This window comes from Bos grunniens, chromosome 16 (genome assembly GCF_055505025.1).
Source record: "Bos grunniens cultivar Pamir isolate PY7600 chromosome 16, Bosgru_T2T1.0, whole genome shotgun sequence".
Classification (NCBI taxonomy): Eukaryota; Metazoa; Chordata; class Mammalia; order Artiodactyla; family Bovidae; genus Bos; species Bos grunniens.
This window is the reverse complement of record NC_141180.1, coordinates 48,222,901-48,788,642: the sequence shown is the minus strand read 5'-3', so window position 1 is coordinate 48,788,642 and position 565,742 is coordinate 48,222,901. Positions and strand designations below refer to the sequence as shown.

The following is a 565,742-nucleotide window of genomic DNA, read 5'->3' as shown; positions in this document are numbered from 1 at the left end:
CTTGTAACTTGACAAATTATCCCGAACTTATCCTAGTCTTTACGTGAATTCATAGCTCTTTCTCAAGTAAAATGCTGTCATGACTCTATCATTAGGCAACCCCATTCTGCATGGCACCAACTGAACTGGCTTTTAATTGGGAAGGAGACATTTGACTCTCATTTTCACATAAGGCTTCCTCTGTTGCCTTGTGACTCTTACTTTAATACACATGTGGAACGTATAAGGCCAAAATGAGTAATGCATCTTATTCTTCTCCATAAGCCATGTATCTTTGCCAAAGCAAAAGTGAATGTGTTAGTCGTTCATTTGTGTCCTACGCTTTGCAACCTCATGGACTGTAGCCCACCAGGCTCCTTTATCCACGGAATTCTCCAGGCAAGAATACTGGAGTGAGTTGCCATTCCCTTCTCCAGGGGATCTTCCCAACCCAGGGATCGAACCCAGGTTTCCAGCATTGGGCAGATTCTTTACTGTCTGAGCCACCAGGGAAGCCATCTTTGCCCAAAGCCTGAAATAAAAACCTGTTAAGCAAAAATTGAAAAAAGCTAATTAAAAATAAACCATGATCCTATTCTGGTAAAGATACACTTAAAGTATCAATCATTTGAAATTCTTTCATCCATCCATTTTTTCTGGCTTTTCCATGCCCTACGCATGTAGGTTAGAAGGAAAAGAGCTTGGATGATGTCCCAGTTCCCAAACATAAGTTAGAATATAGCACTGTTTTGGAGAGTGGACAAAAGGCGCCTCACTTTAATAATTAAGTCTGTGTGTACAAAGCTGCCATTGAAAATATCTGCTATTCCAGGCAATGTCCTGTAGTTAAACGTTCATTTAATAACCTTCTATTTAAATCTGGATCATTTTCATTGATGAATGTTTATTGTTTCTTTGCCAGAAAGCAAAATCTGTCTTTTTTCCCCTTGTGCTGTGCTTAGTCGCTTCAGTTGTGTCTGATTCTTTGAGACTCCATGGACCACAGCGCATCAGGCTCCTCTCTCCATGGGATTCTCTCAGCAAGAATACTGGAATGGGTTGTCATTACCTCCTCAAGGGGATCCTCCCAACCAGGGATTGAACCCACATCTCCTGTGTCTCCTGCACTGTAGGTGGAGTCTTTACCACTGAGCCACCAGGGAGTCCTGGATTATAGTAATCCACTTTTCTCAGGTACTTGGCAGTATCTATCACCTCTGTTACTATATTTAGAATTGCTGGGTGCTAGGCCCATAGCTCGGAGAAGGCAATGGCACCCTACTCCAGTACTCCTGCCTGGAAAACCCCATGGACGGAGGAGCCTGGTAGGCTGCAGTCCATGGGGTCACTAGGAGTCGGACATGACCGAGCAACTTCACTTTCACTTTTCACTTTCCTGCATTGGAGAAGGAAATGGCAACCCACTCCAGTGTTATTGCTTGGAGAATCCCAGGGACGGGGGAGCCTGGTGGGCTGCCGTCTCTGGGGTCGCACAGAGTCGGACACAACTCAAGCTACTTATCAGCAGCAGCAGCAGGCCCATAGCTAGCATATAGGACTTTAACATTCACAATGATCCTATGAGTTATATACTATGATTATTCCTATTTGATGTTTTAGAAAACTGTGGCCCAGAGAAATGAGATTCTGTGTCTTTTGACCAAACTGAGACATGAATTCAGGTAGCCTGACCCCAAAACCTGTGCTGTTAACTACTCTCTGTTTTTGTCCCTAATTCTCCTATTTTGCATCATGTTCTACAAATAAACCTCTTTCAGACTTTTTTCCAAAGGAGAAAGGTTAATGTTCCTAAATTTGTAAATCAATTTTATAGTGAGTCCTTCTGTGAGGATTTTTTTAATCCTTTATATTGTTACTCCAAAAATGCATTCCCCAAATGTATCTGTTTCAGTGTTTGTATTCTTACAGAAAGATTTGTTTGATGTGATGTGCCATTACTTCAAGTTATAATACATAGCTCACATCTAATATATAACTTATGCTATAATACATAACATAATACCCATCTGTCATTCTCTTCTTGCTGTTCATGAAATAAAATTATATGATTTAAAGACACACATTTTAGGACTTCTTCCCTAAATAACCGTGCCTACAACTGTGGCACCCTAGCAACTAACTGTGTGCTCCAGACAACATTTTAAAAGTAGGGCGCTAAAGGAGGCCCAAAGCTTCATCCCGTCTCCTGAAAGCCACTGTGGTCCTGGGGAATGAGTCCTGGGCACAGTGACAAGAGTTTTTATCTGGCATACCAGCTCTCACGGTTTCAGATGACAGAATGTTAAGCCAACTTTCTAAGTCTGCCACTGTAAATCTACTGGCACAGAGGGAACAGTGATGAATGTAGCTTCTGTCCCCCATCCCTGCTGGTTATATCCCAGTCTAGCCATGTAAGCATCTGAACCCCGAACATTTTAAACATTAATTGTCCTCTTTCCTTCACCTAAAGATTTTAAGAAAATGCATTTTATGGTACCATATATATTAGTAGACCAGTCGCACAGTCATGTCTGACTCTTTGTGACCCCATGGACAGAGGAGCCTAACGGGCTACAGTCCATGGGATTTTCCAAATAAGAATACTGGAGCGGGTTGCCATTTCCCACTCCAGCTGATCTTCCTGACCCAGGGATCAAACAACGTCTCCTGCGCTGACAGGCAGACTCGTTACCCCTGAACCACCTGGGAAGCCCTATAGTATATTTGTTATGTGCGAATAAGTACGGAAGCCTCAAAATTAATAGGTTTGTAAATAATGTTATTGCAGACAAGTGAAATCAGAATATATTACCTTTGGGGTTTCCCTTGCCTACGGTGGTTAGGACTCCACGCTTCCACCACAGGTGGCGTGGGTTCAATCCCTAGTCAGGGAACTCAGATCCCATAAGCAGCACAGTGCAGCCAAAAAATAGAATTTTTTTAAGAATATATCATCTTAGTTTATTTATTTGCATATGTAGATATGTACATGTCTGTATGTATTTTCTGCTGTAGAGAAGGGATGTGCTGAATCTAAGTGGAGGATAGATACTTTTGTACAAATGCATAATCAGTTTATGTGTGTTCTTTTTTTTGTTGCAACCGCTGTCACTGCTTTCCATGACTTGGTATCTTAGATTGAATTTCTGCTCTTTCTATGTTTAGAAACTATTTTTATCTTGGCCAACTGACTTACCATGGAGCCATGTGAGTGCTGTTATTTTTAAATATATAATAGTCATCCCTAGAACCCATTTAAAGCCCTTAGAAGACCAATGTGTGCCTGTTCCACTCCACTGTGCACGTTCCAGGATGTAAGATAAAGGATCTTTTTTAATAAACATTTACTGAGTTCCTACTGTATACCAGACAACAGGCTCTGTGCTTTCATGTTTTTTCATTTTCAAACAACAACACAAAATCCTGTATTGCTAAAGACTTCTTGCCTTACAAGCATATGGTACCTCTCCATGTCATTATAAGGCTGTGTTGAATGAAATGAGCATGGGTATTAATGCCAGTTAGTCCTGAGTTCAAATCTTATTTTTGCCACTTATTATCTACATGAACTTGGACAAATTACCTAATTTCTTTGAGCCAAAACTTTTTCATTTGCAAAATGAGAATAGTACTTCCTTGCTGAGTTGTTATGAAGAAATATTGGGTTGGTGTAAGATACTAGGCCTCTTGGATTTTCCTGGTGGCTCAGCAGTAAAGAATCTACCTGCAATGCAGGAGATATGGATTTGATCCCTGGGTTGGAAAGATCCCCTGGCAAAGGAAGTGGCAACCCACTCCAGTATTCTTGCCTGGGGAATCCCATGGACAGAGGAGCCTGGTGGACTGCAGTCCATGGGGTCACAAGAGAGTCAGACACGACTGAGCAGCTAAACAACTAGGCACTTAGTGTCTGGCACAAAGCAAGGCAGTAAAAGGCAGTTATTGCTATCTCTTATTATTCTGAGTCTCTTCCTGTCTTAAAAAAGAAAAGATCAAAGAACTTGGAAGACACGTGCTAGTTAAAGAATCACTACACGGCTCCTCAAACTATTTGACCTGGGCAGTTTCCATTCACATGGTTGAAAGGTGGTGCAGTAACCTGATGTGGCATTTGAACAACTGCCAGACCTTTCAGTTGGGGCCTTTTGCCCCTGGGCCGTCCTCAGACATCTGCTAGAACCCCATGAGTGAGTCCTGGTAACTGTTTAACAGAATATTAGCTTTGACGGGTGTGTCTCTGTCTGCTTGGTCTTGATGTGGTGTGTTGAAGAGCAGCAATGCGTTACACACACCTTCAGGGGAGACTGTTGGCTCTCATGTCCACATCCACATCCAACTGGCTCTGGGTTGACACCACCTGGTAAAGATTCCAGAACCCCTGAAATGTTCTATGGGAAATCTACTAGGTGCTTTCTGGAGCAAGGGCCCCTGGAGCTTTTCTGAGTGATCTCAGGTTACCTGTTGTGACTTCAAGTTTTCCCCGACTGCCAACAGACAGCCGGTTTGGTTCCCCTTCTGGGTTCTAGTGGGCCCTTTGGGTGGTCTTCTCTACTGTGCCCTTAGGAGAACTTGATGTAATTCCTTTAACTGGGGGACAGGAGTTGGGGGACCTGGGCTGCTGTGACTGGTGAGGAAGGAGACAAGAAGTCTTAAATTTACAGAATACCTAGTATTGTGCAAAGAACTTCACAGTGGAGGTAGCATTGCAAGAGGTAAATCAGGGGTTCCAATACTTCACAGGTTCTAATGGACTTTCTGAAGTGATTATTATATGCTCAGGTATTTACTTACTCCTCAAGTGCAAGAAATTTGGCTTTAATTTTTCTGGCATTTCCCAAACCACCTAAAACAGGTCTCTGTTGTAGTGTCTGCTTCACAGCTGTAGCTGGGACAATGAAAATTTATGATGCTGTTTAATACCTCAAGATTAACATTTTTCTAAACAAGCATTTTTGCTTGAAATTTTACACACTGAAGGGCTCTTACTTTGTTTCATAAAACTAAATGATCTAAGCAGTCCTTGGAGATGCTTGATACTTTACATATCTCTCTCTTGTGTACAGACTTATTTGGAAAACTCTTGTTTTATTTGCCTTAAGCAGACAGTCAGGATTTATGTAAATGGTTGATTCTACACATGATACAGTTTTGTCAACAAAAAGCAAGTATATAACCACAAAAAAGTTTTATATGTAAAAGTAATACAGTTACTCAAAATTTAAAAAAAATAGATTTTGATACTTTAACATCTAAAACAAGCTTACTATCCTGCTCATTATATGTTAAAAAATGTCCTCGTTTTAAAATTCTATGTTCTCATTAGAATTTTAGCAATGGATCAAGCATCTTTGCAGAAATAAAGTATTTTTTACTTTTATGCCCAGCAGGCAGAGTTTAGAAGTTGTTATAAATAGGTTTTAACACGATTCATTTAACTTGTTTAACTTATATATATTAACAGATTTGGGCTTTCCTGGTGGCTGAGCATAAAAAATCTTCTGGCAGTGCAGGAGACACAGGAGACCCAGGTTTGATCCCTGGGTCAGGAAGATCCCCTGGAGGAGGGCATGGCAACCCACTCCAGTATTCTTGCCTGGAGAGTCTCATGGACAGAGAAGCCTGGTGGGCTACAGTCCATAGGGTTGCAGGGTCGGACACAACTGAAGTGACTAAGGAGGCACACACGCCTTATCAGACTTGAGTGAGACTTTTCAGAGAATTTAGTTTGGCTTTTTTGTTACCAAAGCTTTGAAATTTTATAAAAAGAAGCTTTCAGTGAAAAGGATAGTGTAATTTAAAATTCTTTTTCCACTGCTTAAAAAGGAAACTATTTTTTTGAATCACTAATATACGCACATGGTACAAAATTCAAAAGGTACGAAGGCTTTAATAGTGAAAAAGCAGTCTCCCTCTCTCCCTGTCCTCCACTCACCTAATGTCCTTCCCTAAATACAGTTACCAGTTTTTTGTTTCTATTTTTTAAAAAGCAGATGCAAATATATATTTTTTTATTTATGTCTTTTTACCTTCCTTTTTGAGTAACCCCCAAAGAGTCCCAGCATATAATCCTTCTGGAAGTCTATACAAAATCCTTATTCTACCTAGGAAGCACAGAGAAAATAAGCAATTTTTATTTTCTGTGGGAAACTTTTTTATTAAATATTAATACAATAATGATAATAAAGTAAACTTTGCTACAGATTATGAAGGAAATAACCAAAAATGGCAATATTTATATTTTAACTAAATAGAAAACTAGTTTATTAAAGTTTATAATAAAATATTTTAAGATTATTTGATGATCGTTTTTGTGTATTCTGTTTAACTCTGATTTTCAAATTCCTGAGTCAAAGCTTTCCATCAATTTATACAGGATTTGAAAAAAATCTAGTTTCTCCTCACTGGGAATCCTGGTCTCCTTACCATTTTTTTTATATGGCAAGTTTAAAAAATAGAATGTACTGGACATATTAAATATATTATATCTAATCCTCATAATCGTTTATGGGGTTCTCAAGGCAAGAATCCTGAAGTGGTTTGTCATTCCCTTTTCCAGTGGACCACATTTTGTCAGGCCCTAACTAACAGGGACATGCCCTTCAGCTACTCAGCATAGCTGGATGACATGCCCAGTGCCCTGACCATCCCACTGCTGGTCCTCGCTGAGCATTTAAACCTTCACTGGCTGTCGGGTCAGCATTCAGCCGGGGGTTGAGGCAAAGGCCATGCTGGAGTGGCTGGGAAGGGGGTCTGGAGAAGGCTGAAACTGATGTTGGATGCAGACTACATTGTGCAAAATAAGGGGCTGGATGAAGCACAAGCTGGAATCAAGGTTGCCAGGAGAAATATCAACAACCTCATACATGCAGATGATACCACTTTAAAGGCAGAAAGTGAAGAGGAACTAAAGAGCCTCTTAATGAAGGTGAAAGAGGAGAGTGAGAAAGCTGGCTTAAAACTTAACATTCAAAAAACTAAGATCATGGCATCCAGTCCTATCACTTCATGGCAAATAGATGGGGAAAATGTGAAACAGTGTCAGATTTCATTTTCTTGGGCTCCAAAATCACTGCAGTCAGTGACTGCAGCCACGAAAATTAGAAGACACTTGCTCCTTGGAAGAATAGCTATGACAAACCTGGACAGTGAATTAAAAAGCAGAAATATCACTTTGCCAACAAAGGTCCGTCTAATCAAAGCTATCGTTTTTCCAGTAATCATGTACATATGTAAGAGTTGAACCATAAAGAAAGCTGAGCCCTGAAGAATTGATGCTTTTGAACTGTGGTGTTAGAAAAGACTCTTGAGAGTCCATTGGACTACAAGGAGATCAAACCAGTCAGTCCTAATGGAAATAAACCCTGGATATTCATTGGAAGGACTGATGCTGAAGCTGAAGCTCCAATACTTTGGCCACCTGATGTCAAAAGCCAATTCATTGGAAAAGACCCTGATACTGGGAAAGACTGAGAGCAAGAAGGGGGCGACAGAGGATAAGATGGTGGGATGACATCACTGACTCAGTGGACATGAGTTTGAGCAAGCTCTGGGAGATAGTGAAGCACAGAGAAGGCTGGCCTGCTGCAGTCCATGGGGTTGCAAAGAGTCAGACACAACTTAGGAACCAAACAACAACAAAAATCCTCATAACAACCTTGTAAGATTGTAGTTTCTGTCCTTTTTGGAAATGAAGAAACTGAAACTCTGAGAACTGAGGTGACTTGCCATCGGCTGCAAGTGCAAACCTAGGTGCCCCTCTAGCTCTAAGGACCCAAGACATGACCCACAATGTTGTTTGAAACACAGAATCTCTCAGCCTAGAAAAGGAATGACAGTATGGGTCTCATTTCATCAAGGCAAGTGCCAGAAGCCTGAAGACACATTTGCAAGCGAAATATTAAGAGTCAGGGAAACTAGGTGAAAATACATTTTGTTGTTGTTTAGCCACTAAGTCGTGTCCGACTCCATGAACTGTAGCTTGCCAGGCTTCTCTGTCCCTAAGATTTCCCAGGCAAGAATACTGGAGTGGGTTGACATTTCCTCCTCCAGAGGATCTTCCTGACCCAGGGACCAAATTACATCTCCTGCAGGTGGATTCTTTACCAATGAGCTACCTAGGAAGCCCCCAAAATAGATTTAGGTGAGGTGATAATGAATAAAATAACCATATCCTTCAGACTGTTGATTAGCAGCCTAAGTATTTCTGGGAGTAGGTGCAGTAGGGCTCCATCCTTGGCGCTGTTCTGATCAATGTTTTATTCATGTTTAGGACCAGAGCAGTGACTATAGTATTGTAGGGTATATAAATACCTATTGATAAATGTATGAGTGAAGGAGGATTATCTTAATCATATCTTTAGCTCTCACAAGATTACAAGTCACAATAATTATATCAAATAGGACATTTAAAATTAGAGTGCCATGACAGGTAAATTTGATAGGTTAAGGCTAAAACAATTAAATTTAATAAGGATAAATGTTAAATCCTAAACTTAGGCTTTTAAAAAATATTCGTTTATTTGTTTGGCTGTGCTGAGCCTTAATTGTGCCATGCAGGATCTTCAGCTGCAGCATTCAAACTCTTGGCTCCAGCACGCATGCCCTTGGTTGCGGCATGTGGGATCTGGTTCTCCAAACGGGGATTGAACCTGGGCCCCCTGCACTGGTAACATGGAATTTTAGCCACTGGACCACCAGGAAGTTCCTAAACTTAGACGTCTATAACCAATTTTACGATGAGAAGATACGGGCATTAAGACTTGAAGTGTGATAGAAAAGAAGAGTAGAAAAGGAAGGAAGGAAAGAAAGAAGGAGGGAGGAATGTTTGTACTTTTCATGAATAACAACTTTATAATAAGGCTAATAATATGATATGGCTACTGAATGAAATTAATAGGCAATTGGGGAACAAGGTGGGTATTTCTTGTGGTTGCTCTACAATAGTCAGATCCCATCTTGAATATGTTTCAAGCTCTGGGTCTGTCTTCTTAACGGGGACAATAGAGATCTGAAAAGAATCCATAGGAAAGTGACTAGGGTGATGAACAGAATTAAATCCTGTGACACAAAAAGAATAGTGATGGTATTAGGGACTTTTAGAGAAAAATAAGTTGGGGAAGCATGATAGCTATCTTTGAGAACCTGAAAAATAAATTGTATTTATAGGATGTTATTGGACCATAGACTCACATGTTTGAAGAATCCTCAGAGGTTATCTCATCCAAATACATCTGCAGCTGTAATTTTTTGACATTTCTCAGCAAGAGTATAGAAGAGTTGTTGACCTGGAGCCTAAATTAGTGATTCTCAGGGTATAGACCCAAAACTAACACCACCAGTGTTACCTGGGGTCTCATCAGAAATATAAAACTCTACCTCAGATCTACAGGATCAGAAACTCTGGAGGTGGGTCCAGTATTCAGTGGTTTAACAAGCTCTCCAGCTGATTCTAGTGCATGATAATATTTGAGAACCATGAGAGATCATCAGATGTAGGTGTTTAGCCTAAAAGCTTGATTGCAATTTTGTCTGAAAACCTCCCCTCCCCTCAGTGATTCTTATTCATCTATCCTTTAAACAGGTCCAACCATTAATCTAATTAATCCTGTGCAATGGATATTTGTCAGGTATTGGCTACACAGCTTCCAAACCCCCTCTCTGTTAGTATTGATATTCCATTTTATGAGTCTTAAGGGTAGAAAAGGTGTCCTACTGCGGACCCCAAAGGGTCTAGATAGTCCCTGTTCCAACCCTCTGGGAGCAAGTTATACACATGTGAGCCAAATAACACATTACTTTCTCCTGCCTGGAACTCTTAACCTTGAACAAGTAACACAAAGACAAAGGGATGATTTAGAGTTCATTCATTGAGCAGGGTCTAGGGACAGCAGTTGGCAGGAGCATCTGATGCTGGTGCTGGAAGCAGATTTCTGTGGGGTGACCTTGGTTTTGGGGTACTTCTGCCTAGCTTCCTGGCATTTCTGTCCCTTTTCTGAGCCTGGTTCTCCAGCCTTCCTACAAATTCTAGAATCCATCCTATATCCTTTTATTTATTTATTTTTTCTAATTTTATTTTATTTTTAAACTTTACATAATTGTATTAGTTTTGCCAAATATCAAAATGAATCCGCCACAGGTATACATGTGCTCCCCATCCCGAACCCTCCTCCCTCCTCCCTCCCCACACCATCCCCCTGGGCCGTCCCAGTGCACCAGCCCCAAGCATCCAGCATCGTGCATCGAACCTGGACTGGCAACTCGTTTCCTACATGATATTTTACATGTTTCATTGCCATTCTCCCAAATCTTCCCACCCTCTCCCTCTCCCACAGAGTCCTTAAGACTGTTCTATACATCAGTGTCTCTTTTGCTGTCTCGTACACCGGGTTACATCCTATATCCTTTTAATGTGGTACTTTAAATAAGTTAGGCAGAGTTAATGTCTGTTGCTTATCAAAACCAGAAGGATACATACCTACTCTTTCTTAGCAAATGTCCCATGTTCTGCTAGACATTCAGATTCATATATCTTGCTTTAGACCAAGACAAAAATAGGTAATCAGTGCTGGCAAGAGTTAGCAAGGAGCAGAAAAAAAATCTGAAGCTAGTGGATGCATTTGGGGACTCTTATCTTTAGGAAAGATTCCAAATCCTTCCTGAAATAGTCCAGCATCGCTTGATTTTGTAGAAACATATTAAATCACTAATGGCTGTACCACCTCTGAAATAGTCTTACCCAAGAAACTGAAACTGAATCTGATCAAGTTTGTTGAGCTAGCTTTCATTTACAGGAAATGAGGCAGATAACGAAAGAATGAGTTAAATGACACCAGTAGGAAGTGTGTTCGTTGTTCATTTGTGTCTGACTTTTTGCAAGCCCGTGGACCGTAGCCCAGGCTCCTCTGCCCATGGAATTCTCCAGGAAAGAATACTGGAGTGTGTTGCCATTTTCTTCTCCAGAGGATCTTCCCGACCTAGGGATTGAACCAAGGTCTCCTGCATTGCAGGTGGATTCTTTACCATTTGAGCCACCAGGGAAGCCCAGGCAAATAGGCAAATCCAACATATGGGACATTGTATAGGACAACTAAACCAGTATCTTCCATAAGTCAATGACATTAAAAAAATCGGTAAGAACAAGGGAAGATCACTCTAGAAGAAAAGAAAATTAGGAGCTATAACAACCACATATAATGTGTACATCTTATTTGGATTCTAATTCAAATAAACTAATTGTGACATAAGAAGAGTACATTTACAAATAAAAAAATTAAAAAAAAAAACAATTTCTCCAAAGCCTGTTATTGATGTAGTGCCATAAAGCACACCTTTGATTTTCCACAGCTGTTAAATAAGAAGATGATTTGCATTTATTGTAATAAAAAAAAAGATACCCCATAGGATACAGTGAGAAGGCAATGGCAACCCACTCCAGTACTCTTGCCTGGAAAATCCCATCGATGGAGGGGCCTGGTGGGCTGCAGTCCATGGGGTCACTAGGAGTTGGACATGACTGTGTGACTTCACTTTCTCTTTTCACTTTCATGCATTGGAGAAGGAAATGGAAACCCACTCCATTGTTCTTCCTAGAGAATCCCAGGGACGGGGGAGCCTGGTGGGCTGCTGTCTCTGGGGTTGCACAGAGTCGGACACGACTGAAGTGACTTAGCAGTAGCAGTAGCAGTAGGATAGAATGCCTAACAGTTTCAGACCTGTGAGATCTGATCATGGTTATTCCTGTGTGACCCTGAACACATTACATGACACACTCAGCTGTAGAATGAGAAGTAACACATAGAATAGTAATTTAAAATACCTAATAAAAGCTATTGTAAAGAACATGGTAAGCATAAGAGCTGTAGAGCTGTACCTTTATAACAATAGTCCACTAGCCTGTTACATGGCCTCTAAGGTGACCCTGAATGTCTCCTCCTCCTCCAGGTGTTCACACCCTGCATATTCCTTCCCTTTTGAGTGTGATGTTATTTAAAGATTAGGATACAAAAAAAGATGTCAGATGTGTAATAAATGAATGAAAAGAAAAAAAAAAGGCAGCAGCCTATCTTCCTAGCTCTAAACAGATTTTACCTTAAAGTATCTCAGATTGTGCCTGTGCATTGATAATCGTGTACATCTCGACTGTGTGCAAAGAAAGTGACATTGTGCCTGTAAGGAGGTATATCTTAAAGAACTATGGGTGCATTAAGAAAGGTAAAAAGCCAGACTACGTCTCTTTTTAAAGAAATTTACCATCTTAATCATGTTAAGGGTACAGTTCAGTAGTGTTAAGTATATTCACAGTGCTGTGAAACAGCTCTCCAGAAATTTTTCACCTTGCAAAACAAAGTCTGTTCCCACTAAACAACAATTCCCCATTTTCCCCTCCCTCCAGCCCCTGGTAACTGCCATTGTCCTTTTTGCTTCTATTAATTTTACTACTTCAGATACCTCATATAAATGGAGTTATATGCTGAGACTGGTATATTTTGCTTCGTGTCATGTCCTCAAGATTCATCCATGTTAAAACACATGACAAGGCTTCCTTCCTTTTTTAAGACTGGATACTATGCTATGTATGTTCATACCACATATTGTTTATCCATTCATTCATCAGTGGACATTGGGCTGCTTCTACCTCCCGGTTATTGTGAATAACATTGGTATCTACGTGTCTGTGCAATATCTCCTTGAGATGCCCACTTCAATTTTTCTAGGTATATACCCAGAAAGGAGTTTGCTGGATCATATAGTCGCTCTATTTGTAATTTTTTGAGGAACCGTCATACTCTTTTCCAAGGCAGTTGTACCATTTTACAGTCCCAATGCTGCACGAGGATCCAGCTTTTCCACATCCTTGCCAAAACTTATAATTTTCTGGGTTTTTTTAAATAGCAGCCAACATAGTGGGTGTGAGATGATATCTCACTATGGCTTTGATTTGCATTCTCTGATGATTAGTGATTTTAACCATCTTTCATATACCTGTTGGTCATTTGTATACTGTCTTTGGGGAAATGAGCCCTTTGCCCATTTTTAAATTGATTTGATTTTTTTGTTAAGTTGTAGTTCTTTATATATTCTGGATATTAACCCCTTATCTGATATATGATTTACAAATTTTCTCTCCCATTCTGCTAGTTGCCTTTTCACTCTATTGATTGTGTTCTTTTTTTTTTACGATTTATTTATTTATCTATTTATATATTTTTGTCTGAGCTGAGTCTTCATTGCTCTGCACGATCTTTCTCTCGTTGCAGTGAACTAGAACTTTTCTTGTTGCAGAGTGCAGGCTCTAGGCATGTGGACTCAGTAATTGTGGCTCCCAGGCCTTAGAGCACTGGCTCAGTATTTGTAGCACAAGGGCTTGGTTGCTCTGCGGCATGTGGGATCTTCCAGGACCAGGGATGAAACCCATGTTCCTTGCATTGCAAGGCAGATTCTCAATCACTGTGACCAGCCCCTGACTGTGTTCTTTAATGCACAAGAGTCTTTAAGTTTGATGTAGTTCAATTTGTCTGTTTTTGCTTTTCTTTCCTGGGCTTATGTCATAACGAAGAAATCATTGCCAAATCCAATGTCATAGTCTCCTGTATTTCCTTTGAGGAGTTTAATTTTGGGTCTTTAATCCATTTTGTGCTAAATTTTGTATATATATAAGATAATGGTCCAATTACATTCTTTTGCAAATGGATATCCAGTTTCCCAGCATCATTTGTTGACGAAACAATCGTTTCTCCATGAGTGGGCTTGGCACCCTTGTTAGAGATCATTTGGCCATATATATGAAGGTTGACTACACAAATGTTAGTTATTATTTAATGCAAGGAAGAGGGAGTGAGATGGTGGAGGAAGGGCTCTCTAGTTTAATGAAGAACCAGCATTGGCTCGTGGGGTGGTGGCCCAGAATGTAATGGATAGGATCATACAGCTGTAAATATTACTCTCCCAAATTCAGAGAGTCTTGCTGAGATCGTTTCCCTCTACCTTTTATTTTGCCACAGAATCTTTGTATTATAAAAACTGAAATATACTAAGCCCACGTGCTGTAAGTAGTGAGCCCATGCAACCTAGAGCCTGTGCTCTGCAACAAGAGAAGCCACCGAAATGAGAAGCCCATGCACCGCAACTAGAGAGTAGCCCCCACTCGCTGCGACTAGAGAAAGCCCACACATAGCGGTGAAGACCCAGCACAATCAAAAATAAATAAATAAATAAAATTAAAAAAACATTTTTTAAAGGATTGGGAGGATAGATTTTTTTTTTTTAATTGAAATAGAGGTAGTTGAGGCAGATGTCTGGTATCTGATTCAGCCTCAAACTACTCTTGCAGCAACCTACCTGGGGTACCCAGTGCTTCCAACTAAGGTCACTTAAGCTTCCATTCAGCTTAAGCGAGCCAAAGTGCATGCCATGGCCACACGTGGCACAGGCAGCTGCTTCTCTCCATTCAGTTTGTGCTGTGTTGCTCATTCAGATTTTTGATATGCTATTCAAAGTACTTTTTCAGCTGTTCACTTTCTGACCTCTCAGCTGACCAAAGGAGCTTATCTATCTCCTTAGTTGTTTAGTCTCTACCCTAGTGTTCTGCTGCTGCTGCTGCTAAGTGGCTTCAGTCATGTCCGACCCTGTGCGACCCATAGACAGCAGCCCACTAGGCTCCGCCGTCCCTGGGATTCTGCAGGCAAGAACGCTGGAGTGGGTTGCCATTTCCTTCTCCAATGCATGAAAGTGAAAAGTGAAAGTGAAGTCGCTCAGTCGTGTCTGACTCTTAGCGACCCCATGGACTGCAGCCTACCAGGCTCCTCCGTCCATGGGATTTTCCAGGCAAGAGTACTGGAGTGTTCTAGGCACAACAAAAACTCAATTACTATTGATTATCAGAGGAATCTCCCCTTGCCAGACTCCTCTGGAAAATGAAGTCTTTGCCACCAACATAGGCCACTCTACTCCACTATTTCCAGGTCACCTAATAGCCACAAGATCACCATGACTACTCTATTGAGGAGCCGAGTGCACTGTGTGCCCACAAGGCCGCTGCCATGAGGTCTTGGCTTTCTGAGTCTGGGTGGCAGCCATGTGGCCCCCACACTCAATTCAGAAAACCTGGGCCCACCCATTTCCAGTCCACACTGCCTCCCACTGCTTGGCTGCTGGGGGCTTCCCTTCTCATCACCCCGAGTGGCTGTTTGCATCAAGACTTCCTAGAAAGCTGGTTCTTGTGTCTACTGAGGAAGGCAACAGGTGGAGGTGCCAGGTGGGCACTCAGAGGGACCCACAGTTTTGGAGAGATGGCTCTAGGCCAGGAAGCCTTGAACTTGGGCCTGCTTGGTCAGGATGCACGTCCTCTCCCCAGGAGACTCCCCTCCCGCAATGTTCTCCAGGTCTGCCCATGGAAGCTGGTCAGGCTGGTCCCCCATGGAGCAGGGATCAAGTACCCACACATGAGTGGCCTTGGAGCTATGTGCAGAGGTGGTATGCCCAGGTGTGTGTCTGCTTCTGCAGCCAGGAGTGTCCTGAGCAGAAACCTGCTTTTGTAGATAGCTCTGTGGTTTCAGAGGGCTTCTCAGGTGATGCTAATAGTAAAGAGCCCACCTGCCAATGCAGGAGACATAAGAGATGCGGGTTTGATTCCTGGGTTGGGAAGATCTCCTGGAGGAGGGCACAGCAACCCACTCCAGTATTCTAGCCTGGAGAATCCCATGGAGAGAGGAGCCTAACGGGCTGCAGTCCATAGGGTTGCAAAGAGTTAGACATGAGCAACTTAATACACACTCTGCATATAAAATCAAGAACCAAACCAAAACAAAACAAAAATAAGCAATCTCTGTGGGACAACTTGGTGAATCCGCCAGGTTTACCTGGCAGTACCTTGGATGGCAAAACCCTCCTCTGTTCTGCCTACTGTCTGATTACATGTGTCCATACCTCCCATGACCTGTTTGAGGACATGTAATCTTGTCTTCAACTGAGTTGACTAGGATCTCTATCTAAATGTTACTCACCCTCTCTACTTTTCATCTGAACTACTGCAGCCCAAGTTCGGGCCTTCATTGTCTGGCCTGCCTGCTAAGTGGTCTCCCCGCCTTTAGTCCTTGTTGTTGACTAATCACTAAGTAATGTCCAACTCTTTGCGACCCCATGGACTGTAGCCCGGCAGGTTCCTCTGTCCATAGGATTTTCCAGGCAACAGTGCTTCAGTGGGTTGCCATTTCCTCCTTCAGGGGATCTTCCCGACCTGGGATTGAACTTGTGTCTCCTGCATTGCAGGCAGATTCTTTACTGTCTGAGCCACCAGGGAAGTCCCGCCTGCAGTCCTGCTCCACTGAAATCCATCTTCCCCACTGCCTTCTAAATAACACGTCATGTTCCCCGCATCATCTTTCTAAATGACAGATATAATTGAATCATATTCCAGCTCAAAAATATTAAACACTTCTCTATAGCCTATAGATAAACTCCAAAAGCCAAAATACTCTACAATGTACTTTATCATCTGACATCAATATAACTTTGTTTCTTCCTGTCTAGCTGAAACTCCAGTACTTTGGCCACCTCATGCAAAGAGTTGACTCATTGGAAAAGACTCTGATGCTGGGAGGGATTGGGGGCAGGAGGAGAAGGGGACGACAGAGGATGAGATGGCTGGATGGCATCACTGACTCGATGGACATGAGTCTGAGTGAACTCCGGAAGTTGGTGATGGACAGGGATGCCTGGCGTGCTACGATTCATGGGGTCACAAAGAGTTGGACACGACTGAGCGACTGATCTGATCTGGTCTGAGTGATACCCCAGCTCATACCAACCTTTTCTCTCCCCATTTAAAGTCTGAATGCTTTAAACTACGATGACATTTGTGCTCAGATTGTCCCGTTGACCTGAAAAATCCTCTTCCTTGCAGTAAATAACAACTAACAGTTGTATAACACATTATCTTTCCCTGAGAGAGGCTTTCTGATAAACACTCATTTGAGAGCTTCATGTCAGTGATTGGGTTTTAATCCACCACTTATTTGCTGTGTAAACGTGTGCAGTTTATTTAACCTCTACAGGTTTCTGCTCTTTAAAAAGAAGTTAATAATAGTGTCTTATCTCCTAGGCTTGTTTTGAGGACCAGATGAGTTAATACACTTAAAGCCTTTAGAACGTTGCCAGACACACAGCACATACTGAATGGCGGGTAGCTGTTATTTGTTGTCTTCACAACACTCCCACTGTTACACAACAACTAGCCCAAAGTCTCAGGAGTTAGGACTTAGATCTTCCCACTCTAAAGCTTAGTTAGTGGATTTTGCCCTATTGCTTTTGCATATTGCTTTTCCCCCTAGTGAAAACCCCACTCATTCTTCACAGACCCAGCTCAAGAATCACCTTCTCTCATCTATGTGACCCAAGGACACACCCAGTGTATTTTACTGAAGATGCCATTGATTGTAAGATGCACCATTGTTTTGTGTGTGATTAAGGGGAAAAAGAAACCTACCAATAATACTTGTGAGACACCACCATTTGTAAGATGTATCTCAATTTCAGAGGGGTTAATGAAACAAGGTACAGGTGTGTGTTAATGTCATCCAGTGATGTCCGCCTCTTTACGACCCTGTAGACTGTAGCATGCCGGGCTCCTCTGTCCCTGGAATTCTCAGGCAAGAATACTGGAATGGGTAGCTATTCCCTTCTCCAGGGGATCTTCCCAACCCAGGAATCAAAACCCAGTCTCCTGGATTGCAGGCAGATCTTTTTTTTTACCATCTGAGCCACCAGAGAATCCCAAGGTAACCCCTCTCAACTGGTTTAGGTGGACAGTTGCACAAGTCCCTAATGAGCACATATACGCTGCATTATAATTGGTTGTTAACAAGGCTGCTTTCCCTGCTAGATATGAGTAACTTTAGGGTAGGAAATGCATCTTACTTACTTTGGCATCCCGGTGCCTAAGACTGTGCTTGGCACAAGATAGATATTCAATAGCCATTTGCTTAATATACATTGAAATCCTCATATAAGATCATATTAGACACTATGAGGGGTACTCTGAGACTAAAAGATGTGACAGACTTTGCATAATAATAAAACTTCATTGACCCAACAGTTTGACCAGATATACCTTGGCAAATTTGTCTTCCTGTTTTAAGGTGTAGAAAAATGAATGACACCATAGCTTTCCTCCTGTATTGCCGCTACCTTCCACAGGAAATAGGGATGTTACCTTCTGGGAAGTATTGTAAACACATATGCATCTTATATGGGTTCTCAAAGACAGATGGCCCTTTTGCCATCAAGAAAAGACTAACAATATTCCTAATGGTCTGAAGATGTCTATTTTTAAATTAAAGAGAATAAAGAAAATGTTCATCTCTACATTCTTTGGGGATATACCTATTCTTTTGCTTTCTTTCCCTTTTTCTGGAGGGTTTGAATGACCTGCCTTTTAAGGTTTAAAAATAAGTGCCCAGACTTGGCTTTGAAATACTTCAAGAGTACAGAATTACATGAATCCCAGATTCTATAAAGATTTTAGCTACATTGTCATCCCTACAAACACTGTGACTTATGTCATGCCTTCAAAAACATTAGCAGTAGTTTTTTTTTTCCTTTTCTTTATCAGTCCATTAATCTTTCAAAGAAAAGAAAGCTTCAAGTAGTGAAAGAAAGTTGCTTTTGAAATGGAATCTTTTGATCTTAAGCATGCATGTACAGTGCAAACTAGCGGTCCAGGGAAACAAACTGACCCTCCTGGAAACACAGTGAAAACGAACTTTCTCTCCACTTAGAAGGATGTCTTTAAAAGGGTTCTTGGGTGGCTTTCTTAATGACAGAGCAACAACTATGATCATTGATTCTGTTTAGTATTTCTCTCTCATTAGTTGTTTAAAACCAAAAGGAGTGTACAGTGGATGGTCCATGTAACACTCCACGTGTGTGGTTGTTTGTATTCTTCTTCAAAGACATGGGTGTTCTTTGGGCATGCGACCTTGCTTTGTGCCATATAACCCTCTAACCTTGGTCTCACTGACCATGAGACTGCTCTAGCCAAAGCCAGTGAGCCATAAAGGGAGAATGTAAGCCCATGAAGTGGCCTGGCATAAGAACCCTACCCAATAGGACTAATCCAGATTGCTTACTGATTGGTCAACCTGATCAGATCATTTATCTGGAGGAACTTTGATTATGAACCAGAGAGAAGGTGTTAGAAACTGAATCTGAGAAAATGAGTATGGACATGCGACTAAAGCAGGGTACAAAAGCTTCTAAATCAGAAGAGAGAATAGGATGACTATGTCGTGGGACCTCACTGGCTGTCCACTGGTTAGGACTCTGAGCTTACAGTGGCCAGGGTAAGGGTTTGACACGGAAACTAAGATACCACGTGCCAAGTGGCAAGGCCAAAAAGTAAGTAAATAAATAAATAAATATTTAGGTCCTAGGTGTACTAAAAAAATAAATAAATTGTGGCTCAGACAGTAAAGCGTCTGCCTACAATGTGGGAGACCCGGGTTCGATCCCCGGGTCGGGAAGTTCCCCTGGAGAAGGAAATGGCAACCCACTCCAGTATTCTTGCCTGGAAAATCCCATGGACGGAGGAACCCGGTTGGCTACAGTCCAGGTCGCAAAGAGTTGGACACAACTGAGCAACTTCACTTCACTTCCTACATATGTGACCATGTCATTAGAGCTGCTATTGTTTCCTACAAGGCATTGTTCAGAACTACTGTTTTATGTGAAGCTTGAACTTTCTGCTGTTGAGGCATTTTCTTGTTTCTTTCTTTAAAAAAATTTTTTTTGTTTTTTTCGGTGGCGCTGGGTCTTCATTGCTGCAAGCGGGCTTCCTCTAGTTGCGGTGATCAGAAGCTACTGTTTGTCGTGGGCACCAGCTTCTCACTGCGGTGGCTTCTCTTGTTGCAGATCACGGCTCTAGGCACCTGCGCTTCAGTAGTTGTGGCTCATGGGCTTAGTTGCCCTTCAGCATGTGGGATCTTCCTGGACCAGGGATCTTATCCCCTGCATCACCACGTGGATTCTTAACTGCTGGACCACTAGGGAAGCCAATTTTCTTGTTTCTTTACTTTTCTTGTAGTCTTTACGTTTAAAAAACCTTTTAAAATAAAAAATATGGTACTCTGAACAAACTTCAAACAATAATGAAATTAATGTTGGAAACTCATGCTTTCCCATTGTAATATCCTAAAGATAAATGTGCACATTTATTTTAATAAATCGTGTTCCATTACTTGCTCTTTTTATCCAGCAATAAATCCTGAGTACCTTTACATGTTAAAAAAAAAATTATCTACGTATCTATCCATCTAGATCTTATTTTTTGCGACAGCTGCATTGTATTCCATAGTATGGGTATAACATATTTTACTTGATTTGTTTTATTAACCACAGCAATCTGATACCAATTGCTGTGGAGGCTGTTTCAAATATTCAAAATAACAACTTACAATACAAATACAAAAGTCACCCCTTCCCACACATATTTATGTATTTATGCAAATACATATATATATATTTTGGCTTATAAACAGCAAACATTTATCTCTTACAGTTTGAGAGGCTGGGAAGTCCAAGGTCAAGATACCAGTAGAGTCAGTGACTGGTGAGGGTTGACTTACTGGTTCATCAACAGCTATCTTCTCACTGTGTCCTAACATGATGGAAGGACCCTCTTTTATAAGGGCACTAATTGAGGGCACTAATTCCATTCATGAAGATTATACCTATTTATGTAAGTATTTCTGTATAATAAATTCTCAGAAGTAGAATTTGGAGGGTCAAAGGAATGCACACTTAAAATTTTAATAGATGTGGCCAAACTGCCTCCCTACCAGTTGAGATCATCTAAGGCTCACTCTGTTTCCCACCATCTAAAGCATGGCAATGTGGATTTGGCTGCACTGAAGGTCAGTCACTTCATCATGGTGAAGTTGATTGTGCCTAAGTTAAAAGTGCCTAATGGAATCTATCCTTTATTACCTGGGAGGTGGAGATGTGCCTTGTCATGCTGTCAGTATGTTTTACAGCCCCTTGCTCAAGTAGGTTACACCGAAATGAGTACCTTGCACATTTTGAGAAGTTCTTGTGATTGTCATTCAAGAACTGTTATATGCTGGGATTTGTCCACATAAAAGGTAACAGTCAAAAAGACACACATTAATTTCAAATGCATTATTTAGTGCAGCAGCATGAACTGAGGTTAAGTCTAAAAAAGAGGAAACTTTTATACAAGCTTGCATCAGGCCAATTTTATGTATGGAAGCATAAAGGTAGAAGTCATTCTTGAACTATGCTATTTGGAAAGAACATGTCCATTGAAATTCAAATAGACAAAGCAAAAATTGAATTAAGAGAGCTGAGCATACCCTTTTAAAATGTAGCAGACTAAAGTGCCAATAGAGAAGCAAGTTTCCAGGCTAAACTGAAGGTCATCTTCATTCAATAACCTTTTATTAAGAACCTATATGGTCCTGAGCTGTGTACTAGGGATTCAGAGACAACTAGAATGGTTCTCTATCTCAAGAAAATTACAGATCTATGAAATCAGATCAGATCAGATCAGATCAGTCGCTCAGTCGTTTCCGACTCTTTGCAACCCTATGAATCGCAGCACGCCAGGCCTCCCTGTCCATTACCAACTCCTGGAGTTCACTGAGACTCATGTCCATCAAGTCAGTGATGCCATCCAGCCATCTCATCCTCTGTCGCCCTCTTCTCCTCTTGCCCCCAACCCCTCGCAGCATCAGAGTCTTTTCCAATGAGTCAACTCTTCGCATGAGGTGGCCAAAGTACTGGAGTTTCAGCTTTAGCATCATTCCTTCCAAAGAAATCCCAGGGCTGATCTCCTTCAGAATGGACAGATCTATGAAAATGTGAAAAAAAATACCACTTTCCTAGTGGTACAGTATATAAGAATCTCCTTGCCAAGCCTGGATGGGAGAGCAGTTTGGGAGAGAATTGGATATATGTATAGGCAATGGCACCCCACTCCAGTACTCTTGCCTGGAAAATCCCATGGACGGAGGATCCTGGAAGCCTGCAGTCCATGGGGTCACTGAGGGTCAGACACGACTGAGCGACTTCACTTTCACTTTTCACTTTCATGCATTGGAGAAGGAAATGGCAACCCACTCCAGTGTTCTTGCCTGGAGAATCCCAGGGACGGGGGAGCCTGGTGGGCTGCCATCTATGGGGTCGCACAGAGTTGGACACGACTGAAGTGACTTAGCAGCAGCAGCAGCATATATGGCTGAGTCCCTTCACTATTCACCTGAAACTATCACAACATTGTTAATCGGCTATATCTCAATACAAAATTTAAAGAAAAAAATTTTAATGTTAACAAGATGAGTTCTTTTAATATTAATGCAGAGATTTATGCTGTAATGAGTTATGATCATGTACGTACAGATAATTGCTCATTAAATGATAAAAAAGGGAATACATCTTTTGCTATGCTCAGTAAATTTAAAAGCAAAACAAACAACAACAAAAAAGATGGGGCAACTAACTGGGTCTGAGAGACCTGGGGTAGATTTCACAGAGATGACCTCTGAATGGAGACTTGAAAGATAAATAGGCATTTTTTTCAGATCAAAAAAGAAGGGGGAAAACATTTTTGGGTGAAGGGACAGGAGATGTAAAATGATCTGGCAAGTCTAGGGAATATGAAAAATGCTAAGTTTAGTGCTTTTGTAGGACAGGGCTCATATGGGTCTTATCAGAAGCGCTTCATCTGATGAATAGCTTTTATGAGCTGTGTGTCTCCGACTTGGGCCTTTGTCCCTGTCTTCATTCTCCATCTCGGATGTGGCTGTCCTATATGGAAGCCATGGCCCACCTGTGGCTACTGAGCTCTTGAAGGGAGTGTGGTCAAGGAACTGAACTTTTAACTTCATTTAAACTTTAATTAGCATAAATTTGAAAATAGATACTCCAGTTATTAGGAAAATTAAGTACATTTGGGATCACTTGGGTATGTGAATGTACTTTTTCAGCTATAAATTGTGTGCACTCTAAATACAGACCAAATATTTCTGATGAAAAATTAATGTTTGAATTGAGATGTGCTGTAAGTGCAAAATATACACTGGATTTCAACGACAATACACAAGCAAAGGATGTAAAACAGCTCATTGACAACTTAGATGGATTACATCTCCAAATGATAACATTTTAGAGATACTGGATAAGTGAAATCTATTATGAAAGTCAGTGTCACGTGAATTCTTTTTTCCTTTTTAGAATATGGCCAATAGGACATTTTAAATTATATCTGTAGCTTGCAGCATAGCTCTGTTGGTATTGCTGGTACTATTCTCATCACTTCATGCCTGGATCTCTGCAATAGCTCTCTTCCAATTCTTTCTACCATTCCCATTTATCCCATTCTCAACATTATTACTAGATGAATCCTCTCAAAACACCAATTTTATCAGACCAAAACGCCAAACTCCAAATCATGCCTCACGTTCTGGAATTTCAATTCCCTCCTTTCTCCTCAATCTAGCCTTCATGAGCCTCCTCCACGTCATCCAGTCTCTCTTCTAGTCCAGCCAAATCTGCTTTTCTCTCTGACCTATAACTCAGCTCCATGTTCTGATTTTTACAAGAGAAATCCAAATTTCTATGTAAAATTTTCTGATTTTTAAAAGTACTGACAACTGATAGAAAATTTCTACCCAATATTAATTCCCCTCTATTTTCCTTATGAAAAGAACCCTGCTTAAACCCAGGCAGCAAGTCCATCAGATTAAAAAAAAATACGTTCTCCGTCTTCTTTTTCACCTTGGGTGGATGAGATAAAAAGGGAAGTTGTGTGGAAAGTCCAGGTAATCTCCTGGGCCAGCTGGGCTGGAAAGCGCCCCCCTTTTCCTCATCTTCCTCCTTCCTGACAGAATGCAATGGCTGGAGCCCCAGCAGCCATTTTTTTTTTTTTTTTAAACCATAACACTTCATAGAAGGTGAAGGGAATTCCCTGGTGGTCCAGTGGTTAGGACTTGGCACTTTCACTTCTGGGGCCCAGGTTTGACCCTTTGTGGGGGAACTAGGATACAAGCCACTTGGAGCAGCCAAATATGTGTGTAAGCCTGTGTGTGTGTGTGTGTGTGTAACACATGATGGAAGCCATGTGCTAAGAATGGTAGAGCAGAAGGACATGTGTCTACGATCTTCCTGACTCTGGAGTAACCACTGTGAGTTGCTCACCATTAGTTTTTCTCTTACATGAGCAAGAAATAAACCTCTATCCTCTTTAAGCCACTAAATTGAGTTTTCTATTCATAGATGGCCAGGCCTAAGTTGGCAACTACTTTAATTTTTGTTTCGAAAAGCACTTTGCAGACACAAAGAAACAAAACAAAGAACGTGTCCAAGGTTCACTTAAAAGTGTCTGGGCCTCAGTTTCCCTATTTGAAAAATCAATTTATTTAACCAAATTTTGGAGACCATTTCCATGCCTGAAACTGTGTGTTTATATTGATTTATTCATCATGTGTATGAGTGCCTATTATTTACCAGATATTACTTTAGGCACTAGGATGTAGCAGTGAACATGAGTATGAATGAAACTCTCCTCTGATACTCACACAATGATTTAGTCCGTGATGAGCTTTAAGACCAGGCTTCCCTTGTGGCTCAGTTGGTAAAGAATCAGCCTGTAATGTGGGAGACCTGGGTTTGATCCCTGGGTTGGAAAGATCCCCTGGAAAAGGGAAGGGCTACCCACTCCAGTATTCTGGCCTGGAGAATTCCAGGGACTGTATAGTCCATGGGGTCACAAAGAGTCAGGCACGACTGAATTCACTTTCACTTTCTGGCCTTACACACTGTGCCAACAGAGCATGCCACTTAATTTCTTTGTTTTGTTTTGTCTAATCAGCAAAATAGATTAATAACGCTTTACCTCAATAACAATAGCTAACATATATATATTGATATTTGGAGATTATCTAATTTAATCCTTAAAACTATCACAAACTTCTTTGGAAAAAAATGAGAAAAGAAATTAGATAACTTGCACATAGATGGTGCAGTGGTAAAGAACCTGCCTGCCAATGCAGGAAATGCAGGTTTGATCCCCAGGTTGGGAGGATCCCCTGGAGAAGGAAATGGCAACCCACTCCAGTATTCTTGGCTGGGAAATCCCATGGACAGAGGAACCTGCCGGGCTACAGTCCATGGGGTCGCAAAGAGTGGACAGGTTGAGCAACTGATCAAGCACGCACGCAACTTGCACACAGCCAGTAAGCGCTACAGCCAGGTTTCAAAATCAGTCTAATTCTATGGTCATTTTGAGGATCAAGTGAAAATAAAGAATTTGAAAATTTTTTGGTAACTTAGCATGGGCTTCTGGGTGGTGCTACTGGTAAAGAACCCACCTGCCAATGCAAGAAATATGAGATGCAGGTTCAATCCCTGGGTTGGGAAGATCCCCTGGAGGAAGGCATGGCAACTCACTCCAGTATTCTTGCCTGGAGAATCCCATGGACAGAGGAGCCTGATGGGCTACAGTCCACAGGGTCCTGAAGAGTTGGACCCAACTCAAGCGACTTAGAGGGCACTCAGCAATTGTACACAAATTCCTTTCATAGCAAAGGTCACTAGAAAGCTAGAATGAAAACAATGTTTCTAAGTGGATGATACCTGTGACACATATACAAAGATCATTTTCACTAGTTGTTTTTTGTCAGAGATATTGCTAAGAGCTCCATATCCATTGTTGTTGTTTAGTTGCTAAGTCAGCAAGTTGAGAAAAATCCAATAGGTTATTTATGTATTCGATCAGCTTACATCTTTAATGAAGCATCTGGGGCTCAATTAGTGGTCAGTACACAGCAATTAAGTAAATAAAACAACGAGGCAATAACTAACACTAGGAAAAACTGTGTAGCAAAGAAAATTTAATTAGTTGTGAACTGTATTTATACAATATAAATGATTGTAACAATATAAATCACAAATACTGATTTAACAAAAAATTATGATGGGACTGTATTGGGAAGATGGAGAGAAGGTAATGGAGCAAGAGCTGGGGGCCTGGCAGTCCAGTGGTTAAGGCTCTGAGCTCCCAGTGCAAGGGGGCATGGGTACAACCCTTGGTCGGGGAACTAAGATATGCACAGCCAAAAAAAAGATTATCATAACTTATATAAACAACCTTTTGGCTTTTCCAACTGCCAGATATGTCAAGTTAGATTCTTTGGCCTGACCATTAAGTCTCTCCACAACCTCTCTCCACCCGCCCTATTTATCTTATCTCTGCATTTTTTTCCACCTTGTATTCTTGGTTCCCCTCAAGCATTATTCACTTGGCATTCCTGAATCTCTTCAAAAACATCACTTACCCAACCTGAGATAGCCTCTTTCCTGTTTGATCTAAAAATCTTACTGGTGGATGGAAAAAAGAAGACCTAGAGTGAAGGTCATCCTTGGGACAACGTGAAGAAGCACCAAAATGTAATAGATGAGATCAGTCAACAGTAGATTGAGAGGCTGATAAACTGGGAAGAGTGCGTTAACAGAAGAGCGATGGTCTATGCTGTACTTTGTTGTTCAGTCACGTCCAACTCTTTGCAACCCCATGGACCATAGCCCGTCAGGCTCCTCTGTCCATGGGGTTCTCCAGACAAGAATTCTGGAGAGGGTTGCTATGCCCTCCTCCAGGGGATCTTCCCAACCCAGGGATCAAACCCTAGTCTCCCACATTGTAGGCGGATTCTTTACAGCTGACCTACCAGGGAAGCCCCAGGATGGTCCATATACATCTGTTAAAAAGTAGGTTCCTGAGTCATTCAATAAATTCATTAAGTTCCTAGTATGTACCAAGTTGGACTGAAAGGAGATCCAACCAGTCCATTCTTTTTTTTTTTTTTTTTTTTTTTATTTTATTTTATTTTTTTATTCTTCCAATTTTATTTTATTTTTAAACTTTACATAATTGTATTAGTTTTGCCAAATATCAAAATGAATCCGCCACAGGTATACATGTGTTCCCCATCCCGAACCCTCCTCCCTCCTCCCTCCCCATACCATCCCTCTGGGCCGTCCCAGTGCACCAGCCCCAAGCATCCAGCATCATGCATCGAACCTGGACTGGCAACTCGTTTCCTACATGATATTTTACATGTTTCATTGCCATTCTCTCAAATCTTCCCACCCTCTCCCTCTCCCACAGAGTCCATAAGACTGTTCTATACATCAGTGTCTCTTTTGCTGTCTCGTACACCGGGTAATTGTTACCATCTTTCTAAATTCCATATATGTGCGTTAGTATACTGTATTTATGTTTTTCCTTCTGGCTTACTTCACTCTGTATAATAGGCTCCAGTTTCATCCACCTCATTAGAACTGATTCAAATGTATTCTTTTTAATGGCTGAGTAATACTCCATTGTGTATATGTACCACAGCTTTCTTATCCATTCATCTGCTGATGGACATCTAGGTTGCTTCCATGTCTTGGCTATTATAAACAGTGCTGCGATGAACATTGGGGTACACGTGTCTCTTTCCCTTCTGGTTTCCAACCAGTCCATTCTAAAGGAGATCAGCCCTGGGTGTTCTTTGGAAGGAATGATGCTAAAGCTGAAACTCCAGTACTTTGGCTACCTCATGCAAAGAGTTGACTCATTGGAAAAGACTCTGATGCTGCGAGGGATTGGGGGCAGGAGGAAAAGAGGACGACAGAGGATGAGATGGCTGGATGGCATCACCGACTTGATGGACATGAGTTTGAGTGAACTCTGGGAGTTGGTGATGGACAGGGAGGCCTGGCGTGCTACGGTTCATGGGGTCGCAGAGTCGGACACGACTGAGCGACTGAACTGAACTGAATGTACCAAGTATATATACTCCTGGGAGCATATAACAGAAAAGGGTATAGTTGAATAGCAGGGATTCAGAGGCACTGAAGTGTTGCAGTTGGTCTAGAGATCTAGAACTTCCTAGAAAAGAGAGGTCGCTAAATCAATCATAAACAATTACAAATGGGGAACTTCCCTGGTAGTCCAGTGGTTAAGACTCCATGCTTCCACTGCAGGAGGCAGAGGTTCAGTCCCTGGTCGGGGAACTAAGATCACTCATGGCAAAAGGAAAAAAGAAAAGAAAACAACCACAAAGGCCTCATCTACCAAGCAGACGTAATCTCTGTAGAGAGAACCACTACAGGCTTGATGATGTTAAATGGAATGGTTTCTTTAAGATCCATTTTGTATAACGTTCTGGGCTAGATGCTTTATATTCATTTTTCTGAACCATACAGCAACCTAATAGACTGAAGTGAAGTGAAGTTGCTCAGTCATGTCTGACTGTTTGCGACCCCATAGACTGTAGCCCACCCGGCTCCACTGTCCAAGGGATTCTCCAGGCAAGAAGAATACTGGAGTGGGTTGCCATTTCCTCCTCCAGGGTATTTTCCTGACCCAGAGATTGAACCCAGGTCTTCTGCATTGCAGGCAGATTCTTTACCATCTGAGCTACCTGGGAAGCCCAACCTAGTGAACTACCTATTATTAATTCCACTTTTCATAGGAACAAACCAAGGCTCATAAAAGCCAAGATTTTATGGCCAGTATCAGAGGAGAAATTTGGTTTCTGGTCCAATTCCAAGAAGAATTTAGTGATCATTGATTTTCCACTATACTCCATAGGCTCCTGAGCCAACTAAATCATGCATATTATGCAATCTCTGATTTAATCTGATTTCATATGTAGGAAAAAAATGCTCTGGTTGGTCAATAAAACCTTACTGGGGCTTCCCTCGTGGTCCAGTGGTTAAGAATTCGCCTTCCAATGCAGGGGATGTGGGTTTGATCCCTGGTCAGAAAACTGAGATCCTACATACAGAGGGGCAACTAAACCTGTGTTCTGCAATTAGAGAGTTTGCACACGGCAATGAAGCGCCTACACCACAGCAAAGACCCAGCACAGGCAAAATATAAGTAAATAAATAAATGAAACCTTATTTTGCTAGGCAGTTAGCAGTAATAGTAAAAATACTAGCTGCTATTGTATTAACAATTTGTTACTAGGCACTTTGCTAAGTACTCTACATACATGAAGTAGAAACTTATCTACATCCATTTTACAGAGAGGAAAACAAAGACATAAAAGATGTAAATAATTTGCCTTGAGGCACACCAATGGTAAGAGGCAGAGCTTGTGTTCTTGACCATCTCACGCGTGCTGCCATCTAACATACACTGTTCAGTGGTAAGACTTTCCTATAATCGTGTTTAGTGAGCACCACTCCATGGTTTGGGGCTTGTTGAGGGAGTATCAGTGCAGCGTAAGACCTATTCTTTGACTGCCAGATATTTACAACTGAAGCAAAGAGGCAAGACACACACAGTGAAACTCTTAGGTAACAATTGAGGGGTGTAGATAATTAAGTACAAAATTGATCAGCACAACCAATAAGGGCATTGAGATTTCAGAGTAGCGAGGTTACTGAGAACCAAAGCAGAGATGAATAAGCTGGGAACAGAGCCCAGCAAGAGAAGATTCTAAGGTGGGAATGAGCACGGTGTCCCTGGGAACCAGGGACAGGTGCCCCCAGCAGTGGAGGCACTTAGCGTGAAGTGATGGGATTCACAAGCAGCTTCCTTCAGAGCCTCGCCTCAGACACTCTCGGGTTCAGGAGAAGCCTTCTTGGGGAGACGGTTCAGTTCTCTTCCTAACTCAACTTCAGGCAATGAAGTATCCACAGGTAGCATGAGCTTCTCAGTTGTAGCCCCATCATCTTCTAAGTAGCTCCCCAGAGACTCAGGGACTAGAAGACAGGAAGCTACTGGAAGGCAAAAAAAAAAAAAGAGAAAAGTTCATCCCTATAACCCAGCACTTTTGACAGAGACAGGCTCTTGAATGTACTCAACAGAGGCTTCTTAAACCAGGAAGGAAGGACCCCTGCGCAGTGCAGACGGGCAGCTAAGGGTGTGAGAGGCAGCAGAGCCTCCAGGGTCTGCTGTGCGACTTTGCAGTTACTTCACCTGTTAAAGCACAATCTTCTCACCTGTGAAAAGGGTCTATTGGAAGGGTCTTCTTCAGAGGGTTATTACTGTGAACATTGAATGAATAGAAGCGAAACACTTTGAACAGGCCCGGCTTCTATTAAGAGCTATTTATGTCGCTGTTAGTAATATGGGTTCTAGAGCCAGACCAAACGGTTTGAAGCCTATCTCTGCTTATCACAGGAGTAGTCCCTTTGAACCTCAGGTTTTCCATTTGTAAAATAGGTATTTTAATAACACCATCAGTCTCATGAAGCTATTGTGAGGACGAGGTGAGCTAAACACACACAAAGCACTGAGCACAGGCCTGGGGCACACCTCATTAACACAAGAGAGCATCAGTCGGCTTGCTTAGTCACCAGGTCTCCTCTTATTCTGATACTGCAGCTGGCAGGTGGTTAGCACATTTCTGAATTAGGCAAGACTTTATTTATGGAGTTGGTGTCGTTCTACCATCACCAGTTCCTCTTCAGCTTCCTTCTGGGGGGTTTCTATTTTAAAATAAATTTTAAATTTTTTATTATGCAATTTTCAAACATATAAAACCAGAGAGAATAACACAGGGCCTCATCATATACTCATCACCCAGCTTCGACGGTTACCAACACATGGCCAAACATACTCCATCTATACTACATCTGTGTTCCCTATATCATACCTACTTTCCTCTCCAACTAGATCCTTTTGAAATAAATTTCAGATATTGCAAAATTTTACCCATAAATACTTTTATATATATCTCTAAAACAGTATTTTTTAACATACAGTCATACTACCACATCTTAACGTTTTAATGCCAACTCCTTAGTACCACCAAAACACCAACCAGCATTAATTTTTCCTTGATTTTTTCTCATTCATTATCTTTTACAGCTATTTTTAAAATGTAAGGAGCATAGTTGATTTACAATGCTTTGTTAGTTTCGGGTGTACAGCAAAGTGATTTTATTAGAAGTAGATCTGTATAGGAAAATTGCTCAGTCGTGTCTGACTTTTTGCGCCCCATGGACTGTAGCCCGCCAGGCCCCTCTTTCCATGGAATTTTCCAGGAAAGAATATTGGAGTAGGTAGCCATTCCCTTCTCTAGGGGATCTTCCCAGCCCAGGGATCAAACCCAGATCTCCTTTACTGAAGGTAGATTCTTTACCATCTGAGCCACCAGGGAAGCCCAGGCACACATCTGTTCTTTTTCATACTTTTTCCCATGTTGTATTACAGAATATTGAGGAGAGTTCCCTTTGCTATACAGTAGGTTCTTGCTGATTATCTCTTTTACAGCTTTTTTTTTTTTTTTTTTAATTAGGATGCAAACAAGGTCCAGAAATTGCATTTATCTGGTTTTTCCAGTCTCTTCCCATCTATGGGTTTCACGCCCTCCTTCCTTTCCCTCTTGCAATTTATTGTTGAAGAAACCAAATAGTTTGTCCTGGAGAGTTTCTCATTCTAAATGTTGTTGACTGCTTCCCTATGATGTTGTTTAATATCTTCCTCTGACCCTTGGAACATCCTGTTGTCCCGGAAGCAAGAAAGCTGTCAAAGATGTCTAGAGTGGTGCCAGACAGACACAAGAGCACTGGCAGGAAATGGGATATTTTGAGCATCAAATAAATAAGTAAATAAATAACTGCAGCACATTGAGATGCATCAAGTACAATAATATCCACAGCTTCATAGTAACTCTCCAAAAATAGACTCACTGGTAACCTTTGAAGGACGTGAAGGAAGCAACTCTTTATTTCCAAAAAATGGATAGATAAAGGAGTCAAGCACTTATTTTGTCTTTCCTGTATGAACTGTATCTCGGGGTAATCAATTACTGAGAAGAGATCCTGCCAATAAATGAAGAAGGAATGATGTAATTAAAATATTGCCATTTTGCAGCCCCTAATGAATAAAGTATCTAAGAAACGGTTATCAAGGGTTGCTAAAACCATAGGTGGAGAGCTGGTGGGAAAATTTATTATGAACATACCAGGCTGATAGTTTCTGTCAACGAATACTGTCATCACAAAAAGAAAAGCCACCAGGGATTATGTGCCCTTGATATGATACAGTGTCTGTGAAGTAATCATGTCCAAAAATTCGAATCCGATCAAGCCTCTTTTGGTGACTACTACCTTAGGTAGTTTGTACTCTTCATATTTATTTTTCCCCAAATGAACAAATATTAAATGAAACCCACCAAAAATCATACAGCACAAGTCAAACTGGGTACCTCTTAATGTGGGTACCCTAAACTGCTCCAGTAAGGAAATACAGCCCCCACAGTTTCAGAACGATTACATTCCTGAGATGTGGCTCCTCCTGTGACAAGTCAAAATTGCAGAGCAGAGGGGACTTTTAGACTTCGGGATGTGCATGCACTATCTTTTAGCCCGGATCTGTGAGATGAACTTTTGTTCACACGTGCCATGCCTTTAAAATATATTGTTATCGTGTTCAAGAAGATGATGTTATATAGGCAAGCTGGCATCTGACAGCCAAATTATCTGTCAAGAATCCCCGTCCGTGTGAAGGGAGAAATGAAACTGTGTTTCTGAAAAGCCACAGGCCTGGGGCGAGTTCTGCAGCCCAGGGACTCCGGAGGGGGGCGGACGTGGGTGCGCACCGGGAGCTGCGGGAGCGGCCTGCGGGCGGAGATGCGGTCAGGAGGGTGCGTGCCTGTCCCCTGGGTCGCGCGGTGCAGTTCCCGGGGAACGCAGGGCCATCGCGCGGGCTGCCTGCCTCATTATTTCTTTGAGCCTGTTCATGTTTTTGATCCGGACTGCAAAAACCCAACCGCCGTAGGCTTCCTCCTATTTTCCAGTATCAAATTCCGTATTCCTGAATAAGAACCTGCAGATTCGGCTATCATTTTCACAGATAACTTAGTTACGTATACTGGGAAAACTACAATTCTTAAACGTGACCAGCTGGCCGGCAGTGCCTACCATCATGTATATTTAGCGTTATTTAGTACTCCACTTTGTGCTCAAGAACGCTGATATTTTATTTCAGAGATCACATGAAAAGAATGAGTCACAAGGAATTAAATTACAATACAAAAAAGATCGCTAGATGCTTACATTAGAGTCACTATAAAAGTTTTTAATATATAGGAAAGTTTCAAAGCCTAGTGGATTCTTTAATTTACTTTCACTTTCAGATGCACCAAGAAATAATTAAATGATACTTTAAAATAACTTTGAAAAGAAGTTAATTTCATCCTGAAGAGCAGAAATGACATCTTTTCCTGCTCTTCTAAGTTCTGCCACAACCTGACACATCGGTTAGAAAAGATCCAAGATGTATCCTGGCATTTATCTTGGTATTCTTTGCTATTCTCTTGGAAATGTGGCGAATGCAATTTCCTCTTAATGGTAGTATTCGGCTTAGGTTCTGTGAATTCTATTTTTCGGGGGTAGCGAGGGAGGCAGAGTGCGATACACATTCAAGCTGAGTCTGAGCTCATTTGACTTGTGTTGAATCTGAAAGGAATCATCCTTGCACAGGAAGAAGAGTAAAGAAGTCCCCTCATTTACGATCAGCCCAGGCCAGAATGATTATTTCAAGCCTGACATTTAATATACCCATGATCACAGATATTGCCTCTGAAAGCTTTCCCAACAAAGCAGGAACCAAAGAACATTGCAGCAGCGTCTAACTTTAATTCAGAGAAGCGAGGGAGCTGTGAGGTGGGGATAAACCCTGCAAAACACAGTATCAATATCTCATTAACACAGGGAAGGAACAGCAAAGTGAAGAGAACCGTGTGTATACATAGAATGAATAGGGGCTTACAAAGAGCATGGCACATCCAAATGCAATGTGGAAGTCTGACTGTGAAGAATTGTTTAAAGTATGTTATTGATGCTTTACCCAACCCTGTGGGACCCAGGCTCCTGGGAACAGTGTCTATGCTACAATCACTAGGCAAAAAGTAAACTGGGACGAAGGGAAAGGTAAGATAAAAATTCTTCCTGTATGCTGTATCTACCTTTTTTTCCCCTTTCTCTAAGATGCCTATCCCCAGTAGTTCTCTTTTACAAAACTTAACAGTAGGGTGGAGGGGGGAGCGAAAATACAGTTATTATGTGTATCAGTTGCCATTTCCATGCTCTCGCCTTTACAGCTTTTTAGTGATGCTTATACCAAAATATTAATTCTTCCATCTATTCATTATCTTATATTTGAATTTATTTCAGCCTCCACAAAGAAATATTACTAGGGCTCCCTTTCAGACCAATACCATACTGTTAAGTTTTCAAATATGTATTTCACATACAACTGTTGGTAAGGAATTTTTGTTTGAAAAGTCAAAATGATCATTTGTTAAGGATCTTCTTTATCATGGGGTCAATATACTGGATATGGTTTCTACTTTCTACATTGAGAAAAGCTGTGAGCTGGGAATTCCCTAGTGGTCCTGTGGTTAAGAGTCTGCACTTAGGGAATGCAGGTTCAATTCCTGGCCAGGGAACTAAGATCCCACATGCAGCACAGTGCAGCCAAAAAAAGAAGGCTGTGAGCTTCTCCAGGTCATGGCTATCCCCTCTTCTTCCTTGCCTCAATGTCCTCTGCACTGCTAAGATTGCACGGTGTGTCCAGAGAGTATTTGCTAAATAGATGAAAGGTTCATGATTTTACTTAATTCATTTCTAAGTAGTGAGATCTAGTGAAATATCATGGAACACAACTGAAAAGAAACCATGTAAAGAATTCAGCTCTTCAGAGACTGTAGGAGGAAAGCAAAGTGCTACCTGGGAAAACAACTTGCCTTGAAAAACTAATGTAAAGAGAAGCAAAGCCTAAAGAGGAGAACTGACGTACTAGCCTTGACTTAATGTGGCAGCCTTGTCCTGATGAACTGGTTACCTTAATGGAAGACAGGAAGTTAATTTACATGCTTATGTTTAAACAGAAGAGTGAGCATAATGATTATCTTAGGGTCCTTGCTTTTAATTACACGGAAGTACTTATTGTGGTGAATTAATTAATTTTAGGCGGCTTCCCAGGTGGTGCTAGTGGTAAAGAACACACCTGCCCACGCAGGAAACAAGAGATGTGGGTTCGATCCCTGAGTTAGGAAGATCCCCTGCCTGGAGAATCCCATGGACAGAGGAGCCTGGCAGGCTAGTGTCCATAGGCTTGTACACAGTTGGACACAACTGAAGTGACTTAGCACGCATGCAGTCAATTTTAGAATAAATTAGTCTCAATGCATAGCAGACATTCAGTTCAGTTCAGCTCAGTCGTGTCTGACTCTTTGCAACCCCATGAACCGCAGCATGCCAGGCCTCCCTGTCCATCACCAACTCCGAGTCCACCCAAACCCATGTCCATTGAGTCGGTGATGCCATCCAACCATCTCATCCTCTGTCGTCCCCTTCTCCTCCTGCCCTCAATCTTTCCCAGCATCAAGGTCTTTTCCAATGAGTCAGCTCTTCACATCAGGTGGCCAAAGTATTGGAGTTTCTATGCCTAATAATTAACCAGCAATTTTTTCTTCTGTATAGCAGAGAGCCTAAAGTACAGCAGTGTGCACTAATCTAAATATGTTGAATTCTTTGACATACAAAGAAGTGATCGACTTTTCGGGCTGAAAAGAAGCTTGGCAATCTCATTCCAGCATCTTTCATTTACTGAAGAAGGAATTGAGACTCAGAGGTGTGTGAGGACATTCACCAAAACCAACAGAAAGTGATGAGTGCTCTGGCCAGAAACCACAGCTCCTGTCTTAGTCTTGGGCCCAGTTCACTGGGGCAGAGCCTACATGAATTATCCCTTATTTATTTTATTATTTTTCTCTCCCTTTTCAAAACTTATATAAATTTCTGATTAATAATAGTAATAATAGTAAAGTATGTTAGTCGCTCAGTTGTATCTGACTCTGTGACCCCATGAACTCTAGCCTGCCAGGCTCCTCTGTCCATGGAATTCTCTAGGCAAGAATACTGGAGTGGATACCCATTCCCTTCTCCAGGGGATCTTCCTGACCCAGGGACTGGACCCAGGTCTCCTGTATTGCAGGCAGATTCTTTACCATCTGAGCCACCAGGGAAACTCAGTAATAATAAACAGCTATAGCATGTCCTCAGATTTATAGAAGCATGTAACACATTATATGCAAAAATCACAGCCCCTGATAAAGAAGAGATTTAATTTTTTGAGACAAAAACATAAAGAAAAACAGAAAAGGGACTGTGTCAAACTTGCTCAAATGGAGCCTTTTTGTTTTAATCATATGCAGCAACAGTAAATGATCTAACTTTATAGTAAAATTAAGATGTTGCTGAAGGGTGTAAATCAGTCATTTGCAAACTCTTAAACTATTGTTCAAAACTCTAAAACATGTAAAAGATAAAAGTGGAGCTTCTCTGCTTGAAGTTGAAAAAGAGTTCCAGCAGTTTACCCTCCTCTGTGTTTCCGTATTGGAGCCTCTATAGCACTGTTGGAAAAATCAATGATTTAAAGGAAATGGTCAGAATTAAGCCTAGACAAACAGTGCCTGGAGTAGGCAGAGGCTGAACGGTCTCATCGGGCTCACAGCCAGTCGATTCACTACAGCATGATGAAATGAGCTTTGCCACTCTGTGATGATAAGCTCAAATACACTCCCCCTCTCTATTTGTTTTCCTGTATGTTTTGCTTGTTCTTTTATTCTCTGTGGCAGGGTTTTAAACTGGAAGGTATGTAAGAGTCACCAGGTGATCTTACTGAAAATTCAACTTCCTAAGCCTCCAGCTCCATAAATTCCCTTTTAATGGATCTGGGGTACAGTTCTTTAATTTGTCCTTCAAATGAGTACCACAAGTGAATTTTGAACCCCTCTTGAGAAACACTACTCTGAAGCATCTATTAATAATAAAATGCCTCATATGTGACACTTATGTATAATGCTTTTTTTCCTGAATTTAATCTTCACCATATGTATTAAAAGGGGGATTTGTATTTTCAGATCCTAATAATTATGCAAATTATGATTTTGTTCAGTAGCTCAGTTATGTCTGACTCTTTGCAACCCCATGGACTGCAGCACACCAAGCTTCCCTGTCCTTCACTGTCTCCTGAAGCTTGCTCAAACTCATGTCCATTGAATCAGTGATGCCATCCAACCATCTCATCCTCTGTCATCCCCTCTCCTCCTGCCTTCAATCTTTCCCAGCATCAGGGTCTTTTCCAGTGAGTCAGTTCTTCATATCAGATGGCCAAAGTATCGGAGTTTCAGACTCATCATCAGTCCCTTCAATGAATATTCAGGTCTGATTTCCTTTAGGATTGACTGGTTTGATCTCCTTGCAGTCCAAAGGACTCTCAAGAGTCTTCTCCAACACTACTGTTCAGAAGCATCAATTTTTTGGCACTCAGCCTTCCTTATGGCCCAACTCTCACATCTGTACATGGCTACTGGAAAAACCATAGCTTTGTCTAAATGGACATTTGTAGGCTAAATAATGGAGAAGGCAATGGCACCCCACTCCAGTACTCTTGCCTGCAAAATCCCATGGACGGAGGAGCCTGGTAGGCTGCGGTCCATGGGGTCCCTAAGAGTCGGACACGACTGAGCGACTTCATTTTCACTTTTCACTTTCATGCATTGGAGAAGGAAATGGCAACCCACTCCAGTGTTCTTGCCTGGAGAAACCCAGGGACCGGGGAGTCTGGTGGGCTGCCGTCTATGGGGTCGCATAGAGTCGGACATGACTGAAGCGACTTAGCAGCAGCAGCAGCAGGCTAAGTAATGTCTTTGCTTTTTAATATGCTGTCTAGGTATCATAGCTTTTCTTCCAAGGAGCAAGCATCTTTTAATTTCATAGCTGCAATCACCATCTGCAGTGATTTTGGAGCCCAAGAAAACAAAGTCTCTCACTGTTTCCATTGTTTCTCCATTTATTTGCCATGAAGTGATGGGACCCAATGCCATGATCTTAGTTTTCTGAATGTTGAGTTTTAAGCCAGATTTTTCACTCTCCTCTTTCATTTTCATCAAGAGGCTCTTTAGTTCTTATTCACTTTCTGCCATAAGGGTGGTGTCATCTGCATATCTGAGGTTATTGATATTTCTCCCGGCAATCTTGATTCCAGCTTGTGCTTCATCCAGCACAGCATTTTGCATGATGTACTCTGCATGTAAGTTAAATAAGCAGGGCAACAGTATACAACCTTGACGTATTGCTTTCCCAATTTTGAACCAGTCCATTGTTCCATGTCTAGTTCTAACTGTTGCTTCTTCAGTAATATATATTAAATATGGGGCTTCCTTGGTGGTTCAGTGATTAAAGAATCCACCTGCCAATGAAGGAAAAGTAAGTTCTATCCCTGGGTTGGGAAGACCCCTGGAGAAGGAAATGGCAATCCACTCCAGTATTCTTGTCTGGGAAATCTCATGGACAGAGGACCCTGGAGGGCTAAAGTCCATGGGACTACAAAAGAGTCAGACATGACTTAGTGACTAAAGGAACAACATGTTAAGTATCAGATAAAATCAGATCAGTCGCTCAGTCGTGTCCGACTCTTCTCGACCCCATGAATCGTAGCACGCCAGGCCTCCCTGTCCATCACCAACTCCCTGAGTTCACTCAGACTCACGTCCATCGAGTCAGTGATGCCATCCAGCCATCTCATCCTCTGTCGTCCCCTTCTCCTCTTGCCCACAATCCCTCCCAGCATCAGGGTCTTTACCAATGAGTCAACTCTTCACATGAGGTGGCCAAAGTACTGGAGTTTCAGCTTTAGCATCATTCCTTCCACAGAAATCCCAGGGCTGATCTCCTTTAGAATGGACTGATTGGATCTCCTTGCAGTCCAAGGGACTCTCAGGAGTCTTCTCCAACACCACAGTTCAAAAGCATCAATTATTTGGCGCTCAGCCTTCTTCACAGTCCAACTCTCACATCCATACATGACCACAGGAAAGACCGTAGCCTTGACTAGACGGACCTTTGTTGGCAAAGTAATGTCTCTGCTTTTGAATATGCTATCTAGGTTGGTCATAACTTTCCTTCCGAGGAGTAAGCGTCTCTTAATTTCATGTTAAATATTATGTATATTAATTCAAAATGAGTTATGTGTGGCTTTATGGAAACAACTTTTGGTAAGAGGAATTCTGATAAGTACAAAACTAGAATACCATTAGTAAAGAAAAAAATAAAAGGGATCTTCTCTCATGTGATACAATCTTTTCTATTTGAAATCAACAACTAACATTCATTTAAAAATCTGAGACTGTGTAAGGTGTGTATCCTATCTGTTGTTCTGCTAGTTATAGCCAATGAAAGACATAAATGAAAAAATGAGTTTGATTATTTGAAAAGAAGAAATATTGTTTTCTCCCTCTTTTTTGCAGTTGCTATGTATTTGTAGCAAGAAACTCCAAGAGAGGCAACTGAAATACTGTTGGAAAGAATGAGAGAATTCAGTAAAATTCAGATGGTTATAAAATCAACATTAAAAAAATAGCTTTCCAGACTTCCGTGATGATCCAGTGATTAAGAATCTGCCTGCCAATTCAGGGGACATGGGTTTGATCCCTGGTCTGGGAAGATTCCACATGCCACAGTGAGAACTGATGAGAGCTTTCTCAACATGCACACTGCAACTAGAGAGAAGCCTGAGCAGCAAAGACCCAGCACAACCAAAAAATAAGAAAAACTTAAAAAAACAACTCTGTCAATTCTCCCCAAATTAACGTACACATTTTACTCAGTTTCAACCAACATATACAAAAAAAGTCTCATTGAAAATAAACAAAATGATTCCAAAATGAAACTGGAAGTGTAAGTACTTGACAATATCAAATACATGACAGTATGGAAATTTTATCATTAAATTTATAAAATATATCTTTTAAGGAACTTAGTGTTTACTCCTTCTATTTTTCTAACTTAATAAGGTAGAGTAAAATTGCTTCCATTTAATTTTCATTTTATAGGCCTTCCCAGGTGGCACTAGTGGTAAAGAATCCACCTGCCAATGCAGTAGACACTGCATCCCTGGGTCAGAAAGATCCCTGGGAGTAGGAAAAGGCACCGCACTCCAGTACTCTTGCCTGGAAAACTCCACGGGCAGGGGACCTGGTGGGCTGCAGCCCATGGGTCACAGAGAGGAGGACATGACTGAGCAACGAAGCAGCAGCAGCATGTATTCTAGTATGTTGCCATTGCATGCTGCTGCTGCTGCTGCTGCTGCTAAGTCGCTTCAGTTGTGTCCGACTCTGTGCGACCCCATAGACGGCAGCCCACCAGACTCCCCCGTCCCTGGGATTCTCCAGGCAAGAACACTGGAGTGGGTTGCCATTTCCTTCTCCAATGCATGAAAGTGAAAAGTGAAAGTGAAGTCACTCAGTTGTGTCCGACTCTTAGCGACCTCATGGACTGCAGCCCACCAGGCTCCTCTGTCCATGGGATTTTCCAGGCAAGAGTACTGGAGTGGGGTGCCATTGCCATTGCATAGAACCCTAGATACATAGAATTTTCATTTTTAGGTGGGAAACTGAAGCACAGGAAGGCTAACTTTTTAAAAAATCGAGGTATAATTGACACACAGTGTACAATGTAATGAGTTGACACTGTATTCACTGAAAAATGATCTGGTTTCCATTTTTCTGGTCACCATTCGTCACCATAAAAATTACACAAAAGTATTTTGTTTCCTCGTGATGAGAACTTTCAAGATCCACTCCACTGGCAACTTTCAAACATGCCCAACAAAGTCATCGACTATCATCACTATCCTGCACCCTGCACCCAGGATTTATTCATTTCACAGGTGCAAGTATGTACCTCCCAACCCCCTTCCCTCATTTTGCCCACTCCCAACACCCCACCCCCCACAAGCATCACTCATTTCTCTGGATGCATGAGTTTCGGGAGTTTTGTTCATTTGTTTTTTATATTCCATATATAAGTGAGACCATATGATATTTGTCTTTCTCTGTCTGACTTATTTCACTTAGCATAATACCCTCTTAGCATAATGCCTTCGGTTCTTCTGTGCTGCTGCAAATTGCAAGATTTCATTCTTTTTCATGTCTGAGTAGGATTCCTCTGTGTGTGTGTGAGAGAGAGATGGATCTTCACCCATTTATCCATCAATGAACACTTAGATTCCTGCAATGAACATAAGGTTGATATATTTTTTCAAGTCAGCATTTTCATTTTCTTTGGGTAAATACCCAGGAGAAGATTGTCAGATCATTCAGCAGTTCTATTTTTAGTTTTTTGAGGAAACTCCATACTGTTTTCCATGGTGCCTGTGGTTTAGTCGCTAAGTCGTATCCGACTCTTGTGGTCCCATGGTCTGTAGCCTGCCAGGCTCCTCTGTCCATGGGGTTTTCCAGGTGATAATACTGGAGTGAGTTGCCATTTCCTTCTCCAGGGGATCTTCCTGACCCAGGAATCGAACCCAGGTCTCCTGCATTGCAGGCAGATTCTTTACCGACTGAGCTATGAGGGAAGCCCATGGTGGCTGTACCACAATTTATATTCCCACCAACAGTGCACAAGGATCTCCTTTTCTCCACATCCTTGCCAACACTTGTTATTTCCAGCCTTTTGGATTATGGCCATTCTAACAGGTGTGAGGTAATATGTCACTGTGGTTTTGATTTGCATTTCTCTAATGAGTAGTGATGTTTAGCATCTTTTCCAGTAAGGATAACTTTTAAAGATCATCTCCCCTGAAATCATCCTGCTGTTATCGCCATGCTGTCTGTACTAGAGTAGGGCTGTCTCCAAAGATATTAGATTTCTTTTCCTCATCATTTTCAATTTTTCTATTTCACCAAATTTGTGATTCAGTAGCTGCCTCCCTGTGAAAATAATAAAGCCCACCCAAACCTCGCCGCTTGCCTCTGTTATGATTATGCATCGACACGCACCTCTGTTGCTTTGAGAGTAGTTGCGTAGATCTCAGTCACTGTTATTTCTACGTGGCTCAATGTACAATGTATTTTTATAGTCCTCTGTAAATATACCTCTGTTTTCACCTTCTTCCACGTTGTCCGTGACCTAGAGGAAAATACAGATTTCTCATCAGAAGTTAGTCTCACAAGAATTTTGTGTGCTTTACTCGTATTTAGTCATCTCAATTCTCTTCGTTGTTTTAGTTTTCACCATAAAAATCTGATTAATTGGAATATCTAAATTTTTCTTTATCCCTAAAGAGTTTGATAATGACCAAGAAAAAGAATATATCTTTACATGACAATTTTGTTTGTTTATTTTTGGCCACATGATATGCAGGATCTTAGTTCCCCAACCAGGGATTGAACATCTGCCCCCTGCAGTGGAAGTGTGGATTTCTTTTTTTTTTTTTCTTTTTTTTTTTTTGCACCCCGCCCAGCGCCCAGCGCCCCGCTCCCCGAGCCCGCTGTGGATTTCTAAGTACTGGATCACCATGGAATCCCCTACATGACAATTTAAAAAATAGCATTGTATTACCAAAAGCATTAAATATTCTTGTTAGATATAAACTGTTAATTTGTATGTATTTTAAGAATAATAATATTAATAGTAATTGTTAACCTTTGTGAAGCATTTGCCATGTACCAGCCATTGCTCTCTAAGCCTTTTACATGCGTTAGAAACTTGTGTAATCTTAACAACCATATTACTCAGTTATATTTTTCATCCCCATATTACAGATGCAGAAATTGAGGAACAGAGAGATAAAAACAACCTGCATAGAGTAAAAAGGAAACATTTAACATGAGCCATATCAAAGCAATTGCTGAATGAACTGGCATATATTTTTCTTCTTCTATACAGGTTATAACCGAGCAATTAATAGTAACTACAGTGAACATTTAAGGCAGAAAATTGCAGATTGCATAGTCTCTGTAGTCCTATTATTCACTTAAAATACTGCATTAATTTTGCACTTTAGAAACCCATAATTGGAAATTATGGCCCTATTCAGTTTGGAAAATATATCTATGTATTATGTAGGACAGAGGTCACCTGCCTAGAAGTATGCAAATTCTCCCTATTTTCCTTTAAATATTAGAAGAGCTTGACACAATATAAAAGTCTTGTCAGGTATCTTTTCTCTCCTAGAGAATGAGCTTTGCGATTAGAGACCTAAGTGGAGGCCTCTATTCCAACCTCGTCAGGTTTGCTTTTTGAAGTCTTTCTGCCTGGCCATGTGATTGAATTTCCACCCAGATGCTGCTGCTGCAACTTTTCATCCTAGACATCAACCTAGCCATTTTTCCATTTTTTGTTTCTCCATTTATTAAATGATATGTGCCTCATCTATAGTTGTTGCTCAACAGTACTTTCCTGCTTGGACAGTGTGAGGGATGGGTAGAAGGATGAATAACCCTGTTTTTCATTGTGTTCCTCCTGATCCAAGCATAGGGTCGATCATCAGAACATACCAGAGGAAGGGTCTTTGGGTGCTAAGAAACTGACTTAATTAGGAGACCATAATGGAAAGTGTAGCATTGGGAATGTTAAGCATATTAAAGAGGAGAAAGTCCGAGGCAGTATCAGTCCCCATGTACTCACCTGTGAGTGCTGATATTCAACTGACTCCTGTTCCTTCCATTTGCCTCACTCTCCCACATCACCCATGCTCTGCTCAGCTGTGGTGAAAAACTCTCTTCTCTCTGGACTTACTGTGCCATTTCTAACTGATGGTGACCCTCTCTGCACTTTTTGTTTCTAACAGAACATTTCTTTCATAACAGCATAAAGCAATTACAAATGGACAGGTATTATAACTTCACAGTTTTTACCACGTGTAAGCAAAATTAAGATCCTGGTATAATCTTTTGTAGTATCTTTCATAAAAGAAATCAAAGTTTCTCTTAAAAAGTGAGTAAAATGACAACAGGAAGACTGAAATTTTTTCTACATATTACATGTTAGTGTAATCTTCCCTCACATTCCTTGTAAATGATTTACATGCTTCTTTTTTGTACAATTCAAAACAATTTGAATTGTATACTTTAAAATGGTGAATTTCATGTCATGTGAATTTTACCTCAATAAAAAATAATTTCCAAAAAAAAAGAGTGGATATATGTATACATATATTGATTCACTTTGTTTTACACCTGAAATTAACACAACATTGAATAAGTCAACTATACTTCTTATGAAAATTAAAAAAAAATCCATAATGTAAAATTTACCATTTAAATCATCACAAAGTGTACAGTTTGGTGGTTTTTTTGAAGCATATTCACAATGTTGTATAACCCTCACCACCGTCTCTTTCCAGAACAATTTCATCATCTCCTGAAAAACCCCTTGCCCACGGAAAGTAATCACTCTCCATTTTCACCTCCCCCAGCCTACAGCAACCACTAATCTACTTTGTCTTTACAAATCTGCCTCTTCTGAACATTTCACATAAATGAAATCACATTATGTGGCCTTTTAAGTCTGCCTTCTTTCACTTTGCATGATGTTTTCAAGGTTTATCCATGTTGTAGCATGTATCAGTGCTTCATTCTTTTTATGGCTGAATAGGAGTTGGAGAAGGCAATGGCACCCCACTCCAGTACTCCTGCCTGGAAAATCCCATAGACGGAGGAGCCTGGTGGGCTGCAGTCCATGGGGTCGCTAAGAGTCGGACACGACTGAGCAACTTCACTTTCACTTTTCACTTTCATGCATTGGGGAAGGAAATGGCAACCCACTCCAGTGTTCTTGCCTGGAGAATCCCAGGGACCGGGGAGCCTGGTGGGCTGCCGTCTATGGGGTTGCACAGAGTCAGACACGACTAAAGCGACTTAGCAGCAGCAGCAGGAGTTGGACATGACTGAACGACTGAACTGAACTGAACTGAACTGAGTATTCCATTGTATGGATAAATCATAATCTGTTTTCCTATTCATCAGTTGATGGACACTTGACTTGTTTTTACTTTTTGGCAACTATGAATAATGCTGCTAAGAACACCCATGTACAAGTTTTGTGTGAATATATGTTTTCAATTCTCTGGTATATACCTAAGAGTTGAATCACTGGGTCGTATGCATGGGTCATATGCACGCATGGTAACTCTAGGTTTAACTTTTTGAGGAAATGCCAAGCTGTTTTCCACCACAGCTGTAACATTTTTGCATTTCCACAAGCAGTATGTGAGGTTTCCAATTTCTCCAAATCCTTGCAACATTTTTTATCCATCCCCCTTCCCATATTTATTTTCATTGTAGCCATCATGGAGGCTATGGAGTGATTTCTCATTGTGGTTTTGATTTGCACTTTCCTACTGACTAATGATGTGGATCATCTTTTCATGTACTTGACTAGTTAGTTGCTTGTTAGTTTTCAGATTTTTGCTAACAGCTATCTAAAGACAGAGAGTTTATTCTCTCTCTTATTGTTCTAGCATTCTAAAATTCTTCAGAGCACTTACAATATTCTTTTATTATTTGGTTAGCCGTTTACTTCACTTTGACAAGGACAGTTTCTGGCACATAGTAGGGGCTCAATAAATATTTATTCATTGAACAAATCAATCAGAAGACTAACAAGACATGGGAATAAGCAACTTGGTTGCCAAGTAGAAAGTGGCAAAAAAAAAAAAAATTCCAGGAAATCAGGCAGATGAAGGAGCTGATACAGAAAAAGTGAAGCACAGGTAGAGAGTCAGTATGGTAACTGTCATGAACACTGAGTTATGCATGAAAAGCAAGCTTAATATAATGGAATAAAACCAGACAAAATATACCTTGAGTCTTAAAAAAGTTTTCATACCCTTTGACTTAGTTCCATTCTAGAAATTTACCCTGAGAAAATGATCAGTGATGTAGAAAAATTTATGCTTGAGGATCTTAATTGTGGCATCTGTCACAGGATCAGAAAGTTGGAAACACCACCGGTGTTCCTCAATAGGGAATGGTTACATAAATCATCCACATGGTGAAATCCTATGCTGCCTTTGCCAATGGCTTAACATTGAAAACTAAGATCATGGCAGCTGGTCCCATCACTTCATGGCAAATAGATGGGGAAACAGTGGAAACAGTGGCTAACTTTATTTTTCTGGGCTCCAAAATCACTGCAGATGGAGACTGCAACCATGAAATTAAAAGACGCCTACTCCTTGGAAGGAAAGTTATGACCAACCTAGACAGTATATTAAAAAGCAGAGACATTAATTTGTCAACAAAGGTCCATCTAGTCAAGGCTATGGTTTTTCCTGTGGTCATGTATGGATGTGAGAGTTGGACTATAAAGAAAGCTGAGCACAGAAGAATTGATGCTTTTGAACTGTGATGTTGGAGAAAACTCTTGAGAGTCCCTTGGACTGCAAGGAGGTCTGACCAGTCCATCCTAAAGGAGATCAGTCCTGGGTGTTCATTGGAAGGACTGATGTTGAAGCTGAAACTCCAATACTTTGGCCACCTGATTTGAAGAGCTGACTTATTTGAAAGACCCTGATGCTGGGAAAGATTGAGGGCAGGAGGAGAAGGGGACGACAGAGGATGAGATGGTTGGATGGCATCACCGACTCAGTCGACATGGGTTTGGGTAGACTCCAGCAGCTGGTGATGGATAGGGAGGCCTGGCATGCTGCGGTTCATGGGGTTGCAAAGAGTCGGACATGATTGAGCGACTGAACTGAACGTTGCCAATGAGAATACAAAAAACAGATAGGAAAAATTCAGGGGTACTGATCAAAAAAAATTGCAGGGCTGAGGCCAGGGACATAGTTGTAGGTCTGAAGGAAGTTTCTTGGCAAAAATTGAAGGAGAGGAAATAGGGGAAAATTAGAAATCTGGAATCAGAAGCTAGATGGACACACATTGAGTTAATTAAGGGAAAAATCTAACACCTTTATATCACTTTTTAGCCAAAATCAAAACCAGAAGCCCAAAGAAGAATGACCTAAGTCATCAGTCAGATGTTTCATGAGCATCTACTATATGCCAGGTACTGTTAGGCACTGGGAACACAGGACAACTAATACACAGAGGTTAAAGTTGGGTTACTGCTGCTGCTAAGTCACTTCAGTCGTGTCCAACTCTGTGCAACCCCAGAGACGGCAGCCCACCAGGCTCCCCCGTCCCTGGGATTCTCCAGGCATGAACACTGGAGTGGGTTGCCACTTCCTTCTCCAATGCATGCAAGTGAGAAGTGAAAGTGAAGTCGCTCAGTCGTGTCCGGCTCTTCAAGACCCCATGGACTGCAGCCTACCACGCTCCTCCCCCCATGGAATTTTCCAGGCAAGAGTACTGGAGTGGGGTTAGGAAGGCAATAAAAGTAAACAAATTATCACTAAATGATCAGTTAATTACAGGTGCACAAACTGTTGTGATGAGGAAGCACAGGTATTACCAGAATATAAGGGGATAAGGAAGTCACATTTAAACTGAGAGGTAAAGGAGCTTCAGGAATTCTCAAGGCAACAGGAAAGGTACAAGAGGAGGAAAGTGTACTCCAGGCACTGGGAATAGCATTTGCAAAAGCCCTGAGGTGGCGTGAAGTCCAATCTGAGAAATGGGGGTAGGGGTGAGGAGAAGGGATGTGAAAAAAGGCTGGCAAGATGGGTAGGGTCGGCCATCCAAGGCCTGATGGGCCATGTTAAGGATTAAGGATTCCAGGGAATTCTCTGGCAGTTCAGTGGTTAGGACTCTGTCCTTCCACTGCAAGAGTCCCAGCATCGATTCCTAGTCAGGAACTAGGATCCTGCATGCCATCTTGCATGCTACATGGTGTGGCCAAAAAAAAAAACCTTTTTTTTTTTTTGATGAGTGGCATAGTGAGAGTCCCCTTGGATGTCCACCTACCTTTTAGTGTATAGCCTCACTCCCTTGACTATAGTTTATTAGACTAGAGGTAGCTAAGCCAAATTTTCCAATAGGTTTCTTCTTTTTTTTTTGGTTAGATTTTTATCAGATTGAGTTTATAGTCTAACATGGCTATGCCAAGCATTAGTTTTTAGTTCTTAAAGAAAGCAAATATTTCCCCTCTATCTACATTTAAAAGGACACTTGAACCAAACTGTTTTCAAACTAAGAGACATGTAAACAACCCCAAAATGAGAGTTCAAGTATTTAGCTGCTCCAGGGAGAAAACAATCTCTTCTTTTTCCTTTGACCTTATAATCTGACTTACTAAACTACTATCCCAGGCAAAGACTCATAGTTTGCTATGTGAGTTAAAAAGGCCATGTTCTTGGTCAAGACTGTAGGTTTATGCAGCAATTCTTTGATCTTTTTTTTAATAGAATATAATTGGCATGTTACATTATATAGCATACAATATAATGATTCAATATTTCTATATATTGCAAAATGATCACCATAATGTGATAATGTGACAAACATAATGTTATTCTGCATTTTTTTTGTTTGTCTGTTTTTTTAGCTTTTAAGGGAGGAGGCAGATGGGACCTCCAGGGAAAAGCGACTGGAGATTCGTTCTCTATTGACCGAAGCTCCAAGACAAGAAAAGCAGGACAATTAAGGGAGGTTAGACCTTGCACAGACCACTTATTTCTTGTTCCCAAAGCGAAGAGACCTCCCCGAGCACATGTGCTGAAAAGGCTCCTCAGAGGCCAAAAGGCAGTCATATCAAAGGATGCTCTACCCATAAGCCTTTGCAGTAGAATCCATCTTGGTTAAAAGATGCATGCGTACACATGAGAGGATCCTGAGATACACCAAATATGGACTGTGACCCAGGGAAGTCATAATGATTAGCCAAAGGAAACCCAAGAGAAATGTTCCATAAAAGTAATTCAACCTACCATGAGGGTGCAACTCAGCAACTCAGAGACTCTCCCTCTGAGTCTGCCCATGTGTCTATCCACAAGTACTGTACTTTTTCCTCCTAATAAATATTTTGCTTGCTTCACTACTTTCTGTCTCTGTGGAAATTCTTTTCTACAAGAAGGGCCAGGGCCCATGTCACTGACCGCTGGTCCAATGGCTGGGATCTGGTGCTTTCACCGCCATGACCTAGCCTCAATCTCTGGTTGGGAATCCAAGACTTGCTCTAAGCCATTACAGGCTGAGGCCACCCAAGATCAGATCGGTTTCACATGCGAGATCATATTGTATTTGTTTTTGACTTATTTTACTTAGTACAATATCTTCAAGTTCTATCCATGTTGTTGCAAATGACAAGATTTCATTCTTTAATGCAGATGAATAAAATTCCATTGGATGTGTATATATCACATCTTCTTTATCCATTTTTCCATCAGTGGACACAGGATGTTTCCATATCTTAGCTATTGTAAATAATGCTGCAATTAACATTGGGATGCATATATCTTTTTGAGTTAGTATTCTCGTTTTCTTTGGATAAATATCCAGAAGTGGAATTGATAGATCATACAGTAGTCCTATTTTTAATTTTTTGAGGACCCATCAGAATTCCTTTGGTCTTTATACCTAGTCTTGCTTCTCCTTACCAAATGTTTTAGGTGACTAAATGCTTACCAGAGGTAGATAATCAGATAAAAAATATTTCTGAGATTTTTCTCATGAAGTGTAGGTGTTCTCTTTAAACCAGTAGTTCTCAGTTAGTGTGTCTTTGCCCACAAGGAGACATTAAGCAATGTCTGAGACAGTTTTGATTGTCACAGCTTGGAGAGGGTGATCCTACAGGCTACCTGTGTGGTATGATACCTGTATGGGTATCCTACCCATACAGTGAGTGGGTAGAGGCCAGGTATGCTACTAAACATGTACACATAAACATACACAGGACAACTCCCTCGAAACAAAGACTTGTCTGCCCCGAATATCAATTGTGTCAATACTGTTATAATGTAAAAAATAAGCCAGTGATCTTCCAGCCATAAAAGAGGTGTTATTTCCTCCTTTAAAAAAAAAACAAATTCTTTTACCTATAAATATGATAAGAGTTAACAACAAAAAAACTTTACAAGGATTCCAAGTGTATGGCATTATGGAAAGTTCAAAACTACAAAGACAGTCAAAAGATCAGAGGTTGCCAGGGGTTGGGAGCAGGGAGGGGATGAATAGGAAGAGAACAAAGGGTTTTCAGAGCAGTGAAAATAATGGTAGGTACATGTCATTTTACCTTGGTCCAAAGCCATAAGGTATACACCAGAAGTGAGCCCTAATGGAAACAAACTAAGGACTTCTGGTGCTAATGATGTGTCAATTATTCATTGTAACGAATGTACCACTGCAGTGGGGGATGTTGATGGTGGGGCAGGCTGTGTGTGGGGGCGGTGAGACAGGGAGTATATAGGAACTCTCTATCCTTTCTGCTTAATTTTGTTGTGAACCAAACTGCCCTTAAAAATAACATTTATTTTTAAAAGAGGAAATTAGTTGGAAAAACAAAACAACTTTTAAGAAGCTTGGTGAATTTCCCACTCTGACGCTATTTGAGAAAAGGAGACCTAAAAATTCATAATGTGAATGTTATAACTAAATCCATCTCTCAGTATAAAATTCTGAAAGATGAGACCATCCCAAAGGCAAGATTCAAATGTCAAAGACCTGCATGTAACAGCATTCTCCTTTTGTGGTCAATGCAGCATTAGGTCTGCAGTCTGTAATAGGTCTCACGGGAATGAAAGTATTTAAGAAACTGTGAGTTAAAGAAAGTAAAACGTTTTGGGGTTTTTGTTCTTGTTATTTTTCCTTTCATGAAGAACCACTCGGGGCCTTGCAGATGCCCGTGTTCGTTGCGAAGTCTTAAGGGGTTTCCCAAAATTTGGTGACCACAGAACACTTCCAGAATATCTGAAGCGAAGTCTTAAGGGGTTTCCCAAAATTTGGTGACCACAGAACACTTCCAGAATATCTGAAGGGACTATCTGGGACACTAATTAGTAGACTCGGGAGAGTCATTCAGGTTGGCTAACACCCTGGTCTCAGGCGGAGATTTTGCTGTGTCCCCTTGTTTCCTTATTTGTGCCTCCTCGCTTGCTTGTTTGGCTTGTTGCTCTCATTGCCTCCAATATTATCGTCTCCAAGCTTCTACCCATTCCCCTAGAACTGAGAGTACAGTGGGCTGTCTCCAGTAGAGGGTCGGCAGCTTCACCGCCTTGAGAGCCTCCTTCGGGCCTCCTGGTCCTGTGCTTCATGTGTGGCGGGTCCTCGCTGAGTAACTTTCACGTTTATACACTTCCTGCAAGTTTACCATACCCAGTTTGTGAACACCAAGCATGCCTCACTGTCTCTGAGAAGTGCTGAATTTCATTCTCTCTCCATTGCAGAGGAAATTCAAGTCCTTTTAATAGGGTTGGATAAAATTTTCAAGTTAGCTTCACAAGGCCTCTCTCCTGACATCCCACCTGGCCTATAGTACAGGGGAGTTTCTGTGTTTTTGCAAGTGGGTGCGTCTGTGCTATTCTGGGTCTTTCTTTCCCGGCTGCCAGCAGAGCAGGTGTTTCTCATGGAACACGAGAGCTGCCAGGATCCACGCTGCCTCCCCCTTTGTGCTCAGCACTTGTGTCTGGGCTGCCTGGTGCTGCCAGGACTGTAGCTTTATTCCCCTGGCCTTCTTTTCCATTGCATGAAAAGATGAAGCAATCTGTTAGATCCATAATTTTCTCTTTGTCTTTATAGAGGAAGAAGAATGTCTGATCTTTGCTTTCTTAATAATTAGAGTAGAATATCTAGTCAAACCCTTGGAACTATTGTCGCAAAGACTGCATAATATTTGACTGAGTTTGTCGGCAGTGTTCCATTTAATCAGACACTTAGGAACCTCTGTATGTCAGGCACTGTGCTGGGTGCTGGGGATAAAGGGATGAATGAGACAGATTCCATACCTGGAGGCTGACACAAACAAGAAAACAAGCAAGTTCAGTAGGACAGGAAGTGCTTTGAGGGAATCTGTACACAGGGGGCCCGTGAAGTACAGGGAGAGCTTCAGGTGGGCGCCTGGGAGCAGATGCCGTGAACTGGGTCTATGAGACTTCTGCTGAAACTTCCAGCACGATGTATTTCCTTTGGGTTACAAATGAGTGTTATATGTTCAACTTGTTTTGTATAACACCTAAGGTTGAGAGCATTTTATTTATTTTCATCTTGATTAAGGTTTTAAGGATTATTGCTAGGAGAGTGGCTACCATTACCGAAGTGCTCATTTTGTCAAAGGTAGTGGGAAGAAAGTTACAACAGAAAAATCTATCAAGGCATCTTAGGAGTCAAATGATAATAAATCACATTTGTATGTTATTTTAAGAGTTTGCAACACATTTTTGCATGCATTGTCCTGTTTGGTACCAACAATAATCTTACAAAGTAGGTAGGGAGATTGCTGATTAAACACAGCCCAGTTAACACAAGGGTTCATCTCTGTTGCTCCTGCTGCTGCTGCTGCTGCTGCGTCGCTTCAGTTGTATCCGACTCTGTGCGACCCTATAGATGGCAGCACATAGGCTCCTCTGTCCCTGGGATTCTCCAGGCAAGATACTGGAGAGGGTTGCCATGTCCTTCTCCAATGCATGAAAGTGAAAAGTGACAGTGAAGTCGCTCAGTTGTGTCCGATTCTTAGCAACCCCATGGACTGCAGCCTGCCATTTCCTTCTCCATATGCTGCTCCTGAAGCTCTACTAAATGACAGAAGGGAAATGAAGACAGCACAAGACTATAGGGTCAAAGGGACTTCCCAGGTGGCAAAGTGGTAAAGAATCTGCCTGCCAATAGGGGTGACTGCCCAGGAGACTGGGTTCGATCCCAGGGTGGGAGATGAATTGGAAGGTTGGGATTGGCGTATGCATACTACTGTATTTAAAATGGGAGAAGGCAATGGCACCCCACTCCAGTACTGTTGCCTGGAAAATCCCATGGACGGAGGAGCCTGGTAGGCTGCAGTCTATGAGGTCGCTAAGAGTCAGACACGGCTGAGCGACTTCACTTTGACTTTCCACTTTCATGCATTGGAGAAGGAAATGGCAACCCACTCCAGTGTTCTTGCCTGGAGAATCCCATGGACGGAGAAGCCTGGTAGGCTGAAGTTCATGGGGTCGCACAGAGTCGGACATGACTGAAGTGACTTAGCAGCAGCAGCAGCAGTATTTAAAACAGATAACTAATAAGGATCTACTATATAACACAGGGAACTATATTCAATAATCAGTAAAAATCCACATGGGAAAAGAATCTGAAAAAGAATAGAAATATGAATATGTATAACTGGGCTTCCCTGGTGGCTCAGTGATAAAGAATCCACCTGCCAATGCAGGAGATACAATCCCTGGGTCATGAAGTTCCCCTGAAGTAGGAAATGGCAACCCACTCCAGTATTCTTGCCTGGGAAATCCTATAAACAGAGAAACCTGGATGGTTATAGTCCATGGGGTCGCAAGAGTCAGACACAACTTAGCAACTAAATCACCTCCACCAGCACCATACATATAACAATCACTTTGCTGTACACTGCAACTAACGCAACATTGTGAATCAATTATATTCTAATATAAAATAAGACATTAAAAAAAAGAGAGAGAGACATCTTCAGCTCTGCAAGATCGCAACAATTTCACTTCCTGCACATCCTTCTTTAGCAAGCTGCAAGAGAATAAGATCCACTGAGGTGAAGGTAAAACCCAAGAAAGAGTAGGATAGAGAGTCAGGAAAAAAGAAATCCATCACAGAAGAGAGGAGGAAGGAAGTCTCAAGACAGAAGTTGCCCCAGAGGAGCACCAACCCGTGCAGCCCAGGGACAGAGTCACCAGAAGGGTGACATCCAGGGGAAAAGTGTTCCCAATAGATAGACTTAACTTGATGTGTTTGACCACATAGAAAATCTTGTTCTGGGGCTTTTCAATTCAGTTGGAGAAGGCAGAAATAAATAGTGATAATGATATGGGAAACTGAGCAAATGAGAAATTAAGTTGTATAAGAAAGGGCATATAATGGCTATGCATAAAGCGGCTCAACAGTAAATAAAACTTGCACAGTAGTAATAATAAGGCAAAAAATAAATTTTGGCTTAACAAACATTGATATAGTTATGTTTGGGTGATTGAGCAAGCAGAAGGGGAGAGTGGGATAATGGAAGCGTATGGTACCTTCATCTTTCAAAATCAGAAGTCCAACCGTAATGCATCTGGCATGTAGTGGTATAAGCATATTAACTCTTATGAAATTATAAATAGTGAGGAGAGTCAGGTACAAGAATGGAAAGAGTTTGCTCTCAGGAGGAGGAGACTGAAAGATGAGGAAGGTTGGCAAGTCTTCCAGTTACTATTGTGCCTAACAGATAATCCTCAGATTAGGTGGCTTTAAACATTAACAACCGTTTTCTGCATTCTCCCTCCTGCTTTCTGTGGGTCAGGGTTTCAGGCAGGGCTCTGCTGGGCAGCTGTGGATAAAGCTTGAGCTGTGCGGTCAGAGGCAGGAAATGGAGCTGGAGCTGGAGCTGGGACAGCAAGGGCCTGGAGCAGCTGGGGCAGCGGTGCCTGGCTGGGTATCTCTCTCTGCCTTCCCATCATCTCAGGGCTTCACTGCAGGATCTCTGCAGGTTGGCTGACTTGGGCTTTTCATACCATGGTGACCTCAAGGCAGTTAGATGCCTAGTACAGCAGTTCAGGATTCCAGAAGTGAGTGTCCCTTGCTCTTGTTTAGAGCTCTTCATTGCTACCTGGATGATCAAGGACAGCCACTGTCATTGATATTAATGACCACAGTCTAGTTCAATTACAACAGTTAACGAATGAATTGGCTCTCCAACCTCAACATTTTTAGCCTTACCTGATCATTAGTATGACTTCGAATGCAATTGATCAGATCTCAACTAAGCCAGATCAAGGCAGACACTGATGATGTTTAATAAGATGCATAAGGCACCCGAAAATTGAATCTGGTTTTTCAAGGGACAGACCCTGGAATTGGAATTACACTTAATGCCCTTTAGAGTAATTCTACCTTAAGCTAGGACTTTTCAGTGCCCACCTAACACACATACACACTTGTCAGACTAACACAAAAAACAAAAGTCTTTTAAATAAGGCTCTGCCTAGATTAGTATCGCTACCCTTGTCCATCCTCTAAACATCTACCTGCACCAATGACAAATTTCCCACAAAAGAACATTGAACTCAGGCCTGTGAGTGCCCAGATTCATTCCCATCGCCAGGATGTTGCACTGCTCTGCCACTGAGTCACTGCTTGTGAGAAGCTACTGCTATTCCCAGACCACAGCCAAGGACTAGGACATCACTCCTGGATAGCCAGGTATATTGGTCAACTTTGAACCTGGTCTATGAAGCAAGAATGCCACATGCAAAACGAAACAACATAAGCTGTAAATTGGAGCAGAAGGAAAAAGAGTGAGGGCCCCCAAATTACATTCTTGATATGTTTAATGAAAGTCAGTGCTGCTTGCTTCGTTGAAAATGATATTTATGAATTTCTGAATGGAAAGAAAATGTTTCAGGGAATCTGGATTCAAGCTGTGTGGAGGTGAGTGGGATTTAAGTGACTGCATAGCAGAGAATTAAATAATTCTAAAAGCCGCTTTAAAGAAAAGAAAGGCGTAGAAGAAAAAGGCAGGCAAGAGTGGAACACAAGTTGCAATAACTCCATTGCAAATAAAAGGGCTGAGGATAGTCTTCAGAAGAATCCAGGTCAAAATGATAGAAAGAAGGGAGAGAGAAAAAGGTTCCAGGGCCCTGCTAGGCAAGCTGAGTTGGTGATAGGGTAGCTATCATGTGTGAAGAGTTTATAATCAAAGCATCTGGGGGTGGATGTGCCCATACAAAGGGATGTGATTCCTCGAGAGATCAGTGAAGATTGCAAGACAGAGCCCAGCCTTGAGACTAGAAAATAGAAATATACTTCCCAAATAGAAGGACCATGACAGGGGCTTTGAGGTGCACCTATAACTCTGAGTCTATGCAAAGCTGAGTGTCAAGAAGTAATATTCTCACTGTTTGTTATGAGCTGACTTATGTACATTCCACCCAAATTCCTATGTTGAGGTCTTGACCTCCAGTATCTCAGAACATGACTGTATTTAGAAATAGGGCATTAAAGAGGGGATTAGGTTAAAATAAGTCCATTAGGATGGACCCTAATCCAGTCTCACATATGTCCTTATAAGAAAAAGACTATACAGCCTGGTAAATTTATTCTTCCGAAGCATAGAAAAGACAATTCTCTATGCCACTAATGCCCTAATTAAAAAAATAAAGCGTATTGTGGTTAGAGAGCCATAATATAAATGACAAACTCTGAGGACTTAGATAGAATGCAAGAGGAGTTGGCTGACTGGTAGGCAGAGTTCTTTCTTCGTCCCTTCTTTGGTTCCCAGGAAGGAATTTTTTAAGACAAAAAGAAAAAAATTTAAACAACCAACTATAATAAAGTGAAATGGTAAAATAACTTTTTTAAATAGGATATTCTGAGGAGCGGAACAGGGAAAAATGAAACAGTGAAACATGTCCTTTTAGATTTATCATCTGAAGAGCTTTGACTATCTCGATCCCTGGGTCAGAAAGATCCCCTGGAGGCTAGTGCACTGGGACGACCCAGAGGGATGGTATGGGGAGGGAGGAGGGAGGAGGGTTCAGGATGGGGAACACATGTATACCTGTGGCGGATTCATTTTGATATCTGGCAAAACTAATACAATTATGTAAAGTTTAAAAATAAAATAAAATTAAAAGCTTAAAAAAAAAAAGAAAGATCCCCTGGAGGAGGGCATGGGAACCCACTCCAGTATTCTTCCCTGGAGGACCCCATGGACAGAGAAGCCTGGCAGACTACAGTCCATAGGGTCTCAAAAAGAGTCAGACATGACTGAAGCAGCTTAGCACGCAGCATGCTAAAGACCTTAGATTTTATTTTGTAAGCATGATGAGGCATCTAAAATGCAAAGAGGTAATCACATCAGTAGTTGAGAAAAATAACTGTGAGAGCCAGAAGCAGGGGGTGGGGCCAAAAGTTGGGGCCCAGAAGTACGGAAAGCAGCGAAGAGGTTTTGTAGTCCAAGGAGAGATGAATTGGCCCTGGGTGAAAATCAGGAAAGCAAATGGGTTATTACAGAGACACTAAAAGGTAAAAGCAGAAGGAAGAAGTGACTTGTTGAAATGAGTAGCACTAGCGACATAGCCGGAGAAGGCAATGGCACCCCACTCCAGTACTCTTGCCTGGAAAATCCCATGGATGGAGGAGCCTGGAAGGCGGCAGCCCATGGGGTTGCTGAGGGTCAGACATGACTAAGCGACTTCACTTTCACGCTTTGGAGAAGGAAATGGCAACCCACTCCAGTATTCTTGTCTGGAGAATCCCAGACAAGAGGAGCCTGGTGGGCTGCCGTCTATGGGGTCACACAGAGTTGGACACGACTGAAGTGGCTTAGCAGCAGCAGCAGCAGCAACTTAGCAGCAGCAGCAGCAAGGGGAGAGAGTTATGAAAGGCTTCTAGATTAGTTAGATCTAGTTGTCAAGGCTTCTAAATTAGGTAGTGTTTTAGTTTCCACAACTGTTCAAACAAATCATCATAAATCTAGTGTCTTAAACAATACAGAATTATTATCTTACAGTTCTGGAGTTCAGAAGCCTGACATGGACCTCACTGGCCTAAAAGCAAGGGCTTCATGGACTTCCCAGATGGCACTAGTGGTAAAGAACCTGCCTGCCAGCCAATGCAGGAGACGTAAGAGATGTGGGTTCCATCCCTGGATCTGGAAGATCCCCTGGAGGAGGGCACAGCAACCCACTCCAATATTCTTGCCTGGAGAATCCCATGGACAGAGGAGCCTGGCAGGCTACAGTCCATAGGGCACTCACATATAGGGGTGCATTCCTTTCTGGAGGCTCTAAGGCAGAGTTTATTTGCTTGCGCTTCCCAGTTTCTAGAGGATGCCTGCATCCCTTGGCTCATGGCTACCTTTTTCCATGTTCAAAGCTGGCACTGGCAGACTGAGTCCTTATCTCTTTGCACATCTGACCCTTCACATCTCTCTTTGACCGTAGTCAGGAAAGATTCTCCACTTTTAAAGGACTTATGTGATTAAACGAGGCCCACCTGGATAGTTCAATATAATCTTTCCATCTCAAAGTCTGTAACCTTAATCACATCTGCAGAATTCCTTTTGCCACCTTAAAGGAATGTTCCTTTCACAGGAATTCACAGGTTCCCAGCATTGTAGACACATGAGGGAGACATTATCCTGCCCATGAAAAGTGCAAGTGTTAGCTGCTCAGTCGTGTCTGACTCTTTGCGACCCCCATGGACTGTAGCCCTCCAGGCTTCTCCATCCATGGGATTTTCCAGGCAAGAATACTGGAGAGGGTTGCCATTTCCTTCTCTAGGGGATCTTCCCGACTCAAGGATTGAACCCAGGTCTCCCACATTGCTGGAAGACTGTTTACCATCTGAGTCACCAGGGAAGTCCCATTCTGCCCATAACAGGTACCAAAGAGCAGAGCTTTTCAAGCTTTTCAAATGGATCCATAAGTGGATTGTGAAATGGATTTCATAGGGAGCTACCAGTATTTTTTTTTTTAAGGAGTAGAAATTAATGGAGTACAATGTGCATGCTGGGGCTTCCCTGGTGGCTCAGATGGTAAAGAATCTGCCTGCAGTACAGGAGACCTGGGTTTTATCACCTGGAGAAGGGAATGGCAACTCTACTCCAGTATTCTTGCCTGGAGAATTCCATGGACAGAGGAGCCTGGCAGGCTATAGTCCATGGGATTGAAAAGACACGGACACAACTGAGCGACTAACACTCACAGCACAATATGTATGCTAAGAGTATTGGTGTTTTGTGAAGCTTCAATTTAGTCTTTTCATTTGTGAATATACTGAATTGTGATATAAAATATATTTCTTACTGAAGGTCACAGGAAAAAGTGTTTAAAAGCCATTGACTTTGATGAGAGAAGGATGAGAGGATTAAGCAAAATAGAACACAATGCTAACAGCTAGCATTTATTGTTCTAACTCTTAACGTTCATTAGCTCATGCCATCTTTCCAACTATCAGTACACTAGATCCTTTCATTTTCTCCATGTTGCGAATGAGGAAATAGTAAGAGATTGAATGTCTTGCATAAAGTCACACAGCTAGAAAATGGTATTACTGAAATTCAAAAATCAGACAGGCCAGTTCCTAGCTTCCAAGGCTGTATAGTTAACACCATCCTGCTGTGTCTAGGGACACCCAGAGTGTGAGAAGAAAGGCTATCTTGCTTCTTTTGTTCATCCTGCTACCCTGGGAACCTTTGCCCATGTATAGTATCTTATTTAAAATAGGAAATGCCAATAACAGCAGAGCAGAAAATAAGCTTCTTACATAACTCAGGTATGGTTCTATAGTGAGAAAAGAAGGGCAAGAGTCTCTCAATCCCAAGTACAGTGACCTTCTCTTTTCAGGCTGAAAGCCTGAACTCAACCTAGGAGCATAAGTGTAATACACATTGTTAAGACTAATATGTATGCAATTAATATTGTTGCCTTAGCAACAAAGGAACTTACCAATAGATAATGTTCTTGGACATGCAATACATTATATGTCATACCTAATACAAGTCTAGCATTGTTTTAATTGCTTTGCAAACATTAGTTTATCTAATGCTCATTAAAAACTCTCTGAGGGACTTCCCTGCTGATCTAGTGGTTAAGGCTCCATGCTTCCATTGCAGGCAGCACAGTTTTGATCCCCGGTCAGGGAATTAGGATCCCCAGATCCCCTCACGGCACATGGCACAGCCAAAAAAAGAAAGGGAAAAAAAACCCAGCTCTGTGAGTGTCTCTTATTATTCTCGTTTCATAGACAAGCGCAGGTTCGATCCTCAGGTGGGAAAGATCCGCTGGAGGAGGGCGTGGCAACCTACTCCAGTATTCTTGCCTGGAGAATCCCATGGACGGAGGAGCCTGGTGGGCTACGGTCCATAGCGTCACAAAGAGTCAGACATGACTGAAGAGACTGAGCATGCATGCATGTAATAGTTACTCTCAAAGAAGCTCAGAATATTTTTTAACAGGTGGGGCGTTCTCAGGATTCTAGTGTGTGGAGCCCAATCCGCCTTCTTCTAAGCAGGCCTTATCCTGGTAATGTGTCTTCTGTCCCAGTGCCAAGTGTGATTCTTTCCTGGGACTTGGACTTTGTTGAAAGTAAACAATTGCAAGATTTGCTTAGAAATGATGGAGTGAGAACTAGAAATGAACAATTGAGAATAGTTGATAAAGAAACTGAGAAAGTTGTGTTGATTCTGACAAGAGAAAGCCAGAAAGGGATTGCTGTTAACAGAAGTATGTGAAGGAATGGGAAAAGAGTAAAAAGGATAGAGTGAAGTAACCTCCATGCTAATCTGAACTTCTGGTTGTGGAAGCATTTTGTCATGAGGAAAGCCCTAAGCAAATACCATGTTACTGTCACGTCCTATTTTTTAATTTGTTTAGTTGCTCAGTTGTGTCTGACTCTTTTGCAACCCCCTGGACAGTAGCTCACCAAGCTGTTTTGTCCATGGGATTTTCTGGGCAAGATTACTGGAGGGGGTTGCCATTTCCTCATCCAGGGACTCTTCCTGACCCAGGAATTGAACCCGCATCCCCTGTACCTGCAGGCAGATTCTTTACCAGGGAGCCACGAGGGAAGCCCAAAAGGAAACATTTATTGAGTATGAGTTAAGTGCTGCTAGATGCTTGGAATGCAAAGATAAATACGACCAGTCTATCTAGTTAAAATGTGTTTTGCATACAAAGGGTGACTTGGTTTGAATTTTTAGTATATTTCAGACTATTAAATAAGTCCCAGACTGCATCTTTATGTTACCCGTAGTAGGCACTCTAAGAATATTTAATGAATTGAAGTATTAGATAGAGATAGGACCTGGTTCGAAAGACTTAACTATCTATGCATTCATTCAACAAAAATTTTTACTGTGGTAAAATACGATAGCATAAAATTTACCAGTTGACCATTTTTGAGTGTTTGGTGGCACTGAAAACAATTCTCATCACAACCATCACTCACATCCATATCTCCAGAAGTTTCTCATCATCTCAAACATAAACCCTGTACCCATTAAACAAAAACTCCCCATCCCCTCATTCAACAAATTTTGGCATTCCTTCATTCAAAAAGTATTTACTGAGCATCTGTAATTTAGCCCAATTCTCATTGCGGAAGGTCTGGGTAACAGAACGAATAGAACAGATGTGCTCTGCCATCTCACAAATACAGTCTAGGGAAGGAGACTAGCAGGACAGCAGCAACAGGAGGGGGGCTGACATTGCTGACTGCTCCCCACTCAACAGTCCATTTGAATTTGCAGTGCTTCTTTGAGGTAGGTCTGTATCACCACCACCAAGTGTTAGGAAAAGGGAGGTGTGGGCTCCATGTGGGATCAAGCTCAATCTGGACGACAGGGTCAGATTCAGGGTCAGGACATCGGAATTACGTTGAGACCGGAAGCTTGAATGAAGGTTGGCCAGGCTAAGATTTTTCCCAGAGCAGGAAAGGACAACAAGCCCAGCCCTGGGATCAGATGGGTTCTGCCAGGCCGATGAAGCACAGCACCGAGAAACAGAGAGAAGACTGCAGAGGGAGCAGGAGCCACTTCCTGGAAGCCCCCGAGGGTTTCCTGTTCTATCTCCACAGCAGGGGGAAGCCGCTCCAGAGCTTTAAGTGAAGTGAAGTGAAGTCGCTCAGTCATGTCCAACTCTTTGCAACCCCATGGACTGTAGCCTCCCAGTCTCCTCTGTCCATGGGATTTTCCAGGCAAGAATACTGGAGTGGGTTGCCATTTCCTTCTCCAGGAGATCTTCCCAATCCAGGGACTGAACCCTGGTCTCCGGCTTTGTAGGCAGATGCTTTACCATCTGAGCCAGAGCTTTAAGCCCGATCTTAAAAAGATACATCACTCTAGTGAAATGCTAATGAGTGATTCACTTCCCTCCCGCTCTTTATTATCATGCTGATGGCAAGTAAGTACAGCCAACCTTGAACCACCCATCATAGAAAAGCAATTAGTATTTACACTGTAAAATCTCTGTGTACTTGTGTTTGAAAGTTCCTCATCTGGGAATTCACATTTAAGTAAATGTGAATTTAATGATATAACCTGACTCAAGATCTAATGAAGGAAAAAACTAGAAACTAGTCTCATTTTGCATTCCAACAAACTTTATGTTAGGAAGAAATCATATCACCTTTCAGAGAGATCTCAAGTGTGAGCCTAAAACACAACTGGCCATCACCTCTCAACTCAGGAATTTGTGTCAATTTCTTCAGTTCCTTCTGTTATTGTTGTTCAGTCGCTAAGCTGTGTCCAACTCTTTTGAGACCCCATGGACTGCAGCACGCCAGGCTCCTCTGTCCTCCAGTGTCTCCTGGAGTTCACTCAAATTCATGTCCATTGAGTCAGTGATGCTATCTAACCATCTCATCCTCTGCCGCCCTCTCCTCCTTTTGCCTTCAATCTTTCCCAGCATCAGAGTCTTTTCCAATGTGTTCGCTCTTCACATCAGGTGGCCAAAGTACTAGAGCTTCAGCTACAACAACAGTTCTTCCAAAGAATACTCAGGGTTGATTTCTGGAAAAACATAAATTAAGCTTGGATTAATTTTAGGTAAAATTAAGTTTACCTAGCGCTTTAATTAGCTTGCCTAGGCAAAATGATTGATAGTAATTTGAGAGCGATCTTGCTTCAAACTCATCTATTGTAGGACTGCTAGGCTGCTCTACCGTTTGTAGAATAAAGGCCAGGTTCAGAATTTCAGTTTCTGGAGGGGAAGACCTGGAGAAGGTGTACCTCCAAGGTGAAACTCCATTCTGACTATTGGACTGCGCTGCCCTTCAGTCAGTTCAGTTCAGTTCAGTAGCTCAGTCGTGTCCGACTCTTTGCGACCCCATGAATCACAGCACACCAGGCCTCCCTGTCCATCACCAACTTCCGGAGTTTACCCAAACTCACGTCCATTGAGTCAGTGATGCCATCCAGCCATTTCATCCTCTGTCGTCCCCTTCTCCTCCTGCCCCCAATCCCTCCCAGCATCAGGGTCTTTTCCAATGAGTCAACTCTTCGCATGAGGTGGCCAAAGCACTGGAGTTTCAACTTCAGCATCAGTCCTTCCAATGAACACCCAGGACTGATCTCCTTTAGGATGGACTGGTTGGATCTCCTTGCAGTCCAAGGGACTCTAGAGTCTTCTCCAACACCACAATTCAAAAGCATCAATTCTTCGGCGCTCAGATTTCTTCACAGTTCAACTCACATCCATACATGACCACTGGAAAAACCAGAGTCTTGACTAGATGGACCTTTGTTGGCAAAGTAATGTCTCTGCTTTTCAATATGCTATCTAGGTTGATCATAACTGTTCTTCCACGGAGTAAGCGTCTTTTAATTTCATGGCTTCAGTCACCATCTGCAGTGATTTTGGAGCCCAGAAAAATAAAGTCTGATACTGTTTCCACTGTTTCCCCATCTATTTCCCATGAAGTGATGGGACCAGATGCCATGATCTTCGTTTTCTGAATGTTGAGCTTTAAGCCAACTTTTTCACTCTCCTCTTTCACTTTCATCAAGAGGCTTTTTAGTTCCTCTTCACTTTCTGCCATAAGGGTGGTGTCATCTGCGTATCTGAGGTTATTGATATTTCTCGGGGCAATCTTGATTCCAACTTGTGCTTCTTCCAGCCCAGCGTTTCTCATAATGTACTCTGCATATAGGGCTTCCTTGGTGGCTCAGATGGTAAAGCGTCTGCCTGCAATGCGGGAGACCCGGGTTTAATCCCTGGGTTGGGAAGATCCTCTGGAGAAGGAAATGGCAGCCCACTCCAGTATTCTTGCCTGGAAAATCCCATGGATGGAGGAGCCTGGTAGGCTACACTCCATGGGGTCGAAAAAAGTCAGACACGACTGAGCGACATCACTTTCACTTTCACTCTGCATATAAGTTAAATAAACAGGGTGACAATATACAGCCTTGACGTACTCCTTTTCCTATTTGCTCGCCTCAATATCAATCCCAAGTTAGAGTGGATGGGGAGCGAATTTATCACCACTTGACTGGTAGGCAGTGACTTTGTTCTCACATTTTAAAGCACTATACTCTTTTTAGTAACTTGTCAGTTTGAGATTTTTAACTTTTCACAATAATAATAATCCTTCTGCAGAAATAAGGTAAGTAAAGCAGCTAGTTATCTTTTTCTTTTGACCAGAGTGGTGCTTGTGAACTGTGTGCACAGATAAGCACTCAAGAGCCAAGAATCCCTCTGGTTTCTTTCTTTCTTTTTTTTTCCCCCTCTTCTTTTTTCCCAAAAATCTATGTTTGGAAACTAATAATGACATGTATACCATTGACATTTTATAGCTTAGTATTTCAGCGCATGTGACTTTTGTTTCTCGGGGGTAGACAGGACAGTATCATTTTACAGGTAAAGAGGCTGAAATTGAGAGAAGGAAACAACTCTGCCTAAAGTAACTGTCTTAAGGAATACAGCCATTTGCTGAGTTATACTGATCTCCAAAGCATCATTTATTCCACATATCATGTGTCCTGAATGCTTACTTCTCAGGCTGATCTAAGAACATAAAACAAGCTAGACATACAGCAGAGTCCCCTTGAGAAGGTCGATCAGTGGGAGACAGACACAGAAACAATCAGTTCAGTTCAGTCGCTCAGTCGTGTCCAACTCTTTGCGACCCCATGGACTGCAGCACACCAGGCTTCCCTGTCCATCACCAACTCCTGGAGCTTGCTCAAACCCAGGTCCATCGCATTGGTGATGCCACAGAAACAGATCATCATTAGTCCATGGGGCAAGAATAGCACTGAAGATTTCAGAAGCTTGGGGGGAGGTGCACTTAATAGAGTAAAGGACGAGGGGGGTGGGCTAGGAGCAATCAGGAGGATCTTCTTGGAGGAGGTACCACCTAGACTGAATCTTAAAACAGATTAAAATAAGCAGGTCCTAGCCTTATACAGGGAGAAGGTGACGGGACACCCCGCTCCAGTACTCTTGCCTGGAAAATCCCATGGACAGAGGAGCCTGGTGGGCTGCAGTCCATGGGGTCGCAAAGTGTCAGACACGACTAAGCGACTTCCCTTTCACTTTTCACTTTCATGCATTGGAGAAGGAAATGGCAACCCACTCCAGTGTTCTTGCCTGGAGAATCCCAGGGACAGGGGAGCCTGGTGGGCTGCCGTTTATGGGGTTGGACATGACTGAAGTGACTTAGCAGCAGCAGCAGCAGCCTTATACAATCACATTATCACCATGAGGATGAGATAATGACATGATATTCATATGTGTTATATACAATAAGTAATTAAGAAACGAGGCAGTGACACAGCTAGGCAGTGACTCAAGGAGATGACTTGTAGAAAATACAGCGTCGTTACCTCTTGCTAAGAAACAAAAAGTTGTAAGATTCTCATACATACATCCCTCCCCTCCTCGCAGTCCTTTAACTGGGCCACCTCTTGACACTTAAGCTCTGCCTTCAGGGCTGCTTGTCTGCTTTCCTCCCACACGTCACCTCCCATTGGATTACAAATTTCCTGTTGTACTCCTGTACTTTTCAGAACTCTCCTAAATATTCAGTTTAACCCTGTTTCGATGGTATAAATAAGTAGAGGGAACTGAAACAAGTTCCCAGGCCTGACGTGTCACTAAGGTTTGCTTTGATTCTATGACTTAATTCATGTGTCTCTTAATCTATCTGTGGCCATTTGGGGGTGAGTGGGATGAAAGGAACAGGTTAGAGATTGAGTGTCTTCATGTATAGTTGTCCCCAAAGCCCCCAAAACTAGGCATTGCTCAACTTCTCCCTTTTAGTAAGACTGTGCCCCTTCGCACAAAATATTCCATCTCCATTCTAATGGCAGCATTGTTTAGAAAATTAACCCAATACTTATATTTACCTAGACTGAGTGGTCAAGTCAGAGTCCAGACAAATATCACTGGGTTTAAGAAAACCCTCAGAGTCTTAACTAAGCTTTCTTCACCACTCCTTTACCCTTCTCAAGACTAAACAAACCCATTTGACCTTGTCAGAGTGGTCATCATCACTTCTTAACTGTTTTACTCCAAATAACGTCGAACTTGGTCTTCTCGCCCATGCTCACCTCAAGACTCTGTAGCCAGGGCTTACAAACAGGTGGACAAAGATGCACTTTTTTTGGCCTGCATAGTGTCCGCCACCTCCGAAACTCAGGCAATGTCATAGAAAAATGAACATTTCCCACGTCCCTTAAAAAATGGACTAACTTGGCAGTCCTGAGTCCTATTCCCACATGGTTACAGGGTTCACGGTCATAGGGTCATTACTGTTTTTGTTGTTTAGTCGCTCAGTCATGTTCGACACTTTGTGACCCCATGGACTATAGCCCTCCAAGCTCCTCTGTCCGTGGGATTCCCCAGGCAAGAATACTGGAATGGGTCGCCATTTCCTTCTCCAGGGGATCTTTCCGACTCAGGGAATGAATCTGAATCTCCTGCATCTCCTGCATTGCAGGCGAATTCTTTACTGCTAAGTGACCAGGCCAAAATCACCCTTTATTTCTTTATTTTTACTTTCCAAATCATGTATTTATTACTTTAGAAGAGTATTATTTTAAAAATGAAATAATTTATAAAACAAATAATTAATTCTTCCCATATTTCCACTGCAAGGAAAAGTATATTCTCATCAAGGTGCTGGCCCCCAATTTTTTAAAATTAATTAATGTATTTTAATTGGAGGCTAATTACAATATTGTGGTGGTCTTCGCCATACATCGACTTCAATCAGCCATGGGTATATATGTGTCCCCCCTCCTGAACCCCCTCTTCCTCCTCCCTCCCCATCCCATCCCTCTGGGTTGTCCCAGAGCACTGGCTGTATATATATTTTTATTTTTTCAAACTGTCAATATTTTTATTGATCCCGATACCTGGGTTGGGAAGATCCCCCGGGGAAGGAAATGGCAACCCACTCCAGTATTCTTGCCTGGAAAATCCCATGGACATTGGAGCCTGGCGGGCTATACAGTCCTTGGGTGAAAAAGAGCTGGACATGCCAGAGCGACTAAACAACAGCAGCAATGACCCTATGAATATTTCAATATTTTAACTTTTATGTATAAATTATTTTGCCCAGTTAATTTTCATTGTACTCTACTCACTGATTTTCCCATCTCTGATGATGAAAATTCCATCCCTCCAGTGCTTAGAAGCCTTTCTTTACTTAATTCACCACGATCAGATAAGATCTAGTCAAGTAACCAGAAACCACACTAGATCTCTTAAGCAGAAGAGTTATTTTGATACATATGTACTGAAAGTAACCAGAGACCTTTGAAATTTTGGCCAGATCATATCAATCCTCTACCCATAATTCAGATAAAACCTGAATTATTTCCCAACTTTACCCAAAGAAACATCCGCATCTTTTTATATTCTAAAAGTATCTTCAGCATCTACCTCTCTGTTATTGCTACAACTTCATACTTATGTTCTTCCCATCACTGATTCTGCTATAACCACACGTATTTTTCCTTCCCTTTTGATGTTTTACGAACACTTTTTTCTTTTCTAGTTTGTCTTTTGGCACTGGTTATCTGTATCATCAAGAATGTTCTTTAGCTATACAAACGAAAAAAATTGTTTTTTATAGTTTACCTTCCTGGTGATGTCTAACTTTAAATTTTTTTAAAAGCTTTTGATTTACCTTTCAACTGGTGGGAAATTGCTTTACAATTTTGAATAATACGTATTTTGTATTTTTATTTATTTACTTGTTGACTGTGCTGCGTCTTCCTTGCTGCGTGCAGGCTTTTCTTTAGTTGCGGCAAGCTGGGCTCCTCTCTAGTTGCCGTGTGCAAGTTCCTCATTGTGGTGGCTTCTCTTTGCCCAGCATGGGCTCTAGGCGCGCAGGTTTCAGTAGTTGTGGCACATGGGCTTAGCTGCCCTGCTGCATGTGGAATCTTCCCTGAGCTGGGATTAAACACTTGTCGCCTGACTGGCAGGCAGATTCTTTACCACTGGACCACCAGGGAAGTCCCGGTGGGGTCCTTTAAGTGAGTCCTTTGTTCCAGTCCTCTGAGATTTTTGTCACTCCCAAAGTGTCCCTGACGTAAGACCAAGTGACATTTACATGTCTCATCTTGACTGAAGTTTTCCTTAAACCTTGAATCCTCTTCATTCATTTATTATTTCATGCTCACAACTTGGAAACACAGGAGTTTTCAATACTTACATGATCTTCCTAAAATTTGGACCTGATCATGCCATTTCTCAGATCAAAATTCTTTAGTGCTCTCACCCCCTCCACCTCTTTATCAGTGGATGAAGCTTCAGCTTCTGGCTGATCTGGGTTCTTTTCAATCTGCCTCTTTGTTCCTTATACCCATTCCGTATCTTTACCCTGGAGAAAAAAATGGCAACCCACTCCAGTATTCTTGCCTGAGAAATCTCATGGGCAGAGGATCCTGGCAGGCTACAGTCCATGGGGTCACAAAAGAGTCAGACACGACTTAGCAACTAAGCAGCAACAACAACTTTTACTCCTACCCTTGCTGCTGCCCTCTTCCCCCAAACTCTGCGCTCCAGCCATACTGCATTCCAGCTGTAGGAATGATTCTCATCTGTAGGCATCTGCAGGGGCTGTTCCTACTGCCTGGAACGGCCTTCCTTCTCTCTCAACCTCCTTGCTTTTGAAGATACAACCTTTTCAAGTGTCTTATCCCCCAAGAAGCCCTTTGCTCCATTTTCCAAGCTCAATACACAAGGCTATTGCAGCACTTTTGTAATATACTACTCCTGTAATGTAATTGTTGGTTTGCCTGTCTCTTTCTCCTGTACTGTACTGTAATGTACATAATGTGTACATATTGTACTCTATGTGTACACACAGTATACATACTGTACACTATGAAGAATTAGAATATGTCATTTCTGACTTGAAACTCTAATGCTTCAAACTTACTGATGCAGGAAAGGGTTTGGCATGGAAGTCAGGCACCCCTGATTTGATGTCTTAACTTTACCACTCACTGAACTTGTCAAGTTCCTTAATCCCTCTGTTTTTCAGTTTCCATATCTATAAATTGAGACAAATAATTGCCGTATTATGAGATTACTATGAAGATTAGAGATATTTTGTATAAAATGCCTAGTAAGTGACTGGTACATAACCAGGCACTCAATAACTGGCAGTTGATATCACAAATAAATGAATCAAGAAAAATACTGCAGACTTAAAAGATGACCCATCTGAAATGTGCTTGTGTGGACCACAGTGAAAACAGTGAAAAGGAAGAAAGGTTATATAAACACAGAGTATAAACACAGCATCTAGGCAATCAGGACAGCACAGAAAGTGCTTTTGGTTTGATTTTTTCCCCTTAAACTCCTGACAGCTTTTTTAAAAAAATTGAGGTATAGCTGACATATGATATTATTTTAGTTTCAGATGCACAACATGATTTGATATTAGTGTAAATATTTGATATTTATATTCAAAATGATCATAGCAATAAATCTAGCTAACATCCATCATCATACACAGTTAACAAAAGAAATTTTTTTCTCGCGATGAGAATGTTTAGCATCTACTCTTTTACCAACTTTCAAATATATAATACAGTATTATTAACTATAGTTGCCATGCTATATTTTACATCCTCAGGGCTTATTTAATCTCCTGACAGTTTTTAGTGAAAGACTTACTTATCAGCTGGCAGAAGTCTGCAAATAATAGGCAGCTCTGTATATAAAATAATGAATATGATGTAGGATGAAAAAAAAAGTGAAAGTGTTAATCGCTCAGTTGTGTCTGACTCTGTGACCCCATGGACTGTAGCCTGCCAAGATCCTCTGTCCATGGAATTCTTCAGGCAAGAACACTACAGTGTTCCCTTCTCCAGGGGATCTTCTCCACCCAGGGAACAAACCCAAGTCTTCTGCACTGCAGGCAGGTTCTTTACTGCCTGAGCCACCAGGAAAGTCCATTACTGCTAATTACTGCTTACTTGTCATACAACTGACTTCTTGAAGGTGTATGTGAGGTTTTGTTTCATTTTTGCATGTGTGAATATTTGTGAGTGGTCAAGTGTTACAGACCTATACCATGGGAACTCTATAGCTCCGTGGTTGGTCAACATGGCTGAATCCCCATGAAACAGCTGTACCAGTATAACATCCTGGTTATAGCTTATATTTATCCCCAAGCTGCAAACTCCTGGAGGTTGAGGACTGTGCTATTCATATGTGTTTCCCCTGAACATAGTATAGAACTTAGTATGTAGTAGGTGTTTAATAAATATTTATTAAGTAGATCAAAGGATGAATTGGGAGGTTATAAATATATACCCATGTATATATTTATAAGTGTATGATATATTTATACATACACATATACCCACACTTTCACTCTGATTCCTGGGGCCAGCTTTCCCTTTAGTCTGGCTTGAGCCATATGCAGACTAGGGTTGGTCCCTGGGTATAAACTTTATTTTTAAAACAGTCTATGAACAGCTGTATCCCAAAGAACTTTCTGTGATGATGGATATATTCTATTCTTCATTGTCCAGTATGAGACCAATGGCTACGGAACATTTGCAGTGTGGTTAAGTGATTGAGGGATCGAATTTTCAATTTTAATTTTAATTTAATTAGCTACTTGTGACAATTATATTGGTTAACACTGGTAAATAATCTTCTATGTATCATCTCTATGTACTTTTCCAGATCATATTCAACTGACATGTTCTGGGTTACACTTTTTTGATGGGGCTTGTATGTGGAGTCCTAAGACTTAATAGTTCAATACCACTTTCTAAATAAAGTAAAAATATTTGCTGAGCATCTAGTGCTTGGCAATATTGCTGGCATTATGGAGAATACAAAGTCCCTACCTTTGTGTTGCTTCTATCTAATGAGGAAATGGAAATGGAAAGATGGAGCATTAAAACAGAAAAATGGACTACACAGCCTTGGGTATGGCTCCGCTAAACATGAGTATAAAATCGGTTAACACAATCCTGCTTCACGACATGGAAGCAATCACACAGTATACTGTCAATACAGAGGGTAGAGAACCTGGACATGTAAAATCTACAGGCCATAAAAAAATCTGTTTAGTCGTTCTAAGAGTTTAGGATCTCTGATGGTGTTCACTAATATATGGTTTCCACAAAAAAATATTAACTGGCAAGTGGAAAGCTGAGCTTGCAAAGAAATTTAGTTATTTATTTAACAAGTGCTAGTGTTATGCCACAGAGAAGGCAATGGCACCCCACTCCAATACTCCTGCCTGGAAAATCCCATGGATGGAGGAGCCTGGTGGGCTACAGTCCATGGGGTCACTAGGAGTCGGACACGACTGAGCGACTTCACTTTCACTTTTCACTTTCATGCTTTGGAGAAGGAAATGGCAACCCTCTCCAGTGTTCTTGCCTGGAGAATCCCAGGGACGGGGGAGCCTGGTGGGCTGCTGTCTATGGGGTCGCACAGAGTCGGACACGACTGAAGTGACTTAGCAGTAGCAGCAGTGTTATGCCAAGAAGACTCTGCTGGATAAAAATTATTATTACAGCCTCTACTTGATTTTTTTTATAACTCTCTCAATTTTTATTTATTTATTTTTGGTTGTGCTGGGTCTTCATTGCTGCATGTGGGCTTTCTCTAGTTGCGGTGATCAAAGGTTACTCTCTAGTTGCAGGGCCCAGGCTTCTCACTGTGGTGGCTTCTCTTCTCATTGCGGTGGCAACATTCTTCCCATGTTGCAGAGCATGGGTTTTAGGGCACCCAGGCTTCAGTAGTTGCGGCATGTGGGCTCAGTAGTTGTGGTTCCTGGGTTCTAGAGCACAGGCCCAGTAGTTGTGGCACACAGGCTTAGTTGCTCCTGGGCACACGGTATCTTCCTGGATCAGCGATCAAACCCATGTCTTCTGCAGGCAGATTCTTCACCACTGAGACACCAGGGAAGCCCAATAATGCTCTTTTAAATCAAGAACCCTTCAGTTTGAGTCAGGGTTGCAGTGCAGTTCACACATTTTTAAGGAATATTTTTTATTTCAGAGCTTCTTTCTTGTTCCCTAGTGCAGTGCCACGCTCTCTGTGAATGTGGAGGGAAGACACTGCACAGGTGCTGGGAAAGTCAAGTTCCTCTCCCTGCCCTCAAGGAACTTAGACTAACTTCAAAACAGATGATCACATCACAGGTAGAAGGTGGGAACTTACGAGGTCATAATCGCTTTAGTCTTTCATGGCATTCTTGACTGTGGTTCAGGATGGTGCAAATATTTTCTTTCTCTTTTTAAATCAGGTACTGTGATACTGGCCAGTCACTGGTAAGGTATAATGGTGTACACTTTCTATAAACTCCTCATTGTTCAACCTGCCTGTGTTAGATGAGTTTTGCTAAATGTTATTCACTCTTCACCTGGTAAATAGTTAAGTTATCAGAAAAACCCTGATATCTTACTATGAACTACATGAGTCCAGTTTTCCTACAGGTTTCTAATGGGCACATCTTATTCTACAGACGTTATATAATGTGTGTGAAGACAGATTCATAACATTAAAGACAGGATAGTTCCTACAGAAACCACTTATTTATTTGTTACAGAAATTAAGTTTATTGGAAAACCCATCAAAGAAATTTCTTTTTCCTCTATGAAAATACTCAGTCTAAGGAATGGGATCTTGGAAGCAACATGACCAAGAAAATACAGTCTGAGGTCTGAAAGATTTCAGTATCTTTGATAATAGATGACAGTCACCTGCCCAAATGAACCAAATGTCACTCAGCCAAATAGCCATAACAAATTTCTTGATTTTCTTTCCATTAAGATGAAAGGTAGGTTGCCCATATCTAGGCGATCTGGTCTGTCTCAATGGCTAATAAATATACCGAGGCAAGTGAATGCTGAAGAGATAGCTTCCATATTATCGCCAGACACTGAGGGAAGCAGCCAATCGGTCAGCAGCAGCTTGGGATGGAGGGCTCATCCCAGGGCTGAGTGAAGGATGCGAGATTAAAGGTCTCCAGGCCTAGGGTGGGCTGGGAGGAGTGGAGCAGAAAGCAGGTGGGCACACAGGGCCAAGGAATGTGGCATGGTGGGGGGCAGCTGTCACAGCAGGTTGGCTCCGGTCACCAAACTGTGTGTGGGCAGGTGCTGGGCAGGCTGAGTCCACACAGGCAGCGTTTATCAGAGGAGCAGATGGTGGCGACGGTGCCAGTGGGGCCACTGCAACAGTAATGGGAGGCACGGAAAGCCAAGGCGGTGGGAATCTGGTTTGCTTTTGGAGAAACCCTTTACTTTAAACCTCTTAGCCTATCGTGGTATCCAAGTTTAAAGTACTGGGTTGGCCAAAAAGCTCGTTTGAATTTTTCCATATAAATGGGAATATTTTGTACCATTTAAAATTTAAAGGCTGTGATACACTAGTTTAAATTTCATGTCTGCTAATTAATTATGAAATTCTTCAAGACTCTAATGCAAAGTTTTGAATGTAACAAGTAAAACTTGAATATGAATAATCAATATTTCAAAGTTATTGAAATTATTCAAATAGTGCTCCTCCATGGACAGTGTGGAGTCAGCAAACAGGAGATTCACAGAAGTTTCTCCCTAGAGGGACTCTACGAATCTTCCAGTCTGCTCTGCTTCGTTTATAGATGAGGAAACAAACATCCAGAGAGATGGTGCGATTCGCCAAAGGTCCCCCAACTGGTTACAGTAGCAGCGCCATGCCTAGAAGCAAAGCCTGCACCCTCCTATCCAGACTTCATTTCACTTTTTCCCAGACTGACATTTCACTATGAACAATTCATTGACAATTTACACAATATGTATAATTTCCTAAATACAATTTAGCAATCCAACTCCAGATTTTCTTAAGCTCATTAAATTGCTCAAAGTAACTAATGAAGACTAACATATACTGAGCTTTTACTGTGCTTCCAGCCCTGTCCTCAGAGTTTAGACTATCTCAATGCATTTTCCCAACAACCTCATGAGGCAGGTATCATTTTAGATGTAAATTACTCTCAGGCACAGAGAGATAAATAGCTTGTGCAAGATCACACAGCCACTATACTACCTAACTGGGACTGCAGCCCATGTCTGTCTGATATTTATGTTTGTATTTTTAACCAGAATTTGAAACATCCCCCCTTCCTACTGTGCATTTCTCTTAGTCTATATGAAAGTGTACTAATACTTAGTAATTTGTAGGTACTTGTAACTTCTCACATTTTTGTAAGAAGATTGAAAAATGTATCTCAGTGTGTTTCTTCTTTTATTAAACTGGCATTGATTTTCTATACCAAAAAAAGACGTACATGAAATAGCATCTTTAGTCCATTGAATGTAGCGTTCCTGCCAGTTCTTATCTCTTCACTAGTAACAACCCTTCAGTATCTTCCTTCTGACTGGAGGCAGAAGCCTAAGTCCTTACAAAACCACTGACAAGGCTGCTGGCAATCTGCACCTCCCCCTCAACTCCCTGCCTATCTTCCCCCTCAGGACTACTTACTGTTCCCTCCATCTCTTTGAGATATTTACACAAATGTTATCTTACTTCTTAGGCTCCCCAGACTACCCCATTTATAACTGAAAAACTCCCCCAACCCCAGCACACCTTGCCCCTCTCCTGTTTTACATTTCCCTGCTATACTTGTTACTTTCTCTGTTTTAACTTATTGGCTAATTGTCCCTAAGAGAATGAAGGCATAATTACATAGTTCGCTGTGTATTCCTAGTGCTTGTCTTAAGAGAAGGTGCTAAAAAATATTTGCTGAGTGAACTGTATGACAAACTATAACATCCAGGTATGTGCCTTTGTTTCAACTTCAAAATGTAAGCTACATATTCTGAGCACCCTAACTCTGTAATGCCCTGTCATAGATCTATTACCTATGGGCAATTCACTAATCATTTTGTTTTTTTACTGTTGAAATTAATTTTCCCCCTCTTCCACTCTGTATTCTTGGTGGTCTCCAGGATTTAAAAAAGGGGGAATATCAAATTTTTGATAGATCCCTCAGCAATTTAGAGAGAGTGATCTGTACTTTTACTGGTCTCTGTAGAACAGGACTATCATCACAGCATTAAAAATATAAGAAGAAAAACTATTAGGAAAGTGAAGTCACTATTTGTATTTTCAAGTGGTAAAATAAAATATTGCTTGTAAAAAGGACAAACAGCAAGATGATGGCTCTTTGAGCATTTGTTGTTGTCTAGTCGATAACTCGTGTCTGATTCTTTGCAACCCTGTCTACTGTAGCCCCCAAGCCCCTCTGTCTATGGGATTTCCCAGGCAAGAACACTGGAGTGGGTTGCTATTTCCTTCTCCAGGGGATCTTCCCAATCCAGGGATTGAATCCCTGTCTGCTGCATTGGCTGGCTGATTCTTTACCTCTGAGCCACCAGGAAAGCCCCTTTGAGCATTTATAAAAACAATTTTTCTGTTGAATGTTGTCTTGGAAGGCCCAGTGTAATGAAAGAAGCCTGTGGTGGGAGGAGGACCTGGGTTCTTGGGTCATGTAATGAGCAGACTGAGGATGATCTTAGTGATACAAAGCTCTTGGAGACAAAGCCATGACATTTTCTCATGCCCATCTAAAGTTATTCAGCTCAGTTCAGTCGCTCAGTCGTGTCTGACTCTTTGCGACCCCATGAATCACAGCACACCAGGCCTCCCTGTCCATCACCAATTCCCGGAGTTTACCCAAACTCAAGTCCATTGAGTCGGTGATGCCATCCAACCATCTCATCCTCTATCGTCCCCTTCTCCTCCTGCCCTCAATTTTTCCCAGCATCAGGGTCTTTTCAAATGAGTCAGCTCTTCGCATCAGGTGGCCAAAGTATTGGAGTTTCAGCTTCAACATTAGTCCTTCCAATGAACATTCAGGACTGATCTCCTTTAGGATGGACTGGTTGGATCTCCTTGCAGTCCAAGGGACTCTCAAGAGTCTACTCCAACATCACGGTTCAAAAGCATCAATTCTTCTGCGCTCAGCTTTCTTTATAATCCAACTCTCTCATCCATACATGACTACATACGTAGCCTTGACTAGATGTACCTTTGTTGGCAAAGTAATGTCTCTGTTTTTTAATAAGCTAAGCTAAAGGTCTTAACTTTTCTTCTAAGGAGTATCTAAAGTTATATTTCATGTTTATTTTTACAATTGATTTAACATACCAAGAATAATTGTTATAAATTGATATTTAGGTATATAAACTTTATTTTCACAATTTAGTTTTTTTCCTGTTAAACAGAAATTGCTTTCATGTCGCTAACATTTAAATATGTAAGTCATATCTAAGGACATATAAACTTATATGATCACCATAATTACTATATTTAATTCTGATTCATTAGGGGACTAATTACTTGTGAACATGGAAGGCCCCCTGTAATTCTTTTCCCATTTTGAACAAGGCAAAGAACCTGAAAAGTTCAAATTTCAGTCTGCCACTTGTTTGTAAGCTCTAAGGATATTATAACCAAAGGCTAAAATGAGTTTTTGGCACTGTTTGGAAGTTCCTATTTTGGGTGCTATCCCTTCTGCCTCCATCAGCTTGAACTGAGAATTACTAGTACTGCACATAATCCATTAATTTCAACTCAAATCATTTCACAAATGTTAATATTTCATCTTCATATATGACTGCACTGTAAAATACAAGATTCTCAATTAAAAGCCATTGAAGAGAACTTAAAAAATAAAATTTACTAATCAGTTAAACCGTACTATGGGAGAAAGTTAAATGTGTATTTTTCTAAATTTTGAATTAAAATTGGGGCAGGCTTGGCCAGCTAAAGCACCACGCAATGTAGTTTACCTTAGACTAGACTAGACCACTGGCTAGCCGTTGTGCAGATTCTCTGGGGTTTAAGACATTCATCTCTATCACAGATCTAAATTCTGGAAAACTGGAAGAACATTAACACACCTCTTATTTAGTAAAAGGAAAGATTAAACTTCTAAGACACACCAAAATAACATTTCTCTTTGAGAGTGATAGTTATTTTTCTTTTCACAAAATCACAGCCTTTTATTTTTTCATGAGCTTTTATTAGAGCTTTGGCATAATTTTGTCAAAAGTATATCCGTAGGAACAGAATCAAAGTGTGTGACCTAGCTGGGGTCTTATCCTCATTGTTAGTTAAGGGGACTTCATAATTGCATGACCAGGTCCTAAATTGGACAGAATAAATCTTACAGGAGGTCTGTCTTCTTGGCAGACATAAAGAAAACACAGAATTGCAATTCTGAGGCTAACTTCTTTGGCTATTAGTACCATAACAAGGCCTGTAAAGTCCGCTTTGCAGTATGGAGTGGAGGCCACTCCTCAAAAATAAGCATGATCTCCCAAACCCTGCATCAGAGGTCATGGGAGAGACAATAGAAAGGCCCTTTCTCAGTCTAAAATTCAACTCCCAAGTTAGGGTTTAGGAAAATCAAACCAATTATTAAGCAGAAGAAACTCCCCAGCGTATAATGACTGTCAGCTTGTACAAATCAAATCAAAATTTTAAAGGTTCTAAGCAAATAGCTGGAGAAACAGATAAGATAAATCTAAAATGGAAGAAGAGGCGGCGGATTCCACCTGAAAATACCAAGTTGAAGATGAAAGCATTTGGGTCGAAGCAGCCTCCTGGCCGGAAGGCAAAGAGCATAAACGAACATTGCCACCAAAGTGCTGGGAAGGCCAATAGAGGCTGCAGCGGGTCGGTTTAACCGAAGGCGGTTTCCACCTCCTCCATTAGCTCGGCCCCAATTGGAAGCGCAGTGCGCGGCGCCGCGCTCCCGGCCCGCCGCTCGGGCGGGGCGGGGTGGGGCGAGCGCGGGCGCTCCGCCGGCGCAGAGGCGGGGCGGCTATATTACGTGCGCGGTGCCGCCCCTGCGAGAGGACGTTGCGTGCTCGCTCGCGCCAGGCGAGTCTCCGCGTCTCCCTCGCGAACTCGGTGAAAGGAATTGGCGCCGTTCGACACCAGGCGGATCCGCTCTGCAGCACGAACCCACCTCCAGCCGCAGCCGCAGCCGCCGCCCGGGCCGAGGAGCAGCCGCAGCCGCCGCCAGTGGCCGAGTGAGCGGAGCCGAGTTTGAGCCAGCGCCTAGCGGTGAATCGGGGCCTCACCATGAGTTCCTCGCCTGTTAATGTGAAAAAGCTGAAGGTGTCGGAGCTGAAGGAGGAGCTCAAGAAGCGGCGCCTGTCCGACAAGGGCCTCAAGGCCGAGCTCATGGAGCGTCTCCAGGCCGCGCTGGACGACGAGGAGGCCGGGGGCCGCCCCGCTATGGAGCCCGGGAACGGCAGCCTAGACCTGGGCGGGGATTCCGCCGGGCGCTCGGGAGCAGGCCTCGAGCAGGAGGCCGCGGCTGGCGGCGACGACGACGAGGAGGAAGAGGAGGAGGAGGAGGAAGGGATCGCCGCCTTGGATGGCGACCAGATGGAGCTCGGGGAGGAGAACGGCGCCGCGGGGGCGGCCGACTCGGGCCCGATGGAGGAGGAAGAGGCCGCCTCGGAGGACGAGAACGGCGACGACCAGGGCTTCCAGGAAGGGGAGGATGAGCTTGGCGAAGAGGAAGAAGGCGCGGGCGACGAGAACGGGCACGGGGAGCAGCAGCCTCAACCGCCGGCGGCGCCGCAGCAACAACCCCAGCAGCAGCGCGGGGCCGCCAAGGAGGCCGCGGGGAAGAGCAGCGGCCCCACGTCGCTGTTCGCGGTGACGGTGGCGCCGCCCGGGGCGAGGCAGGGCCAGCAGCAGGCGGGAGGTAAGAAGAAGGCGGAAGGCGGCGGAGGCGGCGGTCGCCCCGGGGCTCCGGCGGCGGGTGAGTGCTGCGTGGTTGGTTGCGCGCGGCGGGAGGCCCGCGCGGGGTGGGGACCGTGCCCAGGCCTGCCGGAGCCCCGCAGGGGGGAGGGAGGAAACCCGCCGCGGGAGGGAGCACCCCCGGGGGCTGGGGACTGCTGGAGGGGGGCGGGCGGGGCGCGGGGAATCCCGGGTTAGGCGTGAGGCCTCGGCTCGGTGTGTGACGGCGGTGGCGGCGCCTCCATTATGTGGCTGGAGAGCCGGGGTGGGGAGGGGGGAGGCTGCAGCTGCCGCTGGAGGGGGAGGAGCCGCGGAGGCGCCGTCGCGCTGCGTGCGCGCGGTGCGGGCACATGTCTCGGGGGGAGGGGAGGCCCGGGGCCCCGGCGGCGCGCCGTGGCGGCTCCGGGCCGCGGTATTGTGCAAGGCGCGCCGGGCTCGGCGTGACGTCACTTCCGGCGGGCGGGGCGGGGCCGGGCGGGGTCCGCGGCGAGCAGTACAATGCGGCCGCGGGGAGCGCGGGCCCGGGTGGGGGGAGGGGAGTGCGGGCGGGGCGCTTCGGCCCCTCCCCCTTTCCTGAACACTCTCTGGGGTACACGTGGGCTCCGGGCCTGGGCCGCGCTAAATTTTCATTAGCTTTCTGGAATATTCGAGTGGACTGGCAAAATTAGTAATGTCCTTAGACCGCGTCACTGAGCCCAAACCGATTCCAAGCAGATTGTTTGAATTCGCAATTGAGTCGTTGATTGAAATCACAATGTACAAGTCGAGTTTTAGGGAACCTCCAACAAGAAAGGGATTTTCTGCTTGTTGTGGCGGCGTGCCGTGGTGTCTTACACGGCGGTGTCATGTGTTGTAGGAGACGGCAAAACAGAACAGAAAGGCGGAGATAAAAAGAGAGGTGTTAAAAGACCTCGAGAAGATCATGGCCGTGGCTATTTTGAGTACATTGAAGAGAACAAGTATAGCAGGTAGAGGATGCTAACCTAGTTTTGGCACCTGTTCACTATTCTTTGGTGGGGAAAGTTGTATCAGGAGACAATTCTGTCTTTTCAGAGCCAAATCTCCTCAGCCACCTGTTGAAGAAGAAGATGAACACTTCGACGACACAGTGGTTTGTCTTGATACTTGTAAGTGAAGCTGTTTCTTCCCCGTTCCTCCCTCAGTTATCAAATATGGTTTTTGGTTACAAAATGTTAGAAAACTTAATGCGTGTGAACGGTTCTTTTAAAATTAGAAAGATGGTGGCTTTTATTGAGATTCTGGTCACTTAATTTAGTCTAGCAGTTATATTGATAGTTGTAGAGGTTCCAGCAATTTGATTATTTTTTGGTATGATTTTAAAATTCTCATTTGTAGGAATGTGAAATGAATGCCAATATTTGACTGTCTAGCTAATGGAAACTTGTAAGACTACCTATAATTTGTCCCTTTAGGGTCTACAATAAAAGTACTGTCATTTTTTTATTGGTGGAATTATGTTAAGTGAGCTATTTGGGCTAGTTAAGTATTTATTAATGACTTCCCCACTAGCACATCACTATTTTCCCTATTCTAAAAGATTGTAATATTACTTTCTCAATAACTGCTCTTTTGTTCTCAATTCCAGTTCAGTAGCTGCTGCTTTAACCTAAGTTGGTTTCTTCCAAAGACCTGGGGCAGCAGCAGTGGGCTATCACTGGGCCACTAGCTTTCTTCAGCAGCGAATGGTATCAATGGCAGCGCTGTAAATACTGCTACTTTACCCAGTTGGGTTGCAATTGAGTATGAGGAAGTATTGCAAACCTCTAAAAGGGCCTTGGCAGTCAGATTTCCTCATTTTTCTCACATACAAAGTCATTGGTTTAGTATTTTGATCAGAAAGTACAATTTTATGATAAACAGAAAAAAGGGTAGAAATAATTGCTTAGAGGTAAGGTGTCGTCCTGTCCTGTAGATCTAAGGAGTTGAATCTTAGATTCTCCGGTTTTGGAATACATATTTTATTTAGATGTGTATGGTAGTGTAAATGTAAGTCTTTTATTACATACTGTTTACATAGAGTCAATGTAGTGGAGTCTTTTTTTTTTTTTTGAACTGCATATGGAAGAGTAGTTCAATGTTTTATGTTTAGTTGCATAAAATTGGTGAGCTATGAAGCAGTGATTTAGGAAGATAATGCTGTTATAAAAGGGATACTAATTTAAGTGCATTATTGGGTTCAAGTATAATTTGTTGAACATTCTATCAGAAATGTAAAGAGCAAAGGTTATGTAAGGAATTCCAGCCTGTAGGTTTAATTTCATCTCACCAGTAAAACTTAGGAAAGTAGCTTTCTTAATTTAGTGTTGCCTCCACTGAGAACTCAGAAGGTGCATGCTAATGAGCCAGTGACCCAAAGGTAGCTAGGTTAAAGTCGTTTTGGATTTGGATTACTCCAAAGTGTGTAATCCTCCATTCTTATTAACAGGCAAATCTGGGGAAAGGGGACCTAAAATGCTGTAGTAATAACAGCATTGATGACCAGGTTTATATTGTATAGACTGAGATTGCCTTCTTAAGAAGTTTTAGCAAAGAGTTTAAGATCTAGAACCCCTGTAAAGTGAGAATCAACAGCTCATACTCTTTATTTTAAAATACTTGGTCATGGCCTCCCTTCAGTTTTATTGTGGCACTGGTAAATTCTACCTGGTCTGGCATGCTTCACTTTGATTTCCTGCTATCCTCTACTGCTTGCCTCTAAATCAAGGTAAAGAGCAGAGCAGGTATGTATAAATGTCACATTGTCTTGATTATTTTATATACTTAAAATACACATATACTAAACCTTGATATTTGTTAGCTGCATAGGTAGTGTACACTTCAGTTCATAATTTGGCAAGAATGACTTGGTGGGAGTGGGGTTTAAACTGAAAATTAGAACAGCATCTGCAAAAATGTAGTAAGCAGCATTCAGAAATACGTGAAAATTTAATAACAGCTTTGTCTACATGGCAGATGTTTATAGTGGATATCAAAAGAAATAATACAGCATTTGATATAATTGCAGATAATTGTGATCTACATTTTAAAATATCAAGAGATCGCCTCAGTGCTTCTTCCCTTACCATGGAGAGTTTTGCTTTTCTTTGGGCTGGAGGAAGGGCATCTTACGGTGTGTCAAAAGGCAAAGTCTGTTTTGAGATGAAGGTAAAAGTAGTTTTGTGATGTTCTTTTTTTCTTAAGCTTTGTGAGGTTTTTGCCTGATGTTATTAGATATCAGTGGAACTTGTATTTTTTTCAATTTTTTTGGGTTACAAGAGGGACTAACCATATGTTTTATAGTAGTTGAAGATGTTTGTTATATTAGAAGTTGCCATGTAGATAGAGCCAGCATAATTTTTATTTAGGGTGTTCATTTTTTATGAGGCACTTGAAAGGCCCACCAAAGGTTTGAAAAAATTTGGTTAGGCTCCAGTTTTTGTTCTGAGAAAAACATGTTAAAGAGTAAAGTTCAGTTGGTTTTGAGTATTGAGAATATATAATTTCAACATTTTCTTTTAAATGTGAATCAACCAAGTATGTTTTCAGCTTCAAGTTATAAGCCCTTAGTTTTTGAAATTCTTGTAAATGTTGGGGGGAGTGTAAAATTGGTGTGGTCTGTACTTAGTAGCTGAAGAAGAATTAGCCCATTGCCCAAATGAAATAAACCAGGATTGATTGAGGGGTTTATTTTCCTTGGCTCACAGTTTATCTTTGACTTTCAGGTTACAGAGAAGATCCCGGTGAGGCATTTATATACGAAAGATATTGATATACATGAAGTTCGGATTGGGTGGTCACTAACCACAAGTGGAATGTTGCTTGGTAAAGTTTCCATTTGAGTATCTTGGTACTCGTGAGTATTTAGGGTTTGATTTCAGCAGTTAGCAGGCATTCTAAACTTTTTGCCTGTTTTTTAGAGATGAATAATAGTAACATGAGCACAGGCTAAATTGTAGCTTTTTTTTCTTTATAGTTACTTGGTTTATGGCTGATGGTTCAAATAGAATGTTACCATGTCATGCAATTTGTCAACTAGTTAAATAACCACTTAGCTTTTTTTTATTTAATATAAAGTCAGCATAGTATACTATGAACCCTATATCTTAAAAAAATAATGGGTCAGTTTGTTTTGGAGACTCGATTTAATTTAAGTTAATAATTTTCTTAGGTGAAGAAGAATTTTCTTATGGCTATTCTTTAAAAGGAATAAAAACATGCAACTGTGAGACTGAAGATTATGGAGAGAAGTTTGATGAAAATGATGTGATTACGTGTTTTGCTGTAAGTCATAGCTAAATTTCTATGTAAATGGAAAGTTATTAGATAAGATTATTATAAAGTTATATCAATATCAACTTTCAATTACTGATTCATTTTGACTGAAAACTTAATATGAAGTTGATCCAAAAATCTAGTCTTATTTATGTTTGTGGACATAGGTGCTTTAATTGTTCACACCAAGCTATTTAAACATATAACCTGCTGTACTCCTAGGTTTTTTTTTTTTTTTTAAGAAGTGTTACAATAAGCAGATTAAAACCCATTAATTTTTCTCTCCGATTAACAGAACTTTGAAAGTGATGAAGTAGAACTGTCTTATGCAAAGAATGGACAAGATCTTGGCATTGCCTTCAAAATCAGTAAGGAAGTTCTTGCTGGACGACCACTCTTCCCACATGTTCTGTGCCACAACTGTGCAGTTGAATTTAATTTTGGTCAGAAGGAAAAGCCATATTTTCCAATACCTGAAGACTATACTTTTATCCAGAATGTCCCCTTGGAGGATCGAGTTAGAGGACCAAAGGGGCCTGAAGAGAAGAAAGATTGTGAAGTAAGTCACTGGAAAGAAATTTTTTTTGAAGCTTGGCTAAAGTTCTGTTTAATTTACTGCTGTACTTGTTCCCATTAAAAGGCTGTGGAAGTTCAAATGTGTAATCTGGGCTTTTGTGTATTTAAAAAAAAATATTTAAAGAATTCTTTCCATTGTAGGTGGTTATGATGATTGGCTTGCCAGGAGCTGGAAAAACTACCTGGGTTACTAAACATGCAGCAGAAAATCCTGGTAAATACAACATTCTTGGAACAAACACCATAATGGATAAAATGATGGTAAGTAAAATGGGCTTGATTTCAGCTAGAAGGTATTCTAGGTAATATTTTTGTTTTTTATCCATTTTGTTTAGTATTTTAGAGAGAGGAGTTTGGGCAGTTAAATGTTTATGTAAGTAGGTGCTTTACCTGTAAGGTAAATTGCTTTCCTTCCAGTGACTAGAGTCCATTTTCTGTAGAAGTTTTTTAACTCAATTATCCAGTAGATAACGATGTGCTGATTGGCATTGGGTGGTGTTCCAGGATAAAATGTCCTTTCTTGTAGTATTGAGGAAAGGCAATGTTTAAATTTTTTTTCAATTTAAAAAAAGGTGGCAGGTTTTAAGAAGCAAATGGCAGATACTGGAAAACTGAACACGCTGTTGCAGAGAGCTCCACAGTGTCTTGGAAAGTTTATTGAGATTGCTGCCCGTAAGAAGCGAAATTTCATTTTGGATCAGGTAAGCAGTAAGTTTGAAGTTGAAAAAACTGATAATAGTAGAATTAATGTTTGGGGTTTTAAACTTTTTTTTTTTTTTTTCTTTTTCCGAAAGACAAATGTGTCTGCTGCTGCCCAGAGAAGAAAAATGTGCCTCTTTGCAGGCTTCCAACGAAAAGCTGTTGTAGTTTGCCCAAAAGATGAAGACTATAAGCAAAGAACACAGAAGAAAGCAGAAGTAGAGGGAAAAGACCTACCAGAACATGCAGTTCTCAAAATGAAAGGCATGAAGTTCTATTATGTTAAATATCCTGTAATTTGTATCTGTTAACTTTATGTCAGTAATAACTGTTTCAAGAGTTAAATTAACTGTAAATGAACATATATATTTAACTTGTGTTTGTAAGAAAATGTAATTAAAATATGACTAGGTGGTGTGTGTTTTGCAAAAATTAACAGCTGATTGAGAGTTACAGGCTTTAGGGTTGTGAACGTGTATGTAGTGGGTTTGTAGGTTAATATGATTTTATGTTTTGCAGGAAACTTTACTCTGCCAGAAGTAGCTGAGTGCTTTGATGAAATAACCTATGTTGAACTTCAGAAGGAAGAAGCCCAGAAACTTTTGGAGCAATATAAGGAAGAAAGCAAAAAGGCTCTTCCACCGGAAAAGAAACAGAACACAGGCTCAAAGAAGAGCAATAAAAATAAGAGTGGCAAGAACCAGTTTAACAGAGGTGGTGGCCATAGAGGACGTGGTGGATTCAATATGCGTGGTGGAAATTTCAGAGGAGGAGGCAAGTTAATTTTGAGTATTATTTGGTCCAAGGTTGAAACAAATGTACCCTTCTAGTTTGGGTCTGTATATTACTTAGCTGAATTTAACATGGGAAGCTTTTGATGTGCATTATCTTAGCTGTCTTGGTAAGCATATCTAGGTTATGTTGAATGGTTAAACATTTTTCTCCTAAAATGAAGGAATGGTCCAAAAGAACCCTAAGTCTCATGTAAAGAAGGTAGCAACACACTATTAAATGAAACGTTTCTTGTTTTCTAGCTCCTGGGAATCGAGGTGGATATAACAGGAGGGGCAGTATGCCGCAGAGAGGAGGCGGTGGCGGCGGCAGTGGTGGCATTGGCTATCCGTACCCTCGCGGCCCTGTCTTTCCCAGCCGTGGCGGCTACTCAAACAGAGGGAACTACAACAGAGGGGGAATGCCTAACAGAGGGAACTACAACCAGGTAACCATTTACGATCTTTGCAGATGTTGATTTTCTATATAATATAGTGTAAAAGGTTAAATATGATGGGCAGCCTCAGTTAAGAGTTAAGAATACAGTGTATATGCATAATTACGGTAACATGCATAAAATTCATTAATGTTAACTTTTAGGTGCATTAACTGTTATTAGGAGCAAGTCAGGTGTGATGTCTCATAGTGAATAAGTTAATCACCTGAAAGGAAACCCAGCAGAGTGCTCAGGTTCATGGCTGACTGCCCATCCGTCCATTTCTGCAGCTGTGTCACCTCTTTTCCCCCTGCCCCTTGGATAAACCTAACAACTTGTGTTCTGAGTTCTTTAAAGATTTTTTTTCTTTTCTGTAGAACTTCAGAGGACGAGGAAACAATCGTGGCTACAAAAATCAATCTCAGGGCTACAACCAGTGGCAGCAGGGTGTAAGTAATTCCTTATGTGCTTTTATGTACATTTAATTGTATTTTGAGTTCATAAGAATCAATCTTGAAAAAAGATCTTGTCCAGGGATCAAAGTGTTTATAAATAAGTATTACAGGGCAAGCTGTGAGTTGTATTGCAGTTGTAGCTGTATACTATCTTTTGAAGGCAAGATAGGTTGGAGTTTGCTGTAACTTAATATTTTTTAATAAAGTAATATTTAATTTATATGGCTTTTTTTTTTTTTAACTGATAGCCTTAATTGTATAAACTAACCGAAGTTGTAATGTGTTTCCTTTTGTAATGTGTATTGATAATGGGATGTTAATACTAACTAAATCTGGCTTGATAAATCAGAAGAATGACAGGTATAAATTTGTTTCCAGCAATTACTCTGAATTAGATTGTCATTTCCTAAAAGCAATTTGAGTGGCTTATTGATGTTTTTTCTTTAAAAAAAAAATTTTCTCTTACAGCAATTCTGGGGTCAGAAGCCATGGAGTCAGCATTATCACCAAGGATATTATTGAATACCCAAATAAAACGAACTGATACATATTTCTCCAAAACCTTCACAAGAAGTCGACTGTTTTCTTTAGTAGGCTAACTTTTTAAACATTCCACAAGAGGAAGTGCCTGCGGGTTCCTTTTTTAGAAGCTTTGTGGGTTGATTTTTTTTTTTCTTTTCTTTTTTGTACATTTTTAATTGCAGTTTTAAAGTGAATCGTAAGAGAACCTCAGCATTGTGCACGATAAGAGAATGTGTCAGTATTTCAGGGTTCTACATTTTATCTGTAAAATGTGACTTTTTTTTTTATCACAACAAAAGTAAAATGTTGCTTTGTACCTGGTGTCTTTTATTAAGAATTTACTCCCCCCCATTTCTCACAGAGATAACAGTCGGGAGTCATTGTCACAATATAATAGAAATGTTAGCAACCAGATTCATGTAAGGACTTAGTGGTCCTCATGAATTGCATAAGACTCTGTACTGCTCATATTACACTCCATCCTCTCTGTAGTTTGCTGAGTAGTGGAGGGGTAAGCTAAATAGTAGTTTTTGACAGTAACTGGGAAGGCTCTTTCTTTTTAAGTAACAATGGAATTGGCATATTTGGGAATGAAGATAAAATTTGGAACTAAGATAGAGAAGATGGAGTGTATGTAGAAGGGCTGTTAAAAAATGTAAAACTTGGTTGCATTATTTGTGGAGGCTCAAACTTGTGAAGGTTTAAGTACCATAATTTTTCCATTTGTTCTGCATTTTGATTCTGAAAAGAAAGCTGGCTTTGCCCATTTCTTATTAAAAAAACTTGTTGTAAATCCAGTTGTCTAATGGGATCTATATGAAGTTAGCTATGTCTGTATGCCCTTCTCCCACAAAATACTGTATAACTAGTGTGCTTGTAGTAGTTAACTCCACCATCTTTGTAAGCTAATGAAATTGTGAGTCACCCATTTATATCTTAATTTTTAATCATGTCAGTTCTTGAATGGGTATCTCCTTAGCCTGCTGATTTCTTTTTCTTTCTAAAGAAAGTGGGTGGAGAAATTAATTTAGACGTTTGTTTGCAATAAAAAGAATTCATTTTACTCTTGTTTTGGGATTCTCGCCATCAAGGTTCAAAATCCCTTTATGAAACTCCCAAGAGGAGAAAATTTAAGTGTGTGCTTTCTGGACAGCTTATTCTTTACTCTGCACTTGGAACATTTAGGTTTTAAAAACTTAAATGTATATTGACAATTGACTTAAAATTATGAAGTTGAACTCTTCCCTTCCCCTCCCCCCAGATGACTTTAAACATTTAATGAGGGGAAAAGGTACTGGCTGGGAGAAGTTAACACTCAGTTTACCATCTTTAGAAAATGCTAATGGCTGTCCTCAACTGATAATTATATTTACATCTATATAATACATGAAACTCTGGGAACAGATGCTTTTAGAAGCCATCATGCAAGCCAGTCAATACTACACAACACTGCTAACTTAACTGTAGTTATGTGATAACATTAGATCCCCTAATTGTAATTTTATTGGGTTTGCACAGAACACTTAATCTTCTAAAGGACCCTCACTTAAGGTGAGGAATCAGGAGTCAAACTGTAGAACTAAAACTTGACATCAGTTTAGTGTTTCATTGGTGTTACAGGTTTCTTCTGGTAAGTATAGGTTTGTTTATTTTTCTGACTGCCTAGATTTTTGTTTTAGCCATTTTAAGTCAGATTTTTAACTTCAGAAATTTTCTTGCTGAAAGATGAGCTGGAGTTGAGTTTCAGATGATGGTGTAGGTTCCGTTGAGAATGTTTTGGTTATAACACACTTACCATAGGAATACTTAACAGTATAAGATAGTGCCTCAAGGGCTTTTGTCTTTTTAGCAATTGCAACTATCTGCATGAGCCTACTTTTCAGGATGCATCAGTATTACTAGGATTGCATAGACTTGTCCAGGGGGAAAAAGTAAGCTTTGTTGCTAATCAGTGTTAGGTGTCCTAAATGTTTTAAGTACTATTGAAAAACCTTGGATATACTTTCTAGTTCAAAATTGTGTATTTTGCTACTCTAATCATTGCAATGGGAAAGTGATGGCCAGGGGACAATTCTGTAGGCTTGTGCCTGTGTAGCACAGAAAATTTGGGAAAGAGATAAGAATGTTGATAGAAAATGTTAGGTTTTAAGAAGCATTTTCAAGGTCAGAATTACTGTTAACTATTACTGTCTTCATTTGTATAAAATGAAACAAATCTGGAGAATATATAAGAAATTAGGAGGGAGTGCACCATATAGCAAGCAAGAGAAAAAGTTGATGCCAAGTTTGGCAGAACAAGATCAATAAACAAAAAACTTGGTTTACTGTTTACCTCTCCCCTTGCCTATATCCCCTCTATGGCAAGCAAAACTGGATAAATTTCTGAACAAATGTCCCAACTACACCTTAGAAAACTCACTTTTCTTAGAAAAGTCTCACCTGTGAGACTTGTTTAAGAGATGCTGTCACTAGAAACTTCTGTATATAGTTGATTATACTTACAATCATCCTGAGACAAGAATTGGATTAGAGTGGTTATTTGTACAAAAACAGCATAAAGATAGAAATGATAAAAGTTGAAACTGCAAAAAGTTACCTCTGTTGGTCGGTTACATCTTGTTGCTCATACCTGGCCTTGGGTGGAGAGCTCCAGCTCTGACTGAAGAGCCTGAGACTTGACTTGTGGCCCTAATACACAAACAACAAGGTGAGATCTTAGGATGAAGGCTGAGTCCAACCAGTTTGACACTGAAGTGACAAGCTACGTTAAATGTAGAAAACAAGCTCTCATTTGCCTTAGGATCCTGTCTGAAAATAAGAAATGAAACTAGTTTTAAATGCTAGCAACAGGTATTAAGCTTAAAAACAATTTTTTTCAGGGAAAGATGACTCAGTATTTTTCAACTCTTGAGGAATTTACATTCATGGAAAGATTGTGTGCCGCGTATGCCTCAGGTGTGGGAGTTGAATTGACATGATTTCCTGTGAACTTAATATATGAACAGGCTTTTTATCCTAGGATTGTTTTTTAACAGGTTCCATTGCACAAACAATATTTTGATAGTATTTAAGGCAGTGGTGCAAACACCTTTTACATAGGAAGATTGTAGATCTGGAAGCGTGTTTCTGATATGTTTTGAAAGCCAAAATCAGGATAAATATATTAAGGAGAAATTAAGGAAAGTATAAACTTGTATCTTGGTAGTCCAAGCTGAAGTTTTTGGTATTTGACACACAAAACATTTCAGTTTTCATAATTCACATATAACTTAAAATGTCTCTTTTTAAAAAAAAGTGGAGTCTGTAGGACAGAAAAGTCATCCACTTTTCAACCACCCAGAAGACTCATTTTGGAAGGAACCCGATTCTTCTGAAGCCATTTTTCTAAAATTCTTAAGATGTTTGAATCTAAACTTGTTCATATTTCTGGGGCTCTGGAGCTCAAAAATGGGTTTAGATTTTAACATTTTAGTAATACTTAATGAAAGTAAGGATGTATGATAATGACCTGGCAGTAAGTTGCAATGCTTAGTTTATGTATTGTAACTTTCTTACACATGAGTTTTAAGGAACCATTAGTGCTTTAAGAAGCTTAGCAGCTGCTTCAGATCTCTTAAAGGTTGGGATTTACTACTCATGTAAACTTCAGTCTCTCAAAATCATTAGTTGCCTTAAAATAGTTGAGAGTGCAATAATTTTGTGATAGTGGAGAGCCTTTTCCTTGTATCATTTTGAGATGTGACTTTTTGGCCATCAGCCCCCAACTCCTATACTCAAACATGCAGGTAATAGATGTAGCCAGTTTAGTGCCTAGAGTTTTATTTGGGGTGTTCTAATGCCCAATTTTTAACTTAGTACTATTAATCGTACTACATGTACATGATTACAAGACAATAAAAATACATTGTTCCCCTAACTACTGTTGAAGTGACATTTATCTTAACTAGTCCTTATTAACCTTGATAATAAAAAAGTAAATAATTAATTTGGAAATGACCTACTGGACTGGTTGGTTGTAGTGTGTGTCCTTGAGTGTGTTGCAATACAAAAAATTAAAAGCCATGACCTTAACATTAATTTTAAATTACAAGCTTATACATTTGAACAGGTAATAACCTAATTTTTAAATTCTGCTAATCTTGGTGGTCACAGTAGTGACTTTGAACCATGGAAATACGTGGACCTCAGAAAATAGCTTTAGGTAGGAGGGTAATGGCTAACTAAGATAAACACTTAAGTGAGAGTATATACATATATACATATATATACTTTCACATCCTAGCCAATCAGAGATTCAGGTGATAGGTTACTGTTTAGTTTGCCCAAGGAATGAAGTCCATGAGAAATAGTAAACTGAAAATAGGTAGAAATATTACTCAAAAGGTTAACCTAGAATACTCAAAAAGGTAACACCTGTACATGGTGTGATCAGGCTGAGAATGTGCTGTCCACTGAGAAGCTGAAAAAGTACTGTTTGACATGTAGACAGGTGGTGGTTTTCCCTTGTAATTGGGGGCCCAATATTACGGGAGTAAATGTTGTAGGTAACTGTTAGGCCAGGACATCTGTAATCTCTGGTTAGATGAGTTATTGGGACAAGAACTTAGTCATGTACTTAATGTAGTCAATTCTAGTTACGAATATTGTAATTTTTTTCTCCTTACACTAGGAATCAACATAAACTTGGATCTTGACAAGGAAAGGGGTTTTGCTTTTAAATAAAATGGGATTCGTTGGTATGAGAAACAGTTGAAAGTGATAGCATAACAGTCCAGGCAGATGGATATGGAAAGGTTCAGGTTCAGTTCCTTAAATGCTTGAGTTAAAATCAGTGCTGCACCAGTGGCACAGCAGTTATTACTGCGAATGTTCAGTTCACCTTGGGGATCTGCACAAGTGGACACTGTAGGGATGACAGGCTTGGAAGGCTAGCATTGAGTTTGGAACCTATAAACACCTAACTGCTTGTTGCATGTTCTTCCTGCCAGTCCTCTGATACTCCCATTACATGATCTTAAGGAAGTAAAAATTAGTTTTGGCTAGTAAAATATTTTACACTTGCCAAGCACTTGAGAAGCATTGCCACAAATTAGCATTAGCTGAAAAATCTTTTAAAGATAAAAGCAATCAAGAACTTTGAGATACAGGCACTGTAGACAGCTTGCATGGCATGAAATCTTCAAAAGTGTTCAGGCATACATAGAACAGTTGAAGCTTACTTGAATGACAGGATAATCTTTTACCTTAGCTGTTATTAAGGTACCCTTTTAGTTGTAGTTAAGGGAGATGGGAGAGTCATGGTCAAGAAAAACAGAAGATTCCAACTTACTGTTTTTTGGTGGTTTTTTTTTTTTTTTTTTTGAAAAATAAAGCAAACGATAATGTGCTGATTTAAGTTTCATCTCCTTTTCCTTAGTCTGTCCATGTGAATGTGCTGTGTGGAAGAGTAAAAGGGCCCAAGTAAATGTGTTCCAGTGATTCCAATAGGTATTCCAAATTAATTGCTGCTTGTACGTTTAACACTTGTTATATTGGGCTTTCAGGGTCTCACCTTAACTAGAACTCTTAAAAAGATGGGAAAGGGAGAAATTAGTAACTAGGTGGGTAGATCTGTCTAAAATTAGAAGGAAAAAAAACTTCTAACAGCTCCTTTGTATACCTGAAATGCGAAGCATATTTAGTAGAATGTTAGTTGGTGGTCCTCTTGTAGACATTAGAGGCAGTACATGCAAATAGAGCCAAGTCCTTTTGAGATTATCTCATTCTCATGGTTCAGATTCCTTCTGTTTAATGTTTTGTATGTTTCAACACTCTACTTGTAGTTTAAATACTTAAGAGTATTCTAATGCAAAGAAATCTAGAATGCCTATGTCCTTGGGTTTACACAATCCTGCAGCTATGGTAAATGCACAAATAAGCAGCTTAAAAAACTTGGAAAACCATCTTTTGGATAATGAAGTGATGTACATTTATATCAAAAGTCCATTAAACCAGGAATTGAAATCTAAGACAAGGACTTTGATTATGCTAGTTCAGAAGCATGTATGAAACTAGGAAGAAATTTCCCTCACTACATACTTCAGAATAATGTGTTTTGGTGAGAGGAGAGGACTTGGGTGCTATACCGACGGGAAATAAAAAGATCAGGATTTCCTCAAATACAGTTTTATTCTGTCAATCTCTTAATGGCTTTTGAAGAGCAGACAGCTTAGAGTAAAAGGTAAAATTCACAACCCTTCCTTTAATTGGAGAAAAAAAAAAAACTAGGAAAATGTTTTTAAAGGAGGCTTGGAATTTAGATAGTAAAACACGTTTCATTTCACATGACTTGTCCTCGGGGCCTAAGGAGGAAGACATTTTAATGAAAATTCACCCTGTAGGAAACCAGTTTGTGTTGATTTGAATATCCTAAGGGTGGGCCATAAAATAGGTGTTTACTAACTTACAGAACTCTGGAAGTTATTCTTAGAAAAAAGGTGGAACAGATAACTGCCCATGTGAACATTAGTGAACAGAAATCTTTGACTGTATAATACAGTCAGTGGTAGTTTTCTCAAGATATATAAATACTTGCAAAGTCTATAATCTCTAGAAAATAAAAGGCGAATGCAGTGGTCGAAAAGACTCATAAAATGTTTGCAACACTGATCAGTAGCACCTACATTATAAACATTGAAATGTAATACTTTGAAAAATACTGTGTAATTTGTCCCTAAAGCGTCTCTTTTCAGAGAAAATTTATGTATTGAACTTAATGCACACACACAAAAATACCCTGTGAAAGATAACAGTATTTGGGTGGTAGAAGATAGCACTGACCTGATTTGATGACCAATGGACCGTATTTTTAAGATGCTTCCAAAAGAGATTTTATTCTAGAGGACCATTAAAAACTACAATTAAAACAATCATTGTACTTTTTCTACTTTCCTCATTAAGGTATTCTGCTTTCCCACAGTCATGTACCTTACATGACTTAAGGGGTGCCTTAATCCCCATCCACCAGATTTTTACCTAGGAATAGAAGGATTCAAACCCTATTTGATACCTAGCATTTTGCTGAAAAGTGTGCATAAACAGGAATCCTGAATTTATTATATAGACCTCCTCGCATTATAAAAGTGAAGCAAAGGGAAACCAGCGATGGAGTAGAGGTACGTAGCCTGGAGAGATGCTTGCAAATAATGGTACTAGGGATAGTCAAATTTGTTGGCAAACTTGCTCAATATAAATCACAAGTCCAGAGAAAAGCCAGTTAATTTTAAAAACCCTGAGGTTCTTTTATTGAAAGGTAAAACAAGGAAAAAGGAGGGGTGGGGGAAGAGGGGGACTGCATAAAGCACTTTAAAGATAGTAGGTATGATAGATGAGCCACGAAAAGTTTTAAACCTACTAATGACGACAATTCTATTTTAATCAGCTATTTAGCTGGTACCTACTGCTATATCACGTAGTGTGAAAAATCGGATTTAATGGAATAATGAAGCAGTGCAGCTGAAGCCTTCATATGGGCCTGGAAGGTAGGTTACTCTTTCAGCTTAAGTGTGAAAAGCATGTAAGCTTCTGGATGAGAGGGATTAGTGAATGTTTAATAATTCAACTGACAACTGCTTTATGCCAGACACTATGGGAATGTAAAGATAAAAATTGACAGGGTTCTTAGCTATACTCAGTGACCAGTGCAAGTGTCTACCACTGTGGGTGTAACAGATGAAACAAACTAATATGAGAGCCTACATGAGATGATGATGAACCTAATTGTAGAAGTTGGTGAGCAATAGGATGTCACAGAGAGGAAATAGGACAAGGGCACTCTTAAGTGAAACGAAGAAGTGAGCAGAGGTGAGTTCATGGTGAGCCAGAGGCACACTGGCAATAGGATTGGCGGGATTTACCAGCTTGAAGTTGGATGGTGAGTAGAAGATTGGACTGCAGGAACCAGAAGTGGAAGTGTCAGGATCAACTTGGAGGCCCTATTCAAAGTATCTAGTAGCAATGTGTGATATGGGCCTAGAGCATGTTACATGATCCAATAATTCATTTTGTATCATCCTAATAGTTCAAGAAGAAAACGTGCTAATACTGTAAATTTATGAAATGACATAAGTAATCCAAGTAAGTATTTAAACCTGTGTTTTTATCCAGGTCTCCAGTTTGTGCAGTCTTCTGTGAAAATGAACTAACCTTGTTACTGGTGAAAGCCTTGGAAATTTTTGCCAGCCGAGAGATTTTTCTCTTAACTTGGGGTAAGATTTAATAATAGTGTGCTAGAGCTGGAAGGGGTTTAGTTACTTAATCCATTGGCCTGATTTTATATGTTACATGTTATTAAAATATGATCAGTTCTCATCAGTTTCCCACCTACCCTGCCCTTTAGAACAAATGGCTGTCACATCATGAATTGTTCACATAGTTATTCAGGTCAATTTGAATAATGTAGACTGCACTGAGCTTTGATTTACGCCAGTAACAGGAGGCAGGTGATCTTGCGAAACTTAGTTCTCCAGTCAGTGTCCAAGGTTCTCCCTGTGGTGGTGGCCAGATAATTAAGATCAATAAAGATCAGAACAGTGGTCCCCAACTTTTTTGGCACCAGGGACTGGTTTCGTGGAAGTCAACTGTTCACCTTCTGCTGTGTGGCCCAGTTCCTAACAGGCCATGAACCAGTGTTGATCCTGGGGTTGGGAATCCCAGATTTTGTGTACATGCTTGACAGTGTCACTCATGATCCGGATGGCACTTGATAAACCATAAACACTTGTGTACCCTAAGCCGGAAGAAGGTGGGCACAGGAGGGAAAATGGTACCTTTCTCATGAAGTGAACTGGAGCAAGCCCTGCCTCCTAAAAAGAGGCATGACGTAAGTCTCAAGACATCTCTTCCTTCCTCTATTTAGTTAACCATGATAATCAATAGGCCCGTAAAAATAATGCTGGAATTCTATCTACCAGTGTTCATTCCTTAACCAGGAAGGCCTCTAAGCTTGTGTTTTAATGTTGGTATTTACTAAAACCAAAAATGGATGAATGAATGAGTGAATGCTTTGGGCTTAGTTGGGTGTTGGGTGTTTTTTTTTAATGGCAGCCAATTTATTATTATAAATGTCTTTACATAATGGAACAACAACATGTTTAATTTTGCAATTCTTTTTCCTTTGCACCACACAAGTTTCAGAAGATATTTTTGTGCATGCCATGTACAAGTTTAAATTCTACTTAAAAATAAAAACCCTGCATACTTCAAGAAATATTTAGAGCAGCTAAAAATCACATTTCCTTTCTGAGAGATAACTCACCTGTTAAAATGGGAGAATACAGTCAAGCAATGGGTACATTTTAAAAGTAACAATTGGAAAGTGATGATCCATTAGTTTTAAGTCTGATATAACAGCACTGACTTTAAAGACCAGAAAGTGTCCCTTCATTTTTAACAGGGTACAGGAATACAGTTGGGACTTCTGTTTTTAAGGCAAGTTTTAACATCCAACTGAGATTTTATTTCTTGAGACATCAGGTGTACTCTCTCCTTACTATAAGGAAACACTTTCTAAGCAAGTTAAACACAAGGATTATTTGAAGTGAGTCCATCATGCTATACTGACAGTAGATACAGGGCCAGAATAAGTTTGTAAATACTGACACGTGTAAAAAAGACGGCAGCTTACACATACTTTTACACATTTACTTGATTGAAAGCCATCTTGGGGTACATAAAATGTTCTCTGTAGTTCATCTCAGCTTTGTTCACAATGAGTGACTTGTGTCTGGGTTTTCTATGCTCAAGACTGCTCAGCTGCTGCTGCTACCGCCGTTGGTTTGTTTTCTTGAAGGATCAAGGTGGGTACTTTCGTATAAAATCTTGTTTTTAATTCCTTCTCTGGCAAGTCTTTCCTGGATTCTTAGCTTTGCATAATTATACCTACAGTGGAACCTAGTAAGGAGAACGTGAATAAATTACCAATATAACATACCTATGGGAACTAATTTGAAATTTTTAAAAGCTTACAGATGACTGTCAGTGGTATATACCATAGGCAGGGATGAAGTGAGCATTAGGATAAAAGATTGAGGCCTTCCTAAATGAAGTATAAACCCTGACGTGGCATTAATGCAGTGTCTGATGTCACATTCATCTGTTCATTTGACAAATGACACAAAACACATGTGTATATATAGATATCTAAAAGATTTAAAGGCATTCCAGCAATATCGTTTTGTAAGATAATCTTCAGTAAGGGTGGGAATCTCCCAGTGGGAGATTGCTGAGTATAGCATGTGCTTTGGAATTAGATTAACCTGTTAAAATCTTCTTGAATACTTAACACTCATACCAGCATCCTAAAGTCACCACGATAAATCCTCCTACTCCAACGTCACATGATCTTCTAATTCTGCCTGTCGAAAGGAATCATAAACACTATAATCCTGACTGTGATACTTCATCTAGAACAAAACTGTAAACACATAGAGAAATGTTTTTTATACATGAAGAAAAACAGATATACTCACTAGTTAACAAAAAATGTCCAAGGCCAGCCACAACAGATCCTAATGAGCCATATAATACCGAATCCCGAGCACAGGGAATGTTTTCAACATCTAAAATTCCTAGGAGTTTAAAGGGCTAGGAAAAATTAAAAATTACATTGAGTTAAAGAATATTTTACTTCAGAGTGGTTTGGCAAAGATTAAAAACAAACCATCCTGCTTTGGTATCTAATATGAATGAATCTAAAATGGAAACCTTGAGAATTTGACCACAAAGTACTAAGTAGTAAATTAAACCTGAAGAGATATGGGATCATGCTTATGCCATAATTTGTTAATCAGCTGGTTTGGAGATAGGGGCATACATTATTTCATGAGCTCTTTGAATCGCTCTCTGGAATCTCTTGGGGATTTGGCTATCACTGAAGGTAAAAGGCAGCATAATTACAATTTGAGAAACAGATGGGAAAGTGAAATTGTTATAACCGTGTTACTTAGAATATTTAGTATACTGTTTTAAATTCCTTTAAGGATGACTGCAGATTTTATCTGTGTTAAGTAGTAACAGCAATTCCATTTTGTTTATAACAATAAACATTTTGACAAGTCCCTTGTCTGTTTCCTTGCCTATGATACAAAGTTGCACTTGATTTCTTTGTTGAAGTACATAGTAACCACATCTAGATGTGATGAAAAAAAGTGGAAATCTAAGAGGGTTGGATTTTAGTCTCAGCTCTGCCACTAACTTCTGTAACCTGTAGGATATTTTTTTTTATTTGGCCTGCAGTCTGTAATGAAGGGGTTTGGCTAGGTGATAATTTCAAGTCTAAAATGGTTTTTAAATTCTTCATACAGTCTGCATTGGATTTATGGATTTGTTCTCCCTCTTTGAAAAATCCTGCCACTTTTAAGAGTGACATTTTCAACCTGATGTCTTGTCATTCTCACTGTGTACCTTGGGGTTGGGGGGGGGCAGACATTTTTTAAAGTCACACTTAATGTTTTGCTGCAGCACTCTATTCATTTGGGGGAAAATTTTTTTTCAGTAATGTAACTTTTAAAAAGCAAGTCACTTGCCCATTCTTAGGAATGAGATGATACCTAGATGGTAATACACTATAAGGGAAAAAGAAGACTGGATTGGAAGAAATAGGGAAAGGACAGTGAAGGGCAAGTTAGATTCAAGGTTGAAACATAAAAGTATATTGACTGTGTTTGCTTTGGCTAAAGTTTCTGCAGAAAAGACAATGTGACTTGGTTTCTAATAAAGCAAAAGTTATATACTCTCAGAAAACTGTTTTTTTCTTTCGTCTCTGCCTGTCCCCTGCCACAACACGTTTGAATGTAGCAGGTGCTTCTTAAAGTTGGTGGACCCCAGTGGCTGGCAGGCTCTTCAGTACAAATCTTTGTATACAAGAGGTTGGGATTTAACTTTTCATTTAATTTAGCAACAAAAAGAAGATTGTTCCTTACCTTCAGGTCAAGAGCCCAGTGGCATTTATGGGCCCAGAGGGGAGGGTGTGAACTGTTCTGAAGGTAGGCCATTGCCCTGGGTGGGAAAAGGGTGCTAGAAAGACTGAGATTGGGGGTGGTGGTTTTTAATGTCAGCTCTTAGAAGCGAGACCAGCAGCTTCTATCATGGGAGAATGTTAAGATGGCTTTCCCATTTAAGCAGAGAATGAAAGGAACCATTAAGTGTTGGCCACAGCATGCCAGACACTGCTTATCCCACCAAGACAGCACAAGCTCTTTCAAGGCATCTGGACCTTTTCATTTGGATTCTCCATTAGGGAGTCCTAGTGTAACCCCAGCTTTTGGTGGCGGGGGGGGGGGGGGGGGGGGGCGGGGGGGTGGCACTTGGATGAAATGATCAAGTACAGTTCTTTGCCAGGTGTGTAAACTTGCTGGACATCTGAAAGGGTGCTATTTAAGTCAACTAGGTAACTTCCTGAGCCTTTTTAGAGATTTTCGAGTCCCACCCTTCGACTCTGACTCATGGGCATTTATGTTTAGGAAACTGAGCACATCCCCACCCCAAACCACCAGATTGGGAGAAACACTGCTTTGGAGATATAAGTAAATTTTTGAAATTGCAAATTGTAGAATAATCCAGCTTTGAAAGATAAACATCTTGTTAAGTGTTACCTTCTAAAACCAATATATGGTTTCAGATGCCAAGGATGGTCCTGCTAAACATGTATCACCTGCAACAAAAACTGCCTTGGTCGATGTCAGTAGCACCAAGGTTGAGAAGCCAGTGCTGGTCTACTTAAACAATCTTAAAATTTAGAGGTGCTAAGGGGTTATTGATACCAAGCTCTTTATTCCTTGTTTTAAATTCTCTTAGCCTTTGTGACATTTCTGAAACAAGCTCAGGGTTTAAGTAGAAGCCTCGTAAGTGGCTGGCAGAGTGGAAGTCAGTCTGACCCTGAAAGCCTGTCATTTTCATTGGAGCATTTAACCCTTTCAGAGTTCACATATAAGGATTAACAGGACATAACTAGATCTGCGTGTGTGCTTAAATCACTTCAGTCTGGGATCCTATGGACCGCAGCTTGCCAGACTTCTCCATGGGATTCTCCAGGCAAGAATACCAGAGTTGGGTGGGGTGCCGTGCTCTCCAGGGAATTTTCTTAGGTCTACCTGCAGGCGGGTTCTTTACCACTAGTGCCACCCGGACTCAAAACTGGATAAGGATATACTAAGATTTTTTTCCCCTTTTCTAGTAAGAGAATTGTCACAGCCTCCTGATAAATCTGAAAGTTAGACTAGTGATGGCTTAAAAGCAAATACAGAATACTGTAATAAAAGTCGAGTTTAGACAATATATGATAGTATCTGAACTGTGAGTCTCAGAAATGGAATCTAAGCCTGAAGTCTTTTTGAAGTAGTTCTACTTGTAATGTTCAAGGCATTTAGCATTCCTCTTTTATTTCTTAGTGAAGTCAGTCATGTCCGACTCTTTACAACCCCATGGACTGTAGCCTACCATGCTTCTCCGTCCATGCCATTTCCTTCTCCAGAGGATCTTCCCAACCCAGGGATCGAACCTGGGTCTCCCACATTGTTAGCAGATGCTTTACCGTCTGAGCCACCAGGGAAGTCCTAAGTAGTCTGCAAACTTAAGGTTCACCTGCTATTAACAAGTTAAAGCCTTTAGATATATAAAGATTATATTTTAGGGTAAACTAATATTTTAAGGTTAGATTTAAAAGGGCAGCTTTACCAGCATACCTTGATGGAAGTAGGAAAGCTCAAGAAGAAATGTCTAAACCAGAATGCCAATTTAATGATTATATAGAGAATAAGTCAAATTAAAGCTGCTTCGTTTTCCACTGTTAAATGTATCTGCTCCATCAGTGCTCATTTGCTTTTTATTTCCAAGGAGGAGCTGGCCCTACTATTTAAAACTAGTCCTCACTGTGCAGCTGATTACTCTTAAGGACTTTGCTTCTAATGGTTATCCCTTACTTTAATTGCATTATTTGTTTTTCCTCTATTTAATAATCTCCAGTCTAGAAATATACAAATTACCCTCTCAGCACCCTGTTCCCCCAAGCCACTATTCCATTTTTCTGCTCTTTACTGCAAAACTCAGTTAACAATATGTGTTCCTCTTCACTTACAAACCTACCCTGCTTTTAACGCAGTTCAACAAGACATCCCCTACCCTCCACTGAAAGGGCACCACTGAGGTCTTCTAAAAGAGCCATTTTGCTAAATCCATCATACTTTACATCTCTGCACATGTAGCACAGATAATCATTTGACTTTGGAACATGTTTGGCTTAAAATACAAAGTTAAAATTTTTTTCTTTCATTGAATTTTCTTTATTTTCAATGGATTAAACCACCATCATGACCCTAAAATGACAGCAGTTACCTCCTATCAAAGGTGAACAATCATATATACAAGGAATAAAAAGGCCCATTGAAGATCCAGGTGTCTTCACAAAGCCGTCTAGAATTTTGTGTTTGAAGTTAGATGCCTCTTGAAGTACTCAAGTGTCAAATAAGGGTACCTTTTGTTCTACTAAAGCATATTCCAAATGGCATGTGAGACACGAAAAACAGAAAAGGCAGCAAGACAAACTGATAATATGGAAGCAATTTATCCAACGTTTGTTCATAACCATTGATCTACGCCAAATTTATTTTTAAAATTTTATTTTTTGGTTGAGCTACGTCACATGTGGGATCTTAGCTCCCCAATCAGGAACTGCACCCCACACCCCACGAACCCCGCACTGGAAGCTGGAGGGAAGTGTCCCATCTAGGGCAAATTTAGATGGAAAATTCCCCAGAGCAGCAAGAAAACTGAAGAAGCAATCAAAATTTTCAAGCTGAGCAGATCTCCTAGATCTACAGATTTGGTGCAGTGTGGCAGAGTAGGTCTTCCATAATCTCTGGTTTTCGATGTATAGAATTTTTTTCTTTCTGCGTATTTTTTATGAGCACCTAATCTGCATTGAGGATATAAAAATTGGATTCCTGCTCTTAAGGAAGATAAGACATAAATTAACTTCCAATATAATGCTGTAATGATAACAGCTATGTACAAGGTGTCAGGGAGATGAGGACAGAAGCACCTCAGCTACCTTTGGGGAGTCAGGAAGCCCTTGCCAGAGATAGCCCTGTTGAGCTTTAATACACTTGGAGAGGAAAGCATGAGAAGAATCACAGAGACTGAACAGTTAAAGAGTTAGCTGAGGAGTTTTATACGCTTCCCAGGTGGCACTGGTGGTAAAGAACCCGCCTGCCAATGCAGGCGACCTGAGACTCGGGTTCCATCCCTGGGAGGAGGGCATGGTAACCCACTCCATTACATCACAGATGGAGGAATTCGAATTTAACCTGAAAGCAATGGGCTGCTACGGCTGAGTTTTAAGCAGATGTAAAATGATCCATTTTACAGGGCAGCCCACAAAGACAACTGTGGATGATGGGCTGAGATGGCAAAGCAGGACACGAATGCCAGCCAGCGAAGCTGCTGGTTGCATATAATAATGCAAACTCCACGTGGTTGACTGAAAACTAGTTAACGGGAAAAAAAATCGCAAATCTTTTCATATGATCCTCCTGCTCTGGATATAAATTCACTAGAATATAGCAAAGTTTTCATTTCTCAGCATTTGCCCATTCCTCCATGTTAGGGAACTTTAAAATCACTCTTTATTAGCCAATTACAATATGAGGCGCCTCTCAGCAAAATTTTCTTTCCACAGGGACGAGTCTTAGGGCCTGCGGTAAGTTATCTGTATCGGTCCCCTCATCCTCCTAGTTTGGGTCACCTGAATCGTGTCACGATAAAAACGGGCTGTGCGACTGCAGAGACGCTAATGACATGTGCTTTTATCCAGGGTCTCCCAGCTTCTGAGACTGTGTCCTCACCCGCCGCCCGCCCGTACCCCACTCGCCCCCACGCCCGCCGCGTACCCCGCCGCCCCTCGCCCGTCTTCCCCGAATTACCTTCCCCTTCCCGGGTTCCCCGGGTTCCGGCGCAGCCGCCATGGGGACTGTCAGCGCCACTGCCCCGCCCCGCCGCCGACGACCGCCGTGGGCGGACGCCCGCCCCGCCCCGCCCCGCCCCGCGCCTGCGTCCTCGCTGTCCGCCATTTTAGGGAACGTTTCCCAGTCTCCTAGGCGGCAACACTGGCTTTGCGGCTACCTCGGGTGCGGCCGCCATTTCCTTTGTTCAGTTGAACAGATCACGTCTTCACCGGGGCTTTCCCCAGGTTGAAGGCTTGGAGAAGAGGCGAAGGAGGGCTAGGGAAGCAACCATGCACCCGCGCTCTTGGCACTCGAGGCTGCGCCTTTTCCTGCCTTTGCCCCTCCTCCGTCTCCAACCGCCATTTCTAACCGTCGTCCGCGCGCGTGCTCTCGCTCGCGTGCTTGGACGCCGGGCGCGTGCGGCGGGGGCGGGCGGGGCCGCGCGGAGGAGCCGTGCGCGCCGCCGCCGCTTTGTCCTGCGAACGGGAACCCCCCACCCCCCCTCAGCCCACGGCCCGGAAGTCGGCCCGTCCTGGCGTGCGGCCTGCGTCCCCTTGATGTCCTTTGTCCTCCCGCCCCGGGACGAGCCCTGGGCGGCCCTAGCAGCTCCACCCAGCCCCGGCCTCCAGCAGAGTGTGGTCTCGCGCCCACTTCCCCTCCTCTCTTGCTTTGGTTTCATCCGGGAGTTGCTTTAAAATAGCGCCGCTCCTTTAGCCTGAAGGAGACTGAGGACAAAATGGAGGGAGCACCTCGTCAGCGAGGATGCGTCAAGACGTTTGTGCCGGGCCTGCAGGCTGGGGAGGGCGGGCGGGGTGAAGTGGAAAAAGGCCTGCGACACGCATTTTTGAATGTTAGGTAGTGACTGCGACTAAACCTGAAATCTGCATTTTAGCGGCAGCAGTCGTCTGATGCAAGATAGGGCTTGCCCGCTTACTCAGCACTCTAAATAAGTACAATGCAAATCCTTTTCCCGTATTTTTTCCTGTGCACCGTAAGGAAAATGTCCTTATCAAAACCTCATGCCTCCTCTTTTATCTATCTGTATATTTCAAAATATATTCCTGGGAAGATGTTCAAGCTTTCGCGTGTATATTATTATTGTGCATAGTCATGCTGCAGTGCACAGAGTAATTTCTGCATAAGGTTCGCGATGATTGTTTGCTATCATCTGTATTAGTTGAGCGTTTTCTTTCTCTTTACACTTTAGTGATCGTTTAATACCTTTCTACAGTCCCAGTAAAACACTTGGTTTATGACTCGTGTGTGTGTGTGTTTTAAATAAGTAACTTCGGGGGAAATTAAGCTGCTTTAACATACTGCTTTAATATTAGTTAGGAAATAGAATAAACGTCACCCTGCCCATGATATCCTGCCAGTTTGGGGTTCTTAGCTGAAAATCCTTGCTAACTATGCTTTGAAATCTTGGTCTGAAAGGTAGTATTTAAGGCAGTAATAGTCCATTAAAAGTGGAGAAATGGCAAACCACTCCAGTATTCTTGCCTGGAGAACTCCATAGACACAGGAGCCTGGAGGGCTATATTCCATTGGGTCGCAAAGAGCAGGACAACTGAGCGACTAACACACAGTCCATAAAGGAGTGAGGAATTCTTTTGAATTAATTCATAGTTGTGTCCTAAAGGAAGGAGACCTGGAAAAGTACCAGAGCCATCCTATTTTATTTTTTATTGAGACTTCGAAAAATTGCTAGGGTAAAATTAGGGTCCTTTCATTTATCTTTGCAGTATTTTCATATATCATTGCTTTATATTAAAATTTTAAATTTCACAAATGACATAATACATGTTTTTTCTAATTTTCATATAAAGTGAAAAGTAAACGTCTTTTTTTCACTTTCACCCCTTTTTTCTTCCCTATTTAAGGTAAACACAAGTAACAGTTTAATACATCTGTTTCCAAAGTGTTTTCTTTTTTCTTGTTAATTAAAACAACCCTGGGATATAGGGTAAAAAGTAAAAATCTCTCTATATCAGACCTACCCTCATACTTGTGTGTTTGTATATGGCGCACACACACTTACGTAAATGTCTATGCTTTACATAATTTTAGCATTTAATACTATGCACTGAAAATTTTTTCATGTGAGGATCTGTGGACTTACTCATTTTAAAGGCTGCTCAGCAACCCTTTGATTAGTTCCCTTCTGATTGACCTAGCCTTCCAGCACTGTTGCCAGTTTACATTCCCCATTAACAGTGTACGAGAGTACTTGTTTCCTCACAACATTTATTTATTCATATTTTAAACATTTTGGCTGGCCTGGATCTTCCTCATGGCTTTGGCTCCTCTAGTTGCAGACTGCAGGCTTAGTTACCCTGGGGTGTGTAGGATTGTATTTTCCCAGCCAGGAGTCAAACCCCAGTACCCTGCATTGGAAGGTGGTTTCTTAACCACTGGACCACTGGGAAAGCTATCCTCATGTTTCTAACACTGCATATTATCATATTTGAATTTTTTTGTCTATCTGATGAGTGAAATACGTTTTGTTTTTTAAGATTTATTTACTTATTTTTGTCTGTGGTGGGTCTTTGTTGCTGCAAGTGGGCTTTCTCTAGTTTCCTCAAGCAGGGTCTACTCCTCATTGTGGTTCTCCGGCTTCTCATTGCAATGGCTTTTCTTGTTGTGGAACCTAAGCTTAGCAGTGTGCCCCCCGCTGCCCCCCTCTGCCCTGCCCCCCCCCCCCCCACCTTGGTTGCTCCAAGGCATGTGGGGTCTTCCCAGACCAGGGAATCACACTGGTATCACAATAGCTTGCATTGCAAGTCAGATTCTTAACCACTGGACCATCAAAGAAGCTGGAAAAATGGTGTCTTAATTGCTTTAAACTTTCCTGATTACTAGTATGGTTGAATATTCTTTCAAACGTTTATTGGTCATTCTTTTCCCAAAAATCTATTTGTCAATTTTTTATGGATTTTTTCATTTTAACTTTTAATTTATTATTATTATGGAGTCCAATATGCCAATGTTTTCTTTTATGGCTTTTGATCTTGTGTCTTACTGAGGCCTTGCTTAAGGCCTTCTTGACTCCCATTAAAAAAAAAAAAATTCTCATAATTTTGAAAATCATCATATACTCTCTCATTAATAATTTTGATTATATCTTTTCTTATTTCTTTTTTTTTTATTTTTTAACTTTACAATATTGTATTGGTTTTGCCATATATCAACATGAATCTGCCACAGGTATACACGTGTTCCCCATCCTGAGCCCTCCTCCCCCCTTCCTCCCCATACCATCCCTCTGGGTCGTCCCAGTGCACCAGCCCCAAGCATCCAGTATTGTGCATCAAACCTGGACTGGCGACTCATTTCATATATGATATTATACATGTTTCAGTGCCATTCTCCCAAATCATCCCACCCTCTCCCTCTCCCAGAGTCCAAAAGACTGTTCTATACATCAGTGTCTCTTTTGCTGTCTCGTATACAGGGTTATTGTTACCATCTTTCTAAATTCCATAATATGCGTTAGTATACTGTATTGGTGTTTTTCTTTCTGGCTTACTTCACTCTGTATAATAGGCTCCAGTTTCATCCACCTCATTAGAACTGATTCAAATGTATTCTTTTTAATGGCTGAGTAATACTCATTCGTGTATATGTACCACAGCTTTCATATCCATTCATCTGCTGATGGACATCTAGGTTGCTTCCATGTCCTGGCTATTATAAACAGTGCTGCGATGAACATTGGGGTACACGTGTCTCTTTCAATTCTGGTTTCCTCAGTGTGTATGCCCAGCAGTGGGATTGCTGGGTCATACGGCAGTTCTATTTCCAGTTTTTTAAGGAATCTCCACACTGTTCTCCATAGTGGCTGTACTAGTTTGCAATGTAAAAGGGTTCCCTTTTCTCCACACCCTCTCCAGCATTTATTGCTTGTAGACTTTTGGATCGCAGCCATTCTGACTGGCGTGAAATGGTACCTCATAGTGGTTTTGATTTGCGTTTCTCTGATAATGAGTGATGTTGAGCATTTTTTCATGTGTTTGTTAGCCATCTGTATGTCTTCTTTGGAGAAATGTCTAGTTCTTTGGCCCATTTTTTGATTGGGTCATTTACTTTTCTGGAATTGAGCTGTAGGAGTTGCTTGTATATTTTTGAGATTAGTTGTTTGTCAGTTGCTTCATTTGCTATTATTTTGTCCCATTCTGAAGGCTGTCTTTTCACCTTGCTTATAGTTTCCTTTGTTGTGCAGAAGCTTTTAAGTTTAATTAGGTCCCATTTGTTTATTTTTACTTTTATTTCCAATATTCTGGGAGGTGGGTCAAACCAACTTTTGGTATTATTGACCAAGGCAAGTTTGTAAATTTCATTTTATATTTTACACTTTTTTTCATACTAATGAAGTATCTATTTTGAGGTCTTCTGTCTAGCTTTTTGAATTGACTGCTTAAATTCATGTATTCTCCACTTTCTTGGTTTCTAACAAATGTATTCCAGGCTATAGAGTTTCCTCTGAGAATCATTTTATCATATGTTGTCAACAGAGTTTGACAGGTAATGTTTCTATGACCATTCTTCTGTAAATTTTCTATACTTTCAGTTTTTCTTTCTTTCCAAGTGCATATATTTGGATATGCTTTTGGTATTATATTTTAGGTGGCCCATGTAGTTCTACTTTGGGGGAATTTTTCAATTTTTGTGTATGTGTGTGTATTACCTAAGAGATCATTTTGTACATGTTCCATAGGCTTTTGAAAAGAATATTCCTTCTCTACCTTAGCATTGTTAAGCTTATTTATTACAATAGTAAAATGTATACACTATAGCATATATAAAATGTTTAAACTATATGATAATAGCATTAAACGTATTTGCCATTCAGCCATCTATTTGTATGGTAAGAGTTATTTCGTTGCAGGCAACAGACTGACTGTGGTTAGCTTAAAACAAGAAAGAAATTTATTGGGAAGATGTGGAGAAGCTCACTGAATTGATAAAAAGTTGGAGTCCAGTCTTAAGGACAATATCCAGGACGGTTCCAGGGGTTGTCATAGCAGGAACTAAAAGAATGACTTTCTAGGATGACAGTGAAAACCTGTTTAGTCTTACTGTTTAGTACTTACTTCAGTAAGTACTTACTTACTGTGCTTTACTTTTCAACTGTGCTGTCTATAAGACTCTCTTGTTTGTCTGGTCATGCAGATGTCCTGATGCGGTGGTGGTTTAGCATAGTGGGGCCAGAAAACCTCTCCTTTAAGGGTTCCTTCCCTCTCTCGGTGGCTGCAATCCCCTGGCACACTGCCCAGAGTGCCTGCTTTCATTCTCTCATCTAGGAGAGAGTGTTTGGAGTCAGTAATCCCATGCTAGATCTATGGTTATCTGTAGGCAGCGGGAGGGGGAGGGCTGAAATGGTTACATCATTTGGTTGGGTTGTGCTGGCAAACTCGCTTTTTGAGGTTCTCTTCTAAGCTTGTGTGGGGTCATTTTGTAATCAGGAATATTGTGTTTAATAATGAGTTTGATCCCCACTCTCTGTATCATTGGGAAGTTCCTAACTGTCCTGGTCGACTGATGGTACACCCTCCTGTCTTTCCAAAGGAAGTGTCAATTTATTTTTATTTTTACATTGCTTTTTTCATTTCAGTGGGTTTTGGAGAAAGGGGTGGTAAAAAGAAAACTGGGCTCAGTCAAGCCTATGTAACCAGCAGTCTGAATTTTCCCGCTCTTCTTCCCTCTTTCCGTGTGTCTGTGCATGTGTGTACGTGAGCGTGTGCTTCAGCGAAATGGTACTAGAGCAACTGATAGGAAAACCAGTTGTTTTCCACCACGTTTCTCTCCGTTCTGGAGTTCTGCACCCCACAGGCAGTGTCTTTTATCTTTTCTGGCTCTTTCTGCTGGTAGTTTACTTTTGTATTTCTAAGTAAAAATACTCATTCTCCTATTTCTTATTTTTTCAATTTTAGGCATTATCTATTGATAATAAAAATGTATCCTTCTTTTCTACTCCTTTCCCCTTTCCTCATCCTCTCAATATGGTTGTATCACACTTCCAAAAGCTAAATAAACATTCAGTATGTACATTATTATGGCAATGCAAGTGGTCATAGCTGAATCATGTGGGATACTATGATTTCATTTCTTTTCTTATACAATTTTTAATTTTTCCTGCTGTGTTTGTTTGCTTAATTTTGTTGAAGCTAGCTCTTGTTGATCCTTCCTTCCTTTTCTTTTTCATAAGAGATTATCTAAAATTTAGCATATAATACTCATTTGGCTGATGGGACATTTGGCTCTTGGGACAATTGAGTATTACGTGCTCTTCCCTACAGCCCCCTTTACTTTTCTTTGCAAGAATACTTCTAGATGTTGTTGTATAGTTCCTTTTTTCTTTTTGACCACAAGTCTTGCAGGATCTCAGATCCCCTACCAGAGACTGAACTTGAGCCATGGCAGTGAAAGCCTAGAATCCTAACCACTAGGCCACCAGGGAATTCCCTGTTGTTCTGTTTTTCAAATTTCATCATATCAGGAAGCACATGCTGCTGCTGCTGCTAAATCGCTTCAGTCGTGTCCGACTCTGTGCGACCCCATAGACGGCAGCCCACCAGGCTCCCCCGTCCCTGGGATTTTCCAGGCAAGAATACATATTGTCCCACTATTGGTGATCCTAACTTTGGTCCCTCAGTTAAGATGGAGACTGCCAGAACTCACCATTGTGAAGATACACTTCCCTTTTTGCAATTAAAAATCCATGCAAATATTCTGTTACCAAAAATCCATTCACCTAGTGGTTTTAGCATTTTTTGATGATCCTTGCTTTGAATCCATGATTACCTTGAACTTTGCCAAAAGGTGGACATTCTTATTTTTGTCAATTCATCTCCATTTATTAGCTGACATTGGTCTCTAAAGAAGAGCTGCTCAGTTCTCTGGATTTAAACTATTTATTTAATGTGCAACAGTCAATTAAGATCATCTTCTTTGGTGCTCAGTGCACTTTCTTGTACATTCCCGGCCCCTGACTTGTAATCAACCATTGTTTCAAAGAACTCATGCTCCTTAGTGAGGATTAAATTGCTTCTTAAAGCAACTTGAGGTGAATCTTTTTTTTTTTAAGTATAAGAAAAACACTGATAGAATTTTATTCAAGGTAGTTTCTAATGCTGCTGCTGCTGCTGCTAAGTCGCTTCAGTCGTGTCTGACTCTGTGTGACCCCATAGACAGAAGCCCACCAGGCTCCCCTGTCCCTGGGATTCTCCAGGCAAGAACACTGGAGTGGGGTGCCATTTCCTTCTCCAATGCATGAAAGTGAAAAGTGAAAGTGAAGTCGCTCAGTCGTGTCCGACTCTAGCGACCCCATGGACTGCAGCCCACCAGGCCCCTCTGTCCATGGGATTTCCCAGGCAAGAGTACTGGAGTGGGGTGCCATTGCCTTCTCCGGTTTCTAATGCTAGGTAGTTTCTAATGTTTTATATACATGTCAACTTACATTGCCGCCCTTAGAACTAAAGCATTGTACCTCCAAAACTTATTTTCTTCAGTTCGTGTTAAAACTAAATCTTGGGGCTTTCCCTGTGGTCTACTGGTTAAGAATTCACCCGCCAATGCAGGGGACACAGTTTAATCTGGTCCGGGAAGATCTTGCATGCTTCGGGGTAACTACTGAGCCTCTGCTCTAGACCGAAAGCTGCACCTACTGAAGCCTGCATGCCCTAGAACCCGTGATCTGCATGCAACAAGTCACCGCAAGGAGAGGCCCTTGCACATCAACAAAGAGTAGCCCCCACGTGCCGCAACTAGAGAAAGCTGGCGAGCAGCAATGAAGACCCAGCACAGCCAAAAATGAATAAATTTTGAAAAACAAAACTAATTCTTGAATAGCTTTAGGTCTCATATTTGCAAAAGTAGGTTAAAATACTTCTCTGAAAACGAGTATGAGAGTTCTCAGTTCATTTTTGTCACTGTGTGCTAGGAATTCTACCTATGCCTGTGGGTCCTAGGTTGTATGGGAACTCTGATCCTTCCGTCATTATTGTCTCTCTCTTCCCATATCCTTTTTTTTTTTTTAAATCTCGGTCACATTTTTACAACTCCTCAGTTCATATTTTAACAATCTTTTCTGGTATCTATTCATATGAATTTGAGGTTATCTCAAATTGCACAAATATTACTCATATTTCCTGAATGTACTAAACACTGACAAGAAAAATACTTATTAACTTACTAACACAAAAATATTTAAAGGTTTCAACATAATTCCTTTTTCAACAAATGGTTTTTTCCTCACCTAAGTCAACATACATTTACATTGGGTTTATGTGTACATATGTAAATACAGACATTCCTCAAATTGATCTAAGATAAACCAGGATGTAGTGCACTTCTCTCTGGGTATAATTAACTTTTCAGAAGTAAAGTGGTTCAAATGGGAGCAAATAAGCTTACGTCCTCATGAAATAAACAAGACAGAATTTAAGAAATATTAAAGTGCTAAAGATTAACCCTATAAATCTTTCATTTCTATCCTTTTAACAGATTGTGTGCATTATGTGTGTTTATGAATCAAAACACTTCTAGGCTAGATTTTAAGCACCTGTGGATGGGGTTATTCACATTCAGTAAAAGGCCCTGAAGTAGCAAGGTGAGCACTATTATAGGTGGATAGAGGACGTTTGTTCTTCACCAGGTTACCTACATAAACTCACTGAATAGGCAGAGGAGATTATTTGTCTCAGTGGGCTCAAATGTTGACTTGAGCCTTAAAGTTTTGCTTCATTTTGTTATATTTTGTTGATTTGCTAATTTGTTTGTTCCATTATTTTTGAAACCTGGCCAAGGTGGAGGTTCTATCCTTGAGACAACTGGGAGATGACACATTCAGGCTGAGGAAACTAACAGTTCAAACCAGCAAATAATCTATAAGTTCAGACAAGAAGTACTCTGGGAGTTGAGAAAATAATTTATTGACCATTAACACTATGAACTGCTGAACACTCGACATCATTTTATCCTCATGGTAATTATAGGCAGGGAGTTATTATCATCCTCATATTATGGTTTGAGAGATTAAAGAAGTTCAAAGTCAAAGAGCTGGTAATTCATGGTTACCAGAATGCCTACTATTTACGACTATCAATATGACACCATGTACTCAGTGGCAGCTTTGAGCCTGATGGTGTCTTAGAAATGAGCATACAATATTGAGCAGCACAAACAAGGTCCTTACTTTCCTGGGGTTTATTACAGGTCTGGGGAGATGGATGAAAAGCAAGTTAGTAGGGCTTGCACAGAATTAAAATGTGGTTATAAATTATAGTACCTCATGATGACTTCTGATTGTGTGTAAGAGAAGTTCTCTCTGAAGGTACAGAAAACAGGGAGCCAGCCTGGGGAAATTGGTTGGGGAAGAAAGAGCAGAAAGGAAAACCTGGTGCAGAGACCCCATGTGGGAATAAGCTGTGGGGGAATCCAGGGGCTGGTGTAACTAAAGTGAGGTGGGTTGCAGGGGATGCAGGGAATGTAGTTGGAGAGGTCAGGTGCCTGGACCACAAGGCTGGATCCCTGGCTGGGAGTCTGGATGTTGTTCAAAGTGTGATAGAAAGTCATGGAAAGATCTTAGTTTTCTGAATGTTGAGTTTTAAGCCAACTTTTTCACTCTCCTCTTTCACTTTCATCAAGAGGCTCTTTAGTTCTTCTTCACTTTCTGCCATAAGGGTGGTGTCATCTGCATGTCTGAGGTTATTGATACTTCTCCCAGCAATCTTGATACCAGCTTGTGCTTCATCCATCCTGGCATTTCACATGATGTACTCTGCATATGTACTCTGTGGGCCTTCCCTAGTAGCTCAGATGGTAAAGCATCTGCCTGCAACATAGGAGACCTGGGTTCAATCCCTGGGTAGGGAAGATCCCCCGGAGAAGGAAATGGCAATCCACTCCAGTATTCTTGCCTGGAGAATCCCGTGGACAGAGGAGCCTGGTGGGTCACAGTTCATGGGGTTGCAGAGTCGGACATGACCGAGCAACGAAACACACACATACTCTGCATATAAGTTAAATATCACAGCATTATGTAACTATAAATTTGGAAATAATTATAAATGGAAGTAATGAAGATAAAACTATAAGAAGATTTATGCATTTGAAAAGCATATTATTGGAAACTGTCAAATAGTTTTCCAAAATAAAGGAAATGTAAACTAAAATACCAGTGAGGTACTGTTTCACATCCATCATTCTCATATGCTGATGTTGGGAGTATGTACTGATACGATCACTTTGGAAGACAACTTAGATTATCCAGTAAAATTAAGGATGAGACAACTCAGTGATTCCACTTCTAAGTCCAGAGCCTAGTTTTGCTGACCCCTGCCCATCCACAAAATGACTGTTATTGAGCTGCATGGAAGTAGGTACAGAGATTGAGAGTATCTTTTGAGAAACTTGTGTAGCATTCACATTGCTAAAATATCCAAACATATGATTTTTGTGTTTTACAAAATTTCATAACCAATTTAAAAACAGAACTGATAGTTTGAGAAGTACTGCTTCTTCTAGACCAATAAATACTTCTTAAACTTGCATCGTGTATACAGAGTTCCTGGGAGTATAGTTAAAATGCAGATTCTAATTTGGTAGGTCTGGTGTGGGGCCCAAGGTTCCGCATTTCTAGCTCCCAGGAAATGCTGATACTGCTCCTCTTGGAACTCCACTTTGAATAGCATCTGTCTAGATTCAACTGTGATTTATGTGTAGAAGGAGTCATATGTGAGAATACTCATAGTCGTATGTCTGTAATAGCAAAAATACTGAGAACAACCTAAATGTTCCTGAATAGAAGAATGGTTAAATTGATTATGGTAAAGTCATGAATAAAAGGCTACCCAGGGGGCACAGTGGTAAAGAATCCACCTGCCAAGGCCAGAGATGCAAGCAACTTGGGCTTGATCCCTGGGTCAGGAAGATTCCCTGGAGTAGGAAATGGCAACCCATTCCAGTATACTTGCCTGGAAAATTCCTTTGACAGAAGAGCTTGATGGGCTGCAGTTCATGGGGTTGCAAAGTGCTGGACTCAACTGAGCATAAGCGTCAATAAAAATACATGTGTATTATATGTATATGTGTGTATATACATATATGTGAATAATAACAGTAAAATGAAAAATAACATGAAATGAATAATAGTAATGTAACAACATGGATGATTTTTACAATGATGTTGCTAAACAAACTGTAAATAGTACAAAAATATATAAAGTATGATACCATTTATATAAAGCTTAAACTCATGAAAAATAATAGTATCTATGTAGGGATGCATATACATTTAGCAAAAGCATAAAGATACACCTAGAAATGGTGACATCAAATTCAGGCAAGGGTTTCCTCTCGTGGGGGGCTTCTCAGGTGGCACGAGTGGAAAGGAACCGGCCTGCCAATGAAGGAGACGTAAGAGACTCAGGTTTGATCCTTGGTTCAGGAAGATTCCCTGGAGAAGGGCATGACAACCCACTCCAGTATTCTTGCCTGAAGAATCTCCATGGACAGAGGAGTCTAGTAGGCTACAGTCCATGGGGTTGCAAAGAGTTGGACCTGGCAGAGACTAACACTTTCACTTTCCTCTTATGGGAGGGAGGAGAATGTGACTGGAGAGAGGCAACTAAGAGGATTCTGTTCGTCTTTATAGTTTATTATTACTTCGGTGGGATAACAAACAGGTAATTGTGTTTTTTTTTTTTCTTTTGGCCAAGCCATGTGCTATGTAGGATTTTAGTTCCCAGAGCAAGAATCGAACCTGCACCCCCTGCAGTGAACATATAGACTCTCAACCCCTGGACCACCAGGGAAGTCTCCTGTAATTTTATTTTACAATCTCTAAAAGTTTAAAATATTTTTATAATCACATTCAAAGAGCAGTTTAAATTCATCCAGTGTAAATTTACCAACCACCATCAACTGGCTCATTGTGTTCAGAATGAAATCTAAAGTCCTTTGCACAATGTCCTTGGCCTCCGCAAGCTGGCCTCTCTTATGACACTGGTCTCATCCACTGCTCTCCCTTCTTGAGCCCACACTCTTCCCCACCAGTCTCCACGTTGTTTACCCAATACAGAGGCTCTTTCTTGATTTCAAGGCCCCGAATGCCATCACCTTCCTGGATCATCTCTTGGTTCTCTCCTCCTACCAGGCAGGTCTTTGCTCAGATGCAGCTCCTTAAAGAGGCCGTCTCTGATCATCTTCTCAAGGGAGCACCCTCCTTCCTCTACTCTCTGAACCTTTAGCCCACTGCTTCTTCTTAACCCCGACTGTCATCAGACGTCTCATGAGATTTACTGCCTGATGTCACATACATTTGACTATAAGCACTTGACTGGTGGTACTTCCCTGGTGGCTCAGTGGTAAAGAATCTACCTGCTAAACAGGAGACATGGGTTTGATCCCTGGGTCAGGAAGATCCCCTGGAGAAGGAAACCTTTCTTGGGTTTGCTGGAGTGCAATGCTGGAGTGCAGCCCACTCTTTCCTGGGAAATCCCATGGGCAAGGGAGCCTGATGGGCTGCAGTCCATGGGATCAATAAAAGACTTGGACACAACTTAGCAACAGATTTTCACTTTCATAAGCTCTTGGAAAGCAGGGCTTTACCTCCAGGGCCTAGAACAGTGCCCCCTGGCATATAGTAAGTAGTCCATAAACATTTATGGAATCATGGATGAATGAATCTCTGAAAGAGTAAGGCAGAGAATTTTGACTACTTGCTGAGGCTGGGCGGCCACTTTTAATCTACTAACTGGCAGATAACTCAGGAACAATATTGGCTTATTTTATTAGAAACCAATAAATTCTTGATAAAACACATTGCTCATTGGTCATTCTTGGACCATATGAAGTTATTAAGTAGCCCTTTTCCCCCAGCATCCAGTTGAACAACTTCATATTAATAAGCAGTGTTTACACATTTTCAGGAAAGAATAATTAACATTTAGTGCTCACTATGTTCTAGGTAGGGGCTTCCCAGGTGGCTCAGTGGTAAAAAATCTGCCTGCCAATGCAGGAAACTCAGGATATGCAGGCTCCATCCCTCGGTTGGGAAGATCCCCTGAAGGAGGAGATGGCAACCCGCTCCAGTATTCTTGCCTGGAGAATTCCATGGACAGAGGAGCCTGGTGGGCTACAGTCCATGGGGTCTCAAAAGTCAAACACAACTGAGCAACTGAACACACATGTTCTAGGTACTTTGCATATATTATGATTTTGTTTCTTATTCCCTTTTCCCCTAGCAACTCTATGAGACGAATGTTTTCATTTCATAAAGAAAATGAGGTTCAGAGAGGTTAAGTATTTGCCTAGAGTCACAGATTTGGTTCCATAATCTACATCTTATAGTTGAGGTAACGTTGTATGTCCTATGCCTGTATGAGGGGTCTTTATCTGCATCATTGAATGTTGTTGCTGGGAGGAAATTTAGACTCCTTTAATCCAGCCTCCTCACTTTACAGGCAAGAGAACTGAGGTTGACTAGAACAAATGTCCGTTCACCTCTTAGCAGCAGAGCAGCCTCAGGGTTCATGGCCCTTTCACGTGACCTCCTTCTGCACCAACTATTGAGTTGGCCAAAAAGTTTGGGTTTGAGTGCACTTTTTTGCCAACCCAATAGATACAATCTTTCCTGTAGTTATCTGCAGATACCATATTTGTGAATTCACCTCCTAGCTAAAATTTATTTGTAACTCTCAAATTAATACATGTGGCACTTTTACAGTCATACACAGGCTTCCCTAGTGACTCAGAAAGTAAAGAATCCACCTGCAATGCAGAAGACCCAGGTTTACTCCCTGGGTTGGAAAGATCCCCTGGAGAAGGGCATGGCAACCCACTCCAGTATTCTTGCCTGGAAAATTCCATGGACAGAGGAGCCTGGCGGGCTACAGTCCATGGGGTCACAGAGTTGGACTTGACTGAGCCACTGAATACAGACACACACATAGCCATACCCAGAATGGTGGAAATTTCGAGTTGCCCACTGCACATGTTCCCAGCTGAGGCTAAACAAGGCTGCATGCAGCTTTTCTGAATTAGCACAAATGCTGTAAAAAGTGCCCCTTACCGTGGTCTCTTTAATGCCATTTTTTTTTTTTTTTCATTTTTGTTGGTGATTATACAGTCAGCTACAGTCCATGGGAGTCACAAAGAGTCAGACACGACTAAGTGACTAACACACAGATGCTGTTTAAAATGGCCCCCAAGTGCAGTGCTGCAGTGCTGTTTAGGGTCCATGGAAACTCGTGATGTGCCTTGAGGAGAAAAATATGTGTGCTGGACAAGCTTGGCTCTGGCATGAGTTACAGCGCGGTTGGCCTTGAGTTCAGTGTGAATGAATCAACAATATCTATTAAATAAGGTGTATTTAAATAGAAAGGCACATAAAACAAAGCTCTGTTTTGATTGGTTGACAAAAATATGTCATTGGAGGCTCACGGGAACCAAGGCTTGTATCTCCCCTAGGAATTCACTGAACTCAGCCTTCTTGATGACTTGACAGAACACAGCTATGGTGAATGAGAATTACCAGTGTTTGGGGAACGCACAGTCCCGATCACGAAAAGAACGAGTATTTAGCTATAATTTAAAAGTATGACAGCGGGACTTCCCTGGTGGTCAGTGGCCTGAGATGGATCCCTGGTCAGGGAACTAGATCCCACATGCCACAGCTGAAGAACGCACTGCTGCAACTAAGACCCAGCACAGCTAAATAAAATAGATAAGTAAACATTTTAAGAAAGTCTGATGGTATTTTATTGCCGCTAAAACCTTAGTTAAATCTCTAAAGCTTCAGGGATTGCTCTCTCCAGGGTGGGAACACTAGGGGAATGTGAAAACAGTTATTCTTACTGTCAGTTTCTGATTGTCTGTATGCAGTATCTTTAGTATTTTGTTTTCGACCTTTTCTAAGACAGTCATACACTCTCATTGTTAAAATGGGAGACCATTGTAGTAAGGCGGAAAGGGCGCTCCATTTGGAGACAAATTCTGGGGGTGAGTCAACTCTGATGATGCCTGCTGCTTGTGTAACCTTAAGCAAATTTCTGAACATTTCTGACTCAGTTTTCTAATCTGTAACAACAGACAACAGCCAGTCTTGGCTAATTCACTCATCTCAGGTGTTCTAAAGGCTTCTCATCTGACCTTCGCAACCCTGATAATGCCTCAGTTTACAGAGGAGACAACTGAGGCCCAGAGAGATCAAGTGATTGGTTTATGATCACACAGCTACAGAGAACAGAGCTAGGACTATGAGTCCAAGATCCTTACTGGTCCTAACCACACAGAGCCCCAGCCCCTTGGTGGCCCTCACCACCTGCTGTCTCAAACAGTGCTGAGGGGGTGGGATGGTGACAAGAGGGGATAAACCCCAGAGCTAATAAAATGTAAGCTATTACTATTTTTTTCATAGGTTAACATTTTGAATATTAATATTTCAAAAGGGGATTTTCCCTTAAGATATGCGGTTTTCAAAAAGTTTGTTGAAATCATTAAGTATGCTTGTGTTCATTCAGGGATCAATTTTTTGTTGTTGTCATTGTTGCCAAGACTCATTTCTAATTTTCTATTGAAAGTGAATTGAAACGAGGATTTTAAGTGAATGTTTTCTTTATAGCAATCCGTTGTGGAACTTACCTTTTGCATTCAGAATGGGATATTTGTGTTTGTATTTGAGGGTGATTTTTCAAGAGCACAGCGTGTTAAGTCATAACTCCGAGAACTGTTTCACCAGCAGCATTATAAGCTAATTGTATTTGACAAAAGAAAAAGAAGAGGGTAAAAAATAGCAGCATACAATTAGGGAACCATTGAAAGTCTGTGCAAGCTAATAAATCCACCCTTGAAAACTCCATCCCCCATTCATGAAAATAAAAAGTTTGTCATTAAATTGAAACTGAAATTTTCTCTGGTGGGTTTCACTCATTTACTCACTCAATTGCTTTCAGATTCTTTTTTTTTTTTAAATTGTTTGCTATGTGGCTGGTACTTCTCTACACCTAGAGGATACAGGAGCAAGACAGGCCCAGCCCCCCTCTCAGGAAGCTTCCTTTCATTGAGGGGAGATGGGCAAGTCTGACATGGCACTGTTTTATGCTGGTGTGCTACTGTGTGAGATCATAAACGCTTGTGGGTTTTATTTCATTTATTTGTTTACTTTTGGCTGTGATGGGTCTTCGCTGCTGCTCAGGCTTTCTTTAGTTAGAGAGCGAGGGCTACGCTTTAGTTGAGGTGCACCCGCTTCTCATTGTGGTGTCTTGTTGCGGAGCACAGGCTACAGGGCCCACGGGCTTCAGTGGCTGTAGCCTGCGGGCTTAGTTGCCCCACGGCATATGGAATCTCCCTGAACCAGGGATCAAATCCGTGTCCCCTGCATTGGCAGGTGGCTTCTTAACCACTGGACTACCAGGGAAGTACTGCTTGTGGTTTTAAACTGCTGAATTTGGGGGTAATTTGTTCTGCAACAGTAGTTATCTATGACTCACCTGAACTCTCATGTTCAGTTTTTCTTCCTTTGGCACCCTTGGCCAACCTCCAACAACCTGACGAAGCTGGACATTCTTCTTTTGTGAGCTCAGAACCAGGCTACAAAAACCAAACAAAACCAAACAAAAAAAACAACCAACCAACCAAAACCCTACAAAGCAATTTTCATGTTCACCGATGTCATTTGGACCCTCAACACTACCCTACAATGTTTTCCTACAGAATTGTTTCTTTTTCAAACCTTCTCCACTGTTTTTAAATCTCTGAGCCCTTCACCTTCCCTCCCTGGCTCAGGTGCCCTCACTGTCTAGATAAGAGGAAGATACAAGCTCTGTGCCTCTAGAATCTCCCATTCCATCTCCCCTTACCTTCTTAGGCTCCTTCCTTTTTCAACATTTCCCTGCCCCCAGCTCAGCCATATCAGGATATAACCAAGCTCCAGTCTCTCCACTCTGAAAAAGAAAAAAAAATCCTCCTCCAAACCCATGCTCTTCTCTGTTTACACCCTGTCTCTTTCTTGCCTCCACTGCTTAATCCATTCAGTCTGGCTTCTGCCTTCAGGGAACTATTCATGCAGAGGTCACTGGTCTCTGTGATAATAAATCCAAAGGCTACATTTTTATTATGGAAAAATAATTAAAAAAATTTTGTTATGGGAAGTTTCATACATCTACATAAATAGAACAGTGCAGTGAACCTCATGTGCTCAACACCCAGCTTCCACAGCCAACAACTCATGGCCCATCTCACTGGAAGTATCCCCACGTGCCCTGCCCAGGAATTATGCTGAAGGAAATAATCAAGTCTTTATTTTGATTAGCCATTCAACAACATCTAACACTGTGTTTTATTCCTCCCTAGACTTAGAAGTCACCATCCTTTCTCACTTTTCTTGGTTGCTTTCTAATCTCTACTTTGAAATTTTCTTGTTGCCTTCACCTCCTCTACAATCCCCTGATTTCCCTGAGGCTTGGGCCCTGCTGTCCATTCAAACCCAGCCCAGCAAGCCCAGCCCTCCCAGGCTGCACTGGCCACCCACTTTCGGGGGAGCCTGTGGGCCCCACCCTGCTTCTTGACCTCCAGGCTCTGCTATCTAGCTCCCTACCGGACAGCGTTCCCAGGATCTCTCACAGGTTCTTCAACTTGACGGATTTAGAACTAAACTTGTCACTCTTCCCACCCATCCTCCCCTGTTTTGTTTTTTGTTAAAAGGCACCACCCAGCTGCTTAATTCAGAAACCCAGGAATAATCTCTTTGCTCCCACTAAATCCCCCTACCCCCACCTGTGGAGCTATTCATCAATAAGACCTGTAGAAGGGATCATCAGAGTAAGTCTAATATTCACTCTCTTCAGAGTCACCCAGTCACCCATTCAACCAGATCACCAGTGTTCTAACTGGTTTTTCTGCTTCTACTCCAGGCCAGCTCCCACCCACCCCACCCTGTCCACTTGTCCCACTACAGCCACAATGTAGAAAATCCTGTCTTGTAATCCACACCTAAAAGCTGTCCATGGCTGTTCATCATTTTTAGAATTAAAGAATCAAATTTATTCTTTAATAAATTTTTTTATTAAAATTATTTTCCAGTCACATCCATGCCATTTCCCTCCTTGCTCTTGAAGTTAAAAGGCACCACCCTTTTATTGCCAAGAATTTAGAAATATTTTAGGCAGTTTATTGAAAAAAAACAGGACCTAGGTAATTTGAATTGTTAATCTGTGGACTCATTCTGTTGATAAAACTATATGCCCCATAGCCTTTCTGGTTTCTGTATCTGTCACTGGAATGGCCTATAATCCCATTAAGGGTTATACTGAAACTCCAAATTTATTTGTTTATTTGGCTGTGCTGGGTCTTTGCTGAGGGGGCTTTTCTTTAGTTGTAGCAAGCAGGGCTTACCCTCTAGTTGCGGTGTACAGGTTCCTCCTTGCAGGAGCTTCTCTTGCTCTAGGGCACCCAGGCTTCAGGAGCTGCAGTTCAGGAGCTGCAGTTCCCAGGCTCTAGGGCTCAGGTTCAGGACTTACGGCGCTCTGCCTTTGCTGCATGTGGGATCTTCCCAGATCAGGGATTGCGCCCCTGCCCTGGTAGGCGGATTCTTTACCAGTGAGCCACCCAGGCAGCCCTCCAAATTTCCTTAAATTCTGAATTTCCCCCCTTTCTGAACGTGGGCCTACTTCAGGGTGGAAAACTAGCAGCCGTTTCTGACCCCTCTGGGTTCGGTTGAGGAGAGGGTGGCACAGGGGAGACAGCAGTCCTGTCTCTCCTGTCTTGTGGCCAGGGTGGCTGTAACTGGGCGATGGCTCTCTGTAGAGGTGGTCTGCACAGGTGGGGCCCTTCTGAGCCCACCTCTAGCTTGGTGCTCTTGGATGACTTTCTGACCTCCTGTCTAGGTAGTCCCACCTCTGTGTGTGCTCTGAGATGAAGTCCTTGGATAACTCCAGGCAACACCCCAGCATGGGGTCCACATGTGGTCCTTGGGAACATTTCCCTTTACGCTGCCATTGAGGAAGTACAGATCACTTCTAAGTGATTCTTCCCTCACTCTGCCCACAGACAGGAGCAGTTCTGCCACAGCCTCTCACCTTTCCAACACCCACCTGCATGTCTCCCCAGCCTCATGCTCTCTCAAGGGCTTTTTGGAGTCCCTCCACAAGCTTGAGTGAGTAAGAAGGATGCTCAATCCTTCCTGCCTTGGAGGGACACACAGCTCAGCGCCAAAGTCTCTTCATCCCTTAAGAGGTTAGAAGAGGGTGGTCATTTAATGCTGGTGGAACTAGCTTGGATTTTGCCCTTTACAAGTCTGGTGTAGATGGTCTAGCCTAGTTAGTATTTCAGTTTATAAGTGGGGAACTTGACACTTATTGTTTACTGTTTGGCCTCTGGGGCCGGTGCTGAAACTCTGACAATGAGCAGGGTTACATTTAACATCTGGATGCAATAATTGATATTTTATTTACCAACTTTTTGAAACTTCTTAGTCCAAGTCATTGCATCAACTTACACATACTAAAGATACGGTCTGTTGAAATTAAATATAATTATTCTAAAATTAGAAGTATAATTAAAAAATTAGTTCTACCTGACCTTGATTGTCCTTACTCCAAATTAATGAAATTTAATATAATTTATACCATTGACATAAATTTAAATTCTAAATAGAATTGAAAATTTTTTATTTTGAAAGACTTGAAATATACCCCCAAATAGAGGGACTAACATATGAGCTCTCAGGTATCCTTCATCTAGCTTCAACAATCAACTTTGACCTATCTTCCTTCATTTATATTATTCCATCCCTGCTTTGTTAGAATATTTTAAAGCAAACCACAGACTAAATTATTTTGCCATAAATACTAAAGTAGCTATTTCTGAGAGATAAGGGCATTTAGGAAAAAATAACTTCATTGGTATTATTGCATTTAATAAAATTATCAGTGACATTAACTAGGACTAAGTTTATATTCACATTTCCCTGAATGTCTCAAAATTGTCATTTTACAGTTGATTTCTTCAAATTAGGACCCAAACAAGGTTTACCAACTACCTTTGGTGACTATTTCCTTTGAGTCTATTTTAATCTATTTTAATAATTGCTATTTTTCCCCAAATATGCTTTTTTTCTTTTTCTAAAGAAACCAGGTTATTTGCCTGTAGAATTTTCACTCTGTTGAATTTGGCTGATTGATTACTGCTGGTTTATTTACCTATTTGTGTATCCTTCTGTTTCCTGTATGCTGGTAGGTAGAGTCAGAGGCTTGGTTAGATTCAGGTATGCTGGGAAGAATACTTCTATGTGGCCCCAGGTACTTCATTTCTCACTTTCAAAGACTGGCCAAGTAAGACTGAGGTGGTGTCAACCTGATCCCCCCACTTTAAAGCTCCTGATCTACCTTCCAGGGGTGGTTTTAGTAGCTGTTGATAACTGTGTCCTAAAAATACATCATGTAATTAGTGGCTACCATTCCTTCCAGATTTATTAACCAAAATTCTATAAAGAAGAAGTTTCCTTCATCAACTAGTTACCTTGAACAACAGGCTGAATATGAAGATATGGTCAGGATAAATGCTTCTCTTTTCCTTCATTTACCAATTTTCAGAAAAACTTGTTGATACCAAAGCCGCCTCCAAAGACAAGCAATGAGGGTGTGTGTGTGTGTGTGTGTGTGTGTGTGTGTGTGTGTGTGATTATGTCATTATGAACACTTGGGTTTTTATAATTGTCTTATTTTTCAATCTATTGTAAACATTATCCTTTTGACACCCGAACTGTTTCATTTTGGCCCATGAATTGCCTCCTGTGGCCTTTCTATTACTTGGGTGCTGTTGTATCTAGGCTCTTACAGTGGGCAGAGATGGAAAGAAAAATTTTGTTGAATGATTAATTTATACTGAAATTCAAATTAGGACAGTTACAGTCTGGGCACTAGGGAGGCTCATTGTCATTAGGTGTGGTTGCTTCTTGGCCTTTTTAGTAGACAACTACTGTATACTAACTAATAGTACATATTAATGAGTTACAGGATTTTTACCCATGTTTTCTGGATTTTATATTCCTGTCTCTTTTCTTTTATATTGAGAATCTTGGTTCCTAAGATAATGATTTTCCCTATCTATCTATCTGTCTATCCACCTACCTACCTATTTACCTTTTGTCCTTGGAGTATACCCTGCCAGGGTGGGCAGGGTGTGCCAGGGTATACTAAAATAGTCTTCATATGGATACGCCACCAACCTGATGGGCAGCTAGATTCATTCATTTGTTTCACTTGGTCAAGCGATTAGAAGTTTTTATAATTTCCCTGCCCTTTGTTAATTTTATAATAAAAATGTTCCCAGGAGATAGGTTTGAATAAATGCCCTAAGTAGATGCATCTAGGAGAGAAGGGGCTCCTCCCTTTGCACCCGTGTTTCTCTCCCGCCCCAAAGTGCTGCAGTCACCTTCATGTGTGCTAGGCACCCTGCCAGGGCCTTTGCAGACACCTTCTTTTTTTAAAAAATAATTTTATTTACTTATTTATTGTCGGCTGTGCTGGGTCTTCGTTGCTGCACGCAGACTTTTCTCCAGTTGCATCAAGTGGCGGCGACTCTCTGGTTGCAGCGTGCAGTCTTCTCGTTGCAGTGGCTTCTCTTGTGGAACCCAGGCTCTAGGCTGCGTGTGCTCAGTAGGGGAGGCTCTCTGGCCCTAGAGCACAGGCTCGGAAGTTGTGGCACATGGGCTTAGTTATTCCATGGTGTGTGGGATCTTGCCAGACCAAGGAACGAAACTGTCTCCTGCCTTGGCAAATTGGTTCTTTACCGCTAAGCCACCGGGGAAGCCCCTGAAGACACCTTCTTGTGTGACCATCTCTTTCTGTAAACGAGGGAGATATTTTTATTACTATTTTGCAGATGAATAAATCGCAAAGAGGTCAACTATGTGCCCAAGTCATACAATTAGTAAGTGGAAAGTCCAGAGCTTACCACAAGTGTGTCTGAACTAAAACCCTAGCTTCTTTTCCATTCTCCCTCATTTCCTGTCAATAATAAGTCAACAACATGTGTAAACTTAAGTCCAGAACTTTGTCCCATCCTGTTTCTTTTCTACTTCTTGAAGCTACATCTGGCATGTTCCAAGCATCTTTCTTGGTAATAGTCCAAACTGGAAACAACCCAATTACTCATCAGCAGTAGAATTACAATGAAATAATTACTGCTAATGTGACAACTTGGGTGAGTCTCAGAAACGGAGGTTTGAGTGGAAAAAAAACCAGATGTAAAAGTGTGTATGCTGTAGATTACCACTTATATAAAGTCCAAAAACCAAGATAAATCTGTGGTCTAGAAGTTGCGGGGAGGAGCGGTCAGTGATTGTGAGGGGGCGGCAGTGCTGGGCACTGGCTTTTTCTTGATTCAGGTGTTGGTAACAGGGGAGTGTTTGCTTTGAAAAAAAAAAAAGAATCAGTATTAGGTCAATATTATTATCCTCATCATTTTTATTTAATGACAAAAGAATTGGAGGCTTAAAGAGGTTAAATAATTTGCCCAAGGTCACATGAGAGCGGCTGAACCGGGATTCTAACTCTGTTCTCTCTGAGGCTGCAGTCCATTTGCTTAAACACTGCATGAGCGACAGAAGATGAAAGGGTGGAGGGAGCATTTCTGTGGGCAGGAGGGGGTGTGAGGCTGGCAGTGGCCAGAGGAAGCCAAGAGGTGGGGGACACTGTGGGGTACTTAAGCCAGGGGCAAGCCTGTGACAAGGTATGTCCTGCAGGCTCCTGGGAAGGTCCTAAAATGAGAGAAGTCTGACTTTCGTCTCTGGGGTGAGGCATGGGGTCCCTAAAGAGCACTGGGAAAAGCCATGGTGTCCACCCGAGTGGAAATTTTAAAATCTGTGAGCCTCCCAATGTGATCTTGCCCCCATGCATCCTCTCTGCTTCCCTTTCTTCACTGTCCATCTGCATCCCACGTCTTCACCACTAAGATCCTGTCATCACAGCAGGAAGGCTATGTGACCCCAAGGTGCTTCTAATGAACTAACACATGAAATCTCAAAAAGGAACCAGAATGAGTAATTCTGACCCATTCTAACAAATGTATACACAAATACACCCACAGACACTGTATCACACCTTCAGAATGGTTAGAGAGGCATGGCAAATGCCATGATAACAATTAATGTTAAAGGTTAAGACATTGTTGTATTAGCTATCGAAGCCTTGTGAAAAATTCTAAAATTGAAAGCATCTTTTTTTTTCTTAATGTATGAGCAATTCATAAACTTTTTATTTTCTTAGCAATACAAAGCAGCTGAGGTCCATAATTTATTAACAAAAGGAGGTTGTATCACCTGTTCCTCCTTTTGAGAAAAGATAAGCAGCTATTATAGGAGAGCCACCTTTTTTTCTCACCTAAGATGCAGGACTCTCAAGCTTAGCATGAGCTCCTATCAATAAAATCCTATGGATAGCAGCCCTTTCTTCACTGCACATAAAGAAAGATGCTTCTTGGATTAGCAGTCATAGGTGACCTCACCCTTGGCCCCTCAAAGACCACGCTTCTTTCCTGATTGCCTCTCAAAGCCTGGCCGGTGCGCAGCTATTCTCCACCCACCTGGAGCTGGGTGAAGGATCTGAGAGGAGGTTCTGAATAGCAGCTCCCAGGGTTTCTGTCCCTGCTACCAGTGGGCTATCGTCTTTTATTAGAAGACCAAGGATGAAAGCTTCTCACCTTTCATTCTCCACATGTCAGGTACTAATGTTTTGTTACAGTGGTTTATGAGGCTTTATTATAACTTAAGTAAATTAGGACTTATTTGAAAGGAGGAGAAAGCTATAATATTTTCAATACATACACTGTATTTACATGTTGAATCTAATCTTCCAAATAAAAGTTGCCAGCACTGACACTAACTTACGTTGACTGTAATCAAAGGATGATGAGTCCTTTATCCTAGTATCACACGGCGTTACACACACATTTAAAAACCTCCTTTTCTCAGTGGAAACACAGAAGTTATGGGCAACGAAGAACACACCCTAGTGGCCAGTTCCTGTAATTGTCATTACATTATAGCACTAAAAACAGTGAAAACAGTTACAAAAACCCACTGTGTTTGTGTTGATGTGAGACGATTCCACAAATTTCTGCCTTGCAACTTCTTTACATTACTTTTAAACTTTTTATTGGAAAACAAAGCCTAGATACAGAAAATCACACAAAAATGAATGTATAATGTAATGAATCACCATAAGGCATATATATTCAATTTAATACTTATAGTAAATACTTATATTTAACACTTATTAATATTTAACATTGATATAACATTATATTAATATTTAATGTAGTTAAATGTAATTAACTACCATTAATTTAGTTGTAAGGCATATATTAATAAATCACTATAACAACCTTATAACTACCATCCTGGTCAAGAAACAAAATTTTTCCAGTCACTGAGAAGACACTCTATGAGCCCCATTCCACTCATATCCTTCTCCCTCAAGTAACCAGTAAAATAGTCCCTTACTTGTGTTTCTTTATAGAGTTGACCCTGGAACAACACTGGAGTTACTGGTGCAACCGAGGGGGTCAAAAATCCACATGTAACTTTTGACTCCCCCAAAAGGAAGAGAGTTCCAGAAAAACATCTATTTCTGCTTTATTGACTATGCCAAAGCCTTTGACTGTGTGGATCACAATAAACTGTGGAAAATTCTGAAACAGATGGGAATACCAGACCACCTGACCTGCCTCTTGAGAAACCTATATGCAGGTCAGGAAGCAACAGTTAGAACTGGACATGGAACAACAGACTGGTTCCAAATAGGAAAAGGAGTACATCAAGGCTGTATATTGTCACCCTGCTTATTTAACTTATATGCAGAGTACATCATGAGAAACCATCACTTCATGGCAAATAGATGGGAAAACAGTGGAAACAGTGTCAGATTTTATTTTTTTGGGCTCCAAAATCACTGCAGATGGTGATTGCAACCATGACATTAAAAGACACTCACTCCTTGGAAGGAAAGTTATGACCAACCTAGATAGCACATTCAAAAGCAGAGACATTACTTTGCCAACAAAGGTCCGTCTAGTCAAGGCTATGGTTTTTCCAGTGGTCATGTATGGATGTGAGAGTTGGACTGTGAAGCAAGCTGAGCACCGAAGAATTGATGCCTTTGAACTGTGGTGTTGGAGAAGACTCTTTAGAGTCCCTTGGACTGCAAGGAGATCCAACCAGTCCATTCTAGAGGAGATCAGTCCTGGGTGTTCTTTGGAAGGACTGATGCTGAAGCTGAAACTCCAGTACTTTGGCCACCTCATGTGAAGAGTTGACTCATTGGAAAAGACTCTGATGCTGGGAGGGATTGGGGGCAGGAGAAGAAGGGGACGACAGAGGATGAGATGGCTGGATGGCATCACCAACTCGATGGACGTGAGTCTCAGTGAACTGTCCTGATGGACAGGGAGGCCTGGCGTGCTGCAGTTTATGGGGCCGCAAAGAGTCAGACACGACTGAGCAACTGAACTGAACTGAAAACAACCACTAGTAGTCTACTGTTGACTGGAAGCCTCGTGCGCTAAGTCGCTTCAGTTTCCGACTTTGTGCGACCCTATGGACTGTAGCCCCCCAGGCTCCTCTGTCTATGGGGATTCTCTAGGCAAGAATAATGGAGTGGGTTGCCATTTCCTTCTCTAACTGGAAGCCTTACTGGTAACATAATAGTCTATTGACATATATTTAGTACAGTGTATGTATTATATACTGTATTCTTACAATAAAGTAAGCTAGAGAAAAGAAAATGCCCGAGGGTTCAGGATGGGGAGCATGTGATTTTTTTAATTTAAAGAAAAAAAAAAAAAAAGAATTATGTTCAGTAAAACATATTAAAAGAAAAAAAAAAGAAAAAAAAAAAAAGAAAATCATAAAGAAGAGAAAATACGTTTACAGTACATATATGTATTTATTGGAAAAAAAAATGCTGCATCTAAGTGGACCTGTGCAGTTCAAACCCATGTTATTCAAGGGTCAACTGTTCTTTTTTAAAAATTCTATTTTGTTATATGCTGGAGTATAGTTAATTAACAAAGCTGTGTTAATTTCTGATGTATAGCAAAGTGATTCAGTTAACAGATTAATGTATCCTTTTTCAAATTCTTTTCTCATTTAAGGAAATATATTGAGAATATTGAGCAGAATTTCCTGTGCTATATAGTAGGTCCTTGTTGGTTATTTTAAACATAGTAGTATGTACATGTCAATCCTAAACTCCCAGTCTGTCTCTCCCTTCCACTCTGCCACCCATAACCGTGTTTGTTTTCCAAGTCTGTGAGTCTGTTTCTGTTTTGTAAGTAGATTCATTTGTGTGATTTCTTTTTCAATCCCACATAGAATGGTATCATATGATATTTGTCTTCCTCTGACTGCCTTCACTTAGTCTGATAATCTCCATGTCCATCCATGTTGCTGCAAACGGCATGACTTCATTCTTTTTAACAGCTGAGTGATTAATATCCCAGTGTCTTTATGTACCACAGGAGTGGGATTGCTGAACCAGATGGTAGCTCTGGGGCTTCCCAGGTGGCACTAGGGGAAGGAATCCACCACCAATACAGGAGATGCGGATTCAGTGTTTGGTTGGGAAAGATCCCCTGAAGGAGGGCATGGGCAACCCACTCCAGTGTTCTTGCCTGGAGAATCCAATGGACAGAGGAGCCTGCCCCATGGACAGGTTACAGTCCATGGGGTTGCACAGAGTCAGACACAACTGAAGCGACTTAGCACATACACGTGGTGGCTCTATTTTTATTTACTTTTATTTTTAAAATTTTTAATTATTAATAAAAACTTTTTACTTTGTATTGCAGTTTAGCTGATTAACACTGTTGTGATAGTTTAAAGTGAACAGCAAAGGGACTTAGCCGTACATATACATGTATGCATTCTCCTCCAAACTTTCCATCCATCCAGGCTGTCACATAACATTATGGTAGCTCTATTTTCAGTTTTTTGAGGCCCCTCCGTACTGTTCTCCATAGTGGCTGTATCAGTTTACATTTCCACCATCGGGGTAGGGGGATTCCCTTTTTTCCACACCCTTTCCAGCATTTATTGTTTGTAGATTTTTTGATGATGGCCATATTGATTGGTGTGAAATGGTAACTCGTTGTAGCTTTGATTTATATTTCTCTAACAATTTTCAATGTTGAGCATCTTTTCGTATGTCTCTTGGCCATCTGTAAGTCTTCTTTGGAGAAATGTCTATTTAGACCTTCGACCCATTTTTTGATTGTATTGTTTGTTTTCTTGATATTGAACCACACGAGCTGTTGTAAATTTTGGAGACTAATTCCTTGTCGATTGCATTGTTTGCATATATTTTCTCTCATTTTGTGTGTTATCTTTTTTGTATTGTTTGTGGTTTCCTTTGCTATGCAAAAGCCTTTAAGTTTAATTAGGTCCCTTTTGATTGGTTCCCTAATATTCTCTAAATATGACTTAAGCTTTTTAAATATATATATGTAATACAATTTTTTAAAGTATAAAATGATTTTAAAAAGCTATTTAGGAAATTTCAGTCCCTTTGTATCTTGAATTATAGATTCCTGCATCTTTGGTTAGTGAACGCCTCTTCCAATTGGCTCCTAAATTCTCTTTATAAGACTTAGTGGTTTTCCATAGCTTCATTGTGATCTGATCCGACAAGATGATACTTTAAGGGTCAATGTGTATATTTCCTGCTCCAAGCCAGGAATCAGCCACTCACTCATTTGTTTTATGCTGTATTACTCATACAGCAATCTCAAAGCGATACTATTAATACTGCTGAAGGAGGAAACAGACGGAACAGGTTCCATCTTGAAAGCAGGACTCCATCTTGGCCTGGACTGTGGACTTTGAGCTATATGCCCAGCTTCTATGGAAACGACATACCAGCTGGAAAACCAGACCCCCTAGATGGAAGAGCCCCAGGGCTCGTACCTAGACTCTCTGTTGCCTAAAAGAATACCCTAATTATCTGTGTAACAGAATAGAATCATAAATTCTATTATGCTTATTGGGGTATGACCACAGGCCTACACTGTTAACTACTCAGGTTTAAGGCCTATGAATCACGGGTTAACTTTGATTGTTATCTTTCTTTTCCTTTGTTCAGGCTAGCTTCAGGGAATTTGGGGAGGTGGGTTTGGGCACGTACACTTAGGGTATATAAGGTTTGCACAAAAACTGGTTGGTCGGGGTCCTTGTCTAAGAGGAGACTGCCTTGGGCCTGCCGGTATAATAAACTACACTCCATTATCTGTATTGTCCTTCTGAGTGAGTTTGTTTCCTGGAACACGTGGCTACAACACCACCACTGCCAATATGATTAGCAAAAACAGTTGCTTTAAAATAAAAACCTTTTTGAATAGATAACATGTATATAAATAACTGAATTACTTTGCTGTACACCTAAAACTGGAAAAGGTCAGTTTTCATTCCAATCCCTAAGAAAGGCAATGCCAAAGAATGCTCAAATTACCGCACAGTTGAACTCATCTCACAATTGAACTCATCTAGTAAAGTAATGCTCAAAATTCTCCAAGCCAGGCTTCAACAATACGTGAACCATAAACTTCCAGATGTTCAAGCTGGATTTAGAAAAGGCAGAGGAACTAGAGATAAAATTGCCAACATGCGCTGGATCATGGAAAAAGCAAGAGAGTTCCAGAAAAATATCTATTTCTGCTTTATTGACTATGCCAAAGCCTTTGACTTATGGATCACAATAAACTGTGGAAAGTTCTTCAAAAGATGGGAATACCAGGCCACCTGACCTGCCTCTTGAGAAATCTGTATGCAGGTCAGGAAGCAACAGTTAGAACTGGACATGAAACAACAGACTGCATCCAAATAGGGAAAGGAGTATGTCAAGGCTGTATATTGTCACCCTGCTTATTTAACTTATATGCAGAGTACATCATGAGAAACGCTGGGCTGGAAGAAGTGCAAGCTGGAATCAAGATTGCCGGGAGAAATATCAGTAACCTCAGATATGCAAGTGTATATTCCTGTTAACCCTTATGGCAGAAAGTGAAGAAGAACTAAAGAGCCTCTTGATGAAAGTAAAAGAGGAGAGTGAAAAAGTTGGCTTAAAGTTCAACATTCAGAAAACTAAGATCATGGGATCCAGTCCCATCACTTCATGGCAAATAGATGGAGAAACAGTGGAAACAGTGTCAGACTTTATTTTTTTGGACTCTCGAATCACTGCAGATGGTGACTGCAGCCATGAAATTAAAAGACGCTTACTCCTTGGAAGAGTTATGACCAACCTAGACAGCATATTAAAAAGCAGAGACATTAATTTGCCAACAAAGGTCTGTCTAGTCAAGGCTATGGTTTTTCCAGTAGTCATGCATGGATGTGAGAGTTGGACTATAAAGAAAGGTGAGTGCCGAAGAATTTATGCTTTTGAACTGTGGTGTTGGAGAAACTCTTGAGAGTCCCTTGAATGGCAAGGAGACCCAACCAGTCCATTCTAAAGGAAATCAGTCCTGAATGTTCATTAGAAGGACTGATGTTGAAGCTGAAACTCCAATACTTTGGCCTCCTAATACGAAGAGCTGACGTATTTGAAAAGACCCTGATGCTGGGAAAGATTGAAGGCGAGAGAAGAAGGGGACGACAGAGGATGAGATGGTTGGATGGCATCACTGACTCAATGGACATGAGTTTGAGTAAACTCCAGGAAGTTGGTGATGGAGAGGGAGGCCTGGTGTGCAGCAGTCCAAGGGGTCACAAAGAGTCGGAGACGACTGAGTGACTGAATTGAACTGAACACCTAAAACTAACACAGCATTGTTAACTATACACCTTTATAAAATAAAAAGTTAAAAAAACACAGAAAAACCCTTTTTTGGTATGCTCCATACCCTGGTCTTACACCATTGAGAAAAGCAGCTGTACTATATCTACATTGTCAGAGCACATGGCCACTACAAATTATAATCAATCTCTTTTAGCTCTCATTTGGACTGAATTCCACAAGTAACTATGCATTTAGTGATTACCACTAGTCTATCTCCATGTCTCTCCAGCAAAAGCTCAGATTCATTTTCCTATAAAAGAGGAGGAAAGAATATGACCAACTGTGTCCATGTTGAGATGAATTACAAAGAGTAGATAACATTTCATAATGCCTACCTAATAAAATTCAACCTGCAAACTCTGAACTCTCTTGCACATATGTGTTGCACATAACACAACTCTCTTGCACATTAATTCTCATTTATGACCCATAGCTGGTGGCGATGGTGATGAGGACAGTCGGAGGGAAAGAGAAAGCTGGACTTTCTCCCTCCTGTTCCCTAAGCCAGGGTTTCTCAGCTTTGGCTCTGCTGACATTTCAGGCCATTGATTCTTTGTTGTGGGGGCTGTCCTGCACCTTGCAGGACGTTCAGCATCATCCCTGGTTTCTACTTGCTGGATGCCAGTAAGCCTCCCCCCAAGCCCCCCTAGGGACAACCGAAAGTCCCAGACATTGCCAAATGTCCCCTGGAGGGTGATCACCCCTGATTGAGAACCACTGCCCTAGAAATGGCTGTTTCCATCTTCATGATTGGACTTATTATCATTTCAGTTAACCCCTGCATGGAAGGGACTTGTTGTAAGGTACAAGGTCCAGATTAATTCTGTCTTGTCTTTAAGTAACATTAAAATTCTTTGAAGGGAAAATTTTGTGGCTGAAAGCTAACATTTGTGTAGCATAACATTCGTACAATTCACAAAACACTTTTCACTTACCACTTAGTTCACTTAAGAGTTTTGTGAACTCTGTAGAGGTTATTAAAATTTCCTCTTTTATAGATGAGAAAGTGAGCCCCCAAATGGTTCAGTATTTTGTATGAGGTCAGAATAGAAGCAGCAGAATAAAAGACACATTCTTGATCAAGCTTGTGATCAAGCTTGAGATTCACCTTCATAGAATGATAGATCATTTCTATCTTTAATGCACAAGGAGGAATAACACACACGCAAGCATGTCTACAAGTACACTTCTTTTTTGTCGCTAACTCTATGGACTGTTTCTTAAAATTTCCTTTTTATTTAATTTTCATGAGGACTAAACCAGGAATCCGCCATTAGAGGCGGCTCACGATGTTATTGCATATCTTACCACGAGGTGTCGCTAAAGTACACTTACACGTGTTTCTTCCATTGGTGAATCTACCGAGCTCTCCAGGGATTGATAACCAAGCTAATTTTAAAAGAAGCGTATCATGCAACTCGAAATAGCCCAGGGAGCATAATGAGGATTAAAACGGTGAAGAAGGTGATATAAGAAGACCAGTGAAAGAGGAACCACAGTAAGAGGGGATTTTTTTTTCCTACTTCACCGTTCACTTGGCATATACAGGAAGGCAGATGCTTGACCTTCATTGCTATAATTCCTTTAAGGAAAAAAAATTGCTATAGACTGAATGTTTGTGTCTCTCCCAAGTTCATTTGTTGAAGCCCCAATCCCCACATTTGGAGGTGGGGACTTTCGGAGGTGATTAAGATTAGATAGCAGATTGAAAAGCAGAGACATTACTTTGCCAACAAAGGTCCGTCTAGTCAAGGCTATGGTTTTCCCAGTGGTCATGTATGGATATGAGAGTTGGACTGTGAAGAAAGCTGAGCGCCAAAGAATTGATGCTTTTGAACTGTGGTGTTGGAGAAGACTCTTGAGAGTCCCTTGAACTGCAAGGAGATCCAACCAGTCCATTCTGAAGGAGATCAGCCCTGGGATTTCTTTGGAAGGAATGGTGCTAAAGCTGAAACTCCAGTACTTTGGCCACCTCATGTGAAGAGTTGACTCATTGGAAAAGACTCTGATGCTGGGAGGGATTGGGGCAGGAGGAGAAGGGGACGACAGAGGAGGAGATGGCTGGATGGCATCACTGACTCGATGGACGTGAGTCTGAGTGAACTCCGGGAGTTGGTGATGGACAGGGAGGCCTGGCGTGCTGCGATTCATGGGGTCGCAAAGAGTCGGACACGACTGAGCGACTGAACTGAACTGAACTGACTGAAGATTAGATGGGGTCATGAGAGTAGGGCCCTCAGGATGGGACTAATGTCCTTATAAAAAGAGGAAGAGACTTGAGTTTTATTCTCTCTTTCTCACACAAGGATACAGCAAGAAAGGCAGCCATCTGAAGGCAGGAGAGCACTGGCAAGGAATCTAAGTGGCTGGCACCTTGATCTTGAAGTTTCCAGCCACCCAGTATATGGTATTTTATTATATTGACCTGAGTAGATTAAGACAAGTGTCCATATTTTCCCCATTCTGATTTTCAAATAATGTAGGTACATATTTCTTTTTCTAAAAGCCCTTTACACGTGCTCAGTTGCTAAGTCGTATTTGGCTCTTTGAGACCCCATGAACTATAGACCGCCAGGCTCCTCTGTCTGTGGGATTTTCCAAGCGAGAATCCTGGAGTGGGTATTTCCTCCTCCAAGGGATCTTCCCAACCCAGGGGTCAAATCCGCGTCTCCTGCGTCTCCTGCATTGACAGGTGGATTCTTCGACCACCCAGCCACCTGGAAAGCCCACTCGTCGCTTTTAGATTGCCAAATATTTGTGTTTAATTTAGAACAAAGATTGAAGGTGGGGAAGTGTGTTGTGGATGCTAAAGAAATGTAAGGCAGTTTCCACTTTTAGGAACTCACATTCTACCTGTGGAGACAAAAATGCCCTTGCAAAAACCAAGGACACAAGACACCTTAAGATCCAGGCCCCAAATGGCCTTTCAGATCCTGAGGGCTGTGTTGCTGGCTGGGTTCTCTGGGGAGCAGAATGTTTACTTAGCAGTGTCCTTGGGACCAGAGAGAATGGACTGGAAGGGGTCAGAGCTGGATTGTGTAGAGGAAGAAGTCAGGCTGGGGCATGGGAGCTCTGGAACTAGAAACTCCCCTTCAGAGCTGTCTTGGGTTGAGCTAAGATTGTTAGGCCTTTATACTCCTGCATGTACCAGCGGTGGATATGGGCACACCGGAAGAGGGGTGAATCTTTGAAAGTGCATATGAAAATGTTAATACATCAAAAAGGCATGCCTTGAGCATTACTGACATTATGCTGATAAAACAGATGAGTGATCCCAGGACCACTGATTAGTCAGTTTCTGGATGACTTAAACATCAATGGCATGGAAGTAGGCTATTTGACCTTCCAAAGGTCAAGGCTAAACCAAAGCCGGTCAGCAGTTTGGGACCAGGTACTGAAACCAAAGTCCAACTTGCATGCAACTTTCGGCTTAGAGATTCCATATCCAGGAGTCTATTTTAACTGCAGTGGACAGAGTTGACTGTCTTGCATCTATCCCTGTGGGTACTGCACCCCTTCCCCTTGGGGAGTTTCACCCTGGACCAGGAGGCCCCCTGAGGCAGAGTTCCGCAGACTAGAGCAGCTGTGTGTGTGTTCATACAGTTTAGAATCATACTGTCATTTATTGTTTTAGATTTGTACCTTTCTTTTCACTGCATGTCCCGCTTACTAGGTCCTTAGGTTTTCTTTCCTTTTCTTTTTTTTTCTCTTCTTTTTCTGCAATTATACCACTGTGTGAACATCCTTTGCATGCATTTCTGAAAATGTCCTCAGTATGTTACTAAGAATCTTTCAGTTGCAAGCCATAGAAGCCCAACTCAAACTAGCTTGAGGCAAAAATGGAATGTGTTTGCTTCCATAATAGACAGAAGAAGAGCTGCTTCAGGGTTGACTGGTCCCGAGGGCTCAAAGGAGGCCCTTCCTCTGTCCTCAGACTAGGTCTTCTTTTCTCCTACTCTATATAATCTTCCTATTTGAGTCAGGAATATGCCCTGAGGCAGCTCCAGATTTAAGAGATCTAAACATAGAACTCGAGTTTCCCTGGTGGCTCAGTTGGTAAAGAGTCTGACTGTGATGCAGGAGACCCGGGTTCGATCCCTGGATTGGGAAGATCCCCAGGAGAAGGAAATGGCAACCCACTCCAATATTCTTGCTTGGAAAATCCCATGGACCGAGAAGCCTGGTGGGCTATAGTCCATGGTGTCACAAGAGTCGGACACAATTTAGTAAATAAACCACCACCAAACATAAACCCCAAAGGGAAGAACATATTTGATCTCTACCTCTGTATGTAAAAAATCCCCTGTAAGGGCTCTGACCGCTTTGGCCTGGGGTGAGTGGACACCTGCTTTGGGATCCACAGTGGGTCCTGTAATTGGCAGCTTCCACCAGAGCCACAGAGCTGAGAAGGAGGAGGAAAAATTCCCCAAGGGAAGGAACTATGGTCCCCACAAGGGTGGATGTTGAACAGAGTCACATTTATCCACTACTGTTAGAATAGACTCCTAGAAGTTAGATTTCTAGGTCAAAAGATGCATGACAATTGGGCTTTCGTTTCAGTTTCTGGCCCCAATCTGCTAACTGGCTTTGGTTTGGTTTTGACCTTGAGAAGACCAAATAGCCTGCTTTCATGTCATTTTGTTTATGGCATTCACAAACTGGTAACTGATCAGTGATCCTCTGATCATTTATCTGTCTTATCAGCACAGAAATGTCAGTAACACGCAAGGATGTCATTTTGGTTTAGATTTAAAATCACTTCACTTTCAAATATAGGCAACTTTCTTGATGTAACTTGGAGTAAAAATATTTATCTATATTCACAGAAGATAAAAGATGGTCGCTAATTCTTTAAGCCTTCTCCCACTGAGAAGCAAGGTCGCTGGCCCCTTCGCTTGAATCTGGGTGGTCTCTGTGCCTGCTGTGACCAGTAAAGGAAGATGGAGTGATGCTGTGCCAGTTTTGGGGTGCATGCTTTAAGAAACTGGTAACTTAACCTTCCTGTCTCTTTGAACACTTTGGGATCCCTGGATCACCATATAAGACATCCCTTTACTCTGAGACCACTGTGCTCGAGAGTCCACATGAAGGCTGTTTGATGGACATTCCCAACTGAGGCCAGTCCTTCAGCCACCGCTGCCACCCTGTCACATATGTGAACGGAGCTGCCTTGGGCCCTCCAGATTAGCCTATCCACCAGCTGAATGGGTGACCTTAGTACTGCATGGAGCTGAGCCCTGCCTAAATCATGAAATATAATAAGGTGACTGTTTTAAGCCTTTATATTTTAAGCCAAATAAGTCTTAAAGTGTTTTCTTGCACAGTGATAAATAACCGGACAGTATTGTTGCCTGTGGTTGGGTGGACTACTGTTTCACTGTGTGACTATCGTGCAGGTTATTTATTCATTCTCTTGTCTGTGGCCTTGGGTTGTTCCCATGGTCTGCTATTAAGAAGTTTTGTATATCTATCTTGGTATAAAACTGTAAGAGTGTTCTTGAGTGTATTAATAAAGGTGGAATTGTTGGGTTACAGGATACATATGTCTTTAGCTTTCCAATATTATCTTGAACTGTTTACCAAAGAACTTCTAATACCTGCTTCCTCTGCAATGAATGACACAACCCACTGATCTCCATCTTCTCTAACAGTGTTGTCAGTCATAATGTTTGTCCTTTGAATGCACTCTGCATCACTTTGCTGTACATATGAAACCAACACAACATTGTAAGTCAACCATATTTCAATTTTAAAGAAAAAGGGGACTTCCCTGGTGGTCCAGTGGTTGAGAATCTGCCTGCCAATGCAGGGACATGAGTTTGATCCCTGGTCTGGGAACTAAGATCCTACATGCTGTGGAGCAACTAAGCCCATGAGCAGCAACTACTGAAGTCCTCGCCCTAGAGCCTGTGCTCTGCAGCAAGAGAAGCCATTGTAATGAGAAGCCTGAGCGCTGCAACACGACTAGAATGTATCCCCCGCTTGCTGCAACTAGAGAAAGCCTGCTTTCGGCAACAAAGACTTAGCACAGCCAAAAATAAATAAATGAACAAAAATTTTTTAAAAATTGAGGAACAGAAGTTGCTGTACACTGGTTATGTTTTAAACAAACAAACAAAGATCTATATTGAACATTTTAAACTAAAACCCGAAATGAACATTTCTTTGCTGATCTGGTGCAGAGTAAGTCCTTCTTTTTGAGGATCAGTTGATTGGAGTTCTGTGTGATTTCTTGAATAAGCCACATTCATAATTCATTATAAACAGTATCCAGTTTTGGGTACTTACATGGAGCAAGAATATAGACAGATGCTCAATAATCTGAGTGTTAAACTCTTCCAGATTATCACAATTTCTTTCTTTAATTTTGGATGGATATCTTTCCCATTTCTTGTTACACAGTCGCACAGTCATTTTCAACTCTTTTGTGTTTCTATGGACTGTAGCCTGCCGTGCTGTTCTGGCCATAGGATTTCCCTGGCAAGAATACTGGAGTGGGTTGCCATTTCCTTCTCCAGGGGATCTTCGTGACCCAAGGATTGAACTCTCATCTCCTCCACTGAAGGCTTCCCTGGTGGCTCAGTGGTAAGGAATCTGCCTGCAATGCAGGGGTCACAGGAGACACAGGTTCGATCCTGCTCTAGCATTCTTGCCTAGAGAATCCCATGGACAGAGGAGACTGGCGGGCTACAGTCCATGGGGTCGCAAAAAGTTGGACATGACTGAAGCAACTTAGCATGCATCATGCACTCCTGCATTTCAGGCAGATTCTTACAGCTGAGCCTCCACGGAAGCCCTTATCTCTCCCGTTGGTAGCACTGAAAAACCAAAAAGTAGCAGATCATCTATATCTCATCTTTCCAAAGCTTTCCACTTAGTTTCCATAGAAACATTTACCCTAATATGTTATTGGTTTATATATATATACTTTTAAGTTTCATAGTTAATATAAGTGAGATTAGCATAAATACATTTGTGAGCAACAAAATTGGATGTTTGCAAGCAACCAATTTGCTTCAGCCAAGGATGCTTCTAGCTGAAGGGGCAGACATGTAATGGTGTCCGGAAGAGCGATCTCACCACAGAGAGGTTCCAGGGGCTCCCAACCCAACCCTGGCAGAGCAGCCTGCAGCAGGCATGGAGAGCAGCAGCAATGGGATGAACCCACTAAGTGGAGATCAGTAAGGAGCACGTCTATTATGTCCGAATAAAAGTATAAACATTTGGGACTTCCTCGGTGGTCATTTAGCTATCTCAAAGCATTGCCCTTGATTCACAAAATAAATAGAAAACACAAAGTAATATTTAAGAAACAGAAAAGCTAGGTACAAGTTAAGTACATCTTCCTGATTGCTATCAATGATTAGCTCTCACTTCAGATTTTATTTCCTGAGTCTGAAGCCTTTGAGTGCATATCCAACCTCAAGATGTGGGCTTCCCAGGTGGCTCAGTGGTAAAGAACTGGCCAGCCAATGCAGGAATTGTGGGAGACTTACTGGAGAAGGCAATGGCAACCCACTCCAGTACTCTTGCTTGGAAAATCCCATGGACCGAGGAGCCTGGTAGGTTGCAGTCCACGGGGTCGCTAGGAGTCCGACACGACTGAGCGACTTCACTTTCACTTTCAGGTTCCATCCCTGGGTCAGGAAGATTTAAGGAGGAAATGGCAATCCACTCCAGTATTTTTGCTGGTATAATCCCATGGACAGAGGAGTATGGCGGATTACAGTCCATGGGGTCTCAAAGAGTTGGACACAACTGAGTAGCTGAGCATGCAGAAACCTTAAGGGATGTTTGAATATGCAGAGTGGGGTTTACCAGGCCCACAATAGGCCTGAGAGCCAGCAGGTCCACCTTGAAAAAGTGTCTATTAGGGCAAGAGTCCTCTGTAATCAAATGCCTGATGATGATCCGAGGTGGAACTGATATAATGATAATAGAAGTAATGTGCACAATAAATTTAATGCTTTTGAATTATCCCGAAACTATCCCCCCCACCCCTGTCCATGGAAAAATTGTCTTCCATGAATTGGTTCCTGGTACCAAAAAGGTTGGGGGCTGCTATCTTAGGGCTGAGTAGGGATTGATAGGCATTCACACTCAGAAGGGGGCATCACAGATTTTTGATTTTGTTTTGTTTACTAGGTTTATTGAGACATAAGTTATAGACTTTGTGATTAGCCTATTTTATATACAGTTAATGGCATTAGTGTATTCAGAGTTGGGCAACCATCAGCATCATCGGTTTTAGAACATTTTCCTCATCCTGAAGAACTTCTCCTTATAAGTTAGCCATCATTTTCCTCTTCCACTCCTTAATGCCCAGGCCACCACCAAACTACTTTCTGTCTCTATAGATTTGCCCATTCTGGACGTTTTAAACTAATACAGTCATGTAATAGGTGATCTTTTGTGTCTGGCTTCTTTCCCTTAGCACAGTATTTTCGAGGCTCATTCATACTGTAGCATGTATCAGTACAATATTTCATTCCTTCTCGGGGGAGCACACTGTGGCATGTGCAATGTTAATTCTGCAACCAAGGATGAAACCTGAATTCTCTGATTTGCAAGGCGCATTCTTAACCACTGGACTGCTGGGGAAGCCCCCTTCATTCCTTTTTATTGCCCAATAATATTCCATCGTGTACATATACAAACATTTGGTTTATCTATTCATCAGTTGACAGGCATTTGGAGTTGTTTCCAGGTTTAAGGTATTATGAGCAATGCTGCTATGAACATTCCCATGCAAGTATTTGTGTGGACATGTTTCAGTTGTCTTGGCTGTATATCGATGAGTGGAATCCCTGGTCATATCTTAACTCTAGTCTTATTATTTTGGGCGACTGCCAACTGTTTTCCAAAGTGGCTGCTCCAGTTTCACATTCTTATCAACAATGTATGAGGGTCCCAATTTCTCCACATGCTCATCAACATTTTTTTTCTCTTTTATTATACTTTTTGAGAGGTGATATTTCATTGTGGTTTTAATTTGCATTTCCCCAATGGCTAATGAGACATTTTTGAACGTCTTTTCATGTACTTATTGATTATTTGTTTATCTTCCTTGGAGAAATGTGCTTATTCAGATCTTTTGCCCATTTAAAAATTCTGTTGTCTTTTCATGATTAAGTTGCAAGAGTTATTTATATGTTCTGGATGCAAATCTCTTATTAGATACATGATTTACCAGTATTTTCCTCTAGTCTGTGGGTTGGCATTTTATTTTCTTGATGGTATCAGTTGAAGCACAGTAGTCTTCAATTTTGATAAAGTCCAGTTTATCTATTTTCTCTTTTGTTGCTTATACTATGAGTCCTAACCCAGTGTCACAAAGATTTACTTCTATGTTTTCTTCCAAGAGTTTGTAGTTTTAGCTCTTCCATTTAAGTCCATGATCCATTTTGAGTTAATTTTTGTGTGTGGTATAAGTAAGGGGACATCAAGTCATCCCTGTGCAGCTTGTTGAAAAGATTATTCTTTCCCCATAGAATTGTTTGGGCACCCTTGTCAAAACTCAAGTGACAAAAAAAAAAAAAAAATTAATCATTAAAGTGAGGATTTATATCTAGAGTTGCAATTCTGTTCAATCCCTGCAGATGGTGACTGTAGCCATGAAATTAAAAGACGCTTGCTTCTTGGAAGGAAAGCTATGACAAACCTAGACAGATATTAAAAAGCAGAGACATCACTTTGCTGACAAAGGTCCATATAGTCAGAGCTATGGTTTTTCCAGTAGTCTGTGCAGATGTGAAAGTTGGACCATAAAGAAGGCTAAGAGCTGAAGAATTGATGCTTTTGAATTGTGGTTCTGGAGAAGACTCTTGAGAGTCCCTTGCACTGCAAGGAGATCAAACCAGTCAACCCTAAAGGAAATCAACCCTGGATATTCATTGGAAGGACTCAAGCTGAAACTCTAGGACCTGATGTGAAGAGCTGACTTATTGGAAAAGATCCTGATGCTGGGAAAGATTGAATGTAAAAGGAGAAGGGGGGTGGCAGGGGATGAGATGGTTAGACAGCATCACCGACCCAATGGATATGAATCTGAGCACACTCTGGGAGATAGTGAAGGACAGAGGGGCCTGGTGTGCTGTAGTCCATGGGGTCGCAAAGAGTCAGACATAACAGTGACGAACAACAACAACAATTCTATTCCATTTATCTATATGTCTGTCCTTATGCCAGTATCACACTGTTTTGATTACTGTAGCTCAGTCCTATTTTAATATTGGGAAGTGTAAGTCCTCCAATTTTGTTTTTCTTTTTCAAGACTGTTTGGGCTATTCTAGGTTGCTTGCAATACTCTGAATTTTGGCGCCAACTTGCTAATTTCTGCACAAAGTTGGCTGGGATTTTGACCAGGATTATAATGAATCTATAGATTAATTGGAAGCATATCGCCAAATTAACAATGTCAAGTCTTCTGATCCATAAACATGGGATATCTTTCTATTTATTTTGGTCTTCGTCTCTCAAGAAAGTTTTGTAATTTGCAGAATATAAATTTTGCATTTATTTTGTTGCATTTATTCTTGTCTTTTATTCTTTTTGATGCGATTGTAAAGGAAATTTTCTTAACTTCATTTTTGTATTGTTCATTGAAACAATTAGATTTTGTACAGAATACATACAAATTGAATTTTGTACATTAATCTTGTACTCTGCGACCTTGCTGAATTCGTTTATTAGTTCTAATGTTTTATTACTGGATTTCTTAGGGTTTTCTTTTCTATAGTTTTATTTATTTTTTATATATTTTTGGCTGTGCTGGGTCTTCCTTGCTGCGTGGGCTTTTGTCTAGTTGTGGTGAGTGGGGGCTAGTCTCTAGTTGTGTGCAGTCTTCTCATTGCAGTGGCTTCTCTGGTTGAAGAGCGCAGGCTCTAGGGCGCTTGGGCTTCTGTAGTTGCAGCTCCCAGGCGCTAGAGCACAGGCTCAGTACTTGTTGAGCACAGGGCTTAGTTGCTTTTCTGCTTGTGGGATCTTCCCAGATCAGGAACTGAACAAGTGATTCCTGCATGACAGGTGGATTCTTTACCACGGAGCTGTCTGGGAAGCCCCTAGAATTTTCTATATGTAAGATGATGTCATCTTCAAAAAGAGATCATTTGGTTTCTTCCTTTCCAATTGGAAGCCTTTTATTTCTTCTTTTATTAAAATTTATCTATTTATTTGCCTAATTGCCCTCTCACTATATTTTTAGAGCTGTCATTATTACTTTGATGGGTTAAGTCCTTGCCATTCCAGTCCTTACACATTTGGAATCCTGAGCCAAGCTCTGGGCTCCTGGGCTGAGCAGAAGTTTTTTTTTTGGCTGCATCAGAGGGCATGAGGAATCTTAGTCCCCTGACCAGGATGGAACCTGTGCCCGCTGCAGAGGATGCATGGAGTCCTAATTCTTTTAATAAGCTAACTTAGAGTGTTAGCCTGTCTCCCGAGCTCTGCTAATGACTAGCTCAGTGAAGGAGCCTGAGGTTAGATCTGAGGTTAGATCCCTTCACAGTCAAAGCCAAAGACCTCACACCTCCGGAGCCACAAAGTCACACATATCCTGCATTTGCCTTGCAGTGAGGGTCTCCCTATCCATGTCACTGCCTTCAGTCACCCTAGTCCACTTTATCAATACTCTTTGCCAACCCCTGCCATTCAATAATTTGCCAAGGACCAAGCTCCTTTCCTCTGAACATGTACTACACATTTGAACACTTTTCAAACTTTAAAGTAGGGAAATGTAGGTATATTCCCACTGTTAACTCAAAGGAAAAATGTGTGATCAGAGAATTGCTGACACGACTAAGTCTCAGTAATATGTGTGAACACACGTATGCATCTGGTTTTGCATCTGACAGAGGCAGAAACTCTCTACAGCCATCATGGCAAGGATCAGGGAGTGTTATTGCTCCTATTTGGCTTCTGCACAGGGTGCCCTGCTCTGCCTCCCCAGGGAGTGGACCACAGCCTGGAGCCCTCATTTCTGGGCCCTGAGTGTAACGTGTGCACTCAGAGTTCTGCTGCCTGCCAACCAGAGGAAAGCTCAGAGCAGAACCCAGGGCCCACCTGGCCCTTGCTGCTTGGGAATCCTGCCCTCCTGCAGAGAGGAAAGGAATAAATCAAAGATGGTGACTTTTCAGCTCTGACAAATGTTGGGTGAGCAGCGGTCTCCTGTGTATTCAGCTCTCTTGCCTAGTGGCATTGAGATTCGTCTGTCTGAAGTGCCAGTGTGGGGTGAGGTCACATGCACCTCCCTGGGGCCTTCATTGTAGAGGTCCTGGCAGTTAGTCAGCGGGGAGAAACGAACAGCAGGTCAGCAGCTACGTTTGTTTTCCTGGTGAAGTCTTTGCAGCTAAAGTGATCACATTTTTCTCTAGATTGACAGAGTGGTCAGCTTTTCAATCCAGTTTGTACACAGAATGATATTACTGGCACTTGAGAGGGCTTAACTCTTCAGAAGAAAAAGACTTCTCACTTCCATCACCACCTCACAGCTCAGACCTGGAGAAGCTGACTCTTCTACTGTGAGGGCGGTGGGCCTCCGTTTTCCATTAAAGTCCAGGAGTGAAACCACGTACAGCTGTATTAGGGAATGTTGACTGAAACTGCCTGCCATGGCCAGGCTTGATAATAATCGCTTGCCTGTGTTGTCTCATGACAGGCGGTCCCCATAAAGAGCAGGGAGATGCCACTGAAAACTAACAGGGAGGATTTGGGTGGGGACAAAAGGAGGAGGGAGGGGATGCCAGCCCATTTGTCCTGCCAACCTCCCAGAATCCTTCACGCTGGAATCTCTCTTGGCTGAGAGATGCTCATGCCAGCAAGGACCGAGTCAGACCAAATATAGGCCAAGCAAGATGATCGTCCAGAGACAACCTAGAAATTAACCCCACTACCGTAAAATCTGGGACTGTGAGCCTTGTGGTAGAGGGTTCCCTTACCCTTCTGCTCTCCGCCCAGCCACCCCTTCCCAATAAAGTCTCGCTTCGTTAGTACGTTGCCTCCTTGGACAATTCATTTTCGAGTGTTAGCCAAGAGTCCACTCTAGAGCCCCTTCCTGCAACAGTTGGATGAACTAAGTCACACTCTTGAGTTCAGTGCTATCCAGTAGGGACTTTTTGCAGTGATGGAAATATTCAATATCTGGGCACCCACAGGTGGCTATTGAGTACTTACAACGTGGCTAGTCTTCCCGAGGAACTGAATTTCTATCTATACATATAACTGGATCATTTTGCTGTATACCTGAAGTTAATACAATATTGTTAATCAACTCTACTCTAATAAAAAATAAGAAATTTAAAAAAGAATATATAGAAATACAGACACCAAAGGAGACATTAGAGACACCTTTGCTTCTGGGACAGAGTTGTAGTAAACAAAGGTATCCTCTAATTAAATTAAAGTGCTTTTATTTTGCTTATGAGGAGGAAGAGGGTTAATTGCCTTTAAAATTTTTACCACCAGGCAAAAATCTCATTGTAAAGAAAAAATTTGGAGTGCTTAAAAGAGAAATCTGAGGATTTTGTTTTTCTAAAAGTAGGATATTACTAAACAAAATTTTAACACCAAAATAAAAGGGCTTTTATTATTTGGAAATAATAAGAGGAATTATATTGTAAATGGTATGAGTTTGGGTTAATCATAGTCTCTTTCTGCTAATGGAGCCTTTTATTTGTCAAGAAAGTCCTGGCAAATCAGAAAGTGCTGATGAATGAGGGGTAAAACTCTCCTTCAAGTTAACAAGGAAATGTTTGTTTGGCAGTGCCAGTGGTTCTGAGCCCTGGAGGCACATTAGAGTCACCTGCGTTTTGTTTAATATTACACTAGTACCTGCACCCCCCTCCAGAAATTCTGATTTAATTTTACCTAGCCTTAATGGCACCCCATTCCAGTACTCTTGCCTGGAAAATCCCATGGATGGAGGAGCCTGGTAGGCTGCAGTCCATGGGGTCGCTAAGAGTCCGACACGACTGAGCGACTTCACTTTCACTTTTCACTTTCATGCACTGGAGAAGGAAATGGCAACCCACTCCAGTGTTCTTGCCTGGAGAATCCCAGGGACGGGGGAGCCTGGTGGGCTGCCGTCTATGGGGTCACACAGAGTTGGACACGACTGAAGTGACTTAGCGTAGCATAGCATAGCCCAGGCTGGGGCCAGACTAAACTCCCTAGTAATTCTATTCACTGATCTCCCATCCAGCCAGTCCCCACTAGGTGATTCTAAGATGCAGCCAAGGCTGAGAACCACTGATTTATAGATGAGCTGAGGATCCAGTCACCCTGATCTGCTAATGCTATTAATTCAAGTGAGACACAGACTTTCAAACTTGTTGTTTAAATAAAAATTCAATGAAGTCCTGAATTTTCTTTTACCTCTTTGCCTGTGGGAGAAGGATGATAATCTTCTTCCTGCCTAACGCATAAAACTCACACATGTTTAGAAGACAGAGATGTCAATTTTAATAGAATTACTACCAAGTAACAAATTAGGTGGTGAGATAAACAGTATTTTAAGGGCTAAAGGTTATTTTTCAAGGCAATTTCTGAAATACCAGTATCATACCAGATTTTTTTTGCTAGAAGTCAATATTTGCAAGGATATTTTATGATGCAGAAGAGCACCTATTTTTCTCCAGCTTCCAGAAAAGAGAGCATGCTTTTCTCCTTCTCATCTTGATGAGTTGTCTTTCATCAGCTTTTATAAGAACCTGATGTTTTCAAAGCTAAGTGCTTAAATTACATCAGTGTGACTGGAGACGGGGAAAAATGCAAGCTGAGAAGATGAAAATTTAAAATACAGATTTTAAAAAGGGCAGAGAGGGGAACTGAACAAATGGAATATGGGACTTGCAATGTACCCTTATTAGCTTACAAAAGTCTGATCAGCTGCCCCATTTTGCTATGGAGTTTGCAGCCTTTTTGAGGAAGAGCCATGTTTGTGGCTCTTTTCTGACCTTGGACTTCTCAACCCAAAGGTCCAGGGTGTCTGTGACTAGATTAAAAAAAAAAAAAGTCTATATCAATGCAATGTCAGAGATTCTCTAGAAAAGCCTACTTCCATGGTTACTTTCTCTTAAAATTGGACTCACTTGGGAACCCTCCAGTGTTAGTGGGAATGCAAATTGGTACAGCCACTATGGAGAACAGTATGGAAGTTCCTTAAAAAACTATAAATAGAGCTACCATATAATCCAGTAGTCCCACTGCAGGCTATATACCCAGAAAAGAGGAAAACTCTAATTGGAAAAGATACATGCACCCTAGCATTCACAGCAGCATTATTTACAATAGCCAAGACAAGGAAGCAACTGAAATGACCATCGATAGATGCATGGATAAAGATGTGGTATAGATATACAATGAAATATTACTTAGCCATAAAAAGAATAAAATAATGCCATTTGCAGCAATATTGATGGACCTAGAGATTATCATACTAAATAAAGTCAGACAGAGAAATATAAATAGCATATGGTAGCACTTGTATGTGGAATCTAAAAAAAAAAATGGTACAGATGAACTTATTTATAAAAGAGAGACTCACATAGAAAACAAGCTTATGGTTACCAAAGGGGAAAGAGGTGGGGAGGGATAAATTTGGAATTTGAGATGAACAGATACATACTGCTGTATATAATAGATAATCAACAAGGACCTACTATATAGCACAGGGAAATATATTCAATAGCTTGTAATAACCTATAATGGAAAAGAATCTGAAAAAAAGAATATATATTTTATCTATCTATCTATCTATCTATCTATATCTGAATCACTTTGCACCCAAAACACTGTAAATCAATTATACATCAATAAAAAGTAAAAATAAAAACTAGGCACATCTTTCCTAGGCTGAATGAGACTCTTCCCTGTTGTAGCTAAAGCATATTTCTTCCATGGAAATGGTAAGCAACTTGTCTGCATCCCTTTGATAACAGATAACCGCCTTTTAAGTTACCAGTAAGATTCTTTCCATGCCAAGCACCTGCAGCTCCTATAACTTTTCTCACTACTAGTAAAATTAATTTCCATTCTCCAAGGGCCTACTACATGTCAGGCACTGTAGTAAGTACTTTACATGAACTATTGCATTTAATCCTTCAATTGTCCTATGAAGTGGATGGCATTATTCCCATTTCATGATTAAGAAAGTGAGGTTTAGAGAGAAAAAGTGTTTTTCCCAGGCAGAGCAGAAAGTGTCAGACTGAAGCAGATACCTGGCTTATGGCCAAGGAGGGTGGTATGGTTGGAGCAGAATGAGTGGGGGAGAGGGGAGGAGAGTCAAGAGCTGAGGGGCAAGATCAGGTGGGGGCTATAGTCCATGCTAAAGCCTGTCCCTCCATGAAATGGAACGCACTGGAAAGTTTTAAGTAGTGGAGTGATTAAATTTAACCAGATCATTCTGGAAGCTCTATTAAGGATAGACTGTAGGGGATCAAGGACAGAAGCAGGGAGACCTGCTAGGAGGCTATCACAGTAATCCAAGCAAAGGATGATAGCAGTTTGAAAAAGAGTGGCAGCAGTGAGGATATGGAAAATGGTTGGATTTTGGATATGCTTTGAAGATTGTTGTTGTTCAGTCGATAAGTCATATCTGACACTTTGCAACTCCATGGACTGCAGAACACCAGGCTTCCCTGTCCTTCACCATCTCCTGGAGCTTGCTCAAACTCATGTCCATTGAGCTGGTGATGCCATCCAACCATATCGTGTCCTCTGTCATCTCCTTCTCCTCCTGCCTTCAATCTTTTCCAGCATCAAGGTCTTTTCCAGTGAGTTAGCTCCTTGCATCAGGTGGCCAAAATATTGGAGCTTCAGCCTCAGCATCAGTCCCTTCAATGAATATTCAGGATTGATTCACTTCAGGATTGACTAGTTTGATCTCCTTGCTATACAAGGGACTCTCAAGAGTCTTCTCCAACACCACAGTTCAAAAGTATCAATTCTTTGGTGTTCAGCCTTCTTTATGGTCCAACTCTCACATCCATACACGACTACTGGAAAAACCATAGCTTTGACTAGATGGACCTCTTTAGGCAAAAAATCTCTGCTTTTTAATATGCTGTCTAAGTTTGTCATAGCTTTTCTTCCAAGGAGCAAGTGTCTTTTAATTTCATGGCTGCAGTCACCATCTGCAGTGATTTTGGAGCCCAAGAAAATAAAGTCTGTCACTGTTTCCATTTTTCCCCCATCTATTTGCCATGAAGTGATGGGACTGGATGCCAAGGTATAGTCAATGAGATTTGCTAACAGACTGATATGTGATGGGGGACAAAGGAAGCGGTCTGGGATCATAGCAATGTCTTTGGTTTAAGCACCTAGAAGAATATATTTGCCTTGAGCTGAAACAGGGAAGATGACTAGAATGGCTTGTGGGTGAATTGGGAACTCGTTAGGAGCCCACGAAGAGGTTCGGTCAAAATCCAAGTGAGTTTCAAGTAGCAGTTGAATAAGTGGGTATGAAGTTCAGCAGAGAGGTTCTTGCTGAAGATTAAAAATTTGAGAGTCATTATACACATATTTAAAGCCCTAAAACCATACAAGATTCTCTCAGAATTGGTTATGGATACAAGAGAGAACAGGTCCAATACTGAGCCCTGGAGCACACTGACATTTAAAGATGGTTATGAAAAAAGCAGCAAAGGAACTTGAGAAAAGTGGCTAAAAAGCAGGAGGAGAGCTAGGAGAGCGTGGTGGCGTGGGTGTCCTTGATGTCAAGATAGAGGTTCAAGAGGGAAGGAACATCAGCTGTGTCACATTTTGCTGATGGGTCGAGTAGAAAGAGGGCTGATAGGTGACAGGAAACCATTGCTGACCTTGAGAGCTACTCAGGAGAGTGGTGGGAGTGAAAGCCTGGTTGTGGAGGATTCAAGGGAGAAAAGAGGAGGGACACTGGTGATGTCAGAAGGACAGAAAGAATTTTGTTGTAAAGGAAAGAAGAGAAATAGGCTGGTAGCTGGAAGAGGCAGTGATAGAAGAAATAGAGATGTTTCCTTTTAAACATTTTATATTATTAATTTATTTATGGCTGCACTGGGTCTTTGTTGGGGTCGCAAAGAGTCAGACATGACTGAGCGACTGATCTGATCTGATCTGGGTCTTTGTTGCTGCACGTGGGCTTTCTGTAGTTGCTGTTGGCGGGCTTCTCATTGCGGGGGTTTTGCTTGTTGCAGAGCACAGGCTCTAGGCTCTTTCTTGGGCTTCAGTAGCTGCAGCACGTGGGCTCAGTAGTTGTGGCGCCAGGTTTAGTTGCTCCGCAGCATATGGAAATCGCCTGACCAGGGATGGAACTGTGTCCTCTGCATTGGCAGGTGGACTCCCAACCACTGGACTGTCAGGGAAGTCCAGAGATGTTTCTACGTTGATGGGAATGGTTCAAGAGAGAGAAGACGTGATGGTGCAGGAGAGAGAAGACATGGGCTGAAGCAACTTCCTTGAGTGGGTGAAAGGTGTTTTGAACCCATAGGTTGGGGGCTTGGTCAGAGCAGGATGGTTCACCATAGTAACAGGGGAGAAGGCTGAGTGTGCAGACACAGTTGCAGGGGGTGGGGTGTGGGGAGTGTGTAGGAGGTCTTTTCTGATGGCTTCTATTTGCTTGGTGATGTAGGCAACAAGGTTGCTGAGAAGGAGCTTGGGGAGGAGGTACTGAATGTTTGGAGAATGAAGAGAAGGTATGAAATCTGGGAGTGGCAGAGAGAATAGACTAGTAAGTATTGGGTTGGTCAAAATATTCATTCTGTAAGATATTATGGAAAACCCAAAACGAATTTTTTTACCAACTCATATATTAATAGTATGTTTGTAGGGCATCATCAATCCTGACTAATCATTGGAAGGACTGATGGTGAAGCTCCAATACTTTGGCCACCTGATGCAAAGAGCTGACTTATTGGAAAAGACCCTGATGCTGGGAAAGATTGAGGGCAGGATGAGAAGAGGGAGACAGAGGATGAGATGGTTGGATGGCATCACCGACTTAATGGACATGAGTTCGAGCAAACTCTGGGAGATAGTGAAGGACAGGGAAGACTGGTGTGCTGCAGTTCATGGGGTTGCAAAGAGTCGGACATGACTTAGTGATGGAACAACAGGGCACATTCTGGTCCCACTTGACTATCATGAATTTAAAGGGTGACTAGAGAGTGTGATGGAGAAGGCAATGGCAACCTACTCCAGTACTCTTGCCTGGAAAATCCCATGGATGGAGGAGCCTGGTGGGCTGCAGTCCATGGGGTCGCTAAGAGTCGGACACGACTGAGCAACTTCACTTTCACTTTTCACTTTCATGCACTGGAGAAGGAAATGGCAACCCACTCCGGTGTTCTTGCCTGGAGAATCCCAGGGACGGGGAAGCCTGGTGGGCTGCCGTCTATGGGGTCACACAGAGTCGGACACGACTGAAGTGACTTAGCAGCAGCAGCAGAGAGTGTGGTTGGGTGCTTTTGTCCAGTCATTGGGAGATGCAGGCCCAGAGCTGGTGGAGAGTTAAATTAACCACAGTTATGATTTCATCAGAAGGCCTTAAGTTAAGAGAGGAGCAAAGCCGTGGAGGCATGAGCGAGTGATCATATTGAATAGTTATAGAAGCTGGTGAATAAGGAGAGAGGAGGCGACATGAAGAAGCTGCGAGCAGGGAGATCTGTAGGTTGTAGGATGGTAGGTCTCAGTGGGGTTGTGGGGTTGCTGGAACTGGGATATTGATAGAGTTAGTGGGGAGGAGAGGAGAGCAGTCTGAGAGTGAGCTACAGACAGGATGCAGTGATAGGTAATGACAAGGTTAAGGGCCTGACATGATGTAATTAGACAGGAGGGGAGGAGGTCCAGGGCCTGGGAGCCCAGAGCTCCTCTGTCTGCCTTGTCTTCTTGTCTCCTGCACCATGGAGCCATCTCTGTAAATTTCTGTGCTCTTTGCTATGAAAAAAAGTGTCCGTGCCCTGACTGTGTCTGTTAGCAACCCACCATCCATCACTCCTTCTGCCTGCCCTGACAACCGTGCAGCCTGTAGTCCATCAAGATGATAAGGGACTTGATTTACTTAACTTGGTACTATGGGGCTTGGGCCTTGGGAAGTCACTTAACCTCTCATGCTTAAGTTTCCTGGTCTGCAGAAATGGGGAATCACTTCTATTTTTCTACAAAGTTGCTGAGATGATCCAATGAGATAATTATAAAATGCTTTGAAGCTAAAAAAAAAAAAAAATCACCTAGTGTTTTTATCTTTGTAGAAATAACAGCAAATGAGGGCAAGAAATTTGAGACAGAGAGAGAGTGAGTGTGAATTACATGCTGGATGGAAAAGGGCCCTAAATAATGTAAGTCTTCAAGGAGCCAGCCATCCTAGACTGGATCCCCATAAAAATCAAATTGGGAAGAAATAAAGAAAAGAAGTTAAAGTTCACTGCTGAAAAACCATGTTTTCCCCTGGCCCTGTGGGAAGAGAAGAGGGTTATTATTTTAGTGTGGGAATAGGAATATAATTCAGTTTTTCCCAATCAGAGCCTTTTGATGTGTTACCATGATTCATAGGCTATGACTCACATATTAAAATTCTCTCTAGTATATTACTAATAGTTTATGTTCCCTAAAAAAAAGAGATATGTTGAAGCAGAGGGATTACATAATTATTTTCTTTTCAGCCCATACCTTGGATTTATCTGACATGATAATTTAAGGAAGAGAAAGTTTCTCTAGTTCCTGCTGGGAGAAGAACCTCATTATATTCTCCAGTAACCACATCTTTAAAATGCTTGTTAAAATCAGCCTCAGTACTGTTAATATTATCCTTTGTAACGTACTATGTAAGAAATTATTTTTCTAAGGCTAGGAAAAAAGTTAAATTGGGATGCCCCACCCCAAATTTCTTCAATGTTAATTCACTGTCAATTCTTAAATACATTTATTATGTATTTTTGAATTATTTTTGTCATTGTGAATTATGATTATCAAGATTTAAAAATCCGTTAAGTTCATCAAAATGCAATTAAGTGCACTACTCTCCTGCCTTCACTCAAGTCATCAAAAGATTCAATCAAATATAATACAAGTAAGAAGCCAAGCATAATAAAGCTATTTAAAATACATTTCATTTATTCTATTTTATTGAAGACAAGCATACCTAATTGAAAATATTCTAATCTGGTAGATTCAAGACCTATTGATGACTTGAACCTCGTTTAGATTCTATTTAAATGCTGTTGAATGGAAAGTTACAAACTTCCTGAAGAATAAAAGGGTTTATCTTCTATTTGGGCTTCCCTGGTGGCTCAGATGATAAAGAATCTGCCTGCAATGCAGGATACCTGGGATCAATCCCTTGGTTGGGAAGATCGTCTGGAGAAAGAAATGGCTACCTCAAACTACCTTGACTTCTTAGGCCAGACCCACATTGGACTTCTCAGGATGTTGAAATAACAACAATGATGAATATGTATTAGTCATCAGAGTAACTATAATGACTTCAGCACTTTGTATATTTGAAATCCATCCCACAACACCCAACTTTGAGGAAACAGCCTCAGAGAAGTTAAATAATGTGCCGAAGGCCAGTCAGCTCGTGGGTGGCTGTACAATCCCACACCAGGTTAGACTTTTCCCAGCATTGACATGATGCCTAAGTAAATACTTTACCAAATGAAAACAGAAACTCAATTTAAGAATTTTAACAAGGCACTTGATTCAGGCCAGCATTTTAATCTGGAGGCCAAGCAGTTTAGCTTGGCTCTCTGCCTTGGTTAACCTAACCAGTCAATTTTTTATCTCCCTGGGTGCCTCTGGATTTGAGTCTCAAAGAATATGCACTTGGAAGAATTAAGAGGAAAAAACAATTTCTTCAGACAATATGCCTTCAAAAAATCATCCAAAGCTCATTTGTGCTGTGGCTTTCCCCAGAGCCAGATATGAATCGGGTTTTAAATCAGTTTCTTTCTGCCCAGAAATTTCAAAGCAAGAATGTTCAGAAGGAGACTCTGGGGGAGCAGGACAGAAACAAAGAGGGAAGAAAACTTGGCTGCGTGATGTTAACTCAGTGTGGTCAGTTTTGCCTAGATTTGCAGCTGTGGCCTTATATGGACTGGACTGGGTCCTGGATTTTTGGCAGTAGCGTGAGGGTCCCCTGGCCAAGATGAGCCTTGTCCTTCCTGTCAGGAACTCCACATGAGGCGTAAGAGATGCTCCTCAACCCAACTGGGCTTTAATTTAAGGGAATCAAAGCAGGGACTGTAGGATTCTGTTCCCCATCCAGGAATCTGAGAGGCTGAAAGATACCAGCCAAGAAAACATGTTATCTCCCAGAGATAATAATTCCCTGATAGTATTGGGCTCCCCTGATATCTCAGTTAGTAAAGAATCTGCCTGCAATGCAGGAGACCCTGGTTTGATTCCTGGGTTGAGAAGATTCATTGGCGAAGGAATAGGCTACCCACTCCAGTGTTCTGGCCTGGATAATTCCACGGACTGTACAGTCCATGGGGTCTCAGAGAGTCAGACACAACTGAGCAACTTTCACTATCTCCTAGAACATTTCAACAGAAGTTCCAAATAGACCAAGTACACCGCCTCCCACCTTCTTTTTAAAGTCCATGGAATTGGAGTATAACATACATTCAGAAAAGGATATAAATCCCAAGTATATAGCTCAGCAAATGTTCACAACATGAGATACCTGTGTAACCGCCATCAACTCAGGAAGTAAGACACTGCCGCTGATCAGAAGCCCCTCCGCAGCAGCCCCTCTCCTGACCATTTACAGAATGGATCAACCTTGTCTGTTTTCACCTCACGTAATTGGAATACGTTGTTAGACTCAGTGATGGTTACTTTTATGTGCTGACTTGATGGGCCATGAGGTGTCCATACATTTGGTACACATTATTCTGGGTGTGTCTGTGAGGATGTTTTTGGATGTGATGAACTTTTGCATCCATAGATGGAGTAAAGCAGCTTGCCCTCCTGCATGTGGATGAGCCCAACCAACCCAGTGAAGGCCTGAAAAGAACAAAAGTCTGAGTGAGCAGAACTCCTCCTGCCTGTCTTCAAAAAAAAAAAAAATTAATTACTTTTTGACTGTATCAGGTCTTAGTTGAGGCACGCAGGATCTTAGTTGCAGCACTCGGGCTCAGTAGTTTCTGCACACAGCCTTAGTTGCCCCAAGGAACGGCAGATCTTAGTTCCCAGACCAAGGATCAGTCCTGTGTCCCGTGCATTAGAAGGTGGATTCTCAACCACTGAACTGCTAGGGAAGTCCCTTACCTGGCTGTCTTGATCTTAGACTCAAAGTTTTTCCTGTCTTTGGACTTGAACTCAAACATGGGCTCTTCCAGGTCTCCAACCTACCAGTCTTGGGCTGGAACTTACAGCTTCAGCAATCCTGGATCTCCAGCTCACTGACCACAGATCTTGAGACTTTTCAGTTTCCACAGTTGTGTGAATCAATTCCTTATAACAAATCGCTATATCAATATTTAATTGGTTCTACTTCTCTAAAAAACTCTAATACATACCCTGCTTGCTTTTGCAGTATTTTAACTTAATGTAATAAGCAAAGTCTGTGTTAATTAACAAACTTGAGCTGAGTATGTGGAGTGCTTATCTAGCATCTGTCAAGTCTATTCAATTCAAAGCTTATTTTTCCTATTGTATTTTTTAATTATAATTTTGGTGAGATGGAGGTTTCCAGAGGACTGTACATCTTGTTTTCAGTCTAGCTGAAAATTCACGCCTCCCCAAATGAGGACAGTTATAAATGATGGAACCAGTAGGTGTGAACTTCCACTTGGACCCTTAATGCACAGGGTTGAAAACCTGGATCCAAGCCAGTCATCAGAGCTGTGCTGTCTGAATGGATGATTTACCTAATCTGGAAGTGAATGAAAAAACAAACCCAGTTCACAGTAGCAAAGTGAATTTTATCCAATGAAGACTTATGACTGTGGTCCTATATACAGAGCCCACTTGGCTTTCACTTTAATACATCCTTGATAGTCAATAGGGGTTGGAGGAGTAGGGAGAAAGCTACATCTGGGTTTGGGGTGCCTTGTCTACATTGGTCAATTGGTCAATCACTTGTTGGAATATGATCCAGATGCTAGTCAAGGCCTCCCTGTCCATCTGCCTCCTGCATTCATATAGTGTCACATTATCCTTGGTATAAAACTTGGTCCCTTCACTGGGTTCCAATGGAAATCCATCTGTACCAACAATTCTGTGAGTTTTAATAGAATTCTACTGCAGGTTTTGGAGTAGAGGGCTCATGGTAACACAATGGACAGAGCCCTTGTCTCGTTCCCCTCCTCTGCTTTGCTTTTTCTCTTTCTCAGAAGCTCCATAAATTACTCTTCTGATCTTAGGGGTAGTAACTTAACAAACGTTTTGTGTTTCTTGAGAATGCCCTGCTCAGAATCAGAGCAAGGCGGCGCTTGGTGTGGGTTAAAAGTGCTCTTGGTTCTAGACGTGTGTCTGTCCCTCAGCAGTCTGTCCTCCTCTCCCGCTGTCATCCTCTCCTCTCGTCTTTTATTCTTTTAACTTTTTATTTTGTACTGGGGTATTGCCAGTTAACAATGTTGTAATAGTTTCTGGTGAACAGGAAAGAAACTCAACCATGCATACACATGTATCTATTCTGCTTCAAATCCTCTCGTCTTCTGTGTTAATTCCTGTTGTGACCTCCCCACACTCCACCACCACCGTGGCTTCCTGAGGCTCTGCCTAGAAGAGGCTCCTAGACAAATACAACATTGCCAAGCAACTGGACTTCAATAAAAAAAAAATTTTTTTTAATCACAAAAAATTTTAAAAACAGGCTCCTAATGCCCCAGCTAATAAATAATAAATGAGTTGGTCCTGCTGTCCTGGAGGGAAATCTTCTCTAAGTTTTATCCAAAGGAGACTTATGACTGTGGTCCTACATACAGAGCCCCACTTGGATTTCACGTTAATGCATCCTTGATAGACAACAGGGGATGGAGGAGCGGGGAGAGAGCTACATCTGGGGTAGAACCTGGAATTGCTTGCTTCCTTAGAAGGGATTCCTAACAGGGGGGACTATGAAAAGGTTTCAGGAAGTTCGTGGACCTAGGAAGTTACCAACCTCCAAATGAAATCCGGCATTTCCCTCTGTTACAAACACAGCACAAACCCCAGCAGCACCAGCCGTCCCCTTGACCCTGTCACCAGCAGAAACCACAGGTAGTCTCTGTCACACCCCGATGCTTGGGGTATCAGGGATTACCGTCTGTTCTCATTACTTTCACAATTTTGATAGTTACAGAAGAAGTTCTGCTCGATCTTGCTATTAATTATGTTAATAATGAAGCAAGTAGATTATCACAAATTTTTAAAACATTTGATTTGTTTCCTTTATAATCCTATGCAATTTACTTTCAACACATCTAGAAACAACATTCTTATAAGAGGCCTATAGACTTTACCAGACTGCCAAATGAGTCCATGGCACAGAAAAAGTTAAGAAACCCCACCATATTCTCAATTTGGGTCTAAGCTGTGTTCCTTTGCATGGAGTTGCTGCATAGAGTTCACCATAAATATGACTCACGCATCAAAGAACTGCCAAAACATGGGACTCAATAGAACATGGTTGCCTGGAAACTAAAGCCTGATAAGATTGTTACTTTTTTCTTTTTTTAAGGAAAGAAAGCATCTATGCCTATAGCAGGCTGACGCTTGGTCTTCTTGCTCCCAGGTACCTCCAAAACCACCCCTAGAATCTCCAGCTCCTACCAGAGGTCAGAGGGTACGCCTCCCCTCACTTCCTGACTTGTGTTCTCTTTCACCCCTGGTCTGTGGCTTGTGTGGGTGGTGAGGGTGGGGATCAGTATACTTTGAAATAATTAAAATAATCCTCCTTGTTGTCAGATATTCATTAAGTACTTCCTACAGACAGGACTTTGGGGCTTCCTTGGTGGCTTAGTGGTAAAGAAGCTGCCTGACCATGCAAGGGACACGGGTTCGATCCCTGGGTCAGGAAGACCCCCTGGAGAAGGAAATGGCAATCCACTCCAGTATGCTTGCCTGGAAAATCACAAGGACAGAGGAACCTGGCAGGTTACAGTCCATGAGGTCACAGACTGAGTGACTAAACAACAACAACAGACAGGACCCTGTGTTCAGTGTGAATGTATCACAACGAACCTCTGTTTCCCCATGAATTCATAACAATGTCTCACATCTTATTGCACCTAACAAAGTACTCTCAAGGTTGGGGGGGGGGTTTAGTTGCTAAGTCATGTTCCACTCTTTGCGACCCCATGGACCCCGCCAGCCTCCTCTGTCCATGGGATTTTCCAGGCAAGAATACAGAAGTGGGTTGCTATTTCCTTCTCCAGGGGGTCTTCCTGACCCAAGGATTGAACCCACGTCTGCTACTTGCTTCCCATTTAATCCCCACACTTTTGAAGATGACACTATAATAGTCTCTGTCTCACAAATGAAGAAACTGAAGTCTCAGGAAAGTGAGGAAAGTTGGCCCCACAATAGCTGAGCTAAGGCTTGGAAAAAACCCTTTGCACGTCCGCTGCGGCTGCAGGCCTGGGGTCCCATGCTATGCCCTGGTGTCAAGACAGCTCCTCTGACCCACTGCTAGGGGTCAGAGTCTCTGATGCCCCTTGTGACCGGTGGCAGGGGTGGGTACGAATCATGGCTTCATCAAGGCCCTAGCTTCTCTAGTTAGACCCTTGTGAGTGACCCAGGGGTTAGAAAGGATGGTGACGGTTGCCACCTGGCAGCTTGGAGAAATTCACAGGGCGCGTTCTCCCCTGTGCTCCGAGCAGGGTTCTCTTCATAACCTCCAAGGAAAGAAGCCCTCGAAATGCAGCGTAAAGTTCTGATCCCCCCTGAGCACCTGAGGGAGCAGTTTTGGCCTCCAGAAAGGTGCGCTGTGGTGGAGGAGCCTCAGTTCTCAGGCCCCACCTCATGCGGGGCCCATATCCCATGGGACCCCGTCCCACCTTCTTCTGTTCCTCAGTTAACCTTCTACCTGCACTTTTTCATCTCCCTGAATGTTAACTCCTCAGGTAGATGACCTCCACTCATTCTGTGCTGATGTTGTTGGAGAGAAGGTGATGCATTCAGCCTGGGTCTTGGGGTTTAGGAAGACCCAGGGTGATTTGTCCACTTTTGGGAAGTATGAATGCAACACACTCCTTAGAGCAGTGGTCCCAAACCTTTTGGGCACCAGGGACCAGTTTCATGGAAGACAAGTCTTTCACGAACTGGGGTGGGGTGAGGGGTGGGGAATGGTTTAGGCATGATTCAAACGCCTGATTACATTTATTGCACATTCTGTTTCGCAAAGAGTCGGACCCGACTGAGCGACTTCACTTTCACTTTTCTATTTCTATTATTATTACATCAGCTCCACCTCAGATCGTCAGATCATCAAGCATTAGATCTGGGAGGTTGGGGACCCCTGCCTCAGAAAAATCTAAGCCACCAACTTGGTACTTTGTTGTGAATACCACTCTGGCTGTGGTTTTAGAATTTGGATGTCAAGGAAAAAGCAAATCCTGTTTCTTCAGACTTCTCAACAACTTCATGCCTGAAAAAGACGAAGTGTTAATGATTTCATTTACAGACCTTGAGGAATGCTACAAAGTGTTAAGTGTTCTACTATGAAGAAGTGAAAATTTAAAAATCTATTTGTATTACTTTCCAAAAATAAAAGAAGTGCAATCAGAGAAACTGTAGTGTTTCTGCCCTCAGAGATAACCAGGTGAGCAGTTCACACTTAATAGATTCTGTCACAGAGATTTTTCTCTGTTCTTACAAATGCTTTTGTAGGAGTGGAAAGCTAAAAATAGGGCTGAAGGTAACATTCATAACCTAAAATATACATAATTTGGAAGATCTGCCAGCTACAGTGATTTCAGGGCCTGGTAATTTTCTGCTGAATACTAGCTGTTTTGATGATAGCCCTAAATTTTTCAGGTTACAATGCTGCTTAGCACACAGCACTATCAGATTTTAATTCGCGTTACCTTGCTAATCGAATGTGTGTGTTGTGTGGCCTTCCAGGGGAGGTAGCAGTTCTCATTCATAGGGTACAAGTTGACTTTGGATTTAAGAAAGCCAAATTCTGGTTTGATTTTCTAGAGAATTATTGTATGACCTTGAGAAACAGCTTCACATGGCTGCTGAAGAAACTTCTGTTCTATCTCTGAGAATGGATGGGCCCCACAGCTGACGGGGGTTTGAGTGTATTGAAGAGAGAGGTATTTCCACGTTTCTATGTATGTGGAGCTCAGGAATGACAGGGCCTCACCCTGAATTGACATGACTTTTCGGGTCCACCCACATGTACCTGACCAGAACCTCTACCCCAATTCCAGTTTCTGAGGGAGACTTCTCTGATGTAATCTGAGTTCTAGACTCTGTCCTGGGAGGAGTGAGGTCATTTAATATGGGGAGTGGGGGCTGGGGCAGTTCTTAGGGAAGTGGGGGTTGGGGGGCGAGAATCCATCTCTATCCCCCTGAGCCTTCCTCGTGGTGGGCGGTCTGGTCTGTGGATGACCTGAAGGAAACACAGCAACATGCAGAGCTGGGGCTGCTCCTGGGAGCTGGGAGAACCGGCTCCTGGGTGCAGAAGAAAGCCATACTGCAATGACGTCTTCCAATGTCCCATCCCCTCTCCTCACCTCCACAGGCTGGAAAATTTTCCAAAACATGCCTGGCCCTAATATTTCACGGGCTAGTGTCTGAACCACAGACATTTCAGCCTTTGTTTCTTTTCAGAAACAATATTAACCACCCACCCAAATATTTTCTCTTGAAACTGCCAGGCTATTGAGTGTTTAAAAAGGAATTTGTTGACTGAAACAAATGTTTTGGGTTTCCTGAAACAAGACATTTGCCAAAGCAAAAGCAGCCCTTGGCCAAGTCTCTTCCTACAAAGCGGAGATTAGAACGAAGCTGCTTCTCCTAACCATCTAGGGTTTGGTGCGTTTAGGTGAATTGCCTAGATTTTCTGCCCCACTGCCTCAGGGGCTTCTGACAATCATGCAGCAAACTGCTGCAATTGTCCACGTGATGTTGACAGTAAAGTTTTTGGTGCCAAAGGCTAACCAGGGGTTGAGGGGCTGGAAATTATTGTCCAGCTGATTTCTTCATGATAATGGGTATCTCTGAGAGCCTCACAGCTGTCCTTGAAATAAAGCAGATTTGGTTGTCCCCTTCTTAACTTACAGGTTTCCCAGTGGCTCAAGTGCCTGCCAATGCAGGAGACCCCAGTTTGATCCCTGGGTTGGGAAGATCCTCTGGAGAAGGGAATGGCTACCCACTCCAATATTCGTGCCTTGAGAATCCTATGGACAGAGGAGCCTGGCAGACAACAGGCAAGACCGAGCGACTAAACCACCACCCCGCCTCCAACAGCAGCATTCTTTACAATAGCCAAGATATGGAAGCAACCTAACTGTCCATCAACAGATGAATGGAGGAAGAAGATGTGGTACAAATATGTACTACTTGGCCATAAGAAAAGAGCAAAAATGTTGCCATTTGAAACAACATGGATGTACTTGGATACTAAATGAAGTAAGTCAGAAAGACAAATACTGTGTGATATCACTTATAGGGAGAGTCTAAAAAATACAACAATCTAGTGATTACAACAAAAAATAAACAGAGTCACAGAGAACAAACTAGTGCTTACCAGTGGAGGGGGCAGGGGCCGTACAGGGTGAGGGAGTGCGAGGCACCAACTATTGAGGGTGAGACAGGCTCAAGGACATACTGCACAAAATGAGGAACAGAGCCAATATTTTGTAATAGCTGTAAATGGAAATAGCCTTTAAAATTGCATCAAAATTTTAAAAAATAAATTTAAAAGTCCCCTTTTTTTATGTTCCTTATAACAAATAAAGTAGGCTGGCTAAATTTAAAAGTCCCCCTTTTTATATGTTCCTTATAACAAATAAAGTAGGCTGGCATCATCTAAAAGAATAACAAAGACAGCAAAAGAAAAATTGAAATGAGAAAAACCACAAAAATCACTCAAAGATTATAAAAAATTATGTTTATAAACTATAGGTCACTGACCATACTCTAATGTGATTGACAAGCACACAGACCTGGTTCCTTTGAACACTCTGGTTTAAAATAATTGGATTCTATTCCCAGGAACCCAGCATAGCTTTGTCTTGGTCCCTTTCCTACCAGTTCCCTATTTCCATGGGGCCAGAGCCTTCCTATTTCCCAATACAGCATCTAATTGTGTATCTTGTCCTTCCCCCAAGAACACTGTGAAAGCTTTTTCTCTCGTTTAAAAAAAAAAAAAAAATCCTAACCTTCCCCCACCCCAAAACCCCCAAGCAAACCCATATCTTTGCCTGGTTCAGACCTTCCTGCCCCCTCTGCCCCAATCTGGTAGTACCTAGCTTTCTTCCTGGGAGGGCAAGTCGAATTCTCAGTTGATTCACAAGGCAGGCTTGTGTTCACAAGCCTTTCCTGGTATAGCCTGCTGTCTCCGCTAGCCATAGATCCTTCCACAGCAAAGTACACACCAGTGTCCTCAGCAGTGAAATGGGACACTCTTTCTACCTCATAGGCCTGCTGTGGGGCTGAAATGATATCATGCCTGTAATACCCCTTATGGTACAGTGTGGTGTAGAATGGCAAGAAATGGATGATGGTAATGATGATGTAATGATGGTGGTGATGAAAGCACTGATTCTGTTGATGCTGATTCAGGACTGTGTCTCCTCCTTCATCACTTACCCACCCACCACCACTGATCTTGCAGGAGAGTCATCCTTCAAAGGTCTAGATTATAACAATAGAAATGAACTCAATGTAGGGAGGTGAAAAGGTTTTCTCTGAGATGGAGACATCTCTCTATAGGAAAATTCCAAGCTGACTGAGGTGGGCAAGATCCTGCAGTCAGGTATCTACAGCTGGTGAAGAATCAGTGGAAAGGGGTCTGCTTTGCCTTGAACAAGAGAGAGGAATATTCTTTTTTCCTTCTTCTTATGAGGAAGAGGAAAGAGAAGTGGAGAGCAGAGAAGAGAGTGGCAGGGTTGGAAAGAGCTAGAAAGAGTCATAAAGTCGGTGAAGGCCATGGATGCTTCACAGAGGTGAACACCTTGACATTTAGCACCTTGACATCTGGGAAGTCATTGGTATTTTTGTGTTTGTGAGTTGGGATCCTGTTATCGAGTTCCTGCTCCAAAATTTCCATGAAAATCTATGAACTTTGGAATATTTCATGCTTTATGTGGGAAGAAGTTTGTGAAAGTCAGAAAGAGGAGTACATTTGGAGACGAAGGATTTGCAGAAATCCTGGGAAGGATTCTTTGAATTTCCACAGGGTATGGTTTTGGGGGCTTCCAAGGGTTGGCCCTGTTTGACATCAAGGCTGTACTAACATTGCAGTAGCCTTGACATCCTGATGATAAAATCTACCCATGCACAGTAAAAGGAAGAGAATCTGGTTCTCTCATAGTCATTATAATATTCAGTAGGGTACAAACATTCGAGGGTGTAATTACCCAATGTCCTTGGATGCAGAATTTACTTTCCTAATATGGAAACCAGGCCTTTCCTAGGGTGCATTTATTTCATCACAATTTTATCTCAACATATCTGGATAAAACACTGGTTCTTACAATAAAGAGCGGTTTTGAAATAGTCACCTTGGAAAGTCTATATACTAGAATGAGGTCAACATCCACAGAGAAGAGGCAAAGTCTGTTCTATTTTGTTCGGTAAATACCCCACTTCTGGCCCAGTTATCTGGGGAATGGCAGGGGTCACCCTTGGTGGTCTCATTCTCCCATTTCATTTCTCTGCTAACAAACACGTCACTTTTCACATGTCACGTGTCACAGGGAATGATGTCCCTGGGCTCACCCTGCTGGATCCGAGTGCTGACATAATCTGCTCCTGGGGCTCAGCTGATGCTGCTCCGCCTGGACCTGGTGGAGTAGTCAGCAGGTGTCCGAGACAGGGGAGTGTTAGGCTAGAGAAGTGAGGACGGTTATCTCATGGTCTGGGTTCTCTTGGCACAGTGCTTGCTCCTGCAGAGCTAACTGACCTTTCACTGTCCACATCACAAAAAAACCGTAGCCATCTGTTTTCTATCCCATGTCTCTGCATCCCAAATTTTCCTGGGAAAGTTTCCAGGAGTTGGCGCTCCCAGAGCTTGCCATGAGCTACAGGCCTTCAGAAAAGAAGACTCTGCTGGGACTCATGTTGGGAGAACCTGTGTGTGCTAGAAGCGTTGGGGCGGGAGATGGGAGCAGGGAGATGGGAGCATGAAGATGGAGAAGATTCCACAGCGGTGGCGCCAGCACCTCTCGAGCACCTGCTTTGAGTCAGGCACAGCATTAGGGCCCGATATGCCCTGTCTCTTTGCTCCTCACAATGGATGACAGCGTGAATTAGGTGGGAACAGCAGCTCCGTGCTCTGATGAGACAGCTGAGGTTGAGAGAGTTTCTATAATGGCCTTACTCAAGCCACGTTGCTAACTCTGAATCAGGTCTGAATGACCCCAAAGCTAATGCTCTTAACTATTCTGTCTCTTTTTCTGGGTTTGTCGGGGGTACCAAGGACTCTGTCTAGATCTGTTGTCCATTCTTGCTCTTCCTAACTTTGGGGACTTCAGGTCTCTGGTGCTATTCTGAGTATGTGGATTAGGACAAGGTGGGCCTGAGAAAACCTGCTTCTGCTGGGCTGCAGGCCATGGCGAGTGCTGCAGCTTCTGGCCAACGTTGGGTACAGGACATCTGCTGAGGGACCCGGAGGAAACCCCCTCAAAGTGCCTTAATGGAGCGTGCCCTGGACTCTCCACAGGACCCTAGTAGGGTAGCAAGTGAAAATACAGAAACCCTGTTAAATTTGCATTTCAGATAATTCTTTAACAGACGTACAGCCTATGCAATATTTAGGATACACTTATTCTAAAACACTATTCGTTGATTCCCCACTCCAGTATTCTTTCCTGGAAAATCCCATGGATGGAGAAGTCTGGTGGGCTGCAGTCCATGGGGTCGCTAAGAGTCCGACACGACTGAGCGACTTCACTTTCACTTTTTACTTTCATACATTGGGGAAGGAAATGGCAACCCACTCCAGTATTCTTGCCTGGAGAATCCCAGGGACGGGGGAGCCTGGTGGGCTGCCGTCTCTGGGGTCGCACAGAGTTGGACACGACTGAGTGACTTAGCAGCAGCAGCAGCAGTATTTGTTGATTATCTGAAATTCAAATTTTAAAAAATAATTTTTATTTATTTTAACTAATTAATTTATTTTTGGCTGTGCTGGGTCTTTGTTGCTGCGTGCAGGCTTTCTCTAGCTACAGTAAGAAGGGACTACTCTCTAGCTGCTGTGCATGGGCTTCTCATCCTGGTGGCTTCTCTTATTGCAGAGCATGGGTTCTAGGCTCTAGGCATGTGGGCTTCAGTAGTTGCAGCACAAAGGCGCTGGGCTGTTGTGCTGCATGGGCTTCAGCTGCTCCGTGGCATGTGGAATCTTCCCAGACCAGCGATCGAACCCGTGTCCCCTGCATTGGCAGCAGATTCTTATCCACTGCACCACCAGGGAAGTCCTGAAATTCAAATTTAACTAAGCATCCTGTATTTTATCTGGTAACCCTAGACTTAGTGTCCTCTAGGACTGAGTACCTGTGCAGGTGACAGGTATCTAAAAACTCCAAACTCTAAGCCAGGCCCGAGGCTCTGTTTGAGCCTGCCCGGACTTTCCATGTGGCCTGGGCACACAGGGGCCTCAGAGCAGTGGCAGATGCATGGGCCTGGCAGGAGTCACACAGAGGGCATCTGTACAGTGAACCTTACAAGGAGAAGCCTGTGCACAGAGGTGTGCCAAAGTGCCAAGCCTGTGCCAAGGTGATCCTTCCTGGCAGAATGGAATGACCAAGGAACAAGAAGGGGATTTGAGGCAGGATAAAATAGGAGGCAAAGCCAGTCAGCCAGTATGTTAGTTTGCTAGGGTTGCCATAACGAAATATCATAGATCAGGTGGCTAAACAATAGAAATTAATTTTCTCACAATTCTGGAGGCTGGAAGTCCAAAATCAAGGTGTTGGCAGGTTTGGTTTCTTATGCAGCCTCTCTCCTTGGCTTGTAGGAGGCCACTTTCTTCCTGTGTCTTCACATGGTCTTCCCTTTCTGAGTGTCTGTGTCCTAAGCTTCATATAAGGACATCAGTCATATTGGATTACTGCTCATCATCATCACCTCATTGTAACTTAATTACCTATTTGGACTCTTCAAATATAGTCACATTCTGAGGTTCTAGGGGTTCAGAATTCAATATACGAACTTTGGTGGTGGTGGGGTACACGATTCAGTTCCTAACAGCCAGAAAAAGATTCCGGAAGCATGTGAGTTGGGTTGTGAAGGGAAATGGCTCTGTCATGGTGCCCTGGGGACCTTGTACACATCCACATAGGACACAGGCCAGGCTTGACTTGTTGCTGAATCTAAATCTTGGCAGCACACTCTGTAATCTTCCTGGAGCATGAGGGCATGCAAGGCTTGTAAGGAGCAGCAAGACCATTTTCTACTTGCCTCCTTTCTTTCTAGGAGGCTGTTGTGAGACAGTTTCTTATCCCCTCTCAGGCTCCCATGATGCATGAGACTTTCTGCCTTGTCCTCTGGCTCTTGGGCCCAGTTGCAGCCTGTAAACTAGCTGCAGCATGGCATCGGCTTCTCAGCAACAGGGTGTGCTTTGCAGTTACCTGGCCCTTCTGTTCCAGTGCTGCCCTGTGTATGGCTGTGGGGAGCTGGTGTCCTTGGCTGCTCTTCCTTGCACTGTACATGTAAACAATCTGAATTGGGGCTTGTTGTTTCATTACCAATGGTATCAACTAAGACTTACCTTGTGCTCACTCCTTGACTCCTGTGGCAGGAAGCACGGAAGGCCTGAATACAAGAAAGAGGCATCCATGGAGAGTTGGGGAAGGAGCAAGTAAAACATAAAGCAGTTCTTAAAGGGAAATGGCTTGCAGGGTTTGGTTCTGTGTAGTCAGGCCAAGGTGACAGGGACATTTACTATTAGGGTGTGCTCAGGGGTGATCGGAATGGAAAGGCTCCTGTCAAGATGATCAGAAGATTTTAAAGTTGCTAGAAAAAAAGGCTGAATACCTGAGTTTTTCCCCCCCTCCTGTTTTGTGTGTGTGTGTGTGTGTTTATCCAAAGGCCACACAAGTATTAAATGTTGACCCTTAACTATTAACTGTGGACATTTTTGACAATAAATGTACCAGAAGAAGGAATGCTATACTGGTAGGGTGAATAGTTGAAAGCTCAATAGCAGCAGTCATTTACTATCCTGGGTTCAAAGAATCTGGGGTTCAAATCATAGCTCCTTAGTTTACAAGTTATGTTATCTCAGGTAAATGATTTTACCTCTCCAAGCTTTAGTTTTCTCAATCAGCAAAGTGGGAATTTTTCATTTGGGAACCACTTGGAATCATTGCGAGGATTGTATAAATAACTGACTTATTGCACACTTAACTTGTGCCTAGTGCTTTATGTATATTATCTCATTTAGTTCTCACAACAACTCCCAGAGAGGTAGGATTGTTATTATGTCAGTTTTACAAATGAATAAACTGCGGCAGTAAGAGGTTAAGTAACTTGCCCAAAGTTAAAGCTAGTAACTGTGAGAGCCAGAATTCAAACTCAAGCAGACTCACTCCTGAGCCTGCTCATTTGTCAGTTCAGTTCAGTTCAGTCGCTCAGTCGTGTCCGACTCTTTGCAACCCCATGAATCGCAGCACGCCAGGCCTCCCTGTCTCTCACCAACTCCCGGAGTTCACCCAGACTCAGGTCCATTGAGTCAGTGATGCTATCCAGCCATCTCATCCTCTGTCATCCCCTTCTCCTCCTGCCCCCAATCCCTCCCAGCATCAGAGTCTTTTCCAATGAGTCAACTCTTCACATGAGGTGGCCAAAGTACTGGAGTTTCAGCTTTAGCATCATTCCTTCCAAAGAAATCCCAGGGCTGATCTCCTTTAGAATGGACTGGTTGGATCTCCTTACAGTCCAAGGGACTCTCAAGAGTCTACTCCAACACCACAGTTCAAAGGCATCAATTCTTCGGCGCTCAGCCTTCTTCACAGTCCAACTCTCACATCCATACGTGACCACAGGAAAAACCATAGCCTTGACTAGACGAACCTTTGTTGGCAAAGTAATGTCTCTGCTTTTGAATATGCTATCTAGGTTGGTCATAACTTTCCTTCCAAGGAGTAAGCGTCTTTTAATTTCATGGCTGCAGTCACCATCTGCAGTGATTTTGGAGCCCCCCAAAATAAAGTCTGACACTGTTTCCACTGTTTTCCCATCTATTTCCCATGAAGTGATGGGACCGGATGCCATGATCTTTGTTTTCTGAATGTTGAGCTTTACGACAACTTTTTCACTCTCCACTTTTACTTTCATCAAGAGGCTTTTTAGTTCCTCTTCACTTTCTGCCATAAGGGTGGTGTCATCTGCATATCTGAGGTTATTGATATTTCTCCCGGCAATCTTGATTCCAGCTTGCACTTCTTCCAGTCCAGCGTTTCTCATGATGTACTCTGCATATAAGTTAAATAGGCAGGGTGACAATATACAGCCTTTCCTATTTGGAACCAGTCTGTTGTTCCATGTCCAGTTCCTACTGTTGCTTCCTGACCGGCATACAGATTTCTCAAGAGGCAGGTCAGGTGGTCTGGTATTCCCATCTCTTTCAGAATTTTCCACAGTTTATTGTGATCCACATAGTCAAAGGCTTTGGCACAGTCAATAAAGCAGAAATAGATGTTTTTCTGGAACTCTCTTGCTTTTTCCATGATCCAGCAGATATTGGCAATTTGATCTCTGGTTCCTCTGCCTTTTCTAAAACCAGCTTGAACATCAGGAAGTTCACGGTTCACATATTGCTGAAGCCTGGCTTGGAGAATTTTGAGCATTCCTTTACTAGCGTGTGAGATGAGTGCAATTGTGCAGTAGTTTGAGCATTCTTTGGCATTGCCTTTCTTTGGGATTGGAATAAAAACTGACCTTTTCCAGTCCTGTGGCCACTGCTGAGTTTTCCAAATGTGCTGGCATATTGAGTGCAGCACTTTCACAGCATCATCTTTCAGGATTTGAAATAGCTCAACTGGAATTCCATCACCTCCACTAGCTTTGTTCATAGTGATGCTTTCTAAGGCCCACTTGACTTCACATTCCAGGATGTCTGGCTCTAGGTCAGTGATCACACCATCATGATTATCTGGGTCGTGAAGATCTTTTTTGTACAGTTCTTCTGTGTATTCTTGCCATCTCTTCTTAATATCTTCTGCTTCTGTTAGGTCCATAACCATTTCTGTCCTTTATCGTGCCCATCTTTGCATGAAATGTTCCCTTGGTATCTCTAATTTTCTTGAAGAGATCTCTAGTCTTTCCCATTCTGTTGTTTTCCTCTATTTCTTTGCATTAATCACTGAAGAAGGCTTTCTTATGTCTTCTTGATATTCTTTGGAACTCTGCATTCAGATGCTTATATCTTTCCTTTTCTCCTTTGCTTTTCGCTTCTCTTCTTTTCACAGCTATTTGTAAGGCCTCCCCAGACAGCCATTTTGCTTTTTTGCATTTCTTTTCCACGGGGATGGTCTTGATCCCTGTCTCCTGTACAATGTCACGAACCTTATTCCATAGTTCATCAGGCACTCTATCTATCAGATCTAGGCCCTTAAATCTATTTCTCACTTCCACTGTATAATCATAAGGGATTTGATTTAGGTCATACCTGTATGGTCTAGTTGTTTTCCCTACTTTCTTCAATTTCAGTCTGAATTTGGCAATAAGGAGTTCATGGTCTGAGCCACAGTCAGCTCCTGGTCTTGTTTTTGTTGACTGTATAGAGCTTCTCCATCTTTGGCTGCAAAGAATATAATCAATCTGATTTTGGTGTTGACCATCTGGTGATGTCCATGTATAGAGTCTTCTCTTGTGTTGTTGGAAGAGGGTGTTTGTTATGACCAGTGCATTTTCTTGGCAAAACTCTATTAGTCTTTGCCCTGCTTCATTTGTCAGTGGGCTACAAAATAAACCAGGAAAATTATGCAAAATATTATTAGAGTGCTTAGCACATACCATGATACATGGTAGCCATTATTTTAGCTTTTCCTTAGTTGAATTTAACGAAATTAACAAGTGCAAAAATGTATACAAAGAAGCAGGAAAAAATGTTTTCTTCTTTGTATTCGTGTTTTTCAAAAATTCCTTAAAAATCGTACGCGTGCCATCAGAAAAAATTACTGAGGAAAAAAAAAATCAGTGATAATCCTACAAGGAAAGAGATGTTTAGGTAAGGCCAGATGTTTTCAGAGTTTTCCAGAAACTGGTTCCCTGCTGACTGAAAAATACAGCACACCTGAAACCAGTCCACAAACTATTAGAAGCCTCCAGGGCAACAGGAGCGTGGGACTGATTTCTAAGTGATCAGTGAAGGCTGAGCAGCCTAATACAGTAAATGTGGCTCTGGACCTCAGGAACTTCCTAGGGCCCTTCTGGCCTGTTTGAGGCCCTGTCTGAAGATCACTCAACAGCAAACTCGGCCGGCTTATTGGTGGGTGGAGGAACCATGTGGGACTCTGGATCCTGGGATAGGATTCGTGCTCGGTACCCTGAGAGCATGCCTCAACCGGGCATTGTGCGGTCAGCGTTCGGGTCTCCTTGGTAACGTCTACTGGGGAAGGCCATTGGGCGCACCCGGGAAGGGGCAGAAAGGACTCGAGCGGCCCTGTCGCGTCCTAAGGCCGCTGTGTAGCCGCCCGGCCCATGTGTTCCCGAGTCTCAGGCCGTGGCCCCAGTCCGACGCGCTCACAGGAGAGGCCCGGGCCTGGCATGGCGGACGCGCGGCCCAGCTGCACCCGGCGCGGCGGTGTGCGGCACGGGCTGCTGGAGAGGATGGCGCCCCTCAAGCGGGACGGCCCGCCGCGCGCCGAGGCAGAGGCGGCGGGGCGGCGCGCGGCCGGCGACGGCGGCTCCTGCTCGGGCTGCTGGTGCTGGCGGCGGCTCTTCCGGCGGGGTGCGGCCCGCAGCCCGCGCAGGAAGAAGGCGCGGTACGCGAGGCCCGGGCCAGCGGCCCAGGAGCGCGGCCGCTGGGGCCCCGCGAGCCTGCGGAAGCTGCTGCAGAGGCTGGTGGCGTGGAGGCGGCGCTACCTGCGGCGCAGGGAGCGCTGCGAGAGGCTGGAGGAGATCCCGCTGCTGGTGCTGGACCGCGCGCAGGCCCGCGACTAGGCCGCGGCCGCCCGGAGCCCTGCCCCGCCTCCTGCACCCAGAGCTTTGATTTTGTTTAGTAAAGGCAAGATATGAAAATAAACCCAGTTCCATTTGGATGAAAGAATACGGGTGGGTTTTTTTTTGGCGGGGATGGTGAGGGGGCCATGCTTTTGAAACCAAGGTTTTAGTGATGAGAACCTGCTTTATTCTCCTCTGGGGACTGGGGCCATGATAAAGTAACAGATCAGGAGGTAGTCGCCACGGAGGCCCCGGGATCCCTCTGGTGCCTGCATATTCTCTGGCGGTTGCTGCCAGGCAAAGAATAGCTGGAAAAGGAAGCGGCGGCTCATCTTTCCCTGAACACCCCAGAAGAAGGTGGGAGGGGCAGTGGTCTTCAACTGGAGGCAGGCCCTCTGGGATTAAAACATTTTTGTTTTTCTTTTAAAGAGGGATGCTCGAAGTCTTCACCTCACACTACCAAGAGCAAATCCTGCTTTGATCTTTCATTTACAGGCGTTTATGAACCCGTGTAAACCAACATTAGGGCCAAGGCCTGGGGGCTAATGCGGAAGTCTGAAAACTTGTGCTGGAGATCAAAGTGCAAAGGGAGAGGAGTTCGGGAGATTCCTGGATGCGTCTTTAACTTCTTCCTCTTCCTCATCAATAAAAACTTACTAATGATACTCTGTATCTACAGGCCTGCAAGGATGACAGTAAAATATTAGAAGTGAAAGTGCTCGAAGTACACTAAAAGAGCTGTATGCAGTCAAGGTATTTATTAAACTGGTATAATTATCTTTCCCTAGGCTACTGCCAGACCACTATTGACCCTACGGTCCTCCCTTCCTGCCCCACCTGGCCAAAGCAACACTTCAAACAAACTAGAGACACTGAGCGGTGGGCCTTCAGGTTCTTCACTTGACGTTCCTAATGTTGGGGAGCTCCTGAGGGCTTCCAGGGGTCTCCCCTTGACCTAGAAAGTCATCTTCGGGAAGCGGGCATTGAGGACCATCCCTTGTTCAGTTCATTTCTGTGGTAAGAAGGGAATAAGGACCCGGGAGACGGGAACCTAGGAAACTGAGAACAGCAGAAAAAAGCAAGGCGTAGGCCAGAAAGCTGGGGCCAGGAAGGGAGGGCCCACAGGACACAGTTCTCTGTGATTGAGGTTAGGTGTATTTTGTACTTCTACTATTTTTTTTTTTTTTTAATTCCTAGCATTGTCCAGACAGCTTAGATTATTCTATAGGGTTGGGATAGGGGAATGCATTTTCAACAGAAAAGCCATTAAGCTTCATAGTCAGCATCCATCCTTCTAAGGAAACCAGTCTGGCTATCTTGCCTTATAGTTGATTGAACCAGGGATCTCAAGATGCCTGAATTACAAGCCGTTCCATAGGGAGCAGCCCAGTGGAATCTTCCTTGCTTGGAGAGGTTGAAACTAAGAGACCATAAAAGGAGAAGCTATTTAAAGAATATCAAATTACTGAATCCTCAAATACCAAAACAGAGGTGCTGTTGAATAATATGTAAGAAATTCCAACTGTTTGATATTTCCTGGTTTTATTTATTTCAGAGAGGAAAGAGTCAAACTAAAGCAGAGTTAATTTTCTCTGAACCTTAATTTGAATATAGCTGTGCCTTTTTGTTTTGACTGACAGTCCATGGCCTCTACAATACATCTTCTTCATGAGGCTAAGGAAATTAGTCTAGGCTGTGCCTGGGTCTGTGTAGACGCATTTCCACTAACTCACACACATGTGCATACACACACTCAGCTCTGTGTATAAGCACATGGCATAATGTAAATGTTTATCTTGGAGAATTTGTTCAATCTTCTTGTTCTGTCCACACAAAACCTTACATTTTTGGTAGCTGTCTGCCTGAGATTGGTTCCTCTTGACAATTGATTATAATTCCTCCTAGGCCAAGAGAGTGGTAGCTTCTACCACTCTCTGGGCTATTATACCAGCCAGTATATACGTGCTTGCTAAGTCACTTCAGTCCTGTCCAACTCTTTGTGACTCCATGAACTGTGGTCCACCAGGTTCCTCTGTCCATGGGATTCTCCAGGCAAGAATACTGGAGTTGGTTGCTATGCCCTCCTCTAGGAGATCTTCCCCACCCAGGGATTGAACCCTTGTCTCCAGCATCTCCTGCATTGGCAGGAGGATTCTTTACCACTAGCGCCACTTGGGAAGCCCCATCCCAGTGGGTATCTCCTGCCAAAGCCCATCTTCAGCAGAAACATGGCCTTTGGGTGTGGATGCTACATCAGGGTGCTGGGGTAGAATACCTGCTGGCAGTTTCTTCTCCCACTAAACCCTCCTTCCCCTGGAATTTTAGAGTATTTCCTGGCGACAGTGTTAACTTCTGATCCTCTGGGGCTGGCGAAGTATCAGCTTGTGATTTGTTCTTCCTCCTATATCCATTTTCCTTTGAATCGAAAACCAACACACAGAAATGCAGCCCCTCATTATTCAGTCACTTTTGGTTGAGTGTTTCTTGTGTAGATGTTCCAGAAGCATGTCTCTTGGCCAGAGGAGCTAAGTCAGGTTGGGTCTTCACTTAAGTTAAGCTCTTTTCATTGCCTCTTGCCAAGGCTTCTCTAACCCCAGATTTCTGTAAGGTAGCTCTGCCTCAGGCCACTTCAAGGGGAAAAATGTTTGCTGTAAGGATCCAGGAGACCACAGACCTTGAGGTAGTTCTGGGACAGGCTTGTCCCCCTGCATCTCTTGAGCCCCCTCTTGGGGAAGAGTTTTTATAGGCAAAATTTGGGGTGAGGGCTGCAGGGTATGTGACTTTCTTCTGATTGGTTGGTGGAGAGGTAATGGTGTTTCAGGAATCTGGTACTCACCCCGAAGTTACCATCCTCCACCAGGGTGGGGGCCTTGGTTCCTGTAGAACTCAAAGATATATTGTCATATACTCCATGACATATCAGTATATCTCTTGAGGAACTAGGACTGGGCTTTATTGCCGCACAATTGTTTTCTGACCGCCTTTCGTTTCTGCGTTCCTTCACTTCCTTAATTAGTAACTGTTTGAATCTGCCCTTTGGAATTACAGGAAGGTCTATGAGACTGAAGTCTTTTTCAAAGTTTTTACAAACGAGAAATGGGGGTATATTGTAAGGCTTTTGTATCGGGAGGGCCTCACAGAGTCCTACTTGGTTTTAGAGAGTGTTCAAGAGAGAGCTTGAAATGCTTTACCCTCTGAAAGAGAAGGGAGGGAGGCTGTCGATTTGGGTTACCATTGAGGAGCCCAAGAGGAGGAGCCTCAGCTCACTAATAGGCCAACCTGCTCAGAGTTTCAGGCTTTGTTCTGCCAGGGGTCTCCAAAGGATATATAGAGGCGCAGGTTTAGGCATGTGAGGTAGACTTCTCCCACCAAGGGAGTGGTTTGTTGTTGTTTAGTTGCCAAGTCGTGTCCGACTCTTTGCAGCCCCATGGACTGTAGCCTACCAGGCACCTCTGTCCATGGGATTCTACAGGCAAGAATACTGGAGTGGGTTGCCATGCTCTTCTCCAGGGGATCTTCCCAGCCCAGAGATCTAACCCGCGTTTCCTGCTTGGCAGGTGGATTCTGTATCATTGAGCCACCTGGGAAGCCAAGGGAGAGAAGTAAGATTGAAGATGCCTCTCCCCTCCCCCCATCTGATTTATATGGGAACGGGTAGAATTGCTTTATTTACATTTGTGCATGTGTGTGTGCACACATGCTAAGTTGCTTCAGTTATGTTTGACTCTTTGCAACATTATGGACTGTAGCCTGCCAGGCTCCTACTGGAGTGGGTTGCCATACCCTCCTCCAGTGGACTTTCCCAACTCAGAGATCGAATCCACGTCACAATACTATGTTCCTGACAACTACTGTGTGACTTGAATCATTTAAAAAATACTTCCAGTTGTGGTAAAATAGACATAAAGTTTATTATCTTGAGGCAGGAGCTAGATGGGCCCCAGGTTAAGCAACTGCAGTTTGTCCGCTGTGGACAGATACTGATGAAGGAAGAACTGATCCCTTCCCAGATAAAGAGACCACATATTTCTCATTCTTGAGGTTGAGGAGAGCTTCCTGATGACACATATGCAGAAAGGCTCCTCAGGGGTCAAAACGGAAGGGAGTGCCACCCCACAGGTGATGTCAACCTACCCATAAGGCCTTTTCCCAACCCAGGGATTCAACCTGGATTTCCTGCACTGCAGGCCCAAGAATACTGGAGTGGGTTGCCATTTCCTTCTCCAGGGGGTCTTCTTGACCCAGGGATTGAACCTAGGTCTCCCATTTTGCAGGCAGATTCTTTACCATCTGAGCCACCAGGGATGCCATAGGGCCTTTCACTAGACTCTATCTTGGCTAAGAGATGCTCGCGCACACAGGGGAGGATTCTGAGATAAACCAAATATGGACTCAGTGCAAGATGACTGGCCAGAGGAAACCTGGAAGAAATGCCCCGTATGAGTGATTCAAATGACCACAAGCGTGCACCTCTGAGTCTGCCCATGTGAATGTACTCTTTTTCCTCCTAGAAACACTTGTTTCACAACATTCTGTCTCTTTGTGGAAAGAAATGCATTTCTACAAAGCTAACAGGCTAGGACCTTGTCACTGGCCCTCATGGTCCAGTGGCTAGGATTCAGTGTTCTCATTGCCGTGGCCTGACTTCAGTCTCCGGCCTGGGAACCAAAGTCCTGCTTCAAGTGGCTGCAGGTTGAGGCCACCCGAGATCAATCTGAACCATGTGGTGTTAAGCACATTCACATCACTGTGTAACCATCAACACCATCCATCTCTAGAACCCTTTTCATCTTGCGAAACTGAAACTCTGCCTCCCTTAAACAACAACTTTCCATTCTCCCCTTGAAACCTAGCAGGATCCTGCAGGGCCTTCCCAGGTACAAAAGCTCCTCCACGTCCCTTGTTTCTTGTTTGCAGAAAGAAGACATTCGTCTCCTTCGCTTGCCTGAGTTCCAAAGAGCAGGCACCAGCAGTTACTAATTGGGGAAGTGAGGGAAAGCAGAAACTAAGGAAAAACAATTAAACAAGAAGAGTAATGACAGGGACTTCCCTGGTAGTCCAGTGGCTAAGACTCCACACCCCTAACGTAAGGGACCTTAGTTTGACCCCTGGTCACGGAACTAGATCCCCCATGCCACAGCTAAAGATCCGGCATGCTGCAACGAAGATCGAAGATCCGAATGCCGCAACTAAGACCTGAATATTTTTTTGAAAAGAAGAGTAATAACAATATTTTAGTGATAAAACAGAGTCCTGTTTCCTACGTAACAATCTGACGTATCTGCAGGGTTGTTCTGTGTTAAGTAAAACCCTACCCAGCTGGAGCATGCTGAGCGTAAGTGCTAGATCTCAGCCTGGTTGGAACCAGAAGGCTGATGATTAAGATTCCTGAAACATCATCCTGTTACCTCAACACCAATCAATCAAAGAAAGTCATGCACCCTGCAGCCCTCACCACAAGCGCTGCCTTTAAAAACTCTTCCCTGAAAGCCATCTGGGAGTTCAGATCTTTGGGGCATAAGCTGGTCCTTCTTGCTTGGTACCTGCAATACACACTGTACTGTCCTTCACCGCAACCCGGTGTCAGTAAATTGACTTTGCTGCATGGTAAGCGAGCAGATCAAAGTTCAGTTCAGTTACACACTCCCTCCCAAACTCTTGCAACTATGGTTCTACTTTCTGTGTCTATGCATTTGACCAGGTATAATATTTAGAATATTCTAGGTATGTTCTAAAAAATGAATCACACAGTATTTGTCTTTTTGTGCTTGGCTTATTTCACTTAGCATAAAGTCCTTTAGGTTCCATGTTGTAGCATATATCAGAATTTCCTTCTTTTCTAAAACTGAATATTATTACAACTATATATACATACCACACTTTGCTTATCTGTCAGGGACACTTGGGTTTCTTCCACCTTTGGCTGTGCTGCTATGGCCATGGGTGTACAAATGCCTCTTTAAGACCCTGCTTTCAATTTTGGGGTACATGCCTGGAAGTGGAATTGCTGGATCATATTCCATGTTTAAGGTTTTGAGGAATAACCATACTGTTTTCTATAGTGGCTGAATTGTTTTACCTTCCCACCAAGAATTGGAGCATCAGTGTTCCAGTTTCTTGAATTCCTCACCACTTGTCAGTGAAAGAGTACATAAAGCATGGGTTAGGTTAAACTGGTTCTGATTCCTTCAAGCACATTGTTGATTAATCAAACCTGTAGTTATCTTACAGATACAGCACTGCCCGTGAGCAAGAAGGGACCCATGTTTCTAGGATGACCCCAGAACCAAGAATCTTCAATCTATGGAATTCAGAGAATAGAACTGTTCTATTTAGAACTGTTGTCTAACCAGAGCCACACACTAGAAGTCCTTCAATAGGGAAAACCCAGCTTCCGAGCATCCCGAGTATCTTGGTTAACATATATACAGACTGGTTAGAGACTGGTCAATCAGCTTCTGCCCCAACCCCTCATGTTCTGCCCCAACCCTGGATTAGAGAGATAGATTTGAGCCTTGCTTCTTGTTTCCTTGCCAGTCAGTCTTGCAACAAAACTTTTTCTTTTCTCAAAAGTTGGTATCACAGTGTTGGCGTCAATGTACGAGGAGCAGCAAGCCCTTGCTCGGTAATATTTTCTGTTTTCTTGTTTGTTTTTTTGACTGTAGCTATCCTAATGGGTGTAAGGTAGAATTTTATTATGCTTTTGGTTTCCATTTCCCTCATGATTGGTGATGTTGCACATCTTTTCATGTGTTTATTGTCTATTTGCATATCTTTTAATCTTTTTTGGAAAAAAGGCTATTCTAGCTCTTTGCCCATTTTTTGAGTTTTTTCCTTCAATTATAGGAGTTCTTTTACTATATATATGCATACATATACATATATATTACTATATACTTTTACTATATATTATATATATATTTATATAATTTGAGAATATTTTCTCCCATTCTATAGGTTGCCTTTTCACTCTATTGATTTGTGTTCTTTGATGCACAGAAGTTTAAAATTTTGGTGTAGTCCAATTTATTTATTTCTCTTCTTGCTGGTGCTTTTGTTGTCATATCCAAGAAATCGTTGCCAAATCTAGTGTTTTCTTCTATGAACTTTATAGTTTTAGCTCATATGTTTAGGTCTTTGGTCTGTTTTAAATGAATTAAATTTTAAAAATTATTTTAAATGTTTGGCTATTCTGGGTCTTGTTACTGGGCAGGCTTTTCTCTAGTTGTGGTGAGCAGGGGCTGCTCCCTAGTTGCGATGTGTGGGCTTCTCATTGCAGGGGTTTCTCTTGTGGAGCACAGGCTCTAGCACGTGGGTTTCAGTGGTTGTGGCTCCAGGGCTCTAGAGCTCAGGCTCAGTAGTTGTGGCACACAGGCTTAGTTGCTCCTTGGCCTGTGGGAACTTCCTAGTCTAGGGATCAAACTGGTTTCTCCTGTATTAGCAGGCAAATTCTTTACCACTGAGCCACCAGGGAAGCCCAAGAATAACTACTCTTAATTGAAAGTTTACCACTTGCCATGGCTTACATTAGGGTTTACTCTTGTGTTCATCCTATGGATTTTGACAATTATATGACATCATGGAAAAGACAAACTATAGACACAGTAAAAAGATCAATGGTTGTCAGGAGCTTGGTTGGGGAGAGGGAGGAAGGGATGACTAGGCAGACCACAGAGGGTTTTTAGGGCAATGAAACTACTCTGAAAGGTATTATAATGGGCTCCATCAGTCTGTTGACTTAGACTACTGGGAGGTGATGCCCAGCCAATCACCTAGGGAATCTGTGTTTTAAGCTTCCCAGGAGATTCTTTGGCCTGCAACTTGGGGAGCACCGTGGAGGCATGGGAGTTGTGGGGGAGGCCTCGGTGGGTCATTGGCTCACCTCTTCTCTCTCCAGGCCCACCTCCTGGGTCAGGCTGGCCCTTTCCTGAGCCCATGCTGAAGCCTCACAAACTATGGAAAATTCTTAAAGAGGTGGAGTATCAGCCCACCTCACCTGTCTCCTGAGAAACCTGTATGCAGGACAAGAAGCAACAGTTAGAACCAGACATGGAACAAGGAGTGGTTTAAAATGGAAAAGGGGTTCTCAAGGCTGTATATTGTTACCTTGCTTGTTTAACTTCCATGCAGAGTACACCATGTGAAATGCCAGGCTGGATGACTCACAGGCTGGAATTTAGATTGCCAGGAAAAATATCAGCAACCTCAGATATTTAGATAATACCACTCTAATGGTAGAGTCTTCTGAGGAGAGTGAAAAAGTTGGCTTAAAGCTCGACAATCAAAAATCTAAGATTGTGTGTCTGGTCCCATCATTTCATGGCAAATAGATGGGGATAAATTGGAAACAGTGACAGACTTTATTTTCTTGGGCTCCAAAATCACTGCAGATGGTGACTGCAGCCATGAAATTAAAAGATGCTTTGCTCCTTGGAAGAAAAACTGTGACAAAACCTAGATAGCATATTAAAAAGCAGAGACATCAGTTTGCTGACAGAGGTCCATATGGTCAAATCTGTGGTTTTTCCAGGAGTCATATATGGATGTAAGAGTTGGACCATAAAGAAGGCTGAGAGATGAAGAATTGATGCTTTTGAACTGTGGTTCTGGAGAAGACTCTTAAGAGTCCCTTGGACAGCAAGGAGATCAAACTAGTCAATCCTGAAGGGAATCAATCCTGAATATTCATTGGAAGGACAGATGTTGAAGCTCCAATACTTTGGCCACCTGATGAGAAGATCCAACTCATTGGAAAAGACCCTGATGCTGGGAAAGATTGAGGGCAGGAGGAGAAGGGGATGACAGAGGATGGGATGGTTGGATGGCATCACCTAATCAGTGGATGCGAGCCTGAGCAAACTCTGGGAGATAGTGAGGGACAGGGAAGCCTGGCGTGCTTCAGTGCATGGGGTCGCAAAGAGTCAGACACGACTTAATGACTGAAAAACAATGCTGAAGCTGCCTGTGCATGTTACCCTAAACCAGAAGACAGTGACTCTGGGGACCAGCAATCTCCTTCTTTTACAGAGGAGGGAACTCAGCCTCAGAGGAAGGAAGTGAATTTGTCCCACACGTCAGGGCTGGGACTAGAATGAACATTCCCTGTCTTTTCCCACTGTGAGCAGGGAGCATGAACATATAGCCCTCACTGGTCAGGCCCCCAGTGTCCTGGTGGGTGGTGATCAGGGACCTTTCCCATGCAAGTGTTTCTGGTAAGCTGACTAAAGAGGTCTGAGAAACAGAACAAAAACTAAAGAGCCAGCATCTCCAAGACTCCAGCAACTTGCTTTAACTTCTTTTTCTCATTCTAGACACATGCTGACTTTCCTGTGTAAACCTCAGGCACTGCAACCTGCACACTGATGGTTGAGGCTGATTGCAAGTTAAAGGCTATCTCTTGCCCCAAAACTTCCTTTTGTGAAGCAGCCAAGGGAGGGAAGGCAGCCTTAACCCATGATTGCCTCTAAGCCAGCTTTCCCAGCCCAAGAAACAGAGCTCAGAGACTGAATTGAGACATGGTGTACCGAATCATGTCTTCCAAGGGGTGGCTCAGATGGTAAAGCATCTGTCTATCAATGTGGGGGATCTGGGTTCAATCCCTGGGTCAGGAAGATTCCCTGGAGAAAGAAATGGAAACCCTCTCCAGTACTCTTGCCTAGAAAATCCCATGGACGGAGGAGCCTAGTGCAGGCTACTGTCCATGGGGTTGCAAAGAGTCAGACATGACTGAGCGATCATTTGAAATTGAATCATTTGAAAACACACAGCCTGGGGCTGCCCAGGTGGCTCAGTGGTAAAGAATCCACCTGCCAATGCAGGAGACACAGGTTAGATCTGTGATCCAGGAAGATTCCACATGCTGTAGAGCAGTTAAGCCAGTGTGCCACAACTATTGAGCCTGTGCTCTGGAGCCCAGGAACTGCAACCACTGAAGCCCGAACATCCTGGAGACTGTGTTCTGCAACAATAGAAGCCGCGGCAATGAGAAGCCTGTGTCAAAACTAGAGAGTAGCCCCTGCTCACCACAACTAGAGAAAAGCCCACACAGTGACAAAGACTTAGCACAGCCAAAAATAAAGTAATAAATAAAATTATTTAAAAAAAGAAAGAAAGAAAAGAAAACACACTGTCTGAAGCAATGAAGATGAGACGGTTAACACAGAGATGGGGTGGAAAGACCGCATAGTTATGCAGTCATCAAGATAGCAGTTTCATCAAGACAGCAGCCTGGATTCCCTCCCACCTGGAACACTAAGAATCTGGGGAGTGAGGGGCCCTGAAGCTTAAGCCACATTAGGTTCAGGGATAATCCCGTGTCTCTCTGCTGTGTCAGCTCATTGCCCTGATGGAGGGGTTGTTAAGGACCAGAGCTGAAGATGGCAAGGTGGCTCGACAGACTGAGGATGTTTGAGGTCAGCGCTCCTTCTGTTGAGGAGAGATGCAGGACGAGCTTGTCTGGCCACAGCTGTGCTCATCCATTACCTATGGAATTGCTGGAGAGTTTGCCTGGTAGGCTGGAGCCAGCGGGATGTCACCAAGGGGTGATTGTGTCAGTCATGGTTTTTTTCTTTTCTGTATTTTATGATGCTTTGACATTTTTGGGCTTTGCAGACCTGGGGAGGGACTGCTGCTCCCAGGGTTAGCTAATTCTTCCAGATGACCCACAACTTGTCTATGACCTTGTCTTTGATATGAAAATAATCAGTCCAGAGTTTCTAGGCTCCCACAGTCTGGGACCCTATCCCTCTGCCCCGCAAATACCCCAGGGCCAGGCAGTTAATAGGTAGGGACTGTGTCTATAGCCCGGAGCCTGCAGAAATTATTCAAACTATCCAATCCTCTGCCTGCTCAGTTTGCCTACCCTTCCTTGCCTGTTTCTTTCTAGGAAACCTGCAATAAAGCCTCTTGCCCATGCTTTCCTCTTGCTTGTTCTGCCTCCTAACTCCCCTTGGTGCTTCCCCATGTGGACTGGCATGCCTGTTTCTTGGGATTTGTGAGTATAAAAATGCTTTCCTTCATGACAGTCATTTCTGTGTCTGCATGTCTCACCATATTTGGCCTTCTCTGGGGCTCAAGTGGTAAAACCCATCTGCCTGCAAATGCAGGAGACCATCTACAATGCAGGGGACAAAGGACATGCAGGTTTGATTCCTGGGTGGGGAAGATCCCCTGGAGAAGGAAATGGCAACCCACTCCAGTGTTCTTGTCTGGGAAATCCCATGGATAGGGGAACCTGTTGGGCTACAGTCCATATGGTAAGAGTTAGACACAATTTAGCGACCTAAACACCATGTGTCTTACCATACCTGGTATATTTTAAAAGTAATGACCAATTTAAGACTCATGACTACTGAGTACCTCATGAACATCATGAATATCTAGTGAGTTTTGGTGCATAGATTGCATTTTACCATATTGTAGTATTTGATTTAAAAAAATGTGTTTTACCATGTGGTATTTGGAGTTCCAGTGTATCATACAGTGAATAATGAGAATTTGGAACTTCATGTGCTTCTGTGGTCTTCCTATCCATCCTCGCTGTTTAGTACACATGTGTTCTACTTAACTCATCTGAGTTTTGAGTATGTCTCACAAGCTATTTGCGTCTTCGGCATGTCTGCTAAGCATGTGTGTTTGTCTTTCCCTGGTGTTGGCCTCGTCCTCTCCAGCAGGAATGCAGATTCTCAGTGACGCAGTCCCACACACTTTGAAAGGCTGTGGAACTGGAGTCTCTCCCCACCTGGTGCTGGCTTTGTCCTGCCAGAAGGGCCTTGTTTCCTCACACCCTGAGCTGCTATGCTGAGATTGAAACAAGCAAGTGGGCCCCTGGATGGCTGAGGCCTGACTTGTTACAGGGTCACCTGGCCCCGTAGCTGGCGCAGGGTCACAGAGGACCATGCAGAATAGTCACTGACCCACAATGTCTGCCTCAAGGGCCACGGGGGACTTGGGGGGAAGCACTTACTGAGCTGGGGTGCACACCTGGAGAGAGACAGGAGCTGAATCACACAGGTGATGCCTGCTCCCCCACAAGGAAGGGACCACCTGGGAAGTCCTTGGACCCTGTTTTGAAACCTTTAATCTGCCTGGCTACTTCTATTACTTTGTTCTTTCATGTTTAAAAATTGTATTTTACTCAAGTTTATTCTCTCAACTTTTTTTTTCACTTTATTATTTTTTATTTTTGGTGGTGCTGGATCTTCACTGCTGCATATGGGCTTTCTCTAGTCGCAGAAAGAGAGGGCCACTTTTCGTTGTGGTGGGTGGACGTCTCATTGAGGCAGTTTCTCTTGTGGTGGAGCACAGGCTCTAGACGCGTCAGTTTCAGTAGTTGGAACACGTGGGTTCAGTAGTTGTGGCCCACAGGTTTAGTTGGTTTGTGACATGTGGGATCTTCCTGGACCAGGGATTGAACCCCTGTCCCCTGCATTAGCAGGTGAATTCTTATCCACTGTACCACCAGAGAAGTCCTCTCCCCACTTTATTAATCAAAGACATTTATAATCAAAGACTTTTCAGTAGCACAAGGTAACCAGTATATCACACTCACTTGATGCAATCTGAATCACACACAAAGCACAATGCAATTGAATCCAGTTATACTGAAAATTAATACATGGCACCATCATTACTACTTTGAAATCCCTGGACACCCTAATTTCAGAAGATTTCAGTTCAGTTCAGTTGCTCAGTCATATCCGACTCTTTGTGACCCCATGGACTGCAGCACACCAGGCTTACCTGTCCATCACCAACTCTCGGAGCTTGCTCAAACTCATGTCCATAGAGTCGGTGATGCCATCCAACATCTCATCCTCTGTCGTCCCCTTCTCCTCCTGCCTTCAATCTTCCCCAGCGTCAGGGTCTTTTCGAATGAGTCAGTTTTTTGCCTCAGGTGGCCAAAGTATTGGAGCTTCAGCTTCAGCATCAGTCCTTCCAATGAATATTCAGGACTGATTTCCTTTAGGATGGATTGGTTGGATCTCCTTGCAGTCCAAGGGACTCTGAAGAGTCTTCAGAAGATTTACTCGAGATTAAATAGCACTTACAGCACTGGCTGGAATTCCCTGAACATTTACCATATGCCAGGCTCTGTTCCAACAGTTCTGCAATTAACCTCAGTGGATTCTCACCATCCCCTGTTGAGTGAGATGTGCTGTCAGTCCTGTGTTACAGGAGGACAGAAATGGCAACATATGTGTGTTAAACAGCAGCTGGAAACAAAGGAAAAGCAGATGCTCGCCTTATTTCTTTCTCCTGAGAAAGGAACTGTACCCGTAGGTGAGAACTGGATCTTCCATTTGCTCCTGAGAGTGGTATTGTCTATCCCAGTGTGGCAGAATAAAATGATCTGCAGAGGTAGATAAGAACTTCGTGACTGCAGGATCACTATATACTCTGGGGAAATAGAGGCTGGACCATGATCTGTGAATCCTCTCATCTCTTAGGTCCTTTATCAACTATATATAAAGATCTAAATTTTTTCCAATTGTAATAAAATATTTTAAAACTGCAGCCCTTAATTTTTATCTGCTTCTTCCTTCCCAGCCCCTACCTCTGCTTCCTGAGCCTTAATATTTCCAGATATATGTGTGTCGAATGCAGCAAGCAGTGTGATACAAAAAATCAAGAGAAGAATTCAGTTAAAGTGATCCTGAATGGATTGTTCCCATATGCAGCTGGCAGAGGCTCATGTAAATCCTCTTGGGAGCAACACAACTTCAGCATGGGCCTGAGGGAAAGTTCCAGGGAACATGAACTCACCTTAAAATAAAATTATAAAGCACACAAAGAAGCAAGGCACTCTATGCATGAGCATGAAAAAAAGAAGCTAGCAGCAATAAGCACATAAAGATTTAGACACTGGATTTATTAGACAGGGGATTTAAAAAGTATGTTTAAAGAAAATTAAGCTTGAAAATATAAGCAGGGAGCAAAAGATTATTTAATGACTAAGAGGATTTGGAAAAGATTTAAATAGAAATCCATGCCATGAACTATAACTGAAATAAACTCAGTGGATAGATAGAGTAACAGACTGACAAAGCTAAGGATAGAGACAGAAAACTGGAAAGTTGATACACATATATTACTCAAGATGCAGAACAGAAAAACTATGAAATGGGAATATATAAAAGAGAAGTTAGGAGATACAGAGCATGGGGAGGGTGTAATAAAAGTCTAGTTGGAATTCTAGAAAGCAATATTAGAATAGATGAGAAGAAATATTCAAAAGGATTATGGCCGAGAATTTTCCAAAGCTGTTGAAAGTATTGCTTTTCAGATGCAGGAAGCCAGAAGACTCTCACGCAGAGTAAATAAAAAGTCATCTCTACCCAGACAAGTTATAGTGAAACAGCAGACTACTAGAGGAAGAAATATATAATATGAACAAACCAATTACTGGTAATAAAATTGAATTGAAAAAAAAAAAATTCCCCGTAGATAAAAAAGCCTACAACCAGATGCCTTCACAAATATTTACTACCATTTAGAGAAGCGTTAACACCCATTCCTTCTAGCTATTCAGAAAAAAAAAATGTAGAGAAAAGAATGTTTCTGAACTCATTCTATGAGGCCAGCATCACCCTGATACCAAAAATAGACAAAGATACCACAGAAAAAGAAAATTACAGGCCAATATCACTGATGAACATAGAGGCAAAAATTATCAAGCAAATATAAGCAAATCAAATTCAACAATACATGAAAAGGATCATATACCATGATCAAGTGGGATTTATCCCAGGGCTGCAAAGATGGTTCAGTATCTGCAAATCAATCAGTGTGATACATCATATTAATAAATTTAAGAACAAAAAGTATATGATCACCACAACATAAGCAGAGAAACCTTTTGATGAAATTTAACATCCATTCATTATAAAAACTTTCCACGAAGTGGGTAGAGAGAGAACATACCAAACAAAGTATAATAAAGGGCATAAAAGACCCTGATGCTGGGGAAGATTGAGGGCAGAAGGAGAAAGGGGCAACAGAGGATGAGATAATTAGATAATCGTGTCCATCGACTCAATGGACACAAGTTTGAGCAAACTCTGGGAGATAGTGAAGGACACGGAAGCCTGGCATACTGCATTTCATGGGGTCACAAAGAATTGGACATGACTGAGGGGACTGAATAAAAAAATCATATTTAATGGTGGAAAGCTGAAAGCATTTTGTCTAAGATCAGGAAAGACACAAGAATGCCCATTCAGACTAGAAAGGCTTTGTTAATCATCCGGGGTATTCCACAGTGAGACCTGGAGGGTCACACTTAATAGGGTGGCTGAATCACCCCAAGAGTATGGGCTATTGTGCACCTGCCAAGAAAGCTTACAAACAAGCCTTGAAAATATCAAACTAATATGCAAACTATTTAATTGGAAGCCAGAAAAAAAAAAAAAAAGCCCTCAACATCCTTTAAAATACAGACCCTCAGGAGTGTAACATTGAAATATATAAGATTTAAGATTGCCTTCGCTCAGTTGTGTCTGACTCTTTGCTACCCCATGGACTGTAGCCTACCAGGCTCCTGTGTCCATGGGATTTTCCAGGCAATAGTACTGGAGTGGATTGCCATTTCCTTCTCCAGGGGATCTTCCTGACCCAGGGATTGAACCCCGGTCTCCCGCATTGTAGACAGACACTTTACCATCTGAGCCACCAGGCAAGTCCTTGAAATATTTTTGAAATATCAAAAATATCCTTGAAAGTTTTTGAAATATCAAAAAATATTATGTTTACCAATAAGAAGAAAAATGTGACTCATAACCAGAAGAAAAACCAGTCAATAAAAACAGAATTTAAAAACAAACCAACCATAAATGAAAGATATGATAGAATTAGCAAATAAGGACTTTAATATAATTAAATAAATATGTTCAAGGATTTTAAGGAAAACATGAACAGAATGAGGAGAGGTGGAATATCTCCAGAGATTAAAAAATATAATATACTAAATGAATATTTCATTTATTGGGATTTATACCAGATTAAGCATTGCAGAAGAAAATATCAATCAACATCAACAAATAGTAACAGAACTATTTGCATAAAAGCACACAGAGAAAAAGACCAGGAAAATGATCAGAGCATCTGACCTAGTGACAGTACCAAACCATTAACATATGTATAACTGGAGTTTCAGAAGGAAAAAAGAAAGGATGGGAAGTCAAAGGGAATGACTGCAGGAAAAAGTAGTTGAAGACATAATGACTAAAATTTTTCAAGATTTTGAAAACTAAAGAAAACCACGGTATCACAAGAAACATTAAAGCAATTCTTCGTGTGAGAGGGAAATGATGCCAGATGAAAACTTGGGTCTACCCAGATAACCTTGGAACTGGTAAATATGTGGATAGGTTTTAAAGCATTTTTTGTCATTTAATGTCTCCCTGAGTGGCTCAGATGAAGAATTCGCCTGCAATGTAGGAGACCTGGGTTTGATCCATGGGTTAGGAAAATCCCCTGGAGAAGGGAATGGCTACCCACTCCAGTATTCTTGCCTGGAAAATTCCATGGACAGAGGAGCCTGATGGGCTATAGTCCATGGGGTTATGAAGACCCCATGTCATTTAACAGTTTCTTTAAAAGATAACCATTTTAAAGCAAAAGCAAAGTACTGCGTGGTTTAAAACAGATGCAAATCTAAAAGGTATGAAAACTAGCAGAGAGAATGGGAGAGAAGAAACTGAAGTATCCTATTTTAAGGTTCTAGCAACATATGCGAAGTGGTATATTATTGTTTGAATGTAGATAGTTATAAGTTAATGATGTGAGTTGTAAATCATGAGCAATCACTAGAAACGAAACAAACGCAAAGACATATGAGCCTAAAACTGCCCTAGAAAAATAATCTTAAAAAAATCCAAAGACAGATGGCTAATAAAGCAAAGTAGATTACTAAAATATTCTATATAATCCTCAAAAAAGTCAGGAAAAAGGAATAAAGAAACCAAACAAACAGAAAAAAAACAACACAAAAAACAAAAACCCACAGGACAAGTGGTTAAAACATAGCTAAGTGGTAGATTTAGATGAAATTATATTGATATTTGCATTCCCTGTGAATGTCTAAGACTCCTATCTAAGAAATTGTCACATTGAGATAAAAATGTAAGATTCGATTATATGCTGTATGTAAAAAAGAAAAAAAAAAACCCACTTTAAACGTAATGACACACAGATTGAAAATAAAAGGATGGAAAAGATAAAAAACACTCATCATAAGAAAGTGTGGTTATATTAATACCAAAGTAGACTTCAGAACAAGGATTAAAACAGGGATAAATAAAGAGATTTTTGTCACTTATGTGTACAGCAAGGAGATCAAACCAGTCAATCCTAAAAGGAAATCAACCCTGAATATTCACTGGAAGGACTGATGCTGAAGCTGAAACTCCAGTATTTTGGTCATCTGATGCAAACAGACAACTCATTGGAAAAGTCCCTTATGCTGGGAAAGACGGAGGGCAGATGAAGAGCATGTCAGATGATATGGCTAGACGGCATTACTGATGCAACGAACATGAACTTGGGCAAACTCCGGGAGATGCTGAGGGATAGAGAGGCCTGGCATGCTGCAGTCCATGGAGCTGCAAAGAGTCGGACATGACTGGGCAACTGAGCAACAACAGCAGTACTGTGTAATAGTACAAGAGTGAACCCTAATGTAAATGGACTTTAGTTAATAATAATGTATTAATCAGCTTATTAGTTCACAAATGTGCCTCACTAATGTAAGATATTAATGGTAGAGGAAAGTGTGCATGTGAGAGGAAGAGTATATGGGAACTCTTTGTTCTGATCAGTTTTTCAGTAAATTCAAATCTGTCTAAAAAAGAAAATCTACCATTTTTCTAAAAAATGGAAAAAAGTGAACTGTGTTTTTTACATGTGGTGAAAAATGAATCAGAAAATATAATTAGGAAATAAAAGATATTACACTGGCAGGAAAAAATATGAGGAATCTAGGGATATAGCTAACAAAATATTTAATACAAGAAACCCCTTTATGGAGAAAATTATAAAGCTTTATCGAGAGACACTAAAGACCAGTATCCATGGAGTGATAGATCATGTTCTTAGGTAAAGACTCAGTATCATAAAGATATTGATTCTTTACAAATTGATAAATAAATTCAATGCATTCCAATAGGATTTGCACATGGGTATGTAACCTGGAAGGCTGCAGTCCATGGGGTCGCTAAGAGTCAGACACGACTGAGAGATTTCCCTTTCCCTTTTCACTTGCATGCACTGGAGAAGGAAATGGCAACCCACTCCAGTGTTCTTGCCTGGAGAATCCCAGGGACAGGGAAGCCTGGTGGGTTCCGTCTCTGGGGTCGCACAGAGTTGGACACGACTGAAGCAACTTAGCAGCAGCAGCAGCAGCATGTAACTTGAGAAGTTGATTCCACAATATACACGGAAGAGTAAAGGGCCAAGAATAACCAATAACTTCCAGAAGAAGATGGGAAAACTTGCTTTACCACATATTGAGGCTCATTATAGAGCGTTAGTAATTAAGACTGTATCATTAGTGGAGCTAGTAAGTAAACCAATGGAACTAGAGAGCCCAGAAACAGACACACATATATATGGAAACCTGATTAATGGAAATGGAACTTGTAGATCTGTGGGTAAAGGATAGCCTAGTCAGCATATTGTGTTAGGGCAAATAGTTATCTTTACAGAAAAAAAAAAGATAACTCACACACACCCAAATCAGTTCTAGTTGGATTACAGTCTTAAAAAAAGGAAACATTAAAATATTTAGAAGAAAATATACGAGAATATCTTTCCAATTTAGGTAGAGAGATGGATTTCTTAAGATTCAAAAAATATTTACTACAGAGAATATTATTGTGTAGTCAATAATATACTTTAAAACAAACTTGTTTTACCCTGAAGATAGTGAAAAGACAAATCTCAAACTGGTAGAAAATATTTGTAGCACATAGAATTGTCAAAGATAGTAATTAGAATATGTAAATATTTTCTACAAATCAGTAAGAAAAAGATAAATAACCCAATAGAAAAATAGGCTAGGGTCTTCCACAGTGGCTCAGTGGTAAAGAATCTGCCGGCCAATGCGGGAGACACAGGTTCACTCCCTGGGCTGGGAAGATCCCACGTGCTGTGGAGCAGCTGAACCCATGCACCACAACTGCTGAGCCTGTTCTCGAGAGCCCAGGAGCCACAACCACTGAAGCCCGAACATCCTAGAGCCTGTGCTCCGCAACAAGAGAAGCTACCGCAGTGAGGAGGTTGTGTACTACAACTAGAGAGTGGCAGCAACTAGAGAAAAGCTCGAGCAGCAACGAAGACCCAGCACAGCCAAAATAAATATTTTTTAAAAAATAGGCTAAAGATAGGACAGAACTGTCACAGGGGAAAAAAAAGTCCCAGAGACATAGATTTTTATCTTATTAATAGTCAGGAAAATGCAAATTAAAAGCACAGCTCAGTTCAGTTCAGTTTAGTTGCTCAGTCGTGTCCGACTCTTTGCTACCCCATGAACTGCAGCATGCCAGGCCTCCCTGTCCATCACCAACTCCCGGAGTTCACCCAGACTCACGTCCATCGAGTCAGTGATGCCATCCAGCCATCTCATCCTCTGTCGTCCCCTTCTCCTCCTGCCCCCAATCCCTCCCAGCATCAGAGTCTTTTCCAATGAGTCAACTCTTCACATGAGGTGGCCAAAGTACTGGAGTTTCAGCTTTAGCAGCATTCCTTCCAAAGAAATCCCAGGGCTGATCTCCTTCAGAATGGACTGGTTGGATCTCCTTGCAGTCCAAGGGACTCTCAAGAGTCTTCTCCAACACCACAGTTCAAAAGCATCAATTCTTCGGCGCTCAGCCTTCTTCACAGTCCAACTCTCACATCCATGCAAGACCACAGGAAAAACCATAGCCTTGACTAGACGGATCTTTGTTGGCAAAGGAATGTCTCTGCTTTTGAATATGCTATCTAGGTTGGTCATAACTTTCCTTCCAGGGAGTAAGCGTCTTTTAATTTCATGGCTGCAGTCACCATTTGCCTAGCTAGATGCCACTTTATGCCTACCAGACTGGCAAACATTGAAGAGTTAGTCAACATGAAATCTTGGCAAGGATGTGGAGTAAGCGGAATGCAAGTCTTCTGCTTGTGGGAGTGCAGAGTATTACGGCCACCTTGAAAAACAATTTTAGTGCCCAGTGTTGACACAATGATACAAGGACTTTCAGATGATTTGTTAAATAATATATCTAGCAGGGGTTTCGATTTTTCCACCATGCTTATAGGAAAAATGTGCCATGATCCTCTTCCTATCCATAAGAGAAGTTTTTTTTCCAACTATCTGTAACTTTTAGGAATACTGGTATCTCACTTACAACATTATAATTGTCAGTGAATTAAGTAAGACAAGCAACCAAATATAGGTTTCTTTGGAGGTTATTTTCACATAGTGGTTATTGTCACAGGATGTGGCAACAATTTCTAGTCATAGAAGTCTACCTAGACTCTGCTGCTTTGAGTTGCAAGACACATTCTGTTGAAGGTTCTTAACCAATCAAGCAGATCCTTTGAATGACTTTTGTGATGTTGAGTGTTATCTTCCTAGGGATTGTGTGGGAGCTGAGCACAGCTCTTACCTTTGAATAATGAAAAAAATACTTTTCAAGCCCAGGCTCTGAAATTTCATTATATGATATTATAAGACAATAGCTAGCCTGTGGAGCTCTGTTTGACTAGTAGATGAAGAGAGGGCCGAATAAGATTTTATTTAATGAAAGTGCAGTAAGAAGAGTATATTTTTTTCCCTAAAAGTTAATAAAGTTGAATGTGCACATTCCCTCCAACTCTGCAGTTCCTCTCCCAGACAAGTGGAAACCCTCCTGCATATTCTCTCCAACCTCAAATTTCCACCCCTAGAGGGACCTTTGTATCTGAGCAGAAGGTATGTCTTAAACAACATTCACAAGAGCATTAGGGCTGTTTCAGTAAATAGCCCAAATGTCCATTAAAAGTAGAATATATATAAAACTGTGTTATAGGTATGCAGCAGTGAAAGTGTACTATAACTACACACATAAATATGCGCAAATTCAAGAAATATATACAATTTTTTTAAATCACAGGAGAACATATACAAAGTGATTCCATTTATAAAAGTCTTGAAATAGGTAATACCAAATAATATACTGTCTAGGGATGCATAAGTGGGTATGAAAAACTGTTAAAAACAGGAATGATTAACACATGGTTCAGGATAGTGGTCATCCCCTCAGTGGAGGGACAAGGAAGTGACTGTGGAGGGAGATGCAGCTTCCTGCTCATGTTCTATTTTTTTAAGCTGGGTGGTGGGTACAGGGAGGTGTTCATTTCATTATTTTTCAGGCTGAAATATATATGTATGTAAACCAAAATATTATTTATGAGTGAATGGGACTTGAAGGTGCATGAAGTTTTGCTGTGGAGAGAAATCAGGAAAAGTTGCCCTGCTAGGGATGAGGGCGTGAAGGGAGACTTTGTCTTGGATTGTTGGTTTTAGCTGAGAAAGCGTGAAACATGTTTTATGCTGATAGGAATGATCCAGTGGAGAAAAGGAAACTGGTGTTTCAAAGGAGACAAGGAATAAAGTTGGGGCAAGGCCTTGAGAGATGAGAGGGACCTAGTGATACAGAAGGATTGGCTTTTGGAAACAGTAAGGACGTTTTCCCATTGTAACATGGAGAGTGACTCTGGCTTCAAGCTCTGATGAATATGTAGGTCAAAGAACTGGAAGTTGTGAGATAATAGGAAATAATATGTGTTGGTCCTTGGCCCCGATTCCAAGAACAGAGCTCCTAGAACCCTTGTAAACTCCTGAGTGATAAGAGCACCAGGAGCAGCTTTTGTTCTGTTGAGGCCACTCTGGGTGGGCACCTTATGGCTCCTGGTCTCCAGAAAGACCAAGCCATGACTGCATGAATGCTTAGTTGCTCAGTTGGGTCTGACTCTTGGTGACCCTTACGGATTGTAGCCCACCAGGCTCCTTGGTCCATAGGATTTCCCAGGCAAGGATGCTGGAGTGAGTGGCCATTTCCTTCTCCAGGGGATCTTCCTGACCCAGGCATCAAACCCGTCTCCTGTGTGTCCTGCCTTGGCAGGTAGATTCTTTACCACTGAGCCACCTGGGAAGCCCCAAACCATGATTAAAAGCTTGGAATCTTTTCCCATCATCCCTACCCGAGAAGTAAGAGGAGCTGAAAATGGAGTTAATACTTACTCATCCCTAAGTGAAGAAGCCTCCATAAAATCCCAATAGTATGGGGTTTGGAGATCTTCCAGGTGGCTGAACACATCCACACACCAAGAGGGTGACACACCTCGGCTCCAAAGGGACAGAAGCTCCCCCGTGCCCTGGATACTCTCAGACCTCACTTTGTATTTCTCTTTATCTGGTTGTTCATTTGTACTTTCTAAATCACATCCTTTAATAAACTGGTATATGAAGTGTTGCTCTGAGTTCTGTGTGTCACTGTAGCAAATCAAACTCAAGGAGGGTGTTGTGGGAACCTCTGATTTGTAGCCAAGCCAGACAGAAATTGTGGGTAACCCGGGGCCCTACGACTAGTGACTGGCATCTGAAGTGGGGGGCAGTTTAGTGGGACTGAGCCCTTAACCTGTCAGATTGATGCCATCTCCAGGCAGATAGTGTCAGAACTGAGTTGTAGACCCACCAGCCCCTGTCGTGGAGAACTGCTTGGTCTGGAGAAAACCCCCACACGTTTGGTGATAGAAGTGTCACCAGTAGGGTGTTCTGTGTGACAGGAAAGGAGAAACACAGGGGAAGAAGAACCTCCCCCAATATGGAGGTCAACTGCCCGATTTTTCTTTTTAATAATCTGTAGGATCATAAATTTTATTGCTATGTTCAAATTTTAAAATATAATAATAAATATTCATAATGTATTTACGTAATTTTAAAGGTCATTTTTTTTTCAGCTTTTTCTCAAACCTTTTAAAGCATATACATACAACCCGGGTTATAATATTTATAGTACATTTTTAAATAATACATGTTGTTCTATCTTACTGGTCACTGGTTTTAATATTTTATATTAACTTAATATTTATCAAGCAATGGGCAATTAAATAAAACATTTAATATTGGACATTAACTACTTAAGAAGCATGCTCAGCTCAAGCTTTAATGTATTTTAGGTCATTATTCTCCGGTATTTAACAATTCTTCTCTGCTGTTGACCTGTTAGTTTCTTACTCCCTGAAGGAAATATTTTATCACAGTTATTATTTATTGACATAAACAGTATGGTGGAATTGCAAATATTTCTATTTTTTTAAAAAGCAAATTCAAATCCATATTTTAGCTGAGGCCACATATTTTGGGGCCTATTTTTATTAAATTTTTTTTTCTCCTGGAGTTGCTTTCCAACGTTGTGTTAGTTTCTACTGCACAGCAAAGTGGAAATGAACGCATTTCTGAGCTGGAACTGAGAGCAGGCCTTGCTTAACCTTGGGCTTCCCTGGTGGCTCAGTTGGTAAAGAATCCGCTTGCAATGCAGGAGACCTGGGTTAAATCCCTGGGTTGGGAAGGTCCCCTGGAAGAGGGCATGGCAACCCGCTCCAGTATGCTTTCCTGGAGAATCGCCATTGACAGAGGAGCCTGGCTGGCTGTAGTCCATGGGGTCGCAGAGTTGGACATGACTGATCCATTAAACACACACTTGCTTAACCTTAGCTTTTCCCTTGGCCTTGACAAGATAGAAACTTTTCACACTTCCCACTGTAGGAACAAAGTATAATCCTCTTTGGAAGGATCTTCCTTTCGGGGAAACTATCAAAAGAGACAAGCTTGAGAGGGCTCAGCAGTTCTCTGGGTTCAGAATCCATAAGGAAGTAGTAGCTGCCTGCCTCTAATCTACTTCTTGCAATGCACAGCATGGAGCATTCATCTTTATTAGCACAGACTTCTGCACACTGAGAACAGAGTCAGTACCTGGGTGATGAGAACTTCGGGAGCAGATAATGGGAGAGAAAAGACCACTGTCCCTCAGTGTATTTGGCATCCTTTCTACAGGTAAGACCAGTTGCTTTACCAGATTGGAGTTGGTAGTCTATTAAAAACCTATTTAGACTTGGGGGAAAGCTCCCCTTTGGTTTCTGTCCTTGAGAACAGATGAGTTGTAGATCATTCCTAGTTAGCAGAGTGAACAGGCATTGACCATTGTTACTTTTTGACTGCATCACGCGGCATGCAGGATCTTAGTTCCCCAGCCAGGGCCTGAACCTGCACCCTCTGCAGTGGAAGCGCAGTCTTACCCACTGACCACCAGAGAGCCCTAGCCACCACTTGCGAAGTTTTTGTTTGTGGAGGGACTAGGTACAAAATGAAGATGAGGGAAGGGTTACCTTGGAGGTGCAGAGAAGAAGAGGTTTGCAAGAAGCTAGGAGCACAGTCACCCAGGGTTGGTGCTAGACGGGCAGTGTGTGTTCAAGGATAGTGGGGGCCATTCCCCCACAGGTGTCTCCCCTGCACTCCTGGCGGAGACAAGAGGGCATATTCTCCCTCCCCAGCTTTGCCTCCATCCCCTAGAAGTCGGGGCTGGCACTGCTGGGAGCATGTGTGGTTATGCTTTGACCGTTAAGGAGCTGGTCCATGGACCTGAAGTTCAGCAGGAATACAGGAGAGTAAAAGTACAGGCAAATTCAAGAGGAATATACAATGGAGAAGGGCGCACAATGTCCCTGCAGAGCAGACGTGATTCTTGGGTTTAACAAATAACGTCCCTATTGGGTGTAAGAGAGACTACAGAATGCACTGTTCCAACTCGGGGAACAGAGCCAGGTGCTTCTAGACGGGGGGTGTGTTCAGGGGGCGCCCTATCCTTATCCCTACCCGTCTAGAAGCACCTGTAATCTGTAAATGGAGTGCAGCTTTTAAAACTGTATAAACAAAAAAGTAAAAAATTTAAATAAAAATAGTACAGCCCCCCACCCACCCCCCAACAAATATATAACATTTGCAGTCTTCTGGAGGTCAGAAAGCACTATAAAACATTTCTTATAAAAGTATTTTTTAATAAATTGATGTATTTCAATGTTGTTAACACGATAGCCCAATGCTATATCAAGGTAGCAAAAGTGAAGATTCCTGGTATTTTTTCATATAAACACTATGAATGACAGTACATTTGCATTCAAATTCACAAGAAATAATCTTCAGGTTCATGAAGATTCTCCAACTGCTGTAACACCTTTCAAACAGCGAAGATGTGTATTGACTGGGTAGACAAGGAAAGTCTAATGACTGAGCTGCACGCTAAACCATACTGAAGGGAAGGGCTACAATGGCAGTATGGCCAATTTGCTGAACAGAACCCAAGCCTTTTAAACTTAGTCATTGAAAGAAAATACAGCATGTATCAAAATTACAGAGTATCTTATAGAAATGGAGCCATAAGACGACACACAGATGAGAGCCCTGAAGCAGTGAAAATGTTTCTACCCGTTTTGTGATGGAAAGAAGCCATGTATACAGAGGCCCGCAGCTGTCTGTAGGGTTGAATCTCCTCATACACACAATGCTATCAGTTGGCGAAAACCAGAATTCCCTGCTCTGTACAAATGCTGGTGAAGGTAACTTGCACTATTGCTGTGGGTCAGAGCAACAGTGGGCTGGATTTCAGGCATCAAGTGGAGGCTCTCTTTACTGCTGCATCACTGCCTTCTACCACTCCACAGGCCACGCTTTCCAAAACTGATGCCCACTTCTTAGGGTTGAAAAGAGAAAAAAAATGAAACCAAAGGGCACTGAGAACAAACAGCAGAAACCAGCAGCTCCTGGCCCTCTTTAACACTATTACTGTCCAACCCACCATGAGAAATGTATCACTTGGTTACAGCTACAAAGAGAACATCTGATGCCATCGTATCACATGTATCTTAATGACCTGGTTTTTTATACAGGATTTTTCTTAACAAAAATCAGGTTGAGAACAAGAGGCTTTTCCTTCAAGGGCAAGGGAAAGTGGCTAAATGCTAGTTAATTAAATTCATCCTCAATTTTGAACTGCAGTGAACAAACGGACTTAAATGAGATTTTCTAAAGACACTTATTTTCTCAACCTCAAGTACAATTAGACTGCCAACAATCTCATGTCCAGAATTTTATGGGCTGATTCTATGATAATTGGCCTTTTAGGCCATTATTTATTTTTACTAAGACCCTTTACACTATTTTTAAACCCCAGTTGCTGCAGATGAAAACAAATACAACAAAATCACAATAAAATCATTTGTGTGCTGAGGTGCTGGAATCTGGATGAGCAAAGGTAGAAGGTTCCTGGCTACTCACCAAGAAGTGCCTCAACAATGGCCACTCCTTCATGGGTGTCAGCAGCACAGACTTGAAATCGTGTATATTTGAATGGACAAGAAGAAAACTGGAATCCACCAAATTTTTTTTTTTAAATATCCCAAGCAACTGCACTAAACATTTATCACTAACCTGAGTTTTAGGTTAGGATAGGACTCTTCTTTGAGTGAACTGATTCACTATCAGAGTCTTTGCATTTTATTCTCAATTTCACTTTTAGACCTGAACCGAGTCAACGTCTCATAACAATCATATATTCCTTTCTGGCCCATCTCCTAAAACAAGTGCTCTGCCCCTCTCAAAGAACTGAGAATAACTCATAAAGGCTTTCCTCTCCAGAAGCAGAACAGTCAAAAGCGTGATTAGGTTAAGTGGCTTCATTTTCCTCAGGTCAAACCCAAGGTTTATTTTCCCTATGAACAGGGTGTGCTTTATTTGATAAAACGACTCAAAATCAGCTTATGGAAAAGTTAAAAATGTAGTTTACTGAAAGATATGTATCTTTACAAAGAGTAATAGCAAACAATCCCATCTAGAAGTTTAAATAAATGTAGATGATTTTAAAACTAACAATATATATAAAGCTGAAGTCACTGCCTTGGATAATTTATACACTGCATCCAATATTTTATACAGGACATTCATTCTTAAGGCAGAAAAATTGAATCTGACATGTAATGACTTGGCTCTTACATCCAAGGGTCAAACTGGGAGTAGACGTGAGCAGACAGACTCCTTGCTAATGAGGACCTATCTGCGGTGACAACTTCGTTCTTAGAGTAGGTTATGTAAGACACACACATTTGGGAGAACAGAAAAAGACGAAGTCTAAGACACATAAATATGTGTTTTCCACACGAGGTCAATGTGACTAGGCTTTCTATTACGAGGTGAAACTACTCCCATAACAAACTAACAAACTTCAACATAGTCTTTCTGGTAGGGAACATAAAATGCTTAAAATATCCAAGTATTCACTTTTTTGGAAAGTGTTCATTTAGACTCTAGTTTTCAAGATGTAGTATAAAAGGTAGCCTGACTAGTTAAAAGCAGTTGAATGTCAACTCACACTGCTACTCAGAAGGCTACCACTAAGGATACTCCTGCCCCACATACAAAATCCTGTGCGGGGAGGAAATCGATATATACTAAAATAAAAATGAAGCCCCCCAACCAATGCATGTGCAAAAACACTTGTTACCAGCAAGAGTATCTTTAACGAAAAACATCTTACAGAATCAGAGGCATCAAAGCCAGACTGACACGAGAGTGCACCACCCTGTGGAGGTGGACGGATATTTGGGATGAAAGCAACCGTTCAGCGGGAACCTTGGGAGATGTGCTACTCGGAGTGGAAGGCGCGCTAAGAGCACCCGGGCTCGGGCACCTCTCACGCAGACCAAGGTCCTGAGCCCTTAGGGCTGTGTGTGCTCCTTCACCTCTGTGCATCCTGGTGCCCAAAGGGTAACAAGAACAAAGACAAACCTAAAAGACAATTCTTAAGCAGGTCATGGTGACGGTAACTGTGTAAGTACCTTCCTCTGTGCCTATGACGTATGCCGTAGCTCGGGCAAGGGTCAGAAGTGTACAAAGATTACCTGCCTAAGTTCTGAAGACATGATTTTCTTCTTTCATGGTGGCAGAAGTCCATGCAAGATTTGTAAACAGTGATACAAAATACTGTAAACATAACTTAACAGAGCTTGTATAAAACAGAAGAAGTAAATCCAAATTTACAAGTGGGTAAAAAAAACAGAGGGCAGCTTCATACAAAGTTCTCCCTCCTGCGCCAAGTGATTTCTTTGTTTTGTTTTGTTTTTGATTACAAATATAATCCTGAGCTGAAAAACTGGGATTTGGGGGAGAGCCATCTTTGCATACAAAATATCCAAAGGACGTTTATTCTTTTACTTTTCTCTAGTGATAGTCAACTGCCACAGACAGTTCTGAATGTGTGACTTTGGAGACATTTATAGTTTGGTGTGGCGCCCAGGTCTGGAGCCCGCGGTGGTGCTGGCCATGGAAGCCGAGGCTGCAGCGTCCTCTGCTTCCTCCAGTTCGTCCTGGAGCTCCTGGCTGACACTGGACTGCAGGGCTGCGGGCGTGAGCCACTCCTTTGGGAGGCAACTCTGTAGAAAAGGTATACAGGAGCTGAAGTAGGCAAGCCGATTGATCCAGCGAGGAATCTCTTTCCCACAGAGAATCTACAGGGGAGAAGAAGCGTAGCATTAGGTGAGTGATTGAGGTTATCTGGTCCGCTGCCAAGGAGTGGAGGGTCAGGGAGGCAGGCGGATATGTAGAAAAGCCACTGCTCCGTGTCCTTTGGTGCTGCTATTTCCAACCTTTGATGACAAGCCGCTCCCTAACTCAGAAGCCTGGGGTCTCCCTATTGTCAGCTCCGTCCCTTCCTTTCTGAAGAACTTTGCTAAGCTGCTTATTTTTTACATCTATAAAATCAAGCTAATTCCATTTAGTTCCTTTCTTTCTTTGCTCTTTGCAACTGCTTGGGGATGCTTGTAGAAGTATTTTGAACACAGAAGAAAAGACGTGTGAAAGAAGATATTAGTCAAGTACCAGGAGCGCCAGGCAGTTCTCATCCTTATCCTCAAAACTTGTAAGCCCCATCTTTTTCCAACTGCAAATAGTATGAACTAGGTCTTCTATAATACTAACTTTATTACCCTCCTTTCCTTCCACAGCCGAAACTGGGCTTAACTAGGCCATGCTTTATTGTCCCTGTGGTGGTGTTGCCTCCAACCATGTCAAAGATTATAATCATTGTAATAATGATAATTATGATCCAGAAGTGAAGTGTCAGCTAGTTTAGCTTCGTTGGTTTTAAAGTATCTTATGTCCAAAAATTAGCTAAAATGTAAATAAGCTGGCACCTGTAATCAAGCAATGTGACACTTTAGCCCTCTGCCTTAATGGCTTCATTTAAACACTATGTCTCTGTCTTAACCGAGGGTGGTCTCTCTGGGGGGAAAGTAGAAAGTTTTGATCATTTTTGATTACACTGCCTGGAAGCCCTGAGAGGCAGACAGTACTTAAACATACTTCAAGAATGTGCATGAAGTAGATCTGGGGGAAAGCTGAGCAATGACCTTATATTATTCCATTCCTATCTGTTTATTCTAAAAAACACAGGCAAACAAGTATTCCATTATATTTTACACCCAAGACATAATTAGGGGGATTTGTATATTTGAAGGTTACCACAGAAGTGGTGACTAGGAATAGTTAGGTTAATATAATAAGCAATTGTTGACTATCCAAGTGTTTTTCTTCATTCTCCTTCCTAAATCCTGATTTTATTTCTCTATGTATGAATGTACTTTATGGAAAGCTGACTTCATCTCAACATCCAGAGCTGGCTAGATTAACCTAAAACAGAGTTCTGTAAACTAAAGCCATCTGTTTTTATAAATAAAAATTTTACTGTAACACAGCCATGCCCCTTCATTTTTTTTATGGCCTACGCTTCTTAGGCTACCATGGCAGAGACAGAATGGAATCCAGGAATAGTTGTCCACAGGCCTAAAATATTTACTATATGACTCTTTCAGAAAATGTGTGCAGATCCTCGATCAAGCCAATGTCTTTTATTAACCTTTGAGTCAAGATTCGTAAGTAGGTCATTGAGCACTGTAACTTGAATTCTTAAAATGAAATAAACTGTAGATAATAGGGTATCTGTGATACTTGTTTTAATTATGTATACATATCTAGATCATGATGTAAAATATATTTCTTACTGTGGAAAGTGATCAAAAAATATTTGATTCACATAACAAAATTACTTTTGCATTTAAGCATCAATTTGGTAATCTCTCTTTCTAGGAATTTACTGAAAAGAGGTATGAACAGGGTTACTAATTACAGCACTGTTTGTAATAGCCAAAGACTAAAAATAACCCAAATGTCATTAATAGGAAACTGACATTTTGGCACATCCAAACAAGGAGTATCATTCAGCTGTTACAGAATAAACTCCATGCTACAATGTGAAGTGAAAAAAAAAAGTAGAGAAACGTATGTATAGGATGCTCCCCAAATGTAATGGTGGACAGGCACAGATTAAGTATCCACATTCCCATTCTAAAAGGGAGAACATGGAAGGAAGGAAGGAATTATTAGTCCTAAGCAATTTCAAAATCTGACTGGGCGACCTCCATTAGGTTTCAAGGCTTGGGACTAATCCTCTGTGGTCCTCAGTTCTGTTGTCTGGGCCCATGAAATCATCCTTTCTCACCAGCCTGTTTCCTGCCTATAGAATCTGAGAATCCAAGAGTCATCTTTCATTTTGTCCTTTCTCTGTCCCTTTTATTCCAAGCTGGCAGTGTTTCTACTAACGTAACAACCTCAAAAATGTTGAGTCTCCTGTGTACATCATGGGATTCACTCTACGAGGTAGGAGGTTCCTCTGTAGATCTCTCCTGGAAGATTCCATTTCTACTCCTGATTTCCCGAGATGGTTGAAAGGATCCAGGAGTCAATCTTTAATCTCTTCAGCAGCAGTTACCCAGTCACACCCTTGGGCCTTCTCTCTACAATATGCTTTCCTAACAGAAAAGCCCCTACTTTTACCATCTTTTCCACCTGGACATGCCAAACAATTCCAAATCATTAAGTTCTGACTCCTGTGCCGCTGAACTTTTCTTTCTTTATTTTATCTTTCTTTGTTCATTTCTTTTTTTCCGTCTGTGCATAAGCAGAAAGAATACCTTGAACACTTTGCTTGGAAATCTCATCAGCTAAATATTCAAGTTTAATGTTTACAGTTAGTTCTGCTTTCCACAAAACTGCTGGACAAAATTCAGCTAAGCTTCCTGTCACTATATAACAAAGATTTCCTTTCCTCTAATTTCCAATAACATGTTCCTTATTTCCTTCTGAGCCCTCACCAGCAGCACCTTTAATATCTGTATATTCAGTATTTCTGCTCTGTTCAAGGTAATCCAGGTTTTTTCTATCAAACTCCTCATTATTGCTCCAGCCTTTACCAATCACCTAATTCTAAAACCACCTGCACATTGGTAAAGGTATTGTTATAGTGGCCCATCTCCAGGTACCAACATCTGTACTGGTTCCCTGTGGCAACTTTAACAAACTATCAGAAACTCAGTGGCTAAAACAATTCAATATTTTCTCTTACAGTTCTAAAGGCCAAGGAAGAAGGGTGGAGGGGAGTGGATATTGAGAAGTTAGAAAGCTATGAACACATTTTGTTTTTTCTTTCTCCCACATTTGACTGTGGAACCATGAAAAGACTTTATAAACACAAAATTAAACAAAAAAGCACCCCCCAACCAAAAAGATCAATGAAACAAGGACCCTGTGTAGAAAACTGGTGGCATAACCACACAAGAAAAAAATTATTTCAACTAACTACAAAACACTGTTACTTTTATTGAGCCATACTCTAATAAAAATAGAACTGCAAAAAGCTTCTACTTTTCAGTAGTCATATTGCTGGTGGCAGTGGTTATACTATTACTCTAAGGTTGTGGCTCAGACGGTAAAGCGTCTGTCTACAATGTGGGAGACCCAGGTTCGATCCCTGGGTTGGGAAGAGCCCCTGGAGAAGGAAATGGTAAGCCACTCCAGTACTCTTGCCTGGAAAATCCCATGGACAGACAAGCCTGGTAGGCTACAGTCCATGGGGTCGCAAAGAGTCGGACATGACTGAGCGACTTCACTTTCACTTTCAAGGTTGTTTTAGGTATAAAGGGATTAAAATGAATGGGTAATTATGTTGTTCTTGAGAAATGGGATTTGATACCTGGCATAGCAAAATACAGATATACTATTGATAAGGTTAAGTAAAAATCCTATAGCCTGAATTTTAAGTAGAAACATCACTATGAAATTGTAAAAAAGTCCTAGCTCTGTCTACTGCAGGGAAAAAAAAAAAAAACCTAGAAACTATCACCAATGCACTAGCAAGGAGCAACCCTAATGCCCAGATTAAGATTTCTAAATATTTATGGAGAAGGCAATGGCACCCCACTCCAGTACTCTTGCCTGGAAAATCCCATGGATGGAGGAGCCTTGAAGGCTGCAGTCCATGGGGTCGCTGAGGGTCAGACAGGACTGGGCGACTTCACTTTTACTTTTCACTTTCCTGCTTTGGAGAAGGAAATGGCAACCCACTCCAGTGTTCTTGCCTGGAGAATCCCAGGGGCGGCGGAGCCTGGTGGACTGCTGACTATGGGGTCGAAGAGAGTCGGACATGACTGAAGTGACTTAGCAGCAAATATTTACTAGAAGGAAACAGTTCTGAGGTAGGAAATACATAGATGAGCCTGTAATATTTCATTATACCAAAACCCAAGAAGGCTATTAAAGATGAACAAGGTCAGGGTGGGATGAACTGGGACTGACATATATATACTACTATGTATACAACAGATCGGAGAAGGCAATGGCACCCCACTCCAGTACTCTTGCCTGGAAAATCCCATGGACGCAGGAGCCTGGTAGGCTGCAGGCCATGGGGTCGCTGAGGGTCGGACACGACTGAGCGACCACTTTCATTTTTCACTTCCCTGCATTGGAGAAGGAAATGGCAACCAGTGTTCTTGCCTGGAGAATCCCAGGGACGGAGGAGCCTGGTGGGCTGCCGTCTATGGGGTCACACAGAGTCGGACACGACTGAAGTGACAGCAGCAGCAGCATACGACAGATAGCTAACGAGGACCTACTGTATAGCACAGGGTACACTACTCAATGCTCTGTGGTGACCTAACGGGAACGAAACCCAAAGAGGGGACATATGTATACGTACAGCTGATTCACTTTATCGTACGGCAGACACTAACATACATAACATAAAGCAACTAAACGCCAATAAAATTGTTTTAAAAAATTAGCATCATATCAAAAGACTCAGAAGCTGACTTAGAGAGAATCCCATCGATAAAAAATAGGACAAGGACAATAACTGCACTGAACTGAAATATATCAATTATTTTTGAATCTGTGGGGGGGCGGGGCGGAATCTATAGTTATACTACATTCTGAAAAAAATCTGTTACCTTTGGAGAATGCTAGGGAACTGTATCAGGAGCCCCCAAGACCATTTCCAGGTTAGATGATTTGCTGAGGGGACTCACAGGACTTGGCACATAGTTGTATTCATAGCTATGATTTATTACAGTAAAAAGAATACAAAATTAGCAAAAAAAAAAAAAAAAGGCACAGGGCGAAGTCCAGAGGAAATCAGGCACAAGCTTTCAAAGGTCCTCTTCACAGTGGAGTCACATAGGATAAGAAGCTGTGACAACACACACGGAATGTTTATTACTAGGGGAACATGAGAGACCTAATGTCTAAGGTTTTTATATGCTATGCTATGCTAAGTCACTTCAGTCATGTCCGACTCTGTGCAACCCCATAGATGGCAGCCACCAGGCTCCCCATCCCTGGGATTCTCCAGGCAAGAACACTGGAGTGGGTTGCCATTTCCTTCTCCAATGCATGAAAGTGAAAAGTGAAAGGGAAGTCGCTCTGTCGTGTCCGACTCTTAGTGACCCCATGGACTGCAGCCCACCAGGCCCCTCCATCCATGGGATTTTCCAGGCAAGAGTGAGTACTGGAGTGGGGTGCCACTGCCTTCTCCGAGGTTTTTATATAGGCCTGGTCATATAGGCACCCTTTCGTAGCATGTACTTAAGCCTCCCAGAACAAAGCAGGGCTTTAGCGTTAGTCGCACTCACACACACAGTTCAGGTACATGAGCCCTTAATCTGCGGGAGTCTGGGGCAGATGAGACCCTCCTGAAAACCAAGTTCTTAGAGGCAGCCAAGGATGACTCTGTATGCAGGTGTTTTTAAGGACAGCAGTCTCCAGGCTGCTTGGTTTACTTTTCTCGCACAGTTTACCCCTCAGCCAAGCTGTCACAGTAGAAATGATCAGAGGAACCCCTGTGGCACTGAGACCAACTTGAAGAACTGAGCTCAGTTGCACTCTTGAGGGGTGCCAGACTTACCCAGTTGAAATAAACTCCATTAAACCATCAAAGTTTAAGTTTCAGTATGAGCTTTCTTCATCTGGTCTAAGGTATCAATTTAGGCACAGCACAATGCTGGCCAGTAAGCTGAAGTTGACCTGAAAGATCTTCCAGGGCCGAAGCAATGTCATGATAGTCAGGGTGCGCACAGAAGGAGAATACCAGAGGGCACCACCAGAAGCTAAGCTCACGGAGTCAGGGCACTCTCAGCAGGGCAAACATGAGTCAGGCAGCACAGGGTTAACAAGGCCCCAGGTGCTTTCTCACTGTGGTGAGCACTGTGGGCCTGTTACAGACAGAACATCTGCATCCCCTCAAAAGTCCTGTGGAAATTGTAGCCCTCACTGTGCTGGTCTTTGGGGGTGGGGCCTCTAGGAGGTAATCAGGTCAGCAGTGGTGTAAGCAGCCTTATAGAAGAGATGTGGGAGCTTCTGCACTGCGTCCACCGGGTGAGGACAGCGAGAAGATGGCCTGTGGACCAGGAAGCAGGCCTCTCGCCAGGCCCTGAGGTCGGCCAGCTCCTTGACCTGGGACTTCCAAGCCTCCAGAACTGGGAGAAATAAATTCTTATTGTTTACAAGCCACCAGTCTACAATATTTTGTTGCAGCAGCCCAAATGGACAGGGCCCTCTGCTCCAGTCTGAAAAGTGAGCTGCATCTTGGTTCAGAGGGACTGCCTGAAGGCACTCAGTCCCAAACAGTTCTTTCTGTACATGACACGAGGTGATCAGCCTTGTGAGTGTGGAAGACATCTGCTCATGTTCGGCGTGGGGAGCGCAGGAGCGAGGCCCACCTTCTGCTGTCCCTGAGCCAGTGCTGTCACTGTGATTACAAGCTCAGTGGCCTGTTTGAATTCAAAGTGCCCGCAGCAGCTGAGGCAGGCAGAATGAAAAGCTCTTCCTCAGGGAGAGGGAAAAGATTATTAATGCCTTCACCCATCCTGGTCTCCTCAGGGGCCAGGGTTTTCTTTTGTTGTTGTTGTTACAAAATCAGTATGTCACATTCAGCAATCGTAACTTCATATTAAAAAAAGAATGCCCCACTCTCCCCCAGACCTTTTGTCTGGATCTGGAAGGGAAGTATATACGAGGAACACAAGAGTTTTCAGAGGAAACATTTTTATATAATTTAACCAGCTAGATGCATTATGTGAGAAATCAGTCAGGATTAAATCCTGAATTTCCAGAAAATTTCAAAATGGGTTTCTATAGCCAACACCTCCTTTCCTCCTGGTCATTTATCTAGTGAATGGTCTAGAAAAGATCCCTCTGAGTCTGGGGATGGCTGCACGTGGTAATCAAGCTACCTTATTCAGGTGGGTGCTCCAGGAGACAGGTGGGAGAAAAGCAGAGTTGTTAGGTGAGCACTCCGTTGCTGCAAACTGCAATGAATTCTGATACTCAATTCTGATACTCATGAAGGGGCCTGCACTGAAACACCCCGGGGATGGGGTTGAAAGTAAGTTCTGTTAGGAGTGGTCCTAGGGAGGAGGGGTCACAGGCCTAGTGATGTGGTCTCCCCTAACTTGCAGCTTTTGGCAACAATCACCAAGTCAGGAATGCAATCAGTCTCTGTCTGAGAAATACAGAGCTGGTCAGCAGCTCGATTTCAGATGGTCCCGATGGAGGAAAAGCCCCTTTCTGTGGACACCTGCAACACGGTTCAGTCAACATCCATGGTGTGTATCTTACAAACATGCCACTGGTCCTCAGAAAACAACTGGCAAGGCACAGCAACAGTGAGCTATAGCCCTGTTTGGAAGCTATGCTGGGGAAGCCAGGAGGGCAGTGAAAAGGGCCAGCTAGCTAAGCAGCTCTGCAGAGGTCACTGAAACTGCAGCTCATTTTCTCCTTTACATATTTCACAATTCTTGTGGTACTTGATGTGGCCACTGCGACCATCTGCTAAGTATCAGGAAGCTGGGAAGCGGTTTCAAGTGCCATTTAATTCTCCAGATCTTATTTTATAATCTTTTAACTTTCTTCCCTCCATTTTCTTTTTTAAGGTCCTTTACTTTGGATCTACTTTAGGTTTTCTGCTTGGCACCCAAGAACTGGGAAGGCAAATAAGTGCCTATGTGATGACTGGCAGAGTGAAACTTCTAGATAAGAGAAATGAATCACTTATTAATAAGTAAGAGCCAGAAAAAAGTTGAAGTTGGCAACTAAAAGTTAGGAAAAGAGAAATCTTATTGGTTAAGAAGTGGAAGTCACTTAGGCATTAATTTTTTATGATTTTCCCCCCCAATCCCCTTGGCATTAATTTAAGTGAAAATATAAGGCTGTAATAAAATAAATTAGAATAAGAAGCGACTCATTATTGTACTCACTCTACACACTTGCTAGGTCATGACTAGACTTACAATTTAAAACTGTGCTGACTCTAAATGAACTTTTATGGTTGAGAGTCGGAGCGGGGGAGGATAGTAAAGGAGTTTGGGATGGACATGTACACACTGCTGTATTTAAAATGGATAATCAACAAGGTCCTCCTATATATAGCACAGGGAACTCTGCTCAATGTTATGTGGCAGCCTGGACAGGAGGGAGAGTTTGGAGGAGAACAGATACATGTACATGTACGGCTGAGTCCCTTCGCTGTTCACCTGAAGCTATCACAACATTGTTAATCGGCTGTACTCCAATACAAAAGAAAAATATAATTAAAAAGAATTGAATGCATAAAGTAAAAAAAAACCCAAACTATGCTGACTCTAAAGTTACCAACTTTGGAAAGGTCACTCATATATAATAGTTACAGAAAAGAAATAAAATACCATATATTGCATAATGTAAATAAACAGAAAAAAATAACTTGCTAAATATAGTGGGGCAGTAAGTATATGAGTAAATGTTATTTATTTGAAGAACTTTTAGAATAAAATTTACCTCTGATAAAGCCGAAGAAAAGTGATTGCAATTTTTATGCATCAAATGATAGGCATTGCCTTTGTATTCTTTTCCCAATTCTTCCACAATTTTTTCTATATCATCTTCTAGGAAGTCAGTGCTCCCTAAAACAACAGCTTCTCTTAAAGAAAAAAAAGGAAAAAGAAAAAAAGAATATAGCTGTGTGAGTTGTATTATAGGCATGCTTAAAGACTTATTTCCAGAAATGTTTATTTCCAGGAATATTATGATGGGTGTTTAACAAAGCAGGGTTAATGTAATAAGACTAAAAAGTAAATGAGGTATTTTAATAATCTGATTATTTTAGTTTCTACTTTTTAAAAGCAATGAACTCTTAAGTATACCACTTCTAAATAAAACAAACTCAAAATAAGTCATTCCCCTTATTAAACAGTATTATAGTAAAAATGTAATATCACAGTTATTTTTATTACTATTGCATTAGAATTTACATTACTAGAGCACCAGATCCACGCTGCAAATATTCTTGCTTAATTACAGCTGCCATCAAATAGCTGGTCATAGTCTCACTTAAAAATAATCTTTTAAGTTACCTGCCACTGGGCTGCAGTGAGATCAACTTCCAAATGACTAATTTTAAAAAAAGGCATAAAAACAAACCCGTTCTAAACAATACACCAAACCAAAAAACAAACCAACCCCCCACCACTTCTAAACTACTACCCTGGAAATGCAATAGACATCATTCAACAGAGAGTACAATTTTAGTCAGATTCAAGTTAGAATCCAAGAAAGCTGACGACACTCAGAAAATCCTTTTACCTAGGAGTTTTGGCAAAAGAGAGACCTAACAGATGGATTCAGGCTGGCATTATAGCACTTACGTGTGTAAATATTTCAAATTGGTTATAGGCTAAGAGAACCATTAACTCAGTAGTGATAAAAGGGAATAGCCTTATACTGAATTTCAGTGTTATAACCTCATGTCATTATTTTTCACTTGGAAACTATTATAGGCCTAGAAGTTTCTTTAAAGCTCCTTGAAACTAAGATTCTAAATATCACTTTAAATATAAAACTTAATTAAGGAATGACAATTTGATTATCAGCATTAGCAGTAGGTTTTCGGTGCTTTTTACTACTCCCAAGGCTCCAGAGTACACTCATATCCATACATTTTAGGTCTATCAATGCATATAATACCTTAACAATACTTTCTCGGCTAATCTATTCAGATTATTTTAGTTATTTCAAGTTTATAAATAGTGTCTCTTTCACTGGGAAAATGAAGAGGTTTTTAAGAGTGTTAGGTAGGTCACAATCTTTCCTCCATCTCCCTCCAAATAGGAGACTGAGGGAAGCAATCATTAGATAGGAAAGTCTGTTAAAGCAAAGTCTTACATTAAGGTAAAAACATTTGTAAAGCAGATAAAATAACTTCCGTGGGTCCTCAGTAAGAGCAACAGACTAGCTTCTTTCAGGCACTTTATCTGGCTGATTACTATCTTTACACGACTTAGATTTGATTTTAAAGCGTTAGCAACTAAAACAACATTGAAGAAACATTTTAACTTGCTATATTTTTAAATCTACAGAATGAATTCTGTATGCCTGAATACAAGTTTTGGCACCTAAGACAGTGTAATAAAAATTATCCTCCCTACTTACTTAAATTTAAATGTTTCTCCTAGTTCAGAAGCATTTCCTGGGGAAATTTCAAATATTCCAGAAAAGGGATAAGGATGGCCACCATAAGCAAATTCTGAAAAGAGAAAACTCATGATTCTTAGTATTTATCACATAAAATTTAACCAGTATGCTGAATTAGATTTAATAAATGATGAAGATAATAATGATACCATCTAAATATTTTCAATTTAGTAATGCTTTCACAAACATCTCATTTAGCTATTACTTGTATAGAACAGTTGACGCAAGACTTGAAACTCTAATAAAAGATGCTCCAAGGTAATTCTGACTTCCATGTTTACTTTATAATGGCTAGAGGAGAGTGCCTAACACTCAAAAGAGAAAAAAGTTCCAGTGTTTCCCTATCACACCGAAGTATGTAGGTGGTCAGTTCAGTGTTGTGCCATTTAAAAATTAAAGTGGTCAAATTTCAAACTTGTATTTTACTGGAAAAACTGTCTAATAACAATGAGTTTTCAAGGTTCTTGGGATTTATCTTTATCTTTGATTAAGAATGAAACATTAGGAAACCAGAAAAATGGAATTCCATCCCCCTCATTCAAGAAAAAATCAGCTGAAAAATGAATACACACAGCCCCTGACACACACCGCACAGCACATTTGTGAGAGAGAGACAGCAGCTTGGATCACATACAGTGAATGTACATCCAGACTGACAGACACAACTCTCAGCCAGAATGAAAACGAAGCATGGTTTCAAATCAGGAAGGAAATAAAGTTTCTGGCAACAATTATGGTATGAGATATTTTGATATTTAAATGGAAAACTGTAGTAGACTTAAAGAATTCTAAACAAATGCTTAAATTAATATTGTCACTCAAATTTATTAAATATAATCTTAAAAGGTTTTAGAACAAGGCATGGGAAAGAACAAGGCAATTCTAAGTTTACTTTTGATTCAGATCTTTCATAAGAAACAACAACAATGTAGAATAAGAAGGCATTTAATTCTGAAACATATAACTTTTTAATAACAGAACTTTATAAAACATTGTAGATAAGGTTAGATATCGAAAAACCATATTTTGATTTTTAATGTTCTCAATTATAGTAAAATTGTAGGCCCACTTATTTGTCTATTCAAGAAGCAATAATTCACTTTTAGGAATGTAGTTGGTTCTGGTTTTGCTCTTTTGAACCATGTTTCTAATTATTCCTAAGTCATTTTATGAATGGGAACAATGATTAGGCAGATAAAAGGATAATGGACTAGTATATGAGAATACTTGGGTTCAAGTCTTAGTTTTGTTAATTAGCAGTATGACTTTCTGCAGGTTTGCCCCATGCTACAATCTACCTCAGAGTAGCGTGGTCATGTGGTTCCAAAATCAATGGCACTTTAAAAACTGTAACATACCACTCAAATTCAGTTAAAAACGAACATTCCTGCAACTTTGGCAAAAGCCACATCAAACAGGGAGCAAGCCCATGGGCTACAATCGCACCTGTATCAATACACCAACCACTGGAACCTTCAACACAAACCCCTCTGCTTTCTGGTAGATGCAGTCTTTCAAGTAAAATGGAGCTTCCATGGCAGATTTTTATAGCCAATATTTAATATGGTACACTGCACCTTGAAGCAGCTAATTTAGCATATAAAAGGGGACAGTAAAACACCACACTGACACATGTAGTCAATGAGCCTTTTCCTTGTATTAGCTAAGCTGGTACCACGGGGTCACAAAGAGCCAGACATGACTTAGCGACCAAACGACAAATGTAGTCTTCAGGGGTAACTGGGAAGAAACTGCAGTAGCATAATCTGAGAGGTCACAAAGACTGCCTGCTGCTGCTGCTAAGTCGCTTCAGTCGTGTCCGACTCTGTGCGATCCTACAGACGGCAGCCCACCAGGCTCCACTGTCCCTGGGATTCTGCAGGCAAGAATACTGGAGTGGGTTGCCAGTTCCTTCTCCTAGCTGAAGCAAATAAGAGCATTTCTGCTACAGGGTGAGCTTATGATTCAAACTAGTATATTATTACAACCTTGGTGAAATCAGCAACGTGATCTGTCTTATGAACAACATTCTACTTAAAACATGGTCAGGAGATTATCTTGTACCAAGAGAGAGAATTAGAACAAAGGAAAAAGCTGTTGAAACAGAGCTGCTTGGTTTGAGTGGTTCCAGCTACGTTTATCATAATGAATGGTAATAAAGAATAAAAAGGGCTCAAATAATGACAAAGGCCATCACTCTTAAGCAAAAAGCAACATGTATTCAAAGGCAGGATTTGCTCAGTAATATTTTTAAACTTTATAACTATACATTTGTAGGTCTACAAAAACAAGTTACAGAAATTCCCTCAGGAAATTGGTATTTCAAAATTGACGTTCCAGCACCAATCCTTTTCCAACCAAAATGATTATTTATATCATACTATCTTTTCAAAGTGCAAGGTTTCTCAGGAAGGTCAATATAGATTAAGGCAAAACTGTCATGGTATAACAATCTCAAAAGGAAAATATTTTTTAAGACACAGGATTTAGAATAAAAGATAACCAAATCAATGTACATGTCTGTAGTTTGAGTACTTTCTCCTCAAATACATTCAATTTTGGGCATTTTTCCAAAATACAGTATAAACAAATATGGGGAGATTTCCCCCTATTTCTACAATAAAGTATGGTACTTAAAAAAAAGGGGGAAGAGCTACAGTCATGATTTTGCAACCCCTTTAAACGAGAAAAACCTTCAGAAAGTGTATTTAGACTGTGTGCACACATACCTCTGCCATATACTTCAATTCCTGAATGAAAAACTCCAATTCCGATGGAAGAGGTGTATTCGTTCATCCAGTACTAGAGGGGAAGAAAAGATTCAGTATATTTTTCATTTATAATTCAAATCCACGTATAGGAGGCTACTATTTCCTGAATCTTTTACTGAATATTTAGGCCTTTCTAACCCTATTCCTTGGTATTTTCCTTACAGCTCTGAAATTCCCATGATAAGGGCACATTCAGTCCTATCACTGTGCCTTTGACTGTTCCATCTAACATATGGAATGCCTTCCTGCGTCAAGATCAAAGTGAACAGAAAGTGACAGATGCCCAGTCATGTCTGACTCTTTGCAATCCCACGGACTGTAGCCTACCAGGCTCCTCTGTCCATGGATTTCCCAGGCAAGAATACTGGAGTGGGTTGATACTTCCTTCTCCAGGGGATCTTCCTGACCCAGGATCAAACCTGGGTCTGCTGCACTGTAGGAAGATTCTTTACTTCCCTTTACCAGGGAAGCTCAACAATCTCATTAGTAATCAGAAAAATGCTAGTTAAAACAATAAGCTACCATTTTTTTTTTTTGTCTGCTTGGCTGTGGGGCCTTAGTTATCCAACCAGGGATTGAACCCAGGCCCTCATCAGTGAGAGCACAGAGTCTAACCACTGGATGGCTAGGCAACTCCCTACCAGTATTTTTTTTTTTTTTTTAATCTATCAGACTGGCGAAGATACAAAACACTGCTAATACTTAGTGTTGGTAAGGATGTCAGAAGATACTGCACAAATGTGAATCAATGACAATTAATCAACCATTCCACCTCCTGGAAGGCAGTCTACAGAAATGCTTGAACATACGCAGAGACATGTCCTAGGATATTAACTTCAGTTGTCTATAGCACTAAAAACTGGAAACAATCTAAATACCAGTAGGAGAATGGTTACATAAGTGATAGTCAATCCATATGATGAACTATCATACAGCTACTAAAAAGAATGAGTTACTATAAAAGGGCACTAAAAATATACCTAAGACACATAAAGTAAAGACACCAGGTCATAATACATTACCTGTAGCAAGATCACATTTTTGTAAGTTAAATAAATAGGTCCTGTGTGTATGTTTACATGCTAAATATAAACCAAAACAAACAAAACTACCAATTACAACAATTACAAAAAAAGAATTGGTATTACAAAAATACCAATTACAACAAAAGAAAGTTTGAAACATTACAGATCAAACTGTTAACAGTTTGGGGGAGTGGAGAAATATAGCATGGGGGTGTGAACACAAAGGTGTAAAGAGATATATTCACTTTTGACTCCATACACTTCAAGATTGTTTTTTCTCAATTTTATGAACTATGTATATTACTAACTTTTATAATTAGAAAAATGTTTACCCAAATCTATTTGTTCAGTGGTTTCCTGAGAGCCAACTTCTAGGACTTAAATTGTCTTTTCCAATTGAGAAATCTCATTGCTTACTCTGTACAACCAATAATTTGATCTACTATCTAACTTCCTTAACAATGGCACCTACAGGTTTTTGTTCTAGATGCAGACAGCTCCAATGTAAAGTTACCTTTTCTCTTTTTATGGTGTGAGCACCTCTCTTTCAAAATAGAATATTTTTGAAAAAGAGATACATAATAGTTGTCTGCAATAATCAAAAGATTTTAAAACTCTTAGTAAATTGAACATTTATTTGCATTTAACATTTAATATCACTATTAATTTTAACAATTTATCTTTTGTTGACCTGTAAATAGCCTTCTCAAAGTGCTTTTATAATAGATTTCTATAATGGGAATCTAAACGTTTTATTAAGAGAGAGAAAGGTTTTCATGACAAAACAAAAACAAAAACAAAAACCCTGCACAATGACTTTTGGCCAGAAGAGTTAATACAGGTTTAGGATGGGAATGTACTTGTCAGAGTGGGGAATCCTAGATTCAGAAATCTTTTAGTCTCTGCTCTTTCACAGTTGAAAATAATCTCCTCTATAGCACTCTGTATGTTGCCTGGGTATATATACTATATATACTACTTTGGTCTGAAATTTCCCTGCATTCAAGACTTTACGTTCTAAATATAAAAGAATATGTTTCGACACATTCTATAAATTGGAAAATCAATAAAATGAGAGAAGCTAAAAATGAGAGAGAAAACCCATCACCTGAAAATTTGGTCAGTCCTTTAAAGTTTACCATAAGAGATCTGACTACGTAAGGCTCTAAAGAACTGCTGAGACTCTGTAATGAAAAACGAACCTGACAGCTCTGCAGGCGGCAGTGTCACCTCCACATACAGAAAGCTGGACATCAGGCCAAGGGTTTCTGCTCAAGGTTATGGAAGCCTGCAAGTTTCTAGGAAGAGGATTTCTTAACCCAGAGATATTTCTTTGAACAGTATTAAAAGCATATGTTAACCACTCTTAACATTGTTTCCCAAAGGCTCTGTCTCAATATTCTGCGCCAGGCAGGAATTAATGCTGATGTTTAACAATGAGGGACTCAACAGTTCTTTGCATTTCAAGTATCTTCTATCCCTAGAAAGGGCCCCAAAGGTAAGAGTTATTTTCTGGGTTAAAGTAACTATTTACTAGTTACAGATCTATGACTAGATATTTCTACTGATCTTAAAAAAACAATTATAAAGAATACTATGAGTAACTGTACACTAACAAATTGGATAACTGAAATGAAGAGAATAAATTCCTGGGAAGACAGAGTACTGAGGCTGAATCAAGAAAAGACAGAAAATTTGAATAGATCTGTAATTAATGAGAATGAAGAAAAGAGAATGAATTGGTCATTTTAAAGCTATCCTGAAAGAAAAGCCTACAACCAGGTGATTTGGTGCTAGTGGTAAAGAACCCGCCTGCCAATGCAGGAGATGCAAGAGATGTGGATTTGATCCCTGGGTTGGGAAGATTCCCTGGAGGAGGGCATGGTAACCCACTCCAGTATTCTCGTCTGGAGAATCCCAGAAGAGCCTGGTGGGCTACAGCCCATCGGGTTGCAAAGAATCCAACACAACTGAAGCTACTGAGCATCCACACACCAAGTATTTACATAAGAACACTAATTCTTCACAAACTTATCAAAAGACAGAAGAAAAGGGAACATTCCCCAAGTCACTCTATGAGGCCAGCATTAATTGGGACACCAAAACCAGATAAAGACATCATAAGAAAACTACAGATCAATCTCTTATGAGTACAGATTCAAAAATCCTCAACAAAAGAATAGCAAACGGAATTTGGCAACATGTAAAAAGGAACATACATCATGACCAAGTGATATTTATTCTAGGAACAGAAGATGAATTTAGTATCTCCCCAAATCAATTAATGTAATATACCACATCTCTAGAAGAAAGGACAAAGAATCCAATGCTTTCATGATCAAAACACTCAAACTAAGAATATAAGGATCCAGGATCAGGGATCAAACCTTTGTCTCCTCCACTGGCAGGCAGATTCTTTACCACTGAGCCACCTGCTTGTTGGTTATCTGTTTTAAACATAGCACTGTGACACGTCAATCCTAAACTTCCAATCTGTTCCTCCACCTTTGCCCCCTGGTAACCATAAGTTCATTCTGTTTCTGTTTTGTAAATATATTTCATTTTTTTTTTTAGATTCTGTATATAATACATGTACACACACACACATATATAATACTCTGTATATAATACAAGTGATACTTGTCTTTGTCTGACTTCACTCAGTATGATAATCTCCAGGTCCATCATGTTGCTGCAAATGGCATCTCATTCTTTTTTAATCACTGAGTAATATTCCATTGTACATACGTAAAATGTTACAGCAGTTTTGGAAAAGTTCGGTGGTTCCTCAAATACATTAAGCCCAGAGTTACTACGCTGCTGCTGCTTAGTTGCTCAGTCGTGTCCAACTCTTTGTGACCCCATGGACTGTAGCCCACCGGGCTTCTCTGTCCATGGGGATTCTCCAGGCAAGAATAATGGAAAGGGTTTCACTCCTGGGTTTATGCTCAAACACATGAAAACACATATAAAAAGTTGCCATCAGTGTTCATAGCAGTATTATTTACTATAGGCCCGAAGTGGAAACAACCCCAACGTTCCTCAGCTAGTGAACAGATAAACAGCGTGGCATACCTTTATTACATTATTTCTCAACAAAAAGGAGAGAAGTTCCTGATGCATGCAGCAACTGAATGACTCTTGAAAACATTATGCCAGATGAAATAAGTCAATCACAGTGTATGATTCCATTTATATGAAATGCCTAAAATAGGTAAATTTATACAGACAGAAAATAGATTAGTGGCTACTTATGACTGGGAGGTGTGCAGAGAAATCGGGAGTGATCTCTAATGGGTATGGGATTTCTTTCTGAGGTGATGAAAAATTACTAATATTGAACGGGATGATAGCTGTACAATTCTGTGAATGCCCGAAAATCCACTGAATTGTACACAAAGGGCGAACTGAATGATAAGTGAACTATGTCTCAATAAAACTGTCTAAAAAATGCTGCTGCTAATTCGCTTCAGTCGTGTCCGACTCTGTGTGACCCCATAGACCCCACAGACTACCAGGCTCCCCCGTCCCTGGGATTCTCCAGGCAAGAACACTGGAGTGGGTTGCCATTTCCTTCTCCAGTGCATGAAAGGAAAAGTAAAAGTGAAGTTGCTCAGTCGTGTCCGACTCTTAGCGACCCCATGGACTGCAGCCTACCAGGCTCCTCCATCCATGGGATTTTCCAGGCAAGAGTACTGGAATGGGGTGCCTGCTAGGAATAGAAGTAAAAGATCTACTAACTTGTACCAAATGGTAAAGAGTAAACAATTTCCACAGTTGGCAAACCTAAACAAAAACTCTTCTATAAATATCATGAATCCTCCAAGGACAAAATTTTGTTCAGACAGAATACATACTTTGTTCCTTTAAAAAAGTGTAATTCGGCATTATAACAAAGTTTCCTCTCTGTTAGCAAAGTGAGAACCAAGAAATTCTTGAACAAAAAAGTTTCCATTTTCCTGTCCTTCTTCTATGAAATAATCCAAAATATAAAGTTTAGTAAAAGAGAAATAAAATATACATATTATGAGTATGGGACTTGATGCCCACACCCCCCAAAGTGAAAAGACTATTAGCTACCTTAAAGCATTTCTAATGAAAAACTCAAAAGATGGTCCAATTAGTTCTTGAACTCTTGTTGTCTGGTCATTAACTCATGTCCGATTCTTTGCAATCCCATGGACTGTAGCCTGCCAGACCCCTTTCCTAGTCAAAAACCTTTAACCAGGTTATTCCTCAAATTACAGACTGCCTTCCTAATTTCAGACAGCTGCCTTCAAAAACATGTGAAAAACAGACTATAAACAAAAAACATATCAAGAACAGGAAAAAACTGGCAAGTCCCTGGCAGTCTAGTGGTTAGGACTTTTTGCTTTCCCTGCTGAGGGCACAGGTTCAATCCCTGGTCAGGGAACTGATATCCCACAAGCTGCATGGCATGCCTCCCAAAAACAGAAAACAAAAAAATAAAACCCCAAACTCTAAATATATATATATGTATTTTGGTCAGTCACCTCTCATCTATGAACAGCAGCACATTACTGAAGAAATTAATTAAGTAAATTCGATCTTTCTCCTTGGTGTGACTTAAAAATTTTTTTTTCTGAATGGACTCCAAAGAAAAAGAGGGTAAAAATTCCACAGAGAGTCCGTCAGAGTGAGAAATGCTCTCCAAATGTTCCTGTTTCTGTTAGGGCTTCCTTGCTCTATTATTAGAGAACACGCCTGGAAGGCTTATTACTCTTTAAAAACTGGGCAGGCTGCCTGCAGGAGACGAGCGTTTAATTCAAGGTCAGCAAACCTTATCAAGTCCTTCTGCCTCAAAGTCCTGCCAAGGCTATGCAGACAATATGGAGGATGCCTATTTTAAGTGGAGATGCATGATATAACTGTAAACAAACAAAACACACATAGCAGTCTCTCGGTATCTGCAAGGGACTGGTTCCAGAACTCCCCCCCGACCCCCCTCGACTAGACTCCCCAGTCCGAGATGCTCTAGACCCTTATTTGAAATGGCATGGTAAAGGCATCTGTGGATATGGAGAGCTGACTGTATATGAGGACTTAGTCTTTTACTGAATGATTTTAGTTGTGAAACTCCCCCTAAAATGACTAGCTGTGGGGACTTACTCATGTTGAGTAATATTATCGTCTCACAGTTTAAGATTTTTAATAGCAGTGTTTCTCGATGCTCCTCTAACTTGATTTCCATCCTTTGTCTTTAAAAAATTATTTACCTACCACTGCTGAAACATTTCACACGGTATCTGTGGAATAAACATCTCACAAAGCTCAACAGAGCTTCTCAAACTATGTGGAAATTCATGCTTTTGTAAAACCATAAAACATTGATATTTTCCAACAGAAGATGTATTATAAATATGCAACATGAAATCACAGCCAAGAACATGTATCCATGAAAAACAAACAAACAAACCAAGCTGCTGAATTAGACATGACTGGATGTTAGCAAGATTTTTGTTAATTTCTGTTGGATATGTCTTCATTGATTTTGCTGTCTAAGTAGCAGCAGATGCCAAAAGTTTTAAACTTACATACTTGGGGAAAGAGGACAATTTTATTTAAAGGCTTAGCTTTTTATTTGAATTGGGAAAAGACCACTTTTATTTCTAGAGTTGGGTCCAAGTCTGAGAGTATAACCAGTATTCAGAGACTAGTTGAACACGCTGCTCTGAGACAACTGCAGAAGCTGGGATGAAGAGGTTTACACATACTGACACTGGGCCAGCCCTGCAGAGAAAGTTTACCACGCAGGGCACGTGAGGGCGGAGCGACACGGAACACTGGGGGTGAGCCACCAAAGGAAGCTTTATGTTCAAGTTTACCCAACGCTGACAACCACATAATCCCTAAGGGGATTATATGAAGATCAGACGCTTTCATTTGAAAGTTGGTTTGCAATGTGATTCTTCTCAAACTCTTCCCAATATACCAAAGGAAAACAATAAATGAGCCAGCTGCTACCACAAAACAGTCTCTCTCAAACCATGAAACAACAGCAGAGTTACCACAACATGTCCATGTCAACCATCTCCTAAGCTATTTGGTCAGCTTCATCTAACACTATTGTTCCCTTAGGATCCAATAGGAAAGCTCACAACATCTCTGTGTTCCAGTTTGGATCACAAGAATATTGTTTCTATCATCTTAGAATTTACTTCAGAGTTTACCGCTTGGATAGAAAAAGGCTGATCCAAGCATTTCAATGAACAATGCGGACGCATTTGAACTATAGTGGAAAGACACTGGGCTGAGTGTCAGGAGATGGGGGTTCTTTGCCTTGGTTTCTTCACAGATATTTGGTAACTTTTTAAAAATTTAATTTTTATTTTATATTGGAGTATAGTTGATTAACAATGATGGGTTAGTTACAGGTGTACTGCAAAGTGATTCAGTTATACCCATATAAGTATTTATTCTTTTTCAAATTATTTTCCCACTTAGGTTATTTTACACAATATTGAGTTCCCTATGGTACACAGTAGGTCTGTGTTGGCTATTTTAAATAGAGTGTATATGTTAATCCCAAACTCCCAATCTATCCCTCCCTGACCCTGACATCTGATAACTTGTAAAGGTTCCCAATGACTCAAAAAAGAGACACTGATTCCAATTCACACCCTTGGTTCAAATTCTCACTTCACTATCTACTACTTGTGTGACCTGGGGAAAGATACCTATCCTCTCTGTCCTTATTTACAAAATGGGGATAATGAACAGAGTCTTCCACAGAGGACTACTACGAGAATGAAATACATTAGTATGTATAAAGTACTTAGCAGAGTGCTTGGCCTACAGCAAACATCAAGCATTAGTCGTAGCAAACACATATTGGTAGGATTCTTCCCTCATACTCTGTTCTACAGACTGATAAAGGGCTGGATGCACATGTAAATAGAAGACCGGTTCTGGCTATCTGTTAATTCTCAGAACCTTCAAGATTTGGGAGTTATGCCACATTACCAAGAGCAGTGACTCACTAAACTGGATGGCAAACAATGGCAAAGTTAATTCGACTCTGCTTTAAGATGCCTATAAGCAATGATTTATCTTCTTGAGAAGTACAGATCTGAGTAAAAGGTCTCTGTAAGGCAGTGGTTTTATGGGGTTCTTATATATTCAAGAAGGACATGAGCAGAGGACTGGAGAACTAATCTCACTTTGGTGTTAGGACCTTACAGCCTTCAACATCTTAAGTCCACAGAGATGGCAAGTAAACGAAGAGAAGAGGGCCAAGCAAGGACTACTAGAACATGCTTAACCCCCTCTGATGCCTGCCAGTGTCACTGAGGGTTAGAAGGCTTATCAAAATATTCCAGAGTATTAACATAAAAAGAGGAAACAATTCACAGAAAAATCATCATCTTGAAATATATGGGAAAGCAATGAATACATAAATAACTGCAGCTACTTTTGAACTCAATCTTGCTTCAATGCAAAAAATTGGCCTAAATATTTCCACTTATTATTTCTAAAGCATTATTTACACAACTGAACTGACTGTACTATATTACAGTCATATGTTAAAATGGTAAGTTCTTCTGATAGAGAACTTTCATTAAACTTCATTTTAGTCAGTGATTTGTTTTATCAACTTAATAAAATGTTATGCTTCCTGCTTGAAAGCAACAACTATGATAAATGCTATCTCCCTAGTCTGGAACTTAAAACATTTAATATAATCACTTAGAATCTGGGTCTGATTTCCTTAAAAGGCATATTAAATGATATAAGTATAAAGTATGACTGTTTCCCCTAAAAACTAGAATCAGTGTTCGTGGCATTAAAAGTAATTTACTTTATTCCCCCCAAAAGGTGTTTAGGACAAGATATTTCAATTACTGAGTTAAAAATCCAAAATAAACTGTGACAAGTAGAGACTCGGGTAATTATTATAGTGCCTTCTCATATAAAAGTGTCCTTGATGTTCACACTGTTAAGCTACCTTATGAGGTCTTTTTGGTACCAATGGATATATTCTAAGATAATCTTACCACAAATGCTACTTAACAGTAAATCATATTTAAATGCTTTCTATGGTGCTTTAACAACAGGCTGGTCATAAACCAGAGATAATAAAATTGCACCGAATGAACTGAGATTTTCCAGTATTTTTTTAGATGAAATCATGAATACCCATCTATGTCTGTTAATTTACTTTATATTATAAGAATTATATGGTATAGATGCTATTTTATTACTAAGAAAATGTCCAATCTCTTCACTACCAGAAAATATTATCTGATGAGCACATGGCTGACTTTCTCTGTCTTAGGCGAAAAAAAAAATTATCTACATATCAAAAACATTTTCAAAATTACGTATAAATTGTTGATAACAGTAATTAAGGTATGAAGCCTCATCTTTTGGAGTATGTAATAGCTCCTGATTATGAAAGATTTGTCAGTAATCTTTTAGTTCATAGTGTTTTACTCTCAAGTCTCAGTTCTGATGATAAAATTTAAAGTTAGCCCAAGACTGACAGTGTAGCCAAAATGAACACATGCACAAAAGCTACGGCCAAACCTCCTTGTTTGCTGGGACAGTCTCAGTTTACGTTTGCTTCAATATAACTATCTGGACTGCACCTTCCTGATAAAACCTGAAGTTAGCCTCAGACTGGCCTTCTTAGGGACTGTACTGAGTCTTAAACGCTCCTAAGTACTGTCCTGATGGCATGAGTGTGAATATGCCTGACATGATATACTGGCATGATAATATATTTATACTGACATGATAATCTAATAAGCAAAGAAAATGTGGTGACATGTATTTTAGACAGGGCTGAAGCTTCCTCCTCTTTATCGATTAGGCAAACTAATTCTCAAAAACAAATTACTATGTTTACCAAAAGATCCAATTTCTAAAACCCACAACAAGCTAGATATAAGATGACTCTGAATTAAGTTATTTAAAGGAGAATACATTTTTAAAAGTCAAATCAACAGTGAACCAAATGCGCCATGAATATTTTCAAGACTAAATCTACGTTATATGATCCACAGTTTGACTCTACTAGCAGATGGGACAGGGTACTACCAGTTCTTGGTCCTGAACCACAACTATATCAGAAAACCAAGTTCTTGGCAAATCTCTCCTAGCAAGCACTTAATTTAGTTGTGTGAAATATTTTGGTAAAACATTGAAACTCCTTCTAAGGAGCCTATTTGTATTTGACTATCCTCCTGGATTGGGTTCTAAAACTGCATGAGATCTGAGACAAAGCCTTACTTAATTCTGTACCCTCCATGTTGCTTAGTGTATTGTATTATACTTAGATCATTCAAATTCTTGATCAGCTGAAATGTAGCAAGGAATATGTAATCCTTTTTCCTTTGTTCTGTCCTTAAATGTGACTCATGGGGAAAAGCATGGGAAAAAGCAATGGAATTCCAAAAACCCCCATCTATTTCTGCTTCATTGACTATGTTAAAGCCTTTGACTGTGTGGATCACAACTATGGAAAATTCTTAAAGAAACAGGAATAACAGACCACCTTACCTGCCTCCTGAGAAACCTGTATGCAGGTCAAGAAGCAACTGGACAGGTCAAGTTGGAACCGGACTTGAAATAGACTGGTTCCAAATTGGGAAGGAGTACATCAAGACTGGTTATTGTCACCCTTCTTCTTTACCTTCTATGCAGAGTACATCATGTGAAATGCCAGGCTGGATGAAGCACAAACTGGAGTCAAGACTGCCGGGAGAAACATCAATAACCTCAGATACACATTTGACACCACCTTTATGGCAGAAAGCAAAGGACTAAAGAGCCTTGTGATAAAAGTGTAAGAGGAGAGTGAAACAGTGGCTTAAAACTCCAAACTCAACATTCATAAAAAGAAGATCATGTTATACAGTTCTATCACTTCATGGCAAATAGATGGGGGAAAAAATGGAAATAGTGACAGACTTTATTTTCTTGGGCTCCAAAATCACTCCAGATGGTGACTGCAGTCATGAAATTAAAAGATGCGTGTTCCTTGGAAGAAAAGCTATGACAAGCCTAGACAGCATATTAAAAAGCAGAGGCATCACTTTGCCGATAAAGGTCTATATAGTCAAAACTATGATTTTTCCAGTAGTCATGTATGGATGTGAGAGTAGGACCATAAAGAATGCTTAGTGCCAAAGAATTGATGCTTTTAAATTGTGGTGTTGGAAAAGATTCTTGAGAATTCCTTAGCAAGGAGATCAAACCAGTCAATCCTAAAGGAAATCAGTCCTGAATATTCATTGGAAGGACTGATGTTGAAGTTGAAGCTCCAATACTTTGGCCACCTGATGCAAAGAGCCAACTGATTAGAAAAGACCCTGATGCAGGGAAAGATTGAGGGCAAGAAGAGAAGGGGACGACAGAGGATGAGATGGTTGGATGGCCTCATTGACCCAATGGACATGGGTTTGAGCAAACTCAGGAGATAGTGAAAGACAGGGAAGCCTGGTGTGCTGCAGTTTATGGGATTGCAGAGTTGGACACTACTTATCGACTGAACAACAACATGGGAAGAGGATCGCCACTCTTACTCATTCAAGACATATTTATTGAACACCTACGACACATTAGAACTAGCAATACAGACTCAAACATAAGCAAGTTTCTGTTCTCTTGGAGATTGCATTCTTGAAAAGTTATCTTTTAAACTGAAGGTGTAAAACTCATTAAAAAATCCTGAGATCACTTCAGTGGGCTGTGCTAGTATTATTTTAACTCAATGAAACATAATGTGGGCTTCTCAGGTGGTGCCAGTTGTAAAGAACCCACCTACCAATGCAGGAAACACAAGAGACTTGGGTTCAATCCCTGGGTTGGGAAGATCCCCTGGAGGAGGGCATGGCAACCCACTTCACTATTCTTGCCTGGAGAATCCCACAGACAGAGGAGCCTGGTGAGCTACAGTCCGTAGGGCTGCAAAGATTTGGACATGACTGAAGTGACAACGCACAAAGCATAGTGGAACAGAACTTATCAGAGGATATCACATACACACCGAAGTGTTTCCTAAATATCTGGTTTCAGTTACATGTGAGTTTAATAAGTATTATATAAAATGTATATCTTAGTTCAAAGTGAAAGTTGCTCAGTTGTGTTTGACTCTTTGTGACCCCATGGACTATACAGTCCATGGAATTCTCCAGGTCAGATTACTGGAGTGGGTAGCCATTCCCTTCTCCAGGGGATCTTCCCAACCCAGGGATTGAACCCAGGTCTCCTGCACTGCGGGTGGATTCTTTACCAGCTGAGCCAGAAGGGAAGCCCAGGATAAAATTGAGAAATGATTCTAGACGGTTCCCCTAAATTGCATCTCAGTTTAAATCTTATTTAAAACTTTTACTTACCTGCAAAGCTATAAATAAAGTTAGACAACTTTGATTAATAAAATGTATGTGTCAGGGACTCTGCTAGACACCAGAGATCTAAGGATGATCAAATCACAGTCCCTGTCCATAAAGAACTCATTAAGAATGTAAACAATCAATCACAATTTGATAAGTGTTAAAACCAACATGTGTATATATCATAAGTAACTCATTTTTTGGATGTCACTCTAACACATCCTTTCACTTACTTGGTCTTTCATAATAGCCCACACAAAATATGTAAATCACTTTTGGGATATTCAAGCAAGTAATCTGCACCCAAGGCCACATAATAAGTGGCTAAGTCGTACATAGAGCCCGGGTTTCTTAGCCTTCATCTACTGCTTTTTTAAATCACACAACTACTTCCTAATAGATAGTCTCATGTGGCTTTGATTTTCTTTACATAGTCTTGCAGTGTCCTGAACAACTTCAGAATAAGATGGAAATCATTAATATTAGTTTATCGTTTTTTTAAGTGTGAAATTTTGGTGACCTATCACGTACCATCACAAGTAAAAACAGCCATCATTACTCTTTGCCTAAAAGCTGCATGACATGCCCATCTTACCTAGTTTAGCAATGTAGAGACCTCCTACCCTGTGAACTATAACTAACCTTCAAATGTGAAGGAGAGGGAAAGTCTACAAGATGTGTTCCTTTTAGAAACTAGAAACTTCCACGGTACTTCAACCAGACAACTCTTTTAATACTATTCAGCAGATTGCAATACACACAACAGATTATAACTGAGGACTGCTGGAGACAATGAACATGTTAACCTTATCTGGTGGTTCATTTAACTCAGTGCTGGACAGTGAGTTAGAAATTACAATAATGCTATGGTATACAAACCAATCTCAAGCTGAACTGTTTTCGTTTCCATAAATACTTCAAGACTTATAAATTACTTCCATTAAGTTCATGTGGCAGAAAGGCTGAAGACTAGCTGTCAACTCTAACACCCAAGGGGATAAAAAAGGCTACACAATTAACCCCAATTTTATATATTTAGTATGACAGAGATCTTGGAGACGATGTCAAATGTACAACAGCCCACTTGAATAAGATCTAAATTATTAATTTTTTATACAATTTTACAAGTTGGTTTTCCATTTACAGTTGTTATAAAATATTGACTATATTCTCCATGTTATACAATTATATCCTTGAGCCTGTCTTACACCCAGTAGTTCGTACCCACTCCCCTACCTCTCTATTGCTCGACCCCTTCCTGACGGGTAGCCACTAGTTTGTTCTCTGCATCTACCACAACCTGCTTTTAATGCTTCGACTGGGGTGGCACTTTGCTCTGTGGACTAACTCTCCTTCAGATAAAGTGAAGAAATCCCGAAAATCAAGCTGTTAGGTGTTGCAACTACTGAAAGTATACAAACGGAAGCTCACTTAGCTTTTACAATCCTGCAAATAACAACACAAGCAATAACAACAGCTAACACTTTCTAGTGCTGATCACGTGCCAGGTATCATTCTATGCATCTTATATAAACTGACTCATATGATCCTTATAAAACCCTATGAGCCAAGTACAGTACTACTCCCATTTTATTTATTTTTTGACCATTTGGCATGTGGAATCTTAGTGCCTTTACAAGGGATGGAACCGGCATCCTCTGTATTGGAATCATGGAGTCTTAACCACTGAATGGCCAGGGAAATCCTATTCCCATTTTAGAAAGAAACACTAGCACAGAGAAGTTAAGTAATTTCCCCAAAGTCACACAGCTGAAAAGCAGGATGTAAAATACAAATCCATGCAACCTGATGCCAAGGCTAAACCACAAAGACAAAGAACTATTAACACATTTCACTACTTTCAGTAACAGATTGCAGGCATGACCAAGGAGAAGGCAGGCCTGCCCCAGCCTTCTTTCTCATACTGATTCTCTTGTTCTGAACCAGTGTGGATGCTCTGTGACTCTCACTCGCCACCCGACTGGGCAGGGAGACCTGTCAAGACACCTGAGCAATGCAGAACCCTGCATGCATACTTCTCCATCCTGCAAGCAGCAGCCACGATCAAGATGACACAGTGGAGGAAGAAACTGTTTCAAAATGACAGGTCCTAGGGGAACCTCAGGTTAAGTCCAAGAAACCTTTTTAAAGTACTGTAATTACTATGTACCAAGCTCTGGGAATAAAAAGAAGAGTAACACACGGTCTCTACCCTCAAGTTCACTGCAGAATGAATAACTTAGAAAATGCAAAAAACTGCTTTTTTTTTTTGGTTGACCATGTCACGCAGCATGTAGGATCTCAGGTTCCAGACCAGGGATTGAACCCATGCCCCCTGCAATGGAACGAGAACTATCAACCGCTGGACCGCCAGGGAAGCCCTGCTGCATTACTGCTTTGATACCCACAGATAGGAGAGCAGGTCAGAATGAATGTGAACTGAAACATCATAGCTCTTGCTTGCTTCGTTATTTGTTAGCCTCTTAAAAGTGATAAATTACTTTGGAAGCTGATTTAAAATGACATAACCCCCCAGGCTGAGAGCACGATGGGAACATCATGGTACAATATGGTGGACAGTTAACAGAGACAATATTGAAGTATCTCACTAGTTCTCCTTGATTCAAATGGCTAAGAGCTGGAAAATATTACAGCATATTCGTATGCTGACTGGAATGAAAGTAGGTAAAAAAAAAAAAAACACCGAAGAGACAGAACAGAAGACAATTCTGACAGCAAAGTCCTTTCATAGAAGAGCATGGGTTTCAGCACACAGTGGAAGGTTTGACCTCAGACAGGGACATGGGCAGTTCAGTCCCATTCCATGTAATAGGAGGGAGATGAACAGTGGTAGTGGAAGGATGAGAACATTCTCTTCAATTTTTTTTTTTTTTTAATTTAAATGAAATAAGCAGTGAAGTCATCAGCTGAGAGTAAAGAAGGTGGAAAGAGCATGAAATACTGCAATTGTCTTGGAGAGTGGGTAAGTCAGTTGACCAGAGAAATAAGGAAATGTTGCCAAATGGCATTTAGGGTCCTCCTGGGGTTTGTGGTCATGATTTTCAAGTGAGATTAGTCTGTATGGTTGTACATTTTTCTCTAGCTGCATTTGGCTGCTGAGGTGTTGAGTAGATAGAGAGTTCAATTTAACTACAGCAGCTAGACAAGTATGACAGAGAGAATGATTAAAATGGTAGACTACAAAATCTAACTTGGATGGGGTGGTGGGAGTAAGGAAGTGATTATTAAGAAACTGACTCATGTAATTGTGGGGGATGGCAAGCGTGAAACCTGCAGGACAGGACGGCAGGCTAGAGAGGTGGGAAGAAGTGATGTTACAGCCGTCTGACGCAGAACTCCTTCTTTAAAGGATCTTGGTCTTTTTTCTTAATGTCTTCAACTGATTGGATGAAGCCCACCCACATTATGGAGGATAATCTGTTTTACTCAAAGTCTACTGATTTAAATATTTACCAAATCTAGAAAATATTTTCACAGCAACACCTAGACTGTTGCTTGACTGAAAACTGGGCTCTATATATCCAGTTGACACAATAAAACCAACCATTTACAAAATCATTTACAGAAAAGGATGAGGATGTAGGGGATGTTTAAAAATCACTACCCATTCATGGGTTCCGAAGAGCACAATGAAACTTAGTTTATTGATGTGTGTAAGATTAGGACAAATAAAGAGAAATATAGCACTTTCCATGGATGAGGGGTGCTATATGGTGGTTAATGGCACAGATTTTAGTGTCAGAGCTCTTGGTTCAAAACTGCTCTATCCACATGTACCCCAGTGTTCATCGCAGCACTGTTTACAATAGCTAGGACATGGAAGCAACCTAGATGTCCACTGGTGGATGAATGGGTAAGAAAGTTGTGGTATATATACACAGTGGAATATTACTCAGCTATTAAAAGAACACATTTGAGTCAGTTCTAACGAGGTGGATGAAACTGGAGCCTATTATACAGAGTGAAGTAAGTCAGAAAGAAAAATACCAATATAGTATATTAATGCATATATATGGAATTTAGATGGAGAAGGCAATGGCAACCCACTCCAGTACTCTTGCCTGGAAAATCCCATGGACGGAGGAGCCTGGTAGGCTGCAGTCCATGGGGTCTCAAAGAGTCGGACACGACTGAGCGACTTCACTTTCACTTTTCACTTTCATGCACTGGAGAAGGAAATGGCAACCCACTCCAGTGTTCTTGCTTGGAGAATCCCAGGGACGGGGGAGCCTGGTGGGCTGCCGTCTATGGGGTCGCACAGAGTCGGACACAACTGAAGTGACTTAGCATGGAATTTAGAAAGACGGTAACAACGACCCTATATGCAAGACAGCAAGAGAGACATGGATATAAAGAACAGACTTTTGGACTCTGTGGGAGAAGGCGAGGGTGGGATTATTTGAGAGAATAGCACTGAAACATGTATATTACCATATGTGAAATAGATGACCAATCCAAGTTCAATGCATGAAACAGGGCACTCAAAGCGGGTGCACTGGGACAACCCTGAGGGATGGGATGGGGAGGGAGGTGGGAGAGGGTTTTGGGATGGGGGACACATGAACACCCGTGGCTGATTCATGTCAATGTATGGCAAAAACCATCACAATACTGTAAAGTAATTAGCCTCCAATTAAAATAATTTAAAAAAGCCCTGCTCTACCACTTAAGGCATGAGTCTGAGCAGGCTCTTCAACTAAGCCTGCTTCACCAAAAGGGATACAAGAGAATGGTTTATTACAATGGTTGGCATACAGAAAACACACAAAACTGTTAGCTCTTATTATTATAGGAAAAGACTCAATATTGTAAATCTATCTATTCTCCCCCAAGATTATTCACAAATTTAGTGTCATTATATTTCAATTTTCAATGAATTTTTTTATAAACTGAGTTTAAATTGTTTGAAAAATAGGTATGTGGAGGAAAAAAGCGACTTCTGAAGGAGAATATGAGAAACTCATCACCAGTCATCAAAACACAGTAGAATACTACAATTAAACACCTGTAATGGTGCAGGAAGAGGTAACTAAATAAATGAATAGTACAGAAGGTCAAGAAATAGACGTATATAGAATGATAATTTAAGATAGGATAAATGTACCATGCACCTCCGATGAACGTGGGGACTCCCAGATCGTTCATTAATTAGCACTGGCTTTTCACTTGGGAGTAGAAGTATAAACTCCTTCTGTAATTTTAGGCTAGTGGAAGCCTTTTTAGGGATGACATGAGGCTGAAATGTTATGAAACTTTAAACAGTTTTATGAGCTACGGGGTATATAGCTAAGGAACTGAAAGCAGAGACCTGGAACTGATACTTGTATAGCCACGGTCGCAGCAGCGTTATTTCCAATAGCTAAAAAGTGAAAGCAAACAACGTCAATCGACAGATAAACACACAAAGTGTGGACTATTATTCAGCCTTGAGAAGGAAAAAACTGACACGTGCTCAACAGGGATGAACCCTGAGAACAAGACGCAGAGAGAAATAGGTCAGTTACAAAAAGACAAACACTGCACGATTCTACTTGTATGAGGTGTCTATTCATAGACAAAGAAAGCAGAACGGTGATAACCAGGGACTGAGGGGAAGGGGAAGTGGGAAATGGTTGTTTAATGGGTATAATCTCACTTTTGAAAGATGACAAAAAGCTCTGGAGACTGGTTGCACAACCATGTGAATGTACATTGAACTACACAGCTAAAAATGATCAAGACAATAAATTTCGTGTATATTTCAATAAAATTAAAGAGACAAAAAAAGTTTGGAATTTTTTCAGAGCCTTACAAAGTAGTCCTAGAAAAGAAAATGAGTAGTAGCCACAAAAACTTTGGAATGATAATAAACGGAAACTGGCCCAGCCATATACTAAATATATTATAAAATTATATTAATTAAAATAGTGTAGTAATGAGACTAATCAATTCTGTATGGGCAAGAATTCAATATTATGATAAGGATGACATCACAATTTGGTGAGGAGAGACTTTTATTTCAAATAATGTGGGGTCAACTAGTTAATTTTTGAGTTTTCATTTCATGGGTAAGGGACTATCACAGTCAAATACTAAAATACATTCCAGATAAATAGAAATGAAACTGTTTTACACATATCTTGTTTCCCTTTACTATTGCTCTGCCTTTCTCATAGTTTAATACTCTGAATATTCATTGGGCTGATGCTGAAATTGAAGCTCCAATACTTTGGCCACCTGATGCGAACAGCAGACTCAGTGGAAAAGATGGTGATGCTGGGAAAGACTGAAGGCAAAAGGAGAAGAGGGAGGCAGAGGATGAGACGGTTAGATAGCATCCTCAATTCAACGAACATGAATTTGAGCAAACTGTGGGAGACAGTGAAGGACAGGGAAGCCTGGTGTGCTGCAGTGCATGGGGTGTTAGAGTCAAACCACTTAACAACTTAACAACAATAATAATATTATTTTGGCAGTCTTCTCTTTATATTCTAATAAAATATCTAATATCACCCAACTGGGTAATATATGAACAATAACAGTGCTTTGGAATTTAAATATCTTACAGAAAATCTTGACAGTCAACAAATGGAAAGTATAACTTGTCTTAAGAAAAATCTGTTTAACAAAAGAATTCACCTAAAATAGTAGGCTCTAAATTTAGTTTCACTAAACTCTATTTTGTTAACTTTATCCCTCATCACGTGACCTTGGGACTGATATGCACTGCACCACTGTAGTCTGAAGGGTCTGCAGTCATTAACACGCTTGGACCCTTAATATCTGAGTACCTGTCAATCAAAAAAGCTTCCATACTTTTCGAATATGTTTGACTCTTTAACAACATGGGAACGCCTGAAATGTAGACTTTATTTTCCCCAATAACTATAGTCGGCCTTTGAATCCAGTTTCTGCATCTGTGCACAAGGAGGGCCAACTATGCGATTTGAGCATCTGCAGATTTTGGTATCTGGGGTGGGGCCTGGAACCAATTCCCCGAAGGGTACTGGGGGATGACTGAACATCAGATTTTCCATTTTAAGTTACTAGGTTAGCATTTATTCCATGGCAAGTCAAAGGACTGCTGAAAGGGAACACTGAACATTTTGGGGTTTACAAAATGTCTTTCACAGATGGTGTGGTAGGCAGAATGACTTCTTAAGATGTCTAGATCCTGGTCTACAGAACCTGTGAATATGCTATATTACATGGCAAAGGGACTTTCAGAAGTAAAGTTATAGACTGCAAGATAGATATTCCCCTGGAATACCCTCGTGGGTCTCATCTAGCTGGGTCTCCAGCATTGCAGGCAGATTCTTTATTATCTGACCCACCAGGGAAGCCCTCAAGATACATATTCCCCTGGAATATCCTCGTGGGTCTCATCTATTTATAAAACCCCACAAAAGCAGAGAACTTCCTCTGGATGGATGTGGAATCGATGTGGCAGAAGGGGAGGCCAGAGCTATCTAAAGTGTGACAAGGACTCAATGCATTATTGCCGGTCTGAAGATGAAGGATGCAGGTGAGGAATCCAAGAGGCTTTAAGCATCTGAGAGGGGCCTGGCTGACACAACAGCAAGGAATGGGACCTCAGCCCTACAACTGCAGGTAACTGAATTTTCCTAACACTCTAACAGGCTCGGCAGCAGATTTGTCCCTGCAGCCTAGGCCGGCTGACGACCTGCTTCCAAACCTGTGAGACCCAGAGGAGAGGAACCAGCCTAGTCCACCCGAACATCTGACCCACGCAAGTGTGAGAGAATAAATCTGCACTGTCATAAACCACCAAGTTTGGGGCAATTTGTTATTGTGGGAATATAAAACAAACATATGGAGGCACTGGATTCTTTTACATACTAAACCACCCTCCGCCCCCCAAAAAAAGGAGGAAAAAAGAAGAGCAGATACTGTTAGGGATAATGTAAGAGGGCAGATTTATGACTGTCCTTTTTTTTTTTTTTTAAAAGCTAGACCTGTGGGTCACTGTTTTTAGAACAAGTGGTAGGAGAGTCACTGGTCCAAGAAGCATACTTGGTACAAGAAAATTTAGTCCAGTTCCCATTAATCAGGAATTACTTCCTATTAATCAGATACTGACAATGTTTTTGGAGGGATTATCTTCCAAGGAGTGACTAACACCCAAGTGCAAAGAATAAACCAGTTAAGAACATTTCTTCAGTGTAGTTCCACAGTGTTTAAAACAACCTCCCTCCCCCCGAAAAAAGCTACGCCACAGAACAATAATTGTATTTTTTCCTATCCTATTCCCCTTCTTGGTCACCCAATTCCAACAATAAAGCTAAAATCCTACAATAAACTAAGTAAAAGTACAGGAAAAAAAACCCCAGCAACAGGCATTTGACACAGGAGAAGAGGGATCAGATAACTTTTTCATACCATTTAAGTACTGGCACCATTCCAAATAAAACTGCCTAGTCAAAATCCCATTCATTTAGTAAATATTACTTACAGAACAGCTTCTAGTGACAGGCCCTGTTCTAAACACTGGTGACAGTACAATGCTATCAAGTAATTTCCCCTTCACGGATCACTGCCTTGCTGTGCCAAAGGGACTTGCATTACTCGATGAAGCTATGAGCCATGCCGAGTAGGGCCACCCGAGATGGACCGGTCCTAACGAGGAGTTCCGACCAAGCATAATCCACTGGAGGAGGGAATGGCAAACCGCTCCATGAGAACCTCATGAACTGTATAAAAGGACAAAAAGACATGACACCGAAGGACGAGGCCCCCAGGTCTGCAGGTGTCCAATATGCTCCTGGGCTACTAACAGCCCAGAGAGAATGAAGCGGCTGGGCCAAAGTGCAAACGACGCTCAGTTATGGATGTGTCTGGTGATGAAAATAAAATCCGATGCAGCAAAAAATGGTACTGCATAGGAACTGGAATGTTAGGTCCATGAATCAAGATAAATTGGACGTGGTCAAGCAGAGATGGTAAGAAAAAACATCGACATCTTTAGTTCACATCAGTGAACCAAAATGGACGGGAATGGATGAATTTAATTCAGATGATCTACTACTGTGGGCAAGAACCCCATAGAAGAAATGGAATAGCCCTTATAATCAACAAAAGAGTCCGAAATGCAGTACTTGGGTGCCACCTCAAAAATGCCAGAACGATCTTGGTTCGTTTTCAAGACAAGCCATTTAACATTACAGCAATCCAAGTCTATGCCCCTGCCACTGATGCCAAAGAAGCTGATTAGTTCTATGAAGACCCAGAAGACCTCCCAAAACTAACACCAAAAAAAATGTTCTGTTCAATGGGGATTGGAATGCAAAAGTAGGATGTCAAAAGATATCTGAAATAACAGGCAAATTTGGCCTTGGAGAACAAAATGAAGCAGGGTAAAGGCTAACTGAATTTTGCCAAGAAAATGTATTGGTCATAGAAAATACCCTTTTTCAACAACACAAGAGACGTCTTTACACATGGACATCATCAAATGGCCAATACTGAAATCAAATTGATTACATTCTTTGTAGTCAAAGATGGAGAAGCTGTATACAGTCAGCAAAAACAAGACCTGGAGCTGACTTTGGCTCAGATCATCAGCTTCTCATGGCAAAATTCAGGCCTAAAGAAAGCAGGGAAAACCACTAGGTCAGCCAGCTATGACTTAGATCAGATCCCCTATGAATATGCAGTGACGGTTAATGAACAGATTCAAGGCATTATATCTTGCAGACAGAGTGCCTGAAGAACTACGGACGGAGGTCCGTAATATTGTACAGGAGGCAAACAAAACCATCCCAAAGAAAAAGAAAAGCAAGAAGGCAAGGTGGTTATCTGAGAAGGCTTTACAAATAGCCAAAGAAATAAGAGAAGTGAAAAGCAAGGGAGAAAGAAAGGGAAAGGTATATCCAACTAAACGCAGAGTGCCTAAGAGCAGCACAGAGACAAGAAGGCCTTCTTCAGTGAACAATGCATAGAACTAGAAGAAAACAACAGAAGGGGAAAGACTAGAGAGCTCTTCAGGAAAACTGGAGATATCAACGGAACATTGTGCTCAAAGATGGGCACAATAAAGGACATAAACGGTAGAGACCATGTTTGTTTAATCTATATGCTAAGAAATGCCAGGCTGGATGAGTTACAAGCTGGAATCAAAACAGGCGGGAGAAACATCAACAACCTCGATATGAGGAGGATACCACCCGAAAGGCAGAGAGTGAAGAGAACTAAAGAGCCTCTTGATGAGGGTGAAGGAGGAGAGTGAAAGAGCCAGCTTAAAACTAAATATTAAGAAAGCGAAGATCATGGCATCCGGCCCCATTGCTGCTGCTGCTAAGTTGCTTCAGTCGTGTCCGACTCTGTGCGACCCATAGAGGGCAGCCCACCAGGCTCCCCCGTCCCTGGGATTCTCCAGGCAAGAACACTGGAGTGGGTTGCCATTTTCTTCTCCAATGCATGAAAGCGAACAGTGAAAGTGAAATCGCTCAGTCGTGTCTGACTCTTTGCGACCTCGTGGACTGCAGCCCACCAGGCTCCTCCGTCCATGGGATTTTCCAGGCAAGAGTACTGGAGTAGGGTGCCATTTCCGGCCCCATTACTGCATGGCAAATAGAAGGGGAAAAGGTGGAAGTAGTCACAGATTTCCTCTTGTTGGGCTCTAAAATCACTGTGGATGGTGACTGCAGCCCTGAAATTAGAAGACATTTTCTTCCTGGCAGGAAAGCTATGACAAAGCTAGACAGTGTGTTAAAAAGCAGAGACATTACTCTTTGGACAAAGGTCTGTATGTCAAGGCAATGGCCTTCCCAATGGTCACGTAAGGTTGTGAGACTGGACCGTAAAGAAGGCTGAGTGCCAAAGAATTGATGCCTTTGAACTGTGGTGGTGGAGAACACGCCTGAGAGTCCCTTGGATGCAAGGACATCAAACCAGTCAATCTTAAGGGAAATCAACCCTGAATACTCCCTGGAAGGACTCATGCTGAAGCTGAAACTCCATTATTTTGGTCATCTGATGCAAAAAGCTGACACAATGGAAAAGCCTATGGTGCTGGGAAAGCTTGAGGGCGGGAGAAGACGGCGTCAGAGGATGAGATGGCTGGATGGCATCACCGATGCAATGGACATGAACTTGGGCAAACTTCAGGAGATGGTGAGGGACAGAGAGGCCTGGTGTGCTGCAGTCCATGGCGTAGCAAAGAGTCGGACACAACTAGGCGACCGAACGACAACAATCAAGTAACTTGCAGGCTAGTGGGATGGGCAGAATGATAATACATGCAGTTACTGAGACATGTAGAAAGTACAACTAGGGCCCAGAAGTTAAGGCAAGTCTGATGAGTAAAGGCTGAGCTACAGTCGGAAGGAACAGGGGTTGTATTAATAGCTGAGCAACGCTGGAATTGGACACGCCACACAGAAGGATCAGCATGTGTAAAAGACATTGGTTACAGTATAGCCTATTTGGATAACTTAAAAATTTCATTGTGTGAGCATAAAGAGTGAGTATTAGGTGGAGGAGTGGTAGCAGGGGACTGGTAGCAAAGGTTTTTTTTAATGTCAGGTGGACCAAAAAAGGCCTTAGTTATTAGATTTTATCTTACAGGTGAATTTTAAGCAGAGGAATGGCACCAATCATTTATGTTTCAGGAAGATTACTTTGGTCACAGAAGGAAAGACGGATTAAAATGAAGTAATATTTGAGACTGAAACTCATAAGAAGTCTATTACAGAAGCAGAGATAATGAGGGCCTGAACTTGAGAAGCAATAGGGGAAATGGGGATAAGAGAACTAAAGAATATTCAGAAAGTAAAGTATGTGATAGACAGCACAGGTTCCCAGCTATCCGCCTACTCACAACTCACCACAAAGGCTGGAAAAGCCACACACCCTCCTTCTCAGCTTCATCACAGTCACTGTGAACCAACTCTGGACAATCTCTCAGGAAAGGAAGGTGGCTCTTGCAAAGTCTTTCCCTTCTACTATTAAAAGGAGAGGTGCATGTGGAGAAAGGTCCTACCTACCTGTCTTCACAGCTCAGTGAATGAGGACACCATGGTGCGTGACAGTCATGTTACAATGACGAGGGGACGACGCAGGAACAAAAGCCAACAGGCCGAGGACAGCTGAGTGAAAAAGTCTTGGTCCTTGCTGACTTGGCTGAGCTGCTCAACTAATACAGGGACTGCTTAATCTCTGGATTAAGGATCCTTCCAGTTTAAGTCACTGATCGTCAAGCTCTCTCTTACTTTCAGATAAAATTAACCAAACTAAGAGACAGGAAGGGTTTGAAGGGTTTGTAATAAAAAGTAATTTAAGTTTTACTCCCAAGGTGTTGGCTTGGGAAACTGAGCAGAAGATGCTAGTTATCGAGATAAAATTACAACACAGGAAACGTGTGTGTGCACGCCCCCGGGCGCATGTAGGAGGGAGGGCTGGGTAGAGAAAGGGGAAGGGGCCTGAGGTCAGGAAAGGAGAAAGGGGAAAATGTTTGTTCCTGGACATGTTGATTTAAAGATACTATGGAATCACTTAGGTTAAAAGCATATTCAGGTGAGTCTGAAACGCTTTCAAGAAGACGGAATTAGATTTACAGATGTGCGGGGAGTCAGATCCTGTCATACCTGAATGGCCTCACACTCTTGGAGAAGTACAATGGGGTGAGGAGGAGGATCAAAAGAATGGAGTCCAGACAAAAACTTCTTCATCTGAAGACTCCTAGAAGGTGTCTATGACTCTGAAGATGTACAGATACTACTTAAAAATCGGGAAGAAAATTGTTTATAGAATGAAATCTACAAACATCATTATATTACTGCATATTTTTGGTTTCTAAAAATTCATTTAGCAGCACAAAATCTGAATCTATGACAAAGGAAGACCCTGTGCACAAGTGACTGCCAGAGACTGGCCCAGCAATTGAAGCTAACCTGAATCACTTGCTTTACTGTGTATGCCAGTAAATTAGCAATATGTGAATAACCTCATTCCCAAAATACATGTGAAAGAGTTATGGAAGAAAAGAAATCATCAGCAGCTCCCAGTCTACTGAACAGGAAAAACACAGTCAACTAGAGCAGGCAACAGTCTCACAGAGAAAGAGGAACAAGGATACACCGCAAGAGGTGCCTATGAACAGTGGCTGTAAGCACAAATCAAAGGCTGATTTTCATGCTTACAAAGTCTAGACGAGAGAGACAGCTGATGTACCAGGCCTGTACCGACAGACCACAGCAATCCTCATCAAAGGCATTTACGATGAATAGGAAGTACTACCAAAGATAAAAGGAATTTGCCCTTGACATCAAGCAAAGATGCTTCAAAAACCAAAACCGACTTGAGAAAAAATGAGTATAATAGCTACAAATTTATACCTCAATCCACTGGTCTTGATCCTAAAACATAACTCCGACCACACTGCTCCTCACCTTGAAAACTTTAAGTGGTTCCCCCTGGCTCACAGACCATCCCCTCAGCCCCAAACTAATAAAAATTCTAGCCAAACTGAAAGTTTTGTCTCCTCTCATGCCTCCTACACTCTAGCTACACTGCATTTCCCAAATACAACCTGTGCTTTCCTCCTCCGGCCAGTCTGTCCGCGCTGACTATTCCTTGCCTGCGGAAACTCTCCATTCTTCAGGGTTTCCCCCCTTTATTTCTCAGCATTCCATGATCCTACGAGAGCACTGTCTTCTTGGCAGCTTGTTCTGCTCTCACCAAAACCATGGCATTGTTCCGAATTGTTACGACTGGTGTATCTCCCCCACGACACTCTAAATGCCTCACAGAAGAAAGCGTAATTCACTCATTTTTGTGACTTTTACAGGGTTCTAACTAAATAACTGTAGGTTGCTGAGTTAGTGACATAAGACACTTACTTACAGACCAAAAGCCCTCAGGAGAACATATAAACTCAAGTTTATTAGAAGTCTAGTAACAGCTATTTACCATTTCTGATAAACATGCACATGCTCCTCCTGTTGACAGGAAAAAGCAATATATAAGAAATAAACACAGGAACTATTCAGTAGAGAAAATAATGAAACAGACTGTGGTCTAGAAATTCTAGATCCTATTTGTAGCTCTCTGGGCAGGTACCTTTTTCTCTATTTACTTTGCAACTACCTACTTCACAAAAGCTATATGAAGAAAAATATCTTTGTTATCTAGTTAACATTTTAAAGATCTTTCAGAACACTCCTCCCTTCAAAACATACTGGTTTGAGAATCATCTCTAGCTTTTCCTACGTTTACCACATAGCAATGATTTCTGTTATTCATAGACTACCTAAAGTGTAAAGAAGCCCATTATAAGCCAAAGAATGTATCTCCAGTTTTATTAAAAAAGCAAAATGTTCTCTTCCTCTACTTTCACAGATTTCTTTTAGGCAATGCAACTGGCCCTCTGGCCACTGCATAATCTTATCTATAAAGGGGTTTAACAACCTAGAAGAAAATGTATACTGTGCTCTCAAAAGCAGAATATATCCTGAGGGATGGTGTGCAACAATCTGCACGAATAAATAAGAAACCAAATTCAGATAACTCAAGGGGGACTGGGCAGAAAGAGTAAAAGGGCAATAAAATTCTTGAAAAATCAAGGCTTCCACAGCTATGCACAAAAAGTCTAGATCTAGAGAATTATTTCTTAACCAGTGACATAGGCCAAAGACTTTACAAAGTACCATGCTCTTTTAAAATCTCTGGTTCTGATTATTCCTCTCTGGAACTTTTTCCTATCATACTCCATTCTTCTCAGTATGCTAACCTATCTCCTTTCACCTCCAAGTTCATATGCAAACTCAAAGGAGTACTCTCCTCAGGTCCCAAGCAGTCTCTAAGGCCTTCTCACATAATTCCCAGATTGAGGCATAGGAATTCCTTCCTACCCAAGAGGTTACAGTGCAAATTTAAAAACTTAAAAACAATACAAGGGAACACAAAGTTGAGATCTGTGAGTGAGAACCAAGACTCTTAACCTCCCGTATCTTGGCTCTTCTTCATCTTTAAGCCAACAAAAACAATGCTGGGGACTTTTTCACTTGTCAATCCACTTAGGAAATTTTAAACATCTCAAGTGGAGGTGACCTCTTATAAAACAAAAACTAATCAACCGAAAGGAAACAAACTCAAGCATGCATCTAACTGCAACAGCAACTGTGTACCGGTTATTTCAGTGGCGATTAAACGCAAACCAACGTCTGGACTCATTCCTGTGTGCTCGCAGTACTCCAAAAGTTAGATGACATAACAAACCCGTTCTTCTCTCCCGCTCCTGCGGCCACGTCAGATACCTGTTGCATCACCTGGTAAGACGTCTCCAGATTCTAGGAAAGGAGTACCACCATGAACCCCTAAATAGCTGGGCTATTTTCTGGATAAATTTTAGCCTCATTCATTTTAATGAGGTTGCCTTGGAGGCTAGGGTGCGTTGGCTCCTGTTCACCTTTAAAGAGACTCTAGCACTGGCGTCGACAAGCGGTGACTTTCTGGACTTGGAGGGGCTTGGGAGTTTTTGAAGACGGGCTGCTTCGGCAGAGCGGGCAACTGGGGTGGGAGAAGCGGGGTTGCCCCGGAGTTCCGGTGATGGAGTGGGAAGTCCGACCTGCGACCCAAGCTTCGCGGAAAGGGCACTGCTCGTCAGCCAGAAGGTCGGGCCCAGCCCAGGGTCCGGGCCAAGTCGGGGCACGAGGGAGGTTCGAGGCGAACCGAGTCTTGGCCAAAGCCCCGGGGCAGACCGGGAAAAGCTAACAAGCGCGTAGACGTTTGCAGGGATTAAAAAAATAATCGTCCCCTCCCCCAACCCCGGTGAACCAAGCGGGAGGCGGCGACGCCAGGCTGGAAACGCGAGGGGCCGGGTCCGAACCCATCGGCGAGAGAATGCCGGCCGGGGCCGGGCTCGGGCGCCGGCGCCGTACTCACCATGTCGTACACGTTGAGCACCACTAACTGGTTAGCCCCCATCCTCCTCCCGGCGGCCGCCGCCTCGCGCTCCAGCCGCTCCGTTCCGCGGGGCCGAAGCCGTTCTCACCCACGCGGACGCCTCAGGGGGCCGGAGCCGGGCCCTAAGCGCACAGCCCGGCCGGCGGGAGCCAGGGCGGAAGCATCGGGAAGCTACTCGCTCCCGGGCGCCGCCGACAGGACCCTCTGCGCCTACGGTGCCGGACCGCTGGCGGCCCGCTCCGGCTCAAGCGCCTCCCTCGGCGGCAGACACGTGGGGGAAGGCGGGGCCCGAGCAAGGGGCGGGCGCCGGGCTCCCGGGGGCGGGGCCGGCCGGGGCTGGGCCCGCCTGCGCTCTAGCCTCCACTGCCGCACTGGCACCTAAGATGGCGAAACCTTGGTACTTTTCCGCCCGGGAGGAGCGTGTTCCCAGAAAGACTACAATTCCCAGCATGCAATGAGGAAGCGCAGAGGCGGAGTCTCAACTGCAGTCTTTCCTTGCGGTGCACTTCCAGCTGTCGACTACAGTTTCCAGCATGCTGCGGGGGCCGGGTCCTGCTAGCCAGGCCTAGCCCGACTACAGCTCCCAGCATGCAGTGCTTGCGGTGTGCGCCCTTGCCTTGCCGTCCGTCCTTGTGGGCCCTGAGGTTGTCCATATGCTTCTTTTATCCGTTACTGTTGCAATTGGTATCTGTCGCGTTGAGCTTGATGAAGCCTTACGAATGTGGCAAAAGATTACATTGATAACCCTGTTTTCCAAGTCCCTCCTCACTATTATTTTGCAAGGGGAGAAAAATAGAGGAAGGTGGGTTACTGGCACGAGAAGGGGTATAACATGCATCCAGTTAATTCTCAATGTGGAATTTTACATTTTATGAAACTATCCTGCTGCAATGGGAAGACAGCACAGTGCTCATAGATTAGCACAACCCTGGGACACAGTAGGTGCTTTTACATTCATTCAAAAAATATTTGTTGTGTACCTGCCCTTCACCAGGTAGTGATGTAGGCTCTGGGGACTATGGCGTAAACAATAGGGAGGACGAGCAAAATATGCTTTGTAGAGAGTTAAAATAGGATGAAGTGATTGAGAGTAACCTTATATTGGCTGCAGTGGGAAGGTCTGCGTAAGCTGCTGAGGTTTAAGCTCAGAGTTGAGTTCAGCTCAGTTGCTCAGTCCTGTCCAACTCTGCGACCCTATGGACTGCAGCACTCCAGGCTTCCCTTCCTGTCCATCACCAACTCCTGGAGTTTACTCAAACTCCTGTCCATCCAGTCAGTGATGCCATCCAACCAACTCATCTTCTGTCTGGTTTTCCTCCCACCTTCAATCTTTCCCAGCATCAGGGGCTTTTCCAATGAGTCAGTTCTTCACATCAGGTAGCTGAAGTATTGGAGCTTCAGCTTCAGTATCAGTCCTTCCAATCAATATTCAGGACTGATTTTCTTTAGGATTGACTTTATCTCCTTGCAGTCCAAGGGACTCTCAAGCATCTTCTCCAACACCACAGTTCAAAAGATCAATTCTTCAGAGCTCAGCTTTCTTTATAGTCCAATTCTCACATCCATACATGTCTACTGGAAATACCAAAGCTTTGACTAGACTGACCATTGGCAAAGTAATATCTAAGCTTTTTAATACACTGTCTAGGTTTGTCATAACTTTTCTCCCAAGGAGCAGGCATCTTTTAATTTCATAGCTGCAGTCACCACCTGCAGTGATTCTGGAGCCCAAAAATATAAAGTCTCTCACTGTTTCAATTATTTCTCCATCTATTTACCATGAAGTGATGGGACCGGATGCTGTGATCTTAGTTTTCTAAATGTTGAGCTTTAAGCCAGCTTTTTCAGTCTCTTCTTTCACTTTCATCAAGAGGCTCTTTAGTTTTTCTTCGCTTTCTACCATAAGGGTGGTGTCATCTGCATATCTGAGGTTATTGATATTTCTCCTGGCAATCTTCATTCCAGCTTGTGCTTCATCCAGCCCGGCATTTCACATGATGTACTCTGCATATAAATTGAATAAACAGGGTGACAATATGCAGCCTTGACATACTCCTTTCCCTATTTGGAACTAGTCTGTTGTTCCATGTCTAGTTCTAATTGTTGCTTCTTGACCTGCATACAGATTTCTCAGGAGGCAGGTCAGGTGGTCTGGTATTCCCATCTCTTTCAGAATTTTCCACAGTTTATTGTGATCCACACAGTCAAAGGCTTTGGCATAGTCAATAAAGCAGATGTTTTTCTGGAACTCTCATGCTTTCTCAATGATCCAACAGATGTTGGCAATTTGATCTCTGGTTCCTCTGCCTTTTCTAAATCCAGCTTGAACATCCGGAAGTTCACAGTTCGCGTACCGTTGAAGCCTGGCTTGGAGAATTTTGAGCATTACTTTGCTAGCGTGTGAGATGAGTGAAATTGTGTGGTAGTTTGAACATTCTTGGGCATTACCTTTCTTTGGGATTGGAATGAAAACTGACCTTTTCCAGTCCTGTGGCCACTGCTGAGTTTTCCCAATTTGCTGGCATATTGAGTGCAGCACTTGAACAGCATAATCTTTTAGGGTTTGAAATAGCTCAACTGGAACTCCATCACCTCCATTAGCTTTGTTCGTAGTGATGCTTCCTAAGGCCCACTTGACTTCACATTCCAGGATGTCTGGCTCTAGGTGGGTGAGCACACCATTGTGGTTATTTGGGTCATGAAGATCTTTTTTGTATAGTTCTGTGTATTCTTATCACCTCTTCTTAACACCTTCTGCTTCTGTTAGGTCCATTTCTGTCCTTTATTGTGCCCATCTTTGCATGAAATGTTCCCTTGGTATCTCTCATTTTCTTGAAGAGTCTTTCCCATTCTTTTGTTTTCCTCTATTTCTTTGCATTGATCACTGAGGAAGGCTTTCATATCTCTTCTTGCTATTCTTTGGAACTCTGCATTCAAAAGGGTATATTTTTCCTTTTCTCCTTTGCCTTTCACTTATTTTTCTCAGCTATTTGTAAGGCCTCCTCAGACAACCATTTTGCCTTTTTGCATTTCTTTTTCTTGGGGATGGTCTTGATCTCTGCCTCCTATACAATATCATGAACCTCCGTCCATAGTTTTTCAGGCACTCTATCAGATCTAATCCCTTGAATCTATTTGTCACTTCCACTGTATAATCATAAGGGATTTGATTTAGGTCATACCTGAATGGTCTAGTGGTTTCTCCTACTTTCTTCAATTTAAGTCTGAATTTGGCAATAAGTTCATGATCTGAGCCACAGTCAGCTCCCAGTCTTGTTTTTGCTGACTGTATAGAAATTCTCCATCTTTGGCTGCAAAGAATATAATCAATCTGATTTTGGTATTGACCATCTGGACATTGCCATGGTCAATACTGAAATCAGATTGATTAAGCTCAGATCTGAATGACAAAAAAATCAACCCTACAAATATCAGGAGACAAAGGGAACAGCAAAGCTAATTGTTTCAACCAATTAGGAAGCTATTCCACAAGTGCATGCCAAAAGGTGGCTTGGATATTGGGGTAGTGAGGAACATCTAAGAAATTAATTTTGAATATTTTGGAAGTAGAGTCTACAGGACTTGCTAATGGATTGGATGTTAAGTTTGTTAGAGACTACTCTAGGATAATTTCTAGAGTTTTGACTTCAAAAATTGTGTGGATGATGGTGCCATTTATAAGATATGATAATTGGGAAGAGCAAGTGAGGAAGAGAGGAAGACTTAAGGTTTGGTCATTTTAAGTTGGAGATCCCTTTTAGACATCCATGATGTCAAGTACCAAAGTACATTTGTATGTAGAAAGAGAGAAATTGATAATGTAGGACAGGGGGTATTTCCATGGGTGAGGTAAGAAGGGAAAGAGATCCAATGCATAAATGAGGGGTTGGCCTTTAGTCGGAGCGATGCTTTATCTGTACTGACAGCATATAAGGTGCATATGATGGCATGGAAGGTATAGAAGACAAATGAAGGCAGTTCTTTTCTGATTTGTTTTGATTTTCTCAATGAATAAGAGGTAAGATGATCACTGGAGAGTTGGGGAGGGGTGGGATATAGGGAATTTGAAGAGAGCTGCTGCTGCTAAGTCGCTTCAGTCATGTCCGATTCTGTGCGACCCCATAGATGGCAGCCCACCAGGCTCCCCTGTCCCTGGGATTCTCCAGGCAAGAGTGCTGGAGTGGGTTGCCATTTCATTTGAAGAGAGAGAAGGTATTAAATAGGGAATACAAATGTACTAGGGAAATAGTGTTGAATTGCCAGGCAGTGTTGAGTGACAGTAAATGCTGTGTGCATGACTGTCCTTAGGTTGTGGACAAAGTTCCAAAATTCTTTTTTGGTGTACCCAGCTGCTTTGTTTCTCTTCCTCACTGTGGCCTTCCTCTCCTCTAACCCAGTTGAACAAACTACAGGTGTCGGGAGAGGCAGGCGCTCTTCATTAAGCACATCATAACACCTCCTCGGAGAAGGCAATGGCACCCCACTCCAGAACTCTTGCCTGGAAAATCCCATGGACGGAGGAGCCTGGTAGGCTGCAGTCCATGGGGTCTCTAAGAGTCAGACATGACTGATCGACTTCACATTCATGCACTGGAGAAGGAAATGGCAACCCGCTCCAGTGTTCTTGCCTGGAGAATCCCAGGGACGGGGAAGCCTGGTGGGCTGCCGTCTCTGGGGTTGCACAGAGTCAGACACAACTGAAGCGACTTAGCAGCGGCAGCAACACCTCCTACTGAGGGCTCAAACTACTGGTTCATTTCACCTCTTACTCGAAACACCCCCTTTGCCCTTTGTGAGCTGACCTACTCTCTCAGCATGCCCCCATCTCCAATCTCCGTTTCTCTCTTTTTTTAATATTTATTTTTATTTATTGGCTGCACCAGGTCTTAGTTTGTTGACAGTCACTCTTTCATTTGTCTTTATGCAGACACATCATTTTACAGAGAGAAATATTTCCATGCTATTTTTCTATTGTTTTCCTTCTTCTCCAGTTTTGAGAGTTTTTATATCTTCCCTCTCTACATCTCTTGATTCATCCCTTCTCCCCCTCCCACAGTGTACAGACATACATATGCACACGATGTACACAAAATGCTGTGTACCTTTCCATACCTTTTCCTGTGTTCTCATATCAGAACTTTTGTTTCATTTATATAATGGGATCATACTGTAAAGACTTCCCTGCTGCTTGCTTTTCTCATTTAATGAAATCTTGCAGAAAATCTTCTAAATCAACACACTGATCAATATGGTCAATGAACAATCATTTATTCAACTGTTCACCTGCTGACAGACATTAATTCTCCCTCCAGCGTTCTGTATATGTATGTGTGTGTATATATATATATATATAAAATTCTGTGTATATATGTGTGTGTGTATATATATAATTCTGTGTATATATATGTGTGTGTGTGTATATATATATATATATATATATATATATAATTCTGTGTGTATATATGTGTGTGTGTGTGATGTATATGAAACTGAGGAGGGCATGGCTACCTACTCCCGTATTCTTGCCTGGAGAATCCCCGTGGACAGAGGAGCCTGGCAGGCTACAGTCCATGGGGTCGCAAAGACTCAGACATGACTGAGCAACTAGCACAGCACGTTTATAAAACTATTTGATTGTATGTATATGTTGGTCCTCCTAACTCATGGATAAACTTCTAATTTCTAAGAGTGGGTCCAAGAGGATTAATATTTTTAATTGATCTTGCTAGATTGTTTTCCAAAAAAGCTTTAAAAATTCACTTTTCCTTCAGAAATGCAGAATTTTATTTTTTCTCATCCCTGATTCTCATTCCTTCCCAAGAGTGTTATCCTTCTGAGTTTTTGCCATCAGGCAAGAAAAGTAACCTCACTGTAACTTTGGTTTATATCTTTCTGACTGCTGGTGTGATTGAACATCCTTGGTGGATAAGCACCTGATTTGGAGCCAGTCTGCCTGAGACCTCACTTACCAGCTGTGTGACTTTAGAAAAATTATTTACCCTCTCTGTGGCAGTTTCCTTGTCTCTATAATGGGATAATAATAGTTCCCATTGCATAGTATGGTTGAAGAGTATTAGATAAATCATTGGGACAGTTTCTGGCACATAGTACACAGTAAAAAAAGTTTTTAATATGTTTATTGGCTATTTGAATATGCTCTTCTGTGAAATGATGATATCTTTTGCTCATTTTAAATTGGATCATTTTCTTTGTTTTTTTTTCCCATCAAACATTTCTATCAGATCTCGTTTCAAAACCCCTTTCAATAAACCTTTTAAAGATGTTTTTCATGTATGGCATATACCTTTCATGTTAAATTTAATTCTGTGTAACTTGTCACTATAATGAATAATTTTTATCATTTCTATTGCTAACAAACTGTTATATAAATATTATAGAGAAAAGGTATTGGATTTTAAATATTTATCTCATATTGAGCCATCCAATGGTCTTATTCTAGGAATTCTTGTTCCTAATTTTGGGTTTCCTAGGCATATAATTAATTATTGAAATTAATTATCTCCTTTCTCCTCGTATTTGTAATGATTATTTTCCTCTTGTTATATAAGAACCTTCAAAACAGTGATGAACAGCAGGTATCCCTGTCTTTCCTGATCTTAGTAAAATGAGAAATTCTATATATGGAAATAGCTTTGATTTGTCCCATCAAATCAAATAGCAAGTCCCATCTTGCTCCTCATCTTCCATTCCCGATGTCTGTGCTATGGCTTTCAGACTTATCTAGCTAGCCTCCACAATCACATAAAGCAATACTTTCCCCCACTATTTGGTGAGGGGAAAGGAATCAGTTTATGAAATTAAAGTCCAAGGAGGGAATGAAGAACATGGACTATGGTACCTCCCCCCGGGTAGGCCCTGCACAGCTAAAGCTCAGCACACCATGTATCTTCTGCTTTTCCTCCATAAGTCAGTTCTTTTAAGCACACACACACACACACACACACAAGCTCTTGCTCATTCTCCTCTAGTTGGATCTTCATTCTTCAAATATTAATTGTTTAGAAAGCTGTGGTCATGTTTGGACAACTTAAGAAGCTTATTTTGAACATCAGAATAAAATTTGAAAACTTAAAATTAAGACTTAGAGCATTAGCTTCCTATTTTCAATATTATAAGTTATATTTCATATATATCTTTGACAGACTATTTAAATTCACATATTAAGTCTTTTATATGTAAATTAACTACAGCTTTATAAGGTTCATATGAAAAGTTTTATGCAAAATAATATTTGACACATTTATATACTTTCAAAAATTTACTTTCATTCTTAGGAAGGAGTGTAATAGCCAAATTTAGGTAGTTTTTAAAGTTTAAAAATTTTTAAAAACTAAAACTCTCATTTACTCTGAGAAAAAACAAAATTTAGAATACAGTTTGTCAGTTTCCAAAAGACATATCTACCATATGAATGAACCATTTCCTAAGTGTTTCCCCAAGAAAAATTAAAATCTATGTTCACACAATGACCTATAAAAAACTATTCATAGCAGTTTTATTTCTAAGAGTCTAAACCTAGAAAAAATCTCAAATGTTAACCAATAAGTTAACCAACAGTACAACAGAACACTTAGCAATAAAAAGAATTATAGATGCATGCAAAAATATGGATTAATTTCAAAATCACAATGCTGAATCAAGGAAGCTAGGTGAGAAAGGGCAAGAGAACACAGCTATACAAAAACAATTTTTTAAAGCTAGTTAAAACTATATAGACTATCTTAAGATAAAAGTGAACACACTAAGGATTAATTTAATAACATACATTATATGTGAAAATATTCCTGTTTAGGATAATTTGAGAACATTTTTCAGATTTTGAATTTGATAATACTATGAGCTTATACTTAATATTTCTTGGTCAAAATACACTCTCAATGTAAGTATATATACATCTTCTACATTCATAGTAAATAGACTTTCATTTCTCTCAATTTTTCTTCTTTTTTCTTTTAGATTTGTGCAGTGGTTCATAAATATGCTTTTTATAAATCCTCATATAATGGAAGTAGCTCAAAATGAGAGTGCTGAAGAACAGTAGCATCAGGAGAAAGAGGAAAGCTGCAACCATGTAAGCATTTGGACTGAAATAAGAAAAGAAAAGTCATTAGAAGTTGTTGCTCATTTTGGTTGTTAATTTAGTCAAATATTTTTTGAATGGCTAGCTGCTATGCCTTTGTTCTCTGTCAGTGATGAATAAGATTTATAAGACATCTTGCCTCCCCTCACGGTGTTTACCTCTTAGTGTTTGAGGCTGACCAGAGAGGAAGATAGATCGTGTGACTAATGAACGTGATGAGAGAAAGAGGCTATGGGAACCCGGTGTCAGGAAGGCCTTCCAATGGAGGTGCCTTTTGAACTGAGATAGGTGAGAATTAACTAGATATGACAAGGATTAGGAGTATTAGTATGAGTTAGATAAAAATGTTAGAGAGTGGAGAAGGAGACTAAGGGTGGACATAATATTTTAGGCTAAGGGAGATGCATTACAAGGGCATGGAAGCATAAGAAAACCTTAAAATCAGCCCCAGACATTCTGCAACTAAAACTAGTTCAGTGTGACTGGAATTTAGGTGCTAATGCTCAGTGATTAGGGATGAGGAATCATAGGTTGTTCAAGGTGCAAAAGACAGCTTTTATCAAGCTTCAGAGGGTGAATTTTAGTATAAAAGCAAGAGGGAGTTTCAGACATGTGATACAGCATTCTCATTTTCGAAGGATGATTCTGATTGTAGTGTGAAGAATAGATGAGTGGGATGCATGAATATGCAGGGAGAAAACCATTTATGAGGTTTTTATAATAACCAAATATGGTGAGAATTTTAATTGATTAGTGGCTGTAAAAATGGGGAGAAATGGATAGATTTAAGGTATATTTAGAAGTTAGATTGGGTGATCTTGGTGATTAAGATGTGAGGTTTGACAAATGTGTTAGAATAAAGGATGTCTCCTAAATTTGGGGATGAGGTAACTCTGAAGATGGTAGCCCCATTCACTGACATAGGAAATTCACAGGTAAGAACACTTTAGAGGGTATTTGTGAATATGGTTGGCTTACTTTTGGGCATATTGAATTTGAAGTACAAGAGGGTCAGCCAGGTGTGTGTGTGTGTGTGTGTGTGTGTGTGTGTGTGTGTGTGTTGTACACTTAATAGATGCTACTTTCAGCTGGGATCCAGACCTCTTGCCTTTTCACCTCATGTGTCTCCCATCAGAGTAGATTTATTTCTTAAGCCAAACACTGCTGTTTTCTACTTTGTGTCCTGGTACCTGACTTTAGTTTTTAGTTCCCTTTTAAATCATAATTATTTGTTTGCCATTTTACACTTTTACCAGGTCCCCAGCCTTGTTAGTCTGACCTTCCTCCTCTGTGGATACAAGCTTAATCTAGCTCCAGTGAATCATTTCCTTCTTAGAAATTAATTAACTAATTTAATAAATGATCTGATATATGCCATGTACTGTGCTGGGTTCTGGTAAAACAATAATGGGTAAAAACAGACATAGTCTTCACCCTTAGAGAGCTTACATTTTAGTGGGGACATAACCATTAATCAGATGAGAAAATAAATATAAAATTGAATTTCTAATAAAAACAAAGTAGGAGAGGTAATGCAATGAAAGCTTACTATAGTAGGATTTAAACCTGGTGAATTGGTCAAGAAATGCCCCCACGAGGAAAAGATAATTATTCTAAACTTTGAAGAATTAAATGGAAGTGGATTTGGTAAAGTTAAGTAGGTAAGGAGGGGAAGGAAGAGATCCCAGATAGAGAAAATAGCGTATGCAGAGCTCCTGCTGTAGAACAGAGTATGGAGAAGGCCAGGGATTGAAAGAAAGTTGGTAAGTCTGGAGCTGAGAAAATGAAGGGAATATGATGCAAGATGAGATTGGAGCAGTAGGTAGCAGCTAGGTCAGAAAAGGTTTTGTAGGTCATGTTAAGAAGTCCCATTTTAAGGAAAGAAACTTGTAAGTTTTAAGCTATAACCATTACAAAGAAAAGAATAAAACACTTAGGCATATATCTACCTAAAGAAACCAAAGACCTATATATAGAAAACTATAAAACACTGGTGAAAGAAATCAAAGAGGACACAAATAGATGGAGAAATATACCATGTTCATGGGTTGGAAGAATCAATATAGTGAACATGAGTATACTACCCAAAGCAATCTATAGATTCAATGCAATCCCTATCAAGCTACCAACAGTATTTTTCACAGAGCTAGAACAAATAATTTCACAATTTGTGTGGAAATACAAAAAACCTCGAATAGCCAAAGCCATCTTGAGAAAGAAGAATGGAATTGGAGGAATCAACCTGCCTGACTTCAGGCTCCACTACAAAGCCACAGTCATTAAGACAGTATGGTACTGGGAAAAAGACAGAAATATAGATCAATGGAACAAAATAGAAAGCCCAGAGATAAATCCATGCACCTATGGACACCTTATCTTCGACAAAGGAGGCAAGAATATACAGTGGAGAAAAGACAATCTCTTTAACAAGTGGTGCTGGGAAAACTGGCCAACCACTTGTAAAAGAATGAAACTAGAACACTTTCTAACACCATACACAAAAATAAACTCAAAATGGATTAAAGATCTAAACATAAGACCAGAAACTATAAAAGTCCTAGAGGAAAACATAGGCAAAACACTCTCCGACATAAATCACAGCAGGATTCTCTATGACCCACCTCCCAGAATATTGGAAATAAAAGCAAAAATAAAAAAATGGGACCTAATTAAACTTAAAAGCTTTGCACAACAAAGGAAACTATAAGCAAGGTGAAAAGACAGCCTTCAGAATGGGAGAAAATAATAGCAAATGAAGCAACTGACAAAGAATTAATCTCAAAAATATACAAGCAACTCCTGCAGCTCAATTCCAGAAAAATAAACGACCCAATCAAAAAATGGGCCAAAGAACTAAATAGACATTTCTCCAAAGAAGACATACAGATGGCTAACAAACACATGAAAAGATGCTCAACATGACTCATTATCAGAGAAATGCAAATCAAATCCACAATGAGGTACCATTTCACGCCAGTCAGAATGGCTGCGATCCAAAAGTCTACAAGCAATAAATGCTGGACAGGGTGTGGAGGAAAGGGAACCCTCTTACACTGTTGGTGAAAATGCAAACTAGTACAGCCACTACGGAGAACAGTGTGGAGAGTCCTTAAAAAACTGGAAATAGAACTGCCGTATGACCCAGCAATCCCACTACTGGGAATAAACACCAAGGAAACCAGAATTGAAAGAGACATGTGTACCCCAATGTTCATCACAGCACTGTTTATAATAGCCAGGACATGGAAGCAACCTAGATGTCCATCAGCAGACGAATGGATAAGAGAGGTGTGGTACATATACACAATGGAATATTACTCAGCCATTAAAAAGAATACATTTGAATCAGTTCTAATGAGGTGGATGAAACTGGAGTCGATTATACAGAGTGAAGTAAGCCGGAAAGAAAAACACCAATATAGTATACTAATGCATATATATGGAATTTAGAAAGATGGTAACAATAACCCTATATGTGAGACAGCAAAAGAGACACAGATGTATAGAACAGTCTTTTGGACTCTGTGGGAGAGGGCAAGGGTGGGATGATTTGGGAGAATGGCATTGAAACATGTATATTATCATATGCGAAACAAATCGCCAGTCCAAGTTCGATGCATGAGACAGGGTGCTCGGGGCTGGTGCACTGGGATGACCCAGAGGGATGGGATGGGGAGGGAGGTGGGAGGGGAGTTCAGGATGGGGAACACATATACACCTGTGGTGGATTCATGTCAATGTATGGCAAAACCACTACAATACTGTAAAGTAATTAGCCTCCAATTAAAATTTATATTAAAAAAGTTTTAAGATACTAAAATTAGCATTAGGAATCTACTGCAATAATTCAGATCAGAGATAATAGTAACATGAATTAGAGAGGAGTAGTGGTGATGGGTTTGGTAAGAAGTGGATTCATTTAAGGGCAATTTAAGAGGCTAAATGAATGAGAGTCAGTGACTAGATGAGCTGGAGGAGAGAGAAAGAGAGATATGAGTGTGAACCTAGGTTTCGTGTTTTTCAGTTTTGACAGGTGTCTGGCTTGTGCAGTGGTTCTGCTATTTCCTGAGAGAGGGGCACTGGAAAAATAGGGTTACCATATTGTTCAATTCCAGAGGGCAGCATTCACATTATAGCCTATGTGAATGAATTCTCTGGGAACTGTGCAATGACGACCCATAGAGCTGAATGCAATTACATTGATGAGTGAGTTTTAGAGTAAGACAAATAATGGGGTAAGGGAATGGGTGATAAGATTATGAGTTCATTTTTGGACACGTGCAGTCTGACCAGTCTTTGAGATATCCAAGAGAAGAGGTTAAGTAGACAGTGGGATATATGGCCCTGGGTGGGGTTAGAGATATGGTTTGGGAGTTGTGTATTTATAGATGCTAATTGAAATCATGGGTATGGATGAGCTTGCCAGAGTGAGCAGCTCAGAAAACCAGGACAGAGCCCTCCTTAAAGAAGGTCAGCATTTAATGGCTGATGATATAGGTTGTAGGTTAAGGCTCTTTACTAGAAAGAAAGAGAATGGCTACAGAAGGCTAGGAAAACCTATAGAGCTATATGGCAGCCAAAGGCAAAGTCAACTCTAATGAATGCTCAAATATAATGTGGACTGAGCAGTGTCTGTCAGATTTAGTGTAGGCCAGTTCCAGTTCAAGATGGTGACTAAGGAACTTCCTGAACTTACATCCTCCCACAGACATACCTGTCCTACAGCTATGTATAGAACAATTCCCTCCAAAAGAAAACCAGAAATTCACTGAGCAACACCTACACATTGGGTGAATAAGAAAAACTCACCCACATAAAAATGGGTAGGGAGAGACTGAGGCACCATCTCACCCCAAACCCCATCCTACCAAAGCAATATACAATGGAGAGGGAGCTCACAACTCTTAACTTCTCCCTAAGAGGTTTGGATCTAATATCCAGTACCTCAACTTTTAAAACTTCCACCTGAGCGATGGGACCCCCAAACACTAGCTTTGAAAGCCAACTGGGCTTCACCCATGAAACCCACAAGGGTAGAGCAAACAAATGGGCTCCTGAGAACTCTTGGTAGCTAACCCCCTCTCTCATTATCCATCCCTCCCTCTCCACCCCAGCAGAGAACCAACAGACTGAAATGCTCATTTCCCAATCTTTCCACAAAAGAGTTGTTGTTGTTCAGTTGCTAAGTTGTGTCCAACTCTTTGAGACTCCATGGACTGCAGCAGGCCAGGGGTCCCTGTCCCTCACCATCTCCTGGAGTTTACCCAAGTTCATGTCCGTTGAATTGGTGATGGTATCCAATCATCTCATCCTCTGCTGCTCTCTTCTCCTTTTGCCTTCAATCCTTCCCAGCATCAGGATCTTTTCCAATGAGCTAGTTGCTTATCCTAGAAGCTGCCATCTGAGGGCTAGGCTCCTAACATAACATTAATCTAGGGGCCTCCCCAGAGACTGGGGAAGCTAGCAGGTGCCCTCCTGCTGCCTCTCCCCAGGTCACCTGAAATGATGATATCTCTGCAATGATGCTGTGCATTCTTCTGATGCCCCAGCTTCCACAGCTGTTCCTCAGGGGGACACAGCACTTGATCACCTGGCTCTGGTAGGCAGCAGAGCTTAAGTTGTCTAGTCCCACAGGACTGTATCAGAGAAACTATTCTTAACTGGTTATTCTCTCAGGGCTCAGCACAGAGGGAAGAGAAAGCAAGGCTCATCTTCCAGTCTTTTTCTAAAAGTAGTCCACTTGTATACTGTGAAAGCTGCTGCTTGCGGGTCCAGCTTCCAGCCAATCTGCATCTAGGTTCTGACTGAGATCCTCTCTCTGGGATACTGATAGGTCTTGGTACACCCTCAACTACTGGGGAATGCTAAGAACTAAGAAGGCAGCTTGGGCAATCACAAGGGTTTAAAGGACAGCAACTAGGGCTGGGCTGAACAGTAAGTTCCTTCTCCTACATAAGACCACTCCTTCTTGCCTGGGAAAAGTGGCTGTTTTATCTATTGCATAGAAACTAACACAGAAAAATCAAGGAAAATGAAGAAACAGAGAAATAATTTCCAAACAAAAGTACAAGATAAAAACTTCAGAAGCAGACCTTCTTGAAATGGAGATAGGTAATTTACCTGATAAAGAGTTCAAAATAATAGTCATGAAGGTGCTCGCTGAGGTCAGGAGAACAATGCATGAGCAAGTGAGAATTTCAACAGAGACAGAATATGTAAGAAAGTGCCCAACAGATTTAGTGCAGGTCAAAGCAATTCTAATGAGAAGTAATGGGTGGAGTGATAAGATGGAAAGCAGGCTGGATGGGTTAGCAAAATAGGGATGAAATATAGGGAAATGGGGCTTCCCAGGTGGTGCTAGTGGTAAAGAACCCACATGCCAGTGCAGGAGACGTAAGGGACTGTGGGTTCAATCCAAGTCAGGAAGATCACCTGGAGTAGGAAATGGAAACCCAGTATTCTTGCCTGGAGAAGCCCACGGACAGAGGAACCTGGAGGGCTACAAGTTGGACAAGACTGAGCACATCAGTGTTACTTCAGTGTCGAAGTAGTTGTTACAGAGAGTGGAAACTTTGGTTGACCAGAGAAAGAAAGATTTCCAGGTAGTGTTGGCGACTTATATAAAGTTGGTGATCAACTTGCCCTGTTGTGTAACTTTCTTTACTTGGCTCATCAGATGTCACTGCAAAGAAAGTAGGTAGTTTGGGGCTTGTCAAGAGGGGTCGCCACATTCCAGAAATGTAAGACAGTACTAGAAAGTAGTTATTAAAACAGTAGGCCTTGTCTGAAATGTAAGAAAATAGGAAATAAAAAGAGGTTAGAAGTTAGAGGGGAAGGGACTTCCCTGGTGGCCCAGCAGCTAAGACTCCATGCTCCCAATGCAGGGGGTCTGGGTTCTATCTCTGGTTAGGGAACTGGATCCCCCGTGCCACAACTAAGAGTTTGCAGGCTACAACTAAAGATTTTGCATCGTGCAACCAAAAAAAAAAAAAAAACCTACATGCCTTCATTAAAAGAAAAAAAAAATGTAGAGGTTAAGGTCCCAATGAAGATGAAGAAGAGTTGTAGTGGGTGTAAGCTGAATTAGCAAACTGGGAATGTCTGAGAATAAGATGTCTGAATTGATGCTTTAGTAAGCAGAGAAGTTATGTTAGTATTGATCATGCCTCAGACATAACATTGGGAGAGGATGGCCAAAGTACGGTGCGGGAGGGGGACATCAAGGATTAGGAAAGGCCACGATGGGGGGTGCTTGCCATAGAGGTGAAAACAGGATGGCATTGAATGAAGGGGAGTTTGGAGAGGGTGCAGAAGTGAGGACAGAGAAGGGATAGGGGTACAGCAGATGCCAGGAGCCTCAAAAGATAAGTGTTTTAAAATTTTGTTTTCTGTTTTTCAGAAGAACCGTGATCTGCGAGTAGTGATGGTGCTCTGTGGCACAGACAGAGCTCAGAGGACAGGACTTAGGTGAATTTGCTGGTTAAACAGTGACAACTCCAAAGGACACAGTGGAAAACTTGAGGTGGTTGAGAATTGGGCCAGAAAGCAGAGAAACAGTTAAGATCTTTGCCTCCTACAAACTGATCTCCAGTCACTGGTTTGCTCTTGAAAAGGGCTCTCTTACCACCAGCTAACCTCTGCTCTGCCTCTGGACCCTTCAGGGCTCAGGCATGACAGAGACCGAACTGCAGTCACTAAACTAAAGGACTATCCCTGTGTCGCACCATATTCTCTGGTTGCTGAAATCCAGCTCCTGGGAAGTGAGCTGGGCAAATAGGTGAGATCCCTTAGTAGTGAGATCTCCTTTACTCTTTCCTCTCCTCCCTAACTCATCAACTCCCTCCCCCTTCTGTTGGTGGATACTTGCATGGACAAATGTTCTTAATATTCATCTAAATCAAACGTATAGACCTAATGAGAAAGAGAAGTTGCTGCGAAAAGGCTATACATGTTTCCCAAAGTTACTTATTATTAGAAACAGGCATGACTTATCTCATTTGCAGATTATTCATACCATTAACCTCCCATTAAGGAGGTTAAGGAGTCAGTAATATTTAAAATAGGGCCATAAGTAGTTTAATTGTTTATGGTCCACTCTTGTTTAATGTTTTCCAAAACAAAAAACAAAAACATAAGACAAACAGAATCATCTGCAGTTCCAACTTTTGTGTTAAGACTTTTTCCTCTGCTCTCAAAGGAAACTAAAGCTGAGTCCAGGGAAATGCTTTTCCTACCTGCTTCCTGTGTGCATGGCAATGATGACTGGTGGTCAAAGGCTGACCCAGAGCCAGCAGGGGCACAGCCACTGCCTCCTTCCTGTCCCCACTGCTGCAATCTACCGTGTACCCTTAGGTGGAGTTGAAAGTCACTTTTGATTGGGAAGACAATGGCTGTTGAGGACGATGAACACAAGGGGACCTGAGGTGCAGTAACAATTCTCAGGAATTCCTTTCTGCTGTATCCTTGGTATAATAAATACATACAACCTTTAGGATGTCACATATAGGACAGAAGTATAAAGGTCCCAGGAAAAGAGGGGAGAGCTGTGTTTCCTTTTCTGTATCTTTTACAACTTCCCGAATTAAAGCCTAATTAGGCACCAGTCATTACCTGGGAATCACTCCAAAGGTCTCTATTGCAAATATAGTGGTTAGGTTACAGAAACTGCAGTAAAGAAAAATATTAAAGATTAGATTAAATACAATATATAAAAGACTCTGGCCCATCTCTTTGGGTACCAAATCATGTATAATCTTAGTTAAGGTGTCATTTTCTTTTTTATTTTTTGTTTCAAGATAGTAATTTTATTACTACCAAAAGAAATTTTAATCAAACTGAGTATTGCCTTCCATTGTACAGAGAAAAAGCTCCACTGTAATGAATGGGAATTATGAATGAAATATATTTTAATGTATACTCCTTTCTTTGTTCTGTTGAAAATTTTACTGCAAAATCACAGTGGGTAAACTGATGTGGAAGAATTGCTAAGCATTTTGTTCCCTTCAGTGGACAACTTCACTAATTTCATTAGCTTTATTTTATTTTTTTGCGTTTTTTAAAATTGAAGTACAGTATAGTTGATTTACAAGGTTGTGTTAATTTCAAGTGTAAAGCAAAGTGATTCAATTATACATTTATCTATTTTTTTCAGATTATTTTCCCTTATAGGTTATTATAAAATATTGAGTATAGTTCCCTCTGCTAAACGATAGATCCTTGTTGTCTATCTATATTGTACACAGTAGTCTTTATATGCTAACCCAACCTTCTAATTTATCCCTCCCATCTTTTTCCCCTTTGGTAACCATAAATTTGCTTTCTATGTCTGTGAGTCTATTTCTGTTTTGTGAATAAATTCATTTTTGTCTTTTTTTAGATTCCACATATAAGTGATATTATACGATATTTGTCTCTGTCTTGCTTATTTCACTTAGTATGGTAATCTCTGGGTCCATCCGTGTTGCTGCAAATGGCATTATTTCCTTCATTTTTGTGGCTGAGTAATATTCCACTGTGTGTTTGTGTGTGTGTATAAAACGTCTTCTTTATCCATTCATCTGCTGATAGACATTTAGGTTGCTTCTATGTCCTGGCTATTGTAAATAGTGATGCAGTGAACATTGAAGTGCATGTATCTTTTCAGATTATAGTTTCCTCCAGATATATGCCCAGGAGTGGGATCCCTTGATCATATGGTAGCTCTATATTTAGTTTTTTAAGAAACCTCCATACTGTTCTCCATAGTGGCTGTACCAATTTACATATCTACAACAGTGTAGGAGGGTTCCCTTTTCTCCACATCCTTTCTGTGAAAGTGAAAGGTGCTCAGTTGTGTCTGACTCTCTGTGAGCCCATGGACTATATATAGTCCATAGAATTCTCCAGGCCAGAATACTGGAGTGGGTAGCCATTCCCTTCTCCAAGGGATCTTCCCAACTCAGGAATCAAACCCAGGTCTCCCACATTGCAGACGGATTCTTGACCAGCTGAGCCACAAGGAAAGCCCTAGCATTTATTATCTGTAGACTTTTTGGTAATGGCCATTCTGATGGATGTGAGGTGATACTTCATTGTAGTTTTGATTTGCATTTCTATGATAATTAGCAATGTTGGGATATTTTTTCATGTGCCTTTTGGTCATCTCTGTGTGGAGAAATGTCTATTTAGATCTTTGGCCCATTTTTTTGATTGGGTTATTTATTTATTTATTTTTTTATATTGCGCTATATGAGCTGTTTGTATATTTTGGAAATTAATCACTCGTCAGTAGAATTGTTTGCAGATATTTTCTCCCAGTCCATAGGTTGTCTTTTCATTTTGTCTATGGTTTGTTTTGCTGTGCAAAAGCTTTTAAGTTTAATTAGGCCCTATTTGCTTAATTTTGTTTTTATTTTTATTACTCTAGGGGATGATCCCGGAGAAGGCAATGGCACCCCACTCCAGTACTCTTGCCTGGAAAATCCCATGGATGGAGGAGCCTGGAGGGTTACAGTCCATGGGGTTGCTGAGGGTCAGACACGACTGAGCGACTTCACTTTCGCTTTTCAGTTTCATGCATTGGAGAAGGAAATGGCAACCCACTCCAGTGTTCTTGCCTGGAGAATCCCAGGGACGGGGGAGCCTGGTGGGCTGCCATCTATGGGGTTGCACAGAGTCGGACACGACTGAAGCAACTTAGCAGCAGCAGCAGCAGGGGATGATCCAAAAAGATATTGCTGTGATTTATGTCAGTGTTCTGCCTGTGTTTTCATCTGTGAGTTTTATAGTATCCAGTCTTACATTTAGGCTTTTAATCCATTTTGAATTTAATTTTATATGTGGTATTAAAGAATGTCCTAATTTTATTCTTCTACATGTAGCAGTTCAGTTTTCCAAGTACCACTTATTGAAGAGACTGTCTTTTTTCCAATGTATATTTTTGCCACCTTTGTCATAGATTAATTGACCATAGATGTGTGGGTTTACCTCTGGGCTTTCTATCCTGTCCCATTGACCTATATTTCTATTTTTGTGCCAAACTGTTTTGATGACTGAAGCTTCATAGTGTAGTCTGAAGTCAAGGATCCTGATTCCTCCAGCTCCATTTTTCTTTCTTAGGATTACTTTGATTACTTGAGGTCTTTTGTGTTTTCATAGAAATTTTAAGATTTTTTTGGTTCTAGTTCTGTGAAAAATACAATTGGTAATTTGATAATGATTGTTTTGAATCTGTAGATTGCTTTGGGTAGTATAATCATTTTGGCAGTATTGATCCTTCCAATCCAAGAACATGGTATATCTTTCTATTTGTATCATCTTCAGTTTCCTTAATCAGCATCTTATAGTTTTCAGAGTACAAGTCTTTAGTCTCCTTAGGTTTATCCCTAGGTATTTTATCTCTCATAATTTAGCATATTTCTTGGAATGAGATAGTATATAACTAAATAAACATTAATATATGATTTCATCTATCTTCATGTGGGAGAAGAGAGAGGAAAAGAACTTAATTTTATTGAGTCCTTGCTATGTGCCCAGCAAAATTAGAGATTTTTACCCAGATACATCATTTAATCCTCAGAATAAAGATAGGTTTTACTGACTTACTTTACAGATAAATAAACTTAAAAAGACTGCTATTTGCTTAAGACTAGATAGTTACTAGTGGTAAAATTTGGACTCAAACCAAAGTAGACTCTCTAGCATAATGTTCTCAAGGTCCATTGATATTGTTTCAAGTGACAAGATATCCTTCTTTTTATGGCCAGATAATATTCCACTGTACATATACCACATTTTCTATAACAATTCATCCACCCTTGGACACTTACATTTGTTCCATATCTTGGCAATTGTAAATAATGCTGCAGTGAACATTTAGTTCAGTTAAGTTCAGTTGCTCAGTCATGTCCAACTCTTTGCAACCCCATGGACTGCAGCACTCCAGGCTTCCCTGTCCATCATCAACTCCTGGAGCTTGCTCAAACTCATGTCCATCAAGTCAGTGATGCCACCCAACCATTTCATCCTCTGTCATCCCCTTCTCCTCCTGCCTTCAACCTTTTCCAGCATTAGGGTCTTTTCCAATGAGTCAGTTTTTCACATCAGGTGGCCAAGGTATTGGAGCTTCAGCTTCAGCATCAGTACTTCCAATGAATATTCAGGACTGATTTCCTTTAAGATGGACTGGTTAGATCTCCTTGTAGTCCAAGGGACTCTCAAGAGTCTTCTCCAACACCACAGTTCAAAAGCATCAATTCTTCTGTGCTCAGCTTTCTTTATGGTCCAACTCTCACATCCATACATGACTACTGGAAAAACCATAGCTTTGACTAGACAGTAAAGTAATGTCTCTGGTTTTTAATATGCTGTCTAGGTTGGTCATAGCTTTTCTTCCAAGGAACAAACATCTTTTAATTTCATGGCTGTAGTCACCATTTGCAGTGATTTTGTAGCTCCCCAAAACAGTCTCTCAGTCTTTCCATTATTTCCCCATCTATTTGCCATGAAATGATGGGACCAAATGCCACGCTCTTAGTTTTCTGAATGTTGAGTTTTAAGCCAAATTTTTCACTCTCTTCTTTCATTTTTATCAAGAGGCTCTTTAGTTCCTCTTCACTTTCTGCCATAAGGGTGGTGTCATCTGCATATCTGAGGTTACTGATATTTCTCCCGGCAATCTTGATTCCAGCCTGTGCTTCTTCCAGCCCAATGTTTCTCATGATGTACTCTGCATATCAGTTAAATAAGCAGGGTGACAATGTACAGCCTTCAGGTACTCCTTTTCCTATTTGGAACCAGTCTGTTGTTTCATGTCCAGTTCTAACTGTTGCTTCTTGACCTGCATACAGTTTTCTCAGGAGGCAGGTCAGGTTGTCTGGTATTCCCATCTCTTTCAGAATTTTCCAGTTTGTTGTGATCTAAATAGTCAAATGCTTTGGCATAGTCAATGAAGCAGAAGTAGATGTTTTTCTGGAATTCTCTTGCTTTTTCTGTGATCCAATGGATGTTAAAAATTTGATCTCTGGTTCCTCTGCCTTTTCTAAATCCAGCTTGAACATCTGGAAGTTCACGGTTCATGTACTGTTGCAGCCTAGCTTGGAGAATTTTGAGTGTTACCTTGATAGTGTGTGAATGAGTGAAATTGTGTGGTAGTTTGAACATTCTTTGGCATTACTCTTCTTTGGAATTGAAATGAAAAGTGACATTTTCCATTCCTGTGGCCACTGCTGAGTTTTCCAAATTTGCTGGCATATTGATTGCAGCACTTTCACAGCATCGGTTTTTAGGATTTGAAATAGCTCAGCTGAAATTCCATCAACTCCACTAGCTTTGTTCGCAGTGAAAATGGGGGTGCATATATCTTTTCAAGTTGGTGTTTTTGTTTACTTTAGATAGTACAGAGGAATGGAATAGTTGACTCATATGGTAGGTTCTATTTAATATTTTCAGAAACCTCCATAACTGTTTTCCATAATGGCTACATAAATTTACATTCCCACCTACAGTGCACAAGGGTTTCCTTTTCTTTACATGCTTATCAACATTTACCTCTTATCTTTTTGGTAACAGTCATTCCAACAGGTATGAGGTGATATCTCACTGTGGTTTTGATTTGTATTTCTCTGATAATTAGTCATATTGAAGACCCTTTCATGTACTTGTTGGCCATCTGTATGTCTTCTTGGCAAAAATGTATAATTAGTTCCATTTTAAAATTGGATTTTTTTTCTTTTTGATATTGAGTTGTATGAGTTCTTTATATATTTTTATATTAACCCCTTATCAGATATATAATTTGCAAATATTTTCTCTCATACTGTAGGTTGCCTTTTAATTTTATTGTGGGTTTCCTTTGCTGGGCAGAAGCTTTTTAGTTTGAGGTAGTTTCACTTATTTTTGATTTTGTTGGTGTCAGATAAAAAAATACTGCAAAGACTCACATATAGGAGCTTACCATCTATATTTATTTCTAGGAGTTTTATGGTTTTAGGGCTTACGTTGAAGTCTGTATTCCATTTGCAGTTAATTTTTGTGTATGGTGTTAGATAGTGGTCTAATATCATTCTTTCACAGGTCTAATTTTCCCAACACGGTTTTTGAAGAGATTGTCCTTTCCCCCACTGTATATTCTTGGCTACTTTGTCATAAATTAAGTGCCTGAATATGTGTGAGTTTATTTCTGGAGACTTCTGTTTTATCCCATTGATTCATGTGTCTTTTTATATGTATATCATACTGTTTTGATTATTGCTTTGCAATATAGTTTGAAATCAGGGAGTAAGATGCTTCCAGCTTTGTTGTTCTTTCTCAAGACTGCTTTGGCTTTGGGGGATCTTTTGCAGTTGCATACAAATTTTAGGATAGTTTGTTCTATTTCTGTGAAAAACATCATTGGAATTTTGATAGGGGTTGCTTTGAATCTGTAGATTGGTTGGGTAATATGGAACTTTTTCTTCCTCTTCTTTTTTTCTTTTTTTTGAAGAGCTTTCCACTCAGCTTCTTTTCTCATACCCTCAGTTCCTTTACTGTGGGTATCTCTTAAAAGCTCTTTTCTTCTAGTATGTCAGTTAACTTATTTACTGTGGAAGATGCCCACATTTATATTTTCAAAACTCTTGACCATCAGCTATTCTCTCCAACTCTAGTCCTAAAGCATCTGTCTATCAATGTGGGAGACCTGGGTTTGATCCCTGCATCGGGAAGATTCCCTGGAGAAGGAAATGGCAACCCACTCCAGTACTCTTGCCTAGAAAATCCCATGGACGGAGGAGCCTGGTGCAGGCTACTGTCCATGGGGTCGCAAAGAGTCGGACATGACTGAGCAATTTCACTTCACTTCACTTCAGGACATCTTCACTCAGATATTTCATTGTCCTCTCACATGCAAAGTCAGAACTCTTATCTCATTATTTCCTGCAAAGCAAAACCACCTCATCATCTACTGTGGTAAAAAAAAATACCATAATTTTTAATCACCTAGTCTAGAAAACTTGAAACCATATAAATTCCTTCTTTTCCTTCATTTGGCACATTAGATCAATATAATATCTCTTTCCTGATAACTATTTATTAGACTTTTTCCTTTCCATTCTTACTGGCAACACAGCTTCCTTTGATCCTTGTCTTGTTAATTCCATTTCTCTCATTTATCTATAATTTGTTTTCTGTTCTTAGGATTCTTTCTTCACAGGCTAATTTTCCTAGAACTACTCTCTCATCACAATGCTCCTCTAGTAAAGATACTGAAGAGGCTCTCTAGGACATGGTTTGAGATTGACTTCAACATTATGAATTGCCTTGGATTAATTTGCATCCTTTGTTTTTTACCTTCCCCATGCAACGTATTGGGTTGGCCAAATGAACGAACTTTTTGGCCAACCCTAAATTTTCCACCTTTTTTCACGAGCCATATACAGTATGTTAATGTCCAGCTCAATTCCATCATTAGTGTGATTTCTTTCATTTGAAGGGTCTGTCTTAGTTCTCTGACAATATAAATTCTTAGTATTCCCTGTCCTCTGGGAAATTTTCTCCTGATGCTCAATATTTATTTTTCCCATCTCTGAATTATTTTTGTGCCTATCAATAATACAAGTGATTATATTTGAAAAATATGTGTTTGCTCTGATTTAACCTCCTTTGGTCTTATGTGTACCCTCCGCTCTTCCTTCCCCAACCAGTTTAATTACAAGCATCGTGAAGGCTGAGATTATCCTTATGCTCTATTTTGCATCTATCGTAGCAATGAAACATAGTAAAGAACTCAGAATGTTAACTGTGAATAGATTATGTTGAACGTGAAATCCTATCTCTTACTGCCACAGAATGTTTAACATGACTGCTCCAAAATGAAAAAGCAAATATGACACGAATACTTCAGTGATATTGTGGGTTCAGGTTCAAACCACCACAATAAAGTAAACACTGCAATAAAGCGAGTCACACCAAGTTTTTGGTTTCCCAGTGCATATAAAAGTTACGTTTACACTATACCGTAGTCTATTAGGTGTGCAATAGCATTATGTCTAAAAAAAGAATGTACTTCCCTTAATTAAAAAATACTTTATTTCTCAAAAATGCTAACCGTCATCAGAGCCTTCAATAAATCATAATCTTTTTGTTGGTGGGGGGGTTTGAAATATTGCAAGAATTACTAAAATGTGACACAGAGACATGAAGTGAGCAAATGCTGTTGGACAAATGGCACCGATAAACCTCACTGACCAAGGGTTGCTACAAACCTTCAATGCAGCATCTTTGAAGTACAGTAAAGCAAAGCACAATAAAATGAGGTATGCCTGTAATTGGATAGCTGGGTGATAGCAAATTAAATCAAGAAAATAAAAATGTAATTTTTAGAAACTAACAGTGGAAACAGTGGCTGACTATTTTTCTGGGCTCCAAAATCACTGTGGATGGTGATTGTAGCCATGAAATTAAAAGATGCTTGCTCCTTGGAAGGAAAGTTATGACCAACCTAGATAGCATATTAAAAAGCAGAGACATTACTTTGCCCATAAAGGTCAGTCTAGTCAAGGCTATGGTTTTTCCAGTAGTCATGTATAGATGTGAGAGTTGGACTATAAAGAAAGCTGAGCACAGAAGAATTGATGCTTTTGAACTGTGGTGTTGGAGAATTCTCTTGAGAGTCCCTTGGACTGCAAGGAGATCCAACCAGTCCATCCTAAAGGAGATCAGTCCTGGGTGTTCCTTGGAGGGACTGATGTTGAAGCTGAAACTCCAATACTTTGGCCACCTGATGCGGAGAGCTGACTCATTTGAAAAGACTCTGATGCTGGGAAAGATTGAGGGAGGGAGGAGAAGGGGACGACAGAGGATGAGATAGTTGGATGGCATCACCAACACAATGGACATGGGTTTGGGTGGACTCCAGGAGCTGGTGATGGACAGGGAGGCCTGGCATGCTGCGGTTCATGGGGTCTCAAAGAGTCGGACACGACTGAGCGACTGAACTGAACTGAACTGAATGCTAAACCTATTATAATGGAACATTTATATTCACCTATAGTTTGGATCCAGGATCTTCACACGAAACACATACATTCCAGAATGGTCCAAGGGCCAAACCAAATGGTTATGGTTAGACTTGTTGATAATCTCATATGGTTGAGTTAAATCTCCTGGTTTTCCAATAGCATAAGAAAAACAATGCTTATAGTTCTGAATAGAAAACAAAAAACTTAAGGTCATTATTTGAATTTTATAAACAAAATTATATTCCAATATGTTTATTTTGGAAAATTATTTAAAGATATAATAATTATTCCCATCTTTTCTATCATTTTAGTGATGTATATTAATAGTATTTTTAGAGGCTATCTTGGGTTAAGTCTGATTAAAAGTGAAGCTTAGTGAAAGCAAATACTTTATTTGCAAATAATAATAAATTAGGTTGTTGAGAATCTGTAAGTATTTTATTTCCCTAAATCTAAAAAGTACAAAATCCTTCATGGATACTTAATTTAGGGACAGAGACAATTTTGATTATAAGGTATGGATTCAATAGTAGTTAAATTGATAGCTTTCTGTGAATGATGTCAGATTTGTGATCTCCAAAGAAGATTTAGCTTTGGGACCAGGGACCAGGTTTGATCACCCAAAGTTTTGTGTAGCAGAGTTTTACTAAAGTAAAAAGACTTCCCTGGTGGCTCAGATGGTTAAAGCATCTGTCTACAATGCGGGAGACCTGGGTTCGAGCCCTGGGTTGGGAGGATCCCCTGGAGAAGGAAATGGCAATCCACTCTAGTACTATTGCCTGGAAAATCCCATGGACAGAGGGGCCTGGTAGGCTATAGTCTAGGCCTCACAAGGAGTTGGATACGACTGAGCGATTTCACTTTTTTCACTAAAGTAAAAAAAGGGACAGAGAAAGCTTCTGACATAAACATTAGAAGGGGGACAGAAAGTGCCCCACTAGCTAGTGTTATGAAGGCCTTATATACTTTTACCAGACTCACTCCCATAACAATACATCTTAAATTAACAAGATTAGAACTAACAATAGAAAGGTCTTACCAGACTGACTCCCACAACATACATTTTAATATAACAAGATTAGTCAGAAGGTTCTTGTTAAGGAGAAACATGTCCTCAAACAGGATACATTATTATTATATAATCATTAATACAGAGCTTAAGGAAAAACATACCCTTGAGCAAGATGAGTTTTGTTGTGTTATTATTAGCTCTGGGCTTAAAAAAATAAGTGACTAAGACTAAGGAATGTAGGGAAAAAAAGTTTGTCCCTTTTCTCCTCCTAGAGAGCCCTGGACTCCTTCCTTGAGGGCCCTGTACTTCTTATCGACCTACCTAAGAATCAGCTCTCTCAAAATCTTCCCCTAGGAGTTTTATTTATGCCCATTTACCACTACTGTCTCTCTGTGGGTCTCAAGATACAAACTGGAAAGATTATTTGTTTATCTCTTGTTCCCCTTTTTAAAAGCATAGACACTATATTTTTTTAAAGTCACTTTATTAAAGCTATGCTTAGAAAATAAAATCCTAAAATAATACATGGTATTTCTTCTGGATACTTGTAGATCCTGTATGCTTTTACACCCTACTTAAAGTGTTGCTCATCTCTTTGTCATGCATTCTCACTGTGGCTGAATTCTTTCTATAGCTTTTGAATGAGTAACTCCCATTTGATTTATTCAAGTGGTAATTATTTCTTGGGCTTTTCTTCACATTATTCCTACATTTTGACAATTTTCAATATGCAGATATTGTGTACTTTAACTCTACTTGGTTTTGATGATAATCAGTAACAGTTCATATAGTTCCTGGCCTCATGAATTACTATTCATTTTTAGCCAAGGACTTCTTGGATTACTGTAGAGTCATGTCCAGAAACTCAGCTCACACCCTGAGTTATTAAGTATATAGCTAGCCATTCATGATCCACATTCTCCCTTTCCTTCTCAAACTCTAACATTAACTTGGAAGAACCTATGAAAATACCACCTTTGTTTGTGAGTCCTTCAGATTTTCTCTTGAGAAATTACAGTCTGTAAGCTACTTCCCAGGTTTTTGTACAAATGTCATTCATCCTTATAGAACCAGGACTATGCAGGAACTAGTGCAGCTCTAAGAACTGGAAGGCTATTTCATTTCAGGAATATGTTTCAGGAAGACAGTACCTCTGATTGCCATGTTGAATAAATAAGTCGTGACACTCTTTAGTAAGCATAGCCTTACTCACTAGGACATAACTAGTCTTTGCAGGTACCTGCCTTCTCTTATATTCAAACTCCAGACTGAATCCATCCTTTCAATGGTGAGATTTTTGTTTCTCATATGGTAGAATTGAACACTTAAGGCCTGGTGTGGGCACTTCAGAATTCTTTATAGAATGTAAGCCACTATTTCAATGTTTCTAGAATGTGGTCCCCAGATCAGCATCACTTGGGAACTTGTTAGAAATACAAATTTGGGGGCTTAGCCCCAGATCTGATGAATCAGAAACTTTGGAGGTAGGACCTGGAGATCTGTTTTAGCAAGTCCTCTAGGTGATTCTGATGTCGCCTCTACGTAATTCTAAAATTTGAGAAGTACTGCACTGTACTGGGGCTTCCCTGGTGGCTCAGTGGTAAAGAATCAGCCTGCCAATGCAGGAAACACCAGTCCAGTCCCTGGGTTGGGAAGATCCCTTGGAGAAGGAAATGGCAACCCACTGGGAAGTCCCATGGACAGAGGAGCCTGGTGGGCTACAGTCCATGGGGTTGCAAAAGAGTCAGACACGACTTAGCAACTAAATACCAACAGTACTGTATCATACTGATTGAGGTGAGCTACTTGAATGCTAGTTATCAGGTAGCTCGTTGCTTCCTAGGACTATGTTATTTTATCATATCTTATAACATTTGGGTGCCCTTTGTGAGATTTTGAGCCAGAGTATCACCTACATCTATCTTCAAACCCAGATTCTTGGATGTCCGTCAGTAAGAAGTTAGAAGGGTAAGTTTTGTTTTTAACTGATTCTATTACTAGTTTAATTCCTTTTGATTTTTAAATAGCTGAATAATAATACTCCTTATAATAGATAGGTGACCTATAATTAATTAATTGGCTTCACAAATATATACTGAGCACCTGTAATGGGTCAGATGCCAGTGAAAACAACAAACAAAATTCCCTTCCCTTATGGAGCCTACATCTTAGTTGGGGAGTCAGATAATGTATAAGACAAATAAGTAGACTATGTAATGTATCAGGGAGTTATAAATGCTAATGACATTTAAGAAAATAGGGGAGGGAGATAGGAACTGTCATGGGGTGATGTTTAAATTTTTCAGTGGGGTGGCCAGGGAAATCTTCACTGACTAATTGATTTTTAAGTAAAGACCTGAAGAAAGGTGTTAGCTAGTCATGATGGGGGTTGGAAGGGGATGCAATACAGCAAGTCCTGTTGGCTTTGTCATAACTCTAAGTGATATGAGAACCACTGCTTGGTTTTTGAGCAGAAGAGTGGCATGTTCTGATTTATGTTTTGGTAGCATCATGCTTGGTGCTATGTTGTGGATAGACTCATGGTGGGCAAGGCTGAAGCAGGGAGACCAGTTAGGATGCTGTGATTATATCCCAGATGGTTGGTGATTGTGGCTTGAAATAGGGTGGTGACCAAATCTGAATACATTTTGAAGAAAGAGCCAATAAGATTTACTGAAGGACCAAATGTGGACCATAAGATGACATGCAGAGGCTTTTATCCTGACCAAACTGGGAGGATGGGATTTCTATTAACTGAGGTAGGGAAGAATACTAGAGGAGTACGTTTGGAGGGTGGATATCAAAAGCTCAGTTTCTGACATGTTAAATTTGAAGCATTATCAGTTTTCTCTTTTGTTGGAATATTCCCATCGGTCAATATGTGGTTATGTCTCTCAACTATTAAAAGAAGAAAATTTTTTCTTCACCCACTGCTCTCCAGCTACTACACTATTTCTCTTCTTTACTACAAAACTCCTTTGCAGAGATGTCTGTTCTTGCTGCTTTGAACTCTTTTTTTCCCTTGCTAATTAAACCCACTTCAGTAAGGTTTTGTCTCTCATTATCCTACCAAAATTCATCCTGTCAAAGTTATCTCTATGTTACTGAAGTAAATAATCATTTTTTTCAGTCATCATCATAGTTGACCTATTTTAATAGTGAATTTAGCACAGTTCATCCCTCCATACTTCTGTGGAGACTTGATTAATAGGAAGTCCAGAACATCGTATTTGCCTGGATTTTCTCTTGCTTCTTGGATTATTCCTTTTTTAACCTCCTTTTTGTGCATATGTGCTAAGTTGCTTCTGTTGTGTCTGACTCTGTGCAACCCTATGCACTATAGCCAACCAGGCTCCTTTGTCCATGGGATTCTCCAGGCAAGAATACTGGAGTGGATTGCCATGCCCTTCCCCAGGGGATCTTCCCAACCCAAGAATGGAACCCATGTCTCTTATGTCTCCTGCATTGGCGGGTGGGTTCTTTACCATTAGCGCCACCTGGGATGCCCTTTACCGTCTTTGCCACTCCTCATGTACTCCATCTCTAAATATTGAAATGATCCAAGATTTAGTCCTTTTCTTTTTTTTAATCTATATCAGAGGTTCCTAACCTCATAGTGAGTGTGTATAAATATATAAATATAGATTTTAAAATATAAATAAAGTTGTGAAAGTGAAGTAGCTCTGTTGTGTCTGACTTTTTGCGACTCCATGGACTGTAGCCTACCAGGCTTCTCCATCCATGGGATTTTCCAGGCAAGAATACTGGAGTGGGTTGCCATTTCCTTCTCCAGATCTTCCCGACTCAGGGATTGAACCCAGGTCTCCCACATTGTAGGCAGACTCTTTACCATCTGAGCCACCAGGGAAGTCCAAATAAATAAAAATTTTATCTTGTTTTATTTTTATATGGACCCCTTTGGCAATCTGGTGAAGCCTATGAACTACTGTGGGCCCCTCTCACAATAATGTTTTTAAAAGCATAATGTAACACAGGTTGCATTACAAGGGAAACTAGTTATAAGGAATTATAGCTGTCAAAATATTAAAAACAAACAAAATATTAAAAACAATAGGGCAAAACTAATACAATTGTGTAAAGTTTAAAAATAAAATTAAAAAAAAACAATAGGGCAACATATTTCATGTTTTAAAATATGTGCTTCTCTATATAAAATTAGATAAAAGGGTCTTGCACCAGATTTTAATAACTACCATAATTTTCTTGGTGGAGTAGGAAGCAAGTTCATTATGTAAGAATGAGGATGGGGAAAGAGTTGCTGGAGATTTAAAGAGAGAGGAGAAAGCCTGCAATAGCTATTTGTGAGATGGGGAGAAGGAACAAGATGAAGAAATACAGTAATAGTTGCTGGGCAGTATTGTGGGACCATTTTAATCGTGAAAGTGAAGCAAGTCAGCAAGGGTTTTTCTCTGACCACAGTCAGGTGCTAAGGTGGATAGTTGAATTTAACCAGGGATGTGGTTAGCTATAGAAATGTAAAGAAGTGAGAGGGGAGCAAAGGAATTGAGGGTATATATTAATAGAGTGATATGATTATTGACTGTGGAATTTAAAATAAAAAGGGAAAAGAGAACTGGGGGTGTGGTGAGGGTGGTAGGACCAGTGAGTTGAAGGTTATATTGAGTTGGAAGAACTGTTCAAAGGATTGTTGGAGTAAAGCTCCTAGAATCATGTTACTGGGCAGACGGGAGTGACAGGTAGAAAATGGATGGTTTGGAGTTGGGAATATAGAGGAAAATACACATTGTTCATCTCCGTCTGGACATGTATAGATTCTGCTGGAGAAGCAAAAATAATATTCTTATTGTAGGGTTTACATTTTAAAGGCTGAGTTACCTTCTATGTCACATGTTATTCATGAGATATGATTTGATTTGCCAAATAAAATAATTGCAATTTAAGAAAATTCAATTGAAAAAAATTGAAAACAGTATGGTAATTGGCATTCTGAAAAGATCTTTTAGTTATATAAGAATTGAAATGTCAGGCATTCTTTAGAAAGATTCAGTCTTAGTGCTATAACATGTGTTTCAGATATTTAATAATCTGCAGATAGATTTTCAGAAGAGAAAATTAAAACAAAATTGTTAGTAATGCAGAGCAACAGAAGATCAAACAGAATTAAGATGAAACATTTTAGAATAGAACATAAAAACTGGATTTGATTTACAAAATCAAACTTAAACCCAAAATATTTTCTTTAAGCACTTATTAATACTAAAATGACAAGTTACTTATTGTAAATAAATAATTTACAAGGTAATGTTTTTCTTACCTCAGGTCCCCAGACTTCTTCTAATGGGAGGTGCTTGTTAAGCTCGATCATTGAATTCCATGTTTGAGCTTCATTCAAACAACCGCTCTGTCAAAAGATTTTATATACACAGAAAGATTATATATATACATAAAGATTATATATATACATAAAGATTATATATATATATATATATGTTTTGCATGTCAATATATTTCTAAGTATTTAATTAGTGCCATTGGAAATTATACATCTAATTTTTAATTATTTAAATGTTTGCTGATATATAGAAAAACAATGGACTTTTGTATATTGATCTTGTACAGAGACAACTTCTTAAACTCAGTTATTAATTTTAATTGTTCCAGATGAACAATCATGTTATCTGTGAATATGACAATTGTATTTCTTCCTTTCCAACCGTTATACTTTTATTTTTATTGCTTATTTTTTACCTTATGATAAACATATGGAACAATGTTTATAGAAATGGTTAAAACAGGCCTCTTTGTTTCATTCCGGATTTCAGAGGGAAGGCTTTCACATTTTTACCATTAAGTATGATGTTTTATGGGCTTCCCAGGTAGCTCAGCTGGTCAAGAATCTGCCTACAATGCAGGAGACCCCAGTTCAATTCCTGGGTCAGGAAGTTCCCCTAGAGAAGGGATAGGGTACCCACTCCAGTTTCTTGGACTTCCTTGGTGGCTCAGACAGTAAAGAATCCACCTGCAATGCAGGAGACCTGGGTTCAATCCCTGGGTTGGGAAGATCTGCTGGAGGAGGGCATGGCAACCCACTCAAGTATTCTTGCCTGGAGAATCCGCATGGATGGAGGAACCTGGTGGGCTACAGCCCATGGGGTTGCAAAGAGTCGGACACGACTGAGCAACTAAGCACAGCATCATGATGTTTTATACAGGGTTTTTTGTATCCACATTTTAAAGAAGTACTATTTATTTACAATTTTACAAGATTTATTTTTAAAGTAGTGTTATATATGGATGATGTATTTTTAGTAAATTTTATTAAACATTTGTTTGGCCATGCTGGGTCTTTGTTGCTGCATGGTCTTTTCTCCAGTTGTGGCAAGTGGGGCTGCTCGCTAGTTGCAGTGCACAGGCGTCTCTTTGCAGTGGCTTCTCTTGTTGCAGAGCCTGGGCTCTAGGGTGCATGGGCTTCAGTAGCTGCGGCATGTGGCCTCAGTAGTTGAGACTCCTGGGCTCTAGAGTACAGGCTCAATAGTTGTGGCTCACGGGCTTAGTTGCTCTGTGGTATATGGGATTCTCCCAGGTCAGGGATCAAAAACCCATGTCTCCTGCATTGGCAGGTGGACTCCTTGCCACCATGGAAGTCAATAAATTTTTAATCAAATGACTTTTCATCAACTGTTGTAATAATTGTCTTTTTTTCTTTATTCTGTTAATATACTAGATTACTTTGACTGCCAAGTGATATCCTCAAGCCTTAATTTATGAAATAAAGAAAACTTGGCATTATTTTTTAATAAGCTGCTGTATTTGATATGCTAGTATTTTGTTCAGGTGATTTGTATCTATGATCATGAATGAGATTAGCTCATAATTCTCTTCTTTTAAGGCCCTCATCAAGTCCTCCTGGATTTGCAAATGAATTGAAAGTGCTTCCTCCCACCTCAATACTCTGGAAGAGTGTTTATAAAGCACACATAGGTTGGCTATTCTGATTTGCTGTTCTCAATTATATGGTATGCTCTTTCAATAAGAAGCTTCAAATATTTTTTCTTGGGTGGGGAGATGTTTTGTTGAATTATTAGTATTGGTTTTCTTCCTTTGCTTTGGTTCTCTTTTCCAGGAATTCCATTTATCCATAGATCGAATCTTCTTTGCCTAGCCTCAATATTTGTCACTTTCTCTCAAATCATTTTTGTTTCATTCTTCATTTCTTTTTTACTTAAATTTCTTTCCTCTTTTAATTTCATGTATTTTTAAAGACTTATCTGTTGTTAAGTTTCATGTTTTAAATGCTATTCCCGTTGTATTCAGAATTTTAGGTTTGAAATTATTTTCTTTCAGTAGCTTAAAATAGTTTTGTTCAAAGACTTCTGGCTTTTATTGTTTCTATTGAGAAATTAGCTTTAAACCTTACAGTTGCTTTTTTGAAGGTAACTTATCTTTTTTGCTCTACTTTAAAGATTTTTCCCTTTGCTTTTGATTTTAGAAATTTTCCTGTGGTGTTTCTAGACGCGGATTACTTTTTCTACGCTTTGATGTCTTTCATCAGTTTTGGAAAATGTTGCTTCTGAGCAGCACTTTTTTTTTAAGGATTCCAGTTCTTAGAGCTTAGCATTGAAGATCTCCTTTATGTTTTTTCCTATATTTGAAATCAGTTTATCTCTCTGTGTGTAATTCTGGATATTTCCCTCTGATCTCTCCTCTAGATGACTAATTCTATTTTCAGTCATCACTCCCAACAGTTGAGTTCCTAATTTCAATTATTGCAGTTTTAATTTCTTTTTTGTAGAACTGATCAGCAGCTCAGAATCAGGCATGGATAAGGCAGAAAGATAGATGTTTAAATTTGCTATAACACTGAATGAGAATAATACTGAGGAAAGTGACATATGACTTGGCAAGACAGTAGCTGGAGGACTGAACCATGGAATTCAAGTTAGATAGGAAATGAAGAGAAGAAAAATGGGAGAAGTAGAGAGGAAGAAAGCAGAAGGCTCAATATAGTGGATATCTAGAGTGTGTGAGAAAAAGTGAGAGGCTACAGGGTTGAGGGGTGAGGTCAGAGACTAAAATATTTACATTGAAATGTAATTTTAATAGAGGGAGCTACATTAGTGTGCTTTGCTTCAATAGTAGCCCTGGTTTTCAGGGGTTTTATACATGAAATGTTTAATTCTTGATCACACATAGTCCAGTGCAGATGTTCCTGGCAGTGACTCCTATGGGTGATTCTCCTCAAAGAAGTGAATTAAAAACTCAGACTTTTAAAATCTAATGGCTTCTTAAAGTTCCCTGTCTCTTTCATCCAGTTCTCATCTTTGATTGTCGCTATACTATATTGACATGTGAAGGAAGATGGGAAGCATGGAGGATCATGTGAAGTTCTTGAGCACTTCTTCCTGGACACGTATAACTTCTGCTCATATTCCAGTGTTAAGAAGCATGGCCCCACTTAGTGGCAAATGAGGCTGGGAAATGTAGTCTCTGTTTAGAAAGCTGGCTTCTTTCCAGCAATAACCCTACATGGTGGCTGGCAGAATTGTAATTGTTTTGAGGACAAGGGAGAAATAATCAAGTAACCAAGTATATGTCAGCAAGTAGGGATGGGGTAGGTAACAACTGGATGATAGAAGCATTGAATTGTGTTTTACTCAGGGGAGGAGATAATGATCTGGAAATGATACTGTGAATTAGGAAGAATGTAAATTCTTCATTCCTTAAGAATATAGGGTAAGAGAAAGAGTACCCTTGGTTTGATAGAAACATGGGGATAATTGTATTCTCTGAGGAATGTTTGTTGAAGACGGATCTAGGGTTTTTAATCTTAAGGTATGTTAGAAAGGTTTGAGGTGGTAAAGAGTAATGGAAAACTTAGCCAAGGTTTAAGAAGGATAGAATAGTATAGGGGTGAGACTGTGAGGAGGAAATAGGCCCCCAAACCGTACATATTGGACCCTGAACAAGTATGGGAGGAATGTATGATGGGATGGATTTCTTTGCTCAAATAATTATAGTAATGTGGAGGGGGTAGCCGGTAGAACTCTTGTCTCTTGGTTGCCACCTGGGCAGGTTCTATTTCTTGGCGAATGAGGGTCTCTGATAGATGAGAAAGTTAATTTGGAAGGAGACATCCTGGTTTTGTTTGACATCTCTGACAAATCTCAGGAGTCAAGGCTGTTCACGCTCCGTCGTGATGGGCAGCCCTCCAGGACAGAAAGCCCCACACAGCAGGGATGAGTGAAGTGTGCTGGTCTTAGTAGTCAGGCCTTTCTGCCGTGGCCTGCAAAGTGAACAGGCAGAATGAGAGGGATTCACTGTGGAGGCGGAGGCTCACCAGTCACTGAGGATGAAGGAAAGCCAGGAGAGGAGAGCGTGGTGACCGTGAAGCCAAGGTCAATGGGTCAAATGCTGCAAACAAATCCAGTGAGATGAAGCCTACAGTGTATCCATTTGATTTAGCATGAATATGATGATTGGCCGAAAGCCAAAGGCAGACCCATAAATAATCAAACATTAAATACTATGTGGAGAGAAAATAAAATAGTACTAATTGCATCATCCTACTATAAACATTACCTTTTCTGACCCCTTTTGCTCTATGTGACACTGATTTCTTTTCTCATAAATGAATTATAGTAGTCATAGAATTTAACACAGAGGTAGTATTTTTTTTCCCCTGCCTACAGCTGACTTGTTCTGTTTTCCTTAGATAACTTATACATTGATTTAAAATAGAAAGACTTGTCTAATTTTGCATGCTAAATTCTATTTAAATCCAAAAATGTCATACCTTCTTCATAGTATTATTAAAGCTATAGTCATCCCTGCCATGTATTTCCCACACTATGAAATTTACTTCAACATCTTCAACATAACCATTGTCATTGTATCTGAAACACAAAATAACAGTTTAGCGTAGAAGAGTTAAGAGCTCCAGATTTTAAGATAGATGGGCTTAGGGTTAAATCCTGTCTTTATCACTAAGCTTTGTGATCCTGCAGAAATTACTTAAACTCTTGAAGCCTCAATTTTCTTATCTATAAAGTACCTACTGTGTAGGCTTCCTTCAGCTCTCAAAACTAATAGTAACGAAGCAGAAATTTTTTATTTTTGAAAACAGTTGCAACCATATATTGATGAGGTGAGTGAAAGTGAAAGTTGCTCAGTCGTATCTGACTCTTTGCAAGTCTGCAGGCCAGAATACTGGAGTGGGTAGCCTTTCCCTTTGCCAGGGGATCTTCCCAACCCAGGGACTGAACCCAGGTCTCCCACATTGCAGGCAGATTCTTTACCAGCTGAGTTACAAGGGAAGCCCAAGAATATTGGAGTGAGTATTTTATCCCTTCTCCAGTGGATATTCCCGACCCAGGAATCGAATCGGGGTCTCCTGCATTGCAGGTGGATTCTTTATCTACTAAGCTATCAGGGAAGCCCAAGAACAATCAAAAATCATAAAATCATATTTCCTGTTCCTCCACCCCCACCATTCCTTTGATATTCAATTTTAATCACGAATATTATCTTTTTTAATGTGTACCTTCATACAATTAAAAATGCTTACATTTCTACCAAAAAAAAATATATATGTGATTTAAATAAAAAAGATCTTAACTCTTGAGCAGGCATCGGTTGACACTCATGATAAGCAAGAAGCTACAGTGTCATCTAGTGGCAATAACAATGAATTGCATAACCCGTGCTTTCTGGGTTTATAATAATCTTTAATGTTCTATTCATTTCATTGAGAATACCAGGCAAAAATACTTGCCCGTGTAAGCACGGCTTATTTTCATTACAGTTTGTTAATGTAAGATATAACACTAATCAAACCCCAGAGACTAATGAATGTTACTACATTTTGTAACTCTTCCCTACAATTTGTAACTTCTCCACTACGGCAGTCCCACTTTTGGAACTGGGAAGGAGAGAGCTCTCTATTGATCCATTAGACATACGTTTACAATCCTGTGTGCTCACTCCAGATAGCTCATCATATTAATCATGTCTTTTACTTTCTGAAAAGTGGTGCTTAATATGTGGGGACTTGCTTACCTTGGAGGGACTGCCCTACCCAGGGTTAATTCCTGGTAAACCAGGAATGCCTTTCATACACAAACCAACCAACCCAGAACCCTGGACACTGAGGCTTACTGATCTCAGCTCGGATTGTCCTTCCATAGATGTCCAACTCTGGAAGCCCCACAGTCTGTAGCCCACCCAGAACCCACCTCCTTTATGAGTTGTCACACTGGCCCACTCTCCATCCACCTGCTTTAATCACCCCAAGACGAGGTACTAGACAGCTAGACTGCCCAGAGCCCACTGAAATTACTCAAAATAGCCAATTCTAACCTGCTTACCCTGTCTCTTCCATTCCTTCCTACAGAAAACACAGTAAAGACTTAGCTCTGTCTTCCCCTCACTCCCTCTCCTGACAGGTCCTGGTGCTTCCGCACGAGGTCCTACATGATGTGCTGTGCCTCCTGTTTCTTGGGATTGTTATTTATAATAAACTTCTTCCTTCATGACAGTCATTCCCATGTCTGTGTGTCTTACCATATCTGATTAAATAAATCTTGAGTAGCCCTAAAACACCCCTAATATCTGCTATTGAACATCCTGAATCACAGTAGAGCAATTATGTCCCTCTGTTCCTTCTGGGTTGCTTCTGTAGCACCAAATTCTAGTTTGGGATGGGTTGTCATGGGAATTGATAATAAAGAGGCAGCTGGGATGACATTTCCAGCTGAATCATACTTCTAAGACTTGCTTTATTCTTGTTAATATTTGATAGTGAATCTGTTATTTTATCTGTAAAATTCTGCCCAACCTTGTTCCTAAGCCATTTTCTACAAAGGTAAGGCATTTTTTATAATCTAGAGACCTAGCTGCTGCTGCTAAGTTGCTTCAGTTGTGTCCGACTCTGTGCGACCCCATAGACGGCAGCCCACCAGGCTCCCCGTCCCTGGGATTCTCCAGGCAAGAACACTGGAGTGGGTTGCCATTTCCTTCTCTAATGCATGAAAGTGAAAAGTGAAAGTGAAAGTGAAATCGCTCAGTCATGTCCAACTCCTAGCGACCCCATGGACTGCAGCCTACCATGCTCATCTGTCCATGGGATTTTCCAGGCAAGAATATTGGAGTGGGTTGCCATTGAACTACATGCTAATTTCCTAGTGACCACCCCTATCTCGAGGCGCCCAAATTTGCTTCTGGTAAATACCTAATTGAATACTGGGTTATTAACTATGTATTGCTATAATCCAGTTGAACTGGACACTGAGGCTTATTGATCTGACTGTCCCTCTGTAGTTGTTTAGTCACTAAGTTGTGTCCAACTCTTTTGCTGCCCCATGGACTGTAGCCTGCTAGGCTCCTCTGTCTAGGGGATTTCCCAGTCAAGAATACTGGAGTGGGTTGCCATTGCCTTCTCCAGGGGATCTTCCCCACCCAGGGATTGAACTCAGGTCTCCTGAATTGGCAGACGGATTCCTTACCACTGAGCCACGTGGGAAGCCCATCCCACTGTACTTAACCTCAACTATTTGGTTAATTATCTTAGGAGAGTTGGAGTCAACAAGCTTTATCAAGTGATTCCTTGTCGCAGAGATACAAAAGGTTACCCCTAGAGAAAAGTACTGCTGCAATAGTCCAAAGTAGTGCTGCTCTAAAAGGCCACTTTCTGACCCCAACCTTTTCCATCTTTCACATCCTCGCACCTGCCCCTTGACCTCTTAGGCAAACTCCATTCCCCTTATTCCCCTCTGCTTCTCTGCTGCATAGAAGTTCCTTTCCAGCTGCTCTTCCTCTCCCACTCAGCCCAATCTCATGGTTGATCATCTGACCCGCTGTCTCCCACCAGCACCCTGGATACACTCAGTTATTCTTCCCCTCGCATCCAAGGTCTAACCTAAACCGTGGGTGTTACCTATGCCTTCTTCAGCTGTGTTTGTGATACTTGGGAAGTTCAGCGTGTGTGAGGATTGGACCCGCTCATGGTATCTTACCTCAATTGTGCCTTTGCTGTTGTCCAGTGATCTTTTTACAGGCCCTTAGCCAGCTCCTTTTCATTTTACCCTCAGTGACCTTTGACATTCTCCTGAAGTCCCCTCCTCAACCCCTCCCTTCTCTCAGTTTACAGATGACCCTCCTTTCTACTTGGTGTAAGTAAACTGGGGCTATCAGACATGACCTCGCTCAACTTCTACATTCCTATCTCCAAACTAGTCATCTTTACTTCTTCCCTCCGAATCTCAGGGGCTTCCCAGATGGCATAACGGTGAAGACTGTGCCTGCCAATGCAGGAGACGCAAGACTCAGTTTCAATCCCTAGGTTGGAAAGATTCGCTGGAGGAGGAAATGGCAACTTACTCCAGCATTCTTGCCTGGAAAATTCCATGGACAGAGGAAGCTGGTGGGCTACAGTCCATAGGGTCGCAAAGAGCTGGACGTGACTGAGCAACTGAGCACACATGCAGCCCCGGTCTCAGAGAATGGATTATCCTTTGAACCTTGCCACCCGGGCCTGTGATCCTACTTCCCCAGCTGTCTTCATGGACCTTGCTCCTGTAGCTTAGGCGCTTATTTTATTTTAATTAGGTATTTCAAATATACGGAGATTAATGTGAAAATTATTATTTATCATTTCCATCCAGGTTGTGTACTTTACTTGTATATAAATGTGTCCATAAATCATGTATATTATTGATTTATGGGTTTGAAAATGTACATACATGATATTATACTGTAATTATCTTTTGGTGACTTTTTTTTCCACTCAATACTAGGTTTTGAGATAAACCCACAGAAATTTCCAGTCTCTTGATCTGTTTTCCTCATCAGTGGGTCCCTCCTGATCTCTCTTCCTTCCCTACCCAACCTGGAATTCATGGCTGATCATTTGATTCCCTCTTACAAGTATCACAGCTCATTCATTTTAACTGCTATTTGGCATTCTGTTGTCTAACTACGTAAGGTATTCATCCAAATGTTTGCCGTATTTTACCACAATTCTTAAAAATCTGTACTTAAAGACATAAAAAACAAACATTTCAACCACTTGTCTTTTTTACTTTGTTTATGATGTCATTTAGTGCAGATTTTAAAAAATTGCCATTGCATCAAAAAGAATAAAGTACCTAGGAACAAACCCACCTAAGGAGGCAAAAGACCTCTGAAAACTATAAGATACTAGTGAAAGAAATCAAAGATGACACAAACAGATGGAGAGCAATATCATGTTCAATATTGGAATAATCAATGTTGTCAAAATGACTGTACTACCCAAGGCAACCTACAGATTCAATATAATACCTATCAAGTTACTGATAGCATTTTTTGCAGAATCAGAACAAAAATTTTTACAATTTGTATGAAAATCCAAAAGCCCCTGAATAGCCAAAGCAATAGCCAAAGAACACAGCTGGAGGAATCAAACTCCCTGACTTCAGACTATACTACAAAGCTACGGTAATCAAGACAGTATAGAAATCCCAGAAATAAACCAATTCACCATATGGTTAATTAATCTATGACAAAGGCAAGAGTATACAAGAGAGAAGAGACCATCTCTTCAATAAGTAGTACTGAGAAAACTACACAGCTACATGTAAAATAATGAAATCAGAACATTCTCTAACACCCTACACAAAAATAAACTCAGGATATATTATAGATCTAAACATAAGACCAGATACTATAACACTGTTAAAGGAAAACATAAGGAGAATATTCTCTGACATAAATCACAGCAAAGATCTCTTTTTTTGGTCCACTTCCTAGAGTAATGGAAATAAAAATAAACAAATGGGGCCTAATGAAACTTAAAAGCTTTTGCACAGCAAAAGAAACCACAGACAAAATGAAAAGATAATCCACAGAAAGGAAGAAAACTAAATTTGCAAATGAAGTGACCAAAGAGGGATTAATCTCCAAAATATACACAGTCCATGTAGCTCAATATTAAAAAAAAAAAAAATTAAAAAATGGGTGGAAGATCTAAAGACATTTCTCCAAAGAAGACAGACATGCAAACGAACAAGAGGCACATGAAAAGATGCTCAACATGGCTAATTATTAGAGAAATACAAATAAAAACTACAATGAGGTATTCCCTCACACAGTTCGGAATGGCAATCCTCAAAATATCTACAAACAATAAATGCTGGAGAGAGTGTGGAGAGAAGGGAACCTTCCTACGCTGTTGGTGGGAATGTAAATTGGTACAGTCACTATGGAGAACAGTATGGAGAGTCCCTAAAAAACTAAAAATAGAGCTACCATATGACCCTGCAATCCCACTCCTGAGCATATATCTGGAGAAAATCATGTTCTGAAAGGACACCTGCAACCCAGTATTCATTGCAGCACTGTTTACAATAGCCAGGACATGGAAGCAACCTAAATGTCCTTCGATAGAGTGATAAAAAAAGATGTGGTGCATATATGCAGTGGGATATTACTCAGCCATTAAAAAAGAATGAAATAATGCCATTTGCAGCAACATGGATGGACCTAGAGATTGTCATAGTGAGTGAAGTAAGTCAGACAGAGAAGGAGAAATACTGTATGACATCCTTATATAGAAATCTAAAAAGAAATGATACAAATGAACTTACACAACAAAGAGACTCGCAGACTTAGAGAATGAACTTATGGTTGCTGGGTAAAAAGATAGGGGAAAGGGATAGGTAGGGAGTTTGGGATGGACATGTACACACTGCTATATTTTAAAATGGATAACCAACAAGGACCTACTGTATAGCACAGGGAACTCTGCTCAATGTTACGTGACAGCCTGGATGGGAGGGGAATTTGGGGGAGAATGGATACATGTATGTGTATGGCTGAGTCCCTTTGCTGTTCACCTGAAACTATCACAACATTGTTTGTTAATTGGCTATACCCCAACGCAAAGTAAAAAGTAAAAAAAAAACAAGTCATGGAGAAAATAATCAACTAAGAAATTAAGGAAGAGCTACCAGTGAGGTAACAGGAAAAGCAGGAAAATATGATATCCTGGAATCCCAATAAGGAAGATATTTTAAGTAGGAGGAAATGATCAACCATGTCAGTTCTTGTTAATGAGATAGAGTAAGATGAGACCTGAGAACTGACCATTGAGTTAGCAATACGGAGGCCGCTGGCCACACTGGCTGGCAACGTCAGTGGAGGGGTGGGGGGTAAAAGCCTGACTGAGAAAGATCTGGGAGAGGATAGGAGAAGAGCTGATGACAACGAGTATAGTAGCTAGAGGAGTAGTGGAGACAAAGGGAGGGTTTTTGGTTTTGTTTTGGTTTCAGTGAAGGGAAGAACTGCATATTTGTGTGATGATCTAGTAGGGTAAAGTTGATTATGCAAGAGAAAAGGGAAAATTTCAGAAACAGTGATCTTAATTAGGAAAGGGGGCAGGGATCCAGTTCACAAATGGAGGCCTTAGATACCCATATACTTTATCTATGGTGATAGGAAGACAGCCAGAGTTAATGGGTACAGATGCTTGAAGACGGATAGATAATAGCCGTAGAAGCTTGTGGAAGATCTCTTCTGACTGATACCAGCTTCGACTTATTCACCTTCCTTATTCTTTCCCTCATCACTTTCATCTACCAGTTATCAAGCCCTGCCTGTTATTATCACTGATTTTCTTATAAGTGATCCCTCTGTGTCTTTGTTGCTGTCTCAATCATTTTTTTTTCTCCCTGTACTACTAATACAGTTTACTACCTGGTCTCCTTCCTTAGACTTGGTTCCCTGAAATCTACACATCTCTCAGAGACAGCAAATATTTAATCATGCCACCCTACAATAAGAATGGCTAGAAACCATAAAAGGGAATGCATCTGAGTCAGTTCTAATGAGATGGATGAACCTAGAGCTTATTATAGTGAACTAAGTCAGAAAGAGAAAAACAAGTATCATTTATTAACACATGTATATGGAATCTAGAAAGATGGTGCTGATAAACCTATTTACAGGGCAACAATGGAGATGCAGACATAGAGAACAGATGTTTATGGACATGGGCAACAGGGAGGAAGGAGAGGGTGGGACGAATGGAGAGAGTAACATGGAAGCATATATGCTACCACGTGTAAAACAGATAACCAAGGAGAATTTGCTGTATGACTTAGGGAACTCAAACTGGGGCTCTGTAACAACCTAGAGGTATGGGAAGGGGAGGTTAAGGAGGGAAGTTAAAGAGGGAGGGGACGCACATGTATACCTATGGCTGATTCACGTTGATGTATGGCAAAGATAAATACAATATTGTGAAGCAATTTTCCTTCGGTTAAATAAGTTTTGGGGGAAAAAAAAAAAAGAATGGCTAGAAAGCCTTCCATGGTCTGGACTCTCCCTAGCTAGTTTCTCGGCCTTTTCTCCTGACACATCATGACTCATTTTGTGCTCCAATAACATTATACCACTTGAACTATGAAATTTCTTCCTCTATCACTTCTGCTTGCAAGGCTTATTCAGTGGAATTCCCTGTTACCTTCCCCACTTCTTTCCTCCCCTGCCTTCAGCTAAATATTATCCTTTAAGCCTCAGTGACTCAGCTCTAATGCTCTGGGAACACTTCGCAGAGCCCCTCTCCCTTCCGTAGCTCAATTGGATTCCTTTCTTTTCAGTACCAACAACCCATCTACTCCTTTCTATTGTCCCATTTAGCATATTAGTTCACATCTAATTTATCAGATTCTTGAGAGCAGAAATCCTGTCTTACTCATCTTTGAATTCCCAGTGCCTAGCACAGTAATTGCTGTAAATTAGGTGTTTAATCACCGATTAAACATGAACTTTGGACATGAACTTTGTCAAACTCTGGGAGATGGTGAGGGACAGAGAAGCCTGGCATGCTTCCATGGGGCATGCTTCCATGGCATATGTCCATGGGGTCACAAAGAATTGGACATGACTAAGTCACTGAACAACAACAGGTGTTTAATAATGATGACGTGAGATGATTTGAGACTGGTTCCAAACAGGAAAAGCAGTACATCAAGGCTGTATATTGTCACCCTGCTTATTCAACTTAGATGCAGAGTACATCATGAGAAACGCTGGGCTGGATGAAGCACAAGCTGGAATCAAGATTGCTGGGAGAAATATCAATAACTTCAGATATACAGTTGACACCACCCTTATGGCAGAAAGTAAAGAGGAATTAAAGAGCCTCTTGATGAAAGTGAAAGAGGAGACTGAAAAGTTGGCTTAAAGCTCAACATTCAGAAAACTAAGATCATGGCATCTGGTCCCATCTTCATGGCAAATAGATGGGGAAACAGTGTAAACAGTAGCTGGCTTTATTTTGGGGGGCTCCAAAATCACTGCAGATGGTGACTGCAGCCATAAAATTAAAAGACACTTACTCCTTGGAAGGAAAGTTATGATCAAACTAGACAGCATATTAAAAAGCAGAGACATTACTTTGCCCACAAAGGTCTGTCTAGTCAAGGCTATGGTTTTTCCAGTGGTCATGTATGGATGTGAGAGTTGGACTATAAAGAAAGCTGAGCTCTGAAGAACTGATGCTTTTGAAATGTGGTGTTGGAGAAGACTCTTGAGAGTCCCTTGGAGGGACCGGTTGCGAGGAAATCCAACCAGTCAATCCTAAAGGAGATGAGTCCTGAAGTTTTCTTTGGAAGGACTGATGTTGAAGCTGAAACACCAATACGTTGGCCACCTGATGCAAAGAGCTGACTCGTTGGAAATGACCCTGATGCTGGGAAAAGATTGAAGCCAGGAGGAGAAGGGGACGACAGAGGATAAGATGGTTGGATGGCATCACCAACTCAATGGACATAAGTCTGGGTAAACTCCAGGAGTTGGTGATGGACAGGGAGGCCTGGTGTGCTGCAGTCCATGGTGTCGCAAAGAGACAGACACAACTGAGCAACTGAATTGAACTGAGCTGAAGAGTGCATGTCTCTGGGAGAGAACATTAAGGGGGAGGTAGTTCCTAATGGGGAGGGGTGCTGTAGGTTGAGGAGAGGTTTAGAGAGGATAAAGCAAGGGTTAGCTTCTGTCTGCATCCCTGAGAAGAGTTTCAACCCTCTTACCCACCTATGCCTCAGCTTCTAAATTGTAACCTCCCTCATGCATGGACCACAGATCATCCAATTTTGTATAACTAGCACTGAAAACCCAGTGATGCATATGTTGGGTGCTCAAAATATTTATTATTAAATACATGATTAATTAGGCTTCTTTTCATAATTTTGAAACTTTCAAAAGTGAGTTAAAATTTTTAGTGAGAATATACTTACAGTTGAACCAAAGGGTGAAACTTTTCTCTGAAATCAACTTTCAATGGGCAGCCATATTTGTCCCAATTATATTTTACTCTCTAGAAGAGGAAAAAATGCTTTAGTTATTTTCTATATTTGGCTGATTGACAGAATTATGGTTTTCTTACCAATGGTTTAGATGGTCGATCCCTCAGATATGACCTGTAAAAAAATTTTTTTTTGTTACTTAGAATCTTTCCTCTTCTCAAGCTTAAAAAAATTTAAACCATTACTTTGCTTAGGTAAAGAGGTATCACAAAAAAGTCAAATAGATGACCATAATTACAAAATACTCCTAAAATACGTGGAGGTTAAAAGACACATTTCTAAATAACACATGGATCAAAGATGAACCCTCAAGAGAAGTTTAAAAAATACACTTAACTAAATGAAAATGAAAACACAACTTATCAAAACTTGTGAGTGAGCGAGTGAAGTCGCTCAGTCCTGGACTGTAGCCCACAGGGCTCCTCCTGGATTGTAGCCCACCAGGCTCCTCCATCCATGGGATTCTCCAAGCAGGAACACTGGAGTGGGTTGCCATTTCCTTCTCCAGGGCATCTTCCCGACCCAGGGATCGAACCCAGGTCTCCCGCATTGCGGGCAGATGCTTTAACCTCTAAGCCACCAGGGAAGTCAGCAAAATCAGTGCCTAGAGGTAAATTTATAGCAATAAATGCATATATCAGAAAAGACTGGTGCTAATAGGAATAAATACAAACTAATCATAAATTGAGTGAGTGAAGTTGCTCAGTCGTGTCGTTAAAGCGTCTGCCTGCAATGCGGGAGACCTGGGTTCGATCCCTAGGTCGGGAAGATCCCCTGGAGAAGGAAATGGCAACCCACTCCAGTATTCCTGCCTGGAGAATCCCACGGATGGAGGAGCCTGGTGGGCTACAGTCCACGGGGTCGCAAAGAGTTGGACACGAGTGAGCGACTTCACTCACTCACTCACTCAATCATAAATTATTGATAGTACATTAATATACAAGTCAATGCTTACATTAGAAAATATTGCTTACTGTTCAATGATGTAAAAAAAATCATGCTGAAGACATTCTTTTTTAGTAAATCTACAAGAAATAAAATACAATGAAGTTGTAATATCATCATTCCTTATTTATTAGCACAAAGATTTAATTGTTTAACTCAGTGATTTTTAAACTCGAAGGTATCACAGAATCATCACTTATTGAATTAGAATCTCTGGGATTGGTGTGTGGGCCTAGCATTTCTATTTTCACAAACATTTCTGAAGGTGCCAGAATTAGAAATATACTGATTTACCTCTTATATTTGATACATGTGAAAAATTTGTGGAAAATCTATCAAAGTAAAGACAAATTTCTTTGGACTGTTTTATTTTTCATAATTTTTAAAAACACAGTTCTAACTGCTACTAGAGCCTCAGCTGTGCAGGTAAGGACCCATTTTAATGATCCACATAATTTCTAGTTAGGGTTTATGCAGACATAAGGCTATCATGGTCTATGAAGTGATTAAGAGTTTTTGGTAAGTTATATTCATTTGATCATTTTTGCTGACTGCTTCCAGTGTAACTCAGAAGGAACCCTGGACACCATTGTGTTTATTTTATATAGAAAATTAAAACCTGGGACCACCTCCAACCCTGAACTCAAATTTGATCCCAAGAGATGCCCTCTTTCATTAACACCTCTCCTGCCAGAAGGATCATGGGGCTCATAGCTCTCCTTTGTGGACTGTGAAAACTTAGGCCCACCACAACCTGAATTCAAGAAATTAAGGTCATTTTTAGAGGTTCAGAACAGCGGGTCATTGACTAAGAGATTTGGAAAAGGACCTGAAATGTGTGTTTTCTGACATGTTCTCCAGGTGATTCTGATGAGCAATCTAGTCTGACAAAAGCTCACTAAACCCTCCCAGAAACAGATGGATTCAAGTCGCTTTGCATCTCACTGAAGAAGGAAGTCTACATGTAGTGATACTGCATGCAGGGGTACTGGGAATTGATTTTCGTAACCTGTTGCTCAGAGTGGGCTTCCCTGGTAGCTCAGATAGCAAAGCGTCTGCCTGCAATGCGGGAGACCTGGGTTTTGATCCCTGGGTCAGGAAAATCTCCTGGAGAAGGAAATGGCAACCCACTCCAGCACCCTTGCCTGGAAAATCCAATGGACAGAGGAGCCTGGTAGGCTATAGTCCATGGGGTCGCAGAGTTGGACACGACTGAGTGACTTTATATATATATATATATATATATATATATATATATATATTGCCTAGAGCAGTTATTCTCAAATTTTAATGCCCCTACTAATCTGGAAATTTAGTTACAATAGAGATTCTGGTTCAGCAGGTATGAAGTGAAACCTGAGGTTCTGCATTTCTAGTAAGTTCCCAGGTGATTCCAGGGCTGCTCCATAGATTATACTCTGAGGAGAAGGATGTAGACCATCCCAGAAACAAGATGCTTTAGGCTTTATAATCAGTTAGCTTTTGTGTTTTCTGGAAAAGGGTTTATGGGAGATGCAATTCCTTGCTAAATGAGATGGGAATATTTAATTATCTACCTGGCAACTAATTATGACAATTCAGCACTCAAACGATTATTAGAATGACAGATGAATAGACTTGTTTTGGATGAGAACATATCACTTTATAAATAGATTTAGATAGGTGTCAACGTCACCCCACCCTCACCATAACCGCAGGAAAGGAACTGCAATGCGTTTCTGTCTCCATTTTACATTCCAAACTCAGCTGCTTAATTTTTGTGTACACTGACCTTTATTCTCGCCCATTAGAAGAAAGAACTGTGATGACACAAGTTCCAGTGCACTTCACTGTGAACCGCAGTAAACTCAATAAAAGTCACATCTTGGGATTCTCTGGAGGAAACACTGGCGGTTCCGTTAGGTTTGCTTTAAAAGACATTCTCATGGAAAAGTATTTGAATCTATTTATGAAGTGACTTGCTTTTATCCATGGAAAAAGGTGCAGAAAATAGGCTTCTCTTGTGTGGTTATAAGTAGTTCTCTGACAGAAATGGAATTATAACTGGTTTGAGTAGAATGGACAACAGAGGTTAAGTGTTTCTCCCTCTCATTTCTCTGGAAATGAATTTACACTGAAGAGCTGAGAGAGGTAATGCAAAAGATGGAAACTGGCTTATGAAAAGGGAAGACAGAGAAAAATGCTGATAACAGAGAAAGAGTTTAAATCTTTTTCTCTTTTAGTCTGATTCAAATGTAATATTTGACTTGGCAAAAAGTTAAAACAAATCTGGTTTGAACAAATTGTCAATTTATTATGGATTTCATATGGACATGTCAGTCATTAGGCTAATATTATAACTAGTAATTACCTTTAATTTAACATTTGTTTTAAAACATAAAGAGTAAGACAAGTCAAGTGCAAATATACTTGCCCTTTAACAGCAATGAATTTACTAGCATCACAGCCAACAGATATTTGGAACACCTAAAGTAAAGTAATTTAGGGGATGAGTTTAGTGGTTCTAAATCACATAGTCTAAAATATTACTACAACTGAAAACAATTGCATTTTAAATCTGAAATAACCCTTTAAATGTAGAGTTTGGTTATTCTGCTCTGTGCTGTTTCCTCCTTTGATAGCTTTTTTTTCTTTCTTTGCTTTCTTTCACCCTTGGGGCTCACAAGCTCAAAGGTCAGGTCTCTGCTTTCTTACTTCTATATCAGAGAACCAATTTGATGTCATTTTTCACTAGCACCTCTACAATCATGACTATTAACTCTGTGGTTCTAGCTTGCACCTGACTCACCTGGAAGGTTTCTGCAATACATTTAACTATGAATTTGACTTCTTTTTAGAACTGGAGTCCTCAACTTCCTCAACTGGGATAAGCAACTTCGATTTCTACTTGACTCCAGGACACCTTACTCATTGCTGTATACCCTGCCCATCTTCCCATCCTCCACCGCAGGCTTTCTAAGTGGGATCTAGACACTTGCCATCTGTTATAAACACGCCTTATATGTTGCATATTTTCACAAGGCAAATCTAAAAGAAAAAACCTTTAGGAATCAGGAGGGTAGGGTTAGAGAATGATGTCCAGTCAAGCTTGGTGGATTTAGAGAGTTGCACCTGCTAAACCAAGCCCTTCTGGTTTCATTAGAAAGGCATACTTCACAGCAGGAGTTTACGGATTTTATTCCTTGAACCACCTGATCTCACCCATAGGACCTGATTTGTTCTCTCAACAACTCTACCCACAGTCCTTGCTGTCTATCATCACTAAATCTTTTCCCATCAAATGTATTTAGACACATGGGTCTGCCCTTTATCTTTACTGAGTTACCCATATAAGGTGCATGGTTGGCTGAGGTCCTCAAGTTTTTCAGTTACAACACACTGTCACTTGATGATCTTATTTGTAACATCTCTTCATTTCTGGGTCTTAGTTAACTAAAGTCATCCCTAACGTCAGAATTAACAATCATGGCTAAGATTAAAAATATGAGTTGACCTGGAGGTGGCTCTTCAACAAGAGCATGGGTGCTGAATGTGGAAAGCATGAATAAGCCTGTTGTGTAGGGTATCCACTGCTGGAGGACTGACACATCTTCCCTGGGACTGGTCATCTAATAGAGAAATTCTGACGTATAGCCCAAATGAGAATGATGAGTGTATTGGGTTTCTTTATTAACAAATATTTCTTTATCATTCTCTTAAGTACAGGGCAGAACTCCTCCTCCCTTAGCTCAGATCAGACACAGCATATTCCCCTCTAACTGGACAGAACAACTGAACTGAGACAGAAATTCTAAAGGCTTTCAACATAGAAATGTTGGAGGACAACGTATTAGTGTAGTCATCTCTCCCTGGGAAATTTCACTTTGAAAGGAATTATTATGTCCTTCTGGGGCCTGGCTTACTAGGGTGGCCTCACTGCATTCTGGTTCTTGGTGTATGGTTAAAAAACTGAGATGAAGCCTTGTTGGGGCTGCCAGTTCTATTTGCTGCTCTGCTGCAGGCTAGGAAGACTCAGTGACAAAGATGGCAGGCTCATGTTCAAATGGCTCACCCCATGAGCCATTTAGTCCAGCAGGCCTAACTTCATCCAACTAGAGAAGAACTCTGTGGGCCCTCTGTCTACAATACTTATCTGGGAGGCTGATGACTTGCTTACCAGTGGGGATGGGAGCACAAAAAGGGGTCCCTGTGGTTTAGAGCATACCTTGCAGTTGTGTACTAGTTTTTATTTTCTTGGCTAGCTGGTTAATTCAATTAACTGAATTCTTCATGTGGGTATGCCCCATTGTGCTCTGCCTGGTATATGTTTTCTTGCCACATTTTCCTATTGCCTAAAGGACTCTGGCATATTCCATCATCTACTATATGGCCTATTCTCCATTCTATTTCAGTGGGTAGGTCAATACAAACTATCTGAAATGGGCACAGATGGTGGTTAGATTTGAATGGTCCGTGTCTTGGGGTGTGCCAAGGAAGAAACCAGTAATATTAGGTAATTACTCTGTGACAAGTATTATTCTGGGCATCTTAAGTAAATTATCTCATTTAACACTCTCAAAGTAGATAAATACTGTGAGATGGATATTACATTTCCCCTTTTATGAACAAGGCAGCCAAGACTCAGAGTTCTTAGGAGCTTCTTGAAGTCAATAGGTGGCAGAGCTTGCATTTGAACTCTGGTTAGACAGTAAAGTGTCTGCCTACAATGTGGGGGACCTGGGTTTGATCCCTGGGTCAGGAAGATCCTCTGGAGAAGGAAATGGCAACCCACTCCAGTACTCTTGCCTGGAAAATCCCATGGATGGAGGAGCCTGGTAGGCTACAGTTCATGGGGTCGCAAAGAGTTGGACACGACTGAGCGACTAAACTTTCACTTTCACTTACATTAACATTGGGCTTCCCTGGTGGCTCAGGCAGTAAAGAATCCACCTGCAATGCAGGAGACCCAGTTTCCATCCTTGGGTCGGGAGGATCCCCTGGAGAAAGGAATGGCTACCTACTCCAGTATTCTTGCCTGGAGAATTCCATGGACAGAGGAGCCTGGTGGGCTACAGTCCATGGGGTTGCAAAGAGTCAGACATGACTTAGTGACTAACACTTTCACTCTAGATTAATATGTTTTATAATGCCTGGGCTGGGCAGGAGAGGGGGCATATCTCTAAATTAAGGAAAGGGATGGAGGAAATCATGGTGCTTCAGGGAGGCAACTTATATGGAATAAAGTGGAGCTAAAGATAGAGAAGGCAGACGGAGGCTGGGGCAGGAACTTGCTAGGTGGCAGGTTTTTGCTTCTTCAGCAGATTAAGCTGGGTAGGCAGCATGGTGGGTAAACGGGAAATGGTCAGTATGCATTTCTTGGGGAAGCAATGTGTTTCAGCTGTGCTCAAGGGTGGATCCCATCTGCCTTAATTCAAGGCTCCCTCTAAATTCATGGAGTCTTGCCCTGATAGGAACAGGCTCTTGGTGCCGAGGTCCTGAAGAGCAGGGCCTATGTCTCACTCAACTTTGAATTCTTCATGTGGGTATGCCCCATTGTGCTCTGCCTGGTATGTAGTGGGTGCTCAATATATGTTTATTGATTATTAGTTGGAATGAGAAAGAATAAAGAGAGGAGTCATCCCTCAGTGGGGAACAAACACTCAAAGGAGATGGTAGTGGATGGTTATCTGAACACCCCACTGCTACATAACATTGCTGTGCTTTTGTGTATGCCTCTTCCTTGAATCGGAAAAGGCAATGGCACTCCACTCCAGTACTCTTGCCTGGAAAATCCCATGGACGGAAGAGCCTGGAAGGCTGAAGTCCATGGGGTCACTGAGGGTCGGACACGACTGATTGACTTCACTTTCACTTTTCACTTTCATGCATTGGAGAAGGAAATAGCAACCCACTCCAGTGTTCTTGCCAGAGAATCCCAGGGACGGGGGAGCCTGGTGGGCTGCCGTCTATGGGGTCGCACAGAGTTGGACACGACTGAAGCGACTTAGCAGCAGCAGCAGCAGCAGCAGCAGCAGCAGCAGCTTCCTTGAATTCCCTTTGCATCTTCCTGCTCAACTTCTACTTACCCTTCAACAGTCATTTCATGTATCTTCTTTCCACTTTTCCCCTCCCAAATGAAATTCCTCACTCTTTCCTCTGGGCTATTTGATAACTGTGTATTTCACCTTCTCTTATACTAGTTTATGTTTTCCCCTTCAGAAAGGACTCTTTCCATCTTGGTAATTCCCATTACTTAGCACACAGGCTGAAACACAGAAACATGGTAGGCATGCAATAAAACTTTTTAAACAAAGAAATGGTCCATTTTTTAAGATAAATAAATGCAGCGTTGATACGGACATGACTAGCAGTCTTCTCTGACAAACCATATCCAAATTTGGCTGTTCTCATTAATTTCAGTTTTCCTCTACACAGTTTTATTTATATAAATATATAAATGCATTTTAAGATTAATTTTACATCTTTACACATATTTATATTCTGAGGTAAATTCATGGAAGGCAGTAAGTAATCTAATCTTCTCTTTCCAAAGTAAAATAATGCTGTCTCTACAGTGAAATATTACAGAATGTTGCTACGTGTTAGGGGGAATGGTATTGAATGGAGTTAATGTGTATTATTTAGTTTACCACCTGTGTCTTATTGAAGAAAATTTTTTGATCTTCTACTCTGTTACTTGCCTTTTGGGATATTGGACATGTTTTTGCAAGTTCACTGGGTCTCACGTGGACAAGCAGAAGACCTGTGTTCTCATATCTAGGAGAAACAACACACACAAATGACTGTAGAATCATAAGGGAGGGAGCCACGAGTCTGCTTTGTGTAGAACAGATGAAAGTCCCGTTTTCAAGATGTGCTTGAACCCCACACTGAGGAATCCTAGAGGCCTAGTGCTGGTGGTGACCGCCTGCTGCTTCTGCTAAGGTGCACTGTGGTCCTATCCTAAAGTCATTCCCATTTCATCGTGTCCCATATTTTGGCCAGCATAGGTCAGCACAATGGGAAGTAAAAATGAACTTCTATCAGCATTTCAGCCCTTCTGTTTCATTAACACCCTTAGTCTCCTGAGGATGGGACTTTGCTGCTAACATTGTTGCCTGCTTCCTGATGGTATTTCACAGCCTGCTTCCTGATGGTATTTCACAGCTATAGCTTCCCTGGTGGCTCAGTGGTAAAGAATCTGCCTGCCAATGCAAGAGACTCAGGAGACGTGGGTTCGATCCCTGGGTATGAAGATCTATCTCCAGTATTGTTGCCTGGGAAATCCCATAGACAGAGGAGCCTCGTGGGCTACAGTCCATGGGGTTGTAAGAATCAGACACGACTGAGTGACTAAACAACAATAACAACAAGCCATTGCATAGATTCCTTCTCTAGCCTCTACAGATTTCCTCCCATTGATAACGCCTTTGGAACAATAGATACTAAGTTATGAAATTAGTTTTCTGAACCTCATTATGCTGCACAATATGATCTGACTGGAAGCAAAAGGGAGATCAGACATCATGCCTTTGTAGATTAGGAAATGCACATGGGTCATTTCTGCTCAGGCAAAATAGGAGGTCTCAAAAGTTACAAAAGAACAGTTCTGAAAGTATTATTCATTTCCTGCCCCTGCTAAGGTTTTTTACTTATTGAAAAAACTGGGATAAAACAAACACAAACTAACCACAAACAAATGTTCTCTTCCTTTCAGTATTCATTGTATTTTCCTATTTCTCATATATATATAATATGCTAAATAAGTAAGGATACAAATAGCACATTTTTGTATGTTTTAAATCACTATACAATATACCATCTGAAGCTGAAGCTCCAATACTTTGGCCACCTGATGCAAAGAAATGACTAACTAGAAAAGACCCTGATGCTGGGAAAGACCAAAGGCAGGAAAAGAAGGGGGCTACAGAGGGTGAGATGGTTGGATGGCATCATCGAATCGATGAACTCATCACCGAATGAGTTTGAGCAGATTCTGGGAGTTGGTGATGGACAGGGAAGCCTGGCATGCTGCAGGCCATGCGGTTGCAAAGAGTCGGACATGACTGAGGGACTGAGCTGAACTGATAAAATATTTCATCAGCTCTACAACACATTTTTATCTCTAACACCCTTGAAATCAGGAAGCATCTTACAATTATGCCAGTTACGACTTTCTCTCCCAATTTGATGGATTATTGGATCTGGTCTATTCAGTAATATAGTATAGATCTGTAAAAAGGACACTAAAGTAAATATTACATCTTCAATGTTCTACATAATTTTACTTATAGGTAGATTTTTTCCCACCGATTTCACAGTTTTTGGTATTTTTTTTTTTCTCAAGTCTTGGACTGACCTAAAGTATCCTGGGCAATTTGATGTGTATTGTGAAGCAACAGAATTCTGAGTAAATATCCACAAAAACAAAAATACCCAAAGTAACCTCCCCGGTGGCTCAGCGGTAAAGAATCTGCCAGCCAGTGCTGGAGATGCAGGTTCGATTCCTAGGTTAGGAAGATCCCCTGGAGAAGGAAGTGGCAACCCACTCCAGTATTCTTGCCTGGGGAATCCTATGGATAGAGGAGCCTGGCGAGCTACAGTCCATGAGGTCGTAAAAGAGTCTGACATTACTTAGCGACTAAACAACAACAATCCTGGACAATTTGATGTGTATTGTACAGCAACAGAATTCTGAATAAATATCCACAAAACCAAAAATACTCAAAGGAACTCAAGAGAAAAGTTGATGAGTTAGAGGGAAAGGGGTGTTTTGAGCCTCTCTTGACTACTGTGTTTAAAGTGGCATTTCCTTCCTATACTTCCTGGTGATACTCCAATGCCTCTTTCTGCTTTATTTTCTTAATAGCACTTACAATTGTTTGGGGCCATCTTGTTTATTTATTTGATTACTTGCTGCTTGTCTTCTCCCACTGGAGATATATCTCATGACAGCAGTAACTGCATATTTCTTGTTCACCATGTGTTCTGAACACTTAGAGTGCCTGGCATGGAGCAGGCATGCAAACTCAGGTGGAGTAGCTGCAAACTAAAGAAAAATTGACTTTTTCCTAGAACAATGCCACTTTTCCAGAAAATATATTCAGTCAGGACATAATGATAACCTAATGCCTTAAAATACAATACCATGTTGGTTGCCTTCCTCCCGGAATTAAGTGTTTAATGGTGTTACCTTATTCCAAGATTCAGAAATTTATATGACTCTAGTCATAATTAATGGGCTTCCCTGGTGGCTCAGAGGTTAAAGCATCTTCCTGGAATACGGGAGACCCGGGTTCGATCCCTGGGTTGGGAAGATCCCTTGGAGAAGGAAAATGGCAACCCACTCCAGTACTCTTGCCTGGAGAATCCCATTAGAGTTCTAGTTTTTGCTTAAGCATAGTATAAAAAGACTTTGGGATGGGAATGAATGATAAAAGATGCTCAAAAATATTGAACTAAGAAATTGCCTGTTTTTTTTTGTACCTTCAGCTGGATGAATAGCACCTTCAGATGGGTCATGTTTCCGTTAAACTCAAGGAGTATTTTACATTTTTTCTATAGAATACTAATCTTGCATCTTTTGAGATATCTAAAAGAATTTGAAATCTGGACATTTAAAAGGATATGAGACCATTTAAATAAAACAATATGTACAAATCAATAACCTGAACAGCATATTTAATATTGAGTAGACTCTTTTAAAAGCCATACTTACTGCAACTTGAAATAATCATCCACTGCCTCATAATTTATATTCTGAGAAAATGTTATTGTCTGAAAAAGAAAATAAAAAAGTTTATGTAAAGCAGGAAAATTGGGAATGGGGACAATGGATACTTTCAAGACAGATTTAAATCTTTCTCTAGGTAAAAAAATAATATTTAGCATTTTTCTAATTTGTTGTCTATCTCAGAAACTCCAATTATGTAGATATTCGATTTTCCTTGTTATATTCCTTTACTGTACTTTTTATATTACTATAGCTCTTTTATTTACATTGTTTCTCTCTCATTTAGCTTTTATTGTTGGAATGTTCTTATTTTTATTTTTCATTTATATCAGCACAGCAAGCTTTCACTTTCTTCTGTTTTCTAATAACCTGTCTCTGGACCTTTTAAATTCTTCTTTGAGGTTTTTAAATGATTACAGAAATCATATTGTCTATAGCTTTTGAGACTATGGGGAATTATTTGCCTGATCTTTCTTCTGTTGTTTTTGAGTAATTTTTAAAAATGTCCATTTGCCTTTTGCATATTTTCTTCCCTCTGAACCATGTTTCATCTCAGTTTTCAGTATCCTATATGGTTGCTATCATCTCAGGGTAAAGCCACTTACAGAACATATATGATAACAAAGGCAGAAAATTATAAATTTCACATTTTTGAAGTATGGAAGCTGTAATTTCTACATCCTTAAATTACTTTCTGATAGTTCTTTCTCATATATCTATCTATATATATATATCTTCAGAGAGGTCAGTTTGGTTTTGGTTAATCTGTTGTGATAACAGACTTTGTGTCTGTAAAACAGTCTTAGTGAGGGACTTCTTGGTGGTCCAGTGGCTAAGACCTCGCACTCCTAATGCAGGGGGCCTGGGTTTGATCCCTGCAGCTAGTAGATCCCGTATGCTGCAACTAAGACCTGGTGCAGCCAAATAAATAAATATTTAAAAAACCTTAGTGAAAAATCTTATTTCTTAAACAAAGTTTATTTACTTGTATGCTGGATACTAAGTTGAACGACATACAATATGCAATCTTTTATGATAAAGTTGACGCTATGAAAGTAATCACACTAAAAATAAATCACTTCAATGAGATATCGCCTCACACCAAAGTGGCTCTCATCAAAAAATCCACAATAAATGCTGGAGAAGGTGTAGAGAGAAGAGAACCCTCATTGTTGGTAGGAATGTAAATTGGTATAGCCACTATGGAGAACAGTGTGAAGGTTCCTTAAAAAATTAAAAATAGAGCTACCAGATGACCCTGCAATCCTACTCCTGGGCATATCTCTGGAGAAAAACATGGTCTGAAAGAATACATGCATTCTAATGTTCATTGCAGCACTATTTACAATAGTCAAGACATGGAAGCAACCTAAATTTCCATCAACAGAGGAGCAGATAAAGAAGATGTGGTACATATATGCAATGGGATATTACTCAGCCGTTGAGAAGAATAAAATAATGTATTTGCAGCAACATGGATGGACCTAGAGATTGTCGTGCTTAGTGAAGTAAATCTGACAGAGGAGGAGAAATATCATATGACATCCCTTATATGCAGAATCTAAGAAGAAATGATATAAATGAACTTCTTTACAAAACAGAAAGAGACTCACAGACTTAGAGAATGAACCTATGGTTGCCAGAGGGGAAGAATGGGGAAAATGGATTACTAGGGAGTTTGGGGTGGACATGTACACACTGCTATATATAAAATGGATAACCAACAGGGTCCTGCTGTATACAGCACAGGGAACTCTGCTCAGTGTTACGTGGCAGCCTGGATGGGAGGGGAGTTTGGGGGAGAATGGATGCATGTATATGTATGACTGAGTCCCCTTGCTGTCCACCTGAAACTATCAGGTAGACAGTTAACAACTAACAACATTGTTAACTGGATGTACACCATTAAAAACTTAAAAAAATACAGAGCAAAAAAAGAGAAAAATCTAGTTTCATGTTCAAAGAAAGGAACTAATTGTCAAATTTGCACCTATATTCTTCTGTATGCCACATTTTTCTTCATATATAATCATAAAAATTATTTTACAAGGATTTTCTTGGATGTAATTAGATTTAAAAAGTTTAATGTTATACAAGCAACTCCTACAGCTTAATTCCAGAAAAATAAATGACCCAATCAAAAAATGGGCCAAAGAACTAAATAGACATTTCTCCAAAGAAGACATACAGATGGCTAACAAACACATGAAAAGATGCTCAACATCACTCATTATTAGAGAAATGCAAATCAAAACCACTATGAGGTACCATTTCACGCCAGTCAGAATGGCTGCAATCCAAAAGTCTACAAGCAATAAATGCTGGAGAGGGTGTGGAGAAAAGGGAACCCTCTTACACTGTTGGTGGGAATTCAAACTAGTACAGCCACTACGGAGAACAGTGTGGAGATTCCTTAAAAAACTGGAAATAGAACTGCCTTATGACCCAGCAATCCCACTGTGCTGGGCATACACACTGAGGAAACCAGAAGGGAAAGAGACACGTGTACCCCAATGTTCATCACAGCACTGTTTATAATAGCCAGGACATGGAAGCAACCTAGATGTCCATCAGCAGATGAATGGATAAGAAAGCTGTGGTACATATACACAATGGAGTATTACTCAGCCATTAAAAAGAAAACATTTGAATCAGTTCTAACGAGGTGGATGAAACTGGAGCCTATTATACAGAGTGAAGTAAGCCAGAAAGAAAAACACCAATACAGTATACTAACGCATATATATAGAATTTAGAAAGATGGTAACAATAACCCTGTATACGAGACAGCAAAAGAGACACTGATGTATAGAACAGTTTTTGGACTCTGTGGGAGAGGGAGAGGGTGGGATGATTTGGGAGAATGGCATTGAAACATGTATAATATCATGTATGAAAAGAGTCGCCAGTCTAGGTTCGATGCACGATACTGGATGCTTGGGGCTGGTGCACTGGGACGACCCAGAGGGATGGTATGGGGAGGGAGGAGGGAGGAGGGTTCAGGATGGGGAACACATGTATATCTGTAGCGGATTCATTTCAATATTTGGCAAAACCAATACAATATTGTAAAGTTTAAAAATAAAATAAAATTAAAAAGAAATAAAAAAACTTAATCAAATATAAAAATAAATAAATAAATAAATCTTTTCAGATTTCAAGTGCTTTCTTGTAAAAAAAAAAAAGTTTAATGTTATCTTTTGTGAAATGGAAGCATAATCTCCAAACTTTACTTACTAGTTGTCATTTAAATGATGCTTTAAGTTGGGTCTGTAACTCAACCAACATATATGTATGTTATTTTGAATTATAAACACTGAAAATATATACACAATGGAACTATTTAAAAATACACTTTGTGAATGTGATCATCTATTTAAAAATGATTTCATTATAAATGATTAAAGAATAATCAGGGAACTTTCATTTCTACTAGTGGTGGGCTAGGTTATATGGACAAATTCCCCTAAAAAGAGACAAATCAAAAACCATAAAATCATTGGCCTTTTAAAAAGTTATCATAAAAGCATCAAGTAACTGACAAAAAAGTAAGGAATTGTCAGTTCAAATACTTGAAAAGAGGGACTTAAGAATCCAGGAGTAAAGCAGAACACCAGAGCCCATAATCTACTTTCTCCTAAAGGAATTTGTCAACTTAGTTAGAACAGAGATAATTCAAGATAGAGAATCAAACTGGATACTCTCTCTATATTAACCTCTGTTATCAGAAGACTACACTCTCTGGGTAAGGGTAAATTAAGATTAAATTTGCCTTCTCTTTAACCATCCAGTGACTTCAGTCACTGAGCGATCAGAAAAAGCAAGAAAAAATAATTGTCCTAATAATTTGTGGCTATGAGCAGGTACTTGCATGGCTTTATATCCTAGAATTGTTTGCTTGATGATCCAGGGGACTTGAAGAAGTCTCAGAGCAGTGGTACCTTAGATATCCGACACTGGCAAACACAGATCATCTCAAGATCAAAGCATATTCTTCCTAGACTTCAGAGAATTCTTACAAATACTTTTTCAAGTATAATGAATAGCCCACAGTCAAAAATAACTAACCCCTGCCCCAAAATAAGGCATGTGTGAGTAATAACCAGAATAAACAATGATGGAGAGAAGAAACAGGTGAAATACACATGCTCATACTTCAGATATGAAACTAATAGATGCAGATTATAAAAGATATGTTTACTAGTTTTTTGGAAATAAATGACCAAAGCTGGAAAATATCTACAGTATAAAACTATAAAATTTGTAAGTGTGCCTTAAAAAAGAACAAGTAAAACTTCTAAAAATTAAAAATACAACAATCAAACACATAGTATATAATTTTGGCATCAGATTAGGCATGACAAAAAGGGGAATAGTGAGGTGGAAGATAGATCAGAAAAATTATAAGAATGTATGCCAGAGACAAAAATGAACGAAAATAAAGAAGACAGTTAAAAACTCATAAGGGATAGATTGAGAAAATTTAACCTATTTTTAATCAGTGTTAACAGAAAAAAAAGATAAAGAGGCACATATAGTGTTTGACAAAATACCTGCTGAAGACAATGACTGAGAGATTCAAGAGGCCCAGTAAATTCCAACAGGATAGAAATAAAGAAACATACATTTAGACACATCATAGTAAAAGTGCAGGAAGCAGAGAATAAAATCTTAAAAGCTAGTGACTACAAGAAATAGCTATTCACCTCTAGGACTGGAATGGAGGGAACAGAAGGAAGAAATTTGGGTTGTTACAAACTAGTAAGTTAGTTTAGGGGTTCCACAGACCTCGAACCCACACCTTGAAAGACAGGTACTGCTAACCTGGTGTGGCATCTCACTTCTTGTAGTTACTAGCTCAGTAAAATCTCAGTTCCTTTTTTTCTTTTCATTTCTCTCATACACCCAGTTCTGGTGTCAAGACACCAACCCACAAAGATGGAATCCTGGGATTAATTTCATTGTGTCCTTGGCCTTGAACATGGTATTAAGTTCTTTGCTAAATGGGAAAGGGATTCTATTATTTCACAGTATGCAGAAACATTACAGTTCTTAACTGACTGTTCTTTCCAGGGAACAGCGCAGAGACAGTAGACTAAAATGCATCCTAAGCCTTTCTGTGAAAGAGGCTTGTTAGCTTATTTCCATAGATGTGGCTTATGGGGCAGGCTTCTAATTAAACATCTAGGTACTGACTACAATTCTCTCCAGAGACTGGTGAGGCTGACAGGTGCACCAGTATTGCACTCTCCTTTTGCCCCACTCCGGGTTGTCAGTATCTCAGAGAAAGTAGCTATTAACACATCTGGTGCCCCAGCTGTTGTGTTGGCCATTCAGAGAACAGAGAACACATCCCTCAATAGTCTGGCTCTGTTGGCCAGCAGAGCTTGTTCTTACAGGTTTGATGGGATGGCAACAAACAAAGAAACATTTGTCAACTGGCTATCAGCCTGAGACTCAGCACTTAAGTAGCAGATGGAAATGCCAACTCCCTGAAAACAGTATATTTGCACAGTTTAAAATCTGTCCCCTGAGTGTCTGACTTTGAATCAACTTGCATTTGGGTACTGAGATACTCTCCCAACCCCCTTGAAAGACTGACGGGTCTTAGCACACCCTAAAATACTGAGAGCCACTAAGAATAAAGTAGGTGGCTTGGACAATCACAAAAGCTTGAGAGACAACCAAGAGCTTGAGCAGAGTTGAATAGTAAGGTTCACCTCCTTCTAGACTAGAAGAAGTAGCTGTTTTATTTACTGCTTAGAAACTAACACAGAGAGTACAGGAAAATGAAGAAGCAGAAATATTTCTAAATGAAAGAAAAAGATAACATCACCTAAGAAAGCCTTAATAAAATAGTAATAAGTAATTTATCTGATAGAGTTCAAAATAACAATCATAATAATGGTCACTGAGCTCAGAAGAGGAATGGATGAACAAAGTGAGAATTTCAACAGAGACTGAAAATATAAGAATGTATCAAATAGAAGTCACAGAGCTGAAGAATACATTAACTAAACTGATACATACAATAGAAGAGTTCAACAGCAGAATAGATGAAGTGGAAGAAAGGATGAGTGAACTCAAAGATGGCAGTAGAACTCACCAAATCAGAGCAGGAAAAAGCAAAGTGAAGATAGCTTAAAGGACTTATGGAACATTAGGTGGACCAACATTTGCATTACAGGGGTCCCAGAAGGAGAAGCGAGGGAGAAAGGGGCTTAAAAGCTGTTTGAAGAAATAATGACTAAAAAAAACTTTCTTAACTTGGGAGAGGAAACAGACATCCAGATCCAAAAAGTCCAGAGAATTCCAAATAAGATAAATTCCAAAAGACCCATACCAAGACACATCATAATTAAATATCAAAAGTTAAAGACAAGGAGAAAGTTTAAAAAGCATCTTGTGTACAAGGGAACCGCCATAAGACTACCAGTAGATTTTTCAGTAATAACTTTGCAGGATGCAAGAGAGTGGTATGATATATTCAAAATGCTTAAAGTAAAAAACTGCCTTTCAGAACTGAAGGAGATATAGTTTTTCAGACAAGCAAAATCCAAAGGAGTTCATCATCACTAAACTTTACTTAAATGTTAAAGAGACTTCTTAAGTTGAAATGAAAGGGTGCTATTAGTAACAGGAAATATGAAAGTATAAACCCAACTGGCAAAGGTAAATATATAGTAAAATTCAGAACAGTCTAATATGTGAATGTGGCAATTAATCATATATAAAGCTATATGAAAGTTAAAGACAAAAGTAGTAAAAATAGCTATAATTGTTCATAGATACACAAGAGAAAAAGATGTAACTTGTGACATCAAAATGTAAAACACAAGAAGGGGTGTAAAAATGTATAGCTTTAGACTATATAGTTGAACTTTATACAACTATAAAGTTGTATAGCTTTAGACTATACAACTATGAAATGTAAGTTGTATCAACTTAAAATAGACTATTATAAATATGTTCTTGTACGTAAGCCACATAGTAACCACAAAGCAAAAACTTAAATGAGATACACAAAAGATAGAGAGACATGAATTAAAGCAAACCACTAAAAAAGTTGTTAAACCAGAAAGGAGGAGATCAGAAAAGATGAAAGGAACACAGAAGAACTACAAAAAAGTTAGGAACAGTTAACAAAATGGCAGTACATATGTATCAATAACTAATTAAAAGACATAGAATGGCTAAATGGGTGAAACAACCCATCTGTATGCAGAGGGCTTCCCAGGTGGCACGTGGTAAAGAACCCGCCTGCCACTGCAGGAGACATAAGACACATGGGTTTGATCCTGGGGTTGGGAAGATCCTCTGGAGGAGGGTATTGCAACGCACTCCAATATTCTTGCCTGAAGAATCCCATGGACAGAGGAGCCTGGAGGACTGTGGTCCATAGGGATGCAAAGAATTGGACATGACCAAAGCCACTTAGAATTAAAAAAAAAAAATCTGTATTCTGCTTATAAGAGACACACATCATATGTAAAAATACACACAGATTGAAATTGAAGAGATAGAAAAAGATATTTTATGCAAATGGAAATCAAAAGAAAAATGGGATAGCCATAATTATCAGACAAAACATACTTTAAAAGAAAGACTATAATATAGACAAAGGAGGTCATTATATAATGATAAAAGATCAATCCAAAATGATATAATACTTATGCATCTAACATAGGAGCACCTAAATATATAGAGCAAATATACACATAAAAATGAGAAATAGCAATACAATAATAGCAGGTAACTTCAGTTCCCAACTTGAATCAATAGATAGATCATCCAGATGGAAAATCAATAAGGAAACATTGGCTTTAAACAACATCTTATACCAGAATGACTTAACAGACATATCAAGAACATTCCATCCAAAAGCAAAAGAATTCTTCTTCAAAGCACATGGAATATTCTCCAGGATAGATTATATAGTAGGCCACAAAACAAGTCCTAATAAATTTAAGAAGATTTAAATCATATCCAGCATCTTTTCTGACCACACGATATGAAGCTAGAAATCAATTATAAGAAGAAAACTGGAAAATTCACAGATTTTGCTGAACAAACAATGGGTCAAAGGAGAAATAAAATTTTCCGAGACAAATGAAAATGGAAAGCCAACATATCATGGCATATGTTTGATATATCAACATATCAAAATTTATGGAATGCACCAGAGCAGTTCTAAGAGGAAAGCTCCTAGTGATAAATGGCCTACATCAAGAAATAAGAATTGTTAGCAAAAAATCTAATTTAATACCTCAAAGAATTAGAAAAAGAAGCGTAAACAAAGCCTAGGGTCAGTAGAAGGAAAGGAATAATGAAAGTCAGAGTAGAAATAAGTGGAGACCAAAATGACAATAGAAAAGATCAATGAAAATAAGAGTTGATTTTTTAAAAGTATAAACAATATTGACAAACCTTTAGTTAGACTCACTGAGAAAAAGAGAGAGGACTCAAACACATAAAAACAGATATGAAAGAGAAGATATTACAACTGATACTTTTATGACATAAAAAGATCATAACAGATTACTATGAACAATTACATGCCAAAAAATTGGGAAACCTAGAAGAAATGCATAAATTCCTAGAAACCTGTAACCTACAAGACTGAATCACTAAGAAGCAGAAAATCCAAATAGACAAATTACTAGTGAGAAGATTGAATCAGTAACCAAAAACCTCCCCAAAAAACTCCATGACCAAAATGGCTTCACTAGTAAATTCTACCAATATTTATAGAAGAATCAATTCCTATCCTTTTCAAAATCTTCCATAAATATAGAGAAGGGAACATTTCAGAACTAATTTTACAATGCCAGCATTACTCTGATACCAAAGCCAGATAAAGATACCACCAGAGAAGGATATCACGGGTCAATATTCCTGATGAACACAGATGCAAAAAGTCTCAACAAAATTTAGGAAAATAAATTCATCAATACATTAAAAGGATTATATATCATGATGAAGTAGGATTTACTCCAGGAATGCACAGATGGTTCAACATGTACAAATCAGTCAATGTGATACAGCACATTAAAAAAATGAAGGATAAAAATCATATGATTATCTCAATAGATGCAGAAAAAGCATTTGACAATATTCACCATCCATTTATGATAAAAACTCTCAACAAAGTGTTTATAGAGGAACAAACCTCAACATTATAAAGCTGATACATGATAACCCCATAGCTAACATCATACTCAATGGCAAAAAGCTGAAAGCTTTTCCTCTAAGATTGGACCAAGACTCACCACTTTTATTCAAGTTCTAGCTAGAGTAATTAGGCAAGAAAAACAAATAAAAGGCATCCAAATTAAAGAGGAAAAAATAAAACTGTCACTACTTGAAGATGACTTGATATTATATCAATATGTAAAGAAATCCTAAAGACTCCACCAAAAAGACAAATCAATATAGGTACAGAATTCATGATCAATATATAAATATCTGGTGCATTTCTATACACTAATAAGGATCTGTCAGAAAGACAAATCAAGAAAAGAATTCCAGGGCTTCCCTGATGGTTCAGTGGTTAAGAATCGGACTTGCAGTGCCAGGGACACTAAGTCTGATCCCTGGTCCAGGAAGATCCCACATGCTATGGGACAACTAAAGCCCATGGCTTTACTGAACTTGCATTCTAGAGCCTGCGAGCCACAACTACTGAGCCCATGCACTGCAACTACTGAAGCCCACTTGCTAGAGCCTGTGCTCCGCAACAAGAGAAGCCACAGCAATGAGAAGCCCACTCACAGCAACCAGAGAGTACAAGAGAGTAACCCCCACTCATCACAACTAGAGAATGCCCACATGCAGCTACGAAGACTCACCACAGCCAAAAAAGTAAGATAAAATAAAAAAATTAGTCTTAAAAAAACAAAATAATTCCATTCACAGTTGCACCAGAAAGAATAAAGTACACAGGAATAAATTTAACCCAAGAGGAGGAGGAGTCAAGATGGCAGAATAGGAGAAGGTGGAATTCACATCTCCGCACAAGTGCATCAAGAATACATCTACAAATGGGATTCTCACAAAGCACCTGCTGAATACTAGTGGAAGATCTTGGACACCTAAAAGGACAAGAAAGTTTCCCATGCAACTGGGTAGGATAAAAGAAAGAAAAAAAAGGAAGAAAAGAGGAAATGGGAAGGGACCAGCACTCCTGGTGGGGAGCTGAAGGTGAGGAGAGGTTCCTGCAACTCAAAGAAGCACCCTCCCAGTAGGGAAAGCCACTGGGACAGAAGGGGATCTTTCGTGATCAGAGGGGAACACAACAACTGGTCTGTGGACGGCAGGACAAAGAACTGTGCTCATGGTCCGTGCTGCTCCCCCGCACACCCCAGCCTGAGTTGTGTGTCTCCTGGTACAGAGAAGGGCTGGGAGCTGGAAAGTGGGGTTTGGAGAGCAGACCCAGGGAGGGGACAGCTGTTGCTGTGAAGCAACATCTCCTGGAGTAAGGAGCTCCACAAACTGGAAAGTCTAGGGGAAGAAGCCTGGGTCACCATAGGAGCAAGTGCCATTGTTGAGTGGCGCACAAAGGGCAGAGCCACCATTGCAAGGCCCTTTTCCACCCACCAGCCCCTTGCCTGTATGGGCATTTGGAGGGCCACCCATCTGAGCAGGCCTTGTGAATTGATTCGACAAATACAGCTGTAGCCAAATGTTGGCCTTGAAAGGCCTTGTGGCTTCCATTTTCACCATTTTGAAACACTGTGCTCAGACTGCCAAGTGAAGAAGCCAGGTCCAGCCTGGAGGATAGAGGACACGTGGAACAGAGCCAAGCGCTCCAGCTGAGGCCTCCTATACTAACACGTCTGTGCTTGCACCAAATATTTGACACACAGATGAAGCCATCTTACATTATCCTGTCCCAGGCAAACCACCAGATGACTACAGCCTCATTAGTAAACCCAAGATGAAACTAGCTGAACTGCCCATCTACTCATAACCCAAACTGTTGCCTCACAGAACTTGTTGTTCGAAGGCATTATGTTTATGGTGGTATTACAGTGCCATAGACAGCAGATAGAACTCCACAAAACAGTCACATACTATTTTTTTTTAAAAAGGAAGTGAACAATACAATTGACAATGAAAGAGTCCTATAGGAATGTGCTTTTAAGTGGCAAAGAGGCCCTGGATATTGAAAGTAAAAATTGTCACTCAGAAGTTAATGAGTTATCATATCATTATTCATTAAAAACATGCATATTTCTCAATATTTCAAAGCTAAACTTGAAGATAAATTTATTTTTTGAAAAATGTTATAATAAATATTATAAACATTTATAATATATATAATTATAATTTTACATTTATTAAAATCAAAGAATTTTAAAATATTAACTTACCGTGGTTTTACTGCAATGTCCTAAGGCAATTTCATATTGAATCTGATCTTTTATTTCTAATATTTTGGGGCCATATGATTCTACAACAATATATAGACCAATATTTTCTGGATAGACTATTTGAGCCCAAAGGGACAGGTTTTGTCCCTTGTCCAAAAGGTAAGAAAAATGAAAAATATCATTATGAAATGCCATATAGGGGCACTTTTCTTTTGTCTTGAAAGTTATACTTTGTGCTTCCAATTGTAAGGGATATTCCTCTGGATATATTTCGCCATTTTCAAAAACATATATGAGATACATATTACCAGATGGTTTAAAAGAAATTAATGATTTTACTGTGCTATTTGTCCATAAATGTAGCTTTATTGCATCTTTGATTTTAATCTTGAAATAAAACATTACATTGTTTTCCATTTTTACCACAATATTTCCATAATAATCTGGAAAAAAAAAGAGAAAAGTTTTTGTTACTCTAAGTTAACAGAAATCCATGCTGACGTGGACTGTAGCCCACCAGGCTACTCTGTCCATGGGATTCTCCAGGCAAGAATGTTGGAATGGGTAGCCATTCCCTTCTCCAGGGGATCTTCACAGCCCAGGGATAAAACCTGGGTCTCCCACATTGCAGGTAGATTCTTTACCATCTGAGTCACCAGGGAAGCCCCTACTTAAGTGCACTATTAACCAAAATAATTTCTTTCATAATGATATTTACATACTTTGAGAAAATCAAGGTGTGCAGACACAAACCCATGACTTTACATGATGTTTGAGAGCTGCTCTCCCACTTCATAGCAGAGCATTTTCTTTTTCTGCATACCTTTCTTCTTGCATTCACTGTATGACTTTTATAATCACATTAACATACAAGAAAGAGCTTGAATTAGTGCATTAAATAATAATGAGGGTGAGTATGACAGGAATGGTATTATCAGGAAGTATTGTGATATGGACCAAATTGTGTCCCCTCAAAATGCCTGTGTTGAAGCCCCAACTCTCATTGTGACTGTATTTGAATGTAGAGGCTCTAACAAGGTAATTAAGGTTAAATGAGTTCAGAAGGATGGGGCCCTAATCCAATATGACTGATGTCTTTATCAGGGGAGGAAGATACACCAGAGATCTCTTTCTCTTTCTGCCAGCACAAAGAAAAAAGGCTATGTGAGGACACAGTGAGAAGGTGGGCACTGTCTCTAAGCCGGTCAGAAACCAGCCTTGATGACATCTTGATCTTGAACTTCTAGCCTCCAGAATTGTGAAAAAATAAATTCTATTGTTTAAGCCACCTGGTCTGTGATATTTTTTTATGGCAGCCATAGTGTGTGCACGCTCCGTTGCTCAGTTGTGTCCACCTCTTTGTGACCCCATGGACTTTAGCTTGCCAGGCTCCTCTGTCCATGGAGTTTTCCAGGCAAGAATACTGAAGTGGGTTGACATTTCCTCCTTCAGGGGATCTTCCTGGCCCAGGGAGTGAACCTGTGTCTCCGGCATCTCCTGCATTGGCAGGGAGGTTCTTTTTACCATTGAGCCACCTTAGGAAGCCCAGCAGCAATAGTAGGCTAATGCAGTTGGGATGAAGAAAAGGTGGTAGTGAAGGAGCTAGCACCTTTTCAGGTTTGCTCTATGCTGCTGCTGCTAAGTCGCTTCAGTCGTGTCCGACTCTGTGCGACCCCATAGACGGCAGCCCACCAGACTCCCATGTCCCTGGGATTCTCCAGGCAAGAACACTGGAGTGGGTTGTCATTTCCTTCTCTAATGCATAAAAGTGAAAAGTGAAAGTGAAGTCACTCAGTCATGTCCGACTCTTAGCGACCCCATGGACTGCAGCCCACCAGGCTCCTCCGTCCATGGGATTTTCTAGGCAAAAGTACTGGAGTGGGGTGCCATTGTTTGCTCTATAAATAATAATCAACTTTCTCCCCTTAATAGAGTATTATAACTAAGTTATAGACATTCGTAAAGAGTATACTTCTTAACCTCTTTGATTCTATAACCAAATCTATAAAATGAACAGGTGGACTAGTTGGTTTCATAGCTTTCTTTTCAGATACGACACTCTGTGTATAGCTCCCAGGATTATACTTTCTTTAATTTTCAAAAACAACACTTAGAAAGGACTAGTTGAAAGGAGAAAGGTGAATAAAAGAGTTAGGGAGATTCAGAGTGTTTTGGGCTTTTGGACCTTACATTTGGAATCTAAATAATTAAATGACATTTTCACAAATTGCCATAAATTATATTCTAATCAAACTCAAATCAGAAATGCTGTTTTTTAGAATCAGAATATTATAGTAAGTGTCAACACACTCCTATTTTCCTATCACACTGTTCATTAAAACACTATTAAGTGAATTTTGGATTAAACATGAAGATGAAAATTAGAAATTTTTTTTAAAATAATGAGAATAGTAACACTTAAATAAAAGTTTGCATAATTTTTATATAACACTCTATATAAAAGAATCATTAATGATAAAAGCAGAAATTAAGGAATTAAATAAAAAAGATGTAGAGTTGATAAATAAAACAGTTCTTTTCAAAGGAAAGGAAAACAAAACCCAAAAAACCTCTAAAAATAATAAATATCTTGCAAACCAGCAAGTAGGGACATAAACAATATTATAAATGAGCAAGATAATACAAATACAGATATGTAAGAAACTTAAACATTAAAATGTGAAGTCTTTGCCAATAAATACAAACATCTAAAACTAACTGAAGAAGAGATGAAAGAATTTAATAGACAAATTAAAGAAAATAAAAATAATGAAGACATATAACATTCCTGATTGGGAATGTATGGCAAATATGCAATCATCTATTCATTACATATTTATTGAATGCTCAACTATAGCTACACACAACTCTAGGTAGTTGGGAGGACACATTAGTAAAAAATAAAAGATTTTTTTCCTTTGTAACTTACATTCCTTTAGGGAAGGTAACCAATAAACATAAAATAAGTAAATTATATAGTGTGATAGGGGCTTTCCTGGTGACTTAGTGGTAAAGAATCCGTCTGCCAATGCAAAGGATATGAATTCAACCCCTGGGTAGGGAAGATCCCCTGGAGAAGGAAATGGCAACCCACTCCAGTATTCTTGCTTGAGAAATCTCATAAACAGAGGAGCCTGGCGGGCTACAGTTCATAGTGTCACAAAGAGTCGGACACCCACACTTGGTGACTAAACACACACACTTAGTGTGTTAGGTAATTAAAGCTGCAGTGATCACAACAATATAGATCTTGTGAAGACAGATGAGTGGGAGGGAATAGCCTAAAACTTAACTTACTTAACATGAGGAATAAATATATACTAAAATTGCTATTTCAGATCTGTGGGGCAAGCTTTGCTTAATAGAAGACTGATCTGAAGGCAATACCAGGTTTCAGAGGAAAAATAAGAAATAAAATTAGGTTTCTAACATACCAAATACTATAGATGAATTAAAGATTGAAACATAAGAATTATAATTTTAAACTATTTTAAAAAATAGTTTAAAATTTTATTTTAGGATTTATTTGGCTGCCTCGGGTCTTAGTTGCACATGGGATTTTCATTGAATCACAGAGGATCTTCTGTTGCAGTGCACGGACTCTCTAGTTGTGGTGCATGGGTTCAGTTGCTCCACAGCATGTGGGATCCCAGTTTCCCAACCAGGGATCGAACCTGTATCCCTGCATTGCAAGGCAGATTCTTAACCACTGGATCACCAGGGAATTCCCAAAGTTAAATTATTAACAGAAAATATATGACAATATTTCTAATAATTGGAAAGTCCTATCATATTATGACATTACCAGAGAAGTCACACATAAAAAAATACTTGGACTTAAGCCTGAGTTAAGTAGAAGAGTTATGTCGATATCAAAGTGAAGAATATTCTTGGCGGTAGATATCCAAGGAATAGCGAAGAGGCCAGTCTGGCTAGGTAACAGTGAACAGAGTCAAGTGATAAGCGACCACATCAGAGTCTAGGGCCAGATCTCATACTGTGTTTCAGGTTATGCTAAAGGCTTTACATTTTATTCTGAGCGATATAAGAAGCCACATGAGGGTTTTAAGCAGAGGAATGTGATTTTGCACATATTTTCAAAGGCTCACTCTGGCTGCTAGGTGTACCCTGAGCTGGTTGATGATGGGGACACACGGATAAAAGATGAGAGACAACTTAAAAAACTCTTATACTTATGGGCCAGAGAGGATAGGGGCTTGGACTGGAGTGGGAATGGTGAAAAAAGGCTAGATTTTAGATATACTTTTTACACATAGCCAACAGGATTTGATAATGGCTTGCTTTGGGATGTAAAAGGGGAGAATTCAAGGATGAGGTCAAGGTTTGTGGTTGGAAGAAAAGAAGAGCTGTTCACTTGATAGGGGACGACAAGGGAAGAAGCAGGCTGCAGTGTGGGTGAGGGACTCAAGGATCCAGTTTTGGATGTGTTAGTCTGAGATGCCCACTAGTCATCTGAGTGAAAGTATCACGAGGTAGTAAGAAATAGCAGTTTGATTTCAGGCTAAGGATCATGGTTGGAGGGCAAAGAATGAATGTAAACAGAGTTCAGAGGTACTTCTCCATTTAGGAATTAAGAAGATGGGAATGGAAAAGAGGTTGAAGCTGGTGAAGTAGAAGGAAGATCAAAAATACCCTCAAAAGTCTTTGGGAAAAGGTGTTTCAGGAAAAAGGCCACGCTGAATTGTTTCAAATGCTGCTGCAAGATCACAAAAGATGACTGGAAATTGGCCACTGGATTAACAAAGTGGGAGTCATCGAAACCCCTGACAAGGGCAGTTTTTGAGAAAATTTGATTAGAGTGGATTCAAGAGACAATGAGAGGAAAGAGAAAAAGTGAAAGTAGGCAATTCTTCCTGGAGTTTTGCTATAAATGGGAGTAGTAAAATTGAATGGCTGTGAGTTGAAGGGTGATATAGGGTCAAGAAAGATCAATTACAAATAACAGTGATATTTACTTTAAATACCCCAGTTAATTTAACTCCTAACTAGATTCCTTGAGGATCAAACTTTCTATTTCTTTGCATTTCATATAATGTTCAGTACACTATTTTAGGAATAATAACATGAAGAATAAATAATATGCTTTTTAATTTAATTACTTTATTTTTGGCTGTGCTGGGTCCTCGTTGCTGTGCTGAATTTTCTTTAGTTGTGGAGAGCAGGAGCTACTCTCTAGTTGTGGTGTGTGGGCTTCTTTTTTTTTTTTAATTTAAATTTATTTTAATTGGAGGCTAATTACTTTACAATATTGTATTGATGTGGAGACTCTTGTTGTGGAGCATGGGTTCTAAGGCATGCAGGCTTCAGTAATTACGGCTCCCAGGCTCTAGAGCACAGGTGCAATAGTTGTGCAGACAGGCTTAGTTGCTCCGAGGCACGTGGGATCCTTCCTGATTAGGGATAGAACCCGTGTCTCCTGCATTGGCCGGTGGGTGCTTTACCACTGAGCCACCAGAGAAGCCCAAGAATAACTACTATTAGTTAAAGGCTTACCACTTGCCAAGTTATTATTCTAAGCATTTTATATGCAACCCCGTATCTAGTCAACGTAACAGTCCTATTAATATATTTTAGATTAGAACACTGAGGTTTGGAAATGTTAAATAATACTTTTATGGACTTGAAAACAGATTGGTTTAACTCTACAACACCTGTTATAGAATTCAGTTTCGTTGAATTGTGTCCCCTCAAAAAAGTTATGTTGAACTTCTAACTCCAAATGCTGCTTCAGAACATGACTATATTTGGAAATAGAGTCATAACAGATGTTATTAGTTAAGATGAGATCATTCTGGGCTACGGTTGGCCCTGGTGTCCTTATAACAGGATGGTGTATGAAGACAGGAAGAATGCCATATGATGCCACAGGCAGTGACTGGAATGTTGCAGCTGCAAGGAAAGAATGGCAAGGTTTGCCAGCACGTCGGAGAAGCTAGGAAAGATTCCTTCAGATTTCAGAGGGAGTATGGCCCTGCCAACACTTTAAATGTGGAGTTCTAGCCTCTAGAACCGAGACAATAAATTCCTGTGGCTTGAAGTCTGTGCCAGTTTGTGGTACTTTTGTTATGGGAGCCCTAAGCCCTAGGAAGTGACTACAACCACACATCACCTTCTACACTGAAGACACATATGTAAGTTGCATGTGTATTTGCTAATTGATCAAAATGAACCTCTGAATAAAGAACTTGAGTTTGCCATTTTGCTTTATGAGATCCTGAAAAAAAGTGAAAGTGTTAGTCTCTCAGTTGTGTCCGACTCTTTCAGACCCCATGGACTGTAGCCCACCAGCCTCTTCTGTATATGGAATTCTCCAGGCAAGAATATCAAAGTGGGTAGCCTGCATTGCAGGCAGACTCTTTACCGTCTGAGCCACCAGGGAAGTCCTTTATGAGATCCTAGTTAGCATTAAGAGAATTTTAAAGATAACCATTTTTTAGATGGTAAAACATCTAAACATCTTTATCAAAAACACCATATTTTAATACATTAAAATTGTACATCTTCATAAGGAAGATGTCTACGAAATCTAGAATAATTTTTGCAGATTGAAGATAACTTACCCATAAGAACATTATGAATAATGCTGTTTTGTGATAATCTTGATAGATTTCCAAATTCTGTAGTTGTTTGTAAAACTCCAGTATCTGTGAAATTATGATAATAATAGTAGATCCTATGTTTGTCCCATAGTAATAATTCTGGCATTGCTGAATATAGGAAATATGGAATTAAAAAAGTGTCTATACTGACATTTAATGCAAAGTCTTGGAATACCCACTGTACTGTATCTTCATTGTGTATCACTAGGTAAATTGTTTTGGAGGTGTTACATATAATGCAGTAATTTAATAACAAGGCAAGTTCCAAAGGGTGTCCTGTATACTCAACATTATGTATAGTCAGAGTAGCAGTTGGTGACATATGTAGAAGTCCTTTCAGTTTTTCAGTAGTTACTATTTTAACAAATTTAAGACGAGCATATCCAAGATAAACTTCATTTTCTGTCCAGATTGCCATGTTGCTTCTTCTTTCTTTATCCTGTGACAAAACAGAAAACAATTAGAATATCTTTGATTTTAGAGAGGGTGCTAACAGTTCCTGTCTTCTATTTTGCAACATTTAAAAATAAAACACAGTGACTACTAAAGGTTTAATTTGTAATGTATTTCTGAACAATACTTCAGACATAGAAGTTACATGGAAATATATTACACATAGGTATAAAAATAAATTATTCCAGTAATTTTATTCTTTTGTATACGTTTTCTATCAATAGAAATAATTAATTTAAATTCTCTTTTAAAGAGAAATTAAGAGCATTAGCCTTCTCTTTTCTTATGTATTTATCTATCTGACCAAGAGTGTCCCTTAGACTTTGATGTTTACTAAGGTCAAGAAATAAGGATATTTCAAACATTATTTTTGGAATTCCAACTTCCTTTGTTAAAGAGAAGAGAGAACTTAAAACCTGAGACAATTCAGTACTACCCTTTGATGGACACTGTTAGAGGGGAAGACCACCCAGAGATGCTGTGTCTGAGATTCAGTGGGTGTAATTTCATTTAGGGAGCCAGGTATCCCCTTTCCTCTGTCTCCCCTCCCCCAACTGGTTCTAATTCTTAAAGATTTTTACTTAAAATGGAAGTTCTATGTCCATGGCAATCAACAGAGTCTTTTGTGCCTATCTTGTCTCCCAAAATAAATAAATTTGTACATTTATTTAATATGCAAATATTTGGTCTATACTCAAACAGTATGTAGAAAGAAATCGAACTGATAACTAAAAAAAAAAAAAAAAAAAAAGAGAGATCATCTGGGGTAAAAAGACATTTTACCAAATGAAGATTCAATTTAAAACCTAGAACTTCTGTTGCTGAAAATGAGTGTGAAACAATTCTCAACAAGGAAATAGATTAGAAACAAAATGAGCCCTTTATAGAAAAGACTCACAGCTATTCTCACTATTCTTGGCAGAGGGATGGGAAGGGGAATTGGTCATAAACATGATAGATGGGAACTCCAGTGAGCCCCAGCCATGTAATGAGATTATACCTACCCAAAACTCTTTCCTATAGATCTTCACTTAGTGCTTGGGTATAGTAAGCCATGGTCTTGGGGCAGGACAGGAAAGTGGAGCAATCCCTCTGATGCATTCATGGCCTCTCCCAAATATAAAGCAGTAACCTTCTGAAGACAGGGAGGGGACAGGCACCAGGGCAACAAAGCTGAGAGAAATCTGTCAGCATTCTGGATGCTCAGTTACCGTATACAGGAAGTGGGATAAGAGAGCCAAGACAAGCTCTCCTTCTGACATAAACATGGACTTCACTGAGAGTATAAAGCAGTCTCCATGCAAGGATTAGGGGCAGGAAAGCAGGAGAGAGAGAATTCTCCCAAGGCAAGAAAATCCTGGGGCTGATGAGAAAGGAAAGAGAAATCCTCAGTGATTAAAAAAAAAAAAAGCTTGGCAGCAGAGATGGCTCTTTTAGGATTTGGAAAGCTAGTGACTCAGTTACAAAGTATGAAAAGATCTCTGGAATCTTGTCAGTGCTGAGACTCCAGGCACAGCAAAAAAGAAAATTGCTGTGATCAAACACTGAAAATCTAGTGGAAAGACAAGCAAGAATGCAGAGATGGGGAATTACAGTTAAGATATGTAGATGATTAAAAAAAAAAACAAGACCAGAATAGGGCACCTCCCTGGTGGTCCAGTGGTTAAGAATCCACTTGCCAGTGCAGGGCACACAGATCCTGTCCCTGGCTCGGGACGATCCCACATGCTGCGGAGCAACTAAGCCTGTGTGCCACAACTACTGAGCCTGCGTGCTGGAACTACTGAAGCCCACATACCTAGAGCTGCGCTCTGCAACAACAGAGCCACTTCAGTGAGAAGCCTGAGCTCTGCAACTAGAGAGCAGCCCCTACTCACCGCAACTAGAGAAAGCCCACGTGCAGCAACTCAGACCCAGCGCAGCCAAAAATATATTAAAAAGAAAAAAACAAAACAGAATGGAAATGCTAGAAATTAAAGATATGATACCAGGAATAAAGAAATTACTAGATGGATTTAAGAGTTAACTGAGAATAGCAAGAAGGAAAGAGCAGTGAATTTGAAGACAGGTTAATAGCATGTATCCTAACTGAAATACAAAGAAAAAAAATCAGGACATCTGCCCATATTAAACAGTCTCATATATATGTTTCTGGAATCCTAGAAGAAGAGGAAAAAGAGACTGGTGCAGAAAAAGTATTTGAAGAAATAATGTTCAAGAACATCCAAAAATTAATGAAAGACCTAATCCCAGAAATCCAAGAAGCTCAACTGAACCTCAAACAGGATAAATACAAAGGAAATTACACATAAACACATAATAAAAATGCTGAAAACCAAAGATAAAATGAAGGATCTAAAGGAGCAACAAGTAAAAAAGACACATTATATACTTGAGAACAATGACTGGAATAATGGCTCACTTCTTAACAAAAATGATGAAAGCCATAAGATAACCAAGTGTCTGTAAATTGCTCTAAAAACAACTGAAAAACAACAAACCCACCTATCATTATATAATTCTGTATTTGGTGGAAATGAAGGTAAAAAATAAAGACACTTTCTGTTCTGTTCTGTTCAGTCGCTAAGTCATGTCTGACTCTTTGCGACCCCCTGGACGGCAGCATGCCAGGCTTCCCTGTCCTTCACCATCTCTTGGAGTTTACTCCAATTCATGTCCATTGAGTCAGCGATGCCATCCAACCATCTCATCCTCTGTTGTCCCCTTCTCCTCCTGCCTTCAATCTTTCCCAGCATCAAGGTCTTTTCCAATGAGTCAGTTCTTTGCATCAGGTGGCCAAAGTATTGGAGTTTCAGCTTCAGCATCAGTCCTTCCAATGAATATTCAGGACTGATTTCCTTTAGGATGGACTGGTTGGATCTCCTTGCAGTCCAAGGGACTCTCAAGAGTCTTCTCCAACACCATAGTTTAAAAGCATCAATTCTTTGGTGCTCAGCTTTCTTTATAATCCAATTCTCACATCCATACATGACTACTGGAAAAACCATAGCCTTGACTAGATGGACCTTTGTTGGCAAAGTAATGTCTCTGCTTTTTAATATGCTGTCTAGGTTGGTCATAACTTTCCTTCCAAGGAGTAAGCATATTTTAATTTCATGGCTGCAGTCACCATCTGCAGTGATTTTGGAGCCCCCCAAAATGAAATCTCTGTTTCCATTGTTTCCCCGTCTATTTCCCATGAAGTGATGGGACCAGATGCCATGATCTTAGTTTTCTGAATGTGGAGCTTTAAGCCAACTTTTTCACTCTCCTCTTTCACTTTCATCAAGAGGCTCTTTAGTTCTTCTTCACTTTCTGCCATAAGGGTGGTGTTATCTGCATATCTGAGGTTATTGATATTTTTCCCGGCAATCTTGATTCCCGCTTGTGCTTCTTCCAGTCCAGCATTTCACATGATGTACTCTGCATACAAGTGAAATAAGTAGGGTGACAATATACAGCCTTGACATATACGCCTTTCCCTATTTGGAACCAGTCTGTTGTTCCATGTCCAGTTCTAACTGTTGCTTCCTGACCTGCACACAGATTTCTCAAGAGGCAGGTCAGGTGGTCTGGTAGTCCCATCTCTTTAAGAATTTTCTACAGTTTGTAAAGGCTTTGTCATAGTCAATAAAGCAGAAATAGATGTTTTTCTGGAACTCTCTTGCTTTTTCCATGATCCAGTGGATGTTGGCAATTTGATCTCTGGTTCCTCTGCCTTTTCTAAAACCAGCTTGAACATCTGAAAGTTCACAGTTCAAGTATTGTTGAAGCCTGACTTGGAGAATTTTGAGCATTACTTTACTAGTGTTTGAGATGAGTCGAATTGTGCAATAATTTGAGCATTCTTTGGCATTGCCTTTCTTTGGGACTGGAATGAAAACTGACCTTTTCCAGTCCTATGGCCACTGCTGAGTTTCCCCAATTTGCTGGCATATTGCATGCAGCACTTTCACAGCATCATCTTTTAGGGTTTGAAATAGCTCAACTGAAATCCCATCACCTCCACTAGCTTTGTTCATAGTGATACTTCCTAGGGCCCACTTGATGTCACATTCTAGGATGGCTGGTTCTAGGTGAATGATCACACCATCATGATTATCTGGGTCCTGAAGATCTTTTTTTGTATAATTCTTCTGTGTATTCTTGCCACCTCTTCTTAATATCTTCTGCTTCTGTTAGGTCCATACTATTTCTGTCCTTTATTGTGCCCACCTTTGCATGAAATGTTCCCTTCGTGTCTCTAATTTTCTTGAGATGTCTAGTCTTTCCCATTCCATTGTTTTCCTCCATTTCTTTGCATTTATCACTAAGGCTTTCTTATTTCTCCTTGCTGTTCTTTGGAACTCCAAATTTAGATGGGTATATCTTTCCTTTTCTCCTATGCCTTTCACTTCTCTTTTCACAGGTATTTGTAAGCCCTCCTCAGACAGCCATTTTGCATCTTTGCATTTCTTTTTCTTGGGGATGGTCTTGATTGCTGGCTCCTGTAGAATGTCATGAACCTCCATCCATAGTTCTTCAGGGAACTCTATCAGATCTAGTCCCTTGAATCTATTTGTCACTTCCACTGTATGATCATAAGGGATTTGATTTAGGTCATACCTGAATGGTCTAGTGGTTTTCCCTACTTTCTCAATTTAAATTTGAATTTGGCAATAAGGAGTTCATGATCTGAACCACAGTCAGCTCCCGGTCTTGTTTTTGCTGACTGCATAGAGCTTCTCCATCTTTGGCTGCAAAGAATATAATCAATCTGATTTCAGTATTGACCATCTGGTGATGTCCATGTGTAGAGTCTTCTCGTGTGTTGTTGGAAGAGGGTGTTTGCTATGACCAGTGCATTCTTTTGGTAAAACTCTATTAGCTTTTGCCCTACTTTATTCTGTACTCCAAGGCCAAATGTGCCAAATGTGTCCAGGTATTTCTTGACTCCTACTTTTGCATTCCAGTCCCCTATAATGAAAAGGACATCTTTTTTTGAGTGTTAGTTCTAGAAGGTCTTTTAGGTCTTCAAAGAACCATTCAGCTTTAGCTTCTTCAGCATTACTGGTAGGGGCATAACTTGGATCACTGTGATATCGAATGGTTTGCCTTGGAAATGAACAGAGATCATTCTGTCTTTTTTGAGATTGGACTCAAGTACTGCATTTGGACTCTTTTGTTGACTATGATGGCTACTCCATTTCTTCTAAGGGATTCTTGCCCACAGTAGTAGATATAATGGTCATCTGAGTTAAATTCACCCATTCCAGTCCATTTTAGTTCACTGATTCCTAAAATATTAACATTCACTGTTGCCATCTCCTGTTTGACCACTTCCAATTAGCCTTGATTCATGGACCTACATTCCAGGTTCCTCTGCAATATTGCTCTTTACAGCATTGAACTTTACTTCCATCACCAGTCATATCCACAACTGGGTGTTGTTTTTGCTTTGGCTCCATCTCTTCATTCTTTTTGGAGTTATTTCTCCACTGATCTCCAGTAGCATATTAGGCACCTACCGACCTGGGGAGTTCATCTTTCAGTGTCCTATCTTTTTGCCTTTTCATACTGTTCATGTAGATAAGCTTAGGAAGAATTCAAAACTTTTAAAATATTCTGCATTCCAACCAAGATCTACATTTTTAGTGGCATTTATTTCCAGATTTTTTTTTTGTTCCATACTGATAGAATCAGCTTCTTAATTTCTATGAAAGCCAATAGGATTTTAATTGAAGTGCTGCTTTTCTCAAGAATTCTCATTGTAACAATATTGCATTTTTTCCACCTATGAACAAGATACATTTTCATACATTTCAACCGATGATACATTATACATGTCTTTTACTTCACTCAATAATATTTGTAGTTTTAAAGTATATATATTTGTGAGTCTTTTATCAGGTTTATTCCTAAGTATTAATATTTTAAATTCTATTTAAACAGTATTTTTAAAATTTTCAATTTATGATTGTTCATTTATATGTTTATATCTTTCATATACAAAATTAAATTGCTATATAAATATGCAGTTGGTTTTTTTTTATATTGATCTTACATACTGCAACCTGGTAAACACATTTATTAGCCCTGTAACTTAAAAAAAATAGATTTCATAATCTTTTCTATGTCTAAAAGTGTTTGAATAAAGATAGTCTCCTTTTCAATACAGATTCCTTTCATTCATTTCTTAACTCATTGCATCTGCTAGAACTGTCAGTACCAAGTTGAATGGATGTGGTGTGGGCAAACATTAGCACCTTGCTCCTTATGTTAAGCAAGAAATGGGAGAAAGGAACAAAGGAGCAAATGGTGTTAATAAAAAATGAACACCAAATGGTAGGTTTAACCAGCAACAGCATTCTTACATCAAATCTGAGCAGAGTAAATAACAGTCTTTTACCATTGGACAATGGTAGCTTAAGATTTCTTATAAATGTTCTGTGTTAGGTTGAGGAAGTTCTCTTTTATTCTTAATTTGCTGATTTTTAAAATCAATTGTGTATACTACATTTTGTCAAATGATTTTATATGTACCTATTGAGATGATCATATGAGTTTTTAAAATTATTTTTTAATAAGGTGAATTAAGTTGATTGATTTTCTATTGCAAGTCACTCTTTTATTCCTAAGTTAAACCCACTTGGTCATGATGCATTTTCCTTTTTACATATTTTTAGATCTGGTTTACTAACACTTTGTTCATAGGTTTTAGATCTTTGTTAATAAGAGATATTGGTCTGCAGTTTTATATCCTTATCATGTGTTATTCTTGGTTGTGGTATCACATAATGCTGGCCTCACTGAATAAATTGGGAAGTATCCTCCTTGTTCAGTTTTCTGAAAGATTTTAGAAATTGTGGCATTTTTAAAAAAAAAATATAGAATTCACTGGTGAAATACTCTTGGCGTGAAGTTTTCTCTGTGGTAAGGTTTTTAAATAACAAATTCAATTTCTTTAATTGATATGGGCGTGTAGCTGTTACATATGTCATCTTAGGGAAGCTCTGGTAGCTTGCATAAATTTGTTTTAACTTTGTACTCAGAGTTGTTTGACTTGGCCCCACTCTGCAACAGGTTCGCACCAGCCAAGAGGCCACCTGAGCCATGCAGACGGCTACACAGAAACCCAGCCCTGTCCTCCAAGGGGTTGCAGAGGCCCCGCATCTGCTGGGCCACACAACCAACTGAGCAGAAAGCCTACCCTGCTCTCCAATGGGTGCACAGCCACCGCCCAAAGGGCAGCCTCACAGCCAGCTTGGCCAGGTGCCAGCCTCACTGATCAGCATGCCCATTACTCAGCCCCACCATCCACGTCAGGGGTACCACTAAAGAATATAGTTCTGGTAACCAAAGGGGTGTGCTGCTGGGCCTCAAAGACTGTCTCCTATGTAAAGCTACTTTTACAAGTTCAGGAGACACAGCTGACCTAGCTAACACATAGAAGTAAACAGTAAAGAACTGGGAAAATGAGGCAGACAATTATGTTCCAAATGAAGGAACAAGACAAAATCCCAGAAAAAGAATTTAGCAAAGTGGAGATAAGCAATATATCTGATAAAGAGATCAAGATAATGAACACAAAATGCTCAATGAATTTGGGAGAGTGAATGAATATAGTAAGAATTTCAACAGAGTTAGAAAATATATAAAAAGAGCTAGAGCAGAGGAATATAAAAGCTAAAATGAAAAACATTCTAGAAGGTACTGACAATAAGATTAGATGATACAGAGAAATTAATCAGTGGTCAGGAAGACAGAGTAGTGAAAACCATATGAACTGTCCCTTTGGGACAACATCAATGCAACATCATACTAACATTTGCATTATTGGGGAGAAGATAAAAGAAAGGAGAAGAGAGAAAGAAAGGAGCAGAGAATTTATTTAAAGAAATAAGAGCTGAAAACTTCACTAAGTTGAGAAAAGAAACAGACATCCCGGTCCAGGAAGCACAGAGGGTTGCCAAACAAGATGAACACAGAGACAAAATATAATTAAAGTGACAAAAAAAATTAAAGATAAAGAGAGAGTCTTAAGAGCAACAAGAGAAAAGCAACAGTTATAAATAGGGGAACTACCATAAGAGAATTATCTGACTTTTCAGGATAAACTCTACAGGCCAGAAGGAGTGGCACAATGTACATAAAGAGATAAAAAGAAAAAAACCTACAACCAAAAATAGCTGCTGCTGTTGTTTAGTCACTAAGTCACATCCAACTCTTTTGCAACCCCATAGACTGTAGCCCACCAGGTTCCTCTGTCCATGGGATTTCTCAGACAAGAATACTAGAGTGGGTTGCCATTTCCTTCTCCAGGGATCTTCCTGACCCAGGGATTGAACCCACATCTCCTGCATTGGCAGGCAAATTCTTTATCTCTAGGCCACCTGGGAAGATTAAACAGTTCGGTAAATATATCTAAATGTGCGGGTATAATATACATATATATGTAATCTTTTACTAACCTTTAATAAATAGTTGATCCAACACCACTTTCTTGATGTAATGCCAATAATTCCACCATCAGGAAGATTTGCATTGCTTCCCAGTCTTGTAAATGTATTATAATTTTTTAAGTAGAGAATACCATTTATTAAAAAAAATATTCCATCCCGTGATAGGGTCACATCAGACACATTGTGTCTTTCATCTTCAGTCAGAATATTTGGAGGCACTCTGATTCTGGTCCAAGTATGGAATGAATCATTTGTCTGAAAGGTCTCCATGTCAGCTACTACCACAACAAACGAAGGAACACAAGCAGCCCAATTTGCTATTAACTGACTACCCCGTGGTGAAGATATTGGTAAAAACCCAGGAATCTCAGGTATTGTCAACAAAGGAAAAGTCAGCAGGAAAAGACTATTTGCAATAAAGCAGTCTTGAAAAGCCACTTGATTTCCTCTAACCTCTTTTAGCACATCTCTTGTTGTCATTGGTACCGAGACATACCATTTCCTAAAAAGAGAAAAATAGAAAATATAAAAGTAAAATGCACCCCCTCCTTCTTCTCATCCATCTTGCATGGTTCTGGCATCATCTTTTTTAAAAATTTATTTTTTATTGGGGAATAATGGCTTTACAATGTTGTGGTGGCCTCTGCCATACATCAGTGCAAATCAGTCATAATTATATATATATATATGTATCCCTTCCTTCTTGAGCCTCCCTCCACCCCCGTCCCCCATTCCACCCCTCTAGGTCATCACAGAGCACCAGGTTGAGCTCCCTGTGTTATACAGGAGCATCCCACTAGTTATCTATTTTACATTTTACATATTTTATATTTGATAGTGTATATATGTTAGTGCTGCTTTCTCAATTTGTCCTACCCTCTCAGTCCCCTGCTGTGTCCACCAGACCATTATCTACAACTGCATCTCCATTGCTTCTCTGTAAATAGTTTCATCAGTACTGTTTTTCTAGATTCCATATATATGCATTAATATTTCTTTCTGACTTACTTCACTCTGTATAACAGGTTCTAGGTTCATCCACCTCATTTATCATCTTTTATAAAAATTTTTATTTTTATCAACGTAAGTCGGGTAAAACAAAACAAATAATATTAAAACGCTACCACGGCCCCATTTCTCTTCATTCCTCACTTTATAGTTACCAAAAGAAAACAGTTTTGATTCTTGCAGCTCTTTGTTCTGAAATGTCTCCATTATCTCAAATAAGTATTCTTATACTGCTCTCTTAATATGTAATTTTGTTCATTATTGGCTTCTTATATGACACACCAAACTATTTCTGCCTCATAATATACCTACCTGTACATCTCTTTTTTCAAGTTAATATTATGCTGTTTAGCTAAATTTATAGTATTTACATTGTTATTTAATATATACATACTGTTAACTACTGAGAAAGTTATAATTAAGTTTTCCTATATGTATATTTACAATATTTCCCATAAAGTTAATAATTTCACTTAAAAATGTGTTCAGTTTTCTAAGTTTTCCAGTAGATAATTAAAATGGTGCTCCATAATATTTTCCTTGTGGTAAATGCAGAGGTAACCTAGTACTTCTTTCCTGAAATTTTCTTTCTTCATTCCCTGGGTTGAAGTCACCATTTACTGGGTCCAATGCTTGGATCTTTCTTGTTTTGTTAAACACATTTTTTAGCACCTCTCTGATAAAGGGTGTGTGAACATAAAATTTTTGAGACTCTGAATACCCCAAAATATCTTTATTTTACATTAACTGGCAAGATAATTTGGCTAGAGACTTCAAAATTTTGAAGGCATTTTCTCCAGCCTTGCATCTTCAGCTTTACTAATGGGAAGTCAGACGACACATTGACTCTTATTATTTAAATGAGGTGCCTTTCTATAAGTTTTTAAGATTGTCACTTTTTTTCTTCATATTATAAAATTTAACAGGGCTGGGTCTATCTTTTGAAGTGGACACACAAATGTATTTGTGAAAACAAGTACTCTGATATGTATCTTAAAACTTAGGAGAAGTTCTAAGGAGAATTTCTCAGCAGGGCAATTCAGGACACATCAGTTTATAGGATGTTCAGTAAATGCTTCTTGAGTTTCCCATTTCCTCAATGAATATACACTCGGTTGGTGGTGATGGCATTCTGCCCACTCAGAATGAGGTCCTGCCAGGTGAAGGAAACCCCACGTTGGGGCAATTGAAGGGATGTCATCAAACTTCTATGCCCTAAACCATGGCACCATTAAACTGGACCCAATTATTGCTTTGGGCAAGCCACACCACTGACTCTAACACTGGTTTCAAGCACCAGTTGGTCTTTTCAAATCATCAGTATCATTTTGTTATTGTCCACTGACTATATAATAATCTCGTATAAGCAGCCACAGAACAATTATGTACTGGTGACTATTTTGTTTGATTGGATAATTGGTTATCTACGAGGTCTAGGAAGGACCCAGGACTGAAGGCCTGGCCGAGCATACTGAGCTTTTCAGGTTTCCATGTCTATCCTTTTGCTTTCAAACCTTTGATTTTTTAAAAAAAATTGTGACTACATTTATACACGTTTCAAATTCTTCTCTTCTTTCTCATTTTATAGCATCTTAGTCACCTTTTATATGTATAATATCTTCTCTTATTTCTGTGTACACAGTATATTTTTTTGTGAACTTTCTTTTGCTTCCTGCTGTGTGCTGTGTCCTCTGAATTGATTTGTTCTGTTTATTGATTTAGGTCTCTGAATCTGTTCGAAGCTTTCTGTAATTGGTGGTCCTTTAATATTTAATATTAAATGTCCTTTAATATTTAAGGGAGAAGCAGAAACAAGTTATGAGATACCTCTGAGGTATACCTCTTGTTCCCATTGTGCCTCATTCTGCTTTTCCCCTCCTGATTCCAAATTTGTTATCTTAAGTAGTTATAACTTGTTAATTCAAATGCTTTCAGGAGGAGATATGCTAGGTTTCCTGGAGAAGGCAATGGCATCCCACTCCAGTACTTTGCCTGGAAAATCCCAAGGATGGAGGAGCCTGGTAGGCTGCAGTCCATGGGGTCGCTAAGAATCGGACACGACTGAGCGACTTCCCTTTCACTTTTCACTTTCATGCACTGGAGAAGGAAATGGCAACCCACTCCAGTGTTCTTGCCTGGAGAATCCCAGGGACGGGGGAGCCTGGTGGGCTGCCGTCTATGGGGTCGCACAGAGTCGGACATGACTGAAGCGACTTAGCAGCAGCAGCAGCATGCTAGGTTTCCATATTCAGGGAGCACGATTGCAGGTACCCTAGGGAATTTCTATTCAATATTCCCTTCTGCAAGCTCCCAATTAACAGAATTTCTGTGCTCTATGAAGTCAGTTACCAGTTTCTCTCTCTGCTTTCTATTTTCTGTGCTTGCTTAAAAACTACTTAGAAAATTCAGTGGCCCATACATTATATTCAGGAAAAAGTTCAAACTATTCCAATACTTTAATGGAATCTTAATCTTTCCCCCTATTCAGTTTCACATGCCACATTATATTTCAGGTGTTCTTGTTCAGTCACTCAGTTGCGTCCAACTTTTCTCAACTCCATTGACTGCAGCATGCCAGGCTTCCCTGTCTTTCAACCATCTCTTGGAGTTTTCTCAAACTCATGTCCATTGAGTCGGTGATGCCATCCAACCAGCTCATCCTCTGTCATCCCCTTCTCCTCCTGCTTTCAATTTTTCCCAGCATCAGGGTCTGTTCCAATGAGTCAGCTCTTCACATCGGGTGGCCAAAGTATTGGAGCTTCAGCTTCAGAATTAGTGCTTCCAATGAATATTCAGGATTGATTCCCTTTAGGATGGATTGGATTGACCTCCTTGCAGTCCACAGGACTCTCAAGAGTCTTCTCCAACACCACACTTCAAAAGCATCAATTCTTTGGTGCTCAGCCTTCTTTTTTTTTTTTTTTTAATTTTTTTATACATGTGTTCCCCATCCTGAACCCTCCTCCCTCCTCCCTCCCCATACCATCCCTCTGGGTCGTCCCAGTGCACCAGCCCCAAGCATCCAGCATCGTGCATTGAACCTGGACTGGCATCTCGTTTCATACATGACATTTCACATGTTTCAATGCCATTCTCCCAAATCTTCCCACCCTCTCCCTCTCCCACAGAGTCCATAAGCCTGTTCTATACATCAGTGTCTCTTTTGCTGTCTCGTATACAGGGTTATCGTTACCATCTTTCTAAATTCCATATATATGCGTTAGTATACTGTATTGGTGTTTGTCCTTCTGGCTTACTTCACTCTGTATAATAGGCTCCAGTTTCATCCACCTCATTAGAACTGATTCACATCCACGCATGACTACTGGAAAAACCATAACTTTGCCTAGATGGACCTTTGTTGGGAAAATAATGTCTCTGCTTTTAAAGACTATCTGAGTTTATCATAGGTTTTCTTCCCAGGAGCAAGTGTCTTTTAATTTCATGGCTGCAGTCACAATCTGCAGTGATTTTTGGAATCCAAGAAAATAGTTTGTCATTGTTTCATTGTTTCCCCATCTATTTGCCATGATCTTTGTTTTTTCAATGCTGAGTTTTAAGCCAACTTTTTCACTCTCCTTTTTCACTTTCATCACAAGATTCTTCTTCTTTGCTTTCTGTCATAAGGGTGGTGTCATCTGCATATCTGAGGTTATTGATATTTCTCCTGGCAGTCTTGATTCCAGCTTGTGCTTCATCCAGCCTGGCATTTCGTATGATGTGTTCTGCATATATTAAATAAACAGGGTGACAATATACAGCCTTGATGTACTCCTTTCCCAATTTGGAACCAGTCCTTTGTTCCATGTCCAGTTCTAACTGTTGCTTCCTGATCTGCATACAGATTTCTCAAGAGGCAGGTCAGGTGGTCTGGTATTCCCATCTCTTGAAGAATTTTCCAGTTTGTTGTGATCCACACAGTGAAAGGCTTTGGCATAGTCAATAAAGCAGAAGTAGATGTTTTTCTAAAATTCTCTTGTTTTTTCGATGATCCAGCAGATGTTGGCAGTTTGATCTCTGGTTCCTCTGCCTTTTCTAAAGCCAGCTTGAACACCTGGAAGTTCTTGGTTCACGTACTGTTGAAGCCTGGCTTGGAGAATTTTGAGTATCATTTCGTTAGCGTGTGAAATGAGTGCAATTGTGCTGTGGTTTGAGCATTCTTTGGTGTTGCCTGTCTTTGGATTGGAATGAAAACTGACCTTTTCCAGTCCTGTGGCCATTGCTGAATTTTCCAAATTTGCAGGCATATTGAGTGCAGTACTTTCACAGCATCATCTTTTAGGATTTGAAATGGCTCAACTGGAATTCCATCACCTCCATTAGCTTGTTCGTAGCGATGCTAAGGCCCCCTTGACTTCATACTCCAAGACGTCTGGCTCTAGGTGAGCAATCACACCACCATGGTTATCTGCATCATTAAGATCTTTTTTGTATAGTTCTGTGTATTCTTGCCACCTCTTCTGCTTGTGTTAGGTCCGTACCATTTCTATCCTTTACTGTGCCCATCTTTGCATGAAATATTCCCTTTGTATCTCTGATTTTCTTGACGAGATCTCTAGTCTTTCCCATTCTGTTTTGTTGTTTCCCCCTGTTTCTTTTCACTGTTCACTTAGGAAGGCTTTCTTCTCTCTCCTTGCTATTCTGTGAGCTCTGTATTCAGATGGGTTTATCTTTCCTTTGCTTTTCATTTCTCTTCTTTTCTCAGCTATCCGTAAGGCCTCCTCAGACTACCATTTTGCCTTTTTGCATTTCTTTTTCTTGGGGATGGTCTTGATCACCACCTCTGGTATAATATTATGAACTTCCATCCATAGTTCTTCAGGTACTCTATCAAATCTAATCCCTGGAATCTATTTGTCACTTCCACTGTATAATCATAATGGATTTGATTTGCGTCATACCTGAATGGTCTAGTGGTTTTCCCTACTTTCTTCAATTTCAGTCTGAATTTGGCAATAAGGAGTTCATGATCTGAACCACAGTCAGCTCCTGGTCTTGTTTTTGCTGACTGTATAGAGCTTCTTCATCTCTGGCTGCAAGGAATGTAATCAGATTTCAGTGTTGACCATCTGGTGACGTTCATGTGCAGAGTCGTCTCTCATGTTGAAGAGGGTGTCTGCTCTGACTAGTGTGTTCTCTTGGCAAAACTCTGTTAGCCTTTTCCCTGATTCATTTTGTACTCCATGGCCAAACTAGCCTGTTACTCCAGGTATCTCTTGACTTCTTACTTTTGCATTCCAATCCCCTATGATGAAAAGGACATCTTTTTTTTGCTGTTAGTTCTAGAAGGTCTTGTAGATCTTCATAGAACTGTTCAGCTTCTTTGGCATTAGTGGTTGGGGCACAGACTTGGATTACTGTGATATTGAATGGTTTGCCTTGGAAATGAACCGAGATCATTCTGTTGCTTTTGAGACTTTGTTGACTATGAGGGCTACTCCATTTCTTCTAAGGGATTGTTGCCCATTCCAGTCCATTTTAGTTCACTGATTTATAAAATGTCGATGTTCATTCTTGCCATCTCCTGTTTGACCACTTCCAATTTACCTTGATTCATGGACCTAACGTTCCAGGTTCCTATGCAATATTGTCCTTTACAGCACTGGACTTTACTTTTACCACCAGACACAACTTTTACCACAACTGGACATTTTTTCCACTTTGATTCAGACTTTTCATTCAGTAGCATATTGGACAGCTTCCGACCTGGGGTGTTCATCTTTCAGTGTCACATCTTTCTGCATCTTTATACTGTGCATGGGGTTCTTAAGGCAAGAATGCAGAAGTACTTTGCCATTCCTTTTTCCTTCAATATTATGCTTGTGAAATACATTCATGTTGATTTGTGTTGCTGTGTTTATTTCTCACAGCTGTATAATGTATACATTCTATAGCATAATTATGCAAGAGACTGTATCCATTTCTCTATGAAAGGAAATTAGAGTTTCAGATTTTTTCCTTTCAGAAAAATGCTGCTACAAATATACTTTCACATATCTCTTGATTCACCTGTGCATGGGTTTCTCTAAGGTAACCACAGATGTTGAATTGCTCAACCATTGGATATATGCATCTTCAATTTTGTCTGACAATGTAAAAATATCTTTCAAATTGGTTGTGCCAATTTATACTTCTGCTAGCAATGTATGTAAGTGTTCCCATTGTTGCACATTGCTATGGTGTGAAATGTGTGTTTGCTCAGTATTCATATATTGAAATCCTAATGCCCAGTATAATGGTTATAGTGGGGCCTTAGAGAGGTAAGTAATGAGGATAGAGCTCTCATAAGTGGGATTAATGCCCTTGTAAAAGAAACCCAAGAGAGCTCTCCAGCCTATTCTGCCATGTGAGGATACAGTGAGAATTCTGACACCCAAAAGAGCGCCCTCAATCAACCATACTGCCACCCTGATTTCAGATTTCCAGCCTCCAGAACTGTGAAAAATAAGCTTCTGTTGTTATAAAATCACCCAGCTTGTGGTATTTTGTTACAGAAGGCTTTATAGACTGACATGTTTTCATTAATAACATTATAAAATATTAACATATTTATCAGTCTCTGTGTGTAAAATGGTCCTTTTTGGGCTATTAATATTTTTCTCTATCAATAAAGTCAAACATCATTTCATGTACCTATTAATGAGTGTTTATCAAATCTTTGATTTTATAATTTGAGATACTTTTATCAATTATAGAAATTTTTTATCCTGAGGCAATAAAAGTATTATCCTATCTCTTTCTAAAAGTTCTCAGCTAAGCCTTTCACATGTATGTCTTCTGAAGTTGTTTTATTATTATCATAATTATTATTAATCTGAGATTATTTTAATGTATGATATGAGGTAAGTACTAAGCTTCCCTGATAGCTCAGTTGGAAAAGAATCTGCCTGCAATGCAGGAGACCCCGGTTCAAGTCCTGGGTCAGGAAGATCCGCTAGAGAAGGGATAGGTTACCCCCTCCAGTATTCTTGGGCTTCCCTTGTGGCTCAGCTGGTAAAGTATCTGCCTGCAATGTGGGAGACTTGGGTTCAATCCCTGGGTTGGGAAGATCCCTTGGAAAAGGGAAAGGCTACCCATTCCAGTATTCTGGCCAGGAGAATTCCCTGGACTGAGTCCATGGGGTCGCAGAGTCGGACATGAATAAGCAGCTTTCACTTTCATGAGGTAAGTAATATATGGAGGTAAAAATAAAGCTTCATTCTGTCCCTATTGAGATGACATGCAATTTTCTCCTTTAATTTATTAATGTAATAAATTATGTTAAAACATTTAAAATATTATACTAAGCTTGCACTTCTGGTATAAATCAACTTGATTATATGTCATTTCTCTTTTCATATATTATTGGGTTTATTTTGCTAATATTTTATTCAGAATTTTGCATCTAGGTTCATAAATGACATCAGCATATAAGTTTTCTTTCTCATATATACCTTGCCTGAATTGGCATATGCAAACTTGGTAACTTCATTTTGCAAGTTAGGATTGAAATTGTCTGTGCTAGTGCTCTCTCGCCCTCCTTAAAGACTGTTAAATACTGATTAAGTTTCTTCATAGTTAAAATATTGCTCAACTCCTGTATTTCCTTTTGAGTCATGTTTGAAAACTACTTTCTAGAATGTTTTTTCTTTAAGTTTTCAGATGTATTGGTCTATAATTGTTTATGTATTTGTTCCATCATTGATCTTTTTTCAAGAATGTAGATTAGTCTTTCCACATTTTTTCACATTCCTGGTTCATATAAACCCTTTTATCTCAACTCAATGCCTCCTCTAAGATGGTATCTAAATGTATTTCTCTCTGTATTATCATTTAGTATAGTTTTTCATAGTTCTTGATACAATACGTTATTTACATATTTACTTGTTAATTATCCATTTCCCATGTTAGAATAATTTGAATTCTTGAATTCCCAATTAAAATTTGAATATAGAAGGTAGGGAGCTTGACTGTACCCCTAGTTTTAACAGTAGCTTGATTAGTACTGTTAATTTTGCTGAATTAATTTGAAATTTGCTGAATTAATTGTGAAAACCAACTGATATACATGTTGCCAAAAAACTAAATTAAATCTATACTTATTCTGTATTACTTACCATAAAGTTGAATTTCTTTGTTTAATTAGCTTGCCATATAACTTATTTTGTTTTATTAAAGTGAAGTTGACACACAACATTATGTTCATTTCAGGTGTACAACATAGTGATTTGACAATCAAAGTAATAACACAGTGATCACCATGATAAATTTAATAATCATCTGTTACCACACAAAATTATTACAGTATTGTTGCTATATTCCTATACTGCATATTATATCCCTGTGAATTATTATTATCCCTGTGTAATGACAGGTTTGTACCTCTTAATTCCCTTTGCTTATTTCATCAAAGTCCCCACACCTCCCACCCCCTGGCAGCCACCGGTTGGTTCTTTGTAGCTATGTCTGTTTCTATTTCACTTTGAGTTTTAGATTTCACATACAAGTGAGGTCATACAGTATTTTGCTTTCTTTGTCTGACCTACTTCATTTACCATAATACTCTCTAGGCCCATCCATGCTGTAAATAGCAGGATTTCATTATTTTTTACGCCTGAGTTCATTGTGTCTGTGTGTGTAACCCGTCTTTATTGGTTCATCTACTGATGGATATTTAGGTTGCTTCCATATCTTGGCTATTGTAAATAATGCCGCAGTGAACACATCTATCTTTTCAATTTAGTGTTTTTATTTTCTTAGGGCAAATATCCAGAAGTGGAATTGCTAGATCATATGGTAGTTCTATTTTTAATTTCTTGAGGAAGTTCTTCCATAGTGGCTATGCCAATTAACATTCCCACCAACAGTGCGTGTTGTTCAGTTGCTCAGGAGTATCTGACTCTTTGTGACTCCATGGACTGCAGCACACCAGGCTTCCCTGTCTTTTACTGTCTCCCGGAGTTTGCTCAAACTCATGTCCATTAAGTCCATGATGCCATCCAACCATCTCATCCTCTGTCACCCCACTCTCTTCTATCATTCCCAGCATTACAGTCTTTTCCAGTGTCAGTTCTTCACATCGAGTGGCCAAAGTATTGGAGCTTCAACTTCACTATCAGTCCTTCCAATGAATATTCAGTGTTGATTTCCCTTAGGATTGACTGGTTTGATCTCCTTCCTGTCCAAGGGACTCTCAAGAATCTCAAGTGTCTTCTCCAGCACCACAGTTCAAAAGCATCAATTCTTCTCCACTCAACCTTCAACTCTCACACCCATAAATTACTACTGGGGTCATGTACTACATGGAGTGCACTACATATATTTATTATATGGAGTGCATCAGGGTTCCCTTTTCTCCATATCCTTGCCAACATTTGTTATTTTGTCATCTTTTTGAGCATCAAAAAGATGGTATCTCATTGTGGTTTTGATTTGTATTTCCCTGAGTATTAGTCATATTGAGCATCTTTTCATGTGTCTATTGGTCATTTATATGCATTCTTTGGAGAAATGTCTTTTCACATCATCATCCCATCTTTAAATTGGATTTTACTTGATATTGATTTGTATGACTTCTTTATACAATCTAGATATTATTGATCATTTCCTTTTCTGTGCAAAGTGTTATACCATCTAGATATTAGCTTATTAGATATAACACTTGCTAATATCTTCTCCAATCAGGAGTTTGCCTTTCCATTTTACTGATGGTGTCCTTCTCTGTGCAAAAGTGCTTTAGTTTGGGAATTACCTAGTGGTCAACTGGTTAAGTGGTTAGGACTCGGTGCTTTCACTGCTATAGGCCCAGATTCAATCCCTGGTTGGGGAAACTAAGATCCTATAAATTGGGTGGCATGCCTCTTCCCTCCCTGGCCAAAAAAAAAAAAAAGAAAAGCTTTTGATGCAGTCCATTTGTTTGTATTTGCTTTTGTTGTCCTTGCCTGAGACCAAACCAGGAAAACACTACCATCACAGAGCACAGTCCTTACGTTTTCTTCTAGGAGTTTCATCACTCCAGAGGTTATACTTTAGTCTTTAATCCATTTTGAGTTTATTTTTATATATGATGTAAGAAATTGGCCCAGTTTTATTCTTTTCTCATTGTATATTCTTGTCTCCTTCACTGTAGATTAATTGACTGTATAAGTGTGGGTATATTCCTGGGTTCTCTATTCTGTTCCATTGACCTATGTGTCTATTTTTGCACCAGTATCATACTTTAAATGACTATAACTGTGAAATGACTGTTACTATAATGCTGTTGTATAGTTTCAATTAGATTGTGATTCCTCCAGCTATGTTCTTATTTCTCAAGGTTGCTTGGGTATTCAGGATCTTTTGTATTTTCATACATGTTTTAGGATTATTTTAGTTCTGTAAAAAATGCCATTGGTATTTTGATAGGAATTGCACTGAATCTGTAGAGTGATTTGGGTAGTATGGGCATATAAAAATATTAGTTTTTTCCAGTTCACGAGCAAGTAATATGTTTCCATTTATTTGTGTCTTCTTCAGTTTCCTTTATCAGTGTCTTATACTTTTCAGAATACAGGTTTTTAACCTTCTTGGTTAAATTTATTCCTATGTATTTTATTCTTTTTGATGCAATTGTAAGTGGGATTGTTTTCTTAATTTCTCTCTGTCATAGTTTTGTTACTAGCATATAGAAATGCAACAGATTTCTATATGCTAATTTTATTTTCTGCAACTTTACTTTTTTTTTTTAGCTCTCATAGTATTTTGGTAGGATCGATAGGATTTTTAATATATAATACCATGTTATCTGCAAACAGTTTTACTTTTTCCTTTCCAATATGGATTCATTTTATTTATTTTTTTACTGTCTGATTGCTGTGGATGAAAATTTTTATACTATGTTGATGAAAGTGGAGAGACTGGACATCTTTGTCTTATTTCTGATCATAGAGAAATGCTTTCAGCCTTTCACCATTGAGTATATTAGCTGTGGGTTTGTCATATGTGGCCTTTTTTATGTTCAGATATGTTCATTTGGGCTTCCTAGGTGGCTCAGTGGTAAAGAATCTGCCTGCCAATGCAGGAGACATAGGTTTGGTCCTTGGTTAGAATATCCCCTGGAGGAGGAAATGGCAACCCACTCCAGTATTCTTGCCTGGAGAATCCCATGGACAGAGGAGCCTGGCAGGCTACAGTCCACAGGGTCTTAAAGAGTTGGACACAACTCAGACTGAGCACACACACATTTCCTTTGCATGCACTTTGTTGAGAGCCTTTATCATAAATGGATGTTGAATTTGTGAAAAGTTTTTTTGTGCATCTATTGAGACGATCACATGATTTTTATCTTTTATTTAGTTAATGGGGTGTATCACAGTGATTGGATTTGTGGATGTTGATTCACCCTTCTTTCCCTGGGATAAATCTCACTTGATCATGGTATATGATTTTTTTTAAGGAATTGTTGAATTTGGTTTGTTAATATTTTGTTGAGTAATTTTGCATCAGTGTTCATTAGTGATATTGGCTTGTAATTTTCTTCTTTGTAGTGTCTATATCTGGTTTTAGTACCAAGGTGATGCCAGCCTCATAGAATGAGTTCCTATTCAATTTTTGGGGGGATAGTTTAAGAAGAATAGTGATTAAGTCTTCATTAAATGTTCAGTAGAATTCACCTGTAAAGGCATCTAGTCCTGGACTTTGGTTGGTTAGAATTTTTTGATTACTGATTCAATTTAATTACTAATGATTGGTCTGTGCAGATTTTCTGTTTCTTCCAGATTCAGTCTTAAAAGACTATATGTTTCTAGGAATCCTTCCATTTCTCTGGTTTGTTCTATTTGTTGGTGTATAATTTTTCATAAGTAATTTCTTATATTTTGTATTTCTATGGTGTCCGTTGTAACTTCTCTTTCACTTCTGAGTTTATTTATCTGGGCCAAATCTCTTTTTTCTTGATGTGTCTGGCTAATGTTTTATCAACTTTGTTTATCTTTTCAAAGAACAAACTCTTCATTCACCCTTCCTTCCCTCTTTCCCTCTTTGTTTTATTTGTTTCCATTCTGATTTCATAATTTCTTTCCTTCTACTAGCTTTGGATTTTGTTTATTCTTCTTCTTCTAGTTCCTTTAGGTATAAGTTTAGATTCTTTGTGATTTTCTTCTTTCCTGATGTAATCTGTACTGCTATAAGCTTCTCTCTTAGAATTGCCTTTGCTGCAGCCCATAGAACTTAGGATGTTATATTTCCACTTCCATTTGTCTCATGGTGTTAGTTTATTTTCTCTTTGATATTCACAGTGACACCAATGGTTGTCTAGACTCCATCTGCTTGTGCTTTGGTCTAGTTTCTTCTTGTAGCTGATTTCTAGTCTCATACCATTATGATTGGAAAAAATGATTTCAATCTTTTTAAATTTATTGAGACTCTTTTTGTGTTCTTACATGTAACCTATCCTGGAGAATATTCCATGTGTACCTAAAAGAATGTGTATTGTGATGTTTCGGGGTGAAATGTTCTGTGTGCATCTCATCATTGGTTCTAATGTGTCATTTAATGCCAGTGTTTCCTTATTGGTTTTCTGTATAGATAATCTGTCCATTAATATAAGTGGGGTTTAAAGGACCCTATTGTTATTGTATTACTGTCAACTTCTCCTGTAATGTCTGTTAATATTTCCTTTATGTATTTAGGTATTTCTACGTTGGATGCTTATATATTTATAAGTGTTATATATTCTTCTTGGATTGATCTCTTTGTAATTATTTGTGTTCCAATTTGTCTTTCATTACAGTTCATGTTAAAGTCTATTTTGTCCAATATAAATATTGCTACCCCAGCTATATTTTTGCTTTCATTTTCATAGAGTACAGGCATTATTTGGTGATGTTATGGGTTCAGTTCCAGACCATTGCATTAAGCACATATTGCAGTAAAGCAAGTCACATGATTGTTTTTGTTTCCCAATGCATAGAAATCTTATGTGTACACGCTGTAGTCTATTGAGTGTCCAATTGCATTGTCTAAAAGAAAAAGGTATATACCTTTATCAAAAAGACTTTATTGGTAAAAAATACTCACCAAAATTTGAGTCTTCAGCTAATTGTGATCATTTTGCAATAGTAGTATCAAAGATCACTGATCACGACCACCATTAATATTTATTGTTCTTCAGTCACAAAGTCATGTCTGACTCTTTGTGACCCCATGAACTGCAGCATACCAGGCTTCCCTCTCCCTCACTATCTCCTAGAGTTTGCTCAAACTCAGGCCCATTGAGTCTGTGATGCCATCCAACCATGTCATCCTCTGTTGCCCCTTCACCTCTTCCCCTCAATCTTTCTCAGCATCAGGCACCTTGCATCAGGTGGCCAAAGTATTGGAGCTTCAGCTTCAGCATCAGTCCTTCCAATGAATATTTAGGGTTGATTTCCTTCAGGACTGATTGGTTTGATCTCCTCAATGTCCAAAGGACTCCCAAGAGTCTTCTCCAGCACCACAGTTTGAAAGCATCAATTCTTCGGCACTCTGTCTTCCTTATGGTCCAACTCTCACATCCGTAACATGACTGCTGGAAAGACCATAGCTTTGATTATATGGACCTTTGTCAGCAAAGTGATATCTCTGCTCTTTAATATTCTGTCTGCTATCTAGGCTTGTCATAGCTTTCCTTTCAAGAAGCAAGCATTTTCTAATTTCATGGCTGTAGTCATTAATATTATTATTACATAAAATATAATATAATAATATAAACAATAACAAAAAGTTTGAAATATTGCAAGAATTACTAAATGTGGCACAGAGACACAAAATGAACAAATGCTGTTATAAAAAATTGTACTGATAGTATTGACAGATGCAGTTGCCAAAAGCCTTCAGTTATAAAGTAAAGCACAATAAAATAAGGTATGCCTGTATCTTTTTCCACCCTTTCACTTGCAATCTGTGTGTATGGCTTTGGATCTGAAGTGAGTCTGTTATAGGCAGCATATATATGGGTCTTATTTTTCAATCCATTCAATCACCCTATATCTTTTGATGGGAGCATTTAGTTCATTTACATTTGAAGTAATTATTGATATATATGTACTTACAAACAAAATGGCATTGATATATATGCCATTTTGTTAATTGTCTTCTGGTTACTTTTGTTGTTGTTGTTCTCTGTTACTTTCTTCTTCTTTTACTATCTCTCCTTGTATTTTGATGACTTTAGTGCAGTACCTGCATTCCTTTCCCTTTATTTTTGGTGACCCTATTGGTTTTTGGTTTGTGGTTACCATGAGGTTCTTATATAACAATCTATGTATAGAGCAGTCTATTTTAAGTTGATGCATGTTCTAAATTGTTTGAGCATGTTCTAAAATCACCCTTTACTTTAACCATGAATTGAACTTTGATCTCCTAGAATGAATCTGCTCTCTCAGGTCTCTGTTTGAAGGCCCTCCTATATGTTGCCCCACTGTTTGAAAGGCTCCTTCAATTGGCTGACTTTTATTTTCAATAATGCGGATGTCACCTCTTTAGGAAAGTCCTCTCTGAGCCTCAGTGCACCTTCCAAGCCATAGTTGGTGTACCTTACATACATTCCACTTCACCTTGGGTTCACTTCTATCGCAGAGTCTATTTGTTTACTTGTCTCCCCTACTAAACTATGAGGCTGTTGTCTAGAAGTACTACATCTTTTAGTTATAAGCACCTTGCCCTTTGCCTCAGTTCAATTCAGTTCAGTCACTCAGTCGTGTCTGACTCTTTGTGACCCCATGGAGCAGCACGCCAGGCTTCCCTGTCTATCACCAACTCCTGGAGCTTGCTTAAACTCATGTCCTTTGAGTCAGTGATGCATTCCAACCATCTCCTCCTCTGTTGTCCCCTTCTCCTCCTGCCTTCAATCTTTCCCAGCCTCAGGGTCTTTTCCAATGAGTCAGTTCTTCGCATCAGGTGGCCAAAGTATTGGAGTTTCAGCTTCAGCATCAGTCCTTCCAATGAATATTCAGGACTGATCTCCTTTAGGATGGACTTCTTGGATCTCCTTGTAGTCCAAGGGACTCTCAAGAGTCTTCTCCAATACCACAGCTCAAAAGCATTAGTTCTTTGGCGCTCACCTTTCTTTATAGTCCAACTCTCACGTCCATACATGACTGCTGGAAGAACCATAGCCTTGACTAGATGGACATTTGTAGGTAAAGTAATGTCTCTGCTTTTTAATATGCTGTCTAGGTTGGTCATAGCTTTTCTTCCAAGGAGAAATTGTCTTTTAATTCATGCGTGCAGTCACCATCTGCAATGATTTTGGAGCCCCCCAAAATAAAGTTTGTCACTGTTTCCATTGTTTCCCCATCTATTTGCCATGAAGTGATGGGACCAGATGCCATGATCTTAGTTTTCTGAATGTTGAGTTTTAAGCCAACTTTTTCACTCTCCTCTTTCACTTTCATCAAGAGGCTCTTTAGTTCTTCTTTGCTTTCTGCCATAAGGGTGGTGTCATCTGCATATCTGAGGTTATTGCTATTTCTCCTGGCAATCTTGATTCCAGCTTGTGCTTCATCCAGCCCAGCATTTCTCATGATGTACTCTGCATAGAAGTTAAATAAGCAGGGTGACAATATACAGCCTTGGATTGTCAATCAAGCCTAGGTGCTTGATTGATTTCGAAAGGCTGGCTATCTGCATATAAATCAATGAAGTTAGAATGAATCCTCACAACATATACAAAAATAAACTCAAAGTGGCTTAAAGACTTTAAAACATGACACCATAAAACTCTTATATGAGAACATAGGCAAAACATTCCCTGACATAAATTGTACCAGTGTTATCTTAGGTCAGTCTTCCAAGGCAGTAGAAATAAAAGCAAAAATAAACAAATGGGACTTATATGTGCAATCTAAAATACGACACAAATGAACTTATCTGCAAAATAGAAGCAGACTTACAGACATAGAGAACAGACTTGTGGTTGCCAAAGAAGGGAGGAATGAGGAGGGATAGATTGGGAGACTGAGATTAGCAGATGCAAACTAGTATATACAGGATGGCTAAACAGCAGGTCCTATTGTGTAGCACAGGGAATTATACTCAGTATCTTTTGACAAACCATAATGGAAAAGAACATGAAAACAATGTGTGTGTGTATATATATAAATATATATATGTATATATATATATAACTGAATCTCTTTGCTATACAGTAGAAATTAACACAACATTGTAAACCAACTATACTTCAATAAAATAAAATTTCAAAAAGTTTGTTTAAACCCCATGATCACCTACTAACTTTAACAATAACCAGTTTTACTTTTCAGATGTGTGTTTGTGTGTATGCCCCTGTACTGAAATAATAGCAATAACTGTGCTATCAGTCATACCACTGTGGCTCATTTTAAAGAACCAGCAGAAAACATTTTGCAGTATTGTCAAGATTTGCTACTATCCTGAATGAGACTCTTTCATTGACCTTTAGCTATTTAAACAAATTGTGAACCTACTCCAGGACTGTGACTGATATTTTCTGAGTTGGTAACCAGTTTTGATTATCACGATTTTTATGTGTTAAAACAAGCTACTTAGAAATTACATAGAAGATACTCCATGAAATTCCACTGGGGTTTTTAAATATCTTGAAGTTTATGATAATAATTTTACTTAATTTTAAACATAAATTTCACATCTTAAATTTAAAAATTAAATACCCATCCTTTATTCTTTCTTGTGGGAAATAAACTTTTCTCTTCAGAATTGTATATATGAAAGGCATCTGTCCCAAAGCTGCCAACTGCTTGCTAAGTATTATGGAATTCTGTAAAAAAAAAAAAAAAAAGATTCCTCTCTTTACTCTTTTCATAGCCAAAGTTACCCTGAAATTACACCATGATGCATTCAATTTATTATTTTAGTTAAGACATTGCTTACATTTATAAATTTACCACATTCTCAAGATTCAGTTTTATTTTTTCCCTACTATATGGTCTCCTCCCCAGTAGAACTTTATGAATTATAAATATCACAATATAATTTATAACATGTTGAAAATACTATGTACAGAGTCCTGAATAAACTGAGATTATGGAGGCTCTTAAATAAATACTCTTAGTTTTAATATCAATGAAATATGTAATGGAGTTTCTAAAACTAATCTTTAGAATTATTTCTATATAAGCCTGACTTCAAAACAACATATCCTTTAAAAAGCATATTTCAAATATATCTGGAAGCTCGAAGAAAAATTCTATTAGTATAAAGACAGATCTGACATGCCCCCTCTTTTTCTGATGAGATTTAAGGAGCTGTTGAATTTACTGGAATTATCTCTAATAAAGTTTTTTAAGAATAGAGGCAACAGTTACATTATAGGGAATCTGTAGAATGCAAATTCAGATAGGGCTAGTCTAGACTCCTCCAATAATGCTCCTGTTTAATTTCCTGGAAATATGTCAACCACCCACAAAGAAACTTTTGAGATTGCTGTATGAGTATCACTAAGGATATAATCATTAGGACTATGGGATTGTCTAACAGAATTTAACCCATTTTTAAGAGTAGGAATGGTGGTCTTCAGGAAAGCTTCCCTGAAGAATACACATTTAGAGATTTTGATGGAGAAAAACAGATTTGTCTGGTAAAAAAATTGATAAATAATAAATCTTTTTATTTTGTTTCTAAAAGTCTTATTCACTATTCAGAATTTTAAATACAACTATCTTTCCTATAACTGCAAAATAAAAGAGTAAAACGAGCATTCTTAATGTGGCATAGAATAAGATGGACATAAAATACAACAACCTATACAAGATGACAGAAAAAAGGACAGACTAAGAGAAAGTTAAGACAACTACATAAACAAGCTTAAGAACGTATGTTTCTCCATTAAGAGGATAATTCATGGTCATCAAAGATAATTTTATAAGTATAGAAAAACATTACCACAAAGGAATCATCAAAAGTATAAAAAACACATTTAGGATATTTTCTTTTTTTCTACATTTAGGACATTTTCTTAAGGTTTACCAAATGTGGGTTACTGCTGCGTATTCACGCTATATAATCTAAAGTCCATTGTTGTTGTTCAGTCAGTCCCTAAGTCATGTCCGACTCTTTGTGACCCCATGAAATGCAGCATGCCAGGCTTTCCTGTCCTTCACTATCTCCCAGAGTTTGGTCAAACGCATGTCTATTGAGTCAGTGATGCCATCCAACCATCTCATTCTCTGTCACCCTCTTCTCCTTCTGCTGTCAATCTTTCCTAGCATTAGGGTCTTTTCCAATGAGTCGGTTCTTCACATAGGTTGGCCAAAGTATTAGAGCTTCAACTTCAGCATCAGTCCTTCCAATGGATATTAAGGGTTGATTTCTTTTAGGATTGATTGGTTTGATCTCCTTGCTGTCCAAGGGACTCTCAAGAGTCTTCTCCAGCACCACAGTTCGAAAGCATCAATTCTTCAGTATTCAGCCTTCTTTATGGTTCAGCTCTCACATCCATACATGCCTACTGGAAAAACCATAGCTTTGACTATAAGGACCTTTGTTGTCACAGTGATGTCTCTGCTTTTTAATTCTCTGTCTAGGTTTGATGTACCCTTCCTTCCAAGGAGCAAGTGTCTTTTATGGCTGAAGTCACCATTTGCAGTGATTTTGGAACCCAGTAAAATAAAATCTGACACTGTTTCCCCATCTATTTGCCATGAAGTGATGGGGCCAGATGCCATTATCTTAGTTTTCTGAATGTTGAGCTTTAAGCCAACTTTTCACTCTCCTCTTTCACTTTCATCAAGAGTCTCTTTAGTTCTTTGCTTTCTGCCATAAGGGTGGTGTCATCTGCATATCTGAGGTTATTGCTATTTCTCCTGGCAATCTTGATTTCAGCTTGTAAGCCATCCAGCCCAGCATTTTGCACGATGTACTCTGCATATAAGTTAAATAAGCAGATTGACAGTATACAGCCTTGATATACTGCTTTCCCAGTTTTGAACCAGTTCATTGTTCCATGTCAGGTTCTAACTGTTGCTTCTTATCCTGCACACAAGTTTCTCAGAAGACAGGTAAGGTGGTCTGGTATTTCTATCTCTAAGAATTTTCCACAGTTTGTTATGATCCACACAGTCAAAGGCTTTAGTGTAGTCAATGAAGCAGAAATAGATGCTTTTTTGGAATTCTCTTACTTTTTCTATGATCCAGTAGATGTTGACAATTTGGCCTCTGGTTCCTCTGTCTTTTCTAAATCCAGCCTGTACATCTGTAAGTTCTCAGTTCACATACTGTTGAAGCCTAGCTTGAAGGATTTTGAGCATAATCTTCCTAATATGAAATCAGTGCAACTATATGATAATTTGAAAATTCTTTGGCATTGCCCTTTTTTGGGACTGGAATGAAAACTGACCTTTTCCAGTCCTGTGGCTACTGCTCAGTTTTCCAGATTTGCTGGCATATTGAGTGCAGCACTTGAACAGCATCATCTTTTAGGATTTGAAATAGTTCAGCGGGAATTCCATCATCTCCACTAGCTTTGTTCGCAGTAGTGCTTCTTAAGGCCCATTTTACTTCACACTCCAGAATGTCTGGTTCTAGACGACTGACCACACCATCATGGTTATTGGAGTCATTAAGACCTATTTTGTACAGTTCTTCTGTACATTCTTGCCACCTCTTAATATCTTCTGCTTCTGTTAGGGCCTTGCTGTTTCTGTCCTTTATTGTGCCTATCTTGCATGAAATGTTCCCTTGGTATCTCCAGTTTTCTTGAAATGATCTCTAGTCTTTCCCATTCTGTTGTTTTCCTCTGTCTCTTTGCATTGTTCACTTAAGAAGGCTTTGTTATCTCTCTGTGCTGTTCTCTAGAACTCTGCATTCAGCTGGGTAAATCTTTTTCTCCTTTGCCTTCCGCTTCTCTCCTTTTCTCAACTATTTGTAATATAAACATCATTTCAAATTGTAGTATAATATTCCGTTGAGTGAACTATCATTACTTACTTAACATTCCCCTATCAAACATTTGTGTAGCTTTATTTTTTTCACTTTTGTAAATATTAAAGCCATGGACATTATTAGATATAGTTTTTTCTACTTTATAAATATTTCTTTTTACTAGATTCTTGAAAATGTGATTACTGGATCAAAAATTATGAACACTTTAAAAATTCTTGATATAATTAGAACAAAATTATTTCTCAAAGGACTATGCTAATTTATTTTATTACTATTAATTTTAACTAGCAAATTTCACTATCTACTGTAAAACTTTTCCTTTTTAAAAAAGTATTCTTCTTTATAACATCAGTATATGGTCTGATGGAGTAGGAAATGGCAACCTTCTCCAGTATTCTTGCCTGTAAAGTTCCGTGAACAGAGGAGCCTGGCAGACTACAGTCCATGGGGTCGCAAAGAGTCAGACACGATTGAGCAGCAGGCATGTCACAGCACTCTAATGGTTATACATATAGCTAAATTTAATAAATATCTTTTTTTTTCTCACTTGGTTTCTCAGCAGCATTTGAAACATTGAACTAATCTGCCCTTTTGAGGGCTTGTTTCTTTCTTACTTGACTTGCAAGCACTTCAAATCAGTATGTCCAAAACTGAACTACTGCCTCAAGGCTTTGCTTCCCAAACCAGCATTTATAAACATTTGTTGAATAAATAAAGGAGAAAATAGTCTCACCACCCAGAGGACAGTAAAGCTTTCCCACAACTGTGAAAGGAGCATTAAAGACAGAATTAACAACAGTTACAAAGGCTCTGAAGTAGAAGAGGAATTATTATATTTTAAGAATTAAAAGGAAGATAATGGCTAGATTACAGTAAGTAAAAGAGAGACTAATACAGGAAAAGTTAAAAAAAAGATAGGTAGGGGCCACATCATGCTAAGCATTGTAGGCTTTGGAAAATAGTTTGGATTTTATTCTTCATACAATGAGCAAATACTAAAGGAATTTTTAAATAAAATTTTAACTAATTTATTTTGAAACAATTTCACTCCCAAGAACTGAGTCAGCCTTCCCTAATGACAACTGCTTACATAATCTTAGTGCATTGTCAAAGCCAAGAAATCGATATTGATATAACACTATAACTTGGTTCAGTTCAGTTGCTCACTTGTGTCCGACTCTTTGCAACCCCATGACTGCAGCACGCCAGGTTTCCCTGTCCATCACCAACTCCCAGAGTTCACTCAAACTCATCTCCACTGAGTTGGTGATGCCATCCAACCATCTCATCCACTGTCGTTCCCTTCTATCCTGCCTTCAATCTTTCCTAGCGTCAGGGTCTTTTCCAAGCAGTCAGTTTTTTGCATCAGGTGGCCAAAGTATTAAGAGTTTCAGCTTCAGCATCAGTGCTTCCAATGAATATTCAGGACTGATCTCCTTTAGGATGGAATGGTTGGATCTCCTTGCAGTCCAACTGACTCTCAACTGTCTTCTCCAACACCACAGTTCAAAAGCATCAGTTCTTTGGCACTTAGCTTTCTTTATAGTCCAACTCTCACATCCATACATGACTACTGGAAAAACCATAGCCTTGACTAGATGGACCTTTGTTGACAAGTAATGTCTCTGCTTTTTAATATACTATCTAGGTTGGTCATAACTTTCCTTCCAAGGAATTAAAAGGAAATTAAAAGTTCCTTTTAATTTCATGGTTGCAATCACCATCTGCAGTGATTTTGGAGCCCCAAAAAATAAAGTCAGCCACTGTTTCCCCATCTATTTGCCATGAAGTGATGGGACTGATACCATGATCTTAGTTTTCTGAATGCTGAATTTTAAGCCAACTTTTCCACTCTCTTCTTTCACTTTTATCAAGAGGCTCTTTAGTTCTTCTTCACTTTCCATAAGGGCGGTGTCATCTGCATATCTGAGGTTATTGATATTTCTCCCAGCAATCCTAATTTCAGTTTGTGTTTTATCAAGCCTAGCGTTTCTTATGATGTACTCTGCATATAAGTTAAATAAGCAGGGTGACAATATATAGCCATGATGTACTGCTTTTCCAATTTGGAACCAGTCTGTTGTTCCATGTCCAGTTCTAACTGTTGCTTCCTGACCTGCATACAGCTTTCTCAAGAGGTAGGTCAGGTGGTCTGGTATTCCCATCTCTTGAAGAATTTTCCACAATTTATTGTGATCCACACAGTCAAATGCTTTGGCATAGTCAATAAAGCAGAAATAGATGTTATTCTGGAACTCTCTTGCTTTTTCCATGATCCAGTGGATGTTGGCAATTTGATCTCTGGTTCCTCTGCCTTTTCTAAAACCAGCTTGAACATCTAGAAGTTTACAGTTCACGTATTGCTGAAGCCTGGCTTGGAGAATTTTGAGCATTACTTTACTAGCATGTGAGATGAGTGCAATTGTGTGGTAGTTTGAGCATTCTTTCACATTGCCTTTCTTTGGGATTGGAATGAAAACTGACCTTTTCCAGTCCTATGGCCACTGCTGAGTTTTCAAAATTTGCTGACATACTGAGTGCAGCACTTTCACAGCATCATCTTTCAGGATTTTAAATAGCTCAACTAGAATTCCATCACCTCTACTAGCTTTGTTCGTAATGATACTTCCTAAGGCCCACTTGACTTCACATTCCAGGATGTCCGGCTCTAGGTGAGTGATCACACCATCGTGATTATCTGGGTCCTGAAGATCTTTTTTGTATAATTCTTCTGTGTATTCTTGCCACCTCTTCTTAATATCTTCTGCTTCTGTTAGGTCCATACCATTTCTGTCCTTTATCGAGCCCATCTTTGCATGAAACGTTCCCTTGGTATCTCTAATTTTCTTGAAGAGATCTCTAGTCTTTCCTATTCTCTTGTTTTCCTCTCTTTCTTTGCATTGATCACTGAGGAAGGCTTTCTTATCTCTCCTTGCTATTCTTTGGAACTCTGCATTCAGATACTTATATCTTTCCTTTTCTCCTTTGCTTTTCGCTTCTCTTCTTTTCACAGTTATTTGTAAGGCATCCCCAGACAGCCATTTTGCTTTTTTGCATTTCTTTTCCATGGGGATGGTCTTGATCCCTGTCTCCTGTACAATGTCATGAACCTCATTCCATAGTTCATCAGGCACTCTATCTATCAGATCTAGGCCCTTAAATCTATTTTTCACTTCCACTGTATAATCATAAGGGATTTGATTTAGGTCATACCTGAATGGTCTAGTGTTTTTCCCTACTTTCTTTAATTTAAGTCTGAATTTGGCAATAAGGAGTTCATGATCTAGGCCACAGTCAGCTCCCAGTCTTGATTTTGCTGACTGTATAGAGCTTCTCCATCTTTGGCTGCAAAGAATATAGTCAATCTGATTTTGGTGTTGACCATCTGGTGATGTCCATGTGTAGAGTCTTCTCTTCTATTGTTGGAAGAGGGTGTTTGCTATGACCAGTGCATTCTCTTGGCAAAACTCTATTAGCCTTTGCCCTGCTTCATTCCATACTCCAAGGCCAAATTTGCCTGTTACTCCAGGTGTTTAATTACCATTAATTTATTTTATTCCCTCTGAAGTCATTGTCAAACAAAACAACTGACTGGTTGTCCTTCTGATTTATCAGTCTATCTCCTGTGAATTTAATTACCATGAGTCATAACAACATGCTATGAAAAACTCAGATCTAGACTAATTAAGACATAGAGAATCCTATAAGAAAACTTTTCATTTTATGTTTCTCTTCTGTACCTTTTAATTGTAACAGAAGAAAAAACTTGAATCTTGAAAGAGGTAAATTTGTAACAGATAAAAGGAAGGACTTATTTATACACTGTGTTGCACTTTATTAATCTCCAATGGTAAAGCATTCAATAAAGAACTAGACAGATTTTCGAAGGATGACTTCAAGGTAGATGCTCAAGAAACACCTTGAAAGCATTTTAATGGTAAGCCCCTTCGTGGATAATGAGGTTCACAGAAAATATGGAAAATGCTCAATAAGAATTCTAAAGAAAGATTTATAATTGTAGTGATTGAGCACAAGTTCAAAATCACTATAATGAGTAAACTAAATTTAATGGATAATTAAAATGTGTTTAGTTCTAGGCTACTTAAACTATAATAAATTATTCACAGCTCTTAAAAAAGAAATGTAGCATATTATTTTATCCATGAAAATAATAATGTTTCCACCTACTAGGGAAGGTTCATTGGCATTCCACAGCAACTCACTGGGGTCCGCGTTTTCCGGATCATATATCCATAAAACGACAATCTACAAAATAAAATGTGTTTGCATTTCTTTACATTTTGGACAAAGTTCATTTTTAGTTGTGGCAAAATATAACTGTAAAAATGTTTTAATTTGTTTTTAAAATTTCAAATATCTCAATTAAAAAAAAATCAAAATTAGTATGTGTTGTTTTTAACAAGAGAAACAATCCAAAGAATTAATAACATCCTCTACACTCCTGCTGCTGCTGCTGCTGCTGCTAAGTCGCTTCAGTCGTGTCCGACTCTGTGCGACCCCGTAGACGGCAGCCCACCAGGCTCCCCCGTCCCTGGGATTCTCCAGGCAAGAACACTGGAGTGGGTTGCCATTTTCTCCTCCAGTGCATGAAAGTGAAAAGTGAAAGTGAAGTCGCTCAGTTGTGTCGGACTCTTCGCGACCCCATGGACTGCGGCCTACAAGGCTCCTCCGTCCATGGGATTTTCCAGGCAAGAGTACTGGAGTGGGGTGCCATTGCCTTCTCCGTCTACACTCCTGAGGTAACTAATATTAAGGCTTTATATGAATGCCTACATGTCATTTTCTGCACCCACAAATAGACACAGCAGCCTCCCCACACACTCATACACTTTTTACAAAAATGAAATTACACTGCTCATGGAGGAGGGCGTGGCAACCCACTCCAGTATTCTTGGCTGGAAAATCCCCATGGACAGAGGATACTGGTGGGCTACAGTCCATGGGGTCACACCGAGTCGGACACGACTGAGCAACTGAGCACACACACACTCGTAGTTCGCTTTTGTCGATATACCACAGGCATTTCAATAGATGTAGATCTCATTATTTTATTATTTTCTTCTTGAATAGACATTTTATTCTACTATAAAAGTACATTATATTACAAATACAGCAAAAATTGTCTCTCCCACCTTATGCTTTGTCACTTACTTCACACACCCTGCAAGTGACTACTATTGATAAGGTTTCTTCTATATTTCCATAAAATTTTTGTGCATAGCCAATGTTACTTTTCTCCATTTTATGTAAATACTAGTATATTAAATGCATTTTTGAACAAGATATTCACTTAAAGTTATATCTTATCTTTAAATGCTCTCATGAGTTTTTCATATTATTTCACATATTATTACAAATTATGGAGGAATCATAATTTAATAAGTAACCTACTAATAAATATTTGTTTACATCATTTTCCATTACAATCAAAGTTGGAATGAGCTACTCTGAACATATATTACTTTGTACCTTGGAGTATTCCTAAAAGGAGAATTGTTGAGTCGCAGAGAATATGCATTTGTAGTTTTTAAGGATTCTGCTAAATTATTCTCCATTGCAGTTTTAACAATGTACCCTCTCACTAGCAATGTATGAGATTTCTTCTTTTCTTCACAGCTTTCCCAATGTGATGTATTGTCATATATTTGAATATTGTCAGCCTGATGGGATGAAAAATGGTATTTTGATGCAGTTTTAATCTGCATTTCTTTTATCATGAGAAAGTTTGAGCATCTCTCCATATATTCATACTCTATTTGTTTCCTGTCTGGTGAACTATCTGTTCATTTCCTTTGCTCATTTTCTGTTGGGTTGTTGTGGTGGTGGTCATTTAGACACTAAGTCATGTCTGACTCTTTGTGACCGCATGACTGTATCCTGCCAGGCTTCTCTGTCCATGGGATTTTTCAAGGCAAGAGTACTGGAGTGGGTTGCCATTTCCTTCTCCAGGGGATCTTCCCAACCCAGGGACTGAACCCAAATCTCCTGCATTGGCAGGTGGATTCCTAAACTGCTGAGCCACCAGGAAAGCCCCATTGGGTTATTAGTCTTTTATTTACTAATTTGTAAAAGTTTTTAACCTAAGGAACATTCTCTATCTTCTACATATTGATCTGTGTGGTAGTTGCATAGACATATGTGTGTACACATGAAAACGTTTTTGTTTGCCTTAGATTCTTTATTATCCCCATACATTGCTGCCCTTCCTTCTTTCCTCTCTTTCTCCCTCCCCTTTTCCTTCCCTCCCTCCTTTCCTCCCTTTTATCTTCCCTTTACCTTTACCTTCTCTCAACCTACATAATTTAACAATTAGTATTTATTTTTCCCTATTTTTCTCCATGCTATGAATTTGCAGAGATATACACACACACATGTGTACATGTATTTTTAAAACGATGCATCTTAACATGTTCTTTTTAAAAAAAAATTGGATCACATTATACATACGTTCCACATTCTTTTTTTTCACTCAACTATACATCATTGAATTTCTCCAGTGTCAACTCATAATGCCTGGGCAATATTCTATGATATAGTTATATTGTAATTTATAGATCAATTTCTAGAATACTGGAGATTTGCTGTGGCTCCAGTTTTGGTTTGCTTTACCACATTACAATGCTACAAAATATGGATCATTTTCCATATAGCAGTATATACTAGAGGTTTTATTAATACTTCTGTGGAGTAGATTCCAAGGAGTGGGATTATTGACCCAAAGGGTATATATATATATATATATATATATATATATATCTTATATTTTAATATGTTTCTGCTTTGCTCTCCAAAAATGTGAATAAGGCTCTAACTCCTCACATTTACTACCAGCAAAGCTTGAGTTGAATTCTTTGGCCTAGATCCCCTCTAGAAATAGTAACTTTCTCTTGTTCAGGTTTTACTACTGTGATATTTCATTGTTAATTTAATTTGAATTTTCCTGATGAAGTGAATTTCAGAAAAATTTCATGAAATTTTTCATGTTTGTTAGATTTGCTTTTGTGTACATAGTTTTTTTTTACATTCTTCTATTGGCACTTACCATTTTCTTATCATTTGTAAGAGCTCTTTGTTTTGTTTGGACTTTACATATGTGATCCACTGGAGAAAGGAATGGCAAACCACTTCATTATTCTTGCCTGGAGAACTCCATGAACAGTATGTAAAGGCAAAAAAATATGACACTGGAAGATAAGCCCCCCAGTTCAGTAGGAGTGTCCAATATGCTACTGGGGAAGAGCGGAGAAATAGCCCCAGAAAGAATGAAGAGGCTGGGCCAAAGCAGTAACAATGCCCAGTTGTGGATGTGACTGGTGGTGAAAGTAAAGTCTGATGCTGTAAAGAACAATATTGCCTAGGAACATGGAATGTTAGGTCCATGAATCAAGGTAAATTGGATGTGGTCAAGAAGGAGATGGCAAGAGTGAACATCAACATTTTAGGGATCGGTGAACTATAACGGATGGGAATGGGCAAATTTAATTCAGAGGACCATTATATCTACTTGTATGGGCAACAATCCAGTAGAGAAACAGTCAACAAGAGTCTGAAATGCAGTCCTTGGGTGCAATCTCAAAAACAACAGAATGATTTCGGTTTGTTTCCAAGGCAGACCATTCAATATCACAGTAATTCAAGTCTATGCCACAACTATTAATGCCAAAGAAGATGAAGTCAAATGGTTCTATGAAGACCTACAAGACCTTCTAGAACTAGCACCAAAAAAAGCTGTCCTTTTCACCACAGGGGACTAGAATGCAAAGAAGTCAAGAGATACTTGAAGTAACACGCAGTTTGGCCTTGGAGTACAAAATGAAGTAGGAAGGCTAACAGACTTTTGCCAAGAGAACACACTGATCATAGCAAACACCCTCTTCCAACAACACAAGAGACAACTCTACACATGGACATCACCAGATGGTCAACACCGAAATCAGAATGATTATATTCTTTGCAGCTGAAGATGGAAAAGCTCTATACAGTCAGCAAAAACAAGACCTGGAGCTGACTGTGGCTCAGATTATGAGCTTTTTGTTGCCAAATTCAGACTTAAATTGAAGAAAGAAGGGAAAGCCATTAGGCCATTCAGGTATGACCTAAATCAAATCCCTAACTATTATATGTAAGTGACAAATAGATTCAAGGGATTAGACCTGATAAACAGAGTGCCTGAAGAACTACAGACGGAGGTTCGTAACACTGTACAAGAGGCAGTGACTGCAACCATCCCAAAGAAAAAGAAATGTAAGAAGACAAAATAGTTGTATGAGGAGGCCTTACAAATAGCTGAGGAAAGAAGATAAGTGAAAGGCAAAGGAGAGGAGAAAGAGGAAGATATACCTAACTGAATGCAGAGTTCCACAGAAGAGCAAGGAAATATAAGAAAGCCTTAAGTGAACAATGCAAAGAAATAGAGGAAAACAACAGAATGGGAAAGACTAGAGATCTTTTCAAGAAAATTAGAGATACCAAGGGAACATTTCATGCAAAGATGGGCACAATAAAGGACAGAAACTGTGTGCACCTAATAGAAGCTGATGAGATTAAGAAGAGGTGTCAAGAATACACAGAAGAACTGTACAAAAGTCTTAATGACCCAGATAACCAAGATAGACCCAGGTGGACCCAGGTAATGATCCAGATAACCACAATAGTCACTCACCTAGAGCTGGACATCCTGGAATTGAAGTCAAGTGGGCCTTAGGAAACATTACTACGAACAAAGCCAGTAATGTGGAGGTGATGGAATTCTAGCTGAGCTATTTCAAATCCTAAAAGATGATGCTTTTGGTCCTGCACTCAGTATGTCAGTAAATTTGGAAAATTCAGCAGTGGCCACAGGACTGGAAAAGGTCAGTTTTCATTCTGTTGACTAAAAAAGATGTACAACTTGAAAGCTGAGAGTTAAGCTTTATTTGGGGCAAAATGAGGACTGTAGGCCAGGAGGCAGCATCTCGGACAGCTCTGAGAGACTGCTCCAAAGTGGCAGTGGGGAAAGGCCAATATATAAGGTTTTGGTGAAGGGGGTTCAATACCATGAAGTACTCACTTTACAAAAGGTTTTCTGTTAGTCATGAGGGTCTGATTTCACCATGAAGGGATTTAGTGCTTCTCTAGATATGAGGAGATTCAAGGATGGAGATCATGAAATCTGTTCCTAAAAACATCCAACTGTCTAAAGACCTGTCCCACCAGATGCCCTGAAGCACAGAGTGCCTCACTCCACCCTGAACTCCCTCAGGGGTTGTGGAAGGTCAACAGCTGCAGCAGCATGGGGTTCAATCTCTGTAGAGGCAAATGCCTTTGTTGTTCACTCACTGGCAATGCCCTTGATGAGTGCCAATTTGTAGCTGAAAATTCCAATCCCAAAGACAGTCAACACCAAAGAATGTTCAAACTACCCCACAATTGCATTCATTTCACATGCTAGCAAGGCAATGCTCAAAATCCTTCATGCTAGGCTAAAACAGTATATGAACTGAGAACTTCCAGATGTACAAGCTGGATTTAAAAAGGCAGAGGAACCAGAGATCAAATTGCCAACAATGTTGTATCATAGAAAAAGCAAGAAAATTCCAGAAAAATATCTACTTCTGCATTGTTGACTATGCTAAAGCCTCTGACTGTGCAGATCACAATAAACTGTGGAAAATTCTGAAAGAGATGGGAATACCAGATCACTTTACCTGCCTTCTGCAAAACCTGTATGTGGGCCAAGAAGCAATAATTAGAACCAGACATGGAACAACAGACTGATTCAAAATTGGGAAATGAGTATTTCAAGGCTGTGTCACCCTGCTTATTTAACTTATATGCAGAGTACATCATGCAAAATGCTGGGCTGGATGAAACACAAGCTGGAATCAAGATTGCAGGGAGAAGTATCAATAAACTTAGATATTCAGATGATACTACCCTAAGGGTGGAAAGTGAAGAAGAACTAAACAGCCTAAATGAAGGTGAAAGAGGTGTGTGAAAAAGCTGGCTTAAAACTCCACATTTCAAAAAGTAAGATCATAGCATCTGGTCTCACCACTTCATTGCAAATAGAAGGGGAGAAAATAGAAACAGTGGCAGATTTTATTTTCTTGGGCTCCCAAATCATTACAGATGGTGACTGCAGCCATGAAATTAAAAGACGCTTGCTCCTTGGAATAAAACCTAGATGTGACAAACCTAGATAATGTATTAAAAAGTGGAGACATCACTTTGCCAACCAAGGTCCATATAGTCCAAGCTATGGTTTTTCCAGTAGTCAGGTATGGATGTGAGAGCCAGACTATAAAGAAGGTTGAGCATCAAAGAATTGATGCTTTCAAACTGTGGTGTTGGAGAAGACTCTTGAGACTCCCTTGGGCTGCAATGAGATCAAACCACTAAATCCTAAAGGAAAATAACCCTGAAGAATCACTGGAAGGATTGATGCTGAAATTGAAACTCCAGTACTCTGGCCACCTGACACAAAGAGTTGACTCATTGGAAAAGACCCTGATGCTGGGAAAGATTGAGGGCAGGAGGAGAAGGGGGCGACAGAGGATGAAGTGGTTGGATGGCATCACTGACTCAAAGGATGTGAGTTTGAGCATACTCTGGAGGATAGTGAAGGACAGGAAAGCCAGGCATGCTGCAGTCCATGGGGTTGCAAAGAGTCTGAAATGACTTAGTGATTGAACAACAACACAGACACAGAATAATCACAATCCTCAGTCCATGAGTTACTATCATTATTGGCATGACCCTCTTTTATGCATTTAAATTTTAAATCATTTCTGGTTTCCTCAGTGTGTATGCCCAGCAGTGGGATTGCTGGGTCATATGGCAGTTCTATTTCCAGTTTTTTAAGGAATCTCCACACTGTTCTCCATAGTGGCTGTACTAGTTTGCATTCCCACCAACAGTGTAAGAGGGTTCCCTTTTCTCCACATCCTCTCCAGCATTTATTGCTTGTAGACTTTTGGATTGCAGCCATTCTGACTGGTGTGAAATGGTACCTCATAGTGGTTTTGATTTGCATTTCTCTGATAATGAGTGATGTTGAGCATCTTTTCATGTGTTTGTTAGCCATCTGTATGTCTCCTTTGGAGAAATATCTATTTAGTTCTTTGGCCCATTTTTTGATTGGGTCGTTTATTTTTCTGGTATTGAGCTGCAGGAGTTGCTTGTATATTTTTGAGATTAGTTGTTTGTCAGTTGCTTCATTTGCTATTATTTTCTCCCATTCTGAAGGCATATATACAATGGAGTATTACTCAGCCATTAAAAAGAATACATTTGAATCAGTTCTAATGAGGTGGATGAAACTGGAGCCGATTATACAGACTGAAGTAAGCCAAAAAGAAAAACATCAATACAGTATACTAACACATACATATGGAATTTAGAAAGATGGTAATGATAACCCTGTATGCGAGACAGCAAAAGAGACACAGATGTATAGAACAGTCTTTTGGACTCTGTGGGAGAGGGAGGGAGGGGGATGATTTGGGAGAATGGCATTGAAACATGTATAATATCATATAAGAAATGAATCGCCAGTCCAAGTTCGATGCAGGATACAGGATACTTGTGGCTGGTGCACTGGGATGACCCAGAGGGATGGTATGGGGAGGGAGGTGGGAGAGGGGTTCAGGATTGGGAACACGTGTACACCCGTGGCGGATTCATGTTGATGTATGGCAAAACCAATACAATATTGTAATTAGCCTCCAATTAAAATTAAAAAAAGAAAAAAAAATTTTAAATCAGTAAAATCCAAACCAAGAATCCAGCATCCAACTCAAGACCTAGAACTTTACAGATAACTTTCATTTACCTATACATTTCTTCCTTTTCTGGTTCCCTATTTCTGCCCAGAGAGGTACTCACTTTTCTGAATTCTGTGTTTATTTTTCATTAATATGATAGTTTTTGAAACTTGATCAGATAACTCTCTGGACCTGTTGTTTTTTTCCTTCAAAATTATGTAACTAGAATTTATTCATGTTATTGCTCATAACTGAGCTCATTCATTTTTATTACTGTTAATATTCCATCATGGGAAAATACCACAATTTTTCCATTCTCCTGTTAATGGGCATTTGGGTTCTTTCTGTTTGGGATGGATGCATTTTATGAGAAGTTCTACTATGAGCTTTTTTGGAAAATGTCTCTTGATGGGTGAGTGCAAGAGTTTCTCTTAAGTATATACTTAGGAGTAGAACTGCTACATTATAGAGTGTGTATGAGATAATGCAGGATCATTTCTCAAAATTTAGCCCACTGTTTCTTTTGAACACTAGGGATGTTAGCTGTGTAGTGTGATCTATGCTGTATAATTTTTCATAATTATTCATTATTTAAACTAACTTTGTTTATGGCACTTTGTAAGGAAGTTTTTTTATTTTCACATTTTCAATTATGACTTTTTTTCAGACTCTTGTTTCCAGACTTGAATAAGATTTCCCTCATTTCCATGTAGTAGAGCTTCAAGATTCTGCCAACTCTCCAAATATTTTTTCATTTTCCATTAGTCTCATATGCCAATTGGAATTTTTTTCTTTTGTATGTGGTGTAAGAAAGAATTCCATTTTCATTTTCTTCCAGGAAGATAGATTATACTATATTATTCTATATTAATTTTAAGATATTTTTCAATAAAAAATTGGACTCTGGAGTCCAGTTAGAAACTTTAAAAAATGATCTTTTTAAAAGCCATTCAACCAAACTTGAAAGTGGTTCTTGATACAGGTTCTGTGTCTTGTAACATTTATTAAGTACTTTATAGTCTGTATTGCTATTAAGAATTTATAATATTGTAATTTCTTTTTCTTGTCTTATTACATTATTATCCTCAAGACATTATTAAGCAATAGTGCTAATTATCAGCATATCTGTCCAATAACCTGATTTTAATTGAATTATAAATATTTCATAACTTTTAACAATTATTATTATTTGGTAAATAAATATTTTTATTAGAATTAAGTCATTCTGTCTAAACTTGTTTTGCTTTATATTTTTATTAGGAATGGTTGTTGAATTTTAAAATCTACTTATATGATCTTATCATCTCCTTTATTGTGTTGACATTATCGATATTATTGTCAGTTTTCCTGATATTGAACCAATGTTGCATTTCCTGGAAGATACCAGACCTTTTCAATTTGTTTTTTTAATGCATTTCCAGATTCTATTTGCAGATAGTTTATGTAGAAGTTTTGCTTTTACATATACAAGTATATTGCTCTACAGTTTCTTTCATTCCTCCCTTCCTTTCTTCCTCTGCCAACTTTTGGTACTAAAAGTAGTACTGGATTCAGGAAATGAATTGGAGGTACTTTCTATCTTCTTTATATTGCATGAGGATATATTATTAGGTGCATATGGTATCATAATTTATCTTCTTTGTAGACTTTTCCTTTATCATGAAGTAATTTCCCTCTTTATGACATTGCTGTCTTTTGCGCTTCCTTGAACCAGTGAAGTTGCTCAGTTGTGTCCAATTCTTTGCGATCCCATGGACTGTAGCCTACTAGGCTCCTCCTCCCGTGGAATTTACCAGGCAAGAGTACTGGACTGGGTTGCCATTTCCTTCTCCAATCTTTTGGGCTTCACATATCTTTTATTTGATATTCATATCATCACCCTAGTTTCCTTTCGATAGTATTACCCCGTTTGCATTGTTTTCTTTCCAAATTTTGTTACCTAAAAATTTTTTTTTCATTTTAAATTAGAGGATAATTACTTTATAATTTTGTGATGGTTTCTGCCATACATCAACATGAATCAGGTATACATAGGTCCCCTCCCTTTTGAACCTCCCTCCCACCTCCTCTCCATCCTAACCCCTCTAAGTTGTTACAAAGCACCAGCTTTGGGTTCCCTGTGTCATACAGCAAATTCCCACTGGGTATCTATTTTACATATATGTAAAAGGTAATACATATATTTACAAGGTAATGCATATTTTCAATGCTACTCCCTTAAATCATCCTACCCTCTCCTTCCCCATTGTGTCCAAAAGTCCATTCTTTATGTCTGCATCTCCTTTGCTACGCTGCAAGTAGAATCATCAGTACTATCTTCTTTCTAGATTCCATATTATATATATATATATACATATATGATATTTGTCTTTATCTTTCTGACTTACTTCACTCTGTAGGTTCATTAACCTCATTAGAACTGACTCAAGTGCGTTCCTTTTTATAGCTGAGTAATATTCCATTGTGTATATATAACAAAACTTCTTTATCCATTCATCTGTTGATAACATCTAGGTTGCTTCCATGTCCAAGCTGTTGTAAATAAAGCTCCAGTGGATGTTGGGATACATGGGTCTTTTTCAATTATGGTTTCCTCAGGGTATATGTCCAATAGTGGGATCGCTGGGTCATATGCTAGTTTTATTCCTAGTTTTTAAAGGAATCTCCATACTGGCTGTATCAATTTGCATTCCCACCAACAGTGCAAGAGGGTTCCCTTTTCTCCACATTCTCTGCAGTATTTATTGTTTGTAGACTTTTTGATCATGGCCATTCTGACCAGTGTGAGATGATACCTCATTGTAGCTTTGCTTTTCATTTCTCTAATAATGACTGATATTGAACATCTTTTCATCTATTAGCCATCTGTATGTCTTCTTTGGAGAAATGTCTGTTTAGGTCTTCTGCCCACTTTTTGATTGGGTTTTATGTTTTTCTGGTATTGAGCTGCCTGAGCTGCTTGTATATTTTGGAGATTAATTCTTTGTCAGTTGTCTTATTTGCTTTATTTTCTCCCATTCTGAGGGTTGTCTTTTCACTTTGCTTATTGTATGCAGGTCAGGAAGCAACAGTTAGAACTGGACATGGAACAACAGACTGGTTCCAAATAGGAAAAGGAGTTCGTCAAGGCTGTATATTGTCACCCTGTTTATTTAACTTATATGCAGAGTACATTATGAGAAACGCTGGGCTGGAAGAAACACAAGCTGGAATCAAGATTGCTGGGAGAAATATCAATAACCTCAGATATGCAGATGACACCACCCTTATGGCAGAAAGTGAAGAGGAACTAAAAAGCCTCTTGATGAAAGTGAAAGAGGAGAGTGAAAAAGTTGGCTTAAAGCTCAACATTCAGAAAACGAAAATCATGGCATCCGGTCCCATCACTTCATGGGAAATAGATAGGGAAACAGTGGAAACAGTGTCAGACTTTATTTTTCTGGGCTCCAAAATCACTGCAGATGGTGACTGCAGCCATGAAATTAAAAGATGCTTACTTCTTGGAAGGAAAGTTATGACCAACTTGGATAGCATATTGAAAAGCAGAGACATTACTTTGCCAACAAAGGTTCGTCTAGTCAAGGCTATGGTTTTTCCTGTGGTCATGTATGGATGTGAGAGTTGGACTGTGAAGAAGGTTGAGCACCGAAGAATTGATGCTTTTGAAGTGTGGTGTTGGAGAAGACTCTTGAGAGTCCCTTGGACAGCAAGGAGATCCAACCAGTCCATTCTGAAGGAGATCAGCCTTGGGATTTCGTTGGAAGGAATGACGCTAAAGCTGAAACTCCAGTACTTTGGCCACCTCACGCAAAGAGTTGACTCATTGGAAAAGACTCTGATGCTGGGAGGGATTGGGGGCAGGAGGAGAAGGGGACAACAGAGGATGAGATGGCTGGATGGCATCACTGACTCGATGGACGTGAGTCTGAGTGAACTCCGGGAGTTGGTGATGGACAGGGAGGCCTGGTGTGCTGCGATTTATGGGGTCGCAAAGAGTCGGACATGACTGAGCGACTGATCTGATCTAATAGTTTCCTTCATTGTGCAGAAGCTTTTAAATTTAATTAGGTCCCATTTGTTTATTTTTGTTTTTATTTCCATTACTCTAGGAGGTGGGTTACAGAGGATCTTGCTGTGATTTATGTCTAAGAGTGTTCTTCCTATGTTTTCCTCTAAGAGTTTTAAAGTTTCTGGTCTTACATTTATGTCTTTAATCCATTTTATTTTTGTGTATGGTGTTAGGAATTGTTCTAATTTCATTCTTTTACACACAGCTGATCAGTTTTCCCAGCACCACTTAGCAAAGAAACTGTCTTTTCTCCATTGTATATTTTTGCTTCCTCTGTCAAAGATAAAGTGCCCATAGATGTACGGATTTGTCTCCAGGCTTTCTATGTTGTTTCATTGGTCTATAATTCTGTTTTTGTAATAGTACCATGCTGTCTTGATGACTGTAGCTTTGCAGTATAGTCTGAAATCAGGAAGGTTGATTCCTACAGTTCCAATCTTCTTTCTTAAGATTGCTTTGGTTATCAGGTCTTTTGTGTTTCCATACAAATTGTGAAATTATTCTTTCTAGTTCTGTGAAAAATACCACTGGTAGTTTGATAGGGATTGCATTAAATCTATAGATTGCTTTGGGTAGTATACTCATTTTCACTGTATTGATTCTTCCAATCCAATAACATGGTATATATCTCTACTTATTTGTGTTATCTTAAACAGACATCTTAAAAAGATGATATCGTTCATCAGTGTCTTATAGTTTTCTGTATACAGGTCTTTTGTTTCTTTAGGTAAATTTATTCCTAAGTATTTTATTATTTTTGTTGTAATGGTGAATGGGATTGTTTCCTTCATTTCTCTTTCTGATTTTTCATCATTAGTGTATAGGAATGCAAGGGATTTCTGTGTATTAATTTTATGGCCTGTGACTTTACTATATTCATTGATTAGCTCTAGTAATTTTCTGGTGGCATGTTTAAGGCTTTCTATGTAGAGAATCAAGTCATCTGCAAACAGTGAGAATTTTACTTCTTCTTTTCCTATCTGGATTTCTTTTATTTCTTTTTCTTTTCTGATTGCTGTGGCAAGGACTTCCAAAATTATGTTGAATAACAGTGGTAAGAATGGGCACCCTAGTTGTGTTACTCTTTAACTATATAACTTTATACACATCAGATTTATGGGATTTCTGTCATTTAGTAGATGATTTTAATCCAGTCACATTTGATTACTGAATTCATTTAAATTATTTCTTAAATTTTATTTTGTGTCAATATATTCTGTTTTAATTTCTCTTTTTCTTTTTTATTATCTCCTATTGAATTGTTAGCATTTTAAAAATTCTTCTTCCAGAACCCTACTTTTTAAAAATTACGGACTTGTTTCTATTACTTTAATAAATGTTCCTAAATTTTTTCCTTGCATATTTAATATAAGCTAATCCATATCCTCATCTTGAATACATATAAGGATCAGTTCAGTTCAGTTGCTCAGTTGTGTCCAACTCTTTGCAACCCCATGAATCACAGCACACCAGGCCTCCCTGTCCATCACCAACTCTCAGAGTTCACTCAAACTCATGTCTATCGAGTTGGTGATGCCATCCAGCCATCTCATCCTCTGTCATTCCCTTTTCCTCCTGCCCCCAATCCCTCCCAGAATCAGAGTCTTTTCCAATGAGTCAACTCTTTGCATGAGGTGGCCAAAGTATTGGAGTTTCAGCTTTAGCATCAGTCCTTCCAATGAACACCCAGGACTGGTCTCCTTTAGGATGGACTGGATGGATCTTCTTGCAGTCCAAGGGACTCTCAAGAGTCTTCTCCGACACCACAGTCCAAAAGCATCAATTCTTTGGTGCTCAGCTTTCTTCACAGTCCAACTCTCACATCCATACATGACCACTGGAAAAACCATAGCCTTGACTAGACGGACCTTTGTCGGCAAAGTAATGTCTCTCTGCTTTTGAATGTGCTATCTAGGTTGGTCATAACTTTCCTCCCAAGAAGTAAGTGTCTTTTAATTTCATGGCTGGAATCATCATCTTCAGTGATTTTGGAGCCCCAAAAAATAAAGTCTGACACTGTTTCCACTGTTTCCCCACCTATTTCCCATGAAGTGATGGGACCAGATGCCATTATCTTAATTTTCTGAATATTGAGCTTTAAGCCAACTCTTTCACTCTGCTCTTTGACTTTGATCAAGAGGCTCTTTAGTTCTTCTTCACTTTCTGCCATAAGGGTGGTGTCATCTGCATATCTGAGGTTATTGCTATTTCTCCTGGAAATCTTGATTCCAGCTTGTGCTTCTTCTAGCCCAGCATTTCTCATGATGCACTCTGCATATAAGTTAAATAAGCAGGGTGGCAATATACAGCCTTGATGTACTCCTTTTCCTATTTGGAACCAGTCTGTTGTTCCATGTCCAGTTCTAACTGTTGCTTCCTGACCTGCATATAGGTTTCTCAAGAGGCAGGTCAGGTGTTCTGGTATTCCCATCTCTTGAAGAATTTTCCACAGTTTATTGGGATTCACACAGTCAAAGGCTTTGGCATAGTCAATAAAGCAGAAATAGATGCTTTTCTGGAACTCTCTTGCTTTTTCCATGATCCAGTGGATGTTGGCAATTTGATCTCTGGTTCCTCTGCCTTTCTAAAACCAGCTTGAACATCTGGAAGGATATGATGCTGCAAATCCAAATTCTCCTTCATTTTCTATTTTTGTTAGCTATTATTTTAATTTCATTTTGTTAAAAAATTAGTCATTATTTAAATATTTGACTGTCAATGCTTATTTAGATGTATTAGCATATTAAATAGTTCATTTGTTTGTTAGTTACTGCATCTGGTACTTCAGTTTTCAGTCTGAGAACTCATGTCTTGAACTGTGGAGAAAACTCCGTAAGTGAAAGTGAAAGTCATTGTGTCATGTCCCACACTCTTTGCAACCCATGGACTATACAATCCATGGAATTCTCCAGGCCAGAATACTGGAATGGGTAGCCTTTCCCTTCTCCAGGGGATCTTCCCAACCCAGGGATCAAATCCAGGTCTCCCATATTGCAGGCAGATTCTTTACCAGCTGAGCCACAAGGGAAGCCCAAGAATACTGGAGTAGGTAGCCTATCTCTTCCCCAGCAGATCTTCTTGACCCAGGAATCGAAATGGGGTCCCCTGCATGGCAGACGGATTCTTTACCAACTGAGCTATCAAGGAAGCCCTGGAGAATTCTCCATAATTATTGGAGAAAAAGAATTCTCCAATTCTTTTTTTTTCCCTTTTGGAACTCCTATCATATTTATGACAAACTGTCTTGGTCTATCCTCTATGTCTATTAACTCTTTTACATCTTTTACTTTTTATGTTCTACATTCTGCATGATTCCCATTCTGCATCACTAATTCTGCAGTTTTTTCAACTGTATCTAGTCTTCTATTTAACCTGAATTTTTATTTCTAGATGCCTATTTCTTCATCATAAGACATTTATATAGGATGCTCTTCAATGTTGTATAATTATGAATAACCCTTGTTCATGTTTCTTTCCCTTCTTTTATCTTTTGAGCAAACAAAATGTGGATTTAATAATCTTTCAAATGGTCCTCATCTTTAGTTTTGAAAAGTATAAACTTTCTGCAGTTTATATGTATATATTCCAGGCAGTATGTCTTTTCCTGTGGTTTATACCTTTTATTTTCAGATTATTTTCGGAGGGTTTGTTTTCCAAGAGAGTCTTATACACGCTTGGTTATGAAATGAATTTTATAATCACCTCTGCCTAGGCCCTATGTGTTTCACTACCTGCATTTTTGAGTTTACTACTTGGCTCTAGGTTCTCCAACCTCTTGAGAGCAGTTTAACTTGGACATTCATCTGAAACTCTGTGATGGTAACTCCTTGTCTGTTTACAGTCCCCCAAAGGGTGTATCATCGTTTATTTGCAACTAGCCAGAGAGTGGAGCTTTACTAGTTTACATTGTACAGATCTTTAATAAATCCTAGCTTCATATAGGGAGGTTAATTTCAGCACCTCTTTCTCCCATCTGTTGGAAACTTCACTTTCTCTTCTCATACACATGTTAAAACATCACCCTTTGTCCACCAGGGCTTATAGTTCATATAATAACCTTACTTCAGAACTCAACCTTATCTAACTCTGGATTTTAGTTCTTTAGTGACTTGTGACAACTAGGAAATTCTTTTAATTGCTTTTACAGTCTATACATGCACATATACCAATATTAATGTAAAAGTCTGCACTGATATTATACACATGCATATTTTATAATGGTGTTTCTATATGTTTTGAGAAGATGGAGGCTATTCTGCATTATTTGGGTCTATAATAAAAATTTTACTTTTAGAACTTTCTATTTTCTATCTTAAAATTCCTTATCTACTGATAATACTTTTTTCTTTTTGCATTGTTATAGCTTTAGTAAATCCTATAATGTCAGTTGGGATTGGGATAGGGATACATACGAACACATGAGCTCATTCAACTATCTTGATTGAATATAGGAAGTTTTATTTATTATTATCTTTTTTCTGTCTCTTCTTTCCATTATATAATTGCTTTGAAAAAATGAAAATATTTATGGAACTTTAATATCCAAATATTACCACCTTATTTTAGTTTTCAAATTTTGGAATACATCTCTCTGTCACACTTAAAATCAGCCTCTAACCCACATGTCAAAATTTTTAGATCTCAAAGACTCCTTCATAGGCTTGAAAATTATTGAGACTCCCATAGAGCTTTTGTTTTATGTCAGTTAGCCCTATCAATATTTATTACCATATAACAAATAAACATTGAGACTATGTAAAGATATTTATTAATTTATTTTTAACATCTACAATAAACCCATTATATATTAACTAACATGTTTATGGGGACTTCCTCTGAGGCTTAGTGGTAAAGAACCCACCTGCCAGTGGAGTAGACACAGGAGATCTGGGTTTGATCCCTGAGTCAGGAAGATCCCCTGGAGTAGGAAATGGCAACATGTTTATGAAAAAAATAGTTATTTTCCAAGATAAAGAATAGTAAGAAGAATGGTTGTTTTACATTGTAAAATCTCTTTAATATTTGGCTTAATAAGAGACAGCTGGATTATCATCAGTGCTTCTACATTCAAGCTGTTGGTATATGGTATTCTGGTGGAAGTATATGGGGGGAAATCTATTCAGACAGATATATAGTTGGAAAAGTGTAGACCTCGTGGACCTCCTCAAAAGGCTTGTGAAGACCTAGGCGATCTTAGTCCATACCGTGAGTAACCTCTGCTCTAAGTAAATTTTGTTGAGAATTAATTTTGAAAATTCCTTTTCTGGTAAATATGGAAGAGAAAAATAATATAGTGGCAATATGTGAAGAAGTATACAAAACTTAAAAAAGTTTTACCTGGGTTAAATTGTGAACCAAACTTCTGTTGGGAAAAAGAAAAATCATATTTTAGTAAACAGCATCCTAAATATTCAGTTAAATAATCTACTTTCAACATCAGTTCAGTTCAGTTGCTCAGTCGTGTGTGACTCTTTGCGACCCCATGAATGGCAGCACACCGGGCCTCCCTGTCCATCACCAAACTCATGTCCATTGAGTTGGTGATGCCATCCAGCCATCTCATCCTCTGTCATCCCCTTCTCCTCCCTTCTTCAATCTTTCCCAGCATCAGGGCCTTTTCAAATGAGTCAGCTTTTCACATCAGGTGGTCAAAGTATTGGAGCTTCAGCTTCAGCATCAGTCCTTCCAATAAATATTCAGGACTGATTTCCTTTATGATGGACTGGTTGGATCTCCTTGCAGTCCAAGGGACTCTCAAGAGTCTTCTCCAACACCACAGTTCAAAAGCATCAATCCTTAGGTGCTCAGCTTTCTTTATAGTCCAACTCTCACATCCATACATGATTACTGGAAAAACCACAGCCTTGACTAGATGCATGTTTGTTGGCAAAGTAACATCTCTACTTTTTAATATGCTGTCTAGGTTGGTCATAACTTTTCTCCCAAAGAGTAAGAATATTCTGTTTATATTCCACTGTGTGTAAGTCACTTCAGTTGTTTCCAACTCCTTGTGACCCTGTGGACTGTAGCCTGCCAGGCTCCTCTCTCCATGGGGATTCTCCAGCCAAGAATACTGGAGTGGGTTGCCATGCCCTCCTCCAGGGGCTCTTCCCAACCCAGGGATCTAACCTGTGTCTCTTACATCTCCTGCAATGGCAGGTGAGTTCTTTATCCACTAAGCCACTTGGGAAGCCCTTATATTCCATTATGGACACATAAATGATTAAATGCTAAATGTTAAAAAAAAGCGCTCATGTCCATAATTAAATATAATTTTTGCTGAGGGGCATGAATCTGTATACTTCTTCCTGAATAATACTGTAAGCTAATTTGACATGATCAATGCACATTAAAAAGTCCATAGTTTAGGGACTTCCCTGATCGCCCAGTGGTTAAGACTCCCTGTTTCCACTACAAGGGGCACAGGTTCAATCCATGCTCCAGGAACTAAGATTCTGCATGCCACATGGCATGGCCAATAAAAAAAAAAGTTTATAGAGTTTATATGTTTTAATTTATGTCAAGACAAAATTTATCAGTTAGCACTGCAAATGTTTCATTTATAGCCTTTCAGTGTAAATTTTTTGAAAGAAGAAAATTTACTTGTATATTTATTTATATATTTTTTAGAAAGTAATTTTTCACTTTAAAGATAGCTGTTATTTTTAAAATCACATAATCCCTAAAAATCAATGACTCAGGATTGTGTTTTCTTTTGTGCATAGTGCTTCTGTTCAGTTCAGTTGCTCAGTCGTGTCCAACTCTTTGCAACCCTATGAATCAGGGCACACCAGGCCTCCCTGTCCATCACCAACTCTCAGAGTTCACTCAAACTCACGTCCATTGAGTCGGTGATACCATCCAGCCATCTCATCCTCTGTTGTCCCCTTCTCCTCCTGCCCCAAATCCCTCCCAGCATCAGGGTCTTTTCCAATGATTCAACTCTTCGCATGAAGTGGCCAAAGTATTGGAGTTTCAGCTTCAGAATCAGTCCTTCCAAAGAACACCCAGGACTGATCTCCTTCAGGATGGACTGGTTGGATCGCCTTGCAGTCCAAGGGACTCTCAAGAGTCTTCTCCAACACCACAGTTCAAAAGCATCAATTCTTCATAGTGCTTAGTATATTATTAAGCACAAAATAAAATGAAGATGTCCTCGGAATCAGTAAATGTACGTGCAGTAAGTTCCTAAGACCATATGATGAAAATAATATTTCATATGTCCAATCTGGTCTATGAGAAAGCTACTGAAACTAAGTACTAAAAATCTTGATAGGCAGTATGTCCAAAGTTCAAAAAGTATGAAGTTTGTCAAAAACATCCCCTGTCAGCACACAGGCACCTAAAACTGACCCCTGAAACTGAGGATGCACAGAGTCCTGGCTGGGGCCGCCACACTGCCTTCTCTGGTTCCTATCTACTGTACCGGTAGGCACTGCTGAGGACTATGATAGCCCTTGCAGTCTCTGTGGACACCCTGCAGCATTTGGCAAACACTACGCAACTGTCAATGTTCTGGACCTTACTGGGCTGAACGATGAGACATTGTACCCCACCGGATCCAGAGCCAGCACATGCCCCTGCACATGACGCCCCATACCACTAGATATAGACCGGTGGTCACAGCACGCTCCAGCATGTACAACCACAGGTGGAGGTCTTTTCTTAGTGAGGTCAGTCTATGATGCCTGGAAGTGGTGACTGCTTCTTCAAATGTGCAGACACCTACACAGGCTACAAGGACAGTGAAGAATCAGGGGAACATGACACCATTTAGGGGACACATTAAACTCAAGCAATGAATCCTAAGGAAATGGATTACATGAATAGCCTGACAAAGAATTCAAAATGTGGTTCTAAAGATGCTCAGAGAGCTATGAAAGAACAACAACAACAAAAAACAATTTAATGAAATTAGAAAAACAGTATAAGAACAAAATGAGAAGTTCAGAAAAGGGACTTGTTCAAAAAACATAAGGAAGATTTTGGAAGTGAAGAATTTATAAGAGAGCTTTACAGCAATTAGACAAGAGAAATAAATTAAAGTTATTCAAATTGGAAGGGAAGAGGTAAAACTATTTGCAGATGACATGATACTCTATGTAAAGAACCCTGAAGTCTCCACACAAAAACTATTAGAACTAATAAAGGAATTCAATAAGCTAGCAGAATAAAAAGATTAATATATAGAAATCCATTGCATTTTTAGACTAACAATGAAATATCAGAAAGAGAAAATTAAAAAAAAAATCCTGTTGAAAATCTCATCCAAAAAAAAAGGAATAAACTTAACCAAGGTGGTGAAAGATCTGTACGCTGGAAAACTATAAAACCTTGATAAAGTAAATTGAAGATAATTTAAAGGAATGGAAAGATCCCTTCTTCTTGGAGGGGAAGAGTTAATTGTTAACTTAATTGTTAATTTTTAACTTAATTGTTAATTTTTAGATTGTTAAAATGTCTATACTAACCAAAGCAATCTACAGATTTAGTGCAATCCCTATCAAAATACCCATGACATTTTTTTTTCACAGAACTAGAACAAATAATCCTAGAACTTACATGGCACCACAAGAGATTTTGTGTTAATATAACACAAAACCGAAAAAAAGGAGAAAAGCATTAAAAGTGATAAACACAGTCACTACAAAGTTTCAATTCTTAAAAAAAATCTTAATAATTCAAAGTTATGTCACCTAAAAGATACCCTCAAAGTATAAAGCAAAAAATTAGGCACCTACATGCAAAAGTGACATGTCTACCACCACAGTGGGAAATTTTAGCCAATATCAACTCATGAGTCAAACAGGTACAAAAGATCTGAACAGTACACTTAACACAACTGGCCTACTGGACATAAATAGCATATGCTATCCAACAATAGGAAAATATATTTTCTTTAGGTACTTGTGAGACATTTATAAACTCTGACTACATGCTAGGCCAAAGATTTGATTCTAACACTTCTGTGATAATAATAAAATTAGGTTAGAATTCAGTAACAAAATAATAATTTAAAAGACTCATGTCTGTAAATTAAAAATGCATTCCTATACAACACATTTGCCAAACAAATTATAGTGGCTCTTAGACTATTATTTCCGAGCAGTAACGAAATATTACAACTATGAGATATTCCAATATAGAGGTATTTAGAAGAAATTTTACTTCCTTAAACATACACTTGAAAAAAAGGAAGTCTTAGATCTATGTAATAGACTAAATAACTAATTTAGTAAGTTTCAGAAAAACAAACTCAAAAAAGAAATAATATAAAAAACAAATTGAGATAAAGTAGATGACAGTAGAAAAACTCAATAAAGCCAAAATATAGTTCTTCAAAAAGACTAATAAAAATATCTCTAGGAAGAAAAATAAGAAAACAAAAGGAAGGCACAAATAGAAATATTAGAAATGATAAAAGAGTGGCATACCTACAACTACTGCAGAGATTAAACAAAAATATAAGAGGATATTATGGGAAATTTCATGACATAAAAATTGATACTAACATTGCTAACTGAAGACATGGAAGAATTTTTGGAAAAATACTGCAGAAATGAATTTTACAAGAATTAGAACTCTAAAGTAGCATTCTAACCATTAAAGAAATTGAGTTAATAGTTATAAAATCTTCCCCCGCACACTCAAAAAATCCAGATCCAGGTAGATTTCTATGCAAGTTACCATCAAATATTCAAGGAACATATATTTCCAATCTTAAATAAAATCTCTCAGAGAATAGAAGTAAAGTTAAAATTGTTCAGTAGTGTCCAACTCTTTGTGGCCCCATAGACTATACAGTCCATGGAATTCTCCAGGCCAGAACACTGGAGTGGGTAGCCTCTCTGGGGGTCTTCCCAACCCAGGGATCAAACCCAGGTCTCCCGCATTGCAGGCAGATTCTTTACCAGTTGAGCCACAAGTGAAGAGAATAGAAAAGAAAGACTAACCCTAACTTACATGATGAGTCTAGCATAGTCTTGGTATCAAATGTATTAAAGCATATACGAGGGGAGTAAAACCACAGGCCACTCCCACTCATGTATATTCACACACATTAAAACCTAAACAAGATTAGCAAATGGAATCTATAAATGTATATGAAAGATAATTCATCAAGACCAAGTTGGCTTATTCTAGAAATACAAGTTTATTAATATGGAAATAGTAATAACTATTATCAGATTTACATAGTAAAAAGAGAAAAACTATACAGATGTTTATGTGGAAGCAGAAAAACACTTTGATTATTTAACAAGTCATAAAATGAATTCGCAGCCAGCTTGGAATAAAAAGGACCTTCCTTAATCAGGTAAAGTTTAACTCATAACCTGTAACAAATATTATGCAAAATAGTGAAATGATGAGAGTCTTCCTTTTGAGATGGTGAATAAAATAAAAAGCCCTGCTATCACCTTGTATTTGATATTCTAGACATGCAGTAAGAATAAAAGGAATAGAAGGCATACTTATAAGAAAGAAAAACAAAATCATCATTATTTTCAGGTAATCTGATTTTATTAAATTCCAAGAGAATACATAATCATAACTTAGCAATATTGCTGAATGCAAAAATCAACAGTCAAAAGAAAAGTGTATTCTATACAACAGGAAGAGCTGGTTAGAAATTATAATTTTAAAAATTAGATTATTTATAAGAGAAACAAAAATATAAAGTACCTAAGAATTCAGTTCCGTTCAGTTCAGTTGCTTAGTCATGTCCGACTCTTTGTGACCCAATGGACTGCAGCACACCAGGCTCCCTGTCCATCACCAACTCCCAGAGTTTACTCAAACTCATGTCCATTGTGTTGGTGATGCCATCCAGCCATCTCATCCTCTGTTGTCTGCTTCTCCTCCTGCCTTCAATCTTTCTCAGCATCAGGGACTTTTCAAATGAATCAGTTCTTCGCATCAGGTGGCCAAAGTATCAGAGTTTCAGCTTCAGCATCAGTCCTTCCAATGAATATTCAGGACTGATTTCCTTTAGGATGGACTGGTTGGATCTCCTTGCAGTCCAAGGGACTCTCAAGAGTGCTCCAACACCACAGTTGAAAAGCATCAGTTCTTTGGTGCTCAGCTTTCTTTATAGTCCAAACTCACATCCATACATGATTACTGGAAAAATCATAGCTTTGACTAGACAGACCTTTGCTGGCAAAGTAATGTCTCTGCTTTTTAATATGCTCTCTAGGTTGGTCATAACTTTTCTTTCAAGGAGCAAACGTCTTTTAATTTCATGGGTGCAGTCACCATCTGCAGTGATTTTGGAGCCCCCCAAAATGAAATCTCTCACTCTTTTCACTGTTTCCCCATCTATTTACCATGAAGTGGTGGGACCAGATGCCATGATCTTAATTTTCTGAATGTGGAGTTTTAAGCCAACTTTTTCACTCTCCTCTTTCACTTTCATCAAGAGGCTCTTTAGTTCTTCTTCGCTTTCTGCCATTAAGGGTGGTGTCATCTGCATATCTGAGGTAATTGCTATTTCTCCCAGAAAACTTGATTCCAGCTTGTGCTTCATCCAGTCCAGCATTTCTCATGATGTGTTCTGCATATAAGTTAAACAAGTAGGGTGACAGTATATAGCCTTGACGTATTCCTTTTCCTATTTGGAATCAGTCTGTTGTTCCATGTCCAGTTCTAACTGTTGCTTCTTGACCTGCACACAGATTTCTCAAGAGGCAGGTCAGGTGATCTGGTATGTCCATCTCTTAAAGAATTTTCCACAGTTTGCTGTGATCCACACAGTCAAAGGCTTTGGCATAATCAGTAAAGCAGAAGTAGATGTTTTTCTGGAACTCTCTTGCCTTTTTGATGATCCAGTGGATGTTGGCAATTTGATTTCTGGTTCCTCTGCCTTTTTTAAAGCAAGTTTGAACATTTGGAAGTTCGTGGGTCCTGTATTGTTGAAGCCTGGCTTGAGAATTTTGAGCATTACTCTGCTAGCATGTGAGATGAGTGCAATTGGGTGGTAGTTTAAACATTCTTTGGCATTGCCTTTCTTTGGGATTGGAATGAAAACTGACCTTTTCCAGTCCTGTGGCCACTGCTGAGTTTTCCCAATTTGCTGGCATATTGAGTGCAGCACTTTCAGAGCATCATCTTCCAGGATTTGAAATAGCTCAACTGGAATTCCATCATCTCCACTAGCTTTGTTCACAGTGGGCCTTCCTAAGGCCCACTTGAATTTGTATTCCAGGATGTCTGGCTCTAGGTAAGTGATCACACCATTGTGATTATCTGGGTCCTGAAGATCTTTTTTGTATAATTCTTCCGTGGATTCTTGACACCTCTTCTTAATATCTTCTGCTTCTGTTGGGTCCATACCATTTATGTTCTTTATTATGCCCATCTTTGCATGAAATGTTCATTGGTATCTCTCATTTTCTTGAGATCTCCAGTCTTTCCCATTCTATTGTTTTCCTCTTTCTTTGCATTGATCACTGAGGAAGGCTTTCTTATCTCTCCTTGCTATTCTTTGGAACTCTGCATTCAAATAGGCATATTTTTCCTTTTCTCCTTTGCCTTTCACTTCTCCTTTTCTCAGCTATTTGTAAGGCCTCCTCAGACAACCATTTTGCCTTTTTACATTTCTTTTTCTTGGGGGTGGTTTTGATCCTAATGAAAATGTCCTGGTACTTTTATTATTAAAAATTACAAAATTTTATTGGCAGACATGTAAAAAAAACCTGAGCAAATGGAGGGTTATATATTAGTCTGGAGTAGAAAGGCTTCTTAAATTGATTAAAATATATAGACATATTATAAAAAACCCAACTAAGGTTTTTTGTAGAATTGACAAACCAATTCCAAAAATTTATAGAAAAGAGAAACAGGCCCAAGATAAAGCTAAGAAGTTCCTAAAAGAGGACAAGAATTGGGGTCGGTGTGAGGCAGGTATTTGTGCTACCACTTCTCAAGATTTAAAAAAAAACTTATAATAATACAGATAATATAATTTGTTCAGATCAGATCAGAAGAGTCGCTCAGTCGTGTCTGATTCTTTGCGACCCCATGATTTGCAGCACACCAGGCCTCCCTGTCCATCACCAGTTCCCGGAGTTCACTGAGACTCACGTCCATCGAGTCAGTGATGCCATCCAGCCATCTCATACTCTGTTGTCCCCTTCTCCTCTTGCCCCCAATCCCTCCCAGCATCAGAGTCTTTTCCAATGAGTCAACTCTTCGCATGAGGTGGCCAAAGTACTGGAGTTTCAGCTTTAGCATCATTCCTTCCAAAGAAATCCCAGGGCTGATCTCCTTCAGAATGGACTGGTTAGATTTCCTTGCAGTCCAAGGGACTCTCAAGAGTCTTCTCCAACACCACAGTTCAAAAGCATCAATTCTTTGGTGCTCAGCCTTCTTCACAGTCCAACTCTCACATCCATACATGACCACAGGAAAAACCATAGCCTTGACTAGATGAACCTTTGTTGGCAAAGTAATGTCTCTGCTTTTGAATATGCTATCTAGGTTGGTCATAACTTTCCTTCCAAGGAGCAAACGTCTTTTAATTTCATGGCTGCAGTCACCATCTGCAGTGATTTTGGAGCCCAGAAAAATAAAGTCTGACACTGTTTCCACTGTTTCCCCATCTATTTCCCATGAAGTGATGGGACCGGATGCCATGAATCTTTGTTTTCTGAATGTTGAGCTTTAAGCCAACTTTTTCACTCTCCACTTTCACTTTCATCAAGAAGCTTTTGAGTTCCTCTTCACTTTCTGCCATAAGGGTGGTGTCATCTGCATATCTGAGGTTATTGATATTTCTCCCGGCAATCTTGATTCCAGCTTGTGTTTCTTCCAGCCCAGCGTTTCTCATGATGTACTCTGCATATAAGTTAAATAAACAGGGTGACAATATACAGCCTTGACGAACTCCTTTTCCTATTTGGAACCAGTCTGTTGTTCCATGTCCAGTTCTAACTGTTGCTTCCTGACCTGCATACAGATTTCTCAAGAGGCAGATCAGGTGGTCTGGTAATCCCATCTCTTTCAGAATTATCCACAGTTTATTGTGATCCACACAGTCAAAGGCTTTGGCATAGTCAATAAAGCAGAAATAGATGTTTTTCTGGAACTCTCTTGCTTTTTCCATGATCCAGCAGATGTTGGCAACTTGATCTCTGGTTCCTCTGCCTTTTCTAAAACCAGCTTGAACATCAGGAAGTTCACGGTTCACATATTGCTGAAGCCTGGCTTGGAGAATTTTGAGCATTACTTTACTAGCATGTGAGATGAGTGCAATTGTGCGGTAGTTTGAGCATTCTTTGGCATTGCTTTTCTTTGGGATTGGAATGAAAACTGACCTTTTCCAGTCCTGTGGCCACTGCTGAGTTTTCCAAATTTGCTGGCATATTGAGTGCAGCACTTTCACAGCATCATCTTTCAGGATTTGGAATAGCTTAACTGGAATTCTATCACCTCCACTAGCTTTGTTCGTAGTGATGCTTTCTAAGGCCCACTTGACTTCACATTCCAGGATGTCTGGCTCTAGGTCAGTGATCACACCATCGTGATTATCTGGGTCGTGAAGATCTTTTTTGTACAGTTCTTCTGTGTATTCGTGCCATCTCTTCTTAATATCTTCTGCTTCTGTTAGGTCCATACCATTTCTGTCCTTTATTGAGCCCATCTTTGCATGAAATGTTCCTTTGGTATCTCTGATTTTCTTGAAAAGATCTTTAGTCTTTCCCATTCTGTTGTTTTCCTCTATTTCTTTGCATTGATCGCTGAAGAAGGCTTTCTTATCTCTTCTTGCTATTCTTTGGAACTCTGCATTCAGATGTTTATATCTTTCCTTTTCTCCTTTGCTTTTCGCTTCTCTTCTTTTCACAGCTATTTGTAAGGCGTCCCCAGACAGTCATTTTGCTTTTTTGCATTTCTTTTCCATGGGGATGGTCTTGATCCCTGTCTCCTGTACAATGTCATGAACCTCATTCCATAGTTCATCAGGCATTCTATCTATCAGATCTAGGCCCTTAAATCTATTTCTCACTTCCACTGTATAATCATAAGGGATTTGATTTAGGTCATACCTGAATGGTCTAGTGGTTTTCCCTACTTTCTTCAATTTAAGTCTGAATTTGGCAATAAGGAGTTCATGGTCTGAGCCACAGTCAGCTCCTGGTCTCGTTTTTGCTAACTGTATAGAGCTTCTCCATCTTTGGATCAGCTAAACAGAATAGCTAATCCAGGATGAAATCCATGCATACACGGAAACTTGATCTCTGGTAGAACTGGTTTTGTGGAAATATCATTCAGTGAAGTGAAGTGAAGTGAAAGTCCGACTCTTTGGGACCTCATGGACTATACAGTCCATGGAATTCTCCAGGCAGAATACTGGGTGGGTAGCTGTTCCCTTCTTCAGGGAATCTTCCCAACCCAGGGATCGAACCCAGGTCTCCTGCATTGCAGGCAGATTCTTTACCAGCTGAGTCAGAAGGGAAGCCCCAAATCATTCAATAAATGGATCTAAAAAATTAATTCAGTTCAGTTCAGTTCAGTTGCTCAGTCATGTCTGACTCTTTATTCATACACAACCAATAAAGTTGTATTTCTATCCTGAAGCATACACAAAACCTAATTCCAAGTGGATTAAGAATTTAACTGTAGAAAGCAAAACTATACAGAATTTAGTGAAACCTTACAGATCATTATGAAACCAAGAAATAAAATGGGTTAAAATGCTAATTTAATACAGAAGAAAAATTCTTCATGAATAAATGAAAACATGCTTCACGGTAATCAAGGAAATGCAGATAAAAGAACAATGATGTGATTTCACAGCTACTAGATTGAAAAGAATTTAAAAGTCAGATGTTAAGTGTTGTAAGATATAACACAATGGGAACTTTCACCCACTGCCAGTATAGATGTAAATTTGGACAATCTTTTAAAAATCATTTGGAGGCGTCCCAGGTGGCACAGTGGTAAAGTACCCGCCTGCCAATGCAGGAGACACAAGAGATGTGGGTTCGATCCCTGAGTCAGGAAGATTCCCCAGAGTGGGAAATAGCAACCCACTCCGGTATTCTTGCCTGAAAAATCCCATGGACAGAGGAGCCTAGCGGGCTACAGACTATGGAGTCACAAAGATCCAGACACGACTGAGCAACTGAACACACACACACAGAGGCATGACCTAGTAAAGTGGAACAAATGTATATCCTACATTTAGGTAATTTTACTTTTAGGTCTATTCCCTAGAAAAACGTTATTTATGTACATTAGATTGGTACTTTCCAAATTATTATTTCCAAATAATGTACATACAAATGACTGCAGGATCTTGTCAAAATTCAGATTACGACCCATAAGGTTTGAAACGAAGCTGAGATTCTTTATATCTAACAAGTTCCCAGATGACACTCGTGCTGCTGGTCCTTGGACCACATTTTGAGGAGCAAGGCACTATCTTGAAAATAAATGCATCAGCAGGAGAATAAGCAAAAATAGTTATATAATGAAGTACCATCAGGCAGGAACAATGTAAGAACTAAAGATTCTTGTTTAAAGATGGATGAGTGTCAAATTTGTAATGTTTAGAGAAAGAAGCAAGTCACAGATGAATGCTTATAATATGATTCAATTTAAATAACATTCAAAAACAAAACTAAACAATTTATTACCATTATATATTGTTGGTAAACTATAAAAAGTGAAGAATCTATTATACAGTTTTCAGGATAGCAGTTAACTCGTGAGGGATAGGATATGATGAGTAGGGGCATAAGAAAGAAAGTGAAAGTCAATGAGTCGTGTCTGACTCTTTGCAACCCAATGGACTGTATGTAGCCCACCAGGCTCCTCTGTCTATGGAATTTTCTAGGCAAGAATACTGGAGTGGGTTGCCATTCCCTTCTCCAGGGGATCTTCCAGACCCAGGGATTGAACCTGGGTCTCTTGCATTGCAGGCCGACTCTTTACTGTTTGAGCCATCGGGGAAGCCTAAGCAGATTCTAACATGCTGGTAATGTTCTATTTGTTCACTTGTGTGATGGATACATGGGTATTAGTCACTGATGGTTCCCATGATCTCCTCTTAGGGGAAAGAGAAAGTAGCCTTTTGGTTACAGAGGCAGGATCTATTCTCCAATGAAGTGTTACCATGGATTTTTATTTCCAAATTTTCCCTTTTCTGTTTCTAAGTTGGTTCAAAACTGACAGAGGGAAAGCTGGTGATTGGCATGTCTGAAATTCCCAACAAGGACATAAGTCTGCCAGTTTCATTAGTAGCAGAGACTTAATTCTGTTTCTTAGTAGACTCCAGGAGAGTGGCCATAAATTAGAGAAGAATGGGTAAATGTGTCCTGTTGGTGGGGCTTGCTGAAATCTAGTGATCAGATCTTTCAATTTAAAGATTATACATAAACTGCAGGGCCATCTGACTTTAAGGGACCATGTGAACCAGAATAATCAAACTATCAGCCAAAATCATGTTTTACCAAAGACATAAATATTCTGATAGGTTAGTTTTGGGTCATATGCCAATACTCAATATTCTCTGTGGCCAATAAAATATGGGGTTGTAAAGGTGCTGTGCTGTGCTGTGCTTAGTTACTCAGTTGTATCTGAATCTTTGCAACCCCATGGACTGTAGTCCACCAGGCTCCTCTGTCCATGGGGATTCTCCAGGCAAGAATACTGGAGTGGGTTGCCATACCCTCCTCCATGGGATCTTCCAAACCCAGGGATTGAACCCAGGTCTCCCACATTGCAGGTGGATTCCTTACTGACTAAACCACCAGGGAAGCCTAAGAATATGGAGTGGGACCCTACCCCTTCTCCAGGGGATCTTCCTGACCCAGGAATCAAACTAGAGTCTCCTGCATTGGAGGTGGATTCTTCACCAGTCGAGCTACAGGAAAGCCTGGTTGTAAAGGTTCAGTTCAGTTCAGTTCAGTCGCTCAGTCGTGTCTGACTCTTTGCGACCCCATGAATCGCAGCACGCCAGGCCTCCATGTCCATCACCAACTCCTGAGGTTCACTCAGACTCACGTCCATCGAGTCAGTGATGCCATCCAGCCATCTCATCCTCTGTCGTCCCCTTCTCCTCCTGCCCTCCCAGCATCAGAGTCTTTTCCAATGAGTCAACTCTTCTCATGAGGTGGCCAAAGTACTGGAGTTTCAGCTTTAGCATCATTCCCTCCAAAGAAATCCCAGGGCTGATCTCCTTCAGAAAGGACTGGTTGGATCTCCTTGCAGTCCAAGGGACTCTCAAGAGTCTTCTCCAACACCACAGTTCAAAAGCATCAATTCTTCAGCGCTCAGCCTTCTTCACAGTCCAACTCTCATATCCATACATGACCACAGGAAAAACCATAGCCACGACTAGACGGACTTTTGTTGGCAAAGTAATGTCTCTGCTTTTGAACATGGTATCTAGGTTGGTCATGTAGTACCACATAAATCAAATGAAATTAATAATTTCACCACAAAATGCTGCTGCTGCTGCTGCTAAGTCGCTTCAGTCATGCCTGACTCTGTGTGACCCCATAGACGGCAGCCCACCAGGCTCCCCTGTCCCTGGGATTCTCCAGGCAAGAACACTGGAGTGGGTTGCCATTTCCTTCTCCAATGCATGAAAGTGAAAAGTGAAAGTGAAGTCGCTCAGTCGTGTCCAACCCTCAGCGACCCCATGGACTGCAGCCCACCAGGCTCTTCCGCCCATGGGATTTTCCAGGCAAGAGTACTAGAGTGGGATGCCATTGCCTTCTCCATCACCACAAAATAGAGGAGGGATATTTCCCTCAAAGAAAGTGATATTAAGTAGATAAAAAGAATGAAGTACATTATAGTCATCTGGAAAGCAGGGACCATATAAGACAGTTCCTTATACTCTATCCAGTGCTTAGGATATGCTTTGACTATGATACTAAAAAAAAAAAAAAAAAAAAAAAAACTCTGATTCATTGATACATTTTAGTTATTGATACATTTAGTTATTGATTTTATAATGCAATTAATTATTTTTTCTTGTACTAGTTTTTCCTTCTTAGTTATATCATTCATCATCATGTTAAAAAGGGTTTGAAGAGCTATCTAAGAAACTAAGAGACTCCTTTTGGAATATAATATATATAGTGGAAACAAAAGAAGCCTGTAATCTGAAAAACCAGAGCCAATTTCCAATGCTATCTTTTAGTAGCTACATATATTTTTCCAAATTATTTAACCTACCCAAGCTTACATTTCCCCCTTTATAATAAAAATAGTAATGCTGACATTTAACTGGATATTATGAAAATTGACAAAGCTGATTTACATGAAGTATGACCACATAGAAGCAGTATATGTTCAGATGGTGGCTGCTGTTGTTATTTTTTGGAGAAGGAAGTGGCAACCCACTCCAGTATTCTTGCCTAGAAAATTCCATAAACAGAGGAGCCTGGTGGGCTACAGTCCATGGGGTTTCAGAGTCAGACACGACAGCTTACACATACATACATTGTTATTTTTACTGTTTGTTCTTCAGTATTAGTTGGGTAGTACTTTTGAGGATAATGTAAAGTGAAAGTGAAGTTGCTCAGTCGTGTCTGACTCTTTGCAACCCCATGGACTGTAGCCCACCAGGCTCCTCTGTCCATGGGATTTTCCAGGCAAGAGTACTAGAGTGGGGTGCCATTTCCTTCTCCAACGTATCTTCTCCACCCAGGGATTGAACCCAGGTCTCCTGCATTCCAGGCAGACGCTTTACCATCTGAGCCACCAGGGAAGTCCAGAGGATAACTTAATTGGTGAATAAAATTTTATATGGAAACTATAATGTAGATAATTCATGTGTGGTTAATTAAAGCTAAGGCTTTGACTGTGTGGATCACAACAAACTGTGGAAAATTCTTAAAGAGATGGACATACCAGATCACCTGACCTGCCTCCTGAGAAATCTGTATATAGGTCAAGAAACAACAGTTGGAATTGGACATGGAACAACAGACTGGTTCCAAATCGAAAAAGGAGTACGTCAAGGCTGTATATTGTCACCCTGCTTATTTAACTTATATGCAGAGTACATCGTGAGAAATGCTGGACTGGATGAAGGCTGGAATCAAGATTGCCGGGAGAAAGCAGATGACACCACCCTTATGGCAGAAAACGAAGAATGACTAAAGAGCCTCTTGATGAAAGTGAAAGAGGAGAGTGAAAAAGTTGGCTTAAAACTCAACATTCAAAAAACTAAGATCATGGCATCCAGTCCCATCACTTCATGGCAAATAGATGGGGAAACAGTGGAAACGGTGAGAGATTTCATTTTGGGGGGCTCCAAAATCACCACAGATGGTGACTGCCTCCATGAAATTAAAAGACGCTTGCTCCCTGGAAGAAAAGCTATGACCAACCTAGAGAGCATATTATAAAGCAGAGACATTACTTTACTGACAAAGATTTGTCTAGTCAAAGCTATGGTTTTTCCAGTAATCATGTATGGATGTGAGAGTGAAGTCGCTCAGTCATGTCCGACTCTTAGTGATCCCATGTACTGTAGCCTACCAGGCTCCTCCATCCATGGGATTTTCCAGGCAAGGGTACTGGAGTGGGTTGCTATTTCCTTCTCCAGGGAATCTTCCCAACCCAGGGGTTGAATTCCCAAACCAGGGAATTCCCACATTGTAGGCAAATGCTTTACCATCTGAGTCACCAAGCTTCCTATGGATGTGAGAGTTGGACTATAAAGAAAGCTGAGTGCTGAAGAATTTATGTTTTTGAACTGTGGTGTTGGAGAAGACTCTTGAGAGTCCCTTGGACTGCAAGGAGATCCAACCAGTCCATCCTAAAGGTAATCAGTCCTGAATATTAATTGGAAGGACTGATGCTGAAGCTGAAACTCCAATACTTTAGCCACCTGATGCAAAGAACTGATTCATTTGAAAAGATTCTGATGATGGGAAAGATTGAAGGCAGGAGGAGAAGGGGATGACAGAGGATGAGCTGGTTGGATGGCATCACCGACTCAATGGACATGACTTTGAGCAAGCTCTGGGAGTTGGTGATGGACAGGGAAGCCTGATGTGCTGCAGCCCATGGGGTCACAAAGAGTTGGACATGACTGAGTGACTGAACTGAAAGCTAAATACTCTTAAAATGCATTAATTACCTTTCTTTTGCATTACTTACATAGTCTTATAATACCATAGAAAGCAAATATGAGAATTGTCCACAGATAAATAGCGTTCTTCCTCTAAATCCTAAAATAAAAAAAAAGAAACTATGATAAATTTAGATGACTGATTGTTTCTATTATATTTGTCTTTGTGAAATTATATGTCGAGTGTGTGTGTGTGTATATATATGTATACACACACATACATATATAGATTTGCCCCAGTACCTGCTAATATTTGGTCTTTGACCCTTGTTCCTGACACTTGCTGCTAACACTTTTGTAATTCTTAGTAATAGGAATGTCTCACACAGAGCTCCTAAATTCCTTTTGTTCTAATGAGGTAAACTCTTGGTGGGCTCCTGGTTGGGAACTGATCACTAGAAAGACCAGTCCATGATTAACAGCTTAGAACTTTCAGTTCAGCCTCCCGTTCTGCGGAGAGGGGAGAAGGGGTGGAAATGAGCTAATAATCAATCATGCCTACTTGATGAAATCTCCACACAAATCCCTAAAATGTGAGAGTCAGAGAGCTTCTAGGTTGATGCCAGTAGGTAATGTACCCAACTCCACAGTGACAGACGTTCCTGCACTCAGAACCCTTCTGGACCTTGCCCTGTATACTTCTTGACCTGGCTGTTCATCTGGATCTTTTTTACAATATCCTTCCTTTTAACTGGTAAATGTGTTTCCCTGAATTCTGCAAGCTGTTTAGCAAATTATCAAAACTAAGGGAAAGGTTATGGGAACCTGAATTTACCACCCGTCATCATCAGTCAGTCAGAAGTGTAGGTGACAACCAGGGACTCACAATTAGCACTTGAAGTGAGGGCAGTCTTGTGGAACTGAGTCCTTAACTTGTAGGATGTGACGTTAACTCTAGGGAGATGGTGCCAGAACTTTAAATGGTAAGACACCCACCTGGTATAGGAGAATTGGTCCATGTTGAACCCCTCCCCGCTAGGATCTGGTCACAGAATTGTTCTCCGTGAATATACAAAGGAAAACAGTGAGTTTTCCTAGGCAGTCTTCCTCAATGAAATACAATTTGATTAATTTTCTGTTTAATGGTTCTCAACCAGAGATGAATTTGCTTGCAAGAAGATGTCTGACAATGCCTGGAGATATTTTAGGTTGTTATAACTGAGGACTGTTGAGTATATTAAGTCAGTGTGTGTGTGTGTTAGTCATTCAGTCATGTCCAACTCTTTGCAACTGTAGCCTGTCAGGCTGCTCTGTCCATGGAATTCTCCAGGCAAGACTACTGGAGTGGGTTGCCATTCCCTTCTCCAGGAGATCTTCCCCACCCGGGGATCGAACCTGGTCTCTTGCATTGCGGGCAGATTCTTTTCCATCTGAGCCACCAGGAAAGCCCCATTGTACCTCCTTAAGTACATGTACCTCCTTAAAGAGTATAAGGCCTGATAACACTATATATAAGTGACAAAGATATTCCTATATATATATATATATGTATGTATGTATTTGTGTGTGTGCATACTTTTTACATGTATTACACATTTATGTAGACTTCCAAAACATAACAAAAGGGAAAGAAATCCTTTACTTCTTTAGGAATCATGTCATGAAACAAACTGGCAAGCACTCAACTCAAAAAGCCAAATTCAAGTAAAAATTACTATATTCATCTGGCCTCTCCCACATCACCCTGTCTACCTGTTCCCTGAAAATAAAGATTATTAAGTAAAAAGAAAGCAACAGAACTCAGGGAAATTGTTAACTTATGAAAAAAAAAAAAAAGCAAAAAGAAGGCACAAGTCCCAAAGTAAAGGCAGGATTTGTCACACGAAGTCTCTACACAGTCATTGGACCATCTAAAGTCATTGGACTTTAGATACACTTGTGTGGGAACTTCAACTATTAGTACTTTGTTACTAATTAGTACAGTGTCAATGCTCAAAATTCATTATTATTATTATTGTAAACTAGAGAGGATTCAACAACACTCATTTATTTGCACTCACACAGCTTTCTTGAGTTGAAGAAAATGTAGTGGAATACAAATAAACCTGCTAGAAATGGCTCTTAGTTCTGAGTATTGTCATAGGAGTATATGATATTAGTCTCACTTAGCTGGGAGTACTATTATCATTATGATGGTTAACTGGGGCTTTAATATATTTACTAATGAAAAAAGCTAATGTAAAAATCACATACGATAGTCCCCTCTTATCTGTGGGATATGTAGTCCAAGACCCCCAGAGGATGACTGAAATTATAGATAGTACCAATCCAACCCTATATATACTGCTTTTTCTGTACATACATACCTAATATAAAGTTTGATTTGTAAAGTAAGCCCAGCAAAATATTGATGATAATTAATAATAAAATAACTACTTCAATATGATCTTTCTCCTTTCCTCATTAAGTCAAAAACTTTCATCTTTTCACTTAAAGGAAGTACTTTATGGCTTCTCTTTGGCATATTTGAATTGCCAGCATCACTATTCTTGTACTTTAGGGCCATTATTAAGTAAAATTAAGGTTACTTAAACACAAGGAGTACAATATTGCAATTAATAGGTGTGATAACTGGGAAAGCTATTAAGTAACTAATGGGTAGGACATGCTGGACAAAGAAATAACCCATATCTCGGGGAGATGGAGTGGGACTGCAAGATAATTCATCATGCCACTCAGAATAACTGCATTTTAAAGCTTGTGAATTGTCTACTTCTGGAATTTCTCATATAAATATTTCAGACTATAGTTGACCATGGCTAACTTAGAGCACAGAAGGTATAATCACAGATAAGCAGGGAACCACTGTATCAGTTCATAACTTAACAATTTGCTATGAGATATTTCTAAAAATTAATGATAACTGACAATAATTTTTAAATACCGCATTTATAGTTACAACTTTACCATTTAAAATGGGTTAAATTAAGTAAAAATCTTCAAAAAAAAAAGGCAAAATAAAATGTAACAGGGATGATTATTCAAGATTTACTAATTTATCATTTAAATCAACTTACTGGGCCTGAAACAATTGGTTTTATAGCATGCATACCAGGAGAAGAACATCGTAGTTCTGTCTTGGGTAATCTAGCATTTAAAAAAAAAAATGGGAAGGGAGAAATAAGTATAGATGCATATGAGATTCCCCTACAACTTTTTAAGCCTAAAAACTTCCATTGTATGCTAATAAGAAAAATAAAAAATATAGCAACATTTTACTTCTATTTTCAAAGTGATTTTTGTCTTTCTTTTCAAATCTATTTAATGAAAAGAAATTTACATTAAATCACAGCCTTAAATCTAAATGTCCATACTATATGAATGTTTTTTTACACATACATTGATTTTCACAGCAAAAAATCTTACCTTTTATTTTTTATAGAACAGGTTGCTGGAGCACTCCATTCAGAAAATAATGTTCCTTCATACTCTAACTTAATCTGAAAAAGAAGGTAAAATAGCTCAAACAAAAAATCTGCTCCAAAATTTTGTATCTCAATTTTTAGATGTAGAGTTCAATTTTCTGAGTCTCTTACTGTTTAAAGAAAGAATAACTAAAATTCAATTCCTTTTAAATTGTACAAGTATTATGACAAGGGAAAAGTAACTTCTTTATGTCACTTCAATAGTCTCCCGTAAACTGTAGTATTTTTTATTTTACTTCAAAAATAATCTATTAAGTGTCTAAAAGGTGTTTAGTATCATAATTTTCTTCAGTTGCAGTTTCTTTATTTCCTTGCTTCTGCTTTTTTTCCTGCTTCTACATTCTTTCATTTATAAGTTCTTTCTTCCTGGAAGTATATCACACACTTCCTAACATCATCAGTCTTAGTCTCAACACTGGTCCTCCTCTTCAGCCAGATCTAGAGCCCAGTTTCACCTTCTAATACTGTTACAGAAAAATTATGTACATTTGTATACATCATTATGTAGATATATACATACATAAATACTGCTTCATTGTTTTTACTTGTAAAATGGGAATTACAATACCAGTTATCTCATAGATTTGATGTTATAGGATTAATGATAGTGTATAAGAAGAAAAAAGAAGTTCACCAGAAAATTGAACACAACCCTAAAGTATATAAAGCAAAATTTGACAGAGTTATTAGAAGATATTTTAAGTCATATATATAGTGGACTTTTAACACACATAGATTACAGCCATAGATTAAACTTGAAAAAAAGATAATTATAGTTGACCCTTGAACAATTCAGGGGCTAGGGGGACTGACGCTCCACACAGGGAAATCTGCCTATAATTTATAGTTGCTGCTGCTGCTGCTAAGTCGCTTCAGTCATGTCTGACTCTGTGCAACCCCATAGACAGCAGCCCACCAGGCTTCCCGTCCCTGGGATTCTCCAGGCAAGAACACTGGAGTGGGTTGCCATTTCCTTCTCCAATAATTTACAGTTAGGCTTCTATATATACAGTTCTTCAGTATCTATGATTCCACATCCACAGGTTTAATCAACTTTGGATTATGTAGTACTTCAGTATTTACTACTGAAAAAAAAACTTTGTATAAGTGGGCCAGGAGAGCTCAAACCTATATTGTTCAAGGGTCAGAGTGTGTGTGTGTGTGTGTGTGTGTGTATTTCTAAAACTGACCAATAAAAAAATACATTCTTTTCCCACATAGATCATTTACCAAAACTGACCACATTTACAAGGGAAGTGTTGCTGCTGCAGCTGCTGCTAAGTCGATTCAGTCGTGTCCGACTCTGTGCGACCCCATAGATGGCAGCCCACCAGGCTCCTCCGTCCCTGGGATTCTCCAGGCAAGAACACTGGAGTGGGTTGCCATTTCCTTCTCCAATGCATGAAAGTGAAAAGTGAAAGGGAAGTCGCCTAGTCATGTCCGACTCTTCACAACCCCATGGACTGCAGCCCACCAGGCTCTTCCGTCCATGGGATTTTCCAGGCAAGAGTACTGGAGTGGGGTGCCGTTGCCTTCTCCAAGGGAAGTGCTAGCCAGTCTCAAAGTATTATTATCATACATACTATACCTTTGGACCAGTGAAATAAAATTGTAATTTCTTATAAAGTGAATCAGAAAAATATCTTAGGATATTCGTAATCTTTAAAAAAAAAAAACTATACTTCTGAATTATCCATGGAATAAAGTAGAAATCACAATGAAAATTACATAATGTTTATGAAAAAATAAAAGCACTGATGTTATCAAAACTTGAAGCATGTAAACAGGTCCTAATGAAAATGAATACCCTTAAAAGAAATAAGGTAGTTTGAAAGTGAATAAAATCAGTTTTCAGTATAAGATGCTAATACAATAACCTATGAGAGACCCCCAAAAGTAAAAAAAAAGATGTAAGAGAGAAGAAAAATGGGAATTTACAAAAGAAAATAAATTGGGATGGGTTAGTGGTGATGTAATGTTTTAATCTACTCAAATTTATTATAAACACAGATAGAACAATTAGTATAGCAGAAAAAAAAAACTGGACAGCATCAACAATAGAATTCAGTAACAAGGTATCCCTCAAAACCCCAAAATAAAAATTGAGATGGAATAAACCAGCTAAAACTAGCAGATTTGTGTGATATCAGCATAAGAAAGCAACTACAGTAGACCTTAGAAGGAAACACCTAAATCATTATAGGTATTCAGTAGACACCGTAGGAGAACAATTTGAGGATATAACCAGAGGGATTTTTATATTTTTCAGTTTCTTCTTCAGTCTCTGATAATGTCTGAAAGGGCAGGAGGAGGTGGGACCCATGAACTCCAAAATCAATGAGCCAAAGACCTCTTCTAGAATAACGATCCATAATCAAAATACAAGGAAAAAAATACCAACTGAGCTGGAAAGGGACAATAAGAACAAAGGAAAGGAAAACAACAGATAAATGAGGGGGGAAAACAATCTGGGAAGCTCAGAAAGTATCAGCCTTATTCCTGGACACTCTATGGAACAACATAAGAGGTAACTCTAAAGCCATGAGGTTAGAAAAGTTATTTTGACGCACCACTTCTTCCTTAAAGAGCAGGAAAACTAATTTCATGCTTTAGAAAACTGTGCAACAGAAAGAGGATCATGCTTAAATCACACACAATTATAATAAGAAAAAGGAGAGTAAAAAGCAGAAAAACACCTCCCTAAGACCACACTCAGTAAACACTCTTTTTTTGGTTTGGTCACACCATGTGGCTTGCAGGATCTTAGTTCCCCAACCAAGGATCAAACTTGTACCCCCTGTAGTGGAAGTGTGAAGTCCTAACCACTGGGATCTCCAGGGAATTCCCCTCAATAAATAAATTGAAACTACCATGGGTCCTGGTGGCTCAGATGGTAAATCATCTGCCTACAATGCGGGAGATCTGGGTTCGACCCCTGATCAGGAAGATGCTCTGGAGAAGGAAATGGCAACCCACTCCAGTACTCTTGCCTGGAAAATCCCATGGACAGAGGAGCCTGGTAGGCTACAGTCCATGGGATCACAAAGAGTCGGACATGAGTGAGCAACTTCATTTTCACTTTCATAACTTAGTATAAGGGTTAGTTTTATGTGTCAATTTGGCTAGATTGTAGTAATTAGTTATTTAATCAAATGCTAATATAGGTTTCTATATGAAGTTATTTCCGGAGAAGGAAATGGCACCCCACTCCAGTACTTTTGCCTAGAAAATCCCATGGACGGAGGAGCCTAGTAGGTTACAGTCCATGGGGTTGCTAGAGTCGGACACGACTGAGCAACTTTACTTTGACTTTTCACTTTCATGCATTGGAGAAGGAAATGGCAACCCACTCCAGTGTTCTTGCCTGGAGAATCCCAGGGACGGGGGAGCCTGGTGGGCTGCCGTCTATGGGGTCGCACAGAGTCGGACACGACTGAAGCGACTTAGCAGCAGCAGCAGCGTGAAGTTATTTTATAGATGTGGTTTACATCTACAATCAGTTGACTTCAAATAAAAGAGAATACTTTGATGATGTAGGTGAGGCCCCTTTTGACCAGCTGGAAGCCTTCAGAGCAAAAACGAAGGTTTCCTAGAGAAGAAATTCTGCTACAAGACTACAACATCAATCTCTTGCCTGAATTTCCACTCTCTGGCCTGGCCTAAAGATTTCATTCAGATTTGTCAGTTCCCACAATCACATGAGCCAATTTCTTAACATAAATCTAATATAAATATGAATACATTCTATTGGTTCTGTTCCTATGGAGAGTTATGACTGATATGCCTATTTCAAAACGAGGCAAAATAAATAAAAGATGATAGAAATTATGAAAGAAAAATATAAATAAGAATTTAAAACTCATAAGCTAAACTCAGGAAAAAGTACAAATAAAAAGTCAATTTAGAAAAAACCTAAATTAGCACAATTGTGAATAAACCTAATAAATAAGGTTTTGAGAAAAATAGAAGGCTTTTAAAAATAAAGAGATAAAAAGTGACTCAAGAATAAGTGACAAATATTAAAGACAGGCAAAGAAAATCCAATATATACATACTTGGGAAGAAGAAAACCTAAGCGATTGAGACAGAAAAATAGCATTAACATTAACAATAATTCAAGAATAATATGTGAAGAAAAATTACTTGAAACAATGTACTGAAAGGGCAAAACTCATACATAGGAAAAACAATTAAGAATGATTTTTTTTTAAAGACCAACCTAGGATCTATATTAATAAAAGCATTGAAGTTGATAAGAACCCTTCTGGGGATCCTGACAAAAAGAACAATTTATTCACAAGGGAAAGAAAATTAGATTTCCAGTAGACTTTTCAGAAGCAACACTTTATGTCAAAAACAACAAAGTAAGATATACAAAAGGACATAAAAATATTAGCCATAATTTTTGTATCCGGATACACAAACTTTTAGATAAAAGTTCACAGATAAGGTCTTATGACCATAAAACAACTCAAGAAATATTGCTCTTATGAGCCCTTCCTGAAACTACCTGAAAAAGAGATTCAGATCCCCAAAATGAGTGCAGAGACATCAACATAAGGACTGGTGTTAGGTATTAAATAGGAATTATTCTGCAGAAATATGTCTACATGGTGGCTATTAAAAAAGGAATATAACAGCTAATGACAATACTCTGACAATGTATCAGCATATGAGTGGTAGTTGAATTATGGTTAGCCCAGGTAATAGTGGTCCAATAGTTCAATTCTCTCCACACATTTCCCCTCAAAGTACACAGATCAAAACAGAAATTAAAAAAAAAAAAGAGAGAGAGAGAAAATACACAGATCAAAAAATAAAACCAAGAAAATTCTATATTACAGTATAACTAGAAGACAAAGTACAATACACACTTCAAGAAACCTCTGCTGCTGCTGCTAAGTCGCTTCAGTCGTGTCCGACTCTGTGCGACCCCATAGACGGCAGCCCACCAGGCTCCCCATCCCTGGGATTCTCCAGGCAAGAACACAGGAGTGGGTTGCCATTTCCTCCTCCAATGCATGAAAGTGAAAAGTGAAAGCGAAGTCGCTCAGTCGTGTCCGACTCTTAGCAACCCCATGGACTGCAGCCAACAAGAAGCCTCTAGGTAAAAAAATAAACAAAAACTTTTAGCAGAGCTCTCACTCAAGTCCCTGTCATAATCTTTTGTGTAAAAGAGCTTCTGAAAAACTGCAGAAAAGAGGAACAAAAGTTTAAGACTGAATTGAAATCAACCAAAGAAAGTACACTGTAAAAAAAAAAAAAAAAAGAAGAAGAAGAAAAACACTGTAAAAAGACTCCTGGAAGATCAGAGTACTGATTATGAAGAAAAGAATTAAAAGTGTGTGAGAGTTGAGGTAGGAGCCTCAGAAAGGCATCCCTTTTGGAGAGAAGATAAAGGAGAGACACTCCGTGGAAAGTGAGTGGTGAGGGGAAAGAGAAGCAAGAAAGAGAAATGTAGGATATTAAAGCTAAAACAAACAAACAAACAAACCTCAAAGTAACCACAGCACCCTCAATAAGAAGCCATCAATTAAAGAAACTGTACTTTGCTACAATGAGCTAAGAAAGCAAACTAATTAGAAGTCTCTTAAAACAAACCAAGCTGCTAACCTGTCCATGTAATTCGTGGATATAAGCTGTTTATATGAGGACAGAAAATGAAAATAAAAACATTTCGGTTAATAAAACTTCCTTAAAAAAAAAAACACACACAAAGCAGAAGAAAACTGCAAACTAACATTCTAAACTAAATATTCTCAAACAAGTATTTAATGGTGAGAATGAAAAATTATGAATTATAAATTCACAAACTAGGGACAGAAATGAACCACAAATAGAAATGAGTTGACTGAACTAGGAAATGAAACAGGTAACTATAAAGGAAATGAGGATTAAAATAGTGGGAGATTATGTTTGAACAAAAACTGAATAAAAGGCATTGAAGAAAGACAGAAAAGCAACCAGAGAATATAAATGAAAGAAGTAAAGAACCAGAGAGAAAATGATTGATACGGAAATTGACATGGAAGGCAAACAAAAAAATACAAATCCAACACACTTGTATAATTGGAGTCTGTGAAGTTGAAAAGCAAAACAACGGGAAAAGAAGTAATATTTATATTTGGTTTGTCTTTTTATTCCTGAATTATAATAGTTCTTCATATATTCTTGGTACAGGTCCCTTATCAGATATTTAATTTGCAAAATTTTCTCCCATTCTGTGGACTGTCTTCACTTTCTTCCTGGTGTCTTTAGCAGCACTACAGGTTTTAATTTTGGTGATGTCCAATTTAAGTTTTTCCTTTTGTTCCTTGTGCTTTTGGTGTCATATCTAAACTATTTTCTAATCCAAGATCATGAGGATTTCTCCATATGATTTTTTCAATGATTTTTATAGTTTTAACTCTTATACTGAGGTCTTATCTCCACTTTAGGTTAATTTTTGGATATAGTCTGAGGTAGGAGGCCATCTTCATTCTTTTCATGTAGATACCTCACTGTCCCAGAATTATTTGTTGAAAATAAATGGAATTTTCCATTATTTTTCCATGGAATTTTCTTGAAGTAGTTGTAAAAAAGTCAATGAGGTTTTAATTTTTGGACTCTTCTATCCCACAAATCTATCCAACGGTCTCAATTGCAGAAGTTTTGTAGTAATCTTTGAAGTCATGAACTGTGAGTCTTCCAATAAGACTTGTTCTTTTTCAAGATTGTTTTGCCTATGCTGGTTCTCTTGAATTTCCCTGTGATATTTCACACAAAATAACACTCAGTTGGTAGTTTTAATAGTTTTTTAAATGGATTTCTTAGAGCTTTCTATGTAGAAGGTCATGTCATATACAAATAGAGGTCAGTCAGTTCAGTCACTCAGTTGTGGCCAACTCTTTGTGACCCCAAGGACTGCAGCTCTCTAGGCTTCCCTATCCATCACCAACTCCCGGAGCTTGCTCAAACTCATGTCCATAGAGTCAGTGATACCATCCAACCATCTCATCCTGTCATGTCTTCCCCTGCCTTCAATCCTTATCAGCATCAGGGTCTTTTCCAATAGGTCAGTTCTTCGCATCGGTTAGCCAAAGTATTGGAGTTTCAGCTTCAGCATCAGTCCTTCCAATGAATATTCAGGACTGATTTCCTTTAGGATGGACTGGTTGCATCTCCTTGCAGTCCAAGAGACTCTCAGGAGTCTTCTCCAACACCATAGTTCAACAGCATCAATTCTTCAGCCCTCAGCTTTCTTTATAGCAACCTCTTACATTCATACATGACTGCTGGAAAAACCATAGATTTCACTAAATGGACCTTTGTTGGCAAAGTAATGTCTCTGCTTATTAATATGCTGTCTATATTGGTCATAGCTTCTCTTCCAAGTAGCAAGCATCTTTTAATTTCATGGCTGCAGTCACCATCTGCAGTGATTTTGGAGCCCCCCAAAGTAAAGTCTCTTACTGTTTCCATTGTTTCACGATCTGAGCCACAGTCAGCTCCCGGTCTTGTTTTGCTGACTGTATAGAGCTTCTACATCTTTGCTGCAAAGAATATAATCAATCTGATTTCGGTACTGACCATATGGTGATGTCCATGTGTACAGTCTTCTTTTGTGCTGTTGGAAGAGGGTGTTTTCTATGACCATTGCGTTCTCTTGGCAAAATTCTGTTAGCCTGTGACCTGCTTCGTTTTGTACTCCAAGGCCAAATTTCCCTGTTATTCCAGGTATCTCTTGACTTCCTACTTTCGCATTCCAGTTCCCTATAATGAAAAGAACATCGTTTGGGGGTGTTAGTTCTAGAAGGTCTTGTAGGTCTTCATGCAACTGTTCAACTTCAGCTTCTTCAGCATTACTGGTAGGGGCATAGACTTGGATTACTGTGTTATTGAATGGTTTGCCTTGGAAATGAACAGAGATCATTCTGTCATTTTTGAGATTGCATCCGAGTACTGCATTTCAGACTCTTTTGTTGACTATGATGGCTACTCCATTTCTTCTTAGAGATGCTTGCCCACAGTAGTAGATACAATGGCCATCTGGGTTAAATTCACCTATTCCAGCCCATTTTAGTTCACTTATTCCTAAAATGTTGATGTTCACTCTTGGCATCTCCTGTTTGACCACTTCCAATTTGCCTTGACTCATGGACCTAATCTTCCAGGTTCCTATGCAATACTGCTCTTTACAGCATCAAATTTTACTTAAAATATGCAATACAGCATCACTAACTATAATCACTATGCTGTACACTGCATTCCCGTGACCTATTTTATAACTGGAAGTTTGTACCATCTGACCCCCGCTTCACCAATTTCACACTCCCCCAAGCCCCACCTCTGGCGACCACCACTTTGTTCTCTGTGTATATGAGCTGTTTCAAACATTGATTCCACATATAAGTGAAATCATATAATATTTGTCTTTGACTTATTTCACTTACCATAATTCCCTCAAGGTCATAAATTTCAACATTTCACTATATTATGACTTAATAGTATTCCACTGTGTATAGACACCACATTTCCTTTATCAGTTCATCCAGTGATGGGGGACTTAGGTTGTTTCCATATCTTGGTTATTGTAAATAATACTACAATGGACATGGGGACATATCTCTTCCAAGTCAGTGTTTTCATTTATTTGGATAAATACCTAGGAATAAAATCACTGGATCATACAGTAGTTCAATTTTAATTTTTTGAGAAACCTCTGTAATGCTTTTTCATAGTAGCTGCACTAATTTTCATTTCCAGTAACAGTGCACACGATTTTCCTTTTCTCCACATCCTTGCAACACTTGCTATTTCTTGGCTTTCTGATAATAGCCATTCTAACAGGTGCAAGATGATATCTCATTGTGGTTTTGACTTGCATTTCCCTGAGTATTAGAGATGTTGAGCACCTTTTCATGTATCTATTGGTCATCTGTATGTCTTTGGAAAACTGTTAATTCAGATACTCTGCCCATTTTTAAATGAAATTGTTTGTTTTTTGCTATTGAGTTGTATGAGCTTATTTTCTATATTAACCCCTTATTATATATATGATTTGCCATTCAGTAGGCTGCCTTCTCGTTTTGTTGATGGTTTCCTTTTTGTGTAGAAGCTTTTTGGTTTGATGTTGTCTCATTTGTTTATTTTTGTTGCCTTTACTTTTGGTGTCAAATCAAAAAAATCATCACCAAGACAGATATCAAGGAGTTTACTTGTCTATTTTTTCCTATGGAAGTTTTATTATTTCAGGTCTTGCCTTCAAGTCTTTAATCCATTTTAAGCTAACTTTTGTGTATGCTATAACATAATAAGTCTAGTTTCATTCTTTGCATGTGGCTGTCCAGTTTTCCCAGCACCATTTTTAAAAGATATTGTTCTTTCCCTTTTTTATAATCTTGGATATTTTGTTGTAAATTATTTGGCTATACATTCATGGGTTTATTTCTGGAGTCTTTTCTGTTCAATTGATCTATATCTGTTTTTACGCCAATACCACACAGTTATTATTACTATGGCCTTGTGATATTAATCAGGAAATGTGATGCCCTCTAGCTTTATTCTTTCTTAAGGTTTCTTTGGCTGTTTGGAATCTTTTGTGGTTTCATACAAATTTTACAATTGTTTGTTTATGTGAAAAATACCAGTGGAATTTTGATAGGAATATCATTTAAATGTAGATTGTTTTGGGCAGTTCAGACATTTGAATAACATTAATTCTCCCAGGAATTAATTATATTCCAGGAATTAATATATTTCAGAAATTAATAATATATATTCTAGGAATTAATAATATTAATTCTCCAGGAATTAGGAGAGTGAAAAAGTTAAAACTCAACATTCAGAAAACTAAGATCATGGCATCTGGTCCCATTACTTCGTGGCAAATAGATGGGTGGCTGGCGCTTGCAAGCCCACCCTGGCAGAGGCCAAGGAGTGGGATTCTGCAAGGCAGGAGCTTTTAGGGTGGTGGATGGAGCATGCACTCCACTTCTGGAACCCATGGAGGTGGGGGGAGGGGGTGAGGAGGGGCTGTTGCGTGGAGGTGAAGGCTGGGTGCTCAGAGAAAGAGACTGCTATGGCGATCTGCTCCGCCCTTCATGCACGATCTAACAATGGAGTTTTGCTTCTATGGCGGCCCTGGATTCTTCTGTAAACAGCCGAGTTGCAGCTATACCACACTCCAGCCCCTTCAGGCTGTCTCCATGAAGCCAACACCAGTCCTCTGCCTGGGTCTGTCCTCTAAACCCTTGGTCATCTCTCTTTGTGAATGTCGAAGCAACCTATTTTAACAGTTCCTAGTAGTTAAGGATGTGCCAAGATTTATCAGTGACCCCAAGGGGGAGAATCTATCAGCACTTAGATTCATGTTGATTAGCATCCAGATCCTCAGGCAGTAGATTTTAAAGTGTGCAAATATATATCGTCTTGAGGGAGTGCTACAAGTTGAACCTCCAGGAAGAGCAAATAGATGGAAATGGACTTTTCAAAATGTTTTCGATCAAGAAGATTCATGGAATATTTAATCCCCAAAGTATTTTATATACGCTTTATTTTCTTTCTGTAAATATGGCTTTTAAGCAAGCATAATACTACTGGTTTTATCATTTACTATCTTGACTTTTATCAGCCTTCTTCTCTGATAATCAAACTCTGGCTCCTAATCTGCATTTATGAAATGACATAACTGCATTGTTTTGGTGACCAGTCATCAATTAAAAACAAAACATTTCTGTCACCTACATAAAAGTGATAAAGGAACAGTAGAGGGGAAAAGGGATAATTTTTTTAAAAAGACTAAGAAAATGGTCAATCATATAACAAAGCTGTTCAAGAAAAAAAGATAAAGTAAACAACTAATATTAGAGAAATAAAATAATTACAAATAGAAATTCAAATGGTATTTAAAGATATAAAGAAATAGATAAATTTGAGGATAACTGCATGTTTTATAAGGAAATAAAGTTTTAATAATTTAAATGGGAAAAGAATTTGAAAAAGAATAGATACATGTATATGTGTGACTGAATCACTTTGCTGTACACCTGAAATTAATGCAACAGTGTTAATCAATTCTACTTCAATATAAAATAAATATTTTTAGAAAAGAAGATATAGTTTTCATAGATTCCTTTCCCCTGATTTTGAATAATGTAAATACAACAATATATGTAAATAGAATATAAATGTAAACTGAGAAATTACTTTGTAAAATCTTTTGGCACCATCTACTAAAGCTGAACATATGCATTTGCCCTATCATTTATTCCACTCTTAGGTATATACCCAGCAGAAATACATGCATATGTTAACCAGAAGATTGGTGTAAGAATGTTCATAGCAGCCCTAATCACAGCAGACTAAAAATGGACACTACTGAATTGTTTATCTAGAGTAGAATGATACACAGACTGTCTTGTGTTAATTCAAGGGAAGACTATAGAGAATTGAAACTCCAACTACATGAAATATGTGGCAGACAGGATACATCAAATATATCAATAGGAAATTAGAAAGTTTAGAAATTAATGTATCCATATATAGAACAAATAGCTGAGAAAAGAAGAGAAACGAAAGGCAAAGGAGGAAAGGAAAGACATAACCATCTGAATGCAGTGTTCCAAAGAACAGCAAGGAGAGATAAGAAAGCCTTCTTACGTGAACAATGCAAAGAAATTGAGGAAAACAATAGAATGGCAAAGACTAGAGATTGCTTCAAGAAAATGATAGATACCAAGGAACATTTCATGAAAAGACGGGCACAATAAAGGACAGAAACAGTATGGACCTAACAGAAGCATAAGGGATTAAGAAGAGGTGGCAAGAATACACAGAAGAACTGCACCAAAAAGGTCTTAATGACCTGGATAACCATGATGGTATGATCACTCACCTAGAGCCAGAGATCCTGAAGTGTGAAGTCAAATGGGCCTTAGGAAGTACTACTAGGAACAAAGCTAATGGAGGTGATGGAATTCAAGCTGAGTGAGTTCAAATCTTAAAAAATGATGCTGTGAAAGTGTTGCACTCAATATGCCAGCAAATTTGGAAAAGTCAGCAGTGGCCACAGGACTGGAAAAGGTCAGTTTTCATTCCAATTCCAAAGAAGGGCAATGCCAAAGAATGTTCAAACTATGACACAATTTCACATGCTAGCAAAGTAATGCTCAAAATCCTTCAAGCTAGGTTTCAACAGTACGTGAACTGAGAACTTTCAGATGTAGAAGTTGGATTTAGAAAAGGGAGAAGAACCAGAGATCAAATTGCCAATATCTGCTGGATCATAGAAAAAGCAAGGGAATTGAAAAAAAAAAAAACACATCTATTTCTGCTTCACTGACTAGGCTAAAGCCTTTGCGTGGATCACAATAAACTGTGGAATATTCTTAAAGAGAGAGAGGAATACCAGACCACCTTATCTACCTCCTGAGAAACCTGTATGCAGGTCAAGAAGCAACAGTTAGAACCAGACATGGAACAACAGACTGGTTCAAAATTGGGAATGGAGTACATCAAGGCTGTATATTGTCACCCTGCTTATTTAATTTATATGCAGAGTACATCATGAGAAATGCCAGGTTGGATGAAGCACAAGCTGGAAACAAAATTGCAGGGAGAAATATCAATAACCTCAGATATGCAAATGACACCACTCTTATGGCAGAAAGCAAAAAGGAACTAAAGAGCCTCTTGATGAAAGTGAAAGAAGAGAGTGAAAAGCTGGCTTGAAACTCAACATTCAAAAAAACAAAGACCATGGCATCCAGTCCCATCACTTCACGCCAAATAGGTGGGGGAAAATTGGAAACAGTGACAGACTTTATTTTCTTGGGTGCCAAAATCACTGTGGACAGTGACTGCAGCCATGAAATTAAAAGACACCTGCTCCTTGGAAGAAAAGCTGTGACAAAACTAGACAGTGTATTAAAAAGTGGAGACATCACTTTGCCAACAAAGGTCCATATAGTCCAAGCTAGGTCCATATAGTCCAAGCTATGGTTTTTCCAGTAGTCACGTAGGGACATGAGAGCTGGACTCTAAAGAAGGCTGAGCGCCGAAAAATTGATGCTTTCAAACTGCGGTGCTAGAGAAGATTCTTGAGAGTCCATTGGACTGCAAGGAGATCAAACCAGTCAATCCTTAAGGAAATCAACCCTGAATGTTCATTGGAAAGACTGACGCTGAAGCTGAAGCTCCAATACTTCAGCCACCTGATGCAAAGAACTAACTCATTAGAAAAGACCTTGATGCAGGGAAGATTGAGAGTAAGAGGGAAAGGGGATGACAGAGGACAAGATGGTTGGATGGCATCACTGACTTGATGGACATGAGTTTGAGCAAGCTCTGGGAGAGATAGTGAAGGGCAGGGAAGCTTAGTATGCTGCAGTCCATGGGGTTGCAAAGAATTGGACATGACTGAGCAACCTAACAACAACAAACTATATAGAGCAAAGATGATACCAAAAAATAATACAAAAACAATAAATTGTTTTAATACATGTTGGTTCATTCTATGCAGAAAGTAATGTAAAGACCTATCTTATATTATACACAAGTTGAACTCCAGATATTATTTATGATCTTTATTTGAAAGGTAATAATATAAAGCATATAATAGAAAATGTAGGATAAAAATCTTTGCAACTCTAGGTAGACAAAATTTTTTCTTAATATTCTAAAAAAGTATAAATTTTTTTTTTTAAGATTTTTTCTTTGCTGTGGATTATCTTTAAAGTCTTCATTGAACTTGTTACAGTACTGTTTCTGTTCTGGTGTTTTGATCACAAGGCATGTGGGATCGCAGCTCCCCAACCAGGGAATGAAACCACAGCCCCGTCCTCACCCCCTCTGCATTAGAAGGCAAAATCCCAATCACTGGACTGAAAGGGAAGTCCCCCCAAAAGTATAAATTTTAAGGTTAAACAAAGGAGCAGATGACTTGACAAAAGTCATCCTTTTTAAACAAAATTATGTATCCATGGACAAAGTCAATGGTTAGATGAGTAGATAAGAGGCTATGAAATGATAACCAAAACATTTAAAATCAACATTTGACTAATATATAGAGTAGAATGTAGATAACACTCTGTATATCAACAAAAAAGGAGCAGAAAATTAAATGGAAAATGAGCAAAGTGAGCAGTCTGTTCAGAGAAGGAGAGCCCTGCATTAATATGGGAAAAAAGGTTCAAAAATCACTACTCATCAGAGAATTGAAAATAATGACAGCATAAACTACTAGTATGTGGTAACAAAATTGGTGAAAAAAGGGAAAATCTATAGTACCAAATATTGGTGGAGATGTTCACTGGGTAAGAATATAAATTGTGATTTCCAGTTTGGGGAAAATCTTACAGAATTTAGTTAAATTGGGTGTCTGTTTCCCTATGTTCTAGAAATCATAGCTTAAAAAGTATTGCACAGATTCATAAAATGACATGTAGAAGGGCATTCATCACAATGCTGTTTGTGGTAGTAAGAAGCCATTCATCCATCATTGGTTGGGGGGATAGGTAAATAATATATACACACTAGTAATCAGGCAACCTTAAGAAATGAACTAGACATAGTATTGAATTTAAAAAGTAATGTAGAGAATGAAATCTATAGCTGGATGATCATGCATCCTGGTTTGTCTAGACACTCCCAATTTATACCTGTTGTCCCAGCATAACTATTAATAGCACTATCTTTCATTCTCAGTAGTTGAGACAATATATTATATGGTCATTCTATCTGTATCATAACACCATTTTGGGAATGTTAAATTACAAAAACACTTGAAACAACACTACCTATTTTTTGCTACATACATATTTCAAGATATTTATTGGAGGAGGGAAATATATTAGGAAGATAAACAGGATGAAGAAATAAAAGAATGACACTGCACTGTGCACCTGAGTATGATTAACTTTGCTCTCTGCTGTGAAGTCAAAAATATTAATACTTAACTATAGTTTAAAAAAATTAAACACTTACAATACTTCTGGTACTAAAAATGTCGTAGTTTGGGCTGTTACTGTAATACCTGCAGAGGAAAATGTCAAATGTGAATATTAAAACTACATCTCCTCCAAATAAAAGGGATTTTAATACATGGTCAAGAGCTCCCCTGGTGGCTCATCAGTAAAGAATTTGTCTGCCAATGCAGGAGACAAGCATTTGATCCCTGGACCGGGAAGATTCCCTGGAGAAGGAAATGGCAACCCACTCCATTATTCTTGCCTAGGAAATCCCATGGACAGAACAGCCTGGTGGGCTACAATCCATGGGGTTGTAAAGAGTCAGACACAATCGAATGACTAAACAATATATGGTCAGAGCAAGCCTAACACTTGTGGGCTGCCATGAGCTTTACATTTCTGCTCATGTTCCTTCTTAGAAAGTGTAGTCAGAGCTAAAACTGGGGACATCAGTGACATCAACCCCCAACTCTAGGTGTGTTCAGGGTTACTTAATATCTGAAGACACAATCAGATCAAATCAGTTGCTCAGTCGTGTCCGACTCTTTGCGACCCCATGAATCGCAGCACGCCAGGCCTCCCTGTCCATCACCAACTCCAGGAGTTCAATCAGACTCACGTCCATTGAGTCAGTGATGCCATCTAGCCATCTCATCCTCTGTCATCCCCTTCTCCTCCTGCCCCCAATCCCTAGACCAGGAGCTGACTGTGGCTCAGACCATGAACTCCTTATTGCCAAATTCAGACTTAAATTGAAGAAAGTAGGGAAAACCACTAGACCATTCAGGTGTAACCTAAATCAAATCCCTTATGATTATACAGTGGAAGTGAGAAATAGATTTAAGGGCCTAAATCTGATAGATAGAGTGCCTGATGAACTATGGAATGAGGTTCGTGACATTGTACAGGAGACAGGGATCAAGACCATTCCCATAGAAAAGAAGGCACAATAGGGAGGAGCAAATACTTTTGCATCTTGTTTTTGTTTTAGAATAAAAACTGTTGAAGAATATTGGCTCTAACTCCTTCACCTATAAACTGAGTTCAAATAAAATGAATACAGATTGAAAAAAAAAAACAAAACAAAACCCAGTATTTCTTATTTGAAACACTGAAGTAAAAAGCAAATTTTTGTGAGTTCTAGTGATCATCATTTCTATTACTCAGGGTACTTTAATTTCTGTCTATATGAAATATAGACAATAAAAATACAATACGAGTCACCTATATAATTGAAATTTTTCTATTGGCCACACTAAAAAAGCAAGAAAAAACAAGTAAAATTGCTTCTAATCATATATTTTATTCAAAAGTAACCTCATTTTTACAGAGCCAACTCACTGGAAAAGACCCCGAGGCTGGAAAAGATTGAAGGTAAGAGAAGAAGGGGATGACAGAGAGGATGGACTGCTGGATGGCATCACTAGGTATTGAATGAGTTTGAGCAAACACTGGGAGACTATGAAGGACAGGGAAGCCTGGCATGCTGCAGTCCATGGGGTCACAAAGAGTTGGACATGACTGAGCAACTAAACAACAACAAAGCAGGGCCCTCCTGGAACAGATCTCTGTCCCCTATGTCCTCTGCTTTGCCTCATTTATTGAAAAGGTTTAGTCTCCCATGTCTCCCCTCTGTCTCAAAAGGCTGGCTTAAGAATTAATGAAAGAGAACTTCTAGTTCAAGATGGTGGAGTAGAAGGACATGCGCTCATTTCCTTCTGCGAGAGAACCAAAATCACAACTAGTTGTTGAACAACCATCAACAGGAGGATGCTGGAACCTACCAAAAAAAGATATCCCATGTCCAAAGACAAAGAAGTCACAGCAAGATGGTAGGAGGGCCACAATCACGATAAAATCAAATCTCATACCCGCTGGGTGGTGACCCACAAACTAGAGAACAATAATACCAAAGAAGTTCTCCCATTGCTATGAAGGTTTAGAACCCCAAGTTAGGCTTCCCAGCCTGGGAACCTGACAGAGGGACTGGGAATCTGCAGGAAATCTGACCTTGAAGGCCAGCAGGATTTGATTACAAGACTTCCACAGGACTGGGGGAAACAAGAGTCTCCAGGCTTGGAGGGCATTAAAAAAAACCTTGCGTGCACCAAGATTCAAAGGAAAGGAGCAGTTGACCCCACAGGAAACTAATCCAAAACTACCTGCTACTGTTGAAGGGTCTCCTGTGGAGTCATGGGTCGGCAAAGACTCACCACAGGGATGGGACTGGCAGCAGTTGTCTGGGAAGGTCCCCTTTGATGTAAACTCTCTTGGACGTTGACATTAACCCAACCATAGAGGCCCTAGACCCCAGACCTGGGTCATCTCAGGCCAAAAAACTACCAGGGAGGGAGTGTAACCCTACCCATCGGCAGATAACTGGATTAAAGCTTTACTGAGCAAGGCCCTGCCCAACAGAGCAAGGCTCAGTTTTTCCCACCATCAATCCTTCCCATCAGGAAGCTTACACAAGTCTCTTAGCCTCATCCATCAGAGGGCAGACAGAAGAGGCAAGAAGAACCACAATCCCACAGGAACTAAAACAAAACCACATTACAGAAAGTTAATTAGCATGAAACACCAGAAAGTTATATCCCAGATGAAGGGACAAGATAAAACCTCAGAAAAAATAACTAAGATGGAGATAGGTAACCTTCTAGAAAAAGAGTTCAGAATAATGATAGTGAATATGATTCAGGATCTCGGAAGAAGAATGGAGGCAAAGATTGAGAAGATGCAAGAAATGTTACCAAAGACCTACAAGAACTAAAGAACAAACAAAGAGAGATGAATAATACTCTAGAAGGAATCCATAGCAGAATAACTGAGGCAGAAGCACGGATAAATGACCTGGAGGACAGAATGGTGGAAATCACTGCTACAGAACAGAATATAGAAAAAAGAATAAAAAGAAATGAAGACAGCCTGAGAGACCTCTGAAACAACATTAAACGCAGGAGCATTCACTTTATAGGGGTCCCAGAAGGAGAAGAGAGAGAAAGGACCTGAGAAAATATTTGAAGAGGTTAATAGTTAAAAACTTCCCTAACACAGGAAATGAAATAATCAACCAAATCCAGGAAGCACAGAGAGTAATACTGTAATCAAACTGACAAAGATTAAAGACAGAGATAAAACATTAAAAGCAACAAGGAAAAACTAACAAATAACATACAAGGGAACTCGAATCAGGCTATCAGCTGATTTCTCAACAGAAACTACAAGCCAGAAGGGAGTGGCATGATATATTTAAAGTGATGAAAAGTAAGAAACTACAAACAAGAATACTCTACCCAGCAAGACTCTCCAGATTTGATGGAGAAATCAAAAGGTTTCCAGACAAACAAAAGTTAAAAGAATTCAGCACCAACAAACCAGCTTTACAACAAATGCTAAAGGAACTTCTCTAGGCAGGAAACACAAGAGAAGGAAAAGACCTACAGAAAATAAAACCCAAAACAATAAAGAAAACAGTAACAGGATCACACATATCGATAATTACCTTAAATGTAAGTGGATTAAATGTACCAACCAAAAGACATAGTCTGGCTGGGCAGATGAAAACATGTGCATGTATGCACTTCCACTTACCACATCATTCTGCTTGACCCCCCCCAAATTGTGTGTAATTATTTTATATTGTTAGGTTAATCATGTTCCCATTATGGCTTGCAATTGTAATTATCTTTTATTTTTTGTCTGGCTATTGACTGTGAAAACTGATAAACATATTTTACTATTGTGATTATGTAACTATGACTCACTTAATAACATTGTATCATGATTGGTCAACAGAAAAATTATAGACTTGTATATCACCAAAACTATCATTTAATAGAAAAACCTGTAATCACTTTTTAAAGTCCGTATGCATATCAGAATTATCTTGGATTTTTTTGAAAACTATAAATGCCCAGGTATTGTTTTTTTTTTTTCGCCAGTGTTCCAGATATGTTTCTAATGAGCAGCCATGTTTAAAAACAACAGGACTATATGAAGATCTTTTATCTAGTTTGTTTCACTTGTATTATTCCATATTCAGTGTTCCCATTTCATTTAGCTTATGTTTTCCAATTTCACCATCTATTCTTTTTTTAATGGATGTTCTTTCTCAAGCCTTTATCAAGTGTAGTATAAAAGCTTTTGTATACATATATATAAATAATATATATAACATTTTAGAAAACTCATGAATTTTTGACTAACAAAAATTTTTGACATATTGATTCCACTTGTTTAACTTAGTATGAACAGAATGCTAGATTTCTAATTTAAAAAAACAGATATGTAACAAAGGTTTACTGTATAGCACACAGAACTATAATCAATATCTTATAATAACCTATAATGGAAAATAATTTTAAAAATAACATGTGCATATGTATAACTGAATCACGCACACACATAAAAGGATTGTAGTGTGTGAAACGGAGATGGCAATGGCACCCCACTCCAGTACTCTTGCCTGGAGAATCCCATGGATGGAGGAGCCTAGTAGGCTGAAGTCCATGGGGTCACGAAGAGTCAGACACGACTTCACTTTCACTTTCACTTTTCACTTTCATGCATTGGAGAAGGAAATGGCAACCCACTCCAGTGTTTTTGCCTGGAGAATCCCAGGGACCAGGGAGCCTGGTGGGCTGCTGTCTATGGGGTCGCACAGAGTCAGTCACGACTGAAGCGACTTAGCAGCAGCAGCAGCAGTGTGTGAAATTTAGTAATGTTTATCTTTTTGCCAGTTTTTCTAAATGTCCTATGGACATCTAATAACAACATATGAGATATAAAATTTTAAATATATTTGTGTATGATATGATTAATATAAATATAAATTTATTATATTTCAATTATTAATGCCATCATTCAAGATGCTCCTATTCTTATTTTTTCAGCACTTGATAAAATATTCTCAGAGAAATGTTAATATGTCTTACTATGAGTATATTTTTTTTCTTTTCCCTTGTATTTCTTCTGATCTTTGTTTCTTTGTTAAGGTGTCTAATGGTTTATGATGTCTATCTTCTTTGTGAAGTGTACCTTTCATCATTAAAAATACTCATCTTTGTTTCATTTAAAATAAGTAAATTAAAAAAAATAAAAAGAATGAAAGAATGTGAACATGTAGTAACAAAAAACAGCAGTTGGGCCCTGAGAGCAGGTAACAATTTAAATAACAGATCAGCCATATAGCAGTCACAGAATCTTCAGTTCCTCCCTGAAACCATAGATAAGAGTCTAATGCACATTCCTGAGTTGTTTTGCAGATACTAAAACCCCAACCAGAAGCAGAAGTGAGCTGCATGCTGACCACTGGTTGGAGCCAGAAGGTTGATTATTGAGATTCCCAAAATACCACCCTGTTACTTCACCATCAACCAATGAGAGAACTGTGTCCAAGCTAATCGTATATCCTGAGATCCTTCCCCTCAAGACTGTCTTATAAAACTCTTCCCTGAAATCCATTGGGGAGCTCAGGTCTTTTGAGCATTAGCCACCCATACTCCTTGCACTTGGAATAAAACCTAACTTTCCTTCATAAAAACCCAGTGTCAGCAAATTGACTTTACTGAGCACCAGCAAGCAGACCCAAGTTTGGTAACAGTGGTAGAAAGTTTAGATAAATACCTCTTAGACCTAGGGGCAGGAAAAGATTCTTAAATAAAAACATCTACCCTGGATTTCTCAACTTCCCCTTCCAAAAGGCTAACAATAAAATAAAAATCCATTAAGTTCAGGAAAGCGCCTCCTTTAAAAGCACACCTTATTAAGAACTAAAATTCAGGGAGTCTGACCGCCACAAAAACAAAAACAAAACAAAAACCTTTGTCTTCTCTAACCTCTAATTGAGCATTTCCTTCAATTATGAATGTACACCAGGAATTGGAAAACTATGTTCTTTGGGCCAAATTCCATTTGTGCTTTGTAAACAGACTTTTATTTGTACACGGCCACGCTATTTGTTTACCACTGTTGGTTTACTACTGTTTATTACTGTTGTCCCCTACTACGGCAGAGCAGCTAAAACAGATACATTGCTTGAAAAGCCTAAAATATTTAGTATCTAATCCCTTACACTAAAGCTTGGTGATCTCTGGTGTTCAGTTCAGTTCAGTCGCTCAGTCATGTCCGACTCTTTGCAACCCCATGAATTGCAGCACGCCAGGCCTCCCTGTCCATCGCCATCTCCTGGAGTTCACTCAGACTCACATCCACTGAGTCGGTGATGCCATCCAGCCATCTCATCCTCTGTCGTCCCCTTCTCCTCCTGCCCCCAATCCCTCCCAGCATCAGAGTATTTTCCAATGAGTCAACTCTTCGCATGAGGTGGCCAAAGTACTGGAGTTTCAGTTTCAGCATCATTCCTTCCAAAGAAATCTCTGGTGTACAACATAGCAAACATTATAAACTCCCTTAGCTCACAGGTGAACCTAAATAATATCAACTACCATTAATTTATTGATACATGTGTTAAAAGTTTGAAATATATCATGGTTTTCATGCCTCACAACACCATGAGATAGGTTTTATTATTTCATTTTATAAAGAAGAATATTAATTTTTAGAGTTCTGTCACAATGCTATGTTTTAATTTTTTCTCAGTACTTCAATGGAGAAGGCGATGGCACCCCACTCCAGTACTTTTGCCTGGAAAATCCCATGGACAGAGGAGCCTGGTAGGCTGCAGTCCATGGGGTCGCTAGAGTCGGACATGACTGAGCGACTTCACTTTCACTTTTCACTTTTCACGCATTGGAGAAGGAAATGGCAACCCACTCCAGTGTTCTTGCCTGGAGAATCCCAGGGACGGGGGAGCCTGGTGGGCTGCCGTCTATGGGGTCGCACAGAGTCGGACACGACTGAAGCGACTTAGCAGCAGCAGCAGCAGTACTTCAATGACTTTCCAACCACTACTTTTACTCTATTTGACTTATCCATCTGTTCACTGAGATGCCATGGATCCCTTAGCTCTGAAACCTCTATAATAGTTTTATTGTTGGTATCCTTACATTTTAACGTTGCACTGTGCACTAAGGCGCTTCAGTCACGTCTGACTCCGTGCGACCCTGTGGACTGTAGCCCGCCAGGCTCCTCTGTGCACGGCATTCTCCAGGCAAGAATACTGGAGTGGGTTGCCAGGTCTTCCAGGGATCTTCCCAACCCAGGGATAGAACCTGCGTCTTTTACGTCTCCTGCGTTAGCAGCTAGGTTCTTTACCACTAGCGCCATCTGGGCTAGAAGGTAATAAACAGAATATTCACAAAATATCATTTTCCAGTTAACTATCTGTATTTTAACCTGTGATGAAAATGCAAAATATTTTGATACACTTTCTAATCCAGCAGCCACCTAATGCTGACCAAAAAACTTACATGGAGGATCCCTCAGAACTTTAAAGTTTTCCTTCCTCATCATCAACCCTCTTTCTGCGGGAATTACATATTCTTACATATTCATAATTACATAGTCTTACATATTGCACATTTTAAAAGCACCCTCTCACAAATCATTCAACCACAACTACTAACATAAACCATCAACTACCTAGTTACCCTAGTGAAGCGCCCCCACCCTCATTCCTGGTGGAGACTTTTTGGCCCTCTCTGTGCTTCCCTCTGGCAAAAGGGTTCAGAGTGGGACCCGCTATGCAGGAAACCGACACGTGAAAGTAACGCAAAACTTGGGGAACTTGGGGAGACAGCTAAACCCTAATTTGTTGTTTAGTCGCTAAGTCATGTCCGACTATTTGCGACCCCGTGGACTATAACCCATCAGGCTCCTCTGTCCATGGATTTCCCAGGCAAGAAGACTGAAGTGGTTGCCATTAGGTTGCCATTCCCTTCTCCAATTGCGTGCCCTCATTTCCCGCCCTCATTCACTGAAAACCCTGAACGGGCGGCGGGGAGCCGGTGTTGGCGCCAGGAGAACTGGGGAACGAGGCTGCGGTCCACCGGAGCCCCAGTCCCCGGGACGCTAAGGCGCAGGGATATGGCCCCGCCTGCCCAGCCCCAGGGATGCCCCCTCCCGCGTCTCTCTACCTCCACAGGGCCGAGCCGCAACAGCTCAGCCAGGACAACAACACCGCCACTCCCGAGGCGGACATGGCGCCGGCTCGCCACTACCCAACAGCCGTGCCACGGGTGCGGGTGGCTGGAGGGGGCGGGGGCGGGGGCTCTTCGCCAGGCGCTGGCGTGTGCGCATGCGTGCAAGCGAGCGCCGAGGCCGAGCTGCTGGAGGAGAAAATGTAAATCAGATTTTAGGAAAAGCAAAAGTGTGTTTTTATGGAATGAAGTAGCATAACCACTTAGGAAAATGTGAATTGATTGGATGAAGGTGAAACTTTTAAGCTAGTGTATCGTTTAGCCCAAATCTTCATTGTGACAGCATATAATCACTGCGATAGCTATTACATATCTAGCAGTACCCTCTCTGTTGCACGAAGCAGGCACTCGATAAGTGATTTTGAACACGTGTACACCCGTGGCGGATTCATGTTGATGTATGGCAAAACCAGTACAATATTGTAAAGTAATTAGCCTCTAATTAAATAAATTTAAATTTTTAAAAAATAAAGAGCTAAAAAAAAATAAAATTGAACAGAAGTGAATAGTAACATGTGCTTATTGAACATCTGCTTTATGCCCAACACTACCTCGTGCACTTGAGTACCAAGAAATAGGATAGCATTCTGATTTGCAAAGGGATTTGCAATCTTGTAGTAAAGCCAAAATAAACAACAAAGCAATCACATAGTGTTATAATCTAACTGTTTACTTGTACCCCAAATAATTTACGTCCTTGAGGACGACAGCTGTATCTTTAGTCGTCTTTATTTTATCGTGCCCAGCATAATCCTGTTCTCAGTGTTTACTGACTTAATGAATCACTGAATAAAAGTTGTAAAATTTGTTCCAGGAACTATTAGAGAATGGGATTGTCTATATACAAATGATTTGAGAGATACTACATTTTATGCGATTTTATTCCCAGTTTCTTGCGAAGCAAATTTATATCAGAACTAGATGCCATAGTTAATATGCGTTGCAGTTGAAAGAGCATTTGATCAGCAGTAGGTATCGTCAAACACAAAAATAAAGCAGCCAATTATTTAATCAGCAAAATGAGTTTATTTGGGAATAGCAGAGAATTGCAATCCGAGACAGGCAAACTTTGGTGAATCATAGACAAATTTGGAGAACAAAGGAGAAGGGACCTGCTTTTACTAGGTTTTAGGAGGAAACGCTTGAGTTGTTCTGAACAAACATTCACTGGAGAAGAGCCAGGGTTGGATGTTATGCAGTTTCTCTTTGGGTGTAAGTGGTAGTGCATCGCCAGTAGGTCAGGGAGGGGTCTTCCTTCCTTTTTCTTAAAAGCAAGAGATAAAATTGCTCTGTGAAAAATATCTTCCCTTATACCAGAAGAAAAGTAATATTCTTATCTTCTTTCTTGCTGCTGGTTATGCAGACGGCAACAAGTGGCAAGTGGGTGAGAGCTCCCTTTTCAAGACTGCCTGACTCCATTTAAGATGACGTTTCCTTTATTTATTTTCATACACACCCCCATTTATTTTCATATCTCAACTCCAGCACTGTTGTAGACACATCAAAGTTCAGAAGGAAAGGCCCATGGTTAACTCTAATTTTGAAGCAATCTAAGGAATCTGGTAAGTCTGCATCCTTTCGATATATATATATTATTTTCCCCACCACACAGCAATTAAATGACATGGAGTGAGGAGTGAGGTGGGGGGGAACACACAAAATAAGATGGAGTGGCTTTGTGGGAACAAGAATATCCTGTTCTTGCAGCAGTAAAGAATCAAGGTAAACAGAGAGACACCAGGACCATGCCTCAGCTATTCGTTCTTGAGCCAGTGCCAAGGCTGTACAGGCAGTACCTGCTTTCAAATGATTGATTACTTACAATTGGTGGTTGCCTTATTATAGTTGCCCAAGTTGGGTGAGCTCACTTTCTGTTGAAACCCCTATTGTTTTATCTTGAACTTTACCTCCCCTTTGACTGGGGCAACTTCTCCCTAAAATAGAACTCCCATAGCCACCCAACCCCTATTTCACATCTCATACCAGAGCTTGTTCAGGACAAAGTGGGAGGAAAAGATAATGTATAAACCTGTGGGAACTGATCACTCCCCCCTCACCTCCTTACATCCGTAAGTCTCCAGCCCACATTTCATATCTTCACTAGTTCCCCAGGTCACAGTTCCATCTGGCCCCTGATCTGAAATAGATTGTCCGGGGTCACTAGGGACCCTGCACTAATTGTGGCAGAGGACATATTCCTAGCATATCAAATTAGAATTGTTTGTCATAATCTCGTGTTTGGGGTTCATATAGTTTATGTCATAGGCTAAACACTACTCATGGATAACATTGTTTTCATGTGAAGCAAAATACATTTCAACAGACATGAAGTGAATTTAGTGGACACTTCTGTCCCTTAACCCTAAATTCTGACATTTAGACACATTCGGGAATCCTTGATCACAATTGAAAGATTGGCACTACTGACGTTAACACCTTTACTTTCTTACCCTCAGAGGACTTAGCCAAAATCATGGCCACATTGATGTACACTCTGCATGATCTTGTTCCACGTCTGTTTTCATGTCTTTACAGCATTAGAAAAAAGTGCAATACCTAATTTCTAACCCACTATTCCTGCATCAGAAATAGAATTCACTCTAACCATTTTTAAAATTTTCATGAATACTTTTAATTAGTCTCCTTAAAATAGCATAACATCCAATGAAGTCTGAATTCCTTTAACAAGTATTTATCAAACTATTAAAATGCGGCAGACATTGAGCCAGGCATAAACCATGTGATAGTAAACGGAATATTCTTGGTCCCTACACTTACAGAACCTACCTTCCTTGGAGGTGAGCAAACAGAATCAAGGGTTTAGTTTTTAAATATATATAGGTTTAGTAGATAATAGACAAGAAATGTAATCTAATTTTGAAGGATCTAAGAATCTAATGTTTAGGAAGATAAGATTTTTTTTTAATAGGATCATTCATTGGTTACATTTTTCTAAAATCCATTTTATTATAAAAACATATATTCAGGAAAGTGCACAAAAGATGTGTACGATACTTAATAATTTGTTACATAATCGCTATGCAAATTTTTAAGAACTGGAACATTATCAGCATTGCATAAGCCCTCCTTATGCCAAAATCATTACTCCCACTTTTGTCATGAATCAAGCATCCATATATGTGGGTCTATTTCTGAGCTATTTTGTTCTGTTAGTCTTTCATCTCTCTGTATGACAAGCTGTGATATCTATCTAATAGAAGAATTCTCCCCTCTTGTTTGTCTCCATGATTTCTTTGGCTATTCTTAGTCCTTTGCATTTTCATATAACTTTTAGAATCAGTTTGTTTAATTTTGCAAAAAAAAGTTGGGGTTTTATTGAGATTTTATTAAATTTATATCTCAATTTGGAGAAAAGTTGACATCTTTACAATATTAGCCAGTAGTAGGCAAACGTTTTTTTTCTAAAAGACCAGATAATATGTATTTCAGGCTTTGTCTCTTAGAGGAAAAACTGAAGCTATTATGTAGACAATTATATAGCCATTTTAAAAGGTGAGAACCATTCTTGGCTTGCAGACTCCTGAATCTCAACAAATCAGAAGTTGTTTTGAATGGATTTTGTCTATGGACTGCAGTTTTATGGCCCAATAAATTTAATAAATTTATTTTCTTTTAATTTTTATCAGTAATGTTGTATAAGGTTTGGGGTTGCAATATTATATATCTGTTAGTTATTCTTTCCATTGAATTCTTAATTTTGGTTATTGGATTTTTTAACAAATTCTAGAATTCACTTGTTTTTTCACATGTTCAGGTATCTGCTGAAATTTCCAAACCATATATATTTCCTTGAACAGAAAAAGGAGTTATTTTATGTCTGAAAACTTCAATGTCACCATTCTCTAGGGGACTGTTCCCATTGTCTTTTTTCTAGTTTTTCGTTGTTTCGTGTGCTTGATTATATTTTATTGTAGTCAAGATATTACAGTAGCAAAATTGTTTGTAGAAACAATTTCAAGTTTAGGATGATATTTTCATCTAGAGAGAGTTTTTGATTGCTTATGCCAAGGGTTTGAGGAAGCCCCACCTCTAGGATCAGTTCAGTTCAGTCACTCAGTCGTGTCCAACACTTTGCGACCCTCATTAGTTATATGTTAGATTTACCTGAGTAGCCTCATTCATACACAGCATGGTAACAATATGTAAAACGTCAGTACACCATTGTTCATCTTTGATTCTCTGTTAAAAAAAAAAAAAAAGAATTTTGTAGAAACAATCAGGCCTTGGAAAAATCAGTTGCTGTCTTCAATAGGAACTGCAGGCTTTTATACTTACAGCAGCAAGCATGGGTTACCTCTATCTGCTGCTGCTGCTGCTGCTGCTAAGTCGCTTGAGTCGTGTCCAACTCTGTGCGACCCCATAGACGGCAGCCTACCAGGCTCCTCCATCCATGGGATTTTCCAGGCAAGAGTACTGGAGTAGGGTGCCATTGCCTTCTCCTATCTCTATCTACCTACAGCAAATAGCAGTTAACTGATTCACACATCTTTATTGAGAGGCTATTGTATGTGAGGGGAATGAAGAGATGACAGTCTTACTTTATAGCAGAACTAAGTGACTAATTAATTAGTTGACAGATCTCAAGATAAACCCTAAGTTTCAGCTTTCAGCTCTCTTCTGCTTTTCCAGATTATATACTCTTCCCAGGGACTTGCAAGAATCTAATTTCCACTGCTTAAATGCCTTTATTTCTCTCACACAAAACTGAAAAAACAGAATAACAACTTGGTATTTTTGGCTACTGGATAATAATGGTTAGTAATTTTCAAAAAAATAATGACCAACAAGTATACAACTTTTCATTAGAAATAAAATAAATCCAATTAAACAGTGAGATGCTATTTTTTAAATCAAAGTGGCAAAATATTCTTTTAGTCATAATAAATGCACAGTGTTAGGAAAGGTTCAGAGAAATGCTGTCTTATACTGCTGGAGGAGAATAAATTAGCACAGTGGTTTTTGAAGAATATGTGTCAATACAGCAAAGCCATGAAAATGTGCATACCCTGCAACTCACTTTTAATGATGTAGCTCAGGAAATAAGAGTGAAATGGCAACCCACTCCAGTATCCTTGCTTGGAAAATCCCATGGATGGAGGAACCTGGTAGGCAGTCCATGGGGTCCCAAAGAGTCGGACACAACTGAGTGACTTCACTTTAAACAGATTTAGCTCTAACATTGCATGTAATATCACATTGTTTATTAGAAACTGGAGACAATCTAATAGTGGATTGTTTAAATAAATTATAGTACAGAAATACAATGAAATATTGAAAACAAATGGATAACTACAGACATGAAAAGTGTTAGTCGATCAGTCGTGTCCAACTCTTCGCCACCTCTGGACTGTTGCCTACCAGGCTCCTCTATCCATAGAATTCTTCAGCCAAGAATACAGGAGTGGGTTGCCATTCCCTTCTCCAGGGGATCTTCCTGACCCAGGGATCAAACCTGGGTCTCCTGCACTGTAGGCAGATTCTTTACCATCTGAACCACCAGGGAAGTCCATCCATCTACAGACATGGGAAGTCAGTATTTTGTTAAATGGAAAATGCAAGTTATAAAAGAGTGTGATCTTATATTTGTTTTAAAAGATCATACATGTTTATATACAGTACATATAGAAAAATATTGAGAAAGATGCATATCATGTTGCCATTGGCAGTCTCTGGATGGTGGAAATGTGAGTGATTAAAAACATATCTTTACCCTATATTTATACTCATTTAAATGAATGTGTATTTACCTCCATGTTTTTAAAAAAGGAAGGAAAAGTCAAATCCTAATTTTAAAAAATGCTTTGCTTAGGTTTTGGCTTGTGATATGAGAAACCATATGCCCCTAGAGGCATCTGCTTGGTCTTGCTGCTTCTGACTTGGATAAATTTCAGTTTGTTTGTTTGTTTTCCTGCAAATACCATAATTAAGGACAACAGCTCTCTCATTTTCTACTAGAGATATTTGTGCCTGATTGGGGAAGGAAGTCACCTTTCCAGGGGAATGGTTTTGTTGCAAAAGGCCCATATTTTAATTGGGGAGTCTTTAGTGTAAGTTCTGTGGAGCGGAAGGAGAAAACAGATGCAAGGAATGGACCACAGATTGTAAGGTCTCTATTTAGTCCTCCTTTCTCTAGGTTTCTTGAATCTTAGAGGTAGGGATAATGGAAGGATACCTGAAACCTGGTTATATAGGTTCCCTTTAAGATGGTGAGTCATTTCAGAAAAGAAAAGACAGAACAACTGAAAATAATATTGAACATCAAACTGATACTAACATCAAACTGTTAGAGCAACCCCACAGCTATAAAGAGAGGCATTTGACAGAAAGTTTGTACTCTGAATTGATACAGAGATTCCAATTGAACCAAAACTCAGAGAGGACCATTGTTGGTAGGCTCAGTAAATGATGACACTGTCCATTAAAGGAGTCTTTCCTAAGAGCAAATGAAGAGTTACTTGTCCGGATAAGATAAACTTATGTATATAATATGGCAAACACCTATCCCTTCTATATCCCACAGCCTCTACTCTGATTATAAGAAATCCTGGGAAAGCGACCAGGGCTGAATTTTCCTTGGGGTTGCTGCCAGATAGGGTTGAAATTTTGATTCTCAACTTATAGGATATGGCAGTAAGGAGCTAACCTAAAGAGAAACCACATCAAGATTTGAGGGCTTCACTGGTGGCTTGGTGGTAAAGAATCCACCTGCCAATATAGAAGACACAGGTTTGATCCCTGGGCCAGAAAGATCCCACATGCCATGTGGCAGCTAAGCCCACGCACCACAACTACTGAGCTGTGCTCTAGAGCCCTGGAGTTGCAACTGTGGAAGCCCATTCCCCCTAGAGCCCACTCCACACTAAGGGAGGCCACCCCAGTGAGCAGCCCAAACACTTCAACAAAGAGTAGCCCCTACTCGCCACAGGAGAAAGCCTGCTTGCAGCAACAAAGACCCAGCACAGCCAAAACTTTTTTATAAAAAAATAAAGTTTTAAAAAAAGATTTGATGGGAAGAAAATCTTCACATCTTCACATGCTCATCTTCACAATAAAAAGTTACTGTCAACCTGGAGTAGAGGCTCTTGAACATGATGTTAGGGGTGTGTCCAAGGTAATATGTTTCTGATTAGCAGTTACATACTGAAGTTTGTTAATGCTTTACTTTTAAAAAGAATAAATTACTGTAGATAAAGTCAGCCACATGAAAGAGTCATTCTCAGACACTCAGATGCTTTCTTGAATGAGAGAGAAAATGGTGGAGTTTCAACTATTAGCACATGAGCATCATTTTTCGTATGTCACTGTGGCTGAAAGGTTGACTGCTGCTATTCTAGAGCAAGAAACAAGGGAGCTCCTGGGTAAAAGAGAGCCCAGGCAGAATCCTAGGCAGGAGAATAGGTCCCAAAACTGAGGAGGTGGGAGGGAAATTGGGAAATGTTGTGATGCAAAGCAAACTAAGCAAGAGGCATGCACTTGAGGCTTTAAAGAAGCAGAATTAGCCCTCTGTGTGTTCAACTGGACATCTTGATACTCATAATTTATAGTAACACAGAAAAGGCAGTGGCTGAAGAGTTACTCCAGTTAAATGCCAGTTCTTGCAGGGAGCAGCTTTTATAGATGAGTGTGGAGCTGATTCTCTTCTCCTTGGTTAGTCATGGGAAACCCATTCCAGGGACACATAGAAACTGTTCTTGTCATCGAGGCAATGGCAGCCAATTGGTCCAATTTCACAGTCTACACAGACCAGGAAACTGTTGCCCACAACCTTGGTGAATTCCATGTTCTGAAAGATGAACATGTCATCAACCAGCCTGGGGAGGTCACCCTCAGGACTGTTGCCATTAGCCGGAGCTGACTTCTTTCCCGTGGAAGGCAGGAAAAGCTGCAGTGAAGAGAATATCAAGAATACAAAAACTGAACTGGCCCAGTCATATGATCATCCTCATTCTACTTATACTTTCCACTGTTCCCTAGCAGTTTCTTGGAATAAGAATAAATCAGGGAACCCTATCATTAAATTAAAGACAAGGATGCTGAGAGGCTCCTGTGTTGCCTCTGGTCCATGCCCTGATTCTTAAGAGATGAAAGAGGAGCTTTGACTGCTTGCTCTGGTAATGTGGGCTTCATAGTTATCCTTAATGTGGTCCATAAGGCCCTGCTGCTGCTGTTGCTGCTGCTAAGTCGCTTCAGTCGTGTCCGACTCTGTGCGACCCCATAGACGGCAGCCCACCAGGCCCCGCCGTCCCTGGGATTCTCCAGGCAAGAACACTGGAGTGGGTTGCCATTTCCTAACTGTTCCTAATCTCCCCCTGGCTCATTCTGCCCCAGCCACACTGGTCTTCTTGGCTTCTTCAAGCAAGATAAATCTGCTCGGCCGTCAGTTCTTGGTGAGGTCAGCTCCTTCATGATATTCAGTGCAAATGTAACCTCCTCAGGAGGGTTTCTCCAAAAAACAATCTGAATTAGCTTCCCATACTGCCTGTTGTATTTTTATTTTTTAAAATGGCTTTACTGAGGCATAATGGATACATATGCTGCACATACTTACAGTGTACAATTTTATACATTTTGTTTTGGCACCTATGTATACCAATAAAGCATTACTATAATTAAGATTCGGAGAAGGCAATGGCAACCCACTCCAGTACTCTTGCCTGGAAAATCCCATGGACGGAGGAGCCTGGTGGGCTGCAGTCCATGGGGTCGCTGAGTTGGACATGACTGAACAACTTCACTTTCACTTTTCACTTTCATGCACTGGAGAAGGAAATGGCAACCCACTCCAGTGTTCTTGCCTGGAGAATCCCAGGGACGGGGGAGCCTGGTGGGCTGCCGTCTATGGGGTCGCGCAGAGTCGGACACAACTGAAGCAACTCAGCAGCAGCAGCATAATCAAGATTATAAGCATATTCTTTATCCTATAAGTTTCCTTATGATATCCCCTTATTTTACTTAATATTCTTGGAAATGATCTTCTTGTTTATTGGCTTAGTTCTTTACCATTTCCTCCACTAAAAAGTAGGGCCCTGGAACTTACCTTTCCTGTTCATTACTATATTCCCAGTGCCTGGAACAGCAACTGACACAAAATGAGAACTCAAATATTTGTCAAAAGAATAAATACAAGATATCTGGCTTTGCTCCATTCCATCACTATTGTGAATATGCTGGATTTGTCTTATAAAAGGAACATTAAAAAGGAAAATGTTGTTCTAGAATTTGGAATGTTATCCTAGGATCCTTGCACCCACTAATCACACACACACACACACACACACACACACACACACACACACGATACCTTTAATTTCTTCCACATGGTTGGCTCATACACATTTAATTGCCCCCAGAATACTACAAAATACAATGGCAGCAAGTTTTGGTATCACTCTACTCCTCATCACTGGGGCTGCTGCCAATATACTTGCTATTTCCCACTTCATGATGCCCTGCTAATGTATCCTCAAACTCTAATAGGATTTCCTCAATGTGCTAGTCTGGCATTGGCAGTCAGAATAAAAGTAATTTTTTTTTCATTTAAAAAAATTGGATTGACATTGGCCCAAAAAAGGTAAATGCTTTGGTCAGGATGAGTAAGCCTCTCCCCAAATGTTAGCAGGCATATCCATGAGAACTGCTGTGCATGCGTGTTGCTTCAGTCATGTCCACCTCTTTGTGACCCATGGACTGTAACCCTCCAGGCTCCTTTGTCCATGGGATTCTCCAGGCAGGAATACTGGGGTGGGTTGCTATGCCCTTCTCCAGGGGATCTTCCCGAAACATGGATCGAACCAGCGTCTCTTATGTCTCCTCCACTGGCAGGCAGGTTTACCTGGCGCCACTAGGTAGCCACCGCTAGCGCCACCAACTGCTAGCGTGTATTAAATTCCTTGAAGTTTGCACTTCTGAACTCTTGGCCATACTGTGGTCTATAGGGTGTCCCTGACAGAGGCGGGTATTGCTGACAGGGAGAGAGCACTAATCTAGAACATATCCACTCCCCATCCTACCAGCACTTGGCTTAATAAAACATATATCTGAACACTATCCTTTGCTGTGTTCCCTGAAATGTCATCTGAGGACATAAAAAAATATGATAGTCTCTCTTCCTGTTATATTGTCATTTCAGTCACTTTTTTTTGCCTCAACTGATGGTTAAATGAGTCTCTAATGATTTGTTTTCCCCTAATTGAAAATGGGAGTAGGCAGAAGCAAAAACAAATGAAAATAAAAACTCAGGAACCAGGAAACCTGAATTTCAGTATCAACTGCAACTTCCCATGGACATGTTTCCCCAAAACTATTTCTGGCCTACCCCCTATGTGGTAGGTGTGAAATCATATCTAAACTAAATGTAAGCAGAGTAAAATATAAGGATAAAAACTCAAAAATTACTTAAGCATTTGCCCTCCAGAAGCATCCAACAACAGCTTCCCTTGCACTGTTCCCATGTACAGTGCAAAACACCACTTTTGCAGTCTCACCTGACTAGTGACTTTATTTTCTTGGGCTCCAGAATCACTGCAGATGGTGACTGCAGCCACAAAATTAAAAGACGCTTGCTCCTTGGAAGAAAAGCTATGAGCAACCTAGACACCATATTAAAAAGCAGATATTACTTTGCCAACAAAAGTCCGTCTAGTCAAAGCTATGGTTTTTCCAGTAGTCATGTATGGATGTGAGAGTTGGACTATAAAGAAAGCTGAGCACCGAAGAACGGATGCTTTTGAACTGTGGTGTTGGAGAAGACTCGAGAGTCATTTGGACTTCAAAGAGATCCAACCAGTCAATCCTAAAGGAAATCAGTCCTGAATATTCGTTGGAAGGACTGATGCTGAAGCTGAAACTCCAATACTTTGGCCACCTGATGCGAAGAACTGATTCACTTGAAAAGGCCCTGATGCTGGGAAAGATTGAAGGTGGGAGGAGAAGGGGATGACAGAGGATGAGACGGTTGGATGTACAGAGTTTGAGCAAGCTCTGGGAGTTGGTGATGGACAGGGAAGCCTGGTGTGCTGCAGTTCATGGGGTCTCAAAGAGTCAGATACAACTGAGCGACTGAACTGACTGACTGTCTGACTGTTATTAACCATTTATTTATTCAAGGGGTTCCTTCTATTCCTCAATGTTTCCATTTTTGTTGAAAACCTGTAAATTAGACCCACAGACTTTATGTGCCCGTGTATGGATCTTGTGTATGTGCCTGTGTCTGGTCTTAACTTACTCATTGCAGTACCAAGGACATTTGCTAGGGTCAGGTTATAGGATGTAACATTTGGAATACAATGAAGCCTTCTAGATTGGGGTGGAAATCAAGAAATTAATGTTTAATATAAGGTAGTTAACTCATTTGGTTGGAAACCAGAATTGCCAGTTAGAGCCCTGTCCAGGTGGGTTATCTTGGTTTTTAGGACCCCAGCCTAATCCTGAACTGGCTCCTCAGAGCTGTGTAAAAAACCACAACGCAGAGACATGTTATGGATGTCTTAGTGGAAACCCTTTTGGTTTTTCAAGAACAGTTAACAGTACCCTTTTAAAAATAAAATAGTTTTCTCTTTGTAAAAATACATTATAATCATAGAAAACTTTATAAGCATGCTATACTATAGATGAGAATAAAAACTATTACAATAGAAAACTTCTGTTAACTTACTCATAATTCCCCCCTGCCACCGCCCGTAAGTACCTGTGGTGGTTTTAAAATGTCCACAAATTCTTTGACAGTCCTTCCACCAAGAGGTAGAGTCCATGCCTTCCCCCTGGAGCCCAGGCAGCCACTATGACTCCCTTGATGAAACAGAATGTGCTGGGAGTGACAGGCCAAGTCAGAAAAGGCCCGGCCATTCTTGCTAGTTTCTCTTGAAACACTTTCTTTCTCTGGCTACTCTAAGGCTACCATGCAGAGACTGTGTTAAAATCTTCCCAGTTCACAGGCAGACAAGTAAGTGAGAAAGCTTTCGAAATGACTCTGTCTGGGGCTTGGAGATGAGAGTAAGGGAGGGAGCTGAGCCCAGGCATAGATTTAACAAAGGTTCTTTCAGATCTTTTAAAAAACATAAAGAAAAGGGAGAGGAGTTTATAATTCCAGAAAAACCGGCTAAGAAAGGAAAAAAAAAAAAAAACAACTAAAAAAAAAGAAAGAAAATAATTTTTTTTTAAGTTAAAAAAAAGAAAAAGAAAAGAACAGAAGAGCAGGCTAGACATACTTGCCAAATACATACAGGTCAAGATCCATGAGGCACCAGGCAGATTTTTGTAATCTCCTTCCCTTCCTTAACTCCATCTCTAACCCAAACCCTTTGAGTCCTAGAGGAGCCAGGAGGTTAAGAGTCTGCCAGGAACAGCTTTAAAGTCAACAGTTATTACTAGGGAGACCTGTGCTGCTTGAAATGGAAGGAAGGAGGTGCAATAAGAAAGACATATACCAATGTTAGAGTTTTGAAGGAATTAAGACAACCCAATAAGGTAGGTTGAGGGCCTTGTATTCTTGGGACTGTAAGACTGAGTAACAGTGGGGGAAAACCAAGTAGGAGACTGTCAGACCTCTACACTCGGAACTGCAGTGATAGAGGAAAATGGGAAACCAGAGAAATAGACCCATCACCAGGAGACTGACAGTCGCATAGGCCCATAGCCTCTATTAAATGCATGCAGCTCCATGGTAGGGGTCAAAGCCATGGGCCCAGGCACCACACTAATGGGCTCTAGAACAACATTCTCTCAGCAAACCCCTCCTTGGGGTCAATCAAGATGTTGGGGATCAGCTCCTAGATTAATGCTAATAACTAGTTCCCTGAACTCAAAGCAAGGCCATGAGTAACATTTCCAGGCAGCCCCAAGGCTCACTGGAGCCTAAAAAAAGCAGACACACATTTCTGAGTTACATATGCTAGAGTTGAATATCTGAAAATCAAAGTGGGTAAAACCAGGTCAAGAGAATGAGCCTTACTCCTCTGGTGAGGGATGGGCTGGGTTCGCTCAGGCTTGCCAGAGGCAGAGCCTGGTCCCATGAAATTCCCTCTTCTTCAAGAGCACAAGTATGCCCTCCTACCTGGCTGAGGGCTTTTCAAACAGATTACAGAGAAGTCTCCTTGAATCTGAGGTGAGCTGGAAAGGGCCATCCAGTTTAGCCCTTAGCTACTGCTATGCAGTTTGACTGACTAATGCACTGATCTCTAAAACTATATATGGTTAGACCCTGGAAGAATAGTTCCTTTCTTATTAGAAACCCCTTTAAGAGTAGAATTTATCGATCTTCTTGTCTAAAAGGCTTTTTGGCACTTCAAAAATTATTTCAGATGTTCTAGACAAGTTGAGATCTATTAAGTTAAAGACAGCCTCTAAGGCTGTTATTTGCCTGATTCTCCCATCCCTAGTGCCTGAAGTTCTACAGGAATCTCACCTCTCAGTGGGTACACAGAAAGCATACTAATCCCTCCCTTTCCCCCCAACTTGCCTGGAAACTCATGGGACATCAGCCCACAAACCAGATGATGCATCTGGTCTTCAGAGTGGCAATGGCGGCATTCACATGCTTGGGTACCACATCTCCATGGTAGAACAGGCCATTATTTGCCATGGTGAGGGTCACACTTGACCCATCTGATTGGAGGCTTTGGAGCAGACATTGGTAACCCCTGACACCAAGAGCTGCTCATGATGGTCTTTCTCAGCTGAGACAACATGTGAGTGAGTCACCAAGGGAAAGTGGATGTGGGGGTAGGCGCCAGATTGGTCTTGGACTCTGTGAGGTTCACATTGAGGGCACTAACCAAACGCAGGGAGGCAATCGAAGGACAATCTGGCTAATGAGCCAGTTGAGGCGGGTGTAGATCGGGTACTTGATGTTCCAGTTACAGTGACAGATACCATAGATGGCTTCATTGTCTACATGAAGACACAGTCCAAGTGCTTCAGGGTGGAATGGTGGTAAGGATGGAGTTACCAACTGCTTTGGACACTTGAGAGGCTGTGTAGATAGCAAACTCCAACATGGATTTCTTATCATAGCAACAGAAGGCCAATCCATCAGCAAGATACAGAGCCAGTATCCCCCTCAAAGCTATAGAAGATCAGGAAATAACACTATTAAGGATGCAGATGGCATTATCATCTCTCCCCAGCCCTCTTCTCTTGACAGAAGGATTTCCTGTCTACAAAACTGTTGTGACCTAACTACAACTGTATTCAGTTCTGTACTTAAACACAAAACTTTCAAGCATAATCTATACTTAAGTGTATACATACTATTGTGTATACAATGAATGATTTGACAAATGTATATACCTATAGAACCATCAAACCAATCAAAATATAAAAATTTCCATCACTCCGGAAAGTTCTCTCATGCTCTGTTGCTCACCTCTAGAGATGTGAGAAGAGAATACTTAGAAGGGGCTTGGAGTTCTGGGGAGACAGATGACCTAGAAGGGCAGTACTGTGTGTATGAAGTGGTGGGGGTATGGAGAGGGGAGATGAGGGTCAGGTGGACACAGGATTTGTCCTGTGTAGCTTTGTAGCTTTGCCACCTAGTGGCAGGAGAATGGGACTGAGGTTGGTGGTGCTGCAGTCCATGGGGTCACAAAGAGTTGGACACGACCAAGTAACTGAACAACAACAACAAAAATATAATAAATTATTTAAAAGCTAAAGATAAAAGAATTAGGCTTTATGTAAATTGATAACTAAAAAAATTCTCCTTTTAAGAAGGCTCCAAGCTTAGTGAGTACTTCGTTTTACTTTCACACAGAATCCCATTCTTCAGATCTCCAGCAAATCCTCTGTCTCTGAGCAGCAGAAAGCATATCTGGACAGTCCCTCTAGTCTAGAAGGCCAGTGACAATGTACTGGCTCCTAGCTGGGCTCAGTCCTGGCATTCTTGGCCTCAGGCAAGGGTTAGAGTAAGCTGGAACAGGAGCCTCTCCCAGCTGGAAAGCCCTGCTTAGGAGTCTAAGAAAAACAAGCCGAACTGCTGAGGCAGCTTCCTTCCATCTGCTGGGGCTAGAGATGAATAAAAGATCAAAACAGGTTTGGATCAGACCGTCAGGCTTGGCAAAGCAAGGAACCAGCAAGGTGGAAGCCCGAGCCCACAGACTCAAGGCAGAGCAGGTTTCTCAGGCTTCTAACCCTAGATCCACACTCAGGACATGCAGCGCCCCCCAGAGGAAGCCCAGTGGACAGACAGGCCAGAGAAACCAGCACCAGCCTCAGGCCTGTGGCTCCCCTTTCTTCCACACAAGTCCATACTCCAGGCCAGAGAAGAGGTTACATGTGTGTCTGTCACGCAGTCGTGTCCGACTCTTTGCGACCCCATGAACTGTAGCCAGCCAAGCTCCTCTGTCCATGGAATTCTCCAGGATATACTCCAAGAGTATATACTTCAAGAATGCATTGATCTGCAGGTGCCAAGGGCACATGGTCTGCTCACCAGCTCTTGGGTCCAGTCCAGCGTGGGATTGGGATCTCCTTCCACACAGTGCAGTGGCCTCTGGCAGCACGGCTGACAGCATCTTTCTTGTCAGATATGAGCTGCTCAGGAAGAGCCTCCGATACCTGCCAGGTTTCACCCCGCCTCGTTGGGAGGAAAGGGCTCCTCTCCTATGGGGACACGGGCCCTAGGTCCCTTTCTGCTGAGTTCCGCCCGGTAGAGCTGGAGAGCAGGGCGTGAGAGGCATATGGCACTCCCGAGAACCGCTTCCAAAGCCCAGTCTTAACGTGAGCTGTGAGGAGTCCCAGACGGCCCTAGTGGTAAAGAGCCTACCTGCCAATTCAGGAGACATAAGACATGAGTTCAATCCCTGGGTGGGAAAGATCTCCTGGAGGAAGGCATGGCTACCACTCCAGTATCCTTGCCTGGAGAATCCCATGGACAGAGGAGTCTGGTGGGCTGCAGTCCATAGTGTCTCCCAGAGTCGGATATGACTAAAGCGATTTAGCATGCACACACCTGAACTGTGAGGGGGAAAGTTAGGGGGTCCCTTTTCCAGTCCTGTCCCATCATGGCCACTTCATTCTGCTTAGTGAGGAATCAGAGGTGTGTTTAGAGGAATCTCGTTTGACTTTTGATTCAGATAAGAACACAGACTAATGCAGAAAACCCCATCCACAGTTTAATATCTGCAACATGTCTTTAGGAAGCCAGGGGAGGGGCGATGTTTTCAAGAACAAGAAATAGGAAATCCAGATGCAGAGAATCCCTGGGAGCCAACAACAGCCAAGTTCACACAGGTCCACATCCTACTAAACAATCCATTTCAGTTAAACTTAGAGCTTTTCTGATATCTCAGTTGGTAAAGAATTCGCCTGCAATGCAGGAGACCCTGGTTCGATTCCTGGGTCAGGAAGATCCACTGGCAAAGGGATAGGCTACCCACTCCAGTATTCTTGGGCTTCCCTTGTGGCTCAGCTGGTAAAGAATCTGCCTGCAATGTGAGTAGAACTCGGTTCGATGCCTGGGTTGGGAAGATGCCCTGGAGAAGGGAAAGGCTACCCACTCCAGTATTCTGGCCTCGAGAATTCCTTGGACTGAATAGATCATGGGGTTGCAAAGAGTTGGACACAACTGAGCGACTTTTTCTTTTCAGTTAAACTTAACTGTTATCTCTGAGAGCCTGAGGGTAGGGAAAGGGCAGTTTAAAGTTTCTGCTTTAATATTCACTCTTTTCTGCAATCCTCTTTCTAAGTCTGACCCCTGACTCAAATATTTAGGAGTTTCCCAGGCAGAGCTCTTTGACTAATCTCCCCCTCAGCACAGGAAGCCCCCAGGACCCCTCCTGGAAGACAGAGTCTAGACGAAAGCAACAGACCTTATTGCCGTTCTTGGTGGGTGACTGCCTGCAGTACAGGAGTTTTTTTCCCCTAAGCAGCGCCCCCAGCAGATTTTGGGAATCGTGAAAAATATGGGCTGGGAGTGGGGAACTCCCCAGTGCTTGTGAGCCCTGTCTCACTGATGGTGTCGAAAGAGTCACTACTACTAGCTCCCTAGTTGCTGGGCACAGTGCCATCTGTGCTCCTGGCAGTCAAGTTCCCAGCAGGCACTGCCCATCTGCACCCCAGCCTGGCCCACAGGGATAGAGTCACACTCATGCTATTGGGGGAAGCAGAGCAGTCATATGATCTGAGAAGGTAGGGGGGTTTCAAAAGCCTTTCCTGGGAGCACCCCTTTGTCTTTGCTCCCCTGAGGCTGAAGCCTAATAGTGCATTACCCAGTTCCATTTACTGGCTGCCCTTTCAGGCCTTCTTACACTTCACAAGGCCCTCATTTTCTCTTCATTTACTCAGGGCTTGAGAACAAAGGTGGCTAAAGCCTAGATCTTCTAGAGAAAGTCAATACCAAGCAGCCAAACCCCACTGCCTAGTGCCCTGTCTTGCTGGCTAGGGTGATTTGGGAAGGTGCAGAGCCCCACATGCAAAGTTAGGGCACCCTGGAGCCCTGGAGCCCTAGGAGAATGAGTCTCCAGGCCCGGGACTCCGCGTCCTCCACACCCTGAGGAGGCAGAAGATGGAGCTCAGGTCTGTGGGTTCATGGAGGCAGAGATTCTGGAGTTAGAACACTTTACAAGCTCATCTGCACCAAGGGCTGTGCATGGACACAGGCCCCAGTGCCTCCCAGAATCTCAGGATCCCCACCTCTGGCCTGAACCCCTGTGGAGGCTCTGGGGCTGTCTTGGAGGACTGTTCCTAACTAAACTGAACTGTGAAACTGTTGCCAATATTCTAGAAGACTCCCCTCTGCATCTAGAAAAGTCTAGGGTGGATTGAGGTGGAGGAACAGAAGTCTGGGGAGTCTGTCCATCATAGGAGCTACCTCAGTCAGGAAAGTAGACAGGCAGGGTGAGTTTTCTGCTTCTTTTGTGACCCTTGGAGCAGTTATCTGAATTAACAAATCTGTGGTCAGTGGGCCAGGACCAGTGTCCAGAGTAGGGGCTTATCCCCCTATGCCAAAGGACAGGCTGTGATGTAATAGGTTTATAATACTTTTCACACAAAAGAATACATAAAAAAATAAACAAACATTAAAAATAAAGAAAGAATTTTTAATATTAAAGTAAAGTATTACCTAAATCAAATCCTTTATGATTATACAGTGGAAGTGAGAAATAGATTTAAGGGCCTAGATCTGATAGATAGAGCGCCTGATGAACTACTGAATGAGGTTCGTGACATTGTACAGGAGACAGGGACCAAGACCATCCCCATGGAAAAGAAATGCAAAAAAGCAAAATGGCTGTCTGGGGAGGCCTTACAAATAGCTGTGAAAAGAAGGGAAGCGAAAAGCAAAGGAGAAAAGGAAAGATATAAATATCTGAATGCAGAGTTCCAAAGAATAGCAAGAAGAGATAAGAAAGCCTTCTTCAATGATCAATGCAAAGAAATAGAGGAAAACAACAGAATGGGAAAGACTAGAGATCTCTTCAAGAAAATCAGAGATACCAAAGGAACATTTCATGCAAAGATGAGCTCAATAAAGGACAGAAATGGTATGGACCTAACAGAAGCAGAAGATATTAAGAAGAGGTGGCAAGAATACACAGAAGAACTGTACAAAAAAGATCTTCACGACCCAGATAATCACAATGGTGTGATCACTGACCTAGAGCCAGGCATCCTGGAATGTGAAGTCAAGTGGGCCTTAGAAAGCATCACTACAAACAAAGCTAGTGGAGGTGATGGAATTCCAGTTGAGCTATTCCAAATCCTGAAAGATGATGCTGTGAAAGTGCTGCACTCAATATGCCAGCAAATTTGGAAAACTCAGCAGTGGCCACAGGACTGGAAAAGGTCAGTTTTCATTCCAATCCCAAAGAAAGGCAATGCCAAAGAATGCTCAAACTACCGCACAATTGCACTCATCTCACACGCTAGTAAAGGAATGCTCAAAATTCTCCAAGCCAGGCTTCAGCAATATGTGAACCGTGAACTTCCTGATGTTCAAGCTGGTTTTAGAAAAGGCAGAGGAACCAGAGATCAAATTGCCAACATCCGCTGGATCATAGAAAAAGCAAGAGAGTTCCAGAAAAACATCTATTTCTGCTTTATTGACTATGCCAAAGCCTTTGACTGTGTGGATCACAATAAACTGTGGAAAATTCCTCAAGAGATGGGAATACCAGACCACCTGATCTGCCTCTTGAGAAATTTGTATGCAGGTCAGGAAGCAACAGTTAGAACTGGACATGGAACAACAGACTGGTTCCAAATAGGAAAAGGAGTTCGTCAAGGCTGTATTTTGTCACCCTGTTTATTTAACTTATATGCAGAGTACATCATGAGAAACGCTGGACTGGAAGAAACACAAGCTGGAATCAAGATTGCCGGGAGAAATATCAGTAACCTCAGATATGCAGATGACACCACCCTTTTGGCAGAAAGTGAAGAGGAACTCAAAAGTCTCTTGATGAAAGTGACAGTGGAGAGTGAAAAAGTTGGCTAAAGCTCAACGTTCAGAAAACGAAGATCATGGCATCTGGTCCCATCACTTCAAGGGAACTAGATGGGGAAACAGTGGAAACAGTATCAGACTTTATTTTGGGGGGCTCCAAAATCACTGCAGATGGTGACTGCAGCCATGAAATTAAAAGACGCTTACTCCTTGGAAGGAAAGTTATGACCAACCTAGATAGCATATTCAAAAGCAGAGACATTACTTTGCCAACAAAGGTTCGTCTAGTCAAGGCTATGGTTTTTCCTGTGGTCATGTATGGATGTGAGAGTTGGACTGTGAAGAAGGCTGAGTGCCGGAGAATTGATGCTTTTGAACTGTGGTATTGGAGAAGACTCTTGAGAGTCCCTTGGACTGCAAGGAGATCCAACCAGTCCATTCTGAAGGAGATCAGCCCTGGGATTTCGTTGGAAGGAATGATGCTAAAGCTGAAACTCCAATACTTTGGCCACCTCATGTGAAGAGTTGATTCATTGGAAAAGACTCTGATGCTGGGAGGGATTGGGGGCAGGAGGAGAAGGGGACGACAGAGGATGAGATGGCTGGATGGCATCACTGACTCGATGGACGTGAGTCTGAGTGAACTCCGGGAGCTGGTGATGGACAGGGAAGCCTGGCGTGCTGCAATTCATGGGGTCGCAAAGAGTCGGACACGACTGAGCGACTGATCTGATCTGAAGGTACCTTGAGAAGTACAGTGCATGTTAAATCGCTTCAGTAGTGTCTGACTCTTTGTGACCCCGTGGACTGTAGCCCACCAGGCTCCTTTGTCCGTGGGGATTCTACAGGCAAGAGTGGCAACTGAAGTGGGTTGCCATGCCCCCCTCCAGGAGATCTTCCTGACCCAGGAAGACAGGAAGATGACCCAGACATCTCTTATGTCTCCTGCACTAGCAGGCAGGTTCTTTACCACTAGCGCCACCTGGGAATGCAACAGCTCTTTACTAGCAGTTCTAGCTACATCACCGCTGCTTTCACTCTTGCTTCCGGACATCCTGGACTTGAAATAAAGATACTGTCTACTGTACTCTATACAGTACTGTAAAGGACACAAAAGCACAACCACTCGCAGAGGATTTGCATGTACATGACAATGTATGCCAGACACATGAACTAACTTATGTGATCAGACATGGGAATGCATGTTCATAACTTGGAAAGTTCACAACCTGAAGGTTCATATGTAAGGGACTAACTGTATCCTGAAATATTTTAAAACTTAATGCTCAGGTGGCAAAAGAGCTTTAAGTCCAGGGTGCAAAGGTTAAGTTTGGAACTCTGAAAACTATTCTTTGGTCTCAACCCTTGGGTTTTATGAGGTTGCCAGCTCTAAACTGGCTCTTCTCCAATGAATGTTTGTTCAAAACAAGTCTAGCAATTTCCTTCTGCTGCTGCTGCTAAGTCGCTTCAGTCGTGTCTGACTCTGTGTGACCCCATAGACGGCAGCCCACCAGGCTCCACTGTCCCTGGGATTCTCCAGGCAAGAACACTGGAGTGGGTTGCCATTTCCTTCTCCAAAGCAGGAAAGTGAAAAGTGAAAGGGAAGTCACTCAGTCGTGTCCGACTCTTCTCGACCCCATGGACTGTAGCCTACTAGGCTCCTCCATTCATGGGATTTTCCAGGCAAGAGTGCTGGAGTGGGGTGCCATTGCCTTCTCCAAATTTCCTTCTAAAACCTAACAAAAGCAAACCCCTCTTTGTTCTCTAGAGTTACCCATGATTCACCATAATTTGCTGTGGCAGTTTCTCACTGGATGCAAGTGGGAGTTAATGCATTTTTTCTTGGTGAGGGAGGGATTTTCTTTCCTTTTTTAAGAGCAGGAGATAGGGATTAAGAACTGCCTTGCAATGCAGGGGATGTGGTTTCGATCCCTGGTAGGGGAACTAAGATCCCACATGCCTTGGAGCAACTAAGCTTGATCACCACAACTAAAGAGCACACACACCACAACAAAAAATCCACTTGACACAATGAAGATCTTGCGTGCTGCAATTAAGACCTGACACACCCCCAAAACAAACAAATCATTTTTTTTTAAAGCAGGAGATAAAATTGCTCTGTGAACAATGTCCTGCCAGTCAGAATGGCTGCGATCCAAAAGTCTACAAGCAATAAATGCTGGAGAGGGTGTGGAGAAAAGGGAACCCTCTTACACTGTTGGTGGGAATGCAAACTAGTACAGCCACTATGGAGAACAGTGTGGAGATTCCTTAAAAAACTGGAAATAGAACTGCCTTATGACGCAGCAATCCCACTGCTGGGCATACACACTGAGGAAACCAGAATTGAAAGAGACACGTGTACCCCAATGTTCATCGCAGCACTGTTTATAATAGCCAGGACATGGAAGCAACCTAGATGTCCATCAGCAGATGAATGGATAAGAAAGCTGTGGTACATACACACAATGGAGTATTACTCAGCCATTAAAAAGAATACATTTGAATCAATTCTAATGAGGTGGATGAAACTGGAGCCTATTATACAGAATGAAGTAAGCCAGAAAGAAAAACACCAATACAGTATATATACACCAATATGCATATATATGGAATTTAGAAAGATGGTAACAATAACCCTGTATACGAGACAGCAAAAGAAACACTGATGTATAGAACAGTCTTTTGGACTCTGTGGGAGAGGGAGAGGGTGGGATGATTTGGGAGAATGGCACTGAAATATGTATAATATCATATATGGAACGAGTCGCCAGTTCAGGTTCGATGCACGATACTGGATGCTTGGGGCTGGTGCACTGGGACGACCCAGAGGGATGGTATGGGGAGGGAGGAGGGAGGAGGGTTCAGGATGGGGAACACATGTATACCTGTGGCGGACTCATTTTGATGTTTGGCAAAACCAATAAAATATTGTAAAGTTTAAAAAAAAAAAAAAAACAATGTCCTCCCTTATACCAGAAAAAAATTAACATTCTTTTCTTCCTTCTTGCGGCTGGTTATGCAGATTGCAACAAGTGGCAGGTGGGTGAGCACTCCCTCTTTAGGGCTTTCTGATTCCACTGAAGATGACTGTTCCTTTCTTTTCATATTTCCCCCTTTAGTCACCATCTTCCTTTGAGAGCATGCTTGACCAAGAGTCAGGTTTTCCAGATCTAGAGGTTTTGGTCCTCGGTGCCAGGGAGGAGCTTTATTGGTGGCTGTGCCCCATGTCTAGGGAAAATACAGATTGGAAATCATTGAGGCCACATTTGAGGAACAAAGAAAAGTAGGAGGGATAGGTATCAGGCATTTCCTATCTAAAGTCTATATCTTATCAAGGCCATAAACACTAGGGATCATCTTGAACTGGTAGGCTATTACCACCCTAGCAAACTTGGGTCTACTCACCCATGCACAGTAAAGCTAATCTACTGACACCCGATTGTGGTGGAGGAAACTGTAGTGCTTATTGCAGGGCACCAAACAAGGAGTCCAGGCAGCTGGTGCTTAAAAGACCCGAACTTCCTGATGGCTTTCAGGGAAAGGTCTTTAAAGATAAGCTGAGGGAGGGGAGCTGTGGGGTGCATGCTCAGCTCATGGAAATTCTTCTGATTGGTTGGTGGTAAGCTAATTGGGAGTCAACATCATTAATCTTTTGGTTCCCAACTGGCTTGGTTTCTATGTGCTTATGAGCAAAATATAGCTAACTTCATCCATTTGCAGGGGATTTCATTAGCTGCAGAAAAACTCAAAGGGATATAGCTCAGAATATTAGTTATAGCACTTGAGGCGGAGCTAAAGATTCTTGACTTTATGGCTAAACTGTTTATTTTGTCTTACTTGATTGTTTTTCTTTTTTTGTGCATTTTCTCACTTCTGTAATTAAATTTATTCTTTGGAACTTAGGGAAGGCAAGTGGAGGACATGCAAGGGTGAGATCTACCCCAGAAGGCCTCATAGGATCCTGCTCAGTTACACTGGGTATATGTTATTCTTACAAAGGTTTAACGAGCACAAAAATGATTATGCAAAGCAGAGTTAAGAGAAATATAAGTTCAGTTTGTATTATGCTTCTAAACCAGGAGCCCAAATTTAAAGGTAACACTACATAGGTTTAAAACAAACAAAAACAAAAAAAACCTAGGGATCATCAGGTGAAATTTATTGTAACCAATGGGCTAGTTTCCTGATCTTTATGATTGAGTTTTTAATCTCTACAGAGGCATTTAACTATGTGTAACAGGTAGTATTTGCTACCGAAAAAAAAAAATGCCTTCTTCTTCAGCAAGTAGGTAATGAGGGGATATGCAATTTTCCAAAACTACTTTAGCTAATGAGTCAGGTGATCATTGCTGGGCTGCTATGCTCTGGCTGTGGAATTGACTAGCTCTCCTAGTGTTAGGGAGTTTGAATCATGCTTTCATTGGAACTTATTCTGACCTTGAGGAGAAAGTCTCTCCGTATGGAGGCAGACTCAGAGTCAAATAGGCTTCTTTTAAGAGGTGAATGAATGGGAAGCTTCAAATGTTTTACTCTGCAGCTGATGTCAAGTGATTGATGAGTGAAATTAGCAATAGTGCTTGGGACAGGTGAAAAAATGTGTTACAGGATGGACGAAAGGGTCACCACTGTTGTGAATAGATTGATGTCTCTAGGGGCAAACCCAACAATTAGGTAAGTTTCCCCCTTTTGTAGCAGATTGAAAATGTGGACAAAAGCACTGTCTTTCCAAGAAGAGGGAGAGGATAAGGCAATAATAATAGAGGAAAAAGTTACACAAGTCTGGTCCAGTCATCTTGGGAAAAAAGATGTGTCCTTCAGCTGTTATCTACTGCAGTTTCTGGTCAGTTTGATTCAGTGGTCTTCAGAGCTTGTTATAGGATGGGATGCCAGGTGGAGTCTTCTTTAGCTGTGAGATGGTTTATTGTTGTTTAGTTGCTAAGTCTTGTTGGACTCTTGCAACCCCAAGGACTGTAGGCTGCCAGGCTCCTCTGTCCATGGGATTTCCCAGGCAGAAATACTGGAGTAGGTTGCCATTTCCTTGTTAGATGTTTACACAAGGTTCAAGTTTCTGGTGTTTTGGCGCATCTGGGTAGTGAGAAGGACCTTTGTGTCCAAGGAAATTCACAAATTTTATTCTTATTGATTCCAAACCAGAAGGGTTGGGAAAAGTTGGAAATGTTAATTTGGAGATTTGTAATCAGATATTTGAGGAAAAAAGAAGACTTAGGATCTAGTCCAGCTTATAGGTATATAACAAAACTTTAAAGAAAATTAACAGGACAAGAATCTGATATCTACAAAGGTGCAAACATAACTTCTCTCGCCATAATTTTCTCCCTTTTATCAAAAAAATCATAGTAAAACTAATTTGTTTGTATTATATTTAGCCTGATTATTTATATAAATGTAGCAAGAATAGTGATTGACCATATAACTTCTTTTTTAAGATTACTGTGCTGGAACATTACAAGGAAGGTGCTAGGCTTAGTTTTTCCAAGCAATTCCTTAAAATTGGTCATATCTGAGTCTATGTATCTCTCTCTTAAATATGACATTCCAGCCAAAGCCTTGGCAATGTAGTTAATATTTCCTGTTGTATACTGTTATAAGAACAGGTCCTCAATGAATTCATGCAAATAACTAACTGTACTGTCAGGAAAAGAATATTTAAGAGTTCCCAAATTCTGAAGGGATCAGGTAGGAAATGATGAATATTTCATCTTTGTTTACAACTACTGTAAGTGACAGATGCTTAAGAGAAAATTTTCCTTAAATGTGGAAAAGTAAAAATTAGGAGACTAGCATAAGAAGTCATAAAGATTATAATCATCCTCTAAAAGACTTCATTCAGGAAAAGTAGAACATTAGGGAACTAGCATAAAAAATCATATGACTTATAGTCATTCTTATTTGTTCATTCAGTCTCCTGTAATTCTTGTTGATCTTGGGTTAGCGGCTTTATGAATCAATCAATTTTCCATTAAAGCTTTATACGTTTTTACCTAGTTCAGTGTTATGATCTTAAAGTTATCAGAAATCTGCATTCTAATTATTTGGGGAGGGGGGGTCTTTTCCATGATTCTCCTTAAAGATGAAGCATTTTTATAGGAATATTTTTGCAAAGCATCAGAGTAAAACCGTAACTCTCTACGGTGACAAAAGACTTAAATGTCTGTTATTAGAGATCCAATAAGAGCTCATTATAGTAGAATGGACAAGGGAATTTGGTAAATACATGACCTTTTAGAACTAACACCCAAAAAACATGTCCTTTTCATTATAGGGGACTGGAATGCAAAAGTAGGAAGTCAAGAAACACCTGGAGTAACAGGCAAATTTGGCCTTGGAATACGGAATGAAGCAGGGCAAAGACTGATAGAGTTTTGCCAAGAAAATGCACTGGTCATAACAAACACCTTCTTGCAACAACACAAGAGAAGACTCTACATATGGACATCACCAGATGGTCAACACCAAAATCAGATTGATTATATTCTTTGCAGCCAAAGATGGAGAAGCTCTATACAGTCAGCAAAAACAAGACCAGGAGCTGACTGTGGCTCAGACCATGAACTCCTTATTGCCAAATTCAGACTTAAATTGAAGAAAGTAGGGAAAACCACTAGACCATTCAGGTATGACCTAAATCAAATCCCTTATGATTATACAGTGGAAGTAAGAAATAGATTTAAGGGCCTAGATCTGATAGATAGAGTGCCTGATGAACTATGGAATGAGGTTCGTGACACTGTACAGGAGACAGGGATCAAGACCATTCCCGTGGAAAAGAAATGCAAAAAAGCAAAATGGCTGTCTGGGGAGGCCTTACAAATAGCTGTGAAAAGAAGAGAAGCGAAAAGCAAAGGAGAAAAGGAAAGATATAAACATCTGAATGCAGAGTTCCAAAGAATAGCAAGAAGAGATAAGAAAGCCTTCTTCAGCAATCAATGCAAAGAAATAGAGGAAAACAACAGAATGGGAAAGACTAGGGATCTTTTCAAGAAAATCAGAGATACCAAAGGAACATTTCATGCAAAGATGAGCTCAATAAAGGACAGAAATGGTATGGACCTAACAGAAGCAGAAGATATTAAGAAGAGATGGCACGAATACACAGAAGAACTGTACAAAAAAGATCTTCACGACCCAGATAATCACGATGGTGTGATCACTGACCTAGAGCCAGACATCCTGGAATGTGAAGTCAAGTGGGCCTTAGAAAGCATCACTACAAACAAAGCTAATGGAGGTGATGGAACCCAGATAATCACGATGGTGTGATCACTGACCTAGAGCCAGACATCCTGGAATGTGAAGTCAAGTGGGCCTTAGAAAGCATCACTACGAACAAAGCTAGTGGAGGTGATGGAATTCCAGTTGAGCTATTCCAAATCCTGAAAGATGATGCTGTGAAAGTGCTGCACTCAATATGCCAGCAAATTTGGAAAACTCAGCAGTGGCCACAGGACTGGAAAAGGTCAGTTTTCATTCCAATCCCAAAGAAAGGCAATGCCAAAGAATGCTCAAACTACTGCACAATTGCACTCATCTCACACGCTAGTAAAGGAATGCTCAAAATTCTCCAAGCCAGGCTTCAGCAATATGTGAACTGTGAACTTCCTGATGTTCAAGCTGGTTTTAGAAAAGACAGAGGAACCAGAGATCAAATTGCCAACATCCGCTGGATCATAGAAAAAGCAAGAGAGTTCCAGAAAAACATCTATTTCTGCTTTATTGACTATGCCAAAGCCTTTGACTGTGTGGATCACAATAAACTGTGGAAAATTCCTCAAGAGATGGGAATACCAGACCACCTGATCTGCCTCTTGAGAAATTTGTATGCAGGTCAGGAAGCAACAGTTAGAACTGCACATGGAACAACAGACTGGTTCCAAATAGGAAAAGGAGTTCGTCAAGGCTGTATTTTGTCACCCTGTTTATTTAACTTATATGCAGAGTACATCATGAGAAACGCTGGACTGGAAGAAACACAAGCTGGAATCAAGATTGCCGGGAGAAATATCAATAACCTCAGATATGCAGATGACACCACCCTTATGGCAGAAAGTGAAGAGGAACTAAAAAGCCTCTTGATGAAAGTGAAAGTGGAGAGTGAAAAAGTTGGCTTAAAGCTCAACATTCAGAAAACGAAGATCATGGCATCTGGTCCCATCACTTCATGGGAAATAGATGGGGAAACAGTGGAAACAGTGTCAGACTTTATTTTTCTGGGCTCCAAAATCACTGCAGATTGTGACTGCAGCCATGAAATTAAAAGACGCTTACTCCTTGGAAGGAAAGTTGTGAACAACCTAGATAGCATATTCAAAAGCAGAGACATTACTTTGCCAACAAACGTTGTCTAGTCAAGGCTATGGTTTTTCCTGTGGTCATGTATGGATGTGAGAGTTGGACTGTGAAGAAGGCTGAGCGCCGAAGAATTGATGCTTTTGAACTGTGGTGTTGGAGAAGCCTCTTGAGAGTCCCTTGGACTGCAAGGAGATCCAACCAGTCCATTCTGAAGGAGATCAGCCCTGGGATTTCTTTGGAAGGAATGATGCTAAGTCTGAAACTCCAGTACTTTGGCCACCTCATGCGAAGAGTTGACTCACTGGAAAAGACTCTGATGCTGGGAGGGATTGGGGGCAGGAGGAGAAGGGGATGACAGAGGATGAGATGGCTGGATGGCATCACTGACTTGATGGACGTGAGTCTGAGTGAACTCCGGGAGTTGGTGAGGGACAGGGAGGCCTGGTGTGCTGCGATTCATGGGGTCACAAAGAGTCGGACACGACTGAGTGACTGATCTGATCTGATGACACACATTATAAGATAATAACTAGAATTATGAATGGTGCATGTGTGTGTGTGCTAAGTTGTGTCTGACACTTTGCGATCCTATGGACTGTAGCCCACCAGGCTCCTCTGTACGTGTGATTCTCCAGGCAAGGATACTGAAGTGAGTTACTGTGTCTTCCTCCAGGGACTATTCCCAATCGAGGGGTAGAACATGTCTCCTGTACTGGCAGGCAAGTTCTTTACCACTAGAACCACCTGGGAAGCTCTTATGAATGGTAATAATACATCAGAAATATCAGAGTTCAAGGAATGTTATATTTATGAAGCATTTATAACACATACCTATACAGATGCAATATAAAGAAGGCTTAGTATTATTTACTTGACAATGCTTCCCATGTAATTTCCCAAATAAGTCCAATTAGTTTAATATCTCCCTTTTTATAAACAGAGAGAACAGATCCTCTGAGATGCTCCAGAGGCCCTCCAAAAAAATCCCAAAGTTAGTTTAAGGTCAAAAAGACTTCAATTATAGCTTGATTTGGAGGAAGTTTTTCAAAAATACCAAAAATTTTGGACGTGACTAAATTGGGTCACAGATCATTATAAAATAATATTTAACTATTCATTTAACTAAAGTGACAAAAAGATTTCAAAGGTTAGAACATTGTTGCTGGGACAAAGGAGGAAACTGCCTTCCATTTTTTAAAAGCAGGAGATAAAATTCCTATATGAAAAATGTCTTCCTTTATCCTGGAAGAAAAGTAATATTCTTATTTTTCTTCTTCCTTGTTAGGCAATCTGCTCGGAGTGGTACCCGCATGAGAGCTTTCCCCTTTGGGGCTTCCTGATTCCGTTTAAAATGAGCTTTATTTTTATAGTATACTTGGGAATCTAATGGCAACTGAAACATTAAACACTACAGAAAGCACCTGGGCTCTGGACTGACCACCTAGGTACCAATTCACTCCTCACTAGAGGTAGTTAACTAGCTTTTAAATCCTGTAAAATACGGATAAGATAGTATTACCTACCTCATATGGTTGTTACTGTATTCTGGCATACATTATAATGACATCGGCATTTAATTCTAATAAGGTATAGGACTCTACGTATTCTGTAGATTTTCAGGCCTAATGACCTCTACATTACTGCTTTACGTTCGAGTTTGCCCTTTTCTGATGCCCGTTCGCATCTCTGTTCTTACTTTCAGACCTTTACTTTCCAATTTTAAATCTATAGTATGTTCCAATTTCATCCCATTTGTATTTTGAAATTCCACCCTTCGTATTTTGTATACACTATCTCATTCCCTAATAAAAGCATATTAAGAAACAACTTAAAAACAAACATTTTTCACAAACTGAAACGTGCAGATGGCAGACAGCAAATCACCGGAATACACCACTTTGACCAGAGCGCTGCCGGGAGTTGTAGTCTGACGCACTGGCACGTACCTCCCCGCCTCTCCAGTTTGAAAAGCCCGAGAAAGGGCTGGTGGGCGGGGCGTTGAGGTTGAAGCGCGCTCGAAGCCCCGCCCCCATCCTTTCCGTTCTGAGTTCGCACTGGAGGGGCGCGCCCGGCCGCGGAAGGGGCGTGGCTTTTCCCTGGGGCGGTGCTGCCAAGGCCGGCGTGCGCGGGGAGGTCCTGGTGTCCCTCTGAGAGGGCGGCGGGAGCGCGGGGCGGGCCTGGTGGGAGGGTGGCGACCCGGCAGGTGGGGCGGGGCCGGGCTGGCTCTGGCTCCTTCTTCCTCCGCATGTGGCTGGCGACCGCAGGGCAGCTCAGTTCGCGCACTTCAAGCTACCCGCTTCCCATTTGGGCTCTCCTCGTGTCTCCGGAGCCATGGCGTTTGCCGAGACCAACCCGGCGGCATCCTCCTTGCCCAACGGCGACTGCGGCCGCCCCAGGACGCGGCCTGGAGGGAACCGGGTAACGGTGGTGCTCGGCGCGCAGTGGGGCGACGAAGGCAAGGGGAAGGTGGTAGATCTGCTAGCGCAGGACGCCGACATCGTGTGCCGCTGCCAGGTGAGGCGGCAGGGCTCTGACGGGAAGCCGGCCCCTGAGCTCGGGCCCAGAACTCGCATCCACCGTCCGAAATAAGGTGTCACCTTGAGGTTCTTTCCTCTTACTACGAGCTGCGGCGACGTGGAGAAATGGCGGGAGGTCGGAGACCCCTGACCTGGGTCTCGGGCTGCGGGCTCGTGATGGCTCAGGAGGAAAATGCGGCTTGACTCTGGGAGCCTTTGAGATGCGCGATGCCTGGGGAGTTGCAGTGTTCGGTCCGAGGACCAGTGCTCAAACCCAGGACTGGGGCCGGGGTGGAGATGGGAGACCGTTCGAGTTTGAGGAGCTACCGCCCGAGGCCTGCTGCCGGCTCCGGGCAGAGACCCTAAAGGGCCGCAAAATCGTCCCCGTCATCACCCATCCGCCCAGGGGATACCAACCGGGCCGAAACGCCCAGAAATCCAAACTCGCCACTCCCCCACCTGCAGGCCCGAGCTTGCCGAGCTTTGCCTCTTCGGGTCCACTTTGTTGACATGAGAACACACTTCTGGGCTTTAGGGCGGTTTATAACCGTGTAATGGCCCCTTTTTTTACTCGGTACACGGTTATACTAAGGAACGTTAATTTTACTTGTTGGTCCTAAAGGTAGGCATCCCAGCTCTTTTACGAGTGAGGCAAGTAAAAGAATACAAGTGTCAGATCTAGTATTTAGAAATATTTACATTGTTAACGCTCACACCTAGAGTGAACTTTCGGGAAATGGAATGGTAATATACTTCCTCCCGGAAGACTCGTGGTTTTCATTGTAAGCGTTCTTCCTATTTGTCGTTTGCTTTGAAGCAGCCAAGAGGCTGGGCCTTTCTAAAGGCTCATAGTTAACTGTTACGAATTTCAAAATTCGAAATAGTTGAGCAATAAGCCCTTTCTGAACGAATGGTAATGTCTGAAGTTAACTGCTGTTTAGGTTGCAAGAATGTTTCTTCTTCATGAACTGTGTACATGGCATAATATAATAATGCTGTGTGCATTCTAACAAGTTCGTAGGCCTGCTTGATGAGAAGTGTTCTACCAACTCCAGTACTTTGGCCACCTCATGCGAAGAGTTGACTCATTGGAAAAGACTCTGATGCTGGGAGGGATTGGGGGCAGGAGAAGGGGACTGCAGAGGATGAGATGGCTGGATGGCATCACTGACTCGATGGACCTGAGTCTGGGTGAACTCCGGGAGTTGGTGATGGACAGGGAGGCCTGGCGTGCTGCGATTCATGGGGTCGCAAAGAGTCGGACTGAACCTAAAATTGAATACCATTTTGGCAGGCAGAAAAAAGTAATCATAAGTACATCAAAAGTTAAATGAGAAAATTTTGTTTTTTGCATGAGGAAATCCATCCTGCCCGTTTCTGGGTTAAGCTGCTGCTTCTTATTACCACCACCACCACTTCTCTTCCAGTCTTCTCTTCTCCCACCTCTCTGGCTAGACACATAGGAGGTTACTCATGACACCCCTAAAGGTGTTGCCTCATACTGCTGTAGGAGCTGCTCCAGAAAACTGACCATCACCTTCCTTTTCTCTTAAGATCCTATATTGCTGTGCTGTGGCAAAGTATGGGAATACCTAACTCTGGCGGGGAGGAGAGGTTGGAGACCCCTTTATCTACTTCACTGTCATTTCTGATATCTTCCTTATACAGAAATGGTTGTGGTTTAGCTGCTAAGTCCTGTCCAACTGTTGCAAACCCATGGACAGAGGAGCCCAGTGGGCTCCTCTGTCCATGGGATTCTCCAGGCGAGAATACTCCAGTGCGTTGCCATTTCCTTCTCCAGGGGATCTTCCCAACCCAAGAATCGAACCTGGGTCTCCTGTATTGCAGGCAAATTCGTTTATACAGAAATAGGTAACATAAATAACAATATAGGTTGTAAGAAGTTTTGGGGGATGTAACCATTTTGCCTTCATTCTAAAAGATCCTCAATTTTAATAATCACTTTGAAAAGAAGTAGAACTCACTTGATGGTTGGAGAGGGTATTACCATGTTACTGCAAAAAGTAGTTTTGAAGGAGGTCGTGGGCTGATCTGATCTGATGCCCTTGGAAAGTCTGGAGAGAAGTGAGTGATAAGGAGCCAAGTTTGGCTTTAGTGTTGGCTGAAGATAGAGGAGACATGTGTGAGCAAACTTGTTAGACAGATTTGACTCACCTGTAAAATTTTGACTTGCTACCTTTCTTATATAATTTTAAAAATTTATATTCTTCTAGTGTTTTAAGAACCCAAAGGATTCTTAGTGTCTTGTAGAGGATTCTTAATGTCTTGTTAATGCTGGTAGATAGATAATGAATAGATTTAAGAATATCTGTTGTGATTCACTTTGGTAACTATATTATTTGGTCAGTCCCAGTAAGCTGACATCTCTTAGTGAAGTTCTCCTGAGTCATAAAATTGATAGTTATGGACTGTTGAAATTCTTAAGAAGTATAGAGAGCTGGGAAAAGTCAACTTTTGGAAGGACATTTGGACTTGAATTGCTCTGTTTGATGATTTAAGTTTTGTGTATTATTGAAAATAATATGCACTTTTTAGAGTTTAATCAGTATATTTTGTCATATTCATGCCATAAGCTCAGATTTTGTAGTGTTTCTCCAGAAGTGGTATACACATAATGTATCTCTAATGGAATCATAAAATAAGGAATTTCTCCCAATAAAATACAGTTTTTTAAAAGAAAAGCTGACATTGCATGTAACTATTTATTTTAAATATAAAAGATCTTTTTGGAAAGAATAGGTGCAAAGCTTGTGGCATTTTCATCATCATTTTAGATTTGGGATTTATAGGAAGTTATAACTTGTTAGATACTTATACTTTAGATCCTTAAATAAGTGTGTAGGACTTGCATGGAAGGATGACTTAATTCAATAGGTCTTGCAGGAAAAAGAGAAGAATTAAGTATAGGACCAATTTCTGGCATAGTTCATTCATCCAACAATCGCGTAATAAATATCTATAGGGGACCACTTAGCCCCAGAGTTTTAGCTGACAAAGGCAGGGCTTGTGCTCACAAGGTGTTTATAGTCTAGTGGACAACTGTTACTTAGAAAAGTATTGCCAGGATGGGGATGGAGAAGCGTGTTAGTGTGGGTTTTTCAAAAGGTTAAAATATGGGAATAGGAAGGCCCCTTCCTGGCAACACAAAAATAGTTTTATTAGAAGGTCATTACTGTCCCCCTACCCCAATTCCCTCAAAGTAAATTAGTCTCTATTTTCTTCATTTCGTCGAATAGAAACCACAGAGATTTTGACTATTGTACTTTATATCAGGCCTTAAGCATGGGCTTGTTTATTGTTCTGGTGAAAGTAAAGCTTGGCAGTCTTGGCTGTGACAGGCATGAGGTTAGTTGCCTGTGATCGGGGTAGCTAGAACAGTATTTCCTTTCTTTGTGATTTTCCCCAGGGTTTTAATGTTAATGTAAAGAGGAAATACTAAGTAAAATTAATTATAAAGGGAAAGTATGTCCTGTCACATGCTGTATGTAAAGTTGGCCATAAAACTAAGCACAATGAAAAAAATTTTTGTAGCTAGATGTGGGTATCTGCTGAAGGGTCTGAAACCAGCAATTAGCAAGTGATAAAGAAATGCAAAAGACATATCAGCAGCAACTGAGACTTTCTCCTTGAAATACTCAGAAAGGTTGAGAGATAATTTAAAAGAAAATAACTTCAGTGTTCTTTTAATGCCTTGACCTTATACAGCTAAAATTATCTTCTAAACCACCTTCCATAATTTTGAAGCTGGTGGAGAATTAGCATTTAAGGTAAGCCATTCTTCCAGTTTTATAACAATTGCTGTTTCTTCGTCTCATATCAGGATTGTTTTCTATATATAGTATTTTCCAAGATCGTACATAAGTGATTACCACTGTGTGGTGTACTTGGTTAAATTTTACTTTCTTGAATTATTGTGCTTTCCCTAATAGAATGCTTTCCAGGTGGCGCTAGTGCTAAGAACCCACCTGCCAGTGCAGAGTCGGACACAACTGAAGTGATTTAGTACTATTAGAATGTAGGTTTCTCAGAAAGAGGACTCATTCCCTTTTTGTTTTCTTCCATAGCACCCAGTACTACATGAGGCAGTGTGTGCTTAGTTGCTCAGTTGTATCGATTCTTTGCGACCCCATGGACTGTAGCCCGATAGGCTCCTCTCTCCATGGGATTCTCCAGGCAAGAATACTGGAGTGAGTTGCCATGCCCTCCTTCAGGAGATCCTTTCCAACCCAGGGATCGAACCCAGGTCTCCTGCATTGCAGGCAGATTCTTTACCATCGGAGCCACTAGGGAAGCCCTGTGAGGCAGAGAGGAAGTAAATACTTAACAAATATATATTGTGTGACCTGAATCACCCTTAGAAATTTCTTTGAATTCCGTAGTTTAGCTCTTTCCTGTATTATTTTAATACTCATGCTCAGTCACTTCAGTTGTGTCTGACTGTGACCCTATGAGCAGTAGCCCACAAGGCTCCTCTGTTCATGGGATTCTTCAGGCAAGGATACTGGAGTGGGTTGCCATGCCCTCCTCCAGAGGATCTTCCCCACTCAGGGATTGAACCCACATCTCCTGTGTCTCCTGCATTGCAGGCGAATTCTTTGCCGCTGAGCCACTGGGAAAGCCTTATTATTTTTAATATATTCCTGGGCAATTTAATTGACTATTGATGTGAGCTTAATGTGGAATCCCCAGCGTTCCTTGGATTAACAATTGTTACATAGTATTTTTAGCTAGTATTTTTTTATGTTGTACTATTATGTTCAAAGGCTTTACTCCTTTAAAGTTTTATCTCCTGTATCTATGAGAAAATAGATAACTGATAATTGTATAATTTTTGTGCATTTCCTCAACAAATTTCAGTTGACTGCCATGTGTTTCTATTAAACAGTTTTTCTTTGCTGAGGGCAGTAGATCTCAAAGTTGTTCACTATTTAAGCTTACTGTATTAGTATAGATAATATAGCATTATCTTTATTTTTGAGGCATAAATTTTTTTAATTATATGAAATTATCTTCAGTAATCTGACCAATATTATTCTGTTTCTTTAATTTTGGTGAGAAAGGGTGGATTAGTTTGGTTGTTTTAAGTATCTTTAGGAAGAATTGTTGCCTAGAACAAATCTAGAGTGAACTTGTAAATTGATAATATACTTAATAGCTTACTTAACAGTAATGGATACAAATCTATGTATGTTTTGGGGACTAAGTCAGTGTTGACACCAAAGTTTAATGTGGATTAGCTACATAGCAAACAGTAAGTGAAGATTGGTGATGTTAGAGTACTTTTTATCAGTAGAAAAAGGGATGTTGAGGTATTCAGTATTGTCTGGGGAAAGCATTTGAAAAGAACAGTAAAGTGTGTATAGCACAGGGAACACAATGTTTTGTAATAACCTATAAGGGAAAGGAATCTGAAAAAAAAAGGTATATATGTGTGTATAACGAATCACTTCACTGTCTACCTGAAACTAACACAACATTGTAAATCAACTCTGTGTTGTTGTTCAGTTGCTAAGTTGTGTCCAACTCTTTGTGATGCCATGAACAGCAGCACGCCAGGCTTCCCTGTCCTTCACTATCTACAGGAGTTTGCTCAAACTCATGTCCATTGAGTCGATGATGCCATCCAACCATCTCATCCTCTGTCACCCCCTACTCCTCGCGCCCTCAATCTTTCCCAGCATCAGGGTCTTTTCCAGGGAGTCAGCTCTTAGCCTCAGGTGGCCAAAGTATTGGAGCATTAGCTTCAGCATCAGTCCTTCCAATGAATATTCAGGGTTGAAGATTTCAGCTTGTGATTCATCCAGCCCAGCATTTCGCATGATGTACTCTTCATAGAAGTTAAATAAACAGGGTGATAGTATACAGCCTTGATGTACTCCTTTCCCAATTTTGAACCAGTCCATTGTTCCATGTCCAGTTCTAACTGTTGCTTCTTGACTTGCACACAGGATTCTCAGGTGGCAGGTAAGGTGGTCTGGTAGTCCCGTCTCCAAGAATTTTCCACAGTTTGTTGTATGCTAAGTCACTTCAGTCGTGTCCGACTCTGTGCGACCCCAGAGACGGCAGCCCACCAGGTCCCCTGTCCCTGGGGTTCTCCAGGCAAGAACACTGGAGTGGGTTGCCATTTCCTTCTCCAATGCATGAAAGTGAGGTCACTCAGTCGTGTCCGACCCTCAGTGACCCCATGGACTGCAACCTACCAGGCTTCTCCATCCATGGGATTTTCCAGGCAAGAGTACTGGAGTGGGGTGCCATTGCCTTCTCCTCAGTTTGTTGTATGCTCAATTTAAAAAAAAAAAAAATGGGACAGTTAATAGAGGACAGTTCCCATGGCTACTCTGGCTCCAAGATGGATGGTTCTTTACATTGAACCAACTTTTATTATATTTAATTCAATGTAATAAAATTCCTCTTTACAAAATAGGAAGTCCCATGACATTTTTTAAAATGGGACTTTTGTCTGTATTATGTTTTGAAAACCCTTTTAAAGGAAGGGTTTTATTCATGAGAGAAAATTTTTTTGACTTGAAATCTGCAGTTCAATGTCAGTGTGTTTTAAGAAAATATCTCCATAAATGTTTTAATGATTAGGGGAGTTTTTATCTGGAATTTATAAAGAGCTGCATAACATTGGTTTATGCATTTTTTTGGTTGCATGTCTGATCCTCCTATCTATGACTGTGGTCATCTCTGACCCTTGTTAAGTGTGTATATTAGAGCACACACATGCACCTAGAATCGGAGCTTCTTAATCAGGAACCTGAGATCCTCCAAGTCTATTCCACTTTCCATTTTCCTTGTGAGTTGTTTTATAATGTAATTTAAGGTACAAAATACGAGGTACCTGAGATTTTTGTCATCCTTGTGACACTTATCTGTGTATGAAAGTGGAAGGTAAATGTAATACTGTAAGGTAAAGCAGATGTCTTAAGCCTTTAAGAGGTAACTGAGCAGTGCACTTGGATGTCTTTGCTAAAAAGAAATTCAGATACCCTGTATATGTTTTCCTATCTAGCGTGTCTGGTTACTGTTGAATAGTTTAATTTGATCAGCTTACTGCCGGTAACTTAAACCTGCTCTACTTTGGAATCACAAGCTAATTGCAGTTATTTGAGTGTTTTTATAAAAGAACAGTCATCCTTGTTTATAATTCCTTTATTGCTGTGGATTGCTGTGTTTTAGTTTTGGCAAATAGTGAAATCAACAATGGGACACGGGCTGGAACGGTCTTTACCAAGAAAATCAGCACAGGTAATCAGCACCAACTCCAAACAAGATTGTTAGGTTTCTAAGGAACTTTAAGACTAGATATGAAGTGGGAACCCTTTTTTGGTTGCTAGAATAGTTCAAAGGCATGGATCTGAAGCATTGCTACTCTATGCTGTAATTCATAGTGTTTATTCTGACTTTTTTTGATTGACGTTCATTTTGATCTCTATGATTACAGTATAGTATTCATGTATTCAGAGGAACAAGGACAAAGAGAAGACACAGACTATTTTGGAGGCCAAACTAAGTGGCCTGAGTAATGCCTTTGGGCTATGTGCATGAAATTGTTAGCCCTTAACACTCTTGCTATTAGATGGAAAAGAGATACCATTCTTTCAGGTTTGTAACATTGACTGTTTCCATCTCCTCTCAGAAACTCACTTAGTTTGAGTGATTTTGGAAAAGAGGAAGACCTAACAGCAAACTAAGTCAAGACTCAGGAGTCACTTTTGCAGACTAGTGTCATTTCATTCCAATCTAAAAAAATTTTTTTTTCTTTTCCTTTCCTTTCTTTTTTTCTTTCCTCTCTTGGACCTTCTTAGAAACTTACATATAACAACATTTCCTGATCCAAACTTATATTATAGAGTTGGGCTTGATAGCCTCTGGTTCTGACGAACTATGGAAAGAAAATTTAAAACACTTGTCATCTGACTTTATTAAGTTTAAAATCAAATTGGGGGAAAAAGTGTACATGAAAACAGTATAAAAGAGCTAAATATTTTTATTTTGAAATATACAATTTAAAACCCCAAGAAACCAACCAGTGGAGCCCCAAAGTGGCTTCATATTGTGTGGCAAGTCTCTTTGAGGAAAATCATAAGTTTATAATGACTTTTATGATATTTAAGAGAACAGTTACAAAACAACTAAATAATATATTATCCCTGTGTCCTCCAGTACCATGTTTTAGAGGTTTATTCTTGATGGCATAGATATTAAAATTTAGAAATTAACTTTTTTAGAAATTAGTTTTTAATTGAACTGTAGTTGATTTACTGTATTAGTTTCAGGTGTACATAAGTTAATTATCTTATATTCAGTTATTACCAGTGCAGGACGTGAATTTAGAGAATGGGCTGTATACATACCGTCTTGCAGTGACTTTGTTTTGTAAATACTTTGGATTCTTTATAAACAATGGAAAAGAGACTGTCTTAAGCCAAATGGGGCTAGGCTTGAAGGAAGACCTAGATGGCTAAACCTTGGAGTGGCCTGGCCTTAGGCAGCTCCTTGGATCTCAGCAGGCAGAACTGGCCGTTTTTAGGATGCTCTCTTAGTGATAGGCATCTCTCACAATCAAATTCCCGAGAGAAGCTTGATTGGCTCAGGCCTGGATCAGGTTTCCTCCTCTGGATCAATTACTGTTGCCAGAGGGGATGATTACATGTTATGATTTAGGAAGTAAATGGTAAGGGGGAGGGGAGGCAGAGGGACTCACTGTACTGAAGGTATAACTAACCTTCAGTTCATTTCATATGGGAAGATAAGAAATGAGGAAACAATTCAGGGTTATTCTCCTTTGTAAGTTGTTTTCTACTATATTGTAGACCTTTGGTGCTTTTCTGGAGGGAAAATGTTTGGTGTTAAATAGGTTTTTATTTTAACTATAATTAAAATAATGAGACTTAGCTGTATTGGTTTTTAAACCCTAAAAGTATATACAAGAAACTTTGCTCTTCATCTTGGAGAACATAGAATTTTAGTTCTGCTCTCCCCCACCTCCATGATAATATTCTAATTTATTTCAGTGAGGTACAGTGTTTTTTTTTTTTTTTTTGGTTATTAAGAAGCTTGTTTAATATTTACCTTGAATCTTAATGTAAGAATAATGGTCAAAGAAAATCAGTAAAATAAACACCAAATTAGAGGATGTTTTTGTGATTGTGGTGAGTGCTGATTGGATGACTGGATATTTTCCTTTTACGTATTCTTCACTTTAATATTGTTAATTTCCTTTTGTTTTGAAGAGGTGGTAGAATGGCTTTATTTTCAAAGAATTGTAGAGTTTTACTTTTCTAAAATTATCGTTGTTGTTGTTCAGTTACTAACTCTTTTCCAATTGTTTTTGACCCTAAGCACACCAGGCTTCCCTGTCCTCCACTGTCTCCCGGGGTTTGCTCAAGTTCATGTCCATTGAATCGGTGATGCTATCTAACCATCCCATTAATTAGTCCATATCAACTATATCAACCATCTCATTAATTAGTGCATATCAAATAAGTACTAACAGTGTCTAGAACTTTATTGGTCACTGTGGGGGAAGCAAAGAAGTATTGAACCCTTGTATTTAAAGAGTTTATATTCGTCATCTTTTATCCCCGCTGAATTTTACATTTGTTCTTGTTATTTAATGTAAGAAAAATATATAAGGCATTATAAACTTATGTTTTTCCTCAAAGAGACTTGCCACAGAATATGCAGCCACTTTTGAGCCCCACTCGTTTGTTTAATGGGGTTTTAGATGGTATATTTCAAAATTAAAAATGTTCAAAAGTGAAGGCATCTGAGATTCATTAAGAAACATTTTCTCGATTGATACGGTTGATCTGTAAAACAGCATTAATTACTGTTCCACAACTCCTTGTTTCTATAACAATTGAACATATTCTGTTTTTTAGTTAAGTAGTATAAAATATACAGCTGTGATATTTAGAAGTATTTGTTAAATGCTGCATAAATGAGTGGGATCATAAGTGTTATGGAAATTTAGCAAAGCAACAAGAGGTAGTTACATATAACTATTAATATAAATATGTGACTAATGTTGGATCTGGGAGGATACTTTTCAAAATTTGCTTTGAGGCATCTGTTAAAAATAGAATGAAAGATATATTTATCTTCCATCATTTATCTGGCCTTCCCAGTGCTAGTTAGGAGAAACATTAATAAATATATATGTCCTTGCTACTTATCTAGGTACATACTGCAGAGAGTTGCCCATGTGAGACGCTCTTCATCGCAAATGTGGGAGTCTGCAGTTGAGAGTACAGTTGGCCCTCCGTATCCATGGGTTCTGTATCCAAGGATTCAACCAACTGTCAGTCAAAAATAAATTGAAAAAAAAATCCAGAAAGTTCCAAAAAGCAAAACTTTATTTACATAGACTTTATGTTGTATTGGGTATTATAAGTAATCTGGAGATGATTTAAAGTATCCCTGAGGGTTTGCATAAGTTATATGCAAATGTTGCACTATTTAAACACTTGTGGATTTTGGTGTCTCTGGGGGTCCTGGCACCAATCTCCTGTGGATACAGAAGGACTATTTGCCCTGGTAATGTGGTCATGGGTGTTGGTTGGGTGAGACTGGCAATGGTAGTTCTGTTGAAACCTCTTCGTTTTTGCTGTCTGCTGCTAACATGTGACCCCTCCTTGGACCTGTGTTTCAGAACAATTTCCTCAGCTCCCAAGAAGAATTTTGTATATTCCACACAATTTATGGCCTTTCCTGGTGTCTCAGATGGTAAAGAATCTGCCTGCAATGCGGGAGACCTGGGTTTGATACCTGGATTGGGAAGATCCCCTGGAGGAGGGCATGGCAGTCCACTCCAGTATTCTTGCCTATAGAATCCACATGGACAGAGGAGCTACAGTCCATGGGGTCACAAAGAGTTGGACACAATTGAGCGACTAAGCACATTGCACACAAAATTTATACATATTTTAGGTTGGCATCCAAATAGGCAGTTGAAATTTGAAGCTTCATCTGAGGCTTTTTGTGAAATGACTATACTGAAAGCTGTATCATATATAGATTTGTCAAAAAATGCCTTATGAGTAGCTCCGTCTCAGTTCACCTCAGGACTCTTCTGCACAGCAAGTGTTTCAAGGTTAGAAGCTTTTACACCCCAACCCTTGTAGGGCACTAGTGACCAAGCATACTAGCTAATACACGCATTTTCTCCCTTAACTCCTCAACAGGATAGTTTAGGGTTATTCTTGAATATATTTAACCATATTTTCCTACTCAATTAAACAATTTAAGTGGGATTTAAACCATATAGTAATCCTTAATAAGGCATTGATTATTGAACAATCTTGGTTAACGTTTGAATGAGCAAGCTGTTCACGAAAGTGTGGTTTCAAGCCTTTTGCAGCTGAACTTTTCTAGCCTGAACCACCACCTGTGTGTAAACTTGGAAGAACTCAAAGAAGTAAACCAATGTATTGCCCTAAAGTCATTTATCACCAATCACAATGACCTGTCTCAAACAAATATATCAGCCACTATCCTTCCATCATTATGTCCTGTCTTAGTAAGATATTATCTAAGAGAGTAGTAGGCTTTGTTATACACAAGAACAACTGAGTTAAAAATTATTTATCCAAATGACTATATTAGTATATCTTTAAAAACAACTGTGTAAAAAAAATGTATAAAGAGAGTTATTTTAAAAGTCTACATCAGAATTACAAAGTGGATAGTTTGTTTTATATTAAGCAAATGATGAATTAAAAAGAAAACTGATTCTGCTTAAATAATAACACTTTATGGATTGTTTCAAAGTCACCAGTACTTGATAACAGTTTAATATGAATTCATTACATTTAGTGTTTTATAACAATGTAAATAGTTATAATAACAAATTAACATTTTCCTAAGATTTGAAGAAATTTTAATGAATTTTTATACTCTGAAAATATTTTTCCTGAAACTTGGAAGTTTCCTAAATCACAGAAAGTTGTGATAAAAAGGCTAATATTGGTATGAGGGATAGAATGAAAGAAAAGCCATAAAAACCAAGTAAGAATTGTTCAGTGGATTATTTAAGAAAGACTAAGATCAATATGTTCTTTTTTTTTTTCCAGTATATTCTTTAGTTTATGTAATATGTTTTAGGATTCTGTCAGAGTTGGTGATAAACTTGCCAAGGGTAAAATAATAATAAAGTATGACCAGGAAGTATATTGCAACATTGTTAATAAAGACAAAAGGTTGGAAACAATCCAAATGCCTTTCTGTGGGACCAGTTTAATAAATGTATGTGTCCTTATAAAAAAGAATACAGTGCAGCTGTTAAAAGGTTTGCAAGGTTATAGAGAATGAGCTTTAAGATTTGTTAAGTAGAAAAGCAATTTGCCCAGGTATATATCTTTGCTATTATTTGCATAGGTGGAATATGCAAATATGTGTTTGTATATGCAGAATTACTTAGGGAAGGACACACAAAGCAGGCAGTAACAGCAGCCTGTAGCAGGTAAGGGAGAGCAGAATACCAGAAAGACTTGACTTTTTACTGCGCATCCTACTGTGCCTTTTGTATCCATGTGCAGACGTTGCCTACAAATAAGTAAATAGTCAAAAAAAATTCACCTGTTCTTTGATGGAATCAGGTGAAGGAGGTGTTGCTTAAATCCCTGCTTCTGTCTTCCTGTGTCTTGTCACCTCCCTGTTACCTGGTAGACTACAGGCTACCACTGCCAAGTCTTTTGTTTCCTTTTAAACATACATGACATAACTCTAGTCTTTAAGCAAGGAATTCTTTGTGCAGTGCAAAACACTGTAAATAAGTATTTGCTTTGTTGAAGATTTTTTTTTGCAGGACCTATTTTTCTGGCATTTTTGTGAATTCATGATGACAGTAAAAGTACATAAATTTGGTAGCCTTGTGATCAAGTTAAACCAGTCATGTCCTGCAAAGAAGTTAAACTTTTTATTTCTTCAGATATATTCCTAGTTTGTTGTTTATTTTTAAATTAGTGTTCTGTAGACGTTTAAACATAATCAAATTGATTTGTGTCTTTTCCTCATGCTTTTTAAGCTTAGAAATTAGAAAAATTGTCTGGTCACTTAATACTGTCTCATTTGTACCTGATTTTTATAATTCAGTTTTACATTTTGTTTCATAGAGTAGAAATTTCACCATGGATTTGTACTATGATGCTCAGCTTTAGAAGTTCCTTGACCCAGTGTATTACTTAAGCCAGAGACAAGCAGATTCAAGGAGTTGGTCACTAACCAAGCTCACAAGACTGATTTTAAAATTTAAAAATTAGTCTTCAGGGTAACTAATAGTTGAGGGAATTGCTTGGGAGATATCCTAGTTGATAAATCCATATAGGAATAATAATTTTAGATCAGAGTTGCTTGTCACACTTTTAAGACAATGAGAATTATATGAATATTTCTATCAAGTTAGGATAGATTACTTTTTCAATTTTAAGGATATTTTAAAGATCAGTGTCATGGATAATTAAGTAGATTGCTACATGTTCCACATAGTGCCAGAAACAGAATAACAAGCTGATTGTTCCCTGTACTTTGTTCATTTCTTTCTCTTTTTAAGACGGGATATGTCTTCCAGTCTTCCAGAAATCTGAATTCTCTAATTTCTAGATACTGTTAGGAATAATCAGTCAAGTAGGGAAAGGAAAGAGGATGGCCAAACTGTTGTAAGCCTCTAGAGAATAAGTATTCGTGGCAAATACTTGGGTTGCCTCAAGTAACGTTGTCATTGTAGTAGGAGATCATTAATTCACTTTGGAAGGAGTTATATTGCTTGTCATATTCATTGTTAGGTTTAGTTTTCCCAATCTTGTATTTCAGGGAGGAAATAATGCTGGCCATACAGTTGTTGTAGATTCTGTGGAGTATGATTTTCACCTTTTACCCAGTGGAATAATTAACCCAAATGTTACTGCATTCATTGGTAAGTATGTAAACTGAACTTAGGGATTTTCTTCCCCCAGTTGATAATAGTGTTTATTTTTCATTAAGCTTATTTAATCTCTAATCAAATGATTTATTGATTGCTTATTAATCCTGACAGTGGTACCTCCTGGAATATACCTGACTTGGACTGTTTAACACATCTTTTAGATCTTTTAGCCCTAATACTTTTTGGAATGATTACTTTGCATTTATTTCCTTTTGGCATCTTAACTGTGTAGCAAAGTGTTGGATCATCGAATCAGGTTTCCAAGCACTGTGAAGCATAGTAAGAAAAGCGAGAAGTCTATGTTTCATGGATGGATTCTGAAGGCTTGTAACATAAGATGCAATCTGACATTTTCTCTTCTAGTCTTATTTTTAAAAATGCTAATCACAACCCAGTAAATTGATTTTATGGCCACTAATTGGTTTGAGTCCCCAAGTTGAAAGACTGTGATCTGGTTCATTTTGCCTAAAACTATATAACTGGTTCCTTTCAAAATAACAGTTTCACTTCATTTCAAAGAAATTTCAAAGTTTATTGAGTATAGTTTTAAGTGTTTTATATTATGTGCATTATGTTCAATTGTATATTTACATTTTACTACTATTTAAGACTTGGAGTCATTTCTGTGGTAACTCCCTGATAAATCGGAATGTTCTACTAATTAAAGTGTATCGCTCTTCTACTATTCTAGATAAGGGTTATTGTAAATGTCTTTGTTTAAATATCATTATGTATTACAAATATAGATGTTTAAAGTTGGGAGTTGTTTATTTGTGTGTATGTGTTTTATTTTTTAAGGAAATGGTGTGGTGATTCATCTACCTGGATTGTTTGAGGAAGCAGAAAAAAATGTTCAAAAAGGAAAAGGTATGAAAGAATGAGTCTGCTTTATTTGGTAACCAGTTATTTGTTTTTTTTGGTGGGGGGCAAGGGTAAAGTTTTAAAGGGACTCTCATTCCAGAAAAAAACTTCACATTTTTATCTTCTACTTTAAAATTACAGGTTATTGGGACATAATTTTTATGTCATAATTTTTATTTATTTGAATAAATTTTTATTATATTTTATTCATTATAATCAGTGTTCTAAACAAAAAACAAGCATAGCAAGTTCATTGTGTAAGTCCTGAATTTTTACACATTGGTTGTCCGCAAACCGTATCTTTAGGTAGCTAGAATTCCTATATGTTGGTGGCACGACTCTGGGAAACAAGCTCATCTTGTCACTTGTGGTTGCTAGCATCCTCTTCTGCACAAACCAAAATTAGCTGAAGGCAGTTTCAGGAAGGCACTGTAGCCCATTTTGTACACTATTAGCCTCGTTTCCTAGAGGATCTGGAAGTCCCTTGGTTACTCAACCCAGGACAAAAGAGGGTTGTTTAGATCCCTCCCTCCAAGTGAGGAAAACGCTTCTATGCAGTGAATCCACTTCCATCTTAAAAAAAAAAAAAGACTTGATTTCCTGCCTTCTCTTATGTTTTCTGGGGTTTTGGAAGTCTGTTTACATTCAATTTGGCTGCCTTTCTAGGGTTTGAGGGGACTGTGACAATACAAATAAAACATAATTGAGAAAAATCATTAGTGTAGTTTCCCCTTAACTCATGTTTAATGTACTGTTCTATTAGATTTTTAAAGTTTATCTTTCATGCGTAAAAGTAGCAGTCCATCCATCCTTAAGTGTTCCTTACAACTAAATCTGACTTAAAAGAAGCCTGTCTTGCTTCTCTCTCTGTAGTCTTCCTGAAATTTTACCTGTTTGTTGTGTCTGCTTTCTTTAATTGGTTAGGTTGAGGTTCCCATGCTGCTCTCCGCTGTTCTTCATCCCCCTTAACAGTTTTGCCCTACTGTTTTTCCTTCTTCCCTGCCTAACCCAGCTGAATCCACCTTACTGAATTTCTTTGTAATATTTACTTTATAATATTGCCTAAGCTAACTTTAGAATACATATGTGTTTACATGTCAACAACTATGGGGGCCTTAATATCTTCTTTATAAGGAATATTTTTAAAACAAATCTTTGAATATTATCAAAAGTAATTAATATTTTTTACTATTCAAATACTAATTTTCAAAATTAGTATTTGGTGGCTTATCCTTGAATACATATAACCTGGGCTGGGTGGCTAATCCTTAGAATACATATAACCTAAGGTTCTGTCTTTAAAGAAAAATATTTAAATTCATTTATTTATTCATTTTCTTTGAACATTTAGTCATTTTCTTTGAACATTTATTGGATACCAGACCCCATGTTATGAAAACTCATGACTCCTACTCTCAGGCATTCACACTTAAATGGGAAGATACATAGATCTTCTTATAATTCAGTGTGATAAGTGCAGTAATTGATAGTACTTTGGAAGAATTAGTGAGAACATTTTATTATTTGTTTAATCACATTTTTTGTAATTGTCTTGGGAAAGGGCACCATTCCCAAAATTAACTCCCTTTCTCAAAATTCTCCCCATGCTCTGCTCCTCACTCCCCACTGCTGACAAAATGATATTTTGTACCATTTGTGTTTTTGGATGCTTAAAAGTATTTTATGTGGCTATGGCTGGCTTGAGTTTGGAATAACTTAGAGCAAAACATTTAGAAAGATAGAATTTGTGAATGAGTTTGTATAATGACAGATGAGAAAATTCTTGTTAAACATATTTCCTATGCAGAAGAAAAAATACTAAAATGATTACTTCAGTGAAAAACACTTTTAAACGTTGTATTTATAAGGAAATTAAGATTTAAACATTATTATACAAATGTTCAATTAAGCATGTCTATTCTTCCCTTCCTTCTAGGTCTGGAAGGCTGGGAGAAAAGGCTTATCATATCTGACAGAGCTCATATTGGTAAGGGGGGGTACACTGTATTTATATATAACTGTCTTTTCATCAGAAACATGAAAGCGTTTAATAGATGATTTGATCTTTAATTTTATTGAAAACTAAGTAGGATGAATTGTAACAATTGAGTTCAAGTACATGAAATATTAATAATTTTTTTCTTCTGTTTCTGATAAGGACTAGGTTAAGATTACCTACTTCTGAAGAATTAGCTAACCAAATGAATAAGCAGTATTTCAAGAGGCTTTGCTACTTCTATTTGAAAATAAGCCATATTAAAATACAAAGAGCATTTATTTGCATATATTATTAGCCTATTTATATCTTTATATTTATCGCTCATTTATTGTCAACAAGTATATTGGGACTTTGCTTTTTATTCATTGTGATAATGTTCCTTTTAATTGGAGTATTTAAACTATTTACTTTTAGTATACTTAGTGGTATGGTTGAATTTATATTTACTCTTTGTTTTCTATTTGTTCTTTGTGTTTTTTCTTCTCTCCTGATTTCTCTGGGATTTTATTTTTTTAATATTATCTCCACTATTAGCTTATGAGAAAGAGAAGAGGGAGATGATCAACATAACCCCCAGATTTCTAGAGTCCAAAACTTGCAGAGAATATCTTAGTAAATGAGCTTTATAGAATTCCAAAATTACTGTCTTAAGGACTCATTTGTAAAAATATGATAGATTGCAATAAATAGGAATGAATGAACAGGTATATTTTCATAATAATATACCAGTTAGGCTTGTATTTGTCATAAGCTAGGCTGAAGGGATTTGTAACTTAAGTAATTTAAAACAAAATACATTTTGCTTTCCTACATTACTTTTGAGTCAATAACAGCTGATTTTGTTTTTTCTCCCTCAGTATTTGATTTTCATCAAGCAGCTGATGGTATCCAGGAACAACAGAGACAAGAACAAGCAGGAAAAAAGTATGTTCTGTTTTTTGTGGGTTTTTGTGGGTGGGTGTGTATGTGCAGTTTTAAGCATATCTGGTCTTTTTTTGTTTCAATTCTGGGCCAGAAGTTTAAGAAAAATAGCTATTAGACTATCCTGTTTAGATTTCAGAGAAAATCATTAAGATCATGAAAATAAAATAGCATAAACAGAAAACACTCATAGTAACTTAATTCTTTGTGGTCAGCTGACATTAAGAACTGGATCTTTCTCTTCTAACTCAGAGCTTGTTTTGATCTATTTTTAAGTTTGGGTACCACAAAAAAGGGCATTGGCCCAGTTTATTCTTCCAAAGCTGCTCGGAGTGGACTCAGGATGTGCGATCTTGTTTCTGACTTTGGTGGCTTCTCTGAGAGGTAACTATCTTGTATTTTGAAATGGAAAGAACAAATGGATTTTTAGAATTTTTAAAACTCAATATGCAAATTGATAAAAATCTGTATTCTACTTGATTTGTGGTGGTTGGCTTTTTTGTTTCTTTTGAAATACTATTTTTTATTACATTTGAATTGATCCTTAATTTGAGATTAACTTCATGAAAATAACATGATGTTGATATCATATGAGTACCCCCAGAAAGACAAAGCCAAAATTATATTTAAGGATTGGAATTTAGAATGCTTTACTGAGAAATAGACATGTTTCCGGGAGTATGTGGCAGTGCTGTGGTGGAGTCTGCATATCCTAGGGTCTTGATCCTCAGATTTTCAAGTTCAAAGACACTGCTGTGTCCTTTCACCTAGAAATAATTAGGTTATCAAGTACTTGTGAACTAACATGTATCAAGCTCAGCTTGAAAAATAGGAATGCCCCCTTGACATTTAATCACTGTAGAAAAATCTCCGTGGGAAACCTAATAATCATCAGTAAAGTATATGGTGACTCAGTAATGAGTTAGTTGGTTGCATCTAATAACAGCATTGAAGATCACTCGCTGTATCCATTTTCAGTCAGCAGTTTGTCTGTCTGCATTGTTAGGGCACCTCCAGTGAGAATATTGGAGACAAGTTGCTAATGTCTGCCGCTGACTCTCCTAAAAGCATCATTTTAGACCATTCCCTTTTATCTTTCACAGAGTATAATATAATTAATTCAGCGGCGGCGCGGGCCGCACTTCGCGCGCCTAGCTCCAGGTTTCCCCGCGTTTTCCCAGGCTGATTGGGGCTCTTACGCTCGCTGTCTAAGCGCGGTTCGAGCCTGCTCGGGCGTGCAGCTTGACACAAAAATTTAAAAAAAAAAAAAAAATATATAATTAATTCAGATTTAAGTCTTGTGGTTACAGATTTGAGTCATTCCCTGCTCCTCCTGCCCCTCACACACATCACCTTAATTATATTGTTGATATTCCTATCAGTAAAAAATATTTTGAATGTATCATTTATTCATATGACTGACCTTAATTAGATTCTGTTTCTCAGAGTATAACTTCACTTTGGGGATTGTTATTAAGACCACTTAACTCCAGAAATCATTTGAATAGAATGAAATTATTCAGAATATTTTAAAACAGAGCTAAGGTCTTGATTTATCTGTTTTTTCTCAGATTCAAAGTTCTGGCTAACCAGTACAAATCTATATACCCTACTTTGGAAATAGACATTGAAGGTGAATTACAAAAACTCAAGGTAATGCTTTCTGACATTTATAATGTCCTTTTTAAAACTTGTTTGCCAAAATAGCATCTAGATCTTTCATTCATTCAGTCTTTGTATTAGGAACTGAAAATACGAGATTGAAGAACATGTGGTTAGTAAGTGCCGCACAGATATGTGTAAAGTATTATAGGTAAGAACTGGTAAAGTGAATTTGTATTTTTAAGTCTAAAAGCATATAGGCCTAAAAGGACGTGGCATGTTTGAGTAATTTTACATGATGTGCCTTTAACAAAACATCCACTGGGGACCAGGGAGCAAGAATAAAGTACTTGAAAAGGAGCTTGACAGGCTACAGTGAATGAGATCACAAAAAGTTAGACAAGTAGGAACCAAATCATAAGTCTTGTGTTGATGTTATATGCAGTAATAGGAAGGTTAGCTACTCAATAATTTTGAGCAGAAAAAAAGGACTAACTTTGTATTATATAAAAATCACTCATAAGCATTTGGAGGGTAGATCAACTAAGGGACAAGTGAGAGATGATAACTTTTAAAGCTAACCAGCACAGGTAGGACTGATACCCCAAAGGGTCAATTAAAGGGACAGCTCTAAAGCACTGTACTCTTTAGAGACATAGAAGGTGATTGACCAAAGATTAGGACCACAGTTGGTGCCTAAGTTAGTCAGTAATCAAGTTGCCTATCCTCTCTACCCTTCCTTTCCTCCAAAATCTTTGGAGTTTCAAGCTGCTTCCGTTGTGTCTGACCATTACTCTTTGTTTCCTGTGAATAAGTATGACATCAGTTCCAGAACTGAGTAGGAATTTACATACCTTATATATCATTTTAGAGTTGTAGCAGACCTTAGGTCACCTACTCACTGAATTTCTTTTGAAAAAGTGACCTTCAAGGGACATTGTGAATGTTAGGTATTTGGATTTCAGTATATTGATTGTTGCTCAGAGTAGACTGCCACTTTGTTTTCGTTCTGTCATGCAACAAATATTTTAAATTTATTAGTAGCAACTTGAAAATATTTACATGCTAATATACGGGTGTATCTTTTCAATTCTATTTTATATTCCATATGAATGTAAAGTATATGAATAATAATGACCAGAATTAAGTAAGAAGATTCTTAATAGGTGTTGAACAGTATTCCCCCCTTATCCTTGATTTTGCTTTTTGTGGTTTCAGTTTCCTGTGGTCAAGTGCGAAACAACTCTTAAGTTTTAAATTTGAGACCTTCTGAGTAGTGTGATGAAACCTCTTGCTGTCCTGCTCCATCCTGCCCAAGACATCAATCATCCCTTTGTCCAGTGCATCCTGTCCGTTAGTCGCTGACTAGCCATTTCACTTGCCAGATTGACTGTCCTGGTATCACAGTGCTTATATTCAAGTGACCCTTTTAACTTACTAATGGCCCCAAGGTACAAGAGCAGTAATGCTGGCAATTTGGATATACCAAAGAGAAACCATACAGTGAAAATTCTTGACTTAATAAGGAAAGAAAAAAATATGCTGTGGTTGCTAAGGTCTACAGTAAGAATAAGTCTTCTATCCAAGGAAAAAGAAATTTATGCTAGTTCTGCTGTTGGAAAAGTATAACTGTGTTACATAATTTTTACTATAGTATATTGTCATAAGTGTTCTATTTAATTATCGGTTATTGTTGATCTCTTGCTGTGCCTCATTTATAACAAATATTATCAAAGGTGTCTATGGATAGTAGAAAACACAGTGTATGTAGAGTTTGGTATTGTCTGTGGTTTCAGGCATCCCCTGGGGGTCTTGGAACATATTCCCCTAGGATATGTGGGGGGACTGCTGTATGTTGAACCAGGACTTTAAGGAACATGATGAATGGTACAGTCACTTCAGACATTAAAAATAAAGGACTAAAACAGAAAGAAGCATGAGACTGGCGACTAGAGCCAGAGGGGGATTATATGTCCATCAATAGGTATAACATACTTAGTGAGTTCATGAGTGGATCTTGGAATTTCCTTACTGGTCTGGCTAAACACTTAAACATGGTTGAAACTAAATTTTATTGCAGTTATACTATAGGCCTTGGGAGAACTCTTGTTTATATTTTTAATTGAATCTCTAGAATTAAGCAGTATTATTAATACTTTAAACATGTTTTGAGAAAGTTTTATCATGTTTATGTGAGTTAGTATTTGATATTACTAGTAATACTGCTAAGGTATTTTACTGTAATGGAATACAGTGGGAAAAGAATATTAGTAATCAATTATTGATGCTTGCTTGGCAGTGACACTGGTGGTCCTCACAACATTTTGAGAAAGACTTTGATGCACTTATGGTTATATGGACTCTTAAGTGCTGCTTTTTTAATACCTACAAAATATAAAAGCACAATATTCAGTTCTTTTTGTTTTCCTAAAAGCTGTTATATGAAGTATGAGTACTGGGCTGTTCAGAAGATTGTTATCATTATTTGCAGTGAGGTTGAAGTAGAACCTTTGAATTTCATTGTATCTCTACTTTTCTTAAAATAGTGTCTCTTTTCTGGTTCTGGGGAATCAGCATGAGAGACCAAAGCCAATCCAAATGTTGCAATAGGGTGAGCATTGTCACCAATCCCCTTCTCCTTTACAGTTGTCAGTTTTCATTGTCAAAAGTTGGGTGATTTTTACTCAGATAGTTTACATTGTAAATTTATTAGTATACATCGAGCTTGGTTTTTATCTTTGTATATAGGGTTATATGGAAAGGATTAAGCCAATGGTGAGAGATGGAGTTTATTTCCTGTATGAAGCTCTCCATGGACCACCAAAGAAAATCTTGGTAGAAGGTGCAAATGCAGCACTACTAGATATTGATTTTGGTAAGTGAAATACAATTTACGGGGAGCATATCTGAGTCCTAAATTGCTTAAGATATGCATAATTAATGTTAGCATTAAAGTATTTTAGAATAAGGCTTTTTGCTTGTATATTCAGGAATGATGAAAGTTTGTCATCTTATCCTAACCCTTTTTTTAAAAAGGGAATATTTTGTGTTTTGCAGTTATTAGAAAAATGAAATCACTCTTTGGGTCAATGGGATTTTTGTTGTTGTTTGGTTTATAGCAATTCCAGACTATTTCCTTGGAACTGAAAGATGATTAGGTGAATTCTGTGAAAGAACCTATAATTCAACCTTTTAAAAACTGTCAAGAGCTAATAATATACATTGTTACTAAGCATGCACATCCTAAGATCTATGGAAGTCTGTTTAATTAACTCCCTGGATGTGAGATTCTGAATTTAAAAATTTGATACTTATCATCTTCAAACTACTGCCTTTGTTGACCTTCAAGCTAAACATGATCTCTCAGTATAAGACTGTTCTCAGCTGTTACTAACATTTCATTGACTTTTGATTCCAAGTAAGCCAATTAAAGTGTACTTGTGTACAGTAGATACATATTCTTGATACCATAATATGCCTATCCAATCTGGAAGAAAGCAGTGTCTAATTAGCGTAGGAGAGAGTTCAAGTATGAATAGGATCTTGGGGTCAGGGTTGGGGGGGATAGGAAGTACACCTTTGTTTACTCTTGTCATTTCTGGGGTTTATTCCCTGAAGAGAGATCAAAAGGCCATAAACTGTGGAATACCACAGAATTCTTGGTGTACTCTTGTCACTCCAGGCTGCTGGGGTATCCGTATCAAGGGAGTAAAATAAAATTTACTCCTGTTTTAAATTAACAGGAAAGTATAAAATATAAATCTACATAGTAGGATAACAGCAGAGTTTTGGCATTAAATTAGGTGAGTACCTACTGGACAGAACCGAGTAATTGCATGTACTCAAGGGGCGTCTGTAGTACAGCACTGCAGCTATAGCTTAACCACCTATGTTTTTATCTCTGCAGACAGAAAGAATCAGGAATAAAACATCGAGGCTTTGAAAGGGTGGTTCCATAAGTCTGTCAGATACCTAGAATATACTCAAATGCAGAATTTGAAAAAATAATGTCTATCATTTGTGTATATTTTACTGTTTGTTTCTGTTTTTAGGAACTTATCCTTTTGTGACCTCTTCGAACTGTACAGTTGGAGGTGTGTGTACTGGCTTGGGTATGCCCCCTCAAAACGTTGGAGAAGTGTATGGAGTTGTGAAAGCTTATACAACTAGAGTTGGTATTGGTGCCTTTCCTACAGAACAAGACAATGTAAGCCTGTTTCTCAGTAAATCTGATTCAAAAGTTTGAAAATGAAAAATCATGCTTTTTTCTTAAAGAATTATTGTCTTTTATGCATTTCACTTAATTTGCAAGATTAATCAGCACAACTCTAAAAGAAAATTACATATACCTTTATTGTTAGTGGCAACAGATTGGCAACAAAAGGGGGAAATTAGTGGGCACTTAAAGGTAACTGTAATTGCAGGCAAGTGAAGGTGGGTTATGAAGGGGATTAAGATAGTAGAGGAGGGAGAATTTAAAAATAACAGGTATCTTTCACCAAGAGCTTATTAGGAGTCAAGGTTGAGGAAAGTGATCTCCAGACGTTGTCTAATCATAGCCCACTGTTTACTTGGTGGTGACCTCAGGCCAGCCCCTGTGTAATGGCTGTAAACTTAAAAGCTCTTTGTATCCTCACAGCAACTCTGGGAGCTGGGTGCTGTTACCATCCCCATTCTACATATGGGGAAACTGAGGCCTGGAGAACTGAAGTAACTACCCCAGGCCACACAGATAAACAAGGCTGAAATTCAAACCTGACAAAGCAGTATTTAAGTTGTAATTCCGTCAGAATATGTGTGATAATGAAATGATGGCTTTAATCAGAAAGGTGTAAATTAAGGAATAGATAGATGATAGATGGAAAAATTAGGTTGTAGGGAGTGGCTGTAGCTTAGAACTTTGAGCATTGTTTTCAGCCTTAATTTTCTTCGAAGGACATTGTGGTAGCAACTACTAGATGGGAATTTGCCTTATGGTTTTCAGGAAAACCATCAAACTATAGTTCTTAGAACAAATTGGCCAAACTTACCTATTTTAGTAAATATTTATTAGCAGCTTAGTTTTTAATATGCAATATTTATATATGTTAATCTAAATTTTTAGAAGTTATCTGTATAATGTAAAAAAATGTTGGTCTTAAAATAGTGTTTAAAAAATAAAGTCAAAAGTGGATGTATTTCAAATAATGCCTCCTTCACATAAAATCTATCTCTGTGAAATTATACCTTCCAACTTATTTTTTCTGAAAGATGTTTATCTCTAAGAAACTTTATGCCTTGTTATATCATCTGTAACATGTTATATCATCTACTAGATTTAGACTATTGGTATTCTAATCCTAAAGTTTTATTTTCTGTTCTTTAGGAAATTGGAGAATTATTACAAACAAGGGGTAGAGAGTTCGGTGTAACGACAGGAAGGAAAAGAAGATGTGGCTGGTTGGACCTTGTTTTGCTCAAATATGCTCATATGATTAATGGATTTACTGCGTGAGTATTCTTAGAAACCCTTACTTCATAAATGACAGTTCTTGACTACAGGTTAAATTTTGTGGAGTGCGAACTTGAGGTAGTGCACTAATACAAAAATTTCACTCTTTAGACTCCAAATGAAATTGCAGTTCAGAAGTGGACCAGAATACAGGGGAGGGGTGCGTAAGGAGAGAGACCCTAGTTTTTCTCCCTAGATATCCAAGGTTGGGAGAGAAAATCTTGATACTCTTACATGCATATAAGTTTAGAGGGAGGTAAGCCAGGCAGGTAGAAAGGTGAGTAGGTAGATAGATGGAGCAACATGGAGCATGCATATCAGAAGGGAGGCAATGGAACTGATTGAGTGGGTAGGCTTGATTGACATCTGACTTCTGGATTCAAATACCAGATCCATACATTATGCTATGTGACTTTGGGTAAGTCAATCTTTCTGTGCCTTTTTCATCATCTTTAAAATCTAAATAATAGTACTACCTACATCCAAGGGGTATTTTGAAATCTAGATGAGAGTATATAGCATGCTCCCTGGCACACTAAAAATGCTCAGCAAAAGTTGCTATTAATATTGCATACACATAATAAATGTAAAAATGTATTCATGTTTATATTATTTAGGCTTAACTTTTAGCAAATATTAGAATAAAGGATAAAAAAATAATCTGTGGACAAGAATCTCAGACCTAGTGTTTCATCTAATTTCTATAGATTTTCCTAGAAAACTGTTTTCCAGTCAGTTTATTGGGAGGTTTTGATGTGTTATGAAGAGATCCTCACTCTCCTTTGACAGTTTCTGACCAGAGGGTAGTGTTAAAGGAGAGTGAAGAAATGAGGATTGATTGCATCCGTGTATGTATCGTGCATGTACCTTGTCATTCACGTGGAATAGTCAGTCTTGGCTGTGTCAGCCACAGAATGCGTCCTTTACTCCAGGCAGCCCTCTCTGGATATGTATTAGCTGATCCTGAGAAACTAAGCCAGAGGATGTGGACTATCAATCAGTGAAAATCTGTTACAGTTATTAGAAAAGTGACTCACTAGTAGATCAGTTAAGTCATTGTTTTTAATAGAGGAAAATATATCCATAAATTGCCCTGTAGTGTTTTATGTGGTATGCTTTAAAATATAATTCTAACCAGTTTTCAGAATTGCTTTGGAACTTTTAGCTTTGTATGAATTTGCTTTACTCCTTCATCAAGTTGTTGACATCTCCCTTTCTTCCAAAATTAGGTTGGCACTTACCAAATTGGATATTTTGGACATGTTTACGGAAATCAAAGTTGGAGTTGCATACAAATTAGATGGTGAAATTATACCTCATTTTCCAGGTACTCTTTTATTAGGTGTATGTATCAGAGCAATTCATAAAACTCTTTTGTATAATTTATGACGTACAGCCACAGACTTGAAATGCGCTCTGTGAACAGTGCAAGTATACGCACTAACGTTTGTTTCATAGTTGCTGTGGATTTGGGTGCTATGTCGTGACAAGCTTGTGTTCACACTTGAATAGAAAAGAAGAGACATGGTAGCACTGGGCCCAGTTATGCTGCTCCTGAATCTTATCTTCCCTATTTTGAAAGTAACCTTTCTGTAGGCATTCCTTGAGAAAATGTGAGATAGGAGAAAAGAGCCCTGCTTGTCAGGGTAAGCAGGCTTTTAATGCATTAACCCACTGTGTCCTTCAAGCTACAGGAATGATTTTTTCTGACTTATGTGTCTAAAGTAGATGGATGTAAGGAGATTTCCTACTAGAGCCAGTGGGTTTCTTCAGGCATATCTTTAGTTATATGAGTTCTTCAGTTACTCAGCAAGTTCCAAAAATGTTTCCATTTTCCAGAAATAGAAACTGTTAAATTGTTTAGTCGTCCTGGAAGACTAAGAATATGTCAAATGAAGGAATAGAGTAGCTTAATGGAACTTGGTAGGCTGGTAGGTTGGAATTGAGAACTGTGAGTTCTTAGAAGCATGTTTAAAGTCATTATTTGTTAGCTGACATCTGGCCATCTCCTGTTTGGCTTCTTCTGACTATTCTTTTCCTTGATTGTGGATCACTGTGTCTGTGTCTCATGACTTTTGGTTGAATATTGGACATTGTGCATAATATGTTGTAGAGACTTGGATTCCGTTATCTTACTCTGAAGAGTATTGGTTCTTGTTTTAGGGGACAGTTGAATTACTGGCTTGTCATCCTGAACCTTGTATAGCTTGGTTTTTTATACTTTGTTCATATAGTATATGGAGATTGTAAGGTGTTTCCCAAGTCTTTCTAACCTAGTGTGAGACAGTCTCCAAATTATCTCTGTGGGTCTTGGCAGAACTTAGTTTTAGGCTTTATTGAGGGGTGGATGTGGGAGGGGGTGGGGCGCTGGCAGGGTGAGGGAGAGTCTATAGGAGATTTCAAGTTAAAGTTTGGTTTTTACTTTCAGTGAACAACCTTTCTGTTGTCTCAGCTGGATGCCAGGAGAGTTAAGGTATAAAGAGATCTTTCCAATCTGGCAGTGCTGGAGCTCCAGTGTACCCTGTCCCTTCCCTTTCACCAGCACTGCTTGGCCTCTAGAATCTTTGTCTCACTCAGCTGTGTGACAGCTGCTATCCGGTGAGCCACCTCTGGGACCATGAATGTATGGTTGAGCTTTAGCCATGGTACCTTCACACCCATTTCTGGGGGAGGAATACCCTCTCTGTATAGCTCTCTCCTCTCTGATGCTTGCCCTTGATGGTTCTAGCTGCTTCAGCTTTCCTGAAGTCTGGTATCTGTGTTCTCAGGTCAGTAGGACCACCATTCCCTACTGACTCCAGTGTCCTGACTTTCCTTGATCAAGAAATTGTCCCTGGCAGAGAGTTAAGTAGTTTCAGGAATTGCTTGAGTTTTCTTCCTCTCAGAGACCACAGTTTGTGCTACCTGTTGACCACTGCCTGGAAAGAGTTGTCATGTATTTGGTTCAGTTTTACAGTTATTTATGCTAGAAAAGTTCATTTAGAACCATGTACTCCATCATGGCTAAAAGGAGAAGCCCCACTGAGTCTCTTGATTTCTTCTTCTATGGTCTGTCACAAGCAGTGCGACATAGTGTGGTTCATCACTTTCTCTAGATGTCCATGAACATTCCTAACATGATACTTTCTCATTGTATCATGGATCATAGGAGAGAACTCTCGTATCCATATATTCTCTTACTAAACTTTTTATTCCACCACTTGTAGAATCCTTTCATCCTGTACCTTTAGGATCCAGTTTTGTACATACTCCTTTCGCTCCTACTAGTAAATATTGGCTCAGTTACATAGATCCTTCAGAATATATTTCCCCTCCTCCTTTAGCAGGCCCTGTGACTCCTTGGCCAACTTATGTTTGCATGTCAGGAGAGGAGGCCCTGAGAGGCTTCTACATCATCCTCAAGCCAGGGGAAGCCTCAGCCATTCTGCAGGCCATCAGTGAATCTATAGAAGGATTCAGCCAGATGTCTCAAAAGTCTCAGGGTCCCACTTTTTTCTCAAACAGGATCTGGCCTTGTCGTAGCAGATTCGCTGGATTTGAGAGTTCAGCTTTCTCTGGAGCTCTGCCATCTGTATGATTGAGTCCTAAGCCTGATCCTCAGCTCTTCCTGCTGTCCGCTGTAGGAGATGAGGTTCTCTCTAGGTGTTTCCATTAACCTTTGTCTTTGTCCAGTCCATGAATGGCATCCATCCAGAGCTGTTCAATTCCACGTTTCCCTTGTGCTCATTTCTCACAATGAAATGAGAACGTCAGCTATTGCCAGTGCTTTACTTCCCACCACGGCATCCCAGTTCACCTTCTGTGGATAGTTGCACGACTAGAACATGCCCAAGGCTGCACTCTCTCTACCACTCGCAGTCGTCCTTGTTGCCAGCCCGCTGGCCAGTGACCAGGCTTCCAGACCCCATTCTAGAGCCACTCCTGGCGCCAATTGTCTTACTCTTGGTTCCCTGGGAAACAGTCTACGTTACAGAGATGTATGTGTAGGTAGTTTGTTGGCAAGCGCTCTGAGCAACAATGTCTGTAAGGGAGGGGGAGAGAAGTAGCAGGATTAAGCAGAAGTTGAACTGCTAAGAAGTTCCATGAAAAACCCTCAGTTGGTCACATGGGGAACTCTGGGACTAGAATAGTCCTCCAGAGTAGTCCCAAGTTAAGGTAAGTAGGCAGGTCCTTCATATCCCCGTTTTGATTAGTCGTTGGTATGGGCTGCTCCAGGGGATTCTGAAGAGAATTCTTAACTGTGCATTCTCAGCAGGCAGTACTCCCATAGCTGGGGAATTAGCGTGTGAATCCTGAAGAGGGAAGTCTGGACAGTGTACCATAGCATCCACCATACAACCTCCAGTCAAAGACACTGTTCTTGTTTTAGTTTTCGGCTTCTATTAGGGAATACGGAGAAACTGGTTAGGTGAGATAATGAAGAAATTTTCCGGCTAAGTCTTTGTATACAGTCACAAAAACAATAGAGGATTTCCCAGGTGAGAGCACGTATGCAAACCTTCTTTCTGTGACACTGCTGCCGTTATACGGATCCATAGCCCCCAGTCCGTAGTATGGAAATCTAAAAAGCTCTGAAGACGCAAAGTTGTAAGTTTGGCACCAAAACTGATTTGACAGCAAAACCTGACTTAAAGTACCCACTTAAAGTAAATAATCCTATTACTGCAAAAATATGTTTGATTATGAAATACTAGATAGTGTACTTTTCTACCTCCCTAAATTCTGAAAAATTATAAATTTCAAAACATTATTTGGCTCCAGTGTAAGAGATTGTGAACCTGTGATGTATTAAAAACTCATTTGACAATAGGCAGTGTACACCATGGGCAAATATATTTATTCTTTAACTTTCAGCAAACCAAGAAGTCTTAAATAAAGTTGAAGTTCAGTATAAGACTCTCCCAGGATGGAACACAGACATATCAAATGCAAGGACTTTTAAGGAACTACCTATTAATGCACAAAACTATGTTCGATTTATTGAAGATGAACTTCAAATTCCAGGTAAATATACTTTATGAACAACTATTTTTTCTATTTTGATTTCAACTACCTTTGAAATAGGATAAAAAACAGATTATTTCTCAGTAGAGTGCTTATGATTTGCACAGATGCCCAGGAAAAGATAAAATATCTTTCTGTAATCTTTCACATGCCTCAAGATAATATATTACCTCTCACCCTTTTTGACCCTGTTTTTAATTCTCTGTTAGTCTTTTTTTTTTCTTTTTGCCCTATGACATTCATTCTTATTTCTTTCTCCCTCTTAATAATAAATCATTATGTCTTTACCACCATCAAAACTGGTTTGTGATTTCTTTTCCACTTGAGGTTGTTACCCTTGAGAGTTGGTAAAGTTTCTTGACTAGAGTTTAGGAAATAGTAGATGCAGAAGATAGGAAATCCAACTTGAAAAAAATGAAAGAATAAAGAATAAAAGTTCTTTATTTAAAAAAATAAGTAAGCTGGCCAAGGAGTTAGACATAACCAAATTATGGCTATGAACTAGTTATGTGAAATCTGTCTTTTAAAACATTGCTTTTTTCCCCTTTGGTACTGGTTCAGAGACAAAAGGTAGAGTGGAAAATAGCCTCTGTATAAAATCTGTTATGCACTTAACCTGATTTTATATTGTTGATTATATTTGTGGTTCATTTCCAAACATGAATCTTGTTTTCCATATTGTTTTGTTTTGTTTTGTTTTGTTTTCCATATTGCTAGCTGTGTCTCCCAGCTTGATATTAAATCTTGTAAGCATGTTTGCTCACTGTACTTTGTCAGTGTCTTCTGAAATAAAAAGCAGTGAGTTTAACAATGACATCTGTAAAATGCCATAAAGGTTTGCCCATGTAGTGCCGATGAGGAGAGATTCCCCTAGACTGGTATAATAGCCAGATTCTCAGGCTGTGCAAATAAACAGTATTCTCTTCCAGATACTTCTACTTTTTGTGGGATATGGACATTGCAGTGTCACTTCAGTGTCCTCTTACTGTCATCCATTTATTAAAGATGCTTATTTTTTCTAGTTAATTAGGAATTTGATTAAAGGTTCTTTAGGTCTCTGCTGGTTTGGGCCAGTATTTTACTAATCACTAGGAACTGAACAGTTGTAAATATTGTACAATTAAAACAGGAGAATTTTAAGGCATACTACCCTGTCCTGGATGTTGACCGCACATTCTGTTTAGAAATTGGCATAATCTGCTAATAGAGGAAAAAGATAGCAAAAGACATGGGGGGAAAGTTAAATGAGAAACACTGAGAAAAGCGGGGGATCTGTTAATCCCAAAGATTGAACATTATACGTGGATTAATACTATTCTTATACTCTTTTTCTCCCTCCCAGTTAAATGGATTGGTGTAGGTAAATCCAGAGAATCTATGATTCAGCTCTTTTAAGGATTACCAGTGATGCAGGAAACACTCCTGGAGAGGCGGGGAAAGGACTTTCTTAAATATTTCGTTTATGATCTGCAAATTCCAAGAATAAAGACATTGAAGTGAGTTTGAAGCCCTACAGTTGTTTCCAGTCTTTGAGATGGATGACTGGTGTGGAGATACACTTTGGCGTTTTCCAGTGTCAGCTTCCTTAGCTGGCATAATTGCCGAATCATTTGTTGCTCCTGCTGCTCATGGTGCCACGTTTTCTTTGAATATTTAGTAATAATAAAATCAATGTTGTTTGAAATCGAAAATAGAATTACTTTCAGTGTAGTTTTTCTTCATTATTGTTATTGTGTTCATAGGTTTTACCTCTGTTGAATGGTCAGAACAATTAATGCAGTTTTGCACAAATATTTTCACATTCTGATCATTCATTTCTGTCGCTGGAACCTTTGTTGTTCTAAAGAAAATGAGAAGAGAGGAGTCCTGTAAATTTTTGTAATGCTTTAAATTGTTTAAATTGTGAACTGTTTATTTTCTGCTGAGACCATTGCAAATTTGAGCTTTGGTGGTGGGAGGGGATTATATTCATGAGTCCTCTAATTTGTACAGAACACGAAACTTATTTCTCTTGTGTAAATTATTTAACATTGAACATTTAGCTAACTGTTCAAAGAAAAGAAAAAAGTGTTCCCTAAAATAACAATTGTAATGTTAAAAAACTTAGTCATTAAAAGATCTGTTGTGATATTTGGTGGATATTTTTCTTTTATTTCAGACATTAATTCTGAAATGTATAGCTTTCTTACCATTATTTCTAAAGTCAAATGGGTTGATATTTGAACATCGTGCCTGCCAATATGCCTACAGAGTCATCTATAAGTGTCCAAACGAAACCAACTTGTTGGTCATAATTTTGATCATGCCTTTATTTCTTCTTTCTTGAAAAAAAAAAAGGTGTTATTTTGACTATTTGGCTTAACGTACTGCGTTGTAGATTATCCTTCAATGAACTATTTTAAATGTTTAAATTAGGTGCCACTTAAATTTATTTTATTATGCCATCAATAGCTGATTAAAAAGAACCAACTATTTCTAGTATGTTTTGTGTATTGTGTTTTTGTTCTAATAAGAGAATTAATAGTAATACTACTAGTGCATATAAGACAGAGTTCTACCTTTACAGTCTGGGGGGTAAAGTGAGGAAAACTCAACAACAGAATCTTTGAAAGGATCTAAGTGTCTTTTATCTTTACTAAGTGTATTTAGATAGTTTTTAGAGTCCATTATCTTGGCTATAAGCTTCGCATTATTAAAACGTGTCTTTAGTAATGGTCCAGAAGCAAATAAAGTGAGCTGTTTGCGGACTTCCCTGGGGGTCCAGCGATTCTGCGTTTCTGCGGCAGTGGGTGCGGGTTCAGTCCCTGGGCAGGGAACTAAGATGCCACAGGCTGTGCAGTGCAGCCAAAAAGTTTAAAAAAAAAATGAGCTGTTACTAATTAAGTTGGTTGAGAGAATATGTTCTTCAGATACAGTTAAGTCTTAAAAATCATAGGCAACTGTATTAAAATAGTCTTTGTTGATCAAGTAAATATGCTAGGTATTAGGTATGTGATAAGTAAGTACACAGTCTTCCTAAAGTTTATTGTAGTGGGGAGAGCATGCTAAACAGACATATGCTAGGATGGAAAAGTCCCGGAGTGCTATGCAGGAGAACCTAATCTAAATTTGGAAAAGGTCAGAGAAGGCCTTTAGTGGAAATAGCATTTAAACGGACCAAAGAGTTAAGTGGCTGGAGTACAAAGTAGTCAATATGCAAAGACCCAGAGGCTCGAAATAATTTGGAAAGTTTGAGCAACTGAACAAAATAGCAAGGGACTGGTGAGGCTGCTGAGGCTGGCAAGAAAAACCAGAGGAAGGTAAAGCCAAACAACCAAACCATGTTTTACATGAGGACTGTAGGCTAATATGTATATACTTCAGGAGGCATAATGACTGCATGGAACAACCGCTGAAACAAAACTCTGAATTGTAAAACTTAGTAGAAGGGAAATAAATGACAGAACAAGATATTTTAGTGTGGAGAGGACCTGCCTAGTATATATGTTTATGTATATTAATACAGTTAAATGGGGATGCCTTCCCTTCACAAATGAGTATATGAATGTAATGCCATTCCAGCCAGAATCACCATGGTGTTCCTTGTAACTGGACAAAAATTATTGAAGCTTAGGTGAAAAAAATGAATATGTAAGAGTGTAAGATATTTTTGAAAAAGGAATGTGTTGAGAGAGGAGGTTTTTACTTACCAGATATTAAAGCAGTATAAAGCTACTAAAATCAAAGTATGTGGTACTGTCATGGGAAAGAACAGATATGTAAGGGAAGTGGACTAGACATTCCAGAAATAGATGCACATGTGTGGGAACGTAATGTAAGCACTCCATTTCACTGGGAAAAGAATACGTTAAAAATAATGATAGCAAAACAACCTCAACATAGAATAGAAATTTATAATAGAATAAAAGTTAAGTTATAAAGTTTTAAGTAATAAAAGTAATATCAGAAAATATATACTCTTTAGAGCCTTCTAAAGAAAAACAGGAAACTTGGAAACCCTAAAGAAAAAAATTTGACCAAATTAAAATTTTAAAAACACTATAAACAAAATTTTTAAAAAACAACTGAGAAAAGTAAAAGTTTAGAAAAAGTCAACATATATCCCTAAAACAAAAAACTGCAACAAATAGACCACTGACAACCAGTAGAATGATAAGCAAAGCTTTCATTTGGGAGGCTTCTTGTCTAAGTTCTGTGAAATATTTCTTTGAAAAATACCTCTAATGTTTATCGCTTTGTGTCTTATTAGTTAGATGATGGACCTGATTTATTACTTCACAACTTAAGACTAAGGCAATGGAAATGTATGTATATTAATACATGTGTGTGTATATATACATATATATGTGTGTATATATAACTGTTCTTGGGGGTAGTTTATTAACTTGGGGGTAGTGATAGACTTCACTTTGGGGTGATGAGTAGGGGACCAACTACTATGCTTGGGGAGTCTCTAGGGAACAGAATGTTTAAGATTCTTTTCTTTGGGAGCATTTCTTTAGAGAACCTCTATCATTTTGCCTAGGGAGCTGATCCCTAGTTGTCAGGCTTCTTGTCAGTATAGGGATATTAATGCTTCTTTGTGGAGACTTTCAGTTAATCCTCTCACTGTAGCTCTCTGCCATACCGGGTTCTGCATCCAGAGCACCTTCAGGGTCTGTGATGCCAGGAATCTTCCTTCTTGGCTACATCTTTAGGTTCTTCTCTCTTTTTTTCCTAACAGTGATACAGTTATTGAACAGATGCAGTTATCTCTTTAGCTGGTCCCACATGTAACCACTGGACTAAATGTGAGATGGTTTGGCGACATTAGCAACAAGACTGGTAGTGGGGCCTTAAGAACAGGTGACAAACTCTTTTAAGGCTGATCTTGATTCCCTGCCCTAGGCTGGCCAACTGATTGGAAGAGAATTTGCAACATGTAAATATTTTTAGGATTGTGGCCATCAGGATACACACTGAAAAGTAATTCTGTTAACCATTATTTTAGCCTAAAGGAGCCACTTAAGAATGCCAAATGTTTTGTTCAAAATGCCATGGTTACTTTAGTTTAAAAGGCTTTCTTTCAAAGCCACCTCCCTTCACAACAGTAGTGCTCTGGCAGTGAATTGAGTGGTCTAGGATTCGATGAAACTGTGGCTAATTTCCGGTCCCAATCTGGAAAATAAAACAAATTAATGATTTATTTTAAGACTACTTAGTTTTAACACACTGTCTTTTCAGCAACAATTGTGTGCAATAACAGTGATTTATAAGATTTAAAACAAAGGAATATATTTAAAAGATGTGGGGGCAAAAGGGTTTAATCAAAAGGTTGTTTTTGTGGTTCAATCTCTGATTGAGGCATGTTATTAGATTATTCCTAAATGTAAATAAAACGAAATAAATTGCTTAAATTTGTATTCTTACATTCTAATTCTAGATACCCGCTTTGCCCTTTAAGCCCTAATAGGTCTCTTTGTGTCATGTTTGTATCAAAATGTAGTTGTTACCATCCCTAAATTCAGACCCATTGGAGTGCCCTCATGTTTTAATATTCCTTGTCTACAATCACCAGCAGTTCTGCTTATCTAAAGGTATGGGTTCAAGGAGTTGGGTTGGACACTGCAATCGTTGCATCTACACCCAATGGACCCAAGACTAGAACGTTTCAGTGATAGTGTAACAAAACTTTATCAGGCACCATGCTGTTCCCTGTGTTAGGTGTTGTACTTAGGGTTAACCCTAAAATTCACAGATCCTCAGAGGCCCACTGATAGTTTCACCGCCTCAAAGAGATCAATGAATTTTCCTGAGTTTACAGAGCTTGTGAGAGAGGAGGAGCCCACATTTGACCCAAGATTGTCAGGCCCCAAAGTCCCTAATCTTTTCATTGTTCTCTCCACCTTCCATAGCACTTCAACAGCATTTAAAGAAATAAACATTTCTTAATATTAAGAATGAATAACATTTCATTTACTCAGGAAATATAGCTGGAAATGCCATCTCTGGAAGATTTTAAAAATCAGATTTAACTAAATGTGATGCTGTCCATAGTTGGTAACCATATGACTTCTCAAAGCTTACTATTGTATTAAATATTAACTCTGACCTTCTTAAGGATTACATTGTATTCCAGGGAAATATATTAATGATGTTTAGAAGTGTTAGGAATCCTACTTGATAGCCTTAGTGATCTTTGTTATGAGAATTATAATGGAGCTGAATTAGGTACTTTTAACCAGGTAAATTTGACAGTAAATGTTTTAAGAACAGAGCAACATTTTGGGGGGGTTTCTCCTGCTATTCCACTTAGTGCGTATATATGCCTTCTGACAGTGGGTGCTACCAAGTCTGAAATATACTGTACAAATTTGGGGGTGGGGAATATTATGGAAAGAACTGAAATGATTTTTTAGATTTCTATATCATTTGACAAAGTCAAATTATTGTTCATGTGGATTTGTGTGTGATGACTGCTTTGAAATGCATTGCTGAAAAATGAAGTGAAAAATTAGTTGAGAACCACAGAGAAAATTTAATGAACTTGCTGAAGAATCCCATGTATTCCAAATGATTTAATGACTTAGTATTATTTAATATTATCACTTTGGGCAATTAAGAAATTTTAAAGGATAACCTTGATTATATATGATTATTACTTTATGCTCTAGTTTTAGAAATTAATCCCAGTGAGATAGGTTTTTTTTAAAAAACAAACATTTATTGTGGCACATGTTTGACTTTGATCATTAGTAATAGCTAACAGTTTTGGAGGTTTCTTAATGTTATGTACAAGCACGATGCTAAATTACTTACATGGGTATCTCAATTCTATTAGGTAGATATTATTTTTATCCTTTTTGCATGCGAGAAAACTGAAGGTCAGAATCTTAAGTGTCACACTGCTACTAAAAGAATATATTGTATTTCGGAAGAATGAGGTTTTTTAATTATTTGGCACCAAGGTGCATAAAACAAGGGCAACTTTCATCTGAGGGGCCATCTCACCCTCCCAGGCTATAAATTCCCTGAGAACAGAATCTTCTCTTCTACTGTGTCTTGCACATAGTCAGTACTTAATAAATATTTCCCAAATAAATGGACCCTTATGTCCTAAGAAAGAACTTTTACTGAGGAAGAATTTCTTAATCAATAACCATAATCTGTCATGGTCTGTATGTAATCTGTTCTTCAATTGTTCCCAAATAAGAGGTAAGAACCAAACATGAAATGCAAATTGCTAATCTAGACATGAACTTGGCCCTTAAAGTCTGATGACAAAGACTAGCCAAATGGATAAGATTTAAAAACAGTCTTACACCTTGATAAACACTGTAATAGTACTTTCTCTTATTCTGTGAAAGGCCTTCCCCCAAATACTCCTTCAAGGAGTCAGTTTCTTGAATTAAACAAAAGCTCGATTCAGTCAGTGCTCAGCTTCATAATAATTATCTGTTAGGTCTCTTGCAAACCAGCTCTTTGCCTGCCTGATAGTTGTTTATAAAATAATTGCCACCTAAGTATCTCTAAAATCCAAGTAAGGTGGTTCAGTTCAGTTCAGTCGCTCAATCGTGTTCCAACTCCTTGCTACTCCATGGACTACAGCACACCAGGCCTCCCTGTCCATCACCAACTCCCAGAGTTTACCCAAACTCATGTTCGTTGAGTCGGTGATGCCATCAAACCATCTCATCCTCTGTCATCCCCTTTTCTTCCTGCCTTCAATCTTTCCCAACATCAGGGTCTTTTCAGATGAGTCAGCTCTTCGCATCAGGTGGCCAAAATATTGGAGTTTCAGCTTCAACATCAGTCCTTCCAATGAACACCAGGACTGATCTCCTTTAGGTTGGATCTCCTTGCAGTCCAAGGGACTCTCAAGAGTCTTCTCCAACACCACAGTTCAAAAGCATCAATTCTTTGGCACTCACCTTTCTTTGTAGCCCAACTCTCACATCCCTAGATGACCACTGGAAAAACCATAGCCTTGGCTAGATGGACCTTTGTTGGCAAAGTAATGTCTCTGCTTTTTAATATGCTCTCTAGGCTGGTCATAACTTTCCTTCCAAGGAGTAAGTCTTTTAATTTCATGGCTGCAGTCACCATCTGCAGTGATTTTAGAGCCCCCAAAAATAAAGTCTGACTGTTTCCACTGTTTCCCCATCTATTTGCCATGAAGTGATGGGACCAGATGCCATGATCTTCGTTTTCTGAATGTTGAGCTTTAAGCCAACTTTTTCACTCTCCTCTTTCACTTTCATCAAGAGGCTCTTTAGTTCTTCTTTGCTTTCTGCCATTAAGGGTGGTGTCATCTGCGTATCTGAGGTTATTGATATTTCTCCCAGCAATCTTGATTCCAGCTTGTGCTTCATCTACCCCAACATTTCTCATGATGTACTCTGCATATAAGTTAAATAAGCACAGTGCAAATATATAGCCTTGACGTACTCCTTTCCCTATTTGGAACCAGTCTGTTGTTTTATGTCCAGTTCTAACTGTTGCTTTCCTGACCTGCATACAGATTTCTCAAGGAGCAGGTCAGGTGGTCTGGTATTCCCATCTCTTTCAGAATTTTCCTCAGTTTATTGTGATCCACACAGTCAAAGGCTTTGGCATAGTCAATAAAGCAGAAGTAGATGTTTTTCTGGAACTTGCTTGCTTTTTTGATGATCCAGTGGATGCTGGCAATTTGATCTCTGGTTCCTCTGCCTTTAAGGTAGTGCTAGTGATAAAGAACCCACCTGCCAATGCAGGTGACATGGGTTCAATCCTTGGGTTGGGAAGATTCTCTGAAGGAGGGCATGGCAACCTACTCCAGTATTCTTGCTGAAGAATCCTGTGGACAGAAAAGCCTGGCAGGCTACGGTCCACGGCGTCACATAGAGTTGGATACGACTGAAGCGACTTAGCATACAGGGACGCATGCATTCTGTGCTGCTAGTAGACAGACTGGGCACCTGGTACCCTTTACTTCAGTGCTATAATGCTTACACCTGGAGAAACTTCTCCAGTAACAAAATATTAGTACAAAGAAATGAAAAGGGACTAAAAATAACTGCATGCAGGCAGTTGGGGGAAACAAAAAGAGCAAAAACCCCAACTGCCCCTTTTGAGGAGCTGGAAGCAAAAAGAGCGTCTCAGGAGCTTTGGCTCTGCACATGCCCCCTGCACACACCACCACCAAAGAGGTGGGCAAAACACCTAAGCCTGATCCCTGAGCACACCTCTACTCACATCCCATATAAGGAACCAGCTCTACCATCTACCAAACAAGGGAACCTGTTACTTGTTCTTGCTCCCTCCTGCAGCTAGCACAGGAGCCCCAATACAAACCTTGCCTGAATTTCTTGTCTGGCCTCTAGTCAATTTCTATTGCTTGGGGAAGGCCTAGCACCCTGGTCGGTTTCACTGCCTCCCATCATCAGCTGCCTGAAGCACTGGTTCCCGACTCGGCTGTACAAAGGAATTATCTGGGGAGTTTCACAAATTACTGCTGCCTGGGACCTTCTTCCTCCCACCAGGAGATTCTGACTTAATTGGTATTGGGTATATCCTCGGCATCTGGATTTTTAAAAGTGATGTAGCTGAAGTTGGAAACCTTCAGCCTAACCCCTGCAATCATCTCCTGACCCTTCTTACTCCAACTTGGCTCCAGTCTACTCCCCATCCTGTCCCTTTTTCTTCTCCATAGTTGGAGTAATCTTTTCAAACTGCGATTGTAACTGTGTCACCTCCACCTCCTTAAAACCTGGGGGCTTCCCAGGTGGCCCTAGTGGTAAGAATCTGCCTGCCACTGCAGGAGACATAAGAGACGCAGGTTTGATTCCTGGGTCAGGAAAATCCCCTGGAGAAGGAAATGGCAACCCATTCCAGTATTCTTTCTAAAGAATCCCATGGACAGGGGAGCCTGGTGGGCTACAGTCCACAGGTTGCAAAGAGTTTGACACAACTGAAGTGACTGCATGAACCCCTTAAAACTTTTCAAAACTTTCCCAGTAATGTCAAGCTAGAGGCCCCAAACCTGAAAATGGCTCATAAAGCCCTCCTTGTTCTTTTTTTAAGTATTTATTTATTTGGCTTCGTTGGGTCTTAGTTGCAGCAAGTGAGATACTCAATCTTCCTAGTGTCATGTGGGATTTTCAGTGGAGGCGTGCAAACTCTTACTGGCATCGTGTGGGATTTAGTTCCTTGACCAGGGACTGAACCCAGGCCCCCTGCATGGGAGTGCAGTTACAGTCACTGAACCACCAAAGAGGTCCCCAAGCCCTCCCTGACCTTGTCATCTCTTTGGCCACACCATTCTTGACCTCTGGGCTCCAACACATTTATTTTTTAGTTCTTCAACCATGCCATGCTCTTACCACAGTGCCTTTGCACACACTGTGCCTAGTGAAGCTCTTCTCCCATTCCTTGCCTAGTTAACTTTTAGCTCATCTTTCAGCTGTCAGCTCATCATTTTTCTGACCTGTTATATGCTCTTATAACACCACATAAACTCTGCTTCATAAGACTTATGGCCAGTGAGATTTTATGCTTATTTCTATGCTGGTTCCCCCATTGAAGCTCCTTGAATGAAGAAACTTTGGGTCTATTTCTGCTTCACATGGTGTTGCTAAAACCTTCCACACTGGCCTATAATTATACCCTCAAATTAGTTACTGAAGGAATATGTATGAACGAATGAAAATATGCTTGACATCAGATCTATCACAAGTTCAACTGATGTCAGCTCCAAAATATCTCCAGGACCCATTTATTCCTTTTTGTCTGCCCTGCTGGTCCAAGCCACCATCATCTCTGGTCTAAACTACTAAACAGTTTCCTCACTGGTCTGCAGACCCTCCCTCTTTTTCCTCTCCAGTGTTCTAACAGCAGGCAGACTGATCTTTTTAAATCCCAAATAATATGCTACCCCTCTGTTCAAAATTATTCCAAGTCTTTCCATTGTTCTCAGAATAGAATCCAAGCATCTTACCACTCTCACCCTCACTGACTATCCACTGAACTACACTGGCCTCGTTTCTGTTCCTCAAACATGCAAGCCCTTTCCAACTTTCAGGCTTTAGCACTTACTGCTGTTTATATGATTCATTGTTATTTTCCAGGGCTCAGCTAAAATTATATACAGATATTCCCTGACTGCAGTATTAAAAGTAATCTCCCTTGGTTACATTCATCACTGTTTACTTCCCTAACAGCACTGCTGCTGCTGCTAAGTCACTTCAGTCGTGTCCGACTCTGTGTGACCCCATAGATGGCAGCCCACCAGGCTCCCCTGTCCCTGGGATTCTTCAGGCAAGAACACTGGAGTGGGTTGCCATTTCCTTCTCCAATGCATAAAAGTGAAAAGTGAAAGTGAAGTCGCTCAGTCGTGTCTGACCCTCAGCGACCCCATGGACTGCAGCCTGCCAGGCTCCTCCGTCCATGGGATTTTCCAGGCAGGAGTACTGGAGTGGGGAGCCATTGCCTTCTCCGCCTAACAGCACTACTACAGTCTAAAGTTCTTTTTAAAAGCTACTTGGTTATGCTCCGTATGGGCTTTCCAGGTGGTGCCAGTGGTAAAACAAACAAAAATGCCGCCTGCCGATGCAGGAGACTTAAGAGACAATGGGTTCAATCCCTAGGTGGGAAAGATCCCCTGGAGGAGGGCACGGCAACCCACTCCAGTATTCTTGCCTGGAGAATCCCATGAACAGAGGAGCCTGGCCAGCTATGGTCCATTGGGTAGCAAAGAGTCAGACATGACTGAAGTGACTTAGCTCATGCTCCATATCCCCCATTAGAATATCAGCTCCATGAAAGCAGATGTCTTGTTTATCCTGATCACTGTATTCCCAGTAGACAGATAGTTTGTACTGGGTGTTCAACCAGTAACTGAATCATCTTACGGCTGCCAGCTTCCAAGATGGATCCCAGTGATTCTTGCCCTCTGGTGGTATCCATGCCCTTGGGTCTGACTCCCCTCCCACACTGCTTCAGGGCTGACTGTAATATGACCTTCAAGTTTAAGTCATAAAAGACATTGCAGTTCCCACCTTCATCTCAGATTACTCATTCCAGGGGAAGATAACTGTCACACCATCAGGATGCTCAGCATGGAAAGACATCAAGACACCAATCCCCAACCAGCCTGTGACAACCATGTGAACCGTCATACTTGACAACTGTATGAGTGAACATACAGTTCACTGTATGCTGGAGGGTGGATCCTCCAGCCCCCGTTGAGCCTTCACACCATGAAGCTTTCACTGTCATAGACTGCTACCTTGAGAGAGACTCTGAGTAAGAACTGCCCACCTGAGTTCTCAAACCCTAACCCACTGAAATGATGAGAGGTAGTTATAAAAATCATCATTATTGATGTTTTAGGTCACTGGGTTTTGGAATGATTTGTTATTCCACAATAGAAAACTAACATACACACCCCATGAGTGATAAACGGAGCCCTGAATATTTCAACGTAAATTATCTCTTGAATCGGTCAGGCTTCAAACCTCATTAAGCAGGGAATGATCCTAGGCCACACTTTCAAGTACCATATTTTCCATATTTCTATCAGAGGCTTTAACAATCTTGCAGTACAAGTGGGACACTGTGCAATTAGCTTTAATTGCTCTCCTGTGAATTCTTCATTTGGTACTGTCTTTTCTCTCTCCTGAGGCTCTGCCATATGAGTCTTCTTCCCATTTCTCATGAAACTTGCTCAGTTCAATTTAAGAGCCAGTTTTGGGAGTGTGACACCTCTGCATATGACCCAGACTGATGACTTAGCAGTTGCTTGCTTGAACAGGTTTTTAAGTCTCTGAGCCTCTGTTTCCTCTTCTGCTAAACGGAGTTGGTAAAAATACCTACTTTGTGGGGACAATACGACTCATTGCAACGGTAAGCGTGACACGCATATGAGTAAGTCACTTAGCGCACTTTGGGCACGTGACAAATATTTTAAATTTTAGCAATTATCCTAAAATGCGGACTCTGATCTCTATTTTATAGACAGAAAGTTTCAGAAAAGTCGAGTGTCCTGCCCGACACCACACAGCTAGAATGTGCCAGGCCTGTAGCACTCTAAGGCCTGAATTCTGCTCACTGCCTCACACTGCTCCATCCATGGTTCTGCCACCGCCTCCCAGCTGCTCTTCTCACCTGCTGGCTGTGTCTTCTCCTGCCTGAGTTAAGCAGTCCGACAGACTGATGCTAAGCTAATCATCAGACAGAGGATGCTAAGCTAACGTCCTCTGAAGCTGACTGGGTTGCCCTCTTGACTCTGATCCTATAACGGCTCTGATTATGCAGATTCAACTTTGCAGGCTCCTGTAGCTCCTCTTCAGTTCCAGGCACTCTTGCCCACTCTGCCAATCTGCATTTGGCTTCCCACTTCTGTTCTACCTTGCTCAATCAGGCCTGGTCCTCTTGGGCTTCCTCCCTGCTCCCCTACCCCACCCCCCACCACAAACCTCCCCCTTCTTCTCATCCACTGCCTCTGGTATGTCCCCCTGTTTCTTTTGCTACCTGCAAGTCTTATCCATTGAGATCAAGCTTAGGTCCCCACGGGCGCATTCTGCTCCAGGCCCCAGTGTTCTCATCTTTCAGCTGCTGGTCCTCTACTTGGCACTTTTTCCTAGGGAGCTCAGCAGTAAAGAATCTGCCTGCCAACGCAGGAGACTCAGGTTTGATCCCTGGGTCAGGAAGATCCCCTGGAGAAGGAAATTGCAACCCACACCAGTCTTTTTGCTGGGAAAATCCCATGGACAGAGAGGCCGGTGGGCTACAGTCCATGGGGTTGCAAAGAGTCAGATATGACTTAGCGACTCAACAGTAGCAGCAGCAACCTCTGATAGGTTCATCATTGCCTCATCTTCCCAGTTAGACTGTGAGCTTCCTGAGGCTGAGATCATAGTATGGACTTCCTTTTACCTCCTCCCGTGGCACTTAGCCTGGGTGTTTTCTTTGCTAAGCATTCACCTGATTCGATAGGTTTGGAAAGAATTAGGAATTGTCTTTTAAAAGTGTTTACCATCCCTTTGGAAACTAGAGGTCACCTAGATTCCCTCATACAAAGGAAAGAGATTTCACACTCAGTCAGCCTCCAAAAAGTGCTTCTACAGGGATGGGAGCCCCACCGATGCTTCCCAACCACCCCTTCTCTTTTCCAACCCCACAGCCCCAGGTAGTGTCCTCCACCCGAAGCTGACTTTCTTTAATATAACCCCTCCAAGGTCCCCTGATTCCTTCCACTCCATACCTCCTTCTCCAATGACCTATCTCAGCCCTCACCCTCCTCCCTATCCCCTCAGCTTCCTCTCTTCTCAGGCTCCAAACTTCTCTCACCTCCCGGAACCCAGATTAGCCAGCTTGCAGCTTCTTATCCCAACTCGCCCTGTTACTCTTTGGCCCCAATCCCAGCTTCATCCATCACCACCCCTATGCCTGGCTCCACTCCCCAAGATCTGCCTGGTTCTGCTGGGTTCCCGCTCTTCCCAATTGCTATTTTTTCCTGTCCCCTTGGGACTGAGTCTCAGCCCTGCTCTGTCATTCCCTCCAGGCTGCAGCTCTTTGTTCAGGGGAGAAAAAAAGAGGGGTAGATTCTTCCCATTCCACATCCCATTCCTCTCACCATACTTTTACTAGTTTTGTTATTTTTAATTTTAAGATTAAAAAAAAAGTGGCTCTTTTTAAAGAAAACTGTTGAATAGATAGTAGTACAAGTGATGCTCAGCTGTGACAGAGGTAAAATAGCTTAAAGGTCCAGTACAGACCTTGGGCCAGGGCTGAATTCTGTGTCTGAAATTGCCTGGGTCTGGGTTTTGCTTCTCCTGTTTCCTGTGACTTGGGGCTGTCTCTGCAACTTGGTCACTGTAAAGTGGGGGAAATAATAGCATTTACTGCAGAGAGCTGTTGCTGCTGCTGCTGCTAAGTCGCTTCAGTCGTGTCTGACTCTGTGTGACCCCATAGACGGCAGTCCACCAGGTTCCCCCATCCCTGGGATTCTCCAGGCAAGAACACTGGAGTGGGGTGCCATTTCCTTCTCCAATGAATGAAAGTGAAGTCACTCAGTCGTGTCCGACCCTTAGCGACCCCATGGGCTGCAGCCCACCAGGCTCTTCCATCCACGGGATTTTCCAGGCAAGAGTACTGGAGTGGGGTGCCATTGCCTTCTGACCAAATATATGCTTGCCACCATGTAAGAGACCCAGAAGTGTTGGGGTTTACTCATTCAGAAAGTCTGTCAATAGAGCAATGGATACTGTGACTAAAATCCAAAGTGTCAGTGATTACAGGAATGCAGTCAAGTTTAAGGTCATAACCACATGTACTCCCAAGGGTCATATCTGTGGGGGGCCTTGGCCCCTCAGCACTCACACACGGGCTGCAGCATGGAGAAATACTACAGAGGGAACTTAGAATTTTTGAAACATACCTGCAAATATTAAATAATTGTCGTAAATCCATTTAAAATAGAGTGAGGGGAGGAAGATCCTCTCAACAGTATGGCACAATAACAAATTTGTCAAGTGACAAGGGGCTCCAAGGAGTGGTCAGACTCGAGCTTGCTATCTACCAAGGACATTTATGAATTTTCAGCCTGAAAGTCTCCTGTATGAGGAGCTAGGAAAGAAGGATGTAGCCCAGGGGCAGCTCTCTAAACTCTTCTTCCTGCACCAAACACAAGTGAATACCCCTCCCTGCCAATGTGACAGGTCCCAGACGTGCTCCCTGAGACAGCAAGCCCACAGAAGATGCTCAAATTTGGCCCAGGCAGAGTTGCTCTCAGACAGTAAGAACCCTTGATCTAACTTACCCGTCTTGTAAAATGGCAAAGAATAGTCTCTTTGGTAAGAGGTTTCTTTATACCATGGTTCGGCAGGCTTTGAACATCTTCGAAAACAGATGTACTGAATGAGAGTTTGTTGGTCTAATTGAGGCTGATACTGACTTTTCTTCTTAAACGGAATGTCCAAGTCTATGAGAGGTCTAAATGAAAATAGAAACAGCTTGCTAAATGCCCACCTGGTAGAAGAAAAGCATTTCATTTTCTCATCAGCTGAAATCCATTCCCTAAAAGTAGCCCGGAGGCTACCAAGATAGTATTGACAAGACTCTGTAACTCCAAGGTTAGCCCTAGCAAACTTGTCAGTAGACGGTTCAAGGATTCCAGACTCTTGTTCTTCCCTTTAGCATCCCTCCTTCTTTCTAATCACAGGTCACAGAAGGTGACCGGCATCAAAACTTCCTCTGGATCTGTTCTGGCATGGTTATTTCCCAGTACCCTTTTGAAGTGTAATTTTTGTTTGCATATTTAGTTCCCTCAAGGTGCTACTGCTTTATTTTGACCAGACTAACCACTATGGTGCATATTGGTGTTTGATTAGCCTGAAACTGGTTATAACCTTCCTGTACCTCCAGATGAGTATAATGTGAGCTGTGGGCTTGTCATATGTGGAATTTATTATGTTGAAGTATGTTCCCTTTATGCCCAGTTTGTTGAAGGCTTTAATCATAGCGCTCAACATCACTAATCATTCAGTTCAATTCAATGCATTCGCTCAGTCATGTCCGACTCTTTGCGACCCCATGTATCACAGCATGCCAGGCCTCCCTGTCCATCACCAACTCCCAGAGTTCACTCAAACTCATGTGCATCCAGTCGGTGACGCCATCCAGCCATCTCATCCTCTGTCGTCCCCTTCTCCTCCTGCCCCCAATCCTTCCCAGCATCAGGGTCTTTTCCAATGAGTCAACTCTTCGCATGAGGTGGCCAAAGTATTGGAGTTTCAGCTTCAGCATCAGTTCTTCCAATGAACACCCAGGACTGATCTCCTTTAGGTTGGACTGGTTGGATCTCCTTGTAGTCCAAGGGACTCTCAAGAGTCTTCTCCAACACCACAGTTCAAAAACATCAATTCTTCGGTGCTCAGCCTTCTTCACAGTCCAACTCTCACATCCATACATGACTGCTGGAAAAACCGTAGCCTTGACTAGATGGACCTTTGTTGGCAAAGTAATGTCTCTAATCGTTCAGTTCAGTTCAATTCAGTCCCTCAGTCGTGCCTGACTCTTTGTGACCCCATGAATCGCAGCACACCAGGCCTCCCTGTCCATCACCAACTCCCGGAGTTCACTCAGACTCACATCCATCAAGTCAGTGATGCCATCCAGCCATCTTATCCTCTGTCGTCCCCTTCTCCTCCTGCCCCCAATCCCTCCCAGCATCAGAGTCTTTTCCAATGAGTCAACTCTTTTCATGAGGTGGCCAAAGTACTGGAGTTTCAGCTTCAACATCATTCCTTCCAAAGAAATCCCAGGGTTGATCTCCTTCAGAATGGACTGGTTGGATCTCCTTGCAGTCCAAGGGACTCTCAAGAGTCTTCTCCAGCACCACAGTTCAAAAGCATCAATTCTTTGGCGCTCAGCTTTCTTCACAGTCCAACTCTCACATCCATACATGACCACTGGAAAAACCATAGCCTTGACTAGATGGACATTTGTTGGCAAAGTAATGTCTCTGCTTTTGAAATGCTATCTAGGTTGGTCATAACTTTTCTTTCAAGGAGTAAGTGTCTTTTAATTTCATGGCTGCAGTCACCATCTGCAGTGATTTTGGAGCCCAAAAAAATAAAGTCTGACACTGTTTCCATTGTTTTCCCATCTATTTTCCATTAAGTGATGGGACCAGATGCCATGATCTTCATTTTCTGAATGTTGAGTTTTAAGCCAACTTTTTCACTCTCCACTTTTACTTCCATCAAGAGGCTTTTTAGTTTCTCTTCACTTTCTGCCAGAAGGGTGGTGTCATCTGCATATCTGAGGTTATTGATATTTCTCCCGACAATCTTGATTCCAGCTTGTGCTTCTTCTGGCCCAGCATTTCTCATGATGTACTCTGCATATAAGTTAAATAATCAGGGTGACAATATACAGCCTTGATGTACTCCTTTTCCTATTTGGAACCAGTCTGTTGTTCCATGTCCAGTTCTAACTGTTGCTTCCTGACCTGCATACAAATTTCTCAAGAGGCAGATCAGGTGGTCTGGTATTCCCATCTCTTTCAGAATTTTCCACAGTTTATTATGATCCACACAGTCAAATGCAAGTCAAAACCACAATAAGATATCACCTCATACCTGTCATAAAGGCTATCATCAAAAAAACTAAAAATGACAGGTAGTAGCAAGGATGTGGAGAAAAAAAAGTCATCATGCACTGTTGATGGGAATGTAAATTGGTTACATCAACTATGGAAAGCTGTATGGAGATTCCTCAAAAAAAAAAAAAAAAACTAAAAATAGAACTACCATATGATCCAGCAATTCCACTTCTGTGTGTTTATCCAAAGGAAACAAAATCACCATCTCAAAAAAGATAACTGCTCTCCCATCTTCACTACAGCATTATTTACAATGGCCAAGACATTGAAATAATCTAAATGTCCATTGATGAATAAATGGAAAAAAATGTGTGAAATGTATATACTATGAAATACTATTCAGCCTAAAAAAGATGAATAGCCTGCCATTTGTGACAATACAGACGAGCCTTGAGGACATTATGCTAAGAGGCAAAGAAAGACAAATACCGTATGATCTCACTATTATGTGGAATCTAAAAAAACTGAACTCATAAAAACAGAAAATAGCATAGTGATTGCCAGAGGTGAGGTTTGGGGCCTGGAGGAAATGGATGAAAATGGTCAAAAGATACAAACTTACAGATATAAAATAAATAAGTTCTGGGAACGTAATGTACTGCATGGTGACTATAGTCAACAATGCTATATTGTATATTTGAAAGTTGCTAAGAGAGATAGACCTCAAAAGTTCTTACCACAAGAAAAAAATTGTAACTATATGAGATGATGGATATTTATAAACATAGTAATCATTTTGCAATATGTACAGGCTTCCCTGGTGGCTCAGCTGTAAAGAATCAGCCTGCGAATGCAGGAGATGAGGGTTCAATTCTTGGGTTGGAAAGTGAAGAAGCAAGTGGCCACCCACTCCAGTATTCTGGCCTGGAGAATCCCATGGACAGAGGAACCTGGCGGGCTGCAGTCCATGGGGTCCCAAAAGTTTGGACACAACTTAACAACTGAACAGCAACAACAACATATACAAAATCACTATGCTGCATACCTTAAACTAATAAAATGTTATATATAAACTATATCTCAATAAAACTGGGCAAAAAAGGGTTTCAAAATACCATCTCATTCTATTTTGTGTAAATCTGGAGGATTTTACATGTTATCTATCTCTGGGTAATGGCATTATGGATAATTAAAAAAAATTTTGATTATCAGTGTTTTCAAATGTTCTAATGAACACGTGTATTTTTGTACTGTAAAGTAGAGAAGGTGAGCTACTAGAGATGTGAAAAAGATTAAATCTTGGGTGAGATTTAAGAACATCCTAATCCAATCATTTTGAGTAGGATGTCATCTTACTTGATTGTATAACCGTGATTAATCACACTGAAACGGGTGACTGACACTATTTAATCATAATGGATTATGTTTATATACTTGGGTAAAACTTGATTGTGATGTGCCTTCTTTAAAGAGGAGAGTCTGTTAGCAGAAATGGGATGCCTCTGCCTGAAGTTCAGGAAAAGAAAGAGCAAGACTCTGACTCTGTGTGTGGTACTGGACAGCGGAGCAATGCTGGATGGGCCGGAGATGTTCTGTTGAAGACAGGTGTGGAGAAGCACCAAGAATTCCTTCCCACCTCTACTTGCTTTTGTTTTGTGCTTAAAAGGTTCTTGGTCCTAGAAAATGGGTCCCTTACATGGTGGGTGGGAGCACTTCTTTTCCTATGAAAGCTTGTCTCCTGCTGTGAAGCAAAACATTTGCCTTCTGATGAATGGATCAGTCTCTTGTGAGTTTGTGTTCTGCCTGTTACTGTCATCTGGTCACTTCTATGCCATTGACAGCCATGGATGGCTCCCGAACCGGATCCTGGTGAGTGCTCCTACACCCACCCCTCCTAGACTGGCAGCCTATTCTGACTTTGTCCTGGATGTTTCTATGGAACCAGAATCATCTCCATTTTCAAGAATACTGATGGTGTTCTGGAGACAAGACTTTTACTCAAAAGGGGGACTCTAATTCTGAAAATATCACATTGGTGGGAGAATATATCTGGGGAAGGTAAGCCATAGGCATCTGTCTGTTTAAATTATGAGTATAAAGAAGTTAGGCCTGGTCCTAATAATTGCATGATTTCCTGTCTTGTTTGTCTGTTTTGGTTTCGCTTGTCTTTTCCTTATTCTTAACCAGAAGTTTAATAAAGTCATTGGTTGACAAAACATTGACTAAGTTTTTCCCTAAGACTAATCTTAGGCAGGCTCAAGTCTTGTCAGAGTCAAGGTTCCCTTTGCCTGAGCGTTCTGTGGTAGCAGGAGGGGCAGATAATGCAGCTGAGGGAACGGTCAGAGTCCACAGAACATGTGTGGAGAGTGCCCTGTGGAGCTGGCTTCTGGAAGAGGGTTTCAGTTGTTTCCTTCCTTGTTTATGCTCTGGCAGAGATCATGCTCCTACCAAGATTTTGATATAAGAATGTATTTGAATTAGAACAAAGAACCTTGAACTGGGAATCAGAAAGTGTGGATCAATTCACAATTCAGCTTTTACACCAACCAGCTACATGTCAGGCAAGTCATGTCATTTCTCTGGCTACATCTTATTTATCAGATAGAATCAGAATTTAAAAAGCTAAAGCTACTTCCAGTTTGGTCATCTATTAAGTTTAGTCTGTGTGCTATTCTGTCGTTGCTATGGCTCCCTTTTCTTTACTTGAAGAATAATCAGGAGTTGACTATGTCAAAGGTAATTAAGAGAAGAAAAGTAGTTCCTAAAATACACTATGATGATGAACTCAAAATAATAGCAATCACATTTTGAGTGCTTACTATGTTCTGGAATTTTACATCAATTATTTTATTTAACAGGTAAGCCTACTGATATTCAGAATGGATGAAAACTGCCTAAAATCAAATATTTCATAAGTTATTCAAATTGATGTTTCTAACTGGATCATTGAAAAAGCAAGAGAGCTCCAGAAAAACATCTATTTCTGCTTTACTGACTATGCCAAAGCCTTTGACTGTGTGGATCACAATAAATTGTGGAAAATTCTGAAAGAGGTGGGAATACCAGACCACCTGACCTGCCTCCTGAGAAATCTGTATGCAGGTCAGGAAGCAACAGTTAGAATTGGACATGGAACAATAGACTGGTTCCAAATAGGAAAAGGAGTACATCGGGGCTGTATATTTTCACTGTGCTTATTTAACTTATATGCAGAGTACATCATGAGAAACGCTGGGCTGGAAGAAGCAAAAGCTGGAATCAAGATTGCCAGGAGAAATATCAATAACCTCAGATACGCAGATGACACCACCCTTCTGGCAGAAAGTGAAGAGGAACTAAAAAGCCTCTTGATGAAAGTGAAAGAGGAGAGTGAAAAAGTTGGCTTAAAGCTCAACATTCAGAAAACGAAGGTCATGGCATCTGGTCCCATCACTTCATGGGAAATAGATGGGGAAACAGTGGAAACAGTGGCTGACTTTAGTTGTGGGGGGGGGGGCTCCAAAATCATTGTAGATGGTGACTGCAGCCATGAAATTAAAAGACACTTACTCCTTGCAAGGAAAGTTATGACCAACCTAGACAGCATATTAAAAAACAGAGACATTACTTTGTCAACAAAGGTCTGTCTAGTCAAGGCTATGGTTTTTCCAGTAGTCATGTATGGATGTGAGAGTTGGACTGTGAAGAAAGCTGAGCACCGAAGAATTGATGCTTTGGAACTGTGGTATTGGAGAAGACTCTTGAGAGTCCCTTGGACTGCAAGGAGATCCAACCAGTCCATTCTGAAGGAGATCAGTCCTGGGTGTTCATTGGAAGGACTGATGCTGAAGCTGAAACTCCAATACTTTGGCCACCTGATGTGAAGAGCTGAATCATTTGAAAAGACCCTGATGCTGGGAAAGATTGAGGGCAGGAAGAGAAGGGGATGACAGAGGATGAGATGGTTAGATGGATCACCGACTCGATGGACACGAGTTTGGGTAAACTCTGGGAGTTGGTGATGGACAGGAAAGCCTTGTGTGCTGTGGTTCATGGGGTCGCAAAGAGTCAGACACAAATGAGCGACTGAATGAAACTGAACTGAACAGCCTCCCCAAACTAGAAAATAGCATTGAAGTGCCTGCTTTTTTCCCCTTTCTGTTAAAATCACTGCAGAAAGGCAGAAACTGGTTAGGCCAAATTTGTGACTTTATTGAGAAGGAAAATGAATGTCAGGAAGATTAAGTTATTTGATTGAGTTAAAATGTTAAACTAATGGTATTTCTTACATTCCTTTGATGATTTAAATAATTTTATATTTATTGCTAATTATAAAAGTAATATATGTTCATCATAGAAAAATCTGGAAAATAAAGAAAAAGATAAAAAATGAAATACAAATATCAATAATCTCACTATTCATGAAAAACCAGTGTTAACAGTTTGGTGTATTTCCTTCCAAATTTTTCCATGCATTAAATAATAATTATTATTGTTATTATCATTGCAAATTGTGATTCCCAGTTTTTCATTTATTAGCCTAACTTTAGTACATTAAGATTTAGGAAAGTGTCTTACCTGGGAGATCTCTTCACACTATAATCATAATGGACTCTTGCCAGCTGCCCAGTGTAATAACCACGGAGATCCTTTCCTTGGTGAACAATGAATATACTAGTGGGGACAGGAAGGAGAGTGAGACAAAAGGAATTAATATTATTAGCTCTTTACAGAGGAAAACCAGTTGTGGTATGGTAAAAAAATATATTCAGTCTCTATCCTCAGTTCCTGGCACAAAGGTCCTAAAATCCTTGGAATCTTTTGATAGGAGTATCTTTTGTTATCCAATTTTCAGGATTCATAAAGAAATATTTGACTTGTCAGGTATTAGTTTCAAAATATCAAGAAAAAAATAAGAGAATATATAAGGCCAGTGGGGCAAATGTTGATAATTATTGAAAGATGGAAATGGATAAATGGAGATTCTCTATACTATTTTTTTCTACTTTTGATATTTTTATGAACTTTCACAGTGTTTAAAGAGAAACTCTTATAATTAAATATATAGGGGCTAAAAATGAAGCAGCACTGTGAAGGTCAAAGCACAAGTTACTTGTAAGCCTGGAGGAGGGGTTCCAGCCTTGCCTGGGAGGCTTGGGCTGTGAGGATGTTCGGAAGCACAAGCATAAGTGAGTAAGGTGGAGAGTGGGGGGAAAGCTTCTGGGGCGTGAGATGAGCTGGGTGTACGCAGCTGAAACACAGCAGTGTCAGGAGAAGTCGAGGGCTCATGGTGCCCAGATCTCACATTTTGAAATACATCTTCTTTATAATTAATTACTTTTCTTTCAGATGATAGTTCTAGCATTATGTTGCTGTTGTTTAGTTGCTAAGTTGTATCCAACTCTTTTTTGACCCCATGCACTGTAGCTCACCAGGCTCCTCTGTCCATGGGATTTCCCAGGCAAGAGTACTGGAGTGGGTTCCCATTTTCTCCTCCAGAGGATCTTCCCAACCCAGGGATCAAATCTGTGTCTCCTGCATTGGCAAGTGGATTCTTCACCACTGAGCCACCAGAGAAGCCCTACAGCATTATACTGACATCTTAAAACTATATGTAGTTGTATTATGTTATTTACAGATTTTATTTCAGGAGAGTATCAGAGTCATTACGAAATATTTATTATAAACCAAGGGAGTGTGTCATCTGAAAAACTGAGAACCATTGATATAGGTAATAGGGAATCTTTGTAGGATTTTAAAGAAAATCCATGATGAATGCAATTTTTGTTGAAGAGAGATTCTGCTGGTGGCAATGTGGAAAACAAATCTGAAGACGATCTGACTAGAGGTACAAAGATTGGTCAGGAGGTAATCATAGTAATGTATGTGGGACGTAGGGAAGCTTTGAACTCTGTGGTGGAAAGTTCACTTGGGGAGGAGAGGCCTGACTAAGATGACTGCTAGGAGAGAGGGTTGAGGATGAAAAAGAAGGAGGACATCAAGACAAGGCTTCAGATGCTGGGAAACAGGCTGCCACTCACCAGGAGACAGAAGGCAGGAAAGGGAGCCTTCTTGAGATGACGACCGTAGAGTTTGTGGTATTTGGGGTCTTTGGGGACCTTCCATAGGTTCTTACTCAGTAGGTGCCGTAAGAATTCAAGAAGAGTCAGTAGAAGGTAGTACATAGTTTTGCATGGAGTAGCTCATCAAGTACGTGTTGAATGATGAATGGAAACTTAAGCTATGCCTCCAGTTTGACCAGAATTTATTAACTATGCATAATGTATACTACAGCAAAAAAAACCATCCCAAAGGAAAAGAAAACCAAGAAGGCAAAGTGGTTATCTGAGGAGGCTTTACAAATAGCCAAAGAAATAAGAGAAGCAAAAAGCAAGGGAGAAAGGAAAAGGTATATCCAACTAAACGCAGAGTTCCAAAGAATAGCACAGAGATAAGAAGGCCTTCTTCAACAAACAGTGCATAAAACTAGAAGAAAACAGCAAAAGGGGAAAGACTAGAGATTTCTTCAGGAAAATTGGATATCAAGGGAACACTTCGCCCAGAAATGGTAGAGACCTAGTAGATGCTGAAGAGATCAAGAAGAGATGGAAAGAACACATGGAAGAACTGTACAAAAAAGATCTTAATGAACCAGATTACTACAATGGTGTGGTCAGTCACCCATAGCCAGACTTTCTGGAGAGCAAAATCAAGTGGGCCTTAGGAAGTACTGCTGCTGCTGCTGCTGCTAAGTCGCTTCAGTCGTGTCTGACTCTGTGCGACCCCATAGATGGCAGCCCACCAGGCTCTGCCGTCCCTGGGATTCTCCAGGCAAGAACACTGGAGTGGGTTGCCATTTCCTCCTCCAATGCATGAAAGTGAAAAGTGAAAGTGAAGTCACTCAGTCGTGTCCGACTCTAGCGACCTCATGGACTGCAGCCTACCAGGCTCCTCCGTCCATGGGATTTTCCAGGCAAGAGTACTGGAGTGGGATGCCATTGCCTTCTCCATTAGGAAGTACTAGTGTTAATAAATCTAGTGGATACAATGGAATTCTAATAGAACTATTCAAAACCCTAAAGGACGATGCCATCAAGGTGTTGCATTCAATATGTCAGCAAATCTGGAAGACCCAGCAGTGGCCACAGGACTGGACAAGGTCAATCCTCAACCCAATTCCCAAGAAGGGTGGTAGCACAGAATGTGCTAACCATCACACAATTGCACTCATCTCCCATGCTAGTAAGGTCATGCTTAAAAATCTTGTATTCTAGGCTTTAGCATTATGTGAACCCAGAACTTCCTGATGTCCAAGCTGGGCTTAGAAAAGAAAGAGAAACCAGAGATCAACATTTGCTGAATCATAGAGAAAGCTAGGGAAATCCAGAAAAACATCTACCTCTGTTTCATCAACTATGCCAAAACCTTTGATGGAAGTGATGGAAATACCAGACCATCTTCCCTGTCTCCTGAGAAACCTGTACACAGGTCAAGAAGTAACAGTTAGAACCCTGTATGGAACAAATGATTAGTTCAATAGTTCAATATTGAGAAAGGAGTATGACAGGGCTGTCTGCTGTCACCCTGCTTGTTTAACCTATATGCTGAGCACATCGTGGAAAATGCTGCTCTGGATGAGTTACAAGCAGGAATCAAGACAGGCGGGAGAAACATCAACAACCTCAGATATGTGGATGATACCACTCCAATGCAGAAAGCAAAGAGAAACTAAAGAGCCTCTTAATGACGGTGAGGGAGGGGAGTGAAAGAGCTGGCTTAAAACTAAATATTAAAAAACTAAGATCTTCATTTTGATATTTGGCAAAACTAATACAATTATGTAAAGTTTAAAAATAAAATAAAATTTAAAAAAATTTAAAAAAAATAAATAAAAAATTAAGATCATGGCATCTGGCCCCGTTACTTCATGGTGAATACAAGTGGAAGTACTGACAGATACCTTATTCTAGGGCTCTAAAATCACTGCAGACGGTGACCGCAGCCATGAAATCAGAAGACGATTGCTTCTTGGCAGGAAAGCTATGACAAACCTACACAGTGTGTTGAAAAGCAGAGACATAACTCTGCCGACAAAGGTCCATATAGTCAAGGTATGGTCTTCCCAGTGGTCACAGATGTTTGTAAGAGCAGGACGGTAAAGAAGGCAGAGCAACAAAGAATTGATGCCTTCAAACTGTGGTGCTGGAGAAGGCTCTTGAGAGTCCCTTGGAGAGCAAGGAGATCGAACCAGTCAGTCTTAAGGGAAATCAACCCTGAATGTTCGTTGGAAGGACTGATGCTGAAGCTGAAGTTCCAGTATTTTGGTCATCTGATGCAAACAACTGACACATTGGAAAAGTCCCTGATGCTGGGAAAGACTGAGGGCAGAAGGAAAAGTGGGCGGAAGAGGATGAGATGGCTGGATGGCATCACCGTGCAGTGGACATGAACTTGGACAAACTTCGGGAAATGGTGAGGGACTGGGAGGCCTGGCATACTGCAGTCCATGGGGTTGCAAAGAGTCAGACATGACTAGGCGACTGAATAACGACAACAGTGTGCCCTGCACATTACTAGGTTCTACAGATACAGAGCTGAATCAAAAGCAGTCCTTGTCCTCATCACGCTCTTTATGTGCTGAAATCATGACCTGAATAAAGGGTCATTGGGGCACCAAAGAGGGAGGGCTGTCTAGGGTTTGAGCAAGTCAGTAGGAGAGGGAAGAGATTCCAGGTGAGGGAATGATAGAACCCAACTCTCGGACAGAGTTGTGATCAGAGTGGAGTGTGTGAAGGCCAGTGGGGACTTTGCTGTCTGGCTGGTGCAAAAGGCCAAGTGCTGTCAGCAGGGCGGGTCTGCCTGTCTATGCAAACAGGACCTCAGGGAGCTCTGATTTGCAGAAAAACCACAGTCTGTCTGGGCCTGCCCAGTGGCTGGGATAATATGACTGAGCCCTGAACAGTAAATAACAGCAGGGGATTAAGTCACAAGAAGAAAGAGGAACTGGCACAATAATAGGGAACAAATGACATTCCTGAGGGCATGGGAGTGGGAGACACAGATTTCTTAGGTGCCTGTCCAGTTTTCAAGCCCCACCTTGGGAAGATTATCTCATTGGATGCTCTGTGAAGCATCCACCTGGAGTTCCAGAACAACACTGATTTCTCACGGTTGCTATACCATTTGCACTAGGCTGTGTTTTGACTCTGGGTTCTTCCCTGGCATGAGTCCGGGTGAGCAGCCTAAGCCCTGCTCCTAGAAACGGTCTGTACAAGCCGTCTAAGACTGGAGAAGCCCCTCACCAGCACCAGGTAACGTGCCCACCCCAAGTCCCTTGGGAGTCTCCCTGGGTAGCTTTTTTATTTTTTTAATTTGTTTTATTTTGGCTGCAACACGTGGCATGTGGGATCTTAATACCCTGACCAAGGATCCCACCTGCAGCTCCTGCAGTGGAAGCGGAGAGTCTTAATCACCAGACCCCCAGGGAAGTCCCTGTCTGGGTAGCTTTTGAAGTGGAGAGAGTAGGAAAATGTGTAAGCAGGTGGGTGTTGGAGGCAGGGCTGGGTGAGGTCGTGGAGAGGTTTGAGGAATGAAGGTGTGGTATGCTTTTCTTCCAACTCTTTGGGTACTTTCCAAGTTCCCCCACGTGGCCTTCACCTCAGAGAGGAGAAAGCTCTAGATGAATGTGGTAACATGTCAGTGGTTTGGAAGAGAATTTTTATGTCCTAAAAGATAATGCCTGGTCTGGCCTGGCAGTCAGTCCTCCCAGAGGCTGCACAGTACCTGGCCTCTTCTGAGGAGGGGCTGGGGGTGAGGAAAAAATCGATTAATGAGTAGGAATGGTCTGGGAGCCCTGCCCTGGACTCTGCTCAGACCCACTTTATTGACTTGGCTTGTAAGATTGTTGAGTCAGCTGTAGAAAGGCCTTTTCTCCTCCCTGGGTGGGAGTAGGAGTCCGGGCACAGTATTTACCAGTCCCTGACAGCTTGGCTCTTTGAGGTTACACATTCAGTCTAGACAAGAGCAAACCTGTTCCCTGGGAGGGTGAATGTAACCAGAGCAGGATCTGGGCTTCCCCGCAGGCAGAACTCAACACCCAAAGGGGAGGATCCCTCTGGGACCTGAGGCAGCCCGGGCCACTGAGATGGTGCAGCCCTGTGTCTGTGCTGGGCCTCATCGTTACAAAGCTTCGCAGAGATGATCTCATCTAACTCTCGCAGTCCTGTTGCTAGGTAAACATTGTTAACACCCTGTTATAGAAAAGGAGACCAAGGCTCACAGAGGTTAAGTGGGCTTTCTAAATAACACCCAGCTGATAAATGCCAGAGGCATGAGTCAAACCCAGTTCTCTGAACTCCAGATCACATCCAGAGTCATCTCTGTGTTTGTGCGATGACTTCTTTTTCAGAAGAGTTCAGCGTACTTTTGTGTGAACTCTGTGATTCACTGTGGGCAGACAGGAAGTGGATGTCCTGTACCAAAGCAATAGGAAGAGAAGTAGATCCAGCAGTGTAACTGGAGGCTGCTTTCGGTTGAATAAAAACAGTGCTTACTGCAGGCTCTGAAGTGTGCTAGATGCCAGGGCTGCAGTGATGAGAAACACTGTCTTTCCACCTGAGAGTTCATGATCAGGCAAGGAAAACCCTCCTCAGGCCTAATCATATAGAGTGAGGGTAAGTGCTGCACCAGTCAGGGAACAAAGGCTCAGGGGGAATGAGTCTCTTACTAAGGACAGGAGCCGATAAGTACAGAGATGGGAGGCCACCATTCCCGCATCCTCATGCTTTCATTCCCCAGACTCTACTAGCTTCACAAATCTCCTCAAGGAAGAGGGAGCCTCAGTTTCCTCATCAATAAAATGGGGTGGGGAGGGCTTCCCTGGTGGCTCAGTCGTAAAGAATCCACTTGCCAATGCAGGAAGCACAGGTGTGGTCCCTGATCTGGAGAGATCGCACATGCTGCAGAGCAGCTAAGCGTGCTACAACTAGTGAGCCTGTGGAACCACAGGCTCTAGAGCCCGGGAACCACAACTACTGAGCCCCCGCGCCCTAGAGCCCACGCTCTGCAACATAACAAGCCATGGTAATGAGAAGTCTGGGCACCACAACGAGCAAGTAGCCCCCGCTTGCCACAGCTAGAGAAAAGCCTGCATAGCAACAAACCCCCAGCACAGCCAATAATAAATAGATAAATGAAATTTTAAAAAATTATAAAAATAAATAAAGTGGGGATGATGCTATCTCTGTTAATGACTACATGAAAGTCAACAAGACGTGTGAACGTCCTCGGTGACTGAAGTATCCCATTGCTGTTGCCATCTATCATTCAAGGCAGGATGATCTGATCTTCACAGCTGCCCCTTGATGTCTCAGAGATCATTTCAGTTGATGTTTTTAATATTCATTTAAGCCCAAAACAAATTCTTTGTCTTTTGCACACCACAGTGAGTTTAATCCAACCTAAGTGATCTTTCCAGGAGCATCCTAGGCCCCGCAAGTCAACACAATGCTCAGCCCTGCCCCTGCGTGACAAGGCTAAGATAATTTGTATCTAATGTGTGGTTACTACTCCTTGTGAATCACTTAATATTTAACTTTATGAGGTGCCCCTACTGGTTTGTAATTCAGTTTTCCCTACTATAGCCCAAGGGTTAGGCATTTAAGGATGAATTAATTGGGTAAATGCTTACAGAGAGGAGCAGCAGAGGGCAGACCTTCTGTGGATACTGTCAATCACCAGGAGGCCAAACCTCAAACACATGCCAGAATGAGTTTTTCTCACTGATTCATTCATTTTCAGTTTTCCGACAAAGGTACACAGAGCTCCTACCAAGTGTGGCAGTCTGCTAGGCAGAGTGGCCAGTGAAACAAGCCCCGCCCTGGGGGCTGACCTGGGGATGTCAAGGGCAGTGACCAAGAGCGCAGATGTTGGCTCCAGACTAGCGGGTTCAAATCCTCCTTCTGCTAGTTCACTATGGTGGAATCTCAGGACAGTCACTTAACCACTCCTTGCCTCAATTTCCTCCCAGTCACTGTGAAGATTAAATGAGTTGATATATACTTGGAACAGTGCCTGCCACATATTAAGGGCTGTAAAAGTGTTAACTATTAATCCAGTGGGTGATCTAGACAGGAAATAAAGAAACAGAAAATACCTGAAAGTTATGATGGGAGTCATACAGGAAACCAAAAACGGTGTGAGAAGGAGAACTAACAGAGGTGATGAGGTCGGTGAAAGGAAGAGACCTCCCCCAGCCTGGATGGTACCACCTTCTGCTCACTGAGCAGCTGATAACAGTGGAGACATGCTGAGTGAAATCGGGCTGGTTGAACCGAGTAAGAAGAGTAGCAGAGAGTCCAGAAGGCAGTGATGCAGGGGAAAGGAACATGTCCCAAAACCCTGAGACATCAAAGAGTGTGGGCCTCCTGAAGCAACAAGAAAGATCATGGGGCTGAGGTTAAGAGGAGGTTGGAGAGATCAGCAGGGTCTGTTTATGTAGGGCTCTGCAGGCCCTGGCAAGTGTTGAGGCTTCATGCAAAATGCAATAATTGCAGGGTTTGGTTTTGTTTTGTTTTTTGACTGTGCTAGGTCTCTGTTGCGGCACTTAGGATCCCTAGTTGTGGAGTTCAAACTTAGTTGCCCCCAGCACGTGGGATCCTAGTTCTCTGACCAGGGATAAAATCTGTGTCTGCTGCGTTGGAAGGTGGGTTCTCAACCACTGGACCACAAGAGAGGTCCCAGATTGCACGGTTTTATGCAATGGAAGGCTCTGATCCCATTTATATTTTATGGGGTTCTCTCTGGAGAATGGATTGGAGGAGGACCAGAGTGGCCATCGTTGTAGGGGAACAGGAGAGAGGCAGTGGTGGTCTGGACCAAGTGGTGGCTGTGGAGATGAAGAAAAACAGTCAGATGGAGATACACCCTAGAGGCAGAATTGAGGACCCTGCTGATGGACTGGTCCACTCTGTTGCAAGGCAGGAGAGACACAAAATAGACAGAGACCTGCCCCACAGGGAGCACTCAAGTGGCGAGTGGGGGCCCCAGTCTAGTGCAGGCACACTGTGCCTCTCTGATGGATGAGCCCAAGAGAGCTGAATGCAGCCCAGCCTGAGGATATCAGCGGCCCGGTGCCTTCTGCACTGTGTTCCACCCCAACCCTCCAGCTCCCCAAGGGCTGCCCTAAGTCAGGTCCAGTGATTCTGACTTGGTTCCATTTAGCTCCAGGCGGCAGCAGCCAATGGAGGATTGTCTCCATTTTCCCCGGGAGATGAGACCACAATTAAACAGGCCCGACAGTGGTGGGCAAAAATCTCAAACACACCCACGGAAAGCCAAGGGCATGTGAGGAGGCAGAAATCAAGTAATTCTGGAACCCACCCCTTTCTCTCCACCCTGCTTTCCTCTGCATGTGCATTTCAGGGAAGGAAGGATAGGGACGATACTTTCTCTAAAATAGGACTCTTTTTAGAGAAAGAACATCTTTTTAAGAACAAAGCATCCTTCCCTTCCTCCTTCAGTGATTTCTGGAAGCAAAAGGACATATCTTTGATGACTAAACATTGTGGAAAATAACTAAATACTAAAATTTGGAGTTGCCAGTTTGCTTAGATGCTGCCATAAATGTTGGATTTTTTTTTCTTAAACAGCTTTTTCTAAACCCAAAGAAACTTCAGTAGAACCTCTGGCAGCAGTTATCTCTAAATCAGGGAGCAAGCAGCAGGACGAATAATTCTAGCCTCCCAGGAGTCTGTCTTCCGTGCTGCAGCTCTGGAGGTGTCTGCATTTGGAAGACCATTACCTGGGTGGGATTGCTGGGCGGCGGTCAATAAATTCTCGTAGCCGGATGGCAGTCATGATGGATAAGATTCTGAAAAAAAAATTTAAGTGAAGTTTCTTATTGCAAGTTTATACACATTTCCCAGGCATGCCTACCTAGTACTACAAAGTCTGTCTTGAAAGTAGAAGGGCCATTCATAGCTTCTGCTAGACTATTTAGGGAAGGAAATAGACTCTTTAAAAAAATTATTTATTTATCTATTTATTTGTGGCCTTCTTCAGTTGTGGTGAGCAGGGGCTACTCGTCATCGTGCTGCGCGGGCTTCTCATTGTGGTGGCTCCTCTTGTTGCTGAGCATGGGCTCTCGGATGCTCGAGCTTCATTTGTTGTGGCATGTGGGCTCAATAGTTGTGACTTAGACTCTAGAGCACAGGCTCAGTAGTTGGGGCACTTGGGCTGAGTTGCCCTGAAGCACGTGGGATCTTCTGGGATCAGGGACCAAACCTGTGTCTTCCGCATCGGCAGGCAGATTCTTTACCACTGAGCTGCCTGGGAAGCCCCAGGAAATAAACTCTAAAAGAAGCAAAAAGAAATGGAAAGCATAAGCCAATACACAGACGCATGCTTTTCTTTAACAGTAAAAAGTACTGTGTGAGTTGGGGACACAGCCTCCTTTGTCATTCTTCTTGAGGTATCTTCCTACTGCACCCGCTTTTGGGCTAAGCTCTGCATCTTCCACATGCCCTCATAACTAGAGTTCTGGAAATGAGTTAGATGTACTCAAATCAGATGTAATTGAGATTTGGAAGATGAAAACGAGACAGGGGCTGATTTCTGCTTCTTTGCCTTTTTCTATTGGCGAAACTGGTTAAGACAATGTGATATTTCTTTATGCAGCAGAATGCCAGTGTCCAATCTCCAGCTTTGACGGTGGAAGAGGCAATCGTGTTGAAGCAACGCTGAACGCTGTGTTTAGAGTTCAAATACCAGCTTCTTGAGGGCAGAGAGGGAGCTGGAGTGGCAGTGTTGTTAGCTTTGGGACCAGGTTCTTGAACTCAGTTGTCTGGAAGCAACTTCCTGATCAGGGCACAGGTAGCTGCTTTTATGATGGGTCAGTTTTGTGAAGATGTTCTAGAAGCTTCCTGGAGGCCTTCCTCAGGGCCTACTCTTTCCAACACTTCAAATGATTTTGTAACCATCTCTATCTACACTGAACTCTTTTCTGTTCATATGCTGGCTCCAGTTTAAACATATAATACATAATGTTTCTAGTCTAAATTTTCATTTTGCATCTGCTTATGTACTGGAGAACTTGCCATAGAAAACCACTGCATCTAAGTATTCACTTGAGAAAGGGTCTACAATGGGGCGGACACTAAGTACCTGGGGGACAGAGGTGGGAGAAAGCCTTATTTTTTACAGTTTACCTTTGGTGCACCTTGGGAGTTTTGTACAAGGTGTATATATTATGCATATACAAAGACAGCTGGGCTCCAATTTGCATCAACATGGGGTAGCAGAAGAACATTGTCCTGAGACCCATGTGACTTGTGGTCAGTCTTTGCCTCGCTAGAGTGGAAATGTGTGTGAATGGTTGTGTCCTCCCTGAAAGTCATATATTGAAACCCTAATCCTACTGTGATGGTATTTGGAGGGGGAGCCTTTGGGAGGTAATTATCTCATGGGCATGGAGCCCTCATGAATGGAACTAGTGCTCTTATGAAGAAGACCTCAGAGTGTTCCCTGGCTTTCTTTCTGCCATATGAGAATACAAGAAGTCTGCAGCCTACAACTTGGAAGAGGGTCTTATCTGAACCCTACCATGCTGGAACCCCAATCTTTGACTTTGGCCTCCAGAAACCTGAGAAAGAAACTTCTATTGTTTACAAGCCACTCAGCCTCTGAAGCTTGTTACAGCAGTTGAACAGACTCAGGCACCAGCTCAGTACGTTGATGGTTATGATATCTTTCTGGAGAGTTATGTGAGACAATGATGCATGTGTGTTTTCTAACCTAAAAATCACGTTGGAGAAAGGAGACTATATGAGTTTCTATTTATGAGCATGTATTATGTGTACAGTAACACGTATTAAGGAGCTTTCCTGGTGGCTCAGTGGTAAAGAATCTGCCTGCCAATGCAGAAGATATGGGTTCGATCCCTGGGTTGGGAAGACCCCCCTGGAGAAGGAAATGGCAGCCCACTCCAATATTCTTGCTGGGAAATTGCATGGACAGAGGGGCTTGGCAGGCTACAGCCCATGGGGTCACGAAAGAGTCAGACATGACTCAGCAACTAACTACCACCAACACCAACATGTATGAACTCCTATCAGCCTCCCAGTAATCCTATTAAGTGTTTATCACTACACTTTACTGACAAGAAAACTGAAATTCTGAGAAGTAAAGTAACTTCTGAGGATCCATGGTTAGACTCCTCTAGCTCCACAAACAGTTGTCTATCAGAACAACCACGGGCACCCTGACCATCAGCCAAAACAAAACTGGGATAATACACAAGAAGCAATAACCAGGAGGGAGAAAGAACTGGGAAAAAAGAGTGTGATACCTCCCTCTTTTCCTTGTATAACTCGACTTCTGTCCACAGGCCACCTGGTTGCTTTACTTCACCTCTATGTTTTTCAAGCAACTTGAAAAGTTTCAAACAAGATCATAATAGGACAGTTCGGCTATCCAACAGAATCTGTTCATTACAAAGTGTGTTTTTACTTTCAGCACTGGTGTGTTTATTTAAAAAAAGAAAGCAGAAAGAATGAAAGAGAGAATCTGAGCAAACACAATTGAGCTCTCTTTTAAACTCAGAAAACATCACTGCTGGGATTTCAGTTCACTAGAAGTGACATGCCGGAGAAGAATGCAAGATATTTAGGACATTTGTGCTCCTAACCAAGACAACAGCAAGTGTGCCTTCGATGATGGAGTGACTGCTCAGTGCCTAGAAATTCTGAATCAGCATCACAGGGAACATCAGTCCTGGGTGGCTGTGACTTGGCTATGTGGTAGAAACCCTTTCAGAGGAACACATTAATAACTCACTTTGAGTCTAAGTCTAAGCTTACAGAATAATCAGAAGACCTTGTCTGGGAGGGTGACCTTGCCATTCTACATCTTTAGAGAATGCCTCTACCATGCGTATAGGGTACCAAATCACATTTTGTGTGATTAGCTATCATCTCTTGAACACATAAGAAAATGTAGCTTGCAATAGATATGTCAGTGCATTTTATTTTAGTTAATCTTAAAAAATAGAGTCACCCACCAAATCAGAATGTGACTTAGGTATGAACATATGTTAAACTTGCCATCATTTCCAAACTCACAGCCAATACTGCACAGCTGTTGTCAGAGGCACCACGAACAACATATCTTTTATCACCTTTAAAATGTATAATTTCTTAGTTACCTTAATAGAAGATTCTCCTTCTGATGTGCCCTTAGTAAAATTCTTCCAGAACAAATATGAGTTCTGTCTATACTGTCATCTACCTTTCATTCAAACTCACATTAATTCTACAAAATCTTCAGCTTTTTTCTTTTTAAAAAAAACTGAAATACAATATGCTCAGACTGAATAATGCTATAAAATAATATTAAAACCACCCATAAACAACTATTTTAAATTTTTAAATTTCATGTATGCACATACATCTACATTTATATGTGTATATGTGGGGCTTCCCAGGTGGCTCAGTGGTAAAGAGTGTCCCTGCAAGCAGGAGACGCAGGCTGTATCCTTGCATTGGGAAGATCGCCTGGAGGAGGAAATGGCAACCCATTCCAGGATTTTTGCCTGGAAAACTCTATGGACAGAGGAGCCTGGTGGGCTACAATCCATGGGATCACAAAAGAGTCAGATACGACTTAGTGACTGACCAACAACAAATGTGAATATTGTTTTCTTGGGCTCCAAAATCACTGTGGATGCTGACTGCAGCCACAAAATTTTAAAATGTTTGCTCCTTGGAAGGAAAGCCATGACAAACCTAGACAGTGTATTAAAAAGCAGAGACATCACTTCGCCAACAAAGGTTAAGCTAAAACCATAGTTAGAGCTATGGTTTTTCCAGTAGTCATCTATGAATGTGAGAGTTGGATCATAAAGAAGGCTGAGTGCCAAAGAATTGATGCTTTTGAACTGTGGTGCTGGAAAAGACTCTTGAGAGTCCCTTGGACAGCAAGGAGATCCAACCAGTCAATCCTAAAGGAACTCAACCCTGAATATTCTTTGAAGAGACTGATGCTGAAGCTGAAGCTCCAGTACTTTGGCCACCTGATTCGAAGAGATGACTCACTGGAAAGATTGAAGGCAGGAGGAGAAAGGGGTGACAGAGGATGAGATGATTAGATGGCATCATTGACTGAATGGACATGAATTTGAGCAAACTCCGGGAGATAGTGAAGGACAGGGAAGCCTGGCATGCTGCAGTCCATGGGGCTGCAAAAAAGTTGGGCGTGACTTAGCGACTGAACAACAACATAAACAGCATATATACTTAAAAACTTGAAAACACAGCAGGCATTCTGTTTCATATTTTTTTGGTTTTCATTTAACAACATATTATGCTAAAATTAATACAATATATTAAAATTTTCTACACTGCTACAGAATATTCTTAATTCTAATATTTAATGTTCTTTTGTGTTGTTTAGCTCACCTATTACTCTATTTAAAACAGTATCCTCTTCACTCCCTGGACTCCTCATCCATGTTCTATGCTTGATTTTTCTCCAAAATACTCATCACCATCTGCCATACTGTATGTTTACTTAGGTATCCTGTTTATGTCTGTCTTCCCCATTGGAAAGAGAGCTTTGAATGTTGTGTTCACAGCTGTATCTCTAGGACCAAAGATGATAACTGACACTTGGTAGACATTTAACAAATATTCTTTGAACAACTGAATGTGCTATAATTTATGAAACCCAGCTCCCTAATGTTGGACATTTTGGTCATGCTGAGCTTTTATATGTTTGATGCAGTTGAATTAATTTCTTAGGATACATTCCTAGAAGTGAGTCAAGGTTTGGGCATCTTCATGGCTCTTTCTTAGGAGGATTGGAGTCACTTTCAATAATTAATTTTGGCACCTAAATCACTATGGATAGACCCCTAGGGCCTAAGAATTAAAATTTAATAATAGAATTTTTTATCATGCTGATGTTCAGGAGGTGAACGAAGGTAAATGTATATGAGATGCACATTCCAACAAGCTTCCTCAAAGTTAATATTCAACATATTCAAAATGCTGACTTCAGGATTTATTCTGGCAACTTTCTGGTATTGTATATTATGGATCAAACCAGAATTTTATAAAATATAATAGCAGTCAAACATCTGATAAATTCTGCCCACTTATGGTAATATTTCTTAGCAAGTAATGAAGGAACTTTCTCAGCCTGATAAGAAACATCCATAAAAACCTACAGCTAACATCATACTTAATGGTGAAAGGTTGATTTCTTCTTAAAATCAAGAACAAAACAGGATGTTACTCTTACCTCTCTACTCAACATGCTGCTGGAAGTCTTAGGGCAAGGGGCAAGATGCAAGAAAATGAAATAAAAGGCATGCAGATTGGAAGGAAAGAAAACTGTCCTTATTTGCAAGTGACATAATTGTCTCTGTAGAAAATCTCAAGGAATCTACAAATAAAGTCTTAAACTAATAGCTGTTTTTAATAAGATCTTAAGATACAAAGTCAACACATAAAAAATAAATATACTTTAAGTAAAAAAACAAACAGAATTTATAACACAACTATTTACAATAGCACACAAAAAAAGAAAGAAACAAAGAAAAAAATACTATGTATAAATCTAACAAGACATGCTAACTGCTACTGCTAAGTCACTTCAGTCGTGTCCAACTCTGTGCGACCCCATAGACGGCAGCCCACCAGGCTCCCCCGTCCCTGGGATTCTCCAGGCAAGAACACTGGAATGGGTTGCCATTTCCTTCTCCAATGCATGAAAGTGAAAAGTGAAAGTGAAGTCGCTCAGTCGTGTCTGACTCCTAGCAACCCCATGGACTGCAGCCTACCAGGCTCCTCCGTCCATGGGATTTTCCAGGCAAGAGTACTGGAGTGGGGTGCCATTGCCTTCTCCCAACAAGACATGTTCAGGTTCTATATGCTGAAAAGTACAAAGTACTAATGAAAGAAATCAAAGACCTAAGAGGCACTGTGTTCCTGGATTGGAAGACTCAACGTTGTAAAGATGACAATTCTCTCCAAATTGATTTGATTTCTTTGGTTGGACTTCCCAGCAATATTTTTGGTAATAGATATAGACAAAAGTTTTTTCTAAAGTTTATTTGGAAATGCAAGGGAAATGTTAATAAAATAGCTGAAGTAATTTTGAAAAAGAGCAATCACGCTTTGGTAGAAAGGGGATGGAAAAACACTAGTCCTCAGCTCACATCTATTATCAACTAGACATTTCACATGTGTTATTTCACTCAATCTTCATAGGAGTAGTGAGAGCTGTTTATCGGTATCCTGAGTTTGTAGAAGATGTTAAATTACATGTGTAAGGTCATGTAGTCCCCAGTAGCTCAGTGGGTAAAAATCCACTTGTAATGCAGGAGATGCAGGTTTGATCCCTGGGTCAGAAAGATCCCCTAGAGAAGGAAATGACAACCCACTTCAATATTCTTGCCAGGGAAAACCTATGGACAAAGGCTACAGTTCCTGGGGTCTCAAAGAGCCAGACGTGACTGAGTGACTAAACACACACACACATACTAAGCACAGCCAGTAAACAACAAAAATCCAGATCTGCCTGATTCCAAAGCCTGTCTGCCTTCTCCTCTAGGGCTACTGATTCATTGATTTACTCAGCAAACATTTAATGATCAACTACCTTCCCATGGCATTGTACCAGGTACTGGCAAAAAGCATTTAGCCAAAAGTATGTGGTCTTGTTCTCCTGTTATGTGTTAGAGGAGATGAAGTCAGATATGAATCAGAGTCACACAAGGCAATGTAAAATTGAAGCTCAGTAACTGCTGAAATAGAATCCTCTGACGTTAGCTTTCAGGTAGTTGAGGGGCTGCATCCCTCCTCCCCTCTTTCAGAATTCTAAAGACTCTAAGAATGGATAAGTCACATTTCCTTCAGGACATTTTCCCTGATAGGAAACATTCGAGAAGCTCTCCTCTTGGAGATGCGCTTTCTGAGACTGAGAAAAAGTTTGTAAAAACTGACACCAACTTTTATGGTAGGAAAGAGTTAAAAATAAGATTTGTTAAATCAAAGGTTTACAATGTTAAACGGATCCAGCAGCAATTACCTAGTAAGTTAATCAGCTTGTGGACCTTAAGCATTAATACATGATAACTAGCAAGTTATCAGGCTTCCCTGGTAGGACAGCTGGTAAAGAACCATCTGCAATGCAGGAGACCCTGGTTTGATTCCTGGGTCAGGAAGATCCTCTGGAGAAGGGATAGGCTACCCACTCTAGTATTCTTGGGCTTCCCTGTGCGTAAGAATCCGCCTGCAATGTGGAAGACCTGGGTTCGATCCCTGAGGTTGGGAAGATCCCCTGAAAGAGGCATGGCAACCCACTCCAGTATTCTTGTCTGGGGAATTCTATGGACAGAGGAGCCTAGTGGGCTGCAGTCCATGGGGGTTGCAAAAAGTCAGATGTGATTAAGCACAGCAGAGCACAGCAAATTATCATTTAATTCATCTGTCCAAAGAAGGGCAGAGGCAGAATATTAGTGGGGTCCCCAGACTCTGATGTTGTTTATCTGGTAATTTCTGGAAATAGAAGGGAGTGGCATATAATCTGGCACACACATGGCAACAATTTACTTTCAAAATGCAGTGCGTAACACCAGAGTCCTGGGTGTCCCCTTTCCTTGAAGGTGTGGCGTCTGTACTCTATACCAGGGGAAGTTGGGCCCCTGGAGCAAGCCAGGTCCTCGTAATCTGCCAGCGCACAGAAGGCATGTGGGGCGGCCGGCTTTCTCAGAATTCCTATGCCTCGCCCTTGCTAGGAGCACGACAGTAGCCTCGCTGACTGCAGAGTTACTCTGTGGCCAAGGCAATTGCTCTCTGCTGCTTTTCAGCATGTATGTCATAAGAGGTCATTTAGAAAATGGTTTTGAGTAACTGAGTTACTTGCTTCTGTTTCCTCAGGAAGCCAGGGTTCCCAGTTCAAGAAGGTTGTTTACCCACTTGCTCTCTTGCCCTTCCACATTCCTGCATCCAACCCCCAAAACCCTACCATGAATTTTGCTGCCTGAATGTTGCTTCCTTCCTCCTTTTCTAATCTAAATTCCACCCACCCTTCAGGGCCTTCTTCAGGTCCTTTACAATCTCTTACTAGGACTCTGAGTTCCCAGGGGTCTCTTGTCTGCCCCTGAATTCCCAGAGCCCCTGATTAATTCTATGATGCACTTTGGTTCTTATTGGTTCATTGATTTCTGAACTCATTTATTCATCATTTAAGAAAATGTTTAACGAGTGGCAGTTTTGTGCCTGGTCTTGAATAAGGCTCTAGAGATTCTTCAACGAGTAAGATACTAGTTTCATACAATGTCTTGCCTCTCAGCTAAAGTTATGTAAGCTCCTGGATGTTGAACCATGTTTATTTTTTCAATTAATAAATTTGATTGTGCTGGGTCTTAGTTGCGGCATGCAGGATCTAGTTCCCTGACCAGGGATCGAACCTGGGCCCCCTGTGTTGGGACTGTGGAGTCTTAGACACTGAACCACCAGGGAAATCCCAGAACCATGTTGTTTTGATGGTCTTTATCTTCCCTCTCCTTGTCCTCCTACCTCACTGTCTTGCAAAGTGTTCCCCATCCAAGGAAATGCTCACTGCATACAGAATCAGTCAGTCAGTCAGCCCACTCCATAATCTGGCAATCTAGTTAATACGTTTTAAACTTTATTCTTCTTGTATCATAAACAGCCAGTTGCCTTAACATAGGTATATCCCATTTCTAAGGAAAAAATGTTGATCTAGAAAAAGCTCTTCAAATAATTCAAAATTGAGATATGAATATTCAGTTTCCAAAAGAATTCTTCACTCTACAAAATGGTTTGCCACAAAGTTTCTTTATATTGTGAGCTCTTGTCCCTAGAGCATTCAAAATGCAATCAGCAATTCAGTAATGCAACCACTAAGTGAGAAGAGAGAGGTTTGGGCAGTAACTGGTGTTACCTGCTTAGACTGAAGTGGGTAGAGACCTCCTTGTTCTTAAAAGCAGTCCTCTAAGGACAGCAGTTATTTTAGCTGTCTCCAAGTACTGCCAAGGCTCACTGCAGAGTTATAGGACTTGATCTTTTTTACATCATTGAAAGGGTATTGTGATGCACTGTGACTTAGAAACTTTTGGTAGGTAATGCCTTTCAAGTCTTGGACTTATTAAAAATAGAGATCCTTTGGTCTCCCTGTACACGAAAGAAAGGATAAAAATTGGTGTGGAAAGGAAAACCATGTGGCAAGTAACCTGGACTATTTAATCACTAGAATTTTCTGTAAAGGTTATTCCAGAGACAGCATAAGGTCAAAGATCTGAGAGGTGCTGTACTGCAAGCACTACCCTTTGCAAGCTAAAATTGAGGAAGTAGGGGTTGGCCCCTGGAACAAATGAGTCTAGCTCTGCTTGGTCCAAGGCTAGATTAGGCTCCATCCTGCTACTACTGAAGGTATCAAAGCAGACATTTAATTGGCCCTCTGTATGTCTTCTTTGGGAAAATATTTCTTCAAGTTCTCTGTCCATTTTCTAATCAGTTTGTTAGTTTTTCAGCTAATGTGTTATACAAATTTTTTATGTATATTTGGCTATTAACCTCTTACCTAACATACTATTTGCAAGTAACTTCTCCCATTCAGTAGGCTGCCTTTACATTTTGTTGACAGTTTCTTTCATTGTGCAAAAACTTTTTGGTTTAACTTACTCTCATTTGTGTATTTTTGCTTTTGTTGCCCTTGCCTGAGGATCCAGAAAAATATTGCTAAGACGGATATCAAAGAGCATGCTACTATGTTTTCTTCTAGGAGTTCTATGGTTTCAGACCTTACATTTAAGTATATAATCCATTTCAATCTTTGAATATGGTATAAGAACATGGCCTAGGTTTATTTTATCGTATGTAGCTGTCCACTTTTCCTGGCACCATTTTTTTTGAAGATACTATCTCTTCCCCATGTGTATTCTTGCCTTCTTTGCTGTAGATTAAGACTAAACCTACAATATCTCTGAGGTATGCCTGTAGTCATTTTGCGAGCTATAAATTGGTATCTGATTATGGCTTTGATCTGCGTTTTCCTGATGATTAGTGATGTTGATGAGTTTATTTTTAAGCTATTTTGTTCCATTGATCTCTGTGTCTGTAATTTTATCCAGTACCATATGGTTTTGATTACCATAGCTTTCCATAGTTTGAAATCATGGAGTGTAATACCTCCAGGTTTTTTTCTTCTTTTTCAAAATTATTTTGACTATTCATGGTCTTTTGTGATCCCACCCAAATTTTAGGATTGTTTGCTTTAGGTCTGTGAAAAATACCATTGGTATTTTGATAGGAACTGGGTTAAATCTATAGATTGTTTTGTGTGGTATGGACATTTTAACAATATTCATTCTTCCAATCCAAGAACATGAGATATCTTTCTATTTCTTTATATCATTCTCAAATTCTTTCATGAATATTTTATAGTTTTTCAGAGTATAGGTCTTTTACCTCCTTGGTTGTTTATTCCTAGGTATTTTATTCTTTTTGATGCAATTTAAAATGTTTGTCTTCTTGCTTTCTCTTTCTGACAGTTCATTATTGGTGTACGGAAAAGCAACAAATTTTTTTGTATTGTATCCTGCAGCTTTACTGAATGCATTGATTAGTTCTAATAGTTTTGTATATTATATATATATAATCATTATTTCTATATATATTATTATGCCATCTGCAAATAATGACAGTTTTACTTCTTTTCCCCAATGTGGATACATTTCATTCTTTGTGTTGTCTAACTGTTATAGCCAGGACAACTAATGCTATGAATAAAATACTAATACTTTGAATAAAAGTGGCAGGAGTGGGCATTCTTATCTTATTCTTGATCTTAGAGGAAAAGCTTTCAGCTTTTCACAATTGAGTATATGTTAGCTGTGGGTTTACCATATATGGCAGTTTATCATATATGTCATATATGTGCCAATATTGTAGCTGCCTGGGAATTTCCTGAAATGCTTTGAGAAATTATTGATAAAGGCATGTACTTATCTAGCAGGTTTTCTTTTCCTGGGGATATGGAGTTTATGATCATCACAGGAGTCTAGTGAGATGGAAGGCGCTTTCCTCTCAATAATTCATTCATAACCTTAATGCTTGTTTAGCAGATTTATAAATTCATGTCTGTTACATTTGACAACAAGGCTTCACAAAATATTTAAGTAGATGAGAGCACAGCTGAGTTTCCAAAGCGTGTAGTGTGGAGCAGAAAGAGAACTTGTTTGGACAGAATTCATTGTATCTCGTCAGTATCTGGTCATCCTTAAAGAAATGCCTGGCCTTCCAAAAGGAATTTTTTAAAAATTCCTAAACCTTATTGGATTCTTCCAAGGTAGTAAAGTATCTGTCCTTCCTTTTCAAGCAGTGGTTCACGGCATCTCAAAGCATGCTGATGCCTGAGGTTCTAACTTAATGGGCCCGCGGTGGGGGAGGAGGAAGGTGTGGACACCAACGTTGTTTAAAAATGTCCCAACTGACTCCAGCAAATTGTTGGCATTGAGAAATTTGGTCCTCAGGGTTCTCCAGCCTTCCTAATCTCACGTGCCCTCACTAATGCCCTTGAGGTAGTCCCTGGGTCAGGCAACAAGCTCTTCAATGAGATAAGAAACTAAGGCACAGAGAGGTTCATGGGCTTCTCTGATGCTGTGCAGCCAACGAGTCAAGATTGGAATCAGTGACTCCAAAACAATAACATCACCTTTTTCCCCAGCAACTGGTGACATGAACACAGACTACACGTATGAAGAACAACTAGGGGTGAGGTATGACCACCTGTGTCAAAGATATCACAAAAGGGTATGAAACAGTTCTGAGCCAACTGTTCTCCTGATCAGACACAGATGCACAAAATGGGGATACTTATTTGAAACCATGCAAGGAATGAAGCATTAATTTCCTCTTTAAAGCCTTCCTTCCCTCACATTTATTGCTATTGATTCCATTTTCTTAGAAAATCCATCAAGATCCACAGACTTCCTACCACCTGGGTTCTTAGCTCTGTCACTGAAAGACACTGGAAAATTCTCAAATGTCCCTGTAATTTAGGTCCAAAAGTCACTACAAATCTGCATTTGCATGTGACAGGACTACAAAAACTTCCGTGCTTGCTTTTTTTCTTTTTTCTCTCTATTTTTTGGCTGCACTGTGCAACATGCACAGTCTTAGTTCCCTAACCAGGGATCGAACCCGTGCTCCGTCTAGTGGAAGCCTAGTATCTTCACCACTGAACGGCCTGTGAGTGTGTGTGTGCTCAGTTGCTCAGTCCTGAATGACTCTTCGCAACACCCTGGACTGCTGCCTCCCAGACTCCTCTGTCTATTGGATTTTCCAGACAAGAAAACTGGAGTGGAAAGCCATTTCTTACCCCAGACAAACAGGTTTTTTATGTGGATAAGACATGACTGTAATGGAAGAGGATGCCAGACCAAAGTTACATCAGTAAGGAGGAAAAGTTGATGCCAGCCTATAAAGTGGCAAAGGACGAGCTACTTCTGTTGTTTGGCGGCAATGCTTCCGGTGATGTGAAGGTGAAGCCTCTCTTTGTTACCATTCAGAGAACCCGAGAGCCCTTAAACAGAAGAGTCCCCCAAAGACTGGGTTCAGTTCAGTTCAGTTCAGTCGCTCAGTCGTGTCCGACTCTTTGCGACCCCATGAATCGCAGCACGCCAGGCCTCCCTGTCCATCACCAACTCCCAGAGTTCACCCAGACTCACGTCCATCAAGTCAGTGATGCCATCCAGCCAACTCATCCTCTGTCATCCCCTTCTCCTCCTGCCCCCAATCCCTCCCAGCGTCAGAGTCTTTTCCAATGAGTCAACTCTTCTCATGAGGTGGCCAAAGTACTGGAGTTTCAGCTTTAGCATCAGTCCTTCCAAAGAAATCCCAGGGCTGATCTCCTTCAGAATGGACTGGTTGGATCTCCTTGCAGTCCAAGGGACTCTCAAGAGTCTTCTCCAACACCACAGTTCAAAAGCATCAATTCTTCGGCGCTCAGCCTTCTTCACAGTCCAACTCTCACATCCATACATGACCACAGGAAAAGCCACAGCCTTGACTAGACGAACCTTTGTTGGCAAAGTAATGTCTCTGCTTTTGAATATGCTATCTAGGTTGGTCATAACTTTCCTTCCAAGGAGTAAGTATCTTTTAATTTCATGGCTGCACACAAGCCATTTTCCAGGTCTGGTTTTGCCACCACTTTATCCCTGAGGTAGGGAAATATTGCCTAGAGAAGGACATCCCATTCAACAGTCTTTTGCCAAAAATATTAATGCCAGATCCACAGATTACAAGTAGCCCAGCTCCATGGACTCTCTGGAACCAACTGGCTGAGACTGAATTGTTGTGTTTGAGCTCAAGTTCTCCCTCTATCCAACCCAGCTCACTTTGTTCTATTACAGAATTAGTTCCTGAGACTGTTTCCCAATAAACCACCTTCATACAATTCTGTCTTAGAGTTGTCTGTTTCTCAGTGAATCTTAAAAGAGTTGGTTCTGTGAGTTGTCTGAGGAATAGACTCTGAATTGAATTTTGGAATTGCGTCACCCAAGACTATTGGTGAGGACATCACCACTGGTGGCAGGTGGAGCAGGGAGAGCCGCTGGCATTCTATAGCAGAGCAACTGTTGAGACTTTCACTTAGAGGACATGAAAGGAAGGAATCCGTGGGCATGTGCAGTTTCTCAGGCATTGGAAAAGCTGGAGAAAGAAGTAATTATTAGAGCAATGGAATTAGATGGTTTTGATGAGTTCCACTGTGTTTTGCAATAAGATAGAGAAGTATGAGGATGACTAAGCATTAACTTAGGCAAAATGTGAAATTGAGGACCTCCCCTTGTAGCGCATAGAAAGACTCTCATTTGTTGTGGCAGGAAGGTGGGAACCGATGAGAATCAGTCTCAGGACGTAGGCATAAGTGTAGTGAAGTTCCAGAGAATAGTGAACAAATTTGCCATGCAAATGTCAAGGCCATGATTGGAAAGGAGTGGCAACCAAAGATTTGGGATGAGAAAGAATAGGTACTTGGGAACCTTGAAAACAGACTTATCTGAATTTCTGGACCTGCAGAAGTGAACTACTCATCTCTTTAAAGGGTTATTGTTCCTCTCTTGCTTGAAGATCATGCAGAGTCCATCTTCCCTCTTTAGAATCTACCCACTTTTCCTCTTCTGACCATCAGACAAAACTTAGACCAAGTAACAGTGTAATCTGCAGGGAGTGTTGGACCTGCTTAGAGAGGAAAGAAATTATGAGTCAAAAAAATATAACCTGAATTCTAATCATAAGGAAAGTTTGGACAAGCTGAAATATTTCTACAAAATAACTCACTTGAACTCTTTAAAAATGACAAAGGAAGATAAAAAAAAAAAAAAGCTAAGACGCTCTTCCAGATTGAAAGCCTATAAGAGATAAGACAAATAAAAGCACTCTGTAATCTTGGACTGGATCCTGGCCCAGGTTGTAAAAGGGCTCTTCAGCCCACCCAGACTCCACCTACTGGAGTCCCAACTGAAAGTATTCAGTCCTTCCCTGAGAATTTCCCATGACTGAAAAGAGTGTTTCCTGAGGCAGACCACCTCCAGCGGCTGGTTAACATGGGTATACAGAAGCCCAGTCTCCTGGCTCCAATTTGGGACGTCTCTGAAATTCCATTCTAGCTTTGGAGCTCTCCATGGCATTGGCTGAGGCCTCTGATGCAAGTGCAGTTCAGCTGATCCTTTTGCCAGATCCTGTTGCTACAAGTGTATGTGTCCTCAACTGGGTCCAACTGTTTGTGACTGCATGGACCATAGCCCACCGGCTCCTTTTGTCCATGGGATTTCCCAGGCAAGAATACTGGAGTGAGTTGCCATTTCCTCCTCCAGGGGATCATCCCCACCCAAGGATTGAACCTGTATCTCCTGCATCTCCTACCTTGGCAGGTGGATTCTTTACCACTGAGCCACATGGGAAGCCATTTCTACAGGAACATATCCCCAAATCTCCGCTAGGCAAATTTCTATCACAGAGTGTTTTCCAGGAAACTTTATGTGGGAGACCCACTCAGAGCTAAAAGACCTCTCTCTTTTAAAGAGCCACAATTCCTGCTTTCTCCATCTGTTTCCAGTCCAATGCTGGGGAGAGGACGAGGAAGTAGTGACTAAAGTGTATTCCATTTAAAGAAAGCTTAAAAGAAGAAAAGAAAGAAAAAAGTTTCTTCCCTGATTAAAAAAGTTATTCTCAAGTTTCTGGTGTCATGAAATCTACTAAAAAATCTAAAAACTTGAGAACTATTTAACACAATACTTGTAATTTTAAATTAACAATTAAAAATTTTCTCTTTCTCTAGTAAATCCTACATGAATGTTCAAGAAGAACCTGCCAGGTGCTTATTACTGCACTGGCCGCAGGGAGTGAGGAAAGCCCAGGAGGATCAGAATCAAACACAGACCAGAACTGCAGCTCTGCTGGTCAGTTCTGCACCTTTGCTGCAAAGTTGGATTAAAAAAACAAACCTACCACATAAGGGTCATTCCCATTAGGCTTATAGGAGATGATGCCTGCGGCAGCAGCTTGTTAGTTTGTAAAGGTTCGTTATAATTATGTAGGGCAGTATAGACCTGTTTCAAGCTGACTCATGAATCTGTCCTTAGGACAATTGCATATAGTACACTTTTTCAGAGATTTTATTTAGAAAACTGCAAACTCATAAAGTTGAAAGAACAGTACAATTAGCATCTATATACCTTTTACCTAATTGGGGAAGTTTTTAAATAATTTATGAAGTCATATAAATTTTTTTGTGAGTCATTTGAAAGTAGATGACATGACACAACTAAGCATTTCAGCATGTGTTTCCTAAAAATAAAATTATTTTCTACTGTAAAAAATGAATGAATAAAAAATCTCAATTAGAGTCAAAGCACTAGAAGGGGAAGCTCTCACTCCCTTCTAGGGTAGCAGAGCCTAGCAGAGGAAAAAGAAAAATTCCTCTTCTTTCCTGGCAAGGACTCAGCCAATGAAAGCCATGGACAATTTGTAGCCCTCCCAACTTCTTTTCCCCACTATAAAAGCATTCTCCTTCCCTTGTCATGGGGTGACTTATGCAGCTTCCCATGGCTGCAGACCCAGAAATGTAACTCTCATTGATCTTGAATAAATCATCTTTTCTGGAGAAATAACTGCGTCTGTTTCAGGTTAATGCTATTAACTTCAGTACATTGTCTCACATAAGTGACACTAAAAATTCTATAGTATTTACTCATGTACAGTCTAAATTGACTCAGAATTGTTTTTGAAAGCTGATTTTTTTGTAAATAATTTAAAACCTGAAGTTAGTGCTGGCTTTAGCAGCACATATACTAAAATTGGAACAAAACAGAGAAGATTAGCCTGGTCCCTGTGCAAGGATGACATGCAAATTCATGAAGTGTTCCATATTTTGCACCTTTCCCCACATCAAGACTTGAATCACAAGCTGGATCAAGAAGATTTCTGGGAGAAATATCAACAACCTTAGACATACAGATAATATCACTCTAATGGTAGAAAGTGAAGAGGAACTAAAGAGCCTCTTGATGAGGGTGAAAGAGGAGAGTAAAAAGCTGGCTTAAACTTAATGTCAAAACAAACAAACAAAACCCAAACCCAAAGTTAACACACCATAGTTGGCTGTTATGTCTCTGGTTTCTGCTAATCTACAACAGAAGCCCTCAGAATTTTGTTGACTTTTTATGATAATGATTTGCTCTAAGAGGCCACACTAATTGTCTCATAATATGTCTCACAGTCTATTATTTTTTCATTTCCTCATAATTAAATTTTATATAAACATTTTTGGCAAGACTATCACAAATGGGATATTGTGGCATATTATATACTTTTAAAGATTGATCAAGATATATGTCAATCACACCTCAATAAAGTGATTTAAAAAAAGACCCTACCAAAAAGTTGGATAGTTCTTTTGCTTGTAGGTTACAAAAACGATTACTATTAACCTAATGGAAAGTATTAATTTCTTGGAAGGCTATTAGTGTAGGATTTCATATAAAATGAAAGGGAGGGGGACTTCCCTGGTGGTCCAGAGGCTAAGAATCTGCCTTCCAATACAGGGGACGTGGGTTCAATCCCTGGTCAGGGAAATAAGAGCCCACATGCTGCAGGGCAACCAAACCCTTGTGCCACAACCACTGAGCCCGTGAGCCGCATCTACTGATGCCCTCACATCTAGAGCCTGTGTTCCACAACAAGAGAAGCCCCCACAATGAGAAGCCACTGCAGCAAAGAGTAGCCCCTGCTTGCCACAGCTAGAGAAAGTCTATGGGCAGCAGCAAAGACCCAGAGCAGTCAAAAATAAAATAATAAATAGTAATTGTTTAGACATTGAAGGAAGGATGAGAATCACTAAGCCTCAGGAAGGCAAGCATTAGGACAGGTCTTGGGATCCCAGAAGCAGGGGTTCCTGGTCCACTGGGTACTGAAATTGATATGACAGTGACACAGCCCATCAGTCAGAGGATAGGATCACAGCCTGTTCAGAGCCACTAGGGAAATAGGATCAGGCAGCCACTCCAACTGCTTTCTATTTACATGATGCTGACAATTTACTGTTATACAAAGCTTATGTAAAAGATACTTTTACTTGCTTTAATTGTTTGATTGTCCCATCAGACCAAGAGATAGGAAAAGTCTGTGAAGAATCCCAAAGCAATAAAATGTATCCTGAGTCATAAAATCATTTTATGCATGGTACAGACTGAATGAATGTGCCACCTGAAAAATGTATATGTAGAAACCATATTCCCCAGTGTGATGGTATTTGGGGTTGGGGCCTTGAGAGGTTATTAGAGTTCAATTGAGAGTGGGGCCCCTTTGATGAATATTTTGTTGTTAAGTCTCTCAGTTGTATCCAACTCTTCACAACTCTATGGACTGCAGCACACCAGGCTTCCCTGTCCATCACCAACTCCCTGAGCTTGCTCAAACTCACGTCCATTCAGTCGTGATGCCATCCAACCATCTTGTCCTCTGTCATCCCTTTCTCCTCCTGCCTTCAATCTTTCCCAGCATCAGGGGCTTTTCTAATGAGTTGACTTTTCGCATCAGGTGGCCAAAGTATTGGAGTTTCAGCTTTAGCATCAGTCCTTCCAATGAATATTTAGAGTTGATTTCCTTTAGGATTGACTGGTTTAATCTCCTTGCAGTCCAAGAGACTCTCAAGAGTCTTCTCCAACACCCCAGTTCAAAAGCATCAATTCTTCAGTGCTCAGCTTTCTTTATAGTCCAACTCTCACATCCATACATGACTACTGGAAAAACCATAGCTTGGACTATATGGATCTTTGTTGGCAAAGTAATGTCTTTGCTTTTTAATATGCTGTCTAGGTTTGTTTCTTCCAAGGAGCAAGCATCATTTAATTTCATGGCTGCAGTCACCTCTGCAGTGATTTTGGAGCCCAAGAAAATAAAATCTCTCACTGTTTCCATTTGATGAATATAATGTCCTCTTAAGAAGATGAAGACAGAGAGAGAAACTCTGCATGTGAATGAAGGAAAAGCCATGTAAAGACGCAGTGAGAAGGCAAATCAAGAAGAGAGCTTTCCTCAAGGAACAAATCAGCCAGCACCTTGATCTTGGATTTTTTAGCTTCCAGAGCTGTGAGAAATAACTTTCTATTGTTTTAGCTGCCCTGTCACATAGAGAGACTTGTGGACACAGCGAGGGAACAAGAGGGTGAGACAAACTGAGAGCGTAGCATTGAACATGTACATTCAGATCAGATCAGATCAGATCAGTCACTCAGACGTGTTGCTCAGCCTTCTTCACAGTCCAACTCTCACATCCATACATGACCACAGGAAAAACCATAGCCTTGACTAGACGGACCTTTGTTGGCAAAGTAATGTCTCTGCTTTTTAATATGCTACCTAGGTTGGTCATAACTTTCCTTCCAAGGAGCAAACATCTTTTAATTTCATGGCTGCAATCACCATCTGCAGTGATTTTGGAGCCCAGAAAAATAAAGTCTGACACTGTTTCCACTGTTTCCCCATCTATTTCCCTTGAAGTGATGGGACCAGATGCCATGATCTTCGTTTTCTGAATGTTGAGCTTTAAGCCAACTTTTTCACTCTCCACTTTCACTTTCATCAAGAGGCTTTTGAGTTCCTCTTCACTTTCTGCCATAAGGGTGGTGTCATCTGCATATCTGAGGTTATTGATATTTCTCCCGGCAATCTTGATTCCAGCTTGTGTTTCTTCCAGTCCAGCATTTCTCATGATGTACTCTGCATATAAGTTAAATAAACAGGGTGACAATATACAGCCTTGACGAACTCCTTTTCCTATTTGGAACCAGTCTGTTGTTCCATGTCCAGTTCTAACTGTTGCTTCCTGACCTGCATACAAATTTCTCAAGAGGCAGATCAGGTGGTCTGGTATTCCCATCTCTTGAAGAATTTTCCACAGTTTATTGGGATCCACACAGTCAAAGGCTTTGGCATAGTCAATAAAGCAGAAAGAGATGTTTTTCTGGAACTCTCTTGCTTTTTGTATGATCCAGCGGATGTTGGCAATTTGATCTCTGGTTCCTCTGCCTTTTCTAAAACCAGCTTGAACATACCATGTATCAAATACACAGCCAGTGAGAATTTGCTCTATGGTGCAGGGAGCTCCATTCAGAGATCTATGATAAACTAGAGGGGTAGGATGGGGTGGGAGGGAGGCTCAAGAGGGAGGGGACATATGTATACCTATGGCTGATTCATGTTGATGTATGGCAGAAACCAACACAAAACTGAAAGGCAGTTATCCTCCAATTAAAAATAAATAAATTGTTAAAAAAGACCAAAAAAAAAAAAAAGCTGCCATGTCTGTGGTGCTTTATTGTGGCAGTCCGGGCTGACTAAAACAAGACATCTTATTAGTTTGCCTTCCAGCTATAGCCCTCTGCTCCCTGATTAATTTAGTCACTGACATCCCAGTCACCCAAGCCATAAATCTAAACACCTAACAATCCTGGCCTCTCAGCTCTCACCTCTAGTATCTCACTAAATGATTTCAGTTCTTCCTCTCACTCATCTTACTGCGCTGTTCTCAGCTCCCCCTGGACTTCTGTGTGAAGAATGGTGACCCGAGTCTATGGGCTGCCTGCCTCCCCGCCTCCCATCCCCGCTTCCTTCTTGGCCAACACAACCTCAGTTCTGTTAGTGCTGCAGTGGGCCCAGCCCCAGCGGATGATTCATGACTAACCACAGGAAATGTGACTTTTCTGTCCTTTCTCATGGCTTGCAGTAGTCTTGTGACATTATCTGGCCAGTGGGACATAACAAAGTCTGTCGGGGAGTTGCTGAGCAGTATTTTCCTCACTAATCAATGAGACATCTTTTCCCACCCACACCTTCCTGAGGGAGAGCCCATTTCTGGAGCCCAGCAGCCACTTTGTGGTCAGTGAAGGCTGTGCCATAACATCTGTTGGCTCCTGGATCCAGAACACTTGTGCCTCTTTGTCTGCCTGGCCGATTATTCATTCTTCCTCTAGGGAGCCCCCGCCACGCACCTGACCTCGTAGGCACCTGGTCACTATGTACTGTCTCCTTGCCTCTCAGCCTCTATATGCCTGATGTTGGCGTATATCTTCTCTCTGTGAGAAGAAAGACAGAGTGAGAAATCTGACCTTTCAAAGCCATGGGTTCAAATTCTCACTGTGCTACTTTACTAGTTCCATTGGTCATCTCTTAATCTCTTTCTTTAGTTTGAAAAGTGGCAATAATCATATTATGTATATCACGGGATTTTTGTGGAGGATAAAGAAATGTATATAAAGTGTGTAGCATGTGCCTAGTGCATGGTAACATCTCATCAGGCATTAATTACCACTGATATTTCTGTTCTGGTACCTATACAAAATCACTCACAGGATGGCTGAACTCCGATTCTTAATTCTGAACTCCCGACTCCAAGTCCAGCGCTCTTTTTATGGACTGCAGGGAGTTAAAGACGCAGATGCTTTGCTAATGTCTTGGGTTCAAGTGTGCTGCTGTCGCCGGCTGTGTAGTGACAAGTACATACTCATCACTCAGTTACATCCAGATGTCACCGGTGGTCTGGCCGCTTAGAATCTAGATAAGATTGCCTCAAACCCACAATATTGTTCCATGCGGAAGTGCAAAGCCCTCTCAAGATTGAGCAGCCCTGGGACCACATGATGGAAGCCATGCGTCTAGGATGATAGTAAGTCTGAAGCAGCTCACTCCCTCATGATTTTGGAGCCGGCAAACAAGCCTTGACTTTGGACTTTGTTTAGATGAAAGCACACTGGGCTTCTGTCTTTTTTTTTTTTTTAATTTTGTTTATTCATTTATTTATTTTTGGCTGTGCTGGATCTTTGCTGCTGCATGAGAACTTTCTCTGGTTGCAGAGAAGGGTGGGGGGGTACTCTCTAGCTGCAGTGCCCAGGCTTATCATTGCAGTGGCTTCTCCTGTGGCAGAGCATGGGCTCTGGGCACATGGGCTCAGTAGTTCTGGTGCATGAGCTTAGCTGCCCCACAACATGTGGAAACGTCCCGGACCGGGGATTGAACCTACGTCCCCTGGATTGGCAGGTGGAGTCTTAACCTTTGGACCACCAGGGAAGTTCATGTTTCTGTCTTTTTAAAGCTCATCTCATCACAGCTAAAGCCACATATGTGCTGAGCAGGACAAGAAACATCTTCCTCAAAGGTAATCTTGTTTTTAGATAGGATTTTCTCACCCACTCACTCCTCTTCATTCATTCATTCTTTGAAATGTGTTAATTATTATATACTAATACTTTCTTCACTTCATACTTAGAAAAGGACAGGAATTTGAGTACAAACACAAGGGCACTGGGAAAAAGCTAAATGGTTATTATGACTAACATCCTTTTTTAGTTCCCAAGTCTAGTGTGGCCTGTAGGAAGCAACGATTAACCAATAACATGGTTGTCACAACACAATCAAAGTTTACAGTCATGTTTTTACAGCTAACAATACCCATGGTAGGATATGAGTATCTATACTGTTTTCTTGTGGAAACTTGTTTTGTTTCTCTTCCTTTCTTTGCAGCTCCACAGAGTATGGCAGACGAGTGTAAATATTTCTCCTTGTCTCCTACGAGGCTTTGAACACTGTGCCTGATGTTATTGATGTTAATCACTTGGACTTTGGCTCCTTGCTATAGTGTCATTGGAAAGTGGCAAGATCTTAGAGAGAAATGCCTCAGATGGGAACCTAGAACATAGCCACAGTCAAAATTAAGTTTGTGGAAAAGAAAGAAATGCAAAAAAAGTTTTTGTTTATGTAGATTTTGGAAAAAGAGTCATATTTGCTCTGTAACTTCCGTTTGTCGAGAACTTACCACAAACCTGACAGGTTGTAAAGGACTTTGTAAGATTATTTTTCTTAATTCTCACAATGATACAAGGTGAGGAATGCAAAGTTCATTTTACAGTGGAAGCCAGTGAGGCCTGGAAACCGTCGGTAACTCGCCAATAGTTACACAAGCAGTAAAGGTAGTCTTTGAACCCAGGTCCACGTGACCCCAATGGTCTGGCTTTGAACCATTGTTTTTCTCTGTTTCCACTGAGCATCCTGTGAGCACAGTGGGTCAGAAGACCTGGCTTGGCACTCAGTAGCACCCTGATTTTGGGTGTTTAAACACTCTGGACTTCCGATTTCTCATCTAACAGCATGGTTTCCTCTTGTGCCCATCAGCAGCAGCAAATCATTGTCCCACAACCCCATCCTTCTGTTTCTGTGATTTCCCATTTGCTCTCATGTGATGACTGATTAACGCGGAGAAAACTTCTGGGAGGATTTTATCGGGCAATGGATTGGGTGGTTCCATTGGGAGGTTCCTGCAGCAAGAAAAGGAACTGCAGATAAATTACGATTCCTCTCCCACTCCGGCTCCCTTGGACCACAGCTCTTGTCCTGGAAGTGAGTGACTCAGCACTTGTGATGGGAAACAAGGCTGAAGTTGCCAGAGGAAACCAAACAATTCTTATTTACCGAACTGTCAAAATCCTATCATTGCAATTAAGGAGATAGGCAATTAACTGTGTCTTAATTACAGCAGCTGCCACTTCATCTGAATGCTGTAATTTGCACAGAGAATGGGAGGAGACTTTAAATTAATGTGTGTCTTTAAACAACGAAAAACATTGATGGAGCCTAAAGAAAATTGTCAGCAGTGGTCATGGAGGCCCCTCCTAAAAAGAGGCATTGTTACGAGATATGCTTACAGAACGCTGCAATTTTCTTCTGCCTTTGTTGCCTAATGGCTGTATTCTTAATAAATGCCAGAAAGACAGTATTATATCCTATTTTGTCTACAATGCAATTTAGTGATTTCAATAGCAAAATCATCTGTGAAGTCCTCTGCAAGTGTCTTTTTTTTTTTCTTAACTCAGCTTTAAAACAAAGATTTTAAAATAATGAGTCCAGACTCATGGCCAGCGAAACAAGCTTTTAAATTTAGGATTTTAAAGGGTAGTCAGATTCGCATATGTACAACTGTTCTCTGAGGTGAGTTTTAACATCACACCTTACATATGAGGAAACTGAGGCTCAGAGTAGTTTAGAAACTTGCTCAGGGTCACAGAGAAAGCTATGAAGTGGCCAACCCCAGATGTGACTCCAGAGTTTGGTTTTCCCCCAAAGGCTGGTTAACAGCATGAAGTCAAGTTACCACAGACGGGAACCCCAAGCCAGGAAGTGGACAGAGTTGTGGTAAATCTAAGGTGAATAGCACTTAGATGTTGCTGGGTGTCAGAGAGGGGGCTGGCAGGTTGGGCCAGACAGCTGCATTTAGAGCTGGGCTTCAGTCACTGGGAGCCTCCAGGGTGGAGGGGTAAGAACATAAAGCTTTCAAGCCAAACTGACTGTGATTCAACCTCTGTTCCTCCATTTAGAAGCCAGGCGACCTTGGGAAATGTCCTTATTGTGTCTAAGTTTCGGTGACTTCAATGCTTTTCATCTATATTTGGGGACTAGTTTTGCACAAGTGCTGTGAGGACAGAAAGGGATAATGCAGGCACAGGGAAGCCATCAGCAAATGTTAGCTCATCCCTCCTCTTTCCAGAAGGGATCCCAGCTCAGATCTGGGAGGCATGGGTGGTGGTGGTGATAGGGAGGATGTTCTGGGCAGTTGCCAGATTAATTAAAAATATCCAGGAGCCTATGGTAAGAACTAGATCATGTGTTGGGGAGGAAGAGAGTCTAGGAACAAAACCATGATGCCTGGTCTCCAGGACCAGACCAATGTGGACAGCAAGTACATCAGACTTCATATTGAGTCTGGCAGTTGAGTTCGAAGCCCTCCTGCTTCAGGTCAGAGTGAATCCTAGGACCTGTGTGTGACACTAAATGACTTAGCTTTGGGGGAGGGGGAGACGCTGAGCTGTGGGGCTGGGCAGGCTCGCACATCAGAAAACCAGCTGCGTGGCCCTGGGTCCTGTTTCCCTCTAGCCTCAGTTCTTGAAGCAGAGAAATGACAACTGTGGTAGAGGAGAGTACTGAGTGAGGGGCAGAGCTCCGTGGTTGCAAGCTACCACCTTTGCCAGCTTGGCTGGGACAATCACTTCTCTTGTCTGATTGAACTTTGACCTCTCTTCCAGAAAGCCAGCATTTTCAATACAATATAGTAATATAGAGATAAAACTACATAACAGTACAGCTGATGCCATAAGTACCTTCACAAGAGGAGTTGAGAGTTATAGACAGGAGCCGCCCTGACCTTGCCGACAGTGACCTAACTCTCCACTGCTTTCCCTTGCTTTCTTCCTCACTCCTCTGACCAAGGTCAGCACCCAGGAAAGGAGCTGATGTTTATCATCTGGACCCTAATGTAATCTGAGGTTTGGCTTGCCTCTCTCGGAAGAAGGAGCATTTTAGCTTCTCCATTTGTAACCCACATAATTGCAGAGGCATCACTCATCTAACCACCAGCAGACGTGGTTAGGCCAGGAAACTGATGCTCTGTCTTAGAGAGCTGCTAGTAGCTTCCCAGAGAGGAGGGCAGAAGATGAAGGAGCACAGGTGGTGGTGGCCCAGGGGGCTGCAAGACAGAAGAAGTGTTGGGGGGATCATCCCAGTGAGCCTTACTCTCTCAATAACTGATATCTTTATTCTCTAGTGGCAGGAGGTTGCCATCATAAGGAAGGCAGACTCTGCGTCTTATAAATCTTGTATATCTAGATTTAGCACAGAAGCAACAAATGTTTACAGGCTCCAGTCAACTGGAATTAATATTTGGCAGACTTTAGGGTCTGTGCCCATCACCCTGTCATTCAGCCATATGAAGCCACCTGAAACTCTCTTTTGCCCTCACAGAATCACAGAAAGTAGAGCTCAATGAACCTTGGAGACCATCTGGTTAAGTGAGGAAACTGATTAAGACCATAGTAAGGTTTGTTCATTCATTTGAAACTTCTTACCAGAGCACCTAGCGTGTGCTGGGCATGGTGCTAGTTACCAAGTGTAAAGTGAGAGTGTTAGTTGCTCAGTCATGTCTGACTGCGACCGCAGGGACTGTAGCCCACTAGGCTCCTCTGTCCATGGGATTCTCTAGGCAAGAACACTGGAGTCAGTTGCCATTCCTTTCTCCAGGGGATCTTCCTGACCCAGGGATCAAACCGAGGTCTCCGGCATTATGGGCAGATTCTTTACCATCTGAGCCACCAGGGAAGCCCAGTTACCAAGTGTACTATGGTTACAAAATAGGCTGCAGGCAGATCTCGAGAAAATCCTCATTTCTCTTAACCTTGTCTTTACTTTTTCGTAACCCACGGGAAGGCCAGCAAGCCCCCTGAGAGTTCTATTTCTAAGGTGTTTTGTAGAAATAATTTAATGAGGTTCTCAGGACTAGAGGACAAGAGGCAAAGAGTCAGACATGACTGCTTAACTAACACTCACTTTTGTCTGCTGTGAGTGAAGAGCTTGGAAAGAGACCAAGAGAAACCTTCTTCTTGGAAATAGAAGAAGGTTTGAGAAGAGTTAAAGAATCTGTGAAACAGGGGTCAGAAGACTCAGAACCCTAGGAACGAGGAGCCGGCAGATGGACAGAAGTGGGTGGAAGCCCTCAGGAGCCTAAGGATGGAGGGGCTGTTGGTACGGGGGGCTCCCCGCCCTGCAGGGGGGCGACTGCTGCTCGGCTCCCCACTACAGCTGCTGCTGTGGGAGGGTGGACCCAGGGAACGCAGGTCTTCCAGAGTTTTCAGAGAAAACACATTCCTAATGGAATGTTTCCGACTTCCAGTACCTTGAGCAAGCTGAACAAAACGTGTGGTTGAATTTATCGTATTAGCCTTTCATTCTTGTTCTCGCCCCTGTGAATCTCCAAATTAAAGAAACTACTTACATGCGTCAAAGTAAAACAGAATACCTCAAAAAAAAAAAACCCAAAAAACAAAAAAAAACAGAATACCTCTCCTCTTTTTTAATCTCCTTCTTCATATTCTTTGCTTTAACAAAGGTCCCCAAATTAATTATTCACAGTGCTGGAAATGAAAAATTTAATTCAGTAGTAGAACTCCATTAGCTGAATCCATTCAGGGGGTACACTGGGGGTGCCTTCAGCAGCTGAAGATGCGGGGCCTCACATCCCAAGGAGAGCTGGCCCGCCTGGGACTCATGTTCCTGTGAACAGTGCTGTCCTTTCCTGCTCTGTTCTCCTCAGGCTCCCACATTGCCTCTTTGGCAATGAGAGAGTATCCCAGGAAGCTCTCTTTTCATAGACAAGGAAACTTCAGCTTCTTCAGAGCGTTCTCTCTGCCTCTGGAGACTGGCACTCCCACATGAACCCCCAGGGCTCTCAGGGTTAGGGTGCGGTGGGTTTTCTGCTGCCCAGGAGAGGTGATCCTGGGAAATAGGTGTAGCCTCATCAGTCAAGCCAAAGAATGGGTCTTGTCCAGGGCATCAAGGCTTTCAAACATTCTCCAGATGGCAATAGTGGTAAAGAACCCACCTGCCAATTCAGGAAAAGTAAGAGATGCAGGTTCAATCCCTGGGTCAGGAAGATGCTCTGGAGAAGAGCATGCAACCCACTTCAGTATTCTTGCCTGGAGAATCCCATGGACAGAGGAGCCTGGCGGACTATGGTCCATAGGGTCACAAAGAGTCCTACATGACTGAAGTGACTTAGCAGCACTCATTCTTTATTTGTGAAGCTAAGAGTATAATTTTTAAAATAACTTTTAACTGCAGATGTGGAATTTAGGAACACTACTAATTTGGGAATTACTCGCTTATAGTCACTCCTTACAAGAAGCAGTGGGTGCTTAGAGAGAACTGCTTCTGTTAACTGACCTGCTTTCTATCATTTCAACATCTTTTTTGAGCCCTTCACTGTCTGCTGAATAAGGACCAAACTCCTTCATCTGACATTCCTGGTCCTCCATCAACCAGCCGCCATCTCATTTAGGTCAGCTCTCCACACAGACATCACGCTCTAATCTCCCTAGACTATTTGTAGTTCCCTGAACACTTAATAAGGTTTACTTCAGTGCTTTAATTGTTCCAACCTGATATGCCCTTTGCTTCATTGTCCAGTTATTAAATTTCAATTATTTGCTTCTTTAAACGATTATTGTGCATTGGAACTACAAATGTAATATGAAAAAGAACTAGACCTTGTCTTGCAAAAGTTTAGAATCAAAAAAGGGAAACAGAGGTAGAAACAGATGACCTCTATGCTCTCTCCACCTGGCTAACTCGTCATTTCCCTCAGGACTCCTATATTCCTGTCCACTGGAAAGCTTTTGATGACCAGTAATGGTTGGGTCATGCACCATAGTTATGGTAATTGCTTAATTTCCCCCACCTAGGCTCTAGGCTTCTCAAGAGAGGAGACTTTTAAAATTCATAGTGGCTTTTTCAGTGCTTGGGAGTTTGGTTATTCAGTAGACATTTATTGGACAGAGGAGTGAATGAATTGTTAGGCAAGAGGAAGCACACAGTTCCGGGAAAGCACGTAGAGGGTGCACTCACCCCAGTCATTAAAGCCAGAGACCGTTGTCCAGAGACTGCCTAAATTGAGCTCAGGGGATTAACGAAAGTAAGAACAATCAGTTAAGGACTTTGAGTTTCTGATTCCATATAAAAGGTGCTTGGAAATTGCCACTCACTCCACTGTGACATCAAGTGAAAAGCTGAACAAATTGAAAATGTGACTTCTTAGATATGCAAGAGACATGAAGTCACAGGACTGCTGCCTCCAAAATGGGAAAAACAGAAAGATGAATACAGAGAATCACAACTTACTGGAGCAGAAACTCAGGAGCAGAAACTGTGTGAGAACCAGTGTTACGGTAGGAAAAGCTAAAATGTTATTGACAAATCACTGAAGGCTCAGTGTGGACAAGTAGCAGAGACAGAACTCCAGGGGGACCCAATCATAAAGGGGTCCCACACTTTTGTGAAAGATCCCCTCATGCTTTCGGCGGGGGGATGGGAAAAGGAAACATTTGAAATGCACCAGAGCATTTTGTTCTTCTTAGCAAGGCTGGAGAAACTATTTTACCAGAGTCCAACCTGCTGGGATATTACTGGAGCCTATGTGACCTAGAGGAAGGGAAGTACCTAACTCCAGCCCACCCTAGCCATCCTGTCCCACCTGAGAAGGAGGAGCTGAGAAGCACTGGTGAAGTTCATGATCCAGCAACACAGGCTCACTGAAACTCCTGAGACCAATCATAGGGCTTTAGACTGCCTTCCCTTGCCCCACACTTCACCACCACACGACTGAAGTCTACTTACAGCGGTTTCTTTTAACTGGTATATCATATCAGATGTCAAGGGGGAAAATGACAAAACATATTAAAAGGCAAAAAACACAGTCTGAGGAAACTGAACTAGTATCAGAAACAGACTCAGACACAGCAAAGCTATTAGAATGATCAGACTAGGAATTCAAAACAACTATAGTTACAGTGTTAAGGGCTCCTAATGGATAAAGTTGAGAGCATTAAACAACAGATGGGCGATGTAAGCAGAGAGGTAGAAATTTTGAAAAAGAACCAAAAAGAAATGCTGGAAATCAAAAGCCCTATAACTGAAATGAAGAATGCTTTTGATGGACTCATTAGTAGACTAGATATGTCTAAAAGAACCTCTGAGCTTGAGGATATAGCAGTAGAAACCTTCAAGACTAAAAAGCAAAGAGGAAGAAGACTGAAAAAAGCAGAACAGAATATTCAAGAATGGTTGGACAATTGTAAAAGGTAATATATATGCAATTAGAACATCAGAAGGAGAAGAAAGAAAGAAAAGGACAGAAGAAATATTTGCAAGCTGATTGAGAAACTTCCCAAATTTATGTCAGATACCAAACCACAGATCCAGAAAGTTCAGAGAACACCATGCAAGACAACTGCCAAAAGACTACACATAGACATATATTCAAATTACAGAAAATCAAAGATAAAGGGGAAAAAATTACAAGATAAAGAAAAAGCCAGTGGGGGGTCAGGGGTGGGAAATACTTTACCTATAGAGGAACAAAGATAAGAATCACACGCAACTTCTCAAAAATTATGTAAGCAAGAAAAAAATGGAGTGATGTATTTAAAGTATTGAGAGAAAAATTCCAACCTAAAAATATGTACCCTCTAAAATTTTCCTTTAAAAGTGAAGGAGAAGTAAATAATTTTTTTTTCTAACAAACAAAACTGAGGAATTTTTGCCAGTAGGTCTGCCTTGCAAGAAATGTTAAAAGAAGTTCTTTAGAGAGAAGGAAAATTATATAGGTCATAAACTTAGACCTACATAAAGAAAGAGCACTAAAGAAGGAATAAGTGAAGATAAAATACAAATATTTACTTTTCTTATTTTTTATTGATGTAACAATATTTTGAACAGTTTGTTCAAAATAATAATAGCAAAAATGTACTCAATTATATATGCCTACATATGCATATGTTTATGTACATATGCTTGTATGTGCTTATATATAAGTGAAATAAATGGCAGCAATGACACAAGGAATGGAGGGAGGAATTAGGATTATGCTGTTCTCACCAGGTACTTGGTCTCACCCTGAAGTTATATGGTGTTATTTGAAAGTAGAGTTGGGATATTTGAAAATGTATATTCAAACTATACAACAACCACTAAAAAATTTTTATAAAGAAGTATAACTGAGATGCCAAGAAAGAGAGACAATGGAATCTTATAAAATGCCCAGTTAAAACCGCAAAAGTAGAAAAAAGAGTGAAGGACAATAACAGGAGCAAAGAACAAGGGCAACCAATAGAAAAGAGTAAAAATCATGTTAGATAATGATCCAACTATATCCATGGTGGTCTGGTCACTAAGTTGTGTTCAACTCTTGCAACCCCATGGACTGTAGCCCACCAGGCTCCTCTGTCTGTTGGATTTCCCAGGCAAGAATACTGGAATGGGTTGCCATTTCCTTCTCCAGGGGACCTTCCTTACCCAGGGGCTGAACCCATGTCTGCTCTATTGCAGGTGGGTTCTTTACCAACTGAGCCACAAGAGAAGGCTATATCCAAAATCACTTTTAATGTCTTTAGTCTAAATACCCCAAAGGAAAGACAGACTTTGTCAGAGTAGGGCAAAAACAAGACTCAGCTATATGTTGTCTATAAGAAACCCACTTTAAAGTCACATGTAAATTACAAGCAAATGAATGGAGAAAGATATACCATGTTAAGACTAATAAAAATAAAGTGAGACTACCTGTATTTCAATCAAAGTAGGATTCAAAGCAAGGAGGATTATTAGGGCTAAATAGGGGCATTACATAATGATAAAGGGGTCAATTTTCAAAGAAGACATAACAGTTCTCAATGTGTATGTGCCTAATAGCAGAGTGTCAAACTACACGAGTCAAAAAAAACTAATAGAACTGCAATGAAAAATAGATGTCTCCATTATTGTAATTGGAGTTCTCAACACCCCTCTATCAGAAATGTACAGATACAGCCGGCAGAAAATCAATAAGTACATAGTTGAACTCAACAATACCATCAATCAACTGGATGTAATGGACATCTGTAGGTTGCTTTATCCAACAACAGCAGAATATACATTCTTCTGAAGCTCACATGAAACACTCACCAAAATAGGTCACATTCTGGGCCGTAAAATACACCTTAACAAATTTAAAAGAATGGAAGTCATACAATATCTCCTGTCAGACCACAATGGAATTAAGCTAGAAACCAATAACAGAATGATAGCTGGAAAATCTCCCCAGTACACGGAGATTGAACAGTACATTTCTAAATGGCACATTCATCAAAGAAGGAACCTCAAGAGAAATTAAAACATGTTTTGAACTGAATGAAAATGAAAATAGAACTTAAAATCTGTGAGATGCAATGAGAGCAGAGCTTAAAGGAAAATTTTTATTCACAGCTGTGAATGCATGTATGAGAAAGAAGAAATATTTAAAATCAAGAATCTAAGTTTTCTCCTCAGGAACATAGAAAGAGAGCAAATTAAATCCAAAGTAAGCAGAAGAAAAGAAATAGTAAAATTTAGAGCAGAAATAAATAAAATTGAAAAAACAGAAAATCAACAAGAAAATCAATAAATTCAAAAGCTAGTTCTCAGAAAAGATTAATAAAATTGATAAACCTTTAGGCAAGCTAAAAAGAAATCAAAGAGAGAGAACACAGGTTGCTAATATCAGATATTAATAATAATAATACTATGAACAACTCTATACCCACACATTTGAAAACCTAGATAAAATGGACCAATTCCTTGAAAGGCACAACCTGCCAAATTTACACAAAAAAATAACAGACAATTTGAATAGGTTTATGTCTATTAGCTGGAGAAGGCAATGGCACCCCACTCCAGTACTCTTGCCTGGAAAATCCCATGGATGGAGGAGCCTGGTAGGCGGCAGTCCATGGGGTTGCACAGAGTCGGACACGACTGAGTGACTTCACTTTCACTTTTTACTCTCATGCATTGGAGAAGGAAATGGCAACCCACTCCAGTGTTCTTGCCTGGAGAATCCCAGAGACGGGAAGCCTGGTGGGCTGCTGTCTATGGGGTCGCACAGAGTCAGACACGACTGAAGTGACTTAGCAGCAGCAGCATGTCTATTAGCTCAGCTGGTGAAGAATCCGCCTGCAATGCAGGAGACAAGGGTTTGATTCCTGGGTCAGGAAGTTCCCCTGGAGAAGGGATAGGCTACCTATTCCAGTATTCTCAGGTTTCCCTGGTGATTCAGACGGTAAAGAATCTGCATCTGCACACTTCTTGGGCTTTCCTGGTGGCTCAGATGGTAAAGAATCTGCCTGAGATGCCACAGACCTGGGCTTGATCCCTGGGCTCGATCCCTGGGTTGGGAAGATCCCCTGAAGGAGGGCATGGCAACCCACTGCAGTATTCTTGCCTGGAGAATCCCATGGACAGAGGAGCCTGGTGAGCTACAGTCCATGGGGTCACTAAGAGTCAGACACAACCAAGCGACTTTCATTTCACTTCTTCATGTCTATTAAAGAAATTGAATCAATTTTGGTGCCTTCCAAAACAGAAAGCATCAGACCCAGATAAGTTCACTGCTGAATTCCACCAAACACTGAATGAACAAGTTAGACTAACTCTCTATAATATCTTCCATAACCTATTAAAAGGAATTCTTCCTAATCCATCTTATGAGATCAGCATTGCCCTTATATCAAAACCAAAGACATTACAAGAAAGAAAACTACCGACCAATTATCTATCATGAACGTAGGTGCAAAACCCCTCAACAAAATACAAATAAATTGAATCCAACAATGTATAAAAAGAATTATATACCATGATCAAGTGAGATTTATCCCAGATATGTTAGTCTGATTCAACATTTGAGAGTCAAGTAATGTAATTATCACTTCAGTTCAGTTCAGTCACTCAGTTGTGTCTGACTCTTTGCAACCCTATGGACTGCAACATGCCAGGCCTCCCTGACCATCATCAACTCCCAGAGCTTGCTAAAACTCATGTCTATCGAGTCAGTAATGCCATCCAACCATCTCATCCCCTGTTGTCCCCTTCTCCTGCCTTCCATCTTTCCCAGCATCAGGGTCTTTTCCAATTAATCAGTTCTTCGAATCAGGTGGCCAAAGTATTGGAGTTTCAGTCCTTTCAATGAATATTCAGGACTGATTTACTTTAGGATGGACTGGTTGGGTCTCCTTGCCATCCAAGGGACTCTCAAGAGTTTTCTCCAACACCACAGTTCAAAAGCATCAATTCTTTGGCACTCAGCTTTATTTATGGTCCAACTCTCACATCCATACATGACTACTGGAAAAACCATAGCTTTAACTAGATGTAACTTTGTTGGCAAAGTAATGTCTCTGCTTTTTTTTATGCTGTCTAGGTTGGTCATAGCTTTTCTTCCAAGGAGCAAATGTCCTTGAATTTCACAGCTGCAGTCACCATCTGCAGTGATTTTGGAGCTCAAAAAAAATAAAATAAAATAAAAAATAAATAAAGTCTCTCACTGTTTCCATTGTTTTCCCATCTATTTGCCATGAAGTGATGGGACCAGATGCCATGATCTTTGTTTTTTAAACATTGAGTTTTAAGCCAACTTTTTCACTCTCCTCTTTCACTTTCTTCAAGAGGTTCTTCTTCACTTTCTGCCATAGGGTGATGTCATATGTGTATCTGAGGTTATTGATATTTCTCCCAGCAATCTTGATTCCAGCAATCTTCTTTGTTTCATTACTTCATTGATTCCAGCAATCTTCATCCAGCCTGGCATTTCACATGATTTACTCTGCATAGAAGTTAAATAAGGGTATATAAGACAATATACCCTGCATACAATATAACCCTATTGTATATAAGACAGTACACAACCTTGACATACTCCTTTCCCAATTTGGAACTAGTCTATTGTCCCATGTCCAGTTCTAACTGTTGCTTCTTGACCTACACACAGATTTCTCAAGAGGCAGGTAAGGTGTATGTCTGGTATTCCCATCTCTTTAAGAATTTTCCACAGTTTGTTGTGATCCACACAGTCAAAGGCTTCAGCATAGTCAATAAAGCAGAAGTAGATGTTTTTCTGCAATTCCCTTGCTTTTTTGATGAGCCAAAGGATGTTGGCAATTTGATCTCTGGTTCCTCTGCCTTTTCTAAATCCAGCTTGAACATCTGGAAGTCCATGGTTCACATACTGTGAACCCTGATTTGGAGAATTCTGAGCATTTTTTTGCTAGCATGTGCTGCTGCTGCTGCTAAGTCGCTTCAGTTGTGTCCAACTCTGTGTGACCCCATAGATGGCAGCCCACCAGGCTCCCCCATCCCTGGGATTCTCCAGCAAGAACACTGGAGTGGGTTGCCATTTCCTTCTCCAATGCATGAAAGTGAAAGTGAAGTCACTCAGTCGTGTCCGACTCTTAGCGACCCCATGGACTGCAGCCTACCAGGCTTCTCTGTCCATGGAATTTTCCAAGCAAGAGTCCTGAAGTGGGGTGCCATTGCCTTCTCCTTGCTAGCATGTGAGATGAATGCAATTGTGCAGTAGTTTGAATATTCTTTGGCATTGCCTCTTTGGGATTGGAATGAAAACTGACCTTTTCCACACAGATTTAAAGAAGAAAGTCTGATTATGAAATCAATAGATGCAGAAAAACCATTTGACAAATCCAATACCCATTCATGATAAAACTCTTAGTTAACTAGGAATAGAGGCATACTTTCTCAATTTGACCAGGACTATCTACAAAAAACCTACAGCTAATGTCATACTTAATGGAGAAACTAGAAGTCTTCTTATTAAGATCATGCACAGGGCAAAGATGGCCTCTGTCATGAAGTGAAGTGAAAGTCGCTCAGTTGTGTCCGACTCTTTGCGACCCTGTGGACTTTACAGTCCATGGAATTCTCCAGGCCAGAATACCCTGGAGAGGGTAGCCTTTCCCTTCTCCAGGGGATCTTCCCAGCCCAGGGATCAAACCCAGGTCTTCCGCATTACAGGCAGATTCTTTACCAGCTGAGCCACAAGGGAAGCCCACTAACCTTTTTCAATACGGTATTGGAAGTCCTAGGGAAGGCAGTAAGGTGAGAAAAGGAAATAAAAGGTATTTTATTGCCTTTTTTAAATAAAAGGTATTTATTTCCTCTATTTACAGTGAGAGAAAGTGATCAGTGACTGAGGGTAAGGAGAGAGGATCAGCTGTAAAGATGATACAAGGAAGTTTGTAAAGAGAGAGAACTACTATATACCTAGACAATGGTGGTGGTTACCAGCTTTCATATCAATATTAAAGCTTATCAAATTTCTCACTTAAGATAGATAAATATTTTTGTATATAATACCTCGATTAAAGGAAAACAGACATTTTAAAAGTGCTTGTACAAGAGTTTGCCCACAAAAATTCTGGTTTGACTCATTAGGTGTGGGCCCTGGGAAAGCTGTTGACAGCTCATTCTCCAATTCTAAAAGATGGCGAAAAAAGTATCTTAGAATTACTGTGATGAATACATGGGGTAAGTAATGTGCCTGTCACCAAGCTAATGCTCAGTCCACATCAGTCCTGATGATAAAGGTAGGCCAGCAGGAGAGGTAGAAAGCACATCTTAGGCTAAGCAGGCACAGAAATGGAGGCACAGAGAGCATTCTTTGCTCAACTGTGAGACTTGCCCCCAGTTCCTCCAAACTGGAGGACAGGTGACATTTTGAAGAAAAGAGACATTTTCTGTGGGGCAGGGAAGCTGCTTTATCACGTTTCTGGAAGCTGGCTCAAGGTGACTCCTCATTAACCAGACTGAATTGTTTTTTCTTTCCTGAGAACTGAATTGTTTTTCTCTTCTTCAACTGGTCAGGGAACTTCGAGTCAAGACTGAGTCAGAGCTGTGCTATGCTCTCCAAGAAAACAAACCTTGTTTTTTAAGCCACCAAGAAAATGTTTGAGTAAACTAAATGTTCTTCTGTAGTTACAGGTCATCTCCAATTCACGATCTTTGAATGGTTCACTTGAAAATGGTTATTCTGTTTATAGCAGAGTTGGTACACTGGATGTTCTTTACACTTAAGTTAGTCTTGTACTGTCTTCCCCAATCTGTCTTGGAACCACTCTTTTAGTGTCTTCATAAGAAATAATACAAAATTTACTAATTACTCCAAAGCTGGGCAAACCAGTTCAATGGCCTCAGTGCAAGAGGGAAAAGGAAGAGAATCAAGTGAATGATTGGTTTCTTTTTTTCCTGAGTATTTGTTTTTGTTTTTTTCCCCCTCTGATTACTGATGTAAGAGCTGTGGTTCTACTTTTGGTCTTTTTGAATTGCTTCCAAAACCCAAAAAGTCCAACCAGAGACAGAAAATCCAGTGAAAAAGGATCAAAACTATTCCTATTAAGACTTTTGTTTTTTGTTCTGTTTTCCCAGACTCAGCAACATTACCCAAGTATGTTAATGATAATGACAAAGTTTTAAACAAAAAGATTGAGCAGCCCTGTCTAAATGTCAACTAGACCATCAAACAATGCACTTTTAGTGATTATAGAATCACAGAGTCACATGTTAGAAGCAACCTCAGAGAGCCCCTGGTGCATCCCTTGCGTCTTAGAAGAGACAGAATTCAAGGAAACAGCAGTAACCTGTCAGGGTCACAGAGCTTAATCTGCTGAAACAAACTCCATACTCTCTTATGTATTGAATGTCTGTGATTACATGTGATAGTGGGGTACAGATTTACAAACAACAAAAGCTGGGGTGTAAGGTATTGTTTTTTAAAAATAACATGTTTATATATCATTTTCTTACTAGAAATTTGTCAGAGCTGGGGACACTCTTGAGCCTTTGAGGGATTTAGAAATCAGGGAAACCCTTGATGTATTTAAATATGCAATGGCTATATACTGGCTTAGGAAGGCAAGTTTAAGTCTCTAAGGGTTTGTAGGTTGAATTTTGTGATTGCTTTCTTCAGGGCTGTCAATTCTATACACGTCTTTAATATTCTCCCCGCCATCTGCCCACTTCATGGAGTCACCGCCCCCTGATCTTGAAGCATCAAATCTAAAGGTGGCCCTGAATCTAGTTAGGAGAAATGCTGGGTAAAGTGGACCCTCTGGAAGTCACTTCCAGGACCCAATCAATGCCCATTGGGAGAGTTTTTTGTTTTGAGGAAGAAAACTGCTCTGGTTTCAGATGACCAAGTAAAAGACAGTTATGTTAATCCTCACCAAGGGAATCAATTTTAATTATTTTCGTTCAAACGGTGAGCCAATTGTCCCACGGTCATTGAGTGAACACTTTACGCTTTACTTTTATCATATGCTCACATCACAGAAAGTGAGAAAGACTTTTAATACGATTTCTTTCATCTCTCAATTCTGCAACTGTTGCACACAGCTTTCATTATTGTAGCTTTGCTGCTGCTAAGTCGCTCCAGTCGTGTTCGACTCTGTGCGACCCCATAGACGGCAGCCCACCAGGCTCCGCTGTCCCTGGGATTCTCCAGGCAAGAACACTGGAGTGGGTTGCCATTTCCTTCTCCAATGCATGAAAGTGAAAAGTGAAAGTGAAGTCGCCCAGTCGTGTCCGACTCTTATCGACCCCATGGACTGTAGCCTACGAGGCTCCTCCGTCCATGGGATTTTCCAGGCAAGAGTACTGGAGTGGGGTGCCATTGCCTTCTCCAATTGTAGCTTTAGGGACCCCTTAATTACCTGAATGGGCAAGTAGAGACAGAATTTGTTTCCCTGAGAGACCTGTGGGCACCTGACCTTTGGCCCTGATCTTCAGTGCAAAGGACTCCCAAAGAATCCCTGGATGCTTTGTTGTTCTGGTTTGACAATGGCCAAAGGATTTTCCTGCCAGATCCCTCCATGGAGAGTGAGTTAATTACAGTGGAGGCTTGCCCTACCTCTTAAAATTCTAAAACCACAGGTCAACATTAGCATTCATTTCTCACTGGAAATAAGCACGGCAGCTGCCATCGTGCCACATGCCTACTCCTCTTGGACTGCAAACCAGTGCACGCTCATTGCAGCGGTTATTTGCTCTTTGTCTCACTTGTTTGCCAAGCCAAGTCTGCTGATCTGTTTTGTCATGTAATATCCATTAAAAATTTATTTTTATTTAATTGGACAGTCCAATTTTGTTTGACTCTCTAACTCAGTTTTATTTTTCTCTGTCACTTCTTTCATGGTTCAGCTCATTTCCTTTCTTTTGTCATGGGCAGTCACACTGTTGGTCCTATTCACCTTGCAAATCCCCAAGCAGAGCCTAACAGTTTTCACTTGAAAATACAGTATGGTTGCCAGGTAAAACACAGGATGTGTGCATGTGTGCTAAGTTGCTTCAGTCATGTCCGACTCTTTGCAGTCCTATGGGCCTACCAGGCTCCTGTGTCCATGGCATTCTTTAGGCAAGAAATAATGGAATGGGTTGCCATGCTCTTCTCCAGGGTATCTTCCTGACCTAGGGTTTGAACCTGCATCTCTTTTGTCTCTTACATTGGCAGGCAGGTTCTTTATCACTAGCGCCAACTGGGAAGCCCAAAATACAGGATAAAATGGGATATGATTTATAGGGTGCTGTGCAACATTTGGGATATACTTGTACGAAAAAATTATTTATTATTTATCTGAAATTCAAATTTAACTGGCTTTGACTTCCCTGGTCATCCAGTTGTTAAGAATCCGCCTGCCAGTTCAGGGGACACAGGTTCAGTTCCTGGTTTGGGAAGATTCCATATGCCTCGGAGCAATTAAGCCTGTGTGCCACAACTACTGAGTCCACGCCCTAGAACCCGTGATCCTCAAGAGAAGCCACCACAATGAGAAGCCCACACACAGTGACTAGAGAAAGCAATGAAGACCCAGTGCCGCCAAAAACAAGAGAAAATTTAACGGGCCATCTGCATTTTTATTTGCTAAATCTTAAACCCTAAAAACAACTACCTCTGTGCATTTGAGACATAATAATGTACAAGTGGGGCCCAGATCCAACTCATGAACTGGCCTCCCTTCACTTCTCTATCTCCAAAAACCAGTATCCTTTCACTATTAAGAATTCTGGTGTCTGTGTTGTCAGCAGAGGAGGGGGTACAACAAGATAAACCCAAATATAGTTTTTGTTACAGTTGATATGAATAATAAAATTTAATTGAAAATTGATTTATTTTTCTTTTAACTTAAAAGCAAAATGATAAAGCAAAAAAGAACCCCATAAACTTAAGTCTTCTCTCTGGGCTTCCCTACCCACTGTCTCTGAGCCCCTCTGAACCATCACCAGTTCCTGTGGACCATGAACATACCACGGCTACCATACACATATCATTTCAGTCTTGGGAGTCATAGGGAACTCCTGCTGGCTTCTCAGTCCTTGTGTTTGGTCTGAACTTGAAACAATTCCTTTTTATTCCCACCTGAGGTGGCCTAGCTCTAGAGAAACCAAACAACCTCGACACTGATCACTGGCTATGCAAACATAGGTCAAATTCCTTTGTGGCAAGAATTCCTGTGAAAAATACCTTCAGGACGTAGCCAGTGATCTTCTTACATAGAGAAAAGTTTTGTAACAAATGACCTCTGTGTCAAGAGGGAATACTTCTCCTCACAAAACTCTTTAAAGAAAACAACCAGAATGGTCAAAGGGTGGTTTCATTCACATTTTGCCTACTTTCAAAACCTCAAATGGCAATTAACTTAGCAAATGATTCTTGTATCTACGCAGGCGAGCTGCTAATGTAACGTCACACTGTTCTCACACCGGAAAGCAGAATCTTGGGGGATAGCGTTTCCAACAGTCTCTTTCAAGTACTTCAAAGCAAAATTATCAGTCTTCTGTATTCTGAGTTTCCAGATCCTGCTCTTTAAATAAATGTGAGAAATATTTGATTTAGGTTAACACATCTGTCTCCAGAGAAGTTACCCATAGGAAATCGATGCTCCCATTCCTATTCCTTGCCTTTTAGACGTATTACAAATCCAGGTATTTAAGGTCCTAAAGTTAACTAATTCTGTCATGCAGAAGGAAATGTAAATACGAGTTATATAATCATGAAAGAGAGACCATCTGTGTAAGCAGATAGCATGCACCTTGAGGGGGAATAGGATGTTGAAATAAATTATGTCCAGGGACTTCCCCGGTGGTTCAGTGGTTAAGACTTCAACTTCCAATGCAGGAAGTGTAGGTTCCATCCCAGGGAACTAAGATCCCATATGCCTCAGGGCCAAAAAACCAAAACATAAAACAGAAGCAATATTGTAATAAATTCAATAAGACTTTAAAAACTGTCCACATAAAATTAAAAGATGCTTGCTCCTTGGAAGAAAAACTACAACAAACTTAGACAGCATATTACAAAGCTTGAGACTTGGACTGTAAAGAAGGGTGGGTACTGAAGAATTGATGTTTTCGAACTGAGGTGGTGAAGAAGACTCTTGAGAGTCCATTGGACAGCAAGGAGATCAAATCAGTCAATCCTGAAGGAAATCAACTCTGAATACTCATTGTAAAGGCTGATGCTGAAGCTTAAGTTCCAATACTTTGGCCATCTGATGAGAAGAGCTGACTCACTGGAAAAGACCCTGATGATGGGAAAGATTGAAGGCAGGAGGGGAAGGGGGTGACAGGATGAGATGGTTGAATGGCATCATCAACTCAATGGACATGAGTTTGAGTATATACCCTGGGAGATATACTCTTTTCCCTAGAAAGAGTAGGGAAAGACAGGGAAGCCTGGTGTGTTGCAATAAATGGGGTCGCAGAGAGTCAGACACGACTGATAGACTGAACAACAATAACAACATTAAAAATTAAAAAAAAACTAAAAAAAATGATAGCTCATGTCCAGACTGCAAGATGCAGGATGGTCCAGCCCCGTACCTGGTCCCCTGTAGATCTGAAGGACTCCGGCAGTGCTGCTGCCTGAGAGCCCTGAGCTGTTTGCCTTCTCCAGAAATTACCCTTGGCTACAGAGGTCCATCCTGCTCAAGGTCACATCCTCTTCTTGGGGAAGCCTGTATCCAATGACTGCTATTTGTGAGGGTATAATGCCTCAAATGCCTTACCCCAAATCATCACAACTCTGAAGGGGCATCCCAGTATTAAAGTTCCCCATGGAGTCAGCTGAGGCTTTTGTTGAGACCACAGCACAGTCCAACTTCTCCTTGCAGTCATTTCCCTCTCTTTCTCCAGGGAGGTTAATCCCAAGAACACACTCTCTAATAAGCCTCCTGAACAACAATAACAACATTAAAAATAAAAAATAATAAGATCAATAAGCATGTTGATCTCCATCTCACAGTCTGTTTCCTAGGGACTCAACCTGTATTTGTTGCTACCAGCAATAGTCCAAGAAGAGGACGTTAATATGGGATTGTGCAGCTGAAGCATCTGTTGTCCAGTTGGCAAAGTTAACTTCATAATTGGTAGTTATGAAGGTAGTTATGATGGTAGTTGTGGCCCATCTTAGCCCTGGTAGAAGGTAGCAGTGCAAATGATAAAGCTTTGACCAGTAGTGAACTGGGATGATATGCCAGTGAAATGAAACGCACTCATAGGTGAAATGTATTACACATTTAAGAAATGAGGGGGAAAAGGAATTATAAGGACAATGGATTTAGATGGCTATTTCTGGGAGGCAATTGATGCTTTGGAAAATGAAAGGCTGACAGTGATTGCACGGATTACGAGGTAGTTACAAAAGTCAGAGGCTTTCTTGGCAGCATATAAAGGAATCTGTAGCCCCTGTAGCCAAAGGGCAGAAAAGCTGAAGTCCAGCCCAGGATTTATAATTGAAAGAGTAGCTGAGCTCTAGAGAGTGTAGAACACTCAGCCTAGATAGGTTTGCTCTGTCCAAGTCAGGACTCTCATGAGTAAAGAATGGGATCTGGAAATACAAAGTGCAGATGTCTGGGTTGATGCTCTTGAATATCCTGATTCTTCTGTCCACAGAATCAGCTCCCTTCTCCATACTAAGGTCTAACATCTATCCCGACAAGCCTTGAGACACTTTAGAGGCCATTCCCTTGTATGACAGCAGGCACCTTCATCGGGGTCTGCCCTCATCTGACTTCTTGGTTGTTAAGCCAATAACTAGCATGAAGAGAGGCCATTCTCCAGCTGGGAAAGAGCTATATTTGCTAAGGGAGGAAAGGAATTATCCACTGAAGGGGCTGCAGGGCCTGGCCAACATCTCCTGGAGGGAGCCAGCAGTGTATAGAGAGGCCAGGTTCTCAGAGTGCTGAGTCTGAGAATGGGGGATGTGGGGGAGCGGGGGATGTAGTGACTATATTTTCTTATTCTCTGTATTCTTAGTGCTCTGGCATCTGGGTCTTTGATTCTGAAGAGACTGCTACTCCCAGGGCTACTCATTCCTAGAGAGAGCAAATGACTCCCATGCGAGTGCACTTCTCATATGCACACCAACCCATCCTAACCCCATATTCCCCAACTGTGTCCTTTGAGAGACTCCCACACACCAAGTCAATATCACCCCAGGGCTGGGTATGGGACAACTGTGGACCACTCTTATAGTCCAGAACCTGGGGAAATTATTCAAACTACGCAGTCTTAAATCTACTCAGAGTACTGTTGCAGGAAGTGGGGGGGCCCTTCCAAGGCCTGAGAGTGGGCTCTTGTCTAATAGGACAATTAGAAGTGACATTTAGAAGTGACAATTAGAAGTGAATTGTCTGAAGAGAAACACGTGATGACAAAGCAAGAGACTTTACTGGGCGGGGCGCCCAGGTGGAGAGCAGCAGGGTAAGGGCACCCAGGAAAAGTGCTCTGCCACGTGGCTCACAGTCTTGGGTTTTATGATGATGGGATTAGTTTCTAGGTTGTCTCTGACCAATCATTCTGATTCAGGGTCTTTCCTGGTGGTACACACATTGCTCAGTCAAGATAGATTCCAAAAAGGAGGATTCTGAGAGGTTGGTAGGACGTGTGGCATCTCCTTTGGAACTTTCCTGAATTTTGTGGTTGGTGGTGGCTTGTTAGTTCTGTGTTCCTTACCAGGATCTCCCACTGTAAAATACTCAAATGGTTACTCAAATGTAAAATCCCAAATGGTTACTATGGTACGTGGCCAGGGTGGACAGTTTCAGTGTGTGTTTCCCTTAATAGTACCTGCCTCACTTATTCCTTTCCAAGAAAACCCTCCAAAGGCTCTGGGTCACACTCTCCTCTTCCTTCTTCTGACTCCAAGCCATCCCTTCTCTTTCCCCATGTGGTTCTGCATGGGTGTCGTGCCTCCTGTGTCTGGGTATCTGTGAGTATAAATGTCTTCCTTCATAACAACCATTTCCATGTCTGCTATCTTACCAAACCCATTTAGACAAATTCTGGGTATATATTTATATTACGAGGTAGAAAATACAGTTGGATAAGGGAAATTTTATAGATACTGGAGCATTCTCCTGGGATATAAGATTTAACTCTCTGGCAAAGATCCCAGGAGACAGAGCAAAGATAGCTCCCAGAAGATTGGAGGAAGCAATGGCCCATGTTAAATCAAGTAGATGTGCCAAAATGCTGTGGCAGAAAGTGGAGGGAAAGGTCAGAGAAGTGGGCCATAATTATCTGTACAGTATAAGGCTGGAAAACCCACCCCAATGACCACATGCTGCAGGAGGTAGCAGGTGACTGGCGGGTCAGTTGGTCAGCCAAGGGACCAAATCTACAGTTATGGAGATGGTTAATAGAACACGTGTTGCTAAGACACTATAGATGGGCACCAAACACGGGCAATATTAACAACCAGAAAAGTAAAGGACAGACAGGGGCAGCTGCCACAATTAAAAGTCACAATCCTTTTCCCATTTTCTGGTCCTGAGATAGTTTTCAGACCCATTGATTGAAGAAGAAACTGGGTTATTTCAAGGAAAAACTCCACAACATCACAATTGTATGTAGTAATGTTTGTCCTAGTCTTTCTATAGTGATTGTTGTGGTCATTTTCCTGCATAATGACATTGATCACCCTCAGAGTTAGATGATCATGGCACCCCTGTTTGAATGGAGACATATGAGGACCAGGTAATAAATGGTATTCTGGCCTAAGTCTGGCTTATAGGGAGTCCACTGGGCTCACTGACCCATCTGGTGGTCCTTTCCCCAGAACCTGAATGCACAATCATGATGAAAGTACTTGGTGCTGGTTTTACCCCTACATTGGTTCCTTGGTATAGCTACTATAGTTAAGCAGGAAGAGAAGGAGTCTTTGAAACTCTCCTCTTCTTCCCTGGATTAGCGAAGACAGTAAAACAAAACTAATACTCCATCCTGAAGTGCACACTCAGTCTCTTTAATCAGGTCTGACTCTGTCTGAACCTATGGACTGTAGCCCATCAGGCTCCTCTGTCCATGGAACTCTCCAGGCAAGAATACTGGAGTGGTTGTCATGCCCTCCTCCAGGGCATCTTCCTTCCCTAGGGATCTAACCTGAGTCTTCTGCATCTTCTGCATTGCAGGCAGATTCTTTACCACTGAGCCACCAGGAAAGGCCATTCCATCCTGGAGGAAATGGCAAAAGTCAGATACAGAGATGTAGGGGTAGGGAAGGAGAGATGTTTTCTGATATGGAGAGAAAATGAGACTCCCATTCATCTCTTGTTAAGATTTTCCAAGTGCATCTGGGAGGTACAGAATGGATCCTGATAATAGAGGTTCACCTTGGAGAGAACTGCGTGGTTATTTTAAAAACTCATTGAGAATAATCTCCACATTGGCCAGTTTTTCCAGTACTGTCTTTGGAGGGAAGCCTGGAGGACCACACACCCAGCAAGCTTTCCTGGCCAGCCTGGAAGGAAGGTGACACACCTTGGAAATAAGCATATTGGAAACAGACAGAAAAACAAGTCTTGTATGGGCCTGAGGACTGCACCTCTGCAGAATTCCTACCCAGGGCTCAGGGCCGAATGGGTCAACCACATCCAGCCAGGCTGCTGTGACCTCCTTGACCCCGTCCTTTCGCCTTGTGAAATGTCATAGGTCACCAGCACGTTTCATTCAAAGTTTGGTTGGATATTAAAGACCACTGACTTTAAAACACAGATGATTGGATTATGTGAGACGTAAACAATATTTTTAAGAGAATCATAGCCCTGGAGTGGATGAATTTTCTGAAGACGGGGCAAGGATTCCGTGAGGACTATGGTGGAAACTAGACTAGAGGCTTGAGAGATAGATGGGGAAGACAGCCTGCAGGGTCACTGCTCTAAATGCCTCATACCCTAGGGATCATCCTCTTAACAGTCACTGTCAAAGCCAGTCATTGCAAGGAAGAGGAAGAAAAGGAAAAGAAGGAAAATCAGGGCAGGATGATAAAGGGCCAATGGAAGTTTGAAAGATTAAAGGTAAAAAGTAAAGGTGAAAAGTAGGAAAAGTAAAACACATAGCAGTCAACAACCCGCTAAACCTGAAAGGTAACGAGAAACAATAAAGAGTAAAGTGAGATTTCAAGCAGAAAAATAAAAGGCAAAGCCCTTTTACGGGCTGGATTAAAAGGTTAAAAACACGCAGAGATAGATTTTAGATTGAGAGTAGAAACATGTGTGATGGGCAAAAAGGAATTGTGTTTCTCTTTCTTTGATAGGAGCTTCCCTGGTAGCTCAGCTGGTAAATACTCTGCCTGCAATCCAGGAGACGCCTGTTTGATTCCTGGGTCAGGAAGACCCACTGGAGAAGGGGATGGCTACCCACTCCAGTATTCTGGCCTGGAGAATTCAAAGAGTTCTGGGTCGCAAAGAGTTGGACACGACTGAGTGACTTTCACTTTTCTTTGATAGGAATAAAAAGAAAAGAAAATCAGGAAAGACAAAGTAAGAGTGAAAAGGCTAAACATGAGTCTGAAGTCAAATTAAAAATAAAAACTGAAGGCATGCAGCACACGTGGCACTGGGTGATCCTTAGGCCAATGCGTGGCTGCCCAGCCCTGGAGGCAAGGGCACAGCACCCAGCCTTGTGAACCAGATAAGCCACTACCCTCACTCTTAGGCTTTGCTTGAACAAACCCTCTCATGTGTGTTAGTCGCTCAGTAGTGTCTGACTCTTCATGACCCCATGGACGGTAGCCCTCCAGGCCCCTCAGTCCATGGAATTCTTGAGACAAGAATATGGAGTGGGTAGCCATTCCCTAGTCTAGGGGAGTCTTCCGGGCCCAGGGATCAAACCCCAGTATCCTGAATTGCAAGCAGATTCTTTACCATCTGAGTCACCAGGGAAGCCCCAGACTTCTCATGGTTGTGACCAAATTGTAAATCAGTTCCCTCTGAAATTTGATCTCCTTGACCCCAAAACAATATTTCAAACCCCGGAAAATGCTGAAAATGTGAAAGGGCAAGACATTGAGAGGAATGGGGGTTCTCATGCTCTTTCCTACCCAGTCAAGGAGGGTTGTCCCCAAACTTTGAGACCCTCAAACAAGATGACAAATGGTGGCCGAACCCATGGAAGCTTGAACATCTTGCTTATTGTTTCTTGAATATTGCCCCATGAAAACCTTCAATAAAGGTCAAAAGCATGTTTTTAAAAATTTAAATGATTCACTTGGAAATAATTTCAAGTGTATAGAAAGTTGTGAGAATGTTCCACAAAGAATTCTTGAGTCTCTTGTTATCACTATCTGAGCTTTTTGAGAGCAAGCTGCATTCACAATGCCCTGTCATCCCTAAACACTCCAGTGTGTGTTTCTGGATACAACCCTATTGTGGGTTGAATAGCGTTCCCTCAAAATTTTTTTCCCACCTGGAACCTCAGAATGTGGTCTTATTTTGAAATAGACTGATGGAATTAAAGGTCTCGACATGAGATCACTTGGGATTAGTGTGTGGTCCTTAAATCCAGTAGACTGATGCTCTTATAGTAAGAGGAAAGGACAAAGAGGGACCCAGAGACATACAGAGGAGAAGGCCATGTGAAGATGGAAGCAGAGACTGAAGTGATGCTGCCACAGGCCTGGGAATGGCAGGGATTGCCGGCACACTTCAGAAGCTAGGAGAAAGGAATGGGGCAGTTTTGCCCCCAGTCTTCGGAAGTGATTTAGCCTCCAGGTGGTGCTAGTGGTAAAGGATCGGCCTGCAACATAGAAGACACAGGAGATGCAGGAGACGCAGGTTTGAGCCCTGGGTCAGGAAGAGGCCCTGGAGTAGGAAATGGCAACCCGCTATGTATTCTTGCCTGGGAAATCCCACGGACAGAGAAGCCTGGCGGGCTACCATCCCCGGGGTCGCAAAGAGTTGGACATGACTGAGCGACTGAACACACACACTCCAGTGAAGAGATTTCTCTCATTTTAAGCTCCACTTGTGGTAATTTATGATGGTAGTCCTAGGAAGCTAATGCAAACCCTTCAAATGAGGAACTAACAAGGGCCCAACATTAACATCCAGTCCACAGACCTCCTTCAAAGTTTGCCAGCTCAGCCAACTCTCTTTCCCTTTTGGTTCAGGATCCAGTCAATCCTGGAACACACACATTGCATTCAATGGCCACATCATTTCAATCTCCTTCAACTTGGAGTAATTTCTCAGAGTTTTTCGGTCATTAATGTCCTTTAGATTTTTTTAAAAAATTATTTTGCATTGGGGTATAGCTGATTAACAAACAATGTTGGATAGTTTCAGGTGAAGAGTGAAGAGACTGAACCATATATATGTATATATGTATCCATTCTCCCCCAAACTCCCCTCCCATCCAGGCTGCCACATAACAATGAGCAGAGTTCCCCGTGCTATACAGTAGATCCTTGTTGGTTATTCCTTTTAAATATAGCAGTGTGTTCATATCCATCCCAAACTCCCTACATATCCCTTCCCCCTATCCTTCCCTCCAGCAACCGTAAGTTCTTTCTCTAGGTCTGTGAGTCTCTTTCTGTTTCTCTTATAATACAAATAAGCTCATTTGTCTTGTATCTTTTTAGATTCCCATGTAAGGATGTCATACAGTATTTCTCCCTCTCTGTCTGACTAACTTCACTCACTATGACAATCTCTAGGTCCATTCATGTTGCTGCAAATGGCGTTATTTCATTCTTTTTAATGGCTGAGTGATATTTCATTGTATATATGTACCACATCTTCTTTATCCATTCCTCTGTTGACAATGTCCTTTGGTTTTAAAGAGTACAGGCCTTTTATTCTGTAAGATGACCACAGATATGGTTCTATTTGATATTTCCTTTTGGTTAGACCTCGCTATTCATTCTTGGCAGCAACACCATGGAAAAGAAGCTGGACTTTACATATTATGGCATAAGATGTCATCCTGTCTAGCCATGGGACGTTGATCTTCATAGCTTGGTTGTGCAGGCATCTTCCAGATTTCTCATCAAATCACTACTTTCTCTTTAGTAATGGTAAGCATTTTGTGGGAAGATTTTCTGAGATACCAAGATCCTAGTCCTTATCAACCTCCAGTAGTCAGTTTTGCATTCATTGTGGACCCTTACCTGAATAAATCACCGCAGTGGTGTCGTATGATGGTTTTCTATCTTCATCATTTTGTTTCCATTTACAGCTTAGCAGTCTACTAGAAGAAAGAGCTTTCACACACACGTCCCATGAACTTATTTATTCATTTATCAATACAGATTCTTATTTCATGTAATAAATGAAAGTAAGATACTAGCATATCATTTTGATGTTTAGATTGTCCCAGATTTAGCCAATGGGATCTCCTTCAGCTTGTTCCTGTGTCCTTTTGACACGTCCTAGTCATTGGTGGCTCAGATGGTAAAGCATCTGCCTGCAACGCGGGAGACCCGGGTTCGATTCCTGGGTTGGGAAGATCCCCTGGAGAAGGAAATGGCAATCCACTCCAGCACTCTTGCCTGGAAAATCCCATGGACGGAGGAGCCTGATAGGCCACAGTCCATGGGGGTCGCAAAGAGTCAGACACGACTGAGCGACTTCTTTCACCTTCAGTTTTAGTCATTCTTTAAGCATCTCATTACTTTCTGGCATAAGAAGTTCCAGGCTTATTTTATTCCTGGTTCCTTTTAATGAAGAATGGTAGGGAGAAACCAATGTTAGATGGTCCATATGCTCACGGCTACTGGGATGTTATAATTTCTGGGCCCTCTCAGCTGATAGGGCTAAAATTTGTTTATATGCCTTTGTGTATCTCTCTATATATATCTGTATATATCATCTGTATCTATGTATGCAGGTTTATATTTTTATGTTTATATATTTAAAAACTATGAACTTGTACTATACTTCCAATTATAATCTAATACCTCAACAATACGAGTTCCTTTTCAGTCTTTCCTTTCGCCTCCTGTCATCTCTCCAGCCTGGCTCTCACTGCCCTCCCTACATTTACTCACTTGCTCAAGTTAGTTATTTGCTCAGTGTAACCCACTCCAAGCTCATCACGGCCTCCACGGGGGACAGCTCCCTTCCCCTCACCTCCATGCAGCTCAGTCCCTCAACACTAAGGCCTCTGAGAGAGGACAGGAGGGAAGAGAAAGCTTGAAAGCAGTTTAAAAGAAAAACACAGAAAAGATAACTCTCCTGGAAGCCAGTTGCAGAAGGTGAACTTTGATTTTATAGCACACGTTTTGCCCTTAACGAAAAGAGGAAGTGAAAGGCATTATGTTATGCTGAGTCAGAAGAAGAGGCCTGAACTTCCCCTGACTCCACCATGATATTCACAATTAAGTAAAACTGATAGAGGAAGAAAGTGGGCTGGTGTGAGACCAGAGAGAAGAAAAAAGAAGAAAGGGGTGGAGAGAGCCTCAGTGGCAGACTTAAGGCACTGACACTGGAGGCAAAATTCCTTCCCAGGGCTTCTTCCTCATCATTTGCCATTGGGGCCACCCCAAATCTGACTGTTACCCTTCCTGGGCCCAGCCTTTCTTTGTCCCCAGTACCTCTTCACTTGGACCACCAGCACTGGGGTTCCCTCAACATAGCCCCTCCCCGTGGGCCCTGAGGCCCAACACATTTTCCTTTCGTCCTTAGGATTCACACTGCCGTCTTTAGCACTTTGGGATTTCCTCTGCCTAAACTCCTATGCTGTAGATAACAAGTTGGCTCTGAAGTCAGGCAGCCCTAGAATTAAAAATTCTACTTTTTCAACTGTCTAGCTTTGTGTCTTTGGGCTAAGATACTTTGAGTATCTCTGAGTATCTATTTCATCACCTTTAGAATGCACATGACAATATATACCCTACAGGGCTGCTTGAGTATTATGTGAGTAATTTAGCTTTCCTTTTCTCCTTGCACAAATCAGGATGACTGATGTTAGGCTGCTTGTAAGTTCCTATTCATTCAGAAGCCAAAGTCCAGTGCAGTCTTGGCAAAGACTCAGAGAAATGACCTTGTTTGTCTACAATGAAACACTGTCTTAAGAAAACATTGCTATGAAAAAGGAGATAAAGCTAATAGCAAAAGAAATTTTAGCCATGAAAAACTTCCATGACTCAGTAACCTGGAGAAAATTGATAAGGAATAAGAAATTGTTTTGAAAGAGAGGAGAAACAAATTACATAATATTATAAGAATTATATACTGAAGTATGTAATTCAGTGGGTTCTGGCAGAAAGAATCCAGGATTCAAAGATTTAGGTCTAGTCTCCCTTCTCAAAACTGCTTCATTACAATCATAGTATTCCCTCTTTGTTACTTACTTCCTGGGTTGTGCTGTAAATCAATCACAGGGCCATTAGGGGAAAAAAAACAGTTACTGGAAAAACCTGCGCAGGCTCACAGGGCGGGCTCTTGACTAACACCCTCCCCATAACAGCCTCTCTACTGTCTTTGTCAAGGACACACTTTCTCTTTCCAGTGTGGGTGAGGACTTCTAAAGGAAGAGAGCCCAGCCACCTGGGATGAATGTGTCACTTGAAACAGGAGTGAGTCCTCTTCCTTCCTCTGAGCAAGGACCACCCTTTATTTTGGCAAAGATGCTGATTTGCAAATCTGTTGTAAGGGGCTGGGAGTGCGTGTCTACAGCCCATCCTGGGAGGCTTCAGCACTGAGTTAACTCAAGACTCTCCTTATAAACCAGCCTCCTTGGAGGAAGGCACGGAGGTCTAGGTGGCTCCTAGAGCCTCCAGCATAGCCTCCCCCTCGATGCTTTGTTCCTTTTAGCCTGGTCCGTACCAACGGGCCTATTTCCGGGCAGCACTGAAAAGTTGCTTTGTGACTTTCTGATGCGCAAATCTGGCTTCAGAACTCAGCTCTCAGCAAACTGCTTCTGTAATTGAGGCTGGCTGCCTCCAGGTGGCACCAGAGTGCCGTCATCCTGAAGCGGATCCGCCCTGGGATAGAAGCAAGAATAGTTTCTCTCCCCCACCAGTTCATTTCCGCAACTACTGCCAAGATGAATCTTCTTAATGATGAGGTTTCTTCTCTGCTCAAAGCCCATCAGAGGCTTCCTGTTGTCTGCTGAATCAAGCCAGACTGTCAGTGGTCTGGGCTTGAGATCAAGCTGAGATTCAGTCTTGTCTGAGCAAGCAGGATGATGGAAGAGGCTGGAGTAGACGGAGGAGGTTGTCTAAGTCTGGGGAAAAGAGTTGAAGCAACAAAAACAACGAGCCTGAGGAGGAAGCCCTGATGACCATGTCTTTGTGTCTTGGCAGAAGGGCACTGCAGGCAGAAAGTGCAGGCTCTACTTTCACACAAGACTCAGGACTCACTGAGTAGGTAATGAAATGTGACACAGGCTTGGGGATGGTGGTGGTGTATACCTCCAGGCACGCACGACACCTGTGACAGCGTCTGGTGGCAGCCCTCACCGACCTTCATGGGCAGCAAACGATACAGGTCCAGGGCCAAAGGACGTGAGGGGACCCTGTGAACACATAAAACACACTCCAAGGACCCCACAAACGTTGAGAGGCTTTTGCAAAGTCAGATAGCCTCTAATTAAGGGTGTCAGGGCAAGAGCCAGTGAAACAGGCTTAGGACCGTTGCTGAGGTCTCATTCCCACCTCCATGCTGAGAGACAGAGTGGTTATCTTAGCGACAGCAAAATACCACAGACTGGGAGGCTTATACACAGCAGAAACTTATTTCCTACAATTCTGGAGCTGGAAGTCCAAGGTTAAGGCACCAGCATGGTTGAGTGGGGTTGAGACCCCACTTTCTGGTTCATAGCTGATGCCTTCTCATTGTGTTATCATATGGTAGAAGGAAGAGTGGGATCTCTTCTGTAAGGGCACTAATCCCACCCTTGAAGTCTCCACCCTCATGACCTAAGACCCCATCTCCTAATGCCATCACTTTAGGGATTAGGATTTCAACATGTGCATTTTGGGGGGACACAGACATTTTGGACCATAGCAGTGGCCATACACTTTATCATCCTGGGTGTTTTTTTTGTTGTTGTTATTTTTTACTAAAGTAATTCAAGAACATCCTTTTCCCCTTTTCTAGACACTTGCTGTTTTATGACCAGAAGAAAAACTATTATTATTTTTTTCCTATCACTGCACTCAAATACATTTGGTCAGATATTCTTTTTCTACTCCTGGACAGTCTCTTGGGCAAAGCCTATAACTTCTTCAGTCTCGAAAAGTCCCAAGCTTTCAGGAATTGGGATAGTTTCAGTTTTGAACGTAAAGTCAGAGCTTCGTCTTCCAGCCAATGCAAAGCTGAGGACTGACCAGCAGCCTTAGGGGAAGCTCCTGTTTTTCCTGTTGCTCAGCTCACTCTACTACCTCTGGGTTCTCCAGAGTTGGGGGCAGGGGGAGAAATGAGAGTAACTTTATTTTTGGCTGTGCTGGGTTTTCACTACTGTTTGTGGGCTTTCTCTAGCTGCAGCAAGTGGGAACTACTCCTCCTTGCAGTGCACAGGCTCCTCATTCTAGTGGCTTCTCTTGTGGAGCACAGGCTCCAGGGCGCAGGCTTGGTAGTTGGTGCACAGGCTTACTTGCCCTTGGCATGTAGAATCTTTCCAGAGCAGGGACTGAACCTGTGTCCCCTGCATTGGCAGGTGGACTCCCAACCACTGGACCACCAGGGAAGTCCCTGACACTTCTGATAGTGAAAGGGGTGCTCCTAATATTTATGCTGGGGCAACTGATCTAAGTGCACACTCTTCTCGAGATGAGTGCAAAGCCATCCTCAAGGCCTGGGTGGCCAGGCCCCAGCCTACTTTTGCAGTCATACTTACTCTCACTCCCACTTCTGAGAGCAATACTTCAGTGTTCGGGCCAAGATACATTACCCTCTCCCACACCTCCACCTCCCCCAGGCTTCTGTGCTTCCTTGGGAACCTGGGTGATAAAGTGTGAAGACACAAGACCAGGATGCTGGTGACCTGGGGAATTGAGTCCAGCTCTGCATGTCATCTGCTGTGTGACTGTGGGCACGTCACATGTCCTCCCTGAGTCTTGCCTTCTTTACCTATGAAGGGGAGTAATGCATCTATTCCTTGGGGTTTCGAGATTGAATGATGTAAATTATGTGAAAGTGAGATGGGAACTTCACACGGCCATTCAGATTCTAGAATTTTTTTCCTCGATCTTTTTTCTGGTCTCAATTTCCCGAGAAAAAGGAAACCATGAATTTAGTGTGGAGGGAGTGACGGAAATGGTGCAAGTATCTTTATTTTTATTTCTCTGATTTCCCCCAGCATTCATTCCTCACGTCCCCACCAGCTCACATGGGGTGGTTTGCTTTCGATAGAGTGAAAGTGTCTCCAGAGGTTTGTCAGTTTTCTCCAGCTTTATCCTACAACCGTGCTTGATACGGAGTAAGAACTCAGTAGATATTTGTTGAGTAGATATAGTTTGTAATATAACAATGAGAAATAGGTTGATGGTGCTGTTTCTAAGCCCATCACCAACGTCCCTGTTTCCATTTGAGGGTCACTGGTCTGAGCTTGTTTGAAACACGTTGAGCCCAATTCCGTGCCAGATTCCAGTGGGGGTGTGGGGGGGTGGTGTCAGATGAACAGATGGATGAGAAGACCCTTGACCTTTAAAAATCTAAAATCTAAAAGGGGAGAAAGGATACAAATATAAATGAAAACAACCCCCTTACTTTCTTCAACTAAGAAGTATTACAAGTATCTTAGTGCTCAGAAAACACAAAAGTTCACACACTTCATCGATCAAATTGTATATGAAATTGTACATTTAAAAAACTTAAAAACCCTCTTTTTGAAAATGATTGACTTTGCCTTTTTTATTTTTTCTCTTAAGCTATCTGATAAAACCTTGCTTGCAACACATTCCTAATTTCCTAACAGTAGTGATTCCTAAAAATGACATGCTACAAGCTTTTTATATTCTCACCCTGGATGTTAACTTGTAGTGAAGATCCCTTAAAGTTTAAACAGTCATCTAGCTCAAAATGGAAATTATGAATAGCCGATTACACTTGGTTGCCAAATGGGACCCCTGTGATGAATAGCTTCTCCTCTCTGACTGTAAAGTAGAATGGATAGAACCTCACAGCTGAAGACAGAAATTATTCTCTGTGTTAAATGTACATGCAAATTCATAATAGGTAGGAAATTAACTGGAAGGCAATGGGACAACTAGGGCTTCAGAATAGGGAGCTGTGAAGTCTACAGGGCAGCTAGAGAAATGACCCAGAAATCAGAGCAAAGGAGGCAGCAGTGGATTGGAAGAGAAATACTGACAAATGAGGTGGTTTCGGTACTTTGGAAAGAGACCGATTTAAGAGCCACTGTGGGCGTTGGGAAGGCCAGGGAGCATCGAGGCTGGAGTGTCAGGCAGACGCTGGCTCGTCTGTTCTGCATTTAACCTGGAGACTGAGCACAAAAGAGGGTGGGTTGTGTCGCCTAGGTCCTACTGCTGACCCAGCAAAGTGAGAGTATGAGTCACTACAACTTTCGACTCCAGTGTCCTCGGCTGCTTCCTAGAGGGTTAGGCTAGACCAGTGGTTCTCAGCTTTTACTAGAAATTAGAATCATCTAGGGAGTTTTAAAAATCCACTGCTGCCTGGGCTTCATCTCCAGACAGTCTGAAGTAATGGGATAGGACAGGGCACAGTTGTGGATGTATTTTAACAACTTTATGGAGATATCATACATATGCCAAAAAAACCCCACAAAACTACCCTTTGAAAGTGTCCGATTTGGTGGGTTTTAGGATGTGCACAGCATTGTATAACCAGCTCTAATTTTATAACATTTTTAACCCCCAAGAGAAACCCATGTATCCATTAGCAGTCACTCTTATTTCCCTCTCCACTAAGCCCTCAGCAACTACTAATCTACTTTCTGCCTCTATAGATTTGCTTTTCCTGGACATTTCATAAATGAAATCATATGTGGCCCTTTGCGATTGGCTTCTTTCTCCTAGCATAACGGTTTCAAGTATGTTCCATGTTGTAGCATGTGTCAGTAAAGAATCCACATGCAATGCAGGAACTGTGAGTTCCATCCCTGGGTTGAGACAATCCTCTGGAGAAGGGCATGGCAATCCACTCCAGTATTATTGCTTGGAGAATTCCATGGACAGAGGAACCTGGAGGGCTACAGTCCATGGGATCACAAACAGTCAGACATGGCTGAGTGACTCACACACACACACACACACACACACACACAATATTCCATTGTCTGGATATACCATATAATAAGCCTGAATAGTTTTTAAAGTACTTTTTAAAAAATAGAACTTATTTCTAGGAATAGTTTTAGGTCCACAGCAAAATTGAGAGGAAGATACAGAGTTATCCTGTATCCCCCTGCCCCCACACATGCATAGCCTCCCCTACCATTAACACCCCCACCACATGGTACATTTATTACAACTGATGGACCTACAGAGGCACAACATAGTCACTGAGTCCATGGCTTCCATCAGGGTTCACTCTTGCTGTTGTATGTTCTGTGCATTTGGACAAATGTGTAATGACATGTGTCCATCATCATAGTATCATACAAAGTAGTCTCACCCCCAAAGTCTTCTGTGCTCCACTATTCATCCTTACCTCCCCTTGAACTCCAGGCAACCAATGATCTTTTTACTGTGTCCATAGTTATGCCTTTTCCAGCTATGATGAATAACCAGTAGATGATCATTAAGACTGTGCTGGGCTCCATGGTGCTCATGGGTGGGACAGGAGAGCCAACCAGAGCCTCTGTCTGGCAAAGCCAGTCTCCAAAAGAACCACATCTATATCCTGACTTACAGGCCAGAAGAGAGCTTGTACCTCCAGTTTGGACCCCATTTTTCAGTGAGGTTGACTGTTGTGCTCTGGGAGCTGGACATGTGTGAGTCTGTAGGTGAGGAACAGCACACCAGGGCCCCGGCTCAGTGTCTTTGTGACCAGAAAGGTCACAGATAAGTCCTAGAAAAAGGTGCTTCTAAAACCCAAAAAGGATTTCATGGAGTTTAAGAGGCTCCCCTGTTGTGGAGAAACAGATTTAGTTGTGAAGTCATCCTAATAAATTCACTGGTTGAGCAAACTCGTAGCTGTGCCAAGTTCCTCTTCTGCAGCCTTTGTTCGGCCCTTTGACCCTCCCACTACTAGACTCTTGCTCCTTAAATGGGTTGATGCCAACCTACTGAAAATACTATTCACTGGGTCAGAAAAGATGGTCTCACCTGTTCACAACTTGGTTGGAATCTTTACTGTAGCCGGAGGTGTTTCAGCAGCTGTTCAGACCATTAATGGGAAGTGGGTTCATACTTCTGTCCCTGCCTTTTTTTAACCTGAGAAGAAACTTAGTGCTTTTCAACACTATCACAAAGCAGAACGAAGATGGATGAAGGCATAAAACTCGTAAAAGCGGCATGAAGTCACCCCCCATTATCCTGGGGTCACAGAAGGGACCCCTGGTTCCACTGCCACCCGCACCAGCCAGTCAGCTCTAGCGATCTTTGTAAAATATGAATGAGATAATGTTCTTCCTCTTCTTGGCTTAATAACCCCACAATGATGTTCCTATACTTAGGATGAAATCCAAGACGCTTAACCTGGTTGAGAAAGACTGAGGGATCTGGCCTTTGCACTTGCTTTTCTCTCTCTTTTCCCGTCAGTTTATTCACAACCCTCTGTCTCAGTAGCAACGTCTTTTCCTCAGAGATGCCATCTCTTTCTCCTTTGAAAGTGAAAGTTGCTCAGTTGTGTCTGACTCTTCACGACCCCATGGACCATACAGTCCATGGAATTCTCCAGGCCAGAATATTGGAGTGGGTAGCCGTTCCTTCCTCCAGGGGACCTTCCCAACCCAGGGATAGAACTCAGGTCTCCTGTGTTGCAGGCATAGTCTTCCCATTCTTTCTTTTTCTTATGGCATCCTTTACTGGCTTCATACAGCTCCTCACCCTTAGTAATTCTATTTTTCTTGTGTTAGTTTCACAACCTTTCCCCGACTAGACTGTAGACTCCATATTGAGTTTGTACCTGCTCTGTTCTGTGTGGTGCCTGGCTGTGGTTTCATACTCAGAGATATTTGTTGAAGAAGTGACTGAATGGTGCATGGATGGATTCCTGGGAGTCCGGAGTCCTGGGGCTCAGGTCAATGGTGAGTGGGTGTTTAGGACCAGGAAACAGAGGCTCAGACACCAAGCACGTTGTCAAGAAGAGAGATTCATGATACAACTGATGGCTTTACAAACGAGGCAGGTCTGACTAGTGGGGCAGGAAAGGTGCTTTAGGGAGACAGTAGGTGACCACCAGATCTCTGAGTTTAGGGTGGTTCCCCAGGCTGCAGAACATGTTCTGTAATCTGGAAACCTAGATGAAAAGTCAGGGGAAGCCTTGTGGATATTGTTGCTGTTGGAGTCATAAGAGATCTTCCTCCTTCCCTTGAAGGCTAGAATGGAAACCTGGCTTCCCAGGGGGCTACCTCCTCCACAGGTAATTTGAAGCACTGAGGATGGCCGGGGGTCATGGTTGCCCAGGAGCCACAGACTGGCACCCAGTGCAGGGAGGGGCGTATACCTTAAAGTCCCCTCAGAAGCCAGCAGTGTGGGTGAGCCGTGATCTGCCCCCTCCACTTCTGGACCACAGAGGTGGCATGAGATATTGGAAGGCTGCGGTAGGCAGAATAACAGTCCCCTCCCAGCTGCGGTCGGAGACGTGACGACAGAAGCTGAGTCAGAGAGATGCCACGCTGCTTGCCTTGAAGACGTGTGGTGACCTCTAGATTCTGGGGAAGGCAAGGAAATGGATTCCCCCTTTGCCCAAGAGATGATGCCCACCTCAGGTGTTTATAATCGGTTCATAGCTCCTCCCACTTCTTAGGTGATTTACCAATCAGGGGACAATTTTAACATGAGCAAAGTTGCCTGGCAGTATAGTTGGCATTCCCATTTTATCTGGTTTCCCGGGTGTGGTAGGCAGCATAATGAACAGCTTCCTGAAGGTGTCCACCCCCTAATCACTGGAAACCGTGAACACGTTATGGTTAAGTGCCAGAGGGGAACTGAGGTAGCAGATGTGATTAAGGTTATTAATCATCTGACTTTTAAAACACCGATGATTATCCTGAATTATCTGGGTGGGTCCTTGCAAGTGGAAGAGGGAGGCAGGAGTGTTCGTGTCAGAGGGATTCAATATGAGGAAGACTCCTGCAGACCCTTCTTGGCTGAAGCAAAGAGGGATCACGAGGCAAGAAAGACAGGAAAAGGCAAGCAATAGATTTTCTCCTAGAGACTTACCCAGCCAATGACTGATTTTCATCCAGTGAGACCTGAGTTGAAATTCTAACCAACAGAACTAGGACAGATTTGTGTAGTTTAAAGCTGCTAAATTTATGATGATTTGTTACAGCCACCCTGGAAAACTAATACAAAGGCTCCCCGGACCTAGTGCAAACAGACTAAGATCCCAGACCAGATATAGACAAGTGTTACTGAACTAGGTTCACTTTGCCCAAGGCACAGCAAACCAAGACACAGAGACACCGAGGTTTGCAGCAAAGAGAGAGTTTATTTGTAAGGCAGCCATGTGAGGAGATGGGAGAAAACATCTCAAATTTACCTCCCTGGAGGCAAGGAACCTGAGGTGCTTATGGGACAAGGAGTAAAGAAGCAGGGCAGCCTGAAGTGTGGGAAAGGTGACTGGATAAAGAGGTGATCATTCTGCTCACGCACACTCACAGGGGCACCAAGTTGCACACACCCAGTTGAAGGGTTGATGGTTCTATCCAGTCTCAACCAGCTCAGCTCCAACTAGATGCTGCTGACTCTCAGTCCCTAGATAACAACTTGGGCAAACATCTTTTTTTAAAAAATATATTTAAACTTTATTTGGCTTTGCCAGGTCTCAGTGGTGGTACACAGCTTCTTCATTGTGGCATATGGGATGTAATTGCAGACCAGTGGTCCAATCTGGGTCCTCTGCATTGGGAGCGTGGAGCCTTAGACACTGGGCCACCAGAGAAGTCCCTCGGGCAAATGTCTTGTTGTTTAGGCTATGGGCAACTTGGAGGACGTACAAGTCTTAAAATGACCTTGAATAGTGAAGACAAGTGAGGTAGATTTGACTAATAAAGTCACATTCTGAGGTTCCAGGTGGACATGAATTTTGAGGAGGCCGTGTTGGTATTTCGAGGTGGCATCAGTGGTAAAGAGTGGGATTCCCTGGTGGCTCAGATGGTAAAGCGTCTGTCCGCAATGAGGGAGACTCGGGTTCTATCCCTGGGTTGGGAAGATCCCCTGGAGAAGGCAATGGCAACCCACTCCAGAACTCTTGCCTAGAAAATTCCATGGATGGAGGAGCCTGGTAGGCTACAGTCCATGGGGTTGCAAAGACTTGGACATGACTGAACAACTTCATTTTCACTTTCAGTGGTTAAGAATCTGCCTGCCAGTGCAGGAGACATAGGAGATGGGGGTTCGATCCCTGGGTTGGGAAGATCCCCGGGATAGGAAATGGCAACCCACTCTGGTATTCTTGCCTGGGAAATATGGACAGAGAAACATGGTGGGCTATAGTCCATGGTGTTGCAAAGAGTGACATGACTAAGCGCACACACACACAAGGATTTACTATGTCTCTGGCACCCTTCCAGTTCTGGAAGAAGAAGTTCTATAAAAAAGGGACTAAAGGCTGCAAGCAAACTAGGATTGTGATAAATGTCCTGAAAGCCATGAACAGGGGCATCCATGGGAATCAGTAGGGGTGGTAAGGAGGCCTTAGAGAGGGTGATCAGGAAAGGCTAGTCTGCAGAGCAGAGCTGAGCTCCCAAAGCCAACAAGGACCAGCCACACAAAGTGAGCCGGAGAGCCTGCACACGATGGATGGGTGGAGCCAAAGGCCTTGGCAAGTACCCAGTGGAAGAAATCCAGCAAGACTGGGGCAGGGAAGAGGAAAGGCAGTGATGTGAACTGAGCTTGTCTAGAGCAACCTGTGAGAATTTGGAGTAGTAAAGAAGACATTAGACCATGTGTCAGAAGGTTCCTTCTTGCCTGGAGGATGGGGCTGGAGGAGGCAGGGAGATAAAACAAGACACTATCGCAGCCTTCCTGGAGAAAAATGCTAAGAGCTTGCCAGTTCACAGGTCCCCAGGAATGGGTCCAGGCGGCTCGGAGAGGCTCCCGGGGGAAGAATGAACAGGACTGAGCTGGTGACTAGACTTGGAGTGAGGCGGGAGGAAGAACTCAAGAGGCCTTCCAGCACAGGTAAAAAGCAGTGCCATTTATTTCGAGGAAGATGCAGGAAAGAAAATGCCCAGTCATTTGGGACAAACAGCTCAGAAAAGGCTCTGCCACCCTGAACAGTCCTCCTCTGGGAACTCGCTGTCTGCACCTACCTCAGGTCCAGGCATGATGGAACCACCACTCGGACATGTGTGGACGGCCATTGTTCTGTCCTCCGCATGGCCCAGAGTGAGGAGACTGAGGGAGTGTATCCCCATCACTTCCAACTGTGAGCCCAGCATTTGGGGGATGTTTAGAATTATGGACAAGAGACTTCAGGTCCCACTGAAGTTCTCCAGAGGGAGGGAGGGGGACCATGGCCATGTTCCTTCATACAGAATCTCCTTTATTTCTGCAAACAGCCCTTTCAGATAGCTGGTGTGATTCCCATTTTGAGAGATGAGGAACTAGCTGAAGAAGGTGAACATCCTGATCAAGCTCGCACAGCCAGTAAGTTGCAGAGCCAAGACCAGTTTCCTGATCAGGGCAACTCTCTTCTCTTTCCTGGCCCTCTGTCACCGGAGGAAGGCATTGTGGAAAACATGCGTCAGGGGTCCTGGGGTGGTTCAGGGTGAGCATTGACGCAGGCCTGATTTCAGGAGGTCAGCTTGATGTAAAAGGATATCAGTCTGTTTCAGAGACTCTGCTTCTTCTGTGAGGATGGGTTTGAAGAGGGTTGGGTGTAAGGGAGCTCTTTCTGGAGTGCTTATATAACATTTTTGAAAGACATTCATGCACTGTCTTTTATTCTGCTTCCAGGCAGAATAAAGTCAGCCACAGAATCAAACTGATCACACTCATAAATTCACAGGATGTAAGGAATTGTCCTGACAAGTCTCTTCTGTTGTTTAATTCATTATTATTTTCTCAGTCAGTCTCCCAGCTCCAATCCCATTGCCCTCCTCCTCCCCTGCCCCTCTGTGCATACCTAGACATATATTTAACACATCTCCTTCCAGTCCCTCTTCCATCACACATATGTGTGTGGAAACATCCTTGATAATATAGAGTGTGGTTTTGTGTGTTGTTTTAAAATTCTTAAAAGTGTTGTGCTATAAATATTCTGTTTCTTTCATTTTGAGCTTAACAGTATGATTTTGAGAGTTATACATGGTTTATGTAGTCTGGGTAATTTCTTCTGTCTACTGCAAAGTATTTCACCAAATACCTGTAACATATGTTGCTTGTTCATTTCCCCGGTAAGGGCCCCTGGTTGCCTCCAGCTCTGTGACAGCATCCAAGTCTGTGTGAAGCTCTTCACACATATGTCTCTTTGTGAACTTGTGATGGTTTCTCCAGTGGATAAACCCCAAGGTGGCTTTCCAGGGTTCTAGGGATACATGTAGAAAATGCCCTTGGAGTGGCTCACCAGCTACCTTCGAACCAACAATGCTCAAAGGTCACATTTCCCCACATCCTTTTCCAGTATTTGATATGGTCTGGCTTTCTCGTTTTTGCCAACTTGATGTGTATAAAGTGGCATTTTGTTGACTCAGTATGATTCTCCCCAAATTCTAGTGTCCATGATCATCTTTGCTAGGACTGAAGGGAACATAATTAATGTATCAAGTGTTGTGGTAAGTGTATTTCTACATGCCTTACAGTCTTTCTTTTCCTGACATAAGTTTATAAGTTCATGAGCCTGCCTCACAGTGTTGTAAGGCTGATCTAAGAATTTGGCCCACAGTTCGTGCTCAGTAGAGGCAAGTTATCATCACTGTCATAAACTGTGAGTATAAAGTAAGTATCACAGTGTTAGCTCCAGTAGAATGTAGGCTCCATGAGAAAAGGGATTTGTGTGTCTCTTGTGCACAGCTATATCTCCAGAACCTAGAAGAGTGTTTGGCTCACAGTTAGTGCTCAGTAGGAATTTATTGAATGAATGGATAATAATAACTGTAAGCTGCTATAGTGATGGTGATGATGCTTATAAAGTAACTAGCACAGTGGATGGCACATAGACTTCAATCAGTTCAGTTCGGTCGCTCAGTTGTGTCCGACTCTTTGCGACCCCATGAATCTCAGCATGCCAGGCCTCCCTGTCCATCATCAACTCCCGGAGTTCACTCAGACTCACGTCCATCGAGTCAGTGATGCCATCCAGCCATCTTATCCTCTGTCATCCCCTTCTCCTCCTGCCCCCAATCCCTCCCAGCATCAGAGTCTTTTCCAGTGAGTCAACTCTTAGCATGAGGTGGCCAAAGTATTGGAGTTTCAGCTTTAGCATCATTCCCTCCAAAGAAATCCCAGGGCTGATCTCCTTCAGAATGGACTGGTTGGATCTCCTTGCAGTCCAAGGGACTCTCAAGAGTCTTCTCCAATGCCACAGTTCAAAAGCATCAATTCTTTGGCGCTCAGCCTTCTTCACAGTCCAACTCTCACATCCATACATGACCACAGGAAAAACCATAGCCTTGACTAGACGGACCTTTGTTGGCAAAGTAATGTCTCTGCTTTTGAATATGCTATCTAGGTTGGACATAACTTTCCTTCCAAGGAGTAAGTGTCTTTTAATTTCATGGCTGCAATCACCATCTGCAGTGATTTTGGAGCCCCCCAAAATAAAGTCAGCCACTGTTTCCCCATCTATTTCCCATGAAGTGATGGGACCGGATGCCATGATCTTAGTTTTCTGAATGTTGAGCTTTAAGCCAACTTTTTCACTCTCCACTTTCACCTTCATCAAGAGGCTTTTGAGTTCCTCTTCACTTTCTGCCATAAGGGTGGTGTCATCTGCATATCTGAGGTTATTGATATTTCTCCCGGCAATCTTGATTCCAGCTTGTGTTTCTTCCAGTCCAGCGTTTCTCATGATAATGTTAACTAATACAGTTGGCTCTTCTTAGCATTAACTCAATGGCACCCCACTCCAGTACACTCGCCTGAAAAATCCCATGGATGGAGGAGCCTGGTAGGCTGCAGTCCATGGGGTCACTAGGAGTCGGACACGACTGAGCAACTTCACTTTCACTTTTCACTTTCTTGCATTGGAGAAGGAAATGGCAACCCACTCCAGTATTCTTGCCTGGAGAATACCAGGGACGGGGAAGCCTGGTGGGCTGCCATCTATGGGGTCACACAAAGTCGGACATGACTGAAGCGACTTAGCAGCAGCAGCAACAGCAGCATTAACTCGTGTCACAAAGGCCCCATGTCTTTGCTGATGCTTTATTCACAGGAAGAAGTTAGGCCACTGATTCTCCAAGCTGGTTGCACTCTGAAATCACCTGAGGAGATGTAAAAGTAACTGATGGCTAGTCAGTCTCTCAATATGCAGCTCACTTCTTGCCTCTCATCACAAAATGCTAATTAATTTACAAAAGGAAAAAGAGTCCTTTTACAACAGAGAAGTCTGGCAGACACCATCTTAATTAAATGATCAAAGTAAGTGTCATCAGTAACAGGAGAATAAACGTGGACCACCCAAAAGGATGCAATGAGAACACAGCATCATTTCTGTGACATTCTTGTCAAAGAAGAATAAACCGGATCCCTTCGTAAGGAAATGTTGGACAGACCCAAGCTGAAAGACATTCTACAAAATAATCTTCAGAAGCGTCAAGGTCATGAAAGTCAAGGAAAGGCTGAGGAATTTTCCAGACTGAACAAGACTAAAGACACCTGACCAATAGCTGCAACTCATGATTCTGAATTGGACCTTTTCCTGTAAAGAATGTTATTAGGACAACTCATGAAATGTGAATGAAATCTGAGGACTAGTAGAGCTATAACAACAGTGATATCCTGATTTAGGGTTTTCTATTGAGTCGGACATGACTGAGCGACTTCACTTCACTTCACTATTGAGGTTATATAGGACAATGTCTTTGTTTGTGGGAAACAGACACTAAAATGATTGGGGAAGATGGTGCACGAGTTTGGCAAATTACTCTCAGTTGGTTCAGGAAGGAATTTTTTGTATTGTGTTTGTATCTTAGTTGGGGCTGCTATAACAGGATACCACAGACTGGGCAGATTAATCCACGGAAATCCATTTCTCACAGTTCTGGAGGCTGGAAGGCCAGGGCCAGGGTGCCAGCCCTGTCAAGTTCTTGGTGAAGGCTTGCTTTCCAGTTGGCAGGTCACTGAATCCTCACGTCACAGAGAGCAGAAAGAGGAAACAAGTCCACATGTCTCTTCTTACAAGGGCACTAATCCCATTTGTGAAGGCTACACCCTCATGACCTAATTACTCCAAAGGTCCCACCCCCTGATTACCATCACACTGGGGGTTAGGATTTCAACAGATGAATTTGGGGGGACACAAACATTCAGTCCAGAGCACCTTCCAACTGTTTTGTAAATTTGCACTCATTTGAAAAAATATTAAAAATGCTAGTTGGTTCCAATTTAAAGTTGATTTAATTGGTGTGGGGGTACAGCCTGGTCTGCAGGATTTAAAA

General features: G+C 40.6%; 7 protein-coding genes, 2 long non-coding RNA genes, 1 other non-coding gene and 2 pseudogenes across 20 annotated transcripts; 4 read left to right on the top strand and 8 right to left on the bottom strand.

The window, feature by feature from the left end:
* Positions 1–72,670: 72,670 nt before the first annotated feature.
* On the bottom strand, positions 72,671–73,561 carry LOC147356781 (keratin-associated protein 3-3-like; annotated as a pseudogene).
* Positions 73,562–77,727: 4,166 nt separating this feature from the next.
* Positions 77,728–87,422, top strand: HNRNPU (heterogeneous nuclear ribonucleoprotein U). Of its 2 annotated transcripts, none has more exons than XM_086344934.1 (14): positions 77,728–78,593; positions 79,485–79,596; positions 79,682–79,755; positions 81,654–81,793; positions 82,351–82,450; positions 82,797–82,909; positions 83,196–83,459; positions 83,618–83,737; positions 84,049–84,177; positions 84,271–84,439; positions 84,695–84,949; positions 85,210–85,394; positions 85,760–85,831; positions 86,306–87,422. In XM_086344934.1, the coding sequence occupies exons 1-14, from the start codon at positions 77,960–77,962 to the stop codon at positions 86,357–86,359; spliced, it is 2,421 nt and encodes an 806-aa protein (XP_086201060.1). In that variant the 5' UTR covers positions 77,728–77,959; the 3' UTR covers positions 86,360–87,422. The 2 variants fall into 2 exon arrangements, with proteins under 2 accessions (XP_086201060.1, XP_086201059.1); XM_086344933.1 differs by having other exon boundaries at positions 77,728–78,650.
* COX20 (cytochrome c oxidase assembly factor COX20) lies at positions 86,853–102,392 on the bottom strand. Of its 3 annotated transcripts, XM_086344935.1 has the most exons (4): positions 102,316–102,392; positions 96,868–96,982; positions 96,690–96,753; positions 96,027–96,289 (listed from the first exon to the last, which is right to left on the bottom strand). In XM_086344935.1, exons 1-4 carry the CDS (start codon positions 102,355–102,357, stop codon positions 96,148–96,150), a joined length of 363 nt encoding a protein of 120 aa, XP_086201061.1. In that variant the 5' UTR covers positions 102,358–102,392; the 3' UTR covers positions 96,027–96,147. The 3 variants fall into 3 exon arrangements, with proteins under 3 accessions (XP_086201062.1, XP_086201061.1, XP_086201063.1); XM_086344936.1 differs by lacking the exons at positions 96,027–96,289; positions 96,690–96,753 and adding an exon at positions 86,853–89,047; XM_086344937.1 differs by lacking the exon at positions 96,690–96,753.
* A 7,971-nt stretch (positions 102,393–110,363) lies between these two features.
* LOC147356778 (uncharacterized) lies at positions 110,364–120,304 on the bottom strand. 2 transcript variants are annotated; one of them, XR_015142802.1, is made up of 4 exons: positions 119,196–120,304; positions 118,827–118,926; positions 117,979–118,087; positions 110,364–112,168 (listed from the first exon to the last, which is right to left on the bottom strand). It is a non-coding gene; the product is annotated as an uncharacterized LOC147356778 (long non-coding RNA). The 2 variants fall into 2 exon arrangements; XR_015142801.1 differs by lacking the exon at positions 119,196–120,304 and having other exon boundaries at positions 118,827–118,940.
* A 3,510-nt stretch (positions 120,305–123,814) lies between these two features.
* Positions 123,815–125,977, bottom strand: LOC147356777 (uncharacterized). The gene is made up of 2 exons (XR_015143520.1): positions 125,920–125,977; positions 123,815–124,180 (listed from the first exon to the last, which is right to left on the bottom strand). It is a non-coding gene; the product is annotated as an uncharacterized LOC147356777 (long non-coding RNA).
* Positions 125,978–165,432: 39,455 nt separating this feature from the next.
* On the top strand, positions 165,433–171,507 carry C16H1orf202 (chromosome 16 C1orf202 homolog). Its single transcript, XM_086344932.1, has one exon. It carries the CDS (start codon positions 170,943–170,945, stop codon positions 171,402–171,404), a length of 462 nt encoding a protein of 153 aa, XP_086201058.1. The 5' UTR covers positions 165,433–170,942; the 3' UTR covers positions 171,405–171,507.
* A 26,727-nt stretch (positions 171,508–198,234) lies between these two features.
* Positions 198,235–241,712, bottom strand: DESI2 (desumoylating isopeptidase 2). Of its 6 annotated transcripts, none has more exons than XM_086344927.1 (6): positions 241,423–241,712; positions 223,685–223,879; positions 213,096–213,168; positions 210,325–210,418; positions 208,675–208,816; positions 198,235–199,979 (listed from the first exon to the last, which is right to left on the bottom strand). In XM_086344927.1, exons 3-6 carry the CDS (start codon positions 213,160–213,162, stop codon positions 199,746–199,748), a joined length of 537 nt encoding a protein of 178 aa, XP_086201053.1. In that variant the 5' UTR covers positions 213,163–213,168; positions 223,685–223,879; positions 241,423–241,712; the 3' UTR covers positions 198,235–199,745. The 6 variants fall into 6 exon arrangements, with proteins under 6 accessions (XP_086201053.1, XP_086201051.1, XP_086201052.1 ...); XM_086344925.1 differs by lacking the exon at positions 223,685–223,879 and adding an exon at positions 217,238–217,367; XM_086344926.1 differs by lacking the exon at positions 223,685–223,879.
* Positions 241,713–248,703: 6,991 nt separating this feature from the next.
* CATSPERE (catsper channel auxiliary subunit epsilon) lies at positions 248,704–408,724 on the bottom strand. The gene is made up of 22 exons (XM_086344924.1): positions 408,621–408,724; positions 400,601–400,649; positions 385,578–385,651; positions 385,229–385,298; positions 382,241–382,311; positions 366,455–366,479; positions 349,472–349,549; positions 342,055–342,161; positions 324,407–324,899; positions 315,465–315,942; positions 308,884–309,326; positions 297,497–297,555; positions 294,480–294,555; positions 290,213–290,265; positions 287,829–287,879; positions 286,935–286,968; positions 286,786–286,865; positions 277,308–277,407; positions 272,829–272,915; positions 266,547–266,704; positions 258,155–258,208; positions 248,704–249,548 (listed from the first exon to the last, which is right to left on the bottom strand). Exons 1-22 carry the CDS (start codon positions 408,683–408,685, stop codon positions 249,395–249,397), a joined length of 2,859 nt encoding a protein of 952 aa, XP_086201050.1. The 5' UTR covers positions 408,686–408,724; the 3' UTR covers positions 248,704–249,394.
* A 13,454-nt stretch (positions 408,725–422,178) lies between these two features.
* LOC147356773 (tubulin alpha-8 chain pseudogene) lies at positions 422,179–438,645 on the bottom strand (annotated as a pseudogene).
* On the top strand, positions 438,615–471,224 carry ADSS2 (adenylosuccinate synthase 2). 2 transcript variants are annotated; one of them, XR_015143519.1, is made up of 13 exons: positions 438,615–438,912; positions 452,754–452,856; positions 453,664–453,732; positions 455,663–455,713; positions 456,583–456,649; positions 456,923–457,030; positions 458,218–458,299; positions 459,467–461,123; positions 462,301–462,455; positions 463,614–463,738; positions 464,969–465,066; positions 468,594–468,743; positions 470,086–471,224. XR_015143519.1 is itself a non-coding variant. In XM_086344921.1 (13 exons), the coding sequence occupies exons 1-13, from the start codon at positions 438,730–438,732 to the stop codon at positions 470,136–470,138; spliced, it is 1,371 nt and encodes a 456-aa protein (XP_086201047.1). In that variant the 5' UTR covers positions 438,615–438,729; the 3' UTR covers positions 470,139–471,224. The 2 variants fall into 2 exon arrangements, 1 of the variants encoding a protein (XP_086201047.1); XM_086344921.1 differs by having other exon boundaries at positions 460,997–461,123.
* Positions 471,225–473,783: 2,559 nt separating this feature from the next.
* On the bottom strand, positions 473,784–500,643 carry SPMIP3 (sperm microtubule inner protein 3). The gene is given in 5 exon segments (XM_086344923.1): positions 473,784–473,817; positions 473,819–473,900; positions 484,522–484,694; positions 491,365–491,460; positions 500,588–500,643. Coding segments are annotated over 5 exon segments (441 nt in total).
* A 16,501-nt stretch (positions 500,644–517,144) lies between these two features.
* LOC147356770 (U6 spliceosomal RNA) lies at positions 517,145–517,251 on the top strand. The gene has a single exon (XR_015143886.1). It is a non-coding gene; the product is annotated as a U6 spliceosomal RNA (small nuclear RNA).
* The last annotated feature ends 48,491 nt before the right edge of the window (positions 517,252–565,742 follow it).

Excerpts from the sequence above, each read along its gene's own strand:
- HNRNPU (XM_086344933.1), top strand. The coding sequence starts at position 77,960 with ATGAGTTCCTCGCCTGTTAATGTGAAAAAGCTGAAGGTGTCGGAGCTG. Across the intron at positions 81,794-82,350 it reads AAGTCTGTTTTGAGATGAAG|GTTACAGAGAAGATCCCGGT; the intron begins GTAAAAGTAGTT and ends TTTGACTTTCAG. Across the intron at positions 84,950-85,209 it reads TGGAAATTTCAGAGGAGGAG|CTCCTGGGAATCGAGGTGGA; the intron begins GCAAGTTAATTT and ends CTTGTTTTCTAG.
- COX20 (XM_086344935.1), bottom strand. The coding sequence starts at position 102,357 with ATGGCGGCTGCGCCGGAACCCGGGGAACCCGGGAAGGGGAAG. Across the intron at positions 96,983-102,315 it reads GGGAACCCGGGAAGGGGAAG|CCCTTTAAACTCCTAGGAAT; the intron begins GTAATTCGGGGA and ends AATTTTTCCTAG. Across the intron at positions 96,754-96,867 it reads TGGACATTTTTTGTTAACTA|GCAGAATTAGAAGATCATGT; the intron begins GTGAGTATATCT and ends TCCTTTCGACAG.
- C16H1orf202 (XM_086344932.1), top strand. The coding sequence starts at position 170,943 with ATGTGTTCCCGAGTCTCAGGCCGTGGCCCCAGTCCGACGCGCTCACAG.
- DESI2 (XM_086344925.1), bottom strand. The coding sequence starts at position 217,285 with ATGCATCAGGAACTTCTCTCCTTTTTGTTGAGAAATAATGTAATAAAG. Across the intron at positions 208,817-210,324 it reads GGAGAAACATTTAAATTTAA|AGAAGCTGTTGTTTTAGGGA; the intron begins GTAAGTAGGGAG and ends TTTTTCTTTAAG. Across the intron at positions 199,980-208,674 it reads TTTCTTCGGCTTTATCAGAG|ATTCTCTGTGGGAAAGAGAT; the intron begins GTAAATTTTATT and ends TCTCCCCTGTAG.
- CATSPERE (XM_086344924.1), bottom strand. The coding sequence starts at position 408,685 with ATGTCCGCCTCGGGAGTGGCGGTGTTGTTGTCCTGGCTGAGCTGTTGC. Across the intron at positions 297,556-308,883 it reads GACATTGCAGTAAAACCACG|ACAATAACATTTTCTCAGAA; the intron begins GTAAGTTAATAT and ends TTTCTTTTTCAG. Across the intron at positions 290,266-294,479 it reads CATGTCCAATATCCCAAAAG|GTGTTCCAAATATCTGTTGG; the intron begins GCAAGTAACAGA and ends ACTTTACTTTAG.
- ADSS2 (XM_086344921.1), top strand. The coding sequence starts at position 438,730 with ATGGCGTTTGCCGAGACCAACCCGGCGGCATCCTCCTTGCCCAACGGC. Across the intron at positions 455,714-456,582 it reads ATCTGACAGAGCTCATATTG|TATTTGATTTTCATCAAGCA; the intron begins GTAAGGGGGGGT and ends TTTCTCCCTCAG. Across the intron at positions 456,650-456,922 it reads CAAGAACAAGCAGGAAAAAA|TTTGGGTACCACAAAAAAGG; the intron begins GTATGTTCTGTT and ends TCTATTTTTAAG.